This window comes from Callorhinus ursinus, unplaced genomic scaffold, assembly GCF_003265705.2.
Source record: "Callorhinus ursinus isolate GAN/ISIS: 27379988/994484 unplaced genomic scaffold, GSC_fseal_2.0 scaffold10, whole genome shotgun sequence".
Classification (NCBI taxonomy): Eukaryota; Metazoa; Chordata; class Mammalia; order Carnivora; family Otariidae; genus Callorhinus; species Callorhinus ursinus.
The window spans coordinates 49109429-49592941 of NW_027397072.1; the positions used below are offsets into that span (position 1 = coordinate 49109429).

The following is a 483513-nucleotide window of genomic DNA, read 5'->3' on the forward strand; positions in this document are numbered from 1 at the left end:
GGGGGGGGGGGGGGGGGGGGGATCAGACAGCCCTGGAAGCTCTGCAAAGAAGAAGCCATGTTTATGACCTAGCGCCAGGGCTCCAAGGCATGTTACCCGTGCAGTCTCACAGAGTCCTGTGCTTGGAAGGGCTTGCACTTCATTTAATGCCTTGCTGTCACCGTCTTGAACTTGTTAAAATTTTTAACAAGGACCCCACATGTTCATTTTGCAATGGGTCCCACAAATCATGCGGCCAGGCCTACCTGGCACCAACCTGCCAACTGTGTGGATTCCTACATCATCCCCAGTGAGGTAGAGAAAGCAGATCCCAGCTGATGCAGCCTGGTGGACTTCAAGAGCAGGTGTTTACATGGAGACAGAAAAGTTGAGGGACCATCACATGGTTCCAGAGACCACCCATGGCGTCTAGGACAGGCGGGCAGAGGACTGATGCATTCGAAGAAAAGGAAAGAGTCTAGAGTCTGCAGGTCTTACAGACACCACTAGTTTGGGTGGAAGTAGAAGTGTGATTGAGCCACAACAATGATTTTATTATTTACTGATAATAAAAACTATGCAGCCCTCAAGCTGGGGCTTGAAGATTTCACAGGTAGAGCACATGCTGTGGCTGGGCTGGGGCCTTGGAAAGCAGAGCTTAGTGGAGGATCAGGCAAGCTGCAGCTGTAGGTGATGGGGTCAGGATGGCGATGGGAAAATGTGGGGAGAATGGGGGCAGTGGAGGTCCCAGACCTCTGCAAGGGTTGCAGGATGAGACTGGAGAGGGGGACGCCTGAGCCCCAACAGGTTTCCAGCACCAAGATTGATGGACAAATAAAGAAGACTAATAACAGGAATGGGACACCAGAAAAAAGCCAGGTGGGCTGTCTGGGAAGACAGTGAAAAGGCTGACTAAATGTAGTCTGGGCACTAGCTCGTTGGACAGGTAGATGGCCACGCAGCTCACCAGTCAGAGGGAAGCCAGGTTGCAGAGTGGAAAGCCTGCGGATTCTGGCACCAGATGGCCTGGGTTCTAGCCCTACCTCTGCTACTTGTTAAAGGAGCCGTCTTGGCCCAGTTATTCAACCTCTGCACCTGAGCTTCCTCGCGATAAAATGTCAATTTGAATTTTTTTTATCTTACAATGTGCCTTTGAATTAATATATGTAAAGCACTTAGAACAGTGCTTGACACCTAGTAAGTGTGCTGGACAAGTCACGCACTTGCTTTTATCATTATTATGACTGGTAAGTAACATCTTGTGTGTGTGCACGTTGCAGCCGTCAGCCGCTAGCAGAGACGTGGCTATGGCACCGCCTTCTGGCACTGGAGGCTTAAACATCACTCAAGAGGCACCGGAAGGCGGCAGCCCCCTCCTCCCTCCCTGGTTAACATTTCTAAAATATCTGTGAGGTCCAACTGCGCAGGAAGGCAACGCCCCCCTGACTCAGAAGAAGAGGCTGTGGTCCAACCCGCGACAGGCACCTGGCCTGGCGCGGCCGCGACTACCCCACCCCCACCCCCACCAAGCGCCAGCACCTCTGGGCGGCGGGCGCCACCTGGAGGCCACCTCAAGATCTGCGGGGATGCCGCAGGCCCTTGGGAAGGTGGCAGAATCCTTTCATTGTCTTTTATCCTTTATTAAGCCACTGCTGTGTCTTGGGCTCTGGTGACACGGGTGGAAATAAAGCTTACGTCCGGTCTCCCATGACATTTATGGCTTGATGGAGAAGGCAGACCCTTGACAAATAATTCAATGTGTAACGCTAGGGCTGGGAAAGAGATGGATACAAAGGAGGGAATACCCAGAGCGCCTGGGCGGCTCAGCCAGTGTAGCCGTACTCTTGATCTCTTCTCAGGTTCATGATCTCAGGATCCTGGGATCAAGCCCCAGGTAGGGCTCCACATTGGGGGTGGAGCCTGCTTAAGATTCTCTCTCTGCCACTTCCCCTGCTCACAGTCGCTCGCTGTCACTCTTTCAAAATAAAAAAAAAGGGAGGGTGCCTGGGTGGCTCAGTTGGTTAAGCGACTGCCTTCGGCTCAGGTCATGATCCTGGAGTCCTGGGATCAAGTCCCACATCGGGCTCCCTGCTCAGCAGGGAGTCTGCTTCTCCCTCTGACCCTCTTCCCTCTCGTGCTATCTCTCATTCTCTCTCTCTCTCAAATAAATAAATAAAATCTTTTAAAAAATCATTTAAAAAAAAAAGGAGGGAGTTAACCCACCACCCAAGACATTTATTGGTGCCGGGTGCCATTAAAAGCACTAGAAATAAAGAAAGGAACAAAACAAGCTCCTGCCCCTGAGGAGCTCATCACGGGTAGGACAGACAGGCAAACTTAGAGGTAAGGGAAAGAGTTAAGAATGAGCCAGCCCAGGATCAGAGGTGTCCGGAGGGAGGTCAGGGACATCCTCCAGGAAAACATATTCCTTGAGTTGAATTTTGAAGAATGGGCAGGTTGGGAGTTGGGGGTGGGGTATCTTTTGTGAAATTGTGAAAGAAAAAAAAAGACATGGGTTGGAGAGTGGCAAGCTCTGTGTCTGAAATATAAGGAACATGGAAGTGAGGGGCTGGGACACCGGGCTGGAAAAGGAGTTTGGAGCCAGATCGTGAAGGGCTCCATTTGATGAGTGAAGAAGTCTGGACCAGATCTGGAGGACAGCAGGGAGCATCCCAGCATCCGCAGCAGAGACTGCATTCACCCTGAGATGCAGAAGTGAGGACAGGTGAGAATACTAGCAGCTCAAACTCTTAGGTGCCAGAGACAAGCTGAGCACTTGGCACCCTCTACATGAGCCTGTGGGCTAAGTACTATTATCATTCCAATTTAACCAATGGAAAAAACAGGCAGCCATCAAGTGCCGGCTACACTGAAGTTAGGTTCAAACTCGTGGGCCAGCTGCACGCCTGGGCAATTCTGTGGACAGCAGAGTCAGCTGTGCCGGGGTGGGGGGGGGGGGCCGGGGGCTAGAGCCAAGACCCACTTCATGGGGGCCATCAGCAGTATGAAATGATCTGCAAGATGAAGAATAGGAAAGAGCTGACAACCAGATTATTAGGAAAAGTTCACTTTTGAGATAATCAATTGTTAGACCTGGAAAAAACCTTATGGCTCATCCAGAACAACCCCATTCTGTCATCAATTCGGGCACTGATTCAAGCCACATGAGTCTGCACCGTATCTCTGCCTCCTGCCCTGGCCCCCGGAAAGCATGAGCCCTGCATGTTCCCAAGTGCAGGCCTCTGCTGGATCTCAGCCTTGTGCCTACTCATGGACACCACTTCATCCATCGGCCCCTCTCACACTACCTGAACATTTTTTTTTTTTTGAGAGAGAGAGAGAGAGTACACGCACGTGAGGGGGGCTCAGTCCCACCACCCTGAGATCATGACCTGAGCCGAAATCAAGAGTTGGTCGCTTAACTGACGGAGCCACCCAGGTGCCCCAAACAATTGTTTTATCTTTCTTTCTACTGAAGGAAACGTGGATATGTTCCCAAAACATGCAGATGTACTATAATTTCTTCCATCTAAATTTTTTTTTAATTTTAAAAATCCCATTGACCCCAGATCTCTCCCACTGCCACCATTCTATTACATCAATCCTCTTCAAAAGAGTTAATTATATGCAGACTGCACTTTCTCTCCTCTTAGCCTTTCTTGAACCCACTTCAATCAGTTTCATTCCTGTGACGCCACCCAAATTGCTCTTGTGGAGGTCACAAATCACTCCACAGCCCAGTCTCAAGTCAGTTGAGAGTTCTCATCTTGGTGACCTGTCAGCAGCATTCAACACTGTTGTGTGTCTTCACCCGGTGCCTGAAAGCTCTCTATGCATTTCTCCACCTGCACCCACTTCCTAAAGATCTAACTTGGCCTCCCACTTACAACTCCCAAGTGTGTATTTCCAGCCTGACTTCTCCCCGGAAATCAGACCCGTGTATCCAGCTGCTTACTTAACATCTGCATTTGGACCCTGAGGCCTGATATGAATCTCAAACTTAGTGTGTCCAAAAACAAGCTCCGAATCCTCCCCCCAAACCCCGCTCCTCCCACACTCCTTCCCATCTCAAGCAATGAAAAGCCCAATATTCCAGTTGCTCAGAACAAACCCTTTCATCCTGAGATCTGAATCTGTCAGGACAAATTGGGTTATGCTGCAGTGACACAGAACCCCCAAATCTCAGAGGCATCACACACAAATGTTTATTTTGTTGTTTGTGTCCAGCCTGAGCTGGTAGGAGCTCTATACATCATGTTCACTTAGGGAACTGACCAAATATTTCCACGTGCTTTGAGGCAGGAGAAGGCATGTTGCAAGGTCTTGCTCTCACACTTAAATGCCACACACATTTCTTCTGCTCGTATTCTGTTGTCCAAAGCAAGTGTGGCCACACCTAACTTAAAGGAGGGTGGAAAATGCGAGCCTGTGTGCCAAAAGCAGAAAACACCTGAAATACCGTGCACAGCCCTCACCATCCTCAACCCCTCTCTCTCCCTGCACCAACGTCTTTCACTTGGGTCGTTGCAATAGCTTCTTTACTGGACTTTCTGCTTCTGCCCTTGGCCCCCTCAGCCGATTCTCCACACAGCACCCTAGTGATTCTTTTAAATGTGTCCCCCCTCTTCTCAGACCTTTCCGATGTTTCCCATCTGAAGGAGGGTAATAGAGTCCTTACAATAACTCATGAGGCTATGTAAGCTGCCCACCCTGTTCCCACTTCTCAAACCTAATCTCCTACAACCGCCTCTTTTGATCTTCCTGTTCAGGCCTGTTGGGCCCCGGGGGTTTCTGGGATATGGAGCATGTTCAGCCTCAACACCTTCACACGTGCTTGCTCCTTGCACCTAAAATGCTCTCACGAGGTAACCATGTGTCTTTGTCTCCTATTCATAGAGGCCTTCCCTGATCACCTTTAAAATCACAATCTCTCTCTCTCTCTCTCTCACACACACACACACACACACACCAGCAGCACTCTTCATGCCCCACCCCCAACACTGTTTTAATTCCCCTCAGAGAACTTGTCACTGCCTGGCATATTATATATTTGGTTTAATCTGCTTAATATCTGTCTCCCCAACTAGAATATATATTTTATGCAAGCAAGAATTTTGTTTTATCACTGCTGCCTCTCCAGGGCCTGCAACATAAAACAAGTTGAACTTGAGGAAGTGAGGCCCAAAGCTTGTCAATGCAGAGCTTGAAATAAACTGTCGCTCTCCAGACCTTCTATCCACAGCTCTTCCCAATGTACCGTGAGGCATCTTGAAAAGCCATATGTGGGCCCAGATTGCCCTGGGGAATGAAGAACTGCTCATTTACCTAAGTCAGAACTCAGACCAGGGCATGGGAAATCTCACTGTGCATCCCTGTGGGAAGTGCATGTGTGCAGGGGACGGGAGAAGCCACTCTGCACTCCACCACGGGTGAGTGAGGCCTTTGTGTAGGGAGCCACGTGCGGACACCCAGGAAGGCAGACTCCATCAGCGGTGATGGAACGTTCATGATTGGCACCTAAGGGTCTACCAGACCTATTATTATTCATGTAATGGAAATAAACGGAGACTTAAAACAAGAAGTGTTTATGGTGGGGAAAGGTGTGTTGACCAAAAAAACCCATAAGGGCCAGAGCTCCTCCAGCGCCTTCATCCCCAGCACCTGCTCTGGTCCCAGCCCCAACCCCAGCCTTCCCTCTGGCCTCCTCAGCCCAAGAAGCAGCATGTAGACTTCCTGCCCCAGCACAGCCTGGCCTCAGCATGGGCCCTGTGCTGACCAGTAGGCTCTCCTGGCTCCTTCCACAGCACAGGGTCTGGCCAGGTCTCGTCACGGCGTCCTCCGTCACGGACAGCGACAAGGAGCCCCAGAGCAAGCGCATAGCCTGAGTGGTCCGGCTGCTGCTGGGGACCGTGCACACACGCTCGTGTCGGACTCGGAAGTCAGCAAGTGCTTCGCAGCGCCACCCAGTTTGTGGGAGGAGAGGACTTGGCTCAGAATGCGTACACATTGCCCAAGAACGTATCCCCAGATGTGCCCACCCTGGGCTGATGCAGCACCTCACAAGGCACTCTGCGCTGATCCGTGAGCCCTGCGCTCGGGAGGGGGGGCGGGGCATCCTCATGCCCTCACTGTGGACTCAGCTCCGGAACGGCCAGATGAGCATCAGAGCTACATCAGCACTTTCACGGAGCCCCTGGGAAGGCCATGGGGTGATATTCAGGCTTCAGACAGTGGAATGTGTGTGTCGTAACACCAAATGCATCATAGTTAACCTGCTCATGAACCTGTTCCGGGTTCCAGGCCCCCCGGGGTGGTCCAGAACATCCTGCTGGTAATCGCCGCTCTCCCCCCATCATTATTGATTCTGTCTCTCTACTGCTTGATTCCCATCGAAATAGAAACATGCCATAATTCCTTCCGCCTTGAAAACTCACCTGTCCGCTGCTCTCTTGCAAAACTCTTCTAAAGATTCAACCATGTTCACTGCCTCTGGTGTCCTTTGCCTTCTGGAATCCACCCCACCCTCGCCCCAGCTGCTCTGGTCCAGGTCAGGGATTGCCTCCCTATGCCAAATGCCATGATCAGCGGCGCACCTGCTTTTCTGCCTCATCTTCCAGACCTCTCAATTTTGGAAATCCTCAAGATTTAGTCTGTAACATCTCTTTTCCCTTATTTATATTCACTTTTAAGGTGATCTCATCCAATTCCATGATTTTAATACATATATAAATTTAGGACTCCTCGATTTTTGTGTCCAACCTTAACACTCTGCTGAACTTCAGGCCCCCACACCCAACTACCGACTCAGCATCTCTGTCAGGACATCCAATTAGCAGCTCCAACTTCACATGCCCCAAACAAAACTGTCTCCTTCCTCTCCTTTCTCCCTCCCTCCTTCCCTTCACCCCTCCCTTCCTCTATTCCTTTCTTTCTTCTTAAATCTTTTCTCCCTCTCCTTCTCTTGCTTTTACTTGCAATGGGGAATTTCAAACATCTACAAAATAGACAGACTGGTCTAATGAATGCCCATGTACCCATCACACAGATTCAACTCATGGCCAATCTTTCTTCTCTTCCCCCTGAAGCCTGCATCATTTTGAAGCCAGTCCCAGAGATACACACCGTGTCACTTTATCTGTGTGTATTTCAGTGCGTGTCTCTCAAAGATAGACCTCATGTTTGTGGCGCCTGAGTGGCTCAATCGGTTAAGCGTCTGCCTTCGGCTCAGGTCATGATCCTGGAGTCCCAGGATCCAGTCCCAGATCTGGCTCCCTGCTCAGCGGGGAGTCTGCTTCTCCCTCTGCCCCTCACCCTGCTGTGACGTTCTATCTCACTCTCTCTCCCTCTCTCTCTCAAATAAATTTTTAAAAAAGACGTCACATTTAAACATGATCATCATACCATTATTGCACTCACAGAAAGTAACAGTTCCTTCATATGACCTCATACCCAGTGTTCCAATTTCCAAATGGTCTCATTAAGTTTTGGTAAGCCTGTTTGTTTGAACCAGGATCCAAAAGAGATGGACACAGTGTGATTGTCTGATATACCTTTAAAGTCTCTTTTAATCCCTAGGTTCTCCCCTCCCTCTCTTTTTCCTTTTCAATGTATTTGTTGAAACAAGACCATTTGTCCTACAGAGTTTTCTTAATTTGGGATTTTGCTGAATGTCCCACCTGTGTATTACCTACAAATCAGTATTTAGATTCTAGAGGTGTTAGAAGAGATCAGGAGGCAGCTAATGTCTGTTTCTCTCTCTTTTCATCATACTCAAAGCAGTTTATGCTCACTGCCTGGGTCCATTACATCATTAGCATTGTCAAATGATGACTTTTTAAATTCTGTAATTCTTCTTTATTCCTTAGCTGAAATACTTCTGTAAAGACAAATGTCCCCTCATCTACTATTTGGTTACCCCGAGGTATAGTTTGCATAGGAAAGGCAGTATAAATGCTTGACTTTTTCTCCTATATTAACCAGTTTTCAAAATACTGAGTTGGTTCCTTACCATTCTCTAACAGAGACCAATTAAGTGACCAAATTTACTAGCACCATAAACTCATGGATTCGAACACCTTTGAGAGTGTTTCAATCCATCAGTCTTACCTTTCTTGGTGCTCACATTATCCCATCTTTAGCGTGGGGCTTCGTCCTTCTGACAGGGACAGGGCCCCAAATTGTCTTTGCTAGGCCTCTCTATCTGGTATTTTAAGATGCTCGAGGATCACGCGGTGCATTTCCTGCCCCAGACCTAGGACCAGCAAACCTGGGAGACGGTATTTCAAGACCACAGTCTGGGTGCTGGGGTGATTGTTGTTCCTGAGGTGGTTCAGGATAGATCTCTTGATTTTGCTCCTCCAAACCTGCCCCATCCCAGTTCTCACCCACGTCACTGGAGGACAGCTCCATTCTTTGAGTTACTCAAGCCACAAACCTTGGATCTTCTCTTTCCTTCACACCCCCTAACCATTCTGTTCACAAGTCTGTTGACTTTATCTTCGAAACATACCCGGTGTGAGAGCTCTCGCCACGGGAACTGCCACCTGCCTGGTCTGTCATCTCTCACCTGGTGTTACTGCAATCGACTCCTAACTGGCTTTTCCGTGTCTGCCTACTCTCTGCAGGGCAGTTAATGTGCTCTTTCTGAAAACGTAACTCAGGTCTTGGCATCCCTTTGCTCAAAACCATTTCCAGTGACTTCTCATTTCACTTGGAGCAAATTCCAACAGGCTTACAACGGTGTGCAAGGCCTCACAGGACCTGGCTTCCAACTGCCTTCCTAGCTCATCCCCCCGCTCGCCCAGTCACACCAGCCCCTCTGCGGCTCCTCAGCAGCCCTTGCCTTTGGCTCAGTGTGGGCAGCCCTTCCCCCACAGAGGCATGTGGCTCCCCCTCTATCTGAAACGCTTTCTTCTTTCCTCTGTAGTAAATAGCCACACTGCCCCCACACCATCAATCTCTATCCCCTAACCCTGCTGTATTTTTCTTCATAGCACTTAACCACGTGGGACATCATAGATGTTAGGTACTCACTCTCTCGCTATAAGGATGTAAGGTAGGAGTTGATTTATTTTGTCCACTGCTGTATCCTCAGCATCAAAACAATGGTCCTAGTCATTGTTCAAGCAGTATTTGTTGAATGAGTGAATTAAGGCAAGGGAGAGGAGGGAACATCTAGGGGTGAGGTTGGGCCTCTGGGGTAATTTGCTGGTTATGGAGTTCCAGGGGCCTAGGAGAAGGGTTGAAACGTTGAACGAATGAAGAGTTAGACGAGAGAAAGAAACCGCAAACCTGCTGGAGCTGCAGGAGAGGGAAGGCCTCCAAGGAGGGAATACTAGCAGCACCAGCGACCGACGAAATCTGGGATGTCGTGTGAGGGGCACCTTCCCACTGACCCTAAGCGGAGAAGATGCTGGAGCTACTGGAGGGAAAATTTGGCCTGTTTGGGGGGTCTCTGCCCAGCGACAGTGAGCTAGTACAGGGAGAGGCCTGGGGACCTCTCCTTTAGCCTTTGGTGGCGGTGGTGTCATCCCGGATCTCCCTCTACCTGATGAGGTGTCACCAGTGAGAAAAAACACACAGCTCTCAACTGTCCCAGACTCTCTGATTAAAATGTCCCTTCATGGTCTTCCACAAAAGTATCCCTCATTCAACCTCCAGACAAGTCAGGATTCAGCTTTGAGCCGTAAGCAAGAAAATTTATTCCAGGGAACTGGAAGAGACAGTGGTAGAAAGACAAAAGAAACAGTGTAAGCCAGAGAAAAATAAGCACTCCTGCGTTTCCATAAACACAAGAGAGCAAGAGAACCCAGAAGTCTCTGTGTTGGCAGCAGGTCAAACAAAGCTGGCTAAGCCCTTGGAAGCAACCCAGCGAGAGGCCCAGGGCCACGTGGATGAGAATTTCCCAGAGTGCATTTCTCCACAGCCAGCCTGCTCTCCGCTCCCACCACAGCATTCAGGTGGGAAAATTTAAAGTACTGATTTACAAGAAACCTAACTGACTTTTGGTTTATTACGTTGTTGATTCACAGTAAAGAACTGACTTTTCTTTTGAGCTGTCCAGGGTTGACCACTTGCCTTGGGAAGTCTGTCTCTTTAAGACAGCCAGTTCTCTCTAGTCCCAGCCTCGTGCCTCTGAGGCCACCTCTGCAGGGTGAGGACCTGCAAGATGGGGACCCGGGGGTACTGCGGTAATGGTGGAGCAAGGTGGGGATGGACAGTGCCCTGAATGCACACACCAGACAAAACCAGCCGGTTCTCCCTACACTTCACCACCCTCACCCCTGCCTCCCCGACCACCCTCACCCCTGCCTCCCCGACCACCCTCACCCCTGCCTCCCCGACCACGCTCTGGAGTGTCCAAGCCCTCTTAGCAATTTCTCTCTCCTCTTTCCTTTTCCTTCCCCTCCTCCTTTGAAATATCGTCGCTAAGGAAACAAAGGAAACACGCACTATTTTAAAATAATCTGCTCGTTTGGGGGGAATCTAAATGAAAAATACCCGTCCAGCATCTGAGGCTGGAGCAGCCTCCAGTCTTTAAGGTGAATCGCAGACCCAAAGAGGAGAACGAGGACTCTGACCCTGGAGCGGGCCCTGCAGGGGTGAAGGGGGGCGTCGTTCCCACGCGTGACCACACGAGGGCGCCTCGGAGGCGGAGCTGCCGACTGCGCAAGGATGGGCATTTGCCAAATGGGAGGTCGGGGCCGCCTCCAGAGGCGCCGTCTCCTCAGCAGGGTCTGGGCCAGCGTCTGGTGCCAAGTGAGGTGGGTACTTGCTCAGGGGCCCCGGCAGACTGGCAGGTCACCCGGGCTCGCAAAGCAGGGGTCCCCTATGTGCTCCAAACTGAAGGCCCTTTCTCAGGTGCTTCTGGGACGTTGTGGTCCCCAGGGAGGGGGAGGGGAAGGGCACCCCAATAATACCCGATATTAGCCATATCATCCTCTTGGTGAGGGAGGGCTCAGAGCTCATTTCTGCACTGTGACATTTCTTGCATCCAAGCGTTGTGAAGCAAATTCATAACTCGCTTCAGGTATAACGTATGTAAACTGAATCGTACACATGCGCCTTCTCCCCCGCACGTTCAGTCTCTGGAGCATGGGGAAATGGACTTGGGGCAGCACCTGGGGCTCTGAGATGTGTAGAAATTTGCCCAGGAATGGGTCGCTTGGCTTTGCCAAAAGAACACGCTGGTCCCGTGGGGCGATTCTGGAACCCCAAGGTAAGGACATTCCTGGCATGACTGAGGAAAACAGAAAAATGGAAGCTCAGAGGCCCTACTGGTACACCCTCCCCAGTCCCCAGCATCAGCAGACGGCTGCGGACCGTTCTGGCATTTCCCACTGCTTATTAAGAAGGAAAACATTTAACAAAACAGAGAGCACACGTTTGTCCCTCAACAGGCCTGAAGCCCTGGGCCTGCCAAGGGTACGGATACCTGTTTATTTCAGCGTCCCGAGCAGCGCCCTTCTTGTCTGCTTTCCCTGGAATGGACTTGCAGCCTGGAAAACCGTGAACATGATGCAGAAAGAAATACATTTATCGCTAAGTGAAAGAAGGGAAACGGCCACATCATCTCCTGATATTGCAGTAAGGAAGGCCTCCTCCCCCGCGCGTGGGTGGGAGTGTGTGCTCCCTCGAGGGCCGGGTTTCTGAGGCTTCCAGCCAGGCTGGGATCCGAGCCTGGACCGCGGTGCCAGGATGATCAGGTAACCACGCCAGCAGCAGATGGAGCTTACAAAGAACAGCACATAAACGTTCAAGCAGGGCGGGAGCTTAAATCCCCTCGTTTTACAGAGCAAGATGGTGGGCCAGGAAGGAGGAGTGAGTCACCCATGGGACCTGCGGTGACAAATGTCACCCTCTGTCCAGACCAGTGCCCTTACCCGCCGGGGAAGGGAGGGGCACATGTGAAACCTTGGCCAATTTCAAGAACATCTGGAAACACAAACGAAAACAACTGTCGTCCAAGAAAAAGAAAATAGAGGTCACCTGGGCTTCCCCTGTCAGGAAGCTCCAAAAAGCTGTAGAATATGTCCAGTCACTCTGCCTCTGTGTTTGCCTTTCCCTCTCTCGCTGTCTAATTCTGTGTCCAACGCCAGAGAAGACACTTTGCAGACACATCTAGGAGGGTTACAGCATTGCCCATGTCGTATGCCACAAAGGATGACTTAATAATTCTCAAGATTCAGTATCAAACAGACCATATTCTCAGACTATCATGCCAAAAAATCAGAAACGAATAACAGAGTGATAGTGTCAAAAACATATTACTGGGAACTAAGAGAATATTGAATTTTTGAAAAGGGAAAAAGGAAAACTTTTGCCAAATTACTAATTACTGAGAATTCCAATACAGTGTATCAAAATGTGTGGGACTTACCACAGCGGACAGAGGGAAACGCAACTTCAAAGACAAGCTACCCAACTCCCTGAAAAAGCTGGAACAGGTGCAATAAAGCAAACTCAAGAAACAAGAAGGAAGAAGCACATCGAGGCAAACATTAATGAAGGGGGGAAGAAAAAAGAAAATAAATTAACAGAACTCATAAGCTAATTCTTTAAAGAGATTAGTGAAATAAAATTCTGGCAAGACTGATCAAGAACAGGAGTGAGAGAGAGAGATTGTACGTTGAAATATACAAATATACAATGAAGGGGAGGGACAAGCACCAACAGAACAAAAATAAACAATGCAATGACCCCTTTGAAGCCGTCTTGCCAAAGTATCAAATGTACAGGGCACCTGGGCGGCTCCGTCCGCTAAGCACCCGACTCTGGATTTTGGCTCAAGTCACGATCTCAGGGTCTTGAGATCGAGCCCCGCTCTCCTCACCATGGAGTCTGCTCGAGATTCCCTTTCTCTCTCTCCCTCTGCCCTTTCCCCGACTCGCACTCTCTCTCTAAATAAATAAATAAATAAATAAATAAAGATAATCTTTTTAAAAAAATACCAGATATACATCTGATCAAGAGTTGAGATTACACAGGGGCGCCTGGGTGGCTGTCAGTTAAGCGTCTGCCTTCGGCTCAGGTCATGATCCCGGGGTCCTGGGATCGAGTCCCGCATCGGGCTCCTTGCTTAGCAGGGAGCCTGCTTCTCCCTCTGCCTGCCCCTCTCCCTGCTTGATATCTCTCTCTCTCTCTCTCTCAAATAAATAAATAAAATCTTAAAAACAAAAGTTGCGATTACACCACCAATTTATAAGAAGTACAGAGGACAGGAGAACATGACAGACTAGAGAGGTTCGATCATGGGAAACTAGACAAATGACATGACTCCTTCAGATGAGAGGAAAACAGAGTGGAGGGAGCAGAAGGTCGTGGAGAGATTAGAAGACAGGTCAACCGAGCACAAGGCATAGACTTTGCTTTGATTCTGATTTAAATTTTTTAAATGATATTTATTTATGAGACAACTGGACGTTTAAAACACTGGCGGTTTCTCAGTGTTGAGGAATTACTAGTTTCGGGGAGGAGGTCATGGCATTGTGGATAGGTAGGAAAAAAGAGTCTTTGTCTTTTGAACCTTTATACGGGAGCATCTGCAGTTGTGATGATACAGTGTCAGAGGTTTGCTTCCCGTTGACATGAGGCGCTGAGCAGGGGCAACAGGTGAAACAAGGTTGGCCAGGATCTGAGAGCCACTGAAGCACAGGGGAGCCAGTAATCCTGTCTACTTTAGGACATGCTTGAAATTTTCTAAAATAAAAGTTTTAAAGTGTTACGGACAGCAGCACCTGGGTGACTCAGTCGGTAAAGCGTCCACCTTACAGCTCAGGTCATGATCCCAGGGTCCCGGGATTGAAGCCCGCATCGGGCTCCCTGCCCAGCCAGGAGTCTGCTTCTCCCTCTCCCACTCCATCCACTTGTGCTTGCTCTCTCTCCCTCTCTCTCTCTCAAATAAAAAAATAAAATCCTAAAAAAAAAAAAAAAAAAACAAAGTACTATGGACAAGTGTACCCTAAGCGATGTAACAATCTTGATGTTATTGATGAATTTCTTGGGAAATATGAAGATATAGACTACTTGACTAGACCAATAAGCATCAAAGGAATTGAAGTGGTTATCCCCAAAGCCCCAGCCAGCCCCAGTAGGCTTCCCAGATGTGTTCTACCCAACTTTCCAGAGACAGATAATCTTTATCTCATCACAGATTGTTTTAATAAATGAAATAAAGAGAGAAAACTGCTCAGCCTTCTTTGTGAAATTCATGTAATCTTGATTCAAAACCAGATCAGGACAATACAAAGGGGAAAAAATGACGGGCCTATTTCACTTATGAAAGAGAATGCAGAAAATAAGATAATTAGAAAGGAGAAGCCCATGCGGGAACTTGGCATCTGCAAGCTCTGCCTCAACATCTGTGTGGGGGAGAGCCGAGACAGACTGACCCGGGCAGCCAAGGTGCTGGAGCAGCTCACAGGCCAGACGCTCGTGTTCTCCAAAGCTAGATACATCAGGAGAAATGAAAAGATCGCTGTCCACTGCACAGTCCGTGGGGCCAAGGCAGAAGAAATCCTGGAAAAACGTCTAAGGGTGCGAGAGTATGAGTTAAGAAAAAATAACTTCTCTGATACTGGAAACTTTGGCTTTGGGATCCAGGAGCACATCGATCTGGGGATCAAATATGACCCTAGCATTGGTATCTACGGCCTGGACTTCTACGTGGTGCTGGGTAGGCCGGGTTTCAGCATCGCAGACAAGAAGCACAGGACAGGCTGCACTGGGGCCAAACACAGAATCAGCAAAAAGGAGGCCATGCACTGGTTCCAGCAGAAGTATGATGGGATCATCCTTCCTGGCAAATAAATTCCCGTTTCTTTCCAAAAGGCCAATAAAAACTTTTCAGTGAAATGTAAAAAAAAAACTAAAAAAAAAAAAAAGAACTAATCCAACAATGATATAAAAATATAGACTTTATCCCAGCAATAAAAGATTTGCCAGTGAATGCACTGAGGTGATTCATCACAGTAAAGACCAAAGGAGAAAAACCATGTATCTTTCTCAACAGATGCAGAGAAAGCATTTAACATAATACAACATCTATTTAAGATTTTATAATTAAAAATCTTAGCAAAGTAGGAATAGAAAAAAAGTTCCTTAAATTGGTACCCAAAACCTACAGCCAACACTTTTCTTAATGGAGAAAATTTAGGCACATTCCTTTTAAGATTGGGAATGAGACAAACACGTACTATGTAAGAGTGTACTGTAAAAAGTACTGTGTAATAGTGCTGGAGATCCTACACTTGATCTTAGCCAAAAGGCCGAGAAGCAATTATAGTGCTGGAGATCCTAACCCATGTGGTAAGAAAAGGGAAAAAAAGGAGGTAGAGCAAATGGAAGGGAAAGATAAAACTTCAATTATTTATAAAATATATGATCATCTACATAGAAAAAAACAGAATAAAGCCTATCATAATTAATAATAAAACTGAGAAAGGTTATCAGAAACAAGATCAACTTACCCAACTTCCAATGTTTCTCTATACCAGTGGTTCTCAACTAGGAGCAATTATACCTCCCAGGTAGCGATGATAAATTTAACAAATAAAATTTAAAAAGACCATCCATTAAATCTGAATTTCAGATAAGCAGTAAATAATTATGTGGTCAAACATGTCCCATGCAATATTGGGGAAAAAATATTAGGTCAGTATTTTATGTGACAATCCCACCCCCAGAGGACATTTGGCAATGTCTGAAGACATTTTGTCACAACCGGGGAAGGGGATGCTACTGGTGTCTGATGGTGTCCTACAGTGAACAGGACAGCCCTCACAACGAAGGATCATCCAGCCCCAAATGTCACTCATGCCGAGGCTGAAACACTTTGGAATAACCAACCAGCAAATACAGTAAAAACCAAGGACCATGCACAGCAAGTATAAACTGGGGATTAATTTAACAAAAGAATTCACAAAATTTCTATAGAGAAAACTTTGAAACTCTGAGAAAACGCAGAAAAGATTACATGAATACACAGAGACATTCTATGCTCTTGTGAACATGTAAAGTGCCGATTCTACTCTGAAAATCACTATATTCATTGTAACTCTAATCCAACTTTAAGCTGATTTTTCTTCAGAGATTTGGTAAACTTTTTCTAAAAATTTACACAGAGTAATAATGGACCATGACTAGCACGCACAGTCGAGTCTGAAAAAGAAAAGAGGAGATACTTGCTTTGCTAGATATTAAGGCCCTAGAAAGTCGTGGCGTTAGAAAGGCAGTTACTGGGTCAAGAACAAACAAGAGATCAACCAGGCAGAAAGGAGCAGAGCCAGACCCTTGCAAACTTTATGTTTCAGAAACGCTGCCACAAATCAGTGGGGAAGGGCGGACGAACTCACTTAAAGACATGAAAAACCAAACCCAAACAAAACTGCACCCTACCTATTATATGGAAGATGCACACCCACAGGGTTTTACATGAACCCTTTTAAGTGAAAAGTAAAACTATACATAACATTAATAGAAGACAGTGTCAGTGGGCTAAGGATGAGAAAGGTCAGAAGTACAAGCCGTAGGGGTGGATTTGCTTACACCAAAAGAAAGGACTCCTAGTCAACAAAGGATGCCGTGGGCACAAATAACAGGCTGGGAGAAGACAGCCCTACCTAAGGCAACAACAGACTGATACCTACATCAAACAAGGGACTCTGGTAAATCAGCACGGAAAAAGAACCCTGGTTAAAAAGTCAGCAAAGAATATCAACAGGCAGTGACCTGAAGACCTTAAAGGCTAAGAAATATACAAAGAGATGCTCACACTTCTTGTAGAGAGATGTAAATTGGAACAACCATACAATCTCACTTTACTCTCAGCACATTAATAAAAATTAGGAAGCTGGATAATGCCAAGAGGTGCCAGAGATTTGCCTTTGGGGCTTTGGGGGCAGCCTCTCTTCAGAAGAAGAGCCTGGCTATACGGGATCAGATTAGGCAAATGCACAGTCAGTGATCCCGCTATCCTGCTCCTGCGTACGTGCCCCGGGAGATCATCCGAAGATGACTAAGGGGACATGTGCAAAGACGCTCGCCCCAGGGATGTTTGCGCAGCCAGAGCGGGCCGAGCCGCAGCTGCTCCTCACTGGGGGCACAGGTGGGAACACGGCGCATGCGCACACGGGAGGTTGTGCCGTAAGGGGAGGGAATGGATTAGAGGGACACACAGCGGCATCAATGGGTCGTTAAAAGCGTGATGCTTAATAGAAACTTTTAAATTAAAAACCATGCCCACCAAGCAATATGTGCTTCAGACACACAAATAAGTTGCATGTCACAACACAACATGACTGCTGATCGTGAGTGGAGAATAGGAAAGAGAAATGAAGACAAAGGGGAGTAAGAAGATAAAAAAGAAATAAAGATCCATGCAAAGATAGAAAATAAATGCAATGAACTGAGCAGTATGAGTTAATTTAGCCTCTAGCACCCGGGGCCTAAAGAAAAGTTAACGAGGTGGGGCGGCGAGGCGCAATGGGCTTGACAGAAGCTGGAAAAGCTATTTCCTAGCTGCAGGTAACTTGGGTGCAGACTGTCCAATTGTTTGAAGGAAATGGTTTTCCTAGTGGTCAGGGGTCCCTCCCACCCCCCACTCTGGAGGCGGCGTCGGGAGCTGGGCTGAGGCCCTGGGAGGGGAACCGCTGAGCGCGGGGGTGGGAGGCTGCTGAGAGTCTCCCAGTGGCGGTGTCCGAATCCCGGGGGGGGGGGGGGGTCAGCTGAGGGGGTGCTGAGGTTGTTACCACAGGTGGAGGCCTCATTCGTGCCCACGGTCCAGCAAGGAGGAGGGGACATTCAGGGAAACATGGTAATCCTCGTATGTCGTATATAATTTCTTAACCAAAACCAGATGATAGATATGTTGTGTAACATACTTTCAGCATGAAGCAGCATGCTGTCAACACTTCCTATGATATTAAATGTTCTTCTAGAACACTCTCATGGTTTTATGGGGTCCGTGCAAGTTACTTACTGCTCAGGTCCAGGCCCCACCCTACTCTGCTCTGTTCAGTCTCCCTCTCCAGCTGGTTCCCTGCCAGGTTCCACCAACGGAGACACTGCAGAAAACTAGATGGGAGGGTTACTTCTAACCACCCTTCCTCCCTGCATATGTGGTTCCAGCTCCTGCACCCCCTCCCTAGCTTTGGGACTCTGGTCCAGCCAGTAGGATAGAAAGGCTGTTTTTTGGCATTGCTAATCTCTGGATTGCATCTCCACACACTGGCTTCTCAGCTCTTTTATCACCTGTAATAACCAAGCCCCTGTCCTAAAATCTGAAATAACTGGCATGGATTGTCTTCCTGACCGGACTGATACAGGACTGGCAGACTCATTGGATGGGCTGCTCCTTTTTTGTTATTATAAATCATGTAATAGTCAATACCCTCAAAGCTGAATCTTGGTCTCCAACCATCTGTGTTTGCTCTGCACAAATTTCTAGAAAATTACACAAAACATGCTTTTGATGCATGTTGCCTGTTCCCCCCACCCCAAATGGTTGTACCAGCTTGCACTTCCAGTAGTGTAGGAGATGCTTCTATAATTTCATTGTCAAACAGGGCTCTGTCCATGGGGGTACAGTAGGGTCTAGTGAGGAAGGGATTGCCCAGGTTTGTATTTTGTTTATTGGAGAGAGGGCAAAGGTAAGGAGAAGACAGAGGTACATGCTTTTTAGATGTGCACATAAGTAGGGGCTTTCCATCCTGAATGTGAATCACATGCCTACAGAGACCAGCCAGAGCCCCTGAGGCCTCTGCTAACGGCTCAGCCAAACTCCTTAAACTCCTTAGCCAGCCAGGCTTCTTCACTGATGCTTGAAAGCTAGGGGCTCAAAAATGGCCTAGGAAAGGTCATCTATCCTCCAGTTCCATTGGAACTGAGTTTCTGGGAAGAGAAATAATATCTGGGGTCAAGACCAAGTCTTGGCCACATTCCTGTCAGGCAAGTAAGTACATACAGTCAAAAGAGAGATACTCATTAATTATTCAGACCAGCCAGGAAGTACTAACATGCCCCAAAGATGACTGCACTCTAAAGAAATCCTCATGAAGCACACGTTGGATATTTTGAAAAATGTTAAAATTTATTAATAGTTAACATCACATAGTTAATTCAACTAGCTCTTTATTATACATGACAACATCTTTACTAGACTGAGTGCTCAAAGATTTGAGAATCAACACATCCCAGTCCAAGATTGAGATTCACCGTATTTACATCAGGCAAAGCAGCATCAACAAGGAACTGTCACCTAACTGTGGGAACAGAGACATTCAAAATGCATTTTCCTTTTTGGAAACCAACAACATATCTCGAATAGCCACACACACAGCTCTACCTTTAAAAAAAAAAAAAAGGTGCAATTTCACAGACAGTGCCTAATTTTCAAGTTTAAAAGTGAAAATTCATCTCTACTTCTTGGGCATTCTTTAGTGATCCGCAGATCTAGACATTGTTCTCAGTACAAGTGTGATCAATGTGCCAAGTTGGGTGCTGTTGAGTCCTGTCTTTCCTTCCTTGTTGTGATCCTTGATTTCCCACTCAATAGTGTTCTAGGGTCATTAGTTGCAGGGTGTGGGTGTGCATATTTTAGGGAGGAAGTGGAGTTCAGATTCAGAATTAACTATACCCCTGAAAGGTAGAGCATGGAAGATTTTATGCCACCCTACTCCCCCCACCCCCACCAACAGTTTGAAATAAATACTGTGTATAAAAACAGCTCAGCCTCGAGAAGCCCTCGGACAACGCTTCTTGGAAAAACATTTACAAAACAGACCAATTTGGCTAGGAGGGCACAAATCCGCCTTTAAAAGTGTTGTCCCTGAGGTTTTCTTCGTTTTGATTGTTTCATTGTTTGGTTTTGGTTTGCTGTTAACAGTGAGACAGAATTTTTAAAGAAGTGCTCTTGGTGGCTTCCTTTATCTTCTTAGCTTAAAAATACTACTGACTACCCTAAGAATGACCATTCTTAAGCAATGAGTCTGTCTGGAAGGATTCCTGTTTGCTTTGGTTAAGAGCTGGTGTACTGTTGCCCCAGGAAGGTCTAGACAGAGCAGCCTGTTTCTGTGGTTTCTTCGATCCACAGACCCAGCTTCCCTCACTGTGCCCTGCTTTCCACGTTTCCCAGTCTGCAGGTTTAAAAAGGAGCCGGGAAGGAGCTACTTAGCCATTCACTCACCCTGAAGAGGCTTCCCTTCTCTTCCCGCAGGCGAATGAGGTATTTCTAGTAACCTGTCAGTATCTTCACCTTCCATCCTATAACTACACAGATCTATTACAGAGGCCAAGTCTGAAAAGACCCTGTGTATTTATATACATAACACATTGACATATAAATACATTACATACAACCAATCATTACATACAGTATCAAGGTAAAGGAGCAGATGTTCTTCATGAACTAAATAAATTTCAAACATAAATTAAAATGAAAATAGAGTTGTTTCCACTTCTGCAGGAAAATTCTTAAAAACAGACCAAGAAGTCTCCTCTGCCCCAAAGGTCCATTGCTCATGGATGACTCAGGAACCCACTCATGGCCTTGGTTTTGCTTTCTCAGATTCGGGATGCTTTAATTCCAGGACGAGCCTCCACTGGAACCCACCAGGCTAGTAAAGGAGGTTAAAGAGGGGCTGCCACATGGCTATCCACGGACTACCCCCCACCCCAATGCTGCCTCTCCTCCCGCCCCTGCCCCTCTGCCTGTGGGAGAATCAGGCTCAAGTTAGTGGAGATCCCTCCAGATTCAGAGGAGACACAGTATCGGCCTCCGTGCTAGGGAATGCTCTTCACCTTAGAAATACCATGCTCAGGGTCCATGGGGAAGCCACCGTATCTTTTCATTAGTGTCCCCATCCTGTAGGATTATGCAGGGACGTGGAATTTGGCCAGAGGGGTGACTAAAGGTTAAAATTTGTCTTGAGTTTTAAAAGAACCAGTAGGAATAGTTGGACAAGTATGAACAAGTCCTTATTTCAAAACATATGTATCGCGGGAGGGCCAAGGCTTGGGCACTGAACTCAACAGTGAGCATCCACAGAGACCACACCCAGTCCCACAGGCTCCTCTTTGCCAGGGAAAAGCCCAGGGGCCCGTCTCTGACACAGAGGATGACATCTTATAATTTAAAGCAGGGAAGAAGGGGAACCAGAGGAAGTCCTTTCTGGATTTCAGGGAGTCTATCGCTGGCCAGCCTCGCGGATGCGGCAGGCCACAGCAGTGATGAGAGCTGCCCCCTTCCCGCTGCCGTCCTCTGACTCCAGGAAGGACACGTCACATTTCGGAGCCAGGTCCTTCACCGTCTCATGCATGACTTTGGCAAAGCTGCGAGTGTTGGGAGGAAGACACAGGGGGAGAAAACACCTTAGTCATGATTGGTTTGTGTCCCCCGAGGTGAGATCCTAGGAAGTGATGCTGGAAGCCCAGGAATTATTAAGATGAGCAAAAGGATGACAGCTACCGTGTATTAAACACTCACTATGTACTATGTATCAGAAAACCAAGGCTTCAAGAGGCTAGTAACATGCCCAAAGTCTATGTCACGGCAGGCAAGTGGGGAGCCACTGGGAGGCAACTGTCTGAGATTCTGAAGGTTGTGTTCTTAAAACTCATCAGTGGAAGAGAGGGTCAAGGGTCACGGGCACCACAGGTGTGCCCGGCGGAAGTGCACAGCCTGTCCACGAACTCTGGAAGGAAGACCAAGCCCCATGCACGTGACACTTTATTTTCCAGGGGTATGGACTCACATAGACCCACATCTAATCCAAGATGTCATTAAAGATACAAGAAGCAGGCTCGGGGGGTTACTGTTGGCACATTATGGTGATTGTAGAGCCTTTCAGTATGGGATCAGAGAAAGAGAAAGTCACCATGTCCCCCAACATAATAGGGTCAGGATGCCCTCATCTATGAAACAAGCCTCAGTGCCAGGGGCCTGACTTCTGCTCCCCTCCCCACTCTTATCTGGGACCAAGATTCCCACTTATGAGGCACTGATCATCAAGACAAGAAACTGCAAGTTTCTCTCTTTCCAGTAACTGTGTAAACTCTGGGCAAGTCTCTCAACTCCTCAAGACGGTCATGGTGAGAGCAGGCAACATTTCAACTGATGAGTCTCTCTACCCTCACTGTCCCACCTACGGCCCAGACCAGAGTAACAGCTCTATTCTTTTCACTTTGAGCTGAGAAGCTTCCAGGGGAAAGGGATTGGGGCACTTCCTGAATTCAAAATGAGTTACTCAAAACATATGCAAATGAGTGACGAAGGGAGAGGAACAATGGTTGATGAGAGAAGAGAGATGGAGAGACAGGGAAAAGTATAGAAAGAATAGGGAATTCAGTGCTTCCACGGGGGGGGGGGGGGCACGGCGGGTTCGAGGGACACGCTTCCTATAAAGAGCCAGACAGTAGATAGGCTTTCAGCTTTGTGGGCGACTACACCACCATTGTAGAGTGAAAGCAGCCGGAGACAACACATACATGAGTGGGCATGGCTGCATTCCAATAAAACTTTATTTACAAAAACAGTCATGGCTCTAAGTCCGCCAGCCCCCGTGCCAGACTGCAGAAAATACCCCACTCCAGAGTTCCAGCATACATTCCGAGAATGTTCACAGGAGCACTGTTTGTAACAGACAAAAATCTAGAAATAAGCCAATATCCATTAGCAGTACAATAAACTACCATATACTCATTCAGAGGTATGCTCCACAGCCCTGAAAATTCACAAACTACAATCCCATACTTCAATGTGGATGCATCTCAAAACTGTACATGCTGTGTGGGAAAAGCCAATCCCAAAAGGAGAGATGCCAGAGGATTCCCCTGACGGCAGTTTCAAATCTAAGGAAAACCAAACAGTAGTGATACAAACCCAGATACACAGGGAGAGGCAACTAGGGACTGAGTCACCAGAGTACCTTCCCCTGGCAGGGGACAGGGGTGTAACCCTGAGTCCTCCAAGCTGGGTGGTAAACACAGCCCTACTTCTGGTTTTTTAACCTTTAAACTAAAGCATCTACGTTATATACACTCATTTGGAATGCCGGGTGGTTTGCTATAAAATAAAAAAAGAGAGAAAGAGAAGGCAAGGAAAGAACAGATGGAGAGAGAAAGATGGGCAGGGAGAGTGGAGGTTAGGCACTCACTGAGGATGTAGCTTGTAGAGGGTCCCATCCACGCCCACGGTCACTTTGAGAGTGTCCAGCCCCCGGTTTTCTCGGATCTTGTCCACCACGGCGGCCATGCCCGCGCCACAGAGCTGGGCTGCCCGCCGCGCCACCACGGTGCACACCTCTTTGACAATGATGCTGTCGTCACAGGTGCTCTCGAGCCCCAGGTGGCGCAGGATGGCGCGGACCTGCAGCAGGGCCAGGCAGTCACTGCGGGGGGGACACACAATAGCAAGTGGTCGGTCACATACAGGAGGCGCTGGCGGCAGCCCTGGCCAGGTGGCTCCTGTTCTTGAACTCTGCCCAGGAAGCAATACTCATCCCACTGGACCCCGCAGAGCCCTCCTGAGTGTGAAGGGCAAAGAAACAGCTCCTGTTTCTACCTGGCTGGGTGAGGGGAGGCACTGCTACCCTACAACCCGTACTCAAGGGAACAGGACAGGCCCTGTCTAGCTTTCCACTCATTTGGAAAGAATAAAGGCAGTGAGGATGGCTGTAGTTGGCATTTTCGGCTGCAAAGCTCTTTCCTACCCGTTTCCTCCGTGTTGTTCCCGGGGCAATGGGAGGAGGCTTCCGCTGCCTCCCAGCATAGATCCCTGCTCTTATTTCTACCCCCTCCCAGGGTGCTCTGATGGCGACTCGTGCAGTCTTTATGAAACAAATGTGAATCGAATTGTAAGAAGAATATAAATCTTATTATATCAAGGGCACTGTCTTGGGACTCCGGAATCGGCTTCCTGCACGCCAACTCGAACAACCCTCTTTCTCTTCGCTGGTTCAGATGCCTAGCGCCCCCGCTCGGGCGCTCAGCACTCCTGTTCTCCCACACACCTGACAGTGACGCACAGAAGCCACTCGTCAAGGGCTCTGGAAGTCCCTGTTCTAATCTGGAGCCGGCTTCGCTGCCATTATCAGACGGGAGGAGGGAGGTTTTGCTTTCACAGGTTTCTGACTGCCTGGCACACCCGCCTTCACTCGGTCCTGCTTCTCCTCTCACCGCGGCCCCAGTTAGAAGCGCCCTCCTGCCCGGCGCAAGGGCTTTCATAGGCTACACCCTCCGTGCATTCCAATTTACATCCTGTGAACAGGTTACCTTCCCACCTTTGATAACTGGCCTAAAACCCAACAATATTACTTTGCATGGGCTCCTGGCAGCTCAGCAGGACTTTTCATGCTTAAAATGCCAACTATCCATGAGTTACTTTAAATAAACAGTAGAGCTATGAATGTCTCTGCAACCAAACTGACCTGTATATAAGCCATACCCCGATCTTACTTGAGCTCTGGAAATCCTTCAGCTTGTCTGTCCATGAGAGGGAGGACGCGGTCCCACCCGACCCCAGACCCAAATTCTCACCTCTCAATCTGAGACAGGAACTTGGTTTCAAAGATTCCCCTTGTCTTGAGCCGCTCTGAGATGCGGCCACGGAAGAGCAGCCCACGCTTGGTGAAATCGATGAGGATGTTACGGACAATCTCCCCCAAGTACATGCCGCTGATCATTTTCTCGAACCTGCAATGCAGATGACGTTCACGGAGGACGCATGTAGGAAGGGGTGATGCCCAGAGCATTTGCAAAGAGAGGGCATGCAGATTCCCCTGGGTGGGAAAGGAAGTGCTACTTGATTCACTTGGGCAGGATGCCTGGTATCTGCACACACAGACCCACGGCCTTCAGTGAAACTGACCACAGCGCCCACCTGAGGACCAGGGGGTTCCCGGGGTCATCCCCATCTTCCAGGCTCATTACCTTCCAATGCTTACTCCCAACTCCTCAAGGAGGAAAACACACCCAAAGCCCACTTCTAAGAAGAGAGCAGAATGCTGAGTCTTAACCGTGAACTTCACCAGGCATTCAGCAGGCTTTCTCTCTAAACCATGACATCATTATCACACAAGTAACTAGTGCAACTGGAGAACCCGTCTTGTCCACTAGGATTGAATGTGATTACTCAGTGGCTTGAGGGTCTTGTGGCCCTGCATAGTGCCTTTAAAGAAGTTGAGACCCCAAGTTTCAACCAAGACACCCCAGCGCCACTCCATCTTGTTTCACCCTTTGTTTCATTAATGACACCTGTCTGGCCCCTAGAAGCATTTTAGTCTGTGACCTCTACTCTCGACAAAAGTGTATTATTCTGCAGAACTATGGTCCCTGACCATATCCAGTTAGGAAACACTACACACATCTTCCCAGTAGCAAGTGTGCTGGATCTTACACTATCGTCCCGCAGCTCAGAGCCCCTCCCCACCATCCTGGGGGCTTTCTGAGGCTGGGGCTGACCCTTGTCCAGGCCGGACAACAGAGGATGCTACATACTGGATAGATGGAGGAAGAGATGCATTCCTGTCTGCTTCCTGTTCCTCTCTCTGCCACACCAGCTTCTTTACTGTACCATCAGCAGATGTCTGCTTTTCCTCACCATCGCAGACCTAGGTTTAAACACCCTCTCTCCTGTTCTCACAGGCAGGGGTGGGCAGGCCTGCTTCTTGAATTTTCTAGCTCTGTGTTCCTCAGTGCCCCCTGTTCATCTAAAACCTATGTGACCGATTCCCTATAGGAAATGCTCCTCAAAACAGATATTGTGACCTGTTTTCCCAAATGAACTTTGAAGGCGTCACAATCCAGCAGGGAGAACTTTCCAGATGTATTTGACAAGAAGCCCTTTCCAAGGACATTTCCTCTCCTCACATCTCAAAAATGAGTGTCCTGGGATTTATTGTTGTAGAGGATCTGACTGCTCGTCCCCATGCAGTTTTGGGGTACCCGTACCAGGACCCACCCGCACTGGGGTACCTACCTCTGTCTGCCAGGGTTGAGGGAAAGCTCATCCACAGCCACATCAAATTCTGTGCGGAAGTCGTCGAGGCATCCATTGTCCCCAAAGGCCCCCCACTCCATGTTGACACACATCCGGCCCTCCTCCCCCTCAACCAGCTCCACGTTCCGCATCTCCTCCATGTAGCAGGCATTGCTGCCCGTGCCTGCCAATCACAAACACGTCAGCACCTTGCCGGGAACCGTCCTCCCTCCACCCGAGTCTCTGGGTCACGATGTAGGAACGACAGCCGGGGTCTTACCAACGATGAGGCCGACTTCGCAGTGAGGGTCTTCATAGCCACAGGTCATCATAGTCCCGACTGTGTCATTCACCACAGCGACCACGTCCAGGTCAAACTCCTGAGAGGGCAAAAGCAGATCCCCAGTCCACCAATGAATCCCAACATTTTTCTTTCAGACACTTGCAAGGGAGATTTGTATGTATATAATTTATAGAAGTGTTTTTCATACAGCATGGCTCATTCTCTCTTTTCATTCAGGTCCCTGCTCAAATGTCACCTCCCCAGAGAAGTTCCCTGGTTGGGCTATTTAAAAGTGCCCTTCTCTAGCCCACTCACCCTGTCCTCACCCGACTTCCTTTTTCTTCCCAGTGCAACAGCACCTGACACTAGCTCATGGGTTTGTTTATAGCACAAGAGTTTGCTGTGGTCATTCCTGAATCCACAGTGCCAAGAGCAGGGCTTGACACCCAGGAGACACTCAATCATTGCCGAAGGATCACATTAATTCTCCCCCTGACCCATGCACCTGCACCCAGCATTTCCCCACTTTGTGACCGCGGGTCATTCCAGGCCTCGTGGTGCCCCTGTCCTACCTCCCGCCGGTGGATGGCCTCCTTCAGCAGCGTGACCACGTCCTCTCCCTCACAGCCCGATGCCTTGAAGCCTTTAGTCCACTTGAGGAGGATGCTCTAAAAAAAAAAAAAATCAGGAGGGTATCAGAGGAGGGCTCCTGTGTCATCCCCGTGGCCCTGCTGTGCCTCCAGTCCCCAACCTCACCACCAAGTCGTCCAGACGCCTTCAATAACCAACCGTCTCTCCCACACGTGATGGCGCACCTACTAGGTGTGCGTTCCATCATTTAATCCTCACAGCAAACTGGGGACATATCATTATAATGCCCCTTTTCTAGGTAACTGCAGCTCTGGGATAATCTGCTCAAGGCCTGAACGGCCTTGGAGGAGAGGAGCAGGACCTCCCCCCGCCGCCATCCCCCAGGCCCGCCAACTCCATGGGCCCCTAAGCACCACACTAGTGCCCCCGCCACAGAGCGAAGTGTTTCTTTCGCTGGGAAAAGCAGTTTGCTCTGTCCTATCCTCTATTTACATCAGAAGTCAGAGTATGTCTCTTAATTGTCAAACTCCAGTTGGGCATGAACAAGTGCGCTGACCATTGGTGGGTGACACCCGGCTTCGCACCACCCCAGTGAGGGAAACGCTCTCTCGTCTCCTCACAGACCACCCTAAGCCACTTGTCTTTAATGCGGCCATCTGCCGAGTCACGGGGCCCTCTGGGGAACAGATAGATATGTGGTGTTTTACACGTGGGAGAACTGATTCGTGTACTGTCCCCTGGCCCTCTCTGCTGCTGCAGCCCAGCAGGAAACCAGCACCAAGGGCTCATGGGCCCCTTCCTGCAAGGCCAGAATCCATAAATGGGCCGTATGCTCACTATCCACCCAATCCATGGTCTCTCCAGGCCTTGCCTGGCCTCGCCATGAGCTTGGCATTTCATGGCCCAGGTGAGTTTGGAACCACAAGTCAACCTGGATGTGTCACACTGTGCTCAGATCCCAGGAGATTTGGGAAAACAAGATACAATCCCAGCCGCACCCAGCTTTACATACCTACATCCTAACAACGGCATGCTCATCTCCACCTAACTGTCTTGCCTACAGATTAGCTTCACACCTCTAGTGAAATTTTGTATTGGCACTTCCAAGTTTACAGAATGATCAAATGATATTATTTCAGGTGGTCCTTAATAATGACACAGGCAGAGGCCCCTGCTGCTGGGGAGACGTGCCCCAGGCCGCCAGGTGGTCAAGGCAGCTTGGGGTCTCTGGGCCTTGGCACCTGCTGATTTTCCACACAACAGGATGATCTTAGCAAAGCAGAACCCAGCTTACAGACAGATGGAATGACAGAACCCAGCTTCTGCTTCATCTGCTCTTAATTCTTTTTTTTTAAGATTTTTATTTATTTATTTGACAGAGAGACACACAGCGAGAGAGGGAACACAAGCAGGGAGAGTGGGAGAGGGAGAAGCAGGCTTCCTGCTGAGCAGGGAGCCCAATGTGGGGCTCGATCCCAGGACCCTGGGATCATGACCGGTGCCGAAGGCAGATGCCTAACGACTGAGCCACCCAGGCGCCCAGCATCTGCTCTTAATTTTTACAATGCTAGACTATACGTGTGCTCCCTGCAGAAACTTAGAGCATACAGAATGAAATCTAATACAATGAACCTGGAATCTCATCATTCAGGTAGAAATAGTGAAGGTGTTCTTGGGCCACTGGATAAATAATTCACGATATATACGTGTTGGCATGAAAAGCAAGGTGTGTCTATTGAAAAATATTTCAGTAGGAAAAGCCTGGAAGCATGTATACTGGAGTGCTATGTTCCATCTTCGTATGAATTGTGTTTTTTTTTTTCGGGTTTCTATACTGCAGAGACTATCTTTTTCTTAAAAAATGTGTGAGTCTTACCATCGGTTTTTTTTCCCCTATTATTGAAATTTCTTCCAAAAATACTAGTTGCTGATACGAGGCAGCGGGTTGCTCAGAATTTATTAACTATTTCCCAAGTATTGAACAATGGGTTTGTCCCTGATGTTTTCATTATAGTAAACAATGTTTCATTAAGTATCACATAAATATGGATCTCCATGTTCCCTTTGGTAAACTGATGCAAATGGAGAAGGCTTTGAAAACCCAGTGCATTGAAAATCATGAGAAAAATCATGTGTCGAGACAAAGGAATGAGAAAGGCTGGGGAGAGGGAATCAGAGGAAGGTGGTCAAACGTACAAGCTTCCAGTGATAAGGTAAGTTAAGTGCTCAGGACGAAATGAACACAGAGAACACTACTGTACAGTGTATTTGAAAATCGTGAAAGGGTAAATCCTGAGTTCTCATTACAAGGAAAAAAAACACTTTTTTATTCTTTTTCTTGTTTTGTCTCTATAGGAGATGACAAATGTTAACTAAACTTGTGGCGATCAGTTCACAATATATGTAAGTCAAATCATGGTGCTGGGCTCCTTCAACTTCTACGGCGTGCATGTTACCATCTCAATAAAGCCGGAAAACAACAGAAAAGCGAGACGCAACACTGCCCTAGTAACAGTGGACACACGGTGACAGGTGTTTGGAAATACTGCATCAGGCAAGGGTTTTCATTGCAGGACACCCCAAAATCTCTGCTGAACTGGTGCGCATGATGAATCCAGCTCCGAGGGGAAGAGGAGGAAACATTTACAAAACTCAGCTGAGCAACATGCAGGCTACTGTTCCGGGTCCCTGCGGCAAATGCAGGCCTTTCTTCCCCGCTGGACCGAGCTCCCTATACCTGGGACGTTTCCCGCCTCCGTGCTCCCCTGCACACAGCCAGGCCTGCCTGCCCTTCTTCCCCGTCCACTCCTTCTTTGGACTTGGAAGCCAATCCAAGTCTTGTTCATGCTGTCTGGGTGTGTGCTCAGGTTAACATCACTCTGGTACCCCACTGGTGCCTCCCCACCCCGTTCCCACCAGCAACTCATGCCTTCCTGCGCTTGCTTACTTGCCATCAGCACAGTTTGTGTGTGAGACCCTAAAGCAGGAACCATGCCTTGTGTACCCTGGCCTCTCTGTCCACCGCACACTGTCCATTTGTAAACGTGCGTGTACCCTTCTAGAGGACCGATGGAGACAGAGAACAACTCCTTAGACAATAGTATCCTAACATCTGGTGTGCCGACTGTCAACCCAGAACAAGCCCAACCATGACACTCCGCTCTCCTCCATTCTCAACACACCATGTCCGGAATATCTGAGCACACCAGCTCTCGGCCCACCTGCTTCACTCATGCAAGGCAAGTTGAAAAGGAATGAAAAGCAAAGCTAAGACTAGAGAAATACCGGGGCACCTAAACAACAGGAGGTGAATGAAAATGTCCTGCAGGAGCTGGTGAGCATCCCTGAGAACATGGGCTCAGGTATCAGGAAACCAGAATTCAGATCTTGGTTTGCCACACCCAAGCCTTCTGATCTGGCACAAGATACTTGGCATCTCTACAGACTTTGTTTTCCTTTCTGCAAAATGGGCATACAAACACCTACCTACCTTCTATGGTCGCTGTGATGGTTAAATGAGATAACACACATAGGAAGCCTAGCACTGTGCCTGGCATAAAGTGCTATAAAAATGTTCACTGTTAATATTTGATAAGCTCCATCGTCATCATACCAAAGATTGTGACCTTTTTAACCTCCATCAGCTCCAACTGAATCATGCCCATCAACAGGCCCCTTGTCATGACTGCTTACTCATCCCCTTTTCCTTCTCTCAACTCAACTTTCTCCCTTGCTCCAAACCCTGGCTGGGGTAGGGTCAATAAGGTCCAGAGGTAAGCGCGCCCCCCCCCCCCCCCCGCCCCGGGGAGTCTGTTACCTCATCCAGGCTGTTCTGCTGGCAGGGAAAGGAGAAGGTGAAACCCAGAGGCAGGGACACGCCCTTCATGCCCATGTACTCAAGGAAGTCGGCGATGCACTGGACGATGTGGTCAAAGAGCTGCGGGGAGAAGTTAGGCTCTGAGGAAGGGGTCCTGGCCCAGGGCAGGGCGCCCCCCAGCAGGGTCTGGCCACAAGCTCGGGGGCTGCGCTCGGGAGAAATGCATGCTCAGGCACAAACCTGGGGGAAGACCAGGCCAGGGCCCCAATCCACCTGGCCTTCCCTGGGACCGTGGCTGAGCAGAGAAAGCACTGTCCTCCCGGGCGAGACTTGAGTATCTACTGGGGTCCCCTCCCAGAGGCGCCACCCTGCCTCACCTCGTCCCCCGTGCCGTGCATGACCTCCTGCGGGATAGAGTAGATCTTGTTGTGCATCTCTACTCCACGCCGCTTTCCATTCCTCACTCGCACCAGCAGGACCCGGAAATTGGTACCCCCAAGGTCCAAGGCCAGGAAGTCACCTTTCTCTGAAAAATAAACCCGGGAAGGTGATGGACTGGAGTGTCACCACGTCAGCACCACAGAGAGTGACGGTCTATAAAGTCCTTTCCCCTAAGGGAGACCTCTTCTGGCAGCCCTCAGCACCCTCAGGGGAGATGGACTGTGTGCTCCACAGAATAGGAAAGAAAATAAGATCCCTGGGACCAGAGCCCTGCTGCCTCCCTAGTGGTCCTCAGATGAGTTCAGGTGGGCCAGACGTCACAATGAGCTCTGCGTGACACCAGAAACTGTGATACGTGATACAGTACACTCAAAAATATCTAGGGGCACTGGGGGGGGGGGCTCAGTCAGTTAAGCACTGGGATCAGCTCCCTGCTCAGCAGGGAGTCTGCTTCTCCCTCTCCCTCTGCCCCTCCTCCCTGCTTTTGCTCTCTCTCACACGTGCGCGCGCACTCTCTCTCTGTCAAATAAATAAAATCTAAAAAAAAATCTAAATGTGTCGTTCATGCTAAATCAAAGGCCACCTTATCTTAGCTTCTAGAATAGAGAAGAAACAGCAGAGTTCAACTCTTTAAAGGAAATCGAAGGGAAACCTTTTTACGTGAGAACACCCTCCTCTGTTGGGCAATCGTAATACCGTGTTACGTGCCTCAAACACACTTCTCATGCAGCCATAAGGCGGAGGCACTGCCCTTCCCTCTCATGGAGGAAGGGGACCTGGCTGAGCCAGGCTGAGTCGCTCCCTCGGGCCCACAGGTCAGGAGCGGGTAGAGCAAGCACCACGGCCCAGGCTCCTGCTCCTGCGCCAACCATGCGACGCTGGCCTGCTCGATGTTAGTTCTCTTTGCATTGAGAAAAGACCACCATTTCTTAATGTGCAAGACCCAGGCCATGGGTCAGCAATCTTTTCCCGTAAAGGGTCGGGCAGTCAACTTTTGAGGTCTTGTGAGCCACAGTCCCTACTGTAACCTCACCATTTTGTCATCGTAGCACAAAGTGGCCACAAGCAATGCGTAGACAAATGGGCATGGCTGCGTATCGGTCAAACTTTATTTAAAAAAATAGGCAGCAGGCCAGGTTGAACTCATGGGCCTTCGTGTGCCAACTCCCTGACCCAGGGCTTATAAGAGCTGGCCCTGGAACCAAAATTCCTGGGTTCAAATCCCAGCTCTGCCGTTTTCCAGCCATGGGAACTTGGGCAGGTTTCTTCATTTCTCTGTGCCTCAGTTTTATGACAAACATTATTAGTTTGTTAACAAAATTAAGTACTAATCTCTGTTAATAGTTCAACATTAAATGAATTAAATTATGTGTAAAATGCTTACAGAAGCGTTTGACCCATTGTAGGCATTCAGTAAGTGTTTATCATTATTATCATTCAATTTACAGCAGAAGGGGGCGCCTGGGTGGCTCAGTTGGTTGGGCGACTGCCTTCAGCTCAGGTCATGATCCTGGAGTCCTGGGATCGAGTCCCACATCAGGCTCCCTGCTCAGCGGGGAGTCTGCTTCTCCCTCTGGCCCTCCTCCCTCTCATGCTCTCTGTCTCTCATTCTCTTCTCTCAAATAAATAAATAAAATCTTAGAAAAAATTATAGCAAATACCTGGGTTGAACTTCTTGAACGCTAGCATTTTCTAGTACTGGTCCCAATACCCAATGCTAAGGCAGAGGGAGTCCTGCTGGGGCATCGACACCAGGACAAAGGCCCAACGCGGTGAGCTGAGTGGTAGCCCTGTCGCCTACCTGTGCCATCAGGCGTGGCACACACGTAGGTGGGCAGCATCTTGACGGGGGCAATGGCGTGAGTCTCCTTGCTCAGACCTCGCTCCATCTCTACGTTCATCCTCCTCTTGACCTCCAGAAGCTGCTCGCGGCTCAGCTTCAGAGACTCCAAGGTATTCTGGCGGGCTCGGTGTTGGTCAGCCAGCCGGTAGGCCACCGCCGTCACCATGGCTGCCCCCTTGCCACTGCCATCCTCGGAACGCAGGAAGCGGACGTCGCAGTCGGGCACCAGGCGCCGCACTGTCTTGTGAAGACGCTTGGCAAAGCTGCAGTTGCCGTGAGAGGGGAAGAGACGAGGGTCCACGGTGAGGGTCAAGGGAGCAAAGGGCTCGCTGCCTCAACCCCAAGGCCAGGAGGCACCCCCAGGAGCAGATGCTGCCCTGAACATCCTCTCCGCACCCTCCCAGGTTCTCGGTCAACACTGTTCAAGCTCAGAGAGTCATCTGTGATCACCCCAGCAGAGGGAAGGGAAAAGGGCCGCTGTAGGAAGCCCCTACCCTCGCACACAGTCACATTAAGACCTCCCCATCCCACAGCCAAGGCTCCTCCACCCAATACATCCGCCTCAGAATCGAGGGATTTGGACACCAGCAGTGCCCCTTTCATTAGACGCTGCCTGCAAAAAACCCAAAACAGAAAAACGAGAAACGCTCTGCTGGACTTTGGTCTCTTTGGCCAATTTCTGCCAAAAATCCCAAAGGTGTCTGAACAGCTCAAGACCACAGGTGTGTTCAACAAGAACTCCTTGGGTGGTGGCTGAGCTGAGCCATGGTCTCCGGGGCCTTGCTGTCCCTGGTGTGGTCTGTGGGCAACAGCACCCCTGGGGGCCCAGCTCAGAGACAGGGTCTCGGCCTGGACCCCCTGAATCAGACTCTGCCGCTTAACAAGATCCCCCAGTGATTCACGTGCACTTTCGTGTTTCTGAAGCCCTGGACTAGACGACCAGGGCGGAGACCTTGATTCAGTTAAAGAAGGCACACGGAACTGGCGCTCGAATCCAGTGCAAATGAAATAGTAAGTGGGCACGAGAGAGCGATTGGCCAGGTGCCAACTGAAATTTGAGTATTTTGGCACTTAGGACCCAAGGGACCAATCATGGAGGGAAGTGCAGGATCAGTTCAATGCCCAGGTCAGCCAGAGAGGCTGTGCCAGGGTGTCCTCTGTCGGAGGACACACCACCTGAACAGACCATCCACAAACATGAGAGTCAAGGAAACAAGCAGAGAGAAACCCAAACTCCTTAACAAGAGGGTGGCAGACAGAGCCCTGTGGCCAGGAGAGCCCTGGCTAGAGCTCCAGTCATCAGGAGCCCTCAGAAATCGCCTCCACCCCTGCCAAGGGCGCCACCCTCCCGACCCCCACATGCCCAGCTGGGAGCTTATCCTACAAAGTCCCTCAAGCTACGGTCCATTTCCACCGCCCCAGAAGGCAAAACGGAGCTGGCTGTGGAGTCACTAGGGTCTCTCGCAGGCCTGTCAGGGGTCCTCGAGTGCTCTGGGGGCCACGGCACTGGGGGTCTGGCCACGCTGACTCACTGTGGGTGCTTCTTGTAGACAGAGCCGTCCACCCCAATGGTGGAGCGCAGCCGCTCCTCGCCCTTGTTCTCCTTGATGCGCCGCAGCACGGCCGCCAGGGTGGCTGCGCACAGGCTGGCTGAGCGTGTAGACACGATCTGGCAGATCCGGTGAGTGGCCACGCAGTCCTCCTGTGTCGGGTCTATGCCCAGCCGCACAAGCACCTCACGGGCCTTCCGGGTGCCGTCCCTCTCCCTGGGAAAGAAAAGGACAGTGTGTGGGCACATGTCCAACCCAATGGGGCCAGCGCCATCTCCCAGTGAGGACAGGCACCCCTTCCATGGCTCTGCCCATTGACAGGAAGGTAGAACAAGGGGAAAACACAACAGAGCCAACAGGAGGCTCCTCACCCAGACACACACACACACACACACACAGAACTCAGGTGCTTCTTTTTCCCAATGGGAAAAGCAGTATTTTTTATGCACATACTAAGTAAGGACAAGACACTGTTCTTATGGCTTTACACACCAAGTTGTGTGTGTCTGTGTGTGTGAGAGAGAGAGAATGAGCTATGCTTGCTTATCTGGGGGTAGAGGGAACAGTGTCCCTGCCAGCAACCACCCAGCTGCGGAGCTCACCCCATTCTCTCTCTAGGAAGCAGCCAGCTCACTGCCTTTCACGACGGAGCGGGCACTGCTTTAACCAATGCTAGAGGCTGTGCCAGCGTGCTGCCATGAACTTCACAGTCTTCTCAGGGAGGCTAAGCACCTCACAAGTACACACTCTTCCATCCCCTTGGGGTTTAACAAGCAGGCACAATTCCCTCAAGAGTTTCCACTTGAGGTCACTGGAATGGTTTCACTGCTTCCTTTAGCACCCAATTCCCCTCCTCTCCACCATCTGGTCCCTGAAACAACAGGGCCTCCTCAAGTGACAAGTGGAACTCTCAAGAACAGGAAACTGGGCCCAACTCTTTGGATATTGTTATCTGGAAAACAAGATTCAGGCCATCTTCACCCCCATCCATGCCACTCTGTGAAATGCAGGCCTCAGCTATACCTACTGGAACTAAATGGGTAAACCTTAGGGCCATCCGAAGACCTATTCTTCTGTTAGGGAAGCAGGGGTCAGGACAGAGCCCTTTTGGAGAATCACCAACTGAGAAAGAAATAGAAGGCAGAGGGGAGAAGGGAAAGAAAGTAGATGCATGAGTCCGCAAGGGGTCTCATGGAGCCTCCGGCATTAAGCCAAGCCCCACCCCCACCCATGCAACACCAGGAGCCACTTGGGTAGCAGACAAGGGTGGAAACTATCTGAAAAGTTCAAGTCAAGACAAAGGCCTGCCATGGCCCATGTTGCACAAGACCCTCTTGCTGTCCAAATCTGAAGGGTCAAGGGCCGGTTCCCATTCCTCATTCCCCAACGGCCTGTTGGAGACCAGGTGAACAGAGAGGGACCCGGAAGCTTACCCTTCAATATCTGAAACATCTTTGGTCTCAAACTGGCCAGTGGCAAGGAGCCCTGGGCTGAGCTTCCCCCCGAAAAGCAGCTCTTCCTTGGCCATCTTCACCAGGATAAGCCTCACCAGTTCTCCCATGTACATCCCACTGATCATCTTCTCGAATCTGCAGGGATACAGACCAGACAATAAAGAACAGTCCTGGCTGTCAGTGAACTCACAACTTCCCCGCGGAGGTGGAGGCAACATGCGTGCAAAGCAAGATGGTGCACAACACAGTGCTAATTTGTGTGGCATTGCTGGGAATAAGTTGTGCAGAGAGGTGACAGCTCAGGGGAGGCTGCAGGGTCTGGGGTGTCTGCTCCATCTCTGCAGGCAGGGTGGGCCTTCAACTATGGAGGGAAAGGGCATGCGGAACATTGTGGAACAGCCTGAATTTTAGGGAAAGTTACATGTAGGATAGTTACTTTTAAATTTTTTTTTCTCTAGCAAGGAAATAGTTTTAAAATGAAACCTTATGAGGAGCCTCAATATTTATATACAAGAGAAGAAGGCCAATCTGATCCAATCAGCGGCACGGGCCCAGCAACATCTCACACTGCCCTCCCCTTGCAAGATCATTTGTGGATTTCTAGGAAACAGGGTGAAAAGAACCCCGGGGCTGGGGGTGGGGCGATGGGCAGGATTAGAAGGGCAGGTTAGGGCAGATGGGAAGAAGCTCTAAATGTCAGATGGTCGTGGGAATCTGGGAGTGCGACACATTGGAAGTTCCTGAGCAGACAGGTGACCAGATAAAGGCATGTTCTAGAAAGGCAGAGGGCTGCCCCCAAGCTGAGAGCAATCAGCTGATTTATTCTTTCAACACTAGGTGATGCTGTTTTCTTTGGAAGCCAGTCTTTGTGGCTCAAACGGTGTGATAGGAGAAACTGAACCTTTACCATTGTTTGCAGTTCTTTGCAGCAAGAAGGCCCTTTCTTGGTATCTAAGCATCTGGGGCCTAGAGAGAAGTCCCCCCAGGGCCAGCGGACACTACCTAGGCTGGGCTTCAGCGAAGCAACCCAGAGCGGCGGGGGTTGTTTACGGGATTATGACATCAGCTGGTACAATCTACAAGACAGGAAAGCCAGGCCCTCAGCAAGTGACTCGCTCGAGACCCAGGTATGGCAGAACTGGAGCTCAGTGCAGAGCTGGCAAAACTGCTTGAACAGAGGGTGCATGTAAATTGTTCAAGCACCAGCACAGGCACACTGTGTGGGAGGCTGCCTGGCTTTATCTGTAAGCAACTCATGTCGGCCTCTCCACCTTCTCCAAAACAGCTAGTTCGAAGGCAGACAGCGGACAGGTCCAGTGGGGCTCTGAAGTGTGGGTGACTTATAAAAGCTTTTATTCCAGTTTTTTTTTTTTTAATTTAAACTTTGTTTCAGTCAACATTTAGAAAAATATTTAGAAATACACCAAGAGTGGGAAGAAGTTCCTCCTGGGGCCCAATAATGACTTCTGGGCTACCATGGCTGACACTTTGTAGTCGATGTCCTCCCAGCCTTTGATTTGTCTCAGGCTGAGCCAGTGGTGTGTTGTCAAGGCTGGGCTGGCAATTCTGTCTTCAGACACTTTGAAGGGCATACAGCTCCTCTGAATGGCTTGGGTGTGCCTCATTCTTGGAAGCAGACATTGAGTGAGTGACTTTTCAGTCCATAAATTCTCACCAGCCATGGCAGACACAGCCAGTGCATTCCTATGAAAGTTACAAGTAAGTGGACTCATGCTTCAGTATGTGGGAGAAGCCTGTGACTTAAATAACCATGCCTTGAGGAAGCAAGGACTCTCCCTATACAGAAAAAGACAGCCCATTGCTAAGCTGGCTTACAGAGTCGGGTTTTCCTCTGAGCAGAGAGCTATGCCAGAAGCTTTCCTGCAACAGTCATAGCAACAAGAAGACCAGAGGGGGCCTGAATTGCTCAAAACATTTTGTAATTGCCTTCAGAGCTTAGAGCAATCCCTGTTTCAATATCTTTAATAGGGACATTGGGTCAATGTTGGTGTAATAATGACAGCAAAATAATGTTTTGTAACCGTCAAAAGTACCTAAAAACCAAGTTTAGCCAGGCTGGAGAATATAACATTCAGGGTGCAAAACGTTGGAGGCCCTCATGGTCCTGGGCCACAGGTCCAGGGTAGTGGCCAAGGAGGCTCCTAAGCCAGCTTTTCCAGAGGCCCTGGGTCTGCCTACAGCCAGCTCCAGCTCAGCTCACAGGCAGCTCTACTAGAGGTCGGAGTCGGGGCCTCAGCCAGTGTGCAGGAGGCAAGTGTCATAAGCCTCATCCCCTGAGCAGTGGCAGGGGTGGGAGCTACGAAGACAGCTTTCAGGCACCCTAAGCTTGGCCATGTCAAGATGACTCTTCTTTTGTGTCTCACAAACTGTTTCTATAGACAGCTTACACATTGAAGGTGGAAGAAAGAGCAGGGCCAACACTCAGGAAATGACATTCTAAAATGATGGCTCTGAAGGACAAAGCCAAATGACCTATAATCTGGTTTGTCCTCTCGTTTATTCGTTTTCAGAGCCCTCTCAGCAATTTAAAGTCACGGTGCATGTGATGAGCACCCCACTCCCATAACCAGGGGGTGCCCTGGCAATCTTTCGGGGATGTAACACTATAACGCAAAAGTGAGAACCACCCCCCAGCTCTGGTCAACCCCCAGCTCAGCTCCTGAGTCCACCCCCACGAGCCCACCGCAACACAGGGGTTGCTGCTCACAGTTGTTTCCCGGGGTTCAGGGAGCCCATGTCGATTTCCTGATCAAACTCAGTGCGGAAGTCATCGAGTGTGCCATCGTCCCCGAAGGCCCCCCACTCCATGTTGATACACATCCGCCCCTCGTCGCCCTCCACCATGTCAATGTGGCGCATCTCTTCCATGTAGCAGGCATTGCTGCCCGTGCCTGGCCAAAACAAGGGACTGCTCAACACCCACCTGCACCAACCAGCCTCTCGCCAGCCCCCATCTCCCTCTTACTCCAGCATCCTGAGACCAGCTAGAGAGGCTGGGATTGCTCAGTGCAAGCTCCTGGAGTATCCCAACATGATCCAATCCACAACCACCCCCAACCCGTAAGTTCTGGCTCAGTCCTCCAAAGTGACTGTACCATCATCTTCTAATATGAAGTACAAAGAATTATTCAGGCCATGGAGCCCTCCTCCCTTTCCAGCCCACACCCCCCATCCATTAGCCAGCACCAGCCCCCCACACCCAGTGTTCACTCACCTACAATGAGACCAATCTCACAATTCTGGTCATCATAACCACAGGTCATCATGGTCCCAACTGTGTCGTTCACCACAGCCACGATATCAATATCAAAGTCCTGCAGGGATAAAAATGGGGCTCTGGTCTTCACCATCACACAAAGGTTATGATTGTGAAGATGGAGAGAAAGAGCAGCAAGACACACAGCTCAGGTACATTAGGGCTGCCCCCTTACTAACCCTAATTGGAGCCAAAGGTTAGAGCTAGGAATTGGGTCCAGATCCAGTCTGACAGCAGTGACGCACTCCCCACCCTGCCTGTCCTCTCCATGGAGGCCACCAACCCTGTGATCTGGTTTATAGACATCACTGCATTCATAAGAGCCCATCTTGTCATCGCTGTCCCCTTCTGCTTCTCTTTCTTCTTTTCTTTTTCTCTCCCTCCTTCCCTGTAACTCCTATGACCAAACCTTTATCTTGTAATCTCTCTACCCCATTCCAACCTGATGACAACATCACCCCAACCTTCTTACTTGAAAATGATAATCAAGTCTTCTTCAGGTTAGAGACTGAAGGGTTTTTCTTGTACCAAGGCTAAGATTATTTATCCATGACGCTCATCTGAAGACCCCAAAGGCATCTGGTTATTACCCATCATCCTCATCTGAAGACCCAAGAGGCACCTGCTTATTATGTAAGATTATCAGTGTGGCAAACACTTCACAGTAAATGGATGCCAAGTCAGTATGAGGCATGCCTTAAACTTAGCTGTATGTCAACTATATCTCAATAAAACTAGAAAAAAATTTATTATTATTGGGTACACCTAGCAGGGAAGGAAAAGAAAATCTCTCCTTAAGAACTACAAAAAGGTTCTCATGCTGATTTGAAGACAGACTGGGAAAGATTTCAGAGTAGACCCAAAAGAATGTGAAGAGCCTCCAGACCCCACCTCCCTTCTCCCCATCCCTCCCTCCCCTACTCACCCCTCTCCTCTGGATGGCCTTCCGGATCAGAGTAACCACGTCTTTTCCTTCCACACCACTGGACTTGAACCCCTTGGTCCAGGAGACCAGGAAACTCTGAAAAAAGGACCAAGGAATGAACGCTGATTGCTCACAAAACCCAGACCACACTACTCAAACAACCATTAGTGGAGACCTCCTACCACAGAGCTAAGCTAAACTACAACCGTGCTTAAATATTCATACTGCTTCCTGATTAGCCTAGGAAAGAGAAATTGTGACCCATTCGAAGCCCCAGAAAGAAGATTAAATGAATGATTCCTTCATGATCTACTGCCCCCAAGAAGTGGAAAGAACAGGCTTTAGAAATGCCAAAATAAGAGACTCTCATCATTAACTCCCCAGACCTCTTTCTTCCAAGGAGCTTTATCATGATAAAGCAACATCAAAGGAGTTCCTAATTTCCCATTCCTGGTTCCCTACAAGGAATGAGGATAATGTACAACATATGCGGGGTTGCATATTGTCCTTTGAGGGATGAGTGGTAAAGACCCCTCCCCCCACTTCTGATACTTCTTCACCATCCCCCCACACCTACACACACCCACCCACCCACAAAGACAGAACTCTCAATACTCAAGCCTCATTCATATAACCATCAGAGCTGCCTCTAAAACCACAGAAGCAGCTGGCTCATCCCAGACCTCCCAGCCCTAAGAATGAACAACAAAAGTGTCTAAAGAACTCATCTTACCTCATCTAGTTTTGTTTGGACGCAGGGGAATGAGAAAGTAAAACCCAAGGGGAGCTTCTTGTCTTTGATTTGTAGCTTATCCATGAAGTTAGCCAGGCATTCTGCAATGTGGTCAAACAGCTAAGAGCACACAACACAAGAAGATGAGTGAGGAGGGAGAATAGCATGGAAATTAAGAACATACCTAGACTTTAAGCTCAGAAAGGAACTAGCTGAACATGTACAAGATGTGTATCCCCTCTCTGAAGTCTTAATTTGCTCATCTATAAAATGTGGGTGAAAACTATACCTGCCCTCAGAGTTACCAAAAGGATTAAGTGAGTCAATACACAGAAGGGCTTAACACTAACTAGTTAGTGCTTATTAAATACTGTCTTCCACTCAAACCACTTATCCAAACCACTGTCAAAACCCTGTGAGAGGCAGGGGAAATCATTGGTAAAGCTGATCAGAAGAAAGTCATCACATACACTGAGAACAGAACATCCCTTGGTGGCTCTGTCAGAACCCCCCCTTGACATGGGTGCACAGCTGACTGTCTTGCCAGGGAGGGCAGCCCATCTCACTGCCAAGAAGTATTCTAGCATCCCTGTCTCTTGTGATTAGGGAGGGAATGGGACATTCTCTGTTAGCATTCTATGAATGAACTTAACAAAAATAAGTCTTGTATTTTTCTTCCATTCTGGAAAAGTCATTTCCCAGGAACATTTAAAGAAGTTATCTTTGTTTTCTAACTTCAAAATGAAAACACCAAGTGAATCCATGAAGAGCACTGAAGAATAAATAGGGTTTTGTGGATGGGCAGCCTTATAACTGTGACCATGCCAAGCAGGACCCACAGCTCCTAAGAAAAAGCTGTATTTACAATTATCCAGGCTTTCAATCAGTCCCAAGGCCCACAGGCCCATGGCTTCCTTCTTTCCCATTCAGCATTCCCAAAGAGAGGCAGTGACCCCCTCCAGATGCTTACAGGCTGAGGCCAGGGGCATTCTGGTACAAAAAGTAAGCAGAGTCCAAAGAGACCAAGTAGATGCCAAGAGCCAGGTTGACCAGATGGCAAAATCTAAAAGCCAAGGGGGGTGGATGAGAATATACCTTTTCCTCTCTGGACAGAAGCAAGGAGGATTCCACTAAACCAGGGGTTCCCAGGGGTTGCTGGTCCTGGACCAGAACATCACCACCATCATGTTATAAATGTAAATTCTAGGGTCCAAATCCAAACCTACTGAATCAGAAACTGTAGGGGTGGGGCCCTCCAGGTGATCCTGAAGCAGTGCTTTGAGAACCACTGCACTAACAAAAAGTATTTGCATTTACAAAGGAACTGAGAGGTTAGGGGTGGCAGAGTAGACTAGGAGCCCCACTGGCTCCCCAGATGTCTGAGGTATGCTTCCTGGGAGCAATCCAGGAAGACAAGGCCACCCCATCTAGAAGGGGGCCAGCTGTAACAACTTCCTGCATTGATCCTGTCCCTGTCTGGTCACATGCGAAATTAACCTCAGCTGATGCTGAAACCCTCAATCTCCAAACCAAAACATTCTCAAGAGCCAAGGCTAGGCAACAACAAGGCTCTGTTGCAAAGAGGATCACCAATACATAAGTGTCAACTACCCTGAGAAGAAGCCAAGTATTTTAATATGTACATAAGGTTTCTAGACAGATACTCAACAAGTTCTGTTCTTCGGTTGGGAAGCTGACCACAGACAAAATTTACAGTATGACCAAATTCCCAGCACCTTCTTCCTGGTAGTCTAGTCAAAATGATGTTCACTAAAAATAGTCTTTATCCAAACAAAGGAAGTGGCAGAAGCTGTGTAAAGAGAGAAGGCCAATCATCAGAGATGAAGGGAGGGGGAGCTTAGGAAAGGGGAAAAGCAAAATGGTTTCCCTCATCCAGCCCCGATCCACTGCTCCCTTTCCAATTGTGCTACCAACAAGAAGAGGCAGTGAAGGGGTACTAACTTATACAGTAGCTACTGGCGATCTGTGGTTATCTTAACCACTTAGAATCTTAAAAAATGTAATAGTCACTTCCTCAATCACACTAGCCATATTTCAAGTGTTCAATGCCACCAGTAGCTAGCTAGTAGCTAACATATTTGCAAGGGGCAGATACATTGCGAAAAGTTCTACTGGACAGTGCTCAGAAGAACCTATGCCTCTTTAACACCAGGGAAGAGGTGACCATCTGCTCCCTTAATTGGAAGACTATCTCCTCTTCTATTAGCTGATGATCTAAGGATAAGATACTGGGAGAAAGAGCTAACACCTTCCTGCCATAAAAAGGCTCAAAGGGCGCCATTTCATGAGGTTAGAAAAGGATTCCTTTTCCTTATTGGTCTGAGACTGCTCACTCCCCTTCCCACAAGATACACTTTAAACATCTAAAGTGGCTGCTATTACAATTTGTAATTCACTGCTCTCAAGTGGAAGTTCGTGTGCTGGAAGACAGATTTTATCCAGGGATCCGTACTGCCAGAGTTCACAGATCTTCAGAAATCTTTGCAAGTTCAGGGCTTGGTGATTTGGTCTTGATCTTAACTAAATTTTATGTTTAAAATCCATTTGTTTTCCTCCAATTAAAAGATTGACACCTATTATCCAAAAGAAAAGGAAAATATAGGGAAAAAGTAATTCCACCACTAAAATAGCCACTATAGGGGCACCTGGGAGGCTCAGTCAGTTGAGCATCTGCCTTCAGCTCAGGTCAGGATCTCCGGGTCCTGGGATCGAGCGCCGCGTCAGGCTCCCTGCTCAGCACAGAGTCTGCTTCTCCCTCTCCCTCTGTCCCTCCACCCCACTCATGCTTGCTCTCTCTCTCAATAAATAAATAAAATATTAAAAAAAAAAAATCTTTAAAAGGGCCACTATGAATTTTCTTCCAGTCTTTTGACCAATTGTTTTCTGCTTTTAAGCACAGTATTCTTTCCCTTCCTTAGGGTGAAATAAACACCTATACTTTCTTCTAGTTTTATGTTTCATTTTTATATAGCAATTTTTCCATTTATTCAAAACTTGTAAAATATCACAATAGCTTTATAGTTTCTTCCAGATGGGTCTCACTTTTTTTTTTTTTAATTTGGACTAACACATTGTTTATGTATACTGGAGCTATGTGACCACCCCCATAGAGCTAAAATCCCAGTCTCAGGGACTTCACCTCCCTTGTTCAACCCCAGCATGAAAACAAGGAAAGCAGGTTTACCCTCAGAGCTGTCCCCAGGGACAAATAAAGACTCTAACGGCAGTCTCTCCCCCACATGTCCTCCTCTTAGTCGGAAATTCCCTTTTGAAGAGGGGACCCAGTATGGTGGGAAGAACAGTACACCAGGAATAAGAAGGCTCCACCCTTCTAAACCCTAAGGCCTAAAAGGTGACCACTTTGGCACGGCATCTTACTGGATTTCATGTCCTCTATTCGCTCTTTTATTGAGTACATGCTGGAGAGAAAATCAGCAAGACTAACCAGCACACAAGCTGGGAGTCATCCTTACAGAAGTGCCATCATCCAGGAATGTCTTCAGTGATTCCAACCCATGGACGGATAAGCAGCTGAAGAAGGAACCAGAAGAACATCCCAAGGAAGGTTTTTGCAGAGCAGCTGAAAGGGGAGACCAGTCTCCCTGGACACCCGAGAGCAGAGAATCATGCTGGACCAGTGGCTGTCACCCACCAACCGGCAAGATACTTCTGGAGCGGTGGCAGGAAGAGTCCCCTCTGTAGGAGGGCTCTCCTGGGGGAACTCTTGAGAGAGGGAGAGGCCCCAAAGGGCCTGCGCCACAGGACTTCATGTGTGCAGGAGCACCAGTGCCTTCAGGGAGGGCCTACTACTCTGGAAGCAGGGGCAGGGTGTTGGGATCCAGGACCACCATGTCGCCTGATTCCAGGACGTAACACTCACATGGACCGCATCACACAGCCTACCTAGTGGACGGAGACCCCGAGAACTGTGCAAACACATCAATCTGGCTTTGTGTTGTGACTCTGGCCCTTCCCGCCCCTATGATCTAAGGCCAAGTCACTCAGTCTTTGAAAACCCAATTCGACATCTATAAAGTGAGATAACAGAGGCACTCAGCCTCACAGGGCCAGTGTGACGATAAAAAGAAATGCAGGCAAAAAGCCTTTGCTCTGCCTGTCACACAACAGGTCATCGTGTGTCAGCACCTCCTGAGGGTTACTCATCCACTTCAACACGTTACTGCTTTCTCTGTGTCCTTTCTCTGGGAATCTCTGATTCCCAGCAAGGGTCACTGCCCCACGCACAGGAGAAGCTCAATACATGTTTGGAGATTACCACAGTGCGATTCCCTCCTTTCTCCTTTTTTTCCTGGCTATTACTGAGAGGATTCTTACTTGGATTTCATATTTCTTCTCTATCCACTCCTTTTACTGTCTAGATGCTCTAGAAGCCACAGAGATATGGGGATGACTAAGCATGATTTGGGGCAATGTGGAAGCACACGGTGCCCACTGCAGTACCAGCTGGGACAGACACCCCAAAGCTGGATTTTGATGTTTTCTCAGTAGGCTTCCACCCCTGTGTGCAATGCCTCTTCTGTTTTAGATAGGCAAGAAGAGAAAGAGCAAATAACCACAAAGCTGAAGGGCCAAGTTCCATCTTCCTATGATGCTGTGGTAACAAGTGTGAGACAGAGGGCTGCAGAACGACCACAGTAGCAGGCGGGAATATCAGACCACAATCGTGTGTTCTGACCTGCCATTTGATGGCACCACTAACCACAGGTGTCCAGCAGGGTGGGTCCGACCTCCCGACAGCAGGCTTTCATCACTAGTCAGCCCGTGCAAGCAGACCTCCAAAGACACGGCAAACCAAAACACCACCCGCTGCGGCCCATCCAGACCCTGGGGTCTCACACACATGCTCCCGGCTCTCTGGTCCGTGTGTACTTCTCCTAATGGAGATGCTTCACTCAACCTCCAGCCATAGAAAGGGCTCACCAGGCAGGGAGAAGACGGAAAATCTGAGCCTCTGTCAGGGTCTCCTCCCTCCAGACCAGAGAAAGGGCAGCATCTGCGCCTGTGGGGCCCAGAGCCCCAGTGGCCACTCTGAGGAGGGTCCTACCTGGGTGCCGCTGCCTCTCATGAGGTCCTCGGGGATGGCATAGATCTGGTTCTCCATCTCGACCTTCTGGAGCCCATTGTCTGTTACTCTTACCCAAAGCACACGGAAGTTTGTCCCTCCGAGGTCCAGAGCCAGGAACTCTCCGTGTTCTGCAGAGACAAGGGACTGCTATGAGTTCCGGAAAGATAAGATCCTCCCAGAGGCCAAGACTTAAAACCCATGAGTCCCTCCATAAACACTAGTCACCTCCCAGGGACGGGGTGGTCAGTGGTTCTTACTTTTTACCACAGACATTTATGTATGGTCTGATTCTGTTTCGTCATGCTAAGCACTTTTATATTACTTTTAAGAATTCACGCAAACAACGATACAGTCCTACACCCAATTATGAGGTGCCCGCCCCCTCACAAGAGCTCAGTTATTTCGGGGGCTTTCAGCCAAGTCCCCATAGGCTCAAGGGGCCCTTCAGCCCCTCTCCCAGGAGTCCACACCTCAGTTTTGTTCCTCATGCCCCCAGGACACCCAGGGCACCGCTATAGGCCTATGGGGCCCTGGGCTTTCAGTCAAATAGTGGTCCCCATACAGAATTTACTTTTCAATGTCTGCGTACAATGATGGCAATGTCTTGTGGCAGGATAAGAGGGTCATGTGATGAAGTGAATGGGGTCCAAATAGCTATAAATTAAGAGGCCTAGCAAATCAGCCAATCAGGTGCCCCCCAAAAAGATCCCAGGCTTATTAGAATGTGAGAGAATGCTGACCCAAAGGTATCCACTCAGCTGTTCCACTCAGACAGGCCCCAGAGCTGGGGTAGAGGGGGGACAGGGAGAGTCCACAAACACAAGTGGGTGAAGATCTTCAGGTGTCACCAGGAAGGCACTATCCCTTCTCCCCAGGAAACAAGCAGTGTAGACAAGAAACATCCAGCTTCTAGACAATAATACAGCTGGCTGCAGGGACATGCTCCATTGTATGGCACGGAAGAGAAGTGCTGAAGAGGCGCAGAGGCCCGGCCAGGGCTGGGGGCTGGCGGGGCTGGCAAGGGCTCGGGGAGGTGGGCTCACCCTCTCAGCAGCCTTCCCCTACGAGCAAAGCTCCACCAGTTTTCCACGGCCCTGCCACACAACGTCTCGGAAGGATACAGTGTTATTTCCTAGGGAATTCTCTTATTGGCATGTTTGTCAATGCTCAGCCCGTTTCCCACTGGGTGACTGGCCACTGAAGCTAAGGCAGCATGGACCAGCGGGGCAGGGAAACGCTCTGACCGAAATGAGCCAACAAGGGTCCATTCTGCGCCCAGGCCCTCTGAGCAGCAGTTAACTGTTTGGCCCTGAGAAAAGCTATTTCCGCTCAGCTCCCTGAGGGCGCTACCCATAGCCTCTACAGTCCGAAGGGGCAACTTGGGGGAAAGGGGTGTCATCCAGCCAAGATTCTGTGGGACTTGCCTCCACACACCCGTGGTCTGGTAGTGGCGACATGCACAGCCTGGCTCTGGAGCCCACATTACCTTTGTCTGGTATCTGGCCACGTTTTGGCCATGCCAAGTTCCTGAGGCTCGGCCGCCTCACCTCTGAAATGGGAACGTCCTTGACTTCAGGGGGTTGTTGTGAGGCAAAAAACTAGATAATGTGCCTCAACTACCCAACACGGTGCCAAGAACTTAGGACACACTCTGTAAGTACTAGAAACAATCCATCCAGGCATCCACTCACGGCCCAGTCCTCACACTGGAGACCTCTGGGCTTCACAGTTAGGGCCACCTCTCAGACTGAAAAGCAAAATCACCCTCACCAGTGGGGACTGAAGGAACCTGTCCAAGAAAAGTCATTGGCATCTGTCCCAGTGACTTCAGCGTTCCTCCTCAGGGGCGCTAATTCCCTGTCCCCTCCCTGACATCTGGAGAGCCTCCCAACCCCACTAGCTACAGGTGCTCGATAGTTGGAGTAACCTCAACCCCACCAGGGGTGACTTGGCCCTTCTCGTGGCCATGGGCAACTTTTCCAGGCACTCCAGTTCTGAGCCTCTCCTGGTAGTGGGAACCCAGCCAGACTGCAGGAAAAGCTATGCGGTGGTTGTCATGGGGGATGAAAAGGAAAATCAAAGACGAACTGCCTGCCTCAGCACTCTGCAGCCTAGGACACACGCAATGCGCTGAATCGGCGACCACAGGGGTCATGATTCAAGGCCAGCCCGACCTCCGTTCCCAGGAAGGAATGTCATCCCTTGCTTTCTTTTCAGACTCCACCGGAACAGACATTTCTCTCAGCATCCCTCCTCCCCGGCACCCCCGTCTGCAAACACACAGGATCACAATTACCACAGCCTAGGACTGGATGCTTTCCAGGGTCTAGTATCTCTGGGGCAGGCCCAGCACCATGACTCCTAGAGCTAAATCCTAAGGTGACCCCCCCTTGGGACAGTGGACAGACCATTCTCCTGGTGCCCAACTCCACACCGTGCATGAGAGGCCCCTGTAGAGCAGAGGTGAGGAGCTGGGCCTTCAGCAATGGGCAAATAGGCTTTGATTTGATTTCCAGCTCAGCTGCTTCACTCCCTATGTGGCCTCTAAGCATGTCACCTCCCCTGTAGAACAGGGCCCGTAATACTGACTTCTCCCAGGGGTCATGAGGCTGACACGAAATACAGAACATATTATGTGTGAATATGTAGGCTCACAGTAAGCCGTCAATAAACAGCTACTGTCCACTCTTTCCCCTTTGGTTGATCATGTAGTTCTTCTCAGCCTCTCCAATCCCCACCTACACTTACTCATTGTGCAAGTCCCACCTCTACTGTGAACCTTCCAGGACATTCCAGAAGCCCAGAGCAGACAGCGTGGGAGTGTGTGATGGGGCGTGAAGGAGCATCACATCTATGTGCCTGGGACTATCAAACTGGACGGGTGGGAGCAAGGCTCTGGGGCAGGAAAACGTGCTTACAGTAGGTTTCTTAAGAAAGTGCACAGCCATGTGACAGAGGACCCAGTAAGGTCCAGAGAGATCATTCTGCTGAATTATGGCTGCTATCTGAGGCAACATTTTAAGAAAACACCTCCTATTGCATTTGCTCATTGATGGTTCATTTGTTAAACAAAATGTTTGAGTACCAACCAATTTATAATATGAAACCGTCAGATCTGAGGTAATAAGGTCTCTTTCATTGTTGAGCATGCTGTTATGTCTGGAACACTAACTTTCTAAAAGTAGTAAAATATAAACATCTGATTTCTTAAAAAGCTCAAACAATACAAAAGGGGGAAAAATTAAAATCAAATCTCTCTTTTCTTCTCCACACACCAAAAGTAATCATTACTAATGTTTCTTGGGTGTCCTTAGGCACATTTATTTTATAAAGACAGCAGAGGCTATTAACAGACACATTCAGAGAAAGGAGTTGGAACTGCTGGTTCTTAGGATGTATGCTTTTAATTTGGAAGACATTGCCTACAAGTTCATGCCGGAAAGTTCTCAACGATTTCCCCACAAACCAACAGCTGAGTTTTGTTCTCACCAAGGTCTTATGTTATGTGGCAATTAATCTTTGCCAACCCCCTTGCTCAAAGTGGTATCTCATCTTTAAACTGGGTTTCCTTCTATTGTGTAAGGTTACACATTTTGAATTGCTGACTGGCCTTTTGAATTCCTTGTTCTGTGAACTTCCTATTCACATCTTTTGCCTTTTTAAACAATGCATTCAGGGACACCTGGGTGGCTCAGTCGGTTAAGCGACTGCCTTTAGCTCAGGAGGGAGCCTGCTTCTCCCTCTGCCTCTGCCTCTGCCGCTCCCCCTGCTTGTGCTCTCTCTGACAGATAAATAAAATCTTTAAAAAAAAACACATTCATTACTTTAATTACCTAAAAGAGCTCTTTGCATATTAAAGAAAATAGTCTTATTGGTTATATATTTATTATCATTTTTTCCAGTTGAATGTCTGTCTTTTTACTTTGTGGTATTTTTGCCATGCAGAAACATTTAATTTTTATGTTGCCAAAATATTTATGGTTTCTGGGTTTTATGTTGTATCTGTACAAATTCTAAAGATTACATGAGTTTGCCACCTTTCCTAACTCTCCCCAATTCCTCCTGAATGCGGCCACCACCACTGCTAAAATGAAGGAAGCAAAGTTTCAAAGTGTATTGGAAAGACCAAATTCATCTATTTTCTTTTTTGTTGTTGTTGTTTAAGGCCCCATCCCCACCCCACCTCTCCCTTGGGGTAGGCACCCCACTAGGGGCACCCAGCTACTCACTGCACAGCCGCCATTTTGGGGTAAACTGACCCAGATGGGCAGGGCCCTCCCTGCATAAAATTCAGCTGTGGAGAATGCAGGCATCGATCCTGCTAGCTCTCACATGCTAAGTAAGTGCTCTACCATTTGAGCTAATTCCCCAGCTCCCATTTTCTAGATTTTTTAATGGGACTTTTTTTGGAAAACAAAGCCCAAAACCCTGTCTTCATCTCTCTCGTCCCTTGGGACAGAGTTCCAACTTCATCACTGGCATCTGGATTACTGTGGTAATAAAACAATGGAAAGAGGCAGGTGTGGGGAGGGTTTAGTTTTTGAGAGCCCAACACATAGGTGTTTTTAATGGAAGAAAAACATTTGTTAAGTGATGGTCACTTTGTTTATAAGCATTATCGCATCGATCTTCAGCAACCCTATGGGACATCATAATACCAATTTTCCAGATCAAAAAATCCAAGACTCAGGTCAAGTAATTGAAACCAAGATTCAAATTCAGGTCTGGTTCTCCAGCAAAGTTTTCTACTGGGATGAGCAAGGAGGCTCCTCATGGGAAAGTTGTAAATCCCCAAATAAGGAATTCTTCATTAACAACACCAAGAGCATAAAGCCCAGAGGTCACCAGCAGCCTCCAAGCTGGCCTGGGTGGAAGAGGAAGTGACACTGTGGTTTAGAAGTTCAGTCATTTGGTTTAAGGTCACACAGGGGTAAATGACTGCTGGGTTTGAACCAAGTCCATCTGACCCCAAAGCCCATGCCTATTCCACCGCACCACACCCAGGTCTCTTGTTCCTGGAAGATGAGGAGGGTCTGGCACAGAATCTAGAACGAGGCAAATAAGCCATAAAGTGGTGAAAAAGAAAGCAAAGACGCCCTAATCTTTATCAGTAACTGCAGTCCGTCCCTCCCTCCCCCAGGCCTACTGGATGGCCAAGCGCTCTGAGACATGAGTGGGTGGTGGCAGACACACATCCACTGGATGGAGGTGACATGCCCTTCTCCCCCAGGAGCCCAGGATCTTTAAAGCTTGTTGATACAGTCTTTTTTGGTAGCCACAAATTGCTGCCATCTCCCACAATCACATGGAACCTCTGTTCCTACCAAGCCCTCTCTGCCAAAGGTCCTCCTCATTAAAAGCATCCCCCCCAAAACCAGACAAGAGAAGGGGTACCAACCCTCTTCTATAAGAAAGCAATGACTCAACCCAGCACTGCTGGCCCACGGTTAAGAGGAACGGGCAGGGAAATAGGAGCATTAGGTCGTGCCACCCTCCATCAAATTGCCCAACAGTTAAGATCCAAGTTGCTCTGTATGGCGGAGTGTGTTTGCTGACTCATTTCCCATCCTGGACTACCATTCTGCCCACTTTCGGTGAGGCTCTTATCAAATACTAAGGTCAGCAAGATAAAAGTGTTTCAATGTCTTCTGGGAATTTACCTGTCTCAGCGAAAGGCTGAGGAGGACTAGAATGGATCAGACTGGCCGCCTGAACATGACAGTCACCATGAGGTTCGCCGATGAGACATCAGTAATGGGTCTAAGCAGGCGGTAACTTCAGCATTGTTAATAACACAGAAGTAAGTGGCCTGCATCTGGCAATGTCCACGCAATTTTTGAGGAAGGAGAGGCAAGGGCCAGTTGGATTTTCTAGCAGGATCTATTCTTAATCAGTAGGTACTTGCCACTAATTAAAATAGCTCACCACCTGTTCCTTCCATCAGGTACTTGGAGCTCGAAGAGTGACTTGCAAACAGGTTGGGTCTGGTTTTGTGTTTTGAAGCAGCAGTGCCCTTCGTCATAGGCAACTACGTCCAGAAGGGGCAGTGCCCTGCCTGTTCAAGGTTGGAGCCAGAGCCCGGCCCCCCTGCCCCAGAACTTTTTCAGAACTGGCTCTAGAAGCCTCTTTTTGAACAAGAGGCTTTTACTCAGTGTTCCCAGAGTTCTGGGGATCTTTGCAGGTGGCAAGCTCTTCTCGAGTTAAGGAAGGCCAATTAAGGCACAACCTCACCTCCCACCTACTCACTTCCAATTTTATATCTTTCCCTTACCGTTACTGTCTTAGATAATGGGGTTCTACATAAGATTTCATTCTGTTTAAAGTTGGAAATGGGGTCCACTACTAAACAAAATGTTTTTTAAAAAATCACTATTTTAAAGAGTCAAACACAGAATCTATTCTAGGACCTGCCAACAAAATATTTGACATTCTGCAATCAGCTACTTCAACACTGAGCACTGAACATAGTACTAAGAGCTTCTCAGCTAACTGGTGCTGTATGCAAACCCAGTCCCTGACCAGATGGTGAGAAAGGGAGCACTTAGATGCACAGCGGCAAGTCCATGATAGAAGGAATGAATGGTTTTGCTCGGACAAGGAAGAGTTCTAGCCAGGTCTGAATGCTGGTATGAAGTTGCCAGACAGGGAAAAGGGGACATATATAAGGGTATGGAAGTTCATGGCATGTTCAGGAGTGGCTGCAACGTAGGGCTCCTACAACACGGCCACCTGCATGTAGCAAATGCCAATGCCAAGGACTCTGGATTTTAAGCACAGGGTCAGCTTTGTTTTCAAGAGGGTTTTAGTAGCACTGTGGATGATGAGTCTAGTGCCAGGGACACTGGTGAGGAGGACGCTGCAAAATAGTCAGGCCAAGCAGTGATGAAGCCCTGGGTTCTAGGGCCATGTGTGGTGGTCAACCACCCCATTGCCCAAGACCAACACGGGACTTTCGGTGCTTTAAAGTTAAGTCTCAGGCACACCAGGATGGCCGGTCACCCCCGGGCCATGTTAGATCCAACCATAAGGACAACACCGCTTATCACCTAATGCCAGAGGCATGGAGCCTTGAACTTTGAGGTAGGTCAAAGAAACACACCCATACTATCACATCCAGTTCCTAAGTGACCCTTTAATAATTCAATGCCCCCAAAGGGACTAGCTCCTGCCTGCCCTGCCACAGCAGGAACATTTCCAGGGGCTCCAGATGACTGCACCGAACATTCCACTCTGCCTCCCCGGAGTAGCTCTGGGTTGGAGACCTTGTTTATCCTTTAGTTTTCCAATGCGTGCTAGTTAGCACACTGCAAGAGACTGCTCTAAGATTATATGGCATGGACTCCAATTAAGAAGACTCAAAAGAGAAATATCCAGATCCCGGATAGGTAATCCAGCAAAACTACCTCTGGCAGACACAGGCTTTGAGGCACGTATTTCCCGCGTACTTGGAATCGCTCGCCACTGCCACGTCTGGTGGCCTCTTTTTAAGCTCCAAGATCCCAGCTACTCCATTAGAATACAATGCTGGTCTCCACTCAGTAGCTCAGAAATAAAGTAACTCCATGTCATTAAAGGTATCAAATCACAGTTAATGCTAATGTCTAGTACAGTCAAGGAACGGGGTAAACGGATCTTCTACGATGTTGGCCTTCTAATCATTTTAAGCAATAGGATGCCAAATGCCAACATATAAAACTAGAGAAAAACAAGGCTGCTCCTACTGAAAGAAGGGGGCTGGAGCACAATTAACACATTGATAAGTGCCCCCAAAGCTCCCAGAACACCATCGGAAAGCACCACCCTGGTGTTTTGATACTCAAGAAGTGTTTAAGCTCAAAATACGTGCCAGTCACAGAAGTGTTACATTTGCTCCACAGATGTGAAACCACTCTTCAAAAGATTAAAACATGTTTCAATCCATTGGGTGTGTTCAGATTTTCAGGCAGGCCTACTGGGAGTTCAAATCCTGTTTCAGTATGAATCAGCTGTACAAATTCAGGTAAGTTACTAGAAATGTCCAGTTTCATCATCTTTTAAAAGGGGATAGTAATGACCTCTCTAGCCAGCACCTCCCCTCCACTCCCCACGGCACGGGGACACAAACACGAGTGTGCACGCGCGCGCGCGCACACACACACACACACACACACACACAGTGTCCGGCCAAGATTCAATGCAATGAATGTGTAAGGTGTTTGGCACAATGCCGGGTACATGTAAATGTTTAATAAACTCTAGCTACTACTATAAGGAAGCCACTTATCAATACAATCTTTGGTTTATATTGTCAGTGCCATATAAATCCACTAACTTGCTTGTGTGCTAGTTATTGATCTGTCTCCACGGCATGCCTGTTAACAGATAAAATGCTGAGCAACCAAGATAAGGGCTCCTTTGGGGTCTTACTAGCCTCTGTGCAACCCTGGCAGCCTAGTCTCTCTTTACATTGTGTGCTTCCATGATATGACTGGGTACCATTCTATAATCATTTGATCTGTGTAAAGCCTTATCTCCCCCAGGACAATTTCCACTCTTCCAAGGTGGGGCACAAGGCATTTTTAAGCATACTGCTTCCCCACGGAGGACCAGCCTTGGTGGAGATTCTGTGGAACCAAACTGAAGAGACAGGCCTGAGTTACTAGCCGAAGAATGAATGCACTGCGCTAGCAGGGGGCAGAGGGGCTGAGCAGGTGGCAGAGAAACATAAAATGCACCTCTCGTGGTATGGCTAAGCACCCAGGCATTGACACCCAGCGGGCGGGCCCAAAAATCAAGCACTTCCATTGGCTCACCATGTGACTTTGGGCAAGGTGCCTAATCAAACAAATCTAGTTTTTCTATAAAATGGGGTTCATAGTGCCTACCACTGGGTCACTGTCAGAATTAATGAGATTGCTCAAAGACAGAGCTCAGCACAGCAGTTGGCATTTAATAAACCTACAGTTTGTCATTATCACCATCATCATCATCATCCCCTGCTCTCTCGGGAGTTCAGCCTGGCTAGATGGTAGAGATATACTCACCTGTGAAAATAATTCACAATTCAGAGAAGTGGGGAAGTATCAAATGATCAATACAGCAAAGCCTTCAACTCACTGGGCCTTACAATAGGCATCTTTATATCTAAACAATCTTATTGAGATAAAGACACGACAAAGATACTTTATTTCTAAAGTGGAAATTGCATCTGAATATTAGTAGATTCTCAGCTGGGCTGTACTTGAGCTTATTTTCATGGTACCAGGCGAACCCCTATCTGTGATGTATTTAAAAGGTGATAATCCAATTTGCTCTAGAAACTTTCGTTCAGCAACAGGAGTGGATGTAAATTACGAATGTTATAGCCATAGAGTTAGGATTCCCTCTGCTTAAATCCTTCAACTCTTTACCTCTTCACCTCTGCCATTCATTGGCAATCACCCACTTCCTCTGGCCTCAGCTGCCTTACTTTTACACTGGAATGTCTCTCTTAAAGAGTTTGCGTGAGGAATAAAACAGATTATTTATGTAAATCGCCTAGCATAGACATCGTGGGTGCTCATTAAATAGTGTCAATTATTCCTGCGTTTACTCTTTGGATAGAACTGTTCTGTCCTCTGAGAGCCGGATGGGTTCCTGTGACATATGTGGTAGGCCCGCTGATGGGACTGTGGCTGGAGTGGGCACCACAATCAGACACACAGCCATGCCTTAGGGCAGGGCTGCCTACGGAGAGGTCAGAGAAGGAGGAGTTCTTGGCAGATAGAAACAAATGCTTTCTTTATTCAACTCTGCACTGCAAAAACCCAGAAGAAGGTAGGGGAAGGGTACAGACAAAAATATTGGTGAGGATAAGGGGCAAGCAGCACTCTCACACTGTTGGTGGGAGTGTAAAATATAAAACGGAATGGTTCGATCACTTTGGAAAAAATCTGGCAGTTTCTTATAATAAAATACACACCAAACTTTATGACACAGAAATTCCACTCCTAGTTGTTTACCCAAGAAAATGAATGCATGAGTTCACGAAGAGGCTTGTGCAAAAATGTCTAAAGCAGCTTTAGTCCTAATGGGTGAAAACTGGAAACAGCCCAGGTGTCCATCAATATGCACCTCATATAGGCTTCCAAACATACCATGAAATCAGCAACCAAAAGGAATGAACTACCGATATACACAACCTGGATAAAGCTCACAGTATAATAGATAGATGAAGCCTTGCATAAAGAGTAAATACCCCCCAAAAAATAAATAAATTGATATTGAGTCAGTGTTGGGGGGGGGAGGTGGGGGGTACCAGCAGAAAGAGGGATGGGTGTGTGGTCAGGGTACTAAACCCATTAGCTCCCTCTCCGCAGTCACCATGGCTGGCTATGTCCTTGGAAGAAGTCCTAGTTCCTATAAGACGGTCCTCTTTCCACACAGTGTGCTGATAAGCACCACCTCCTCTGCACTTTGAGCCGGAGATAGTAATGGCCACGCTAGAACTCTCCCTGAGTACTTCCTTGGTTTCCTACACCTTCGTTGTTCAGTTATTAAGCGCTCCAGATGCCAATTTGCATATGGGCCATCTATTTCTTACTGCAACCATGACTTGTATACCTGGATACAAATTCTGCTTGTTTAAGCAATTTCTTTAATCTGCCTGGCTTCTGTTACCACTTACAGTTGCTGTGAGAATGAGATTGGAATAGAATGATGGAGAGATGGGGACAGTGGAAAGACTGTAATAAATAGTGATTGAAAACTTTAAAAAAAAGAGTAAATACCCTATGACTAGATCTGTGGAACGTTGGTCAACAGGCAAAACTCATACACATGGTAAATTTAAAAGTGATTGTTTCTGGCGGTCAGGGTCAGGGATTGCCTGGGAAGGGGCACAAGGGAACTTTCTGGGCTGGTGGTAATATGTCTTCTCTCTTGATGGGGGTTGCATTAAATATATGTCTTAAAACTGTACATTATTTGTCAACTCATCAGATGATACTTAAAATTTGTCATCTCACTGTATGTCAATTTTATATTAAAAAGAAAACATATTGAAATCTAGTTAGTAATGTGCATACTGAATTTTGGGGGTTGAAATAAACTGATTTCTGTAATTTACTTTGCAAATGCATCAAATATAACAAGATGCACTGATGGGTAGAAGGATGCAGGAGTGTGGTAAAGCAAATTTAGTAACATATCAATGTAGAAGAATCTGGATAGTCTGTATGTGGACGTCCGTTATACAATTCTTTCAACTTTTTGAAACTGGGGGCGGTGGGGGTGGCAGAGGAAGGGGGAGGATTTTTTTTATATACCCCGACTGACAGCCATCTGATATTCTTAATGGTATATTTTTTAAGATATTATTTATTTGAGGGGGGGAGAGTGAGAGAGCACCAGCAGGTGGGGGAGAGGGAGAAGCAGACTCCCCGCCGAGCAAGGAACCCAACCAGAGCTTGATCCCAGGACCCTGAGATCACCACCTGAGCCAAAGGCAGACGCTCAACCGACGGAGCCAGCCAGGCACCCCAGCCGTCTGATATTCTTGGCCCATCTACATATATTTCATTTTTATCTGCGCCGACCACATTTCTATGATGCACAGATGGTCCACACAATCTATGAAGTGTGGCTATTTTAGAATCAGCGGCCATGGGCTCTGCGTCCACTGACATTCCCTTCCTGCTCACAGACAGCAAACCAAGACTTGAAGGTTCATTTTCCTTCAGTGTAACGGAGGCCTCCATCATAAAGGGACGGCCTGAAGCTTCCTGAAGTCTCTCCCACACTTTCTACCAGGATTTTCATTACCATTAGACAGCCGGAAACCATCGAGAAACAAGAGTTGGAACCCGGTCCTCGCTCCAAAATGCAGGGCCTCTAGGGATGGGGATGAACCCTCACAGCCACTACCTCCAAAAGGAAGGACCTGGAAGGCTTACTCGCCCTCTCTCAGTGAACTTGGTGCTGGCCGTGGCTCTTGCAGAGCTGACTTGTCATTACCACAGGACTGTGTTTACAGAACACATGAGAAGGGCACATATTTGCTTTTCCCTTAATTCTTGGGCCTCCAGCCCCCTAATCGTTCCTCTTTTTACAAATGAGGAAACTGAGGATCAGGGCGTACCTGAACTGCTCCTAAGCACGCAGTTTGAATTCAACCCCATTTAACCTAGAATTCTGATCCTCACCGCCCCCCCTCCTGACACTGCCCTGAAACCACCTCCCATTCCCACCAGGAAGAAGCCAATTTTACAAATGCCCATCTAGGACAAAACTGGGTGAGGAGCTTTTAAGGCAGCAGTGTTCACACTGCAAGCTGGAAAAAAAACTCAGTGGCTCCTGACCAGCAGCTTCTGAAAATGAACAGAGAGCAATATATCTGACTGTACCACATGCAAGAATAGACATTGGTCCCTGAAACTTGTTTCAGCTGAATATTAATATTTATACATGGGTGTTTCTTGGTATAAGCATGCAGTCCAGAAAAGTTAGAAAGCCAATGATTTAAAGATTAAGTCCCTCTAGATCAGAGATTTAGATCTGAGATTTAATTTCCCAGAGTCAAAAAGAAATGCTGGAAAGGAATGGGTTGAGGAAGGTACTCATGGAAAAGGCATCACTTGAGCAAAGACCCCTAGCCTTCTGTGGGAGACACACATAACCACCAGTAGCAGCAAAGAACCCAGGCTAACAACAAAATATAAAATTGAAAGCCTTGACATTGACTATTTTAAATTACATCCCCTCATATTCCCCTCCCCAAGTTCAGTTTCCTTTCTTGATTTTCCAAGAGCAATTCCTATCATTCATCTTGGATATATATTCCAGTTTAGATCCTAATAAATTTTACGATGTGTATGTGTCCATAAGCAATGCACAGCATTGTTTGAGTGATTTTAAGTTACATCCAGCTACTAGGAGGTCCCCGTCCTTCCCCAGTGTTTCACACATTGTTTTTTATTTTTTTTTAAAGATTTTATTTATTTATTTGAGAGAGAGAGAATGAGAGATAGAGAGCACGAGAAGGAAGAGGGTCAGAGGGAGAAGCAGACTCCCCGCTGAGCAGGGAGCCTGATGCGGGACTCGATCCTGGGACTCCAGGATCATGACCTGAGCTGAAGGCAGTCGCTTAACCAACTGAGCCACCCAGGCGCCCACACATTGTTTTTTAGATGTATCCATATTAGTATACACACATTTATGTAGCATGCTGCACAGTATCCCTCCACAGGGATAGTCCATAAGCGGTTTCCAATATTCTGTCATTATAAGCAACAATGTTATGAACATTCTTGAACATGCCTCCTCCGTTCATAAGGGAATCTGCTCTAGTTACAATATAGCTGGAGGGAGTGTTACTGAGTTGCCATATACATATACCTTCCACTTTACTAGTTATTGCCAACCTCATGTGCCAGGAAAACTACTACTAATAGTTCAGTGTGTGTCCTTGAGACTTTATATACCTGTACCTACATATATATACATGAGTTTACAGAGTATGAATATAGGTAAATCTATCTCGTGCTTTATAATGGGTTGCAGAGGACCGTTTTCTGCATGAATTGACCAGTGCCCAACTGACGGACATTAAGGGCTATGCCCCCATCACAGTATTTCAAAGAATTTTTTTTGTGCATAAATAAGCAGCACACTGGTTCTAGTACACATGCAAAACAGATTGGGACTCCCAGACCCACCTCTTCATTTGTACAAAGGAGAACACACTACGTCCCAGAGAGCTAGGGTGAGGAGCTGGCCCAAGGACCCCAGCAAGGGAGAAATGAAGGGGCTGAGGGCTGGGGTTCCTACACTTGGGGCACTTGCTCTGCTTAAGGGAATAAAGCATTTCAGTACACATTATTCCTTTTACACACCATCCTCAGTTACCCTCTAGGATTTGACATTATAAAGAGGTACTCTGTGTATCACCAAAGTCATGTAAAATCTCCCTGTGTCTGTGTGCAAAGGAGGTCAAGCAAAAATTCTTACCCCGGACCCTTCTGCCCCAGAAGGCTGCAGGAATCAGCCTCTGGCTTCCACCTCAGTCCAGGCAACTCACATTCACAGAGGCTAAATGCTCCTTGTGGCTCCACCCTGGGACGCAGACAGGATCCCAGGACCCCAGCCTGAGGTCACAGAAGAAGACTCAATGACCACATAGCACAGTAATCAGTGCAAACTATAAGAGGCAAAGGGAGGTGTCTGGGGCTCCAATCTCAGGAAAGCAGTGAGAATGTTAAAAGCTGGCCCCATACCTAGTTCTCAACAAATGTATTCACCTACTGAAGCCAGACATCCAGCCCCACATTTCAAACACTTGCAGCTGCGCTCAGACCATGTGCTCTGGTGCTGAGTGCACAGGCTCACGCGTGCACGCACACACATAATGGATTGGGTGCAGTCTTGATGCCTGACCTTTGGCATATATGCGTTTGAATCCTGACTCAGCCTCTCATTAGCTGTGTGACCTTAGGCAAGAATTCGACCATCCAAGCTTCAAATTCCTCCTCTTAAAAAAAAATTTTTTTTTTAATGTAGATAAAATTGGTCCTTCCCTTATAGGGTTTTATGAAAAGTAAATGAGTTACTGCACATAGGTGCTCAGAAAAGCTCTCAGACCATAAAAATGTAGTAGATACTTGGGGTACTTGCCTGGTGGTGGTGCCTGAAATAAAACAATGTCCCTGGCCTTAAGGAGCTAGTAAATTTATGAGAATGTCAAATAAAAACAATAGAAGCGGGTGTGGCCGCCAGTCAGAGGGAGTGGTAGGTACAGTAAACAGTGCCAATGTGGAGGGGATATGAGGGGTACCCGGGGATCAGAGGCGGCCGCTCACCTCAGGGAACTCATTGCAGGGCTGAGACACACACTCAGAGCAATCCTGAACCAGGCCACGCGCTCGGTGCTGGGTCCAGGCTGAGTCCCAAGGCAAACATAATTATTTTCCAAATTGTAGGAAGGTCCAAAGTCTCGTTAGACAAACCAGGTCCCCAGAGGCTCTCAGGCAGGTTAGCCTCAAGGAGCCAGATGTGATGGAACCTCTGAAGGCATAGGGCGCATGAACAAGCCCTCGCCCTGTGCCCTCCCCAGCAGTACCTTGGTGCTCTCTCCTCCCTCGGGTCGGGGATCTGTGCTTGCTGCCTCCTTCCCCTGCCTGGGCGGCTGCCCCTCGGACTCTTGCCCCACCATCCACATGCGGGTGGCTGTCACACACTGCTTGCCCCTCCCGGCCCCCACAGGTACCTCGCGTCTACCAGGGAACAGTTACTGCGAGGGTTAAATGACACAAGGATGTGAATGTGCTGACACAACTGCATTCCGTCCCTTCTCGGAGGATGCCACCACCCCTCAGCAGCAGGGCTCAACATCCTAGCAACCCCTCTGACTCCTGTCCCTGCCCAGCACATCCCACCGGGCCTCGCCCTGTCTCTACCAGCCGCCCCATCACGCCGTCCCACAGGGCAGACGCTGCTGATGTGCGTTACCCAGACAGTTCTGCCCACACCCCTTGAAAACTCTGTTACTCCCCTGCGCTTACTGAAGACAGACCCACTGTTTTAGGTGTGCGTGCAAGGCCCTCTAGCCCAACCTACCTTCCCACTTCCATCTCCACCACAACCCTTTCCTCTGGTTTGATTAAATCACCTGCTGGGTGGTGCATAGTGAAATACAGGGTCTGTATCCAAACAAGGGGATGAAACAAAGCGTGATAGGTTCTTGAGCACACCCTCGGAGCCTTTAATCCCTAGACATGCATTGTGGCTCTTCAAGTTCTCCCAAGCGTATGTGGACTTCAAGTACTCTTTTTTTTTTTCCACAGAGTTCCAGAAACACAGAGGACAATCTGTACCATGCTGTTTCTCGAGCAAGGCTGTGGAATGTGCCACGTAGAATGACTGCCCGGCCTCTGGCTGTGGCCATCTCAAACACGGTTGTTCTTCATCACCATGACTGTGTGCAATCTCTGTGGAACTGTGAGCTCCCAAACTCAGCCGATAAGCCTGCCTCAGCACAGGGACGGATAACAAATGGCCGGCAGCAATGCCTTGGTAGGGTTGACAAACACTTGCTTCGACCTTGATTGCCATGGCTGCCTGCCTCCCAGTTTTCCTGTCTACCCCTCCCCGTCGACTTCATTAAATTTCCTGTATGCTTCACCTAGCCAGGGCTGGTTTCTGGGGCGTGAAACCAAAGAACCTTTGCTGATACATCGTTCTTACAGTCCCTGAACAAAAAGCCACCTAAATCTCCCCCAGGCAATGGGGCACCCTGAGCCGCCACCTCCGCCCCAGGGTCAGCACCTGTCCCATCAGGAGTAGACCTCACAAACGTGGGCAGCATTTTCACTGAAGCAGTGGGGTGGGTGGTAGCTCCAAGCCCTTTCTCCATCTCCTTGCGGAACCGCTTAGAGATCTCCAGAAGGTTCTCATCAGAAAGACGCATGTGGTAGAGATACTGGTCAACCTGCAAAGGGGTGGGGGGAAAACAAGAGTTAGAGAGCAGCAGGGTTAAGTCAGTGTGGTACGCATCTACATCATGGAACATCCCTCGGCCCTTCAAAAGAATAAAACCTGTTATGTACAGAAGGTTATTATTAAGGACCATGTAACTGGAATCTATTTGACAAGATATCTTTAAAAAAAAAAAAAAGAACTAAACTGCAAGATAAAATGAGAAAAATAGGTTTAACTTTATTTCTGAAGAGTGGTAAAGACGAGGGGAAAGGCACATTAGGGAAGAGGAAGAGTTCTTTCCAGAAAGGTTGAGTTTAAGGGTCTCTGACAACATTCTGGGAACTGGGGTTCATTACTGGCCCTCCTTGTCCCCCACACGCCGTGAGGCCAGTTGTGGCAATCCTGTTACCCCCCCCCCGGGCCAAGCAGCCAGCACCTCTTGCCTCACTTACACAATCCCCAATTCTGCCTTTACCTCTTCCATCCATTTTCCATCCCCAGCCAGACTCCAACCATTCCCTGCTTAAAGAAACCTTTCAGCGGCTTCCCATTAGAACCAAACCTGAAATCCTTCCAAGGCCCCACAGGATCTGGCCTCTCCCCACTGGACACCTCTGGACTCCCTCGCGCAAACCCTACCCTTGGTTCAGTCCTTCCCTGCCTTGGAACCCATACATGGGCCCTACAGCCTTTATCCCGTCTGCCCATCTCTTCAGCCCTCTCCAGACCTCTCAGCCTCCTCTTGAAACAGTCAGGCCTCCCGTTATTCCAAGAACTCAGACTTTTCCCTTCCCAACACCACCCACGATATGTATCTCTTAGTGTCTAAATTATAACAAGCACCGAGGGCAAGAAGAACCGTGTGTACCTGTTCACCCCTGCATCCCTGGCACGTGCTGCCACAGAAGAGAGCTTCTACATAAACCGCATGCAAGCTCGCCTCTCGAGGCAGAGCCAGCTCTCCTTAGTTAGTTCACTGACCTTGTTTCCAACATCAACTTACACGAACTTTCCCCAGATTCACCACCAAAGAAGCACCAGGAGTACCTCTCACACAGTTTCCTTCTTGGCTGTGGATATTCCCAGTTTTCTCCTCTCAGGAAGAGGCCTGACAGAAATCCCTCCCAGGAGGCACACGAGTTTCCACAACGCCCCCATTCTCGGCAGCGCTGTCCAGGACAGGTGACACTGCCGGCCACGGAAGGGTAGGGGTAGACACAGAGTCAGGAACGTCGGGCCAGGCCCCAGCTACCCCTTCAAGGGGTGAGGGTCATGGTCCTCGAAGCTGCGGGACTTCAAGCAGCCCTGCTCTTCCCAGCTCTGCAACGGCCGGGTCCCCAGGGGCAAAGCCTGGCTGATGACCACTGCCCCTGCTATTCCTGTGGGAAACAAGGAAATTCCTGCCTGCCCCCTGCCCTTGCTCAACTTTGACAAAGAAGCACATGTTATTTAATAATTAGAGTTTCCAGACAAATGTGCTCGTTAGTAGTATAGCCTGTTATATTTTCTGTCCCTTTTTTGACAGGGCTTCTTAAACTTTTTTTTTTTTTTAACCAGAGGAAGGGCACAAGGTGCTTAATCCTTTAAGAAAAGAACAAACCCAGTTTGGTCAACAGAGACGGTCCCCTCACTCACGTCTTCCTCTATTCCACGCTGTATCCTAACGCCCTTTGGGATCTAGGGCACATCCTCCTCTTTAGGCCTCTTTCTGCCCCTGTAGAATAAGGAGATTGGCCCTCCTTAGCTCATTTCAAATATCCTGCTCAGGACTCACCTTTGATCATTCTTCTAGATTCCCCAAAGGTCATAGATCGGAGTCTGGAGTAAAATGCTGAAAACAGCTGCAAAGGAGGCGAAGGACAGTCCCTGGTGAGTCAGCCCACCCAACTCCACAACTGCCATGTGGTTCAGTCACAACGCTGAGACGCGACCCTCGCACGCCTAGCGTGGGAAAGAACAGGGTGGACATGGAGAAGGGTAAAGGCCTTGGGCCACTCCTGTCCCGCCCCGCCAACAGAGGGACCCGGTTTGTCATGCGGGGTTTCAAATTTGCAGAAATGACGATTTCCCAGAACTAGTCTGTGGCCAGCATTTACTAAAAATAAATCAGGAAGAACCCAATCCATTCTGTTTCCTGACCTCAGGCCGCGGGCAGCTCACCCGCCTTGAGCGCATCATCTGCCCCAGCCTCTCAGGGCTGTGTGGACACCAGCCCCCACCACGAGCTGGGTCTCCTAGAATACTGGAGAGCCAGAGGGCTCCTGAGGACGCCTGCCCTCCCTCACAATGAGGTTTGTGGCTCCCCAGGGGGCAAAAGGGTCCAGCTTCAGCCCAACAGCAGACAAGGCCCCTCCCTATTGGTGGGAGGCCAATCTCTGGCGACCCTGAGCCCAGGGCAACTTTAATCACCCCAGAAGCCTCTAGGCTCCTGATCCAGTGACACCCGGGTTGGCCCAAGAACACTGCCTCATGGCTTATGATGCTAACATACAAAATCCAGGGCCCCCAGACCATAGACTAAGGCCGGGCCATGTCCAAGAACAGCCTGAGATGCCCTGGTGGGCAACAGTAAAACAGTAAACCCTTACGTGGCACGGACACTGTTCTCAAGGTCTTACATCCATTAATTCATTGAATCCTCACAACAATCCTATGAGGCAGGGAGTGTTCTCTCCATTCTACTGAGAGGGGGAAGGCGACATGCCCAGACAGAGATGCAAAGGACCAAGCTGGGACTGGACTGGATTGGGCAGCAGTCCTGGCTCATCCACTCTGCTAGATAAATGCCCCTCTTCTGCTCGACACCAGGCCAAATGGCACCGCAGTGAATTCAGGCTGGCTATGCCCACTAAAAAGCCATCTTCTATTCCAGTCATCCCCCAATGTCGACACCAAGGGCCAAGAGCAGAGTGTGTGGCCCTTGGGGCTTGTCTGGCAGATCAGAGGGCGGCAGGGGCAGCAGACACGTCTCTGAACGTTGTCATGAGTTCGACACATGATCAAGTTGGAGCTCCCATATTACTACTTTCCCAAAGAGAGATGTCGAATGCCAGAAGCCTCCTGGCCACCCACTCCCTGGCCCCCGCCCCCCGCCCCCCGCCACCACCACCACCACCACCACCACCACGGATGGCTCTGGGTGTTGTTACAAAGGGGGCCAGGAGAACAGCACCTGTACTGCATTATTAACAGGACGCCTGGCCACTTCTTGGACTGTGAGGTCATGTACACCAAGGAGCAAAGGTGCATTGGCCACAATTCCACGGCAGCCATTCCTAGTTCAACTCTGAAGCTTAAGCTTCAACAGGCTGGTTAGAATTCCAGTCGATACGTCTCATCCTTAACCCGGAGAGACTCTAACAAGTACACAGCCTTATTTGAAGTCAAGTCACCTTTTACCCAATAGAGTACAATCATCTTTCAGTGTTCAGTGATAGATGAAAACAATCATGGTGATTGTTACAGTAGCTAAATATTTCTTACCTGCCAGACGCCATCCTATGACTTTACTGACTTCACCTCCATTGTCCTTTTGTAAAACTTCTAGATCCCTGCTTTATAAGCCACTCGATGGGGAGGGGCAGAGCTGGGATTCCAACTGGGAGCTTGGGACCACCAGCTTCCCTTCACCTGTCCCATGGGCCCTCCTGGTGTGGGTGGGCACTCTCTGCCCTATGGTTTCTTGGATGAATACTCAGGGCCTTGATTTCCTCTCTAACACATGAGACTAAGAGAAAGGATATGGGACAGCTTTGAAAAATGCAACCAGAGCACCTTGGCCCAAACTTCCCTTCTTTCACAGTATGATGTGGCCACCCTTGAGTTTATTAGGGAAGGACTGTTTAATCACCTAATGTCATGGCTTCCTAAACACACCGTGGGGCCCACACCGCCTTGGCTGGTGCTGCTGTGTTGGGTGAAGGGTGGCCAAGGGATGCAGAAGCCAGAAACAAGAAGCAGCCTCTGTACAAAGACGATTTTCCTAGACTGGGAAGGAAGTGAATGCACTTCACAGAATCCTGCCAACTTTCACCCACGGTGCAGCCAGAAGGAGGGAGCACCAGACCCAAAGTCATGGGACAAAGTCATTTAAGAGATATCAAATGTAGGCAAGGCAGTACGACTGCAACTAATAAATGCCCTTAAAAATGCCTTTGGAACATCACGTTCAAAATCCCACTGCAGATAGCATTCAAGTATGTCCAGTTTGCCTCTCTCACCCCAACAGTCCACCAGCCCTAGGTTTGAATGCTTCTAACCATGACACGCTCAGTACTCTTTTTTTTTAAGATTTTATTTATTTATTTGAGAGTGAGAGAGAGCATGAGAGGGGAGAGGGTCAGAGGGAGAAGCAGACTCCCCACTGAGCGCGGAGCCCGCTGTGGGACTCGATCCCGGGACTCCAGGATCATGACCTGAGCTGAAGGCAGTTGCTTAACCAACTGAGCCACCCAGGCGCCCACACTCAGTACTCTTAACATTGGTCAGCTCTAGTTGTTAGAAAATTTGTCCTCAATCTGAGATAAATCTACTTTCTGGTAACTTCCATCTAGTCTCCATTCTGCCATTTGGGATAAGTGTTCCCAAACTTGGCTGCACATCAGCATGACTGACATGAGGAGTTTTTTAAAAAAAAAACATGAAGAATCCCAAAGAGCCATTCCAGACTGACCAACTTGATACCTTCAGCCCTGGGTGCTCAAACACCTTCCCCTCTCCCGGACCTGGTATCCCCCATGCCAATAAATGTGATAATGGTGGGCTAGGCTCTGGTCAACATTGCCTAAGGTCATTTTTACCACTTTTCTACCTGGAGTCTCTGAAAGTCAGCAGTTAAGACATTAGGCTAAGTGTGAAATAATCCTGTGTTGATCCTGGGGGCTGGGAATTGAAAAGATTAAACCCTGTCCTTGTTGGAAACATTTAGGTCACTGGAAACTATCAAAGCAGGATCATTCAGGCCAACCCTCATTTCACAGCTAGTGATAGTCCAGTGCAGCCCGTTGCACCGGGAAATCGGTACCCGAATCCTGGCTCTAACACATGTACAGGTGTGTAACACTGCACTGAGTGACTGACCGAGATCCAGTCTCCTCCCTGTAAAGCGGGGTAAATAGGCCCACACAGCAGTCACCGGCATAAATGAGGAACATAAAGCTCTCTCGACCCCTTCTCTTTGTCTCCTAGCCTCCCCATTGGCCAGCAGCACCCTCAGAGGGTCAAGGACATTTCTTAATCCTATTCTAGTCACATCCAGGGTTAACAAAACAGAGGCTGTTTCCCCAAATTGTTCCTTCTCTTTCTGTGGTGGGTGTGTGGCCTATCATACTGGGATGTTTCTCTTTAAAACCCCATCAGGGAGAAAGAGGGAAGTGGGGGGGGGCGCTTTCCAAGCTGGGAAACAGGCTGGAAGCAAAGCCGGGCTGAGGTATTCGAAGTCCACTTGCCAGCCTGGAGGCAAGCATGTGTATGAAAGAGGAAGAGATAGCAGTTTTAAATGACATCTCTTTAGCAATCTTGAGATTAGAACTTCCTCATTGCGCAATTTTGGTCAGTTTCTTTCTTCCCATGACACACCAGCCCAACAAGCCTGTTTCCTCTACAGAACTGTGAGTACGGGTGGGAGAAGTTCGAAAGAGAAATCAACCGCATCCTCTTTATGAAATAAAATGAGAAGTCCATGCCACATTTAAGTGTCCACATTTTCCCCCAGACTAGCATTAGAAGGAGGGGAAGTTATACAAAGAATGGAGAGAGCAGGTCACCCTCACAGAGGATCCACCTCAAAGTGTGCAATGGCCTGAGTTGGGGCTGACACAGCCCCGGCCAGGTATGGATGGGGAAGCCCTGAAAAGAAAGGCCTGGAAGTAACCGGAAAGGGACCTCAGAAAAACCGAGGACAGGGGGCAGCCTAAACCAAGGTCACACAGTTGAGGCTACAATCTGGATCCCCCAGACACCTTCCCATACTCTCAAAAACAAGAAAGGACAGTCCTCCTGCTGGTCCACAAGGACCCATGTCATCTTACAGGCCAATCCCAACTGAATGGCTGGTGGCCACTGCCTAGATCCTCAGGCCACCCCTGTCCGTTCCGAGAGGGAAAATGGTCCTGATCAAACTATTCAGATCCAGAAGAAAACAATGTTCCAATTTTGACAGTTGGTTATATCAAGTATACCTTGAATACTTTAAGGGGTTTCAAAGAAGAGTGTGGAGGAAACTTCAAATTTCAACACCTGTAAGATTTGTAGCATTCAACCCCAGAATCTCTGCCATTGATGCAACCCCAGCTCCTCCCATTGTAGAGCCTTCACTGAAAACCAATTATATGCAAAGCACTACAGTGAACAGGAACATGATTTTAAAAGAAATCAATTCTGGGGGCTCCTGGGTGGCTCAGTCAGTTAAGCACCTGACTCTTCATTTCAGCTCAGGTCATGATCTCCGGGTCGTGAGATTGAGCCCCTCGTCAGGCTCTGTGCTGAGCATGGAGCCTGCTTGAGTCTCTCTCTCTCTCTCTCTCTCTCTCTTTCTCTCTGCTCCTCCCCCCCCATTCATGCTTTGCGTTTCGTTTGCTCTTGCTCTCTTGCTCTCAAATAAATAATAAATAAATCACTTCTAGAAATGGATAGTAATGATGGTTGTACAACAATGTAAATGTACTTAATACCACTTAATTGTACATTAGTACTTAATACCACTTAATTGTACATTATATATATATATATACACACACACAGAAATAATTTTTTTAAGAACTCAAGATTCTTGTTCTCTAGGACTTTAACAAGATAGCACAAAACTCAACTCACATTATAGACCCAATGAATGTCTCCAAATTGAATGGAGGGATGGATCTCAGTAGATAAAGGCAAACACAATGCGAGGCGATCCATGGAAGAGTTACAGGGGTACATGGCCCATGAGACTGGCAGGCAGGGGAGACTGTGTTCTGGGCTAAGAACATATACATCCAACATACATGTCAGTGGATACACGGTGACCTAAAGAATAGGGGTTATCATGTGAAAGGGCTCAGAAGATGTGGGCCGAGATCTTGGAAGGACATTATGAATTCCAGGACCAAAATTCAGAAGACTGCAATGTCTTCGGATTAGTCTGATTTCAACTGACCACTTTTCATCACGGGATCATGGGAAGAAAGGATCATCAAGATCACCTCACTATGTAAAGTTGCTGTGTTGTTTACTGACCCGTTAATTCCCTGTAGGGTTTGGCACCAGGAGAGTGTCTGGCTGCCCAGAGTCACTGTTTCCTGCTACGGCCAATGAAAGTCAAACCCCTGACTCTAGGACAGCTGTCCTTTTTGCCTGGACTGTCAAGGGGCTCAGAGCTTGGCTCTCAGCTCCAGTGAACTATCCCTAGTCTAAGTGCATTGGTGCCTGTCCCTTTCACTGAAAGCTGAGCTCTATCACCTAATCCTTTTAGTAAGGTGACAAAAGAACTAATATAGGCTCAAGCAAATGCTCATCAGTCATCCCTACAGGACACATCATCCTGAACAGAAGATGAAATTCAAGCGAACAAATGGGGTAAGAAAGCCACTCCACAAGCATGTAAGCATCAGGGCCAAGGACACAGGGACACCCTGAAGCGCTGCTGGACTCTTTCCCCAGGCTTTGTGTATTTCTTATCGAAGACCTAGAACCTTCTTTCCAGAAGGTGCTGGAGGCACAGTAGCTAATTCCTACCTTTTATTTAGCTTCTTCCCGACCCCAAGCAGACCAACTGATTTTCAGCTTTCCTAGCGCTTGGGTCCTTGTCCCAAAGATAGAATCAGGTCATGTATATAGACATTAGGCAAAGGCTCCAGGGCTCCAACCTAACTTCCTCAAAAGAAATTTTAGGGAAGACCACACCCTCTTGAAGGGCTTTGACTGATCTCGTGTGCTTTAATCCGACCAGTCAAAACAGGGTTGGGGGTACAGGGGCAGGGATACTCTCTACAGCAATTAAGAAGGCACCACCTAGGGACACCTGGGTGGCTCAGTCGGTTAAGTGTCTGCTTTCAGCTCAGGTCATGATCCCAGGGTCCTGGGATGGAGCCCCACATCGGGGTCCTTTCTCAGTGGGGAGCCTGCTTCTCCCTCTACCACTCCCCCTGCTTGTGCTCTCTCTCTCTCTCACAAATAATTAAAATCTTTATAAAAAAAAAAAAAAAGGAAGGGCGCCTGGGTGGCTCAGATGGTTAAGTATCTGTCTTCGACTCAGGTCATGGTCCCAGAGTCCTGGGATCGAGTCCTGCATCGGCTCCCTGCTCAGCGGGGAGCCTGCTTCTCCCCCTGCTTCTTTCTCTCTCTCTCTGTCTCTCATGAATAAATAAATAAAATCTTAAAAAAAAAAAAAAAAAGGAAGGAGGAAGGCCCCACCTACCACCACATACAGCCGTTCATACATAGATGAATCTCACAATATAAAGTCGGGCAAATGAAGCCAGACACAAAAGGGGACATACCTTATGAGTCCATTCATATGAAGCACAGAAACAGATCTCTGCTGACAGAAGGTGGAATAGGGGTTACACTTTGTGTTGCTAATGATCTGTTACTGGATCTGGGTGGTGGTTACCAGGTGTTTTCAGTTTCCTGTGTATATTATACTTCCATTTTAAAACATAGGAAGAAAAAAGGGCAAGGCCCTAACTAGGCCCTGGTCTACCCACTACACACGGTCAGAGGGCCCAAGAAGCTCAAAGAAGTCTGTTAAGAGGTCAAACCAGAGGGAAAAGCCATCATCTAAACGTAGCCACATGCACAGCCTTCCAGTGGCCCTATATGCTGACACGGGCTTACAACTTTGTTTCAAAAGAATTTATTTTTGCATTATTCCTTTGCCAGCGTCACCTCAAGTCTTCGATGAGGAAATCAAGCCTTGGAGAAGCCTCCCCAAACCACGGGCTGAGTCCCTAGCAGGACCCACTACATACGGTGGTCAGCTGAGTGCCCTAACCTGGGGCACAGGTGTGCCCGTCCTGGGAAAGCCAGGTAACTACCATCAGTGACCTCATTAATAATAATGCCTTCACAGACTTCTCCTGGGAGGACCACGGCTGTGCAAAGAGCAGCAAGTTTATACTGTAATGGTGCCAAGCCAAGGCCAGATGTTTCTGATAGAAAGAAAGGAAAGAAAAGAAAGAATTAAGAAAGAAAAGAAAGAAAAGAAAGAAAGAAAGAAAGAAAGAAAGAAAGAAAGAAAGAAAGAAAAGGATAAACTGAGGAGGGAAAGACATAGCAGAACCTCGATGCTTTAAGGCTCCTTCCTCTGAAAGGCAGCTACCCAAAAGTAACAGATCTGCCACAACACTTTCTTCAGATGGCACCAGGCAGAACTTCGCTGGGGCCACCAGGGGACCTCAGGGAGATTCCGGCTGACGCACCCTGCACTCACAAGCCTGGGGCACCGGGGTTAAGTGTGGAGCTGACCTAGGAGGCTTACAGGCCACTCCCCCAGGATCCTGTTGCACCTTGGTGAGTCACAGGCTTTCCAGTTCTTCCAGTTCTTGCCTCAGCTGCCTGGAGTTATAGCCAGACTGAGCTCAGGCAGTGGCACCCATCTGGGGTCCAGGAGATGGGCATTTGGGACACGGGTGTTGGGAGCCTCCTGTCCTCAGACATTCTGGGCCAGCTGGGGGGGGGGGGGGGGCGGGGAAGCTGTGCAATAACATGTCCCAGATATACATGACCCCAGCACAGTTCATTTACATAAAAGTGAGTGCTAAATGGAGTGGGCCCTGGCCAGGGGCTGAGGGCACCAGGGGAAAGGAGAGCCCGGTCTCTGCCTGCAAGGGGCTCAGTCTATTGGTGGGAGGCAAATATGTCAACAAGTAATTACAAACTGAGGGGAAGGACAGAGAATAGGCAGTTTCTCTCCCTGTTATAAAATACAGATCTTGAATCACTGAAATCATGCACACATCAATACAATTCTAAGGAGTGTCTCAGGAGGGTGAGAAATGTGTATATGTTGACCCCACACCTAGAATGTTCTCCTCCTCTGGCGTAACAAAAAACTCCCATTTTGCCCTTCAGGGCCCAGCACAAATGGCCTCGCCCCAAATTCCCAGCCACCAACACACTTTTGACACCTTGTGTCTCCCACCCTCGCTGGTCCCAGAGAACTAAAGGCACCAACTACATGCTCCCAACTTCACGTTTGTGATGTCAGCAGCTACCTCAGGACTGAGACAGAGCGGGTGCTCACGTCATAGGCCATGGTCACGCACAAGGGGCTATTGGGGTGCCGAGGGGGTGGGTGGGAGAGTAACCTGGGTGAAGGGGAGAGCTGGTCATTCCAGAATGCCCAGGAGCTCAGAGCCTGACCCTGTTCTTCAGGCCTGAACCCTCACTGCACGTGACCCTGGCAGCAGCACGGTTCCTTCTCCAGCTACCTGGCCGTCCTGTTCAGTTGCCCAGGTCCCCTAAGAGTCAGACTCTGCCTCCCCTGGACAGCCCCATACCAGGGAACCGGAGTCTACCCCTGAGCCTCTTGCCTCACAGGGACATCTGAACTCCCCACTCCAAGTGTTCACCTGCTGCGCCAAACCCCTGCGGATCTGGCCCTCTGCATAACATCCAGCCCCAGACCTTCCCAGTTGGCCCCACCCACCCCACAATCACCCCCACCAAAGGCAGGGCAACCCATACATCCCAGTTTGCCCAGGACAATCTCAGTTTACGCTGAGGTAGCAGCCTAAGTATTAACAGTGTCCCCTTTTATTCTCAAAAGTGGCCCAGTTTGGACAAATTATAGGGTTACTCTAGGTACAGGCCACAAAGCAAATCCTGCCTTTGTTCTTGGGGAGCCCACACCTGACTGATGAGAAGAGCTCATGCTGCACAATTGGTGCTAAAAGGGAAATAGGGACCGAGAAACTGAGTTCCTGCTTGGGGCTTGTCCTATATAAACTTGGGCTGGTCTCTTAGTACACAGCACCTGGTTTCCTCATCGATAAAAAGGACTGAAACTAGATGATCCAAAGGTCCCTTCCCAACTGACACCTGACTCACAGCCCCGTGAAAATGAAACACAAGTGGCCTATCTCCAGTTGTCCCAGGCAGCCCCATGCTGGGGTTAGAGGCCTAGGTTCTAGGGTCAGACTGAATTCAGGCTTTCCCTTGAGCAAGGTACTGTCCCTTTCTGTGCCTTGGTGTCTTCATCTGAATAATAGCTAATAATGTCTACCAGGGAGGGCTGCTTAAGGATGACCTGAGTTAGAGTGCAGAGACAGAGCCTAGCACTTACAGTAGTGTTTGTTATTTTAAGAGCTTTAGAAATTGGGGGTGAGGGGGGATGGAACTGATGAGACATGGCTAGAAGGCTTCATTGCAAGGGGTTGAGACAGAAGAATGTGGAAGGAAGCAGGAAGCAGGAGAAGGAAGTCTCTCAAATGGGAAAAAGGAAAAGTGGCAGCTTCACATGCCCTCACTTAACCCTGATGGCTTATCTGGCTTCATTCCTTTGTCAGACAATACGGAGATGCCAGAAGAAGAGGGTAGGAAGAAGGCCTTTCAAGAACATGGACCACACCTCCAGGGTAGAACCACTGAGCCAAGGGTGAGGAGAGTCAGGAAGGCTGGTTGGGTGGGCACCAAGGGCCAGGTTCTCAGCCCTGGCTCACTCTCTTAGTTAACTCCAAGATAAGTTTTAACCAAGGTCCCTCCAAGTGAGGAACATCAGGAAAATGCTCAGAGACCCATAGACAAAAGTGCAAAAAGCACGGCCACCCCTAAAAGAGGGCAGCATTTCAGGGGAACAAGGCCTCCCAACTGGGTTTGGACAAGACAAAGCCTGTACAGGAATGGAGGGAGGAGAATCTGGGTTCCACAAAGAGGGTTGCCTTGGGCTTTGTCAAGAGCCCTGGGCACCTGAGTGTCAGGAGGGGCCACACTGGACAGCCCAGAGTCTGTATGAGGGGTAAAGAGCTCTCTACTGACACCCAAGACAGCCAGGGATTCTCCTCCTGATCTGCCAAAAGACTGTGGGAATGATGGTTCCCTTCAGTGAAACTCCAGGAGTCACTGGGACCAAAACCTACACCTGGTCCTATAACTGAACAGCCCAGGGCACCCCCCGCCCCAAGCAGTTTCCTGAGCAGAAAGCCAGAATCTGGGGCAGATGTGAGGAAGGCTAAGAAAGCATCTCACTGGCCAACTGCAGCATAAGGGGGCTCAGCAAATGCCCTGGGAGCCTCTGCCCTTTGGGGGAGGGACCGGGGGGGGGGGACTAGGTTTCTACAGTCACAAGGGTGGGATGAACGCTGTGATCAGTCATGCGTTCCACTGAGGATGCTTTAACCTGCGGAACAATGATCACGGCGTCCCAGAGACACCAACCCCCCTCCCCCCATCCCCAGTGGGGAGGCTACTTCCCAAGGGACCCAAAGGAAAGCAAGTCAGAGAAAGGACTCAAGGATGGTTCTCCTATGCCTAGGAAAGAGTGTTTTAGAAGGCAGAGGGGGCAGTGAGAATGCTTCCTTATTCCTCAGCTTCAGGAACTTTCCACCCTGCCCTCCCTGTCTTCTACTCTAATCCGACATCAGACAGACAGCAACAATGTTCCAGAACCCATATGTCCTACAAGCCCTTGGGAAAAGAGAAGCAGGGCCTCTTTTGCTCCTGCCCAGATGGATAGCACAGTAGGTATCTAAGAGTGTAGTACTATACATATGTAGTTCTCTATGTACTAATATTTAACACAAAGAATTGACTATGTGTCAGGCACAGCTCTAAGAGCTTCACATATATTAACTCTAATCCCTACAGTAACCCTATTAAGGTGTTATCCAAAAACTCTCCAAGGCCTAGAAAGGTTAAATCAACTGACCTACGTTCACAGAGCTGGTTACATAAACCAGGATTCAATCCTGGGAGACTGGCTCTATCACTTACCGTACAGCCTCTCCCAATAGGACTGTGGGACTGGCCCTCAGTGAGTTATCACTAGCCCCTCTCCTCTGGTCCCAGCTACAGTAGCTCCTGGGCTCATGATCTGCCAGCTCACCCACCTGCTTTGTTCAGAAGTCTGACAGATGCCTGGCCTCCCTGGAAATCCCAGCAACAACCAGGGGAAGATTCTCCTGTGGACTACTGAGCAAACTTCTCTCCCACTTGCTTCCTGCCATGCTGACACCGCAGGCATTTTCCTGACTGAAGACAGAAGAACAGTAACCCAGGTAACCCACCCTTCAGCCAGGGGGGCACGGACATCTGCTGACTGCTGTGGTCTGCAGACTTCACCTCAAATTCATCTTTTGTAAAAGATCACTTGCCACCCACCCATGACTGTCCCAAGACCTGGCACACTGCGAGCTGGGAGCCAAGGTCCTAGTTACAGCTACTATTAACAAGCTGTGTGATCGTGAACAATGCGCTATAAAATTGAAGGAGGGGATGAACTATGTTCTTTCTTCTAACACAGTTTCTCAACAAAGGTCTTTGTTGCAAGGGGGCTGTCCTGGGCACTGTAAGATTGCGTATCTCCTTTGCCTCTGCCTACTAGATGCAGCAACACATCCTCACCCACCTAACTGGTGACAGACAAAAATGTCTCCAGACATTACCAAAGCCTACTGGAGGGCAAAATTGTTAGCAGTTGAAAACTATGGCTCAAAAGAAGTAGTAACAAAAACAAAACAAAGAGAATACAGGCTTTGCCCCTACAAACTTCAGGTAGGGTGGGAATTCCTGCTCTTTATTATAGGTTGGGATACAGATAGTGCCTCACAAAAGATTGTGTGGCCCAAAATGCCAATAGCACTGAGGCTGAAAGACCTACTTTAGGAGTAGGCAGAAACAACCCCTCCAGCACAAGGAAGCATGGCCTGTGATCCATGGCGTGCAATATTAAGACTCAGGCAATGAACTCTGGGATCTGATCTTCTCAACCCGTCCCCACTCACCCCCAGCCCCCCACTGCTTTGGAAAGGGAAAGACAATACAGTGTTGGAAAACAAACCAAACTTGCCGACTTCAAAATTCAGCAATGATAATGAGAAACCCATTATCAAGAGGTGTCTTTTAAAGAAATATTTGAACAAAGGAAGTCAGTTTTCTGGAGTTCTTGAGGTCTTTTAGTACATCAGATCTCCTTACTCTGGCTGCCAGGCTTTGAGAAAACTGTTGTGGTTTGCGTTGTTTTGATTTCCCCTGGAAAAGGGCCCCTAACTGCCCTCAAATTCCTCAGGGTGCTGGAAACATTCATCTTTGAAAAGTGATGTTTAAAAAAAAAAGTTGGCTTTGTCTGAGGAGCCTCAGAGGGAATTTTAATTAATTCAGTGGTAAAGAAAAATGCTTCCTAGCACTCTCTGAAATAGAAATTTGGTGATACAAAAAATGAATGATTAGCAAAAGCTTCCATCAACTCCTTCCGAGCAGGGAAGGGACAGTATTAGGATGCTAAGTATTATGTACACATTGAACAAATGAGAAACTGTACCTGCCAATGTCAGTTAAGTCAATCAAAAATAATCTTAGTAAGGCTGTGATCAGTAGTTGAATCTGACTCCCGGTACTTTAACCCCTTATCAGAAGATATAATGGCACATAGTAGGTACTCAAGGCAGACCAATCAAGGCTCCCTTGAGGTCTCCAACTCCTCACCCCGTGGTAAGGAACCCTCTCTTGACTGCTGCCTCATCTCACCAGACTGAAAGGTGTCTTAGTTTCAGTTTCCCACATCATAGCCAGAGGAACTGGTACCCACAATAAGTTCTCAAAAAACATTAAAACTCTTGTCTTTCTTGACTCTTGGGGGCTCTGCTGAATTTTCTGCTTCCAAGATAACTCCCTCCTCTCCTAAGTCCAGAGTTGAAAGCCACTCCTCACACAGAAAAGAGCCCAAGCGAGCTATCTATATTCCATAAGAGGAGTGAAAATATGTCACCAGTCGATGCATGTTAAAAAAAAAATTCATCCAATGGCTAAAGGAAGGCATGCATACCTCATTTCACTTCTATGGTTAAAACTGATTCTCCTCAAGCAGGAAAATCCTCTATCTTGAATGTTTACTATACCTCAATCAATAAAAAGAATCTCTCTCTCCACCCAGAGGACAGAGAGCCTTGATTGCTGGAAGACAGGAAACTCCCTCACCCTCCCTATCTCCCTCCCTGTGTCCCTGACCCCCTCCCTTTCTCCTCAGAATCAGCCTCAGGATCAGGATCAGCCTCAGGCCTTGATTAAAGAAGAGTCCATCGCCTTTCTTTCTTTTTTTTTTTAAAGATTTTATTTATTTATTTGAGAGAGTGAGCCCAAGAGGGGGTAGGGTCAGAGGCAGAAGCAGACTCCCTGCTGAGCAGGGAGCCCGATGTGGGACTCGATCCTGGGACTCCGGGATCATGACCTGAGCCGAAGGCAGTCGCTTAACCAACTGAGCCGCCCAGGCGCCCGAGTCCACCGCCTTTCTTAATGTCCCCCTTTCCACCCATCCCGTTCAGCCCCATCCTAACCATCCCCCAATTTGCCTTTCACCCTCCTCCCCTTCCTGCAGCCCTTGCTCAGCTTCTGTCTCCAGGAAGGGCTGCTCTCTCAGCCTCACACTCACTGAGTACCTCATCAGTGGCCAGAAACTATGGCTACAAAGGTGAGCAGCCAGGATTCTCCCTGCCCCAAGGAAGGAACCGGAACTGAAAACTACAAAGTCTAAGGTATGGTGGAACAATAAAAATGCCATGATAGGGTGCCTGGGTGGCTCAGTCAGTTAAGCACCTGCCTTCGGCTTAGGTCATGATCCCAGGGTCCTGGGATCCAGCCCAGCATGGGGCTCCCTGCTCAGCGGGGAATCTGCTTCTCCCTCTCCCTGCCCTTCCCCCACTCGTGCTCTCTGCCTCTCTCTCATGTTTTTAAATAAAATCTTAAAAAAAAAAACCATTGGTCATGAGAACTCCCATTAAGAAAAAAAAATGCCATGATAGGGCAAAGGCGCCTAGTGTGAAGAGCGTGGCATTCAAAGGAATGGTGATGCAAGTCCTCGGGGAGTGAAGGTAGAGAACATGGAGGGGTCAAGGGGCATTCAAAATGCAGTGTTAAAAGGCTTCTGAAATGTTCCAGTCTCACTCCGGAAACAGACTGGAAACAGAGAAACCCTAGGAGCCCTCTGAAATAAGCCAGAGACAGGTTGACAAATGCGTAGCGATCAGAAAGGAAAGTCATGAAAGGAGTCCAGAGCTCCCAGCCAGAAGAGCTAGAGGGTACTGGTGCCATCAATGTAGCCAAGGAAAAGAGCTAGTTGCATTTCTGGGCATGCTGGGTGATGGTGCTGCCAGCATCCCAGAGTGGATGCAGACAGGAGCCAGGATGGAGTCCACTATTGTTTCCAGAATCAGGTGAGTGTGGTCAAAAGCATGCGGCTCTGGAGCCCAACTGCGTGGCTTTAATTCCCAGCTCTTACAAAAATGCTAGTGACCTTGGACAAGTTAGTGTGCCTTTGTTCCTTACCAGTAAAAGGGGGATGCTGATAATAACTGCAACTGCTCTGTGAGATTGTTGCGAACATTAATGAGCTAACATACGTAAAGAGCTTAAACCAGTTCCTGCTACACTGTAAATGCCACATGTGTTTGCTCTCGAGTTTCAAAGTGTCAGTCTCCTCCTAATGGTACAAAACCCTGGACTTGTCCATCAGGAGATGGCGGGGGGTGGGGGGCTAGTTCTGGTGAATCCAAGTTTTCCATGCCTCAGACTACAACCCAGAATATGTAGGATAATGGGGATTTCAGAAGAGTCCAAATCAAGACCTTTTCAAAAGACTCTCTAAAATTAAACTCAAACTTCATCCTTCTCCCCGAATTCATCCTTGTAGCAGCAACTGGAAAAGAGGCTTCTAGGGACACCTGGGTGGCTCACTCAGTTACGTGTCTTCATCTCAGGGTCATGAGTTCAAGCCCCACATTGGGCTCCACACTGGGTGTGCAGTGGAGTCTGCTGAAAAAGAAAAGCTGCTTCCAAAATATTCTGAGGCTCCTCCTACTTCCTATCGAACGGCAGCTGGAATCAAACAGTTTTGCTCACCTAAGCCTAGAGGCCAAGTCCCAGGTTCTGACACCTGGTAAATTAAAGGCCTGACTCTATTCTGCCCCCATTGGTAATTTAGAGGAAATACACCCAGTGTCCACCCAGACACTTCACAGGCTAAAAGGAAGCTGCGAGTGTAGGTAAGAGTCGCCTACAAAAAAGACATGTCTACATTACTGTGTTGAATCATCACAACTCCCTAATGTGGGCAAGGCTGCTGCTGTGACTCCTGTTTTACAAGAAGAAACCAACAGTCCAAAGAGGCAAAGTGACTTGCTCAGGGTCCTGTGGTTAATAAATCACAAAACAAAGATTAGAACTCATTTCCAGATACCCTGGTTTAGTCTCTCTCCGCTCTGGGACCAAAGAGAGGACTCCGAATCCATACCAAGACAGTTTGAGTCTTAGCCTCCTTCCTCTGGATTAGGGGAGAGTAAACTGGTAAAGGAATTACAATGTCCTGGAGTGACAGCTTCCTACTTTAGGATTTGCCAAGGGATGAGTCTTCCCCAAGGGTTAACTCACTTCTTGGGCAGAGAAGCCCATAGAAGTTGCCAAGATTCTGCCGGCTCACAGACACATTCTTAAACTGAATTCAGGGCAGAGCAGAGCCACATCCCAGGAAGCAGAGGGCAACAGTCGTCCACTCAGCCAGCCGCCCTCTCCTCCCTACTGCAGTCTGAGGCTAAGTATTGCCACGTTTTATTTGGGGGTTCATCTGCATCGGCTCTGAAAACACCATGAGGGTAACTCACCATCCTCTACTTTGCTCTGAGAATCCCCAGAATGGGAGTACGATACGAGCAGGTCGTGCGGCACCGAACAACTATTTCAAGACACTATCCCAAATGTGTTCCCTCTAAGACACAGAAATTTCAAGTATGTAATTAAGCAACGCTGTCACTGCCTCACAGTTCTGGCCACCCCCCACCGCCCATCCCTTCTTCTCAAGTCCTAGTGAGGTCCAGGGCCAGGTGCCAATCTTGAAATCCCGAGTATTTCAGAAACTCAATGTTCCCCAGAGTGAGAGCGCCTCAGGCCCAGCCCCACCCCCAACCCCATACCCGGAGGCACCTAGAGCTTGGCTCCCGGCGGAGCCAGAAGCTCTTTCTTATGTAAATGACCTAGCTCAAGAGCTCGGAGGGCTGCCGACAGCGAAGTGGGCAGACCTGTCGGAGTCTCGGGCAGGAAAAAGCTCGTTTACCTAACGAAAACTTTTCAAAGACAAGAAAGCCGGGGGGGGGGTGGGGAACAGTTCGTGTAACTTTTAGTAGTACTAGAAATATCAACCAAAGTTCGCCCCCTACTTGGAGGCGGGGGCCGGGGACTCAAGGCCCGGCAGTCCCAAGGCACATTTGTGGGGGAATGTACGCCCCTCGCTGGGCCTCAGTTCCGGGCGCCTCAGTTCCGGGGAGGGGGCGCGGCGGGCGGAGTTTCTCGGCCGCTGTCCCAGCTCCTTCCCGGATCGGCCTCTCCCCAAGCGCACCTCCGCGAGGCCCTGAGGAACGCCGAGGGGAACCGCAAGTCCCCAGAACGCGATCCTTTGGCACCGGAGTCCCCCGGCAGTCCCACGTGGCAGCGGAGCCTCCCCCCCACCAGCCACGATTCTTCCCCCCACGTGCTCTCGCCGGAACTCCGGCTGCGAGAGGGGGGCTCCTCCCACGTGGGCCCCACAGTCTCAGACTACGTGCCGGGTGACCCGCCCCTCCAGCGGGAAGAAAAAAAAAAAAAGCGCGAGCGCGCGCAGGGTGGCAGGAAGGCAGAGAGCCGCGCGGTGCGCGAGCCCAGGAGCCTCGCACGCGCGCACACGCCTGCCCGTGCCTAGCGGACGTGGCTCCTCGCGCCCAGGAGTTTCCCGGCAGCCCTGACTTTTTCCGCGTCCTCGACCCCGAATGAGGAGGAAGTGGTTCCCCGCAGGGTCGAGGAGAGTCCCGGCCGGCCGGGACCCCAAAGTGAGAGCCGGGACCACACAACTTTGTCAAAGGCGAGCCAGCCGCCCCTGCACGCGCTTACTTACCTTCTGCACTTGGTCATGGTTGAGCTCCGTGAAGAAGTAGGCGAGCAGATGCGAGGCGATCATCCTGCCGCGGTCCGACGGCGCCGAGTTGGGAAACCGAGGTTGGAGCGCGTGCGGGGGAGGAGGACAGCGCGATCCGACCGCTTTGTATGGGGGCTTGGCGGCCCAGCCGGGAGCAGTGAATCCGGACGGCACAAAAAGAAGGCGATGGCACGCTCAGCTTGAGAGTCTAGGGTCTCTGGAAACAGGTTTTGGGAGTCCCGATTGCTAGAAGGAGCCCAAAAATCACTGCTGGCGACGTGTCGGGTTGCCCCACCGCCAAGGTGCTAACTTCACCACAGGATCACTAAAGGCTCCACTTGGGAAGAATCTCGGTCCGGTCTCACTTGGGCGAGCGGACTTCTACGGCTCACACACGCGCTGCCTTGCCCACGGATCTCCTCCGCTTGATGACACGGCGGCCCTAGCGGTGGCTCGGGACTCCTGCTCTGGAGTTTCGTGCAACAATGTGGCTTATTGAGGGGCTGCCGGCTCGCGGGCCTCCGGGTCAGTGACGCGCGCACGCCCATTGGCTGCACGGGGAGGGTGTGTGCGCCCACGGGCCGCCCGCCGCCGCGGCGCAGCCAATCCGTGCGCACGGCCCGCGGGCGCGGCCCCTCCGACACCCGAGCCGGGAAACTGGAGGGGCGCGCCCGGGGCAGGGGGCGGGGCCCGGCGGCAGGGATGGGACGTGTGGTCCGTGGCTAGAGGCTGGGGCGGAAAGGCGCATGAGCCACTGCCGCGTCAGGCTCAGCTATGGGTGGGGGGCGCGTGATCACAGACCCAGCGTGTGGGACGACTGGAAAGACGGGTCACCCGACCAGCACGTGCCTTGTGCGGGGAGAGGGACACCGTCTGGTATCTCGGGGTCATGTGAGGGGCCCCCACTGCTGGGTCACATTTCTGAAACCTCTTAGTCCTCACCTGTTGTGGCTCAACAGGGCGCTACGCTGAAGCAAAACTGAGGCGCCGCCTTAGCTGCGGCTTACTTTATGCCAGGCATCACAAAACGGATAGGGGGTGGGTTTTGCTAACCTCGTTTTACAGATGAGGAACCCGAGGCACGGGCCGTTAAGGGACTTGTCCAGAGTCACACAGCTATGTGCCAGATGGAGGAAGGAACCCACGCCCGTCTGACTCGGAGGCCCAATTCTTTTCCCTATTTTCCTATCCTATTGGTCTAAGAGCCCAGGGGAGTAAACGGCAGGAAAGGAGCTATATCTGCAGCTGCGGGACGGACGCACGCGTGGGTGAAACTGGTGGGTGCTTAGTGTGTACCCCAGTGATCCTGGACGTGTGTGGGGTGAGGTGGCTTAGGGATGCTGAGAGGAGTGGGAGGCCCAGCCACAGCTAATGCCTGGCGCCAGACTCTGAGTTTACATATGCGGTGGCAGCCGGCAAGAATGAAATGCAGACTGATGAAGACAGGGGACGGATGCTTGTGGAGAAGAGCAAGCCTGGGGTTGGAGAGGTCGCTGAAGAGCTGCTGTATTCTACTGAGGAGTTTCTCCTCTCATAACCAGTTGGGTGCTATCTACAATGTATACATTATTATAGCATTATGTAAGTAACAAATGTTCATGGTTGGAATATACAGAAATAAATAGAAATAAAAACATCCATGATCCAGCCTCTCCGCAAAACTTCTTGCCAATTACACATTCACACCTCTCCTTCCCCGTACTCCAGTCAGGCCTGGGTCCCAAACTGCTTTTGTCACAGTCACCATAATGACTAACCTGTTGCCAAATCCTGTGTTCTTATCCCTTTTCCACCCTTGTCTTACTCCACTTCTTGGGATACCTGCACACAGTTGACCGAATCCTGCATCCGGACACACCTTCCTCTGTGGGAGCTGGGGAAGCTCCACCCTTCTGATGTCCTTCAGGGTCCTCAGACCCTGTTTTCTCTACCAGTGAATGCTGGAGTATTCCAGAGGCTGTCCTCCACCCTCTGATCTGGTTATGCTCTCTCCCTGGGTGATCCCTCCCAGCCTCAAGACTGTTGTATCATCTATGTGCTGGCAACTCGCAGATGTAAATCTACACCAAGGACCTCTCTAGGAGCTCCAGATTTACTTCTCCAGCAACCATTTGTCATCTCCAGTGAATGACTAGCATCTCACACTCAACATGTCCAAAGCCAAACGTAACTTTTCTTCCCTAATCTATTCCTTTCCCAGTTGTCTCAGCAAATGACATCACCATCCACCCTAAGTCATCCTTAATTCCTTCCTGCCACTCACCTTCATATCCAGTCAGTCCATCAGCAAGCAGTCTATTTTACCCATAAAATAAATCCTATAACTGACCACTTCTGTTCATGTCCTTGGACATCTTGGACACAGCCGCCAACAACTTGGCCAGAGCCAATACCCCCTCAGCCTACCTTGTCCCTGCTTCCATTCATGCTTGCCTCCCTCCTGACCCCGGCACAATCTTCTCCCTCGGGGACCACAGTGACCTGTTGAAAAGATAAACCATTCTATGTCTCTCCCTCCCTCATTCCAAGCCATCTGTCTAATGGTTTCTAATCCTAGAATAAAATTCAAAATCCTTCTGTCTGGAATATCCTTCTCCAGCTCTGTGTTCAGCTGACTCTTGTTCCTCACTGAGGATCAGCTTAAATATCAACTCTTCTTCAGAGGACTTTCTTCTGATCAGTTTATCTCAAGTGGTTCCCCCAGTCACTCTCATGTGGCCCGGATTGATTCCCTACTGATTTTCCTATTGTTCTTTCTCTGCTTGCTAGACTGTGAGCTCTAAGAAGGCAGGATCTGTATCTGTTTTGTTCCCTCATATCTGCAGTGCTTAGAATGGTGCCCAGCACACGGTAGGCACACAATAAATGTCTGTTGAATATCTAAATGAGTAGAAGAAATTTTAGAAATAACTATTGTTCGGGATGCCTGGGTGACTCAGTTGGTTAAGTGTCTGCCTTTGGCTCAGGTCATGATCCCAGGGTCCTGGGATTGAGCCCTGCATCGGGCTCCCTGCTCAGCGGGGAGTCTGCTTCTCCCTCTACCTGCCGCTCCCCCCTGCTTGTGTTCTCTCTCTCTGACAGATAAATACATAAAATCTAAAAAAAAAAAAAAGAAAGAAAGAAAGAACAATACACACACATACAGAGTTTATAGTTTTATATATTATTTCTCTAATCTTCTCCACCTCTAGATCTTTCCTAGTTCACACACCCAACATCTCTCACATGACTGAAACGGCCTCGGTAACTGGACTTCCCTCTTTAGATAAGATATATAGGTTTAGCTATCCAACAGAGCTTCTTAGAGAAGGGATGTGATCAGATTTGTTTTTTTAGGTCAATAGCTGCCCTGGGGGTGGGGGGTGGGGGGAGGGGGATTAGAGACCAGAGGCAGAAAGAGGCCTAAGCTGTAAGGTAGGACCAAAGCCTGAACCAAGGTCGGGGAGAGACAAGGTGTCAGGCTACAGGTTTAGAGGTTTTAAAGTCTGAGGTAGAACTGACACCTTGGGCTGGGAGTGGGGGATAAAAAGGAGGATGCCTGCTACCTGGAAATACTTGGAAGTCCAGCGCTATAAAACCTGTTGGCCCCACAGCTCAGTCGGTTAAGCATCTGCCATCGGATCAGGTCACGATCCCGGTGTCCTGGGATCGAGTCCCACATCGGGCTCCTTGCTCAGCGGGGAGCCTGCTTCTCCCTCTGCCTGCCACTCCCCCTGCTTGTGTGCTTGCTCTCTCTCTCTCTCCCCACCGACAAATAAATAAATGAAATCTTAAAAAGAAAAAAACAAAAAAACCTGTTGGCCCCAAGCAGGTGGGACCAAACCCCATAGGTCCTGTCAGCTATGATCCCTTCTCTATACACTGACTTTAGAGCCTCTTCTCCACTCCCCTCTCTGGCCCCATTTCATATGGACTGGATAATAATCACAAGGGGCCTTAAGTACACATACTCTCTTCTGAAGGCCCTAGTCCCAGGAAGTAGTTAGAGTAAGTATTGTTATAAGCCCCAATTTATACATAAAAAACTAAGGGTAGTCTCACAGGCTGAGGCTTGTGTCTTGTGTCCTCGATTTTTCTAGCTCTAAATTCCATGCCTGGAGTATATGATTTATTGGCTCTTAGATCTCTCTCTCACACACACACACATTTAAGAATAATGAGACACCCGTGTAATTTATACTTAACAGCCCCAAGAGAGAAATTAATCAGCAAATATTTATTAAACAGACCCTTACAATGTTCATGACAGTCTGTTCAGTGCTGTAAAAATTATAAAAGAAACAAGATGTGGTTCTCGCCCCCTGAGGGATTAATTGTTTAATCAGAGCTACAAAGCCAACACATAAAACAATTATAGCAGAATGGAAAAGTCTATCACTGAGAGCCAAACGTGTGTGTGTTTCTATGTGATGGAGTTTCAGAGGAGGAAGAGACAGAGCCGCAGGCCAGAGTCAGCCAAGGGTGGTCTGATGAATACAAATGTCAGCTTTTACACCAGGCTGGCTCTGGCCTTATATAAGACTGACCTGCACCTGGCCATCAGCTTTTAGGGAGTTGTCCTGGGAAGAGACCACTTGACCAGAAGACATATTCCTTTTTCTAAATAGGATTTATCAAGTTTGAAGCAAGTTATAAGTGATGGGATTATGTAGATTTTAAGAGGGAGGGTGGGCCTTCCCTGAATGTAAATACTTAAAAGACTCCTTGCACTGTGTTACCTTTAACACTGGGCCCTAATGAGCTCCATGATCTCTTGTGTTTCACAGTTCAATTATAATGAATGAGTTCGGGAAATTGGTGGGGGGAGGTACTGAAAGTAGTTAAAATAGAAAATGGAAGCCACAAGATACACAACAACCTCATTTTATCTGTCAGATTTGCAAAAAGAACCTATTCAAGCTAGTTTAAGCAGAAAAAGAGTTAATGGACGAATATTTAGTCTCTTTTAAGATCTTCAGGAGGGCCAGAGAATCAGGCTGACAGGCTTGCCATTCAAGAGTGATGCCCAAGTTATATCATCAGACTCTGCCAGTGGAGATGCTATTGCTCTGGCCACTGGGCTCAGGTATCTCTGCCCACACTCCTGATGCTGGACACAAGATTAGCCAGGACAGGCCACAGCCACCTTTAACAACTGGCTGTCTGTCTCTCAGGATCCTTCCTAGAAGGAATTCTGCACAGCACCTCCTTTATGGTGCTTGCATCCAAACTGACATCTTGTACCTCATTGCTGGAGCTTAAGCCACATGCCCATGCCCTAGCTGCAAGGGAAGCTGGGAAAGCAGCCCCAGGAATCAGGAGTTGTAACTTGGAGAAAGGGGCTAGATGAGCCCAAAGCTTGATAAACACCCAGCACACCCAGCAGTCACTGAATATGCTACCTTGTAAAGTTTAAAGGGCCCTTAAACAAATTGGCTTCCTAAAAATCCAAAATATATCAAAAGCATTAAAAAGAGCATTGTGGCATGCTGAGGCTCACATGGGAATGCCATGTGGTCTTGGGCCTCCGTGAGCTCCAGTTTCCTCATCTGCAAAGTGGAAATCATGAGATGGAATATTCAAAGACTCCAGTTCAGAACCTGGTACATAGTAGATCCCGAATACCAGTTTCCTAAACACATCACTCATACTATCAAGTCTTCTATGCAATAGGAACTCAGTGATTTTTAAAAATTCCAGATGTCAGGAATAGTGAATGCAGAGTCTTGGGGACGTGGGAAGGATTAGTTTGTTCCACAGGACATGCAGTTCTCTGCTCTAGAAAGCCAGTATCAGTGGGGAATGGCAGGAGGAAGGTTGGACAGGTAGGCAAGAGGGTTCAACAAAAAGGGAAGTATTAGCATCCCGTCAACACCTGGGCTAGAAGCAGTGTGGAGGGCAGATTGGCGGGGGGGCGGGGGGGGGAGGGTTGCAGGGGGTTGAGACCAGAGTCCTGGGGAAAGATTCTACGAGGCAAAAGGTCAGAGAAGTGAAAGAAGTGAGAAAAGTAAGAGGTGGCTCAAACAGAACATGACAGATGATTAAACGTGGGGACGCCAGGGTGGCTCAGCTGGTTAAGCAGCTCCCTTCGGCTCAGGTCATGATCTCAGGGTCCTGGATGGAGTCTCGGCATCGGGCTCCCTGCTCAGCGGGGAGTCTGCTTCTCCCTCTGCCTTTGCCACTCCCCCTGCTTGTGCGCACTCACTCTCTCTCTTTCTCTGACAGATAAGTAAATAAAGTCTTTAAAAAAAAAAGATGATTAAATGTGAGGGGTGGGGACAGGAAAGACTCTAAGACGATGATTCTCACCCTTGGCAGCTCTTTGGAAGACTGGTGTGCTGAGGTGTGGAGGCTATTGGCCCTGGGTACAGACAACAAGGGGCACCTTGCCATAGAGAATGTATAAATAATGGTAAAACCTTTAGTCAGTCTGGGTTTTTATTATCACCATGGGCTGGCAATTCTAAATAATGTTGGTGACAAAATATTCTTTCCTGGATTACAGCTAAGGGCCCTCCCTGCATCCCCACTTCCTGTCCTGCTATAGCCACCCCATTCGAATCATCTGGAGAAGGCGCCTGGGTGGCTCCGCTGGTTAAGCATCTGCCTTCGGCTCAGGTCATGACCCCAGGGTCCTGGGATTGGCTCAGGTCATGACCCCAGGGTCCTGGGATTGAGTCCCGCATCAGGCTCCCTGCTCCACAGGGAGTCTGCCTCTCCCTTCCCCTCTGCTGTTCCCCCTGCTTGTGCTCTCCCTCTGGGTCAAATAAATAAATAAAATCTTTAAAAAAAATCATCTGGAGAGCTTTTACAAATCCTGATGTCATATAAACAATCAACAGATGTTAATGGCATCTTTTCTTCCATTGTAATAGTGAACAAAAAGACAAAATGTCTAGGAATTTAAATAAACGTACAAGGAACTCAGGATGCCAACTAGAACAAGTAGGGAGGCTTACCACTGCTTCACTGAATTTCATTTCCTCTTATTTAAACTTGTTAACTCTAAATGTGATCCAACTGAAAATAAGGGATTTAAAAAAAAAAAAAAAACAGGCTGATTGTAACATTCATATGGAAACGTAAACAAGACTTTCCTCCCAAATTCTGGAAACCACAAGAAGAAGCTTATTCATTTGCTTTTTTTAATGTCAGAGTGGGGAAGTCTTTTCTGAGAGAGACTAAAAATCTAAATGTCTTAAAAGACCCATACATCCCTGCTCAGCGGGGAGTCTGCTTCTCCCTCTGCCCCTCCTCCCCTCGTGCGCGCATGCATGCTCTCTCACGCTCTCTCTCTCTCTCTAATAAATAAAATCTTTAAAAAAGAGAGAGAGAAAGACCCTTAAAACAGTATCTTATGTAAAATCAAAAGACAACCTAGACAAAAATACAGATCAGATACAAAAGGCTCATTTTTCTACTATATAAAGAGCTTCTTCAAATTAATAAGAAAAGGAAATAAAAAACCCTTGGGTAAAGAACACAGCGAGTTCACAGGAAGGGAACAAATGGCTATTTGATATATGAAAAAAATTATTACTGTCACTCAGAATGGTGAAAATGCACCTATAAAATACACTAATAGACCATTTCTCATACATCAGGTTGGCACAAATTAAATAGTGATAATACACCTTATCATGACGAAAGAGGTGCTCTTTCTCTCAGCACATTTTTTTTAAAACATTTTGTTTATTTACTTGAGAGAGAGCGAGAGAGCAAGCACAGAGGGAGAGGGAGAAGCAGACTCCCCGCTGAGCAGGGAGACCCAACACGAACCTCGATCCCAGGACCCCAGGATCATGACATGAGCCGAAGGCAGACGCTTAACCAACTGAGCCACCCAGGAGCCCCTCCTAGCACGTTATTGATGGGAAAACACAGCCTACATAAAGTCTGCATGACGCTGTCCATCAATTACAAGTACACCTGCCCATTGGCCCTGAGAGTCCATTTTTCTTACAGGTATACCTACACATGCTGTGTGAGGTTATTCACTGGGGCATCGTTTGTCAAAGCAAGGCTGGGACCAACTTAAATCCCATCATTTGGGGACGGGTTAGGTAGAGTAAAGCACATCCATACAATAACTTGGCTGCATGTAAAAAAAAAAAAAAGAAGAAGCTCTCAAAGTATTAACATGGAATAATCTGTAAGGTACAGTTAAATCAAAAATGTAAGATGTAGAAAAGTACACATACAAAGTCCTGTCAAATAAAAACGAACCGAAAATAAAATAAACATATACCCACATAGAGTTATAAACTATCCTCTGGTAGAGAAACTGAGCGACTGGAAGACAGGCATGAGAGAAGGCTTTATTGTGTGTCTTCTCTACTAGGTATGAGTATTATCTATTCACAAAAAAACGGGATGAAATTAAGAAAAGAATCTACTGATGTAAAGTTAGGGGAGGCAGGGAAACTAAAGGGACCTCATGAAAAACTGCTTTTCTGCTCCTTTTCCTGATTCTGTTCTTGCTAGGACCTACACCCCTCACCACCCCCAGCCTTACACACGCCTTATGAAACAGGTAATGTAGGTCCTCCTTGTAAAGGTTAAGGAGTTAATGGTCTCTTTGGAGTCTTCCAGCACAAGCCATAACATCTAAGGGGTGACCAGGCAGGGTCGTCAGGAACATTTTCCAAGACCACTGATTCACCGAGACCCCTGGTTCCAGGGCATAAGTGACTTATGGAGTATACCTCAACACTCGTCTATGTTCCTGGATGCCTGAGAAGGCACGTGCACCAGACTACAATCCTCAATAAAAACCCCAGACCCCAAGCAAAGACTAGACAGACTCTTCTTCCCTTTCTGAGTGTCCCAGATGCTCTGTCTGTATCTGCTCCGTGTCTTCAGTAAACTCCGCTCTCACTTCCTCTTGGCTCAGTTTGATTTTTATCCTGCATGAAGCCAAGGACCAATCCTCCTGGCTGGTTCTGCGGGGCGGGGGGTGCGATCTGGGTCCTTGGACCCAGCCAGCCTGCATCAAAGGCAACACAATAGAGTAAAAAGGACATGGGGTGAGACACCTGAATCCACCAAAAAATTTAAAATTTTAAGTTAAAAGAAAAAAAAAGGATGCCCAGGCCACACTCCAGTCCAATTATACCAGGATGTGCAGGGGTGGGACCCAGGCACCCGTACTTTTAAAGCTCCGCTGGTGATTCCAATGTGCAACCAAAGGTAAAAAAAAAAAAAAAAAAAAAACATGGTTGTAGCATGACCCTGGGTACTTTAGTCTCCGTGCGTGGAGTAGCTCCTGAACCTGTGTCAGTTTTGCATCTCAATGTGACTCCTCCACCCACTGAGCCCTATGTGTTTGCATTGACTTCTCTGATCTTTGTACCCATCCCTGGCCCGGGCTATCTACTCCTTATCTTTGTAGCTGCCTCATTCTTCCCCTCTAGACAGCAGGTGTTCAGCTTTCTTCTGATCACCTTGCCAAAAACCCAAGTAAATTCCTAACCTCCTGTCACCCTGGTGATGGGAAATGTATTACCTTTAATTAAGAGGGTCCTTGTCCTGGTCAGAATGGACGAGGGCACTGCCTCTCTCTGCCAGGTTAATGGTTTCAGGTGCAAGGAACGGAACACTCTGGCTCCAACAAAAAGATATCTGTTGTTTCAAATAAAAAGCCACCCGATGGCAGGCTGAGCTTCTGGCTGGGTGTGTCAGGGCCCTGGCCTTCCTTCTCTGAGGATCTTTTGGCTCTGCCATGCTTCCTGAGTTGGCTGCATCTTCATGCTGGTAGTGAGACAGATGCAACGTGTCCAGGTTTCAGCCACGAACTACAAGATCCAGAGAAAGGGAAAGGAACTGCCTCCTCCTGGGTCTCTCTCTTTTTTTAAAAGATTTATTTTATTTATTTGAGAGAGTACGAGTGGGGGGAGGGGCAGAGGAGAGGGAGAAGCAGTTTTCCGCCGAGCAGGGAGCCCCAAGCGGGGGTAGGGCTCGATCCCAGGATCCTGGGATCATGACCCAGGCCGAAGGCAGATACTTAACTGACTGAGCCACCCAGGCTCTCCCTGGGTCTCTTTTTTATAAGGAAGAAAACATTTCCTCAACCCCCTCAGCAGCTTTCCTTCCCCCTAATCTCATTAGCCAAATTGTCACTTACCCATTCTTATGCTAGCTATGTAGGAAGAAGAATAGGATTATCATGGTTGGCTCACACCAGCGGTTCTCAGCCGGGGGTGGTTTTTCCTCCCAGGAGACATTTGACAATATCTGGAGACACTTTTGTTTGTTTCAACTGTAGTTGGCGTGCTACTGGCAGAAATGCTGCTCAAGGGCGCCTGGGTGGCTCAGATGGTTAAGTGTCTGCCTTCGGCTCAGGTCATGATCGAGCCCCGCATCGGGCTCCCTGCTCCATGGGAGGCCTGCTTCTCCCTCTCCCACTCCCCCTGCTTGTGTTTCCTCTCTCGCTGTGTCTCTGTCAAATAAATAAATAAAATCTTAAAGGAGAACTTAGAAATCAGCTGTCAAATAAATAAATAAAATCTTAAAGGAGAACTTAGAAATCAGTGTTCTAATCACAGTGGATTATATGGATCTACAGTTCTAGAAACCAATGAGGCTAATATTCTTTTTTTAATTTTTTATTGAGATATAATTTACATAAAACATTTTATTAGTTTCAGGTATACAACATAATGATTCAATAGTTGTGTACATCGCAAAAAAAAAATCACCCCAATAAGTCTAGTTAACATCCATCACCATACACAACTTTTTCCCTTGTGATGAGAACTTTTAATATCTATTCTCTTAGCAACCTTCAAATATCCAATATTATTAACTATACTTACCATGCTATATATTACATCCCATGATATTTATTTTATTACTGGAAGTTTGTACCTTTTGAATTCCTCCACCCATTTCATCCACTTCCATACTCCCTAACATTCTTGATTTAATATGCATATTTCTGCAGAACCAGAAGGCTAGACACTCAAGATGACCACAGGACATTTGCTCATTGGTCAACTGAAGAACATTACAAATGTGCTTCTCTAAATCTTTTCAGAGAGGGAGGTATGACTTTACTATTGGTAGAATTTTAGCAGTGAGGAAAATGTGAGGTTGGCTGCTCCCGCTTACAACATTGGTTGGTATCTCAAGGAGACATGGGAGTTCAGGGAGTCAAGATTAAAGTATCAGCTAAAATACCCAGGAGAACAATATATCCCTGTTCTTGGTTTTTTGCTGAGACAGTTATTTATCCAATATCTCTTTGGCCTGAAAACAAAACCATTAATTACAAAGACCAACTTTTTAGAGCAAAGAGCAGGGTTAACATGCCATCCCAACAACTGTGTACGTCTGTGTAGATTTCTGATTCCTATGCCTCTGGAAATTTCTTGAGAACTAACTCATGCCCATAGTATCATATGATCTCACTGATATGAGGAATTCTTAATCTCAGGAAACAAACTGAGGGTTGCTGGAGTGGTGGGGGGTGGGAGGATTGGGGTGCCTGGGTGATAGACATTGGGGAGGGCATATGCTATGGTGAGCGCTGTGAATTGTGTAAGATTGATGAATCACAGACCTGTACCTCTGAAACAAATAATATATTATATGTTTAAAAAAAAGAGAGAGAGAGAGAGAGAAGATAGTAGGAAGGGAAAAATGAAAGGGGGGAAGTCAGAGGGGGAGACGAACCATGAGAGACCATGGACTCTGAGAAACAACTGAGGGTTCTAGAGGGGAGGGGGGTGGGGGAATGGGTTAGCCTTGGGGATGGGTATTAAAGAGGGCACGTTCTGCATGGAGCACTGGGTGTTATACGAAAACAATGAATCATGGAACACTACATCAAAAACTAATGATGTAATGTATGGTGATTAATATAACATAATAATAAAAAAAAAAAAGAATAGGCACGGATTTCTGGTGTATCAGGATTCAGCCACCCTCCAGTGGATGGCAGCAGGCTTGCATACCAACAGAACTGTCCCAAAGTTCTCGTCTGAAACTTAAAGTCAGGTTCATTCACTCACACCCCTATAAGTTAGTCTCTACCTGTGGTAATCATTAGATCTAGTCACCAAATATTTCTAGTTCTTCCTCAAATTCATGGTAGGATTGCACATCCTGTCACTTTAAATTTAGATGTGGTCATGTGAATGGCTTTGGTTAATGAAAACTCCAGCAAGTGCACACAAAAAAATTGAGCTTTAGGGGTGCCTGGGTGGCTCAGTCGGTTAAGTGTCTGCCTTTGGCTCAGGTCATAATCCCAGGGTCCTGGGTTGGAGTCCTGCATCTGGCTCCCTGCTCAGCAGGGAGTCTGCTTCTCCCTCTCCCTCTGCCCTCCCCCTACTCGTGCTCGCTTGCTCTCTTTCTCTCAAATAAATAAATAAAATCTTTAAAAATTTTTGAGCGTTGGGTCATGGAAGCATAGAGACACAGTCTCCATCATCCTACACCCTAAGTGAGGATGACATGGAGCAAGGTCCCCATCAACCTGTAATGGACAAGTAGTATAAGCAAGAAATCACCTTTTAAGCCACTTAGATTTGGGGTCACCTGTTGCAGTAGTAGAGCCTGTTGTCTCCTGATGGATACAGTTCCCGAAATGCTGACTCCCCTCCAGTCATTTGTGCCCTCCTTCCCCTCCCTGTATTTCTCCAGTCTCATTTTCTACTTCTCTCTTCACATCCCAACACAGTGTGTCTTCTGGAGCCTCAATTTTGCACCAAACAAGTTCCCTTGCATTCTTGGCTTCTCCATAGAATGTGTCCTTCACCTCTGGGCCTTTCCCCGAACACTGGGTCTCCTCTAGAGGCGTCTCCTCTCACACATCTCAGACCCGAGTGTTGGGAGGTGACATTGGCAGTTCCGATGCCAACGCTGCTTTTCTCCTGGAGTAAAAGTTCCACTTCTTTTGGACTCATGGTCTCCAGCTGGGTCACCCCAGGCCTTTTCACATTTGATAGACATCCTGGTCACTCCTTCTCTTCCACTGCCCTCTTGGGCACCTGGATCATAGTTCTCCTCTCTTCTCCAAGTCCTGCAGGATCCTGGGAGGCTTCAGTGACCCTATGGACAACTACCAAACACCCTAGCCTCATAGCTTCCTGACTTTCCCAAGTGCAATAGTCTCCACCCTCTTTGTGCTCTGGCCACACTCTCTGAGGTTACACCCTAAACCTTGTCACCACTCAGAACGGCTTCCCTTCTGCAGTGGAAGCTGTGATGACCCACCGTGCAGGGACAATGAGATGGCTCAGTAGGTTAAGCTGCACTGGATCCTAAGCAAACTTCCACTTTCCAAACGGTGTCCTAGAGCAGTGGTTCTCAAACTTTAATGGTTTATTCTAATCACCTGGGAATCTTGTTAAAAGTCAGACTCTGATGAAGCAGATCTGGTGTGAGCCCTGAGTGTCTGCATTTCTAACCAGCTTCCAGGTCATGGCCATGCCTCCGGACCTCACTTAAGAGTCACAGGGAGTCAAGCATCCATGAGATGGAGCTGCCCCATGCTTCCTAGTCTTCCTTGAGAAGAGCCCACCACTGCCTCTTTGAGCTGTCATCAGTTGCCATGGAACCCACCCAACAACTGGAGACCTGTCTCAAGGAGTCCATGGGACAGTGAGTTCTTGCCCGCGGTCTTATACTTTGACTTCTACTTTTTTAAAGGATCTCAGATGCAAATGGTTCACCCATCTTCACTGCATAGCCACACTTTCATTAGCCCATGAATTGCCCCTCTACTCATGGTTTCTTTGCATCTTCATTTTTTGCAACCCCTCAACCCTGATACCTGTACCTCTTTCCTCCCCAGCCCTATGTCATACGTCAGCACTCTAGTATGTTTGATATAGGTCCTTAAATATGCCTGCCTCCAACCTTGTAAAATGGGTTTTATACGTTTCCTTTTTTAAATTACATAAATGATGAGCAATTTAAAAAGAAAAAAACATAAGAGACCTTCCTATGCCGTCTTGTTGTATGGCTCCTCCCGATGAGGTGGCTGACATTTATGTCCCCCTTACTTACAAAGGAAAACAATGCACCCCTTATTATTTGAATCAGCGCTGGTGAGTCTCTGTTTCTTGCAACCAAAATAACCTAAGGAACACCCTACTTCATAGGGGTGGTTGTGAGGCTTAACTGAGAGCAAGATGTGGTGTCTGGACTTCCCATGGCCCATTGCTCCTTAATGTCAGAACCTCTTTTCTTGTAGTTGGCAACGGGCTGAATGAAGAGTGATTTAGGCCTGGATTAAGGATTTAGTCTCCATATGGCCCAGTTAGCTTTGCCAGATACCAAGAGCACCCCTAACACTAGCCTAAAATGTTGTTGCAGCCCCTTTGACATAAAGATAGAAGTAAAAAGGTTTAAAGCATGCAGCCAGACTTGATTAGACAGACAGACTCGTGGGCAAAGTAAAAAGTCTAGAAATAGACCCAGAGACATATAAGGATTTAGTATACGCAAAAGGTGGTTTTTCAAATTAGCAAGGAAAAGATGGATTAACTAGTAAATGTTGGAACATCAGGGTGACCATCTGGGAAGACAAATTAAATTGGATCAGATGAAGCAGAGATTTAGATGTTAAAAAATTAAATTATTAGAAAAAAATCTTTAGGAGAGTTTTTGAAATAATCTCCAATTAAAGCTTTTCTAAGCATCACACAAAAACCCAGATACATCAAAAGAAAGATGAATTTAGGTACATTAAAAAATTTTTTAATTCCTCAAGACAAATCCACCATAAACTTCCTTAAAACATAAGTAACCTATTCAAATCAATAAGAAAAAGACCATTGTCCCATTTGAAAAAAAAAAAAAACGGGCAAGAATATAAAGAGTTCATAGAAAAAAAATTTAATGCTCTAAATATACGAAAAAAATACCTGAGATCACTTATAAAATGAAAAAAGCTAATTAAAATTACAATTAAAATGCATTTTTCAGCTCACAGATTGACAACATTGAAAGATTTAGAAACCAAGCTGACAAAGATGTATGAAAATAGCCGCTCTCATAAATTTCTCCAGAGGATAATTTGACAATCTCTATCAAAGTAAAACTGAGGGGCGCCTGGGTGTCCGAGTCTGTTAAGTGCCCCACTCTTGGTTTCAACTCAGGTCGTGATCTCAGGGTTGTGACATCGAGCCCCACCTCCAGCTGCACGCTCAGCAGGGAATCTGCTTGGGATTCTCTCTCTCCCCCTCCTTCTGCCCCGCCCTTCCCCCCCACCCCCACCCCTGACCCCGCGTGCGTGCTCTCTCTCTCTCTGTCAAATAAATAAATAAATCTTTTAAAAAAAATTAAAAATGAACATAGCCTTTGACTTTTAGGAATGTATTCACAAACATACTTGAATATGTCTGAAATTACGTGTGTCATTTTATTACTGTAAATTATGATTTGTCCAAGTAATAGAATACCATACAGCTATAAAAAGTTGCAAAGCTTTTGGATTACTGATGCAGAACATGTCATATAGAGAAAAGAGCAAGTGCAGAACAATGTCAAGTAGGGGGAGGAGGAGAGTGAGAACACATCCCTGCTTGTAAGTGCATAGGAGATCTTCGGAAGGTTATGAAAGCAACTTTGAGGGGAAATCGGAGCAGCCAGCATGGGAGCGAAACTTCACGTTTCGTGTTTACCTTTCCTACAAACTGAACTTTATAGCCAGGGCATCATTATGAAATGTAATAAAAATGTAAAGAATAATAAATATATCAAATGCTACCGGTTTTTCCAGCAGAAACCTTGGTGCCCACTGAGTTTTGGTTCTCAGTTCTATTGACTGTATATACAAACAAAAAAGGAAGCTTAAAAAGGAAGTAGAAAGACAGGGTAGAGAGAGGGTCTGTTTTTACTCTGAAGTTTGGTTTTTTCTAGGTATTTGGTGACGAAGTAATGCCTGCTTTCTCAAACCACGGGAGCATGAGATGTGGCTCTCCCTCTCACCCGAGAGGCGGCTGTGTGTAGCCCCAGGGAGTGGGCGCCCGGTTGCAAACATGATGTACTGCTCAGCTAGAGCCAGGGCTGATCGGTGGGGGCAGGCAGGCACTAGGGGCTCTCTGGACCAACGGGAAAGACGGGAGCCTACAGGCTGTTGATTCAACAACACGTGAAGGGCCAGAATGCCTGGGTCCCCTCTGGAACGCAGTTGACTGAAAAGAAAGGGCAGCCTTCTGGGCATGGAGAAGGGAGCACAAAAAAAAAAATAAAGAGATAGATAAATAGCAGAGGCAGAACCCAGGGACTTGAAAGGGCGAAGAATATCAGGGTTTGAAGTAGGGACATAAAAACTGGGGGAGAGGCAGGGACTCAATGTGGCTGAGGCAGGAACTCCCGATCTCTCTTCATTTTCTGTGTCTGGTGATCACGTCGGGAGATGAGGCCTTCCCCTAGCACTGCACGGCTTGAGCTCACACTCAGGGTAATGATCGTGGGTTAATATTTAGCCCCACTTCAAACCCGATCAGCACACAGTTCCAAGAGCTTCCACAGATGGGACTCTAAGAGCAGCACCCAGCGTACCATGCCCTCAAGCTTCAAGCTTCTCTCAGTACTGGTACCGTGTTGCCGCCTGGGTCATCTTTACCCAGCCCCCTATCACCCTGCTTCCCTTGCCCTATAGGCTTGCATTCATTCATTCGTTCATGCATTCATTCAACAGGACCTACTACACCAAGCATTGTATCAAGCCCAGAAACACAGCGGTTAACATGACAAACACGACCCCTACCTTCATGCGGCTTACAGTTTACGGAGGAAACAGATGAAAAGCAAAACCCAAATCGGCTTGTAGTATAAATTATGACACATGCTATGAGGGAAAAAAAAAAAAAAAGAGTGGGAAGCTGGCAGCCCAGTTTCGACTGCATGGTCAGGAAAGAGGGCTGCCTCAACGTACAGCTCTAGGGGACGTTGCCCACGGAAAACACAGTGTGCATGGCATGCCCAGATGTCAGCCCGGCAGAGTGGGGCCAACAAGCCTTCCAGGAGAGGGAAAGGCATGCTCACAGACACCAGAAGAGCAATCTTTGTGGCAAGGACAAGCCACTGCAAGAAGTACAAAGGAAGGGCAGCGTAGAGAAAGGGAGGCATGAGATGAGGCTCCAATTCATGTCTCCATATGGGAGACCATGAGAGGAAAGTGGGATTTTTATTCTAAATTGAGTGGGAAGACTCGAAATCATCTAAGATAAGTGACATGGTCCAATGTATAAATACTTATAAGCCACTCTGGCTCCCATCTGGAGCATGGGTTGGAAAAGAGCAGAAGAAGTGGGTAACCAGTTTGGAGGCCATTGAGTCAACCAGGCCAGAAATGAGGGTGGCTCAGCAAAAGATGACAGCTGCAGAAAGAGAGAACAGTAGATGGAGTCGAGACAAGTTTTGGAACTAGAAGTCGGAACACCTGGTAGGTTGAATGACTCCAGGTTTCTGGCTTAAGCAAATGGGTAGTCCCATTTATTGAGACTGGGGAACCTGGGGAAGAATGGATTAGTGGGTAGATCCAGAGTTCCATAAGCTGAAATGCTTACAATAATTAAGTAGAGATGGCAAGGAGACTGCTGGTTTTATGAGTTTGTGTTCGTAGCAGAGATCTGGTTGGAGATACAATATGCACAGCATAAGGTTGTATTGAAAGACTTGTGAAAGAGTGAATCCTCTAGTGAGGGAATGTGCACAAAGAAGCTTCATTTTCTAATGTGCTGGGAAGTTTTTCAGGGTCTCTCATACATTACGGACCACACCCCGTAAAGTTTTTCGGGAGCAGCTGGGAACAAATCTTTACCTTTGCCTTTAGCAGTGCAGACAGCTCGAGCATAATGCCTCACTTCCAGCATCTCTGCTCACTCACAGGTGAGAATCCTTCATTTATTCTCTACCTTGGAGTCTCGGTCTAGTCACACATTGATTAAAAGGCCTCTTAATTGGGCGCCTGGGTGGCTCAGTTGCTTAAGCGACTGCCTTCAGCTCAGGTCATGATCCTGGAGTTGCGGGAGAGTCCCACATCAGGCTCCCTGCTCAGCGGGGAGTCTGCTTCTCTCTCTGACACTCCTCCCTCTCATGCTTTCTCTCTCTCTCTCTCATTCTCTCTCTCAAATAAATAAATAAATAAAATCTTAAAAAAATAAAAAAATAAAAAGGCCTCTTAATTGTCAGGGGCGCCTAGGTGGCCCAGTCGTTAAGCATCTACCTTCAGCTCAGGTCATGATCCCAGGGTCCTGGGATCAAGCCTTGCATTGGGCTCTCTACTCAGCGGGAAGCCTGCTTCTCCCTCTCCCACTCCCCCTGCTTGTGTTTCCTCTCTCGCTGTGTCTCTCTCTGTCAAATAAATAAATAAAAGGCCTCTTAATTGTCTTAGGACACAATCATGTTACAGTGCAGAGTTTCAAGGGTGGATCAGAAACAGCGATGAGGGTACAAGGGAATGTGAGGGCATGAAGGATCTGTTCATCCTTAACTCTTTATTTTTCCCAGGTTCCAATGTATCCTGGACTGGAATGATCAGCAGGCCTCAGGAAGAACTGAAACACCCCTAGCTTTGCTTACTAAGCGTATGCCAGCATCTCTCTGGGGATCTGATGTTCATACTCTTCAATAGAGAGGATTTGTTTGGGCTTGTTTGTCCCAACCAACATGGGTCCCTGTACTGAGTTAAGTGTTTCTCTGGGCCACCTCCCATGGGTTGAGCTCCATGATGTCCAATCTATACCTGGTTGCCTTTAGTATGGATGATGATCCCCATTTCAGTCAGTCACTGTGATGGAAATGAGGTTCGTTTCACTCACGGTACAGGCCTGGACGACTACAACAAATGCAGCCTCCATCTGAGCCCTCTGGTCTCTGAAGGGGCTGAGGATTCAGACCCTTTTCGAGCATTGGCTTAAAGTAACTGCAGTTCCTGGTCCCATCTTCATGGCTGTTGCTACAATTCATCCTCATCTGAACGTGCCGAAGTGTGAATCTTCAGTCTGTCAAGGTTATAAAGTGACAATGATGAAGGATCACTGGAAGGCAGGCAGGCAGGGACAAGCCCCCCACCCCCAAGAGGAAAACTGCCCTTAAAAGGATTTTACATTGCCTTGGAAGGAGCCCTCCACCCTTTCCCATTTGATAGATAGATGACAAAAATCTGATTGGATGATGGGCGCAGGGAGGGTTCATCCTTATAAGCCCATAAAAACCCCTAGCCATAGACACTCCGGTGGCAACCCCTTCGGGTCCCCTCCCTCCTTGGGAGCTTTGTACTATCACTTTGCTATTGCTCAATAAACCTTGCGTTGCTGCCCACCACTCTGTCCAGTCTACCTCTACATTCTTTGAAGTGGCATGACCAAGAACTACGGCAACTGACAGAGAAAAAAATCCTGCAACAAGACTGGTGGTTTAGAAGGACCTTCAACGGCTTCATAAAATCTTTCCCTGGGGTATGTAGTTGCTCTATTTTACAACTCCTATCTGCCAAGTTCTATATGCATTTTGTTTCTCTCAAATTTGAGAAAACTCTTTAGTAAAGTTTCTGAACATTCCTCATACACCTCTTAATTATGGGCTCAGCCTCTGGGTCCAAGTAAATAAGATTGATCCAGTTTCACAAAATTTCAAGCTAGTCAGGAATCAGAGAGCTTTGAGGTAAAACAAAGTAGCTTGAAGACCTGATTGGTGAAGGATCATTAGACTAACCACATACAGACAAGCGGAACTTCCCTTTAGGGTTGAACTTCAGATACAAAACTCAGATCTTTGAGACATTTTAAAGAATGCCAGTGTAATAGAAGGTTCCACCTTTGAGGTCAAACAGAAAAGTGACACCTATATGTTTTGTGGGCCCAGTGGAGGAAAGAGATAGGGAGTGAAGAGTTTTTGTCAACCCTTCAGGGCATCATTATCAGAGCCTTGTCATTTGAGGAGACAGCTCTCCACAGTTTCCTGGCATTTCTGAATATCTTGGGGATCACAAGACTACTTACTTGATTTTTTTTTAAAGATTTTATTTATTTATTTATTTGAGAGAGAGAATGAGAGAGAGAGAGCATGAGAGGGGGGAGGGTCAGAGGGAGAAGCAGACTCCCTGCTCAGCAGGGAGCCCGATGCGGGACTCCATCCCGGGACTCCAGGATCATGACCTGAGCCAAAGGCCGTCGCTTAACCAACTGAGCCACCCAGGCGCCCTACTTACTTGATTTTGAGACTATCTTCTCAAGGATGTTGGCAAACAGCCTTGGAAGACAGAGATTACATCTCCCTCCAGAGCACTGGCAAGTTTACTGTTTGGTATAATAATAAAGATAGTGTCTCCCTCCAGGGCAAATTTCAGGTAGGCTTACTGCCCATTATAAAAGATTCAAGTTCCCCAAACTTGGGGTTCCTCTCTTCTAATGTAGGCCCCTCCTTGTGCAAGCATTACCTGGCCCTTTCATGTATTATCCTGTGGAAATTGAGGTTTGAGGAAGAAATGCCAACATGATGTTACCTGAGTTACTGCTATTGCTGTAAGTAATAAGCTGTGCTTTGTCTCTGACCCAGGAGTCTTGTGTCTTCTGCCAGCATCCATGAAGCAGGCTTATTAGCTTGCAGGTAAGGTAAATTCTCAAAGGCTTCATAATTCTTGGCAGTCAAGCATCTGTCTGTGTAATCTTGGCCCAGGACTCAAGGCCAGTGTTGGATCTTCCAAACAAAACTCCCTTGACAGCCCAGGTGGAGGGATTCTCTTACTCCTGCAGATGGTCAGACTGCATGAACAAGTGCATACTATTGTAATTTCCATAAGACTCTAAATTCGAAAGCTTATTCCAGAAGTTCTTCCAAAAAGTCCCAGCGCTGAACAAAGTGGGGCAGGCAGGGATGACCATCTGTGACAGTGGCCACACAGCTGGACCAGATGTTTTCTAAGTTTTCCTCCCCGGTGGCGGTGGCCGTCAAGAGCCTCACCCACGACCACACCTAAAGCTCTCCTTCCTCCCCTCTGCCTGACGTTCTTCCCTCTCCTGCCTGCTGCTTCTCCCCTCTAAGTTCTTCAAGGTCACCTTGTTCCCTTCATCTCTGCTGCTTCCTCCATAAGCTACACTCTCATCATCTCTTTCTAACCCTGACCCCAGCTTCCACCTTCTTCCACTCCAGGCTGGGTCCCACGCTGCCATCAGAGTTTCAACTTCCTTAGATCCCCATCACCTTCAGACAGGGGCTTCCAAGCCAGCCAAACCTGGTGGCTGCTTGTGTCTGCTTGATACATTGGACTTCTGCTAAGATTATTTTGAAAAAAGGTTTCCACTGCTTTACGACTTTTTGAAAAAAAAAAAATGCTAGCCTGAAAGATAACACTTCACACCTTTAGCTTATCACTCAAAGCCCTTCATGATAGTGCCCCAGCCCAATCCTCCCCCTACCCTCAGAAGACCTCACTTGAGCCACTGTTCCCATACCCATATCACCTATAGTTTTGTGTTTTGTTTTGTTTTCACAATACCACTGTTTTGATCAAGCCTCCCTGCCCACAAGATCAGGTCCAAACTACTTAAGTTTGTATTCATCGATCTCCCTGTTCTGCCGTGTGTCCTTCCTGACAGAATCTCCCCACCAGCAAGTTTGGTCTCTTCCTAGTACAGTGGAAACCGGGTTCCTAGGAGCCTTCCTTGAACGTCTGTCTGTTTACATTATGACTGCACCTTTTCTTTCTGCTGTCCTTGCCCTCCACCCTGGGCTCCCCATCCTCCAGCACTGCAAACACAAGACACATGTAACTACAATGGACAAAGCCATCTCTGATCACTCCATGGAGAACCCTAGTGTATGTGTGAATGAGTATATGTGTGTGTCCCCAACCTATTAACTCTGACATCAGGAACATCTCACTCCACCCCTGTATCCTCTCTCCCCCAACACTCATATACATGCTTAGTACCTGGCAAAAGCAGACTCCCAGTAAATACATGTTGCTTCACTGAACTCAAGAAACTTTCCTTCTGCTTTCCCCATCTTTCCACTCGAATAACACAAATTCCTGATGCACAACATTACCTCTGATTCCTAACTTGTGCTGTATGCCCTGCTATCACCCCACAATCCAACCTGAAATGCCCTGTTCTTTTCTTCCTTCCTCACCTACTCAGTTCCTACTTACTCTTTACGATACAGTTCCATTGTCACCTCCTTGTCCAACCCAAGTCCTGTGTCAACTTGTACAACTTCAACCAGGAGGTTGATTTATTCTATAGATTCAAAGTTCCTTGATCTTATGATTTATTTAATAGAACCAGGTCAAATTTTCTATCCCACAAGCAGATAACACACTGCGTACCACACCATCTTGTATCAAAAATATCTGCTTCTGTGTCCACCTCACTCCAAGAGATGATGAGCTCCTTGAGGGGAAAAAGATTGGGTCTTATCCATCTTTATGTTCTCAACACATAGCACATTCTATGTGCTCAATAAATATACGCTAAATGAAAACGTGAGTTTTTCCAGCGACTCAGCTGTGATAGTTAATTTTATGTGTCAACTTGATTAGGTTCTGATCTCCAGATGTTTGGTCCGATTCTTTTTTAGATATAATTACAGGGAAATCAGTAGATTTTTTAGTAAAGCAAATTACTCTCCATAATGCAGAGTAAACTTCATGTAAAGCAGATTATGTTCCATAATCATCCAATTAATTGAAGTCCTTAAGAGAAAAATAGTGCCATCCCGCAGAGGAAGAAGGAATCCTGCCTTCCTGAAGAACCCTGACTAATATGTCGGTCATGTGGGTACAGAATTGAAGGCAGCAGCTGGTGAGGCTGATCTCGAGTTGGAAACTGGCAGGCCAGCTGGAGCAGGACAGAGAAGGGAGTAGAAAGTTTGGGCAGGAGAGTGACTGAGCTAATGGGATGGAGAAGCTTAAGATGGGTAAGGACAGAGGAGTCATCCAGAAGAGGGCTGGTGGATGGTGAGGAAATGGAAGGATGACAGGACCAAATGAGACGGCAGAAACAGATCTACACACAGGTGTAAGAGTCAGTAGCATCTGAGGTTCTGAGTCGGGGTAAGACTTCAGAGGTGGTTCAGGTTCTGATCATGACACAGTCCAGATATGGTTATAGAAATTGACAAGGGAAGAAAAAAATAGGAAGGACCTTGTGTTAAATTCCAGAGAAGGAGAACCAATAGGACATGTACGTATAGAGAGAGGGATTTATTTGAAGAAATTGGCTCACACAGTTGTGGAGGCTGGCAAGTCCACAATCTGCAGGGGGACCCAGCAGGTTGGAGGCCCGGGCAATGATATTGCATTCCGTTATATTCCACATGTATTGTTTCAAATTTTACTGTTGTAAGAAGTATTGGAATAAACATCCTTGTCTTAAGTAGCATCAATTTTTGTAAGTATTTCATGTGTATACAACTTTGTATCTTAAGACAGTACACCGCCTTTTCTAAAACATGTATTTCTGGACTGCACATCAACCAAGTGAATGTGGAAATTGCAGAGCATGATGCCAGGTTTTGGGGTGGAGAGGAAGAAGCCTGTGGCCATGAACATGAGTCGGTAAAACATTTTTTTCTTTCTTCCACATTCTTTCTCTTGTCGTTGTGTTTTTCACTTACTGTTTAATGTTTTTCTCAGTAGAGAAAAATTAAAATTTTAAATTATTAGCCTGAATTTTACTGTTCATCTTTACATCATGCAATGCTGGTTTTAAATGCAAACGCAAGAACACTTGACTCATATGCAGAATCACTGCAATGTCAGAATTTGTATTTTATAGCTGGCATGTGCATGTGTGTTTCATTCTTACCAGAATTGAATTAACTCACCTGTTTTTATTTTACTTCTTGATGTACATACCAATCTACCAACACTCTCTACCGTAGGCTTACCAATGAATAAGGAACTGTGGGTCCCCCAGTCTTTCCCTTTCCTTCTGTGTCATCATTTACAGAGTAAGTGGCTGGCTTATGATACAATAAGAAAGGATATGATAGGGTTCCTTGATTGTTTTTTTTTTTCTTGAAGTGCCTTCTTCCTGCATTTGAAGCAAGTTCTAGTTGAAACAGGAAGTGTGGCCTCTAGGGCTATAAAAATCCCACTTATTCAGTCATAGAAATAACACACTTACCTAGTATTCATTTTATGTCTCACTGACTCCCACACATCATGTGTCCACCAGGATTCCTTTCTTGTGGGGCATCATGAATACAATACACAGGGGGCAGCAAGGAATGGCAGACCCACATGTTGCACATATCTCCTCTGTTCTCAAGCCTGCTCCATTGTCCTATTGGATTTCACTTGCAAAACACAAGTTCAAAGACAAAATTATTAAGAACTTCAAGATGGGGCACCTTGCTAGCTCAGTCAGTGAATTCAAGCCCCACATTGGGTGTAGAGCCTACTTAAAACAACAACAAAAGGAACCCTTCAAGATGGTAACAAGGGAGCATTAAACCAAGTGTGGGACCCTTCTGAGTGTGGAACCCTGGGACCACCCTGTCCATGATGAGATGAAGTGGCAGTCAGATGGCATGGTCTTCAAAAGAGTTGGTTTCTGGAGCACCCGGCTGGCTCAGTTGGTAGAGCATGTGACTCTTGATCTTGGGGTCATGAGTTCAAGCCCCACATTAGGAGCAGAGATCCGTTAAAAACATTCTTTTAAATAAAAATAAATAAATAAATAGGTAAGTAGTTGGTTACTGAAAAACAAAGGAGACAGTGGAGGAGTGATATGTTAGGAGAGTTTGGAGAACAGCGACAACTTCTGCTTCCTGGTAAATATCCCAGGAATGCCAGAAAATACAGTATATTCTCTGTAAGATAGAAAATTTAACATATATTAGTTAAGTAAAACATAAGATCAGGGTACTTAGAGTCCAGATATAGGGGGATCAGCCGCATGGTTAAACTTTTCCAGGATGACACAGAACTTGAGCGGGGTAAAAACGCTGTGACCTGGGTCCTTACGACATCAAGGACTAGGAAGAAGATCTACAAAGCACACTAACAAAATAGGCTGGTACTGCTTCCAAGGGCAGAGAGTTTTAGAAAGGTGGAGGAAAATGTTTGGGGAGGAGCAATAAAATGCTAGGAGAATTCTGATAACCTGCCTCCACCCCCTAAATGGGAGTTAGTCAATGAAGAGCCCAAGGCTCTCCAGAAAGAATCAAATATGAGGGAAGCAAGGGGAGGTCTTGTTTGTTTGTTTGTTTGTTTGTTTGTTTGTCTTTAAAGAGATTCAAGCTATAAGGAGGTTTGTTTACCATAACCAAGGGTTCCAGAGACATGTTGGAATGGGACTTGAATTCTGAGTGTAAGAGACATTTGAGGCTTGGTTGGACTAGCTGGGCTCGAGTCCAGAAGGAAATCTTGCTGTTGGACCTGTTTTGACCAGTGCAAGCAGAGACTAAGTGATGCTCTGTTGACTCTCATGGCTGTCCCTTCTCTTATAGGTGCCTCCTAACCACTAGTCCCACTGCACACTCATCCACCAACTACTTTGCTACCAATTATTGTCTTCCTAAAATACAGTCCCTAGTACTTTGCATGGTTCACAAGGCCCATCCCAATGCAGCCGCCCATCCTCTGCCTACCACCGCCCAGTCAGCCCCTTCTGGGACAGTTACCCCCTTCTGGTTGGCGTTCCCAAACACTTCAGTGCCTCCATACCTACCTGCCTTGTCTCTTACAATTCCTGCCTAGAATGTTCTTCTCTCTCCTCTGCCAGGTAAGAATCCACTGATGTGCTAGTAAATAGGCTCTCCTAAAAATAAGCCCAGACTTGTAGCTTTCGCTGATTTACTGTGGTATAAGTACTCCCACCATGGCTTAGTGCAAGCTACTGATATGAGGTTACTGAACAGGAAATTGAGGTGAGATGGGCATATTCTTTTCTTGGGAGTCAGGAGGAACCGCTCTAACATACCACTGTCCCTGAGCAGATCACCTCCCTTGCTTAAAAATTCCTTTCAGCAAACTCTACATACTGGATCAGCATTAAGTAAAACATTATACAAGCTAAATCTGTACATAGAATGCCCTGGAAGGATATACCCTAAAGTATTCACAATTGGCAGCTCTAGGTAGCAGAAGCACTGGTGAGTTTATTCCTTTTTGATTTGAATAATGCCCCGCCCCTCCTCATTCATGTCCATCCAGAACCTCAGAATGTGCCCTTATTTGGAAAAAGAGTCTTTGCAGTTGTATAGTTAAGGATCTTGAGATTAAATCATCCTGGATTTAGCGTAGGTCCAAAATCCACTGACTGGTATTCTTACAAGAAGAGGTGGAGACAGAGACAAACTCGAAGGTCGTGTGAAGATGGAAGCAGAGACTGTGGAGTGATGGGTCTACAAGCCAAGGAACGCCAAGGCTTGTGGGCAACTAGGAGGCTGGGAGAAACTAGGAGAGAGACATTAGTCAATTTCTTCCTCAGAGACTCCAGAAAAAGCCAAACCTGCCAACACCTTGATTTTGGATTTCTGGCTTCCTGAACTATGAGAATAAATTTCTATTGCTTTAGGCGACCCAGTTTGTGGTAATTTGTAACAGCAGTCCTGGGAAACTAATACAGGCCTTCCTTTCAAATGTTTCTGTGTCGATTCTCTATTACTATATCTTTTAATCTGAAAATATAAGTTTTATGGCTCTCCCTTTGTCTACCTATTAAATATTATGTTCTAATCTGCCTTTCTAGGCTCACCTCCTACCCCTTCTCACCTCAGAATTAACTCCTACTCTTTTCTTAGAGAGAGGGAAGCAAACCATAAGAGACTCTTACAATAGAGAACAAACTGAGGGTTGATGGAGGGAGGTGGGGCCGTGGGCTAAATGGGTGCTGGGCCTTAAGGAGGACACTGGTCGTGATGAGCACTGGGTGTTGTATGTAAGTGATGAATCACTAAATTCTGCTCCTGAAACCAACATTACACTCTATTTAACTAACTAGAATTTAAATAAAATTTTGGGAAAAAAAAAAAACTTTTCTTACTATGTGTCACTTTGCAGTTCCCCTAACATGCCATGTCTTCACATATTCTAGCCCACAGGACTGTCTTCACGAGCACACGGCCCGTGCAGTCACTCAAGTCTCCACACTCAGAGGGTCCTCTGCTTGGAGTATAATGCTCTGTAAGGGCTGTCTGGCAATTCTTAATTGTCTCTCTGAATTTTTTTTAATTTAATTTTATTATGTTATGTTAGTCACCATACAATACATCATTAGTTTTTGATGTGGTGATCCACGGTTCATTGTTTTCGTGTAACACCCAGTGCTCCATGCAGTACGTGCTCTCCTTTGAATTTCTAGGTGAAGTCCAATGGGGCAATGAAAGGTATGCCAGGCACTTAGAGCCTCTGCTCATATGTGGTCCCACGTCTTGGCCCCCTGCTCCCTGCCCCTGGAGTCCGATATCCCCCTTCCCACTCCATGAGAGCTGCTGCCTCTGCCTGGATGATGACTGAGTCAGTCCTCCATTGCCCTCCAGCGCCAGCCAGGACCCAGGTGCATGAGTGAGGAGGGTCAGGTTTGGGCATAATCTCGGCAGGACATGGTCACAGCCATCCCTGCCCTGGGCTGGCAGTGCTCTGGTGGTAGGTTTTGGCAGGTAACTCAGTGGGGACCTCTCCCCCAACCTTGATCTGGGATCTGAACACATCCCTGTGTAGATTACAATCTCTTGGGGGTCACCATCACACATGGGTTGGGGCAGTGGGCTGACAGGAAGGGGAGACTGATTTCCCAGCTCCTTTGCCACACCTCACATTCTCACTTTGCTCCAGGACCCAAAAATTATGTTGCCGACCCCATCGTTCTCTCTACCTGGGGTGCCCTTCCCCTCTTCTCCCGTTTAATACAAAATAATAACAACAATAATAATAGTTACCATTATTTACTGAGTTCTTTGCTATTTGCTAAGCACTTCAGACTATAAGGAAGACAAGACATACAGAGATGATTCTTTAATACCAGGTAGTTTGGGAGTAGAGTAGGTAGAGATGAAGCAGAGATGGCTTCCAGGTGAGGCATCTGAGAGTCCGAAGTTTGGGTCTGTCTCTGAGGGATTCGTGGCAATTCAGTTCACCCCTGACCCCCTTGTTCTGTGGGAGGCCAGGTGGGAGGCTCTGTCCTTGGATAATGGGAACAAGCAAGGAACAGCTTGTTCTGGAGGTCTGGAGAACCATCAGGGAACACATTGTAACACCTCAGAACTAGATGACCCAGTGCCTTCTGAGGACCTCTTTTGGGTTACTTCTAAATCTTTATAACTCAAAGTGAGAAGCAACTCATTTGAGAAAGCACTGTGAAGTCTGTCCATCCCAGATGCTTCTCTGCCAATAAATAAAATCGCAACTAATCATTCAGAGGCAAGTTCTCACCTCACTGCTGTTATGGCAAAAGGAAAAGGAATTCTCTGCAGCTTGGAGAACCAGCCCAGGGGACCCCCACAAGAGGCTAATAGATAATCGAGGCAACTGGCTCTTTTACGCTAGCTCACTGGGGACAGAGAGCCTTGTCCCAACTTGGGAATACTTTACACCAGTGGTTTTCAGGCTTCAACATGCACCAAAATCACCTGGTGCCTTATTAAAACAGAGTTGGGCTTTATCCCCAGACTTTGATGCAATATGTCTGGGATGGGGCCTGAGAATTTGCATTTCTTTTTTTTTTTTAAGATTTTATTTAATTGTCAGAGAGAGAGAGCACAAGTAGGGGGAGAGGCAGGCAGAAGGAGAAGTAGACTCCCCACTAAGCAAGGAGCCTGATGTGGGGCTCGATCCCGGGACGCTGAGATCATGACCTGAGCTGAAGGCAGACACTTAACTGACTGAGCCACCCAGGCACCCCTTGCTCAAGGTTTAATAAACAGAAGTTAAGTCTGAAATTCTGATCTTCTGACTCCAGCACCTACTTTTTCCACATGGTGACATGGCCTCACAGTTGTGACCACAGCATGGTTGGCCATTTCCTGAGGTGGTCACTTGTCAATAACAGTCACACTGTCATTTCTAGCAGCTCTTTCTCTAGTAGAGGTGTACCCTCCCCCACTTTGTCTCCACTGTCCCCTGCCAAATACCCTAGGACAGAAACTGCAGGGAGCTCAAAATCCTCACCTTCAAGACATTCTCTCCTTGCCACCTCTGTGCCCTGTTGCCAGTCCCCCTCTCCTTCCCACCATTTTCCTCCTCACCCTGAGAGGTGGTTACAATTAGACTACCAGATGGCAAGGGGTAGTGGGCAAATATGGGCGACATCCGGCCCCGGGGGACCCTGGAGCTAGAGGCCCGGAAGCTGTCCCTGCACTCACTGGGTGATCTGGGACAAGAAACCTGTTTCTTTACCTGTCAAATGTGGATGATAGTAAGGGTGTGGCATTGAGGAAGTGTGCAATAGATTTAAGCAACCTTCATTAATATTTTAACAGCCCAAGGAGAAGGGATGAGCTTGTGACAGGAGAGAGGCTTTGGAGTTACAGGGGAAAAAAAGGTGGTGAAGGTAGTCAGAGCCAAAGATAACTGATTATCAGCAAGCTCTGGGCGCTCCCAAGGACGTTTGGGCCCAGGTGACCTGAGGGTGTCACAATCTCATAGGTTCTTCTCCCTGTTCTACTTATACGATGTCCCTGCCCCCTTCCCACAGCCTCTCCCCACACACAGTCACACACCTAGCAGCTCCCGCGTGCGTGCAAAGTACCTGCTGTTTGCCCAAAATAATCTTCCCCCAGGTGTGCACAGGGCTCCTCGCTCACTTCCTGCAGGACATTATTCCACTGCTCCCTTGGGCTTCGGCCTTCCCTGACCACTTTGTCTAAAATGGTAAATGCGGGGTGCCTGGGTGGCTCAGTCGTTAAGCGTCTGCCTTCAGCTCATGTCATGCTCCCAGGGTCCTGGGATCGAGCCCCGTGTCAGGCTCCCTGCTCCGTGGGAAGCCTGCTTCTCCCTCTCCCACTCCCCCTACTTGTGTTCCCTCTCTCGCTGTGTCTCTGTCAAATAAATAAATAAATAAATAAAACGGCAAATGCTCTCGCTGCCCTCCTCCCCCATACACTGCCCGCTTCCCTCCCCTGCTCTCTATTTCTCCTTAGCACGGTTCACCTTTTAAATACTACATAATTTATATCTCATCTTAATTACTAAGTTCCCCTCCAAGAATGGAAGCTCTACCAGGACAAGAATTCTTGTCTCTTTGGTTCACAATTTTTCCACCGGGCTAAAACAATGCCCGAACCAATAACCATTTGGTAAATAGAGGAATAAATAACGCAGGAATTTTTGTTCGGCAGCTAATTCATTCCCCTGCTGGTCTTTCTGTATTTGGCTATCAGCAAGCATCAGCTAAGAATCAGGAGGTCGAGGGATGGCCCCAAATCTCCCTACAGCTCACTTGCTTTTTAAGAAGCACTCAGATGGGGCGCCTGGGTGGCTCAGTCGTTAAGTGCCTGCCTTCGGCTCAGGTCATGATCCCGGGGTCCTGGGATCGAGCCCCACATCGGGCTCCCTGCTCAGCGGGAAGCCTGCTTCTCCCTCTGCCACTCCCCCTGCTTGTGTTCCCTCTCTCGCTGTGTCTCTCTCTGTCAAATAAATAAATAAAATCTTAAAAAAAGAGAGAGAAAGAAACACTCACACATGGGCAGCATCAGAATCACTGGAGGGTGTGTTAGAACAGGTTCCTGAGCCCCACCCCAGAGTTTCTGATTCCACAGGTCTGAGCAGGGCCTGAGCTTCAGCTCTGCTGATAGCCTCCCAGGTGCCAATCCCAAGACCACGCTATGGTACAAGGGTCCAGATCAGGAGCAAGCCAGGATCAAGTCCCACTGGGCAGCAGTGACTAGGTGTCTGGTCTATTTCCAGCTCAGGGCACCTTTCATCATTCTCGCTGCAGAACAGGTTTCCCCCTCACCCCACCTTAGACTCCCACTTGAGCTTTCCTTGGCATGCCCAAGAAGGCCGCAGAGGCCATGGGGTGGCAACGACCTGCTTTAGCTCTGGCCGAGCTGGCTCTCAGACCCTCTGCCACTGTCACCAGCCTCTTCCACAGCCTCAGTGACACTCCTAATTCATCCCTTCCTCCCTTCTGCTTTCCTTCCTTCCCTTTCCTCCCCTCCCCATGGCTTTTCAGTCACTCAAGTCATGCTTTCATCACAAACATGGGTTTGCCCATCACTCTCCAGGTGCATGGCTAGCTCAAGTCCAGAAGCAAGTGCAAGGTTCCCTGGTCTCAGCAGCGGGTTCCACCCCAGCTCCACTAAAGCGGCAGGAGGCTGGAGGGAGGCTGATGGGACAGCGCCTTCCCAGCGCTCAGCGCGAGCGAAGGCTCAAGATTCTGGGGTAGGAGAAGCAGGGGAGGGATGGAAGCAACCCACAAAGAGAACTGGAAGAGAGTTTGTGATGGGGACCAGTGACACCAGGAGGTTACAGAAGGAACAAGGGGGTCAAACGGGGCAAAGGATTTTAATCCAAAAGACACACATGAAGAGTTGACTATGTGTCAGGCACAGTTCTAAGAGCCTGGCATTTATTAACTCTCTCTTTAATCCCTACAACAACCCTATTGGGGTGTTTTGACAACAGGAAGGTTTTACCTTAAGTGCTGACAGCACCACTCCGCGCCATGAGACTCCGCTCCTCCCTTGGAGTGTCTGGTTCTGAGCTGGTGCCTTGAGCTCACAATTAGGAGAAGGATGACCTGAGTGGACACTGCATTTTTCACTTTGCCCACTAGGCTCTGCCTTTCTGGGGCTTGTCCCCTCTGCCCCTCACTCAGCAAGTCCAGTCTTAGCCCAGGTTGCTACTAAATGCCAGCCTCCCCATCTGTGGACAGGAAGTCCTGGCCTCAAAGAGCACCTGCTTTTTACCTCTTCTGGCAACTGCTGGGCTTTGGAGCCAGGTGAGGTGTGAGCCAAGCACAACTCATGGTACCGACTTGCAAATCTGTTGGCCCCATCAGAACCAAGGCGGGGCGGGGGGGACCTAAAAAAGTACCTGTTCCTGGACCCACCCCAGACCTGAAGCCAAATCAGCAGAGATGAGAGAACTTTAGAAAGCCCAGGGGGTGGAGTTCTGTGAGCTAGGGGAAGAGCGGGACAAGATGCAGAAGATGCTCTACACGTTCAGCTTGCATAGCTTTCGGCAAAGCCACTCTGCCATTGCCCATTGTTATCATAATAATGATGGTAATAATAACAACAAAGATAACTAACCATTTTTGTTTGTTTCAGCTGTGAGGCTAAGAGCATTCTCTATCCTTCTGTAGAGCATGCACTCAGAAACGGATTCATCTTTCAGACTTTAGTAATCATATTTTGGCCTTTGAGATGGCAGCCAGAAAACAGTAAAGGTTGAGGGCTCTGGGCAGTATTTGTCTATTTAAAACCTGTGCCCATCTTCCAGGGTCAGAGTTGGTAGGAACAAATTGACAGATTGGAACATAGTTTCAAGCAAGTTAATTCTGGCATATTTTAGCCCCAATCCCATACTCTATATCTTATTTACTTTAAATTATTGACCTGAAACCACTTTGGAATGTGTAGCTGAGTGCCCTCCTGCTACTGGGAATTGAAGGGAACATATTGGAGGCAGCTATTCTTGTTTATGCTGCTAATCAAGTGTCATCTTTTACCGAGAGGTTTTCACAGATCAGCCCCGTTCCTAATTGTCAGAAAGCATGACCCAAGACCGACCTTTCTAGGATCAACATTGTCATTTATGTTCGCTCCTACAACATTTAGTTGGCTCATTTTCAGTAGTTGTATTCAGTAAGTTCTTTCATTCAGTTCCTCGGTGATTCTCATCCCAGGGCAGTTTTGCCCCCAGGAGACTCTTGGCAATGTCTAGAGACATTTTTCACTGTCACAGAGGAGCAAAGGATGGTACTGGCATCTAGTATGGAGAGACCAGGAAAGCTACTAACATGTACAATGCCCAGGATAGCCCCCACAACAGAGAATTATTTGGCCCCAAATGTAAAGAGTGACAAAGGTGAAAATCCTTGAGTTACCTGGAAATACATATTAAGATGATTGTATTTTGGAAGGTTCAACAGGAGATTACATTGCTTAATATTATAAGTTCCCTGAGTTCTTCGTTAATGGTTTTTTAATGCTATATTGGGTGGGCAATTGGTCGAAATTCTTTGAAGCTTTTCCAGATAAAATATGTTACAGTCATGCATTTGTGTGAAGAACTTTGAGGCCTTCACCATCTACATGCGGAGCTTCTATTTGGCATCCACAGGGTACTTTTTGGAGGGAAATCTTGGCCCTCCCCATATGCCAGGCATATGGCCTGATTAGTAGCTTTAATTTTCACAGAAGAATGTCCTCTCTGTTCTCAGCTTGGTTCACAGAGTCACCCTTAATCAACATCCCTATCTACACCCAAGTTCTTGCCCAAGAACATGCATGTGGTAGGGGCTGTTGAGAACCCAACACAGACTGGCACTCTCTTCCACAACAGAGCCAGCTACTGTCTCTATCAGCGCTCCCCACACACCCCTTGATGTCTAAATGTGGTCCAGCTGTGCGGGCCACTTCTGGGCTGATGTGGTTGAGAAGCAAGCACACCATCATCTTGTCTTCCCCCATCTGCTGACTGGGAGTGGAGCCACCAGGTGGAATAGAGCTCAGGTCCCTGAGTCACCCTGTGAAGGAGAGCCACCCACTCATTAGGAACACCTGCTTGGACTGCTAGCAGCAGAAATACCCTTATGGTAAGCCACTGAGTCTTTGAGGTTTCCCTGCAAGTTTCAGCTCATCTACCAGCACTAGGGCTGGTTAGTGACTGTTCTGTGAGCTTTCAAATCTCCTTTTCAGGCTGGTGATCTCCCAGTCTCTCCCGCAGTTGTGAACCCGTCTACTTCCTCCAAGCTCCTTGCTCCACAATCTTCCTTGAGTTCAACTTCCCTGATTGAGCTCGGACCAGTACAAATGATGGAACACGTTTCACTGCAAGTAGGGTTAATAGTAAAGAACACTTCTCGACCGGACCTCCTAACTTCTGATATTGGCTGCCTGCGATACTCTTATTAAGTGAAATTGTCCTCATTTCTAGATTCCGACCTGCGGAAGAAGCATTTCTAATTATGCAAGTTTCTGGGGCTGTGAAAAGTTCTCAAGCCTTGGGCCAACAGGAAGATGCAGGCTGTGTTAGGGGTGGGTGGGCTCTGCGCCACTTTGAGCCACCTCCTTCTTCCTTCCCAGAGAGGTGGTGTGGCCAGCCCCCAAGGTTCTCCTCTCAGGAGACAGAAGTTAGTGATTTCGATTGCTGCTTGGGACCAAAAACTACCCTGCTGATGCAATATTCCTAAATCTCCTCTCTGTCCACCAAAATAGAACCTGAATGGGGTCTTGGATAACACTGTCTTTCTTGTGTATTTTGAGAGATGTTGGAATTCAGTCATTAATGATTCATTCTTTGGGGCTATAGGCAATCATTAGTACATCTGCTTTTAGAGTCCCTTAAAAATACAAATGCTTCTCAAGCACCTGGGTGGCTCAGTCGGTTAAGCATCTGCCTTCAGCTCAGGTCATGATCTCAGGGTCCTGGGATCAAGCCCTGTTTTGGGTTCCCTGCTCAGCGGGGAGCCTGCATCTCCCTCTCCCTCTGCCGCTCCCCCTGCTGGTACGCACTCTCTCCCTCAAGTAAATAAATAAAATTTTAAAAATAAAATACAAATGTTTCTCCAAGAGATAATAACAAACCATCATCTAGTTCTCCCTATGTGCCAGAGAATGTTCTTGACACATTCCAGAGACTACCTCACCTAAGCCTCACCACAACTATCTGAAGGAGTTGGTTTTATAATCATCCCCTTTTTTTTCAGATAAGGAAACCAAGGCATGGAATAGTTAAGTAGCTTGCCCAAGCTATCCCAGCCAGTCAGGACCAGGACGGGAACCCCAGCAGTCTGGCCCTGGAGTCTGTGCATTTAACCAGCATGTTGATTTTATATTTGAGGAGATAAGTGGATTTGGCTTGATTTTATTTGTTCATTGATTTAGCCAATAAATATTTATTGAGCACTTACAATGTGCTAGGTAGTTTGTCAGGCCCTGTGGATACGGTGGTGAAGGTACCCTCCCCTCCCCTTCCTCACCCTGACACCATGGATGTGGTCCCTACTATCCTAGACCCATTTGCATTCTCATATTCATTAACATTTGCATTGTCTGGGATTTCCAGCCTGCAGAATACTTTGAAAATAATAATGTACAAATAGTAATAATAACTACCATTTATTAAGTGCATACTATGTGCTGGATCTTGCATTTATTTCTGCAAGGACCTGCCTAGTTCCCCACGCAGGAATACCAACTACCCCACCCTGTCATGCTTGAGCCAGCGCTCCACAGTCCACCACTGGGGCATTTAACCACCTTCCTGCCCAGGACCAGCTCAGACCCACCCTAATTTCTGTGCTGTCTTGTGCTTGGCTCGGAGGGAGGAGAGGGATTGGGGCAGGACCCCTATTGGTCCTAGAAGTTGGAAGCTGTCATTACACTGGAATTAAGTCGAGTGATCCTTTCTTTTAACTGAAAAAAGTTGGAAATTTTTTAAGAAGGATTTTTTTTAAGATTTTATTTATTTATTTGACAGAGAGAGACACAGCGAGAGAGGGAACACAAGCAGGGGGAGTGGGAGAGGGAGAAGCAGGCTTCCTGCGGAGCAGGGAGCCCAATGCGGGGCTTGATCCCAGGACCCTGGGACCGTGACCTGAGCTGAAGGCAGACGCTTAATGACTGAGCCACCCAGGCGCCCCAAGAAGGATTTTTAAGTATTTACTGAGCACATCTTTGAGAAGACTTTTTAAAAATCTCATTTCTGTTATCACTAGTTACCTGCACAACATCTAAACATGCTTACAAAACTCAGAGTAAAAGAGAAGTTTTTATCTCAAATTCCCCCTTTGCCCCACTACCCCTCTTAGCCTTGCACTCACTCACACCTGTTGTTAGCAGGCATCGGTACAGAATTAGGGAGCCCTGGATTTGAGTTCTGATTCCTTCACTCTGTAAGGCATAAGAACTCAGGGAAGTGTCTCACCTCTCAAGGCTTCAGCTTCTCATCTGAAAATGGGAATGGGAGTGCTGTGAGGATCAAGCAACCTGAGTGAAGCAGAGTGCTTTCCTCTGTGCCTGGTGAATTGGTAAAAATGATTATTCCCTTCCATGGCCCTCAAGGAGGCCATCCAAGTTTCTTTCTAGAACTCTGAGGCCTGACTGTATCTTGTCAAGATGTCCCCATTCCTCCTAACCTACCTCATCTGGAGGACCACTTAAGACACTGCTATGGAAACATATAGGTGCCAGTGGAGGAAGACAGCAAGAGCCAATCCCCTCAGTCCACACTGAGAAAACTGAGTCCCAGAAACAGCAAGCTCTTTGACTTAGGTTGCCCAGAGAATTACCGTGGAACTGGAATTGTAAGCGAGGTATCCTGATTCTCTGCTGGAAAGTTTTGCTCTGAGTAGTTCTCCACCTAGGTCTTTTAGGGCAGCATACCTTAATCTGTGGGAAGAACTTTGGAAAGACTAGAGCAAATCCACCAAGCATCCAGGGGCGCCATGCCCAAAGGCCTATACCCCAGTTGCTCTTCACTCTTTACTCCCAGCCTTGAACTCTCTTCTGAATCCTAGACTTATAGAGCTCGATGACTATCAGACAGTCCCTGATATCTCACAGGACTCTCTAAACAAACAGTTCAGAACTGAGGTCAAAATCTTCTTCCCCAAACACGTTATTTCTCCTATATTCTGCATCTTGCTTAATGGACTCTCCATTCATCAAACCAGACCCCAAAGAGCATCCTCACCTCCTCCTCACCCTTGTCTTCCCATCTTCTTTCCACAGTTAACCCATGTTTTAGCCTATCCATTTGAGAAGGGTACACTAATCAGTGCCAGAGTCTGCTGTGTCCACATCTAGCTCTAGGCTAACTCCACCTGAGACCAGGTCCAAAAGCTGGTGCCGAGATTGTAAAAGGGAAAATGGTGCTTAAGGAACAAAGGCTCCCTTCTGCCTTATCTCCAGCCAGTCTGAATCCCAGGAGAACCTTGTTCAAACACTTTGAGGAAGACAGGTGTACAATTAGGTGTTATCCAGCATCTTAGCTAAATGTTTGGAAAGCCCAAATTAAAATTCTGGGATGGGATACATTTACCTACCAAACAGGAGAAAGCTAGGCTGCTCACCTAGTGTGCTCATCCCTCTCTCCTCGGAGTCAATTCCTCTTCTGGATGCTCAATCCCCAGAGGGCCGAAACTACCCACTAAAAGCCACTTGGGAACAGCGCAACCACCTCTGAGAAGACCAGAGGCAACTAATGGCCTGACCTGGGATTGGAAGGGTGGAAGATGAGGAATAAGATTGTATTAAAGGCAGAGAACTTTTTCATTGTTAAGTAGTTAAGTTCACTTCTCTTTAACCTCCCATGATGTTTTCTGTTCTCACTACTCTCCAGAAACTATCCTTGCCAAGTCACCATTGACCACCAGCTCGTTCCTTGCCTCACCTCCAACTTGGGTTCCTGAGCTTTTACCACTTTCTAAGCCCCCTTATTCTTTTTTTTTAAGCCCCCTTATTCTTTTTTTTTTAAAGATTTTATTTATTTATTTGAGAGAGGGAGAATGAGAGATAGAGAGCTCGAGAGGGAAGAGGGTTAGAGGGAGAAGCAGACTCCCTGCTGAGCAGGGAGCCCGATGCGGGACTCGATCCCAGGACTCCAGGATCATGACCTGAGCCGAAGGCAGTCGCTTAACCAACTGAGCCACCCAGGCGCCCGCCCCCTTATTCTTAAACTTCCCTTCTTAACTGTTCTTTTGGAGATCCCTTTCCACTTTTCTGATCCCTCACCTGGATCCGTTGAAGACTCCGCTCTCTCTTCCCATCCTTTAAATGCCAATGTTTGGCAAGGACCAGTCCCTGGGTCTCCATTTTGTCTCTCTCCACAACTTCTCCCTCAAAAAACCACCACTCTACCCTAATTAACCCCAACAATGTCTCTTGCCTGTGAACTATTCACAGGTATTGTCCCATCTGTAACCACCCATCCCAATTTCCTTGCCTTTCTTAAGAGCAGTGCCATTCTTTTATCTTCCAAGTTCAACTCTGAGGGGTTGTCTCTGCCTCCTCCCTCTCCTTTGCCTCTGCCTCCTTCCCGCTTGCCCAGCTAAGTCTTCCAACTCCACTCTTGTTTCCATTGCCACCCCTGTAAAATGAGCCTTCAGTGCATGCCTACATAAAAATCTCAGCCTCCTAACTGGTCTCCATCAGCATAATTCTGAGTGCTGACCCTAGGCTCTATGAAAAGTTCATATTTGGCTCTTAAACTCCCCTTAGATCCAAATAAGTCATCTGAGTCATTCTTATCATTTCTCCTTTGGATTCACAACTTTTTAAGTCAGATGCAGAGAATAAACTCACCTTCCATCAATCCCTATCCCAGTGATATGTTGGGATATTGGATTAATCCTCCTGTTGATAATTAAAGATCCTAGAAAAAAATTTAAAACAAAAAAAACAACTGTTTGAAGGCACTGGAGATCAGTTTTGGACAGGCAGAAACTGGAGTGGATTTGACCTTTAAAAGAAGGAAAACACACTGGACTAGATTGGTATTTACCCAATCTTCTCCTTAAGGATGGTGTGGTGTGGTGAATGGAAATAGAGCTCAAACAGAAAGCATCAGTCCTATTTAGCTAAGTCAGAGGTCAGAGTTTGGGGCTACCAAAGCAGCTGGACATTTAAGGGGGGAAATCTTGGAAAGGAGGGAGTCACAGAGGAGGAATCCCAAAATCTGTGTAAAAATTCCCTTCAAACTCTTGGACAACTCTGAACTGGACATGTTCAGGGAAAGAATCCAAGAAATCCAGCTGAAAGCAACAACTTAAAGACTGAAAGTCCATGCAGAGTTTTCAACAGCTGTCTGATACTGAGGAGACAGAGTCTGAAGTTTAATACCACCAATATAGAGAATGCTAGTTTTCCAATGAAACCCCAGAAGGGCCATATCTTAGTAGTAAGACTTCTATCCTTAGACTAAGAGCCATCACTTCTCAGCCTTCTGGCTATGATCAAGTGTAGTATCTCTTCTTATCAGTTTGATATCTCTATATCCTCTGTCCAAGACTTATTTTTTTTAAAGATTTTATTTTATTTGACAGAGAGAGACACAGCGAGAGAGGGGACACAAGCAGGGGGAGTGGGAGAGGGAGAAGCAGGCTTCCCGCCGAGCAGGGAGCCCGATGCGGGGCTCGATCCCAGGACCCTGGGATCATGACCTGAGCCGAAGGCAGATGCTTAACGACTGAGCCACCCAGGCGCCCCCCTCTGTCCAAGACTTAAAGCTAAATCCTAGGATTAAGAGAAAAATAACCTTGCTATAACAGAGCCTGAATGAAGTCTCCATAGGAACAAAGTCATCCACCGGCAATTTAACTGCCATCCAGAACAAAACTCAACCCTCTTTGGAGTAAAATAACTAAACTCAAAGTCTCCACAATGTAACATCCATAATACTGAATGTACAATAAAAAAATTATTAGACTTATGAAAAAGCAGGAAATTATAGCCCACAATCAAGAGAAAATGAGAAAACAGTCAGTAGAAAGAGTCATATTAGCAATCCATATGTTGTAATTAGCAGACAAGATTTTTAAATCACTATGATAAATATGTTAAAGCATCTCTGGATGGATATTATGGATGAAAGGAGAGGAAGTTTCAGGAGAGGTATAAAAATCTTAAAAATAACCAAGTGGGGATTATAAAACTAAAAATTCTAATATTTACAATCTTTTAAAAATGTATTGAATAAGATTGAGTAGATTAGACAATGTAGAAGAAAAATGGGTGAATCTAATAATAGATCAATAACAATTATCCAAACTGAATCACAAAGAGAAAAAACATTAAAAGAAATGAAAAGGGGCACCTGGGTGGCTCAGTCGTTAAGCGTCTGCCTTCGGCTCAGGTCATGATCCCGGGGCCCTGGGATCGAGCCCCACATCGGGCTCCCTGCTTTGTGGGAAGCCTGCTTCTCCCTCTCCCACTCCCCCTGCTTGTGTTCCCTCTCTCACTGTGTCTCTCTCTGTCAGATAAATAAATAAAATCTTAAAAAAAAAAGAAAAAGAAATGAAAATAGCCTAATGATTTGTGAAATAGTAAGAAGTCTAACACACAGGCTGGAATCTCAGAAAGAGACAAGAGAGAGAATCGAGCAGAAAGAATGTACTTTAAAGAAATATGGACCAAAATTGTTTCCAAATATTATTGAAAATATCAATTTGTAGAGCAATGCTTGAGAAGGACAAATAAAAGAAAACCACATTATCATTTAAATTTGGAAAATCAAAGAAAGAGAAAATCTTAAAAGCCACAAGAGGGAGAGAATGATTACCTATAGACGACCAATGATAAGAATGACAACTAATTTCTCACCAGAGACAATAGAAACCAGAAGATAATAGGGTGATATCTATAAAATGTTGAAAGAATAACCCCATTAGAGGTTCCTGGGTGGCTCAGTCGTTAGGCATCTGCCTTCAGCTCTCTGTCAAATAAATAAATAAAATCTTAAAAAAAAATAACCCCATTAAACTAGAAATCTGTACCCAGTGAAAATAAAATTGAAAGTGAAATAAGGATATGTCAGGTAAACAAAAACTTCATTTATCATCAGTAAATCCACATATGAGGAATGTTCAAGGAAGCCCTTCAGGCTGAAGGGATATGATACCATATGAAAATTCAAATCTACAGAAAGTTATAAAGAACATAAAAAATGGTAAATAAGTGGGGAAATATTTTTAATTTACTTTTTCTATCATCCCTTAAACTTTTAAAAGACGATTGTTCAAAGCAAAAATAATAATCTGTTATTAGATGTGTACCTTTGTGGAAGTAAAATATCTAATTATATCCAAGCACCTCCTGTCTCCTTTCTCACCAGCTAGCAGTCCCTAAGGGGTGAAGAAGATCCCTTCAAATTGGCCACCTCAAGACCCTCAGATCAACTACACGGTCATCATTAATATTCTCTGTAGTTAGGAAGGAGCTTCCTTCTCAGATTCTGTCCCCTTTGCAGGTATCCTCCAGTCTTCCAGGGTCTGGTCAATCTCTGCAGGTATGGAAGGTTCTTGAGCTCTTGTTCATTCTCCACAGAAGGGGAAGCTGTTGATTCTACTCCGGTAGCAGGCATTGATAGCCTCTTTTCTGCAGGGCCCTTGCATTCTGCTTCCTCTTCTTAAAATAATTTCCTCTTCTCTTTGTGTGCTTAATTCTTACTCATTCTTCAGATCTCAACACAAATATGATTTCTTCAGACAATTTCTCATTGCTGTTCCCCCTTCTCCTCCCACCTGCCATCATGCCCCATGTCTTTGTCCATGCCTGGGTGCCCTGCCCAGTTTCCCACTTCCTCAGGACAAGGCACCTCCCTAGTTATGCCACAGAATCCTAAGGTTGAGTCCACACAACCATTGCCAAATTCATGGAATACGTACCTACGTGTTTAATTTTCACCTACCTACCAGGATATTCATCTTGTCTGAGCTATTCACATCTTGATGTTGACTGATTGCTCGTCTAAACATCTCATCACTAACTGTGAGATTATTCCTGCCAAGGAAACCTTCTTTTCCTCAATCCATCCAGTCTGCTGGTCATGACCAACCTTGTTTTGCTCCAGTCTTTTGCCAATAAATGCCATTCTGTCTGTGTATAACTGAGATTTGGAAATGCCCATACGTAGAAGCAGGAGAAGGGCAAGAAGATATATGGAGCCGGCCCTGGTTGAGTACCCCCCAGGTACTCTTATAGCACCCTCATAGCACTCATGACTCCATACTGTAACTGGCCTATAACCCTGTCCTCTGTTGTAGCCCCGATGTGTAACAGAGTCTGGCTGCATATATGCATTCAATCGATATTTGTTGAATAAATAAATGAAAAATCAAAGAGTCAGAAAAGACCAAGGGAATGGATTTACTAAAGTGGAGGAAGGAAAGTTTCAGGAAAGCATTAGGAATCCTATTCTTTGCTTCCCTCCACACCTCTTGCAGCATTGGTGTGGCAATTGGTAGGTGACAGTCACCCAAGAGAGGCTGTATGAATGCCTGTCCATTCCTGAATCTAAAGTATACCCATCAAGTTATGCTTACGTAAGAGGGTTTCAGTGAAGGTTGTTTTCTTTTTTGTACTAAAAGGCACTACATATGAGGTAAGTGGCATCATGGCCACTAAGGCCTGGGGCTAATCAAAGAACATACTCTTAGGATATTCTCTGCAATATCTGAGTGTACTTGACATCTACATCTAATTCAGTGATGCGCCGTCCTGGTGTGACTGCTCTCAAGGTGCCTGTAACTATCCCGAGTACATCAACAGACTCTCTAAATGAAATGAATTTACATTCACCTTAATACAGATTCCTGGGGCCCACCCCAGACATATTGAACAGGGATCTATGGATTAGGCTTGGAAATCTGCATTTTTTAAAAGATTTTACCCATTTATTTGAGAGAGTGAGCGAGCAAGAGAGAGAGCATGAGCGAGGGAAGGGAGAGGGAGAAACAAGACTCCCCTGCTGAGCAGGGAGCCCGATGCAGTGCTCGATCCCAGGACCCTGGGATCATGACCTGAGCCGAAGGCAGACACTTAACCGACTGAACCACCCAGGCACCCCCAAATCTGCATTTTTAAATAAAGATCTGAGATAATTCTGGTGCAGCCCTTGGGAATCATTGCTCTATTCCAGTCCTCTCGTTTTCCAGATGAGCAAACATGAGCCCGAAGGGTAAACATGACTCGCCTACAGTCATACCATGCCAGAATTAGGGCCAGAATCCAGGCCTGCTGACTCCAATCTCAGTGCTCTCTCCACTGTAGTGCACGGTCTCAGAGACCCAGACCAATGCTCCTGACTTCAGGGACACGGAGCAAGCCTGAATTACAGCAATCCGGCTATCCCTGGCCCTGTTCTGAAACGTCTGGCAGCCCGCGGGGGCAGGGAGAGGGGCGGGGGTGGGTGTGGTGTAATGCCATCAGCGTCAAGGGGACTCACCAGCCACCAGTCTCCGTGTAGAGCTGCGAACACGCCCTGCCCCACAGGTCTGCTGGGAGCCCCAGCACCCAGCAGCTCTTTTCCTACCCAGGCTCTGCTCAACCTCTCCCCACCCTGTTTGCCAACAACCCCCCCTCAACTCTGTAGCTTCCTAGAGATAAGAAAAAAGAGGAGAGACAGCTCTGCGTGTGTCCCTTGGAAGGAATGGCTCTAAAAAGGGAACCTAGAGGTTGTGAGTGGAAAGGCTGCCTGGACAGTTTCCATAGCAACGCCTCCATCCCTGCCCTGACAGCTACGTGCTGTCTGGCATGTGCACTCTGCCGGGTCCCTGGAGGGCACGGCTGTCCCTTGCTCGCTTAGGGTTCAAAAGTGAGTTTTTAATTCTGGTATTCAGATAATAATATACAAGGCATTTATGGGATCTGGAACCAGTGGGAGCTGAAGGCACTTGTTTGCAGACCATCCAGGGAGAGGTCCAGAACGTGGACACCTTTACATTCCTCCTCCTGCTACAAGTCTTGGCCCGCAGCAGGTGCTTAAACACTGTTGGCTAAATGGCCGAACCAGTGAGTTTCTTCAAGGCTTCGGGAAGCTCTTCTGCTCATTGTGGTTAGAAAAAACCAGAGCAGGGCGCCTGGGTGGCTCAGTCGGTTAAGCGTCTGCCTTGGGCTCAGGTCATGATCCCAGGGTCCTGGGATCGAGTCCCGCATCGGGCTCCCTGTTCTGAGGGGAGGCTGCTTCTCCCTCTGCCTCTCTCTCTGTCTTTCATGAATAAATAAATAAAATCTTTAAAAAAAGAAAGAAAGAAAGAAGGAAAGAAAGAAAGAAAGAAAGAAAAAGAAAGAAAAGAAAGGAAGAAAAGAAAGAAAGAAAAAGAAAGAAAGAAAAGAAAGAAAGAAAGAAACCAGAGCAGGGCATGCAGCAGAGCAGAGAGGGGAGGAAGGGTCGGCCCTCCCCAGGTATGGAGGGCACACGCTGGTCTCCAAATGGCTTCTAAGTGTCTCCCTTCTTCACTCTTCACACACTGAGCGTCAGCTGCCCCCTACACCCCGAGCTGCCAGCCACCAGTTCTAAGGAGATAGTAACCAAGGGTTACCCCTCCCAGGGGCCTGTGGCCCACCCCTTCTGTAGAATCTTATTCCCATACCACCTCCCCCACCCCCCAAAACACACACACACACACACACACACACACACACACACACACACACACTTTGGGAGAGAGGTGTGTGGCAGTGGATCACGGAGAGTGGAGTTTTGAGCACTAGTGATGAAAATGTTTTTAGGAAAGGGGAGAAAAAACTTGAAGTCATGCAAATAAGTGATTTGCTATCATAATCACAGCCTGAAGCGTATTTAAAAACACATATCTTAAATATCTTCCTTTGAGAGTAGTTTTCGTATTTGACAACAGCAAACAAGTCTGGTAAACCACGTAGGTAAATAAGCTGGTTAAGACCTTTTGGGGATAAAAGACGCCTTTCGGCAGTAAGAAAGTGATAAAGACTTGGGTATGGGTGTGTGTTTTGGTTGCAGCAGAGTCAATGAATAATTGAGGAAATATTCCGGCGGTGTGTCCCCTGATTAGCCACCCCCCCCCCCAGGCCCAGGAGCCGCAGGCCTGAGCTGGGCTGGGACTCCTGCCTGTGGGCGGAAGGGGGTCCCAGTGACTGCGGAGACGCAAGGCAGCCAGGGGCTACAACTGCTCACCCTCTCCCCATGTGGCCTCAGGCCTCATCCACCTGCCAGTCCCTTCCCTCCTTCACTTGCTGCAGGCTCTGTGCTCAGGGGCCCGGGTTGCTGAAAACTGCTGAAGACTCAGCCGTGCAGACCGCCATCACCAAGGGCCTATGGGACCCTCACAGGGGCCTACCCCGCTACCCTCAGGGCCTCCCCGATGTTCGCCTGCTTTCCCACAAGAGCTACTTTAAGTTTTAAGCGCTGTCCTCCTGCCCCTGGGCCACCATCTGCTCCCTTAGGAGCAGCAGATAACTTATCTCCTGTTTTCCAGAGAATATAGAGGCCCTGAGGCTGGAGCTCTCTCACCCAACCCCATGCTCCTGGTTTCGTCTCTCCAGGGACCGATCCTCCCCTTACCGTGTCTGCGTCCGTCGGGGGAAGCAGGTGTGCTTGCTCCTGCCCAAACTGGGGTCTCCCTCTTGATCCTGAGTTCCCTCCTTTGATAACTGACCCCAGCGGCCTTTCCTTTCTGCCACTTATCCTGGTCACAGGAACTCGCCAAGCCCTTGCTCAGCTATGTGAAAACACAGGGCAGACAACAACAAATCCTTGACCCTCTGACCCTTCCTGATGCCATTTTATATCTCTTTCGCTCCCCACGAAAAAGAAACTTTAAAAGAAGAAGGAATTCTTCTGGAGAGGTTAAATATTCACAGGTTTGGTTGTTGTTTTTTTTTTTTTTTCCTAAATCAGTATTTAAAAAGCACATGGTGAAAAATGTCTTCTTTCTATGCCTGGCCTCTTCCCAGAGGCCACCTTTCCTACCAGCCTCTCCCCTGCCCAGAACGAGGTCTGTTTTATACCCCTTCTCTTGTTTTACACTTGCTGTTTCCACATGGGGACAGTCATTCCCTATTAGCATATATAGATTGGCCTTATTTTTTTTGAACACGCCACAGAGTACTCCAAAGTACACATAATGGACACGTCAAAATGTGACAAGTTTTCTATTGACAGATGTTTGGATCTATCTTTTGCTATTTCAAATAATATTATAGTTAATAATCTTGTACATACATCATTTTGCATATGAATATTTCTTTTTTTAAGATTTTATTTATTTTTATTTATTTGAGAGAGAGACAGAGCATGAGCAGGGTGAAGAGCAGAGGGAGAGGGAGAAGCAGACTCCCCACTGAGCAGGGAGTGGAGTCCAATATCAGGATCCTGGGATCATGACCTGAGCCGAAGGCAGACGCTTAACCGACTGAGCCATCCAGGTGCCCCTACATATGAATATTTCTATAGAATAAATTCCTAGGTGTGGAATTACTGGATCAAATTGTGTGAAATTGGGAATTTCAACTGATCATGCAAAAAAACAGGCCCACCACACTAAAATACCACGTTATATTTTATCTTATTCCCACCAGCAAGGATTAAGAGGGACTTTTTCCTAAGGCCTTGACCAACAAATGAGTTATCCAATCTTTTTTTATCTTTTACAGTCTAAGTGATAATTATATTTTAGTGTAGCTTTAATTTTATTTTCTCTTACAGTTAGTGAGAATGGTCTTTTTCATGTGTTTAAGAACCATTTATATTTTCTTTCTTGTAAACTGTTCATATCTTTTACCCATTTTTACAGTGGGCTTCTCTTTTTGTTATTGATTTGCAGAAGCTCTTTATATATAAATCCCTTTTTATGGTAGGTTACCTTATTTTTTTCAACCTATGGTTTATATTTTGACTGTGCCTATGTTTTTTGTAATGCAATTTTTTTATTGTAAAATATATATATATCATAACATTTATTATCTTAACCCAAGTATACAGCTCAATGGCATTAAGCTCATTCATATTGTTGTGCAACCATCTATCTCCAGAACTTTGCATCTTCCCAAACTGAAATGCCAAACCAATTAAACAATAACTAACTCCCCTCTATTGAATTATCATCATTTTGTTTTAGAACTTTGGAGTTTCTCTTTTCCCAGATTCTTTTTTTTTTTTTAATCTCTACATTTTTATTTTGGTCAGTGCTTCTCAGCCGTGGCTACTTTCTAACCACCCGGGGAGCTTTTAAAAATACAGGTCTAGGGGCACCTGGGTGGCTCAGTCGGCTAAGGGTCTGCCCTCAGCTCAGGTCATGATCCCGGGGGTCCTGGGATCCAGCCCTGCCACGGGCTCCCTGCTCAGCAGGGAGTCTGCTTCTCCCTCTCCCTCTGCCACTCCCCTGCTTGTGTGCTCGCTCGCTCTCTCTCTGTCAAATAAATAAAATCTTTATTTTTATTTTTTTAAAAGATTTTATTTATTTATTTGACATAGCGCGAGGGAGCACAAGCAGGAAGAGCAGTAGAGGGTGAAGCAGGCTCCCTGCTGAGCAAGGATCCTGATGCAGGACTTGATCCCAGGACTCTGGGATCATGACCTGAGCTGAAGGCAGACGCTTAACCGACTGAGCCACCCAGACATCCCTAAATAAAATCTTAAAAAAAAATAAATTTAAATAAAATAAATTTAAAAAATACAGGTGTCTAGGTCTTACCTGCAGAGATTCTGACTTAAATTTGGAGTGAAGCCCAAACATTGGTAATTCTAAATAAATACCCCTGGTGATTCTAAAGCTCAAGGGGCATGGAGAATCATTGTTTTTGCATATTTACAATTTTATCAAAAGATAAATTATAAAATATTTTATCTAAGATAAAATATAAAAATATTTAAGTCTTTGAGTCATCTGGAATTTATACTAAGGTAAAGTGTGAAGTGAAAGCCAACCTCATTTTTTTTTCTAGATTGGCTATTCAATTATTCCAATACCATTTAGAGAATGTAATCTACCAAAACACACTTCAGAAGAGAGAGAAATTCCTGCCCTTACCACTCAGTATTTGGGTGATTTCAGGCAATTATTCAAACTCTCTATACCTCAGTTTCTTCATCTGTACAATAGGAGTAATAATAGAATAGTTTTGAGGATTAAAAAGGCTTATGAAGGGAGCCTGGGTGGCTCAGTTGGTTAAGCGACTGCCTTCAGCTCAGGCCATGCTCCTGGAGTCTCAGGTCATGATCCCAGGGTCCTGGGATGGAACTCCCTCATCGGGCTCCCTGCTCAGCAGGGAGTCTGCTTCTCCCTCTGACCCTCTTCCCTCTCGTGCTCTGTACCTCTCATTCTCTCTCTCAAATAAATAAATAAATAAATAATCTTAAAAAAAATAAAAAAAATAAAAAGGCTTATGAATTTAAAGTCCTTAGAACAGTACCTGGACCTTAGTAAAATAGTGTATTAATATTTGCTGCTATTATTTGTTTCCATTCAGCAAATAAACACGTGCAGAGCCAACAGATATGATGGAAAATATATATATATATGTTTAGGCTAAATAAAAAGAGGATATAAAATTAACTCACCTAGATTAAATCTCTTTATGCATTAAACAAGCACTGCAAAGAAATGTACTAACATGTTAGCAGCGGTTATATTTAGGGAGATCGGGAGATCACGAATCCTTTTTCATTCTTCCTTAGCCTTTCTTATATTTTTCAAATTGCCTACAGTGAGCAAGTATTGCTTATATTCAGGGATGGGGCAGTGGCAAAGGAGGTTTTAAAAATTACTAAGTACGGTCGGCTGTTCCGGATTCCATCCCCCAGCACATATGTTGCCCTGCCCAGCGTGGGTCAAAGAGCCTGTTCTCTGTGTTGTATCCATGTCATGGAGAGCTTTCTGGGGGGTGATGGCCCAGATTAGAACTCTGCCTCCAGGCTGGTATGAAGAGCATTTTCTGGGTTATTCTAATTCAGCAGATAGCCCTTGCCTCCAGTCTGCATTGTGCTAACACTTTATCAACCAGGTCAGAAAGACCTTATCAAAAGCCTTGCAAAAGCCTCCATTTGTTCAGCCAATAGATATGGATTAAGTCCCTATTATGATTAGGCCTCTATTTCCTTAATAGATATTTTATTATAGATATAATACTAAGGAACAAAAAAAGTCAAGCTGACATATTTTGGTTTTAAAAATCTCAGGCTGTATGCCAGTGATTGTTGCTTTTCCAAAGTCTTCCAAACTTTACTACTACTACTACTTATTTTAAATAATCTATTCCAGAACCCTGTGTAGGACTGAAGCCAAATTCGAGCAGCAGTATTTGAGCAAGCAGCATTCTTCCCCCTTGAACATCCAAATGACTTTTATTTAACCCTCTTCCTCCACGACTTCTCTCATTGCCCTAAAATAACTCAAAGAGCATCACTGGGGCCATCCCTCTATCCTGCGAACCTCCCAGAAACTGGGGTTTAATGCCTTTGCACCCAGAGTCTAAAACACAACAAGAGCAGGAAAATCCTAAAAACTTGTCCCTTGTCTTTGGCACTAGTATGGGATGGGAGAAAGGGTTAAGGGGACTCCGGACACTTTTAAAGTGCTAGAGAAAATTTCTCCCACCTCACTCAAATTCTTTTTAAGTATCAACTTCCGAATGTCATCGAAAATACTTACTCTCTAAAAAAAAAAAATCTGGGACACCTGGGTGGCTCAGTTGGTTAAGCGACTGCCTTCAGCTCAGGTCATGATCCCAGGGTCCTGGGATCGAGTCCCACATCAGGCTCCCGGCTCAGCGGGGAGCCTGCTTCTCCCTCTGACCTTCTCCCCTCTCATGCTGTTTCTCTCTCTCTCTCTCAAATAAATAAATAAAATCTTTTTAAAAAATTTAAAAAATAAAAAAAATCTGGGTGGGGCGCCTGGGTGGCTCAGTTGGTTAAGCGTCTGCCTTCGGCTCAGGTCATGATCTCATGGTCCTGGGATCGAGCCGTGCATCGGGCTCCCTGCTCAGCGGGGAGCCTGCTTCTCCCTCTCCCACTCCCCCTGATTGTGTTTCCTCTCTCACTGTGTCTCTCTGTCAAATAAATAAAATCTTAAAAAAAAAAATCTGGGGGCGCCTGGGTGGCTCGGTCAGTTAAGCGTCTGCCTTCGGCTCAGGTCATGATCCCAGGGTCCTGGGATGGAACTCCCTCATCGGGCTCTCTGTTCAGCGGGGAGTCTGCTTCTCCCTCTCCCTCTGTGTGCTCACTCTCTCTCTCAAATAAATAAATCTTTTTTTTAAATCTGAAAACAAAATCAGATCCATTCTTTCCTAATGTACAAAGGACTGCTATAAGCTGATAGACGACAAATCAATACTTAAGAGAGCTGAATGGTGAGCAGCAGCCTGCACAAACTGGATATGGTAAGTGGCAACTATAGGAAAGTACTTTCTGTTTTAGAATTTAGAAGGGAAGTAGGTAATATGACCCAAAGTTCTTTTTACAAGCAGTCCAGAGACATTTTAAATAATGCTATCTTTAATGTGGTGTCTCATTGCCAGCCCCCTTCCCGGGCTCTCTGTTTCAGTAGGTCTGGGGTGCAAAACATCTGACGGCTCAGAAACAGAAAGAAAAGGGTGAGGGGCACTCTTGTGGGAGGGCCTGATGCTTCCATCACTCACTGCAGAAAAAGCAAAAGGGAAAAGCATGACAACACCATCTAACATTTGTGGATGGTTCCACTGCACTCTCTTTTTATGCTCATCGCTTCATTTAATCTCCCATCAAGCCGTGGGGGTGGTGTCAACACAGTTGTCACCATAAACACCAGCTCCACCACCATCAGCATCATCTGCTAGCAGACGAGGACACTGATGCACACATAGTCAGTGAAAAAGCCAAGATTTGGACCCAAGAGTTTTGACTCCTACGTTAGCATGCTTCACCCCACACTACAGACCTCGGTTGGCCATCCCTCACTAGAGCAGATGTTGGATCGTCTTTCCCCCACAACCGCTCAGAAATGCCTTCTGGACAGTCATTCACACTGGACCACTGATCAGTGGGACCCCTCTGGCACCCACCACCTGCCCTGCGGCTAGAGACCCCAACCCCATGAGCACACGACAATCTAGAGGAAAAACCCTCCCAGGCTTGAGTGCGCTGCTTTGGCAGACTGGGGACAAAGCCACACAATCAACCCCACAAGCATTTTACATGTGTTATCTCTAATCCCCAACATCCTCCGAGGTAGATTTTTATCATTTCCCTTACTTTATAGATGAAGAGAGTATCGCTCAGAAAGTGTTAAGTGCATGGAAAGCATTATCATGCCTTGGGTGTCCCCCTCCTAGGCATTCAGCACCACCTGCCACCCAGGGAGCTACACACCATGCACCACGCACCGCACACCACGCTGGCGCTCGGGGGAGCCCCCTCCCCCTCTCCCATCTGTCCCACCAGGTGATGGGACAGCTCTAAGGGAGCCATCCACCTCCGCCCAGCCACAATGAATTACCTCAGCCTCACGGTGTGGTGCAAATGAGTGTTTTTGAGGTTTGAGTCCTGGTTTTGCCAGGCTGCAGGACCCTGGTACGTCCCATAACCTCTCTGAGGTCAGTTTCCTCATCTCTAGAATGGGGATTAGAAGTAGCACTAATTTCTAGAGCTGTTGTGAGAACTAAAAGGAATGCACCTGAAGTGAGCACTGAAGAAATGGGAAATCCATTTCATTGCCCCCACTCCCACAGACTCCTTTTGCTGCCTCTGGCCACGTTCCCACCGCCCCGGGCAGGGTAGGACTTCAGAGGCACTTCTCCCTCCAACAAGCTTGGGGCAGTTTACAGTGGCTGCAGCCCTTAATTTTGGGTGCTCACTGTGCTTCCTAGGGTGACCTAGGGCCCAACACTCATCCATGCTTCAAATCTGAGCTTCTAGGAGTCCCCTAGGGATCTGCTGGGGGCAGGGTAGGGGAAATGGGTGTGGTGAGCAAGGGAAGCAATGAGGAACAATTTCTTTTGAAGAGAGCTTCATGACTTTTTTGCTTGTTTTATTTTTAACTTGAAAACCACTGACTTGCAACATCATTTCTGTGAAAGAGAATGTGCTTCAAGTTCCAGACCACACACTTAGGACACAACCTGTTCCTTCCGCAAGTAACAATACCATAATCAATGAGCCGGTGTCCAAATGCTGCAAGGGGCACTGACACAGAACCTGGCCTCTCAATCCAGACATCAAAAGCATTCCAAGTTCAAGAGTAGCTAATATTATGGCTTCTTTTCCCCTCTCTTAACTAAATGCATCTATTCATTGGACAAGGATTCAACCAGCCCCTGCTACGAGCCAGCAGCAGAGGTCAGTGCTGGGGATACTGAGATAAACGAGCCCTGGGCCCAGCCTTCCAGGAGCAATTAGCCACATAGGAGAAATGGATAGGGAAGCTAGGAGTTCTCTCAAACGGGGCGGGAACTCAAAGACACAGATGGGGCCTCCAAGGAGAATGGCCAAACTCCATGGGGAAAGGAACGCTGGGCTGAGACTCAAAAGATGAGTAAAGTGTCCTGGGAGTGGGGTGATTCTAAAGCGTGGAGCACAGTATAGCAAGATAGGAAGGCCCAGATGCCACACAGGTCCACGGGCACCTGCCACTCTAACTTCCTCTCCAGACTGAAAGTGCCATGCCCACAAGCCCCTCAACTGGCCAACTGTGATAGCTGGTCTTCAACAAGATCAGATAGGTATGCACCTGACCCAAAAGCTCAGGCTGGCTGGAGTGTCCTGTGAGGTATTCACTCTAGGTGACATTAATTAAATCAGCCAGTCGCCCTGGCTCCCTCTGCAATTTCAAAAGGAATAATAGCAAGTATTTGGCCAGTAAGCGAACTGAGTCGAGTTCAGAAAAGCAAGACACCACATTAGATTAGGCATGGCGAGCTAGGGCTGTCCCTGCTCCTGCCCAAACTTTGAGTTCCATTTCAAGTCTGTTCTGCATAATAAATCACCCCCCCAACCTAGTGGCTTATTGTAATCATCATCATTTTATCTCACAGTTTTCATGAGTCAGGAATCTGGGAAGGGTTCAACTGAGTGGTTCTGGCTCAAAGTGTCTCCAGCAGTTATAGTCAGGTCAAGAAGAAGTAGAACAGCAAGGAGCTGGATGACCCAGGGACTGGCTGGGCACCTGGCTCTCTTTATATCACCTCAGAACATCTCTATGGTGTCTCTCCCCATGAGCTAGTTTGGGCTTCCCCACATCATGGCAGCTCCAGGGCAGTCAGCTGTTTACACAGCCACTGAAGGAGTCAAGAGGGAGATTTCCGGAAGCTGAATCCCCTTTTATGACCTAGCCTCAGAAGTCCCCTAGTGTTGCTCCCACATTCTCCCACAAAAGCCCAACCCATTTTCAAGCCCCCTACCTAATGGAAGGAATGTAGAAAAAGGTTGTCAACATATGTTGGAATTTCCACACAGGCTCAGCTCAGCCTTACAGTGAAACTCCATTTTCTTTTTTTTTTTTTAAGATTTTATTTATTTATTTGACTGAGAGAGAGAGAGAGCACAAGTAGGCAGAGAGGCAGGCGGAGGGAGAGGGAGAAGCACACTTTCCACTGAGCAGGGAGCCTGGTGCAGGATTCGATCCCAGGACTCTCGGATTATGACCTGAGCCGAAGGCAGTCGTTTAACCGACTGAGCCACCCAGGCACCCCTGAAACTCCATTTTCCTCAAGGATTTAGGTTAAGGTTAACATTGGCTCTCTGTTCCTTGCACATTAGACAGTTACAGTTAGCTCAGCAGGACTGAAGCATAAAGTATGAGGGGAGCCCAGGGAAGGATAAGTCTAGAGAAATAGGCAAGGGTCTTTCATGTCAGACTAGGGACTGGACTTTTTCCTACAGGTGTCTACTCTTCCTTGCAGGATGAGCGAGGACAGGTAGGAATGACTTTTGTAAGTAAGTGGCCTCTAGAGCAGAGATTGAAAACTGGCAGTCCACGGCAGAAGACACCCCATGCAATATTCCTTAGATCAGGATATTTGTTACAAAAAGTCAGCATTCCAGCTTCTCTTGAGGAATTAGAAAATCTAACCACAGTGGGCGTTCCGTACACAGCCAAAGAGCAGGAAAGAAAATAGCATCTGTCCTCCAAACGGGGTGTGTGCTCTCCAGTTAGCCATACTCCCCCCATTTCCGATTGCATCACACTTGTCTTGTTTCATTATTTATGTTATCTTCCTTGAGTCTGTGACCTCTGATTTCAGGTTTCCCATAGACAATAGCTTTTATGGCTCCAGACTAATAAATCCCCCTCTTATTTAACACTTGGCCATGGAATGCAGACATAATCCCTCTTCATTTAAAGTATAATGTACTTAGACTTTGTAAACACTATATGTACCCATGTGCTTTCAACCATTTTTAAAGAGAAACTTCGTGCTTGGGATCATCTCCCTTGCTGAATTGGATTTGGTCGATTTGTTTAGAACAAATAGGAACCATTACAGCCCCCGCAAAGTGTAAATCAGGTACAAGGTGACATCCCTGCAGGAGAAGTTGCCTCAGCTGCCCTGGTGAGTCAGCATCCTGCCCTGGTGGCGGGCCCATTAGCCCATAGGTGAGTACAGCCAATCAGAGCATGGAAATGCCCTGCTTAGGTGTAAATCACCCAGTGATGTGTGACCTCACCTCACACATCACAGGAAATGGCTCATCATACTCTTTCTCCACTCTAGAAATCCTACCCTTTCCTCAAGCCCCAAATCCAGTCCCAACTCCTTCTGAAAGCCTTCCCAGATTACTCTAGTTAGGATAGCCTCTGTGGCTAGCTTTGTGTCTGTGTTTCCAAGTTCCTTCCTCTCAGCCCCTCCATCACAATGTCTCACCTTCCATCAGACTCCCTTTTGGCACCGAGCCTGCCTGGGTCATGGCTGCAAGCTTAGTTTGTCTGGCAGCCTGCTGCTCTGCTCTGCCCTAGCTTCTCTGGCTGAATCCATCCTCCCAAAGCCTGTCCCTCCCCACAAGCTAGTTCTAGAGCTAGTACTGCACACTTTTCCCACCTGTTCCTCCAGAAATGCCTATTCCTGTGTCTGCCAGAGACATCAAAACCAGTGAGAGGGTGAGAACATGAAAAGACCAGGAGAACAGAATCTTGGGAGACAAAGAAATGGCCAGAAGAAACTCCAGCCACAGGCTGGTTGATGTCATCATTCAAAATTGAAAATGAACCACTGGAAACACGTGGGCACATGAGTGGCCACTATTAATCCATACCTGTGTTTCTGTTCAGGTTGTGTCCTTAGATTTGAGAAGAAGAGCTTTCCTGAAGGAAGAGTTCAACATGAGGAGGGGGACTATCTGAGGAAGAAAGTAGGGGAAACACCACTATTAGGAATAAAGAGAAGAGCAAGAGGACAGTGGGGTTCTCAGAACTATTCATGAAAGGAGGTCATGAGGGTGAGAGAGACTGGATGCTTTTTGCTGATTGGCAACTGTCAACAAGCAGGACTGAATAAAGTAGCCAGACCCAAACGTTTAAAAGTCAGACACTATTGTAATTTAGAGTGTAAGGACGGGGCAGCAACAAGAGCTCACGCAATAGAAAACTTCATGCTTGGAGTAAAATAGTCAGATAGGCGCACCTGGGTGGCTCAGTAAGTTGGGCGTCTGGCTTCAGCTCAGGTCATGATCCCGGGGTCCTGGGACCGAGTTCCGCATTGGGCTCCCCGCTTAGCAGGGAATCGGCTTCTCCCTCTCTCTCGGCCCCTCCCCCTGCTCATGCTCTCTCCCTCTATCTCTCAAATAAATGAATAAAATCTTTAAAATAAAATAAAATAGTGAGATACCTTAAATGCTGCAAGAAATGACAAAGAGTTTACTCGTGTCTAATACATAATAAACATTGAATACTATCACAGGCATGCTTAAGATTATACAGACAATATGCCCAGTGAGATCAGATTAGATAACATCCTACATGGCGGTTAAATGCTGCCCATCTTTTGTCACACATTTGTACATTAGATGACCCTGACACCTACTAAGGGCCTGCTATGAGTCAGATGCTGGGGATGCAGGGATGAACAAGAAAGACACAGTCCCTGACTTCATGATAATTATGCTTTAGGATTAGTTATCTTCAGCTGGAGGCAGTAACATCTCTATCCTCAAGGGACATGTGGACATCAGGGGACACTCTTGGTTGCACATTAACCAAGGACCTCACTGGAATTTACCTGGAGGGGACCAGAGATGCTAACCTGCTACACTGTGCATACTCCGACTGAAGGCCAACAGCACCCCCATCGGGAAATACTGGTTGTACAAGATATGACACATCATTTTTAGAGGCAGGTTTTTTTCAAAATAACAAGACCAAGCACATAATGTTTATTTTCAAAGTATACATTTTTTCAAATTCCTTCACAGTGTTCCTATTTAAATCTCATGGAATGCTTGTCTTCTAAGTGACACACTTGGGAAAACCCTAGATTACAGGTTAAGAGTAGACACTACTAGGCTTGAATCCCAACTCTAACCAGTTACTAGTTTAGACTGTGATAAAGCTACTTAATGTCTCTGAGCTTCCTAACAAGAAGTAAATAAGAGCTAACTCATTGAGGTATTGTTGGGTTTTGAGAGGATGAAAGGCAGTGATGTCTATAAATTGCCTGGAAATCTGGATGTTAAAAAGAGGTGGCCAGTATAGACAACGTAGCCCAAGCAGTTTGGGTGTGGAAAAGGATGATGTGATGCATGGAGAAGGAACTGGGGACAGGGGCTGGCTCCTTGAAGAATAAGGACACCTGAAGTATGAAAGGGCACAGAGGAATGAGAAGGGGAGAGGAAGACCCAGCAGGTGAGGCTGGAGGACAAGGTGGGGAAATGATCCAGGCCAGAAGACACACCTGGAAGATGCTCTCCCCAGTCCCTTGCACATCCAAGGAGTGATTCATCTCCCACACAGAATCTCCTGAGCAAATAGGTCCCTCTTGATACTCACTCTACTTCTACCCTTCATTTCCTTTGTGTATCCAGTGCCACTCCCAGAGGAGACATACAAACCATTCTCTTGGTCTCATGTGGTCCTGCCTCAGATGATTCACCCATAGAACGGCCCACTGGCAGATAAGGCAGTGTCTAGACAAGATCTAACTAAGCCCTTTGGCCTAGCCTGTCTTGGCAAGTCATCTCGGGACCCCATCAGTGTTTTGTGAGGTCAGGAGTAGGGACAACAGCAGCAAGTCTAAGCAAAGAGTAGAAGGAGTTTGCTTCTTCATTTGTTTGCTTGACATGTTAACTATCTTGACAAGATTTCTGCAAAGTTCCTTTTGGCACTTCTATTGGGCAGAAGTCTGTCTCTTAGCCAAAGATTTCCCCCCAATGACCATGAACAGTGTTCTCATGTTCTGGAGGTAACTCGTGTGACAGTTGCAAAATACAGAGTAGTGCTTTAGGTGTATGGTAGAGAGAGGAGGTAGAACCATGGGAAAGACTCTCTGTTTCTTGGCATTTATCCCCAGTAGGCCACTGTAGACTTCATAAATACTTGCTGGCTCTTCTTGCTTGTTGTAGGAAGTCCCAGTTCTACAGTTCAAGGGTTGGTTTCATGCACACTTTAATAAAAGGAAACATCCCAGCTGCTGTCCCCTCCCCCCCTTTGTCTCCTTCCCTAAATAAAAATATTCAGAAACTGGGTAAGAGTTGTCCCATTCTTAGTCTCACCCATGATTTCTTTCATTCTCTCCATTCTATCCACGTATTTTTCTGGAGCCAGCTGCTCGCCAAGAAGATGAGTTACAGCTGCCAGTCATGGCCAGTGGGGAATACCTCTGTCTTGTGCTTTTGGATGTCACCAGGCAGGTTTTCCTGGTTTGGTTTTGGCATCTGTCCTTAGCCAAATCCTGAGCTGTCCAATTGGTCCCCTTGATCAAGGTATGTGAGGTAATTAGATTGTGGTGCTGTTTGGTTTGTTTAGGAAGGAAAAAAGCTAAGACATGCAACTATTCTTTCTTTTCTTTATTCACACTCTAGAGTTGATGGTGAGGCAACATTACTTATAGAAGGACCTTGGTCTTTTTTTTTTTTTAAGATTTTATTTTTATTTATTCGAGAGAGAGAGAGAATGAAAGATAGAGAGCACGAGAGGGAAGAGGGTCAGAGGGAGAAGCAGACTCCCCGCTGAACAGGGAGCCCGATGTGGGACTCGATCCCGGGACTCCAGGATCATGACCTGAGCCGAAGGCAGTCGCTTAACCAACTGAGCCACCCAGGCGCCCAGGACCTTGGCCTTTCATATTGATGAGGTCTTGCCCCAAACCTGCCTTTCTATGCAAAATCTCACCTTCCATTTGTACTATGAATTCAATCATCCAAGAGACAGTAAACACTCTATGGTAAAAGAGTTGTGACAGATTAGTAATGTCTGTCTTAAAAGCAGAATGAGAAGTAGCAACATGTATGCCATGTGTTCGTCATCCTTGGTCTGTAACCAACTATATTATGGAACTGCTTTTCCTATTATTTTTAGGGTCACAGTTCAGTCTATTGTTTCTCTTCCTAGAGCCTAATAATTACCTTTGAAAGAAATCTGTTTTTACCTGGTAATTATATCCCATATCTTCATGCCACTCAACTTCTTATATTCAGTCAAGAGCTATTTATTGAGCCCCAGCTATGTGCCAGATACTATTCTAGGACCCTGACAATGTAGCAGTGAATAAGAAAGACAAGATCCCTGTCCTCATAGACACTATTTCCTAAAACAGGGAAGCAAATAATATATAAACAATTACATACATAAGAACATTTCAAGTAGCAAGTGCTTGGAGAAATGGAATATACTAATGTTATAAAGAGTGGAAGAGGATTTTGCTATTGTTTGTTTTTAACATGAGAGATTCACAATGGCATGCTCATATGACATTGGGTGAATTGTTGCATGGAAAGAGAAACTGATTATTCAGGAGAGAGAAGGAAAAATTACAGGAACTCCTTGGATGTCCCTTTCTTTTTTACACAACCCTCATTCACCAGAGCAGATTAGTTTTTCTCTCTCCAACTGATCCTTTTGTAGTCTGTGGTCATCAGCTTCTCTCTGCTTTCAGGGCTGTTTTCCATCATATACACTATGTCCACCAGCTTCCCAAAGAAAGTCACGCATAAGAGCATTATTTGCCCATGTATCAGTTATTTTCATATAGGTTTTGGTATTTTTCTACTATCTAGACTCACTTGCGTGTTCTCAAAGGCAATTTAACTGTAAAGTGTGTCGTCAATAAGGATTGACTTCCTTCTCTTATATTTCTTCAAGAGGATCCATTTTCTTGATTCTTTCTCTCAAATAATTCTCTCCATCTGTTTTTGGCAACAACAAAGACAACAGTCAGCAAACTATTATGGTCATTAGTGTAATTCTTCCCCAGCAGAAAGTGAGAGAGAGATTCCTATAATAACAAATCTCCAAATTTATGGTCAGCTGCTTATCTCTCTTCCATAAATTCCTGACAAAATAAGCAAACATATAGTTCACAAGAGAACTTTGGCCCTAAATCCCCACTTGGATTTCCTAAATTTTGTGAGCTCAGCCAGGCCATACATGAATCTTTAGACACCTTACCTCAAAGCTCAGACTAACTCCAGACCCAAACTTAATTCCTGGCCTAAACTTAATCTTGACCCAAGTAAGAATGTTTTTCTCTAAAATTCTAGAGCGGAGCCAACCAGGGCTCACCCCAAGGCAGACAGTTTTTCATTAATCCAGCTGCTGTAGGGGAAAAGGGCCAAGAGCCAGGAGGTCTCAAAAGAAAGAACCTAAAGAAATATCAACAGGAAAAAGGAATTAATGTGGAAAAGCTTTTAATCCCTTATTGATTTTACCACTGTGGCCCAAATGTTTCCTTGGCTTTGACCCAAATCAAAGTTTCTCTTTTCTTCTTCTTCTTTCTCTTCCTCCTGGTCTTCCTTATCCTCCTCCAGTGTGTATGTGAAAAAGTTTGGCAGAAAGGTTCACTGGGGCTCTTCCTAGAGATTGGAGCACGCTATTAACATAAAGCTGACAGATTGTAATTAAGGACAATCAGATTTCCAACTGTTACTTCTTCAGCAGCTCCTCTCAAAAGCAATTTTCATAGATTCTTACTCTTACATTCTAGATCAGAGATTGCGACCTGGATCCCTGAGACCAGCACCTCACCACAAGGCACTTGTTTGTTTTTTGTTTGTTTGTTTGTTTGTTTAAGATTTTATTTATTTATTTGACAGAGAGAGACACAGCGAGAGAGGGAACACAAGCAGAGGGAGGAGTGGGAGAGGGAGAAGCAGGCTTCCCGCCTAGCAGGGAGCCCGATGTGGGGCTCGATCCCAAAAGGCAGATGCTTAACGACTAAGCCACCCAGGTGCCCCCAAGGCACTTGTTTGTGATCATTCAGTGGAGGAACAGCTCTTCAGGCAGCCAGGTACAAAGATGAGCTCTTTCAGAAAATTTCCATTTGCTATGGGTTAGAATCCTAATTGAAAATGTCTCTTTAGGGCGCCTGGTTGGCTCAGTCAATCATTTGCCTTCAGCTCAGGTCATGATCCCAGGGTCCTGGGATTGAGTCCCAGGTCGGGCTCCCTGCTTGGCGGGAAGCCTGCTTCTCCCTCTCCCTCAGCCTGCCACTCTGCCTACTTGTGCTCTCTCTCTATCTTCTGTCAAATAAATAAATAAATAATCTTTAAAAAAAATAAAGAAAATATCTCTTTATACAGTGTTTAAATTCTCAGCCCAAAGCACAATTTCTGTTTCTTTGCTTCACATCTTAACCCTGACCCCAACCCTAACCCATGTTAAATAATCGGGTAAAATCTGTTTTTGGTGATCTCTCTTGGTCAATTTAATTCCACAATCAGGTGCCAGTTGAATAAAAGCAAGTGGCCATATTTGTTAGTGTATTAATTTCAAATGTTTCATACAATTCTCTGTGTTCTATTGTTTCCAAGGTGTTAGAATGAATTTGAAGTCAATTATATTTTTTCTTTTATAAAATGCTTATGTTCAGTTTTCTACTCAATTAGTGGACCTTTTTCTTATTGATTTGTAAAAGCTCTTTCTATATACAAATGTTTCTCCAGTTTTTCATTTGCTATTTATGTTTGTCAACGATTTTTTAATGTGGGAAAGTTTGTATTTCTTAAATGATTAGATTATCAATATTTTTCTTTGTTTTTTGGTTTTTGTTTTTGCCTTATGATAGTCATCCCAAGATAATGAAGTTATCCATTTAATTTTCTCCTAGTGTGTTTGTGGTTTTATTTACATTTGTATATGACATAGGTCAACAAATTACAGCCCTCAGGCTAAATCCAGCCAGCCGCCTATTTTTGTAAATAAAGTTTTATTAGGACACAGCCACGCTCATTTGTTTATGTATTGTCCTTTTGCCTGCTCTCACACTACAATGACAATTAAATAGTTGTGACAGAGATGATGTAGTCACAAAGGCTAAAATATTTATTATCTGGCCCTTTACAGGGAAAGTTTTGTCAGCTTCGGGTATATGGCATTAATACTTATTCTAATCTATATATTAAATAGTCAGTGTTTTTTCCCACTGATTTAACTGTCACACTTATTAGATACAAAACATATACACCATATACAGGGTGTCTACTTTGTTCTACTCATCTGCTGCCTATTTCTACAACAGTATCATACATTTTTAAAAAATGTAGTTTTAAAATACGTTTAAAGTGCTGAGAGTGAAAGTTCTTCCACTATCACTGTGAAAATCTTACTGACCATCTTTTTTTTTTTAAAGATTTTATTTATTTATTTGACAGGGAGAGAGACAGCGAGAGAGGGAACACAAGCAGGCGGAGTGGGAGAGGGAGAAGCAGGCTTCCCGCCGAGCAGGGAGCCCAGTGGAGGGCTCCATCCCAGGACCCTGGGGTCATGACCTGAGCTGAAGGCAGACGCTTAACGACTGAGCCACCCAGGCGCCCCGAGGGAGATTATTCTTGATATATTATTGAAATAATCTCAGAATGACTTTTCTGTGTTATATTATTATGTAACTGTCTATTATATGTATCTATAACATCTTTACGTCCCTAATTTAGCAGTTGTACTACTATATATGTAAAACTAAAATGGGAACCCTACTCTACAACATCCTTTAATAAAGTAAATCTTTGGGGCACCTGGTTGGATCAGTCGGTTGAGCTTCCAACTCTTGCTTTTCACTGAAGTCATGATCTCAGAGTCGTGAGATGGGACCCAGCATCGGGCTCTGTAGGGACCTAGAGCCTGCTTAAGATTCTCTCCCTCTCCGCCCTGCATTCTCTTTCTCGATTCTGGTACATCAACATGCAGTAAATGCTGTCAGTGTTGGAGTGCCACACATCCTGCAGTATATTTATGGGAATATCCTATCCTGATGTCACATAGGGCTGTCAGACATCTGAGGTCCTGATGGAGGCAGATTTCTCACTCGGGTAAAGGCATCTGAGAATGCCATACAGACTGTTCACCAGCCACTAGTTTTCTCTCTTTAGGAGGACCCAGGATGCCCCACTTTCGAGTCATCCTGGGGCTGCCTCTGTCCAAAGCCCACAGCTGTCCCCTCCACACATGTCTGGAGCTCCGCTGGGGCACTCCCGCCGGAGCAGAGGCTACAGGGAAAAAGGTTATTGACCATCTTTAAATCTATTCTTTTGAATGAAGCATAGAATCATTTTGTAAAATTCCTATATCTGCATTCATATCCTATATGAGCATTCATATACAAGTCCTTATGTGGACATATGTTTTTATTTATCTTTTTTAATTTAAATTCAATTATTTAACATATAATGTATCATTGGTTTCAGAGGTAGAGGTCAGTGATTCATCAGTCTTATGTAATACCTAGTGCTCATTATATCACGTACTCTCCTTAATGCCCATCACCCAGTTACCCCATCCCCCCACCCCCCTCCCCTCCAGCAAACCTCAGTTTGTTTCCTATGATTAAGAGTCTCTTATGGTTTGTCTCCCTCTCTGGTTTCATTTTGTTTTATTTTTTCCTCTCTTCCCCTATGATCCTCCCTTTTGTTTCTTAAATTCCTCATGTCAGTGAAATCATATGATGTCTTTCTCTAATCGACTTATTTCGCTAAGCATAATACCCTCTAGTTCCATCCATGTCGTTGCAAATGGCAAGATTTCGTTTTTTGATGGCTGAGTAATATTCCATTATATATCTATATCTATATCTGTATAGATAGATAGATATATTCCATTATATAGATATACCACATCTTCTTTATCCATTCATCTGTCCATGGACATCTGGGCTCTTTCCACAGTTTGGATATTGTGGACATTGCTGCTATAAACATTGGGGTGCAGGTGTTTTTATTTATCTTGATTATCATCTAAGAGTGGATGGGATTGCTGGGTCATATAGTAAGTGTATATTTAACTTTATAAGAAACCACCTATTTTTCTTCTATTATATTTAAAGTGTTTTTTTTTTTCTTTCACACTGTTTTGATTTTCTTTTTCAGGGAAATCAATTATACCTCTGCTGGATCTCTTTTGACTGTTTCTTACATTTACTATTTTCTCTTTAATCCTTTTTAACTTTTGTTTCCATTTCACTGCATTTAGTTTCCTCCTTCCTGTCTTATGCTCTGCCATGCTCATCTCTTTGGTGTTTTCTGGGTCTTTTCTAGTTGCTCTCCTCTGATCTCAGAATTTCTAACTAAGTTCAGCCTTTCAATGTATTTCTATTAATAGCAACTTTTGCTCCAGCTATTGCACTTTAGGGTTCCATTTGGTATTCATTTTGGAAAACCCATTTGGAAATGTTTATCATTATCTACTAAACTGAAGATATACATGACCTAAGATCCTGTGAGCCCTGGATTTTCATATATGAATCTTTATAGATGATCTTTATAATATATATAAAGATATACATATCTATATATATATACATATCTATAATGATCTTTATATATATATAAAGATCATATATATATAAAGATCATCTTAAAAGATTCATATATAAAGATCCAGGGTTCATATATAAAAGCCCTTTGTTAGTCATATGTATTGTATATATTCCCCTTCTTTGGCTTTCTTTTTTATTTTCTTAATGTTATTTTTGATTAACCAAAACTTTTTATTTTAATGTTTTAGTAGATAGATAGATAGATTCCTTATAGTTAGTGCTTTTTTTTAAAGATTTTATTTATTTATTTGACAGAGAGAGACAGCGAGAGCAGGAACACAAGCAGGGGGCGTGGGAGAGGGAGAAGCAGGCCTCCCGCCGAGCAGAGAGCCTGATGTGGGGCTCGATCCCAACACCCTGGGATCATGCATGACCTGAGCCAAAGGCAGACGCTTAACAACTGAGCCACCCAGGTGCCCTAATTAATGCTTTTTTATGTTCTGTTTAAGATGTCTTTCCTTATCCTAAGGTCATGAAGACATTCTTTTATACTATTTTCTAGGAACTTTATTGTTTTGCTTTTCTTTTAGAAGAATAGTTTACCTGAATTTTATTTTTGTTTATGTGTGAGGTAGAATTTAATATTTATCTTTTTCCAAGTGAGTATTCAAATATCCCAGCACATTCATTAAAAAGAATCCTTTTCGGGGCACCTGGGTGGCTCAGTCATTAAGCATCTGCCTTCGGCTCAGGTCATGATCCCAGGGTCCTGGGATCGAGCCCCGCATCGGGCTCCCTGCTCCGCGGGAAGCCTGCTTCTCCCTCTCCCACTCCCCTTGCTTGTGTTCCCTCTCTCACTTTCTCTCTCTGTCAAATAAATAAAATCTTTAAAAAATAAAAAATAAATAAAATAAATAAAAAGAATCCTTTTCCCCACTGCTCTATTGTGTCACCTTTGACATAATCAAGAGTCCATATATCTGTTTTATTATTCTAATCCATTGATAAATTTGTCCATCCTGGAGTCAACACCACAAAGTCTTAATTGCTATAGTTTTGTAACAAATGATACTGCTAGCTAATTTCTTCCATTTTATTCTTATTTATATAGACATATATGTTAACATATTATTTTATATATTAAGTTAATTAATTTCCTATTAATATGTATATATTATTTAACAGATAATATATTTATATATTATTTAGTATCTGTTATTTTTATGTATTTATATATACATTTCCCTCTCGGCACAGCTTTACCTACCTCCCACAACTGTGAATACATAGTATTTTTATTATTGCTCATCTCAAAATATTTTAACTCTTTTTATTTTATTTTATTATGTTATGTTAATCACCATATTTTATAATACTATTAGGTTCATAGATATTTAGTATTGTTATATCTTCCTAGTGAACTAAACCTTTAATTTTATCTTTTTCCAGAGTGAATTTATGTTACTTCTGCCATGTGCCTAGAAGCACTAGTAACCTGGGATCACATCAATCCAATTTTGGAGGCTGAATAATTAAAGCTGAGTTGCTATCCCTCTAAAGGCCTATTTACTTCTGGTTCAACTGACTCCTAGGGTGCAAGCAACCCTTGAGGTCTCTGTCTAAGGGGAGGAGGGTTCATCAAGCTTCTCTCTTGTTTTATTCCTATATTATCAGTCCTGTTCTTCATTGGCTCACTGTGGATTTTTAAATTTTGTTATCTCATTCATTTATCTCTTTGTGGATTTCTGTCCTGTTTCATAAAGACCATCTCTACTCTACTGAGGATACCAAGGGGCTTCCTGAAGTTTTCTTTTGGAGCCTGTAGTACATTATTTCTGAAGATATATTTGGTCTCTGACTCTTCAGCGTATTTTATTTCCCTTGTTTCTGTAATTTATTTACAGGTTCTATTTTAAATTCTTTTTCTCTTTAATCATAATTCTCGTCACCATAATATAGCTTACATTTATGGAGTGCTTACTGTGTACTGTCCTAAAGCATTTCTCATGTATTGACTCATGTAACCCTCACAACAACAATGAAGAAGGAATTATTAACTTCATTTTATAGATGTGAATGCTGAGACACCAAAGTTAGGTAACTTGCCCAAGGTCATGGAGCTATAAATGGTGGAGCCAGGATTTGAACCCAGACAGTCTGGCTCCGTAGTATTGATGCTATACTGTCTCTCAGTCATATTTAAGTCATTTTTAAAAGGTAAAATCTACTTAAACTCAGTATTCTGACACCAGATAATGTGTGTAGATTTCCTCTGGCTCCGTTTCTATTTGTGTGAAGGTCAAACTCCATTCTCAGTTCCACAGTTGAAGGGCAGGTTGGAGTACATAACAGTCAACCCAGTTCTGATTCCAGTGGGTGTTCATCCATTTAAACCTTGCACCTAATACTCTGAACCAATGTAATTCCTTTTTTTTTTTTTAAGATTTTATTTATTTGACAGAGACACAGCGAGAGAGGGAACACAAGCAGAGGTGGTGGGAGAGAGAGAAGCAGGCTTCCCGCTGAGCAGGGATCCTGATGCGGGGCTCGATCCCAGGACCCTGGGATCATGACCTGAGCCGAAAGCAGACCCTTAATGACTGAGCCACCCAGGCTCCCTGAACCAATGTGATTCTTGAAAAGCTACAGTTCTCACTCGTTCCGACAGAGCTCTTTCTCTCAATGCCAATTTAAACAGCTCTTTACTTCTAGGGATTCTATCTCCCAGGATGTAGGTACTACTGCCAGCCCCCACCCCAGGGTTTCCCAACATGTACGCACATGCGTGTGCTTGTGTACGCGCACACACACACACCATCCCACTACTTACTGCCTAATTGACTCCTGGGGACTTGTGGTCTTGAAGTAGATGCACAGACATAACAAGGAAAGAGGAGAAGAATCGACCTTGATTATCTTACAGGACCCCACAGTAGAATGGCAGTTGGGTCTCTGAGTCAAGAGATAAATAGCGGGGAGATCTGAAGAGTCTTATGTTTTACATGTATGTTCTCTTTCATGATCTGAATAAGGGAAAGGTATGTCTTAACCTTCATTTGCCTATGTTGAAGATTCCTCTAAAATTCTGGGTTGATGCTGCCCATTAAACTTAGTTTTAGGGGGTGGTTTTAAGTTTCCACACCACTCCCTGCTCTGACTTCATAGATACTTTATTGAAAAAGTGAGAGATGCTGTACTAATGGCTATTAATCAAGAATTCTCCTCAGCTATTATTTTTAAAGCTTACCAAACACATTTGATCAGATCAGTGATCAAAGAAATCCATAAAGGTATTCATATTCATAAAGTGCCATATTAAATTCTAAACCTGATTACAGCTTCATCAGTGGCCCTCGTGTATCTACAGATACTTTTCACCTCACTTGCTCATCACATAAATGTAACCAATCAAGCCTGTCTATAAGCACAACCCCCTTTCTTGGATATAATTAGGAAGCAACCACTGTTTTCCTGCCCAACCAGTACCACTCTCCTCTTTTTCCTGAGTAAGACAACTCTAATTTTATTTGGAGTAACTACATTTTTGAGCATTCCTTAAAACCATATGGCCACGTGACATTTTAGCTAAGAAAATGTGAGTAGAATTTGTTGGGGGTGGGGACAGTGCACAGAAAAACGCTTTCTAGGGGGACAGACACCTCTCTTCTTGTGTCTCCCCACTTCCTCCTGCTCCCTGCCTAAACATACACATGATGGCTGGATCTTCAGCAGCTGTGTTAGACCATGAGCCACCTAGAGATGGAAGCCATGCCGATGCAGAGCAGATGGACAGAGTAACCAGTACGGGTCCCTCATGCCAGTTTTGGGCTTCATACTTCTGGACTTCTCTTATAGAACAGAAAAATAATAATATAATAAAACTCATATTTTGTTTAAACCACAGTTACTTACAGTCTCTTGCTAGCAGTCCACTGCAATTTCTAGCTGAGATTTTTCTCTAAATAATAAAATTAATAAAAAGTGAATGCTTGTTAAGTGCCTACTATGTGCTGAGTGATGAGTGATATTTTATGTGATTTTAAGTGATGTGAATGCCTGGAAGTCTCACAGCATCATTATTACCTCACCATACGGGTAAGGAAATCTCCATAAGAACACTTGAACGACTTACCCAAGTAGCAAGCAGCAGATCTAGAATCTGGTTCCAAGCAAGGCTCCAAATATGCACTCTTAGCCACATGCTAACTGCGTCTAACATCCCAGCCCAAACATCAAAAATGGCCCCAGAAAATACATGGGGCACAGCGATTGGGCAACAGCAGTCCCAGCAGCTTAAGCTGGGTAGTCTCCAGGTTCCTGGGCATCTTTCATGGTATTCTCTGACTTTTCTAAGCCTCAGATCATAAATGTCACCCAAACCCCAAACTGACAGTCCACTGCACAGGCCAAGCTGCAGTCCTGGGTGAGGATTGGCCAGTTCCTATCGCATCCAGGTGCTAGGCCTCCCACCACCGCAGGGCCTGCCCCCTGGAGCTCCACATTCACATACCATTTGGGAACCTCGCCCTGTAAGTCATCTTTGGGCAAAATCCCAGTTTTCTCCTGAGTAAAACAGAAGCAGAGCAGTTGTCAAAATTACTGATTAGCGATCCCTCAGCATTTCTATCACTATGTGGTTAGGTGCATTAACGTATGTATCAACCGTCACGGTTTTTCTGTTTTGCAGCTGTGTTAGCATTCACAAGTCACCCCAGAGTAATAATCAAATTCATTTCTAAGAATTTGTCCCGATTCTCTGGGACCTTTATATATGCATTCATATAAGGTGTTTTCTAGTCCCTTCTCACTCAACTTCAAACCTTTGCCTATGTTGAAGATTCCTCTAAAGTTCTCACTCAACTTCAAGTTAAAATGTTACTATTATGCTTACAGAAAAGTGCTCCTTTCCCTTCTTTTCTCTTTCTCACCCAAAATCTGTTCAGGCTGGGAGCATCTGACTGAAAAGGTAGAGTCAGTGATACACGGATTTCAACAAACGGGAAAAAACACCGAAAATTTTACCAGACCTCAAACACAGTGAGCTATTGCACTAGGACCCCATTTGAATGCATGCATTGCTGGGCTCTGAGTTTGAGAAGCCTGAAGAGATGCGCCAAGTGAAGGGAAAAAAGGACCATTTCTAAGGCAATCTGGGTAATTCCCTCCCTGCAAAGCATGATTTGATAGTGAATAGAAAGACTCCTCTAACAGCAAATCCCCCTGTGCTCCCCACCCCCATTGACCTATCGCTAATGTTTGAAATCCTACCATAGAGTTTTTTCAGTTCTTACACTTAAGGGATGCAGATGCTACTGGGAAAGACAGCAACATGCAAGGATTTTCTTCACTAGGTAGGATGACCCAGTTTATCGGTGCCTAACAGCTACCAGAGAGTAAATAAATCAGGACACTGAAAAAGGAGTGTGGTTGGGGGGGCGGGGGGCCTGGGGAGTGAGGGCATGAGGGGCACCAAGAGACACGCTGAGTGGTGGGGGAGCGCAGAAGCTTAGGGGCGGCGGCGGAGGGGCACCAGGAGAGGTAAAATCCTCCGAGGTGTGGGGGCTCACAGAGAGGTGGGGCACAGAGCAGAGGGGTCTAGTGAGGGAGCCTCAGAGAGGACAACTGGACATAGAGTCTTCAGCACCCAACACTGCCCCGGGGTGGGGGGACACCCGGTAGATCTGATCATCGAGGAGTGAGGGGCAACAGCATGTGGGCCCTGGGTTCCAGAGGGTGGGAGAGGGGGCTGAATGAGGGAAGAGGAAGAAGACAGCCTGGTCCATTGTCTCCCACTTCACACAATCACCCTCCTCAGTGAGACTAGCACGGACACGTGGTGGATGCTTTCCCAGTCAGCCCTGATCCCCGCCTCACTGCTCCTCTTGCCAAGGTCAGTCTCCAAAAACTGGTTGTCCAATCACATGGGAATGAGTCAGGGCCCTGCCAGGCTGGGTAGGGCGTGGGTGTAGGCGGGAGCCGGCGAGACTTGCACAACCCTAGACCGCTGAGGTCACCGGAGGGAGCCCAGCTGCCTCAAGAAACCACAGAGGGGCCCCTCCAAAGACTTCAAGAGGAGAGGTGTCGGGCAGTAGGATTTCTGGCTTCCCATCCGGCTTGGCCCTCTGATGTGCTCTGTCACTTCCCGGACCAGAGTATTAGAGGGGATAATGAGTTCCTTCCTGTCTGCCCCTGTGGATAAGGGGAGGGCCTAGGAAATATTAGAGCCAACACCTCTGACATCCCCAAGCTTGACTTTCTGTTCCAGTGAGGCACTGGGCATTCCTGGGTTGTCAAGTGGGATCATGGCATCCCAGGCAGGCTTCCAGAACCTCCGGCAGGGTGGAATCCTGCACCTTTCCCAGGACAACTGGCCTGGGGATTCCTGGCCAGTTTGAGTCTGATGGGAGGCGGATAAGGGATGCCAAGTCTCCAAGCCAGGTCAGCTCAATCTTGGAGACTTCAGAGCCAGCCCAAACTTGTGCCAAGCATCAGATCCATCCACCTCAGTCCTCCAAAACCATCTGCTGAGGCAGGAAGCCAAGCTGATAGGAATAAAGGCATATAACACTGGAGATGGTACAGAAAACACCAAGTTAGAAACAGAGAAACCTATCCCTTCTCCCCATATCTAGAACTTGTCACATCTGAGCTAAAGGCAACAAAGAAACTTCAGTGCAGCGATCCCAAAAGTATATGCCTCTAATGGGAGGAGGGGGCAGAAGAAGGAGGGGAGATTTTTTAATTCCCCCCAACTACCACCACACCCACCTGCAGAAATTCTGAATCATCTTCCAGGTAAGAATGGCTGCAGTATTGACAACCAAAAAGATTCAGTAACTACTTACTAAGCACCTCCTGTGTTCTGGTGCCATGTGTAAATTCCTCAAGGTACTGGGACACACACACAGTTAAAGAACCTTTGCTCCCCAGTGGGTCATCACTCTGGACTCGTCTGAGCATGACGATTTATTTACTCATGAGACAGTCCTTCAGGGAGCGTCTGAACCATCCCACCCTTATGGTGGGATGCTACTGAGGAAGTAACCCTCTGGCCCAGCCTGATCCCAGATGCTCAGCCAGGCAAGTGAGGCAGGGTGAGACTCACAGTCATGGGCAGTCTCCAGCTCTGGTGGAGACAGGTGGTGAACAAAGCAGGGGTTAGCCCCACGGGTGGACAGAGTGCAGGCAGTCTCAACAGCGCAGTGGTTGGAAGTCTGGCCAAGCAGGTTTCCACCGCCAGGAATCTGCAACTGAGCTCTGGGATTTAGGAGAACCCCCCAGGCTGGGGGCTGGGCAGCAAGAAGGCATAGGCAGAGAGGCAGGGGTCTTAGGAGGTGACCCAGAAAGGAAGCCAGGAACAGAGGCCAAAGGGAAAACAAATGGGGTTTGGCCTTGGATCTTGGGAGTGGGCTCTGGATCACCTTGCTTTGGATCAGATGGAGGGAGGGAAGGGGAAGGAATGAATGGCATGGGGGAATACAGATCAGATGGAGCGCTGTGAGCTTGCCGCAGAGGGGATCCACGGGCTCGGCTGAGGAGAATTGGGAGCTGGAAGTAAGGGTTAAGTCCCTGAGCAGTGAAGGAGTCTGTCCTCTGTCTCGTTAGGGTGCACAGCCAGGGCCCCCACAAGCCCGTGTGGGGCCCTTGAATGAACGGAAAATGGCACCCCTGCCAGGCAGACCAGTTGAGTAGATACACCAGAGACTCTCAGACAGCACCTTTGTACAAAGAGAAAGACTCTGCATCCTTCTGCAGGAGCAGCCCACACCACGACACACGACTTGCGAACAGAGCATGAGCTGAATTGCAGTGCCCGCCTCTTCCCTTGGTCGGCATCTGTATGCAGTCCACAGACTGCACATCTGTAGCGCGATGCTCTGGGAACTGCTCAGGGAGGGGGCGTGTGAACCCTCCCGTTCTCCGTGGCCGTGGACAAGCCTGGACCTCCGAACAAGAGACAGCGATTGCAGGTGGGCTTAACTCCGTGGTGGGAGGAGGGGGTGTTGAAATAAACAAGACTTTCTGCCTTTGAAAACCAGCCCCACGCCACAGCTACCACCTCATTGTGTAGCCTTTAATCGATTTCTTGTTCACACATGTCGGAACTTCAAGAATCTACCCTAGTGACACCCTATCCCCATCCAGCAGCCATCGAGCCACAGCTGGAGAGGGACGGACAAGCTGGCTAGCCTCAACCACAAGCTTCTGGTTTGAATCCTGACCTGCAGGTTATAGTAATTACCAGTAACAACTAACAGTTATAGAGCACATTGCAATTTATCAAGCGCTTTCACACACAGCATCTCATTTGCTCCCTATGAGCCAGGGATGACTGGCAGGCCTCTCACAGAGGAAAAGACAGACTCCAAGAAGTCTGACCTGGCCAGGGGGGTGTAGCAGGGTGGTTGGGAGTAGGCCCCTCTGGAGTCTGACTGCCTGGGTTCCCATCCCAGCCCTGCCATTTCCTGGCTGTATGACACAGAACAACTTGCTCCACCTTTCTGTGCCTTTGTTTCTCCATGCGTGAGATGGGGATGTTAGTAGCTGCTTCATGTACTAGGGGGTTGTGGCAATTAAAATGCCTAGAACAGTGCCTGACAAGGGACAAATGATCCCAGCAGAGAGGGTCTGCTTTCCTAGCCAACTCTGTAAAATAAGATCCACAATTATGTCCAAAATCTCCCATCTTTCAGCAGCCCGTTTGAGGCACAATGAAGATTGGGTCCGATCGCCGTGTCACATGGGGGAAATTTAACCACCTGTAAGTTTGTGGAGCACGACTTAGCCCCCATGTAGCCGGACACAGTGGGCTGAGCACTCAGGGACGGTGGCCACAGTGCCGGAGACAGGATGAGTGAAGCAGGTGGAGCAGGTCTGGGCTGGGCTGGGGCAGTGTGTCCCCCAAGAAGGACCCTCTGGCCAAAGGGGCTCAAGGGGGAATACCAGCTCAATGCAGCCCCTTCCCACTTTTCAGCAGCATCTTCCCAGTTTTCCACAGAGCCCTAAATACTGACTTCTAATGTGCGATATCTTGGTTTTCAATTTTAGCAACTATTCTGAATTTCCTTAAAACACTGTGTAGGCCAGACCAGAGCCAGTTGCAGACCACCAGCTTGTGCTACTTCCCCAGGCTGCCCTCTCTGACTGCCACGCTCTGGAGCCTTCAGCGCCCGCTGACCATGCACCTCTCCCCAGGCCAGTCCTTGTCCGTGCCCCGGACGGACAGCACCCTGCTTGTTGCTCTCCTTGACGTCTGGAGGGGGTGAAATGCTGACTATGGAAGCAGGGTCCGTTCTGTCGGGAGCGCAGCAGAGGGAAGGTGCCATGAGTAATTAATTACTCAATGACCACGCAGCATGAAAAAGACTATGCTATGTAAACAAGATAAACCGAGACACACTTCTGAATGGGAAGGTGCAGTGGAAGGTGTTAGGGAAGCACCGCACACATAGAAGATACTATGTGCTCGCTGTCATTTTTTAGTAATATCGACTCGGGAGAGGTGGACACCACAAGAAAACCCCTTCCGAAAGGAAGAAACCTCAAGGTCATCTCCCCCAACCTCTCATATGAAGATGGGGAAACTGAGGGAAACATGCTTAGGATTCCAGAGCTGGCACCCAGGCTCCCAGCACCAACACGGCACTCCCCATGTGCTTACTAAACCCTCTCTCCCAACTGTGATTCGCAGTCCTTGCTTTCCAGGGCCTGCGATTTCCCTACCTGGGGTGCATCCCCATATGTGCCCCCCAAGCACGCTCATCAGGAGCACTTCTGCCCTGGAGCCTTGGGAAGGTTATGACACATGACTTACATTTGTAGCATGCCTTGTACGTTATCCAGGAACCTCAGTGTGTCCCTTTTTCTGAAAGAGGCACAAGGCATGGAAGAAAGGACCCAGCCCAGGGTCAGGCAGACCTCATACAAACACCACATACGAGCCAGGTGACTTCGTATGGGGCATCTAGCATATTTCCTCTCTCTGGGGATGCATCAGGACTCGCTATCACTTGGTATGGGTATAATCTTAGGAGATTTCTCCACCCCCCAGCTGAAGATGTGTTGCTGAATGACTGCAACACTGAGCGCCTAATTCTGGCCCAGGAATGCTTTTTGGCTAATAAGTAACATCTTGAGAAATGGCACAAGGTCCTTGAACCCACCAACGGGAGAGTTACACGCACACACACACAGAGACACACATGGGCACACACACACACATACACTGCTGAATGGCTGTGGGCAGAGGGCTGCTGAGGAGGTGGCCCTTGGGAACACACCCGGGGCAGCTACAAAGCCAGACTTCAGGTCACCCAGTTCCTCCTGGCACCAAGGACCGGCAAATGCCTTGGCTGAGGCTGGTGGCCCCTGTCCTCATCTGGTTGCTGGCACTGAGACACCTTCTCCCTGACTTCTGAGTCCATTTGGCAATCCCGGTGCACGTTGAGACCAGACTGTTTTAGCAGCGAATTACAGAGACAATGGTCTCAGCAAGATTGAGGCAATAGGATTAGAGCTGAACAGCGCCTGTACTCATATGTGTGTCAATAAACAGGGGATCTACATTTAGGGTAGCAAGGATTTTCCAGAGAGGAACGGCAGGGACTGAAGAAGAACAACATTTGAGAGTCTATATAGGCAGTGATAGAACAGGCAAAAGAAATCTGGGAGTTACTATAAACTCCATCGCTTGGATCCTAATTAACTTAAGAAAATCACCCAGGTTTCTTGGCTATTGTCCTCTCCATGTATAAAGGGGTAAGCTGGGCGCCTGGGTGGCTCAGTTGGTTAAGCGACTGCCTTCGCCTCAGGTCATGATCCCAGAGTCCTGGAATCGAGTCCCACGTCAGGCTCCCAGCTCAGTGGGGAGCCTGCTTCTCCCTCTGACCCTCCCCCCCTCATGCTGTTTCTCTCTCTCTCTCTCTCAAATAAATAAATAAATAATCTTTGAAAAAAATAAAATAAAGGAGTAAGCTATCTGGGAGTCAACAGCTAATAAATGTTTTCAATATGCCAGGTGCTGTATCGAGCAGGGAATCAATACCACCCACCTGCGAATGCATGTGTGCGGACACACAGGAGGCGCCCAGGCCCAGGAAGAGAAAACCGTGAGAAAGAAACCGGGAAAGAGGTGATTCTTCCTAAGAGGTAGCCGGAGTAGTAAAAGAGATGGGTCACAGAAGCCAAGGGGAGAGACAAGAGGGAGCAGGTGGTCGGCCGGTCACACATTGCCAAGAGGTTAAGTTGGATGAGGACTAAAAAAAGGCCCTGGGATTGAGCAGTGAGAAGGGCACGAGGGATGGCGAGGACAGTTGATTGCTCTGTAGACTGGAACACAGATGGGAGAGGAATGGGTGGGGGCAGTAGGGACAGACTTGTGCGTTCAGGAAATTTGCAAAAGGAAAGGCAGAAAGAGTAATGGGTCCGGGGCATTTTGTAGTTTGTAAGGAGTGATGAGGAGCACAGCGGGGTAGGTGAGCTTCAGGCAGTTGGAGGGACACAGGAGGAACCCAGCCTGGCCAGTAGAAGGAATGTCTGACAGTGGAGATGGTCAGGCAATGGAGATGGGGAGGCAGCTTGGACCTAAGCTACAGCTTTCCCTTGGAGCGACAGCTGAGGTGGAGGTGTGCCATCTGCTTGAAGGAATCTATGTGGGTTTCCGTCATTTCCCCGAGGAAGCAGTGTGGCTGCAGAATCCTGACGTGTATTCCTGTCTACCCCCTCCCCGGCCGCCCCCCCCCACACACACGCAAGCACACACATTTACTCGCTCCGTATCCCCAGGGACAGGCCCTTCTCTGGGCCTCATTTTCCTGCCTGAGGCTCCTGACAGCTGTGGGGCTACCTTGGGGGACGGCGGTGGGGGTAGGTGGACCACGCAGATGGCAGGGAGTGGGGAGCCACGGAGGGTGGTAACTCAGGGCTTGGCCATGCAAGATCAAGGCTCAGGGATTCCACATTCAAAGCCTAGCTTCCCTTCAAGGGCTGGGTTCTCCCCAGTTGATGGGCAATTCCCATTCTGCCTGTTCTCCAATAGTACTTCCGTTTCCATTCCAAAGAAGAACTCAAAGAAGCTTGTATCCAAAAGAAAGATTAAAAAACAAAATAGTGAATCGGATGGGAGAGGTCTCTGGCTGCCAGCATGTATGTAATGCCGCCTGTTCCTGGGTGCTTACATAATCCACAGTGAGTCACAGGGCCAGCAGAGCTGAAACATGATTAAGTCCTTACAACCCTTCTGCCTGGAGCAAGGCAAGGCGTGCTACTTAACCCATCTGCTGCCACAGCCCGGCCTGGGAGAGGGCTGCCCCTGGGTAGGCAGGAACTCGAGTTGAGGTCAGGGCAGTGGGAGAGATCCTCTGATTTGCAAAACTCCTCTCTGAGACAACAGCAAAGTCCTTTTGTTCCACTACACAAACACCTCTGGGAGAGAAAGCACATGGGATCCCAGCATTTTAAAGCTGAGAGGAACTTTAGACTTGTCCAGTCAAATCTTCTGCCTTCACAGATGAGAACATGGAGACCCAGTGTCCAGTGTCCAGTGAGGGATTAGCAACCACTCAAGGTCACACCATGAGCTAGTAGCAGAGTGGGGACTTGAACTTGGGTTTCTTGACAGCAAGCCCATGATGTGGTAGACATGATGATCTATTAAGAATATTGTCCCAGTTGGGGTACCTGGATGGCTCAGTCGGTTGGGCATCCGGCTCTTGGTTTCAGCTCAGGTCATGATCTCAGGATCATGGGATCGAGCTCCATATTGGGCTCCCTGCTCGGTGTGGGGTCTGTTTGGGATTCTCTCTCTCCCTCTCCCTCTGCCCCTCCCCCCACTCACGCTTGCACTCTCTCTTTCTCTCTCTCTCTCTCAAATAAATAAATAAATCTTGATTTTAAAAAAACAATATTGTCCCCCTATGTCCATTGATAGATGAGTGGGTAAAGAAGATGTGGTATATATATACAATGGAATATTTATTCAGCCACCAAAAAATGAAATCTTGACATTTGCAACAGTCAATGGATCTAAAGAGTATAATGCTAAGCAAAATAAGCCAGTCAGAGAAAGATAAATACCAGATGATTTCACTCATATATGGAATTTAACAAAATGAACAAAGAGGGGAAGAAAGAGACAAACCCCAAAATAGACTGTTTACTAGAAAGAATAAAAAGACGGTTACCAGAGGGGAAGTGGGTGGGGGGATGGATGACATAGGTGAAGGGGATTAAGAGTATACTTATCTTTTTTTTTTAAAGATTTTATTTATTTATTTGAGAGAGCGAGAGAATGAGAGATAGAGAGCACGAGAGGGAAGAGGGTCAGAGGGAGAAGCAGACTCCCTGCTGAGCAGGGAGCCTGATGTGGGACTCGATCCCCGGACTCCAGGATCATGACCTGAGCCGAAGGCAGTCGCTGAACCAACTGAGCCACCCAGGCGCCCCAAGAGTATACTTATCTTGACCAGCACTGAGTAATGTATAGAATTGCTGAATCACTCTATTGTACACCTAAAACAAATATAACTCTGTTAACTACACTGGAATTTAAACAGTTTTTAATTAAAAAGAAGACTATTGCCCCCCTATATTTCAGCAGGGGACCAAGTGGTTCCCCACTTCACTGGGGCCTGCATCCACCTGCTCTCCTTACACGGTCCTAGCAAGAATGATCCCAAAGAGTTTTCCCTTAAGTTTCCAAGTTCTACTTAAAATTCTCATAGCTGGAGTTCCTGAGGAAATAGGGTCTGGATGCTGGTGGAATCTCCAGGTCTGGAGCCTGTCTGGATGTGGTTCTATCTCAGGCACTTCCCAGCTCAGTGACTTTAGGCATGTTATCTAACTTATTCGAATCTCAGTTGCCTCATCTGTGAAATGGGATAAAAACAAAAGGATTATTGTGAAATCACTGAAATAATCTATGAAAAGTGCTTCACACAGTGCCTGGCACAGAGTAAGCGCTCACCAAAAGGAAACCACTGTTTAAATGGCAGAAGCTCCCCTGCCTCCACAAAGAATGGGGAGTTCCTGCTGGGAGCACCCAGGGAATGCTGCCTGCAGGTTGACCCTCAGATACTTGCAATCCTCATGATAATCTCTGTCCAGAGCCTTTCTGGGAACACCTCAAAGCTCCACCAGTAATGTAGGCACTGTGTGACCTGAATCCTTTCTAGGTCCTGGCCCTGTAGTTGCTGGTGTCCAGGTATGAGAACACCTGAATTGCCACATCCTACCTGGTATTGTCTCTGGCAGTGGCAGCAAGGGATTGCCTGAAGGAGAGCGGCTGTCTTACTGGCTTTCTCCACAAAAGGTTAAAATGCCATCCCCCTGCCCCAAACATCTGTCCTGGTCTCAATAAGAAACCTGTCTAACAAATTCTGTCAACCAAGAGTTATCTAACAAGCAATTGCCAGAAAATCTTTTCTTTTTTATAATTGTTTTATTTATATTTAAAGTGTGTATTCTTCCATCACTTCTCTGCTTTTGGGCTAAGATCAAGTGTAAAGTATGTATTCTAGAGGAATATTAACAGAAGTGAGAGAGGCATCTGACTAGGGACAGCAGGCAGAGCGGAAGGTGAGGTGATGAGGTGGCTTGAAGACAGGTATGAAATAAAAGTGTGCATGCTGAATGGGGAGGCCTCCTTGCCCCTTCCCCTGTTTGGTTCCAAGAATGCTGGCAGCCTGATTCATATCCCCCAGGAAGGAGAATAAAGCACCTTGAACAGGAGAATTGAATCATACGTGGAGAAAGACCTGCAGATCCTACAGATAATGACATTTGGAAGTGCCTCGTTGCAAAAGTGGCATCTTTGCCCAATTGCCCTATGGCAGTTGGCCTCAATTCTATCAGACTCAACACCATTTTTTCAAAATAGCTTTATTGAGGTATAATTGACATACAATAAACTGCTCACATTTAGGGTGTACATTTAGAGAGTTGTGACATAGGCATCCACTCATGAAACCATCACCATAATCAAGATAATGAACATATCCATCCCCCCAAAAGTTTCCTCATGCCCTTTGGTAATCCCCCCTCCTGCCACTCCCTTTTTCACCCCCCCCCCGCCAACCTCAGGCAGTCATTGATCTCCTTTCTGTTGCTATAGTTTGCATCTTTAAGAATTTTTTTAGAATGGAATCATATGTATATACTCTTTTTGCCCAGCTTCTTTCATGGAGCATAATTATTTTGAGATTTGACCATTCTGTGGGTGCCAACACCTTCTTTTTAAAATAAGTATTTTGAAATATCCCCTTTACAATCAGAAATGAAATTCACAGTTAAAATAATCAACCTACACATAATTTTTTTCTAAATTTTATTTTTATTTATTTTTTAAAGATTTTATTTATTTATTTGAGAGAGAGAGAATGAGAGGTAGAGAGTATGAGAGGGAAGAGGTTCAGAGGGAGAAGCAGACTCCCTGCTGAGCAGGGAGCCCAATGTGGGACTCGATCCTGGGACTCCAGGATCATGACCTGAGCCGAAGACAGTCGCTTAACCAACTGAGCCACCCAGGCGCCCCAACCTACACATAATTTTTTTAAAAAAAATTATAGGCCCTTACAAAGAAGAAATAGAAGGAAAGTAATTTATGATACAGTTAACTGTGTTTCACTGTGAAAGCACGTGTGCAACATAACTGTGGATGTTTTCATCTTTTTACAGTGAATAAGCTTGGATTTAAGATAAGTTACACAGTATTCAGCTGAATTTTGCTGACATTTCTTTCATTATGTTTTGTTATGTTTTTTATATTTGCCATCTTAAAATAAGGTCCAAATTACTATATTTGAATCCCCATGAGTAAGACAACTACTTGCAGACTAATGTCAGCATATTTGATCACAAGCTGGGCTGTTGTCAATGATATGTCCTTCTCAATGGTGAACAGCCCTTGGTTAAGTTTTAAACAAAACAAAGTCCAGTGTCCCCTTAATTTAGATGGTCGTTGCATTCTTAGAAATGCAAATTTATAGAAATCTCAAGGTATGTTAAATCCATGCAAAAAAAATTTATTTGTGTTTATATATCCTAGATCAAATCATTAAAAACAGTTTTTTACCTACATAACTGTCCAGGAGAACATTGAAAGTAAAGCAGAACACAGATAAAGTTGCCAGATAAAAAAAAAAAAAGCAATATTTGAGACATACTGATACCAAAAAAATACATTTTTGTTTACCTGAAATTTCATTTTAACTGGGTGTCCTATATTTTATCTGTCAACCCTTCACACATGGCAATCTTTATTGTATGGGACTGTCTGGCAAGCCAACAAGCATTCCTGGCACCCACATCCTAGACACTGGTAGACCTTTAAAAGAAAACTTGATTCCTCTACACTTGCAATACTCCTGATACCAAATGTGTCAAATTCTCTAACTTTCCAGGTATATATCAACTGGGTATCCTACAATTCAATTTTGATACTAACTACCCAGAGTTAACACAGTCCCCACAGGTTAAGGGCTCTATCCCACAAGACTGCCCCCACTTCAGACACCAATCACAAGTCCCAGGTTGTCACTTCTACTTCTGACCAATCAGCTATAAATTGGGCTTCCCACAACCCCCTCCTCAGGTTTGATAATTTGCTATAATAGCTCACAAAACTCAAAGAAACATTTGCTTACATTTACCAGTGTATTATAAAAGATATGATAAAGAATACAGATGAACAACAAGATGAAGAGGTACCTAAGGTGAGGTCGAGAAGGTCCTGAGCACAGGAGCTTCTGTCCCAGTGGAGTTTGGGGTGCATGACCCTCCCAACACTTCAATATATACACCAACTCAGAAGCATTCAACACACTATAGGTTAGGGATTTTCATGGAGGCTTCATTAAGTAGGCAAGACAGATTATTAACTCAATCTCTAGCCCCTCATCCCTTCCCAGAGGATAAGAAGTAGGGCTGAAAGTTCCAAGCTTCTAATCATGATTTGGCCTTTCTGATGACCAACTCCCATTCTGTCCAGGAACCCAATAAGAGGTACCTCATTAGAATAAAAGATGCTCCTATCACCAGGAAATAAATCAAGGGACTTAGGAACTCTGTGTAAGACACTCCTAGCACTCCTATTACTCAGGAAATTACAAGGGCTCTTGGAACTCTAGAGGGCAAAGACCAAATACATATATTTCTTATTATGCCACAGTCCCCCAATAACTGTGACAACAGTATCTTCACAACTTTTCAAAATGTCACTAGGAGTTATCCCTATTGAGAACCACTGTCCTACAGTGAAGATCACCAATAGAAAACCCTACCAATGCACTCAGAGACCCCCATCAGCATTTTAGTAATTGACTCAAACGTTAATGAGCAGCGAAGAATCCACAGACATTGAAAAAGACCCCAAAAGTAAAAAACAAGGAACAGAACAAATACACAGGAAATAGAGACTTAGAGAAAAGATCAAAAAGAAAAGAACTTCAAGGACAAAAATTGTATTGTCTTTGGAGCGATAATAACAAGAAGAGGATGATTATAGAATGGACAGAGGAAGTAGGAAACCTATAAGAGCACTTGAAAATTAAATATGCAATAGCTGAAGTTGGGGGGGAAAATCAATAGGAGGGGTGGGAGATAAATTCAAGGGAGTATCCCAGAAAAGAGAACAAAATAACAGAGAGAGAATGAGCTAGAAACTAGGACAAAATGAGGAGGAATGCTGGACAATTAGAGGATTAATTCAAGGAGTCCAATAAGAATTAATAAGAATTCTAGAAAGAAAAAAAAGAATTCTAGAAAGAGAAAACATAAAAATGAGAAAAGAACAAATTTATCAAACAAATAATTCAAGGAAAAATATTAGTACAAAAAGACTTCAGTTTCTAGATTAAAAAGGCCTATGAAATGCCAACACAAAAAATACAATCCATATCATGATAACATTTCAAAACACCAGGGAAAAAATAGAGGTTACTAAGGAGAAAAAAAAAAAGGTTACATCAAAATAACCAGCAATAAGAATGGTCCCTTCTCGGGGCACCTGGGTGGCTCAGATGGTTGAGCGTCTGCCTTCAGCTCAGGTCATGATCCCAGAATCCTGGGATCAGGCCCGGCATCGGGCTCTTGGCTCAGCAGGGAGCCTGCTTCTCCCTCTGCCTGCCGCTCCCCCTGCTCATGTTCTCTCTCTCTGTGTCTTTCTCTCAAATGAATAAATAAAATCTTTTTTAAAAAAGTGTTTTAAAGAATGGTCACTTCTCAACTGTAATACAGGAAGCTAGAAAACATGGAGCAATGCTTTCAAAATTCTAAGGAAAAAAATCATTTTGAGTCTACAGTTCTATACCCAGATGAATTAACTACCGAAGGTGAGGATAAAGACAAATTCAGCCTTGATAAGTCTCAAAAGACTTTTCTCCCATGCCTTTTTTTCTCAGGAAGCTATCTGAGGATGTGATCCATGAAAATGAGGGGGTGAATACACACAAAAAAGAGAAAGACGTGGGATTCAGGAAATGGGATCAAGCACAGGTGAGAGTCAAAGGGAATTTCCAGGATGGAAAGTTCCAGAGCCACAGCTGTGCTGCTGGACCAGAGAGCCACAAGTCAGCTTGGAGCAGGACGAGGGAGGCAGGGAAGTTATCTGAGGCTACCTGGGAAGTTATCTGATACATTCAGTTATGTGAACAATCATGTTAAGAAGCCATCCATTTGGTACCAAGACATTTAAGCAAGGGGGTGGGGGGCCATTATTAACCCTAATAATATCAAAACGTTTACAAGAAAGGAAGCCTAATTACAATATAGTCCTTGGCTTTGCAATAAACAGTATTCACATAGTCATGGTAACCTAAATACTGAAAACAGATTTAACCAAAAATTACAATATTGGCAGAGAGAGGAGTGGAGACTGGAGGTTGAAAGACAGCAAGAAAGCTCATTTAAACTATGAGAAAGCCAACAGGTAAGTCGAAAACTCACGCCTCAAACCCACAATATATGCATATCACATAGAAAAAAACAGACAAATGGTAAAGAAAAGAAAAGAACTAAAAAATAGTTGGAGTAAATGGGGCAGGAGACAGCTGTTTTTCCTCATGAGCCTTTTGGCATTGCTTAACATTTGAAGCTGTGTTTATGTGTGCTTCTCAGAGAAAAGTGAAAAGTGATTTCTGAAAATTAATATGGCTCTGGTGGAAGTGGTCTGGAAACTTCCGAGGGCAGGAAGATCCACTGCATTCCGACTAATGTAACCATCGAGCTCCTCTCTGTCCTGTGATGAGGCAAAGCAGACAAGCCCCTGTGAAAAGGGAAACCACTGACTCCCGATTGTAAAAGGACTGCAGAGCAGGAGGTCTGGGAAGGACCCTGCTGTGCGCACCTGCCATAATCTGGTGTGTGTGTTCAGTTTTGTCAAGTCACCAGGAGCAGGAAGCTGCTTTCTCTATTACACAGAGCAACAAAGGGGGAATGAGTGGTTTTGATAATGAGAATTGATAACTGTCTCTCACAGGGAGAGCCTGGGCCTCCCAAAAGCTTTAAATTACAACTTTAACGGCACTGCTCAGGGTTCCTGAAGTTGCAGATGGGACATGGAGAAGCCGCAGAAGATGCAGCGTGTTTTTCTCAGACGCAAAGAAAGACCTGGAGTCAGATTAAACAAAGATTCCCAGCTAGTGAAGCAGATTGGTGGGAAAAGAACTAAGAGATGTGCCTGTCTCTTAAATCTTGCTCTAAATTGCAGGTTGCCTTGTATGCATGGTGAAGATTAGAAATTGTTTAATTGCTGTTTGGTTTTAATGGAGATTTTTATTTTGGTAGAAAAAAAACACAAATGGGTTGGGTGGGGTGCTATAGTTTGTGACTCAGTTAGCCATACTTAGGAAAAACCTGTCTGCTTGGATCGCAAGCCCACGATTCACACAGGTGTCAGCTTTACCCGGGCTACAGGGCCTAGGAAGAGAAATCACCTTACGGCCTCCTCAACCTGAACCTGGGACGTGACGGGAAACAGCACGTCCCTTTCTGAAGCTGTATTTTCAACTGAGGCCCTCACAAGCCAGATAGGATTATTTGTATGTTAGTTCATCACAAATTTTGGTTGAGACACGGACATGACTTGGCCCCGCAGCCCAGAGTGTACTAGTCCCAGGCTGTGTGTCCCATTTAGAAACTTCGGCTGTTGAGGAAGAACAGTGGAAGATCTGTAGAGATTAAGATAATTATTTCTGAAGAGGTTTTTACCAGACCGGTTGGTTTTTCATGACATATTTTATTAACTAGATCCTAAATACCACCCCCCAAATGAATTTGATTTGACTAAAAAGGACAAGAAGTTGGACGTAGGACACAAACACAATGTGTAAGTTTACCCTCCATGGAAAGAGCAGCCCTGAACTCACTGGTGTCTTACAGGATTCTCCGCATCCCCACATCCACTGTCCCAAACCATAGAGCTCTCGGCTCCCCAGACAATCTGCGGCAAAACCTCCCTCCGTGACTGAGGAAGTCTGGAGTTCTCCTGAACTCCGGCTACAGGGTGCTGCCCAGTAGTCAAGAAATAGTCACTTGCACTCAGGGAGCTATGGATGTTCCCTGGAGAGCTCGCGGTGGAGGAGGATGTCAGCCGCAAGGCTGTCCACACCAGCAATGCGTGCAACAGGGCACGGTGGAATTCGAGACGGAGGGGACATGTGGGAAGGGAAGCTCCTGCCTCACTCCTTGTTTTCTGCCTTCCAGCTTCCGTTAGTAACAACATGCTAGCAACACAACTTCCGGACACCAGATACTACTCAATTACTGCTGATACCAGATGCCATTTATGGAGTGGGTACCATGCATCAGGCACATGCCTTATTTCATTCAAACTCTGTAACAACTTCTTGAGAAGATGGGTACCATTTTCCAGAAGAGGAAACACGGGCTTTAAAAGGTTAGGTAATATGCTAAAGACCATGAGAGAGCCAGTATTCAAACTTATGCCACCTGAACATTGTTTCTTTCTTTTTTTTTTTTTTTTTTGAGATTTTATTTATTTATGAAAGAGAGAGAGAAGCAGACTCCCCGCTGAGCAGGGAGCCCGACTCAGGTCTCTATCCCAGGACCCTGAGATCATGACCTGAGCCGAAGGCAGACACTTAACTGACTGAGCCCCCCAGGTGCCCCAACATTCTGTTTCTATTCATTTTTGTATAAATAAATGCCCATTGGGATTCTGTTGCTTACAACCCAAAGGGTGTTATACAATAGAGAAGATCAGTGTGACAGTGATGAGCATCCATGGGCAAAACATGAAACCACCAAGCCACAAGCTCTGTGTCTCAGAAGATTCTGGAGCTGGAGGTTCACACGTTTCCAGTGCTTTATCTCTTGTTTCTGTTTCTCTACGTGTATTGATTTCTTGCATTGAGTGGTGGTTATATTGCAGGGAGTGGTGACTCCTGTGATTACAAGTGATTTTTTAAATTTATTTCAATATTCTGTCTTTTTAAAAAAGTTTTTCTGCAATGAATACTTATTTCTTAAGTCATTTTTAAGAAGTGTGAAGAAAACAAATAAAATCAAGGGTGCCTGGGTGGCTCAGTTGGTTAAGCGACTGCCTTCGGCTCAGGTCATGATCCTGGAGTCCAGGGATCGAGTCCCACATCAGGCTTCCTGCTCAGTGGGGAGTCTGCTTCTCCCTCTGACCCTCCTCCCTCTCATGCTCTCTCTCATTCTCTCTCTCTCTCTAATAAATAAATAAAATCTTTTAAAAAAAGAAAACAAAAAAATCAAAACAAACTTCTGAGTGCTAATTGCTCACTATCACTTAGCTGCTCACGATTCCAGAAAATATAGCAGGCAGATTCCCAAGTGCCAGAAGGATGGACTAAATGTGGCTGGAGAATATGTTGAATTGTCCATCTTTTTTCCTCCCTCTCATTTTCTCTTTCCCTTTTCCTTTCATCCCAATTTAAGGATTGCCCTGCTCCATCTCAGGGGAGGTATGCGGCAGGACAAAAAACAAAAATAGGGTACAACACACTTTCCTTCCTCCACACTTTCCACACTTTAGTTCCCAAAGCATAAGCATCAGAGAGAGGAGAGGGCTTGTGGATGAAAGCAGATTATGTGGCATAAGCATGAACAGCAATGGATTTCCTCAATACTAGAAAAAGACTCCCCAGGGAGCTGAGGAGGAGGCTGATAGTCTCTGAGCATTGGCACCAAAAATTAGGCTTTTTTTTTTTTTGCTAACATTAAATAATTGTCTAGAAAATTTTTAAACAACTTTCTAATAATCATACACTGAAGAACATAAAAGTGTACATGGAAAGCACAGATATAGGCAATATCTTCTCATTAACACCTAAGTAGGCACTCTCACCAAAAAATTTTAGGGAGTTTTGAAGCAAGAAAAAAGCCACTGAATCAAAGGTCTGGAATTATTTCTACATTGAAGCCACTCCTTTAACTTTACAGCTCACTAGAGACGGAGATTAAGCAAGACATAAAGTCCTGTGAAGACATTTTTGGTACTCTGCTTTCTTCAAAACTTACGGGAATTGTACATTCATGTTTTTTCTGCTTAAACGCTTCTATCTTGGTTTGTGCTTCTCAGCTTCTGAATGTCATCCACCAAGGATCCGTGAACGGGATGCTCCATAGGTGTGGTCCACAAAATCCTCCCTGCTGGCTTTTTTCCTTCCATCTGGGGATCAGCCCAGGACCACAGGTAAATCACCTCCTACTACTAGGTAAATAACCAACTGTTCAAACTCAAGAAAGAGAACAGGGCTGGGAGTTGGGGGGAGGAAAATGGCAGCATCTTGCCACGTGACTCGGTTTTCTGTTTAAAGTTTTTTTTTAAATAAACGTTTTATTTTGGAATAATTTTAGATTTACAGAAAAGTTACAAAGATAATCCAGAGATTACCTCTCACCCAGTTTCTTCTAATGTTAGCATTTTACCTTACATGGTACATTTGTACAAACTAAGAAAACCATATTAGTACATTATGATTAACTTTATTCAGATTTCACCAGCTTTTCCATGAATGTCCTTTTTCTATTCCAGGATCCAATTCAGGATAACACATTTTGTGATTCATCATTTTAAAATTTAATTTTTATTTTTATCAAGGTTATACATGTTCATGGTTTAAAATGTGAAATGATCATATACGACTCCTAACAAAGAAAAGCAGTCTTCTGCCCAAACCCACCTCATCTCCATTCCCTTCTTCCAAGGACAAATAACTTCAGCTTTCCCACCGCTTTCTCCCTCTTGCTGCAGCCCACCACATGGCCTCTGCACCATTCCTTGGAGGTGACAGACCTGCTTTCATTGTAAGGCCAAGTCTTTACTCAAATGTCTTCTTCCCAAAGAAGTCTACCCTGACCACCCTATTTAAAATTGTAATACTCAGGGCCCCTGGGTGGCTCAGTCAGTTAAGGGTCTGCCTTCAGCTCAGGTCATGATCCTGGGGTCCTGGGATCAAGCCCCACATCAGGCTCCCTGCTCAGTGGGGAGTCTGCTTCTCTCTCTCCCTCTGCCCCTCCCCCTGCTTGTGCTCTTTCTCTTTCTCGAGCTGTCTCTCAAATAAATAAATAAAACCTTTAAAAAAAATTTGTTTTAAATAAATAAAATTTTAATCCTCACCCATGCACTCCCAACCACTCTTACTCTGCTTTGTTCTTTTTTTATTCCCTGCAACACTATGCAATTTATTTATTATATACATTGTTTATTATCTCTCTGCCCTAGAAGGTAAGCTCTATGGAGGCAGCAACATTGTCAGACAAGTCCTAAACACCTAGAACAGTGCTTGGCACACAGTAGTCACTCAAATCTTTGTTGAATAATTGAATGAATGAATGAACACTGAGAGAGAAGAAAGTAGACTGGAAGGTTAAAGCCTTTCCTCCTCCAACTCTGCACTATCATTGTAGTTCCCCTGTTGACAGAGCCTTGCACAGAGCCAGCAAAGGAGAAAAGCAGTTTGCAGAGCAGAGTGCGGAAGGGTGGGTTTGAAGCTGAGACACGACAGTGTAATAACTGGCGCACACACACACACACACACACACACACACACACACATTTATCATGCCCTAATCTTTACAATATAGTTAGAGTTCAATTTTTGTTTAAATCTATACTTATTATTTATGTTATCACTGATCTATAATATTGTTCACAGCTGAGTCATATAATGTGCCATGATAATACTTCCTTTCTGGTACAGCTTTCTGTCATTCCTGGATTAGATAATTGCCTTATCTTTCTATGTCCCAATTTCATTCCCCAAATTCTCACATAGAGCTATAAACCTCCTCTCAACACAGCTAAGTACATTGAGGGTCTATCAGCTCAGTTCTTTTCTTGGCTACATCCTTCCTTGCTGCGTTCTGTCTTCCTACCTGTGTTTTCATCATCAGTCTCTTCATTCCTGTGGTTAAGTCTTCCCATATTTTATCACGGCCTTTCAACACAATTTTCACATAGTCAAATGTATGCAATGATCCATCAATTCTTTTATTTTCTCTCCTCCTGAAGCCCTATACCCTCTGCTTCTGTCTGGTTGTTTCTTCTTGAAGTCTGCTGCCTAGTTGTTCCCCATCACCCTGGGTGTCTTCTCTCTTGTGTAAATCCCTTACGTCCTCAATCCCAGGCTTCCTCTTTCTTGGTTTAATCGTTTTAGAGGCTCATATCCTGCACCATCTTCCTGAGAAAGTATACACGGGAGATACAAGCATTTTGCCTGTCTGAATTGGCCCACTCTCAGACTCAATGGATGGTTTGTCTGGGGAAGGAAATCTAAGTCAAAAACTACTTTCCATAGAATATTGAAGGTATTCTTCCATTGTCTTCTAATTTCCAACTTGCTATTGAAAAGTCTTATGCTATTCGGTCTCCCAGTCCCTTACATAAAACCCGTTTTCCTTTTTTGTACTCCTCTCTGGACTATAGGACCTTCCTTATTTCCTGTGCTTTTCATTTGTTTGTTTGGGTCTCTGGTGATCGTGACTGTTTATTCACATGTGAAAGTGAGAGACCAAACGCTGACTGACAGCTCAGTGTGCATGGGTGGGGCTTGTTGGAAACCAACCACTTTGTTGATCAATCCTCTCTGTCAGTATTTCCTTCTAGACCGGTCGGTTTCTCCAGATAGAAGTGACCCAGTTTTTTGTTTCAGGTATTTCTGATGACAGTGTACTAGGGGAGGGAAGTCAGCTCGGTATGTGGTCTCTCACCTAACTCCACTCTTTTCAGTAGGTGCCCTGCTCTGAGTGCTCAACTCCAAAGCCTCTTCAGCTCAGCCTCTGCAAGAACACATTTCCTTTCCCACTGCCAGAGAACGATTGACTGGCTGTGTGGGGTAGGAGAAGAGATAAGAAGTCTAAGGGTTTTATTCAGTCCTTCTGTTTGGAGTCACACCCTGAACTGTGTGACCCTGAGCAAATCATGTAGAGGCCTCAGTTTCCTCCTCTGAACCCTGAGGGCCTTTGAGCCACATCTGGTCTCTAGGGTGCTCCCAGCCTTGGCGTTTTGTGATCTATGAAACTTTACAAGGTGGAGCTCTCTGCCTAGTGACTAAGACAGACAGGAAGATACCAGAGGTCAAAGAGGGGGAGGTAACAGAAGGACGGAGTGGTAGGGAGACTCCAAAGAAAAGGTGGAACTTGAGACCTACAGCAGGCTGGAGAAGGAGGGGCAGGCAGGGCCTCCTCAAGTGGTCCAACTTTAAGATATATATTGGGGTCCAATAAGTAGAACAGAGGGTCCTAGAGGATGATGACATTGGGTCAGATTGTGGGGAGTTTGAGTCTATACTCTACGTCGGTGCATCTCATGATGAAAATCATCTGGGGAGCTTAAAAAAACGTCAGACCTTATAAATCAGAATGTCAGAGACTAGAGCCTGTATTCCTTTAAACTTGCCACATGATTCCAACAAACTTCCAAGCTTTGGGACCACTTCCTTAGGCAATGAACCGTGGACAGTTTATAATCAGGAATCATGATAAAAGTGGAAATTTTAGAAAGATGAATTTGACAGCAACATGCAAGGAAGACCAGGGTTGAGGGACAGGAGACAAGGATGCATGTGAAGTAATTCACTACCCCAGGCAGAGGGTCATGAGGGCCTACAGGACAGAAGTGGCAAAGAAGAGACAAAGAAGGGACCAGCAGACCACTGTGCCAATCCAATATGGTTTGAATTGTGCCCCGTCCCCAAATTTGTATGTTGAAATCCTAAACCCTAGCGCCTCAAAATGTGACCTTATTTGGAAATAGGGTCATGCAGATATAATTAAGTTAGGATGAGATTGTTAAGGTAGGTCCTAATCTAATATGACTAGTGTCCTTATAAAAAGAGGAAATTTGGGCTCTGGCATGGATACACGTAAGAAAGAAAATGACAGCCGCCTACAATCCAAGGAGAGAGGCCTGGAGCAGACCCTTCCCTCTCAGTGCTCAAAAGAAACCAACCCTACTGACACCTTGATCTTGGACTTCTAGCATCCAGAACTGTGAGACAATAAATTTCTGTTATTAAAGCCACCCAATTTGTGGTACTTTATTATGGCAGTCCTAACAAATTAATACACCATCTTTTTAGAAAAGCATTCCTGGTTTTGAGTTACTATTTCTTCACTTTCTCATGAGGAATGATTCCCCAAAGCCATCCTCCTGAGAGGGCTGGCAGCAGTGGTTGCCGGGTAAGGCATGTGCATCTAACACCATAGGATGCTCATCGACCTGAGGAGGGAGTGCGGGTGGCTTTTTGGGGACATTGCTGTTTGTTCCCAGAACCCACCTGAGAAATCAAAGAACCAAATCTATTAACTGGAAATTGCTGGACAGAAATGCCCATTCTCCTCACCTGAGGAAGTAATCAATGCCAAGAATCTCAGACTGTGAGTGAAACCACAAAGGAGAAGGGAGACTCATCTCTGTGGAACCATGAACATCCCTCTAGTGGCTCATCCAGAGAGAACAGAGCTGCGAGAGGTGGAGCAACCTACAAACAAGGTAAACCCTGGTTCTGTCATTTTATGACTTGGCTTTTGCCAAAACAACTATCCCCCTTGGCTAAACAAAGAATATCCAAGAACTCTACATATCAAGGTCGAAGGCCTGATGATTGATGTAACCCCGTGGGACCAGGGACAAGCAAGTCTACCACAGAGCTCTTGGCCTCCAGGCATTCAGTGCTGCCTTTGCTAACATGCTTGGCCCCCTTGGCCCTTTTACCTGCCAATGCTCCCAACACCAACCCTCAGTCTAGGTCACCTGCCATCTGCTCACTCCAGGGTTGCCAAGTTTTGCTAGAGAAAGTATCACAACTGTACCACAGGGCCTGCTAAGTATTTACACTCCCCAACTTCATCTGGGCCCTCCTTGCTCCCATGGTTATCCACCTGGAATTGGCTTACTGTTGTTTCCCTCCAGCCCTTGCAAAAATTTTCTAGGATCGACAAGTCTTCAGTTCCAACCCCATGTCTCTCGCTTTCACCTGAGAATGTCATTTTCATTTTCCTGTTAAGTAAAAAGTCTGCCTCAACTGTTTCTCTCCACCCGAAAATTTCTCTCTGGCTACATCCATCCTCTCCTGGATTTTCCCTATTTCAGAGAAAGAGGTGAGGTTTTATTTCCTTGTCCATGCAAACCCATTTCTGCTTTGGCTCCTATCCTTCATTTTAACATCAATTAATTTATTTATTAAAAAAAACTTATGACAGGGGCTCCTGGGTGGCTTAGATGGTTAAGCATCTGCCTTTTGCTCAGGTCATGGTCCCAGGGTCCTGGGATCAAGCCCCGCATTGGGCTCCCTGCTTGGTGGGGAGCCTGCTTCTCCCTCTCCCTCTACTGTTCCCCCTGCTTGTGCTCTCTCACTCTCTCTGTCAAATAAATAAATAAAATCTTAAAAAAAACTCATTACAGAAAATTTTAAATACATACAAAAGATTTTACTTTTACATCTTCAAACTCCTCTGGCTTTCCTGCCCCAAATCTCAGGTCTCCTCCAGTCTTTTCTTTTTTTCTTTAAGTAGGCTCCATGCCCAGTGTGGAGCCCAATTCAGGGCTTGAACTCACAACCCCAAGGTCAAGAGCTGAGCTGAAATCAAGAGTTGGACACTCAACTGACTGAGCCACCCAGGCATCCCTCTCCTCCAGTCTCAAAATATTTAAAAACTATTGTAATCTTACTATTCCCTTGAGCTACTTCCTAACTTCACATTTTTAAATAGCCAGATGTTGCAACATGTTCTTTCCTGTCTCCCTTTATTTCTTAATTCGCTACAAACTAGCTTCAATCTCTGTCACTCTACTGAAATCCTCTCTCAAATTTTTTTTAAGATTTTATTTATTTATTTGACAGAGAGACACAGCGAGAGCAGGAACACAAGCAGGGGGAGTGGAAGAGGGAGAAGCAGGCTTCCCGCTGAGCAGGGAGCCCAATGTGGGACTCAATCCCAGGACCCTGGGATCATGACCTAAGCCGAAGGCAGACGCTTAACGACTGAGCCACCCAGGCGCCCTATCCTCTTTCAAATTTTTAACTCTGTTATTTTGAAGTAAATTCAGACTTATAAAAAAGTTGCAAATATTGTGAAAAGAGTCCGATATGCCCTTTACCCAGCCACCCCAAATATTAACATCCTATAGAACCATAGTACAATTATCAAAATCAAGAAATTAATGTTTCTACAGACTTTATTAGAATTTCACCATTGTTTCATCAATGCCTAATTTCCTTTTTTTTTTTTTAAGATTTTATTTATTTGTTTGAGAGAGAGAGCATGAGCAGAGGGAAGAGCAGAGGGAGAGGGACAAGCAGACTCCACACTGAGCACAGAGCCTGACTCGGGGCTCGATGCCACAACCTGAGCTAAAACCAAGAGTCAGATGCTTAAGCAACTGAGCCCCATCAATGCCTAATTTCTGAATCCATTCTTTTAGGAAAGATTTTTACTAAAGCCATCTTAAAGAACTTTTTTTTTTAACTTCCTAAGTTCTGAATACAAAAGTAAAGAGTGATGGGTAGAAAACCTGTGGAAAGATGTAAAGAAGAAAATAAAAACCACAAAGCTATTCATCTACAGGACATATAGGGACAGAAGAACACGTTAAATGACACCACCATGGGACACCATCAGCAAAATCCACACAGTGGATTTCATCAGAAAAAAAAAATTCAAGAAACATTAGAAGAGATGAAGGGGGAAACTGCAGTTTAAACAAGATTCATGAGCTAGAGTAAATAATTGCAATGTGTGGGCTTTGGATCCCAATTTAAATAAACTTTAAAAATATTATAAGACAATTGAGAAACTGTGAACTCTATTTGGTAACCTAAGAAATTATTGGTAGTTTCTAAGTGTGAAATTGGTACTATGTTTATGTTCAAAGAACATTTATTTTAGACTTAGCTACTGGAATATTTATAGATGATATGGAGAGGGAGGAGCACATGGGGTACATGTGAAACAGACTGGCCATGTACCAGTAATTGGTGAAGCTGAGTGATGGTTGAATTTGGTGCATCAGACTATTTTCTCTATTTGTATGGATGTTTGGAAACTTTCCACCATGAAATGCTTTTTTTAACTTTTTTTTAAGATGTATTTATTTATTTTAGAGAGAGAGAGAATGCAAGTGGGGGAGGGGTACAGGGAGACAGAAAAGGAGAGAGGATCTCCAGCAGACTCCCCACTGAGCACAGAGCCCAACACAGGGCTCTATCCCACAACCCTGAGATCACGACCTGAGCCAAAACCAAGAGTCAGACACTTAACCAACTGAGTCATGCAGGTGCCCCAAAATGCCTTTAAAAAAAAAAAAAGAGGAATACAATATCCAAGAAGTCATTAAAAATAAATTTATATTTTTGCCTCAATTTTTCCAATAAACCATGTAAGGAATCACATTCTTTGAAACATGGCCAACATCAGTGCAAACATCAGCAGACCTCTATGTCTTCTCCAGATCTCACAAACTCAAGCCATGTCCTCGCTCCCAGTCGCAAGCTCTCTGCCTTATCTGGGCTCTTCTGCCTTCTTCACCACCTGTCCCTCTCACCCATTCTTACCCTCTTCCTCATCTTCCCTGATCTTTCATGCACATCACTCCAAGCCCTTTCCAATATCAAGCAACCGAGGCTTTCAAATCCCATTCTAGTCCTCAGTGCCTCTTGTAACTCTGTTCAGCTCAACAAAAGCAGGAGTGCCTGGCAGAAAACACAGGAAAACACCCCAGTATATGTTAACATTCTGTTCATTGCCAAATCCTTATTCTTAGAAAGCCTGGTTTTTAATGCCTGCAGAATATTCCACCATATACACACGCCATAATATGTGTATGTCATCCTCTAGCATTAGATCTAGTGATCCCCTAGTTGCCAAAGCAATTCAGTCCTCTTCTTCTGTGACTTTCCACAGTACTTGATGCTGCTGACCATTTATCTGCCTTGAAAAGTCCCTGCATTGGCTTTTGTGATGTCCTCTCAGTCTCCCTCCTCACTGACCAGTCCCTCTTTTGCCCTCTGTGACTTGTCTTTCTCCGGTTCCTCCCCAGGTTTCTGTCTAGGCCCCTCCCTTGGCTCTCTCTCTCCTCTTTCTTCTCTCTGCCTGGGTGGGCTTTCTCTCTCCTGGCTTCACTGTGAAGGATCCCCAAATCTATACCCTCAGCCCTAACCTCATTCCAGTGTTCCAGACCAGCATCTCCCCCCGTCCGTTACACGTGACCACCAAAATATAGCCCACTGTACTTCTGCCAACACTACTGTCCAAGCAAAGGGAGCCATGTTGAACCAGCTCTGCCTGCCTCCTAGCACCTGCCCATGTTGCCGCCACTTCCTCGGGGCTCAGCTTGATGCCTTGGAGTCACTGTCCACTCCTTCCTTTGCCCTCGACTTCACCAAGTCACCAAGCCCTACAGAATCGACTTCTAAAATGTCTCCACAACAACAAATGTCCCATTCTCACTGCTCCACTCAGAGTTTGAGTTTTTATCCTCTGCTTGCTTTCACCCCTTCCTTGGTCTTTCCTTCTCTGTTTCTGTTCCCTCCAATCCATCTTACCTCCAACCCCCTACTAATCTTCCTAAAGGCTGACTTTCACTGGGTGGCTTATCTGTTCAATGATCATCAGCAGCCCTCCATTACTTACCAAACTGAGTTCTAACATTCAAGGCACAATTTAAAATCATCTGCCAAACAACCCTCTCAATCTTGTTTCTCACTTCCTTCCACACATATCAGGTGGACTAGCATGACTTCAGAGTCAGATCCCAACCTAGTAGTGCTAAGGCCTCGGGTAAATTACCTGAGCTTCTGTTTCCCCATCCATAAAATGGGAGTATCAGCAGTACATATCTCATGTGTTATTGGGAGGATGGGATGAGAAAAAGTACATAAAGCATAATACCATGCATACAGTAGACTCTTAATAGATGTCAGATATTGTTACTGATATCAAACTGAGTTGCTTGGTTTCCCAAGTTTTAGTACTTATTTCCCATCCCCGTACTTCTGCTTATACCATTTCCTATGCCTGCATCTTCACCTTCTGAAATCTTCCCTATACCCAAAGGCCCTGCTCAGATGCTATTTCTCTGAAGTTTCCTCGACCACCAGCCACACAAGCTCTCTTGTTGCCCCTCTGAACTTTAGGGCTCTTTGCTTCCAACACTCTGAGGCATTTACACTGCCTTCTGGTGAGCTGTGTGAATGTATTACCTCCCTACAAATTAGAGTGGGACTTTGTCTTCCTCATATTTAATATCCTCAACACAGCCCAGCACAGCGTCTTAGCACAGAGCTGAAACTCAGGAAACATTCATCAAACGATGAAGTGGAAGAACTTTCCTGTTCCTCAACAATGAACTTTCATCTTGATACCTTTCTATTAAACAAATATTTATTAAGCATCCTATTAATCTTATTAATACACCTTATTAAACCTAGGATTAATGAATATGGTCCTTGCCCTCTTGATACGCACAGCCTAGTTCAGAAGATTATACTTTCAGAAAGAAAACTGAGAACAAGTCAGGGCAATATTTAACAATGTATTTAATCAACTATAATCAAATTTCATAATGTATAACCTAGACAGTTTCCTGGGTGGTCAAGCTTGAGTGGAGTCTGGAGAATTTAGGTGAGGAGGGGAGAGGAACAGGCAGAAATCTTCACTGGAAGGTTGAGCTCACTGAAAGGCAGGCGAATTTAGGTAGGGAAAGTAGAGGGAGGGGTAATTTTACAGGAGAATAATTATACCCGCTGTCATTGGGGGGGGCACCGATAAACTAATAGGAGTGTGCCACCTACTAAGTTAATGATTCTTTGTGCTAGAGTACCAGGAGATAACAATGGATGTCAGCTACTATGGTCACATGTAGTAATTATCATAATTACAAACACCAGGGATTAACACTTACCTGTTAGAAGTCCATGGGAGGAATGGGTATCTTCCAAACCTGTAGCTGAATAAAAGCAATTGCAATTCCTAGAGAATCAGCTTTGATTAAAGAAGTTCCTGAGTTTTATGCTTTTTCTATCTTGAGGTTCTAAATTGCTGTTCAGATGAATAAGATCACATCTCCATGCTTCACCCAAGAGGAGGAGGTTTGCCAAAAAGTCAGACTTCCCTTTCAGCCACATATGTTTGGCCTTGGGTAAGTTATGAGATGTAATTTAAGGAATTGGAGAAAGAACCTACTGCCCCCAAAGACCTCCCCCAACAGCCTGTCCACATACCAGAAAGGACACCATGATTTGTGACATAGTTGTATCCAGCTCTCTCCTTACAAATATAAGTACTCCTGTGGAAGGCCACAGTCAGTCGCTAATCCTTTGGTTTGCCTGTGATGAGTATTTATTTGAGGGGAGGAGAAAAGGTATAGAAAGAGATGGTGAACAGGTCCTTGCACAGCGAAAGTGGGACAAAATCACCACCACCCTGTCTGGTCTAAAGGGAAAAGTCTCCTGTCCCCAGGCTCCAGCAGAGCCAGGAGCAATTCCTCTGCTCTGGCCGGGGCCTGCACAAATCGGGAAGCTAGCCGGGTGGAGCCCACAGCAGCCCACCCCTCGGACATGCGCAGTCCCCTGGAGGGACAGCACGTGGGAGGGCCGCTGACCAGGCGCGGATCCTCTGTGGCAGTGGATGCAGTGATATAAGGTCTTGTAAAGGGCAAAGGACCAACCCAGTGTTGCAGTATGGCCGCCAACGGATTGACAACCTCGCGGGATATTGCTCGGGCCCCTGCCCCACTGGACCTCGAGAAGCCTCAGGCGCAGCGGGTCAGAGGGTGCTGCACCTGCCCTCCCGCCTGCCCTGCACAGCAGCTCTCCGAGGCCTGAGCATGGGGAGTTTCAAGTTCATCTAGACTGCAGGGGTTGAAATGAATGACGTGTTTTATCCAAAGTCGGAGTTCATGGGATCTTGTTTCTGTACCTAAGCCCATTTTCTTCTGTCTCTAAATTACTCTCTCTCGGACTCGCAGCGATGGCACTCGTGCTGCCACCTGCAGGTGAAAGGGGAAATTGAGCGAACTGTAATTGGGTGGCCGGAGCCTGAAGGAGTCCAGGACAGAGCAGAGATTTGATCCAGCCTCCACACATCCTCCGGAGTTTTCCCTTTGGTTTGTTTTTTCCATTTTGCAGATTTGGGAGGGGACTGATGATACATATTTACACAAAGGTAATTCAGTGTAGATGTTCATTCACAACCAAAGCATGTACTGGAGCCACATGGGTCATCGCCCCCCTCCCCCGCCCCGCCCCGCAACATCACTGTGATTTCCATCACAGCTGGTTCCACTCTGCCTCTATTGCTCAGAGTGACCCCTGTGACATCTCCAGGGGTCATCGTCTGGGTCACTCACAGCCCAGTGGGTTACCCCATCGCCCTATACTCTGCACCATAGCGACTCTTCCTTCTAGCATCCCAATACCATGATTTTTGAAAGTGATTGATTATGTAAATAATAATTTTAGAACAATTCTATTAGAGTGATGGCTAGGATTACAGCCCCTGAGGTCAGGCTGCCTGGGTTTGAATCCTTACTCCAACTTTTTTTAACTTTGTGACCTTGAGAAAGTCATTATTCTCTCAATGCCTTAGCTTCCTTACCTGCTCAGTAGAAATGATAACACAGCCCTCATAGGATTGCTGTGCGTTTTAAAGGAGATCACGCACGTGAGCACCCCACAGTATAGTACGCTGAGAAAGAGGACCCAGGGGTGTGTTCAGGTTTTGCCACTTGCCAGTTCAGGGGGTACGGGATGAGTTACTTCACTTCTCTGTACCTTGGGTTTCTCATCCATGAAATGATAGTTAAGAGGATCTATTGCACTGTTTATTTATGAGAATTAAATGAAATATGTGTACTGCACTTAGACACAGTAAGTACTCAAATGTTAGTTTTTTACACTGGAACTAGTTTTTGTTATTTTCAGCGTTCTGTTGTCTGGAAAATTCTGGTTCTTAGATTCACAGATAAACAATGCCATCTGTTTGTTCATCATTTTGCAGTTGTCTTGAGTACAAGCGTATGTAATCATTCCATCACCCTGGGAGTTAGATGTCCTCATCCCATTTTGCAGATGAAGAAACTAAGGTTCAGAGTAGTTTATGTATGCCCGATGTCATACAGCACATGGAACCAGGATATACCCAGCTTTCCTCTCCCCAAGACCAGGGTTCTTTTTACTGTATCACCGGTGCCTCTACAATTCGAGTACACATGGGATGAGTACACATTTTACAACTCTTTGCCAGATACCTATGCTGTGCATGAAATTTTTCAAGTTATAGCAACTTCCTAAAACCAGGCCTCAAATTTGAGGGAAACTAAAAGAAATACATTTAAAGCCTTTTCTTGGTAATGAACCTTTTCTCCGTGACTGATTAGTGTACTGGTCTGTTACGTGTTGCTTTGGGAAGGGAGGGTCAAGGGGGCAGCAGCTTGGGCCACTGGGGGAGCATCATCTTCACCGCAATGTGTTAAGCCCTCCCCCTTTTGAACTCCTCCTGGGCAGTCATGAAATTACTTATTACCTCCTCTTTCTTCCCGGACAGACTGTGAGCTCTGTGAAGTTTAAGATGGTGCTAATCTGTCAGTTCTCTATCTGTAGAAAAGAAATGCAGAGGGTGCCTGGGTGGCTCAGTCGTTGAGCGTCTGCCTTCAGCTCAGGTCATGATCCCGGGGTCCTGGGATGGAGCCCCACATCAGGCTCCCTGCTCCGTGGGAGGCCTGCTTCTCCCTCTCCCACTCCCCCTGCTTGTGTTCCCTCTCTTGCTGTGTCTCTCTCTGTCAAATAAATAAATAAATAATCTTAAAAAAAGAAAAGAAAAGAAATGCAGAGAAGAAACACTTTTTACTGAAAGGAGTCAGGAAATGATGACATCTCTTTAGATACTTGATAACAGACTCATCCCAATCTACAGAGAAAGAGATCAGGGATAGGTTTGATCATTTTGGGCCAGACATCTCTGATGATCTTCCTCTCCTGACTAGTAGCAATAACAACATCAACAATAACTAATATTTATCAAATGACAACCATGAGCAGACCTTACGCATGTGAGTTCATTCAAGTAACCCCGTGTGCTAGGTACTCTCGTTATCCTCATTTTACCGATGAAGAAGCAGGCTGAAAGAGAGCTTGGGCTTCCCAGTGTAATACAACTAGTAAGCAAAGTAGCAGAACTGGGACTTGAACCCAGGTCTGTCGAACACTGAGAAGGCTCTAACGTCTGCCCAGCCTGCCTCCCAGGACCGGCAGGGCAGCTACTGCGGGCCTTGCTCAGAAAGATGCCTGATGGGAGCGATGGATGGGGTAAGCATGTGCATGCTTTCTATCCTAACCACCTTGATTCCTTCTCTTTGATTTATTTTCCACCTCAAGCAGCGGGACTTTATGTCAGAGTCATCTTCTTTGGCTCCTTCCCCGCCTGTGCCTGGTATCCCTGGCCCTGACTCAGGCCCAGAGTGCTCTCTCCCCTAATTCCTGGCACCAGGGCAAGGGGGAATATCGAGTGTCAGAGATCAGCAAAGCCCTCCATGTGACAGACGGGCGCTTGCCTTCCCAGCTCCGCACCCATGCCTCCGACAAGTGGTTTCAATGTCGGTCAGCCAGGCCGAGACCTCGTCTCTCCCTCCACAAGTCCCAGGTGCCCAGTTCACGAGGAGCAGCTGCTCCTTGCATGCTCCTGGCCCCAAATGCCAAACATTTCCACTCAGTTCATGCAGTCCCGAAGCCTCCCCGTTCTCTTCCCTTGTCCCTGTTTGTCCTGACCCATCAAGCCTTTCAGGACTGCATCATTTTATGACTGATGGCACAGCCAATTTGTTTCTGGATTCAGATTTCCAAATACTAAACACTCCAGCAATTTCAGCAATAACTGTACAGACGATCCCAGACCATTCATGGCTTTTGTTCCCAAGATTTTTTTTTTTTTAAGTTTCAAAGGTGGTATAGAATTCCAAACTCATTTCCTGTCATGTCTGGTTCTAAATAATCAGTAGGTACTGTGGCGGACCCTAGAAACCACCCATCACACACGGACCATTTATAGTGCGAGACCAAGTACCTCCATGCCAACGAGACCCTTGAGGAAAGGCAACTACAATTAGAGAAGGAGGGGGAGGAGGTGGAGATTCAGGAAAGAGGTTCTGAGTGACCTCCGAGGTCACTGAACAAGAGCCTCTCATCTCCCAGCTGCAGAGGAAGCACCGAGGGAGTTTGTTAAAATGCAGATTCCGGGTGCCGATTCCTCGGGTCTGAAGTGGAGCCCAGAACTTTCGAGGCCCGCAGAATCTCTTCCAGTGCAGGAGGACTCAGAAGAAAGCACTTGAGGGAACACCTCGGAGGGGGAGGCGGAGCCCACCAGGGAGGAGCGAGCGCAAGGTTGAGAGAGAAGAGGGTTTCCTGAGGCAGTGCTCAGAAGGGAGGACAAATGGGAAGGAGGGGAGGGATGGAATGTGCTGCAGATGAGAAAGAGGTTCGGAGACCCCCGGGGTCCCACATCCTGGAGGGACCTAAAAGTTAGGCTCTTCATGCAACTCATAAATCTCACATTTCCAGAGACCAGTCAGGCAACGTCTCTTAAACGTGAACAGTATGGGAAACGCAAAAGCGGTTCGTCCCCCTTTTAATTCTTCTTCTTAGAGTTATTTTTATTCTCTTAACCCAAAATCTATCTCCCTTTATTTTTCTCTCTTATCCCCACAGAATAAGAAAGCTTAGAAAACTAATTAATGTATGACTGACTTATATCCCTTAATCTTCCTAGAGTTTTTTTTTAAACTTTATTTTCCAATTCCGAATCCAATCCAGGATCATGAATTGCATTTATTTTTCAGGCATATTTTTAAATATAACCCCAGTGAATCCCTGGTTGGTCAAATGCCAGAGGAGAGAAAGAGGGAGATGCCAGGCTTGCCCTGTTAGGCCTGGCCTGGGACTCTGCCCCCACCGTCCAGCCCCATCCCCAGGTTTTTCCCCAGCCTCTCCCTCTGCCCTCTGCTTCTCTCCTTTTCTTCCCCTCTGAGGCTTCCAGTGTCCTGGAGGCCTCCAGGTGGCAGAGAAGATGGAGTGGCACACCAGGGACCCTGCCTGGGCCCTGCCTCTGGGAGCCTCTCCCTGGTCCCACAAACAGGGTGCCCTCCTCACATGGCTCTTCGATGAGCGTGAAGCAGAAACACTCAGCAGTGCTCAATGGGGCACAAAGACTTATCAAAAAGAAATGAGGAGATTTCAAACAAATAGACAAACCCAGGAGTAAAAATCAATGGGACAAAAGCTGTCCTGCCAGAAAATAAATGAGGTACAAAGGGATCAACCAGGAAACATCAGTCAGCAACCTGCATCCAGACAACCCTAGTCCAGTACTGCTGGTGGCAGGAGCCTCTCCACGGGGACGCCAGGACTCCTCCTCTGTGCCCACCTGCCCCTCCTTGCCATTGCACCACGTGCTTTCGCCTTCTGGAAGCCCAAGACCCATTTGCTGATTCCTGAAATCTGACCCCGAGTCCATGTCAGATTTCGCTCCCCGGCTGCAGTGGCCAGAGGCCACATCTCTGTGTCTCCACGGCCCCTCTGTCGTGCAGTTCCGATGCCACTAGTCGGGGACTGCCTGGGCCAGGAGTCTTTGGGTATGTGGGTGCTAAGTTCCTCCCAGACTGCAAGCTCCTGTGCTGTCATGGAGAAACTTTAAATCTATTTGAATAATGGTAAATGCTTTGGAGTCACACCTGGTTTGAAATCCCAATGGATGTATGACCTTGAGCCCATTTCTAATCTTCTGTGAGTCTCAGTGCCCTTATCTGCAAACTGGGACCATTCACCATAATATCTCATGCAATTATGGTGAAAGTTAAGTGAATTAAGTTATGCAAAGACCTCAATCCAGTGTCTGGCACATTAGAAACTTTCAACAAATGTTTGTTCTCTTCCCCTTATTCATTTTTGAATCCCCAAAGCCTAAAATATGTTGCTGGCAATTTTATGCAAATTATAATGGCTTATAATTACATGACTAATTCACAGTCATCATAGGACAATCAGAAAATATGGAGAAGTAAAAAGAAGATAGAATATCTTATGTAAATTTCAAATCCAAAGATACTAGTGTATAAATTGATATACATCTTTCAACGCTTTAAAAATACATAAATATTCATTATAACACACCGTGCACAGTGCTTTAATTTTTAAAAGATTTTATTTATTTATTTCGAGAGAGAGTCCATGCGTGCATGCAAGGTGGGGGGGAGCAGAGGGGAAGGGAGAGGGAGGGGTCATTCTTATAACTTTCATCGTCTACACAACAATGATAATTATTTAGCTGCCAGTAAAGATAATTTTTTGACTCATTATTTCATTTTAAAATGACTAATAACTTTTTTATAAAGGGGGACCATTTAGGAAAGAATCTCATGCAGACTCTGCGCTGAGCGTGGAGCCGGACTTAGGGCTCCATCTCCCAACCCTGAGGTCATGACACAAACCCAAACCAAGAGCCAGACGCTCAAATGACCAAGCCACCCAGTACGACAAACATCTTTCACTGTCCATAAAGAGATTTACATAACATTAGCATAATGGTTACAGAGTGATCTCCTAGAGGGATATGTCTCCACTTACTCAGCCAATCCCCTACTCTTGAGCATGTAGGTCATTTGCAATTTTTTCACTGATCCTAAGCAATTGCTGTGATGAACAAGTTGTAAATCTTCACTGTCACTCTTAATTAAATTCCTATGAGTAGAATTGCTAAATTGAAGAGTATGTGAAAATGTTAGGGTATGAACACTTTTTTTTTCTTATTTTTTTTAAAGATTTTATTTATTTATTTGAGAGAGAGAGAATGAGAGAAAGCGAGCACGAGAGGGAAGAGGGTCAGAGGGAGAAGCAGACTCCCTGCTGAGCAGGGAGCCCGATGTGGGACTTGATCGAGGGACTGCAGGATCATGACCTGAGCCGAAGGCAGTCACTTAACCAACTGAGCCACCCAGGCGCCCCAGGGTATGAACACTTTTGATACACATTGTTGAACTGCTCTCCACAAAGATTATATAAATTTATGTTCCTCATCTACTCAAGGTATATAGTCATTCTTTTCTTGTTTTTGCCATGGAGAAAATGGTATCAATTGTTATTTTAATTTCCTCTGCAAAAATACCAATTGTGTTTTGTAACTGTTGAACTGAATGAATGCACTTCTTTCATCCTGACCCTCAAATCACATCCATGGGAGCGCCTGGATGGCTCAGTCAGTTAAGTCTGCCTTTGGCTCAGGTCATGATCCCAGGGTCCTGGGATCAAATCCCACATCGGGCTCCCTGATCAGTGGAGAACCTGCTTCTCCCTCTTCCTCTACTCATCCCCCTGCTTGTACACTCATTCTCTCTCTCTGTGAAATAAATAAATAATCTTAAAAAAAATGCAATAAAAAAAATCACATCCATGTACACATTTGCAAACATTGCTCATCTAGAATGAGTGGCTCCAAAGAGAAAATGATCATAATTTGGATGAAGTTCTTTGAAGGACAAAGAGGGTAGGGAACAAGGACATCTGCAATGTTACGAGGAACTGAAGAGGAGCAGGGTGAAACAGATAGAGACGGCTGTGGAGAGGCCAAGACACCGCCTCTGGCCACCGTAATCAGGGAGCAAGACCTCCATGTTGGATTTCAAGGAAGACAGGAATGAAGCTCAGGATTGTGGGGCTGGGTTTGGAGAAAGAGAGAGGATGGGAAGAGACAAACCCAGGGACCATTCTGGAGGCAATCAAGGCCTGCAAATTGGGAGCATTGTTGGAGATGTCTGGTTACATTTCAAGGCAGGACAGTTTTTACTCTTCTGTCAGCTTGTTGTACATTTGTCCCTTAATCATTCTTCCTCATTCCCAGTTGGCTAAATACTAGTAATAACTAACACTTTTTAAGTACTTTCCACATGCCAGGTGCTGTGCTCTATTAGCATTTTCTCATTTGAGCCCTATAATGACCTTATGAAGTTTGCACTATCATTATACCCATTTTTCAGATGAGGACACAGGCTCAGAGAGATGTAGTGACTTGTTCAAGGCCACAGAGCTAGTAATGGAGGGAGCCAGGAAGAGAACCCAAGCCCATGTTTCTTCAAAGCCTAAGTTTGTGGTTTTTGTTTGTTTGTTTGTTTGTTTGTTTTTAAAGATATTTTTATTTGAGAGAGAGAGAACACAAACAGAGGGAGCGGCAAAGGGAGAGGGAAAAGCAGGCTCCCCGCCAAGCAGGGATCCTGACACAGGGCTCCATCCCAGGACCCTGGGATCATGACCTGAGCTGAAGGCAGACACTTAACTGACTGAGCCACCCGGGCGCTCCTTATTTGGAGTTTTAAACCACCACATTTACAAGGGTCACCGTCTTTACCAAGCACACGAGTTGTAATAGGTACTAGTTCAAGGTGAAGGCCAAAGAGCCATGAGAAAATAAAGGTAAGCCTTCAGTCGCAATTCCACATAGGGAAGGAGAAGAAAGAGATCAAGAAGTCTCCCTTCCTCCAACCTCAGTGTACTCTAAAGCTCCAATTACCTAAGCGTTTGTTTTTTCCCCTGTCTACTTTGTTAGAGCAACTCAGCGCCTGCCTCAGCCTCACCAAGCAGGGGTGAATTTAATATACTTGATTCCTTGGAAATCTGACTCATTTAGGTCCAAAGAACTAATCTATTCTCTGATTCACACACCCTGACCTCTTTCTCCCCTTGCAATCCAATATAAAATGGGTACCAGGAACTCACACTTCTCAAGCCCCATTTTATACTTGGCTACCACCCCCAGGCTTGTGTCTGTACTCCTCGGGGCTTTTCTAACACAGACCCATAGTGGGACTTGGCCACAGCCACGGGGAACAGGTACAAGCTCAAAGACTTAGGAAGGACACAGAAGGACCCTCCTGCTGACGGCTCCTGGTAGGTAAGCAAGGGCCCCCTGTGGCCTGCTCACATTTTCATGCTACAAAGAGTTGGAATCACCTCAATGTGGAGGTTATTAGTGAGTGTCCAGGAGTTTGGCTCCTACTGAGTTCAAAGCCTGGCCTTGCCCTGAAAGCTGTGTTCTCCCTCCAGCCCTTTCTGACTGGCCACGTGGGCTTCCACTGAAGCCACTGTGACAGTTTTCTGTTCCTGTTATCATTACAGCATCTTCCTGGAAAATGCCAAGTTTCGTGTTTCTTTTCTACAGATTGCAACACAAGCTGCTTCCCAGCAACAAACGGGAGAGGAACAAGGGCAGGAAAAAAACTTGTTTCACTGTTTTCCAGCTAAATTCCACTCCCTTCATGAAACTTTTTCAGACTAGTCCTGCCAATGGGTCCTTGGGCTGCATCCCTCCCCTGCTTTCCAGCTTCTCTGACCTTCTAGAACATTACTTGTCTCCACCAGCCATTCACATAACGCCTTGTTTGTTTCATCACTGATTGACATGTGAATGCTACCTTGTCTCCTTGAGCAGATCGTGCATTTCTAGAGGGCTGGGACTGTACTTTAAGATATTTTTATATCTTCCTCCAAGTCAGAACATAGGGTCATGTGCCTTCCCTGATCACCCTATTTAAAACTCCAAATGAATCACCCTTACCCTTCCAACCTGAAATATAACTTATTTTGTTTAATATCTGACCCCCATCGAAGCTTAGTCAAGAAAACAGGGATTTTGCCTGCTTTGTTCACTGATTTTTTTCCCCTAGCATTTAGAACAGTGCCTGGCATATAGTGAGTATTCAATAAATGGGTGTTGATTAAGAGATGAATAATGTGAAAAACTATGAAATGATACACCAATATTTATGGGAAGATGATCTTTTTCCATCTCAACTCTTCAATGAGTATTTTATGTATTGTTCTTTATGAATTGCAGAAGAATTTCTTTAGGGTCTCAAACCTATTTCATTTCTTTACTCCTAGCTCAGGAAATCCTAAGATGAAGAATAACTACCAGTACTTAATTGCGCTTTCACTATGCACCATTATCTATTTATATTCTCATTTAATTAACACTCTCCCTCACTGACACTGTTAAAACCATCATTTTACTGATGAGGATCGGAATCTTCTAGAAGGTAAATAACTTGCTTGGCTCTCATAGCTAGTAAGTGGTGAAACCAGGACTTGAACCCAGGCCATTCTGGTTGATGACCGCTCTGCTTTCCTGCCTTAACAGAATCCAGGCTTCTGGGATGATCCTTGAGCTTCCTCCCCTAAGATCTTCAGGTCCTGGCCAGCCCAGCCTAGCCCTCCCCAGGATGAGACACCAGGTCTTGGGGCTGCCCAGGAAGGGTTGAAAGACATAGCTACTACCCAGAGAGCTAACATAGGGTAAGTCTATGGTGGGAAAAGCAACCGATAAACAACAACAACAATAACAGTTCCTGATCACCGAGGTTTCTTCATTAGATGCTGATGGACAATTTTAGCTGCACCATGAACATAACCAAGATGGAAATGACTACAGATAAAGCAGGTTTCGGGCAGAGGGAGGAATTAAGTTTTGGTCCTCTTGAATTTGAGATAGCTGTTCAGTACTCGAGGGTAGATGTATACACAGTAGGATACACAAGTCTGAAGTTCAGCAAGAAGGCTAGAGACATAAATCTGTGAGTCAACAACATCATGGAACCTTGTCTAAAGCAAATGCCGCAGGAGGACCAAATGTGCTTCTTAGCCAGCAGAGCCCCAGTCCTAAAGATTGTGTCAAATATTTTAGAAAGGTTGATGAGAGCCGTGTAGAGGTTTCATTGTTCCCTGTGTTGCCACAGTGGCTGCATTATGAAGCTCAAATGTGCCATATTTTCCTTTTTACTGGGGTCCCAGGGGATTCAATGAGTGTGTGTGTGTGTGTGTGTGTGCACACGCACGCGTGTGTGTGTGTGTGTGATCAGTTGCAACTGCTCCAGTGACTGAAATGGTTCATCCTAGAGATTGCTTCTGGGACTCCCTTTCCTTGGACTTTTGTGGCTGACCAAGGCACTTATAAACGGACACATTCTTTTTGGATATGTTAAAACCATAATCCAGGCCTGGGATCCAACTCGTCTCTTTTCAGTGACTTTGTATATTTCTGATATGAAGCACAGACACCAATTTCATACTGTGGTTTGAGGGCCCTCTGATTTCCTTTCTTTCAATATTCTGGGCATAGCACATGCCACCTTCATTAACTACTCAGTCAGTATGCCTCCCATCCCTGCCCCAGCAGTGCAGACAGAAATTACAGAGAGGAGGGGGAGGGGGCTCCAGGAAGCACAGCCAGAGCTCAGAGCTGTCAGCATGGGGTATCTGAAAAGTACTGACTGATAGAGGCATAAAAAGATTTTGTAGCAACATTGAGAACCCAGCTGAGGTTGGAAATCATAAATTTGTTCTAGAACAAGTCAGCCTGGCTGTGGAATTTTCTCTAGCTGAATTCCCACAGAGAAGACAAATAGTAGGTCCACTTCAGGGTTGGGACAGGGCCTGACAGGTGCATAGGGAGAGCAAGTGGTGGGTCACTGATGAGAATGTAGCTAGTGGGTCCCAGGCTGGAGAAGGGAGGGAGGAAGGCAACAGAAAAGCTGACAGCCAGAGTATCCCAGCTCGGACGGGCTGTGGGTAAACCCTCGAGGATCTCCAGGGGACGGAGCATGGCGGAAACCTAGGAAAGACAAGTCTAGGACAAGGGGGACTAACGGGCCAGACAATCCCATGACGGGTCTGGCTCAGTTACCTCAACTGCCGCATCGCCTTCCTCAAGCAAGACAGTGGGAATCCCACACAATCCTCCTTGGCGCCAATACCATACCCTGCCCCTCAGAGATCCCCAGATATCAGGGCTACATGAAACTTCAGTTTCCCAGAAACAGCTCAGCCTCTCCAGGAGAATCTCTCCAGTTTCACCTTTTACTAAAATGACACTGGGGCACTTCAGAGCCCCGAAGACGTAGCTGAAGAAGCAAGTCTCGAGAGAGCAGGAACCAGGGAAACTTGGACCTTGAGGACTAGAACCAGGACTCAGACACCATCAGGACCCTCACCCTCTCTTGAGCTTCCTTCTCTCCTTTGCTCTGTATATTACTTTCCCCCTCTCTTAATGAAGAAACGTAAGAGCTTAGACTCTGGGACCAGATACCTGGCATTCTAATCCTAGCTCTGCTCTCCCATTTACCAGCTGAATGACCTGGAGCAAGTTATTTGTCCCCTCTGTGCCTCAGTCTCCTTGTGGAGATAAAAAGAGTACCTACCTCATGCAGCTGCTACAGTAGTAAATACTTTTATATTTTTATAGCACTCGGAAGGGTCCCTGGTCCCTCAGGTTCTGACTCATCCATAGAACACTTTGAACACTAAGATGTTAATCAGCAATTTGCCCTCAAGGTTAAAGGTAATAAACTGGGGTCCATTCAGGCCACCAGTGGGATCCACAGGGATGACCCTCATCGACGGGGTGGAGAGGCAGCAGGAGCTGTGGCCCTACTCAGAGTCAAGCAGGAAACATGTCATTTTGTTGGGAGCAGGGGAATCTATTCCAAACCTTGGTACTTACTCTCAGACTCTACCGTTGCTCCCCTTAGTCATCAGTAAGTGACCACACCTACTATGTCAAGGGAAAACTGGGCATCCTGCCCTCTGCTCTTTACGCCACTCTCTCTCTCTCTCCTGGCCCCTTCCCATTAGCACTGGAACAAGCTCAGGTCTCTCCTAATCTAGAGACATATACATCTTCCTAGACTCCCCCCTTTCTTAGGTCCCCACTTCCCTTCCCAGCTCACTGACTTTATTTCCCCCCTCCCATTTTCAACCCTCTGTTCTCTAGTTCCCACTCTCACTTCTCTCCACCTGCCAAATGCCTGGGGCTCTGCTGCCTTAGACATCACTGCTACCCCCATTTTAAACTCTCTCCTCCCTGCGTTTCCATATAACACTCTCCCCAGTAATTCCCCAGCCTCTCCCAACAACTCCTTCTCCATGTCCTTCCAATGTTCCTTCCTCTCCGTCCACCCATCCTTGAACAATCCATCTCCCCCCAGGTTCCATCCTCTCTTCACCTTGAAGCCTCCCTGGGCAACCTCATCTACTGTTAAGGTTTTGCTCACCCCCTACACAAGCTAATGATTCTCAAATCTATATCCATCAGCTTAGTCCTCTCTTCTGAATGTCAGGTTATCCATCCACCAACAGCCCCTTGAAACACTGACAACTCAGCATGTGGGTTTAGGAGACAGCTCTTAAGGAGAATAATGGAGAGCAGCTGAAGACACTAGAAGTGTCTGATCCACAGGGACAACTCAGATGGATTGTGGTGGTAAACTGGGCCACGGTGGTCAACTGGGAAAGGAACTGGAGATATTCTGTATGGACGGTCAAATGCAGACCAACGATTAGAAAATTGGAGAAGACAGGTCTCAGCTGAACCTAAAAAAGACCCTTTGGAAGTCAGAGTGGCTCAAAGGTGGACTCAGCTGCCTGAGAAGGTTGTGAGACCTTGAGTACTTAGAGCATTCAAGCACCAGGCTTTAAATTCCTTGACTGCAGAATTTTGTGAGAAAGCAAAACAGAGCTTATGAAAATTTGACCAAATGCAGTAAAACCTGGTAATACTGTTCTGGCGCCAACTGGGGGTTGGTTTACTGGCTGGAGTCCCTAATCACGTGAAATGGAAATAATGGCAGAGACAATTTAGGAGAGCTGAAGGGACAGAAGAAATGGAATAAACTCTCAAGTGGGGAAGGACTGACAGTCAAAGAGACTCACTGCAACCTGACTCTCTTGGAAGTATTTGCACTTAGTTCTATTTTTATGCAACCACTCAGTTGATGTGTATTTTGCATTACCATACTGCATAGGGATCTTTGAGCCCTGAATCTGGGTGGAACATAATGGCCTGAAGAGCAGTCTGGGAAGCACTTTTGTGCCTGAGTCTACAGATCTCTCTGCCTTCAGCATAAAGGACAGAAGACTTGAATTACTGTAGGAAAAAGAATGGTTCCCACTTACAGCCAACTCCATGTATCTTCCCATGACAAGACAAGACCCCAGCTCTCGGACGCCTCCCTCCCTGCCCATCCTTGGGCCGTCCCATCCCATAACATAGATTGTACTTGTGCTTTCTTGCTTACTGGCTTCCCACAACCTCTGTCTCTCTAGAGATGCAGGTTAGAGTGAGGCCAAGGAAGAGAAAGGGGTGGCTGGAAGCTGGCATCTTCCATTTGTACTCTTGCTCTGGACACTGTAAATCCAAGGTTTGGATAGATATGAAGGAGAAGGAGGTTTAGTCCCTGACCCCCAAGAACACTGGGGACATAGAAGACCAGGTCTCAAAGTAGGACTTGAACTAAGATAACTTTTTTTCTTTTTTCTCTTGTAAGCCTGGATTCTAGAGCCAACCTTCAGTATACTCCTCTCCATTCCCTCTGCATGACCTACATCTCCTCAGCAGGAGGCAACAAAGCTCTGCCCCCTCAAAATGCTCTCCAGCTCAGCAAGACCTCAATCTTCCATCTGAGTCCCACCCCAGGAGAGGAAGGGGCAGTAAAAGAGTGCTATCTCACTGCTCTGTGCTTCAGTTTCTATGTCTGCTAAGTGGAAATCATAGTAACTACCTTTCATGTCCCACAGAATCCCTTTGAGGATAAAATTAGAATTGACCACCTGATTACTCAACATCAAAGGTTATTCTGAGGAATAGCCTTTCAGCGAGAAGTTCAGGGAAGAGCTAATTTGGGGTGAGAGACACTGATACACTGGAATATGTATCACACACTGGGTATGCCAAGTTTTTAAGTTGAGTCTGGTTCCCCAGGTTACCCAGCGTGCCTCAGAACTAACGCCCCTCAATTGATGCCAACTGGTATTTACTCAAAAGAAGAAACATAATTTAATATTATTCCACACAGAATATAATCTACGAAGACAGATTTCCAGCAAGGAGTAATTCTAACTATGGGGAAATCAGCATACTTCTACTGATAGGACTGAAAAATGACACAGCCCAATGAAAGGCAATTTGCCGACATCTATCAAAACCCCACGTGCAGTTATCCTTTGACCTCACAAATGCACTGCTGGGAATTTATCCCACAGATACACCTACATTCCTACAAATGATGTCAGTTCAAGGTTAGTTATGGCAGGTACAGGTTGTAAAAGCAAAAGACTAGAAATCATCCAGGGGTCCATAAATAGGAACTAGTTAAATATACCATGGTACATCCTTACATGCAATATCTTAGAACAGAACATGGAAACTTTCTATGCATTGCTGTGGAAAGATTTCCTCTATAGATTGTGTTAGAAAGAGTGGGAAATAAGAATGCATTTTAATATTTTTAGATTTGCTTGTATTTTCGCAGAGACCCTAGAAGGATTATGTAAGAAATTAATAAGAGAAGTGGGAGGGAGGCTTTTCAATGTACAACCTTTTGTATTGTTTTTATTTTTAAATCATGTGACTATTTTAACTTTGCAAAAAAGAAATTAATACAGGAAAAAAGAAACCCTCTAGAATGCATTCCAGAAGGGGAAAGGGGACCGGACTGGGCAGCAGCAGATCATATTTGATCCTGGCTGGGCCTCTGGTGGCCCTGAATTTCCTGAGCTGAAAGACAAGAGGGGGTGGCCCTGTCTGCAGTCAGGCCTCCCAGACCCACTCTTCTATAAATAAGAGCCTTTCCTGGATCATGCCCTGGTTTACATCATAGCTACCTTCTGTGGCCTTGCACTTGTACAAACAACTGCAAGTTGACTGAGCCTGTTCAGCACCACTTTCCAGAGAACGCCCAGACTCTTACAATCCATATTCAGTTACTTCTCATTCTTGCATTATACCTGTCAATCGTCCATGCCCCTTTACCTCTATCTTAGGCTTTATTCAAAGGCTTTTAAATTTACACTTTAACTTGGATGAATCCTTTTACAAAGCAATTTGGTCATATAAAAGGTAAATCACAAAAGTTTAATACAGCCTCCTGTTTCTTGGGTAATTACCTTCAATGTAACAAAATCCAGTTCTTGTTCATTCATTTGGAATTACTTCAGTTAAGCGTGTGAGAATGTGGGTGCAGGGATAATAGAAGCCCGTGGGCATGGGATATGGAAGCTGAGATGAGCTGGGTTGCTCTGTTGCATCACAAGACAGAGGGCAAGAGGGGCCTGAGAAGGCAGTGGCCGTGCCTGGGGCTTTTCCATGCTACGCAGGACTGAAGCCCTCCTGAGCACTGAGGGTTGTCCAAGGAGATGCGCTCCATGAGAGGATGCAGAGAGGGGTGGGCAGAAGGCTAAAGGGGGCTAGAGGAGCTCTATGAGTGTAAGGCACCAACTCAAGGTTGGGTCTGGGCACAGCTACAGAGACAGGGGCTCAACCATCATATCTGGCCTAGTGGCTGAGGCTGGTGTAGACAGTGTTGGTATAACCCACCGAGACACCCAGAGAATCCAGCACCTCTGTTTTCTGCTTTTTTTCTTTAAACATCACTTTTGTCCAGGGGTACCTGGATGGCTCAGTCAGTTAAGTGCCAACTCTTTTTTCAGCTCCAGTCGTGATCTCAGGGTCAGGATCTCAGGGTCTCGAGATGAAGACCCATGTGGGGCTCCATGCTCAGCGCAGAGTCTGCTCAAGATTCTCTCCTCCTCCCCCTCTGCCCTTCCCTCCCACCCACCCCCATGCGCTCTCCTCTCTCTCTGTCTCTCAAATAAATAAAATCTTTAGAAAAAAACAATTTTGTCCAAAAGCTTAAAATTTCTGAATTAAAAAAAAATCCATTTTGTCATCCAAACATGAATCTTTTCATTTCTCTGTGTTTACTTCCAGGCCCTAATCGTAAGAACTTACTTTTCCAGAAGTGGAATAGTTGTGTAGGCAAACTTCTACAGTTTTCATTTGACATTACCTTATAAGCCCGTGGTCTCAAAGTCTTCATAATGGTTATATTAATGATTGGATAACATTCCATTGCAAAAAAACACTATGGTTTAGTTTACCATTTCCCTATTATCATGGAGCTCCTTGTACATTTAGCTTCCCTATCCTTAAAATCTGTCCTTACATTATATTCCGAGCAGGGGGGTAACTAGGTTAAAGGATATGAATGCACTGGACATCTTCATTAATTTCTTGCTTTTTTTCCTCTCCTGACTTTATCCTGTCTCCTGACATGGAGTTTACTAATACAATCAGGCAGATTATCTCATTGTGTCTGTCCATGTCTCTTGGTCAGTATTTGGAGTGGAGGCATTGTTTTCTTACTTATTTGAATAAGCCTTTTTAAACTTAAGTTTAAGTTACCATGACTGCAGTTTTTATTTAAGAAGTTATGCTGATTCATTATAAAACTCAGAATGTCTTTTATAAATTTTTGTATAATCTATCACATTGACACATAATCTTATTGTTTTCTCATTTATCTAAATTCTTTTTAAAACTTTCCATTATCTATCAATCTTTTTCTTTATCACTTTTCCCTGTAGCTTCAATCCTTATAACGTTATTCTCCATAATAGAAATGAGGACTCTACTCTTTGTTAGGTTTTCCATGATTTGATTTAGATGTTTAATAAGCTGTTAGGCCTGGAGTTTACTTTAGCGTGTGGTGTGAGGGCCCTGGGAAGGAGTAGAACCCAGTCTTGATGGACTGTATTTATCTTATAACTATTTTCTAATGTACACAGTCCCACTTCTGGGAAGTCAGTTCAGCAAATTATCTGGCAGGAGTAGTTATTTTTATGTTAACCTGTCAGCTTACACATTGCTTTATAAGACCAGGCCTCAATTTGTCCAGGTTTGAGTCCTGATTCACCCTTCTGTATTCCTTACAGCAACTAGCCTCATGCCTTCCATGTGGCAGATGTTAATCCAACCTGATTTGATATCAGAATGAAAAGAGCAGCACAGATTTGTTATCTAAAAGAATCATCCAGAAGCTGAAGGGTACTGTTTTTAACCATCAGGACCTATCCCGACCAGTCAGTCTTTCCCAGGTTCTTGTTAGGGGTAGGATGCGAATGCCAACGAAGAGGGGCAGGGGCATGGCTAGTAGGGCAGGGCTGTGGAGCAGACCACCTTGACTTCGAATTCTGCATCTACTGCTTCCTAGCAGGGTTCTCGAGCAAACTGAGGTCTGGGTTCCTCATCTATAAAAAGAATACAAAGAGCTCCTGATATGGCCAAAATAAGGGTCAGCAATAAGACACAGCACTCAGCCTGGTGCCTGGCCCCAGGAAGGGGCTCAGTGTGTGGCCACGATTATCATCTTCCCTGCTGCCTTTATGTCCTGGAGAATCTAAGTGCATAACCCTTGAGGCTGAAGGATGTGCATGGTGATGAGAAAGGGTGGGTATCAAGAAGGAAGTGTGAAATGATCCAACCACCACTTGCCCTGCCATGGACATACACGTACGTGCAAGAGCCCAAGGCCCAACTGGTTTTGCTACGGACGCTTTATCAAAAGTGGGAATAGATCATTGCCAAGTTATCTGAACTCCCGTTATCTGAGTCAGAGTTTATTTGCTTACTTATCTATCTCGAAAATGCTGAACCCTTCCCAATTCATTCTTACACACACAGCAGTCCTATTTCTGAGAACTCTTTTAAAGTATACCCATACATCTATGAAATCACGTATTTGTGAGGTTCCATGCTGCCACAAAAGACTGGAAATACCCCACGTGGCGATGACTAGGCAGCTGGTTGAATAAACTGTGGCACAAGCACACCACAGAACACTCTGTACCTATGAAAAACAACTAGGAAATGCCCCGTGAACTAGAGGTAGCAATTTCCAGGATGCGTTGTTCAGTAAAAAGAGCGGGCTGAGCACAGGGCATGAGGCATGCCGCCTCTTCCACAGATTTCCAAAAGCATCAACGTCCCCTTCCTACGTTGCAAAATCAGAGACCCAGGCAGACTCAGCATCACAACATTAACAGGCTGAAGGAGAAAAACTATACCATCGCCTGGATGGATGCTAGAGAGGTGTTTGGCTGAATTCAACAACCATCCTGATTCTCTTAAAAGAAAAACATAAAACCCTGTTAGTGTTTAAGATAGAAAATGAGACTCCATTAATACTACTAACATATTAGAAACCAACAGGAAGCATGAAAAACAACGGTGAAATCCTAAAGGCCCTGCTACTAAAATTAGGTTCAAGTCAAGGATGAGCTCGATCTGGGCTTGTTCTGGAAGTTCTAGCCAACATGCTGAAAGAAGAAAAAGAAGGAAGAAACAAATTTATTACTATTTTCAGCTGATATGATGTTCAGCAACAGAAGACTAGTTAAAATAAGAAAATCAGTCAAAAGAATCCTATGTAGCTACCAAAGATGATAGAACCACCTCTATTATTATGGAAGTTCCAAGATAGAGTACCAAATAGACGAAGCAGGTTACAAAACAGAATTAGACAATGATTTAATTTAAAGGATAAATATGCATAAGCCAATGTTGAATATATACATAGAGAAAAGTCTGAAAGGAAATTCACCAAAATATACTTAGAAATTATATCTCTGGTTTACGGGGTTCCAGGTGATTCTTATATTTCTTACATAAAACACTTTTCAGTATTTTCTGAATGCTTTATAATAAGCATTTTTATATGACCCAAAAAAGCCAATAAATCTTTTTGCCCACAAACACATGTACATAGGAGTACATGCAAACTCCTTTCAAGGTCACTGGGACGAGGTGTATTTCTCCTAAAGTAGTTAGTGTTCGTGACTTCGGGCAATTCCCAACTCACCCTCATCTCCCAGAAAACCCATATTGATCTGCTCTGCCTGGTCCCTTCCTCTCTGAAAGGGAGCCCCAGGCCTGCAGGTTCCAGAAAAGCCTCATATGGCCTGATTCCCCAGGTGACCATGGCCCCTGTCATTAACACCTACAGCCAGTTCTAGCCCCATCCTAGCTGTTTGCAAAGACCCCAGCCCTCTGCAGGCTGTCCATCTTGCCCAAAGAGGGCTCTCCCTTGTAGTCATCCAGCAGAAGCTTTTGCCTCCCCTGTGGGTGATTTGAAATCATTCTGGCAGCCTCAAGCCTCCATATGCCAGGCTTCTCTGCCCCACTACTGGGCTGAAAGTCATGCACAGAGCATGCCAGGTCCAGTAACCTCATCCCAGATCTCTTGAAGACCTTAAATGTCTCTCACCTGTTCCCCTTCCCAGGGGCCCTGGCCCTGCACTTCAGACAGCTTGGTTGAGTCCATTCTGCTACCTCATTCCTACTGGCCACAATTTTGTGTCTGTACCCTGCACCTGCCATCACCCACCTCATAGAGGACAATTGCCTGGCGTAGGTTGCTGTTATATGTGGTACATCCAGTTCTCATGCTGATTCTCCACTCTGTACCCTGGAGACTCTAGAAGGCCCTGACTGATTCTCAATACCTGCTGGGAAAAGAACGAAATTTGCCACCTCCCTGTTTCAACTTAAGTCATAATCTAGCAGGCCCTCTCTGGAGACTCTTCTGCCTCATACTCATCTCACACCCCACCAACTTCCCTCCTGGCCCAGAACCCACCACACCATCAGAGGACAGTCAGGCCAGCTCCATAAGGCGGGACATCTTTGCCCTAGCCTGGAGCATTCTCTTCCAAATGGCACAGTATTGGAGTGAGGGACCAAGTCCCAAGGTGACTCAGTAGACGGAGATCAAGGCTGGCCTTGATTATATTGGGACTTGAAAAGAGACTGGTATAGTCATTCCTCATCTCTCCAGAACCAGCTCCCTATCAGTATCACCTTTCCATAATTCAGGTACAAACCAGGAAGTAAACGCACAAATACAAATGCTCATATAGATTGACTTTGAACCTGATAAACTTTACTTTATACTCATTTCTGCCTGGCTTTGTTATCTGATTTCTAACTCCATAACCTTTGAGAAAAGCAAATGAGAAAGGGGGGACGCAGCAGGAATCAGGAAGTGACCGCCCGAGAAGGATCCCATGCTAGGGTCGGGAAAGCATGAGACCTCAGAAGCAGCGGCACACAGCCCTAGGCCCCTGACACTACCACAGAGCACAATGCGGATGTTTGTAATGCTAACCCCAAGTCATGCACAAGCCTGACTCACATTCAGCACGCTCCCCAAGGCTGCCTCGGTGTGTGCAAAGAGCTCCCAGACTGCTGAAGCCTGCCCACCTTGCCCAAAGGAGAGAGGGCTCCCCTTTGCACAACCACACTGCACAAGCAGCATGGGTTGATTCTCATCATTTGAACGGTAGTTCTCAGAAAGTGAATCCAAATGTATTTTTACTGTTGATACATTTATATACTGATATATTTAAAGCACAAATAGTGTTGTCCTGCTGCATATGTGCTAATTTCTAGAACTAGCCGAAGAAGGGGAAAGAAGCCTGGACCAACGAACTGTTAATGACTTAATTTCCTGGTTAACTTCACTTTCCTCATCTGTAAAATGCAATATATAATAGCTGCCTGCGTATTTCAAATTACTGTGGAGACAGGCTGGCTACATGGAAAGAACAAGGAGTGTGTTTTACTTTAGTAATTCCTCTTACCTAGATTGAGTCATGGATCAAAGTTACAAGAGGAAGGAAAGTTACAAGTACATAGTATTCAAAGGTTAGAGATTAGGTGTATCTCACAGACAGATAATTGATTTAGAATTGGGCACCAGTAGGAGGACTTCCCGCCATTAGCAATGCGCCACTCTCTGGGAAAGAGCGACACCTACTGTATCCTAACTGTACTGCAGCTGACCTGGAAAACCGGGAGGCTTCAAACTTAATGACTTGCGTACAAACCAGGTGCGAGATACCACCGCAAAAATAAAAATTAAGAAGGGTCATAGAGCATTGCCCCTTGGAAAAAATCCAAACTTTCTTTCATTTAAAAGTAACTTCTGCTATCTTTCATATTCGAATGTAATGCATATTCACTGTAGAAAATTGAAAGAAAATGAAGATCATCCAATAGCACCATTCTCAACCCTTATTCAACACTTAGTTCAGAACCACTGCCACTGCTATTGTCAACATTGTTCTCTCTTCAGTCTTCCTTCCCTTTTTGTTCTTCCCGTTCTCTCTCTCTCTCTCTTTCTCTCCATCCATGCGTATTGCAAAAACAAAAACAAACAAAAAATCATCCCTCATCAAGGATAACCATTGCTAACAGCTTGGTCTGTATTATTTCACATACTTTTATGACAATGGAAATGCATATCTATTACAAACCAAATGGGCTATGCTGGTTGTCCTTCAAACCAAAGACCAGTAGGAACATGCCTGCACTTGAGCTTCTCAGTCTGCGGTAAGGGAGCACACACAACCATGGGAACTGTGGGCGTTTCAGTAAGAGGCTGTTAGAAAGAATTTACAGGACTCCATAGGTTATTTGCAGGAGGGTTTAAGGAAGCTGGGCTCTGCTCTGGATTGGATGTTGCCAGGAAGCGGGGTAATTCTATGATTGGCTACCTTAATAAATGTCACCCAGAAGGAGGGACAACCACCAGGAGGCTGAAGCTGGCAAAGAATTGGTAAAGGAGCAGCAGACCCTACTGTGAACCAGGACAGGCGGATGCGTGGTCATTTTTGTGGTTTGGACAAGGTTCCTGTTTCATCTGTATGCAGACATGATTACGGAGTGGTCTTGTTTTTATCTGCTCCATCACATCACAGAGTGGCCTTACCTGCTGTTGCTGTGCTGTGACACAGAACTCTCTAGCCTCACGGTAATACCAGGCCAGCTCCCAGCTGTTGGGACTTCTCTTCTGTCTCTTAGGGTTGTCCCTTTTCTTCACCAAACAACATTGTGAACATTTCTTCCAAGTCAATATTGAGTCTTATGTAACCAAATTTCTCTTGTTAAATAGGTTTTTTTCTAATATTTTAGGCATATAATACTAAAATGAAATCCTTTAGAAATACATCTTTGCACACGTATACTGTTATTTCCTTAAAATAGATTTCTAGACGTGTAATTACTGGGTCAAACGATGTATACATTTTAAAGTTTTAATAAGATATCACCAGACTGCCTTCCACAGGGCATGAACTAATTTCACTTTCAACAATAGGATAAGATAGAATACTCAATTCCCCACCCCCAAACCCTTGTCAGCACAAAGTCACAAAGTTTCATCAATCTTTTTTTTTTTTAATCTTGGCCAGTTTTGTAGACCGAGACACATCTTGTTTCTAAAAGTTCTGCGGTGTACGGTTAGACACACGACAAGGACCAGATGAGGCATATGGATCTCACTAGACTCTGCTACATTGGACTGTGTCCATAGCTTCGGGGTAGTCCAGTTAGGGGGCAGAGAGCCTTCTGTTGGTGTCTCAAGTCTGTTTCTCAAGCTGCCAGTTAAGAAGAGATGTATACAGAAAGGGGTGTCTTTGGGTTCCTCCAGATTTGGGACACACTTTGAAAACAGTATTTTTCAAAGTGTGTTGTTATCAGCTCACTTGTCTGCCTCCCCACTGAATTAGGAGCTTCAAGGGGGCAGGGACTGTGTCTTCCTCACTTTTTTTCCAATTTTTTTTTATTGTGGTAAAATACACATACAACTTATCATCTTCACCACCTTTAAGTGTGTATTAAGGACATCCATATCGTGCAACCATGAGCACCGCCCATCTCCAGAACTCTTTTCATCTTGTAAAAGTGAAATTCGGTCCCCATTAAACAATCCCCCCATCCTCCTCACCCCCAGCCCCTGGTTACCACCATTCTAGTTTCTGTCACTCTAACTGTAACTACTCTGAGTACCTCATTTTAGAAGTGGAGTCATACAGAATTTGTCTGTCTGTGACTAGCTTCCTTCACTTCTCATCACGTCCTCAAGGTCTATCCATGTTGTAGCAGGTGTCAGAACTTCCTTAAAGTACTGTAAGAGAGAAACATGCTGTTTGAAGCCACCAAGAGTATCCAGTTTTTTGTTACCCCACCATAACAAAGCCTGTCCTGACTAGTACAGCAATAAATGCCCGAAAGAATATGAACTTCTCTAGCACAATGCCTAATGGCAGTTTGTCATAAACCTTTGTAGAAGTAGCATGTGGACATCTTGGTTTCTCAACTAGGACCCCATAGGTTCGTGTGCCCTTTTTTCGAGGATGTTTACCCGGGAAGTACAAGGTGATCACAACGTATGATGAGCTATAGTTTTATGACAAAACCACAAGCTACTTAAATCCAGTACAACTGAGATGTGATGGGTTTTGAGTCTGATAAAAGATTGATTTGGTGGATATCTGTGAGGAGAAGCTACATTAGGGCAAATGGCTCCTGCAAAGGGTTGGAGGAAGGTCCTCCTTCTTCACTTCAGGCCCCTAGTGCTCACTTAGCTCCACCCTGCCCACAGTCCCTTCTCCTCTCTCACTCTATAGGCCAGTTCATAATGCCTGCACTCTGCACTCAGCCAGTTTTAGAAACTCTATTAGTTACAGTAGGCATGAATTTTTCTCCACAAACCCACAGGTACAGAAAAGATTACTTATTTCTATAAATCAAATTAACTGGTTCTCAGCACCCAGTCACTTCTGGGGGAAAATATTCTATTTCAGCCATCGTGGGGGTAGCCATCTTTTTCTCTAGAATTGAACGTGAATTTAGGGAACTTAGTGCGGCTTCCAGTGAAGAGCAGAAGAGTCTCTGGTTCCTATGATCAGTGATGGGAAGTTCATCGTCTGAGCTGACAGAGACAAACGGTAGGCAGCTCCATCCTTCTACACTAATCATGGGGACACTTCTCCATAACCTCAAGGTCATGACTGTCTCCAACCTCCATGCATTTGATCCCCCCAGAGCTTGTGGAGAAGCTGCATGGAAGCAGGGGGCAGGTCTATGTCACTAAAAGAATAAAACAGGCATCCCCATTCTCACCTCAGGGAAGGGCCATTCCTGCCTCCTGGCTTCTTCTAGGGGAAGGAACGGTAGCTTACCTATCACACACAATGACGTGTCTTAAAAGGAGAGCGCTGGCAATGGGTGCCAAGTCTTGGCATTCTCAGGCTTGCAGGGGAAAGTTCCAGTGAATCCACCTGAGGCTGATTAGAACCCCTTAGCTGACAGTTAGGAAGTATGCCTCCCAAGGCCCCAGGCCTGGACTTTCCCCATGAGTGCTCTGCCTAAGCCTCTACTGGAAAGGTCTATCAGCCTCCCCAATTCTCAACTGTCAGAGAGTCCCTGGAGTGAAACCAGTCCCAGGAGGATTTTATTCCCAGCCTCCTCAACTCAAAGTCCTTACTTGAACTTGAGAGTGGGACGTGGGTCTTTGGGGCCAGTACCAGTTGCTGATTTCTCCTGCTCCAACCGTGGCTCCCGCTGCAGGGAATGAAAGCCCTTAGCTTATGCCGGCCAAGCCCAAGAGTCCACCAGAGGAGGGCCAACCCTGACATAAATGAGGATTACCACACCCACCAGTAGGCAGGTCCGGGATTCACCTGGAGCCCCAAGCCCCAGGCCCCGTCTGTCTGGGGAAAACCTTAGTCCCATGGCCGGGAGTCCTTGAAGGAGAGGCAGAGAGTTCGTGACTTGCACTAATTTCTCCACAGAGCCTGGAGCAGCCCCCTGAAACTGATCTCTTGTCTGCGCCCTTCCAACCATACCTGGCCTCATCTAACCTCCTCGGGGAGCTAGATCATTCTGTGGCTTGCCTTTCCCTACCTCAACCAGGACCTGGTGGTTTGCATCAATCCAGATGGGCCACTCTGGAACCACACCCGCTATCTACTGGCCGCACAAATTGTCATGTCACAGAGAGGCCTGTCCCTAGACCCCACCAAGGGCCTGCATTTAAAAAACAACTGCAGGGGGCACCTGGGTGGCTCAGTCGTTAAGCGTCTGCCTTTGGCTCAGGTCATGATCCCAGGGTCCTGGGATCGAGTCCCACATCAGGCTCCCTGCTCAGCGCAGAGCCTGCTTCTTTCCCTCTGCCATTCCCTCTGCTTGTGCTCTTCTGTCAAATAAATAAATAAAATCTTAAAAAATAAAAAACAACTGCAGAACTAGGTTTTGTTTTTATTGCTAGTTTCTCCTCCGGTTGGTGAAGATTTTTTTTTTAAATGCCAGGCTTGCCTCTGCTACAATCCAGATGGGACACTCTGGAACCACACCTGCTATCTACTGGCCACACAAACTGTCACGTCTGCTACACCCAACAAAGCCAGTCTTATCCCGACCCTTGAGACACAACCTGTGTGCAGATGACCAAGAACGGTCAGTGGTAGCCATGACTGCCCCCCTCCCTGAAAGGGACATAGTAGCCAGGAAGGTCAGGACCCAGCAGATATGGAAAGATCCCCTTGCTGCCATCACTGAGCCACCAGTGAACTTGCAGGACTGCCGGGGAAAGGGGGAGTGCCTGAGAAAGGAAGTGAGTCAGCCTCCTGCTGGGTTAGGGCCAATGGAGTGCGGGAGCTCACTTGGCTTGTAAGGGTCAACCGCCAGCACCCCTCTCTGGCTCTTTCAGTAAGGCCATGTGGGTAGCAGCAGACCACCGGTTAGGGGCAAGCCAAGAGTCACATTGTATGGACCAGGGGCCAGAGCCAAAAACAGAGGACAATTGAAGAGTGAGGGCCAGAAAGTGTGCCATCTTTGGAGTCAGGGGATAAACACAAACACAAGGCCCAACCCTCCCCCTCCCCGTGGCTGCTTTAACATGTGAAGCCAGGCAGGTCTCTGGCTGCCAGAATCCTTACAATTCTCCCCGCAGGAACCCTGCACCCTTCTTCAGCTCCCCTATGCACAGACAGATCTTCTCCGTTCTCACACACCTTCACAGGTAAAAGATCATGCAATCAGTTATTCACACTATTTCTCAGGGAGTTGGCTTCATATTCCTGTGCTATCCACTCACTTTGGAGGCTTGAACTTCACACCAACCAAAAGGTGGCTCTTTTTCCTTCATGCCTATCTCCCTCTTCCTCAATTTTTCCTACATTTCTCGTTTTCCTCCAACCAGAGCCACTGTCCAAGGACCAAATGCCCCAAATCCACTGTGATGTGGTCCCTTTCCCCTTCACAGAGACCCCGGGCCCCTCTGACATCGCCTCACCCCTCTCCCTCCCCCAAAATGGAACAAACCCATAACCTCAAGAGAACAAAGTGGGGATGAACACAAGACTTCCTCCATTCTCACATAGGACTAAGAAGGTCACTAAGCTTAGGCACATCTGAGGATCACAAAAATCACAGGCCCGGGCTCCCAAAACCTGGACACCAGCAGCTAAGATCTGGCCAGAGATGACCCAGGACAGGATGTCCGTGTGAGCCAATGGTCCTCCTCCCACAGAATGGGGCTTATAGTGATTGCACGTGTCATGGTTATCATATGGTTCAGCTATAGGATTACGGCATCACAGGTCAGTTTTTACAGTAACAACATCTACTGGTATAGATAGTGCTTTATTGTTTACATGTTTTCCCATTCAATCCTTGCAGCAACCCTGAGGTAGGTATTACTATCCCCACTTTACAGATGAGTAAACCAGTGTTCCTACTTAGATTACTTGCTGAAAATCATATACATGTTAGTGGCAAAGCCACTGGTAATTCCAAGCCCAAGGGGACTCTTTTGAATAGTTCACAGGCTGCTGCCAAGGAAAGTAGAGCTGAAAACTTCAACTTGGAAGGGCTGGATCATTCACTGGAGCCCAAGGGGGTCCCTTACCAGGGATGAACGAGGCACATACACAGGGCAAGACCAGAACTGAGCAGGAGACTCCTAGAGCATCTGGGAGCTGTGAAGCAGGAAGAGGTCTTTATGTTTGGTAGGAGTTGATAGTATCTTCAAATACACGCAGAGCCCAGCTTCCAGAGACCGGAGAAACAAGAGGGCATCCAGCGGCTGTGAGTCCAGAGGCTGACCACAGGGAACGGATGGTGGGGCAGGAAGAACTGCCGTGAATGGCACTCCCTCAGCGTGACCACTGGGTGGCGACCTCGAGGCATGGTCCTTTAGCTTTGTTAAGGCCTTGAGAAGCTGATGAAAGCCATACCCACCCACCCCATCCCCCATAAAAATACAGACACACACGTACAGACAACATTTTGCATCGATTTCAGGGAGTCCATGGACCCCAGGTGGAGAACTTCTGACTTAGGGCAAGGGTGTCAACCTGAGTAAAGTCACTGATACAAACCTATTTTTATGCAACTTGTATTTCCTATGACTGTTCCCCTTTTGTTGTCCCTTAATACTTAGAATGTTGTAAAGTTTTTTTAACGGGAGCCGAAGAAGGGGGTTCCAGCCTATACTCCAGCCAGAGAAAGAACAGCTGTGTGTGGCAGTGGTGGCAGCCGGGAGGCAAAAACAAAGAAAATGATGGGGTCATGTGTACCGCTGTCCCTCCCACCCAAAAGGTCACTTTGGGAGTTTTTCCTCTACTCAAGAGAAGGGTTGTGGGAGGTGATGGGGACAGGGTGGTGGTTTGTTTCCTTTTAGAAAGGAAAACCATTCCTTCACTGGCTACAGAGTCTGAAGTTCTGCAGGCAATGCCTCATTCCCATCTTCCCCCATCTGACCCCCCAGGGGTACACCTGAGCACCGGGCCTGACCCCCCAGGGGTACACCAGAGCACTGGCCCAGTCATGCATGCACATGTGGCCAGGCCTCCCACAAACACTTGCATATTGACACACACTCTTTCATGGAAGAAGGGCAACTAACTGGGTTGGGAGACATCTCAGGGCAGAGATTTCATGTTGCAACACGGGGATCATGCACTCCCCACAGAGAATCCGATAAACTAAGAGAATGAACAAAAGGACTTAATGCACACTAGCCCCCCACCAACTCTAGTGCTCTTCCTTCCGGCCAGGGCCTACCAGAAGGCAAAGTCAGAGCTATGTCCTATACCCCATCCCCGAAGAGAGGAGGCCAAGGCTGAAGGGGTCGCAGCGGTTCAGAGGGCAGAGGTGGGAAAAGTCCTGATTCACTGGAGACAGTAGCTCTGGTCTCTCATGGGAATCAGGAAATCAATCATAGGCTTGGCCCCGAGCCCAGCCAGGTCCCAAAAGGGCAGACACAGAAGTCTAAGGGATGACGCAAAGACCAAAGAGAACTCAGAGCCCATGACCGTCTTCCAGGCCCAGTACCCCCAGCATCTCGATGGTCGTCCCCCTCCAGCAGTCACCTGTGCACTAGTGGTCACTTGCCCTAGATGGACGTTTCATCACATGTGGCTAGAGGAGCCCCAGTAAGCCGAATGTGGGCTGGGCTCGGGCAAGGATCGAGCAGGAAGGGTGGAGGGAAGCCACCAAAGCCACTGCCCCTCTTGGCCAGGGCCAGGGGCAGCCGTTCATCTTCAGGAGAAGGTGAGGGAGGGTCCTGGCTGTAGCTCGTCGTCCCAGACGGTGGGGCCCCTAAGTCCAAGCCCACCTTGTCTCTAGCCAGAAGTTCCCTCTGTCGCCGTCGCTGCTGACGCCGACCGATCAGAAGGAGAGTCAGGGATGCTGCAAGAACCCCCAGGAGAAAGCCGGCCAGTCCAGCCCCCACTGTGTGGGCCTGACTTGGGGGGGCCCGCTGGCTGCCCCACACCAAACTGTAAGCAGCTACCACACGGGCCGCCCCACCCTCCTGACATTCGCAGGCATAAGCACCCATAGCGCCTGGGGTTACCACCACCTCTAGCCCATCCCGCCGAGGGGTAAGTGCAGTCACTCCACTGGGCTGGTGCCACACACAGGATGCCCATGCTGAACTTGGGGAACATGGCAAGACCACATGTGCTGCTGTAGCCACGGGAACTTCAAACACTACTGGGCGTTCTGCAGAGAGAGCAAAGACATGAAAGGTGGTAATGCTACCAGCTGGGATGTAATGTAGCGGACTGTAGCAGGATATCAGACACAAGAAGGAGCCATGGGGACAAAGATAAAACGGAGATTCCCAAAGACAGTAAGACCACGGGTCACTGGCTGCCATACCTTCCAATTTTTAAAGTGGGTCCCAAATGGACAGCGTTCTAGCCCCTTTCACCCACTCCACCCACATTCCCCTAAACCATACAGACCTCCGGGCTCTTTGGGACACAAAGAAGAGACATCTGCTGACTCTATGTCTTGGACCAGCCTGTATAGAAGAGAATACTTGGTAAATCCAGTGTCAACATCCCCTTCTACTTTGCTCGGCACCAAAGAACATTTAGTAATGTAACGGGCTCATAGCTCCCATCATTTCATAAATATTTCTGAAACTATCAGTCAACATTCTCTCTGATAGTCAAACTATCAGCCTCATCAATAAAATTTCCCCCAATACCCCTTTTGCTCCTCATGACACTTGCCATGTCAAATTCTACACATATTTCCAGCAGACCACAGAGAACTGAATTAGCAGTAAGTCTGTTGGAAAGGTGTTTGGAGGATGCTTTTAAAAAACTCATATGAACGTTCCACGAAATGTATCTGGGTATCCACAACCACAAGATTTCTCGGGGCGGGGGGGGACATAAAAACTACAGTTAACTTGTTTTCTATTAAGAGAGAAAACTTCTGGGCACCTGGGTGGCTCAGTCAGTTAAGCGACTGCCTTCGGCTCAGGTCATAATCCTGGAGTCCCAGGATCGAGTCCCGCATCGGGCTCCCTGCCCAGTGGGGAGTCTGCTTCTCCCTCTGACCTTCTTCCCTCTCATGCTCTCTACCATTCTCTCTCTCTCTCTCAATAAATAAAAAAATCTTAAAAAAAAAAGAGAGAAAACTTCTTTTCTATAAAAGTGAATCAAAATTCTGTGAGGGAGATGACTTTTTGTTTCATAAAAGCGGCTCACCTCTATGTAGGAACTTTCTCTCTCCAACACCTATGGATGTCTATTAGCCTCTAATGGATCTGTTTCAAACCACACAATCCTGCTACTTCCAGGATATGGGTGGACTGTGTGTGACACAGGGACAGCAGTACAGACTGTTCACTCTAAACTCCGAAACCACTCCCCAGAGGGGGACCTCCACCAAGCTACCTCCACTGATCTGAACACACAAAATCTCAACCAAAGACAGACTCTATTTGAGTGTGAATTCCTTGCACATGAATTAAGGCCCCTGAAATGAGCTCCAAGACTGGTATGAATACATTACAGTCTCCTGGGTAAAACCAAGGTCACTTAGTCTGGCTGAGAGTAGGGAACATGGGAAGGCCCTATGAGCAGCTATAGCCACAGGAACTCCAGTCTGTTTTTCTCGCTTGTATGAGTTGAGGTGTGGAGGACAGAGTGCATAGAAGTACCAACATGGTGGGGCACCTGGGTGGCTCAGTCGGTTGGGCATCTGACTCTTGATATTGGCTCAGGTCACGATCTCAGACTGCTGGGATGGAGCCCCACACAGCTTGCCTCAGGCTCTGCACTTAGTGGGGAGTTTGCTTCTCTCCTTCTCACTCTCCCTTTGCCCCTCACCCCACTCGTGCGCATGCTCTCTCACTCTCACTCTCAAATAAATCAATCAAAAAAAAAAAAGAAGTACCAACTTGGTAATTTCTTGAATTACCAAGAAATATACTAGCATATACACATACCCCACACCCCACACATACATACATCTTAAGAGGCTCAAGTACACAGTATACACAAGAACAATGAAATTCTTATTTTAATGGGTATTAAAACAATAAAGCACTTGCCTTGTCTTAGACATTTAAAAGTTCTCCCAAGAGAAACTACCAGATCAACATTCTTAATGAAAAACTGATTCCCAAAACAAATACTTTTACTTCTAAAATATTGGTAACCTTATGGTTCAGTAGTATGTACAAATATATTATAAATTAACTGGGCTTCAAAATAGGACATCTCAAAGTCAGTTTGAAAAAAGTATTTTCCAAGCAATTGATCAAAAATGTTTCATTAAACGGAATCTCACCTAAAACTTAAAAGACTTAAGAAACACATCAATCAATTTCAATCGATGGACATTATTTGGATCCTAACTTAAGCAACTATCTTGAAGTATACCCAATTGAGATAACTGGAACATTGATTGGATGTCTCATGACATTAAGTTTATGGTATAATAATGATAATATGGTTTTGTCTTATTTTTAATTCCACCTGCGTTAAAGGTAATATACTACAAGATTTATGGATAAAGTGATAAGATGTTTGAGATCTGCTATAAAATAACTGGGAGTGAGCAAGGGTGTTGGTGAAGCAAGATTGGTCAGGAGTTGATAGTTGTGAAGCTGAGCAAGAGATGATAGGAATTCACTGTATTATTCTACTTCTGAATGTTTGAAATTCCTTATAATAAAATGTTTTTTAACAGAGTCCTTATTGCAGGGGGCGCCTGGGTGGCTCAGTCGGTTAAGCGTCTAACTTCAGCTCAGGTCATGATCCCAGGGTCCTGGGAGCGAGCCCCGTGGTGGGCTCTATACTCAGTGGGGAGTCTGATTCCTTCTGTCCCTCCCTCCTCTCATGCTCTCTCTCTCAAATAATAAATAAAATCTTTTTAAAAATTTAAAAAGAAAAAAGAGAGAGGGAGAGTCCTTACCTGGTAGAGATACATATTGAAATATTTCAGATGAATATGATGTCAGGGATTTGCTTCAATGTGATATATAATTTTAAGCTAGCCCCTGAGGGGAAAAGAGATGGTCGGATCCCCCAAAAGTCAAAAGGAAACCAATTAAGAGGTTGCCAGAGTAATCTGGTCAAGAAGCGATGATGGCTTGGACCAGGGTGAAAGCAGCAGGGAAGGGGGAAAGTGGCTGTGGACTGAGGATATGACAGATGGAGCTAGAGTCAGTACTAACTGCACGACAGCACAGGCAATTCTGGCTTGGGTGGAGGTCCCTTTTTTGCAATGATGAAAAACAGGAAGAGCATGTGAAGGAAAGAGGAAAACAATGGTGCATGCTAAGACTTGCTCAGCTTGAGTTGCTTGTGAAGGGAATATCAGGTAGGCGGTGAGATAGGGAATCCCACAGTTCAACTAAAGACACATCAGTGGTGGTCGGCGGCACTCAGTTGGTGTTGAAGATAACGGGAATGAGATCACTTAGAGAGTGTGTGGAGGTGTAAAGAGAAGGACTGAATGAACCCTGAGGAGTACCAACATTCAGAAGTGGGATGGAAAAGGAGTCAGTAAGGGAGACAGACTGGTGGGGAAGGAGGAAATCCAGGAGAATGCAGAGTCAGAGAAGGCAAGAGGCTCAAGTATCTCAAGGAAGTTAGGAGGGAGCAGTCAACGCTGCAAACACTTCTGAGAGCTCTTGTAAAATGAAAACTGAGAAGTGTGGGCAACCTGGAGGTCAGTCACATGGTCAGGGCAGGTCCAGCAGAGAGGCAAGGACATTGATGAGGCAGCACCAGATGGACAGACACACGAGTCAGTATGCACTGACAAATGGACACACAGTGACACAGACAGAATACACACACACACAGATAGGGCAGCACTAACAGATGAGAGACATTTTTTTTTTTTTAAGTAGCTCCACATGGGGGCGCCTGGGTGGTTCAATCGGTTAAGTGTCCAACTTGATTTCGGCTCAGGTCATCATCTCAGGGTTGTGAGATCCAGCCCCACATCAGCCCTGCACTGAGCGTGGAGCCTGCCTGGGATTCTCTCTCTCCGTCTCCCTCTGCCCCTCCCCGACCCCTCGCTCCCTACTCACGCTCTCTAAAATTAAATTAAATTAAATTAAAATAAAGTAGGCTCCACGCCCAACATGGGGCCTGAACTCATGACCCTGAGATCAAGAGTCACACGCTCTACCGACTGAGGAGCGGATGAAAAACGGACACAAACATGTGGATGGACCGGTGCCCTGGGACAGCAGCAGGCAAGAGACGGGCACAGCAACACTCACCCTCCATGCTCCCCAGCGTGGGCCACACATGCATCCAGCCGGAAGCTCCAGGCACAGACAGGGTCTTGGGCCAGAATGCACTCTGAGCAGCTCTGGAGACGGCCACAGTTGGTTGTGCTCACTTGTGTCACTTCGGTACGGGAGCCCACCAGGAGCCAGCTCTACAGAGTGAGGAAAGCAGAGTATGCTGGATCTCCCAGACCCCAGCTCTGGACTCAGATGTACCCCCACCAGACTCCCCCAGATCTATAACTCACTTGATACAATTTCATACTCTCAACTGGCTGTGGCCCCGGGAATAAGGCCAGATCCTCCAGGACGCTGAGCTGGGCTCCAATCCGCACTGCTCGGTGGAGGTGTCCGTCCTCTAGGAAGCAGACAAGTGGTAAGACAGAACTGTACCTGTGCCTGGGGACTCTGACACCTGTACGTAGGGGACCCGCTCTGTGACAGGAGCATGTGTGCACTGGATGGGCAACTCGGTGAACTATTGAACATACCTGTCCCCAGGTAGAGCACATCGTACTCTTTCCCTGAGAGGCTGGTCACCCTGTGGGCCACAACTCTGAGATAGGCTGTATCCGTAGTGACGAGCAGGGGATGGTCATCCGTTGGAAACACTGGCCTGTCCATAAGAGGGTGGTCCCGGATGAAGGTGAGCACACGATCAGGCAGGGAGAGTGATGAGCCAAACTGCTGGAGCTTCATGTTGTTGTTGATGCACTAGAGGAAACACAGGGTGGGTGACAGTTTCCCAGGGGCCAGGAAGTGTCCGTGATGCTTAGTTGGGCCCTTTCTCTCCTGCGGCCATGCAGGCATGAAGTGAGAAAATTCATCCCCCTCACCTCTCCAGGCCTGGGCTGGGGTACATCGTTGTCCATGACAGGCAGTCCCCTGTTGCAGTCATGTTTCAGCTCTCTGAAGGGACCACTCAGCACTGTCCGAATGTCCTGTGGTCGGAAGGCACAGACAGCAGAGATGGCCGCCCCCTCCCTGTAAGAGTCACAGGTTGGAGCCAGATATTTGGAGGGAACTAGGGAGCAGCAACTCATCCCTGTCAAATGAGAGGACCCATGAGAAATGCAGAGGGAGCCATGCAGCCTGCTCCAGGGAGAGCCCAACCCCTCTGGAGCAGATAGCACTGATGCTGTACCCATCCCCCATGTATCTCCCACCCTGTAACTCTCCCCCACACCAGGCCCCCCTCACCACTGGGAGGAAAAGATGCTGTAAAAGATGGGGGTCTCCGATCCGTGCTCAGGTCGGAGAATGGCCACGTCCTGCAGGATGCTGGAGGCCCGGCCATGCTCAGGCCCTGGACATAGCAAGTCAGCCTTCAGAAATGTCGTCCATCTGTGCTGGAGGGTCTTCCGGCCCCCAAGGTCCCCCTGGGGTGACAAGCACATGGGAAGTTCTCTTTAGAACAACAACATTGTGGGAGGCATGAGGACACCAATATAGATTTCCCCCTGTCTTCAGAGCAGACACGGACAGATGGGAAGACAGATGCACAGAAATGCAAGGATGGAGATACAGAATACTGCAGGGGATAAGGAGATCTGGGGCTGGATGGGGTCACAGTAACAATGACAGTGACTGAGTTCATTGCGTGCTTATGAAATACCGCCCTACATGCTTTCCATAAGTCACCTTATTAAGTCCTCAAAACAACCCTTACAGCTAGAGATCATTAATATCCTCATCTCACAGAAGAGGTTCAAAGATGCTAAAGAACCTGCCCAGAGTCACAGAGGCAGGAACTGGTGGAGCCAGGACTTGAACCCAGGACTAGCTCTCAATAGTTCCTGCCTTTGACCTCTCCACTAGTCCGCCTCCTGGGGACAATGTGTCATAAGGGTAATTATGGGGGTGAAAGGCCAGAGCCCTTTCCCCACACTCCCCAAGCTCCCAGAAAAGAAGTCAAGGCAGAGGGAAAAGGGAGACAGAGGAGAGATGCAAAGACAGAGGCCCAGAGAGGCAAAGACAGGACAGGCAGAGCAGAAGGGGACAGGCAAACAGAAGGGACAGTGGTCTCACCGCACACACACGGGCCACCCGTGGCACCTTAATGCGCTCATATGAGTCAAATGCTCGGGAAGTCTCCGTAAAGAAGAAGTAGATCTCATCATCTCCGTCTTCATCCCCCCACTCGGCTGGGCTCAAGGCCACGGCTGCAGCAAAGGCTGGGGCTGGGGAGACCAGTGGCCTCAGATACCACAGACGCAGCCTGGGGCCACCCGGCCTCAGCCAGCTCTGTTCCCCAGAGCACCCTTCCCCCTCTCCCCACCGTGAAGCCAGGACGGCAAGGTCTCTGTCCGAATCCAGTCCTCGGCACGACCCACAGCCCGGGAGATAATCGGCTCCGTCCCCAAGTAGTTTCTCACAGTGGCGACATAGAGGACACCCCCTGCAGGGCGACAGGGAGGAGACGGGCTGTAAGAGACGACTGAGGGGAACAGAGGGGGTTGCAGGCAGAGCAGGGGATGACACGGGGGCAAGAACCCACAGGAGCTGAGCGCCCACTGCATGGTAGGCACCGCCAAGCACCTGACAGGCAGCATCTCACTTACAGTCAACGTAGACACAAAGGGCTCCAGGGTAGAAAAGGCCACCCATGTTAAGGGAGAACCGCCGACATGCTAACGTGCAGGAAGGAAGAATAAGGGCTGCCTTGTGAAAATCAGGCTTTGTCTGTTGGCTTGTTTGTTGTCGTTGTTGTTTTAGGGCCACCTCTATCCCCTACCGTACTGATTACTCCGTGACTCTCCAGGAAGGGGGTTCACTTCTCAGCATACCCCGGTCTTACTTCTGCTCTCCCACTCTGGTCCATGTCTGAGGGAACTGGTGCTCTTTCTGACTGGGGGGTGGACACTGCTTCAGGACAAGTCACAGCTTTGGGGTATACCATCATCAATTGGGGAATTGATCAAAACACAGATTCCTGGGCCCATGGCCCAGCAACTCTCACCCAGTAGTTAGGGGATGGCCCAAGAACTAAGTTTCAAACAAGCTGTCAGAGCTACCCTCATGTGGGTGATTCAGGACCTCACTTGGAGGAACACCAGCCTGGGGGATTAATGAAAGCTGCACAGGCAGCTGGAGGAAGCAATGAGGAGGCAGAGCCTCCCTCCTGGTACAGTGCAGGGGCAGAGGTGCTCTAGGGATGGTGGGGACTGGAGAAGAGAGAAGTCCCAGGCGCCAGAGGCAGGAATGGGAGGTATAGCTCTGTGGGAGGAATCTAAGACAACCACAGCCACCCTGTAACACAGACAAGGGCTCAGACACGCCTTGGAGAAAATTACTTGGGGGTAATAGAAGGTCATGAGCCCCCCAGAGGAATTCTGAGTATCCCAGGAACTCTGGAGAGAACAGAGTGGCATTCCTTCACCACCTACTACGTCCAAGCTACTGTGCCATGTGCTAAGCACATCACTGCCTCCAAGAGCCCCCATTTGAGTCTGGAAGACAAACGTGTGCTCAGATACCAGGAGACATGGACTAGCAGATATGTGGGGGAGCATAGAGGAGAACCCAGCCACATATAACCGGGGGGAACAGCATCCAAGAGGTGACAGCTGAGCCAGGACAGAGGAAGGAGCAATTTGCCAGGGGACCGGGCTTCAGAGAGGAAGACAAGCAGGTGGGGAAGAGAGGAGCCATGTTCGGGGACATGGGGCACTCCCTGTGGCCGCAGCTCTGGCACAGGGGACTGCTGGGTTAGTGAGCAGAGACGGAGCTGGAGGTGAAAAGGTGGGCACCCACTGTGAAGAGTCTGCTCTGCCGTGCCACGGAGTGTGGACTTTATCCTACAGGTAAGAGTGAAACTGCAGATCTTCTTGAGGAAGACAGGGACATGATCAGTTTGGGGTTTTAAGAAGATAATGCTAGTTATAAGGCCATTCACACAATCCAGACAAGAGTGGAGGCCAGACCTTAGGTAGCAGCACAGAGAATAAAAGGGCTGGGGGAGAAAGAATAGAATAGAATAGAATAGAATAGAATAGAATAGAACAGAACAGAATAGAATAGAAGAAAAGAAAAAGAAAGGAAAAAGAAAAGAAAAGAAAAGAAAAGAAAAGAAAAGAAAAGAAGAGAAAAGAAAAGAAAAGAAAAGAAAAAAGAAAAGAAAAGAGGGAGGGAGGAAAAATAAAAGGACTGGACTGGGGGATATTTCTGAGGCAGAAACAAAAACAAGATTTGAAAATTAACTGAATATGAGATGTGAAAGAATGGAATAAAATAATGTCTTTAAGGTCTCTAGCTTATAAAATGGGTGACAGCAGAGGGTGATACTGTGAGCAAAGCCAGGAAATGACAGGAGAAGGCCCATAAAGGAGGTAGCTGGGACGTCAGATGTGGAATGTGCTAAGGTTGAAGTCCCTTCAGGACATCTGGCTGGAGACACTGGAAGGCAATCAGACAGAAGGGCCCAGGCAACAGGGCCAGTCAGGCAACTTGGGAGTCAGGCTTAAGCCACACCATGAATGTGATAGCCAGGGAGAAAGAGGAAGTGAGGAAAAGGTCCCTGGGAATACCACCGTTTAAGGGGGAAGGCTACTGAAGACAACCAGGAAAATCAAGTCAGAGAGGCTAGAGAAGCAAGAGAGACTGGTGTGCTAGGAGGTGGTGCAGGGGAGGCTCAGCAGGAGCCATGGGGACTCATGCACCTTGAAGGAAGCAGTAGAGTAGAGCCACTCTGGGGGAAGCATGATCATCCTGGGGTCACAGATGCTTGAGCAAAGTTGCTTGTCTCAGGTACTGGAAAAATAACCACTATTTTAAAAAATACTTCATACAAAGCAAAAAAGGGTCAGAAAGCCTCTGAGGGCAGCAGCAGAGGGTTAGAGATGCTCTTGTGGGGTGGGGAGGGGAGACTATTCTATCCCTGGAGATTATAAAAAGAATCCAAGTGTTCTGTAGCTTGGAAGGCCTGGCTTTGGACCCTAAATACTTATAAGTAGTATGATCTTGGGCAAATTAGCTTCAGGTACCTCAAACGTAGAATGGTGATAATACCACCCTCCACTAGGAGCAGTGCTGAGGGTTAAATGCGATACAAACACACAACCCACGTAAGGCCTGGCGCATGGCCGCCATTTGATGCATGTGAGTTGAGGCTCCTTATGAAACCTCAGGGACCACAGGCTTGAGTTGTTGCCAGCAGGTAGGGAGAGGGGTGGGCTATAAAATGTCACCCCATTCCCTCCCAGAGTACTTCAGGAAGGAGAAAACCAGGTTGAGGGCAGGGCATAGTCTGATAGCACATGGAGCAGCAAATAAGCCAACCGTCTGTACTTCCAAGGCAGTGGGAAAAGTTGATACAGAAGCCAGAGTTACAGTGAAAAATCTCCCTACGAGCATTGTACACAAAACACTCTAAAACCAAAACTCAGCAGAAGCTGTGTCAATGGACACCCTGAGAATGGAGAGAGATCTGTGGAGGAGACAGTTATGAATATTTGGGAGCATGACTTGGTGGCGGGAGCAGGAGGAGCAACAAATATTTTGTAAGGACCCAGCAGTGGATGGAGGTAAAAGGTCCCAAAAGTTTCTAAGGGATCAATGGGGACAGACAGCAACTCCGGGGCCTAGAATTGCTGAAGAGCACACTCACTCGGAGTGAAAGAGCAGCGGGAGGGGTCAGACACTTTGGGGGGAAGTAGCAGGGTTCCAGGTATTCCAGGAGTACCAAGGGGCTTGCAATACACACACATACACACACGCACACGCACACGCACACACACGCGCCCCAAGAAGGAACAGCAGCATCACAGTCATGAGGACAGGAGGACACAGGATCACCACATGTCCTAGATTCTCCAGGACAGCATCAATTTCAAATATTATGTTGCATTGCTCATATAATAAAATACCCCTGTATGTGCAATTGTTGGCAAGTCAGTACTGAATGGATCAATTCAGTAAACATTAAAACACACGTTTGCTATTGGCAAAAGATGACGTGCAAAAGAGAATGATGCCCAGTGCTGAATTCAGTGAGCAAACTGGTTAGAAAAAACACACCAGGTATACCCTAACCCTATTTTTTTAAAAAAATACATATATGTCTGCAGACATAGGAAAGATTGGAAGGAACTACAACTCTACAGAGTTACTGACACATTTCTGATTAGTGGAATTACAATGATTTTCATTTTCTCCTTTCTACTTTTTTGTACTCACTGAATGTTTGTTGTAGTTACCATCTTTTAAAAGCTTTTATAACCCCCCCCAAATTAAGGTATTTTTCACTTTGGAAATATCGAGGGAAAAAAAAGACTGAAAGCCACAAAAGACGAAGAATCACAACCAAAGAAAAATCACAATTCTGTGTGGAAAGAGATCTCTCATCGCCCAGGTGTAAAGCCTGTGACATAGTCTTCCCAGACGTGTCAGCAACCCAACGCTGACAGCCTTGCGTACTCCACAGTAGTATCTCACTCCACCCTGGGGTTCCAATTTTTCACTCTGGTATCAAAACGGTCACTTCTAAAGAAGATTTACAATAGGAATAATCATTCATTAGCTTTAAAAAAAAAAAAAAGGATTTTAAACGTGACCTGGCCTTCCTTCCTGCACTCCCTTTTCTTCACACAGTCAGAGCTTTGCAGGATAGATAGCTCCTAGCCTAATATTCTCCATTTCCTTATCTAAGGATTAGGCCAGCTACTTTTTTTTTTTTTTTTATATAACAGCCTATGATGGGGACATAATTAGATAGCTGGAGATGCAGTGTTTATTCTACCATTTCCTCTGTTGATCACATAGGATTTCTGTCTTGTTTCAGTGTGTGAATGCTAGTCTTGGGGCAAACATTCCTGAATTTAAGAGGTAGGTTTGACCCCAAAATGCTGGCAGCACCCGGTACATCTGGGACATTTGCAGTGCCTCTTGTCAGAGGCAGTAATCGCAAGATGCAATGAGATCAAACAGAGAAGATAAAACATAGGATAGATTCCCTAAGAGAAAGAACAAATACTCCCTCCTTCTGCTCTTCCCGATAAAAGCCCTATTTGTTATAGGATGTTGATAGGGAGAACCAAAGATGACTGACTGCTGTCTCCAGCTGGGTTACTTGGGAGGGTAACAGCACTGTGCACTCAGAGGAGGGGACACTGGTGGTGGAGCAGGGTTGGGGGACGTGAGTGAGGATGATGAGCTTGGTTTGGGACATGCTGATATTGAGATTTCTGTGGGACACCTATGTGGAAATGTCTGGAAGGCAGCTGGATATGTGGTCTGTAGCCCCAGATAATGTCTGGGAGGCATCAGAACGCAGTAGAAACAAATCTGTGAGGCTGGTTGAGACCACAACCACATAGAATGAGAAGACAACAGGACCTTGAGAGGGGGTCCAAGGAACCCCAACCTTGAAAGGATGAGTGGGAGACAAAGACCCTCCAAAGGAGACAGAAGGAATTGCCAGTGTTCTTAGGCTAATGTGAACATTATCGTTAAAATATCTGCATTTTTCCAAATTGGAACAGTGCAAAAAGAGACACTGAGAAAATTCTGTTAATTTTATCTAAGTGCAGGGCGCCCGGGTGGCTCAGTCGTTAAGCGTCTGCCTTCAGCTCAGGTCATGGTCCCAGGGTCCTGGGATCGAGTCCCACATCGGGCTCCCTGCTCCACGGGAAGCCTGCTTCTCCCTCTCCCACTCCCCCTGCTTGTGTTCCCTCTCTCACTGTCTCTCTCTCTGTCAAATAAATAAATAAAATCTTTAAAAAAAATTTATCTAAGTGCAGTAAAAATAAATGCCATATTTGAAGATAAGATTTCTGAGGCTTTTTCCTAAATAAATGCAAGTACCAATAAACACATGGAAAGTTGTTCAAACTCACTAATGGAGATGCAAGCAAAAATATATAAAATTGGGCTCTGGAGGAATCACTGTATGTTTATTAACTATTTTACTTGGGACTGACAAGGGTGCAATGAGAGAGGTCCTCTTGCCAATGCTGGCGGGACTAAGTGGAGTGCAATTTGGCCAAATCCACTAAGTACCATAAAAACTTTACACTGGTGGCGCCTGGGTGGCTCAGTCGTTAAGCGTCTGCCTTCGGCTCAGGTCATGATCCCAGAGTCCTGGGATGGAGCCCCACATCGGGCTCCCTGCTCCACGGGAAGCCTGCTTCTCCCTCTCCCACTCCCCCTGCTTATGTTCCCTCTCTGACTGTGTCTCTCTCTGTCAAATAAATAAACAATATCTTAAAAAAAAAAAAAAAAACCTTTAGACCCTTTGGCCCAGCAATTCTACTTTCTGGATTGATTCATATGCAATTAATTAGATTCATGTAAGGGATTTACATAAACATTTATGCGAAAGGATTTCTTCTGCATTATTTATAAAAGCAAAAATTTATTTTACACTTTGAATGTACAATTATATGGGAATAGACTGTGCTAATTCAAGTGATGGAAGAGTATGCAATCACTAAAAATCATGTTTTGAATACTTAATTCTATGAGAAAATGTTCAGTATACAATATTAAATGAAATATGTATGATAATTCCAATGTATTACAAATATGCACACAAACACAGTAGAAGAAAATAGTCGAAAATAGTAATAGGGCTACCTGGTAATGACTGAATTACAATTAGCTTTTCACTTCCTTCATTATATATTTCCATATTTTCTCAATTACCCACAATGCACACTGTAATTTTTATAATTTAAAATAAGAAATGCTCCTGCTATTACATTCTAATCAATATTTTCATTACTAAAAGCTCCTCTTTTTATTTCAAAATAGCTCTATAATCCTCAAGGACATTTTTACAGATCCTAACTGGGAATTTAAGTTCTAGTTCTTACATAATGTTGTCACTATTTTCTATACTGCTATTTTCTTTCTTTTTTTTTTTAAGAGTTTATTTATTTATTTGACAGAGAGAGAAACAGCAAGAGAGGGAGGGAACACAAGCAGGGGGAGTGGGAGAGGGAGAAGCAGACTTCCCACGGAGCAGGGAGCCTGATGCGGGGCTCGATCCCGAGACTCCGGGATCACAACCTGAGCCGAAGGCAGACGCTTAACGACTGAGCCACCCAGGCGCCCCAATTTTCTATGCTGCTATTTTCAAAACAAAGGGGCAGCAGGGCATAATAGATCAACATTGAAAGCTCCAACTGAACACTGGCACATATGGCAAGTTTAAAGAAATTTAAATTATAGCCCTATAAAGTACGAACTTCAGAGGAAAATGTATAATATTGGTATTGACTGTGATTTGGATTGAAGACAGAAAGAGACATGGAGAAGTCAGCCATTCTAAATAGTTAGAAAGTGACTTCTGATCATTTCCATCAATTATCAGATGAAAGGCAACCTGAATTTCATTAAATGGAAAAAAAAGAAACTTGAAATCCTTTTGAAAAATGTCTTTCCTTTTTGAAAATGTTCTTTGTCATACAATGATCTTATTTATGAAATTTGTGTTCTTAAGCCACATGAATTCACTTGCTGACTGGAACACAGATTACATGCAGAAGGTTGAGTATAAATATTATTACTTGAAACAAAGAAAGTCAGGGTGCCTGGGTGGCTCAGATGGTTAAACGTCTGCCTTCGGCTCAGGTCATGATCCCAGGGTCCTGGGATCGAGTCCCGCATCGGGCTCCCTGCTCCTTGGGAGCCTGCTTCTCCCTCTGCCTCTCTCTCTCTCTCTCTCTCCTTGGGAGGCTGCTTCTCCCTCTGCCTCTCTCTCTCTCTCTCTCTCTCTCATGAATAAATAAATAAAAAAAACTTTAAATAAAAAAGAAGAAACAAAGAAAGTCAAAGTAATCAATTAACCTTAGATTATTGTAATTAAGAAGTCATTTTGTTGATAAAAAAATTATGTAGAATCAAGAGACAGCTGCTAAAACTGGTAAATCTTTCTTAATGACCCAATGACTGGCTCAGAGTTTTGCCAAAGATGTTTGATAAAAAGCCAAGAAAACTATTGACTAAATTGTTCTATGCAAACATGTATGACTATAAACAAGGTTTCATCAATTTCAATTGCAGATGAATGATAAAAATGACAAATCTTGTATTTACTAGATTTATAGTTTATGTTTTCTTTTTCTTTTTTTAAGATTTTATTTATTTATTTGACAGAGAGAGAGAGACAGCGAGAAAGGGAACACAAGCAAGGGGGGGAGAAGCAGGCTCCCGGCTGAGCAGGGAGCCGGATGTGGGACTCGATCCCAGGACCCTGGGATCATGACCTGAGCCGAAGGCAGACGCTCAATGACTGAGCCACCCAGGCGCCCCTATGTTCATTTTCAAAAACTCTGTTATTTTATTACTTTTCAGAAAAGGGAAGTCATTAACTGTATGACTAAGAGTGATTTAATTTGTATAGCTAGCTTTTAAGACTTTTCCTATAACGCCATGGAGTAAGAAAAAAAAATTCACTGTTAGATCTTGTGTCCCAATTTTTGTTTTTCATAAAATGTAGTCCAAAAGAATGGGTAAAAATTAATTTTACAATAATGAACAGCAAAAGTCAGTGAAGAAAGAAAAAGCAGTATGATGAATGCTGCTGAGTCAACTGATCAGCTAACTGGGAAAAATAAATTTAGATCTCCATCTCATGCCATTCATCAAAGTAAGTTCCAAACAGATCAAAGAGTTAAACGTTTGGGGGGAAAACTTGTAAGAAGAAAAATTTTTATCTGCTCTCTAACTGGAGAAGGATTTAACTTAAAGACATATATAACCACAAAGGAAAGGATATAGATTGGAACACATATCCCACCTGGTAATTAGCCCAAGAATATGAGCAGAGGATTTACCAAAGAAGAAACAAAAATAAGTACTAAAATATTAAAAATGTTTAACTACCCTAATATTCAAAGAAATACAAATTAAAACAAGGTGCTATTTTTTAGCCTCAAACTAGCAAAGATTTTTCAAAATGAAAACAATACTATTCTAGCAAAATGTATGTGAGAAAAAAGCAAAACACTTTCATTCCTGCTGATTTAGGGTGTAAACTGGTACCACTCTTTCTAAAAACTCAATTAGCAACAAATAATGAGCCATAAAATGTTCACACCCTTTGATATAGTAATCCATTTCCAGGAATCTCGAGACAATCTAAAATGAGCATAAAAATTTACGCACAAAAGTGTTCATTATGGTGTTATGGGTACTAGCAAAAACTCTGAGGTAAATTAAATAAACCTGGAAATCAAATAAACTTGTATAAATAACTTGGGACTGCTTAATTAAATTATGGTATGCTCACAGGATGGGTAGCATCATATTATTAAAAATTTTCTTCATAAAAAAATTTTAAATTGGGGGCGCCTGGGTGGCTCAGTCAGTTAAGCGTCTGCCTTCGGCTCAGGTCATGATCCCGCGGTCCTGGGATCAGGCCCCACATCAGGCTCCCTGTTCAGCGAGGGGAGTCTGCTTCTCTCTCTCTCTCTCTCTCTCCCTCCACCCCTCCCTCTGCTCCTGCTCTCTCTCTCTCAAATAAATAAAATCTTTTAAAATTTTTTTAAATTGTATAGAAATGCCTATGATAAAAAGTTACATGACAAAATTCAAAATTAAATCCATGTGGCATGACATTTAAAAGTTTTACAATATACACACACTCTCATAAAATTTCTATTAACCTGCTCGTTTTATACTATTGTGAGAAAATGGATGGACTATCTGAATTTGAAGGGTGGACCTAAAAAGACAGGCTCCATGCCACACAAATAATTCACTTTGTGGCTGCTGAAGGATTACGCAGTCATTCTCCAGAAAAGATTTGGGCATCAACTATGATTGAACCATTGCACACTTGAACTGTATACAGCTTGGTCAAAGGAAGTAAGAGCAGGAATTTAACAGTCATTACTGATTACTGATTCCTCTGAGCAACAAAGGACCCGCCAGCAAAATTTATATGTATGAGTGCAGATGCAAGTGCCCACACACATTTACTTAAAAAGCTAGAAAGAAATATCCCACAATAGTGGCAGTGGTTTTCTGATATTCTAGAACTGTGCAAAGATGGTAGACATTAGACACTCAAATTCCTTCCTCCAGTCAAACTAGTCACGTTGTCCAAGGGCTCAAGAGCCACGTGTAAGTAGTGGCTATCATTTTAGACAGCAGAGACATAGAACATTTCTATTGTCCCACAAAGTGCCTTTGGACAGCACTATTCTACAAGATTTCTATCTTCCTCTCCATACTTTTTCCAAATGTGTTACAATATGCTCTGTAGTAGATTCCTCTTATAAACGGGGGCGGGGTGGGAGGGAACACCATGAGAAAAGAAAATGAGGTTAAGAGAGCAAACACTTACACTAGAGGTGTAGGGGATGCATACTCTAGAGAAAACCCCGGGGAAGAATCTGGGGAAAAGCAGAAGGACACAGGCACTGTGGGAAGAACAGGAAGGGCTAGAAAGAGACATGGGAATAATAGGCATTGCAAGGAAAGGAAAGAAAGGACACAGTAATTCCAACAGCAGGGGTGGGGAAGGAGGCAATTACAGCAAGGAGCCACAGGTTCTGGGCTCTCCCCACTCACCAGCCATTACAGCTGCTGACCGCTGAGCTGGCTCAAAAGGACATTTCCCCCGGCCATTCTCAAGTCTTTCAACCTGCTGGAAACTGGACACATCCTACAGACCAGAAGGGGGCAATTGGTTTAGGGTCATGGAGAGGCTCCTGGTGAGAATTACAAAGATGGTCAGATGAAGGAAATGCCCAATTTCCATTCATCTCCCATTCATCCACTACCATCCCCGTAACTCCCAGTCTGCTGTTCCTGATTCCCCCACCTATTCCGGCATTTCCCATCTCTGCCATCCCCCTTTTCATCAAATTACTCCTCTTCCCTCCATTCCCCTAGTACCAACACCCACATGCCCTGCTGAAGGAACCCCGTGGATGGCCCTAGAAGACACTAAGAGGCCAAGAGGCAGATCTTTCCTCCGAAATGCTAGGGTTTGCAACTGGCTGGGGACTATATGACAGGACAAGGAGGACGAAGGGAAGAGAGGAGGCATCCGGAGGAAGGGTAAAAAAGAGTGCAGGCTGATATAAGATCATCTGAAGCCCAGGGGCTTAGAGAGAGGGGCCTCCTCCCCCTACTCTTACCCCAAAGATAAAGGACAGGACCAGAGTCAGGGATACATAGAAAGGGGGAAGGGAATCTGCAAAGTTAGCAAAGATCTGAAGTTCAGGTCAAAATTTGAGGATTTGTCAAATAACTGCCTTCTTCATTCAGGGACCACAGCAGGACTGACCTGGACAGGAGGCGAGAGATGTAGGAGTCCACCAGGGCCAGCCAGAAGTTACCTTACCTGAGCATCCAGCACTAAGACAGCTTTCAAGATAACATCTAAAAATGGAAACCGGGGATGACTTCAACCGGAGACTGGCAGGGAAATTAACTGTGGCTGGTTAGGAATCAAAGTTATGGCATGAAGAGCCAGACACAATACCTCTAGTTCACTAGGGAGGGCATATGGTGTTGCTGGAGCCTAATTACACTGATGGTGGTTGCAGCAGCCACACAGATATGTATCCCCTGAGTATAAGTATACTATGGGCCCGTTCTGACCACTCATCTATTAACTATAGTCAGGAAATAAGGTTTTGTTTTACCAAGAGAGCCTTGAACAAGGCCTGTTAAAATAAGATGTGATCTGAGGCCCCCTTAAAGGGAACACGGGGCCAAGGGAGTCTGATGGAATGAGGGACCCTACAGGGGCACAAGCATCTCACCTGTGTGGCAGTGGGAGCAGCCTAGCCTGAGAAAAGAGATGGGTGACAACTCAGTGAGAGATTACTAAGATGTCTGGGAACTTTGAACAAAGGTTAATACGTGTTGTGGTGGCTCTTCCTACCTCTCACCTGAACTACAGCAGTAATCTCCTCCTCTCCACACTGCCTAGCCTTGCCCCCAATTTGCTCTGCAGATTAATATTCCTACAATATCAGTCACCGCCTCGATAAATTTTTGAGCAAGAGAGTGACAAAATGGCTCACCATTGCCTAGAATACAAACCTGTTAGCCCAAATTACTTCCTTTCTAATACTGCTCAAAATGAACACTTTCTTCCAACCAGACCTGGATGCTTGTTATTCCCAGAAAACAAATCATGCTTTCCCATCCCTGTGCCTAAGACTACTCCCTTAACATTTCACCAAGGACTACTTTTCTCAGTGTTCAACCTCCTAATCTTTATGGGGCATCTGATATTTTTGATTCACTCCCTCCTTCAAATATTCTGTCTTGATTCTCTTGGAAGCCTACCATCCTCCCCCTATCTAACTGTTGCTTCTCTATCTCCTTTGGTTGCTTCTATTTTCCTTTCTAGTCCCTAACTGTGTAAGGATCTATCCTTAGTCCTTGTCATATATACTTCAATGACCTCACTCATTCTTACATTTCCAGTTAGACTTCCTATGCAAATTATTCCCCAAATTCTCTGAAAGTTTGATGCCTTCCAATCTCTGGTCCGTGTTTGGACTTGGCTGCTGGACTTCCTCACAGAGATGGCCTATCAGCCCCTTAAAACTCAGTATGCAAAACGAGTCCTCATCCAGTTTCCCCAAATGGCATCACTGTATTATGTAGGTTTATAATTTTTGAGCAAGTGAGGCTCCTATTAACTAGATAGGTTATGATTACTGTTTTGTCAAAATGACATTTAATTAGGGTCTGAAGGGGGTAAGACTACTCCATTACAGTCTCTGTCTGAATGCTGAGATTCCTCATTGTATCAGCAGTTATGGTGAAGGCAAGTCCCTCCAGCTGAAAGACAGAGAGCTAGGCAGGAAGGCTCTCACTGAGCTGTAGGGCTGGAATCCATCCTTTGGCTTTGGCCAAGAAGAATACAAGACAGACAAAGGACCTTCCCCAGGCGGTTAGGGGGAAAAAAAAGAAAGGATGGTCCCTGTCACATGAAACAGGACAAATGCCACAAGACACTGAAACCAGATAAGGTCTTCTCTGCTGCAGGCTGGACTAGAAGATCAGGGTTCTGGGGCAGAACCAGACACAGCTGGATTTAAATCTTGGCTCTGCCTCTGCCAGCTACATAATATTGGACATGGTACCTAACTTTCTGGAACTTCCATTCCCTTGCTTGTAAAATGGATATAAATAATACCTAAATATCACAGTGGGGTGCTAAGAACTAAATCTCGAATGTAAAGTCCCTAGTACCACGCCTGGGACAGAGTACATCTTCAACTGAGTGGGAAGTCTTGTCATTGCTATTGTAAAGTCTAGCATTTTTCTCTGTTAACTGCTAGGACTCCCTCAACAAAGCAAACTAAAATATTTTACTCCAACGTCCAATGAGCTATCATTGAATGGCAGCACTCCACATTGTCAGAGCTGGTGGGTCCAGTGCTTGAATTGCCTTTTGTAAGAACCTTTGTTTCTCTGAGCAATCAACTCTGAGTGAGTTGCTGTGTCTGGATCAGCTAGTCAAAGCTCTCACATAATAGTTATACATGGTCTCAAAGTCATCAGTCTGGGACATGAGAGGTTCAGCACTAAGGATAAGGCAAGAATTTGCTTAAACAGACAGGAGTCGCTAGGTAGCAGGATAAAACAGTAAAGGCTTGAGAGCACTGAAGAAGTCTAGAGGGCAGTCTAGTATATGGCCTGAAGAGTTAACACAGCTGATTTTGGGGGCAGGGGGCTGTACCCTATATTCTCCTACAAACAAGCCTTGACCAAAGGATGGTTCTTCATTTTATACACCTGCTAGATAGGAGAGTTCAGAGAAGGAGCTAAAAGTCATGGGAGGAAAAAGGCAGACCCCTCGCTCCACTCTGGTTGCTGATTTTTCTCAGGAATAAATAGGAGTCCAATCCTGACAAGATGTACAGAACCTTTTATGTCTGTAGAATATAACAACCATTAGGGTCCCCTCACAGAGCCAAGGAAGAATAGAAGGCTCTAGGAGACTAACTTGAAGTGATCATGTTGTCTATAAGCCATGGCACCGGTATTCACACCCATGGGTTCCCCAAGTGTGTGCAGACTGGAAAAAGACCTAAATGGCAATGGTAGTTCTACCATTACTTTCCGAGCTTTGTGAGAACTATAAGGAAACCAAACCCGCAACATCACCTGATGGGTGATAGAGATTTTCAATACCACCCTGAACTGGAAACCTTCCCAAGAAAAGGAAGCTATCCACACCATGATGGAAAGTCTTTCATCCACATTATGAAAAAGACTCAACAAAAACCCAACTAATCTCAGGGACAGCCCAGAGGGACTGACTAGGACAACAAAGCATATACAATTATAGCATTCAAAGCCAGAGATATGAGGATCGTCTTCAACAAGGAGGGGTTTGGACATACACAGTGATGAGATCTGGGTGGCAAGCAGTACTCCAGTTTGCAGAAGGGTCAAGTCAAAATCTACGGTTACGAATCAGGGCCAGAAAAGGGAGTCATTGCACTCCTCCTATTGCTCCTTGGAGCAGAAAAGGAAGCCAGTGAATACAAAGAACACGGGAGGCTTCTGACTCATCCTAGATTCTTGTCACAAGTGTGTGCTGGCAGAGGACCAGTGACTGACTATTGGATAACTGATGGGAAAAGCTGAGAGTTCAAAAACAGTAAGACCTTCCTGAGATGCCACCAGTTCCATTAACTCCAGAAGCCATGACTGGCCTAGAGATGATCAGGAGTATACATGTCCCAAGCCTGCCTGAGTGTGAGGGTGGAGATGCCCAGGGCTCCAGCAGCAATGAACAGGGCCTAGAGGAAAAGGTGACTGACACAGTGCCCACTTTGAAGGCAAGATCCAAGTACTATATTAGTGGGCAGTGACCTCAGAAGCCGTGAGAGCAGAGGGTCACAGCTCACACAGAATGAAGTTGGCAGTGGAGGTGGGAGAAGGGGGTGAGAGACAGTCACATGCTGTGGGAGAAAGAAGCAGGCATGAATTGTGCTGAATAAGAAATGGACCTAGGCTGCCTAGACAAAGCATACACAGAGCAAAGGAAACAGGAGTTACTGGCCTCTAAAGTCTCTCCTGGATTTATCCTCTCCCAGGCCTAGCTAGCATCTCTAACTCCCTTCACCATCCCTCTTCTCTCTCTACACTCTGTATACCTCACCTTCCACAGACAACCTCCCTCCCCCTCCCTTTCCTACCCCCCCTTCCGTGGCAGACAAAGGCTCCACCCTGTGAGGACATCCCTCACCCCCAATGTGTATCATGCACAAGTGTGGCCTTAAGCATGCCCCGCACCATGGTCACTCACAGAAGACCCTTCCCATCCTCCCACCCATCACTCACAATAACCCCGCACTTCGGATCAAAAGCGAAGGTGCCACAAGTGAGGAGGTGAGAGGCATTGGCAATGGCGAGAATCTGGACAAAATTGTGACATTCGTCCTGGGGGTCAGAGATGGTTAGAGAGAATCAGAAGCAGCAGGTACAAGGAAAGGCAAGGTAGTGTCAGGACAGTTAGATGCAGCTCTGGGATCAGAGATGACAGGTAATGACATGGTGTTAGAGTCCCTGCCCGGGCCCACTGGGATGGGAGCACGGCAGGGGACAGACACAGAGTCAGGGTTGGAACTAGGTCTCAACGGACACTCAGGATGGGGACAAGAGTCACACCTACCTCCTTCTTGCCTTTCTTCCTACAGTTCTGTCTGTGGGCCTCAGGCACCAACCAGTCAATCTGAGAAAGGAGGAATAATTGTTTCTCCCAGATTTTCCCCAAATTCCTCCCAAGTCAGGGTAGTTAAAACAGTTCCACGACCTTCATCAATTTGAGAACTGCAGAGCCCCCCACCCCCACCCCAACCACCACCACCCACCAATCAGAGCATTGTTTTTCAAACTGGATGTCTCCATCCATTAATGAGTAATGAAATCAATTGCTTTTATTTTTAATGAAATAGGATATATCAGAATATATCACACATAGGAGAGTAGATACTCTTTCAAGAAAGGGTTCTTCCAATACACACTTCCTGTCCTAGGTCAAAATGTATCAAATATTTCTTACTAAGGGGTGGTCAAAAAAGTTTAAAAGCTATTGCCCTAAAGAAATGTGATTCTAATGATTCCTCTGCCCACTATGACCTGAAACCTGCTCTCTGTGGCCTCCTCCCTATCATGAACCTCCCTCATAGCCTCCCCGTCACCATGACCACCACCCCATCACCCTTAGCAAAGATAACGAATATTCTATGTTCATTTTCACCAACACTCCCCCTCCCGCCCCCACCCTGTTACATATTTGGTTATTATGAACAACCCCCCCCCACCAATCCCATAAAACTATGTATCTAATCACATGCTCTGGAGTCCTCCCCACTTCCATCTCTCACCCTGCGGGGTCTCTCCCCTGAGAAGGGCAGGGGTAAAGCGAAGATGGTGTCCCGGGCGCCAACATAAAGTATATGGGAAGCAGGATCCACAAGGAGGACAGAGTAATTGTATGTCTGCGGGACAGTGAACCGCGTGAGATAGGAGTCAGCCTCTGGCAGGAAGAGAGGGTGAGAGGAGAGAGTGATATCAGTCATTGCTTCATAAGGGCTGGGTCCACAAGGGAAAAACCCAAGGGCTCAATTTCTGTTTTCTTCCAAGTACTATTTATTTAGCAGCCATGAGGGTGAAAAACAGAGCTTTGACAGGCCAACCATCTAACCTCCCCACAGAGAGAGAACTGAGAGGCCAGAATATTTAGCACACAATGCAGTCAAGTATGCTTTTTCTATAAAAATAGAACAGTTTATTAAAATAACAGCATAAATATTAAGTCTGTAATTTCTATTCATAGCAATATGATACATAATTTGAAAATACCTATAGAAGGTACAAGTAGTTTCCTCTCCAAATTTATTTTTTTTTAATCACTACTTATTAGTAACTTCTTACTTAGAAGGGGAACAATTCACTCTCTTCACCAACACTTTAGGAGACTATCCCCTGTCTCTCCCACTGCTCTTGTCCTCCCCAACCCCACCCCATTTCCACCCAAAGAGTTGGGAAGAGTACGTGCTTTGGAAACAGATCAGCCCGAGTTTAAATGTGGCTCTTTCACTTACCAGCTCTATGATCTTGAGTAAGTTACTTGCCCTGAGCATCACTTTCCTCATCTGTAAACACCAACAACCAGGCTTGTTGACAGAATTAAATGAGATGACATATGTGGAAGCAACTGACATGTACAACATGTTTCAAAATGGCTCCTTTCTTTCTTACTTAGACATGTGCTCCATATGGGCCAAACCTAAACTTCGTAACATCATTCAAAACTCTATTTAAAGATTATGACAGGGCGCCTGGGTGGCTCAGTTGGTTAAACGTCTGCCTTCGGCTCAGTTCATGATCCCAGAGTCCTGGGATGAAGTCCCACATCGGGCTCTCAGCTCATTGGGGAGCCTGCTTCTCCCTCTGACCCTCTCCCCTTTCATGCTGTTTCTCTCTCTCTCTAATAAATAAAATAAAATCTTTTAAAAAAATAAATATTATGACAAATAAGTTAGCATGACTTTACCTTCTTAGCTCACTCTGGGGCCCCTATCCCTGCACCAACACAGCTCTGGTCTACCTGCTTCATCTGCTCAGCCACCCTCAAGACAGGCAGAATGGCTCCAAGCCATTCATTCCCAGTTGTGCTGATGTATGGGGCCCCACCCACCCCATCCTCCCACAAACTCATGTCTATGCTGTACCTGCCTATTCTCTCATGTTCATTATAAGCCCTGCAACACCCAATCTCCCTTCATCCCCCGCTCTGTTTCACCTTGCTATCTAGACTTCTCTGAATTTCTGGTTATCAACCCAGGCAGGCAACCTCAATTCTATTTTGTGGCTATTGCCCCAACACAAACAAACCCCAGTCTCTGACCACAACTTTGTCTTCTGGATTTGTAGCAACCCTACATGTCACTAGTCTGAAGTTTAGACTCTATTATTACTATTACCCACTTGTGACGTTTTGCCAACAGGTTGTCCTCTCAGCTTCACTGGTTCTCTGCACAAAGTGCTAACACTCATTGTCCACTGAGAAGAAAACAAGGTCAGTGGCCATGCTCATGCCCACCTCAGGAGACAGCACTGAAGTGTGAATCACTCCAATGACCGTTTTTAACCTTGTGGCATCTCCTGGCTTCTTCCACATCTTTTGAAAGGACCAAATCTCCTTCCTCCTTTTTTTTTTTCCTTCTGAAGATTTTAGAAATCATTTAAACAGAATTTTAAATCAATTCACTCAACGGTTTCTCAACACTCAATGTAGGGAACGTGTAGAGAGAGCAGGCAATGCTGAGGAGTTAAAAGGGTTAGGATGGATCATGGATCAGAGAATGGGAGTTGTGTCTGAGCTGGGAGAGGCCTGGGAAGTGAGTTAGGGAGAGGAGGGCTACCAGAAGGGCAAAAAGCTTGCAGGGACATATAAATGATGATAAGGGAATGGATTTGAGAAGTGGGCAGATGGAAATGCCGAGCTGGAGAAGGATGGGTGGTTGGAGGAGAATGAAAGGCCAATGAGTTTGGAAGAAGAACGGGTGTCAAGCTGGCGTGAGGGACACAGATGTATGTTTGGGAAGACAGAATAAGGGAGAGAGAACTCCGAAATGGACGACCTCAGGAAACCCCCATTCCCTCCCTGGGCCTCAGTGTCCGCGTCTACACGGTGAGGGGCTTAACCCTCCCGCGGTTCTGCGAGTAAGGGGCCGCGGGGGCCTCCTGGCCGTGTCTTGGGAGCCGAGGCGCGAGACGGGAGAACGATGCGGTGGAGCAGCACCGCGTGGGAGTCCCGCCCTGGTCCTGATGGGGCGTGGGCGGCGCGGGACGCGATGCGCTGCGCCGAGAGGCCCCAGGGCGCCTGCCCGGGTCCGTAGAGAGGGTAGGTGGGTGCGGGCACCTGCAGGCGGGGCCTGGGCGCCATGCAAAGGGCTGAGGGCGAGGGCGCCCACGCCTTACCGGAGATAGGAAGAGAGGTCCTGGGCACCGAGCGGGGGACGCGGCCGGATACTGGGCCGCTCAGCATCGCCAGCAGCAGCAGCGGGAAGGGCAAGGCCGGAGGCGGCTGGGAGCCCAGGAGGGGCAGCGTGGCAGAAGCCAGCATCTTTGGCTCCGCCTGGCCGCTGGGTGGGGCGCGCCCTGCCACCTCCGCTCAGAGCCGCCCGGCCGCAGGCCTCGGCCCCACTCGGGTCTCCTCGGTCCGGTTCGTCCTGCGTCGGCCAGACGAGAACGCAACCTGGCTCCGCCCCTTCAAGAAAGGACTAATGGTCGAGCCGATTTCCTCTTCCAGCCAATCGAAGTTGGGTGGAGGCGGAGCTAAGGAGCGCAGAAGCCCAACCCAGGTACGGACGGAGTTAGACCTAGGTATAGGTGGGAGTTCTACTTTGGAACCAGGCTGGTCTACGGCCATACCACCCTGAACGCGCCCGATCTCGTCTGGAACCAGGCTGGAGGTGTGGCTCCAGGTCTTCCAGCGGCGGGTTTGCTCAGTCGGCTCCAAAAGCTCAAATACCCGTTGTCTGTAATAATAGGAAAAATATGTGTGTAATGGGTACACACACCAAATTTCTCAAAAGTATTATTTTAGCAAGCATTTAACAAATAACTGCAAACAGATAATTGCAATGCAAAATGATTTATGTTTGCTATATAATAATGTGAAATAAATGCTCAGAAGATTTAGGTTTTGCCTGAGCAAATCAGGAAGGTTTCACAGAAGTGACATCTGAACTGAGTGTTCAAGGATGAGTAGGCCTTTGAGAGCAGGGAAAGACTACCTATGGATATATCCACTTGGAAACCCTACAGACATAACAAACACAGAGCCTGAAAATAACTCGCTATCTCCCCCATCCCAACCACTCCCTGCTCCTCTTTCAAGCACTTAGTGCTCCAATTTATAGCCTTACAGGTAGTCTTTGCTTTCTCCTCTTTCATCCCCCACTCTTTGGTTATCTAGGCTACATAACAAATGCAACAAATTAACATCAAAATTTTGTGGTTTAAAACAATAAACATTTATTATCTCTCACAGTTTCCCTGTGTCAGGAATTCAGCAATAGCTTAGCTGAGTTGTCTAGCTCCCAGTCTCTCAAGAGCTTATAGTCCTGGGACGCCTGGGTGGCTCAGTTGGTTAAGCACCTGCCTTCAGCTCAGGTCATGATCCCAGGGTCTTGGGATCCAGTCCCGCTTCGGGGTCCTTGCTCAGCAGGGAACCTGCTTCTCCCTCTGCCTGCCACTCTCCCTGCCTGGGTGTGCGCGCTCTCTCTCTCTCTCTCTCTCACTGACAAATAAATAAATAAAACCTTAAAAAAAAAAAAAAAGAGCTTATAGTCCTGATACTGGATGGGGCTACAGTCATCTGAATGTTTGACTAGGGCTGGACGATCCACTTCCAGGATGGCTTAGTTCCATGCCTGGCAAGGTGATAGTGGCTGTTGGCAGTAAGTGTCAATTCCTTTCCATATGGACCTCTCCATGGGGTTGTTGGAATGTCCTCAGAATATAGTGTTACTTCTTCAGAGCAAATGATCCAAAAAGGCAAGGTGAAAGTCACAATGTCTTTTATAATCTAGCCTCAGAAGTAAAATATAGTAACTTCTGCCATATTCTTTCAGTCCTACAGGCCAACCCTCATGCACTGTGGGTAGGGACTACACAAGAGTGGAATACAAGGATTGCAGGGGTCCATCCTGGAGGCTGGCTACCACATCCACATGTAAGCAGTCATCATGTCCTGTTAATACTGCCTCATAAATAACTTAAACTTGTCCTTTTCTTCCCATTATTGTCATAGTTCAGGACTTTATTATTGCTCACCTAGACGATGCAATAGTTTCATTTAAAACAACAGCAACAAAACCTGCCTCCAATCTCTTCCTTTTCATATTGCCATCAGGGTAATCTCTCTAAAGTGCACATTCTGGTTTATTCATTCAATATTATTGAGGACCTACTATATGCTAGGCATTTTTAAAGTACCAGAGGTAAGAAGATGATTAAAATATGGTTTCTAGTGCTCCCTTGGGCAGCGCCTATACTAAAATAGTAACGATACGGAGAAAATTAGTATGGCCCCTGCACAAAGACACACAAAGCATGGCTCCTGAATTCAAATTGCTTAGTCTAGAAGGGAAAACAGACATTTGACATTGATACAGCAAGCTACCAGGACACTCCTATCTCCACTGGATTTTGTCAGAGACTGTAGGAATCAACAGCAAGCAGATGAGAATGAGCATGAGTAGGGAGGGGCAGACCCTCTTGGAACGTAAAGGTTTGAAGTCTTGAAAGAGCTTCTTGAAAGTAGACTAAACTCCATGAGGGCAGGGACCATTGTGTGTCCACCAAACCCCAATGTTAGCACAGTGCCTGGCACATAGTGTGCCCTCAACAAGTATTTATTGAATAAAAGAGTGACCGACTGAATAAGTGAATGAACGATGTGAAAGAGAAAGGTTAAAGCTAAGGACACAATGGGGGTGCCACTGGAATGTCGGGGGGCGTTACTGGAATATTTCATTGGGGTTGGGAGTTAGCTAACGAGGAAGTGTCAAGTTTAGCATAACATCCTCAACAAAGATCCAAAACACTATCTCAGGGCCAAAGTAGGGCCATTTCCCTGGCGCCCAAGGACTTGGAGGTTGCGGTGCTGAGGTAGAGCCTGAGGCGGCCCCTGAGGCTGCGCGCGCAGTGAGCAGCCCCGCGCAGCCGCCGTCCGCCTGACGGGGGCGCCTTCCGCGGCGCACGCACACTCGGATAGCCGGGGGAACCAGGTAATGGGGGTTTTGCCTTCCCAGGGAAGGGGGAACACCCTTACTTTTCCCTGCCTCTAGGCCGGAGGAGGGCTGAGGGCCTCAGCGGGAGGACCAACCCGAGAGCGCGGCGGAGAGCGCCTCGCAGGTGGGCTTGGGCCGAGTTCGGGCCGCCCTCAGACATGTTTTGGCGGTCCAGGCCGGGGCAGTACCGACGCCCACTGGTTCTGACCCACCGCGGGCCCGAGCCACCCCTCCGCGCACGTGTTTGAGGACCGCGACGCCACCTCAACTGGGCGAGCGCTCCCAGGCCTGAGGGCTGGCCTACCAATCCGCCAGGCGCGGTAGGTGCCGCGCCTAGATCCCGCGACGCTTGGGGGGGGGGGGCCGCGACAATGTTTGAACCTCTTGTAAAGTCAAGAAAACAGTGGCCCTTTAGGGTCAAAGAACATGTTTTGATTTTTTTTCTTGTATCAGAGAAAATGAAAGTTTTAGGGCCCACGAAAATCTATTAGTTAATTTTTATTTATTTATTTATTTATTTATTTATTTATTTGAATGAGGAAGTGCTTCACGAAGGCAAAAGTGCTTGGGATCCAAGAAATTTTTAATGCGGCCCTGCGGGAGGGAGAACCATTGAATCATTTATCAGACACAGTGTCATAAGGGCTATAAAAGCATAGTGTAGGCACTTTTGTGAGGGCACGTAAAGGGGCCCTAACCTATAAAGACCTAAAGTCAGAGACCTAAAGGATGAGTAGGGGTTAAGGAGGGTAATGATGGAAAAGAACTTCCAGCAGCTTCAGGAGCCACAATGAGAGGCCCACGAGTTTGTGGACCTGAAAGGTGCCTCAGAGGTGGGGTAGGGTGGGAGGGGGCTGGGTAGGGGATGGCATGGCATGAGGATGGAGACTTGGGAAGGATACATGCAGAACTTCGGAGCCAGATAAGGATTTTGTTCCAAATGTAATTGGAAGCCATTGAAGGGTTTTTAGTAAGGGAATAACTTGATGGGTTTTGGTGGTTCAAGGTCCAGTTCCAGGTTTGACCAGTTTGCAGAGAGACACCAGTAAGTGAGTGTTTGGGCAAAAATGGAGAGTACAGGATCAAAAATAGTCAGACCCTGCTTAGTCCTATGCCCAGATGCATCAGATGCATGAATTGATCATGTTAGAGAGTAGAGGGAAAGAGCTGCCTCTTACCTCATTTGAAGTACAGTCTTGGAATTGCATATAAGTATGGGATCTAAAAATGACTTGTGCAAGCTAAAACCGTTCAAAGTGATCTTCATCAATGGGGAAAAGTTATATTTGTTCCAGGACCTTTCCCAAAATTGTCAAAATGTTAAAATCTGTCTTACTATCAGCTATAAGTGGGAAATAAAAAATAGTGAAACTAGTATCTATTCAGCATACTGTCATTTAAAACATTGAAAACATTGGATATCAGAATGTCCTATTTCTTTGTAACAAAAAACAGTCAGATAAGCCTCTGTTCGGGTCATGATCCCAGGGTCCTGGGATCGAGCCCCACATTGGGCTCCCTATTCAGCAGGGAATCTGCTTCTCCCTCTCCCTCTGCTCCTCCCTGCCCCTCCCCCCCGACTCATGCTCTCTCTCTCTCAAATAAATAAATAAAATATTTTTTTAAAAAACTGCCCTGAGATCAGAATTTAAAAAAAAAAAAAGAATAGTTTGAACAGCCTTTGTGCTTGTCTTCTTCTCATGGTATAACTTATGATCAAGCAAGCATCTTTTCTGTGCCTTAGTTAATTGTCATACTCCTTTCTAAGTTTGGATCAGCTTCCAACATTATATCCTTTGTACTTTCAATTTTGTAAAACAGCTCCAAGAGTTCCTTTAATATGAAGTTGTTTTGCTGGTGGCACTTTCTCTGGGTCATCTTCATACTTTTTGTCACAACCACTTTCCCCATTTATGTTAAGTTTACCTTCACAAAGTCCTATAGCTGCTTATCTAGAGTCTATCAAATGCTGGCATTGTCAGCATTCTTACAGTTAGCTTTTTCTTCTGTAACTCCATTTATGTTCAGTTCGACTTTCACCACCTGTCATTTCTTTGCTACACTTTCATCTTGAAATGGCCAATTTTGGCAAATTCCCTCTTTTTTTTGTAAAATGTCACATGGGTTTATCACTAGCAGGCAAGGAGGTAAAACAACTACACACTTTATTGTCTGTGCTTTAAACTGAATAAGCGTCTGAAGGGACCAGTCACTGACAAACTTTGGAAAAAGTGACATAATTGATCATTAATCATGATGAGCATCTGTTCCTTCTGTAGTGATTTGTGGACTGAAGAGCTAGCTGTGATTTATATTTTATGTAATTACAGTTAATATTCCATGGTAACTGAAATTTGAACTATGTCGATGGGGACTGGTGTTAATTAACTAAACTATAGTAAGAGATTTGTAAATATTGGAACCATGCAAACTTAGAACTGCCCATGCGCTAAAATAACAAGAGTTTCCGATGTGAGGGAAGATGGAGAGGGGGAGTAGAAGCTCATTCTACATTAAATAAGACCTCTGTCTGGGTACCTATCTATGTGAATCTGTGTGTTAGTCTCAAATTCAGCATTACATTGATCCCATGCACTTAATTTAAAAGTACAGTTAAAAGATATTATGATATGTGCTTCCTTGCTGAATACATTAGTCATTGTTTTGGATTTCTAGTTCAAGATTACTTTTAATAGGTTAGCATATTTATTCACTTATTTGTTCAGCTGTACCCAACACATAATTGGAGCTCAATAAAAAATTGCTGAATGAACAAGTGCTGAGTTCCACTGACCAAAAAGGAAAGTTTGAAGGGGAATAACTTCACAGATTGATTTTGAGGAACACATTTTTCTATGCACTCAATAGATCACTTTTCAAGATCCTAAATTCCAAAGTGTTTCTGAAAATTATCATAAATAATATATTTCTCTTGGACCTGGGGAAATCAAGTAAGTTTTTATTTTCCCTGCATTCTTTAGCTAACAGGCAATTATATAGAATTATTTCAGTTCTCAGAGATAATTTTTTAATCTAAAAAAATACTTTCTTTGGGGTACCTGGGTGGCTTAGTCAGTTAAGCATCTGCCTTCAGCTCAGGTCATGATCCCAGGGTCCTGGGATCAAGCCCCCACAGCAGGCTCAGGGTTGTGAGATCAAGCTCTGTGTCAGGCTCTGTACTAGGTGCGGAGCCTGCTTAAGATTCTCTTTCTCCCTCTGTCCCTCCCCCCCCAAAAAAAGAAATTTGCGCTAGATTTTTGTAAACATTTATGAGATTATTTCTATCATCTATTCCTAGTTTAAGGGTCTTTCTCATGCATGAATGTTAAGTTTTAACAAAAGCTGCTTTTGCATCTAATGAGACGATCATATTTTTCTCATTTAATCTTTTAATGTGATGAGTTACAGTGACTGTCTAACTTTATATCAACGTTTTATTCTTGCAATAAACCCAGCTTGGTCATGATGTGTTACTTGTTTTATATATATTGCTGTTTTCCAATTTGTTTGTATCTTGTTCAGGATTTTTACATCTAGGTTTGTGGATGAGATTGCCCCATAATTTTCTCTTATAATATTCTTATCTGATTTTGGTATCAAAGGTTGTGTTAACCTAGTAAAACTAATAGAGCAGTAATTCCCCTCCTATTCTCGGAAAGACTTTGTTTAACATTGAAATTCTTGGTCTTTGAGAATTTGATGGAACTCATCAGTGGAATCATCCAGCCCTATAGTTTACTTTGTGGGAAGATATTTGACTACCAATTAAATTTCTTCAGCAGTTATAGTCTATTTAGGTTTTTTAATTTTCTTTTTGATCTAGTATTGGTTAGATATATTCTTATAGTGATTTTTCCACTTTATCAAATTTATTGGCATAAAGTTGTTGGTTATATCTTTCCGTAATCCTTTCCATGTTTGAGCATTTATAAGGATGTTTAGATGTCCCCTTCTCATTCCTAATATTGGTTCTATGTTCTCATTTGTTCTCCTTTCTGAATCTGAGCCCTGGGGATAGGTGTGAGTAACCCAAAAGAAAGAAAACAAGGGTGTTGGAGACAGAGAAAACAGTACGAACAAACACACTGAAGTGAATGGTATATTTGGTTTTATTTCAGTGAAAAGCTTGAGGTGAAGAATAGCCTTCAATAAGGCTGAAGGTCAGGTCATAAAGGGTCTTGAATGGGTCTTGTGGGAGAAAACTTGGTCATATTTTAATTTTTAAGAATTACTATGTACCAAATAAACACTGTGCTAAACACTGACAGATAAAGTTGACAAGTTCTCCAGCCTTGGGAAACTCACAGTGTATTGGGGAGGCAGTCATAGAAACAAATTATAAAATACAATACAATAAATGCTGATAAAGAAATAAAGTTTATGGGAGCAGATAGCTTACTTTAAGACTGAAATTTGGTCTTTGTGTCTTTTTGTTTAGTTCCACTCAGCATCTGTAAGCACTCTCAGCCTTGCATTACAGGTAAACATCTAGGTCCCTTGGGAACTGTTAAGATGGGATAGCCTAGAGCAACTTGAGTTAGTACCCAGTCTGACTCCTTTCTGGACTTAGTCCTCTAGGCCTGTGTTCATCATTTCAACCAAGCATAATTCAGTTTTATGAAAGCCAGTGATTTCTCTTTCCTTCCCTGTAGGTATATAGAATATCCAGGTAGTGTCTACAGTTCCACCTCTGGTCTGGTTACCATGTATCATGGGCGAAACACTGGTAAAGGACCCTCCACTCCCACGCAGATTTACCAGCAACCTCCAAGGCTTCTCATTGTGCAAACTGCTCTACCATCCTGGGCTGACATCTGCTCCAACCTCTGTGAGGCTCTGCAAAACTTTTTCTCTCTAGCCTGCAGCTTGATGGGCCCTAGCCGCATGTCCCTCTTCAGCTTATATGTGGTACAAAATCAGCACGAGTGCATCCTTCCCTTTGTGGTGAGTATATCTCTATTTGATCATTTTACCCTGAAAACAAATAGGATTCTGGAGCAGAGATCACAGTTAGTCTTACTTACAGCAATAACTATGCCCATTCCTCACACCCAATACCCCACAGGCAACACAAGGAGAGCCAGATGTCACCCTGCACATGAGGGGTTTATGTAGAGGCTGCTTTTTAGGCAACAGACTTGAGCAATGGAAAGTTGATAAAGGCAGAAGGGCACACTGAAAACAGACCAGCCCATCAGACAACCCACCTCAAAATATCCATAAATCCTAACTGACCAATGGACTACTTATGACCAAGCACAGTTACCAAAATGGGGAAAATTCCATTCATCCCCATACATGCTCACCTTCCCGCTTTAAGTACAGCCCCACTCACTGCCTCCTTGCAGGCAGTCTCTCCTTTGCTGTCCTGCCCACTGCTTCCTTCGGATGTATTTAATAAACTTCTCTCTCCTTTGTTCTGCCTCACACTGGCTTCCACCTGATCATCGCCCCACATTTGGAGGTCCCATCTGATCGAGAGAGACACCACAGCTTATACTGTGGTGTACTTATAAGTACTTATACACCACAGCAGAAGAGGAACTCCAAAATTATTAATCTGAGAGTGTAAATAGGTCACATCTTGCCCCGCTCCACTCCTGAGATGGAGAGAAACCTTAGCATTTACAGTCCTTTGGAATGTAAGCAACTGACTCCTTTCATCCCTCTCTGAAATGCAAATACAGGGAAAGAAGTCTAAGTGTCTTCAGAGGTCTCTGGCTAGTAAATCACCCTTTAATTTCCAACACTTGTCCTTTAACCAAGGTTCTAGCTTTTTTTGATCAGAAAGCCTAACTGTGAAGACACATGAAAATATTTTCTCTACAGTTCCCTGTAGGACTCAGGTGAAAAACCCCCTAAGATTTCAGAAAGCAAATGCTGGGCCAGGGCAGTGCTTTTATGAAGCTTTTCACACATAGACAACTGTCTCTCCTCCTCCTCAAAGAAATGCAAATCTTCACTTATATAAAGTTTAGAATCACAGGGATGGGAAAGACTTCAGAGGTTCTAGTGCATCCTTTCCTGAGGTAGCCTTGCTGCTGGGATAGTCAGAGAAGGCCTAGTGGAAAATCACAACTTTTATCCCTACCTAGTGGGAATAAGACCAACTCCCCCTAGGGTCTATGGGAACGACAACAGAGCCTGAACTCCCACCCACCTACCCAACATTAACAGGGTATCTCTGCCCCTCCCTGTGGAGATGGTGTCTGAGGAGACAGAGTGGAGGCCCTGTGGGAGCTGCAGTAAGGTGTGATGTCTCTCTCAATCGGATGGGGGCCCCCAAATGTGGAGCAAACTGATGCGGTGGAAGTGGACATGGGGCAGTGCAAGGATTCACCCAAGGCAGAAAAAAGGAGATAGAAGTTTATTGAATATATCCACAAGGGAGCAGGGAGCAGGACAGCAAAGGAGAGACTGTCTGCAAGGAGGCAGTGACTGGGACTATACTTAAAGCAGGAAGGTGAGGAGGAGGTATGGGGACAGAAGAAATTTTCCCTTTTTTGGTAACTGTGCCTAGTTGTAAGTAGCCCATTGGTCAGTTAGGGCCTATGGATATTTTGAGGTGGGTCTCCTGATAGGCCTGCCTGTATTCAGCCAGGGGTTGGGGTCACTGTGGGCCCTTTTGCCTTGCTCTACATTCCATTGCTCAAGTCTGTTGCCCAAAAGTGGCCTACATGAGGTACCTCTTTACCTCCAAGGCAGGATGATGTCAGTGCAGGCCTAGTGGAAAGCCAGGACTTCTATGCCCATCTGACAGTAATGAAGTTTCCCCCATCCCAGGGTGTCAGTGGGAACCATGTAGAAAGCCTGAACTTCCACTCTCACCCAGAAGTAACAAGGCACCCTCTCTTCTGGGCTCAGAATCAGAAGCCAGATTCACACCCAACCTGGCTCACTTACCCCATTAGCACAGTATCAGGGGAGGCCTGCTAAAGCAGAAGATTTAGGGCGCCTGGGTGGCTCAGTTGGTTAAGCGACTGCCTTCAGCTCAGGTCATGATCCTGGAATCCTGGGATCGAGTCCCACATCAGGCTCCCTGCTCAGCAGGGAGTCTGCTTCTCCCTCTGACCCTCCCCCCTCTCATGTGCTCTCTCTCTCTCACTCTCTCTAATAAATAAAATCTTTAAAAAAAAAAAAAAGGAAAAAAAAGCAGAAGATTTAAATAAGATCCAGAGTCCTATAATACCCAAAATGTCCAGAATACAATAAAAAGTCACTTGTTATATCAAGAACTGGAGGGGCGCCTGCTTCTCCCTCTCCCTCTGCCTGCCCCTCCCCCTCCTTGTACTATCTCAATCTCTCTCTCTGTCAAATAAATAAATAAAATCTTAAAAAAAAAGAAAACCAGGAAAATCTCAACTTGAATGAGAAGACAACAGACACCAACCCTGAGATGACACAGATATTGGAATTATCTGAAAAAGACTTTGAAGCAACCACCATAAAAATCTTTCAACAAGCAGTTATGAACATGCTTGGAAGATGGAAAAATAGAAAGTCCCACCAAAGAAAAAGAAGTGTAAAGAAGAGCCAAATAGACATTTTATTTTTATTTTTTTTAAGATTTTATTTATTTATTAGAGAAAGAGAAGAAGGAGGAAGGGGAGGGGCAGAGGAGCAGGGAGCCCAACAAGGGGCTCCATCACAGGTCTCCAGGATCATGACCTGAGCCGAGGGCAGATGCTTAATTGACTGAGCCACCCAGGTGCCCCCAAATAGATATTTTAGAACTGAAAAATACAGTAACCAAAATTTTAAAAACAAAAATCTTCAATGGATGGCCTCAACAGCAGAATGGAGAGAAGAGAGAAAGGAATCAGTGAACATGAAGATAGAATAGAAATTCCCTGATCTGAGTAACAGAGAGAAAATAGACTTTGAAAAATGAACAAACCCACAAGGACTTGTAAGACTATAACAGAAGATCTAACCTTCGTGTCATCAGAGTTCAAGAGGAAAGGGGAAGAAGGATGGGGCTGAAAAAAATATTCAAAGAAATAATCACTGAAAATTTCCCAAATTTGTAAAAAGTTATAAACTTAAAGATTCAAGAGGCTGGTGAGCCCCAAACAGGTTAAATGCAAATAAATCTGTTCTAAGACACATCATAATCAAACTTCTAAAAATTAAAGGCAAACTCTTGAAAGCAGAGCACTGCCATCTTACCTAGAAAGGAAAAACAATCAAGTGACAATAGCTTTTTTCATCAGAAACCATGGAGGCCAGAGGTAGTATCACATATTCACGTTTTTCAAATGCTAAAAGAAAAGAACCCATAACACAGAACTCTGTATCCAGTGAAAATATCCTTAAGGAATGAATCAGAAATAAAGATATTCTTAGATAAAAGAAAACTAAGAGAATTTGTCATTAGCAGACCTACCTTAACAGAATGGTAAGAGAAGTTCTTGAAACAGAAAGGAAATTATAAAAGAAAGAATCTTGGAATATCCAGAAGGAAGAAAGAACAATGGAAAGAATAAAATATAGATAAATATAATAGACTTTCTATTGAGTTTCCTAAATTATATATTTGACAGTTAAAGCAAAACTTGTAACAATGTCTGATGTGGCTGTTAATGTATATAGGGGAAATGTTTAAAATAATTGCATTATAAACAGGGAAAAGAAAAGAGACCTTCTACATAAATTATGTATATAATGTAACACTTAGAGCAACCACTTAAAGATCAATACAAAGACACTCAAACACTGCAGATAAATCAAAACAGAATTCTAAAAAAATCTTTAAAAATTTTAAGTAACCCACAGTCAGATAGGTAAAAGAAAACAGAAACAAAAAAACTGAGGGAACAACAGAAAACAATAAATAAATTGGCAGGCTGACATACCAATAATTACATTAAATGAAAATGGTCTAAGTTTATCAATTAAAAGAAATAGGTTGGTAGAGTGGGGGAAAATTACCCAACTATATATACTATCTATAAGAAACTAACTTCAAACACAACAGAAGTAGGTTGGAAAGTATGAGGATGGAAAAAGATATACCCTGATACATTAACCAAAACAAAGCAGAAGTGGCTATATTAATATATCAAATAAAGTAGACTTCAGAGCAAAGAATATCAGGTACAGAAAGGAATATTAAAAGATGATAAAAGAGTCAAACCAAGAAGACATAGCAATCTTACATGTGTACAAACTGAACAAAAGAGCTGCGAAATTTGTGAAGCAAAAACTGATAGAACTGGAAGAAGAAATAGACAAATCCACAATTATAGCTGGAGACTTCAGATGTCCTCTTGACAATTGATAGAACAACTAGAAAGAAAATCTACAAGTATGTGGAAAAATATTAGCCAATAGCATCTAATCCACATTTATAGTATATTCCACTCAACAAGAACAGAATACACAATCTTTTCAAGCACCCATGGAACACTTATCAAAATAGACCATATTCTGGGCCATAAAACAAACTTCAACAAATTTGAAAGAATTGAAGTTATACACAATTTGTTCTCTGACCACAATAGAGTCAAACTAGAAATCAATAACAGAAACATAACTGTAAAATCTCCAAACACTTGGAAACTAAACAATACATTTCCAGATAACTCATGGATCAAAGAAGAAATGGCAAGGGAATTTTTTAAAATATATTGAATTGCATGAACATTTAAATACTACATGTCAAAATTTGTGGAATCCAGCTAAAGCAGTGCTGAGAGGGACATTTATAGCACTAAATGCTTACATTAGAAATGGAAATATATAATTCAAAATCAGTAATATAAGATCCCACCTCAGGAAACTAGAAAAGGAGGAACAAAATAAACCCAGAGCAAGCTCAAGGTAGGAAATAATAAAAAGTATAAATGAATAAAATTAAAAACAGTTAAAAGGAAGTTTGGTGAAACAAAAAGCTGATTCTTCAAAATGATCAATAATACAAACCTCTAGCAAGATGTGAATCCACAGGTGTGGTAATATGGTATAGAGCTCAATGCAAACATTGTAGCAAGGTCATTTTCTTGGTTTTAAAATTGAGCTATAGTTATATAAGATGTAACCACTGGAAGAAACCACCCTTCACTGAGTGAAGGGTACACAGGACCTCTCTACAATTTTGCAAGTTTCTGTGGATCTATAATTATTTCAAAATAAAATCTAAAGAAAAACAAAGTGATTTTACACACTCACTAGAATGGCTACAATGAAAAAGACAGGCAATATTGACAGGCAATACCAAGTGTTGGTGACAATGGGAAGAAACTGTAACACTCATTCATTGCTAACAGGAAGGTAAAATGATACAACCACTTTGGAAAATAGTTTGTCAAATTCTTAAAAAGTTAAATATACACCTTCCATGTAACCCAACAATTCCATCCCCAGAAATCTAACCAACTGAAATGAAAACATGTCCACACTAATACATTTACATGAATGTTCACAGCAGCATTATTCATAATATCCACCAACTGGAAATAGTTAAAATGTCTATTAACTGGTGAATGGATAAACAAAATGTATCGTTCTCACTGTATATAATCTGTGATTATATATACCCTACTAGTACACTGAGGACACAATGAAAATGATAGTGATGTTTGCAGCCATGTGGCAGGTATGTTCCTCTGTTGTGCTATTTTCCTTGTGCATGTCTGTCCCATGATCACATTTGGCTTTTTCTATCTTCTGTCAGGCAATAGGGGTAGGGAAAATTAGAGAGTGATCTAGAAGGGCAAATGGAAGATATCCAGCATAGGAGGCTTTTTGAGATGAGCTCATGTACCAAAAGTTAAAGGATTTTTTTTTTCCTTTTCTCAAGTGGCTATGTAAAATGCCTCAGGCACTCCTCAGTACATTTAGCCCTAGATAACTCCCTTGATCCCTTAATCATTCTATTGGGAAAGGCAAACATTTCTAGACTAAAAACCACTGACTTGTAACTCAGGAAAAATTGCAAACCAAAAATCCTTCCAAAAGAACAGTAAGTTCATCCTATTTAAAAGCTCAAGAAAATTACTGGAACAATGCCATTACCTTATGTATAGAACAACCCAATCTTTGTTTAAGGAAAAATGTTATCTTAAATCACTGTTTCTAACCTATATAAGTATCTAACATTTTCTGTCTGCAAAGTTAGCTCAATATAATGGTGAATGATATCGGGTAGGAAATCTTGCCCAAGATGAATACCTCAATATATCTCTTCATATTTAATTTCTGAGTATTTAATTTCTGAGTATAACCTTGAGCTTTTCATAAGGAATAATGACAGAGGAATCATAATTAAAATATTAGAATTCCTTTTATATCCATTGTGCCCTTAATATAAATAAATCTGACCAAAATGATTAATCTCTTCTCAAAGCAGAATTTCGGAAGAATTCCCTTACAGTTAATATCTTACCAATTCTTCTACCTTTTCATGAGAACAAAGGTATTATTTAAATCATATATGACATACAGTGGAATTTTAGGACTAATAGTGATCTAATTTGGCTATAACATTTACTTCCTCATCCTTAATAGCTGACATTCAAATGAAATTATTTGAAAGTGACAAATAATAGGGATATATTACATTAAAAAGTATAAAAGTAAACTCCAGTAAAGATAATATAATAAACTATAGTTGAGTATTACAGTAGAAAGAGGGGAAGAGTAAGAAAAGGAAAAATTCAAATTCTGTCATTGTTTATAGTGAAGGTTTTTGTTATTGTTCATTAATGGATAGTACTAAAGAAATAACTTAAGCGAATTATATAAACGTAGTTATAAACACTAAAACAAATACAAACCTTTCTAATTATGACAGCAAAAGCTTATATAGAACAAGAAGTTATACAGCATAGTGATTTTTCAAAAGCTATGAAAATAGATCTACCTTCAGCTCAGGTCATGATATGATCCTACGGTCCTGGGATGGAGGACCTGGGGTGTTGGGCTGCCTGCTCAGTGCTTAGTCTCTTCTCCCTCTCTCTTTCTGCCCCCCACCCCACTCCTGCCTGTGCACATGCTTGCTCTCGCTCGCTCTCTTCCTCTCTCAAGTAAAGAAATAAAATTAAAAAAAAAAAAAAGGAAAAGCTATGAGGGGCGCCTGGATGGCTCAGTCAGTTAAGCCTCTGCCTTTGGCTCAGGTCATGATAGTGGGACCCTGGGATTGAGCCCTGTATCAGGCTCCCTGCTTGTCGGGGAGTCGGCTTCTCCTCTCCCTCTGCCTGCCATTCCCCGTTTGTGAGCTCTCTCTCTCTCTGTCAAGTAAATAAAATCTAAAAAAAAAAGGCTATGAAAATAGAGTATATGTTACTATAAAAACAAATATATCTGTCATATCAATAAATATGTGTGCTAAACTCGCCTATTAAAAACTCTGCTGTGTTAAAAAGATACAGCTGCAACAAAGTTATTCAGAAAGGTTGACAATAAAAAGGCAAAGGACTAGGCAAATGAACCTCCCCCCGCAAAAAAAAGAACATGATCTTAATATCAGACAAGGTTGAATTTGGAGCAAAAAGCATTAAATGACACTAAGAATGTCACTTTAATGCTGGACACTAAGAATGTCACTTTAATGCTAGACACAAAGCAGAAAAGAGTAGAGAATATGGATACATATGGACAATATTCAGTACAGAAGATTTGTTGGAGGGGGGAAGCTATAGAAAATATATCAGTTTTGAGTACTTATGTACCAAATAACATAGCATCAACATTTTTTATATGTTTTATTTATTTATTCATGAAAGAGAGAGAGAGAGGCAGAGGCAGAGGGAGAAGCAGGCTCCCTGCCTAGCAGGAAGCGCGATGCGGGACTCGATCCCCGGACCCTGGGATCATGACCTGAGCCAAAGGCAGACACTTAACCATCTGAGCCACCCAGGTGCCCTAGCATCAACATTTTTAAGAGAAATATGATCATATGTATGTATGAAATATCCGCCCTCCTTAAGTGCTCATGGAATATTCACAAAAGTCAGTTATATATTAAGCCACAAACTCAAAACTTTAGTGAATTCCGAAAGTACAAATAGTTCAGTCAACATTTTCTGAACACCCTGCAATAAAACTAGAAATAAATGACAAAACCAGAGAAAAAAAAGTATCTACCTAATGGAAATTTTTAACTGTTAAATAAATTTGGAGTCAAGAGGAAAATCCAAACTAAAATTGCAATATGTGTAGGAAGTAATAATAAAATACTACATATCAGAACCTATGGGTTATAAAAAATACAATGTTAAAAGGAAAATTCATATCTTTAAACTATATTAATTTATTTTAAATTGTATTAGTAAACAAGAAAAACTGAAAATAAATGAAGCATGCAACTTAAGAACAAAAGACAAACAAAACAAACCTAAGGAGAGCTGAAGGAAGGAAATAATAAAGATAAAAACAAAAAATAATGAATATGAAAATAGAAAATTGTGGAACAAATTAATAAAACCAAGTTTGTTCCTTGGGGGGAGTGTGAGAGACAGATAAAATCATTTGTAAACTTAGTTTGAGGAGAAGGGCAGAAGGAGAAGATGCCTATACACAAAATAAGGTAAAGGGGAAATAACCACACAATTCTCCATGCAAATATAATTACCAAAATTAAATTCAGAAGAGATAGAAAAATCTAAACTCACCATTTTCCATAAAACAAATAAAGTTGCCAAAGAGCTACCTTCCCCCAAAATAAAGTACTGAAACCAAATGATTTTACAGGGGAATAATACTAAACTTTCGAAGAACAGATCATTACTATGTTTTTTAAATGTTTCATACCACAGAAAGAAAAAAAACCTTCCAAATCCTTTTTATGAAGATGACATAATATTGATACTAAAACCCAACAAATATTGCACAAAAAGAAAAACTATAGCAAGTCTCACGAATTTCTATTCAAAATCCCAAATAAAGTACAGGCAATAGAATCCAGCTTATATATATATATATATATATATATTTTTTTAAGATTTATTTATTTATTTGAGAGAGAGAGAGAGCAGGGGCAGGGAGGCAGATCTAAAGGGAGAGAGAGAATCTCAAACAGACTCCCAGCTGAGCACAGAGCCTGACAGAGGGACCCATCCCACAACCCTGAGATCATGACCTGAGCCGAAATCAAGAGTTGGAGTTTAACTGACTGAGCCACCTAGACACCCCCAGCTTATATTTAGAAAGATCGTATACCAGGAATAAAAAAAAAGGTACAATATTAGGGAACACATTAGTACAGTTTATTGTATTAATATATTTAAAAAAAATATGTTCATTACCATAAATACTGGAAAAAAAGCATTTAATGAAATGCAACATCCAGTCTTGTTTTTAAAAAAATTTTAATAAAATAGGTATAGGTAACTATCCCTGAGCACAATATATGTTTATGACAGCTCAAGAATCAAATCATACTTAATGAAAAGACACTAAATATATTCCTGTGTTATCATCACTATTATTTACAAGTATTCTGGAGATTTTCACTGATGCAATTGCACAAGGGAAATAAATTAGAATATAAAAGTAGGAAAAAAGGAGATAAAATGATTGTTATCTGCAAATTAATGATGTCCAAAAGAATAAACTAGAAAATTATTTCAAACAATGAAAGAACTCATGACAATAATCTGGTACAAGAACTAATACAGATATTAATACCTTTCATATATCCCAAACAACAAGTTTGAAGTTAAAGTGGCAGAAAAGATCTCATATAATAACCAAAATTATCAGATACTTAAGATTGAAATTAATAATATATGTGCAAGACTTATATGAATTAAAATACTATTGAGAAACACAAAAGAAGACTTGCACAAATTAAAAGTCATTAGTTTTGGGGAAGATTCAGACCAGAAAGATGTCCATTATCTCTAAATTAATCTGTAAATATAATGGAATTCCTGATAAAATTTCCAACAGGAAAACTGGACATCCTAATGACAAAGTTCAAGTTAGAAGCAAAAAAAAAAAAAATATATATATATATATATATAGCTAGGAACTATTAAATATTAAACATATTCAAGTGTGATACTGGAGATTGAAAAGATAGGGCAATGGAATATAATTTAAGGTCCAGAAATAGACCCAAATATATGGGAGAATTTAGTATATAATAAAGATGGTATTTAACATTAATTGGAGTGGGGGAGGCGCCTGGGTGTCTCAATCAGTTAAGCATCTGACTCCTGATTTCCGCTCAGGTCATAATCTCAGAGTTTTGAGATTGAGCCCCCTATCAGGCTCCGTGCTGGGGATGGAACATGCTTAAGATTCTTTCTCTGCTCTCCTGCTGCCCCTCCCCACCTCTCTCTCTCCCTCTCTTAAATAAATTAATAAATTAATTTATAATATATAATTTTAATTAATTAAAGTTAATTGAAGGGGCATCTGGCTGGCTCAGTCAGAAGACCACGGGACTCTAGATGTCAGGGTTGTGAGTGTGAGCCCCATGTTGGGTGTAGAGATTACTAAAAATAAATAAATGTAAGGGCACCTGGGTGGCTCAGTTGTTGAGCGTCTGCCTTCGGCTCAGGTCATGATCCCAGGGTCCTGGGTTCAAGCCCCGCATTGGGCTCCCTGCTCGGCGGAAGACCTGCTTCTCCCTCTCTCACTCTCCGAGCTTGTGTTCCCTCTCTCACTGTGTCTCTCCCTGTCAAATAAATAAAATCTTTAAAAAATAAAAATAAATAAAAGTAGAAAAAATTAAAAATATAATAAAATTTATTGGAAAAAACTTATCCAGTAAATGCTTGGGTCAACTGGATAGCCATGTAGGGAAAAAGTAAGTTAGATCCATACTCACTGATTACATCAGTATAAAGTCCAAATAGATCAAAGTTTTAAATGTAAAAATTGAAACTATATATGTAGGAGAAGAGACTGTATCAGTTTTAGTCCAATCAGAAGAAGAGAAACCACACAGTGATTTAAACGAGGGAAGTTTATATGGAGAATTTTAACATCGTTTAACATATTCAACTATGATAATAAAGCAACTGTAAGATATGAGAACTTTTTATGGTACCTTAGGGCTGAGGTAGTGATCTCCAGGAAGGACAAACTTGAAAAGTGGATTCCTTTCCCAAGGCTGGAGTTCAGGACCAGTTGGAGAAAGTACAGTTGCAGCTGACTGGATACAAAGAAGTTCACTGGTTATCCCAAGCCAGAGCTGGTCCATGGTTACTGGAAAAGCAGGATGCAGTCTTCCAGGTGTAGGTGAGCTCTAATCAGTGACTGGGGCATAAGTGTGTAGAGTGGAGATACCAATGTGGACAGGAGGCCTGGAGCAGACAGAATCCAGGTGGAAATTGCAGCATCACTGGGAGGGCCACGGGAGATAAACCTCTGAGGTGAACAGAGGGAGTGAGGCATTACTGCAGGCAGGAGACCTGAAGCAGGCAGTGTCTGTGTCAAGAGACCTGCTGAAAGGTGATCACCAAGCCAAGGCTAAGAGGTTGCAGTGTCTTAGTTAGCTCAGGCTCTCATAACAACAAAATTCTATAAACTAGATGGCTTAAACAATACACATTTAGGGCGCCTGGGTGGCTCAGTTGGTTAAGCGACTGCCTTCGGCTCAGGTCATGATCCTGGAGTCCCGGGATCGAGTCCCGCATCGGGCTCCCTGCTCAGCGGGGAGTCTGCTTCTCCCTCTGACCCTCTTCCCTCTTGTGCTCTCTATCTCTCATTCTCTCTCTCTCAAATAAATAAATAAAATCTTAAAAAAAAAAACAATACACATTTATTTTCTCAAAGTTTGGGAGACTAGAAGTTCGAAATCAGGGTGCAAGCATTGGCCAGGTCCTGTGAGAGCCCTCTTCTGGCTTGCAGACAGTAGATTTCTTGCTCTGTGCTCAGATGGCCTTTCCTCAGTGCATGTATGTGAAGAGAGAGAGAGAGCTCTGGTGTCCTTCCTCTTTTTAGAAGGTCACCATAGACTGCATCCTCATGACCTCATCTAAACCTAATTACCTCTCAAAGGCCTCACTTAAATGCTACCACATTAGGAGTTAGGGCCTAACTTATGTGAATTTTAAGGGAATATAAACATTCAGTCTGTAAAATCAAGGGCCCGCTAGTTTGGGGCACTATCTGCTAGTGTGGAGCACTATCAGATGTTCTCATACCCCATTGCTTTCAGCAAGAAAGCATCTTCCTCCTGCAGTGTTCCTCCAGTGCTCTCTACTCAAATGCTTAACATTGTGGTCCATATAAAGGAGAAAGGTTGAAAGGGATTCTGTCCATTATTGTAGACATATATTGAAAGGTGAATTGGATCCTAGAGGCAATAAGTTGATAATTAGCTCACAGAGCATGGGGGAAAATATCAGAGTAAGAAAGGCTTTTCTAACCATAACACAAAAGCCAAAATTCCAAAAATAAAAGATTAATAAATACAGCTGTATAAAAATAGAAAATCTGTGCTTGGCAAAAAAGAAAAAAAGTGACATAATCAATAAGGTAAAGACAATACTCCAATAGGAAATGAGAAATTACATACATAGTTTTCAGAAAAAGAAATATAAATGACCCTTCAGTGTATCAAAATATGTTCAATCTCACTTATAAAAGAAATGAAAAAGAAAACTTAAAGTACATTAAGGTGCTATTTTTCACCTGTAGGATTACCAAAGTTTTTTTTTTTTAATAACATACTGTTCATGAGGTTTTAAAGAAATCAGCACACTTACATGCCATTTATGGGTGTATAAATTAACACAATTTCTATGGTGGGCAATTTGGTGACAGTATCACAATTTACATACCCTTTGACCTAGCAAGTCTCCTTTTAGGAACTTATCCTACAGATGTATTTTCATATGTGGAAAAATGACATAAGTATTACCATTTCAGCACTATTTGCAGTATCAAAAGATTGAAAGCAATCTAATGTCAGTCAATAGGGAATTGGTTAAATAAAATTATGTGTCATCCATTAATGGAATACTCTGTAGCTGTAAAAATTAAAACACTTTTGGGGCACCTAGGTGGCTCAATCGGTTAAGCATCTGCCTTCGGCTCAGATCATGATCCCAGGGTCCTGGGATTGAGCCCCACATCAGGCTCCCTGCTCGATGGGGAGCCTGCTTCTCTCTCTCCCTCTGCCCCTCTCCCTGGCTTGTGTGCTTTCTCTTTCTCTCAAATAAATAAAAAATCTTTTAAAAAAATTAAGACACTTTTTATCTATTGAATGAAATGATTGCCCAAGTACATTATGCAATAAAATCAAGATATAAAAGACTATCATAGTCTCTCTTATTTTGGCAAGAAGAACAAATTTATCTTTTATATTTTCTTTCATGTAAAGAAAAAATCTCTGGGAAGATATCCAACAAGCTACCAATATAGATTGCCTCCGGGAAACCACTGGTTAGCTGAAGAATGAGTGGAAAGGTGATTTTTTTTCCGCATATAATTTTACAACCTTTAAATTTTGAATCATGTGCATGTATTATATATTGAAAATAAATAAAAACAAAATATTGAAAATACATTTGTGCTAATAAAATGCAATTTATATACGGAGATTCTACATAAATTTTTAATTTTTTATAAAAGTTTCTACTGATAAAAAGATTTTTGAAAATCAGTGACCTAAACTATGTTCTAATTTTTTCATTTGATTCCCAATGAGACATCAATCTGAGTTGTCCTAAACTGCCGAAAGCAAGAACACACTGGTACTAGACCTTGGAAGAGAGCATCCTCTAGGCATATTTGTACCACTAGTCTACAAAAAAAAGCTGAAAGAAATGCAGTGAGGGTTCATCAGTCCTTACCCACTCATCCCAACTTCCACCTCTCTGTGCAAAGCCAATATAACTGAATCAGGGTCTCCACTCTGCACCTTGAAACCCACCCAGATATCTAAGACAACTTGAGTTTGTGATATAATAGATAATAACTCCAAACAACGTTGTCGGCAACTTCAGTACCTGATTCACTGGGCTACATTTCAACTCAGCCACTTCCTAAAGCACATTTGAATCTTCCACAATGGAAATCCCAAACTTTCCATCCAGGGAAAGGGGAGGAGAAGTTATGACATTTGACTGCTCAGATTGCAGATTGCCGGTAATGGCACAACTCCAGCTGAGAGACACCAGGCCTCATCTTCCTACCACCTATTTTTTCCCTCTTTATCTAACAGCTCCCTATAGGTCCCTGACCCCACCTTTTAGATTTGGAACTCAAGTCTGAACTATTTACACTGTTGCTGTATGGAATGTTGCCTCGGCAATTCATGAGGAAAAAAAGCTAAGAATATAATACTTTCTGTAGCAATCATCAGTCATCAACCTTTGATATACAGAAATTGTTTCCCGGCCAAGATATACGAGCTCTTCACATTCTAGGCAATTAATGTTTCTGCAAAGCCTGCATTTTAAAATCACTTCCAGAATCAAATGAGTACCTGAGAGATCAGATACCATTTTCAAGGGATATAATACATAGTTATGTATTATGTAAACTACTTTCTGTTTAGCTTGTTTCTGAATGATGTAATTTTTTAGATGAATTGGGCGCATGGCCTCTTGCTACAGGAGGTTATCAACCAGGAGTGTTCTCAAGCAGGAAGTGGCCCTATTATTTGATTAATGTAAGAAAGAACAGATTAATTTCCAATATTTCCAAAACCATTGCATTTGGCAGAATTTTCCAATACTCACATAGGCAATATTTTCAAACCTTGTTAGAAGATCATTTCCTTTTCCTAAAGGTTATTGTAACCTCCTGGCAGAGACATCAGAGGTCATCCTATTTTTTTTATTTTAATTACAGGAGATAAGCTTTTTCAGTTTTCAAAATAGAAATGCGTTTTCTGATTTTAAAAAATATGTTTTCATTTTAGAAAACTTAAATGCAGAAAAGTATAGTCTTTTGATTATTGGAAAGTTGACTGTTGGAAACACACTTTTACTGTTGGTTCCTCCTAAAACACTACCAAAAAGAAAGTTGAGGAATTTTTTTAATAGCATTGAATCAGTTAAGATTAGGTTCAGCTGTGAGTCATAGAAACCCCAAAATAAAGGTGGCTTAAATAAGATATAAGTTTGTTTCTCTCTCAAATAATTGTAGGAAATCTAGGGCTAGTGTGGCAATTCCATAATCAATAAGGAATCATGCTCCTCCTGGCTCGTTGCTCCATCATCTTACTACCATCTGCAACACAGCTATTTTGTAGGCCAAGTTGGCTATTCTTATGGTTGTGTTTCAGCAAGCAGGAAAGAGGAAAAGGAGAGCAAAGAGAAGGAGAATAATAAAGATTAGAGCAGAAATAAATGATATAGAAGCTAGGAAAACAGTAGGACAGATCAATGAATCCAGGAGCTAGTTCTTTGCAAAAATTAATAAAATTGAGAAACCCTTAGCCAGACTTATCAAAAAGAAAAGAGAAAGGACCCAAATAAAATCACAAATGAGAAAGGAGAAATAACCAACACCACAGAAATACAAACAATTGTAAGAGAATATTATGAAAAATTGTATGCCAACAAATTGGACAACTTGGAAGAAATGGACAAATTCCTAGAAACATATAAACTACCAAAACTGAAACAGGAAGAAATAGAAAACTTGAACAGACCATAACCAGCAAAGAAATTGAAATAGTAATCAAAAATCTCCCAACAAACAGAAGTCCAGGACCAGATGGCTTCCCAGGGGAGTTCTACCAAACATTTGAAAGAAATTTAATACCTATTCTTTTCAAACTATTCCGAAAAATAGAAATGGAAAGAAAACTTCCAAAATCAGAATATTCTATGAGGCCAGCATTACCCTGATACCAAGACCAGACAAAGACTCCACTAAGAAAGAGAACTACAGGTCAATAGACCTGATGAACATGGATGCAGAAATTCTCAATAAAATACTAGCAAATAGAATCCAACCGTACATTGAAAAAATCATTCACCACAATCAAGTGGAATTTATTCTTGGACTGCAGGGGCAGTTCAATATTTGCAAATCAACCAATGTGATACACCATATTAATAAAAGAAAGGATAAGAACCATATGATCCTTTCAAAAGATGCAGAAAAAGCATTTGACAAAATACAACATCCATTCATGATAAAAAAAAAAAAAGTAGGGTTAGAGGGAACAAACCTCAACATTATAAAGGCCATATATGAAAAATCTACAGCTAATATCCTCAGTGGGGAAAAACTGAGATATTTTCCTTTATGGTCAGAACAAGACAGGGATGTCCACTCTCACCCCTGTTATTTAACATAGTACTGGAAGCCCTAGCCTCAGCAATCAGACAACAAAAGAAATAAAAGGCATCCCAATTGGCAAGGAAGAAGTCAAGCTTTCACTATTTGCAGATGACATGATACTCTACAGAAAATCCGAAAGACTCCACCAAAAAACTGCTAGAACTGATACACGAATTCAGTAAAGTCTCAGGATACAAAATCAATATACAGAAATCTGTTGCATTTCTATATACCAATAATGAAACAGCAGAAAGAGAAGTCAAGGAATCAATCCCATTTACAGTTGCAGCAAAACCCATAAGATACCTAAGAATAAACCTAACCAAAGAGGTAAAATGTATGTACTCTGAAAACTTTAAAACACTGAAGAAAGAAATTGAAAATGACACAAAGAAATGGAAGGATATTCCATGCTCATGGACTGTAAGAACAAAAACTTTTTTTTAAAGATTTTATTTATTTATTTGAGAGAGAGAGTGAGAGGGAGAGAGCACAAATGGGGTGAGGGGCAGAGGCAGAAGCAGATTCCCCACTGAGCAAGGAGCCTGATGCAGGGCTCGATCCTGGGACTCCAGCATCATGACCTGAGCTGAAGGCAGACACTTAACCAACTGAGCCACCCAGGCACCCTGGAAGAACAAATATTGTTAAAATGTCTATATTACCCAAAGCAATCTACACATTGAATGCAACCCTTATCAAAATACCACCAGCATTTTTCACAGAGCTAGAACAAACCATCTTAAAATTTGTATACAACCCCGAATAGCCAAAACAATCTTGAAAAAGAAAAACAAAGTTGGAGGTAAAGTGGGAGAGCTAGGTTCTTGTCTCACGGAATCGAAGAATGAATCTCACAGACAAAAGAAGTGAGTAAAGCAATAGAATTTCATTAAGGATACAGAAAAAGCTCTCAGGAGTGAAAGGGATCCCGACAGGGTTGCCACTGAGGGCTTTTAGGGTTGGTCTTTTATAGAAAGCTAACCAGGGAACTTAAATCTTTTTGACTTCTCTACTGGCAGCACTATTGATTAAGGACTAGTGATAACATCTTTCATGGCTTACTTCTTTTTAGGGTCTGGTTATTTTCTGTTGACCACAAGAGACTGTCATAAATAAGACTTCCCCTTTGAACACCTAGGGCAGGGTATCCTGGAGTGTTCCCTTATCTCTGGTTTCCTTATACCTCCACATTTTTGGAATCTCTGTGAGCCTGATTGCATAGCCCCCTTACCTATTTCTCCCTACCTAGCCCCACCTGTCCCTTTCTCAGAGGCATCACCTTTCTGAACTTCAAGTTGTATTACAAAGCTGTAGTGATTAAGACAGTATGGTACTTGCACAGATCAATGGAACAGCATAGAAAGCCCAGAAATGAACCCATAAATATATGGGCAATTAATCCTCAACAAAGCAGGAAAGAATATCCAATGGAAAAAGACAGTCTCTTCAATAAATGGTGTTGGGGAAACTGGACAGCAACATGCAAAAGAATGGACTGGACCACTTTCTTATACCATACACAAAAATAAATTCAAAATGGATTAAAGACTGGGGTGCCCGGATTGGGCATCCAACTCTTGATCTCAGCTTGGGTCTTGCTCTCAAGGTTGTGAGTTTGGGCCCTGAGTTGGGCCCCAAGCTGGGCATGGAGCCTACTTAAAAAAAATGGATTAAAGACCTAAATGTCAGACAAGAAACCATCAAAATCCTGGAGGAGAACACAGGGAGTAACCTCTTTGACATTGACCATAGCAGCTTCTTACTAGATATGTTTCCCGAGGCAATGGAAACAAAAGCAAAAATGAACTATTGGGACTTCATCAAGATAAAAAAAAAAAAACCCTCTGCACAGTGAAGGAAACAATCAACAAAACTAAAAGGCAACCTTTGGAATGGGAGAAGATATTTGCAAATGACATATCTGAGAAAGGATTAGGATCCAAAATATATAAAGAACTCATAACTGAATACCCAAAAACACAAAGAATCCAGTTAGGAAATAGGCTGAAGACATGAATAGTCATTTTTCCAAAGACAACCAGATAGCTAACAGACACAGGAACATCACTCATCATCAGATAAATACAAATCAAAACTACAATGAGATATCTCCTCACAGCAGTCAGAATGGGTAAAATTAACAAAGGAAACAACAGGTTTTGGTAAAGATGTGGAGAAAGATGAACCCTCTTGCATTGTTGGAGGGAATGCAAAATAGTGTAGCCACTCTAGAGAACAGTATGGAGGTTCCTCAAAAAGTTAAAAATAGAAATACCCTATGATCCAGCAATTGCACTACTAAGTATTTACCCAAAGGATACAAAAATACAGATTCAAAGGGACACATGCACCCTGGTGTTTATAGCAGCATTATCAACAATAGCCAAATTATGGAAAGAGCCCAAAGGTCCATCAACTGATGAATGGATAAAGAAGATGTGATATAGATATATATATATATGGATATACAGTAATAAAATATATATATATATATACCCAATGGAATATTAGCCATAAAAAAGAATGAAATCTTGCCATTTGCAAGGATGTGGGTGGAGTTAGAGAGTATTATGCTAAGCAAAATAAGTCAGTCAGAGAAAGAGGAATACCATATGATTTCACTCATGTGGAATTTAAGAAACAAAACAGATAAACAATGAGGGGGAGAGGAGCAAACCATAAAACAAACAGGATTGCTGGAGAGGAGATGGGGGGAGGGTTAAATGGGTGATGGGGATTAAGGAGGGCACTTGGGATGAGCACCAGGTGTTTTATGTAAATGATGAATCACTAAATTCTGCTCCTGAAATTAATATTACACTGTATGTTAACTAACTGGAATTTAAATAAAAACTTGAAATAAATAAGTGTGTCAGTCTTCAGATTCCTTTAGGGGGTATATGAAAAGAAATTTTTGAAGGCCACTAGCCTATATGTATTGTCTCATTTGTTCTCATTTCTTTTTTGAGTAGGTTTCTTATCTTCCCATCTAAATTACAAATTATCTTTGTGTAAGAATTACATCCTATTTTTTGTGGTTTTCCCAGAAATTCAGGGAGAGGAGCATGTTAGCAAAGTAAGGAGCTATGGAATTGAGTGGGGCAGGTGTTGACTTAAGTACCCTGGCAGTATTGCAGCTCATGCTCATGAATTTTATGTGTATTTTGCATATATTGCTCAGTTCTGCTCTTTGTCAGGGTGGTTTCCTCATCCCAAATATAATTCCTCCCCACCCAACCCCCATCTGCTATTGATGCTTAGAATTCAAATAGTGTCACATATTTTCATTCCACATTTATTCAAAATGTATACATCCTTAGGAGAGGTAACATTGATATAGAATCAGATTAGATTAATTACTTCCTGATAGCAACTTTTTATAAAGGGAGATGAGATAGAACCAAGAGGTTTACGTATTGGATCCTTGAGCTGACTGCAGACAAAGCCAAGCATCTCTTCTTTACTGAAGTGATCCTGAGGAGTAGAGTGGGTAGGACCTTATCAGTTCTGAAATGATCAACCACATCAAAATCCTCATTTCTGGGAAGTAGAGAGGCTTCCAGTACCTAGACTGACTAAGAAATGAAGATAATATTTAAGAGTGACCCTGCTAGGCCTCCAGTTTGCAGACCACCTCAAAGGAAAACTCAGCAGTCACAACTGGACTTCCCTTTGGGTGAGTGAAGGAGTTCAAACACTTCCCTTCCTGTTTCTGGTAAGTCCACATAACCAAAGCCCTTTGGCTGCAAATTTTCTTTCTTCTGGTATAGGGAAGATTTTAGTGTAGTGCCTAGAGCATAGTAGGCATCGAGTAGATGTTGGTCAAATAAACAAATCTTCAGGAAGGGAAGGGACCCCCGAGGAGTAATTGATAATGAAGTTAGATTGTCCATTAATCTGGAACCCGGGTCACTAAAGATCTTTAGTTCATTTTTCTCTGCAGCAAGTGAAAGGGAACTTTGCTAGGCTGCAGGCCTGCATCTCAGAACTCCGCATGTTCCAGAGAGAAGGCTGTTTCAGACCACCCGGCCTTTGTCTGCACCTGGCAGTACAGGATGGGCTCCAGCAGTTCAAACAGTACAGCAGACATGTGACCACAGGCGCTTCTCTGAGCTACACTTCCCTGGAGGTAAGAGATACTGGTCTTAGGACTCTAAGCCCATTCAGGCCATCTAGATGCTTCATTATTTATCACCCTTATATTGTTCTTTGTTTCATACACTTTGATGGTAATTTTCAAGGCTAGATTTTCATCTCCCTGCCAGCAAGAGATATGTTCCCTTTTTCCTATAGCCTGTGCAATTCTTTTTTTTTAAGATTTTATTTATTTATTCATGAGAGACAGAGGGAGAGAGAGGGAGAGAGAGAGAGAGAGAGAGAAGCAGAGGGAGAAGCAGGCTCCCAAGGAGCAGAGAGCCCGATATGGGACTCGATCCCAGGACCCTGGGATCATGACCTGAGCCGAAGGCAGATGCTTAACCATCCGAGCCATCCAGGCGCCCAGCCTGTGCAATTCTTAATACAGAGCTGGCATAGAGAGAAATGCTAAAAATATGGGCTGAAGTGAATTATAATGAAAAACTGAAATCAAAATAAAGTCTGAATATGCCATCTGCCTCTGGATTTTTAGAACTTGTAAAGTAATTGTTAAACTGCCTAGATTACTGCTGTATTTATATTTCTTGGGCAGGAATTTATATTTGTTCTTAATCAAATCTTGGTATCAAATTGAGTAAATTTTCTTGGACTCAGCAAATGTGCCGATTTAAAGATGGCTAAAATTCTAGTGATCAAGACAATCTTAAAAAATATAAGTAAGTCATGTCTGGGTACTCCACTGGGTGCATGAGTGACTGAGTTAAAACACATTCAACTGCATGCATCAAACAGATGCATTTTTAAAAATAACTGTGCTTTTATCTGCATCCTTCTTCATTAATCAAAAATGTCCAAGCAGGGCGCCTGGGTGGCTCAGTTGGTTAAACGACTGCCTTCGGCTCAGGTCATGATCCTGGAGTCCCGGGATCGAGTCCCACATCGGGCTCCCTGCTCAGCAGGGAGTCTGCTTCTCCCTCTGACCCTCTTCCCTCTCGTGCTCTCTCTCATTCTCTCTCTCTAAAATAAATAAATAAAATCTTAAAAAAAAAAATGTCCAAGCATTGGAGCACTTGGGTGGCTCAGTCAGTTAAGTGTCTGACTCTTGATTTCAGCTCAGGTCATGATCTCAAGATTATGAGATCAAACCCTGTGTCGGGCTCCATGCTGGTGGTGGAGCCTGTTTAAGATTCTTTCTCCGTCTCCCTTTGCACCCCCCCTCTATGTGCACACACATGCTCCCTCACTCTTTCTCTCTAAAAAAAAAAAAAAATTCCAAGCACCAAAAAAAATGTCCAAGTACAAAAAAGAATTGCATATATTTAATATTTGCCTTCCAGATTTTCAAATGCAAGACAAAACTACTAATGAAAACATACAGCATATTCATTCAGGTGAAATAAAATATTCAGATTATACACAAACACCTCAATATTCTTTCAGGTTAGATATATTGATCAAGAGTGAGTACATTTTAGAGTTAAGAAAGCAAAAGAAACAGCTCACCCTGTATCCAGGTTGAACAAGGAGAGAAATCTATGTGGAAGTACCACCATGAGAAAAAAGCACAGAGGCCCTCTGATAGTACACACTTAGTGGAATTTAAGGATTCTGTTTCCTTTGTTGCCTTGTAAAATCAAAGTATTTTGAGCATGAGAGATGCTATCAGTGCTTCAAGCAATCTTAAAAAACTAAAACACAGGGTTGTTTTCTCACTGGTCACTTTCTGGGGTAGGCCTCACCTGTTTGGAAGGGTCCTGTGATGATTTATCCCACCAGATCTCTCCCACCAGAATCTGTCAAATGAAATTTGATTTGTAAGTTACCATGAAATCTTCTTCTTTGCTTCAAAGACAATAGCCACTGCCACAGACTTCTGCTGTGTCTATCCTCCCGATCTAACCTGCTATGTTCTTCACTCTGTACATTAGAGAAAGTAGACACATTGATTCTTGGATTTATTTCCAGATTACTGTTCTGACTTCCCTGCCTGGAAAAGAGGTGGTCAAACAATTGGAGGAAGGATTGAAAGATACGGACCTAGTAAGGGTCAGGAGACTTCAGGTGGTTGAGATCACAAAGGGAGTCCTAGAGTATATGGACTCAGTGTCCCCGGCTGAAGAGCCTAGCAGTGATGGTAAGAATTAAAGGAAAAGGTAAAAAGAATTTTAATGAGTAGTCAAGAAGATTATTTTCCATGGTCTTTTTGTTCTTCAATGAAATGAAGCCAACAGATTTTACTACGGTTCAGACAGGTGTTTCTAAGTGTACATATAGGCCTAATATATATTAAATATATATTTACTATTTTAATGGGATCATGACATACATAATATTCTATAACCATCTTTGTGCATTGGACAGCTATCTGTGTTAGTATCTATAGATCTGTCTTATTTTTTACTGGCTACATGATTTTCTTACTGTGTGGTTGGACCATAGTTTGTTTAATCACTTATTAATGAATAATTTGGTTTATTACCCTTTGCTATTATAGCCAATGCTGAATAAACAGACTTATATACAGGGCTGGTTTCATGGACTTATGACCAGTATAGTCACACAGGGCCCGGCATTCAGAAACACCCTGTGCTTGGGATTTAATGCTCTTTGGAGCTTTGCGCAGTGGCAGTATCGTAGCCAATGAGGTTTATCCAAGGCGCGATTATTGCTAATGCTCTTTGGTTGCTCTCTTAAAATTCTTAATAATTTTATCTTTGAATTTATATTTTATAAGTGAAGTTTTATGGAACAATGGAGTGTGTACCAGGGGATTAGAGTCTTAGCTCACACATGCCCTGTCTCCTGTGTCCTTCCCACCTCCCCATAATGGGGTTCTTAGTTGCTAGCTTCCCAGCTCTGGTATCCCCAACCTGCCTACCCCAACCCGGCAACCACTCGTGCCCAGGTCCCTACCAATAAATCCTACATAAATCACTAATAATTCTAAATTTCCTAGAACAGGAAATATTCAAACTGAGTCTTAAAGAACATATAGGAATTAGTCATGTAGAGGAAGAAGAAAAGAGCACTCAAAAAGGAGATGTAGGAGCATGAGAAAGCAAGATTAATCAACTTTCAGGAAGTGCCCATGGTTCCCTATGACTAGAGCCGGTCAGGCAGAAGCAGGAGTAAGTCTATAAAGGTAGGCAAGGATTTGATCAAGAAAGGCCATATATGCCATTCTAAGACATTTAGATTTCATTCTAAGGCAGTGAAAATTTATGAAAAGATTTTGGTCAGAAAGTTAAGGAGAGATTCCCAAATTATGGAGTTTAAGAGATTTTTAACCAGTTTTAATTTATCCAACACTCAAGTTATTGTTCACCCTTCAGCGGTCCTTTCTGGATGTATTGGCCCTCTCCAAGGTTGTGCACATGGAAGGAGCCCCTGTTCTGATACTATTGATCTCTTCCTGGTCACACTTGGATAACCCACTAATTAGGTGAGAGAGTTAGAAACTAAGGATGTGTTTCTCCTCAAATCCTGAGACGTGGATCCTTCCAGCATCATGAGGCCACTGACATTGTTCTGGTCCAGGAGGAAGGATAACCAGCCTTAGCTGTGTCATTTATGAGCTCTCATCCACTTGGCACACCCTGCTTTTCTCAAGCCAGTCTCCTCACTGAATGTCTTTCTTTCTCTCTCCATCTCTTCACTTAAAGCTGTCTTTTCCTTTGAATTCCCTCTTCTTTCCTCTGAGTTCTTTCCCTTATCCTCTTCCAGCCAAATACTCCCCATCCCTTAAGGCCTAATTCATGTTCCTGATTACTATGTTGATTTTCCTCTCCTTAGAACAACAATATCACTTGTGGTCTGTACCAAACAATTTGGCACTTGATTATATGCCATGGAAAATTGTTCACCATTGTTTGATTGTGTGATAATTTTGTCTTCTCATCAAATCTGTAAACTACTTGATACCTTTTCTTTCTGAATTAAATTCTAAGTGCCTTGGGATTAGGAATTTGTCTTTATTATTTCTGTGTCCCAGTGTGTAGAATATCCTAGATTACAGGAGATATTTGTTGAATGAATTGATGAAAATGATACCTGTGGAGACAGTTCTTGGTCTGCCCAGCATCCCCTGAATCCCCATTCTCTAGTAACACCTCACCTTCCTGGTGAAAGAGTGCGCCATGACCCAGGTGAGGCCATCATAATTCCTCAGGCCACCAGAGTCCTCCCTAGTAGGTTCTCAAACTGAATCTGTGAGAGAGAAGCTCTTTTTCTTTCTCTTTGGCCATGGATATATCAGGCATGGACTATGTCCTTTTCTCCCTTCGGTGACTGTATCCAGTAAGAATTTCCTGTATCTGTCGTGGCACGGAGCTCAGAGTACTTGGAGACCACTGGATGCCTTTATTTAGAATATTTGGATAGAAGAGCTTTTACATTCAGGAAGACAGCTTTCTACCTTGTGTCACTGCTGTTGGTCTTCCAGTAACCTCCTGTTTGCTTATAAATAATACATCATCCCATAAATTGCTTGTAATTCCTCTTTGTGGTTAAGTATATGTATGGTTCATAGCTTGAATCTTCCCAGTTTGCCTATACTTTCTTCATAATTACTTTATTCCATTGATGTTTGCCTCATCTTGATGTCCTTAGGAAGAGATTAGCAAAAGCAACTTCTCTCATTCTCAAAAAGATGAGTACTCCAGAATCAGGTTGTCTGAGTCTAAACCCCAGTTCTATCACTTACTAGCTGTGCAACTTTGAGCAAGATACTTAGTCTGTCTAAGCCTTAGTTGCTAATTCCTGCCCTATGCAGTAGTTGTGTGTATTAAATGAAATGATGTGTGTTAATTAGTACATAATAAATGTTCAGTAAAATCAGCTGATCTTGTTAATATTTCTGAAAATTTTTGCATATGGGTAGTTTAATATTTCTGAGATTTGTTTTTATGGCCAGATCCCAAGTGGACTATAAGTTACCTGAGGATAAGACTGTATCTAATGCATCTTTGTATCACCAGCATTTATACCGTTCAGCCTGGCACATAGTAGATTCTCAATAAATGTTTCTTTTTTTTTAAGATTTTATTTATTTACTTAACAGAGAGAGAGCACAAGCAGGGGAAGCAGCAGGCAGAGGGAGAGAGAGAAGCAGGCTCACCGAGCAGGGAGCCCGATGCAGGGCTCAATCCCAGGACTCTGGGATCATGACCTGAGCCGAAGGCAGACGCTTAACAACTGAGTCACCCAGGCGCCCCTCAATAAATGTTTCTTGAAAAATAAGTGAATGATTGGAGAAAACCAAATGATTTGGGAGAGGTGATGGTCACCTTCTCTGACATCAACTCAAATAGTTAGGTCCCTATGTCAAACACTCATAGCTTCCCTTTGTAACCCATGAATATCATGAATTAATTCAAGCACTTCTTGAGTCTATTTATAATTTTCTTTTTAACTCTGGTAACCATGATCATCGATTAAAGGAAAAGTATCTCTACTCCACTTTTAGAGAGACCAGTTACAGGGAAATGTTGATGCAGATTCGTTTAAAAAGTAACTATGAGAGTATGTCCTTCAATCAGTCAAAATTCTGTCCCCTTTAGTGCAGTCCTGTGCAGTGAGAACTAATTATAAGGATGACTTGGAGAATGCAAGATCCAGAATCATCAAAATAAAAATGAACTTAGAAATGAAAAAAGTAGACTCACATTTTAGAAGGTTTTTTGACAAAATCTAAAATGAAAAGATTAACTTTATTTTTATTTAAAGATCTTATTTATTTATTTGACAGAGACACAGCGAGAGAGGGAACACAAGCAGGGGGAGTGGAAGGGGGAGAAGCTGGCTTCCCGCGGAGCAGGGAGCCCGATGCGGGGCTCGATCCCAGGACCCTGGGATCATGACCTGAGCTGAAGGCAGACGCTTAATGACTGAGCCACCCAGGTGCCCCCAAGGCACTTGTTTGCGATCTTCAGTGGAGGAACAGCTCTTCAGGCAGCCAGGGACAAAGATGAGCTCTCTCGGGAAATTTGACAGAGAGAGAGAGAATGACCGCACAAGCAGAGGGAGAGGGAGAAGCAGGCTCTGCACTGAGCAGGGAGCCTGATGCGGGACTAGATCCCAGGACCCTGGGATCATGACCTGAGCCAAAGGCAGACGCTTAACGAATGAGCCACCCAGGTGCCCTGAAAAGATTAACTTTAAATCACATTTGTATCAGTTAAATTTTTCTATAAATATTCAGACCATATAGCTTATTATATATTTTCCTCCAACCACATAAAAGGTGCTTTTTTTTAAAAGATTTTATTTATTTGAGAGAGAGAGTGAAAGAGAGAGCAGGAGCAGAGAGAGGGACAGAGAGGGACAGAGGGAGAAGCAGACTCCCCACTGAGCCGGGAGCCCAATGTGGGACTCAATCTCATGATTCTGGGATCATGACCTGAGCTGAAGGCAGACACTTAACTAACTGAGCCACCCAGGTGCCCCATAAATGGTGCTTCTTTCATCTGTTCCTGCTTGGTCTAACTGGTATGTTTTTTCTTTATTTTAAAACTTAGCTGAAAGATCCAGTCTAGCTCTCTTTGTAGTAGCTTTTATCTGGTCATTTTACCATTTTTTATTACAAGTTGTACAAACGTAAACATTGCATAAGTATAATATAGACTGTTCAAATGACCCAAAATTCTGCTCTCCAGAGATAACCACCATTAGTGTAGGGCACATTCTGCTGAATAATTTTCCTTACATGTACATGGATATGGACACACATGTAACATTATTACAGTACTCACTGTTCTGTCTGCATTTTTATTTTTTCCATTTGGCTAATTATCCAATATTTTTTTTCACATTGACTCACAGAGAACTAATATATTCCTTTTAACATCTGTGAGGCATTTTACTGTATAAATTCATCACTATTTATTCAACCATCCAGTTGGATTTTTACATTTTACTGAAGAACTACATGACCTTGAACAGTTATTTAAACTTTTTATTCCACAATTTTTTGTTTACAAAATAGGGCTAATAAGAGTAGCTGCCTCATAGGGTTTTTATGAGGATTAAATACATCTTACATGCAAAGCACTTAGAACAGTGCCTGGCACATGTGAGCAGTAAATAAACCTTATCTGTGATATTTATAGTAGTAACAGTATGGGATGCTGGGGTGGCTCAGTCGGTTAAGCATCTGCCTTTTGCTCAGGTCATAATCCCAGGGTCCTGAGATCAAGCCCTGCATCAGGCTCCTTGCCCAGTGGGGAACTTGCTTCTGCCTGCTGCTCCCCCTTCTTGTGTGCTCTCTCTCTCTTTCTGGTAAATAAATAAAATCTTTTTAAAAATAGTAGTAATAGTAGAACCTTTTTATATATGCCTTTTTACTGAGAAAATTTCAAGCTCTAATAACTTTTTTACTGAAAAAGAAGATATGACCATAAAAAATTTTTAAATTTAAAACCATTCATAATTCCACTATCCCAATATACTGATTTTATTTTTGCACAATTGTTTCTTGATTTTCACAATCATGTTCATGTTACATAGTTATAATTCACATATATGACATTTTGTTTTCATGTAACATAATATTATAAAACTTCTCCCACTGTTTTTATAGCCTTTCTTTTCCGTTATTGATCCATTTTGTTCCTCTTTTGCTCTTAAAAGAGGACTAGAAGTGTTGGTCTATGAAATAGAGTTATGAGGAGGTATACCTCTCACAGGGGAAGCTGGTGGCCTTCCTTATCTTTATATGCCCTCTTTATATATATGCCAACCCTGCTCGTTAGAGCAGATCATTAATGCTGGATTTTGATCATAAATTAGGGTCTAGGAGAGAGCCTGCCAATTCCAGCAGCCAAAGTTGACCCCATAAAAGAGCCATTGATGGAATCATGCTGCTAGCTTTACTCATTTTTAAGTAAGTTCTGAGCCTCAAGGAAAAGATACACAAAATAAAAGCCACAGTCTCTTAACCTACTCTAACTTTTGTTTATGGATCATAATAATAGCAACATTTATTAAACACTTACTGTCCAAATATTTTCTGTTCTAAATAGTTTCCACAGGGGTGCCTGGGTGGCTCAGTCGGTTAAGCATCTGACTCTTGATTTCAGCTCAGGTCATGATCTCAGAGTTATGAAATAGAGCCCCACATTGGGCTCATGTGCTGGGCATGGAGCCTACTTGAGAATATCTCTCTCTCTCTCTCCCTCTGCCCCTCCTCCTTCTCTAAAATAAATAGATATATAGCGATAGATAGATAATTTCCACATATTATCTTATTAATCCTCATGTATCTAAATGAAGAAACTAAGGCATAGTTCCTTGTCCACATTAACTTTCCCAAGGTTTCTCAGTTAAGAGATGGAGCAAGGATTCAGGTCTAAGCAGTCTGACTCCAAATCTCCCACACTTAACCATTCTCTTTACTGCCTTTGTTGAAAAGGGCAATAAAAATAATCAACAATTCAAACGCTGGTTCTTTGAAAAAACATAATTAGAGAATCCTCTGGTGAAACTAATGAAGGAAAAAGAGAAGGAAAAAATCACAAGAAACTATGTTAAGGTTGGGAAAAGGGAACATAATTGCAGATTGAACTATGAATTTAAACATTTAGACAAAAATGGATGCATTCCTAAAAAGATATCAAATTTGACTCACAAATAAAAGATCTGAATGGTTCCCATAATGTACCAATCTTAGATGGCTTTACAGTTGAGTTCTATCAAGCTTTCAAGGAACAGATCAGTCCAATCTTATACAAACTCTTCCAGAAGTAAAAGGAAGGGAGAGAGGGAGGAAGGAAGGAAGGGAGGAAGGAAGGGAGGGAGGGAGGGAGGGAGGGAGGGAGGGAGGGAGGAAGGAGGAGGAAACAACCCCCCAGTCTCAAAAGACACCATAAGAAAGTGATAAGACAAATCATAACTCTGTATCTAATTCAAATGACCAATAAAGACCTGGTATCCAGAATAAACAACTTCTTTAAAAAAATCCAATTTTGAAATGAGCAAAAGATCTGAATGGACATTTCACAGAAGAGGAAGTGTTAGTGGCAAATTAATATAAGAAAATTTGTCACCCTCATTAGTAAGCAGGGAAATACAAATCGAAATAATGATATACCATTTTATGCCCGCTAGTTTGCAAAAAATTAAGAAGTCTCACTGTAGTGTTAACAGCAGAGCAGTGGAAACTCTTATACACTGATAGAGTGTAAATTTGGTACACAACTTGTCATTTTGTTGTAAAATAACATTCACAATATCCCATAATCCAGCAATTCCATTCCTAGAAGTATATCTTCAGAAAAACTTCTACAAATGTGTACCTAGAAACACATACAGGAATGTGAATATTGATATTATTCAAAAAGCCAAAAAATTAGAAACCACTCAAATGTCCATTGAATGAGGCATGAATAAATATTATAAGGTATATTCACAAAGTGGAATATCATATAGTTATGAAAATGAATGAACCACAGCTACATACAACGTGGATGAATCTTCTCAATATTGAGAAAAACAGATAACCAAAGATTTAAAATATGATACCTCTTTATAAAGTTCAATCAAAATTAAAATAATAAAACATTTGTTTAAAATAATGAAACTACTTTTAAAAGGAAAGGAATGATAAAAAAAAAACAAAATTCAATGTGTCAAGGTTTCCCTTGGAGAAGATCAGGACAAAGCGTACAGATATCTTAGTAGTATTGTTGATATTCTACATCTTAAGTTGAATAAAGGATTCATGAATGTTCCTTTTGCTATTATGCTTGTAGCTTACATATATGTTGCATGTGTTCGTTTGTATATAATAAAAATTTTATAATAGCTTTCTAAAGAATGACTAAATAATAAATACGCCAAAATTAAAATGGCTGGTATGATCAATGCACTTTGGCATCCAGAGGGCATCTGTCCAGATTGACAGCAGTTTACTGGTTGAGTATGTAAGTCTTTCAGCCAGTTACATATCAGCCTAACGATGCTGTCAGCCAGCCTGCACTTCTCAGCCTTGTACACAAGGGTATCAGGTTCCCTTTCTAAGTGCTCACAAACCATCTGTTTAGTATTTCCTCCAAACTTTGCTAAGGATCAGTGTCAGCTCTTTTGGAAAGCTATTGTATCCATATGTGTTCTCAGGAAACACCAAATGTTAACAACCCAAACATAGAGGGTAAAGATTCATTGCTTCCTAATGGAGTCCAGAAAAAAAAAAGGAAAAACAAAAACAAAAACAAAAAACCCTATCTTATGCTTCATGCTTCAGTGCAGTTGTCAGACTCCATATATTGATTGTTTCCCCCTTCCAGTGTCTTGGAAAATAGACCAGAAAACGCAGCTGTTCATTGAGTTTGTCTTTGATAACTACAGTAAAGTCATTTCCCTGTGGTGTTAAGACTAAATTAGAACCTGTTGTATTTATTACCTAAAGATTTTCAACACAGAGAGACATCTGTTTATTTCATTAACAGAAGCCATGGTCTCAGAAAATGTTAGTTCTTCTCTTTTTTTAAATTGAATTAAAGAATTTTTTAGAGCTCAACAAAAAATCTAAAGTTATTTGAAAATAGAGGTTTAAAAAACATTTCCTCTCCAAGATTATGAAGGAATAATTTACATACTATACATTGCACCCATTCAAAGTATAAATTCAGTGAGTTTTGACAGTTGTATATGCCCACAAATCATCACCACAATCAAAATACAGAACATTTCTATCATCCCTAAAAGATTCCTTTTGCCCCTTTACACTCCTTCCCTCCCTCATTCCCTAGTGTATGCCACTGATGTGCCTTTTGTCTGTAGATGAGTTTGCATTTTGTATAAATGCAATCATACAGTACATATTCTTCTGTGCCTGACTTGTTTCTTTTAGACTTTGAGATTAATCCATGTTGTTGTTTATACCATAGTTTCTTGTTATTGCTGACTAGTAGTATATTGTATGAATATGCCACATTTTGTTTAACCATTCACCTGTTAATGGGTGTTTCACTTGTTTCCAATTTTTGTCTGTTGTGACTAAAGCTACTACAAATATCCATAAACAAATCTTTGTATGATATGTTTTTATTTTTCTTGGGTCTTACTGTGTTTATGGTTCACCTTTTTTCATCCATTTGTTTCAACCCATTTGTGTCTTTATACTAAAGTGTATCTCTTATAGACAGCATGTAATTGGGTCTTGCTTTTTACCCATTCTACTAATCTCTGCCTTTTATTTGGAGTATATAGTCCATTAACATTTACCATAAGTATTGATATGGTTGGATTTAGGTATACCATTTTATTTTTTGTCTTCTCTGGTTTTTGTTCACCCTTTCCCTGCTTTCCCACTTTTTTTAGATTATTGAATATTTTTAGAATTCTGTTTTAATTTATATTTTGTCATTTAGCTATATTTCCTTAAATTACTTTTTAGTGGCTTCTCTAGGGATTATGTTATAGATCCTTAACTTTTCACAGTCTACTCAGAGTCAGTATAGTACCACTTCATATAAAACATAGAAGCGCAAGATTACAATACTTTAGGGTGACTAGCTGGCTCGGTCGGTGGAGCATGAGACTCTTGATCCTGGGATTGTGAGTGTGAGCCCCACATTGGGTATAAAGGTCACTTAAAAAAATAAAATAAGAGGGGCACCTGGGTGGCTCAGTCAGCTGTTTGCCTTCAGCTCAGGTCATGATCCCAGGGAGTCCCACATCTGGCTCCCTGCAGAGTGGGGAGCCTGCTTCTCCTCCCTCTGCTACTACCCCCCCACCCGTGCTCTCTCTCTCTCCCAAATAAATAAATAAAATAAGATTATAATATTTTACATAAAATGTAGAAACCTTACAGGGATTAAAAGATATTTTTTAACTTTTATGTAGCCTACTTAGAATTAATATAGTACCATTTCATGTGAAATATAGAAACTTTGCAACCATGTAGGCCCATTTATCCCCTTCACACACAGACACACACTGTCTTTTATTTTGTAGTTGCCATGTGGATTACATCTATATTATAAATTACACAAGACATTATTATAAATTTTGCTTTAAACAATAATATGTATTTTTTAAAGATTTATTTATTTATTTATTTGAAAGAGAGAGAATGAGAGAGAGAGAGAGAGCACATGAGAGGGGGGAGGGTCAGAGGGAGAAGCAGACTCCCTGCCGAGCAGGGAACCCGATGCAGGATTCGATCCAGGAACTCCAGGATCATGACCTGAGCCGAAGGCAGTCGCTTAACCAACTGAGCCACCCAGGCGCCCAATAATATGTATTTTTAAAAAACTAAGAGAAAAGTATTCTTTTCTTTTCCAATGCTCTTCATTCATTCCTGAAGATCCAAGTTTCCTTTGTATATTATGTCCTTCAGCTCAAAGAATTTTTGTATTTCTTTTTTTTAATTTTTTTAATTTTTAATTTTTTTCTTTTTAATTTGAGAAAGAGATAGAGAGAGCACAAACCGGAAGGAGGGGGAAAAGCAGGCTCCTTACCGAACAGGGAGCCCAATGTGGGACTCAATCCCAGGACTCTGGGATCATGACCTGAGCCGAAGGCAGATGCTTAACCAACTGAGCCACCCAGGCACCCGAATTTTTGTATTTCTTATAGCTAGTTCTGATGGTGACAAATTTTCTTAGTTGTTATTTATCTGAAAATGCATATTTCACCTTCATTCTTGAAGAATATTTTTCTTATATATAGAATTATGTGTTGACAGAATATTTTTTTTTCTTTCAGCATGTTAAATATGTTGTTCCACTATCTTCTGGCCTTCCATGGTTTCTAATTAAATATCACAGTCCTTGAATCACTTTCCCCTGTATGTAAAGGATCATTTATTTATCTGGCAGCTTTCAAGAATTTTCTCTTTATGTTTGTTCTTCAGCAGCTTTATAATGATGTGACTAGGCACAGATTTCTTATTTAGGGTTCACTGAGCTTCTTGAATCTATAACCATACTGTACCCAATTTCGATGTGTGGGGGCACTTTCCCACAAGCAATTCTATACCAGCTGGGTGTCCTACAACTTAACTCAGTTCCAGCACTATCCAGAGATAGCATCAGATCCACAAATTAAGGGCTCAGTCCCACAGAAAAATCTTACACACGCGCACACACACGCACACACGTACCAGATACCAATCACAAGTCCAGGTTGTCACCTATGCTTCTGACTGATCAGCTATAGGTCAGAAATTCCAGTGACCCCCCTCCTTGGATTTATTTAATTTGTCAGAGCAGCTCACAGAACTCAGAGAAACATTTTACTTACTAGGTTACCATTTTATTATAGGAGGAGGTAATTCTGGAACAGCCCAGTAAAAGAAATGCACAGGGCAAAGTGTGAGGACAGAGGATCGGAGCTTTCAGGCCCTCTCCCAGAACACCACTCTCCCCAAATCTCTACATGTCCATCAACCCACAAGCTCTTTGAACCATGTCCTTTCAGGGGTTTTCATGGGGAATTCATTACATAGGCACAGTTGATTAAATCATTGGCCATTGACAAGTGATTCAACTTCAGGGTCCCTTTCTCCTCCCCAGAGGTCACGGTGTGGAACTGAAAGTTCCAACCCTCTAATCACAGGACTAACTCCTCTGGCAACTGACCCCATCCTTAGGTGCTTTCCAAAAGTCGCGTCATTAACATGACTAAAGATATCTTTATTGCTCTCTTACTTCGGAAATCCCAAAGGTTTTAGGAGCTCTGCCAGAAACAGGACAAAGACCAAATATATATTTCTTATTATAAGCCATAATATCACAACCTATAAATTTATATCCTTGATTCAATTTGGGAAATTTCCTGCCATCATCTCCTCAGATATTTTTTCCATCTCATTCCCCTTTGTCTCTTTTTTTGGGAATCTAATTACCCACATGTTAAACCTTTAAAATTGTTTTTACAGTTTTCCAAGCCTCTGTGGTTGGTTTTATTTGCTCAAAATGTTTTTTCTCTTTTTTAAATTAAATTATCTTCATTGACCTATCTTCAAGATTACTGCCTCTCAGCTCTCATTCCCAAGCCCATGCAGTGAATTTTCTTGTTCAGATACTGTATTTTTCAGTTCTAAAATGTCCATATTATTCTTTTTTATATTTTTTATTTCCCTCTTATTTCCTATATGGTCATTCATTATGAACATATTTTCTACTCCTCATTGAGCATAATTATATGTATAGTTATATAATTATGCTGCTTTAAAATCTTTGTCTGATAAGTCTGATACCTTTATTATCTTGGTGTTTGCATTTGTTGATTGTATTTTCCTTTGAGACTGGGTCACATTTTCTGACTCTGTATGCCAAAACATTTGGGTTGTATTTTGTGAATGTTGTTATAGGGACTCCGGAACCTAGTATATTACCCTGAAACACTGAAAAGTGTTTGTTTTGGTAGACAGCTAACTTTGTTAGACGCAAACTGCAATCTGTCATGGCCTGTAGTAGTCAGGGACTCAGATCTCAGTTGCATTCGTTAAGCCTCAACTATGAGCTGCTTTTAGTTTGTCCCATACATGTGTGGTGCAAGGGTCAGCAAGGGGCATGGGCTGAGTTTTAAACACATAATTTAGGGTTCTCAGGCTCCCTCCTTTCTTGGATTTCTTCCCCACTTTCTGGAGGTTCTCTTTGCCTCTGGCTCCTTCCCTCTGGTAAGGCGGGTGAAAGAGGGAAGCCTTTCTATTGAAGTTTAAGCTGCTATGCTAAGTTCACACTGTTACAACTGAGGCCACCCTCGGGGGAACTCATTCCTTGCTGGTCACTTGTTCCCAAGTTTCAGTTCCTCTCTGAAATCTACCTTTGTTCAGTCTCCACAGTCCTCAGATAGTTGTCCTCAGATAGTTGGTTTATTTTTTTAACTATATTATCTAGAGTTTATAGCTATTATTTATAAGGAAATTAGAACTCAACCAGACTGGAAGGCCCTCTTCATTGTTGATCAGTTTGATTTTCTTTTTACTTCCTTTTCTATACTCTATTCACTTTAGTAAACTCAAGTGCTCCATCATTTCTCTCTGTCTTTACAAGACTATGACTTAAAAGTTCTTCTGACTAAATCCCAACTCTACTCTCCTCCTCCTTTCTTTTTTTTTTTTTTAAAGATTTATTTATTTATTTATTTGAAAGAGAGAGAGAATGAGAGAGCGCAGTGAGACGGGGGAGGGTCAGAGGGAGAAGCAGACTCCCCGCTGAGCAGGGAGCCCAATGTGGGACTCGATTCCGGGACTCGATCCCGGGACTCGATCCCGGGACTCCAGGATCATGACCTGAGCTGAAGGCAGTTGCTTAAGCGACTGAGCCACCCAGGCGCCCCCCTCCTCCTTTCTCCTTCTCATCCCCTAACAATTACAGATGCATATACCCCTCCTTCACTTGGCGGATGCCCTGTGTTATTCCCACCCAACCTTGGACAGTCTGGCCACTTGCCCATCTGAGATCAGCCCCATCATATCCCTAGCACTGGAGCCCTAGTTAGCCCAACACAAGGACTAACTGGGGACAGAAATAGACATGAGTACAGGTATAAATTTAGTACAAGATAAATGTGGCCTCTCCAATTACAAGAGCAAAGATGGACTTGTTCCAGAAGTGGTGCCAGGCAACTGGTTACCATCTAGAAAGTATTCCAAGTGTACCAGGGATCTAAATGTAAAGAATAATATTTAAAGAGTAGTAAAAGAAAACATTGGTGAACACCTTTATAATCTTAGAATAGGGAAAGTTTCTCTACTTATGACTCAAAAATCCATGTGCAATAATTTATTTAACTGCATAAAAATAAAAATATAGCAAAACAAAAATATTGCATGGCAAAAGGTACCCTAAATAAAGTCAAAAGACAACTGAGAAAATTGGAGAAAGTATTTGTAATTTATATCTTGGGTGGGGGGTGGGGACATGGAGAGGAAGGGCTGATATCTCTAATATAAGAAGAACACTCAAAAACTTAGGGGAAAAAGACCAAAAACCCTACAGAAAAATGGACAAAAGACATGAGTGGATAATTCAAAAGATATTTTTAAATGGCCCTTAAACATATAGAAAATATGCTTAACCTCACTCATAATTATAGAAATGAAAATTAAGACTGCACCGACATACTACTTACCACCTATTATATTTGCAAAAGTTAAAAAGTATGAGAACACATTTGCCTTGCTGATAGAATGCACAGTGGCACAACCCTTTTTGAGGGATATTTGGCAATACCTAACAAAATGACATGTGCGTTTACTTTTTGTTTTGTTTTGTTTTTGTTGATTCATTTATTGAACATTTATTTTTTTATTTAATCTTACTCTCTAGGTCCATCCAATGGTAAATGGCAAGATTTCATTGCAAATGGCAAGATTTCTTTTTTATGGCTGAGTAATATTCAATTATATATATATATCACATCTTCTTAATCTATTCATCAGTCTCTGGACACTTGGGCAGTTTCCATAGTTTGGCAATTGTAGATAATGCTGCTATAAATATTGGAGTGCATGTATCCCTTTGAATTAGTATTTTTGTATTCCTTGGGTAAATAATTAGTAGTGCAATTGCTGAATCATAGAGTAGTTCTATTTTTAACTTTTTGAGGAACCTCCATACTGTTTTCCAGAGTGGCTGCCCTAGTTTGCATTCCCACCAACAGTGCAAGAGGGTTCGCCTTTCCCCACATCCTCACCAGCACCTATTGTTTCCTGTATTGTTGATTTAAGCCATTCTGATAGGTGTGAGGTGATCTCTCATTGTAGTTTTGATTTGCATTTCCCTGATGATCGGTGATGTTGAGCATTTTCCATGTGTCTGTTGACCATCTATAAGTCTTCTTTGGAAAACTGTCTATTCATGTCTTCTACCCACTTTTTAATTAGATTATTTGGTTTGGGGACATGTCCATTTACTTACCACTCCCACTTCTAGAAATCCAATACCTTGAAGATACACCCCCAACAATACAAAAATGCATACACATATGTAGAATCACAAAGCTGTCACATAGTCTGCCTAGACATATGTTAGGACTTCCTTGGGTTTCTGTGTCTTTTTAAAACTATTCCTTCTTCCTCCTAGCTCCCCAGTAAGTATTATATTCTTTCTTGGTTCCTCCTACTTTTGTTTTCACCTCAGAGTAAATCTTGACCTTGGCTCCCTTGGACATTACAGAGGCAAACAAAGCTCCTTGGGCTAGTTCTTGGGGCCACACCAATAGATGTAATGCCTTCCTAGCCCCACTTCCTCTTCATTCAGACCTCCTAAATAGCCCATTTCCCTGTTCTCCCTCACTGCACTGCCTATGAAGACACTTTCTCCCAGTCAGCTTTTCAGATTTGCATTGCAATTTAGAATAAATGCTTCTTTGTTTATAGAATATATAAACATGTTTGTGCAGAAAAAGAGGACTCTTTAAATACCTTATAAGTCTAGTGTTTTCCAAGTCAAACTATGTTTAGACGATGGTATATCTCAGTCAGTAGGGACCAACCTCTTTTGCATGTGGGTTGCATTTTTTTTTTGTAAAATGAAAATAGAGCTCTTAAGGCCCATAAATAAAATGTATTTTCTTACAACTTGGATCGTAAACTTTCCTGAAGAGAAAAATGTCACACACACACACACACACACGCACGCACGCACACACACACACACACACCCATGCGCACGCCATAACCTTATCTTGCTTTATTTTTCTTCATAGTACCTATCATTTTCTGTAATTGTTTTTGTTCCCATTGTTTGTTTATTGTTTGTTTATTGTTTGTTCTCCCAATAGAATGTAAGCCACAAAAGCAGAGAATTTATCTCTTTCATTGTTGACACAATCAGTGCCTGGATCATAGAAGGCACTAAATAAGTAATTATTTGAATGACAAATGAACTGAATGAAAAGATGAATGAATGAATGACATCTCTACTCTCCCTGAGAAGAGTTCTGGGAAATAAAGTCTCTTTATTCTCATTACAGTTCTAGTGATGTTTTGCTCTCTTGTAGATTGGAACCCTAGGAAGATGGTCACCACTTGGTCAGTCCTGCACTCACCTCTCTAGAGAGTCTGCATCACTATAATCATCACTACCCTGCTACCTCCTTTCAAGGAGCTTCTCCTTTTTTCCAGGGTCCAAGCATCACCTCCATAAATGAGGGACATGAGCTCAGAAAGACAAGCCAGGCTGCCCCCAACATTGTGAGCTATTGGAGATTATCCTCATGCCACTGTTGATTTAAAGACAGTGGTTAAATGACTCTGCACAGTTGTTCCTGAGCAAACTTTGTCCACTCTGATTACTTATCCTAGTTATTAACATTCTGTACTACTCCTATATTCAGGAGCTAGACAGCACTGATTGCAAACTGGCCTAGGGAGGCTAAGATATCACAATTCCATAGTTTTTGCAGTGGCTCTTGACCTTTTTTTGGAGTCACAGCACTCTCAAGAATCTGATAAAAGCTCAGGACCTGTCCCCCTCCTCCACCCTATTAGAATATACCTATACACGTACAGATGGAATTATATACAATTTCAGGAGGTTCCCAGAACCCCTAAAGCCCATCCTGCTCAAGGACAGGCCATATGAGGGCCATTTGGAAAGGAACAGGTCTCGCCTATAGGTCAGGGCCTTTGTAGGACGAGGGAGGATCTACAGGACTGAGCTGGAGCACCATTTTCCTAGGTCTCTACTTTAGATATTCTGTGTCTGTGTATTAAAGTGGTACATTCTAGGGCGCCTGGGTGGCTCAGTTGGTTGAGCGACTGCCTTCGGCTCAGGTCATGATCCTGGAGTCCCGGGATCGAGTCCCACATCGGGCTCCCTGCTCAGCGGGGAGTCTGCTTCTCCCTCTGACCCTCTTCCCTCTCATGCTCTCTGTCTCTCATTCTCTCTCTCTCAAATAAATAAAATGTAAAAAAAAAATTTTAAATAAAGTGGTACATTCTATCTTAAACACATTTCCATTTTGCAACCTTATTTTAGGGTTGAATTCTGAGAAGGACTGCTTTAGGCATTACCTTATTTTCAATCATTTGGCTCTGTTAGTTTTTCCTATTATTGTGGCCCTTCCGCAAGAGCTCAGTAAAAGGTGTCACAACTTGTGGCCACAGGAGGGCAGGGCAAGTCCAAACACTGAATGTGAATGCTGATTGCAGCCTGGCTTCAGTGAACCAGTCCTTTCTTGTCCTCACCACCCAAACACTTAAGAGCCCCACTCACTCTGGTAACCTTCCTGTTTCATACTGTCAGTGGGACCGGCTCATTCAGTGCCTGGTGCCCTGCTCGCCAGTCAAAGTGGGAGCTGCTCTTCAACATCTGAGAAGTGACAAGTCTCTTCCCCATTCCTCAGATTTAGCACATTGCCTATTTTTTTAAGATTTTATTTATTTATTTTTGAGAGAAAGGGAGGGAAAGAGAGCACAAGGGGGGGAGGGGCAGAGGGCAAAGCCGACTCCCTGCGGAGCAGGGAGCCCGATGCAGAACTGGATCCCAGGACCCTGGGATCATGACCTGAGCAGGGGGCAGACACTTAATCAACTGAGCCACCCAGGTGCCCAGTTTAGCACATCTCATTGTATTTGTGAGGAACACAATTCTCTGCCTTTAGTGTTCTTACATATGTCAGTGGTGGGGAGAAAACAGTCACCAAGGGAAATGATGGGGAGGAAAGTTTTAAAAAAAAGGAAAGCACATTCTTATCCTGTAAGAGCAAATCATTTTGTTGATGAGAGAAAAAGGGGAAAAATGCCATTTGTTGGACCTAGGCATGCCATTCATAGATAATCATCTCACTTCTTATGCCTCATATAACTATGAAATAGGTTGTACCATCCCCACTTTGTCCAAAGTCATATAACCCTGCTCTTCCCATCACATCCCGCCACTTTTCATAAACTCACAGAAAGAGAAGAAAACCCTTCTGAAGAAACAGATTAGCAAGAGTAATTAGTATTGCCCAAATGAAGCCCACAGATACCCAGGAGTTGATGATTAAACCCAAATAAGGGAGGATATAATTAAGCATAACTTCCAGGACAGAGTCAGTTTGGAGTTGAGTTTTGGGGGAGGAGCGAGCCATGGATTGACAGTAATAAAAGTGCTAAGGAAGGAAGGAAGTCGTGTGGCAAAGAGACTAATTTAGTTGAAGCAGAAGAGTTACAGGAAAAATAATGAGAGCTGAGGAGGGGGAGCAAATGTTGAACTCAACAGGCATTTGCTAAGCTTCAGCTCTAAGCTAGCTACCGAGCTAGGGAATGGGGAATGAATGGGCATATAGGATCTCAATAGCAGAGGGTGGGGAGGAACCTTATGAGCCATCACAGAAGGGAAGAGTGGGATATTTGAGGAATAATGAGTAGAACCAAGTGGTACAGGGTGAGTGAGGGAAATAAAGAAAATGACCAAGGAAGGCAGTATGTGCTCTTTAGCAAAGGAGGGAACTGATGAAACCATGTTTTAGAAAAATTAACTGGTAGTAGTACATAAGAAATAGTGGAGGGGAAGGAATGGAAGTGATAGGACAATTAAGATGCTTACTGCTCTGATCCAGACCTAAGGAAAAGAATGCCTGAACCAGTGACAGAGAAAATGGATTAAAAAAAAAAAAAAGTTCTCCCTCTAGTCTGTTCTGGTTTCCACATTAGTCTTTAGCTTGGCCAATGTGACTATCCCTCAGAAGCTGCTGACTCCCTTCTGAGCCTGCAAAACTGTGGACTTAAATCTGAAGCATGGAGCCTCTATGGAGATTACATGAGAACTTCTGCAAAGGAAGAAGCTCTGTGGCTCTCCCAAGAACCTGTAGGTTAAGAAGTTGGAAAAAATTTCGGGAACATTGATGGGGTATCTGCAGGGAACACTGGTATTTTCCTTCATAAAGGCACCATGTTTCAGGCTTGGTTCTTCAGCTTTGCAGGATCAGAAAGTTGATTTTGTCAGTAGTGTCTCAGAGATAGACTCACCTTACCAAGCTCAAGACCAAAGTATAAGTCAGAATATCTTAGACAGAGAACCATAGCCACCATAACATCAAGAACAGCAGAGACTTGACAAACACATCCTGCCATCAGGACATGTCACTGAGCCAGCATGCCCTCTCCTCTGAGCCACACTTTGGTGGGCACTGCCTGGGCATTCTTCTGTTGCTCCCCTTCTCTGTGCTCCATTTCTGGCCAACCCTCTCCCCTTCTAATGGACACATTCATTCTTTGGATAAGCCAGTCTCATCCATAGGCTGTAGCCAAATCTTGCTCTGGTCTGTAAACCATTCTCTTTTCTTAAGGTAACTGTTTTTCACTGGCCTCACTACTCTGTGTTGATACTGTAGTTTAACTATCTAAGGAAGTCCTATTTTTCTATTTCCAGGTTTTTGGTGGGAGAGAACTTGCTGTGGTCTTATACTGCCATGGTAGGAGTTTCTAATCTTCCACCCTTTCCCTGGGGAAAAGAAAAGAAACATTTCTCTTCTGCAAAATCTGTTGTTTGAAATCTAAACCATATTATGCTCTCCACTTTTGGAGATCCTTCGCTCAATTCCATTTCTTTCGTTTTGTATCTGCCTTCTCATGCTTTAATACTGATTTTGTCTCACTGAAGTTTTGGGTTCAGTTCTTTCCGTACTTGTTACTCAAATTGAAGTCCAGGCCTCAGGCTCAGTAAAATTAAGTTACTTCATGTTTTGCCTGTGACAAAATAAAATTCACGTTATTAAAAAGATACTTTCTCTTTACTCACGAGGAACATTTCTTGGGCAGTGACTTCATATTTATCACTGTAGTACCTAAAACATAATGTGTCAGATGACAGTTTGAGGAGGAATGGTCAAGAATAATGTAGCTTTACAAACTCCGTAAGAGAAAAGAGTATCATATAATCTTTGTACCCTGTACAATATTTCATATTCTATATAGTACACAGTAAAAAATTACTGCTTGATAGAATGAATGAAATACTTGGTTAATGAATCCTCAGAACTGTTCATGGAAGATGGCAGAGTTTTAATCATACTGGTCAAAGAGAAATGCATTTGGAGCCCCTTTTCAGCTACAGAATAAGTCATTAAGTATAACATGAAGTCATCTGAGTCTCACCACAACTCCCTGTGTGGGTACCAACACGCTGGACTGAAGCCCTTTGTTCCGTTTGGAGAGTCTGGTACCTCTGCCACTTCGTCCTCAGGAATGTCGTTCTAGAAATAAACCAGTCTTCTCCCTGGGGTCTGTGAGTCATACACAGAAGTTAATTCATCAATTTTCTTAGGCTCTTTGTAAAAGTATTTCAGAGAGTCCTTCATGGTAAGGCAAAAAAAATCAGGTTCCTCTTCTGTTTCTTTCCAGCTCTTGCCTCATTTCCTCTCTCTCTGCTTCTTCTACTACCTTACATTTGGCTTTTGCTGATAACCTTTACCTGCAGACCCAGACCCCAGTGCCTGAGTGAGTGTTGCCTAAAACAGGAAGTAGACCAGCAAAGCCTCATCTCCCCACATACCCAGTTCCATTCACTCAGATATGGAATCAAAGCACACTCCACTAGACCATTTCTATCTTCCTGGCTGCTAATTACACTTGTGAGTTACAGCATGCCAGTGACAAATTTGTATCATCTGTATCTGAGGTGAAGCCTGGGAGTGCACCAATTTTTTCCTTTACGCTTTTTATAGCAAAAGTAATAATTAAATACATTTTTACCGTGAAATAAGAGCTGAAGAAGCGGTACCTGGGTGGCTCAGTTGGTTAAGCATCTGCCTTCAGCTCAGGTCATGATCCCAGGGTCCTGGGATCAAGCCCCAGGTCGTCGTTGGACTCCCTGCTTAGCGGGGAGCCTGCTTCTCCCTCTCCCTTTGCCACTCCCCCTGCTTGTGCTCTCTTGATCTCTCTCAAATAAATAAATAAATAAAATCTTTTAAAATAAATAAATAGCTGAAGAAGCTGAAGCTCCCCCTTGTTAACTAAGTATTTAACTTGCATTGCTGTATTATTTTTTTGGCTGTTTTTGTATTCCAGAGTGTTTTTTAAATACAACAAAATTTTTTTAAAGATTTTATTTATTTATTTGAGAGAGAGAATGAGATAGAGCATGAGAGAGGGGAGGGTCAGAGGGAGAAGCAGACTCACTGCTGAGCAGGGAGCCCAATGCGGGACTCGAACCCAGGACTCCAGGATCATGACTTGAGCCGAAGGCAGTCGCTTAACCAACTGAGCCACCCAGGCACCCTAAATACAACAAAATTTAAACAGAAGTATGAATAATAAAAAGGAAATGTATTTTAGAACTCTGCCCTGTTTCCACTCCTTCCCACCATTAACAGTTTGATGGTAGCCTTCCAAACCTTTGTAAAATGCATTTACATACATATATATGTACTTAGGCCAAGGGTTTCATTTTTATTTTTTTTTACTTTATTTTTATGTAAATGGTTCATACTATACATCTGTTCTACAACTTTATTTACGTACTATCTCTCAGCTTTCCTTGCCAGTGCATTTAACTTTACTTTGTTAACAGCTGTGTAATTCTCCAAAGGTTGAGTGTGCCATAATTTATTTAAACATTCCCCTATTGATGGGTATTTGAATTGCTTCCTGCTTCAGGTTTTGATTATTTGTTATTACAACAATGCTGTACTGAATATCTTTGCATATGTGTCCATGTGTACTATCTAAGAATGTCTCTAAGTTAGATATCCAGGGGATAGAATTGGCGGGTCAAAAGATGGGTACATTTAAAGTTTTACATTTTTCAAAGTTTACAATTAAAGAATTAAACACTTTACCCACTAATTCCCTTTCTTCTGCAGAGAGTTCTATCCTGGGAACTGACATTGACCTTCAGACTATAGACAATGATGTTGTCAGCATGGAGATCTTCTTCAAAGCCTGGCTACATAACAATGGAACAGACCAAGAGCATATCCATCTTCTTCTTCCTTCACGATGTTTCAGCAACATTTCCAGAGCCAGAGATGATTCAAGTACACACCCCCAGAAGACCTATTATATAGGCTATGATTATCCTAGTCTTGGATTAAGATTCTAGATTTGTGAGTTGTCAGAATACACAGTAGTTGAGGTTTAGAGACTGAAGGAGGCTGTGCAGTGTAAGCACAAAGAGTAAGAAAAGAACTTCTAAAAAGTAACCACAGTTAAGAAAAACTGAACCTAATTAGGCCTAGACAGCAAGGGCCAGTTAGTTTAGGAGCAAAGACTTAGGTACCTCAATAATAGGGCAGCACCCAAACTAAATAAGAGCACAATGAATCATATATTTTTCTCAAGTTTTTCATTTTGAATTGTAGTAGATATTATTGACATAATAACTTGAGGCATGCTGGTACCTTAAAAATTATCAACAGGGCCTGTGAGAAGGTAAAGAACAAAGATTAAACCAAGATTAAATAGAGGTCTTCTGGACAGGAAGACATCAAACTGAGGTAAACTAAAGCAACTACAGAAGCAGGCCCCACAGAGGACAACTAGTAGCCCAACTAGTAGAGGCAGGGGGAGTTCAATGAGAAATATGGGTATAGACTCCCACTCCGAAAGGGGAAGACACATGGTCGTCCTTTCTTTCTGGGGATAGCCATCAGATCTTTACCCGCCACCCCTCCCCACACCCCCATTTCAACCTAGGGCCTGGGATGCCCTTGATGACTTACCTTGATTTCAATCTGTCTTTCCTTGGTGTGTAAATCTTCCCTGGACCTCCTTTCCACTCCTTTTGTCCAAGGCTGATGGTGCCAATTCCTCTCTGTCCCCTCTTCTGGACCACTTCATATCTATTTTTCCCCAAGCACTATGCTACCTCCTTTTCTGCCTTATCCCATTTCATCTTCACCCACCACCATGAAGCAGGTACTGTTACTGTATGTCATTGAATCTAAGATGCTATCAGTTATGAGATACACCATTACTTTATGTACCACCAAGAAAGAAAAGCACTGCCAATTAAACGTGACATAGTGCTTTCTATCACTTAGAAATATTATTTTATCCTTACTGAGAAGTTAAAGTAGTAAGTAAGTGTTTGGAGTGTGTGTCTGGCCAATGGCAATTTTAAGACACATATAGAGATGTTAGTATGTGGGGGGGGAATGTGTCTTAGAATCAATTAAATACCGATATTATCTCCCTGTTTTACAGATGAGAAAACTGAGACTTAGAGAAATTAGACATTTTCACAGGACAGCACAGAAAAATTAATAGCAGAATTTGAAGTTATGCAACTCCAGAGCCCACTCTTAACTCTTAAGATTAGAAATCTATATTTTATACATTTGACCACACTCAGCCCAGAAAATATTCATCAAACCCAGGTCTATCTGCCTCCAGAACCCGGACCCTTACCTACTACACAACCTGCTTCATGCTGGGCAGTTGTGAACAAAGATGCTGCCTCATGCTGGGCACTTCTCTCATAAGGAGGGCTGGGGCCCTCCAAAGCCAGGAACTCCAGCAACCAGACTTTCTTCAACTGTTGTACAACACTTTCCCATGGTACAGTTGAGAATTTCTCTGCCTTTTCCCTCCCTCTTTCCATGGCTTTCAGTACCAGGGTCAGAGCCAGAATGTTTATCTCCATCTGCAATCATTTTTCAGAAATTTGCAGGTCTTCTGGGTGCATGGTGGAACTCAGACCCAGATTCATCAGCTCTTCTACTAGGGAGGCCTATACTGGAATCCAGATGTTCAGGCACAATTGGAGTGAGATCTGGGGAAAGTAGCCCTCCTCCATGGTGGGTATGACCAACCTGAGAGTTTATACAACTACAATAAAGACCATACAATAGTTATCCATTGTTTAAAAAAAAAAAACAAAACTGCTGCATTACCACACTGGATTTCTGGAAATGTGGCTCACTATAAAAAATGAAACAAAACAAAACAGAACACTGAGCTCTTCTACTCTAGAATCTTTTGAGGACTGCTCCTCAGATGTTCACTCTGACTCCTTAAAAGGTTCTCCACCCACTCCACCTTCTTCTGTAGCTGCCCAGGGCCCCCCCCCCCCCCCCAGGTGCTTCCCTCAGAGGCCTCCTTCTGACAGAGTGCACAGTCAGCTTCAGATGAGTGTCTTTTCTCGTTTCTTGGGTTTGGAGTTAGCTACCTCTGCATCTGGGTTCAGGGTGGTGAGAAGCACACCTGATTCTAGACTCTAGTCCTGGTAAGACAGTTTTCTCAGCTTTGGAATACGGTCGAGATTATAGTGCCAGTAGTTCTCAGCCCTGGCTGCAGTAAGAATCACATTTTTAAAAATACCAGTATCTTGATTCCATCTCCAGAGATCCCACTTTCACTAGTGTGAGGTAGGGCCCAGACATCAGTATCTTTTAAAAGTTTCTTAATAAAAAGGTGATTCTTATCAACCAGAGTTGAGAATCTCAGCCAGATGAACACAGCTCTCCAGTCCTAAAGCCCAGATACCTAACAATGGAGAAGTCAGGCACAGAGGAAACGAGGGGAGTCCTAGGCCAAGCCCCTCCTACTGACTTCCTGGGCTCTGAGACACAGCAGGCCACGACTGTCTTACCCAGAATTAATGTCTACATCTGATTGCTGGGCCCAGGAGGGCCAGATGGATCTGACCTTTAATTCTGCCATCCTATCTCTTTTTCTACATTATTTTTCCTTTTGTTTTTACGTCATGTTTGTTAACAGTATTCAAACCTGGTATACATTTTATTGAAAAACTTTGTAGTTTTTCTGCACTAGGCTGCAAGCCTAGTGCAACAGTACATTGTACACTGTGGCGTGTGAATGTACCTGCCAGAGCAGAACCTTAATATAGAAGGGCATAATACCTTGATGAATAATTCATACCTAGGTGAGGCCCCCTCAGAACAGTTGTCTATTGCCACAGTGATGCTCCAGAAGGTTCTACCTTCAGGTTTCTTTGGGGAATTAAAAAATAAACCATTTCAGGAACTTATTCCTCTCCTTCCCCTCAATGTCCCTAGAAGAGCCCACAGAGAAACAGTAGCTGTCAGCTGACTCCCTGACTTCTGCTTTCCTGCTCTTCATCTGACCTATAGTCTTGCCAAAGCTTAGCCAGAGGGAAGCAGCAGAGGCAAGATTTCCATCTGTGATTGCAAAGGGCCTCTGCATATTATAGTGTTGGCTGCCCCCTCCAAAGAGGGCCCATGTTCCTCTCAGACTGGATCACAAGCTAGATCTCTCACTATGAGGCAACTGCTCAGCCAGCCCAGAAGTAAAATAAGTAAAAACCATATCAGATGCAGAAAATAAGTTAACTATTGTATTGAGCAACACTGTTAGGTCCAGACCTGCTCTGCCTTTCCAAACCCGTCATACTTTCCCCTTTCCCCTCTCCTGCCTCCTCCCAAGCCTTACTTGCCTGGCGGATGTGGAATGGGTAGCAGATGTTGTCTCTTAATCACATAGCCTGAGGTAACTTGTGACAGACTATCCCTCCCCCAATGCCATTTTTATTGTAGTGTGCCTGAAATGTGATCTCCAAGAGCGACTCCTCAGCCCATCCCTTCTCCCTGGCACAGCTGATGGCTCCTTGAGAATGGATGACCCCAAAGGAGACTTCAGCACACTCTACCAGATGGCCTCCCAGTCGTCAGCCTCTCGTTACAAGCTCCGGGTGATAAAGTATGGGACAAGGGAATTTCCCCAGTCCATGCAAATGCTTATTCTTCCTGGTTCCAACTAGGAAGTCCTGAGGTAGAGGGCATCTCCAAGTATCAGGCAGGTGGGAGTCAGTTCCAAAGCAGAAACTAGTTATGGGAATGAAAAAGCAAGCTCAGGCTGCTCAGCATGTGGAGACAAATGGGCAGATGGTGGAAGATATGCCTCAGTAGGACATTCTGAAACCTGGATGAGGATTGGAAATCCAGAAAGTCTCTGAACACAAAGAAAAACAAGATCAGCAGTGTTTATCTATTCAGCAGCTGTGTATTGAATACCTTACTGTGTTTAGGCCTCAGGACAGAGGTCTGACCTTCAAGGAACAAGGGGGTAGATAGGATCTACTCCTGCCTTGCCATTTCTCTAAGTACTAGAATTCCTGCCTCCAGGGGAACCAGTTCTTGGGTAAAATTAGCAATGATGGCAAAGACCACTTTTACTGCTTCCTAGTTCCTATCACAGTGCCTGTGCACAAGTATCTGAGTAAGCTTGTCCATGGGTTTGTGACAGCAGATGCTGCTGGGGAACTTTCTTAAATTTATTCTCTTCTTCTTCTTTTTTTTTAAGAGACCAAGAGTGAGGATGGGGGTGGGGTGAGAGAGACAGAGGGAGAGAATGAATCTTAAGCAGGCTCCATGCCCAGTACGGAGCCCAACACAGGGCTCAATCTCACTACCCTGAGCTCATGACCTGAGCCAAAATCAAGAGTTGAACACTTAACTGACTGAGCCACCCAGGTACCCCAATTCATCCTCTTCTTAAATGCATCCTCTTTCAGCACTTGCCACAAGAGAGCCAGGACTGGGATGCAGACGGTTAGCATACTATTATGGTACGTGGTTACTATAGCAGGGGTGTTCTGGAAATATCCCCAGAAAAGTCACTTGGAATGGAATAAGCTCAGGAGAAGAAACATCCATCAGAGTCTAGATGGCTTTTCATGATGATGCTTCATTCATTGATTAACAGGCTTTGAGAATCTGCTATGTGCCAGATACTTTGCTAGGTGCTGGCCATGCTAAGGTAAATAATTCACAGGCCCTAACCCAAAGGATTTCACAGTAGAGTCTTAGATATAAGCTGAATTAATCTGATCTGATGTCAAGGTTCTGTATATCACTGAGGAGACTTTCACTGCCATTGTCTCTTGCCAGGGCTCTAAATTCCAATGGGATCTGCGAGTCATTGACATATGGACTGCCCTTCATCCTCAGACCCACAAGCTGTTGGCAGCTGGACTGGGATGAGCTGGAGACAAATCAGCAGAACTTCCATGCCTTGTGTCACAGCCTGCTGGTAAGTAGCCATGTCCCCAGGTGAGGAAGTAGAAGAGTGTTAAGGCACCAACCACAGAAAAGTAGCTAGCTTAATCTTACCTTGATCCCAAACCTGTCCCAATTCTCAAGAGGACAGGAAAAAACTGGAAATACTCTGAAATGTGGATTGAATATGACTTGCCTTTGTTGGTTTCATGCTATAGAGAATACTTCCTGAACTCAGTTATATGACAGTAAACTTGAAAATCCCTAATTTTGTACATTTAAATGGAAACAGGGTATTTTCCATAAGTAACTATATTTTAACACTTCTCTAACACTGGGCTGGACATTATGGTTTATTTAAATGAAGAACACCTAGACTGTGCCAGACATCTTGCTAAACTGTAGATATTCAATGGTAACATGATAAACATTATCCATGGCCTCAAGAAACTTACTCTGTAATAAAAAAGACAGAATTTTATATATATATATATATAAATTTTATATATATAAATATATATATACACACAGAATTTTATATATATATACACACTATGTATATTATATATAATTATAACTTAGAATTATATATAAATTACATAATTATAAAATGTAATTATGTATATAAATACTTAATTGTGAGAAGTTTATAAAGGAAAAGAAGAGGCTGCTGCCAGAAAGCCTCTCTGTGAAATGACATTTAAATTGAGACCTGCCAGTTTATGGGAATGGGAATTAGCCAGGTGAAGGGTGGCGGGAAGAGAGTGCCTGGGAAAGGCATGTGTGAAGACCCCAAGCCTGGAAAGAGCTGAGAGAAAAATCAAGAATGGAAAAGCCATTGTGACTGAAACAGAGAAAGCAAGGAGAGAGAGCCAAAAGGTGGGCTGGAGAAGTGAGCAGGGGTCAAATCATGCAAAGCTTTATGGGTCAAGTTAAGGACCTTGGACTTTAAGTACAAAAAGAAATCATGAGAGATGATTTGAGTTTTTATTTTTTTTATTTTTTTTAAGATTTTTTATTTATTCATTTGCGAGAGAGACAGAGAGAGAACAAGTAGGGGGAGAGGCAGAGGGAGAGGGAGAAACAGACTCCCCGCCGAGCAAGGAGCCCGATGCGGGACTCAATCCCAGGACCCTGGGATCATGACCTGAGCCGAAGGCAGATGCTTAACCATCTGAGCCACCCAGGCGCCCGATGATTAGAGTTTTTAAAAGATTACTTACACCAAACATTTGAAATTAACTTGCAGAAGCAAGAATGGGAACAAGAAAATGAGGTGGGAGAGCATTGTTGTAGTCTGAGCAAGAGATGATGGTGGCTTGGACTGGAATGTTGAAGTCAAGAAAAGTAAACAGTTAAAGAAATATTTTAGGGGCACGTGGGTGGCTCAGTTGGTTAAGCATCAGACTCTTGGTTTCAGCTCAGGTTGTGATCTCAGGGTCATGAGATGAACCTGGCATCGGGCTCCCTGCTCCGTGGGCAGTCTGCTTGAGTTTCTTTCTGCCTTCTTCTCCTGCCCCCTCTGCTCCTCCTCCTCTGCTCCTTCCCCTGCTCCTATGCTCTCTCACTCTCAAATAAATGAATAAAATCTTTAATCTAAAAAAAGACATATTTTAGAGAGACAGAACTTGGTGAAGGACTGGATGTAGGGAGTGAGGAAGAGGAAGGTATCAAATAACTGCTTGGTTTCTGATTCAAATATCTAAGTGTGTGCCCATTTCCTGAAATGGAAAAAAATAAAAGAGCTTAGGAACACTTAGAAAAGAGCATGAAACACTTGGAAAACAAAATAAAACTGCAAATATAATCGAGGACAGGTATAACTGCGAGTGGGAATAGAGGAACAGTTTGACCTAGTAGCATATGGGTGATCAGACCAGCACAGCAATGTGTCTCTTTCACTATCAGAAGTAGGCTTCTTTTTTCCTGTTTCAAAGCCCACACTCCCTTTTAGGCCCACGCACAGAGTTCCTGTTTCCTATCTGAAGAACACGCATGCCCTGTCTTTGCAGAGCAGAGACAACAGATATATCCTGACCGTCAGAGCCCAAGAGCTCAGTTGACTATTTACTCTACCCTATCCTCAGGATCTGAGAGATGTTACATCACTCAGGAAGAATTTCCCTCAAGTGGCTTCCCTACATTCTTATAGTACATGATATTTTAAACAGACATTTGCATTTTAATACACTGCTAGAAGGAGTGTAAATTTTCTGGAAAATGATAACTACTTCAAAACTTTACTTTGATTGCTGGGAGTGTATGTAGCACAGGAAAACAATCAGCAGAGGGAGCACAGGTATATACACCAACATGCTTATCTCATTGCTCTTTACAGTGGTAAAGAATTCAAACAACCGAAATGTCCTAAACAGAGAAATGGTTAAATCAAAATAAGGGAAGGGTTATGGGAACAACAATTCAGCCAAACAATGAAGTATTTTGTAGCCATTAAAAATAAGGATGGGGGGGCGCCTGGGTGGCTCAGTCGTTAAGCGTCTGCCTTCGGCTCAGGTCATGATCCCAGGGTCCTGGGATGGAGCCCCGCATCGGGCTCCCTGCTCCGCGGGAGGCCTACTTCTCCCTCTCCCACTCTCCCTGCTTGTGTTCCCTCTCTGGCTGTGTCTCTCTCTGTCAAATAAATAAATAAAATCTTAAAAAAAAATAAGGATGGGAAAGAGTATTCTATTCCCTCCTGGCTTACATATATAAATCAGACTCTTCATGCCTCTGAATTTGACATTTGAGCATCTAATATTTATTTATTTATTTATTCATTCATTCATTCACTCATTCATTCATTAACAAATATATATTGAGCACTATATGCCAGCGACTATTCTAAAGGTCAAAGAGACTCTTATTTATCACTTCTCTATCATGGAAATTCACAATTATGTGGTTGACCCATCACTAATAGATTACTCATGATTTGGAGCACTTACTAGGGGCTAGTCACTTAACCAAGTGCTTTGCATGCTTTATCTCACTTAATCCTCACAGTAATTCTGTGAGATAGGGATTGTTGTCCCCATTTTTACACATGTAGAAGACTGAAGTCCATAGAGATCAAGTGACTTACCAAAAGTCACATAGCTACCAAAGTGGCCAAGTCAGAATTTGAACCTAATTCATTGACTACAAAGCCTATGCTTTTAACTTCCTTGCTAAATTCCCTACTCGAGATGTAGCCAGATAAACACAGCCTACAACCCTGATGCTGATTCTCCCTTCATTTAACACCCCAGGCTTTGTACTTCGCTGGACTTGAATTCACTTAAGGTGATGGGGTACTGTAATAGCTCCTCACCCATCTTGCGTTACTGTTGTCTCTACTCTGTGTTTGTTCTACATCAGCAGATTAAAGAACACTCTCCTTTTCTGGAAAAGACAGAAGCAAAACAGTGTCTGAATGGCTCTTCCTTCTTTGCTTTTCACATGACATATCCAAGCAGCAAAAATCCTAAAAGGCAGTGTGTTATAGAGGGGAGAATTCCCCACAAGCCTCTTCTGTTGCATTCAACAACAAATCTTTCTCCAGTACCTACTATGTGACAAGACCTTATTTAGAGTTTGAACCTCTCTGATCCTATATTTACAAGTTTTCAGCACTTCTCTAACTCCCTGGTTTTCTAGTCTTTCTTACACCTTTTTCATATGTTCTTTTAGAATCTGATGTCCTCAGCTCCCTGTGTAACTCTAGTCTTGTTTCTTACTGTGATGTTTTCCCTCCAGCTAACTTCCCATTCTGACTTCTGTCTTTCTGTTAATAGCAGTGCCACCATTGTCTGCTCGCCCAGGCTTGAAACCTCAGTGACCTCCAGCCTTCTTGTCCTTTACACCTACTTCATCACTAAGTCATATCAGTTTTCTTCTCATGAGTTGTAACTGTCCTTTCCTTTCTGTCCCCACTGTTTATTCTCACCAAGACTTCTTCAGTAAACTCCTAACTAGTTTCCCTACCTCCAATCTCTCCCTCTTCTAATTTGCCCTGTTTGTTAGACGCCGTTAATCTTCCTGAAGCACTCCCCTGACTGCCACATGTTTTTCGGAGGTGCCAATACCCAGCGACGTAAGCCTTGCCTGTTCTCTCCCCGTAGCATCTGCTGCATGTTTTTCTCCTCTCCATTCTTATCATCACCATCCTAGTTCAGAGTCTGTTTACCTCTTCCCTGTAATGTTGCAATAATCTCTTGTCTCAGTGCCTTTAGTGTTTCCCTTCCCAGTCCATTTTATATACTGCCACCAGTTTAATCTTCTTGAGACACAGCACTGATCCTGCCACTCTTCAGCTTAAAGATATTTTGTGGCTTATAATTGATTATACTTTAAAGTCCATATTCCTTAGCCGGTATTCAGACTCTAGTCCATCTCCCATCATTCCCTTTCACGCACCATAGAGTCCAGCCAAATTAATATACAAACTTTAAATTGCCACACCTTTGAACCTTTGTTCATATTGTCCCTTCTCCTCTCTCACCATATGTTCAAACCCTCCCCCATCCTGAAAAACTCAGCTCAAATGGTACTTCTGCAATGAGGTCTTTCTGGATCCCTTTATTTATCATTAGACCTTTGTGTGGTCTATTTTCTTTTTAGGGAAAAGAATATTTCTTATTAGTTTTTCAAATATATGATCTTATGATTTGGGTTAAAGTCTATGATATAAGTCTGACTACCCAGACTCCAGGATAACAGGATTGCCTCTTCCTGGCATTTCTACCATTTTCCCATTTTACCAACTAATTTCTCAGCCTTAGTCAAAGTTAAGTTCAGAGTAGAAATTCTCCCTTTGTTACCTCTCTTGTTGGGGAGTCAAGGCAAGGAAGCTTTCTAATCTATTGTGGTAAAACGTAGATTGTATTGTCCATGAAAAGCATGGGCTTCGGAATCAGATGGCGCTAGGTTCCTGACAGCTTCATTATTTCCCAACTGTGTGAATTCAGGTAACATATTTAACCTCTCTATGCAACAGTATATTCATTTATTTGAAACCTTAACAAACCTAGTGGCCCCATTTGGCTAATCTCTGCATAAATGGTACACAAAGAAGCACTATCCAGAGGCCAAAAAGTAATTTTAAAATTTATTTGTACTTTCAAAGAACACCAAAGAGGAAATAGTTCATAACCCACAATGACATTTCTGAAATATTCTTCCTTCACTCCTCAATTATATCTAACCAGGAGCTATTCCAAGAGCCTTTCACACATACACACACACACACACACACACACACACACACACACACACGCAAATAAAACTCTGTCTACATCACCAGTCCCTGTTCCTCTACCTTCTTCCATCTATCAGCTATATACATATTCTATAGATTGGCTTAATCCCTCTAACATAGTCTGCCTCCCCCTCAGGTCCTGTCTCTCTCTTCCTATTTAAAACATCCAGGAATAGAATTCACAAGGCTTCTCCTTTTGTGAGTAGAAGTAGAGTGGGGGAGAACGAAGAAAGGGGAGAAGGTGCATGACAGACACACATTAGTAACTCTTGTCCCTGTCACATGTTAAATAGAGACAACAGGATATATCTCATAGTTTTTAAGATGATTAAATAATATTGCAAGTTTAAAGCACCTAGCTTATGTCTGGCATATGATTTGCATGTGGTGGTTGGTTAGCAGTTCTATGATTTACATTTGTTTCTTTTTTTTAATAGATTCTAATTCTCTGGAGATATTCTCCATTTTTTCACCTATTTTTTTAAAGATTTTATTTATTTATTTGTCAGAGAGAGAGAGCATAAGCAGGGAAGCGGCAGACAGAGGGAGAAGCAGGCTCCCTGTTGAGCAAGGAGCCCAATGTGGGACTCAATCCCAGGACCCTGGGATCATGACCTGAGTCCAAGGCAGACACTTAACTGACTAAGCCACTCACATGTCCCTTTTTCACCTATTTTCTTGAACATACTAATCATAGCTATTTTAAAGTTCTTGTATGCCGATCCCAATACCTAGATCACCTGTGGCTTTTTTTTTTTTTTTTGCTCTCTTTTTTTTCTTCTGATTTTCAGACATGTGGTCCTGTCTTTTGGTGCACCTGGTAATATTCTAATGAAAGATGTTCAGTGTGTCTAAATAAATCGCAGAGGCTCCAGTTGGTATTCCTCTAGAGAGGGTCCATCCTTACCTGCACTATGCAGATAGAGTGATGGCACATCATCTTATTCTACTCAGAAGCTGTACTGAGTCCAGGCTGGACTGCAGTCCTACTAAGGCTCCATCTACCCCGGGTTTGCTCCTGGCCTTCCAGGATTTTCCCCTGAAACCTGGTATATTATGTGCATCCCCTTCCCTTCGACAACCCCAACTCTAATCACTCTATCCCAAGTCTGTTAAAATACACTGCTTCTAAAGACTTTCTCTTAGGCGTTTTTGCCTCCTGCTCCATGTAGCCCCCATATTTGGTAAATGTGCTGAGTGAAAAATTGGTTTGAGCACCCACCCCACCCCTGGCTGGTCTCCACCAAAAGATCTGCTGGTTTCTCTGTTCCCTTGCAAGTGCCTCAGCGTATGCAAATCCTAGATTCTCAGCTCCCACCTGCTCTCCCTCCAACTCAGAATCAACGTGCACCCTCAGGGTAAAAGCAGTTGCAGTAATTTCCTCATCTCTCTGGATTCTTCCCTCTCTAGAAACTTAGCTACCTCTCATTTTCATTGTCTCAGCACCTCCTCACTGCCTTCAGACAAATGGTTTCTGTATATTCCAGCTTTTCTAGTTCTAGGCAAGAGAACCAGTGTGCCTCTGGCCATTCCATCCCACTCAGATGTAGAAGGAGATGCTTATTTAATGTTCATTCATCCCCCACTTCACATCCCTTATTCAGCTAGACAGCCTGTAATACATTTTCTGGTACAGCCAGTTGGCTGGCTCCACCAAGTTCTCATTTTCAGGTTCCTGGGTTTCCTTACAACTATAAGCATAGCTCAGTTCATTCAATGCTGTCTCTTTCTCTGCCCCCTTCTTTTATAGTAGTTCTTCTGAACAAAATCCACACTGCCATAATTAAATTCTAATCCTTAGCCCACCAGTCCTCATCAACTATAAATGTTGTGTAAATTTTCTAATTACACTTTATACATGCTCTAAATCTTAGTCGACTACAGCCTTAAATGTAGTTCCATCCCCTGATTTTCTTATGTGAGAATTGACTGTTCTATCTTTCCATCCTCTTCATAGATTATTTTGTTTTATTTGAGTATTTTAGTTCCTTTTCCTCAGAAGAATATCACTTCATCAGATAAGCAAGGCTCTTGATAAACCCATTCCCTGGCCCTTCCTGAAAGATGTGTGCCATCCATCCATTCCCATAAATTTCACTCTTAGATCAATCCAGACCACAAGAGAACAATGTGTTTTTACTTCATGCTCTGGAACTTTTATAGATCTATATCTAAGAATTATACATTACTTTTAATTTCACAAAATTTAGTAAATATTATCTAATAATTATTCAATATATTTTTGTTAAAAAAGTTAACACCTCATGGTGCCTATTATTTGCCTGAAGCAGTTCTAAAGACTTCACAAATATAAATTTATATAATCTCCATAACCATCTGTTGAAGTAGGAATAATTATCTTTTTTCTTTACAAATGAAGAAATTGAGGCCCAGAGAGGTTAAATAGTTTTCCAAGATTACACAGCTAGTAAATGGTAGAGCAAGGATGGAATCCAGAAAGGTTGACTCCAGGACCCAAACTCTTAACCACTCTATAACCATATGAAGTTCATTATCATATTGATTGCAGGAGTTCTCTGAAATACATCCACTCCTCAGTAAGGATCCATAAGATAACTTCTCAAACACTTTTATCAGGAAAAGCTGTGGAGCTCCCTTTTAGCAAAAGTGGGTGGTTTGCATTTCTCTGAGCTTACCTAATCTTGGCTCTTTTATTGCCCTTATTTTTCCTTTGTCCAATCCCTTGTGTATTTTATCTTTTTTGTATTGTTGCATTTTTCTAAACTGGCATAACTGCTTTGTGGAATGTGGTAGAGAATGAATGAATGAATGAATAAATAAATAAATAAATAAATAAAATTAATTTTTCTAAGTATTTATGAGATGAATTTATCCATCACCAGGAACACATAATTTCAATTACCAAATCCTACTGTGTAGTCCCAGTTATGTAGCTTATGACTCACTTTCCACATCCTCATTTCTCTTACAAAGTCATGTCTGTATGAACTAGAAAAAGAAATGAAAATACCACCTAGGTCTTTCAATTTCCTACTTAAAATGTCAGAGTCTCTTGAGACACATTCCAGAGCTTTACAGGCCATGTCTGCCCTAATTGGTCACAGGAGTGACAGAATTCAAGCCAGGATGTGTCCAGCAGGAGAGTAACTACATAGGCAATGACCTGGTTGGGTGGGGAAATGGAAAGTCCTTGGTTACATTAGGCAAAGAGTCAAGAACAAGAATCCAAGCTGAGAGTGGGGTGATAGCAGGTCAGGAGCTATTAAAAAAAAAAAAATCAGAATGAAGTTAGAGTGTTGGGCTGCAGGGGAAACAGACAGATGCTAGAACAGACAGCAGGCTAACATGGAATCTATGGGCTTCTTGTGACCCAGCCTTGTCTGTTTCTCTTGCTTCACCTTTTACCATGCCCCTTCCATTCTTTATTCCAGTCACACTAATAAATTGCTAAATGTACCCCAAATATGCCAAACTGTTCCACACCTCCGTACCTTTTTTTTCATGCTTCTTCCTTTCTTTTGCCTCTACCTGACAAGTATCTACCCATTTTTTCCAGATTCTGCTTAAATACCTTCACTAGGAAGCTATTCCTGCCCCCACCACAGCCTGCCCCCACTCATTTTTTTGCCCTTTACCCACCCATGTACCTGGTTCTCACATATATCTTGACCTTCACAGCAGTGGTAAAGGGTATGAGGGTGTACCTTAGCATTCTGATGTGAGAAATGTCATATTGTATTTTTTTCTAACCCAAGTTTAGAAAATATTAATCCCCAAGAACTAGGATGTTGACACACCCAGTCTTTATGAGCGCCTCTCCCTGACTCATACTTAAAATCCTAGAGCCCTAATAGTCCAGAAAATGTGGAAAATGGCCCTCTGGTCTTCAGTACACCTCCAGTACAATGTTGAATAGAATTGGCAAGAGCAGACATCTTTGTCTTGTTCCTGACTTCAGGGGCAAAGCATCTGGTCTTTCATCACCACTTATAATGTTAGCTGTGGGATTTTTGTAGAGCTCTTTGTCAGATTAAGTTCCACTCTGTTTCTCATTTGTTCATGAAAGGGTTTTGGATTTTATCAAATGCTTTTTCTGCATGCATTGAGATGAGTATGTAGTTTTTGTCCTTTATTCTAGAAACATGGTGTATTACATTGTTTGAATTTTGGGTATTAAACCAACCTTGCATTCCTGGGATAAATCCCACATGGTTGTGATATATATAGTTGATCCTTGAACAACGTAGGGGGCTAGGGGTACCAACCTCCCATGCAGTCAAATCCATGTATAACTTTTGACTTCCCAAAAACTAATTGCTGAATTTGGTCCCAGGACATCATATTGATGGCAGACCAAGGAAGTGCCAGTTTGGTGAGATTAAAAGATTTTACCTGCTATAATAAATTCCCATCCATCCTGGCAAGGCCTATATCAGTGTCATTAAACTTGTCCTTTCTACTTCTGTCTCCCCATTAGCTATACCCTCTTCCTTTCCTTTGCTATCTGTAAAGGACCCCTTTGGCTGCAACTAACAGACCAACCCAACTCTAACTTAAGTACGAGTTTATTTTTCTGATATAACAAGAAATGTGGGGACAGACAGTTCTGAGACTGATCAGGATCTTTGCCTTTTTCCACTGCAGCCCCCATAGCAAATGTACTCCATCCTTATGCCTGTTCCTCCTGGGCCCATCGTGCCTTAAGACCAAGCCCTATCCTAGGGGAAAGGAGTACAGTCAAGAGGCAAAAAGCCTGCCATCATATTACAAAGTTTTTCCAGAAGTCTCACACAGCAACTTCTGCTTATGTCTCATCATTTAAATCTAGGTCACATGTCACCCCAGACCAATCACTGAAAAACTGAAAAATGTGTAGAGAGAAGGGAGAGGGGAAGGGAGGGTAGTAGCTGGTCAACCAACAGTGGTTACCGTGCCTTCTTTCCCAGCCTTAGGAATTAGAAGTTAGGGCAGAGGTAGGGGAGAATGAGCTTGGAGTATGGCATGCCCTTCAACTCTGCCCCTGTCCATACCTGTTCTAAACATAATCAGTCCCCACCTTCTAAAATCTAAGCTCCCTAGCACCTTCTGTAGCAAACACAACAAATACAGATACATTTTTACCTGCTTTCTGGTAAATTCAGCATCTAACTCATTCTCCTTATTTTAGAATTAGCAAAGGGGCACCTGGCTGGCTCAGTCAGTACAGCATGTGACTCTTGATCTTGGGGTTGTGAGTTCAGGCCCCATGTTGGGTGTAGAGATTACTTAAAAATAAAATATTTTTTAAAAGATTTCATCTTATTTCTTTTTATTTATTTGATAGAGAGACAGCACGAGAGGGAACACAAGCAGGGGAAGTGGGAGAGGGAGAAGCAGGCTTCCCGCGGAGCAGAGAGCCGGATGCGGGGCTTGATCCCAGGACCCTGGGATCATGACCCGGGCCGAAGGCAGACACTTAACAACTGAGCCACCCAGGCACCTCTTAAAAATAAAATCTTAAAAAATAGAATTAGCAAAAACAGATTTTGTCATCTGCCATCATTAAGCATTGTTCGATTTGAAGACCCCAAAAGCTAGTGTTCTGTGACATCTCCATGTCTTTTCGCAGCCTCGTATACCTGCCCTGGCAGCTAAACATTTCCATCACAGGTACAACTGCCTGTACCTACAAGTCAACCCATGACCTGGGTAACATGTTCAAGCTTGGATCCTGGACTTCAGATCTCTAGTGCCATTTAATCACTATCCAGATAGGAAAGGGTTAGAAATTCAGAGTCCAAAATAAGGACCTTAAAATTCAACTTCCCTATCTCTCACTTTCCCCAAATGTTCCTGGGAATTACAGATTAATATATTTATCAAACTCTAACAAGTGCATTTGCCTCTCTTCCTTCCAGAGCCTTCTGCTGACCTCTCTGTAAACCAGCCTAGAGGTTCTAAAGCATTCTGTAAAATCCTTTCAACTCGATCTCTTGCCAGTCCTCTGATATTCCACACATCAGGAGTTACTTTTGAGAGGCTTCATTCAATCCTGCATACTATTTCTCTAATAGAAACTTAGCTATTGTCTCAAAATCCATAGGCACAAATTCTAGGGATCATACTTTTTCTGTGTGCAACATTCAGATTTCTTAGTAACCCCACAATATAGCAGTCATGAACTTATTCCATAACACCGAGGTGTAAGAAATGTCACATTGCTTAAAAAAAAAAAGTCCAGGGAGCCTGGGTGGCTCAGTTGGTTGAGCGACTGCCTTCGGCTCGGGTCATGATCCTGGAGTCCTGGGATCAAGTCCCGCACCGGCTCCCTGCTCAGCAGGGAGTCTGCTTCTCCCTCTGACTCCCCCCTCTCGTGCTTTCTCTCTATCTCATTCTCTCTCTCAAATAACTAAATAAAATCTTTAAAAAAAAAAAAAGTCCAGAAAATGTCCATTGCCATAGTTTAGCCCCCCAGGGACTTGCCACAGTGGCAAGATTTTCTATTCTCTGTGGAGTCTTAGAAGGGTGACCAACCACCCCCATTTGCCCATGACCAAGGGGTTTCCTGGGATGTAAGACTTTCAGTACTAAAAATGGGCAAACCAGAAGAATTGGTCATCCTAAATACTGGACTAACATTAATTTACAAACCTTCCCTTTACTATAGTATAAGCTCTCAAGGGGCAAGGAATATGTCTAATGAATTTCTATATACTCATGTCTAGTGCTTGGGACATAACAGGCACTCAATACATTCTTAATAAACTTACAAACAGTGCATAAACCAGCATAAAAGTAGAAGATTAAATAATTGTAATAATCCAAACTGATCTACATCAGAAGTTATTTGAGCCAGTTGAAATGGAATGCCCCACCACTTGCTACTTATCCCTTCCAGAGAACATCCCTTCCAGGCTTAAAGAGGCCATGTCCTCAGAGCAGGGGCAAATCTCCCCACACACAAAAACACACCATGATTTCTACATCATCTAGTTACAATTTAATGAATTTGAGAAGGATCAGGTAGACTTCCAATCGCATTTTGGATCCGTTTTTCAAGAAGACAGCACATTACCAAATATAAGCAAAGTGTTAAGAAAGCATAAACTTCTGAAGGTACCTACTACCTGCCCAGCCTACCAGACCTCCTCAGAGTTCTGTGCTGCACAAAGTGATGACACTGCTGCTTTTAAGTATCCAGAACCTTCCACACCACCTCCACCCCAGCACATTCCCCCTGGGGTATAACAGTAATGTTACAGCAAGGCTTTTCTTGTTCTTCACTGTGTCACTTTCCATTTGTCTTCCACAAGACACTGATGTTCCTTTATCCCCTAACATCTTTTTTCTTCTGTCTGCCTTTCCTCTCATATCATTTCTTCCAACTTTTTGTATAAGTTAAGAATGGGGTAGAACTAATATGCTTTCTTTCATCTTCTGTAACAGGGAGGCTGTTATATTTGTGCCAGGTATAAGAATTCTGACCCTTCTTTTTGTCCCGTGATGGACTGAGTTGATCTCAAGGGCCCTGTCCCCCATGCACCTACTCATACCTAAGCTTTTCTCTCCCTGCTCCCTCCTCCTCCTCTCGCTTGGCCGGTGACTTTGACCACCTTCTTAAATCCTTTCTGGGTGTTCCGGGGATATTCCCTAGCCAGCCCACTCTGATCTCAGTTATGCAATACAACCAGATTTTTTTTCACCCTCAAAATAAGACTTGAATTTTCACAACACAAGTCTCTGTTTCAAGACTCTTGTTTTTTTAAGAATTATAATTCTCAAAATTCTACATTTACCACCATCTCTGGGGTGAACACCTACTTCAGGTTAAAGGGCATCTCTTGTCTGTGCATTGTTAACACTTTTGTGTACAACTCCAAGCTGAGAGGAAGAGGGGTACCTTGGGGCACTAGCAACTCAAGCAGGAAGTCCCTCTCTCCCAGGCCAGAGTAAAATGGTTTGGGCCTCCCTGACACGTCCAGAGAAACTTGGGGAAGTCTTGATGGGGATTGATCTTTAAAACATGCCAAAGACTGAAGGTGAACCAGCATTTATATATGTCCTTGTTTCAGAAAAGAGAATGGCTGCTGTTGGCCAAAGGGGAGCCCCTGAGCGGAGGACACAGCCTGAGACAGCCTGCCAACACCTTCTATGTGATTGTGCCATCACGCTCCCCCACTCTGCTGGTGAAGGCAGTGGCCACTCGGGAACTGATGCTGCCCAGCCCCTTCCCCCTGCTGCCTGAGAACCCACCTGATGACAGCCTTAAGATTGTGGAGGCACGTGGAGCTCAGATATCATGGGACAGAGGGAGAGAAGAGTTGGGAGTTGGAGAAAGGGATGAGGGAGAGCAGCAAGCCTGTGGGGGAAAGGACTGGGAAGCAGAGGGAGAAGTGGTTGTGCCAAAAAGGTGGTGGAAGGTCAGTAATGTGTGTCTGTGTGATGGTGTGTTACCACGGGTCTTTCTCTGCATTGTGTGTGTGCAGATGTGGGTACCTGTTTGTATGCATCTATTTTTGTTTGTTGAGGAAAAGGTAGCCAATGTAGGCATCCAGGATAGGAAGGGCTTCAAAATGAGACTCCCAGCCAACAGAGGGAACTGCGCTGCTGGCCATTTTCTCTCCCTTCTCCCGCTCCTCCCCCTCCTCCTCCTCTCTTCCTTGGATCTGGATTCTGGATTTCCTCTGCCAGCCTCCCCTGGCTGAGGGCAGGAGGAGGGGCTCTGGGCAGGGAGAACTGGAACCACATCACTGCTGGATCACTGGCTTACGTGCAGAGAGGACAGAGCCTGGGATTGTGTTCTTGCCTTGGCGGCCATGGGCATACGGAGAGAGGTGGGCACAAGTGGCCATGGCTCGCTCAATGTCTCACTTCGGGGCCAGTGGTTCCTGGCACAGGATATTGTGGCCGGAAAACCTGACTGCTCAGGAATGCTGTGCTTGTGTGTCCTCAGGCTATGCTCACCTCACAGGCCAGGCAGAGAACTCAGTGTACTCGACCAGCATACTGTGAGCAGCCCCAGGTCTTGGACACCCCCTCCCTCACAGCCATGCACAGTGGATCCCTTGTAACCCTCACAGCATTCCAGCCCCTCTCAGAATTCTATGACACACTTTTTGGGGCCAGCCTATTCCACGTCCCTAACCACTCAAGGTTGCACCTACTTGTTATACTCTTGCCAGAACCGTACATCATCACAAGCACTCAGATCTGGGGGCCAGGACACCCAATGGGACCCACATCTATTTCAGTCTTCAGTGAAGCGCTGGGTCTTCACACCTCCTCCAGCCTCTCACACTCCAAGTTTTCTGCCTGACATCTTGTGTTCTGTGACCTCAAGTTCCTTGGGTAAGCCTCCTCTTCTCTCTTCATCAGAGCGTGCTGGACAGCCTGGAACTAGAGCCCATCTACAACCCCTTGCAGGCTTGGAGCCACCTGTACTCACATCTGAGCAACACCTTTATCAAGCCTCAGGACCGGCTCCACCCAAGCTGGGAGAGCCGGGCCCTGAGAAAGGTACTCTCCCTACTCCCTACTCTTCTTCTTCCCCATTACACCCAGAGAGAGGCCTCCTACCCCATCCTCAACTCCCCACTCCCCAAAGTCAAGGGAGTAGCCCACTGCCCTCGGTTCTGTGCCGCCCCCCCGCCCCCGCCCCGTGGAGGGGAGAACCAAGCCAACAGTGGAAGAAGAAAAAGACCAGCACTTTGCCCTAGACAAAGGAAGTTACAACCCCTGCCCAGTAGGGACGCTTCTCTGCCTGGGCACTGGGTATTTACATATGATAATGTTTCGGTATCTTAACTGTAGCACTTATGATAACTCATTAGTCATTTAACAAACTATTGTCCCACTAAGCAAACTGACAGCACCGAGACCACAACTTCTGTTTAAAGAGGCTAAATGGAAGGTGGAAAAAGAAATGTCCAAAGGGAAGGAAATTAGCATTTACTGAACACCAGCCATTTGCCAGGTTTTGTGACAAGTGCTTTCACATATGTCTTTCTCATTTAATCCTCACAGCGTCCCTGCAAGGTAAGTGTTAATGCTCATTGTACAGATGAGGAAAAGGAGGCTGACCAGGGTTAGTCAACTGGAGTCAGGGCTTTAGCAATAAGAGTTAAAGAGAGAAAAGGAATTGAGAGTGGAGTTATTTTTATGAAATTCATATTCTATAATATTTCCCTTTGTCCCTATTAATCTTTTCCTAGTTTCTCAGTAACAGAACTTTAGAAACTCCTGCTTTGCCTTAGCCGAAGTTATAAAAGAAAGATCTTTCCAAACTGCAGTCCTTCTAGAGATGGGAGAAGAGCCCTCCACAAGTTAGCTGGTGCACAACCTAACCGAGGAGGGACACTCGGCCGGGAGCGGGCACTGTGGGGGCGAGCCCAGGGGACTCCACTGCCCTGGGCCTTGAGGCTAGGGCTCAAGGGATGGAACACAGGAGGGAGTGAGGGTAGGAGAACCCAGGAACAGGACAGGAGGTCAGCAACCGTGGCCTGGGCTCCAGAGGGGTCGGCTTGCGTTCTTTGCAGGCTGGGCAGTTACAGACAAACCGAGTTCGAGCCACAGTGGCCCCCCTGCCTGTGATTCCAACCCCTGGCAGAGCCCCCCAGATGCCAGCAGCCAGCAAGTCTTCCTCAGAAGCCCTCTTCTGGCTTTCCAAGGAGGAAGTGGGGGAGGAGAAAGAGGAAGAGTATCCCTGGGGGCCCTGAGTCCCCAGCGCCAGAGCCCGGCTGCCCTGCTCAACCACATCCATACGAAGGCTCATGCGGTGAATGGCTTTCCATGGTCAGACTTGCCTTCTGTCCACCTGAGCCTCTGTGAGCTCCAGGTGACTGGGAAACAGAGCCTTCCCCTCCTCTGTCTTCAGTTCTGCTACCGCCCTGGCCCCCGCCACTCAGGCCTAGAAGAGACACACCTGAACTTTTTCCTTCTCCAAGCAGGAGTTCATTTCTTTTGGATCATTTGATATCATTAACACAGATGAAGATTAAATACCCAGTAAATCTCCACTATTATTAAGAGCATTCCCTGAATTTCTCCTTGTAGTTCCCTGTAAGCAGATAGATGAGGTCAGGTCACCTTTGGGAAACTGGACCTCAGGAGACAAGGACAAGGTTTGCAGAGCTCATGAAAAATAAGTACATTGAAATTTAAGCCTCATTCCGAAGCCTATGCTCTTCCCACTACACCCACCATACAGCAGTTCCCTTCGACCTTCAAACAGAAAAATGGTTGGTGCTTGAGTACCTATAGGTAAAGTGTGTGTGCATGCATGCGCTTGTGTGCGTGTGTATATGCGCACGCACGTGTGTATTTGTGTGTGTTGGGGCAGGTGGTGTCTCATAGCTGAGAGCAGGAGGAAAAGATAGTGTGAAAAAGACCTATTGCCTTCCTATTCTCTCCCCATGCCTGTCCACCTTTCTGTTGGCCCTCTCCATCCATGGAATAACTACCACTTATAAAATGCTTAATCTGTGCTTCAGACTGCACTAAGTACTTGAGAAACTTAACTCCTTTCACACAAACAACCCTGTGAAGTAGACCCTGTTGTTGGGTTTTCCCATTTTACAAAGGGGCATTGAGGGAAACTGAGGGTTACAGATGTTATACAACTCACCCAGTGTCCCAGAGACAGGCTCAAGCCCAAGTGGGCCTGACTGGACCACCGAGGCTCTCACCCACCACAATGCTCAACTCACCTCCCTGGGACCCCTTCCTCCTTCTGTGGCCCCCCATACATTCTCCTGACCCCCTCCACACCCACCCAGCACACCGTGTCCCTTCTGTGACTATTCACACACATAGACCTCTTAAACCCAAGCTGACTTTAATGAGAATAAACTTCTTGAAATCTAGATCTCTGGCAAAGAACAATGCAGGGGTGAGGATCCAGGCACAGTCCGGCATCACCCTAGAGCCTCCATGCAGGCCCCTCAAACTGCACCAACTCAAACCAAGCACCCCTTTTCATAGACCTGGTCCGGCAGCTGTCCATTCCTTTGGGGAGGTTGACTTGGAGGTGCTGGTCTCTCCCAGGTCCCATCCCTCACCCCTGCCATCTGTCCCACTTGCAGGACGTCTTGAGATTGATCATCCTTCCCTTGATTCCCCTGATCCCTCCCAGGTCCCCTGGACTGGCTTACACAGGATTCTCCAACCCTCTGGTTCCTGCAGGTTCTAATAGATTTCTTTGATCCCGGTGCCACCTCCCCATGGTAGCCCTACCAGCAACCTCAGCCTTGCCCTACCTCTCATGTGGAGCCCTCGGACTTGACCCCGGTCCTGTCAGCCCCTCCTCTAGACAGCTCACAGTCCCAGCTCCCTGAGGCACTGCTTTTCTGGACCTGGCTGTACAGGGCAGTGTCTGAGCTGTGGCCTTTGCTGCCACCACCAGTTAGAGCTCTGGGTTCAGGGAAGGCCAAGCCCCGGGGCTTGGGAGCTGGGAGGGGCTTTGTGCTCCGAGGAGGTGGCACAGCATAGTCATCAGTGGCAGGGTTGTAGGGGAGCTCATAGCCCTCCTCCTTCACCCGAGCCTGGCACCACCAGGCATCCTTGGGCTCCTGAGGCAGGTCGTAAAGGCCCCGGAGAGCAGCTGGGGCCAGGCCCTCAGGTTCATCATAGATGGGGTCCTCTTTGGGGTCCGTCAGCTTGGCCTTCAGCAACTGCTGCTGCACATGCTCGTACAAGCCGCAATAAAGAGGTTTCTTGAACTGCACTCCCTCCCCTGCCCGAGCAGGGGTGCTGTCCTGGGGGTCTGAGTATAGGGAATCCTGGGAAGGGCCTGGAGGAATGCGCAAGGAGTCTAAGGGTTCAGCATACAGGGTGGGAGGGCTGCCCGGGAGCTCCTGAGGGCCAGGCAGGGATGTCAACTTTCCCTCTGCCACTTCTCCTTCCTGGGAATCGGCTTTGAGACTATCCTGCCCTTGACCATCCTTTCCCTGGACCTTCTGCCGGTGAATAGCAGTCTCAACCGCCTGAAAGATGTCATTCCCCTGTGCCGTCTGGAAGGTGAAGGTTCCAGGGCCTGAAGGGCAGCGGCGACCAGCCTCAAAAGAGAACATGACCTGAAGAAGGTGTGGAGGAAAACACATTACCAGGAGCCATGAAAGGAGATGAGTCCCAGGGCCTGGCCTAGTATAGAGGATCTACAAAGAAAAGACTACCTGGGGAGGGAGGTGCGGCCACAGGCTGAGCAAGGAAGGGTTATCCAGAGGACAGAGCTTCCCGCCTTCCTGTCCTGCCCCACCCCACCCACCCCACAGCTACCCCAACCCAGGAAGTCGGGGTTCCCTGACAGCCCCCCGCACCTTGTCCCGGCCATAGCGGCGCAACAGAGTGTAAGGCCAGAAAAGGAGTGGCTCCAGTATCTGACTCTGGGCCCCTACGGTCAGGAGAGTCAGCCTCTCAGCCTCCACCCTCAGCACATAGGAGCCATGCAGGCCACAGCGCTCAGCGGCTTCCGTCCTCTGCACTGTTACCCAGAACTGGGATCCTGGAAGGAATACACAATTAGATTGGCACCCGGCCAGACTGCTAGGTGAAGGCGCTGGGTAGGTGGGGACAGGTTATCCAAGCACTCACTTGGAAACTTCAGGAGCTTCCTACTTCCCCATGGTCCCTGACCCTTTAATCACTCCCTTCCTAGGGACACCCTTCCTTTCCACCCCATCCCTGCCCAGGCTCAGGCGTCTACCTTCCCAGGTGGGGCTATACAGCGAGTTCTCCAGCATCTCCAGGGCAGAAAGCTTGGGTGGGTTCTCCGCAGGCGCCAGAGCCCAGCTGCCTTTCTGGGGTAAGGAGAGAGAGTATCGAGGACCCTGCAATTCCCTCACCAGTGCTGCCAGGGTCCGAGCCAGCCCAGGCCCTCTGCTGCTGTAACCGCCCCCACCTCGAGTCGCCTCTTGGGCCCAGTGCGTTTCGCCCCAGCCCCTCGCGGGCAGCCCCGGCCCGCTCACCGGAAAGGCATTTCGGCACAGTGTTTGCACCCAGGCGGCGCTGGACGGCGCGTCCGCCGCCAACAGGTGGGAGCGCTGCGCGGTGTCCAGGCGGAAAGCTGCGGCGCCAGGCTCTGGGGGGCTCTCCACCGCCACGGGGACCACGCTCACACACTCCGCCAGACGGATCACCTTGCAGTCTAGGCGGCGCGAGCCCCCTCGGCCCCCTCCGGAGCTCGACCCCTTGTGGTCAAAGAACTCGAGCCGCGCTACGCCGTGGGGACTGGCAGGATAGAGTACCGCCCAGGTCTTCCTCCACCTCTGGGAAGAGAGAGCGAGACGCTGGGAAGGGAGTGGGCGAGCACCGGCGCAGGCCGATTTCGGGTCTGCAGCTTCCCGGCCGGGGGCGAAATTCCCCGAGAAGAATGCAGCTCCGTCTCCGCAGGACCAGAGAGGGCGTACCGCGAGACCAGCGGACCTTCTCCGGAGCGTGCAATCAACTTCGCGGGAACGTCATAGGGTTCTTCAGCTCCCGGCCCGCGCTCCAACCCGCTGCCACCCCCTCCCTCCCTCCCTCTGGGCTCTACAGCCCACTCCTAAGTCTGATGGGGTTCTGCAACCCCTGCCCCCGACTACCTTGGTACCGAAACGCTGACTTTGCAAAAAGAGCGGCCCTTCCATCACAGCTCCGTCCATGGCCCCCGGCGCTTCCTTCCGCGCTTCCTGACCCTGCGGGCTAGAGGCGGGGCGGGGGCGGGGCCGCGCCACCGGAGGCGTTCCCGCCCCTCCCCCGGCCTCCGCGGCCCGCGAAGGTGGAGCAAGGAGAACCGCAAAAGGAAAAGGGAAGGGGTCCCCAGCTAGTTGGGCGGTTCACCACCTTCAGACTCCTGCCACAGCCCTGGGACGCGCACAAGTGGCTCCACCAGGAGAAACCTCGAGGTTTCGGCCAGAGGGCTCTGGCGCCTGGGCTTATGGGCTGTGTAGGACGTCATATGCTCAACGTGACATCAGAGTGAAGGCCGTGACGTCACCCCGAAAAATGCCAGTGGGCACCGTGGGGCACCGGAGGGACTCTGCGGGCCTTCATCGCCTCAGTTCCCCTGACCGGACCCGCCCCTAGCCCGGCAGGGGCCTGGCTGTTTACACTCCGCGGAGTCCGGGACGTGGGGGAAGGGCTGGGGGCTGGGGACTGGAAGGCTTCCCGGAGCCCGGAGCTGAGCCGCGGCCTCCCGCCGATTCAGGGGCCGCCGCCCAGGCCGGTCCGCGGCCCCGTGGCCTCTTGCGTGTCCAGCTCCCTGACCGCAGCTGCCCGGCCTCCAACCCGCGGGAAAAGAAAGCTTCATTAAGCAGGCCGGGGGAGGGTCGGCGGTGGGGGGTTGAGGGAGGTGGAGCGGCCGCGGCCAGCTCCACGGGGGAGGGGAGGACCAAAAGGAGAAGAGGAGGGAACTGGCCAGGGAGGAATGGAAGGAGAAGGCGGAATGTGGGAGGGCTCAAGGGGACGTGGGAGGGACGAACGGAGAGGGGGGAGAGAGGGGGGGTCCAGTCTCCCCTGGCCGAGCATTTTTTTGGGAAGTCCTAGGACTGATCTCCAGGACCTGGACTCTTCTCCCAGCCCCTAGAGCTCCGCTCAGCCAAAGGTAGGGGGAGTCACGCTGTCGCGGGAGGAAGGGGAGTTTCGGATGGAGAGGATGGTGGAGGGACCACGGAAAAGGGGTGATGCAGGATGGAGTCGAGGGGAACCAACCAACAGAGGGTTTTATCATTGTTTAAAAAAAGAGAGACACAAGAAGAGTGGAGTGAGGGGGCAGATATTTGGCGGGTGGGGGTTCTGAAGGGTGTTCCAAATAGGGCAGCGGCCAGGGCCCTAAGCCTGGAGGCTCCTCTGTGAGGCCCTACCCCTGGGCCCCCAAGCCAAAATGTCCCCAGAACAAAGCTGTCCTGTTGTGTTGTTTGTCTGAGTTGGGGAAAGCATGTTCGGGGGGCCGTTGCTGGAGAGGGGCTGTTCTCAGTCCCAGACAGAGGGAAGGCCTTGGCTGAGGAGCTGATTGGCGCCCTGGCCTCCGGTTGCCCAGTGACAGCGATGGCAGTGTTGGCAGGAGGTTTGGACAACCCCACCCCATTCCCCCTCCCAGCTTGAGGCCTGGCCCTCCTGGGCCCCTTGACCCTGCAGGGCATGTGAGAGCCTGTGTGCTGGGTAGGGTGTGCAGGGGGTTCTCCATGCGTCCTGGTCTCTGCCGGCTCCGCCGTGGAATCTGCCCAGACAGGACTCTGGGCTTGGCTCCCAATCACAGAACCTAAGATCTGAGGGGCTCCTAAGCCCCCTGGCCTGCTTCTCTCCACAATCAGTAGCTGTCTGTCCTCTGTCTGACTGGCTGAATGGAATCATCTGGGTTCCTGCCACCACCCCTCCTTGGCTCCTGCCAGGCCCTCTCCCCACCTGTTGCCTGCATCTCTCCATTGCTCTGTGCACTGGCTCTCTCACGGTCCCCTTCTGTCCGTCTTCCACGTTGTCTCTCTCTGCTGTCTCTTTCTGTTTGCTCCCCTTTTGTTCCCACAGTTTCCCTTCCTCTCACATCCTGTCTGGGTCTCCCTCTGGCTCAGTCTCTATCTCTTTCTCTCGACCATTCTCTGCCTCTTGGTCTCTAATCACGGTCTTTTGAACTTTGGGTCTCTTAGAGCGGTGGGTGGGGATAATGGAGGTGATGATGACAGAGCTAGGAAAGGTCCTTGTGAGGCAGAACAGCTGATGGTGAGGGAGAGCCTCTCTATCTCTGTGTCTGTCTCCCTCTCTCTCCCCCCTCCCTAGTCTGCGCCTCTTGGGCTCTGTTTCTGCTCTTACTGAGTTTGTGTTTCTTTCTCACTTAGTCCCTGGGTCCCTGGCTTTCTCTCACACGGTCTCTGTCTCTGTCCTTTTCGGGGTTCTCTTCCTCTCCTGAACTCTCTGGGACCCAGGCCCGGCTTGGTCTCGCTTTCTCTCACACACTCTCTCTCTCTGGGGCCCCCAGGCCTTCCCTGCCATGCGACATGTCAGAACCCGCCCATGGAGCCCATGGGGGCTGCTGCTGTCCCTGCTGTGCAGCTCCTGCCTGGGGTCTCCATCCCCGGCCACGACCCCCGAGGACAGGGCTGGCAGCCAGGGGCTGCGGTTCCGGCTGGCCGGCTTCCCCAGGAAGCCCTTCGAGGGCCGCGTGGAGATCCAGCGAGCTGGCGAGTGGGGCACCATCTGCGATGACGACTTCACCCTTCAGGCTGCCCATGTCCTCTGCCGGGAGCTGGGCTTCACGGAGGCCACAGGCTGGACCCACAGTGCCAAATACGGCCCTGGAACAGGTGAGCAAAGCTCCATGCGTGGCCTAGGTATTGCCTTAAGGCAGGGAGAGGGAACACCAGGCCAGGTGCAGGGAGCCAGGACACCAGAAACAGCCAGTGTCAAGTAGAGCCATGGTTGAGAGTCAGTTCTCAGACCTACGTGACCTTAGGCTGGTCCATGCCTTCTCTGATCTTCAGATGCCCTATGTGCAAAATGACTAGGCGATCTCTAGGTGCCTTTCTTCGGCAAACTCATGATTCCACAAAGACACATGCAAGGACAGCCCTGATACAGGTGAGCCCTGTACAAGTAAAGCACAGTTGGTTTGATGGAAAGCTGAGAGCAGATAAATGATGTCTGGATGTCCCAAACCAGAAGGCATCACAGATACTGCAGCTGACAAAATCAGATTGTAGGCAAGAGCTGAAACCAGCAAGCTGGAACTAAGTTTTCTTAGAACTTTCTTGGAACTAACAAGTATAAACTCTTAAGACAAGAATGAATGTGGGTAGTAGGGGCTTAGGAGGAATTCTGAGACCTGAAAGTGCTTACATTGTATGAGCCCACAGAAGGATTGACGGACAGAAGCCGGTGCAGTCTGCAGCGCATCCCCCACTCCCACTGGCTGGACCACTTCTGGAATAAAGTGTCCCTTGTAGGTGCCACATTTAAGAGAGACAGTAGAAAATGGAAATGCTTTCAGAGGAGAGCTGCCCAGATGTGAAAGATTGGAAGCCAAGTTTCAAGACGGAATAGCTGAAGAAACCAGGGGTGTTTGGTATGAAAAGAAAAAGCTTTGGATAGCGTTTACCCGAAGGTTGTCTTCAAATATGAGGACAGTCATTTGGCTGAGGGAGTTTTCTGGATGGCAGCAAAGGACTGAATCAGACCTGGTGGGGAAAGTCACAAAGAGTCACTAGGACTTCTATGATGGTTCCAGTGGCCTGGTGGGGCAGGAAGTAGGCATCCCAGCAAAAGCTGGGTAAGTCCCGTCAGGATGTGCATGATGGGTCCCTGCCATTGGCTGGGACAGACGAGTCACATGGGGTGGAATCCCATGTGGATTGCGTCCATCCAACTCTGAGAAGTCAGATACTCATTTCAGTGTGGTCCAGGGAGAGAGAAAAACAAGGAGCAATGTGGCAGCACAGACAGGGCAGGCCCATGGGAGAAAGTGAGGCTGAGGTGAAAAGATCTTAGATTTCCAAGTCTCACAAATGGCTTAAACCCCTAAGTCCCCGTGTATTGGCTGTGTGGTCTTAGGCAAGTTACTTAACTTCTCTGAACCCCAATTTCTTTATGTAAAATGGTGGCAGGTCTAAGAATAATCATATATATGTATACATGGCAGAGTGCCTAACACACAACAGGTACTCGATAAGTTGTAGTTATTACTGAATAGGTCAGGACTGATCAGAAATTCAGTGTTGACTCTTGATTTTTTATTCACTGTACCAACTTCTTGAGTATCCCCCAGATCACCCCTGACCCCCCATCAATCCTGTGCTCCCTTTAACTCCCAGGGTGTTCTGTCTCTTGCACACCCATTATCTTACCAGAAAAATGGGATCATCATGGCCAGATGCAAGGCCTGTATGCTCACTCTCCCCAAATCCCCATCACCTCCCTCCCTCCTCCATCCTGCCTCCACAAGCCTCTCTATCCCCCCATCTCTTGCTCCACAGGCCGCATCTGGCTGGACAACCTGAGCTGCAGTGGGACTGAGCAGAGTGTGACTGAATGTGCCTCCCGGGGCTGGGGGAACAGTGACTGTACCCACGATGAGGATGCTGGAGTCATCTGCAAGGACCAGCGCCTCCCCGGCTTCTCAGATTCGAATGTCATTGAGGTCTGCCGTTCATACACACACACACACACACACACACACACACCACCCAGGATGACCAGGGTGGTTATATGTGGTTAGAGGGGGTACTAGAAGGTAGGGAATCCCCTATGCCCCGCAGGCTAATTTGGGTTGGTGGAAGGCTTAGGGGGTGGGGACAAAGGATAGAGCTAGACGTATTAAAGCCCAGGTTTGTTTTAGCATTGGCATTCAAGTTACTAAGCCTGGCGTGAACCTCTCCAGCTTCATCCCTGGTCCCCAGGGCATCCCTTGCTCTCCCTCCTTTCAGGTGTCCCTGCTCTCCTGGAACATCTCCCTTCCTAATCTCTCCTACTGCTTCCATGCCACTTGCTCTGTGAACTGCTCTCTCATGCTGGGGCCGCCTTGGGCGCTCCTTCCCCAACCTCCTCAGCACCCTCAGTCGCCTCTCAGAGCACGTGCCCTTCCTTCCACTCTCGTGGCCCAGGAGAGTCAGTTCATCACAGACAGCAGGCATGCCTCCCAGCCCTGTGGCAGCCCCTACTCCCCACGGGCTTTACAGCAAGCACATGATCAGGGTCCATGAGGGTGGGAGGACATGTAAAAGGCGCTACTGATTCTCCTTCCTCTGCTTGTGGTCCCATCCCAGGTAGAACAGCACCTGCAAGTGGAGGAGGTGCGACTTCGACCGGCCGTGGGGCGGGGCAGGCGGCCCCTGCCAGTGACCGAGGGACTGGTCGAAGTCAGGCTTCCCGACGGCTGGTCGCAACTGTGTGACAAAGGCTGGAGCGCCCAGAACAGCCACGTGGTCTGCGGGATGCTGGGCTTCCCTAGCGAAAAGAGGGTCAACACGGCCTTCTACAGGTGAAGGAACGTGGGCGCTGAGTGGACTGGGATTGAGGGGTGCTCACTAAGGGGTGGTGTGTCGACCCCCGGGAGGGTCCGGGGCTCTGCAACAGTGGAGAAATATGGAGGCCCTTTCGAAACTGGAGAGTTGAGACATCTTGTGGGACCATGAAGGGCTCCCCGGGGCGGGTCTGAAATGGGGCAAGCAAAGCTCCTGCTCTTTCGGGTCCGCAGCGGGGGCGGGGCGAGTGGCGCCGGTCTCGGGTCGGTGCCCATGACGCCATCGGTTGGCAGGCAGACTCTCCGCGCCCCGGGGCGCGCGCCAAGCCTGGCCAGGCCACGCCCAGCGGCCGGCGGTCCCGGGGGCTGTTACTGTTGCGGCGCGGGCGCGGCCTCGGGGCCCGCCATCCGAGCTCAGGGAGCGCGCGGCCGCACTCCGCGGAGGCGGTGCCTGGGTGTGTCCAGCGCGGGCCTGGGCCCGCGTGTCCCGGTCAGAGAGCCAATCCCCGAGGGTCAGAGGGCGCGGGGAGAGGTCAGGCCCTGCCCTCGGGAGCCCCCGGGATCCTAGCAAGTTTTCCAGAATATCCTTCGGCCGAGACTCCCGGCCCTCTCCACTGCCTGGAGCCCTGGTGTACGCGCTGGCTTCCAGAGTAACGGATCACGCTGGTGAATGGCTCTGTCCTTAACAGCGCCTCGCTACCCTGGAGTATCTTATGCAGTCCTTTTGAGGAGTTTAGAAATCTTTACAGTCTCTCTGTAATCTATTACGCAGGATAAAGTGCTAATTTGTTTTCAGCTCTTCCTTAGTTGAGTTTTGCAGAAACACCTCTTGACATCTAGCTGAGCTTCCATTGGGCACACAACTTCAGATACGGTCGGATCAGGGCAGGGTACAGTAGAAATGCTCAACTTTGGGTAGAGCATGTCCAGACTTGGTATTGACTTTCTGTTGAGGAAACATCCCACTGTTCCTATTGAACTGGTAATCATCTAAAACCAATTGAGATCTTCCCTTATCCTTGATACTAATAGAAAAGCCTATTTGAACCTAAATCTATGTTGAGTTTGCCCTATTAAATTAGTTGGATACATCTTTCAAAAACCATTAAAAAGCCACCGTGAACCTATGAGATTATCCTGAATCTTGACATTTTTTTTCCATTTGTCATCCCTCCCAGCTTCCTCTGGAGGATATACATGATAGCTATGCCTTCTGCCTCATCAGAGTGAAATGTTCAAAACCCAAAGTCTAACTCTTCCTTACTCATCAAGTCTTTACTCATTAGTTGTGAAATATCTTTTCCATTAATTGGGAACAAACTGAACACTATAATGACGTAGCCAACATTTCACCATTTTATCTATAATGGAATCACGGGAGATTTTGTTAATCTCCCTTAAAATCTGGGTATATTATGTTCATGGCCATTCTCCAGCCTTCCAATTTAGTAATCTTATCAAAAAATGAAATCATGGTGGTTTGAGCTAATTTTTACTGAAATCCTTCTAGGTCTCTAAGGATCTCCATATATTTTCCTCACTGTTCACAAACTTTCCATTTAATATTGTATTCTAGAATATTATTCTTTAGGTCAAGGAATCATTTTTCTTCTTTTTGAAAGTCAGTACATTATCCAATCTCTAGTCTTCTCCACACTTGCTCTAATTTTCCTTGCCTTGGCTCTCGGCATATCTGAAAGTTCTTTCAGCCCCAAGGAATATACTTCATCTGGTCTAGAGACTCAAACTGTTTTAAAACAGCTGTGTGCTGTGCTCCCTTACTGTTATCTGTCTTGGGGTTATATTTCTTTCTCTGTGCTGTTCTTTACCTTCCCTAACCCAAGCATCAGGTTCTGAAAGATCAGTACAATTTAAAAAGCAGAGATTTCAGTGATGAGGCTAGTGTGAACAAAGGTGAAGCGATCCGCTCATCCAGTATTTGTTTATTGAGTGTCTACGGTGTGCCGGGGACTGTTGAAGACACTAGGGATTCAACAGTAGGCAAAAGAGACAAAAATCCCTGATCTCATGGACTAGGGAAGAATTGGAAAATAGTAAAATTTTAAAATGCAAGGATGGCAAAGAGTGTAATCAATAAAAATAAGGCAGGGAAGGAGTTAGGAAGTCGAAGTAGGATTGCAGTTTTAGATAAGGCGGTCAGAGAAGGCCTCTTTGAAAAGGCATCATTTGAGAAAAGATTTAAGGGAGGTGAGGGCACAAACTGTGTAGAAATCTAGCCGAGCATTTACAGGAAGAGGGATCATAAAAGATCCTTGGGGGCAGGGGAGGGGTAGAGGGAAGGAGAAGGCACTCTTGTCATGCTCCTGGAGGCCACTGGGGCTGCAGCTGAGGCAACAAGAAAGAAAATGACAGAAAGGTGCTAGAGGAGGAGATCGGGAAAGAACGGGGAGCCTGATCACGTAGGGACGTTTGAGAGACGGGTTTGTTCTCTATGTGAGATAAGGTTTTGAACAGAGGTGTGACATCTGACTTCCATTTTTAAAGTATTATTTTGGCTGTTTTACAAATAGACTGTAAGGGATGCAGTAGAGTCAAGGAGGCAGAGAAATTAGTTAGGAGGTTATGGTCTCCTGAAAGCCAAGTAAAGAAAGTGAGACGTGATGGTGACCAGGAGAGTGGTGAAAAATCACATTCTGTGTATGGTTGAAGGTAGAGCCAACAGGATTTGCAGATGGATTTAATGTGGTATGAGAGAAGGAGAGGAATTAAGGTTCATTTCAAGGTTTTGAGCCTGAGCTAAGTACGGAGTTGGCCTTTTCTGATAAGGAAGACGGTGGAGCATGTTCTGTGTGAGGAGGGGGTGGGGGACATTGACTATTAAAACTTGGTTTTGGACCTGTGAAATTTGAGGTTCTCGAAGACATTGAATTGGTGAGGCTGAGTAGGCAATTGGGTATATGACTCTAGAGTTCAGTTGAATAAAAGTATTATAAGCCCTGAAACTGGACAATGTCACCAAGGGAGTGAGTGTAAACAGGAAAAGAGGGGTCCAAGGACTGAACTGAGAGCTTAAATGTTATGAGGTCAGGAAGATAAAGTGAACATGCTAACAGTGAAGTGAGGTAGAAAGAAAACCAAGGGACTGTGGCGGGCTGTTAGCCAAGTGACGGGCTTCAAGGAGGAGAGGGAGAGAGTGATCACCTGACTCAGTGCTGCTGGTGAGTTCTTTTAGAACAAGGACTGAGAAACAAAAACAAAGATTACACTCTGCCATCCTTGCATTTTAAAATTTTACTATTTTCCAATTCTTCCCTAGTCCATGACTTAGCAAAATGGAGTCATTGCTGACCCAGACAGAGATGACAGTGACTAGGATATTTTTCAAAAGATGGTTGACTAGCGTAGAAGGTTGTGCTGGAAAAGTAATGGAAGGAAGATCTGAATACTTAAGAGCCAGAAAATGGAACGCTTTTCATGCCAGATTAGAGAGTTTCATCTTTATCTTAGGGCAAAATTAAAAATAAAAGTATCTGTATGGGACACTGATAAATTAAGGCCAGTGTTGTTAAAGTGTACCCAATAGTAGTGAATTGGAGAGAGGAGGTTCTAGATGCAGTAAGGCTAGTTAGGAGTTTGTTATAAAGGTGAAGCTGACTCGGAGGGTGACAACCAAGAGGGAGGGGGATGAACAGCTGTAGGATGACTGGTAACAGAAAATAAGAGAAGACATACAGGAAATGACCCTGAAGCTGCTGGAAAGCAGGATGGTGTGGGCCATCAGGCACCTCTGGGCTTCAAGGTAATATGCACTAGCTTTCCAAGGGAGCCATCCTCGGCAAGTTTGAAACCCAGCAGTTATCCCTAGGTATGTGTGGTCTGAAGTAACTTGCAGAGATCAGCAATATCTGTGTAGATATTGCAATCTGTTACTGAATCTGGGATATGAAGGCTGGAGAAGGACACATATTAAGTAGAGAGCTCATCCGTAGTGAGGAAAGGGGTTACAGGAGTCCTGGGAGATTCTGTGATGGGGATATGATCTAGATTTCCTTTCACAGGTCACATCAGACAGAGGGAGCATTCTCACAGGTAATACCATCATAAAGGATAGGCAAGGTCATTACAAAAAACTCCACCTTCCTTAGAGAAAGAAGATACATCGGCTAGCTTTTAGAGGAAACCAGTAAGATTTTGGGAATGAGAAAATCAGAACATGATGTATTTATCATTTTTCCACTTGGTTTTATAGTTCTGCCCTAGAACACGTGAAAGTTGTAGAATTTTAGAAGAGGAAAAGAATGCAAAGATAATTGAATCATTTACCGGCCTTTTGCAGGCAAAGAAATTGAGGTTCTAAGAGCTCAAGGGCTGAAAGCTATTTATTGAACTCCTGCTATTTGAAACGCACTGTGCAAGGTGCTGAGAACACAGAGGTGATGAGAGATCATGGAAGACCTGACAGGCCACTTAAGGATTTGGGTCTTTATAATAGAAGCCCTGGGAAACAAGTGAAGTGTTTTCACAAGGAGGGCTGTAAGAGGCCATGATGATGAGGTTTGGGGCTCCAAAAAATCACTCTGACAGCATTTCTGAGAATGGTTTGGAGAAGAACAAGAGTGGATGAACTGGAGAGATGTTTAGGAACAGGACTTGATTATGGACTGAGTTTGGGAGTCAAGAAGAGAAGGTTAACTCTTAGGTTTCCGGAGTGGATTTTACTGAAAGAATTATGGGTTTATTTTTTGGACCTACATTACATTTTAGAAAACTTTGAGACCTCTAAGTAGAAACATCAAGAAGGCAATGGAATATACAAGGTTAGGTGTAAATGAGAACATATAAAGAGAGGATATGGAATGATAGAATGCCTCAGACAGGACTCCAAAAATTTAAGTGACTAGCTAGAGGAGGAGCCTGTGAAAAAGACCAAGAGAGAGCAACCAGAATTAGGAATCAAACCAGACTAGTAGTGTTAGGACAGCCAAGGAAGGAGAGAAGATGAGAACAGCAGTGTCAGATGCTACTGAGAGGTAAATAAGATGAAGATTGAAACTGTCTACTAGCTTTATTATCGCAGAGTGATGGGGAAAACCAGAAAAGAGCAGGTTAAGGAATGAGTGGTAAGAGAGAGGATACAGAAGTGGAGCGACTCTTGACAGTGTTTTCTATGAAAAAGCGGGGAGATATGGGGTGGAGGCTGTGGGGGGGTGTGTGTTGGAGAGATCTGAACATGTTAAAACGATTCAGTTGAAGAGAGATTGTATGTGACTTCTCAACTGAGGAGAAGAAAAGATCCTAAGGGATGGAATTCAGAAACACTGAGGGGAGTGGCCTTAGAGAAGAGAGACGGAATGAGAGGGGTGCGCAGATGTAGGTACATTTTGATGGTTGAAGAAACAAATGATAGGAGGAAACAAGCACATTTGTGAATGAAGGAGTGTAAATAAAGACAGATATCAGTACTGGTCCTAAACAAGCACCAGGTTCTTAATATAATCTATATTGTACTTTATATATAACTAGGTATGCCATATGATATTTAATATAAAAACCTTATAAATAACTAAGAGAAGAAGTACTTCTAAGTTCCTAGACAGTACTACATCTTTCTGAGTACTCGGAGGATCAAGATAATCTTGAAAGAAAACACAAAATATATTTCATTTTAGACAGATCTGAGAAAAAGACATTTGGAGAAAAAGTTTCACACTATACTTGTATGATGAGAGGTTCTAACTCTTAGTAATGTCTCAGGAAAGGGACCTGAGAGTTATTGTACACTCTTTTCTAGGAATGTTGGACATATTGGATATTTTGATAAAAAGACCAACTAAATACCTCCTCAGGAAGAAGCCAGGGCAGGAAATACCAAGCAACTCCAGTGCTCTTTCAGATCTACATACTAACATCCTCGTACATCTGCACACAGTATATTAGGTCCAGATAGGACTCCTCAAGAGAAGACAGCAGAGTAAGAACATGTTTAAAGAAAGGATAAGTAAGATGCTAACAGGGAGTCCCATAAGTTCATAAGGACAGACAGGTAAAACCTGCACTCATCTGCACGTAGTTGGACAGGACAGAGAGGGGGCACAATTAAAGTCTTTGAAATCAAAGGGAGAAGAAGAGGAGAAACAGACCCAGTTTCCAGACATTAGACTTAAGACAACCTCTTGAAGAAGAAAATAGGTCACATATTTAGGCCAATTAAAAAGAAATAAAGTTTTAGAACTTATTTCTCTGGAAGTAAATCTGGGGGCTGAACTTGGTTTGTGAATGACTAAAGCGTATGGGATTTAATTTAGGCAGGAAGGATACTGGCATCCTAACCCACCTGGCCTCATGTTCCCCAGTCAAACCAAGTTAACGTCCTTGGACGTTATCATGTATAATGTAGGCCCGGCTGAGGAGAAGCCTCTTCCCCCTTATACTTCCCCCAAATGGCTCAGACTCCAGCCTCAGCCGCCAGCCTTGGTCCTGGTCCACAGGCCTCAAACCTAGAAATGCCAGAAGTCAGAGAGAATCCAAGAATAAAAGACAGTCAGCCTCCCTATAACCAGGCCAGTTCTCTCTCCTTGCCTGGTCATTCTGACCATATTAACAGTCCAAACACCTTCCTACTTATACCCTTCCCCATAGCCCTCCCCTCGAGTTTAGATCAACCCTGATATTGACCCTAGCCCTCATTACCCCTCGGCCCCAGCCTAATTTCTGTGGATGCTGGTATAGGGGCGCTATCAGCCTGAGTCCAGGTGCCTCACTGCTGCTCATCAGCCTGGCCATGGGCATATGAAGCCAAACAGCTGCGAAGGGTTGAGCCTTGGGAATATCTCTCATTTCGTAACATCCTGCTGACTTTCCAACTTCCGTGTTGGAAAAGAAATTTGCCCTCGGCCCCAGCTGCACCAGCCCTTCCCACCTGGTTCTAGACTGATCTTGATTCTGCTATTGTCTTATCCTCGCAGAAAGTTAAGGAAGCGAGCGGCCAAAGCCTCGGCTCGGCGCCCCAAGCCCCTTGGAAGGTAATGGGGCAAGAGCCCCGGGACCTCCTGCTCGCCCCTGTGGCCCAAGGAGGTGGATGGATGGAAGGCAGCCTATCCATGTCCATCCCAGAACCCAAGCTAACTAACCAATTAGGGATGTAACTGCAAAATGGCCATTCCGGGGGGGATGGGGAGGCAGGCGTGGGGATGGGCAAGCTTTGATCTTAGAGTGCCCAGGAGGAAATACTTGAGAAGCTTCCTCCCCCTTATACTTCCCCCAAATGGCTTAGACTCCAGCCTCAGCCGCCTGCATGATTCCTACCCCCTACTCTTCATCCCCCCCCCGCCCAGTTCACCCACATTCCCCTTCTCTCTCCTCCCTTTACCTCTTATCCCCTCTCCCCTCACCCCCTGGACTGACTAGATTTCTCGTCACTGTTGTGGAATCCAGAGAGCAACCTGAGTCCCTAAAATGGAGTTCAGTGGTGTGCAGCAGTCAGTAGGAGTGGAAAATCTGGCCCCCTTCACTTTACTCCTTCCCACACTGCATAAAGCGTCCTTCCTGGGCCACATACCTAACCACTACCTCCACTAACTTCTTTCTCCTTTTTTCAGACCAATCACCAAGTTTAAAGTCAAACCCAAACCCCCAGTGGGCAGGGGATCAATCAAGAGGTAAATGAAGTTCAGGCTGGGTGTGAGGAGCGGGAGAGCGCAGTGATGAGTCAGAGCAATGGGGCTATGGCCAGGAAGGGGTCCAGGACGCCCCCACCAAGACGTGGCAGAGCAGCAGTAACTGTTACAAACCACCTTCCAGATGAGTCACTGAAACGTAAAGTGATGCTGGTCCTTATGTTGGTTTCTGGGGAACTATGCTTGTCACAGGATTTTTGCAAGTCCCTTCTTCCACATGCTTATTTATCTTCCCCCAGTGAATTCTAGCAGATCCTCTGGCACTTTTGTCCTTCAGATGCCACACTTGCCTCTCCCTCAAGAAGTTCAGTTTGCCTAAGGGATCCATGTTCCCAGCTTACCTTTATTTGATCAGTTTTTTAAAAATACATGCTACCAGCTTGGAGGTGAGACTCAGGGTCCCCTCTGGAACCTTTACCAGGGATGGGATCAGATTATAGTCCGTGTGTCTCTGGCCCAGTTGACACAATGAGGTTCCCCATTCCCCAGTTTTCTCATGGGTTCCCTCAGAAATCAAGGGAGTGGAAAGCTTCCACCCCAGCGATTACCTCTCACTAGGCTTCCAAAGGCCATTTGCTGTGAGAAGTCTCCCCAATAGCTTCTTCAGCCGCAGCTGAAGAGGAAGAAAATCCCTCCCTTTCTTCCGTCCCCTCCTCTGTTCTGCACATTCTAGGATCACCCAGTGGTCCCCTGGTGGCCCTCCTTCCCCAGCTCCTCCTTCGGGTGGCTTCAAAGGAGCTCGGAATTTGGGGGTGTTCTTGTAGTGCCTTCTAGCTAAGGGTCATCTGTGCCCAGCATGGCCATGCTCTGGTCTTCCCTGAACCCCAAACTCAACTGCACACTGCTGTTTTTACTGTGTTCCTTGTGGAGAAAGCGGAGGAGGAAGTTTAAAAGAGCGATCCCTTTTTCCTGTGATGGCCTCTTTGACTTTTATGTTCAGCCACACAGGACTTTGGGAGAGTACCTGATCTGAGCTTCAGAATCCACTGATCCTGAGCCTCCAAAGGTATTCTGTAGTCTCCAGGTTTCCTTTGTCTGTTGTAGTTATAAACTTTTCCTCTTCTCTGCATCCTCTAGCCAGTGACTTCAAGTCGTCAGAACTCTTCCTTCCTCTGATATCAAGTGATGGACACGTTACTACAATAACTCATTGCCAAGCCAGCCTCTCAGGCTCACTTCACCAATACGAGCCCTTCTCCCTGGGCACTGCTCTCATCGCATGCCCCACTGCCATCTCTCACTCTGTTAGTGTCAGTGAACAAGCCCCCTCGATCTCACAAGGCATCTCTTCCAAGTGCTTCCAAGTTTTAACGTCTCTAGTTTAGTCCCATTTTCGTGCTCGGGTGGCTACGGAACATTCTGTTACGTTTAAAGTGCAGAACCATGGACTACCTTATTAAAGCTCAGCTCAGGTCTGGAGAGATCTCTACCATTCCATTCTGTTGTGCGTATTCACTCCCCTCTGGCCATGTGGTCTCTAACTTGTTGTCTGTCTTACATTTCTACATCTTCATTCCCACATGTGCCAGCCCCAGTCCTTCCCTCTGTCCACCTTCTGGTATATTCTTCTCATACCCACCCATCACATTCTGCCCTGGAAGACTCTGGCCTCGGAGAAGCCATGTAGACCCAAGACTGACTCACTGCTTTACATCCCGACCCTGATTCAGACCTCAGCCTCAGCGTAATAGCGAGCTGTGCGCCCCCCGCTGGCTCTTCAGGCTTCCTGTTTGTGTCAGCCACTCCTTCCCGCCCCTCTCTTTCCGGCGGGCAGGCCCCCCCCCCCCCCCCCCCGCGCCTGGCACAGCAGTCTCAACCCCAGCCTCCTTTAGGGCCAGCAGCCTGAAACCATTTGGAGCAAGGTTTCTGTCAGGCAAGTCAAGACTAGCTGTCCTGCCCAGAGAGGTCTCGGCTGCAGGTCCCCCCAAACCCTCCTGTCTGGGTAATCTGGGCTTTTTCAGCCTGGAAACTTGCTCGTTCCCTTTGTCTCTATGGAGGGAAACGCAGCAGAGAAGAGGGGAAGAAGGGATAAAATGGTCACGAAAGGTTGGGGGATGGTGGAGGCATGGAGGGGAGGAGGGTTGTGGGCAAAGAGGTAGGGGCATTGTTTTACCCGACTGCACCCCACTCCTGTCCCCCCAGGCTGCTGGCCCAGCGGCAGCAACACTCCTTTGGTCTGCATGGGGTGGCGTGCGTGGGCACCGAGGCCCACCTCTCCCTCTGCTCCTTGGAGTTCTATCGTGCCAATGACACCACCAGGTGCCCTGGGGGGGCCCCTGCGGTGGTGAGCTGTGTGCCAGGCCCTCTCTACGCAGCATCCAGTGGCCAGAAGAAGCATCAACAGTCGAAGCCTCAGGGGGAGGTGTGTGAGACAGTGACTATAACCTTCCCCACCCCAGGTGGAGAACCCCATAGCCTAGCCACCCCCTGACTAAGCACAGCCCTGACCTTTGAGGACAGAGAGGAACCTCTCTCCAGGGGGTGGGCCACAGACCTGAGACCACCCCCTCCCTCCCACCAGAATCTCATTCATCTCCCAGGTCTACTTAGCCCTCTGTGCTGATGTTTCCATTCACTGCTTTTGGGCACATCTCTCTCCTCTATAGACCCGAGTGCGTCTAAAGGGTGGGGCCCACCCTGGAGAGGGCCGGGTGGAAGTCCTGAAGGCCAGCACGTGGGGCACAGTCTGTGACCGCAAGTGGGACCTGCAGGCAGCCAGCGTGGTGTGTCGGGAGCTGGGCTTCGGGAGTGCTCGAGAGGCTCTGAGTGGTGCCCGCATGGGGCAGGGTGAGGGGGATGAAGATGGGAGGAAGAGGGAAGGAGAAGGTACACACTCTCCTGGGGGGTACATTCCTTGGGAAGGAGACCCCGAGGCAGAGAGTGAAGGTCCAGTTATAACCTCCTGATCTTTGACCTCTCACTCTAGGCATGGGTGCCATCCACTTAAGTGAAGTTCGATGCTCTGGACAGGAACCCTCCCTCTGGAAGTGCCCCCACAAGAATATCACAGCCGAGGACTGTTCCCATAGCCACGATGCTGGAGTCCGATGCAACCTGCCCTACACTGGGGTAGAGACCAAGGTCAGTTTTCTTTCCAGTTCAGTTCAAGGATCTTGCATCCTCTCCAACCCTGGTCATGATGTGCAGCCTGACAGCTTCCCAGCCCACTGTCCCAGGCCCCCACCATCCGGCAGCTCCCATCCAATGCCCCCACTTGCCAGCCCTTATGTGCCTCTGAGTCACCCGTCAGCCACATGCCTGCTGCAAAAGCTTACCCAGAACTTCCATTCTGTGTCACTACAGATCCGACTCAGTGGGGGCCGCAGCCGACATGAGGGGCGAGTGGAGGTGCAAATAGGGGGACCTGGGTCCCTTCGCTGGGGCCTCATCTGTGGGGATGACTGGGGGACACTGGAGGCCATGGTGGCCTGTAGGCAACTTGGACTGGGCTATGCCAACCATGGCCTGCAGGTGAGTGAGGGAGGGAAACCAAGGCCTTTGCCTCCAAAGCCTGTGTTTGGGGCAGAGGACTGTGGAAATGAGTCCCTTGGCCCAAGAGGCTGGATGGTGGGGCTCACAGAAACACCAACATATGTTCCCAGGAGACCTGGTACTGGGACTCAGGGAATACCACAGAGGTGGTGATGAGTGGAGTGCGCTGCACAGGGTCTGAGCTGTCCCTGGACCAATGTGCTCATCACAGCACCCACATTGCCTGCAAGAGAACAGGAACCCGCTTCACTGCTGGAGTCATCTGTTCTGAGAGTGAGTGAACCCAGGGAAGGGAGGCTCTGGGCCACCCCCTTGGAGAGAAAAAGAGAGCTGTAAGCTGGAGGGGTACTCCTCGCCTGTGAAGAACCAGCTTCTCCCCCTCCACAGGGAGAGGAGAGGCACCCCCATCTGCCCCCCCACCCCCAGCACTGACCTCCCACACTCTGTTTCCTTCCTGGGGGCAGCTGCATCAGATCTGCTGCTGCACTCGGCCCTGGTGCAGGAGACGGCCTACATCGAGGACCGGCCCCTGCACATGCTCTACTGCGCCGCCGAAGAGAACTGCCTGGCTCGCTCGGCCCGCTCAGCCAACTGGCCCTACGGCCACAGGCGTCTCCTCCGGTTCTCCTCCCAGATCCACAACCTGGGACGAGCAGACTTCAGGCCCAAGGCTGGGCGTCATTCCTGGGTGTGGCATGAGTGTCACGGGTGAGAGGGGCAAGCAGAAGGGCAAGGTCACTGGAGATAGGGCAAGCCCACTGCGGGTAGGGAAGGCAACAGGGGTCCCCTTGTCCCCACAGGCACTACCACAGCATGGACATCTTCACCCACTATGATATCCTGACCCCCAACGGCACCAAGGTGGCTGAGGGCCACAAAGCTAGTTTCTGTCTAGAAGACACTGAATGTCAGGAAGGTGAGTTGGGCCTCGAACAGACACCGGTATCTCCATCCCACAGCCTTGCCTCACACTGACATATGCCAATCCCTCTCAGATGTCTCCAAGAGGTATGAGTGTGCCAACTTTGGAGAGCAGGGCATTACTGTGGGTTGCTGGGATCTCTACCGGCATGACATCGACTGCCAATGGATTGACATCACAGATGTGAAGCCAGGAAACTACATTCTGCAGGTGCCGGGGGCCTGAGATCCAGCTGGCAAGTGGGAGGAATGTTTGTTAAAGACACCCTTGGATTTGAGGGCTGCAACTGGTTATGTTGCCTTTCTCCCACTCACAGGTGGTCATCAACCCCAATTTTGAAGTAGCAGAGAGCGACTTCACCAACAATGCAATGAAATGTAACTGCAAATACGACGGGCACCGCATCTGGGTGCACAACTGCCACATTGGTATTTGGTGGGAAGAGGAGCCCAGAGAGACTGGGGGATGGGAGGGAAAGACCTTCATTCTCGTCTGCCTAAGTTGGTTCTGTGTCTTTCCACCCACCTCTGGATCTCCCAGCCTCTCCACTTCCACCCACCCTTCCCCACAATGGGTCTGTTACCTCACCTAAACTGCCCATTCACCTTGTAGGCGATGCCTTCAGTGAAGAGGCCAACCGGAGGTTTGAGCGCTACCCTGGCCAGACCAGCAACCAGATCGTCTAAGGTGCCGCCACCCTCCTCCACAAACCACCACTGGCCCCTAAGGGCGGGGGTCTGAGGCTGCCATTACCTCAGGAGCTTACCAAGGAACCCCTGACGTCAGCAGGCCAGCCGCACTCATCCAGTGTGTGCTACGGATGTGGACTGTCAAGCCGAGGTTATCGCCCTCCTTCCTAGGCCAGCTGCCGGATCTGTGGCCAAGCGTGGGGAATTTTTGCTCCCAGGCCCAGCACTGAGCCAAGCACAAGACAAAGAGCAGCACCTGATTAACTGCCCAGAACAACAGACAGCAGCAGCTGGTTTTCTTGAATAGGGAGGTCAGAATGGTCAGCTCCAGTATCTCCCCTCAGCTGAGAGGGGATACAGCTTTACCTCTAGCCTTTTTGTGGGGGAAAAGATCAGTACCCCCCTTATTTTTGACTATAACATGATGCTAGGTATAATTTTATTTTATATAAAAAGCATTTTTATGATTCCTCAGAGCCCAGGGATTGGTGCTGGTGGTTGGAGGGACCTGCCCCCCACTGGTTCATTTAATCCTCTGTTCAGGTGCCCTCAGAGCCTAGGCCAGGAAAGCAAGGTGGAAATCAGAGCAGGAGCCTCATACTTCTGCTGACCTACTCATTCTGTGACTTCAGGGGTCACATATAAGGTTAATGTTTCCGGTCCCCGCCGGATGCGCACTGCCAGCTGGGATTGGGTTCGAACAGCTTCATAGATATCTTCAGCGTTTTGTACCAGCTGCTCCCCAATGGCCAAGATCACATCACCCGGCCGTAGACCAGCCCTATGGTGAAAGACGGACAGAGAGAGAAAGGAGGGAATAGACAGCCCAGTTCAAGGGCACATGCACACCTCACCCATCCCCACCTCACAAAGCAGTCTCTCCCTCACCGGTGTGCAGGGGAGTCCAGGATGACTTTATGGATGAGCACACCATGCTGAACATCAGGAAAGCTTGGTTCTCGAAGCTGTAGTTCAGCAAGGATGCTGAAAGGACAGAGATCACTCTGTTAACCACACCAAGGCACTCTCCCCATCTTGCGTTCACCTCAAATCTCGCATCAGCACACTGACAACTGCATGGACAAGGGCATGCACTAGATACTCTGGATACAAAGGCAACTGGCTTTCTGCCTTCTGGAAGTTAGGAAGTGGGACATGTATATAAAAGGTAACTAATTCCAAGTGATATATAGTATTAAGACAATAACACTACTGTCATTTTAGAATTCTAAGAGCAACTTTAAAGAAAGAGTAGAACTTAAACTGAGCCTAGAAGAATGGTTCTGGTATTTAACTATATAAAGCAAGAACAACATAAATAAAACCATGGGAGTAGGAAATCAGGTTGGCTGGAACAGCATATATTCATGTAAGAAGCCAGATCTGGAAGGTTAAATTGGATACAAACAGAAAATGGCCCCTAAATACCAGGTTAATGGATTGAAGTTTTTAAATCAAAGCAGTAACAGGATACAATCAATCTGGTAGCAGGCGTACAAGATGAATTGGAGTGAGAAAGTCAAGATCATGAGAGAGAACAGCTCTTCTGATAGCTCCAAGTATGAGGCAACTTATCTTAGATAAAGATAAAATTGAGAACAAAGCTCAACAGAAGTGCCAGTTGCCCACAACTGAATACACTGGTGGTCCTACAGGTCACTAGCCCTAAAGCTCATACCTGGGAGTCAGGGTCAGCATCATCACCCCAATGTAGCGGCGCTGGGACCCACTGATTCCAAACCAGGAATCTGTGATAGAGAGACAAATGAGCCTCACCCAGCTACCTCCTTCCTTCCCCAACCCTTTCCTCCCAATAGACAGCCCCCCAGCAAAGCCCAGTGAATGGCCCTCCCACCACTTAAAAGGAATCTCCCCCATCCCCACCACCAAGCCAGGCTCACTCTTCTTTTCCCCACGATGCAGAAACTCTCGAAGGCGATCAGAAGGGATGGCAAAAGAGATTCCAGCTGTGACCTTCATGGTATTTACTCCAATCACCTCCCCATCCTGCAGGGATAGAGCCCACTGTTCCCTAGCCCAGACACATAGTAGGAGATGGGACTACCTGAACAAGAGTAGCTTGGAGTACTGGGGAGGTGGGGAGACCTGCTTGGATTCTGGGAGATAGCCAACAGGAGAATGCTCAGAAGCTTGACCAAACATCATTGAATTAGGGGAAGCACAGCCCTTCTCACACCGACCTGGGGCAGGGATTCTTGGAAAGAAGGATGTCCCACTCACCAGGTTAACCAGAGGACCTCCAGAGTTTCCAAACTGCAGGACAAGGAGAAAATATGGAAGAGATCCAGGGACTCTATGTCTGGGGGCATGACCAGGATGTAGGCACTTTCTCCAAAATCTCTCCTTTCCCAGCCCAACCTGAGTGGCCACATATGTGCAGCCCAACCTCTGTATATAGGCTCATCCACCATCTATCACAGTTGGTGCCTGCACCCCACAGCCTCTCCCCCAACCCCCAACCTAGTTTGTCATTTCTCTTATGTCAGAACGCACATCAATAGCTGCATCAGTCTGGATGTATTCCACATTGGTTTGGGGGAGGCCCAGGTCTCTGGCTGGACGCTGAGCAGAGCTGACAATGCCAGAAGTGATCGTATTCTGCAGTGCAAAGGGACTTCCCATGGCAACAACAAACTCCCCTTGCCGGACATCGGCTGAGCGTCCCAGGGGTAGTGTGGGGAGAGGCTCCTGAGGGGAGAACGGGTACAAGAGAACTGTCACCTGGAGATGTGAGCAAATTCACAGACCCAACCAGACCCAGCCTGCCCAGACCCCCCACCTTCGTCTGAATCCTCAGCGTGGCAATGTCTGCCACGGGATCCACAGCTGTGACCATGGCCTCATACGTGTCACCGCTAAGCAGCCTCACACGGACCCGGCGCCGATCAGCCACCACATGAGCGTTGGTTACGATGAGCCCGTCGGCAGCCACCACGAATCCTGAGCCATTCGAGATAGGGACTTCGCGGCCCGAGAAAGGGTGCCTGGGATGGGGGAAAGCAAGGATTTAAGGAGGCTCAGACCCCTGCTCGCCCGCCCTCCAGCCCGCGGTTTGGGTGCCTTCTGCTCTTCCCCACCGTTACCGGCCCAAGATCTCGATATAAACCACAGCAGGTGCTGTCTTCTCCACCACGTCTGCGATGAAGTTGTACTGGCTCCGGGGAGAGGTGGGCGGCGAGCCAAGGACCGAGGCGAGGACCGCTGGGGGACCCCGACCCCCGCCCCACAATAACAACAGTAGTGCCCCCCCAGCGCCCAGCGCCACCGCCAGCCATACGCGCGGACGGGTTCCAGGGGTCCCTGAGACCTCCCGGGTCCTGGGATCTGGGGCCCCTGCAGTCAGCCGTGCTCGGGAATCCCAAGTCCCCGACGTCAGACACGTCCGTGGTTCAGGGACCCCCACAGACAACCGGGCCAGGAGACTGGGGGTCCCATAAGTCACTCGGGCCCGAGGGTCAGGAGTTCCTGACGTCAGCAAGGCCCGAAGGTCAGGGGTCAACAGGGGTCCCTTCCCCCAGCGAACCCCCCCCAAAGCCCGCCATCCCCGGAGGTTCCAGCCTGCACCCCGCCCCGCCCTCAGTGCAGCCATCAGCTCCGCCTCGGCTGCCTCCTCGCCCGCCCTACACAGAGGCGGCGCCCTGGACGCGAGCTAGCGGACCCAGAGACGCGGGGCACGCCGGTACCTGAAGTCCTCCAGAAGTGCACGCCGGGACCCAGGATTCCGGGAGGCCGACTCCGCCCCCGCCCCGCGAATGCCGGGAGTTGTGGTCCCCGGGGGACGCGAGTTATGAGGTGGCCCAAGGCCCCGCGAGGCATGCTGGGACGCTAGCCCTTCCGGGGCGCCTCAAGACCTCGGGTGCCGGCACCCTGGGCGGATGCCCGAAGACTCCGCCTTCCCAGGAGCCCCTGCGGCGGGGCGCGAAGATGGCGGCAGTGGCCGGACAGCTATAAAGCGGCAGCAATGGATCCTTCCCCGGCGCTGGGGCCGGAGCGGCTCTTTGACTCGCACCGGTAAGAGCCCTGGTGGAAAGAGGCCGGCTCCCGCGTCCACGCGGGCTGCGGCGCCCGATCACCCCGCCTTTCGCCCCCAGGCTCCCGGGTGACGGCTTCCTGCTCCTCGCGCTGCTGCTCTACGCTCCAGTCGGGTTCTGCCTCCTCGTCTTGCGCCTCTTTCTTGGGATCCACGTCTTCCTGGTCAGCTGCGCTCTACCAGACAGTGTCCTTCGCAGGTAACAAACCGGGGGTTCGGGGAGGGTCTGGGCTGGGCCCGGCCCGAGGCCGTGAAGTCACCATTGCCTGCGCCCCCAGGTTCGTGGTGCGGACCATGTGTGCGGTGCTGGGGCTCGTGGCCCGGCAGGAGGACTCCGGACTCCGGGATCACCGCGTCAGGGTCCTCATTTCCAACCACGTGACACCTTTCGACCATAACATAGTCAACTTGCTCACCAGCTGTAGCACCGTGAGTGGGGGGCGAAGCCGAGAGCTCCACGGGGCGGTTCCCTGGGGCCCAGCTCGAGGCTCCCCTTTGCCCGCCCGCGTTTCCCTTGGGGACCACGAAATACTGAGCCTCACCCCTAATCCCGCTTCTTTACCCCATATGTCAGTGTTTCTCACTTCCCAATGTTCTTTTCTTGCTTTCTCTCTTCTCGATTCCCAGCCTCTACTCAATAGTCCCCCAAGTTTTGTGTGCTGGTCTCGGGGCTTCATGGAGATGGATGGGCGGGGGGAGTTGGTGGAGTCACTCAAGAGATTCTGTGCTTCCACGAGGCTTCCTCCCACCCCTCTGCTGCTATTCCCTGAGGAAGAGGCCACCAATGGCCGGGAGGGGCTCCTGCGCTTCAGGTGGGTGAGCACAGGTATGGGTCTCCAGCTGGGTAGGTGGTCAGGCTTGGGGGCCCTTGAGTTTTCAGTTTTCAGCCCTACCTCTTTCGTCCTAGTTGATTTCTGTTCACTTTTAGTTCTTTTCTCCTGTATCTCTTTATTCCTCATTTATCTACTTGTACAGTTTGACAGTTTTCTGTTCTGAGTCAGGTGCTGACCGGCTGGCTAGAATCCCCATCGTACTCTCTCTTCCATCTTCCAGTTCCTGGCCATTTTCTATTCAGGATGTGGTACAACCTCTTACCTTGCGAGTCCAGAGACCCCTAGTCTCTGTGGTGAGTGTGTGTTGGACAGGGACTCTCTGGGGCTTGGAGGGTAAGTTTCCCACTCCTGGCCCAGGCTTAGAACTCACTTCATGCCCTCTCTCCAGACGGTGTCCGATGCCTCCTGGGTCTCAGAACTGCTGTGGTCACTTTTCGTCCCTTTCACAGTATATCAAGTAAGGTATTAATTGTCTTCACTTTTTGGTGGCTGGGAGAAGCTCACCTCAAGGTCAGGGAGGTTGCCTCTTCCCTGTCTATTTGCAGATCGTTTAGTATCAAGGTTCTATCACAGAGGCAATACAAAGCGTTTACTATCTGCCCACCCTGATCACAACTGTTACATGAAAAGACATATCAAAGGGGGAAAGGGTGATAGCCTCTACCAAGAAGCACACAACATGGTCCTGGATTTTTTTTTGCAGGTGGCTGCCCCCTGTTCATCGCCAGCTGGGGGAGGGGAATGAGGAGTTTGCCCTCCGTGTACAACAGGTGGTAGGGTACACAGGCAGGGTGGAGGTGGGGTTTTTCCTTAAGGGTAGGAGGAGGAAGTCTTGAGACCTTGACAGTGTCAACCTTCCAATTCTCCCTAGCTGGTGGCCAAAGGATTGGGCCAGACAGGGACACGACTCACTCCAGCAGACAAAGCAGAGCACATGAAACGACAGAGACACCCCAGGTTGCGCCCTCAGTCAGGTACGTGGTTTCTGTACACAAAGTTGTTTGGGTTTTCTCAGCTTCTTGTGATTCCCTTCCTATTCCTGTGCTCGTCAGCCTCTCCTTCCTCCCAGTTCTCCACTCACCATGTTTCGGATTTCTTTTTTGCAGCCCAGTCTTCTTTCCCTCCCTCCCCTGGCCCTTCTCCTGGTGTGCGGCTGGCAGCTCTGGCTCAGAGAGTCAAGGAGGTTTTACCCCATGTGCCACTGGGCGTCATCCAGAGAGACCTGGGTATGGGAAAGGGTAGCCTCGCACAGGAGACAGGTGCAGAGAGGAAAAGTGGGTGGTGAGGGGAGAAAGTGAGCAGGGAAACAGACTCCCTTCTTCTCTCTTCCCTTCTCCCCAGCCAGAACTGGCTGTGTAGACTTGACCATCACTAATCTGCTTGAGGGAGCTGTAGCGTTCATGCCGGAAGATATCACTGAAGGGACCCAGTCCCTTCCCACAGCCTCCGCTCCCAAGGTGAGACCCAGGAAATGGTTAGGTCCAGGACTAGGGCTGGGATGGGCAGTCTACATACTCCCTATCGAAGTCTCTTTTTTGATCCTGAGACCCTAGCACAGTGCCTCTCTTGCAAAGTAGGCATTCGATGCGTGTTTAATGATGATGACTTCGCAAGCCCTCTGACATTGTGATCACCTCAGTTCCCCAGCTCTGGCCCGGTGACCCCTCAGCCCACAGCCCTCACATTTGCCAAGTCCTCCTGGGCCCGGCAGGAGAGCCTACAGGAGCGCAAGCAGGCACTCTATGAATATGCGAGAAGGTGAGGGGCTTAGAGGACAGTGGGTAGGAAGGGGCAGGTTGGAGAAGAGAGCTAATTATAGGGCTAATGTGGGAAAGCCCACACAATGTCTTCTTCCTATGTCTCGCAGGAGATTCACAGAGAGACAGGCCCAGGAGGCTGACTGAGCACAGGATGGCACCCAGAGCCGCAGGACGGAGACTGGGGGCAGCCCTCACCCAACTTACAACTGGCTGGAAGGGTGGGTGGTAAAAAGGGAGGGATGGGGCTCCCCCCAAAATCACATTAAATTCAGGGTTTTCACTCAAGGTCTCTGTTGCCTCTCTGGGGCTCAAAAGCCCACTGAGCAGGTTCTTTTTCCCTTGGTTGGGGGGAACGGGTGAGAGCCTCCTTGTGGGTTTGTGAGAAGAGGTTGAAATCACCCCTTCGTGTCAAGAAATGAGTGATACTATGGAAGTGTAACTGAATTGAAGACCAGCAGCAACTGGACCCTAGCGTGGGTGTTCGGCCCCACTTTGTGAAGAGACAGCTGCAAAACTACAAGTCCCAAGATGCCTTTCACTAACAAGCACAATGTACACTGTCTGTAGAGTACACATGCTCAGTGTGGTGTCTGGAACCTGTTTTCCATAGGCTTCTGACTAATTAAATAAGGTGGAGCAAACGGCCCCACCCCAAAACCAGGCTTAAGAATTCCTGTTTAAGCCGAGCGTCAGGGTGGAGCCGGAATTTACCTTTGTACTTCACTCTGGTCTGGGTTGGTGGTGACTGGCTGGGTGGGTCTGGAACTGGCTGCCACCGTGACACGTCTCAGAGCTGCAAGCAGGTTTGAATCCAGGATCCTTGTGGCCCTGTTCCCCAGTTCCTACCCCTTTCCTCCTCCTGTTCTTTATCTCTTTATCCTTTTCCCCTCAGGACCTTCCCACAGGTTACCATAATTCCTGGTGCCCTGGAGGCCCCCTGTGTTAGTCACAGGGTTTTTACTACCTGACTGACAGGTTAATAGTCCGCTTTGATAGTCCCTCACTGTCAGACTCAAGTCTCCACTGTTTCCTGGCAGGCAAGAAATGCTGGGAAGGATGGACCCCAGCGCATTACTGCTTGAGGATACAGGTTAGGGATCAAGGGTGGGAAGTTGGTGTAAGTCATTTTAATACGAGGCCTTAATCACTGCCCTGCCTTCTGTAGGTACTGCCAGTCAGCTACCATGGCCTCTCAGCGTCTTGGGCTGGCAGAAGAGTCTGACCCAAACCCTGGGGAGTCTGAGTTGGCTGTGAACCCCTTTGACGGGCTTCCCTTCTCTTCCCGCTACTACGAGCTGCTTGAGCAGCGCCGAGCCTTACCCATCTGGGCTGCTCGGTTTATCTTCTTGGAGCAGTTGGAGAGTAGCCCCAGTGGAGTGGTGCTGGTGTCTGGAGAGCCTGGCTCTGGCAAGAGCACCCAGGTGGGGGGAGACTCTGGGAGTAGACAAAGGGAGGGACTAGAGAACTGGTCCTTCCACCGGCAAGGTGGGGATGGGGCTCCGTGGAGTTTGAGGGGAGTGGTCAAAGGGAGACCGGGTTAGACTGGCCCCTGGGGGGCTGGTGAAGGACCAGGGGACTCCCCAAATTAGAATGGCCACAGTCCCCCTGCACTTCTGACTGAATCCTACATCTCACTGACTGGTTGTCCTTTCCTATTCCTACCCCAGATCCCTCAGTGGTGTGCAGAGTTTGCACTGGCCAGGGGGTTCCAGGAAGGCCAAGTAACTGTCACTCAGCCCCACCCTCTGGCAGCCCTGAGCCTGGCCATGCGGGTTGCCGATGAGATGGACATAACCCTGGGTCATGAGGTTGGATACAGCATTCCCCAGGAGGACTGCACTGGGCCAGACACCCTGCTCAGGTGAGGCCTCTTGCAGGCCTGACCCAAATCTGATTTCCCTCCCCTAGTAGAAACAAGCCCAGTCCTCTGACATCTCACCAACCCTCCCTCAGCCCATGTCACCCTTTAGATCATGCACGACACAGTGCTGAATTAAGCCCCTAACCCCAGTCAGGGACCTTAGATATTCAAACTCACCATCATCATGAGCCTCATTTGCCCAGCTGGAGTACAGCTTGTGAAAAAAAGCGTCATCAGTGAGGTTCTGGGTCTCCATACACGTTCACGGCATCTTTTTCTGACCTTACTATCAAAATCTAGGCCTCCCAGGAAGACGTTCCCCTGGACTTCTGGAGTTGTTCAGTGTCCACACTGACTCCTCTGCCCACTGCCAATGTCAACAGGTTTTGCTGGGACAGGCTGCTTCTACAGGAGGTGGCCTCAACCCGGGGCACGGGAGCCTGGGGCGTGCTGGTGCTGGATGAGGCCCAGGAGCGGTCAGTGGCCTCGGATTTGCTCCAGGGCCTACTGCGAAATGCCAGGCTGGGAAACCTTCCAGGGGACTCAAGAGTGGTTGTGGTTACTGACCCTGCCCTTGAACCTAAGCTCCAAGCCTTCTGGGGCCATCCTCCTACTGTGCATGTACCCAGAGGGCCTGGCGTGTGTCCCACACCTGTATACAGGGACACTGTCCCTACCGATCGAGTGGAAGCTGCCTGCCAAGCTGTGCTTGAATTGTGTACGAAGGAGGCTCCAGGAGATGTGCTAGTGTACCTGCCCAGTGAGGAGGTAAAAATGGGCTGCAGAAGGTTCTTGTGTATGCTGCCTTCCTTCCCTGGGGGAGTTGGAGCAATGCTTGTTAGGGACATTGAAGTTGTAACATTTACTATGTTGGAGTCCTTAGGACAAACTCAAGGATTTGGGGGTAAAGAGGTCTACCGCCCCTTTTTTGACTCCATCTAACACAGAGACTGTGGCTCAGTGAATTCCTGAAATTATAACAACTTTATGAGTATGTGCATTTTTTCAGAGTGAAAAACCATAGCTTTCATCAGTTTTTCAAAGGGGTTTGTCACCAAAAAGGTGAGAACTGCCTTAATGCCCCACCCCTCTCTTCAGGAAATTTTGCTGTGCTGTGAATCCTTGTCCAGGGAGGTGGAGCCCTTGGCTCTCAGAGGTCCTCCACCACGGGTGCTGCCCCTTCACCCAGGACATGGCCCAGCTGTTCAGGCTGCATATGAGGACATGGACTTGGGTGCCCGAAGGATCGTGGTCACTCACTGGCTGGCTGACTTCTCCTTCTCCCTCCCTTCCATCCGACATGTCATTGATTCAGGACTGGAGCTTCGAAGTGTGAGTGAGAGAGATGAGGGGATGTGGGGGCTAAAGATAGAAGTGGCCCACTCTGATCTGTCTTGGCCTTGGTTGTGGGGGGCGCGGCGACAGGTGTACAATCCTCAGATCCGAGCAGAATCCCAAGTGTTGAGACCAATCAGCAAGTGTCAGGCAGAAGCAAGAAGACTGCGGGCAAGAGGGGTCCCACCAGGTAAGAGCCTTTGCCCTTAACTGTGATCAAACATGAAAAGAGTCCCCACACACAAACCCTGAGAAATCTACAGAGGCCTTCTTTCCCAGGTCTTTCTCCCCTCAGGGTCCTGCCTCTGCCTGTATCCTAAGTCCTTCCTAGAACTAGAGGCGCCCCCGCTGCCTGCACCCAGGATATGTGAGGAGAATCTGAGCCCCCTGGTGTTACTTCTAAAGAGGAGACAGATTGCAGAGCCTGGGGAGTGTCACTTCCTGGACCGGCCTGGTGAGCAACCCCCCTGCCCAAGGCCTGCTGTCTGACCTCCAGGCTCTGAGACTCCCGGCCCTATCAGCTTTCTTCCTTCACCAGCTCCAGAAGCACTGATGCAGGCCCTGGAAGACTTGGACTACCTGGCAGCCCTGGATGATGATGGGAACCTGTCAGACCTGGGAGTCATCCTATCAGAGTTCCCCCTGCCCCCTGAGCTGGCCAAAGCCCTGCTGGCCTCCTGCGAGTTTGACTGTGTGGATGAGATGCTCACCCTCGCCGCCATGCTCACTGGTATAAATCACTTCTCGCTCTGGCTCTTGCAGCCACTTCAGTCCTTCCCAGCCCTTTCTGGTGTTCTGGTACTCCCAAGACCAGCTCTTTCCCCTCTGCTCCCCTTACAGTGCCCCAAAAACCAGCCCTAACCACTTAGCCCTCTCCTGTCTCTTTAGCCTTTTCCCAGTGCTGGTCCTTGCCCCCAACATGTGTAAATCTCTCCTGTTATTACTAAAGCTCCACGCCCCTCTCCATCCACCCTCTACTCCCCTGCAGCTATGCAGAATCACCTTTGCCCCAGTCAGCCTGGTGTGTTCCCGCCCACTGCATCCCAGTCTCAGGCCCACAACAACACTGACAAATCTCTCAGCTCAGCGGTGACCACCACCTCACCCCCCCCCACCACCCCCTCCCCCCCCCACCCCCCCCCCCTCCCGCCAAGGCTGAACCCACTGAATACTTCTGAGTCCTTATTCCTTACGACCTTCTGATTCTGACACTTGAAAATGCAACCTCTCCTGCCTTGAAACTGCCCGCTCCCTGAGCCTCTGTGACTTGCTCCTCCAGGTTTTCATCCTACCTCTCTGGCTGTTCGGCCGTTCCCTTCATCTCTTCCCTGGCTCTTTGTCCTCCGCTCATCCACTGTAAATTGGACCTCAGAGTTCCATCCTTGCCCCCTTTTGCCTTCTCATTCCTTGAACTCTCTGAGCAAGTTCATGCACACCCATAGTCTGAAGTGCCATCTTTACACTTAAAATTTCCAAAACTTCTATCTCCCTGCCAATACCATTCTTCTGAATCTTAGATTTATATATCAGATGCCTGATGGACATTTCTATCAGAATTGGCCACAGTACCCAGCCCAGATCCGAACTCAAGCACTTGCTTAAACTCTTCCCTCACCACCACCACAAAACCATGCCATCATCTCTGCAGCTCCACTACCATCATTCTAGACTAATCTTTCTCCAGGTTCTTTCAGTTTTATCTCCTAAATGTTTTTTTTTTAATTCATCTATTTGTCTCCATACGCACTATCAGTGCCAATGTTAGATCCTCACCACCACTCAGCGTGGGTTCCTTTAGCCTCCTAACTTGTCAAATAAACTTCTTTAAACACTTGGACTCTCTTCCCTCAAAACTCTTCTTCAACAGCTATTCTCTATCTTCTGGACAGAACGTAAACTCATTGGCACAGCACATCCAGCCTCTCATGACCTGGCCCACACCTACCTCTCCAGCTTTATCTCCTGCCACTCTGCCACACATGCCATTCCCCTGACCCTTACTAGGTGCATGCAGGTCTCCAAACAGGCCATGCTACTAATTTCTGTGCTTTGTCATGCCCACAGTTCAGATTCTCTCTGCCCCCTCTCTACTGAGCTAATTCCGAACAAAACTTCAAATATTGGGGCGCCTGGGTCGCTCAGTTGGTTAAGCAACTGCCTTCAGCTCAGGTCATGATCCTGGAGTCCTGGGATCGAGCCCCGCATCGGGCTCCCTGCTCAGTGGGGAGCCTGCTTCTCCCTCTGCCTGCCACTCCCCCTGCGTTCTCTCTCTCTCTCTCTCTCTCTCTCTCTGACAAATAAATAAATAAAATCTTAAAAAAAAAAGCTTCAATATTGGTCCACACACCTGTTGTGCTGATCAAGTTTGCTTATCTGTCTCACCAGACTCTAAGCTACTTGAGGGCAGAGACTGTCTTTTGTTTATCTTCAATGTCTAATAAAGCGCAAAGCACCTAGAAAGCTATCAAGGTCTTTTGAATAAACTTCCCAGAGTGACACTTCCTGCCTTTTCACCCTTCCTTCTGTACTGCTATCCTTTCTCATTCCCCAGAACGACCTTCCTCTCTTCTCCTCCAGCTGCTCCCGGGTTCACCCATCCTCCACTCTCTGCAGAGGAATCTGCCTTGCGTCGGGCCCTGGAACATATGGATGGTGATCACAGTTCTCTGATCCAGGTGTATGAAGCCTTTATACAGAGTGAGTAGCCCACTCTGCATCTGGTATTTTCCAAAGGGGGGAAGTGGTGTGCAACCAGCCGGTAGATGTTTATGCCCAGGAGAAGGAGACCCTTTGGCCAAGGGCTGGCTTCTCTTGGGGGTCTCTTTGCAGCCAGAGCTGTGCCCTTTCCTCTTGTAGGTGGGGCAGACGAGGCTTGGTGCCAGGCCCGGGGGCTCAACTGGGCAGCACTGTGCCACGCCCAGAAACTTCGAGGTGAACTCCTAGAACTCATGCAACGAATTGAACTTCCCTTGTCCCAGCCAGCCTTTGGCTCTGAGCAGAATCGCAGAGACCTTCAGAAAGCGCTGGTGTCAGGATACTTCCTTAAGGTTAGGGGAAAGAGTTGGGGTGAAGGTCATAAAAGGAGTAGAAAGCAGAGGGACCAAAAATTGATATGCCATCTCTGAAACTGGAGTCCAGGTGACCATTCCAAGGATTTTTTAGAACCAGGAGAAACTTTTCCTTTGAGGTATTGGGGTGCAGGGGGCTATGGGAAATGCCATATGGTAGGGACTCTAACACCTAGAGATGATGCTCTACTTTTAATACTCTCACCACCCTTCCTAATTCTTTCTCAGCCCCCCCTCCTTTTCTTTTTCCTACTGCCTTCCTCTTCTCCCTCACTTACTCCTTCACTATCTTTGCTTTTAAATGAGGTGGCCAGAGACACAGACGGGACTGGAAATTACCTGCTCCTGACACATAAGCATGTGGCCCAGCTTTCCCCATACTGCTGCTACCGAAGCCGCAGGTCTCCAGCCAGACCCCCGCCGTGGGTGCTTTACCACAATTTCTCCATTTCCAAAGACAACTGCCTTTCCATTGTTTCTGAGATTCAGCCACAGATGTGAGTTCACGGACACCCCTCTTACACTGCCCATTCCTCTTCTTGGGGCCAAAATTATGGCTGGGGAGTTAGAGGATATCCTCTTAAGGAGAAGAGGATTTCTTAGTGGGCTGTAGTGACATATGATTTGAGGGGATAGGGTTTGTGGAAGGAGTGGGAAGAAGTTTAAGAATCTGCATTATAAGGGAGGATACAGAAATCATCTAACTGTGACTCTCTCTGTCAGGCTGGTAGAGTTGGCCCCTCCATACTTCTTGAGTAACTTGCCTCCCAGTGAGAGCAGAGACCTCTTGAATCAGCTGAGAGAAGAAATGGCAGATTCTTCAATAGAGAGTGAATCTCCCCCTACCCAAGAGTTTGGAGATGCCTGTGTCCTGCAGTGACATGCCTAAGGAATGGAACTGAGCTCATCTGAAGGCATTAGGTCCTCTCTCAGGCTAGCACCAAGGTAGCCAGTCAAAGGTTAGGATCAAATGTAAATCCTGGAACCTGAGTCTCAAGAAATGGTGGACTGAGAATAGAGGAAATTGGGTAAGCCACAGTATACATAAGGTTGGACCCTTTCTTTAGCCTTCTTCTATTTATTGGAGAATGACTGATATGCCCCCCAAGCCTCCAATTTATGCCAAACCTGTCTTTGTGTGCTTCACTTTGATCTATAAAAGTTCTTTCTCTATGGTGCCAAATTTGAGTTTGATTCTGCAGCAGCATATACAACACCCATGAATTAGAGGTGACACAATATCATCCAACTCCTCCAGCAATATCCTCTTGCCTGGTTCCCACCTGTAGTCAAGCCTTTCCGGTATGAATGACCTACAACCCAGAAAATGTGTAGTTTGACTATTTTGGTCTCTGACCCTTCCTGAAGCTCACTTCCCTTTATCTTGCTCTCACCTGCAGGGGAGGAAGAGTGAGAGTGCTACAAGAAATCAGACAAAATCTTCCCTTTTTTCCACATACAACTTAGATCCAGCTCCTTCTTAACCCTCAAGGCTGTTGAAACCATCTCCAAACCCTCAACTTTCCACCAACAAGCTTCCCAGCAGCCCCTGGCCTACCAGCATGCTAAAGCTTTTCTAACAACTTCGGGGACATCATACTTTCCTTTTTTCCCAGCTGGGTACTCCTTTCCCTTTTCTTCCTTTAAGTTATTAATTTTGATATCTTCCATCATCTTTCACATTGTAAATATGTTTGTAGAAATTGGTGGAAAGAAAGATTTAATCCTTAGAACTCTGCTTCTCTCCTCAGAGTGTCTTCCCTTGGAGAGTCTATCTGTTCTCATCATTCCATCTGTCTCCACCTCTATGTGCATGTCACCCAACCTCCCCAAAAGCACTTTTCCAGAATGTATTCTCTTTAGGTCTAGCATTCAGTTTTGCCTGTAGTTATCTTGCTCTAATCTTTCAGTTTCCCCTTCATTATCCCCAACACCGTTGATCTCCCAATCCTCTACATCTCCAACCCTGGAATTACCTTTGATTCTTCTTGGATATTCCTAGTTATTTGCCAAAATCTGCTCACCCTAACTCCACGGGGCCATTAATTTTATCCACTGCTTCTCCCTTTCCTCTCTCTGTCCCCACGGGAGACCAGAGCCAGATTAGTGTTCCTGGGTTTTCTGTTTCATCGGATGTGTAAGTATCGTCTTGCCTGCCGCCCCGGTGCGTTGTGAGGCTCAAGGAGGACGGAGTCAGCAGGTTGAACACACATGACAACATGAGGTTCAAAGTCAGAAAGGTATCCTTAGCAATTATTTTACGGTTGAAGAATGAGATGCCTAGTGTGGAAAACCCTCTGGTTCCTGTCACAGTCAGACTCTTGCCCTGCAGCACCTCTTCCATTATTCTGCTGTCATTGGTGTCTTCCTTCCTTTGCACCTTTGATACAGACCCAGGTAGTGCGAGCTGCCGCCGCCCCATCCCAACACCACCTTTAGCCTGTTCTGTGGGTCCAGAACCCCAGCTTCCACCCACCCTCCGACGAATCCAAAGTCCTCAGGAGAGCAGCTCCCATTGGCCAGCCCGCCCCCTCCCCTCACCTCATTGGCTACCATACTGCAAGTCCCGCCTTCTTGGCTCCTCGGGTGCCAGCTGCCGTGCAACCGCAGTTAAGTGGGAAATGGCGGGAAAGGCCACGTCTAAACGCGCGGCGCAACCTCGAAACGCTAGCCTAGGAGCCCGCGGTGGCCGAGGAGCCCTCGACGATAGCCTCAAAGCCAGCTCCTCCTCACAGGCTCCGCTACCACGGAACCACGGCACCACGGGGTGGGCAGCCGCGCGCTCTGTGGCCCTGGGTCCGGCGCTCCGCACGGCGCCTCAGTCCGTGAAAGAGCACTCGGCCGGTCGGGCAGGCGTCGCTCACACCACCGAGGCGAGCCCGGACACGGAAGCCACCTTGTTGTCCTCGGCCCAAGGCTGCAGGTTCTGCAGCGCGAAGAGAGACGAGTTGTGCAGGCAGAGCGGGTCCGGGGGCAGCGGCGGCCGCAGAGGCCGTGGTAGGGCATCCTGCTGCAGGTGCAGGAGCAGCCGGCCCGCGCGGTGCCGCTCCGCCTCGCGCTCCTCCGCCGTCTGGCGCCTAGGCGAGCGGAGACGCGGGGTCAGCGAGGCCGGCGCTCGCCCACCCCGCGCCTCGTGGTCACCCGCGGAGCCCGCGGTTCTTCACCCGCCCCGCGCCGCACCGCCACTTGACGCCTCCCGCGAGCCCTCGCTCGCCCCAAGCCTCACCGCCACTTGGTGCGCCGGTTCTGGAACCAAGTCTTGACCTGGGCGTCGGTCATGCGCAGGGCCTTGGCCAGCGCTGCCCTCTCGGCCGAGGCCAAGTACTTCTGGCGCAGGAAGCGCCGCTCCAGCTCCAGCACCTGCGAGCGGGAGAAGGACGTGCGCGGCTTCTTCCGCTTCGGGGGGGTCCGGTTTTGGTAGGGGTGGCCTATGCGGCGCGTCCCGGAGAAGGGCGAGAGTGCAGCTACGGGGAGGAAGAAGGAACAGGGCAGGGTTTTCAGGGCGGCCCTTCCAGGTGCCCCCAAGCTCGGCCGCACACCAGCAAAGGCCTCCAGACAAGAAAGGGCCTCGGAAGAAATGGCTCTCCCCCTGGGGTGAGGAGACGGCCCCCGGAACTTCACCCTGCCCTACCCGCAGTGTGGACAGTAGACTGCAAAGGAGGGCGCGGGCATCGACGGCAGCTCCCTCCCCATTGCCTCTCTCAGCATCAGGACCAAGAGATACATGTTGGGGGAGGATCCCCTGGGATGATCCGGGCGGGGAGCGTACGGGGAACTTGAGTTGGAGCAGAAGGACCAAAGATGAGGAAAAGGGGTCAATGTGGGGCTGGACGCTGGAGGGTCGGGCAATCTCACCCGTGAGCCGGTCCTTGGCAAAGCGGCGGCCGCTGTCCATCCAAGGGAAGGTGAGTCCCGGTAGGCCCCCGGCTCCGCCCAAGCCAGAGGGTCCAGGCACTGCCGGCGCGCCTCCCGCGGGCGGCGGCACTGGCATTGGACGATGCGCCGGGACGCGGATCACGCCGCCTGGGCCCATGCCGGAGCTGCCAGGTAGCGGGGCCAGCGAACCCGCGGGACCGTAGCTTGAGGTTCCGTGAAATCCACCCGAGAACGCCGCACTCTCCCCATGGCCCTGGCCTGAGCGACCGGGGCCTAGGCCGCTCCCGGGGGGTTCCGGGCAGCTCAGGATCTGATCGATGCCAAAGCTGATTGGCTCGTGGTGCGGGAGGTTGTGCGAGGCCAGCACCGCCGGCTCCATGGGTCCGGGTCAAGGAGGACCACAGGAGGTTTGGCGGTTGGGGAGGGCGCCCCAGGCAACTCTGGGAGCCCTGTAGCGGAGGGTTCGGGGCGGCGGCCTCAGGGGCCCGCGGGGCTGGCCGCTGCGGGTCGCCGGGGCCCCCGGGACAGCTTCATCCCTGTGCACGGGGAGTAGCCGCGCCCGTGCCGGCCTCTGCCGGGCGTCCGCGCAGAGACTCGCATCCCGGGGGAGCGCGACCGGCGGGGGCCCCAGGAGCGCCCTTGCTGTCCCTGAGGCGCAGATGGACGCTGGGCTGCCGGGGCCTCTGCCCGAGTCCGGGGTGGAGAGGGTTGGCTGGCTGGGGATGGGGCAGTGACTGACAGATCAGCATTGGGTGGGTAGTGGGGGCTGGGGGTAGGGCAGGGGCGGGGCCGTACCCGTTAAAGGGAAAGAGACGCCTGTTTGCGCCAAACGCCCGGACGACTGGCGGGCGGGGTTGGTGGGGATAAGGGGGCGGGGGGGGGAGGTGGCAAGGGTGTTAGGAACCAGGCTCAGCACGGGAGGGGCCAGAGCATGGGCCGCTGCGCGCTGAGTCAGGCGAGAAGCGCACAGCAACTCCATCCTCGCCGGCCTCCGCCTTTGGGCTTCCTCGGCCTCACCGGCTTCCTCGCAGGTGCCTCCTCCCACAGCCCCCACTTTTCGCCTCGCGAAGGGTCCTGCCTGCCGACTCCCAGATTCGTTGTGGCCCCCGCCTAAGTGCCCTCGAAGACCAAATCTCGTTGTGGCTTCCTGGCTGCGATGGGAAGCGGTTGGGAACGGCGCCGGCGAGTTGGAGGCCCGGGAAGAGGACAGGTGTGGGAAGGGGGTGGCTGGGCGCGTCTGGTGGGCTAGGGGGGGGAGCAACCCCTCTGGGCCAGCGATCCTGGTGCACCTCCCGGCCTCTGCCATAGGGCCCCTACCTCCTTCCCGGAACGCCAGTAATTGATGCCCTGTGTTTCTTAGCATTTCGATTTTCTGAAATCGGTGTAAAGCGGACCCTTGGCTCAACCCGGGCTAAGTCAGGCGGATGAGAGCTTGGGGCTGGCGTTCCGCCCCCCACAGGGGACCACCAACGCGGGACTCTGCCCCTCCACTCTGCGCCTAGGAAGTCAATTCTCACACACTTCCCCCCCTCAAAGGCGAGAGGACAAAATCGCCACAGGCGACACGTGGGTCCTCACTGAAGCCTTCGGCGGTCTCAGCCGCCTCATTTCCCACAGACGCTTCACCCCACCCAACCCCAGAAACTGTGCCTGGAGTGTGTCACGGATGGGAGGTGGGGAAAGACTGAAGGCGCTCGGTGACCTTGTGACCTCTGGCCGGGGACCCAGGAGCTGGGAGTGTGTGAACTCTGCGTCCTTCCCGGGATGGGACCCGGGCCCGGCGGGCCCCTGCGCCTTAGACCCGCCCCCGCCGCCGCCCGGCCCGGTGCAGGCCGCCATAATCGGGTTAGCTGGGTCGGAATTACATTACCTTCCCCGGCCCGCCCCGGCCCCGGGGGGGCCCTGGCGCCTCCGAGCCGGTGAGACTGGGCGCAGGGAGGGGGGGTGTTGCTACCATTCCGAGGCGGGTGGGCACGGATGAGCCGCTCGGCCTGCCTTGGACACGTGGTAGCCAAAGGACCCCACCCTGCTGTGTCAGCCCTAGCTCCTAGACCCCAGGCCACTCTGGTGCTCAGCTCCAGTCCGCCTGTTACCCGCGTAAGCCGAAATGCCTTCCAAGGCTCGTAGGTGGGTCTCCCTGGGAGCACGGATCTTCCACTTGGTTCTCCAGGATCTCCTGGGAAAGACTGCCCCTCCTTTCTCCCCAGCAGATGGGCTGCAGCCCTGCATCAGAGGCAGGGAGAGGGGTCTTTTCTCTCCAGGGAACTGGGAACGATATTTGGGCATCTGGGCAGGAAAGATAAAGAACGGAGGGAATGGACTCTCCCCGCTAAAGCCACCAGGCCCTCCCTCAGTGTTCTCAGAAACCTCAGTCTGAAGGGGGGTGAACCATGGAGGAGGGAGGCAGTTGGCATCAATAATATGTGACATCCTCCCCCAAATTCTTGTCCACTTCCACTATCCAATTTCTCCAGCCCTTTCCCACCCTGCCAATAGCCCCTTCTGAAAGGGGAGCAGGGGGGCTCCTGCCTGTTTGGCAGCTGTGTTGTTATCTTGGTGGGTTGGTGGGACAGACAGACATTATCACCTCCCCTAGCCCCTCACAGAAGCCCAAGCACCCTTTCTCAGCAGTAGGGAGGTGGGGCTACTAGGGGGCATGAAACTTCTGCTGTTCAGGGAAAACCTCCAGAGACCGCTTGAGCTGGATCCCCTGAATGAGAACAGAGAGCCTAGGGAGACAGCAAAGTAAATAAAGACCCTGAAGGGGACTGGCCTACAGGTTAGGAATCTGTCAGTCCTTTCCCCACTCTAGTGGGTGGGCCTCTGAGGAAAGTGTGGGCACTAGTGTTTCTCCAATCAGGCTGAATAAATCCTTCTTGAATGAATCAGTGAGGGAGGAAGACCTGTATACCTGCTGACTGTTCATCTGGCCTTTTGAGGTCAGCACAGATGGCACTGCCACCCAGAGATTGCCCAACTGATCCTTGGAGGAGAATGGTCACAAACCCAGTAATGTATACACATCTGGGGAATTACCAAAAAAGAAATGAGTGCCCTACTTCAAGAACAAAGGGTATCCGATTCTGTCAGCCAGAGTCCTAGGGATTCTTCCGCTTGTCTCCACCTCTCTGATCCCCTGATTCCCTGGGAAAGGTGGTTTCTGCTAGTTTATATCTAAGATGGAGGCTCTGGGGTCAGAACCCCAACCTCCCATACACACTCCTTTGCATCTGTCTCACCATAGCCTACGTGCATGTGGTCCCCAACCCTTCAAGTTTTCAGGCCTTCAGGCTGGCAGCTTCACAGGAAGAAGCACGTTCCCAGCCTGTGCTCTGGTGCCGTCCCTTCCTTCCCGCTTTTTGTGCAGTGTCTTTCCCACAAGATGGTCCCCACTCCTGTATCATCATTTCTCTCATTAGCTTAGTCCTTCCTACCCCCAACTGTCTTAGGTCTCTTTTACCTGGACAAAAATCTTTGCCTGACTCTTCAAGAGAGATTATATTTTTCCTTTCCCTTGTACTCTGCACAACCACCACCTCTACTTCATCATTTATTCTTTTAATTTTAAAGTAGTATCTACACCCATCACGGGGCTCAAACTCACAACCCTGAGATTAAGAGTAGCAGGCTCTACTGACTGAGCCAGCCAGGCACCCCTCATCATTTATTCTTTTAACCCACTACAACTTGGCTTCATCACACTTTTTCAAAGAGCTCCAGGGTCTCTTATTGAGGATTTCTCTGACATATTTTGCTCTGTCGATTACCAACTATTTCTTGAAATATCCCGTTTGGTTTCTGTAATATCGTCTTACTCTGCATCTCAGGCTTTCATAGTCAATGCTTATGTTTTTTTGCCACCGACTTTGCTTTTTCCACTGAAGACTGAGCATTCTCAGAGCTCGGACTTCAGCTTTCCCTCTTTCTATATCTACTCAAGGTTTCACGCATTCTAGTAGTCCCATCTATTGTATCCACTCAGGAAACTCTGGACCTCTATCCTAGGCTCTGACACTTGCTGTGTTCCAGCCCCTCTGTCCTAAACTTCTGGCCAGCTCGACCCTCCTTTGCTGTAGCCACCTTGAAGTCCAGCAGGCTGGAGGATGTGCTCCCCTCCCAAGCTCCTCATTCACTCCCTCCTATGCTTCCCTTTGAAATGTCTCAGATACAGCCCTTTTTTTCTATTCCCACTGATAAAATCTAATCTAGGCCAGCATCACCACCACCTACATTTATTCATTTGTTCATCCAGAAAATTTTCATTGAATACCTACCATGCACCAGGCACTGGAGATAGAGCTGCAGACACAACAGAAGGGGAAAAAAAATCCCTGCCATACAAAGTTTATATTCTAGTGGGGAAGGCAGGTAAAACACAAGACAATATATACATTAAATAATGAGAAATGTTAAGAAGGGGAAAAAAAAGAAAGGGAAGGGGAGAAGTGAACGGATGGGGTTGTGATTTATCTAATGTGATCACAGAAGCCCTCACAGAGTAAAGACCTGGAGGAAGAAAGGAGTCATTTGGATATCTGAGCATTTGATAATGCAAGTACATCTTGGTGTTATCTGTGGAACAAACAGTAAGGGTGGAGAGACCATGCAAGGCCTTGAAGCATTAGAAGGGCTTAGGCTTTTATTCTGAAAAGGGAGGCTATTGGAAGGAAAAGAAGCCTGATTTAAAATTTTTGTTTTTAATAGGTTTCTTAGGATAAAACTAACATACAATAAATGTACATATTTAAAGTGTATAAAAGTGTATGTGTACACACGCGAAGCCATCACAATCAAGATAATAAACACATCCATCAACTCAAAAAACTTTCCTTATATCCTTTTTTATTCATATGTAAACGTGGAAACAAGGAAAACAGGCCAGAAGCCACTGCGGTCAATCATCCAGAGGACCGATGATGGTATCTTGGGCCAGGGAGGTAAGCAGTGGCTGTAGTGAGAAGGGGTTGATTTAAACATCACTAATCTCATAACTTCTTGCTGCTTATCCACTCCAATTATTCAAAGATAAATTAGCAAAAATGTTTCTTTCATAGGGTAAGCCCCTCCCTTAAAAAAAAAAAAAAGGTCTGCTAGCTCCCTACTGCCCTCGGGCTAAAGTCCCAGCTCCTGAGGCCCTGCCTCTATCACTACTCTCAAATCCACACCTTGGTCTTCTCCCTGTCCATCTCTCTGGTCATTCGCCTCCACTCTGGCTTTCTTTTCTATTTCCACCATACTTCTTATCCACGCACCCCACCCTCATTCTCTAAATTGTGCCCACACAAAGTCCCACTTCTTCCAGAAAGCCTTTGGTGGCCTCCACTGGGGTCTCTCCCTTGAGTCCCCAACTACACTTGATGTTAATACTTCACAGTAAACTTATCCTTGGTTTTTAATTCCCCTGGAAGTACCTAGGGATGGCGGTGTACAAGGTCTAGAGCTCCTGAGACCTTCCCAAGTACGGGGCTGGGCCTATGCTACTGCGGGCGCTGGCTGCTTCGGCGCGTCTATGTGCGGTAGTGTCCCAATCCTCCTCCCCTCCTCCTTCGGCATCTGCTCTGCATTAGTCTGTCCCAGGCCTCCGCAGGCGCCGATGATTGAATCATCATCATTAACCAGGGTCTGCCCCCCGCCCTCCACAAGCCCCGGCGGCAGAGGAGGATGGCGGGGGGCGAATAAGATCACTACACCAAGTCCCTGGGGGTCCCTCCCCCCCACCCGCCACCCTCTCCGAGACTCCTCAAAGCCCAGAGAAACTCCCGCCGTGGAGCCGGGAGGAGGCCTGCCATCCGGATGAAGCTCCGTAACGCGGACGCGTCAGCTGACGAGAGCGACATTACGAGGAAAGGACCCGGGAGGGGCTTCTTTAGCGGGGTCGTGGTCACAGGAGATCGACGACCCTGAGCAGCGGCGGGCGGAGACCGCTGGGCCCTTTGGGGTAGAAGGGGGCAGTCTTTTGCAGGCTCCAAAAGTTAGTCTCGCGGTAGGGTAGGGTCTATTGTGATGATTACTACAAGAGGTCAATGAGATAGGACCCCCGCCTCACAACCCCCCTCCCTAATTACGGATTGAGGAGGGGGAGGGGCCAGTGGGGCTCAGGTGAGCACACGGGGAGAAAGGGACATGGGCGGGGCCTTACAGAGGGTCAGCGAATCCGAAAAGACCTAAACCCTCGTTGCTGGGCGACAAGTCCCGCCCCGCAGGCGGCACCGGAAGTGGCCGGCCGGGATCAGCCTTTAAGATGGCGTCTCCTCAGGGGGGCCAGATTGCGATCGCGATGAGGCTTCGGAACCAGCTCCAGTCAGTGTACAAGATGGACCCACTACGGAACGAGGTGCAGGGGCGGCAGGGTTACTGCTGTGGTCGGCTAGCGGTGCGAACTGGGGCCGGCTAGAGGACGGGCGGTGGCTGGCCCGGCGCCCAGTGCGCCTGCGCAGAGACAGGGTGCCCAATGCGCCTGCGCGATTGCGGTCGGGTTGCCAAACTCCGAGCTAGGACGCTTGCGCATTGTGCCGCCCACGTCGTATAGTCTCCCCTGGGAAAGGAAGGTCGGGCGAGTCCACGTGAAGGGAGCCCCCGCTGTGCGCGGAGCCCCCTGCTGGGCGGAGGGGGAGTGTCAGCTCCTGCGAGCTAATCCCTTGAGGACGCGCAAGGTGCGAGACTTGGCCGTGGGGTTTGTTGAAAGGTATCACCGCAGCTGGGAAGGCGTGTGATTTGGGGTTGGAGGGGGTGATCGGTGACGGAGAGTGGGTCCGCAGGAGGAGGTCCGAGTAAAGATCAAAGACTTGAATGAGCACATCGTCTGCTGTCTGTGCGCTGGCTACTTCGTGGATGCTACCACCATCACAGAGTGTCTTCATACTTGTGAGTGCCCTGGACCCTGGCTGGTTCTTCCAGGCCCTAGTCCCCACCAAGCTGGTTGCCAGACTGCTGGCTGCCTGCCCCAGCCACCCAGGCACCCCACCCAGCCCATGAACCCGATTCCCAGAGGGCCTGAGAGTCTGCTTTTTTCTTCCTGTAGTCTGCAAGAGTTGTATTGTGAAGTACCTCCAAACCAGTAAGTACTGCCCCATGTGCAACATCAAGATCCACGAGACACAGCCACTGCTCAACCTCAAACTGGACCGGGTCATGCAGGACATCGTGTACAAGCTAGTGCCTGGCTTACAAGACAGTGAGTGACCAACCCACTAGAGGGGCCTCTAGAGGACTGATGCTGGGTGGTGACTTGAGATGACAAGGGCTTTCGTGGGAATCACATAGGTAAAGAAGTTGACAGTCACGGGGAGAAAGTATGAGGGAGGGGTAATTCTTTATTTCCCACACTCCCCTCCCTTCTAGGTGAAGAGAAACGGATTCGAGAATTCTACCAGTCCCGAGGCTTGGACCGGGTTACCCAACCCAGTGGGGAAGGTATGTCCCTTGGCAGCAGGAGGGTAAGATAAAGCCCCCAGAACATCCCTCTTGCCCAGTTTTGCTTTCTGGGGAAAAAGGACTATGGAATCTGTGCCACTCTCCTCACTACTCTTTCTTAGAGCCAGCCCTGAGCAACCTCGGCCTCCCTTTCAGCAGCTTCGACCACTCGAAAGCCCACTACTATCGCTATGATGAGCAGCTGAGCCTGTGCCTGGAACGGCTGAGGTAAGGAACGGGTCGTGAACTGTCTGAAGTAACAGTGCGAGTGACTCAGAACCTGGGAGGGGCTTGGTGAGAGGGCAAGCAGTGAGGGAGTGTCTACTGCCTTGAAGAGAGTATACCGTAGCTCTGGGTGGGGGACAGGGAAAGATCAGACTCCCTAACTTGTGTCTGTTTCCCCCAGTTCTGGCAAAGACAAGAATAAAAGCATCCTGCAGGTGAGAGGGGCTGAGGGGAGGGCCTCTCTAAGGAGACTCACCTCCCTGTGGCCCTTCCCTCACACACGTTGTCCTTTTACCTTCCATCCCTATCCCCAGAACAAATATGTCCGATGTTCCGTTAGAGCTGAAGTTCGTCATCTCCGGAGGGTCCTGTGTCACCGCTTAATGCTAAATCCCCAGCATGTGAGTATTCCCACAGTAGGGTTTTGGGGAAGGAAGGGCTTGAAAGGGAGGGACAGAGTCTGTAGTAGACCGAGGTAGTTCTTGACGTACGTGAGAGAGCGGTTCCTAAAGCTGTGCCCCCGTCTCCCTCCTAGGTACAGCTCCTTTTTGACAATGAGGTTCTCCCAGATCACATGACCATGAAGCAGATATGGCTCTCCCGCTGGTTCGGCAAGGTAAGCCAGAGCCAAGGCAGTCCCCAGGGCAGCCATGGGCTGGGGGGGGCATTTGGGGTAAGAATGCGCCCACTGACTGCTTCTTCTCCTTGTTCTCTCCTTAGCCGTCCCCTTTGCTTTTACAATACAGTGTGAAAGAGAAGAGGAGGTAGGGGCCAAGCCCCCGCCACATCCCTGTCCCCTTCCCTCCCCAGATATTTATGTGAAATTAACTGCGGCTTTATTTTTTGAAATAAAAACTTTTAAAAAGCATCTGTTTTCTTCCTTTTTTCTTTCCACATACTCATGCTTTGTTCTGTGTTCTGCTTCCCTCAGAAATCCTCTGAGTTTCATCATGAAGGAGGGCCTCTCTATGTCCGTGGTCCCTCAGTGAATTGCCAGAGGAGAGGGGTAGAGGACCCTACACATATAAAACTCAGAAGGTGAGCTAAGTGGAACCAGGTTACCCATACCAGCTTTTTCTTTTTTCTTTCTTTCTTTCTTTTCTTTTTTTTTTCTTTTTTTTTTTTTTGGTGAAGGGAAGGCTTTCTGGAGGGGAGTTCTCACTATACTTGAATGTTGTAGCATATGCTGCAGGCTTCAGTGGAGGTGTCCTAATTCAGGAGCAGTGGGGGTAGGGCTAGGGTTAGACAGTGGCCACTGCAGGACTGAAGAAGAGTGATATTTTAAAGAAAGTTCCAGAGAATTGCTCTATAGGAGGAATCTTAAAAAAACAAAAAAACACGGGCGGTTAAGACACAGGGAACACAAGGGTGTTGAGTTGGAGACATGGTTGTCCATACAAGATTCAGTAGGCCTTCACGTCCCTGGATTAGGTGAAGCCAGGGTGAGGAGAGGGACCTGGTGTCCAGGAGAGCAAAGGCAGCTTCAGGTAAGAGGGAAGCAGCAAGGCTGTTCATTCCCTTGATTAATTCAGTGAACATTCCTTGTCTGTATGAGCCCAGCCATGACCCTTGGGCTCTGAAAGTACACTCAGCCAGGCTCCCTGTTCTGTGGCCTCTCAGTAGGATAGTCAGAAACTTGCCTGACTGGGACAATGACAGATGGAGGAGGAAGCAGCGAGGTCCTGAAGGGAGCTAATGGGCTGTGGCTGAACCTGGGACGAGTGGGTCGGAGCAGGCGGCAGAAACGTTGCCAGAACTCAAGCTTAAAGCCCAAGTCTTCAACGGGCCTAAGTCTGACTCCAGTGAATTCAGAGGGGTCATTGTGCATTGCTGGTGAGGGCTGAAGGCCTGAAGCTTCCAGGGATAGAGACTGGGTGGCAGAAGACCTAGGGGAGGAGTACAGTGAAAATGGTGTGAACTGGCTAAGAGAGCCTGAGACTGGGGCGGCCGGGGGTGGAGGTGGGCACAGTGTGAGGGGCCTGAGCATAGTGGCCAGTGCACAGTAGACCTGGCCGTCCGTCCACACAGATGAAGCTTGTAGGCCATGAGAAAAGCACAGTGTGGAGAGACTGCAGAAAGCCAGGAAGAGCCCTCGGGTGTGATGGGCGGACAATGAGGACCAGGGTGGGGACATAGCGGAACAATCAGCCTGACAGAATCTCCATGATTCCCAAAGCGCCCCATGTTTCCGGCCTCATGCCTGGAATGCCTCTCCCTCACCCCATACTCAGCTGTTCTTTCAAGGCCCAAGTATCACTTCCTCCAGGAGACCCTCTCTCTGCCAGAACCCAGGCTTTTTCCACCCCTTTGTGCCTGCCTCCACACCAGCATATATCTTGAGGTTTGGGATGAATTACATCTATATTAATTGGGCTCCCCCCATGTCTTCTGGGACTCCACAGCCCACTCAAGCATGCCACACTGAGGCTGTTCTCAAGGGGTTTGTGGGTGAAAGGGCATTTTTAAGGAATGACCCCCCGAGGGAGAGGTGTGGGCTGAGGGGGAAAGAGTAGAAATGCTCCTGAGGATTTTTTGGGTCCCCAGCAGCTGCAGGAATTGGTCAGCAGTCTGGGGCTTGGCAGCAGCTTGGCATCAAGAAGGCCCAGTCAGAAGATAAGGCTGACTGGGGACCAGGCCTCAGGATGAGGCTTTTAATGGTGCATGGCTTGAGGCCAAGGAGCAGCGGAAGGAGCTCAGGCGGGGACCTGGGGTGCAGCGGGCCACCTCCCCTCGCCCCCAGTTCCGCAGAACCTTCTTTTTGTCCGTCAGCGGCCCTGGCAGAGGCAGCTGCGGTGTGTCTCCCAAGGTGGCTGATGCAGGCCAGCTGCGGGCTGAGGGCTGAGCTCTGCTCTTCCTCTCTCAATGGGTCCATTGCCCCCTTGCCTGACTTTTGCCGGGAAGACCCAGTCCCCCAGGGTCACTCTGGTTACGATCTGCGCCACGGGGAGAATCAAGCCCAGGGTTCTCTTGAGCTGTGTGACCCAGAATGCGCTGGTCGCGTTCAAAGAGGTGGCCGCGGACGGGCGCACAGCGGGCCCTCTCTGGGCGGCGCCCTTGACCTCGCGGCGCTTCTGGGTGGAGGCGTCAGTCCTCACCCGCAGGGTCAAGCTGGCCCTTGCCCCTGTCGCCCTTTCTCATCTAGCCGTTTCAGTGGGCCACACTCACCTGGGGGGAGGGGGCACCGAGATTGCCCCCACCTTTGGCACAGGGGAGAACCGGTCCCTCTCAGCCTGGCCAGTTTCTCAGTGCCAGGGGTGGGCAGAAAAGGAGGGAAAAGGGACTTCACTGGTAGTGGAGCAGTGGGTCTGGGGGGGGGCGGCGGTGTGTGTGTGTGTGTGTGTGTGAGTCGAGGATGGGGGTCTGAGTATCCCACCACTCCCCCGGTGCACACAACCACCGAGCTTTTTGTGAGCCAGCATAAAGGGCTGCCACGGGATCACGGACTGAGCGAGGCCCTAGAAGAAACGAAACTAAAATGTTAAGTGTCTGAGTCGATTCCGCAGCAACGTTTTCTGAAAGAGAAAACAACCTCGGAAGTGTGCGAGATGGACAGCCGCCCCGCCCCCGCCCCACGCCCAGCTGCCTGGGGTTTCCTCCCTTAACTCCTACTTCCTTCTCTCTGGCTAACGGACTTCCCTAAGGGTCGGGAGGGGCGGCCAAGCTCCTCTCTATGGCTAGCCGTGTCTGTCCGCCTTCCTGAGGTGGTTATTCAGAGGATCCCCAGTTGCCCCTTTACATTCACAGAATTCAAAGGGATGCACGGGGAGGGAAATTTGGAGGCTAAAGGTTGTTTATTGAGCAGATCTCAGTGCCAAGAAGAGGGGCATCAATCTGGTGTGGGCCTGGATCAGGGAGCCCGCCAGATGGGAGGCTGAGGTGGGCAAGGTGGTTGAGAGGTGCAGTGTCAGGGAATGAGGGAGAAGGTGGGGGGCCGCAAGGAAAGGGAAATCTGAAAGTGGGTGATGAACAGAGGTGTGAGAAAGCATCCTTCAATAGGAATAGAGGCACCTTCCTGAGGGAATGAAAGTTGGAATGTGGGGATTTCTACAACGGGGAGGAACAGAGGACCCCCAAATGTCTGAAAGGACAATGATGGGAATCCGAGGAGGTGGGAGACCACGAGGGGTTGCTTGAGAATGCTGAGAGAGGAAAACCGTCCACCAGCGGGGGAAGGGGGGGGGCGGAGGGCAGGGGAAGGTGCGTAACTATGAATCACTCTGTGAAAGAGGCCCAGGACAGGAAGGGTTGGACCTTGGGGTGGGAGGTATGGGTGGGGGAAGCCTACAAGACAGCTGAGCGCCACAACCCCCTCCCCACCCCCAGCCCAGAACCCAGGTTTCATCTCTTAATCTCCCTCATTAATCATTCACCTTCCTCCTACCCCCATCAGCGGATCTGGTTTCTTCCCAGCTCAGGTTCCAGAGGTTTTGCTGGGAGAAGTCCCCTCCTGTGGCCCCACCATCGTCTGGACACGTCCCTGGCCTCGGGGCTGACTTTAACAGGCTCTGATGTCAGTGGTCTCCTACCTTTACTAGTCTCTCCTTCCCTTTTGTCCCCCAAATGGGGATCGCCCAACTCTTTTGTGCAACCACATTACTTGAGCCTGGTTGCTGGGGGAAGATAGGCAGGAGAGATGGATGGGGAAGAAGGCAAAGGCCCTTCAGGAGAGAAGGTGCTCCCCACAAACACACTAGTAATTGAGAGCAGAGGAAGAGATGACCTAAAAGCTACGTAGAGGACGCCTGAGTGTCTGTTTGGTGACAGGCCCAGCACGAGAGCTAGGCTGTTGCAGCAGCCTCCTGGAACCCTCTTTAAATGCAGATTAAGTGAAACCGTGGGATGGTTCAGAGGGCTGAGGCCTCCAGCCAGAAGGGTCTCTCTTGCCCTCCCTCCACCTCCCACCATTAATAACCAACTAGCAGGGTCCTGAGGCATCTCAGCTTTCTGCTGTGGCCTGGCTCTGCTCTCTGCCCCAGCAGTAGCCCACTGGACTGAGTGTATTGCTCAGGCTGCTATGAGGGTACTGTGCAAGTGTCTGAGTGTGTCTGGGGGAGGGGAGGGGTCTTACCAAGAAAACCCTGTGTTTCTCCATCTTTGGTGGGCCAGGCCAGTGCCTCAGGCTATGTGAGTTTCCTTCACCCCCACTATCAAAGTGCCTTCTAGTCCTTGTTAAAGAGTCTTTGGCCCAGGTGCCTTAGATCTCCCAGGCTCTGTTTAGGGCACCTCAACTGCAGGCTCCACTTGCCCCAGGGAATAGGCACAGAGGATCACTGCACAAGTGATGGGAGGTGCAGAGGTCTACAGAGGTGACATAATGGACAGTCCAGGAGGGACTTCTTCTTGGCACTGCTGGAAAAAACTAGAAGAATCCTGTGGAGGCAAGTTCCTTAGGAATGGTGAGCTCCTCAGGAGTGGCGGGGCTTCTCTGCCTCTGGGCTGTGAATCCCCTAGCTATTTGGGGGTGTTTATGTGAACAAAACCCTTGCCTTGTTGGGCCTCCACTGGTGAAGCAGCGTTCTCCCAGAGCTGCCTGCTTCCTACAAAGGAGAGCTGTAGAGTGCTCACCCAGGTTTGAACTCGGGACTAGAATAGGTGTGGGAGAAAAGAAAGACACAAATCAAATAGGAATGAGTATCCCTGGGGCGCCTGGGTGGCTAGTTGGTTAAGCGGTTAAGTGCCTGCCTTGGGCTCAGGTCCTGATCCCGGAGTCCTGGGATTGAGCCCCAGGTCTGGCTCCCTGCTCAGCAGGGAGTCTGCTGCTTCTGGGAATGAATATCCCAGAGCTCAGAGTTTGTCCCTGAGTTGGCAGGGGTTTCTGTCCCAGGATTTGGTTGGATCCATGAAGTCTGGCCTTCAAATCACTTCTCTACGGAGAGTGACCAGTAGCCCTTCCCATTGCTGCTCCTACACGGTGGTTTCTGGCTCTCCAGGTTGGGGAACCCCTATTTGAACTACAGGAGCTTAGTAAGGAGGTGAAGACAGATGGACTGCCGGGTCTTGTGGAGGCCAGTCTTGCCTGGGAAAGACCCAGCCCAGGCAGTAGCGCTTGCTCCGCATTTGCTGTGTCTTCTCTTCCGAGGCCCAGGTCTCCTCCACTTCTCCGTGCGTTTTGACTTTCGCAAGGCCTCTGAGCCGTGGTGGAACGGCTTGGGTCCAGAGAGCCGAAGGAGTCCACTCACCTGCCTTTGCTTCCACATCGCATCCTGGCTGCAAACGCTCTGCCAGGCCAGGTCCTGCCAGTCTCGAGTTCCCCCAGCCCCCTCGCGCCGCACTAATAACTTCCAGCCGCCAGGACCTCTTTAAGAGCATTCGGCAGGGGTGGGGCGGGGGCGAGGGGGCTAGGTCAGGAGACTGAGGTTCTTCTAGAAGAGATCGGAGATCCTAGAACAGTCAGCTCTGATCTCCCTTCTCGGAATTTTGCAAATCCCCATCCGCCGGGGTCGGGGAAGGCAATCTTATTGCCGACTAGTTTATGAGCCAGAGCCACGGCTTGGCGGGGAGTCGGTGGCACACAGAATCTGGGGGCCGTCCAGGAAGGGTCCAGCCTGAATGTGCACCGGGCCGCGCCCCGCAGCGCGGAGCAGCTCGGCGGCACGGTACGGCAGGTTGTTCCGGGGCTTCTCTCCGAGCCTCCCCACCCTGTAGAAATACCGCTGCCGGGACATCTACCAGCTCCAGACCCACTGCGGCCCCGAGTTGGGGGTTGGGGGCGCAGGAGGAGGGGCACACGGGGCTCGGGCCCGGCGCGGGGGGCGGGTCCGAGGCGGGGGGCCCAGATCGGGAGCCGCGCGCCGGGGCCCAGGCAGCTGCGGAGCGGATCGCAGCCGGCGGCGGGACCGCCACAGCCCGACCGGCCATGAACTCGGGACCCGAGCCCCGGACACCCCGGACACTCTTCAGCATCACAGACATCCTAGGCCCGCGCATGGTTCCCCGCGGACCTTCTACGTCTCCGCTTCCAGAGTCGAGCCCTGGTCCCACGTCGCCTCTGTGCGCGCTGGAGGAGCTGACCAGTAAAACTTTCCGCGGACTTGACGGGCACGCTCCGGAGTCCTCTGAAGGTATAGCGCCCGCGAGGTCGCGCACTTTGACTCGGTCTTCTCCCCACCTCTCTCCTCCAGGTCCGGGTCTCGAACCTTCGTTCACCCTGGCCCCCACCCTAATCTGCCCCCTGCCCTCAGCCCACGTGCTGGGACTTGCATCTCCCGCTCCTCACCTCCCCTCCGTTAGTTCCCAGGCTCCGCGGCCGCTCCTGGAGGCCGCCAGCGCCGAGGGGAAGGGCCGGTCTGTCGAGAACTGAGTGACCCGCGGGTCCGTGCGCTGTAGGCGGGGCAATCGCGACAGAGAGAGACGGGTGAGAAGGAGACAAAAGGCCTGAGCCGGAGGCTGTAAACGAGTGAGCTCGGGCAAGGGCGGTGCCGAAAGTGCTGGGAAGCGAGGCTCGGGCCTCTCCGGGTGACCTCGCTCGGCTCCACGCCGTTCTCTTCTGGGGAGGGCACAGGAACAGAAGGTCCTCGGGGCGGCAAGGGTCGGGGGACTACGGACTTCGCCTCTCCTTACGCTTTGATCCCCCATACCTACCTTTTGGGCTCGAGGAGGAGGCGCCGTGTCATTAAAAGAAGTGTAAACCGAGAGTGCCCATCATGACCCGTGAGTCTTCAGAAGGCCACGATCCGGGTCCTCCTAACACTCCTCATGCCGGGCTAGCTGCCCCTGTTTTGACCATGGTCGGGCCCCACCTCGGGTGCCGGCCCCAATCTACAAGCCCGATTATCGTGGGGCTCCCGAAAGGCCTCAAAGGTCCCGCCCCAGATGGCCTGCGTCTGCGCCGGGTTTTCTCTGGCCCGTCCCGCCCTCCTCCCACTCCCTCACCTCCGCAGGATGCCCTCAAGCCTGTTGCCTCCCATACCCAAGTGGCCCGTTCCACTTTATGCCCCCGACTCCCATCTCGGCCTGAACCCCGGTTGGGTAACTGACCACGGTTCTGGCTCCCGTCTGCCTTTTCCCACCTCCGCCTCCCCGACCCCGGCTTGAGCTCCCCGCCCCCGCCCCGCGCCCGGCCCCAGCGTCTCCTTCCCTCAGGCTAGAGACTGACCCCCGCCCTATCCCCGCAGGCCGCGCCGCCCAGGGTGCGCTGGGCCCTGGCCCCGCCGGCCGCAGACGCCGAAAGTCACGCACGGCGTTCACAGCGCAGCAGGTGGTGGAGCTGGAGCGACGCTTCGTCTTCCAGAAGTACCTGGCGCCTTCGGAGCGTGACGGGCTGGCGGCGAGGCTCGGTTTGGCCAACGCACAGGTTGTCACGTGGTTCCAGAACCGGCGCGCCAAGCTCAAGCGCGACGTGGAGGAGATGCGCGCCGACGTGGCCTCGCTGAGTGCGCTGGCCCCCGAAGTCCAGTGCCGCCTCGAGCTGCCGGATAGCGCCCCAGGCCCCGGCCCCGGCCCGCCTGACTCCGGGCCCCACCTGTCAGAAGAGGAGATTCAGGTGGACGACTGAAGGCAAAGCCGCCGCCAGCTCCGGGCTCTGGGGCCCCGGACTCCTCACCTCCGTGCGCCGCGCCCCGTCCGGGTTCCGGGGTGGAGGGAGGGTGTGGATCCGGCCTCCTCCGGTTCACAGTCCAGACGCTCGCTTTTCCCAATTGTTGAGAATAAAATTGAGACTCAGTCGCCATGAGTCGCATGAGGCCTCCATCCCGGAGCGGTAAGAGCAAAATCTCCGATTGTTGTGCAGATTGCGCGTTTGGCTGAGCGCTTTAAACGGGGTGTCTCCTTTAACCCTCATAGCAACTCTATAAGGTAGGTGATATAATTATGCCCATTTCACAAAGGCAGAACCACTAGGTCGGGATTTGCACCTACGCATCCTGCCAGACTTCAAAGCCAGTGTTTGTCAGCCCAGACCGTGCTCTGGAAACTTCAAGCTGAGGGGTAGGAGATGGGACTCTGGTAGCTGTGGGCCACCCACCCCTACTGACTGTCTTTGGTTGCAGGACTCCACCCAGGCCTTTGATCCCCACCCCACCCCACCCCCAGACCTTGCTCCTAACCTCTAGGTGGCCCGAGAGTGACAATGACCTGCCTGATTCTACCCTTTCCCCACTCTGAGGTTACTTGTTAATGGGGTCCTGACCCTTCTCCTACCTCCGCAGAAAGAACCCTGTATGAGACACCCGCTAAGTGAAGCCCCGAGGGAGAAGTGGCACAGCCCTACTTCCGGGACCTCTGCCCCCGCACTTGGGCAGGAAATGTCCCCACCAGGATGGTGGCCTTGGCAGGAAGATGGGGAGGCTGGCTGAGGCGGAGCTTGGATAGCAGCTTGGGGCCTTGTGGGTGGAGTCAACAGCCTACCTCCACCCGTGGACATTTCTGAGACTAATTTATTCTGCGGGTAATTAATCGCCCTCTGGCAGTGTGATGGGGAGGGAAGAGGCCTACCACTATACAGGGCCATCCCTGCTGATCTTCAGAAGACCATGCTTAGGCTCTTTCCTGTTGCCCTCTCTCCGTGTCAGTACTTCCTCCCCTCCGTCAGACCTTTCCATGCTTCTGCCCGGATGCCACAATCTCATTCTCAAGAATGCTTTTAGAGTGACCCAGGATTCAAGGGGAGTCAGCTAGGGCCTCAGTTGCAGGTGGAGGTCCCAGGAGAGACTCTTCAGGGAGAGTGAACAAGGCTGGAAGGCAGAAGGGAACCTTGTGCTGTTAGACAATAGCTACCCCTTATTGAGCACAATTCAAGTGATTTGCATGGATTAATCTTCACAGTAATCCCAGGAGATAATGAGATTTTAATTTCATTTTAAGTGTAAAGGGACTGAATCACAGCCCAGGAAGTGTTGGTCATGTCCTGAAGCTTGTAAGTGGTGGGGCTGGCACTAACCTGCTTCTTGTCTGACTCAGGGGCTCATGCTTTCGGCCACTACAGGTTCTGTCCCTGTAACTGTGACTGGACCTAACCGAAAGAAGAAAACGGTTTACGAAGAAAGCAGAGGAGAAAGGGCCAAAGGTAGGAATTTAGGCATTGTACTGTAGATAGAGCATGGTCCACGGAGGTTTGAGAGAGGAAAGGCATGACAGCAGTGTTTGAGCAGGCTAGGCTCATCTGGCTGCAAGTGTAGGTAGACTGGGAACTGGCAGGGGCCTGAGGAAGGAGTGTTATCTCTGGCCACTGCAAAAGGTCAGAGCCGAGGGAATTCAGGGCCAGACTTGGGGAGTGGGGGAGGCTCTAACGAAAGAGGAATCTGTGTGATTATCCCAGTGACCAAAGATTACTTCCATCAGTGAAAACCTCACAAACCTGGGCAACTGGAATAAAAATAGCATCATGGGCAGAAATAATGACTACTGGTGTAGAGCTAAGAATTTGTCCGCCATTATGTACAAAAAGTATTCTTGCACCTGTGTTGCCCTTTCAATACACATAGACAACACACACCCACACACACCCTGGTTCTGGTTCAGGGCCCCTCCTTATTCCTTTCATCTCCTTCCTAAGGCTGCCTCTCTGGAACCTTTAGAGTGACTCATTCCTGTTTGCCCAGGACTTTCCCACCTTCAGCACGCAAAGTCCCACACTCCAGGAAATCCCTCGGTCCCAGGTTGGTCACCGGGCTTTCCAACCCTAGGGACTCAGAACTCCGGCTGCTGGGTTGGAACCCAACCAGTTAGCAGTGTGAGTGTGGGGCAAAATGGGGACAAGGTGTCAGGAGTCCTGTGGCTCTCAGAGATAGGCCAGGACTCAGAGATAGTCCAGGACTCAGAGATAGTCCAGGACTCAGAGATAGTCCAGCACTCAGAGATAGTCCAGGACAAGTCAAGGGATACGGGGGAGGGGAGAGTTCTTCGAGAGGCTTGAAAAGCAAGGAGCCAGCTCAGCTTCAAAGCAAAGATACCACACGGGTGGGTGCCCATTCTTTGAGGAACCCTAGAGAAGTACCTCCCTGCTGCTTAGAACAAGAAGACCACATGAACAGGACTCTTATGGAATCATCATAATATAATCACCCCTCAAACAAGCACAACCACCTCTCCCCAACTAAGCATGAGCAAAGAACTTCCAGAGCAAATAATTCTTGTTAAGAAGGTACAATTTAGTCCAGTTAATTGGCTCTGAGCCATAATCTCCCTCCACTTGAGGCCTCCTAAATTCCTGTCCGGTGCTTCTACCTCCCATAATCAAAACTTGGATGAACAAAACTCAAGCCTCTCCCACCAAAATGGCCTCTAGATAGTGTATCCTCTGCCAGGTCCTAGAACAAGTGGGCGGGCATTAGGATCACCCGGAGGGCTTAAATGAAACGCAAATTGCAGGGCCCCACTGTTGTACTTTCTGATTTAGAAGGTCGAGGGTGGGGCCTGAGAATGTGTATTTGCAGCAAATTCCCAGGCTGCTGCTGGTCGAGGGACTACACTTGGAGAACCACAGCCCCAGAACTCTGTATCTTGTGACATAAGCAACAATTCACTCATACTCACTTCTTTCCACTGTGGGGGAATCATGAATATGTAGGACTGTTGCAGATAAAAATCAGTTTATTTAGCACACTTTATGTACGAGGCACTTGGTATTTTCTCACACTTTGACTTTCAGTCCTCACAACAGCCCTGTGAGGTAGGGATTACTCCCATTTTACGGATGAGGGACCTGAGGCACAGATGTTGAGAGACCTGCCCAAGGTGACCCAACTTGTGATGGCAGACTTCATTCTGCTATATGGTATTTAAGGAGCCTACTCCGTAAACAAAAAGGATTTGGGAAAGCCCTATATAAAGGAGGTTTTTCAACATCTCCTATACAGGTGTGAATGGTGTTGAGCAAGACCATAGGGTGGCAAGAATCATTTGTCCTGATGAATGGTTCCTCTGGGCAAGGCATTCTGGGAGACCAAGAGTCCCCTGCAGATCCACATTTCAGTGAGCTGAGAGTCCCAGGCAGGGCTAGGGAGGAAGCAGCCAGGCACAGCTGCCAGGATCTTAGAGGAGAAACCACAAGATCATGATTCTCGCACGGCAAGTAGGGAACGACAGCCTTCTTTGAGGGCAGTGACCCTTGGTGGAAATACTGAGTGAACTGACGTGGGGAAATGCTCATTACAACACCCAGTGCTGGAGCAGGGAAAGAGGACAGCCACGGGAGCAGCACCCTGGGCGCCTGCTGAGGTCCCATCAGCCGGAGAGCCAGCAGGGGGGCAACGTGGAGATGCGCGAACCCTGCCACCTCCAGGCAGATGCTGGTAAGGGACTTCCCAAATGTCAACCCCGATGACTCTTCTAGCAGTTGGAGGAGGTGAGACCACTGGGCAAAGGAGAAGTCAGAATGTGCACCAAATGACAGGAAACAAGGCAGGAGGGGCTGGGACTAGAAGAAACAAGGTGAGAGCTGGGCTCAGGAAGATGTGAGCATCTATCAAGATGAAGGGGGAGACTCAGGCCTCATTCATCACCTGAACCCGTTCCTGAGCATAGAGTTCTGCTGGTGAATGAGTCCCCCAGAGCCAAAAAAGAGAGCAAGCCCTATATGCTCCTTTCTGGGTCTGTTATAGTCTGAAAACCCGAACTTCTGTACAGTTCCCTCCATAGCCTTGGTGGATTTTATTTTTCTTTCCTGCCCCCAGAAGAAGCCATCTGCTTCAGAATCAAAGTGGACATGGAGCTCCTTTCTGTCATCAGGTCTCTGTGGCAAGAGGAATGGCCACCAGGGGTTTCTTTAATTATGGCTTTAGACTACAAAGTCTCAAGATATGCAAGGAAGTGGGGGATGCACACATGGCCTGTCCTGTGAGGGACAGGTCTTCCATCATCTGGCCTGAGGTAGATGCTGGGGCCGAAGTCCCAGGATACCAGGGCCGTTTGAGGTGCCCAGGAGATGGAGAGGGTGGGGTCTTCTGCTCTGAGTCGGGGGGAGGGGTGAGTTGGAGTGGCGCAGGAGACAAGGGGGATGATGCAGGGGTGGAGACAGAAGGCCAGCGGCTCTTGGAGCAGTGCTTGGAGGGCGAGTGACAGACAGGAGGCTTGAGGGGCCCGGCCCAGATTGGGAAAATGGCTGAGGGAACCCAGTTGACAGATGTGGCTCCCGGATTCCTCCTCTCTGATCTTGCTGAGAAAGGAGAGAGAGAAGCACCTATTACTCCTTTTTAGCAGCACAGCCCAAGCCCCCATCCCACCCATTCCTGCTCCCACTGCCTGCCGGAGGCAGAAGGGAGCGGCGCTCGCTGTGCAAATCCCAGCCAGTTCTCCTGCTGGCCCCTCTCAGCACGCCAGTGGGCCTGGTTCTCTTACCAGAGCGAGGTGCACAAGGCAAAAGTGGAGCTCCCGGGCTGCATCAGGCTGGGAGCCACCTCTCAGAGTCTCCTGGAACACAGCAGCTGCCTCCTCAAAACGCTTTAGTCCCAGAGGGATTAGAAAGAGGAAAGTTTAAGTATCAAGGGGGTAAAGGAAATTAAAACTGCCCCCTTCCTCAAACTGGCCTAAGCTCCTAGTACCACTGACACCGTGACACTGTGGTACTAGGAGCTTTACTAGAAAATGTCAGTATAGACCCAATCCCTGCCTCATGCAACTCAAATTCCACCTGTGCTTCCAATCTCGGACCCCTTACCTGCAGTCCCATCAGGGCCTTGCCCAGGCGGAAAAGGCCCCGGGGCCAGCCAGGTCGCAGGGTAAGGGCCACCTGGGCATCGGCCAGGGCCCACATGGGCTGACCCAGCCGCTCATGGCAGAAAGAGCGGTTTCCAAATAACCTGATAAAGACAAAGTGGCCAAAAGTCTGGATCCTCAGTGCTTTGCCTTGCCCTGACCTCCCAGCACAGTGGCCAAGCCCCCACTCACCGATGATCCCGGGGGTTGAGCTTCAAGGCCTGGGTGAAGAGAACCACAGCCTTGTGGTAGAAACCATTTTGGGCAAAGCTGGTACCCAACGCTGCAGAGGAAAGAAGGTGGGAGGGTTCGGATGGGACTATCCCAGGGAGGGTAGGGTGAGGAAGGAGAGAGAGAGAGAGAATCTCACTTGCCAGCTCCTGGCTCTGGTGTAAGGCAGCTTCCAGCAGTCCCGGAGATGCCTAGGGATAGGGAGCAAAGTCAAGCTGGACTCAGGCCTCAGCTTCCCCAAATCCTTCTCCTTTATTCAAACAATGAATATTACAGTCAGCATCACCCAACTTATGTAATTCTTATGACAGTTCTGCAAGAGGGTCTCTGAAAGTCCTTCCTATATCCTCCCCAAGGGTCAGAGCCCTACCTTCCTGCAGAAGAAACTACCCAGGGTCAGGGTGTCAATGATGGAGCCTGACCCCAGGTCTCTCAATCCTGGAGCCAGAGAACTCCTTCTATTGGTCACCTCACCTCTGCCTTAGGACTCTGCCTGGGGCTCTCTTCTATTGGGAAGCTCGCTTCCTCCTGGCCCGTCTTCTCTTGGGGGCTCTGGCTTTTGCCTCGAGGCTCCTGGCTCAGTCCCTTCTCTCTGCGGGCACTGGGAGGCCAATCCCCAACCTTGCGCAAAGCCAGAGACACAAAAGTGCTAGATAGATCCAGTGAGTCCTGTGAGCAGAAAGAAAAGTTAGGAGAGGGTGGGGATGAGGTTATGTCCTGGAGCAGGGGGAAGGGAAGGCGGGGGGGCGGGCAGAGACCAAGAAGAGAAGGAAGGGGACTCTCACCTCTTCCTCACCACACTGTCCCTGAGGAGAGTTCCCGGGGCTGGATGGGGGGCTCCCATCCCCATTTGGGGTGGCCTTGACCTGGAGGGAAGGCAGATGGGGATCACCTTGAGCTGCCTGCCTTCTCAGCTCCCACCCTCCTGGCACCTAGTGTTCTTCAGACCTGCCTGCAGACACTCACTTTGGGCTCCCCACCCTCCTGCTCCAAGCGCTCCTGTCGCTTGCGATCCTTTTGACGCTGCAAATGATAGAGATGATGATGCTGATGATGTGTTTTGAACATTATACGTAAACACACACACACACACACACACACACACACACACACAAACTTGTATCTTGAAGCCAATTCTTTACATGAATGATAGAGACTATAGGTCCTGTACTGGGTTAAGAGCTTTGCATACACTATCTCATTTAATCCCTGCAGGTCCATGAGGTAGGTTTTTTTGTTATCCTTGTGTTACAGATAAAAAAGCAGATAGGAGAGTCACCAGGCAGAGGTCTCCCAGTAAGAAAGAGGCAGACTCCAACCCAGGTGGTATAGTGTGACTCCAGAACCACCACGCCGTACGGCTTCCACGAGACCCTCACCTCCAGGCTTCTGAGGATCCACTCCCTCTCGCAAGAGGATCCACTATGGGCCACCTTGAGTTCTCTCCTGTCCTCATAACGTGTCCCTCTTCCCCTCTCCCAAATCCCTCTGGGTTCCCACTCCTCCTGCCCTCTAGCTACCTTCTTCTTGAGTCGTTTCTTCTCTGCTTTCTGTTTCATGCGCTCCTCTTCAGCCACCAGCTCCTCAGCCAGCTGGTTGGCTTCCTGGAGAAGGAAAGGCAGGTGACAGGAGAAGAGAGAGAGTGACCAAGACAGCCAAAGGGAGGCCAGCAGGATGAAAGGACCCTGAAAGGTCCAGATTAGGGGACAGATGAGGGAATCTGGCAGCCGGAAGAGCACTGGGAGAGGTGAAGCCCCTTGCTGACAGTCTCACCTCTTCGGTCAGCAGGAGCTTCTGGGGCATGGCCACCTGAAGTAGGCTGTCTGAACCACCAGAGGCAGAGGCAGAGGCAGGGGGGCTAGGAGGGCAGGGCTCTGACCCTTGGGGAGGATATAGGAAGGACTTTCGGAGACCACAGTAGGTGCCCAGTCCCTTGACCCCCTTGGCCATGTCACTCTGTCCAGGTGTTTTCCCCTCATCACAGAAATGTTCCAGGAGGTAATCTGTCAGGAGGGATAGGGAGAAGGGAAAGAAAAAGGTACATGAGAGAGAGGACCATCTGAGGGCCAGCCCCCCCAGGGTACCAGCCTCGATCCCTGGGCCCGGCCCCTGCACGCCCCACCATGGTGCCACAGCTGTAGCCGCCCGCTGCTCCCGTCCATGTGGATCCGGTGCAGGCCCCGGGGATCACTCTCCACAAGCCGTCGGAGAAAATCCACTATGTCCTGGGAGGGGGAGGGGAGGGGAGGCTGGTGTTGGGGGCAGCTCTAGGAGAGAACAAGGGCCCTGGCTGGGTTGACCCCTCCACCATGACGACCACAAACCAGCCACCGAGCCTGGAGAACCTTACTGGCTGACCTCTCCCCACTCAGCACCTGAAGACACGCTTCTCTGGTTTTCTTGGTATATCACCTCCTTCACTACTCTCTTGCTCCCAAGGGTTCTGTGTGGCCCTCAGCCCAGCCTTCTTCATCACATAAGATCTCCTCCCCTTGACCTGCCACTAGGTTGGCTACACTGAGGCTCAGAAAGAGCCTTCTTACCTGCTCTTCCAGCTATGTCCCCTGTCATATCCTTGAACATGGGCAACCCTACAGAGGCTACTCGGGAGCTACCTCACGCCTAAATGAGAGCAGTAGTTCCTGGCTGGCCTCTCCCCTGCACGTCATCTGTTTTCCCCAAAACCAAGCTCTCAGCAGTTACTTCCCTACTCGGAAACTTCCAGTAATCCCCCACTGCTAGGGCCATAGGCAGGAATGAGTTTCGCTCCTCAGCCTGGGATTTGGAGCCTTCCAAAAAGGTCCCTGGCTGACCCTCCTAATCTTCCCCTGTAATTTGCTCCTGCTTGGCTGCTGTTGTCCCTCAGCTATCAGGTTCCTTCTGGTGTTGGGATCTTCCTTCCAGCTGCCCCCAAAGCCCTCCTGGCTCGGAGCTTCTCACCACACCTTGTCTCATCTTCAAGGTCCAGTTCAAATTCCATCTTCCCTCAAACCTCTTCATCTCCGATGATCTCTGCCCTCACTCAACCAAGCTGTACTCACATAGTCTGTGTTATACAGTTTAGAACCTTATTGTCCACTGCTTTGTACAGTTCTCTCAATTGGCGAGAGGCATGGAACCGGAAAGAACACTTTGCTGCTGGCATCTTAATTCTGGCTTTGCCACTGCCTGGCTGTTTGATTTTGGACAAGTCATTTAACCTTCCCGAACCTTGGCTTCCTCATTCACAAAATGAGACAAGACTCTTCAAGGCTTCGCCCATTACATTCTGTGGTTCTCAGGAGAATCATTTCCTCAGTTAGTGTCAGCTTTGGAGGAGGACAGGAGTCATCTTGTCCCTGTGTGGCCTATTCAGGCCTAAACAGAGCACACATCTGACTAGGTGGTAGCCCACTGACTGAGAAACTTAGAAGCCACATGAAACTCCAGAGGGCTAAACTAACACATAGGAAGGACTTCAGATCACGGAGGTATAGTCAACTTTCTAAACAGTTTTAGAGGCAGGGTATCCTTCAGGAGATAGTCCTGACTCAACAGCATCTTCATGGACACTGCTGTGTGCATTCATCAAGTCTTACTCTCAAATTCAACTTCCTCGTGGGTTTAATTCAACTTCCTAACTGGCCCAGTCTAGCCATTTCTTTCTTTTCTTTTCTTTCTTCCTTTCTTTTCTTTCTTCCTTCCTTCCTTCCTTCTTTCTTTCTTTTTAAGATTTTACTTTATTTGAGGGAGAGAGAGAGAGAGAGAGAGAGCACAAGCTGGGGGACAGGCAGAGGGAGAGAGAGAAGCAGGCTCCCTCAGCAGGGAGCCTGATATGGGGCTCAATCCCAGGACCCTGGGATCATGATCTGAGCTGAAGGCAGACACTTAACTGACTGAGCCACCCAGGCGCCCCTCAGTCTAGCCATTTCTAAAAACAAACAAAAAAGGGATTACCTTGACCTTCTACTTCTCCCCAAAGCACAGTCTATGGTACTCTCTTAATTCACCACATGGCCAAACACGATCTGGCTCCCCAGTCCTCCATGAATCATCTCCTACCCTCTGGTCTCACCTCTAGCTACAGTGATCAGTGGTCTCCTCTAAAGTTCCTACAACACACCAAGTGTGCTCCCATCTCAGGGCTTTTGTCCTTGTTACTTCTGCTCCCTGGGATGCTCTTTCCCCAGTGAATGGCTCACCCCTTCAGATCCCTGCTTAAACCTTTCCCAGGAGGCCCTGACTACTCCCTTTAAAAAGAGAAACTCAACTTCATTCAGCACTTCCCATCCTTCTTGTTTTACTTTTCCTTGCATTTTTCATATTTGGCATACTATATTTGTTGACTGGCCGCCTCTACTAGATGCTTCTAATTCATTGACTAAAAGGATTTTTGTGTTTGGTTTACTCCTGTCTTCCCAGTACCTAACACAGTGCCTGGTACATTGGTGGTGCTCAGTAAGTGTGTTGAATGAGCAAAGGCACAGAGATTGGTGAGGAGACTATTCTATTAGAGATGCAGCCAGGACTGGGTCTGAAGAACCCTGTGTGACCCAGTGAGTTTGGACTTTGTCTTGTCACTGATGGGAGTGGGCCTGATCTGGGGAGTGAAGCACTCAAGGGAAACAGCACTGGGGAAGGAGGTGATTCTAGGGGTGGAATGTTTAGTTAGGAGGCCCCTATGACAGAAAGAATGAATTCTTAAACTAAGGCAGTGGCAGCAGGAGCAGGAATGGAAATGATGGGCTTGAGTCAAGAGACATTTCCGAAGTGGATTTTAGTGACTGACTAAATGTGTGAGGTAAAGGAAAGGGAGGATTATATACAATGATTCTCAGATTTCTGCATTAAGTAACTGGATGTCAGTTTGCGTTATCAGCCAAAACTAAGGTTAGAGGAAAAGCAGTCAACTTGCAAAGTAGATGAATTAACTGATGGACTTGCTGAGTTTGAGGTTTTGGAGATACCCAGGAAGCAGCTGGAAACACAGCTTCTCAAGTGCTCCCAAATCTGATGCTGTCCCTCCCTCAATAACCCTATCACCTACTTGAGGACATCCAAGCCCTTGTGCCAGACAAAGCATTTCATGCTACTTGCTGCCTTTTCCCCAGTTCATTTCTTACAGTTCCAACCAAACCACTCAGGTCTCACTTCAGTGAGGTTCTCTAAACTCTTCCTTGCCTTGGTGTCTTTGCTCACACTCTTCCCTCTGTTCATAAGGTCTTGCCCTAAGGAATTCCCACCCACTCCCCAATTCTCAACTCAGAGACCCTCGTCCGCCCAATCCTGTTCACTTCCACCACCCTCCAACTGCCACGCGCTCCTCCAAGCCCGAGCCCGAGGCCACGCCTTCACGGAGCGCTCGGAGCCTAGTGTGGCGCCCGGCTGTGGCAGGGCTCAACACAGCTGGCTGGAAAGAGGCGTGACCGAAATAAACAGGGCAAGGCGGAGCTCGGAGTCCTTTTACCTCGGTGCCGTAGTCCTCAGGACCGAATTCCTGGCAGAGTTTGGGGACAGCAGCGACCCCCAGCGGGCAGCCAGGCCTCAGAGGACAGTCTACAGTAAAGGAAGGCGGTGGCGCGTCAAGGGGCTCGGGATAGATGGGCCGGAGCCTTCCGCCCACCGCGTGAAGCACAAGACCCTACTGAAAACAGGTAGACCCAAGTGGGGCTGTCCCTCCCCTCCTGGACCCCCTTCCCGTCTTGTCACACCTGCTTACCTAGCTTTATCCGCCCCACTGTCTTCGGAATCGGCGCCATCTCCCATCAACAGTGACCCGAAACTGAAAGATGGTCTGGTATTTGATACCGCCGGGGGGCGGAGTAGGACAGAGTAGGCCGCCATCTTTGTTAGGGGCAGAAGCCTCCGATTACGGAGCGCGAGAGAGTCCACGACGGTCCCAGCGGCTCCCGGGCTACACAGGACGGGCCCTGGGACGGGGCGGAGTCCCGGCGGCAGCGGGCGTTGGGCAGTGCGGGGAGGTGGGAATCGTTAGGTTCGTTCCGGACACGGCGCCCCATGGCCCAGGCGTCTCGCTCCAGTGGCCTTCTGCCTCCGCTCGCTGCCGTGCCGCCGTTGATGGCGCAACCCGGAGGCGCTGCGGAGGAGCAGTGGGAGAGAAGGCAGGCGGGGACTCCTCGCGGGGACTTTCGTGGCTGGCCGTGGTTGCCGGTTGCCGGGAGCATCCCCTGCCTGTACCCGCGGCCCCGCGGAGCTCGGGGAGGGCTGCCGTGGTGGGCGGCGCCGGCGGACGCAGGAGAGCACCAAGAGGAAGGCGCCGCGGACTCGTGGCGGGAGCCCGCAGCCGGCCGCCCGATACCTCCCGCGCTGCAGCGTCTCCGGGCGGTGTTGCTGCGGCTGCATCGCGAGCGGCAGCAGCTCCTCCATGCCCGGGACTGCGCCCGCCACCTACAGGCGGCCGTGCGCCTCCTGAGGATCCTGAGTCCCAGCGCGCAGGTCCCGGGCCCCGGCCCCTTGCCTCAGCTCTGCCGCGACCTGCTACCGCACCCTTCCCGAGGGGCTGTCCTGCGAATCGGCCTGCGGGAGACTCCCATACGGCTCCTCCTGGCGCGTCCCGTCGGACTGGCAACCCAGCGCCTGGATGCTGCCATCGAGATGCAGCTTCGGGCTCTGGGTCGCGAGCCGGCCAGCCCCGGCTTGTCGTCCCAACTTGCCGACGTGCTGCTGGCACTTCCCGCCTACCACCAGCTGCAGGGAAAAGCCTTGAGCCATGTCCCCGGGGCAGCGCGCCCTTTCCCGCCGGCCCGTGTGCTCCGCCTCCTGACGGGGGAGCGGGGTTGCCAGGTGGCTCGTCAGCTAGATGAGGCGCTCAAGGGATCGGGCTTGCGGGATCAGCTCCGCAGTCGGTGCCAAGAGGAGCGGGAGCTGCTGCCCGGGCTGCTGGGGCTGCTGGGGGACGTGGCGGATTCAGCCAGCAGTGGACTGGGGCTTGAAGGGGCTGGAGCCCTTTGGAGCCGGTACTGGACCCTGCTGTGGGCAGCTTGTGCTCAGAGTCTGGACCTAAGTCTAGGACCCTGGAGGGACCGCAGGGCAGCGGCACAACAGCTGAGTCAGGCCCTGGGTCAGGGTGAGTGATGGGCCTGGGTGGGCATTGGGGAAGACTGGGATCTCTTTCTTCTCCCTAGCCACGTCACTCCCCTGCCAGCCAGACTGCAAAAGCAGGCCCTTTAGAATGAACACTACCACCCCCACCGCTTACTCCCACCCCTCTAGCCCCCCTCCCCACCCGACAGGCTATAGCATCTGGGCTTTCAAGGCCAGTCTTGTTTTCCACTCAAGTCTTCAGTCTTGGTGGAAGCCTCCCCTCTTCCCCCATCATTGAGTGGGCAGTGGTTCTGGAAAAGAGAGGCCTTCTTTTCAGGCTCCAGAGCCATTTCTCCCACTAGCATCCCTGCCTCAGGAGTGTGAGAAGGAGTTGGCTTCTTTGTGTCGCAACCTATTTCATCAGTCTCTTACCTGGAGCTGGGACCAAGGTGAGAAGGAAGGGGCATTGGGAGTGAAACAGCCCCAGATTGCCCCTTCCTCATCAAACCGTATCCCTCATCCTCAGGTTTCTGCCAGGCCTTGGGATCTGCTGGTGAAGATCAGAGCAGCCTTCCCTCATCCTCTCATACCACTGAACTTTTGCAACAGCTCTTCCCTCCTCTCTTGGATGCCCTTCGAGAACCCAGGTCAGGGCTACTCCTCTGTCAGCCTCCAGGTGAGACAAGGTGCTGGGGATGGAGGAACAGAACAGTTGAATATGTCCCCTTTATTCTTTTACTCTGTTCTGAAGCCTGCCCCCTCCCAGAGGGGTTCTGTGACCCCTCAGATACTGCATCCTCCTCTCCCCAGGTCCTGCACCACTTGCTCTGGGGCTCTGTACCCTGCAGACCACCTTGGTCTGGTTTTTGAGCAAAACTCAGCAGCATCTGGCAGCGTGGGCCCCAGGTTCCTTCCTGGTCCTGATCCAGAAGAACTTACCTGTGAGTAGCTAGCGAATGGGAAGGGGAGCAGTCTGGGCTGGGCTCAAATCTCACTTCCTGTTTCTGCCAAAGCCTCTATTGCACAAGGCAGCAGCTCTGTCTAGACTGGCCTCAGAGGAAATTTTGGCCCTGGAAGTGGAGCAGCAGCTGGGCCTGGAGATCCAGAAGCTAACTGCACAGATCCAGGTGAGAAGAGCAGGGGCCCTGACAGTGGCAGTTTAAGAGTCAGTTCTGTGCCCAGTTTGGGGGTTGGGGTGGTGGTGGTGGTGGTGGTGGTGGTGGTGGTGGTGGTGGTGGTGGTAGTAGTTGTGGAACATTCCAGTGACTTGGAATCTCCTTGGAGTCTCTGCTGAATTTATTTTTTCTTGCTCTGTTCATTTTTTGTTCTCTCTTTCCTTAGCTTATTACAGAAAACTTCAAACATATACAAAATTAGAGAGAAGAGTATAATGGACCCCCATATTCCTGCCACTGAGGCTTTAACAATTATCAACTCATGGTCAATTTTGTTTCACCTATATGTCAGGCTCTCATTTTGTGATGTTAATAGCCACTGATAATCACTGCCTAGATCCATTATTTTATTAGGGGGTGCAAAGTGGTGATATTCCAATTCTATCATATCTTCTTCATTTATTAGTTGACTTACTCCTATAAAAGTAAAATTTGCCCTCATTAATTACTTGGTTACTTTGAAGTATATTTTATAGAGAAAAAGCAAGATAAATGATTGATTCTTTCCTTTTGCCTACTTTTTTTATTTTTATTTTTTTTTAAGATTTTATTTATTTATTCATGACAGACAGAGAGAGAGAGAGAGAAGCAGAGGGAGAAGCAGGCTCCCAAGGAGCAGGGAGCCCGATGCGGGACTCGATCCCAGGATCCTGGGATCATGACCTGAGCCGAAGGCAGACGCTTAACCATCTGAACCACCCAGGCGCCCCTTGCCTACTTTTTTTAAAAAAAGCTTTTATTTGAGAGAGAGAGAGAGCATGAGCAGAAGGAGGGGCAGAGGGAGAGGGACAGGCAGACTCCCTGCTGAGTGCACAGAGGTGGGGGTGGGGGGTCTGGATCCCAGGACCCAAGATCATGACCTGAGCCAGTCAGCCACTTAACCACTGAACCACCCAGGGGCCCCTCCTTTTACTTACTAGCTTTGAGACAATGTTTCTCCTCTTTTCTACATATATCATTTACATTTTCATTAAAGTAATACATGTCCATAGTTTAAATGTGAAATAGGATATTATTTCAGAAGGTTCTAATGAAAAACATAGCACCTTAATTGCCCCCACCCCACCTCTGCTTCCTGTTCCACAGTGATAACCTTCATCCACTCTTGTCTGTCTTCTAATATTTTATTTTATTCTAAACTTATGAATAAAATTATTATACTTCTATTTTAATTTTTCCCCATTTTGTACAGTATCTGTTCCTACTATGGAAGATGTTTCTGTTTTTTTGTTTTCTCTTCCTGCCCAAGTTTCTCCTCTGCCCTGAACAGGGGCAAGGCTACAGAGTTCGGGCTTTGTCCCGATGCTCCTTTTCTCTCTCCACTCCTGCTTACCCACAGTGCTTTGGTGCTATGCGCTGCGCCTCCCCTCCCCCCACCCCACAGCACACACAGTTTAGCCCTAATCTACCATCTGCATCTGCCTGTTCCACCTCAATTTATTACTGCCTCCTTCAACTCAACATACCCCAGAGCAGGCTCCTCATGAGGATGTTGGACAGCGATGGCCATGGGAACTCTTGAGGAAGGCAGGCCACGGCAGGCATGTCATTAGGGAGGCTCCATATAGGGTCTGTGGCTTGAGCTGGTGGCTAGGCAGCCTCAGACAAGTGGCAGAGGTTACTGGAGGTGGGAAGTTCCTAGTTCCTTTAGGGAGTAGTGGGGAGATGACCTGACCAAAGCAGAAACTCCGTGTGTGTATGCACACACACGCATGCACACACACACTTTCGTCCAAGGTTGGGTGGGGGACTCTGGAGAAGAAAGCATAAAATTGTGGAGGGCACTGAACACCAGCCCACAGAATTTGGGCTTTGTCTCATGAATGATGGAAAGCCATGGGAAGAGCAGGAGGGGTGTGGAGGCTGTGATAGAGTCTGACCCAGCTATAGTGGTCAGGTTGGGAGGTGAGGAGATATAAGAGAAGCGTTTGGCTCTTGGTAGTTGTGAGAACAGGGAGAGGGACAGTGTGCTTACCACGTGAACTAACCATTGTGGGAAGGACTCTGCATGCCTCGTTCCTCTGCCTGGTGATTGCACTGTTGGGTATCTGCTCTGGGCATCCTCTGCATATGGCACTGGGATGGGAAAGAGGAATCAGACGTTGTAAGTTCTCTCCTCAGGTGGGGTTTGACATCCCAGACAGAAAGACTATTTCATAGTGTGACCTTGTGTGTCCTCAGAGTATTGAGTGCAGGGAGATTCCTAACAAATGTCAGTTGACAACAGGGTCATTTCCTTGCCATAAATAAGAGGGAGTTTTGGTTTTCAGGAGAGGAGAGGAAGAATTTGGATTTAGGATAGGCTGTTTTCAGGACAGATATGTGCCAGGAACTGCTTGGGCTCCACTTCCCCCCGTCCGGCCCCCAGACCCCTTCTTCCCTTCAGGCTAACAGGCATTCAGTCACCTTGCCTTTACAGAGCTGCCACCACATTACCCATTTCTTGGGGTTCCTCTCCAGGATGGGCTGTAGAGACCCCCCTCTTTTTTGCTCTCCCATTCCAAAAAGATAACCTATCAAAGCACAGAAACCAAACCAGCACATGGGCCTTTTCTTGCTTTATAGTTTACTCTGGGGAAATGGAAGTAGGGTGTAAAAAATACTCAGTGTAAGGACATTCCAAAGTTCCTGAATCTCAGAAAGTTACAGTTGTTGCTCCTGGTCTGCATATAGTTCCTGCCTTCCTTTCATGGATGTAGATCATACAATTCCCCTTTTCTTCAGCCTCTGCCTATCTATAGATCATGCAGACCCCCCTCTCTAGCATTTGCTTTGGAACATTCGTAGTGGTGAGGGTGTCTCCCCTTTTTTCCTATTCATGTTCCTAGAGAGTAAAATTATCCCGGAGGATTTCTAGACACTGAACCAAGCTGAGGAGAGCAGGGTAATCCTATGTCAATTGTCTGTAATCTTTTCGGGGTCCAGGCCTTTAGGAAAACCCAATAAAAGCTAGGGCATCTCTCCTCAAAACCGCCCAAGCCCATAGAATTATGCACACAATTCTGTTCTAGGGCTTTATGGAAGCCAGGTTCAACACCTCCGATTTAGAAGAGCATCATAACTTGGCAAGTCCCTAACAGATAAGCCCCTTTTACTTTCTCCATATGTCCACAGCTCCTGCCTGAAGAGTCACTAAGTCTCTTTTTTCAAGAATGTCATAAACAAGCCACACAGGGCTTCGAACTCTACATGCCACGGGGTCGGTACTGGCGGCATCGTCTCTCTCCTGGTAACTCCTCTTCCCAGCATGCCCTTCCACAGTTCCAGGGGATAATAGTCTCCCGTCCTCTCCACATCCTAGCTCCACTCCTCTGTCTCCAGCCTTGTCCTCGCCTTCTATGCCTCTGCAAATCCTATCATCTTCCCCCAAACACTGCCAGGGGCTCAGCGGAGCTCCACAGCCTCATATCCTGTCCTTTCTCTTCTCGCTCTAGAACTGCCCAGCGTTCCTAGCGAGTATGCTGGGTTGGTTGTTCGCACTGTACTGGAGCCTGTGTTGCAAGGATTGCAGGGATTGCCACCCCAAGCCCAGGCCCCTGCCCTTGGCCAGGCACTGACAGCCCTCCTGGGTGCCTGGCTTGACCACATCCTCGCGCATGGGATCCGGTTCAGGTGGGGAGAAAAGGAGGCAACGGCAGAGGGCGGGATGGAACTGGAAAAGGGGAGGGGATAGGTGGGGCAGAGCCGTTGGAGAGGCAGTAGAGGCAGGTGGCCGCATTGTACCTTGGCCTTCATTCAGCCTGCAGGGGGCGCTGCAGCTCAGACAAGACTTTGGAGTGGTCCGGCAGTTGCTGGAGGAGGAGCAGTGGGGCCTGTCCCCTGAACTTCGCCAGACTCTGCTCACCCTCAACATCTTCCAGAGGCTGGATGGGGCCCTGCTGTGTCTATTCCAGCAGCCCCTGCCCAAGCCTGAGGTCCAGAGGAGGGCTCCCTGTTGCTGTGAGTCACTCTTCCCCAACTCTAGGCTCTCTTTGCTCTGCCCCTTGCTACTTTATGTGCCCTACCTCCCATCCTCATCAGTGACCTCGTGTCGTTGTCATTAGTGGTCAACCCCCTCCTCCTGCCCACTGCCTGTCTTCCGCTCCTGCCTTCTCAGGTACATGCAATGAGGTCCAGTCCATGGAACTGCCCAGCAGCAGCCTCAACAGCCTGGAAAGCTTGGAGCCCCCTCTTCAGCCTGGAGCACCCCCAGCCCAGACAGCTCAGCTGCTAAGCACACTATGGGGAGGGGGGCCTAGCCCGGAGGCTTACCTGGTGGGAAATCAGCAGGCCTGGCTTGCCTTGAGGCAGCACCAGCGCCCCCGATGGCACTTGCCTTTTCTTTCCTGCCTGGGGATCAGTCCTGAATCCTAAGGAGCCTGGGACCAGGAGCCAGAAAGTCAGAGCTCCCCATCTCTGGCTGGAAAAGCCCAGACATTTAGAACTGCATATTAAAGAAGCCTACATTTGGGAACTTAGAAGAAAGGTGACCTGAGAACCACAAGCTACATAGAGCCTGGAGTTATAAGCGAGGAATCCAAGATCAATCCAGTACCTGCAATCCAGAGTAAAGAGCCAAACCACAGCCTGGAACCTGGAGGTCAGGCCTAGTTCCCCAACAGTGAAGACCTCTCAGGGCTAGGTGGTGCGAGAAGGGCCATAGGGTTGGATCCCAGAGGAAAGGGAAAGAGAAAAACCAATAGAAAGCAGAGAGACTAGGATGCCACTTTTAAGTCCCAGGAGCCAGGCTAAACACAAAGTTAGTTTAGGAACCACAGAGGTGGAATAGGCATTTCTACACTTGGATCAGTCCCGAGGGTTCTGTTACTCTGTACTCGCTGTCTCGTAGCTATCTTCAGTCATTTAAGAATATTGGGCTAAAGGACCTTCACGTTTAAACTGTGGTTACTCAGAGTTCAACATGTTTAATCTTCAGTTACCAGAGTAGGGTTTACCCCCTGGTAGCTGTATAATCCCTGCCATGGTCGTGTCCTCACCGAAGGGACCAGCGCTTAAGATGGTGTTGACCTAGATCTGGCACAGCCGCGTACAGCGTACGGAAGAGGTAAAGGCTGCAGAAGACGGACGTGTTATCGGAGCCAGGCGCAACGGCTTTTGCAATATTTATCGTCTTCACCGTGGTCCAAGAGGACTGTTAATGATAGGTGTTTACTGACCGCTTACTTTGGGGCCCTCCACACCCTGTGTGGAAACTACCTCCCTCCCTGCTGGACTTCCTCCTCCTCTCGGGCTGGGGAGCCCGGGGCGGCGGTCGGGGTGGGGGGCAAGCACCACCGAACGCTGGCGCCGGAGTCGGAGGGTCGGAGAGCCGCACCCCGCAGCAGCCGAGGGCAGGAAGGGGAGCGTTGCGGTAGAGGACACTTCCGTCCGTACGAGGCCTTCCGGGGCGGAGGTCACCATGGCGGCGTCCTTGGCTCGGCTCGGTCTCCGATCTGTGAAGCAGGTTCGGGTTCAATTCTGCCCCTTCGAGAAGAATGTGGAGTCAACGAGGTACGAGGCGGAAGGAGTGGGGACGGGAAGGGGCCGCGTCTTCCTCCTGCCGGGGGTCTAGCCCCCTCGGCCGAGCGCTCAAGCAGTTTTCCCTCCGCAGGACCTTCCTCCAGGCGGTGAGCAGCGAGAAGGTCCGTTCCACTAACCTCAACTGCTCGGTGATTGCGGACGTGAGGCACGACGGCTCCGAGCCCTGCGTGGACGTGCTGTTCGGTGGGCTCCGGTGGGGAGGCGGGCGGGAGGGGTGTCGGGCAGCCCGCGCGCGCCCTCAGTCCCGGCCCCGCCGCCGTCCCGGTGCCTGACTCGTTTGTTTCTTCCCCAGGAGACGGGCATCGCCTGATTATGCGCGGCGCTCACCTCACCGCCCAGGAAATGCTCACAGCCTTTGCCTCCCACATCCAGGCCAGGGCTACAGCGGGAAGCGGGGACAAGCCCGGCGCTGGTACCGGGCGCTGACAGCACAGAAGAGCCCAACAATCAGATTGTAGCTTGGGATTGCTAGGATTGTTACCTAAGAAGAGCTTGAAAGACTTCATCACTCGAATCACCGTCTGAAAGGAAACGGGGGCCCAAAAAAAAAAAAAAAAAAAGAGAGAGAGAGAGAGTCCTGTGATTACTGATAAGCCAACGTTTCTGGAACGAGACACGATCAGATAGGGGCCTGGACAAACTTGAATTTATTTCACTTTCTTACCATCGCCGCGTGCTTAACCCTGTTGAATTTGGCTTCTCCCATCACTCACTCAAGGTACCTTTTATTCATCAGCCAAATCCAGTGCTGTTTTTCTCGGTCCTCATCTTTCCATCTCAGTAGCATCTGTCACTTTTAATTCACTCCCTTGTGGAACTTCTCTTCCTCTTGGGTCTTTTTCCTTTTAATCATGAAAGTGTACTGCTCTCATCCTTCACTTTTTTCTCTATTTCTGGGGCATCTCATCCTCTGTCATAACAGAGGGTTAAATCCTGCATTTCTGTTTGGCTCTAATCTCAACTACTGTGCTAAAGTCAGGTTACATACTACTGATTTCCTCCAAATTCCACAACACTCTTTGTCCAAAATAGAATTGATAATCTTACATACACCTATACTTGCCTCTTCCCCTGTCTTCCCCATTACTTTTAAGGGCACTCATCTGCTCAGCCACCGGGGCTGGAAACCATAGCATTATCTCTGGTTCTGCCCTCTCCCTTTCCCTGCATATCTAGTCAGTAAGTTCAGAATATTCTGTCTTAAACAAAAGCTTCTGAAATGTTTTCTCCATTCCCATTCATTTAACTGTATCATTGTATTCTCCACCCAGTCTCCTTTTTTTCTGATCGTTTTTTCCGCTGCTTAACTTTATTTTTCAAAGCACATCACTGTTTTTATGTCTTGCTACTACTTGTTTCACATTGTGCCTAACATGATTTTCATACTGGGTGTGGATCATAAATTCAATTTAGGGGGATAAATCAGTCTTTAAAAAACAAAGTAAAATAGAACAAAAAGTATGAGAGTGCATGGCACAGGAACGGGAAGTATTCTTTTAAGAAATTTTTCAGCCTATAATCATTAATATACATATATAAAATAGAAAGTATGTATATATGTGTGTATCTGCATGTACTTGGTTGCAGTATAGAATTACTCTTAACCTCGGATTGTAGGAAAAATGGTTGATGGCCACAGGTTTAGAGAACTTCAGAATGCGTAGCTAGGCAATCAAGGATCTCTTGACCCTGGCTGCTTGTGTCCTTTGCCAAATACATTTTCCATGACTTTGCTACAGCGTTAGTACAGTGCTGCTCTGCTTAAAAGGGTGCGATCTTCAAAAGCGAGTTTTTCTCCCCTCCCCTTTTAAAAAAGAAACTACCAAAAAACAACCTACCAGGAGGAAGTATGGTGTAGTAAAGAGCCAGAATTCCTGGCGTTGAAATCCTAACTTCGTCCCTACGTAGCTCTGTGACTGTGGGAAAATTACTTAGTCTCAGTGCCTGTTTCCTCACTAGTAAAATGGGGATAATAGTACCTATCTCCTAGGACTGTTGAGAGGATTAAATTGAGTTGATATCTGTAAAGCGCCTAGAACATTACCATGAGCACAAGTGTTGTCTAAGGCCTTATGCTATAGCCGAAAGGATACTGACCGCCTAGATTGTAGTTCCTCAGCTTGATGGTTAACTGGCTGTTCTCTCTGGCCAGATTTTACCACTCTCCTCATCTGTAAAAATGGGGATGGTTCAGACATTGCTGTAAACATAGATTGAATGCTGGCACTGTGCACTTGAGGTTGGGGCTGTTTTCTCTGTGTCCCCTGCACTTTAGTGCACATAGTGCCTGATGCATAGTGTGCAATAAACATGTGTTGAATTTACAAATATTTACTATCTACCTTGTACCTGTAACTTTGATTAGTACTGCATACAAAGATGAATGATGAAACTCGGGTATGTAATGAGTGCTGCAATAGAGATATGAACTAGATGCAATGGTAGCAAGAAAGATAAAGACAGGAGTGACCATTGGGATTGGCCAGAAGGTGACTGTTGAAAAAGCGAAAAGTCTACCGGGGGCGGGGGGGGGGTCAGATATCAGATTATAGCAAAATAGAAAGTGAACATGCAACATACAGTATTAGCTTTAAATAATGAGTTTGGTTGGGAGGTGTGATAATAGCTAGAGTAGCATCATGGTGTTGAGTAGGGTTTTTTAAAGGATGATAGGGACTTGTACTTTATGAAAATAACTTTTATGCCAAGCTGTTGGTGAGAAACAAATAACTGAATCCAAGTTGCTTTTCTGAACCACCATTAATTGTAATGTCAACTCTCCTAGGTCCACCTGAGGTGCAGATGCCACTTCCTATAGCCTTCCCTGACCTGGATATAATTGATCCTTCCCCTAAACTTCTGTGCTTCCTGAGTTGTAGACTAGAGGGGGTAAAATGCATTCTTTAAAGTGCATGCACCACCGTTACTGTCCTTTTAGGGTTCATCTAGATAAGGAATCCTAAACTGTCAGAGGGTTGCTTAAAGACACTGTTGGAACAGATCTCAGGCTTCCTCTTGGGTCCACTCCGGCACACTCCACTTAACTAGGAAAGAAGGCATGGGCGTGGGCAAAGTGATCCAGTCTGTTTCAGATACACTTGGGCTCCAAGCTAGCCACTTCCTGGCTCTGTGGCCAGGGCCAAGTTACTTTAACTTTCTAGGCCAGTTTTCAGCCACCTGATTGGGGCGGTTACATGTAAAACACTCGGGATGGAGTTTCAGGTTCTTAATATATAGTCCTTTGAAAAACAAAAAAGCCAATGTGAGATTACTTTTTTCTACTAGCTTGTGAAATCCGCGAGGTGGCCAAAGAAACGTTAACCCTGGAGACAACCAGCCCTTTGCCAGGCCGGTGGCGGCGGTTCCGGACTCGGAGACTTAATCGGACGTGGCGGGGCGGGGCTTCCGGCAGGAGGCGGAAGCGGAGCGGGAGGCGCGGGCAGGCGGGTTCGGCTGACAGGTCTGTGGCTGCCGGTGCGCCGCGCGCAAAGCCGGGAGGCAAAGCAGGACGCGGGCTCCATTGCCGCCTCTCCGAGCTCCCGCAACGCCGACCTCTCTTCTAGGATGGCTCGGGGCGAGCGGCGGCGCCGCGGAGCGCCAGCAGACGGACCGCGGACAACTGAAAGGGCGGTTCGGGGTGGCCCTGCACGACGGGGCGGCGAGGCCCGTGGTTCTGCCTGGAGAGCGGCTCTGGGCATCGTGGTCCTGTCTCTGGCCCTGGGCCTGTCAGGATGCTGGCTGCTGGCGTGGCACCGTGCGCGGAGGGCGGTCACACTGCACTCGGCGCCCCCGGCACTGCCTCCCGACTCTTCCAGCCCCGCCGTGGCCCCGGACCTCTTCTGGGGCACCTACCGCCCTCACGTCTACTTCGGCATGAAGACCCGCAGCCCGAAGCCCCTCCTCACCGGTAACTGGGCCTCCGGACGGGCGGGTAGGCAGGCGGACTCTTAATCTGGGAGCCCCAGCTTCACGCCAGAGCAAGAGTGGGGAGGGGTGTGGTTCAGGAGAGTTTTGAGGAGGGATGACCCTGAAACTCTTGGAGACCCAGAGGGACAGGTCCCCTGCTCTCTCTTTGACTTACGTGGCCATTCTACCCCCAGGACTGATGTGGGCACAGCAAGGCGCCACCCCGGGGACCCCTAAGCTCAGGCACACGTGTGAGCAGGGGGACGGCGTGGGTCCCTATGGCTGGGAGTTCCATGACGGTCTCTCCTTCGGGCGGCAACACATCCAGGATGGGGCCTTAAGGCTCACCACTGAGTTCGTCAAGAGGCCTGGGGGTCAGCACGGAGGGGACTGGAGCTGGAGAGTGACTGTAGAACCTCAGGTCAGGGCCTCAGGACACCCTTCCCCCAGCCCAGACTCCCTTCACCCTTTCTTTGCTGCCAGCAAATGCAGTATGATGTGGCAGTTAACAGCAGGGGCTCTGAGTCTGGCTGCCTGCCTTGAACATTTGTTTATATGACCATCTCTATTTACTATCCATAAGCCATGGTTTCCTTTTTGCAAAATGGAGATACAAATAGCACTTAACTCATAGAACTGTATGACTGAAAGAAAATGATGTGTAGCGTTCTTAGCATAGTACATGACACAAAAGCATTCTATTATTTCCCAGAGAACCCTGTGCAAAGCTCTATACCTCATCTCACTGGGTGCTTATCCTCACTGACCCTCAACACTGTAGATGTATGTTTACCATGTTGCTCCTGCATGGTGCCCCTTTCAGTAAAGCTGAATTTTCAGGAGATACTGCTAATCTAATGCTGTGTTTTTCTGTCCTCCTTGGTCATCCAGACCTCAGGTACCTCTACCCTCCCTTTGGTGTCCCTGTTCTTCTATGTGGTGACAGATGGCAAGGAAGTCCTAGTGCCAGAGGTTGGGGCCAAGGGGCAGTTGAAATTCATCAGTGGGCACTCCAGTGAACTTGGTGACTTCCGTTTTACACTTATGGCACCAACCAATCCAGGGGACACTGCCCCTAAGTATAGCAGGTAACTAGGGGAAGAGAAAAGGTGGGGGTGCTGGTAGAGGTGGTATGGATGCGGACTTAGCCTGATTTCAATCTCCCCCACTCTACCCTCTTTCCACCATTTTTTCCCCTTCTCACCAGGCTGCATGTCCTCTGCATTGCCAAGACCCTTCCATTCTGACTGCTGATCTCCTCTTATTTCTCTTTATAATCCTCACCATATTCTCCTGAGTAATTTTCTATTTATCTTTTTCTCTTCAAGCTACAATGTCTTCTGGTCCTCCAACCCAGGACTTCCTTTGCTGACAGAGATGGTGAAGAGTCGCCTAAATAGCTGGTTTCAGCACCGGCCACCAGGGGCTTCCCCTGAACGCTACCTCGGCTTGCCAGGATCTCTGAAGTGGGAGGACAAAGGCCCAAGTGGGCAAGGACAGGGACAAGGGCAATTCTTGATACAACAGGTGACACTGAAAGTCCCCTTTTCTGTGGAGTTGGTGTTTGAATCGGGCAGTGCCCGTGCAGGAGGAAGCCAACCCCTGGAGCAGCTGGCCGGCAGCCTGCTGACCCAAGCCCTGGAGAGCCATGCTGATGCCTTTAGAGAGCACTTTGAGAAGACTTTTCAACTGAAGGGGAAGGGCCTGAGCCCTGAGGAGCAGGCTTTGGGTCAGGCTGCCCTCAGTGGCCTCCTTGGTGGGATTGGCTACTTCTATGGACAGGGTCTGGTGTTGGCAGACATGGGGGTTGAGGGGTCTGAGCAGAAGGTGGACCCAGCCCTCTTTCCACCTGTCCCTCTTTTCACGGCAGTGCCCTCCCGGTCATTCTTCCCACGAGGCTTCCTTTGGGATGAAGGCTTTCACCAGCTGGTGGTCCAGCGGTGGGATCCCCGCATTACGCGGGAGGTCCTAGGTCACTGGCTGGGGCTGCTCAATGCTGATGGCTGGATTGGACGAGAGCAGGTGCTGGGGGATGAGGCCCGAGCCCGGGTGCCCCCAGAATTCCTGGTGCAAAGGGCAGCGCACGCCAATCCCCCAACCCTGCTTTTGCCTATAGCCTACATGCTAGAGAGTGGTGACCCTGCTGACTTTGCCTTCCTCCGCAGGGCCTTCCCCCGCCTGCGTGCCTGGTTCTCCTGGCTCTATAAGAGTCAGGAAGGGCCAGTGCCACTATCTTATCGCTGGCGGGGCCGGGACCCTGCCTTGCCAACCCTTTTGAACCCTAAGACACTGCCTTCGGGGCTGGATGACTATCCCCGGGCTTCGCATCCTTCAACTAGCGAGCGGCACCTGGACCTGCGGTGCTGGGTGGCACTAGGTGCCCGTGTGCTGGTACGGCTGGCAGAGCAGCTGGGAGAGGCGGAGGCAGCTGCGGAGCTGGGCCCACTGGCTGCATCACTGGAGGCAGAAGAGAGCCTGGATGAGCTGCACTGGGCCCCAGAGCTAGGAGTCTTTGCAGACTTTGGAAACCACACAAGAGCAGTGCAGCTGAAGCCTCGGCCCCCTCAGGGGCTGGTGCGGGTGGTGGGCCGGCCCCACCCTCGTTTACAGTACGTGGATGCCTTGGGCTATGTCAGTCTTTTTCCCATGCTGCTGCGGCTGCTGGACCCCAACTCCTCCCGCCTTGGGCCCTTGCTGGACGTCCTAGCTGACAGCCGCCATCTCTGGAGCCCCTTTGGTTTGCGCTCCCTTGCAGCCTCCAGCCCCTTTTATGGCCAGCGCAATTCAGAGCATGATCCTCCATACTGGCGGGGTGCCGTGTGGCTCAATGTCAATTACCTAGCCTTAGGGGCTCTCTACCACTATGGTCATCTAGAGGGTCCCCACCAGGCCCGGGCTGCTAAGCTCCACAGTGAGCTCCGTGCCAATGTTGTGGGCAACGTGTGGCGGCAGTATCAGGCCACGGGTTTCCTTTGGGAGCAGTATAGTGACCGGGATGGGCGGGGCATGGGCTGCCGCCCTTTCCAAGGCTGGACCAGCCTTGTCCTACTGGCCATGGCTGAAGACTACTGAAGAGGGAGGCTGAGAGGGATGCCAGGCCCCCACTCTGGAACAGAAGGACAAGGTCTCTAGCTTCTGCCCCCAGCCCTCAGATACTAGTGCTTCAAACCCTCCTCAGCTCATCTCAGGTGTCTCCTTACTGTCATCCCACGTAGCCCTGGGGTGAACGTGAATTCAGAGTCTATTTTTCTAAATAAATTGGAAAACCATGCCAAGCTCTATTGCTTTTGCCAGCTCTGCCTCACCAAGAGGTCTTAGCTCAGTCCAGACCTGAGGGCTGCCTACTATTCTTCAGAGGAAGGTGGGAAAAGTGGCCATTACATATCCCTTCCAAATCCAGTTAGGTCAAGTGCAATGCAGCAAGTTGAGCACTGGTCCACCCAAATTCACAAGCAGCTGGTTCACATCTCTTTAATGAGATCAAAGGCTCCTGTGTATGTTTTTTGGGGGTACAGCTAGCACAGTCCCCCAAACACCGCCGCTCTCCTCAGGACTCCACCCCTTTCAGGCAGATTCAAGGCGGCAGGGAGAGGCCAAGGAGAACTCGAGGATATGGGCCCCGGGCTGTTTCTGGTGGGCAAGGAATCCAGCCACCCTCCCAAAACTGTTTATGGGAGGTCCCCTTCACTGGAAACTAGCCCCACAGGAGAGACCTGGGGTACAGGATCGAGGGGCAGCACACAAGGGTCCTCCAGATCTGGTGGGGTGGCACTAGCCCTAGCCTCCTTGACTGGCTCGCCATCGCCGGAGTCAGGACAAGGGCAGAGCTCAATACCTGAGTCACCAGTCAGGCGGCGATAGCGGCAAGAAGGGGGTGTGAGGGCAGGGCTCAGCCCTGCCCCAGGCTCACTCTCCTGATGAGGGGGCGCACTCCGGTGGGAGGCAACACCTTCCACATTTGTTCCCTCGCAGTGGGCAGGGCAGCTAGAAGCAGAGGAGCGGCCGGTGCGGTCACTGGAAGCAGTCAAGGGGCAGCCTGAGGCTGCGGTGTAAGGAGGCGGCGGTGTGCCGGGCCGGTGAACCACATCCTCATAGGCTGGGGGTTTGAAGGCGCTGAGGAGGCCTGCAGGAAAGATGGCATGGTTGGTGGGGCAACCAGCGGTGGGGTAGTGGTACCTTTGCTATCAGGGAAAGGGTGCCTTTGAAATGTCCGAAAAGGGAATGTGGGGATGATTCAGGGTTCTGGGCTGGGAGGGGCCACTGCCAGTGGGCCCAGAGCCTCAAGCCACTCACGAAGGTCAAGCAGTGAACCGGTAGGGCCAGGGCCAGCCCCATGGCATGCCCCGTGGTAGGCCAACAGGTTGATCTCCCGCTGGCGCTGCTGTTGCTGCAGCCGGAGTTTAGCTCGCCGGTGACGGAAGGCGCAACAGCAGCTAAAGAGGATGAGGACAGTCCAGAGCAGCCAGAACCCTGCAAGGGGTGAGGAGGGAGGGTCTTAGATACCTCCTGGGCAGAGAAAGGTCCATGAAGGTTGGAATTTTGAGGCCCAAGGGAGGGTGGGCAGAAGGACCCAAGAATAGCCCCCTTGGAGACTCACACCAGAGCTCATAGTAGTAGGTGCAGCAGCCCGTCTCCCCGCAGCAGTGGCCACTCTCACAGAGGTAGGGCTGGTTGTTCACTCCTGGGCAGAGCTCTCGAAGCTGGGAGCAAGGAGGCACTTAGAACCAAGGGAGATCCCAGCCCCAGGCACTGTCCACCCCCCCCCCCCCCCCCCCCCGCATGCAGGGACACAGTCCCACCCTGTGAGCCGAGTTGAGCTCAGAGAGATCTGTGGGGAGGGGAAGAGTGATGGTGAGAGAAGTGATCAAATATCTGAAGGGCTGTTGACATGGAAGAGGATTCGGAATAACAATCTGTCTAGAGAACAAGATGCAAGGTGTGGACATACAAAGAGGCCGATTTCGGTTCTGCATAGAGAGAGACTTCTCTCACACTCAGGCTGGCTCCCCAGGGTGTTTTCTGTTAAGGGAGCGTTTGGGCAGAAGCCAGGGGGCAGTCTGAGCTATCTCAGAGTCTCAAACAATGGGTAAGGGGTTTAAGGTAATTTCCAATGCTAGGATGCTTTCATTATCCCCCGCACGGTCTGCCTCCCCACCCCACACTGGATCTTTCCACCCCTGGGTCTCAGGAAGGGCCATATGAGACCCAGAGCAGTGCTCCCAACCAGATGGGACTGTTGTGGATGATAAAGGATGGCATCCAGGGCGCGAGTCTGGGTTCCAGCTCTTCTCCAAATTGCTCCCTCAAGAGAAGACGCTGCCGGACTCTGTTGTGACAACAGGCACACAGAAAAACATCACAAATAACTGTTGCAAGACAGAGGGAGCTTCCCTGGGCCTCATTATGCCTTTGGTCTCTGGAGAGCCACTGCAAGCTTCCACTGCAGCCATGGGATGGGGGGTCTAAGAAGCTGCAGGCAAAGTCAACTGCATCTACGTTACAAAGTTTAGACAAAGAGTAGAAGGGACATATTTAGGAACTTCACAGTATCTTTGGCTACGTGAGTTCCTCCCCAACCCCCCAAAAGGAAGGGAGAAGGAGAGGGGAAAGAGAAATAAATGGCTGTCGTGATAGGCTTTTGAAGCAGTTGGGATACCTGCTGTTGCGGCACGCGAAGTGCCCCCCAGGCCTCCTCGCTGCCGTTCCCGCTGCTGGCCTGAGCCATGCCTCCACCTACAGCCCCCTGCAGACCACAGCCTCCTCTATCGCCAGGCGCCCCGCCCCTGCCACTTCTGCCGCCACCGCCATGGTCCCTGCCCGGCCCATCTTCGCTGCCGCCTCCATCATTCCGCGGCTGGAGCTTCCATCCGGGGAGAACTCTGCCAACTAGGACCCAGATTGCTCGGCCCTACCAATCAGCGATGCCCGCCGGCGGACGGGCCAATAGGAACGGACCAGAGGTTTCTCCCAGGGACCAATCTACAGCAGCGCCTCCGCCACTCTCCCAGACGACAAGAGCTTACACAGACAAAGAGTGGGGCAAGATTCGACCCATGGCCCTGACTGACAGCGACAATAGCCAATATGGACAACAGAACGGGCTCTGCATAATCAGCCAATAAACGGCCGTCCGGGCAAGCAAAGTCTCCGCTGATTGGCCTGAGCGCTACTTTCAGCGATGACGCCGAAGGCCCGACCAAGCCAGGTAATCCCACCGGAAGAGGCGGAGAGGCGGGGCGGCGGCGGCGGCGGCGGCGGCGGCGGGGGAGGGGGGTGTCCCCAAAAGTCCGCCCAAGTCTTCTTGCGGCCTAGGGGCCTGTTTCCCAGGTGTCGACGCAATCTCTCGTGAGGGCAAAATGTGTGTACGGGACATTGGCCTGCCCATACCCCATTTCCCCAACTCTGTACAAGTCGAGGCATCGGATGAAATTTAATAAGGGGGGTAAAATAATGAAAACGGGGCAGGGGAGAGGGCGCAGAGTCCAGGTTAGGTCAGGGCCTTAAGTAGCCAAAAGAGGGGATCCGGGGCCCTCGGGTCCCCCAAGCCGCATCTGCAGGTTGATGCGGTAGCACTGAAGGCTGCAGAGCGCCTGGCCCGTGCGGGAGCAGGCGTAGCGGCGCGGGTGTGGGCAGCCGGGGACGGAGCATCGAGGAGGAGGGCCAGATGGGGACGGCCGCTGAGACACTGGCGCGGGGGCGGGGACGCCAGGTGGGAAGGAAAGGGTGGAACCCTGTGCCCCGCTGCTGTAGCGCACCATGGGGGCCGGGGCCACGGCCCGCCCTCCCCGTCGCTCGCCCCGCGCCGCCCCTCGGCCTCCCCGCCCGCTGGGCGCCGCAGTCTTGGTGAGACGCTCGATAGTCTGGTTCTTGTGCTCCTCCGCCCGCCGGGCCGCCTGCAGCCGTCTCTTTCGCGCCCTCTCCTCGCGCTTCAGCAGCATCTCCTCGGTGAGGGCCGGGGCCGGGCAGCCCGCAGCCACAGGTAGCGGCAGCATCGGGGAAGGCTGACTCCGCGCCTTCTGCAGCAGAGCTCGCTGGGGAGAGACAGATCGAGTGATGTCAGAGAGGGGAGGTCTGCCCAAACGGGGGCAAGGGGATCTGGGGATCTGGAAAGCAGGGTCTTGAGGAGCACTGGCCTTGAGAGAAGGGGTGGAATGAGCACCCTCTCCAGGTGCCTTTGTACGGCCTCCTCCCAGATCTCCAGACTTTCATCTTTAGAACCTTGACTCTAAAGAAGAAAAGCATTCATGTTTCCTGCCTGGCCTGAGTACCAAAACTCTACCACCTCTCCAGAGGTTTTTGTTTTGTTTTGTTTTCTGTTTTAAATCTTTTCATCTCATTCCAAACAGTGGGAAAGGATCTTTACTTCATGTCATCGGATGATACTATGATTGAAGAAAGAGGGTCTGGAGGTGATACAGATTTAACAGTGGATCCATAGATGTGGCCAGTCAGAAGCTGCTCTTAAACAAGTGGCATCTCACCCAGATAGAGCATTTGAGCAAATTGAGAGCATGTAGTCACAAGAAGCTGTCATTTTTGAAAACTCTGATATGCATTGAAAACAAAATAGATCTCAGGGTGACTATGCGGTGTATTTACAGTGGTGTTGCTGTATATATGGATCTGAGATCTTTCTTCTCCCTTTAAATGTGTTATGTTCCTAATCAGGAGGATTTATTTTGCTAAACAATTTGCTAACACATTACACAAATTAAAAAAAAACAACCACCCACAACCTATTTTTGTTTCTTTTAAATATAGTGTTTAAATTAAAATGGAAAATTACAGGTTTATGACAAGTATGTGATGCTACTTAAGGGGATGGCTTTTTAGAAGTAACTGCTTCAGATTTTTTGTTTTGTTTCTGAAGCTTTACCTTGTCTGTCTAGTTAAACATTTGACTGATAATTCTGTTTGATTTTGGAAGTATTCTAACATGACACAAGATCTGAATATAGTTTCTCCTGAAAAAAAAAAAAAATCTTTTCATCTCAGTGGTATAGCATCAACTGGATAACTGCTCAAGCCCAAAACTCAGGGTTTGCCTTAATTCCTCTTTTCTGGCCGCTCCCTGACTCCCAACAAGTATCTATTTCCAAAACATATCCAGAATTCATCTGATTTCCTCCATATCCACAAATTCCACCTTGGTTCAAGCCACCACCATCTCTCACCTGACTACTTCAACAGCTTCCTGGCAGGTCTTGCTTCTACTCCTTACCTCCACTAAGAAGCCAAAGTAATCTACTGAAATATAAATCAAATATATCACTTTCCTGCATACAACCTTTTCATGCTTTAGTCACATTTATTTTTCTCCTTGGCCACTACTAGGCGTGTTGCACTCTCAGGGTCTTTGCACCTACTGGTCTCTACTTGAAAGGCTCGTCTGGTATTGGAAATGTAATCTCATCAGAGAGGTCTTCCCTGCCTTCCCTATCTAGTGTTGTCTCTTCCCACCACTTTCTACTTCATCATCCTATTTTTGTTTAAACTGTACTTTTCAAAATTATTTATTTACTTACTTACTCCTCTCCCCCCAACACACACACACACAAATACCAGCTCCATGAAAACAGAAACCTTCTCCTTTTTTTTTTGCCATTGATATCCCCACTGCCTAGCAACATTCTTGGGACACAGGAAGTTCTCAATATATTTTTAGCCAGCGAACAAAGAATGAACCAACTCACCTGTCGAGCAGTGAGCAGCCGCTCGTTGATCTCCTTCTTGAGATCTCCATTGTCATCAAGCTCCCCCTTCTCCAGGGCATCCAGCCACCTCTGTTCCTCCTCTTCTTCTTGACCTCCTAAGCCCCCTGACAGGTCCCGAAGTGGGGAGGGGGACAGATTACTGTCTTCATCTGGAAAGAAAAGTTGGAGAGCTAAAAGTAGAATTGTTCAGATGGGGAACCCTGATTTGGCCAAGTTAATACTGAGACACTCAAAATTCTCACCCTCCTCAGAACCAACCCTCTTCCTTTCACCAGGTATAATGAGAAACCCAGTGTCCCCACCTCCAGATTCTTCTCACCCAGCCAGGCACGATACTGCTCAAGGGGGACTCCTTCCATAGGTTCCTCTTCATTGTCCACAACCATAAGGGGGGAGGGTGAGCGAGGACCCTCAGGGATCACAGTGAAAGTAGGAACACTGCAGAGAAGCAACCATTGTGTAAGATGAGCAGTTCTTTCCTCCTGCTTGGTAGTACAACCAGCATTCCCCTACACCGTCTTGGGTTCTGCCTTCACCTGGGCCCTTAAGTCAGTGTCCATTCTCTGTCTGCTGGAAAGCCCTGCCAGCTTCTCCTTCTATCTCTGCCTGCTCCTAAAGTCCCCCAAGTAAAACCTTGGCTTTCTTGGCCTCACCTCTTGGTGCCCAGGACCTGCCCACCCAGTTTGATTTTGAGTTTAAGTTGGGGCTTAGCAGGTGACGGCTGCGTTGGCCCAGCCTCCTCTTCCTGATGATGTTTCTTCTTGTGTTTTTTCTTGTGCTTCTTGTGCTTTTTCTTGTGCACTCCATGGCCGTGGGCGCCCGCCAGGCTCAATTCCAGCGCTTCCCCTGCGTGAGGAGAGTCTGTCAACGGTGTAGATGAGGGAGGGGCAGGGAAAGCCTGGAAGAACCCAATACCCCCAAGGGACCCCACTCTTCCCGCGGTACACGCTGTTACCATAACAACAGCCCCGCCTTTCTCCTTCCCACCTGTAGCGAAGTACCCCGGAGGCTCGGAAGAGCAAAAAGGGCACTCCTTTTCTGCGAACGCCTAACTTGCTTTATCGACCCGCGCTTACCGGGTTCAGGGGCTTCCATAGCCCCAGAGGTGCTACCACGCCGCCACAGCTTACTCATGGGGTCCTGCAAGGAAAGGGGGCTGGAAATGATAGGGACACATGCTGACAGGCCTTTTCCGCCCCGCGGAAAAACCGACTCCTGCAAAGTAACGGGCTACTTCCGGCGCGTAACAACCATGCTTCTGCGGGGCTCGCGCTGAGCCTAAAACCCTCCCTGAGAAACAATGAGGCTTCTAACAAAGGTTCCGGGCCCTCTGAGGCCGGGACATCTCAAAGCGGGCTCGGCTTTCCCCTCGCTCCACCTCCCCGCCCTCGATTTCAGAACTCAGCGCGGGCGATTCAATTATTATTGCACTCAAACGTGGTGAGTGTATACTCTGGACCAAATTCGGGGTTTTAGGCTATGAGGATACAAAGATGAATAGGAACACTTTCCCCTGCTTTTGAGGAGCTCACAGTGCAGTGGAGGAGTACGGAGGAAACTACATTGTGGGCAAAATGGCAGAAGTGCTTAATAGTGTAAGTGCCCTAGGAGCAGTGCAACGGTATTTAAGCCTAACCTCGTCAGAAGAGAAATGGATAAATGAATATGGTGCATCTATACAATCTGGAACACTATACTGCTAACAAAAGTTAAGAGTGACAAGTGATTGATAAGATTGACATGGAATTTAGATCCTGTGGGTAATAGCGGTGGAAACAATCTAAGTGTCCCTCTAACGAAACACCAAAATAATTTGGTGCATGGATTTGGTACATCCATACAATGGGCAGCTATGCTGCTCTTCAAAGGAATGAGGCCTCTGAATGCTACCCAAGAAACTAAGTGGCATCATTTCTGATGGGTGCCTGGGGAACAAGGGTGAAAAGAGACTTACTTTTCATAATATACACCTTTGTGCCTTTTGAACTTTGTATAAAGCATGTGTCGATTTTACCTAATTTAAAAAAGAAGGGGGTGGGGTGCCTGGGTGGTACAGTCAGTTAAGCGTGGGCCTCCTGCTTTGGCTCAGGTTGTGATCTTGGATCCTGGTGTGCGTTCGCCCCCTCCCCCCGCCACCCCCATGGTGCTCAGGGCAGAGTCGGCTGGAGAGTCTCTCCCTTCCCCTCTGCCCCTTGCACTCGTGCTCTCTCTCTCTCTAAAATAAATAAATCTTTAAAAAAGAGGGGGGGCTCCTGCGTGGCTCAGTTGGTTAAGGGTCTGTTCTTGATAATGGCTCAGGTCATGATCTCTGAGTCATGTGATCAGGCTCTCCTAGGCTCTGCGCTTGGAGTGGAGCCGGCTTGGGATTCTCTCTCTCCCTCTGCCCAGGCCCCCTGCTCTCTTGAGTGTGGACTCTTTCTCTCTGGGGAAAAAAAAAACAACAATGAGGTAGATCTGTGTGTGCTGATATATGAAATAAGAAAGGTGAGTTTCAATATGATGTGATGCCATTTAAAAAGTGTAATATTGGGGCGCCTGGGTGGCTCAGTTGGTTGAGCGGCTGCCTTGGGCTCAGGTCATGATCCTGGAGTCCCAGGATCGAGTCCCATATCGGGCTCCCTGCTCGGCGGGGAGTCTGCTTCTCCCTCTGACCCTCTTCCCTCTCGTGCTCTCTATCTCTCATTCTCTCTCTCTCAAATAAATAAATAAAATCTTTTTTAAAAAAAGTGTAATATGCTCCTATATACACCAAAAAAATTGAGGAATATATACTACACCTTAATGTGGTTATCTTTAGAAGCTGGTGTTGGAGAGGGGCCCCTGGCTGGCTCAGTCAGTGGAGCATGTGACTCTTGATCTTGGGGTCCTGAGTTCAAACCCCACGATGGGTGTGGAACCTACTTAAAAAAAAGTTGTTGGGGTTGGGGAACTTCCACTATCTAGATCTGTAATGAATTTTCTTAACAGCCCGTATATATCACATTTATAATTAGAAAAATGTACCACCTATATACATACATTTAAATATGTACAAGATCAGTGTCTGAAAAAGGTAGCATTAATGAACAAAGAAAGAACTGATTTAAGAGACATTTCAGTGACAAAATTAAAAGGAATCAGTGAAAGTATACATGGGAATTCAGGAAGAAGTCAATGTTATATAATGATTAAGATTAACAATGAACTTTGGAGTCAGACAAGCCTAATATAAAAACCCATTTTCCATATTTATTAGCTGCATAACCTTGAACTCAAAAGTTATTTAAGCTCTCAGAACCCTAGATTTCAGCCTTGTAAGATGGAAGGAAATAGGATCTACTTTAGAGGGCTCTTTCAGGGGAAAAAGCAAATCAAGAATGCAAAGCACAGGGGTGCCTGGGTGGCTCAGTCGTTAAGCATCTGCCTTCAGCTCAGGTCATGATCCCAGAGTCCTGGGATCGAGCCCTGCATTAGGCTCCCTGCTCCACGGGAAGCCTTCTTCTCCCTCTCCCATTCCCCCGTTTGTGTTCCCTCTCTGGCTGTGTCTCTCTTTGTCAAGTAAATAAATAAAATCTTAAAAAAAAAAGAATGCAAAGCACCTAGTATCTGGAAAATAGATGTTCAATAAGCAAATGACAACAACAAAAATAATAAATGACTTTTTTTAAAAAAGATTTTTTAAATTTATTTGACAGACAGTACAAGCAGGGGGAGTGGCAGGCAGAGGGAGAGGGAGAAGCAGGCTCTCAGGGAGCCCGATGCGGGGCTCGATCCCAGGACCCTGGGATCATGACCTGAGCCAAAGGCAGCCGCTTAACAAACTGAGCCACCCAGGCGCCCCTAATAAATGACTTGTGCATTTCTAGCCCAAGTATTTAGAGGGAGCGTGGTTTGTTAAATAAGAAAGAAGCAAGTCAGTTAGTGTTGCCCAGGGTGAATTCGAAGTGCCTGCGAGGATGCCCAGACAGAGATGGAATACTGACCGCAGGAGCCTGTTCGGTAGACAAAGGCTAATGATCACTTGTGTACTGTCCTGCAGAGGGCGGGCTGAGCTCCTAGAAGAGGATGCCCTCTGGCAGGCAACAGTGCTGCATCATCAGGAGTTGAAGTGAGGGATCACCTGCAGCTAGTGTTTGTCAAACACATTATAGCTTATAACCTGCTTTCATATCCCTTGTCTCCCTTGAGCTCCACAGCAGCTCCGTAAGAGAGATACTATTGTTCCCTCATGAAGAAACTGAGGCTCAGAGAGGTTAAATGATTTGGCCAAAGTCACATAGTTAGGGAGTGGCAGAGCCAGCCTCCAACAGAGGCTTCCTGACACCAGGCCCAGTGGTGTTTCCTCAACATCCTGATGCCCAGCAGGGAGGAAGTGGCGACAGCAAGTAGCCTCCGGCTTCATTATTTTGTTTTGTTTTGTTTTTGCTTTGTTTAGAGTGGAAGAGGTTTCAGCATGTTTGTAGGCCAAAAGGAAGAACTTTATTCTCCTGAAAGAGTTCGTAGACTTATTTTTAAAATATAATTTATTTAGAAATAATTGCGAACATATAGAAAAGTTGCAAGAAGAATACAGAGAACTCTTTTGCTTCCTAAAATCAGATTCTGCAATTGTTAACATTTACTATTACCCCTCCCCCTCATTATCATTATTCCTTTTCTGATCAATCTGAGACAAAGTTGCAGACATGATGCCATTTCACCCCTAAATATATCACTGTGTATTTCCTCAAAATAAGTACTCTGTTCTATAACCTTTGTGCAACCCTCCTAGTCAGGAAATTAACATTGATAGAGCATGACCATCCAACCCACAGACCCCCATTCAAGTTTCATCAGCTGCCCAGTGTCTCCTTTTCCTTTCTAGCCCAGGATCCGAATCCAGAATCATGCAGTACATTCCCTTGTCATGTCTCTTTGATCTGCTTTAATGTGGAACATTTACTTACCCTTCCCCTATCTTTCATGACCTTGACAGTTTTAAGAAGTACAGGCCTTTGGGGACACCTGGCTGGCTCAATCCATAGAGCATGCAACTCCTGATCTCGGGGTTGGAAGTTCGAGCCCCACATTGGGTGTAGAGATTACTTAAAATAAAATATTAAGAAAAAAGTACAGGCCTTTGATTCCTTAGGATGTTCCTCAGCCTGGATCCATCTGGTGTTTGCTCCTGTCTTGACTCATAATTATTGGCAGGAGTACTACACAAAAATGACTCTGCTGTGTTCTTCTCAGTGTATCTACATCAGGAGGCACCACTGATGAAGTTAACCTTGATCATCTGGTCAAGGTTGTGTCTGCCATTTTCTCCACTGTAAAGTCACCATTTTCACTTTTGTAATTAATGAGCTATTTTCTGGGGAAATACTCTGAAACTACTCTGATATCCTGTTCCCCATCAAACCTCCACCCACTGGGCTTAGTATCCATTGATGAATACTGTATGAATCAACAGTACTGTAATAATTGCCAATGGAATCTTTCTACTTCCGTTATTCCATCTACATATATTAGTGGGCATGCTACTGTGAAGAGGAGCTTTCTTCTTTTATGTTCCTTTACATATATATTTATTTATATCATTATGGTTTCCTATTTCAGTCAATGGGTTGTAGTCCATTGCTATCATTATTTATCTTGGTGCTTAAAGAAATGTGGGCATTTCTTGAAGATGATTTCTGTGTCCTTTTGACATATCTCCATCATGCTTTGAGGACTTTTTTACTTCCTAGCACTACAAAATGTTTTGGGCTCATCTTGTACTTTGCTTTGATAAGGGGTGGGAACCAAGAGAGGCCGGGAAGTAGGAACATGTGGCTGAGGTTACACGGAGCCTACACTAGTCACACCACAGTAACCTGCTGATGAGGATTTCCCTGCTGGCACAACCACCCGCCCTTCATGGACTGCAGGTGCGATAATTATATCATGAACTCTCCCTGGGTCTTGTTGTCACTTGTTCAAGATTCAAAGTCCAGTTGGGAGCATTCCAATTGGTTGGCTTAGGTCAAGTGCTTACCCCTGGGCTGTGAAGAAGTGGAAGAGAGGAGGAATGACCTCCAGCTGCCATAAAGAGAGCAGAGCCTCAGCCTGCCAATATTGTCCACAGTAGGGGACCATGCAGAAACAGGAAGATGATTTGAACACCGGGTGACCAACGGCTCCTCTTCCAAACATCTACTTCATAGCTGGAGAGACAGAGATACATACATAAGCAAAGGAAAAAGTCGGAAAGATCATGTAGCAAACCAGTGGTATGCTGGTAAATTTTTAACAAAAGCTCCCCAGGGGAAAAGAAAAAAAAACCAGCCCTGATTTTTAGTGTTCACCTGTTTCTGTTGTTTAACTGCTCCCACCATGCCCAATTTCAAACGTGACATGATGGAACACAGGAACTTAGGACGAGATGCAATAGCTCACGGTTACATAGCATTTCCACTGTACAGATACTATCGATGCAAATCACCTCAAGAGATAATAGGAAAACGCAGTGAAATAATTAGAAAGTGATGAGTTTTGAGTATTTATCGCCTTTGCTTTCATATAATTTAATTGTGAGTTTTTAGATTCAATTTTTAATTAAAGCTGTGTAACACCTGGAATGCATAGTTCTGGAAAATTCAGCAGTTGTCTCTTATGAGCCTGTGTGGGGCTTCAGTACACCATGGCACCAAATGTCTCAGGGCTTTCCTTTGATGGTGGGCAAGGCATGCCTTTATTCTTATTTTTTTACTTTATATTTGAATGGTACAATTAGGAGTGTTTTTTTTTTTTAACTGTATGTGTATCTTCAAAAAGGAATTTAATTTTAAAAATAAATAAATCCACAGAACTGTTGACCCTTGTTTCTCCACTCTCAGTCATGAACAACAGTGTCCATCGGCTTCCCTGACCCCAGTCGCAACCTCCTCCAACTGATTTATGCAAAAGGCTGCCAGATTGTAATCCCTAAAATACAACTCTAGCTGTGCCGCTTCTTTTGCAAAATCTTCAGTTAGGTGGAGTCCAAATTTTCAGGCAGGACTTGAGCTCTATTTCCTTTCTGAACGCCTTCCATTCTTCCACTTCTTGTGAGGGGCTTCCAAACCCTTCCCGAGAGCCCGTGGGCCACAGCTGAGGGCCTGTGGAGAGGACAATGCTTGAGCTCCAGCCCTGCTTCCATCACAGCAGCTGATTCTATTTCACATATTCCAGGTAAGATTTCATTTGGAAAAAACAAAAAAACACATTCTGTTGCTAAAAAAAACAGTGTTTGAAATGAACCCTTTTAGTCCAACAGCACGGCTCATCCCAGTCAGGTGCTCTGAAGTCTGCATGTTTCCTTGAGGCATTTCCTGTGTTCATTTACTTCACTGATGGTTGACTGAGTACTTCCTATGTGCCAGACACTGGGCATAAAGCAGTGGACAAGACAGACTGTTCCTCCCTGGGGAGCTTACAGTTAGGAAAAGTGACAAGAGATATTTTAAGAATTAACAATTCCAAGGGGCCTGGCTGGCTCAGTCACTGGAGCATGTGACTCTTCATCTTGGGGTCATGAGTTTGAGCCCCATGTTGGGGGTAGAGTTTACTAAGAAGGAAAGGAAGGAAGGGAGGGAGGGAGGGAGGAAGGAAGGAAGGAAGGAAGGAAAAGAAAAGAAACAAAGCCTTTCCCCTTCCTCCTCCTCACCCATCCTTTGAAGTTTATCTCAGAGGCCAGAGATTTTGTAAAATTTTTTGATCTGCCTTTCCTACGGACCAGAAGAACTCCCTTCTCCACGTGATTTTTATGTCAAGGCTGTTTGCTGTTCTTCCTGTGCAGCCTCCATTCCCTCACCTTCTGGTGGTAGTACTGGAACAGTTTTTGGGAAACTACCTCTCCCTTCTCTCCTCTCCCAGCTCAGTAGGTTCCAACTGGTCTTCAGGACTGGGCAGGTGACCCAGGCCTGGTTAACTGGCACACAGAATCCCCCTGTAGCCATAGGCCACCCCTCTGGCTACAAAGTTTGGATAAAAGATCCCAGATGGCCTATAGTGACTCCAAGACATGTGTAGGAAGTTCAGGAAACAGGTGCTGTCTTTTCCCCTGAAAAGATACAGACCCAGAATTTTTGGCAATGCTGTGCTGTGGAGGGTAAAGCCAACATGGAGCCAAGTAGAGCTAGATGAACGGAAGAGACAGGATCCTTGTGACCTGGAATGCCTGGGTCAAGCCACCTCTAAAGCCTGACCTCGGGACATTTTAGTTCCTTAAGACAATAAATTTCTCCTTTTGCTGAAGTAATTTCAAGTCAGGTTCCTTAGAACACTGAGTAATTTGCCATAGCAGAACAATTCTAATGTCTCTAAAACTAAAGGCAAATATTTCTCTGGCTCCAGCCCATCTGCTATGAAGGAGCTTCACTGTCTCTCAAGTTCTCTCCAGTAAGTTCTGGAGTCCCCAGAAGACTCCCCAGTGTGGTCAGCAAGCTAATATTCTGCCATTTCTTTCTCTTTCACTAGGCTCTGTGGGGGCGAGGAGAGTGACCTTTTCTGCACAAACTGAGTGGTAATCTTGTCTTGGCCATCCAGCAGCAGCTGAAAAATAGTCAATATTGAGGTCAATGATCAACGCACCCTTTTAAGACACTTAAGGTCTGGGTCCAGGGAGTTGAGATCGCCTGTGCCCCATCCAAGGGCACAAGGTGCTGCACCTGCTTCTTTATCTTCAGAGCTCCACTTATGGGGCACTTGTTTTATGTCAGCACTGTGCTGGGCATTTTACACCCATTCTCGTATGTAATCCTCATAGCAACCTGAGGGATGGAGATAATCACTCTATGCCCCATTGAACCGATGAGAAAAACTGAAGCTCAGAAAGTTCAATGACTGGGTCAAGGCTCCACGCTTAGTAAGTGACAGAACAGGATTCCAAGACGTGCTTAAGCACTGCCCCACGAAGTGGGTGGATGGGCAGGTGGCCGTGAGTGGGGAACTTAAAGCGGGAGGGGGAAACGAAGAAGGGACATTTGGGACTGCAGGAAGTTGAAATGAGCACTTCGGAAGCTGCTTTGGGGTGCAACTGGGCGCGGTCCCAGGGCCCAGCCAGAACCGCAGTGTGCCACGCGGCTATCCCTGTGGCCAAGGGATTTTCCGCGCGGAGGGAGTGCGGCTTGCCAGGTGGGGGCGGCTGGTGGGGCAGGGCTTCCTTGGACCCGCCCCTTGCCCAGGTGAGGCGCCTGAGACTGGGGCGCGACCGGATAATGCTCCCCCGCAGTGCTCGAGAAGTGTAGGGTGCCTGGCTGTCGGGTTGTCGGGCCAGGCCTGCTTGGCGCCCCGGGACTGGCCGGGCCAGCCGAGCCTTTGGCGGGGGTGGAGAAGGAGGGTGCCGCGCCCTGCCCGGCCCAGGTGTCGTCTCCGGAGGCGGAGTTTGGGAACCGGGCTGCGAGAGATTCCCGGCCCGACCCGCGGGCGGGCGTCGAAGGACAGAAGCGGACGAGACCAGACACAGCCAGGCGGCTCAGGGAACGCACCGAGCAGGTAAAGGCGCGGGGCCATCAGCATGTTCTCGCGAAACCACCGGAGCCGGGTCACCGTGGCCAGGGGCTCCGCTCTGGAGATGGAGTTCAAACGCGGCCGCTTCCGACTCAGCCTCTTCAGCGACCCGCCCGAGGTGAGCCCCACGTCCCTGCCTTCCTTCCCCTTCCCTGGCTCCCGCAGCCCAGGCTGCCTCGGCCCCCCGTCCCCGCCCGCGCGCACGCCGAGGGGTGGAGACGCCGCGGTTCGGGTACAAACCGGTTGTTGTTGACTTCAAAAGTGAGGCGCGGACCGTCTGAAAGTTCATCGGACCCCTCTCAGAAAGCTCAGACACTCCCTGACCAGTTGGGATGACTTTCCTCTGCCTGGAAAAACTCCGGGTTGGCTTCAGTGTAAGGGTCCGCAGGCTCGATTCCCAAAATATGCCTGGACCCGGCCCCTCCCGGGCATCCCCCTCAGGGCGATGGGCAGGTAGGCGGACCCCAGTCCGCTCGGACTCGGCCGGGGGCGCCCGCTTCTTCCCCGGCCGCCGGCCCCATGTCACAACCTGTCTCAGCCGTCTGGGACAGCCTTCATCATCAACTGGACTTCTAGGCCCCGTCTGACCACTTCGCTGAAGCCCTCCCCAACTGCTCCTGTGTGCCCCTGAAGGGCTGAGAGTGTGTGTGTGTGTGGGGGGTCCCTTTTAACGATTTGGGTTGTTTATCACACCAGAACTTTGAAGTCCCGCCTCTAGTCTGACAGTTTCCTCCCCCGGCCCACCGCTCTACCCCTTCCCCGGTCCGAGCCCTACCTGTTACTCCCGGTAGAGACCCAGGAGTTGCTGAAAGGTGTGGGCCTGAGCTAGGACTGAGAAGGCGAGTAGCGACAGCAAAGAGGCTCTCCCCAAGGTCAGCTCTCTTACCCTGCTGGGCCTGGAAAGGGTTAAGTGAGGGGGCCTTCCTCCCGCCCCCCTCTCCCTCCAGGCCGGGATTCCAGGCCTGGCTTCTGCCCTTTCCCCCCAGCCTGCCCAGAACAAAGGCCTTTTCACATCCACGTCCTGGTGTCTCGGGCCTTTTCTGACTCAGAAGCTAGAGGACCTGGGGGAGAGGGGCTTAGTCGGGTCCCTTACCAGCAACCCAGTGTGGGGCCAGCGTGGGGGAGGGAGAGGCGAGGCCCGGGGACCAGGAGGAGGGGCCTGTGGGCTGGGGCCGCCCCCGGGATAAGTCGGGCCTGTGGGGCCGAAGCAGAGGAGCCGGGGCGGAGTCGCAGGGCCCGTTGGCCGCCGAGGGCAGTGTGACTCCGTGGGCCCGGGTTGGAGGTTGGGGTGGGGGGTGGCAAAGCTGCAGCTGGCTGGGAATCGGGGCTGGTTTCCTGTCTGGAAGGGAAGGGGCCCGCAGAGGGGAGCGGGGGCAGCAGCAGACAGGCACACCCCTGCCTTTCTCCCTCCCACACCTCCCTTCTGCTGGAAAAGCGAGGTAATTGTGAGCCCAGGGTGGGGTGGGCTGGAGAAGGGCCCCAAGTTGGAAGAGGTGGCCCTGGGGGTTGGGCCGAATTTACCCCTTTGTCCCACTCCCTGGGCTCACTCTCCCCGCAGGTCCTCAGCTCCATCCCTCTGCGAGTGAGAATCCCTCTCCGAAAGCTCGGACCTCCTGCCAAACCCCACAACTCTGTAAAACCTGCCTGAGGCGTCCCTGCCCTGCCCCCTTCCAGCTGTGCCTGCCCCTCACGCCCTACCCGCACACTGTTTCTCTGTCCGCCGGGCCCGAGATGTGGGCGGGGGCTGGGGAGGGGCCAGAGTCGGAATGAAAGGGCCTTTTTCTTCCACAGCTGGGAGAACAGCTGCCACCAAAGCAAGACTGGACACTCTGTGCCCAGAGCCCCCTCTGCAGCTGGCCTCCCTTCCTGGGACCCTGCTCTTTCTCACCTCGCTTTCCTTTCCTCCCATGCCTGGCTCCCACCAGGGCCCTGGAACAGTGAGTGGTAGGCAAGGAAGGTTTGTCACCACAGTCAGAGGGGTGTAACAGGAGTGCAGAGGGACAGGGGCAGCCTCTGCCCTCTGCCCACCTCTTTCAAGACCAGGGGAGCAGCGGGAGGAGGAATTGTGGAGCAGCGCGGTGCCTGCCCAGCACCCCCCCTCTGGAGGGGTCCACAGGGGAAGGGGCACTGGGGGCACAGAGATGCAGGACAGATTGCACATCCTGGAGGACCTGAATATGCTCTACATTCGGCAGATGGCGCTCAGCCTGGAGGTAACGCCCCCACCCCCAGAGTACACCTCCTCTGCATGCAACCCAGCCTCAGTTTGTGCCCTGCCCATCCCTGCCGGGGCTGAGGAGGGAGGGGGGGCCTGCTCCAAGTGGGGAGAGGGGACAGGTGGTCCTGTATGTCTTGCGTTAAGTGCTGTGTGTGGACCTATGCTCAATTCTGCCAACCAGAGCATTATGTTGGCAAAAGGGTCTTTACACCTATTTCTGATAGCTCTGTGGGTGGGTGTGGATATGTGTTTTGGGCCTGAGGGGTCCTTTTAGGTGTGGGAAGAAGAGAGGACTTCAGTGTAAGAGAGGTTTGCAGGAAGGACATGGCCTTGCTAGAGAAGGGGAAGGGAACTCTGTGACGGCATGTAAGGATCTGATGGCAGGGAGCTGTTTATTCATTTATTTATTCTTAAACACTTTTATTGAACAGCTCCCATATGCCAAGCTCCTTCCTAGACCATGGGATGATACCTCAGTGAACCAGACAGGAAAGGCCCATTCAACTGGGGGAACACAATAAACACGCAAACATAGAAATTATCTCCCGTAGTGAAATGGTGATAAAAATGGGGATGTAACACACATGAGGTAGGGAAGGCAGCAGTCAGTGTGGAGGTCAGAGAAGGCCTCTGTGATGAGATCATGAGCTGAGACCAGAAAGATATGAAGATTTGTGAAGACTGGAGGAAGGGATTTCCAACTAGAGGGCATAGCAAGGGCAGAGGCTCTTAAACGAGACTGTGTTCCAGTTCCAGTGTGGCTAGAACATAGGAGTTGGGGCTGAGATCATGGGCAGAGCACAGATTAAGGTCTTACACAAGGCCTTTTACTCTAGGTGTGATGTTCGCCCACCCAAAGGTTTTAAGCAGGGGAACAACTCACCTAATGTTTTAAAATAATGTTTAAAATAATGGCTTCTGTGGTGAATAGGCTAGGTAGGTGTGGCGGGTGGGAGAGAGGAGAGTTGACAAGAGAGGTCCCAGAAGACCACCAGACAGGAAGTTGTTACGGCCTTAGGGGAGTGAACCTGGTGGTGTGGTTCGAAGTGCTCATGGTGGAGACAGAGAGGGGATGGATTTCAAATGGTAGTGGTAGATCTGACGGGGCTTGTTGATGGGTTGGCCATGAGGATTGGACATGGATGGATTGGCCTCACGGCAAAGAGAGAGCTCTGGGATGCTTCCCAGGTATGGCCAAGCTGGATGATACAGTCATTTACTGAGAGGGGGCAGGTGAAGGAAGCTATGGAAGTGACTGCCTGGACAAGGCAAGAGTTTGCTGCTGAGGAAGGTCATAGGTGGACTCTAAAGAGTCCAGATCAGGAATGGCAATTTATTGCAAGTGTTGCCCCTCTCAGCCCCGGCCCCCACTCCCTGGACCATAGTAGACACTGCTAGTCAACCTCGGTGCTCTTGACAGCAAGCCCAGACGTGGACTCGAAATCTTTCTCAGTGCTTCCCTGGCACGAATTGTGCAGGTTGTTTCCTTCACAAGGGCGCCAGCCAGAGGCAGGAGTCCCAGCCTGGTTTCGGGCTCTATTGGGAGGGGACACCTTTATCTAACTTGTTTACCTAGAGAGGGTTACCTTTTTCTAATATGCAGAAAGGTGCTCAATGAGCCCTTTGGGACTCTGATCCTATCTATTGTCCTGTATTAGCACATGGGATAAAACCTATTCCTCTGCACTGTCCGCGTTACTAGTTACATGTGGCTACTTAAATGTATAATTTAGTTAATTAAAATGAAATAAACAATTCCTTGGTTGCTCTAGCCACATTTCAAGATGGCTGTGGAATGTTTCCATCATTGCAGGAGATAGTATTGAACAGAGCTGGTCTAGGTATTTAAATGTTTAAATTCAGCATCCTCTCTGCTCTCCTGTGGGCCGCCCCCGCCATGTAATTTTTCTTCATTGGCGGTCTATCCAAGTTCTGGAACAGAGGAGGGGGCTTAGATTTCACTTTGGTCACCTTTCCTTCAGCTAGGGTACAGGCTGAGCATGCTGTGTTCTTTCTCCACCAAACTCAGCAGTCCCCTCCCCCCACTCCCCACTCAAGAGAGAGATCCACTGACAGTTCAGAGATTGGCAAGAGAGGTAGTCATGGCAGAGTAAATCCAAGAAGACTTTCTGGAGGAAGCAACTTAAACTGCAAATAAAGGGAAGGTGGGAGTGAGAGAAAGGTTTTTAAATATGTGCTAGGCCAGGGTAGCGATTAGACTTTCTCACTTAATTCTCAAACAATACTATGAAGGAGATGGGACACTCTCCAGTTTACAAACAGTCTCCAGAGGCTAAGTTCTCACAGCTAGTCAAATTCCCAAGCCAGGATTTGGATTTAGCCCCAGTGGAGATTCTGAAGGGAACAGAGGTGATGAGAAGCAGAGCAGTAAGTCAGGGACAGAAAAGAATGGGAGGGAGGGACAGGAAAAGACATCCACGGAGGGCCTAATGTGTGCTGGGCTTCTGCCCATGACTCATCCTCCTTCAGCCCCTTGGGCCTTGACCCAAGTCCTGCTGACATCCAACTCTGGGCTCTTTCCCAGGAGAGTCTGGTGAAAACACTGCCTCCTTTGGGAGAAAGGGGTGTGTGGGTGGGGAGGGGGGACAAGAAGCTATCCCTGGGGTGGCGAGATGGGGACAAAACACAGGGATCTAGAAGCAGTGCCAGGATTCCTGAAATGCTCTGCCCAAAGGGTGGGAGCCAGGATTTCTAGGGCCCTCTCCTCCCTGGAGCTGTGGGAGAGTGGATTTGGGGCCAGAGTGGGGTAGGGGGTGGTAGCAGGGGTGTTCGACTCATCCAGGCTGAGCCCAGAGACTTTTCCACGGCCCCAGTTTTTCCAGTTTACACACTCTGCTCCCTCCCCCACGCTCCTGGGCAAGGGGTCACCTTGGAGGGCAACCGCAATGCAGGAGGGGCCTCCGGCCTCCTGCGGCTCTAGCGGCACCAAGGCCAAAGCCCTTTCCAGGGCGACGTGGGAGCTCCGGGAGGCAATGTTGCACACGACTGGATCTTGTGGTTCTGCTGCCCTGAGCCCGGAGCCTAGCCTCCCTGCCAGGCGCAGGGAGGGACTGCCTGCGCCCTGGAGCCCCTTGACTGCTCTCGCGGCAGTTGGGAGCTGATGTCACCAGCGCCCTGAGCGCTGCGGGCAGGGCGGGGGCACTTGTGACTCCTGGGACCCAGCGCGCTGCCAGCGTTGGTGCCTCAAGTGCAATGGACCGGGCTAGGGAAGGATCCGTGAGTGCTGGGGCCCGGACAAAGAGACTAGCCAGGAGAGGGCTTGAGCACGCTTCTCTGTCCCCACCCTCCCCCCCCTTCTCTCATCCGACCCTGGTGTTTGTGGCTGAAGCTGGATGCAGAATGGGATGGGGTTTGGCAAGCAGGAAAGCTTAGCTGAGGTGGGACCCTGCTGCACACAGACATAAAGGGGCTGGGGTGGGGAGGGGTGGCGGGAGCTATGTAGTCTGGGAGGGCTTCCTGGTGGAGGGGGCATAGGGACCTGGTTGGACTACTTCTGAAGGGTCAGGAAGAGAAACTGGGAGAGGGGTGATGAAAGTCAGGCCTAGCCTGGTGGTGGCCCAGGAAATAAATTGTGAAGGAAGGGTGTGCAGGGAGGCTGCACAAGGCTTTTGAAGCAGGAATTTAGGGTGTTCAGGTCTTGGAGACTTGAAGGCTGGAACTACCAGGGACAGAAGCAAGTGCACAGGGTGAGAGCTGGTGTGAGGGAGAAGACAGGTTTTGGGTGATCACATTCACCCCCCTCTTCCAGCCTGGTGCCTCCACCTGGGCTTCCTCTCAAACTAATCTCACACTGTAATGCAGTTAGTCTTCCTCCTCCTTTCTGAAGCCTTCCCCATCGCCTCAGCCAGAAGCCGACAGGGTCTGTCTCCTGTGAGTGTCTGTATAGCATGGTATGGCGCTTCTGGTGCAGCCATTAGCATCTGCATCTCTCACCGCCCAGCTGGGTTTTAAATGTGGGCCCTCAGACAGCACAGGAATGCTCCAGGGTTTGTTGGGTGAATGCTACTTCTGCCAAAGTAGCATCATTTTAAAAAAGCATCCTCACCAGTCACGTGTACTGCGTGCTGGGCGCTGTGCTAAGTGCTTTACATTCCTGGCTTACTGAATCCTCACAACCCTAGCATGTGCGGACTATTTCCAATCTCATTTTATAGATAGAGAAACCAAGTCTTAGGGAGGTTGAGTAAATTTTAAATAAGTCTCTTCCCAGCTTCTCAAGACTGGCAGGACTGACTCAGACCCAGGTTTGTTTTATGTCAAACCAGAACTCTCGCCCTCCGCTCTCTGCCAAGACCTCCAGGGCTCTTTCTGAGTGAATGTTCCCGAGAATCCTGGTGCCTCTCTCAGTGCCTAAACCACCGCCCCCCGCCCGTTCGCACAGCCTATTTAGCCCCTCCTGATCTCCTGCCCCACCTGCCTTCCCCATCCCTAATCTTTGCCTCTGTCCTCAACTTCCCAAGCTGAGAGGGTCAGCAGGTGGCAGAGCCCCTAATTTGGAGTGTGTACAGGGTTCTGTGAAGTATGGGTGAACTCTATAGGGGGTATGCTCCTTCACGGATCCCTTGCCAACGAGATACCCCCCCACCCATCACTTGAGTCTTTGGGTAGACCAGGATGGTCCATTTTTTTTAGTTGGTTCTTGGCCCTGACTACAACACCTCAGAATCACTTGGGGAATTATCAAAAAAACGCACCCACTTAATTCTTAGAGATTCTTATGCAAGTCTGAAGTAGAGCCTGGTAATTGTGTGTGTGTGTGTGTGTGTGTGTGTGTGTGTGTGTGTGTGTATGCACGTGCGTGCGCACATGCATTTAACTGAGAAGATTTAATTTTTTAAAAAGGTAACACAAGGGGTGCCTGAGAGGCTCAGTCGTTTAAGTGTCTGACTCTTGATTCTGGCTCAGGTCATGATCTCAGGGTTATGAGAGCCAGCCCCACGTGGGGCTCCCCACTGGGTGTGAGCCTGCTTGAGATTCTCTCTCTCCCTTTCCGCCCACTCTCTCTCCTCTCTAAAAAAAAAAAAAAGGTAGCACAATTTCCAATAGTACAGTAGTAAAGAAGGGTATATGTTAAAAATCAAAATAGTATAGATCTGTTTTCCATTCCTTGGCACCCAGGCCTACAATCTCTATTTTATTCATATATATATGAAGCGAGAAAAGAGAGTAAAACAGTATTACAGCATGCATACCATTATTTTTATTTATTTATTTATTTTTGGAGAGAGGGAGGGAGAGAGCGAGTGAGCAAGCCTGTGCAAGCACAAGCAGGGGAAAGGACAGAGGGAGAATCCCAAGCAGACTCCTCCCTGGGCACAGAGCCTGACATAGGGCTCAGTCTCAGAACCCTGAGATCATGACCTGAGCCAGAATCAAGAGTCAGATGCTTAAACGACTGAGCCCCCAGGCGCCCCTTCACTTCATACGTTTTGAAGATTATTTTATATCTGCATATATATGTCTACCTCAGTCTTTAATGTCTGCAATATTCCATATTCCACAGAAATGCTGTAACTTATTTAACCAATGCCTGAATGAAGGACTTTCAATCTTGGTGTTTTAAAACAATGTTGCAATGAATATGGCTTTGCTCACACGTGTAACCAAATTTGTAGGGTAAGCTCCTAGATATTGAATAGCTGGATTAGAGGATATGTGAATATTTCTAGTTTAATAGATTTTTCCAAATTGTGCTCAAAAGACGCTGAAGGAATTTATACTCCTACCATCAAATGCATGAGGACATCTGTATTTTTATAAAGCTTCTCTGGTTATTATTGGGCAGCTGGGGTTGAGGTGCTTGAAACATAAGTTTCTTAGTTTCTCCTGGGCCACAGCCCGCTTGGGCACTGGAGGGTGCTTCCGCCTGTCCCCAGCTGACATTTCCTTCTCATCCTTTTCCCCACTCTGTCTAGGACACAGAGTTGCAGAGAAAGCTAGACCATGAGATCCGGATGAGGGAAGGGGCCTGCAAGCTACTGGCGGCCTGCTCCCAGAGAGAACAGGCTCTGGAGGCCACCAAGAGCCTGCTGGTGTGCAACAGCCGCATCCTCAGTTACATGGGCGAGCTGCAGCGGCGTAAGGAGGCGCAGGTGCTGGGGAAGACAGGCCGGCGGTGAGCACGGGGGAGGCAGGCCTTACAGCGGGTAGTGGTGCAGGGTGTGTATGTTCGGAGTGTGGATCACCCTGAAGATGACTTCCCCATGAAGCCCCATCAGAAGCCTGGGAGACCCCTTGGTGTTTTATCACCACAGTGTGTTGCCCAAAGGTGTACTAGTGAGTAGCTAGGGCTGGATTCAGGAAAGCCAGTGTATCTGGTGCAAGGCTGGCAGGCTGAGGGGTTATAACGTGAAAGTGCTAATTTGCTAAACCCTGCCTGTAGTCTGATGAGGTGGGCTGGCTGGCTTCTGGAAAGCTGATTTTCTCGAAGTCAGTTCACCAGATGGCCAATTTACCACAGACTGACAATAGTGTACCTGAGGTGCACCATCACGAGCAGTGCTTGAGAAAGGAAATAATAAAAAAATATTTAAAGGAATGCCTACCCATTCACATAAATTAGATCATGTATTTTAAAAGGGGTCAGCTTCTGGATGTGAAACACCAGCTACACTGACATTAGATGCTGCCGATCTGACAAAGTTGCAGTGAAATGGTTGAGGTGATGCTCTGGTAAAACTAAAATGTTGGAGACAATACCTGGCAAGTTTATCGTCCTGAGAATTGGCCACTTTCGGTAAACTGATCATTTGGAAAACTGGCTTCTGGCAAAATAAGCCTGTTTGACCCCACAAGGCTGAGTGGGGAGAAAGTCACAGCCACTCACTGGCATGATGCCCTTCCCAGCTCTGCCATGAAGTCTGCCACAAGGAGAGGTTGCCGGGAGCCCTCCAGAGCTCACCCATGAAGCCCCCAGGGGAAGGCAGATAACCTTTGTGGCTTCCCCACAAAGCTAACGGGCAAGCAGGTGGGGGGGCAGTACCTAATGTGAATTTGCTGTCTCCTGAGAGGCAGCCATCAACAGGCTCTGCCCTGCCCAAGTCCCCACACAGCCTACACAGTGTGGAGTGAAGTACACCCCAAATCACTGACTACTAACGCATTGTTATCAGTGCCACATCTAGCTTAAGGTCCTACTAAGTTGCTAATTACATTAGTGGCATTATGAATTTGTATGGCTAAGCTGGATGAATTTGTACGGCTGTCACCTTAGCAGAGACACATGCTTGATGAGTCCTGTTGAAGGGAGGGGAGGGGAGAAAGGCCAGGTGTCTGAGGCCCTGCAGTGGGGGCTGAGGAACTTGGGGTACTGGGAAGGCTCAGCCTACCTAGGGACGGTAGAGGAGAAATCAAAGCTGAGGAGGAGGGAAGAGAGAGGTTTGTGGCACATGGAACACAGATGTTCTTTACTTGGGTTCTTGATTTTCCGACTGACCCAGTACCCTCCTATAGCAAAGAAGTGATAAGAGGTTGAAGAACAGCCTCCCCTATTGTTAAAAAGAAAGTCTGCAAACTCCAACCTTGGGAGATTGGGGTCTAGTGGAGAAGAGCCCTTGAGAAGGAGTCTCTCTGCAGGCACCTGTTCCCTCAAGCCTCACTTGTGCCTGACAGGGGTCTGGGGGAGATGGGCAGAGAGGGTGCTTGGAGGGGGAGGAGCCTGGAGCTTGTACTGCCTGTGAGCTAATGTGCCTCTAGAGTCCCCAAGCCCAGCAAACCCCTGGGTTCAAGCGACAGCTCTAACAGTCCCTCAGCCCTGCCCTCTCAGCCTGGCTGGGGACCTGGGGGCCAAGCCCTGGGCTGCAGGCGTCCTAGAGTCCTTGGGAACCGGGATGGGGTGGCGGGGGGAGGGGAGTAATGTCTAGAGGCCAGGCCAGGATGCTGTGATTTGCCCACAGGCCTTCTGACAGTGGGCCGCCTGCTGAGCGCTCCCCTTGCCGAGGCCGCGTCTGCATCTCTGGTAAGAAGCAAAGCACCACCCTTCCCCCTCCTTTCCCCCAGCGGCTGGCATTCCTTGCCCAACCACAAGATCTCCTGCCCTGTCTCAACATCTCTTCCTGCCCCTCTGCCCCTCAGACCTCCGGATTCCACTCATGTGGAAGGACACAGAATATTTCAAGAACAAAGGCGGTGAGTTCCACACATGCTGGGACAAATTGAGGGGAGTGACCTGAGGTTGGAGGCTCTTGTGGGGCACTGTCTTTACCAGTTTGGGCCTCTGTCCCCAGACCTGCACCGCTGGGCTGTGTTCCTGCTGCTGCAGCTAGGGGAACACATTCAGGACACAGAGATGATCCTGGTGGACAGGACCCTCACAGACATCTCCTTTCAGAACAACGTGCTCTTGTGAGTGCCTCGTCCCTGTGGCTCCCGCCTTTCTCCACTCTGCTCCAGTCCTTGGATGGAGCTGCAGGGGAGGAAGGAAGACGGGCCTCACCTGGGGAGCTGTCCTGTACACCACCTCCATCTTCCACCCCCACCCACCCCCTCACGCCTACCTGGACTTCCCCAGGACCAGCCTCCTCTCTTCCTCCCACACTCCTATAGCACCGAGGCAGGGCCAGACTTTGAACTGCGACTGGAGCTGTATGGGGCCTGCATGGAAGAGGAGGGGGCCCTGGCGGGAGCCCCCAAGAGACTTGCCACCAAACTCAGCAGCTCCCTAGGCCGCTCCTCAGGGAGGCGTGTCCGGGCATCACTGGAGAGTGCTGGGGGTTCGGGGAGCAGTCCCATTTTGCTCCCCACCCCGGCTGTGGGGTAAGGCCCTATATCCCCCCACTGCCCTCAGCTGCGTATGTCCTGGCTACGGGTGGCCTCTGAGCTGTGTTGAGAACGCAGACCTCCTTTGCACTGCTGCCGCAGCATGCAGACCTACATGAATGAGCGGGGGCCACACAGCTGGGGGGCACCTTGGCCTGTGCCCTGGAGCTGGGCCCCAGTCAACCGAGAGGACCAGGAGGAATGCAGGGAGAGCTAAGTTCAGGGGTCTTCGGTTTTTTGCAGCAGCAAATGCATCTTATGTTGACAGAAGAAATGCCCTGGTTGGAGCAAAGTAGCCTGGGTCCTGCGGGGTTGTCTACTGGCGCCTGGAAGCACCGAGTGGAAACACTGGGTCTCTGAGAAGCAGTTTGAGATGCTTTAGGGCAGTCTTTGCTGCCTTTGGGGACAGACAGGAGGTCAAATTCCGGCTCCACCACCTACCAACTATAAATTATGGGCAAATTTCTTAACTTCTCTAAGCCTCAAGCTGTCTCATCTATTGACAAAACAATGCCACCAATCTCCCAAGGCTGTCGTGGGAATACAGTGGGATAACATATAAAGCATAGGATGCGGCACTTAGCAGAAGCTCGGTCAATGTTCCCACCCCTGTGGGGGAGGCAAGCTAGTTTTCTGTGGGACAGCCTGAACAACGGGTCAGGTCTGCTCCGCCCTCAGAGCTCCTGCCGCTGAGGACGCCCATCGCTGGGCTGAGGCCCACTTGTCTGTCTGTCCTGCAGTGGCCCTCGTTACCACCTCTTGGCTCACACGACGCTCACCCTGGCGGCAGTGCAAGATGGGTTCCGCACACACGACCTCACCCTCACCAGCCATGGTGAGTATGTGTTGTGGAGGGGCGGAGATGCTGGACAGTAAGAGGGGCTGTTGGATGGTCCCTTCTCATTCCCCACCCTTACCCTGCACTTCCTGTCCCCCAGAGGAGAACCCTGCCTGGCTTCCCCTTTATGGTAGCGTGTGTTGCCGCCTGGTGGCTCAGCCTCTCTGCATGACTCAGCCTACCGCAAATGGTACCCTCAGGGTGCAGGTGAGGGGCCCTGAGGTGTAGAAGGGAACATGGAGAAGGCAAAGGAGCGTTGGATCATCTAGGCACCAAAGGACTATTGAAAAATCAAGATCTGGGTGGAGGAAGGAGGGTTATGGCAAGAAGACAGGAGGATCAGACACAAGGGTGGGCAGAAAGGAGCAGACTGTCATTTGGGGGATGGGAAGAAGGGTGTTGGGGGTGTGATTCCCCCAGGAAACCTTGAGTCATTTATGCAGCAAGCTGGGGAGCTGCAGGACTGGGCGCGAGTACATGGAGTCCTGAAAGGCACAAGCCTCTTCTGTTACCGGCAACCCGAAGACGCAGACACTGGGGAAGAGCCGTTGTTTACTATTGCCATCAACAAGGTGAGGGGTCCCTTGGCAGTGAAGCTACCAGGTGCCAGGGCCCAGGAGCGTCTCCTTCGGGTCCCAGGAGGGTGGGTGCAGAGAGATGGAAGTCTAGCCTGCTGCTTCTAACAGCACTACACCCAGCTTCAGGGCCGGGAATGTTCTCACTGGCATTGCTGGGAAAAGCTCTTCTCACCAGCTTCAGCCCCTGCCAAGTCCCACAGAGAGGGTCCCACTGTCAGTTTAGGATTTTCACGCTCTTTCCGCCTTTTCCCTCAGATTCCAGTCTGCATCCTCTTCACCCTTTCCCGGCTTTCTCTCCCAACCCAAGTCCAATGACCCCTCTTGATTTCTGAGCCCTTTTGCTGGCTTTCCTGCCGACTTTTATGGAAGTGCTGAGGGACATTAGGCCTCAGCACTCCTGCTCGCCTCCGTGCCTCCCTTGTCTCATCAGTCCCTCTTTCCCTGTCTCTGTCTGCTCTTCTTTCCTGACTGAGGATGCTCTATCTCATCCCCAGTCCTTTCCTGCCGTTCCTTCTGGCTCTGCTCGATAGGAGGCAAATGAGAGCCCCAACCAGCTCCTCCTCCCAAGGCAGGGATGAGCAAGCCTGCCTGATATCCCTGCTGACTTCTGTGACCAAGGTGAAGGTGGAAGCAGGCCCCTCCTTTCTCCTGCAGGAGACTCGAGTGCGGGCAGGGGAGCTGGACCAGGCTGCAGGCCGGCCCTTCACCCTGAGCATCAGCAACCGCTGTGGGGAGGACGAGGTGACACACACCCTTCAGACCGAGAGTCGAGGAGCCCTGCACAGCTGGATGGAGGCTCTGTGGCAGCTTTTCTTTGACATGAGTAAGAGGAGGGGGCTGGTTTGAACCTTTGGGAGGGATGGGGTTTATTTTTATCAAAGGCCTCTATTTCCAGAAAGTGTGGAAGGGACCATGGTAGGGGAGAGGATGGCCTGGCCCTTCGGTCTTCCTCCTCCCACCCCGGGCCTTGCTGTCCCTTCAGGCCAGTGGAAGCAGTGCTGTGATGAAATCATGAAGATTGAAACCCCCGCTCCCCGGAAACCACCCCAAGTACTGGCCAAGCAGGGGTCCTTGTACCATGAGATGGGTGAGCGAAAGTACACTACGGGAACCTGATGGGAAGTGCGGTTGGGGGCTTCAAGGGAGCACAGATAATGGACACAGAGAAAGCAATAGGCTGAGGCAGAGCTCTGGGAACCCAAGGCCCTCTCAGCCCTTCCGTCCTTGTTTCTCTTCTCCAGCCCTGACAGCCATCTCCACCAAAGTTCCAAACAAACCCCCAAAGAGCCAGATTCATTTCATGGATTTCTTTCCTAATTTCTTCTTCTCTTGTTTCCCTTTCTGCATGTGGATTCCTGTCTCTTCCTCCGACCCTTCACTTGCCTGGCACTGCTTTCATTTTCCGCCTCTTTCTTGATTTTTTTCACCCACTTCTGCCCACCCCCTCGTCTCCGTCCCCCCTGCACACTGTATCCTATAGTCTTATCAGAGCCCGTGGCTCCAGGGGGCCCAGGTGAGGGGCTTCTCCTGCAGGATAACACAATCTCGGCTGAGATCCGGGCTTTGCTTTCCTCCTATTACAGTGACAGGTGATGATCAGGGCTGGGTAGGCCTGAGGCCTAAGCTCTGACTGGCCCCCTCCCCTCAACCCCTTCCTGGTGTCACAGCTATTGAGCCGCTGGATGACATCGCAGCAGTGACAGACATCCTGGCCCAGCGGGAGGGCGCAAGGCTGGAGACACCCCCACCCTGGCTAGCAATGTTTACAGAACAGCCTGCCCTGCCTAACCCCTGCTCACCTGCCTCAGTGGCCCCAGCCCCAGCTCGGACCCACCCCATGCCCTGGGGGCGACCCCGAACATTCTCCCTGGACGCTGTCCCCCCAGACCACTCCCCTGGGGCTTCCCGCTCGGTTGCCCCTCTCCCGCAGCAGCGATCCCCAAGGTCCAGAGGCCTCTTCAGCAAAGGCCTGCCCCGCACTTGGCTCCAGTCGCCAGTATGAGAGAGAAAGATGCTGGCAACAGGATCTGGCCAGAGGAAGAGAGGACGGCTGTGCAGTTGGGCTCCGGATGCGGCGCTGTCAGCAGCAGGTTGGCCAGTGTGGCCCCCTTTCCTCTGCTGGACTGCGGGTAGGCTGGGGGCGGGGGGAGCAGAAGCCCCTCTTTGGCTGTGGTTGCCAAGGTGCTGAGGGGCTCATTCCTGGGACTGGCTTGGACCCCCTAAACCCTTCCTGGGAGAAAACTGGAACCAATCCTGCCCTACCTCCCTGCACTAACCAGCTTTGAGGATGGCACTGAAGAGCCTTGGGAGGGAGTGCAACTCCCTTGTGACTCTCACATCAACCATTAAAGTTATTTAACGGCAGCCCTCACCTGGTTCTTGAAGACAGGTTGCCTCTCTGCTTGGTCTGGGCCTGCCCCATCCCCTCATCTCTGGAGCTTAGTTGACCGGTAGTCGTGAAGTATGCCTGTGATACTGAGTAATCAGACAAGGGCTGGGTGCAGGGGTACTTTATAAATCCCACAGGGAGAAAGGCGGGCTGCTCTTCTTTCACACGCTGCTGAATCTCAGGATCTCAGCAAGGTCATAGCCAGTCACAGCAAAGGAGCTGCCGGAGGGGTCACAGAATCGGACACCACACACCTGGGTGTCAGGTACACACTCAGCATGACAGTGTTCCACCTGGGGGAGAGGAGGACTGCTCAGGGCCTGCTGTCTCAGGCTTGGGCCCCCCCCCCTTTCCACTCCTCCCACAACACACACCTCAGTGTGGCCACTCTTTGGGCTTCTGCTCAGCTTCCAGATGTGTACAAAGGTGTCCTCAGCTGCAGAGAGAAGCTATTAAAAAAAGAAAAAAGGTGGTAGGATGAGTGGGCATTGGCACGTGCTGACAGGGGACATGTATAGGCTGGAGTGCCTGGCCCAGGTGCCCAGGGAGAGGGCTCCACTGAGTAGCAGACAAGCCTATGGAGTTCCTCTCAACACCCCAGTACCAGGAACACGGGTATATAGGGATGGAGGAGGAGACTGACCTTGCCCACCTCGGGAGCCAGGTCCAGGGCACAGATGGCCCGGGCGTGGGCGCTGATCTGGACGTGCAGAGTTCCCGTACTGGCCTCATAGAGACGCACTTGCCCATCCCCGTAGCCTGCGGCTACTGTCCCATGCCACAGCTGCACGGAAGGGCACGGGACCCTGCAAGGGTGATAACCCACTTTATTTTCCTCTGACCCCTCAGGAAGGCATCAGCCCCCTTCTGCCTCACCTACCCAAATCCTGGAATTTGGGTCATTAATTTGAATTCAGGCCCTGACCGCCAGACACACAGCAAGCCTGAGTCATCTGCCGTCACCATGTCAGCCATGCAGTCCTGAGGAGAAAAGTGGGATCAGTCCTTCCCTTCCTCCACTGCTGAGTCCTGTATACAGGGCAGGGGGGAAGGGAGGCAGCATTTGCATCTTTGCCTCTCCAGGGAAAGGGCAAAATGTGGAGCCCTCACCAGCTGGATGCGGGGTTTCCCTCAGGATGCATAAAGTGCCTCCCTTGCATTCTTTAGAGTGTCACTCCCTCTGACCTGACAAACCATGTGTGAGGGGCAGGGTATATACTTGTCCTTACTGGATGGATGATGAAGCTGAGACCACAGTGTTATGATCTGGAGGTCTTGCAATGAGCCAGTCACAGTCAAGACCAGAGTCCAGGCCTCTTGAAACCTCCAACCCCAGGCAACCAACATAGCCCCTGGGCCCAGCCCTGGGTCAGGTGCAGTAGAGGATATGAATTAGGACGTACATACCCCATTCTCAAGAGGTTTGTAATCCAATTAGGGAGACAAGAGTTGTCTTTGAGGATAGTACCAATTCAGGGCTCAGCCAAGGGAGATGAGTGGGAGCAGGAATAGGGGATGGCTTCCCGAAGACAGTAGTAGCACTGGAGGTGGGCCTGAATAGGTGGGACTTGCCCAAGTCCAGAAAAGGAGGCTGTACATGTTAGAGTTGGAAAGCATCTTAGACACCATCTGTCCCAACTCCTCAATTCACACCAGTATTGAAAAGTGTTTGTGAACTATTAAATGCCATGTAAATGGAAAATCAGTCTTCATCACTGGACTTGAGGTTGCTAAAACCTGGGAAAGAGCAGCAATGTCCCCAAAGTGATCCAACCGCTTAGCAGTGGAGTCAAGACTTAAACCCAGGTCTGCTGCCTACCAAAGTGGGAAGGCTCCCAGGCTCACTGGAATTGGTAGGGGGAATCCACTCACCTGTCCCTGGGCAGCCTCGGTCGCAATGTCTGTGACTGATGTCTGGTGCCCAGCCAGCTCTTCACTCAGTACAATGTTGGGACCCTTGGCTGGGATGTCAAACACCAGTACCCGGCCCGACCATGTTCCTGCGGAACCAGTGCCCCACTGATGGTTTCCTGATCCTCCCGAGTCTCCAACCACCACACATAGCACTCCCTCCATCCCAGAAACCTTTGTAACAAAACCACCAGTCACTGCTCCAACAGCTCTACTCTTCCACTGACTACCGTTATTCTGTCTTATCCTGCCCTTCTGAAGCCCTCCGTGGCTTTCTGGAGTCTCTCTAAGAGCCCCCTTCACTCCCACCCTTCCCTCTAACCCTCAAAGATTCCCTCAAACCTTCAGCATCCTCCTGGCCAAAGCCCACACCCCTATACCCCAGCACCCCCAATGCCCTGCCTTTGGCCCCCTCACCCACACAGATGAAGTGGCCACTGGAAGCAATTCCTCGGGCAAACACAGCCTGTACTGAATATGAAAGGGGAAAACTATTAGAAATAGCACCTCCTCCGGCCCCACCAAACACTGCCTACCCCCATCCCACTCAGTCCTGCAGGTACCTGGAGACACATCTCCAGAGTCCAGTGCGTGCCAATAGACCATGACAGAGCCATCTGACTCATACATCTGGAAGACAAGAGCGAGGATGGGGGCACAATCCAGCTGACCTTTGCTGAGCTATGCTGAGTATTTCACATACTCATGTTAGCCTTAGCCCATTTAATCCTCAAAAACAACTGTGGGAGGCAGGCACTACTTTTATTCCCCTCTCAGGACACTGAAGCTCTGAGAAGTTAACTAAATTGCCTGAGGTCATACAGCTAGTAAAGGGGCAGGTATTGGAGATGGCACTTGGGAATTGGAAAAGATGGAAGGAATGAAGATGAGAAATAAGGAAGAATGGGCTAAACATGTGACAAGTTTGTAAGGGTTTAGAGGCAAGTGGGGGAAGAGTTGAGAAGACTATAGTGGGGGAGGGTAGGAAGCTCTCCTTACCTGTATTCCTCGATGTGAGGTGAGTACCAGCAACACTCGGAAGGGGAGGACACACCAATGGACCTAAAGGGAAGTGGCCCAGGGTAGGAAGAAGTGGTCAGAGTGGAGGATAGGAGGACTCAAAAGAGTGAAAAATCATCTATTCCCTGAGGCTTGGAGAGGAAGGACAGAGATGAGAACTGGGTTCAGCAACACCACTCTCACTCAACTCTATGCCTCACCTGGGTGATAAGTGGAGGGCTCACTCCAGCTCCCTCCTTAGCGTGGAGCTGGCGCTGGGCCAAGGGCGCACCCTCAGGAGCAGCACTGAGAAGCTGGGCGCTGGGTCCATGGACTACCCCAAAATGTGTGAGGTTGCGGGAGGGCACCTGCAGCACACTGAGGTTGTTGCACAGGGCTGCAGCCGAACATCGAAGGGGAATAGAGCGCTCCCGGCGGAACATCCTAGCGGAGAAAGGCCCGAATCACAGGCGCTCCGGAAACAGACGACAGTGGTGATTCCTGCGGGAGGAATGGGGGATGCTGTCATGAGGCACTGAAGGAAACCATTGGAGTAGGTCAGGATGTGATGGGGAACCCGAGGACGGCAATAGGGGAGTCTGGCGTGGGGATGTCTTGGGGAACGGGAAAGGGGAGCCCCAGGGCTCCATCCAATGGGGCGATGGGGGGATCCCAGAGGAGGAACGGTGATGGCACAGGACCCGGTGGCCCCAAGCGCCCGAGCGAAGGCAGATGAAGCAGGGTAGCCCCCAGACCCTTCTTCTCTCAGCTGGCTCCCCGAAGCCCCCGGCCAGAAGTCACACCCGCAGCCCCAGGGTCGCTTGCCTGACTCCGGGAATTCTTCGGTCCCTGCAAATCCACCGCCACCATAGAGACGACGCACGTACGCACGGCCATTGGGCGGGGCCGAGCAACCCAAACGTGCAGAGCGCGGCGCGGTTGCCTGGGCAACCGTGGGCGGGGCGAGCCACTCTACGCTAGGTCAGCCGCGGGTGCAAGGCGCCGTTGCTAGGGTGACGGTTAGGCGGAGGCGGCTGCAGCAAGGCAGGGAAGCTGCGGAAGACCCGGGTTTGGAGCGACAGCTGCGGCGATGGCTCACGAAGGCTCGGTGAGCTTCAGCTCCGCTAAGGGTGGGTCAGAGCCGGGACCGGCCTTTAAGGTCGGTGTGGGGAACCGTGGGTCTGCCCCACGCCGGCCGCCGCCCGCCCAGCATGTGGGCGTTCATGGTCGGTCTTGGGCAGAAAATCTACACCTGCACCACGCACACTAACACGCTTTGTCACACTCGGAACTTGAGGGAAAAAGTCAAATGTATGGTGCAGAGCCCAAGAACAGGAACTGACTTTGGAAGCAGCTATGCATGTAATAAGTCTCTTACACTGAGGCACCCATTCAAATGGATAAACCAGAATTGGTCAGGCACTGGGGAGAGGTGTTGCTAAATAAACTCCCTTTCAAGGATTTTAGGAGGAAGGAATGGATTAAACAACTCTGAGGCTGCACTTGAAACTCAAATTGTTTAAAAGCCAAGAATTTTTTTTTTTTTTAAGATTTCTTTTTATTTTAGAGAGCCCGCGTGAGAGGGGGAGTTGGGGAGGGGCAGAGGGAGAGGAAAGGAGAAACTTTCAAGCGGACTCCCCGCTGACTGGGAGCTCCACACCCGGGCCTGAGCTGAAATCAAGTGCGGAGGCTTAACCTACTGAGCCACCCAGGTGCCCCAAAAGCCAAGAAGTTTTTAAATAAAACAGATTTGAGGAGACTTCGTGCAATAATGTCTCTGGCCTCTCTGGTCAGGCCACGTCTAGGTACAGTCACTATCAGAGGTGGCACATGAGAGGCTGGGAGGGTAAGTCTAAGGAACTGGCTCTCCTCTCCCAGCCCTATCTGCCCTGCTCTGGCCAAGCCTGGACTGGGCTGTGGGCTACTCCCTGGGCTTGCCACCAGGGCTGTTTTCATTAGCAGAGAAGGGAAATGAGGCTTAAGGGATTTTGAGTTCAGTGTAAAATTTAGGAAACACCAGATATGGGGGAGAATGAATTTGAGGGGACATCTGGTAGGAAGCAATAAGGTTGGGTGGGGGTGAGGAGGTGAAGATTTGAGAAGATTACCTTTAGAGGTAAATTTTGGAAGGAACCAAGTTCAGGGAGACTTGTAGGAAAGGGAGGAGGCTCCCAAGAATCTCCCTGTAAGTTTCCTATGTCCCTAAAATGAATTTATGGAACTAGCCTTTTTCTTTTTATGTGGATTTTTCTTGATTATAGAAGGACACAGACTCACTGTAGAGAACTTATAAAATAGAGAAGAGCACAAGAAAGAAACGTATCCACTGTTACAATTTTGGTGTTTCCCTTTTCTTTAACATATACTGATTTATATACATCTGAGATGATACTTGGTATGTAATTTTGTATCCTGTTTCTTTCATTTATCATTACCTATCCTATTGCAAATTCTTCCTAAAATTATCTTTAATCATTGCATAATATTCCTTAGTATAGAGGGCACACAATTAGCCGTATATTCTTTTTGTTAGACATAGGTTTTTAATATTCTGCTATTATAAATGACAGCACAGGGAATATGTTGGAGGATATATTTTTATTTTCATTTCAGGATATGCTTTTGGATGTGTTCATAAAACTGGAATTGATATTTTTAAAGGTTGGACATCTTTTCAAATGTTTATTAGTCATTTATGGTTCCATTTTTATGAAATGTTAATGTTCTTTGCTTATTATCCTTGGGGTCTTATGATTTTATTTTTTACGTGAGTTTTTAATATACTTGGGGATATTTATCCTTTTTTATATTTGTTGCAATTTTTTTTTTAATTTTGGAAAGCAGGATAAAGTCAGGCTCTAGAGTCAGGCATACCTGCATATGAATTATGACTCCGCTACTTCCTTGCTGTGTGATCTGGACAAATTCTGTAAAATGAAGATAAAAATAGTATGTAGTCTAAAAATGTGGAACTTGAGTCAGTGTTTGTAACTGATACACTTAAGTGCCAGTAAATGGTAACTACTGTCAGCTTGTAATTGGGAATGTCTTAAAAAATAAGTATAGGAAAATTTTGCCTTTATGTATACACCTCTCTAGCTGTTTATTATTTCTTACATAATTTTTATGCTTAGGCAGTTTTTTCTCACCCAGAGATGATATGACTATTTAACCTATTTTTTTCCTACATTTTGTTTTTTGCTTATGTTTTTGTTTCATTTGTGTGTGTATATCCTTTAATACATCTGGAATTTATTTAGATGTATATTGTAAAATAAGGATCTAAGTTGATTTGGGGGAGAGGAGGAGACTCTAAAGAGCACTAGCCATTTATTGACTCATCCTTAATTTTTCTGAACTTTCAAGAACTTTGAACCTGTTGAACTAGTGCCAATAGCAGGGACTGTGGAGTAGAGCTATACACAGCCAGGGTGTACTCTGTAATCTCAAGCAAGCGATGGTTAACTTGTGTCCTTTCAGTTTCTTTGTAAAATGCGCTCAGTGAGATGTTATGAAAATTAAATTAACAGGGTGCCTAGGTGGCTCAGATGGTTAAGTGTCTGCCTTTGGCTCAGGTCATGAGCCCCGCATTGAGCTCCCTGCTTGGCGGGGAGCCTGCTTCTCCCTCTCCCTCTACCGCTCCCCCTGCTTGTGCTCTCTTGCTCTCTCTATCAAATAAATAAATAAAATCTTTAAAAAAATTTTTAAAAGTGAAAATTAAATTAGCTAGGTCAGGGGCGCCTGGGTGGCTCAGTCAGTTAGGCCTCCTACTCTTGGTTTGAGCTCAGGTCATAATCTCAGGGTCCAGAGATCGAGCCCCATGTCCAGCTCCCCACTCAGCAGGGAGTTGGCTTGAAAGAGTCTCTCCCTCTGCCCCTCCCCCCTCAGATAAATAAATCTTAAAAAAATAAATTAGCTAGGTCAAACATCTAAAATAAATTTGACATGTAGTAGGCTCTTAGTAAATTGTTCCTTTCAGAAGGCTTTTCCTTCCTACTGGACAGCTTGAGAAAGCTTCTTCCTAGTCTGTAGCTGCTTCTCCAGTCCACTTCTCTGTTTCCTGGCCTGATTGCCCTGTTTTTTCCTCCCAGAGGCAGGAGAGACAGATTCGGGACCGCGGGGTGACCAGATCCAAGGCGGAAAAGGTGCGGCCTCCTACGGTGCAGGTGCCACAGGTGGACATCGTGCCTGGGCGGCTCACGGAGGCTGAATGGATGGCGCTCATGGCTCTAGAGGAGGGAGAGGATGTTGTGGGGGACATCCTGGCTGATCTGCTGGCTCGAGTCATGGACTCTGCCTTCAAAGTCTACTTGACTCAGCAGGTGGGCCTGGATCCGGGTTCTCCAGACTCATCTCCACCCACCCACCCATCCCTCCGGCACCCCCTGGGCTGAGACCCTTTCTCACCTCCGTAGTGCATTCCGTTCACCATTAGCCAGGCCCGGGAGGCCATGCTGCAGATCACCGAGTGGCGCTTCCTGGCCAGGGACGAGGGAGAATCTGCGGTGGCCGAGGACCCCACGTGGGGCGAGGATGAGGAACCCTTGGCATGCATGACGGATGCCTGGGCTCAGGGATCAGTGCCCGTGCTGCATGCGCCTGCCTCGATGGGGCCGGAGGAGACCTTCCAAGGCGAGGTAAGCCCAGCCCCCAACTCCCTTCGACCCCCACCCCCCTACCCTGAGCCCCACCGAGTCTTCCTTCTCCTCAGGACCTCCCTGGACTCCTCTACCCTTAGTTCCTCTCTCCTCTTTCCTGAGTCTCACTACCCACCCTCCACCCCTACCCCCAATGCATTTCCCTAGGACCAAGGGAGCATGGACCAGATCTCTTTAGGAAGACGGTGGATGGTGAGACCCTCTCAGGAGCAGATGGAATCTTGGGAGCATTCTCCAGAACTGCAAGTCTCTTCAGGCCCCCCACCTACCCCAGAACTGTTTCAGGAGACAGGGTCCGGGGGTCCTTTAGAGGACGTGGACGTCCAGGCCAGAGACCACCAGGCCACAGTGGGGTCCTTGAACGTGAGTCGCCAATCATCGGTGGAGATGGCTCCTGATGGCAGTCCCCATCCTTCTCTGGAGGTAGCCAGCACCCAGGCCTTGACCCAGAGGGCACAGCCCCACGGCTCCCAGTTCTTGCTGGAGGACCTCTATTACTGCACATCCCAGCCGCACGTCGCTGGGGACTGGCTGGAGCTCAAGAAGGAGGATGTGCCCCTCATCGACTCAGGCGTGTCGGAAGCGGGCCTCTCCGCTGGCGTCCCCACCGTGCTCGGCCCCTCCACCTCGTTAGAGCCACAGCAGCCCAGGTTCGCGGACGCGCTGTGGAGCCGGCTTCCCTACAGGGTGGGCCGCAAGGCCGGGGCGCGTCTGGACCCCACGCGCCTGCCGTGCCACTGGGTGCGCCCGCTGGCCGAGGTTCTGGTTCCTGACTCGGAGGCACGCCCCCTGAAAGCCTACCAGGGGCACCCGAGGGTTGCGAAGACCGAGGTTCCCGAGGCTCCCACCAGACTGCTAGCACCCACACCCAGTGTCCGCGTCTCCCCAACAGTTTTCTTCTCTCTGCCGCCTAGCGCTCCTTTCCCTGACTTGGGCCCGGGCCCTGGCCTCCAATCCCCCACTTTAAGCTTAGGCCTGCCATCGCCAGGCTTTGGGTCAAAGCTTCCCTTTCCCAAACCTGGGCTTGGCTTTCTTGCCACGAATCTGGCCTTCCCTGATCTGGCCCGGAGCCCCAGCCCCAAACTGTGGCCTGGTGCCAAGTGGCCCAGTGGCTGGGAGGGCAAGGCAGAGTTGCTGGGCAAGATGTGGGCTGGCCGCAGCTGCGTAAATCCACAGGGCCTGGATCCCAGCTACTGGAAGCGTCAGGATCCTCACAGGTGGCCACATATGGCACCCCGAGTCCTTGAGGCCACATCCCAGGTGATGTGGAAGCCCATGTTGCTGCCTGACACAATGAAGCTGGCTCCTGGTGTGAGCATGTGGAACCCAACCACCCAAGTGCTGCTCAGGGCTGCAGTATCCCAGCAGGGGGACAAAGAAAGTGGCACCTCTCTTCCCATTGAGCAGCATCCCATCCAAACGGGTGCCCCAAAGCCTCAGGTGTCTGTGAGACAACTAATGAAGAACCCAACCCCCGAAGTGTGGTCACTCCTCCCCAAGCACCTGCCCTCTTCTGGGCCCTGAAGCTCAGGCAGTCGGTTCCTTCTTTCTGCTTGCCAGAATAAACACCTGAGTTGCTTTAAGCGTTGACCAGATGTCTCTGTCAGTTTCTTCCAAGGGTACTCACTCAGGAGCAGTTGTCCTATAGTCCTAGAATATAGAACACTGGTTCCAGGGAATAACCCCATTTCCACCCTTGGGTGACCTTGCACTAGGGTCACTGTTGCTCCCCAGCAGAGACATTCTGGAGAACCATCCCCCTCTCCACAGAGGAGTAGACATAAGGGCTGCAAGAGGGGTCTGCCTCAGTTGGAATCACTCAGAGTCTCCTTGCAGTAGGGGAGTAAGCTGACGGCTCTGCTTAAGTACACATTGATTAAAGACAGGAGGAATTTGATATTTTGCTTTTCCAATCCCTGGAATTCATCAGTTCAGCTTAGTTTCACTTGGAGAAAACCGTAAGTCTATACATGGCTCAAAGAAGCACTGACTCTGGGCCAAAGATAGCAGTGAGGCAATCAGGTGCCCAAGGCTTGCAATTTAAGGTGGAACACACTCCCAAGTCCAAGCCGGGTGCTTGAACAAATCTGAGAGTGAGTAGCCTCTTTAAATTTTGTGTCCTAGGCACCAAACCTGCCTGATTGCTAATCCCCACTCAGCTTTGACTAGCTCCTCCCCAGCTTACCTGTACTGCAGCCCAGCTCTTCCCGTGGCCAACCAGCAAGTCTTTGCTATGTTGCAGTGGTCTCTACTCAGCACCCTGGTCTGGAGCCCTGGCTCTGTCCTGCTCATGCTTGTCCTCCTTAGACTAAGTGTGCGACTCTGGCATGAGTCTCATCTTTGGGATCTCCAGCAGTGCTCCACAGACCTAACGGGGAAGACAGCAGTGGTGACTGGAGCCAACAGTGGTGAGTTTTCTTCTCATCCTGCTACCTCACTAGGTGCCTCAATCCCCCACAGTCCCAGTGGGGAGGGTGGGGGTGTGGACCAGCACCTCTCCTCATTCCCCAGGCTAGCCTACTCTGAAGCTGTCCTCCTATAGGCATCGGGAAGGTTGTATCCCAGGAGCTGGCCCACCGCGGGGCCCGTGTAATCCTTGCCTGCCGTAACCAGAAGCGTGGACAGCAAGCCCTGGCTGAGATCCAAGTAGCCTCAAAGGGCAACTGCCTCCTGCTTGGCCAGGTGGACTTGAGCTCTATGGCCTCCACCCGGAGATTTGCTCAGTGGCTTCTGCAGGAGGCTCCTGAGATACATCTGCTGGTTAACAATGCTGGAATCTGCGGTATGTTTTCCCCCGGACACATCTCAGGAGGCTCCTTTCCAGTTCAGGGACCCTAAAACAGGCATCCACCAAACCTAACCTGTGCATCCTGCTGAAAAACTTGAATTCATACACGACCCTAAACAACCTCCCTTAAGTTTTTGGCCCCATCCGTGCACATACATGTTCCTGTGCCGTATCTACTGAACGCCAATCTTTCTCCCAGATCGTGTATCCTTCCATTACCCACTACCTGTGTTCTCATCTCCCAGGGTTCCCCAAGACACTTACCCCAGAGGGCCTTGATCTCACCTTTGCCACCAACTATGTTGGGCCCTTCTTGCTTACAAATCTACTCCAAGGTAAGGAAGAATGGGTGCCTCCCTTCTGTGCCACCCTTGCTTCTCCATTACCCTGGCATTTTCCTGGCTTACTGTCTCCATGGCCACTTCCTTTCCCTTGGCCCCAGCTGCTCACTGAGTGATGACCCTGTATGCCTTTTCCCCACACACAGCAGGGGACCCACCTGACACAAGTCAGGAGTCGGAGGCTGGTAATGAAATCAGTCAGCCCCAAATACAACCAGCAAGGGGATTTAAGATCCCACCTCTCCTTCCCCCAGCTCTGAGTTTTAGCTAGGCCAGTAGAATCAGTCATCTCAACAAAAGCTTCTTAGGGGAGCACTAGACCACTAGGAACATAGACACCAAGAAGACCTACTTCCTGCTCTCAAATAGCTCAAGATCCACCAGGAGTCTAGACAGAACTCATCTCTGTCTTGGGCCCAAGTCCTTTGGCTTTCTGATTTTTTAATACTTTCTGATTAAGGAAGTTTGGGTTCTTCCTTGGGAGGCTGGGGCAGAGTGAGGGGCAGGTGCCTTCTCCCTAACATTTTCTCCTGGACTGTGTAATAGCCTCTTTAAAATAAAATCAATTGTTTGGGTTAGGTAATATGTGTCCAAAACACAAAATTGAAAGTGTACAAAAGGGATTACATTTAAAAAAGTCTCCTCCTCTCCTTGAAAATCAGCTACCCATGCCTTTCTTGGGAGGCAATTCATATTGCCAGGATCTCATGGGCTCTTTAGTGGCTGATTAAATTAGCCCCAACTGGAAAGGGAACAAAGAGCAAGGCAAAACTCTATGTATGAGTTCTCAAGTAGTAACTTTTTTCCCCCTTTTGACAAATTTTCACACCCTGTCTGCACCTTGTTTAGTTGTATTTTCTTAAACTGTCTTCTCTCCTTCCCTTCTCTTTCTCTCTTTTTTAAAAAAGATTTTATTTATTTATCAGAGAGAGAGCAGGAGCAGGGGGAGTGGCAAACAGAATGAGAGGCAGGTTCCCCCCTGAGCAAGGAGCCTCATGCCGGGCTCCATTCCAGGACCCTGGGATCATGACCTGAGCGGAAGGCAGACGCTTAACCAACTGAGCCACCCAGGCGCCCCATCTCCTCCCCTTCTCTAATCTATTCTTCTTCCTGCCACTTGTAGAAATCACTTTTCACCATATCACTTGCTTAAGATCCTTGGAAGGTACTCTCTCCTTTAGAGGAGAAACTCTGAGCCCCTTTTATCCATGCACAGACCCCTGCAGACTGAGAGCCTCACCTCCTGCCCTTCCTGAATCCACACTCTCCTCTCCAGCAGACAGTCTGTAGCTTTGCTCTGTAGCTCTTGGACCTTGCTTTTTCCCCCTCTGGCTCTGTGTTTTGCACATGTGCTTGCCTCTATGTGGAATATCCTTTCCCACTCTTTTAGCTGACCAACTTTAGTTCCTCCGCCAAGACTCAGCACAGATACTGCCTGTGCTGTGGGTCCTGCCCTTTGCCTCCCCCAGCAGTGCCCCATTTACAGGGCTCCCTCAGCCCTTGTACACATCCCTGTTCCCACATCGACACTGTTCCATGAGCATCAGTCTCCAACTAGGCTGTGAGCCCCTTTGGCCTTTATATCACTATGCCTGCAAGTCTGGGGTCTGTTCTCTTTAAGAATAATTTTCTCTCCAGCAAATTTTGGCTGAATACCACCTGCTCAAATTTTTATTTGTGATTCGTAATTTAAATGTATGGTTCAAAAGACTTTTGGCATTTTTAACACTGTAAATTCATATGTGACAACTACTATTTTTCATATTTTATATAATCCAGACTTCAGATAGACAGTAGCATATTTTTTTTTAAAGATTTAACTTGTACTATTGATTGTAATTTCATTTTTGTTACTTTGGAAGATAGTTGGGTTTTAAAAGATTTTATTTATTTGTCAGAGAGAGAAAGAGAGAGAATGCACAAGCAGGGGGAGCTGCAGGCAGAGGGAGAAGCAGGCTCCCCGCCAGGACCCTGGGATCATGACCTGAGCTGAAGGCAGACGCTTAACCGACTGAGCCACCCAGGCATCCCGATAGCTGGGGTCTAAAAACAAAACAAAACAAAACAAAACAAAACAAAACAAAACAAACCACTTTCCCAAGTATCTCTACATACCTTTCTTTCCCCCCTCAACCTAGCACCCTTATGTCCTTAGCATCTGTCTCGGTGTCTGCCATAATCCAGACACCTAATGAACATCTGTGTGATGAATACATGAAAGACAGCTTTCACATTGTCTCCAACCTCTGCTTTTCTCTCTTAGCTACCAGTGAGGTAAAATACAAACAGGGTAAAGTAGCTCCAGCTGACAAGTGGGAGAAAAGCAAGACAAAAATCCAAACACTACAATAAAAGAGGAGGAAAAATGTTAGGAAATTAGCTAATGAAGATGAAGGCTCCATTCACATTAAGCTGGGGGGTGCCCACTGACCCTATCCTGAAAGCCCTTGGATGGTCTCTGCTCTTTTGGAGTTTCCTGGAGAGGCAGGTTGGGGAGTGGGCATGGGAATTCACTCCAGAACTTGGATAGAAGGAGTGTGGTCCTCTTTCCACCCAGGGGCCCTACAACGGGCAGGGTCAGCCCGGGTAGTGAATGTGTCTTCCTTTCGACATGCACATGGGTATATTGATGAGAAACATCTGACAGGGGCTGGTAAGCCTTTGACCTTTAACCAGAACTACGACTGCAGCAAACTGCTCTTGACCTCCTTCACTGGGGAGCTTGCCCGGAGACTTCAAAGGACAGGTAATTGTCTCTGACACCCCCTACTGCTCCATCTCCAGCACCACCTCCCAATACTTCACATCTCATCCCAACATGTCCTGGCCATAAACTGCTCCCCGTGCCCCCCAAGGGCAGCTGTTAATCTCCTCCATGTATCATCTGTGCAGCTATGGTTCCCTCAACCCTGTCTTCACATCTCCTTTTCAGTCTTTCCAACTTTCCTGTCACTCACAACACCCCTCTCCTCTCAGGATTCTCCAAAACCAGCACCATCCACTGCGTTCCTCCTAAAGTTCACCCAGCACTTTCAAATACTTCCATTTCCTCACTGGCTTAAATACCACCATTTGTCTGAGTTCCGGACGACTGACTTGCCTGGCACCACCCCCAAGTCTCTGGTTCCTTCTGCCCAACAGACCTCATAGGATCCTCCCATCATTGGAGAACCACACTTACGCCTTTCTTCCCAATATTCCCCTCTCATTCCACTTTGCACTTTACCCGTGTCCCGTCCTCTCAGGTGTGACTGTGAACTCTGTGGACCCAGGTGTAGTATACACGGAGATCATGAAGCATTTCTCTTGGCCATACCGCCTCTTGTTCTGGCTCTTCAGCTTCTTCTGTAAGGTGAGTAGAGGGGGAGCTGGCTCAGCCTGAAGAGGGTGTGGCAGGGCTGTGCTTCTGTGTGTCCCCAGCAAAGCAAAGTCAGCTTGGCATGACTTCCTCTCCTCCCCTCTACAGGATGCCAAACAAGGTGCAATCCCAGTCCTCTACCTGAGCTTGGCAAAGGAGCTGGATGGTGTTTCTGGAAAATATTTTAGCAGTTCCTGTATGATAACTCTTCCCACTAAAGTTGCTCAGGATCCTCAAGTGGCCCAAAGGCTCTGGAATGCTTCTGTCCAGCTAACAAACCTAGATAAGGTGGACTGATCCTCTGTGACCCCTGCCCTAACTTGCCATCCTCACTGACTCCCAGCCCTTACTCTGATCATGCTTTTTGTTTATTGGTTCCAAGCATCAATCGTCTTGTCTGATATAATGATCACTTCCTCTTCCTGTTGGCTTGGGGCATGAAAGCTCAGATTAGCCAGAGGATAGTTTCACCTTCTACTTTCCTGCCAGTTCTCTGATGGAAGTATTCATCCCTTGGCAACTAGGATCTCCAAACCTACAGAGTCCCGCTTTGTGGTGACAGGGAGTAAAACTCCTTCCAGTGGGAATTAGGGGTACTGGTAAGAAGGGAAACTTCCACCTGTACCTCTTGGTTTCTACACGTATGCTTCCTGGTTTGGGGGGAAGACAGTACCACACAGTGCCCTCTTGATTAAAGCATATAACACACCCTGTAGGACAATACTCGTACTTTACAGAGTGTTGTCTCCCAACTGGTACTGTACCTGAGCCTGCAGATGATCATTCCACCTTTCCATCAAACCAAACCAAGATCACAAGCAACAAGCCAAGCAACAAGATCAGTGAATTCTGGTGCTGGGAGCCCATTGCTTTTCTCCAGGGTCTTTGTTCATCTATATACATTTTGGGATCAGCTCTTCAAATTTCACACACACACACACACACACACACACACACACACGAATCCTTCCGTGATTCCATTACAGCTACTTGGGAGGATTGGTATTTTTACGATATTGAATTTTCCTAACCTTGAACAAGGTATACTCCTACCTACTTAACTCTTTTTAATATCTTTACAAAATTTTAAATAATTTTATCTGCAGAGATCTTACACCGGATTTATTATATTTAATTCAGGTAACTTCATTTTGATGCTATTGTAAATGGTGCCTTAACCTTTGTGTTGATTGTCTATTGAACAACTATAATAAATTGTCTAATTTTAATGAATTATCTGTAGGTGCTTTGGTTTTTCTACGTAGAACATCACACTGCCTAAGAAAAATAAGTTTTACTTCTTCCCTTTCCACTATTCTTTTATTTCTTTTTCTAGAAGACATTTATAGATGTTCTAGTATTAAACCGAGCTTGCATTTCTGAAGTAAACCCAATAAACAACCTTGCATTTCCAGTCACTGTGTTGTGTAGACATTGCTAAATTGAGCATACTCAGGCTTTTGTTTAGCACTTCGTACCATGTTCATAAATGAGACTGGCCTGTACTTTTTTTTAAGTTTTATTTAAGCCATCTCTACACTCCATGCAGGGCTCTAACTCATGACCCCAAGATGAAGAGTCACACGCTCTTCCAACTGAACCAGCCAGGCACCCCTGGCCTGTACTTTTCTTTACCCATATTACCATTGACTTGTTTCACTGCTATGGATCTATTCATTTCATAAAATGAATTGGGGATTTGTGTTAGTCCAGGAGCATCATCTGAGAAGCAGATGCCAAGTTGGGATTGAATGTACAAGAAACTCTTTAGGGGAAATGGCTGTGAGAGAAAATGGGAAGGAAGCTGGGAGAAGCTGAGAGGACCACCAGACTGGGATCCAAGTCTGACCCTGAGAGAGGGAGGGAAAGAAGGCTGGTTGGGAGCCTCAGAGAGTACTGGAAAATTTTTCCATTTTTAAACTCTCTCTCTTGTTTTGAAAGTATATAATCTGTTCTTTAGTGATTAATCAAAAAATTCAACCTGCATATTTGACTTAACAGTCTTTTTTAAAAAAGATTTTATTTATTTTAGAGAGCTTGCAGCAAGGGGGGGGGCAGAGGCAGAATCTCAAGCCGACTCCTCAACTCCACGCTGAGTGCAGAGCCCAGGAGAAGCTTGAGGCTCAAGGCTCCATCTCACAACCCTGAGACCATGACCTGAGCTGAAACCAAGAGCCACTTAACTGACTGAGCCAACAAGGTGCTCCAGACTTAACACGTTGTCTCTTTAGTCAGTATTTTTCTACTTCTTTCAAACAATACATAGACGTTAGAATTCTTATTTTTTTTAAGATTTTATTTATTTATTCGACAGAGAGAGAGACATAGCGAGAGAGGGAACACAAGCAGGGGGAGTGGGAGAGGGAGTAGCAGGCTCCCCGCTGAGCAGGGGGCCCGATGCGGGGCTCGATCCCAGGACCCTGGGATCATGACCTGAGCCGAAGGCAGATGCTCAACGGACTGAGCCACCCAGGTGCCCCAGACGTTAGAATTCTTTAACATTAATTATTCCCTTTGAATTTACATGCTTTTGTAACCTGATATTTTGATGATATTGTTATTTTGTTAATTGCACAAATCAAATATATTATTATTTTAAATAGTTCATATTTCTGTAGATTTACCATATGTTTAATATTTTCTTTGCCTGCTCTTCTTTCTTGTGTCTCAGATCTTCCACCTGGGATTATTTTCCTTTTACCTGAAGTATGTCCTTTTGAGTTCCTGTCATGAGGATTTAAGGTACACAGAATTTTACTAAGACAGTCCCCAAGATTCCTACTCTCTGTGTGCACATTCTGTACAATCTCCTCCCCTCGAGTGTGAGCAAGAACTCATGAATATGATGGAGTTTCACTCCTGTGATTACCTTATATACTGACAAACAGGGTTTGCTGATGTAATTAAACTGTCATCAGCTGACTTTGAATTCATCAAAGGGGAGATTATTTTGGGTGGACCTGACCTAATCAGGTGAGCCCTTTAAACGTGTTCAGGTCCTCCCAGATTTCAGAAAGATCCTCCTGTTTACCATGAAGAAATAAACTGTCACATTGTGGAGAGGACCACCTGGCCTCTAGGAGTCAAGGCTTCAGTTTTCCAGCCATAATGAACTGGATTCTGCCAATACCCAGTGAGTCTGGGAGAGGACCTGGAGCCCAGATGAGACTGCAGCCCTGGGCGACACCATGATTTCAGCCTGGTGACACCCTGAGCAAAGGACCCAGCTAATCTGTACCCAGACTCCTGATGCATAGAAACCGTGAGACAATACCTGGGTTCTTTCAAGCCACTGAGTGTAGTGATTGGTTATGCAGCAACAGAAAACTTATACAGGATCTAATGATAATAAACCTTCTCAGTGGGGCGCCTGGGTGGCTCAGTCATTAAGCGTCTGCCTTCAGCTCAGGTCATGATCCTGGGGTCCTGGGATCAAGCCCCGCATCGGGCTCCCTGCTCAGCGGGAAGCCTGTTTCTCCCTCTCCCACTCCCCCTGCTTGTGTTCCTTCTCTCACTGTGTCTCTCTCTCTCTCTGTCAAATAAATAAATAAAATCTTTAAAAAAAAAAACCTTCTCAGTTTTATTGGCTTGAAAATGTCTTTATTTCACCATTTTTGAGGGATCATCTTGCTGGCTAAGGAATTATAGGCGGGCAGGTATTGTCTTTTATCCCGTTGAGGATAATATTCCTTCATCTTCTGGCTTTCATTGTTGCTATGAGAAATCAGATGTTAATCTAACTGCTTTTTTTCTCTCTTGCTCCTTTTATGATGTTATCCTTGTCATCACTTTCCTGCAGCTTCAGTACTGTTAATCCGGATGTGTATTTCTTTTTGTTTATTCTGGTGGGAATCCTTTGGGTTTCCTGAATCTGAGGATATATATGTCTCTGTATTTCTATTTATTTGTTTGATAGATTTGACACATTACATTTTGTAAATTTAAGGCATACAGCGTGTTTCTTTGATACATTTATATGTTGTAATATGACTGCTATGGAAGCAATATTTATCACATCACATCAGTACAGTACAATATTACTGTCTATATCCATCACACTGTGCATCAGACCTCTATGGCCTATTTGCTACTCTTTACAAGTTTATACCCTTAAACACCATTAATCTTATCCTTCCCAACCCTCCTCTCCCAGTAACCACCATTTTACTATTTTTTTCATAGGTTTGACTTTTTTTAGGTTGCATGTATAAATGCTATCATACAGTATTTGTCTTTCTCTGTCTGACTTATCTCACTAAGCATAATATGCTCAAGGTCCTTTGTCATGTTGTCATAAATAGCAAGAGATCCTTTTTTCTCAAGGCTGAATAATATTTCATATATATATATATATATACACATACATATATATGCTCTCTCTATATCATCTTGGAATTTTTTTGGCCACTCATGTGATATACATTCTGGTCCCAAACTTATGTCAGTACAAGCTTATTATTTTGAATTACCAGAGAGGATTTTCCCATTACACCCACAAGTAAGGATGAGAAGCTTTTATCCTTACTGTTTTCCTCTGTGGGACACTTCTCTTTTTGAAGTTCACTGGGGTGTTACTCCTTGACTCTCCTGGCTTTATGTGTGTATATGTAGGGGGGTGGTAGTTTTCTATTCCAATCTTCTCTGCTCAACCCCAGATTTGGTTTTCTGTCCCTACTTAAGGCCCTTTAACCCCAGTTCCAGGCCACTAAGGGTTGCTTTAGCAAACACTGACTCCAATGATCACCTGTGCCTTGGGATTTATAATTTCACATCATCTCTAGCTTCTGAGGAATTCCCTTACTTTCCCACCAATTCATTTAGGAAATACTGGCAGGTGCATGCATGCACACGCATGTGTGTGTGTGTGTGTGAGAATGTTGCGTTCCAGCATTTTTAGTTGCACTGTATCGGGTAGAATTTCCATGATATTTAGTCCTCTATTGCCAGAAATGAAAGCACCTATTTATTCCTTCCTTTCTCCTTCCCTCCCTTCTTTCGAGTTTGTATAGCCAATTATTCCAGCACCATTTTTTGAATAGTGTGTCTCTCTCCCACTGACCAATAATATAAATTGTGTCAAATATCAAATGTTCATATGTATCTATGTTTTAGGTCTAGACTCTTTTCTGTTCTAATGGTCTATTTTTTTCTATACCTACATCAGTACCATAGTGCCTTAATTACAATAACTTTAAAATAAGCACTGCCACCCCTGAACTGTGTTCTTTTACTTCAGGAATTTCTTGGCTATTTTTGGCCCTGGGCTCTTCTCTACAGATTTACTAATTTGTTAGCATAAACTCCTGGAATATCCTGGTAGGTTATTGACTGGGATTATTTCAAATACATAAATATGGGATAAAAACTTCTTTATGACATTAAATTCTCCTGTTCATGAATATGCTATATCTCTCATTTATTTAGGCTAACTTTAATTCTTCAGTAAGATTTTATAATTTGGTTGTGCACATATTTTGTTAAGTTTATTCAATTTGTATCAATTTCATTTAAAAATTATATTATTTAATTTTTCATTGTTGGTTATGGAAATGTAGCTGATCTTTTATGTGGCTTTTCTATCTAGCCACTTTGCTATTTTTAAATCAGTTCCAATAATTTCCAGATTATTTTTTTAAAGACTTTATTTTGGGGCACCTGGGCAGCTCAGTCATTAAGCATCTGCCTTTGGCTCAGGTCATGATCACAGGTCCCTGGGATCTAGCCCCACATCAGGCTCCCTGCTGAGCAGGGAGCCTGGTTCTCCCTCTCCCACTCCCCCTGCTTGTGTTCCCTCTCTCGCTGTCACTCTCTCTGTCAAAAAATAAATAAAATCTTTTTTTTTAAGATTTTATTTATTTATTCATGAAAGACAGAGAGGCAGAGGGAGAAGCAGGCTCCCAAGGAGCAGGGTGCGCGACGCGGGACTCGATCCCAGGACGCTGGGATCATGACCTGAGCTGAAGGCAGACGCTTAACCATCTGAGCCACCCAGGCGCCCCTAAATAAAATCTTTAAAAAAAATTAAAAAAAGAGAAACTTTTTATGATCGTTCTGGCTTATCCCACAGAGTGGGTTCTTATTACATAGTCCTCAAGGTCCCCTGAGGGGCCATCCTCACGCTGTCCCCACCCCTACCCCAGAAAGAAGTGGGGAACAGCAGGCCTGGCTCTCCCTGGGCCACCTTGGCTCCTCACACTCTACCAGTGAGTGGTAACAAAGCCAAGCAATGATGAATTGAATATTAGGTTCTTTTTTGAAAGGCTAGAGCTCTCATAAAAGTATAAAAAATCAGGGGGAAGAAGGGTTGAAGTTCAATCTCTAGACTGTCCATTATGAAAGCACTTCCCACATGTAGCTATTGAGTGTGTGAAATGTGGCTGAGGAACTGAATTTTAAATTTAAATTTTAATTAAATTTAAGTTTAAAAATATATATTCAATCCAGTATTCAAACACTTCTAAATATTTTTGAAACAAGTTGCATACATGAATATACTTCAACTATAAATTATTTATTTAAATTAATTTAATTAACATATAGTGTATTATTAGTTTCAGGGGTAGAATTTAGTGATTCATCAGTTGCATATAACACCTAGTGCTCATTCCATCCAGTGCCCTCCTTAATGTCCATCACCCAGTTACGCCATCCTTCCACCCCCATCCCCTCCAGGAACCCTCAGTTTGTTTCCTATTGTTAAGAGTCTCTTATGGTTTGTTTCCCTCTGTTTTCATCTTATTTTTTCCTCCCTTCCCCTATGATCCTCTATTTTGTTTTTTAAATTCCACATATAAATGACATCATATATTTGTCTTTCTCTGACTGACTTATTTCGCTTAGCATAATACCCTCGAGTTCCATCCACATTGTTGCAAGGGACAAGATTTCATTTTTTTTTGATGGCTGAGTAGTATTCCATTGTATATATGTGTGTGTATGTGTGTGTGTGTGTATATATATGTATATATATGTATGTATATATACACACCACATTCTTCTTTATCCATTCATCTGTCAATGGATATCTGGGCTCTATCCATATTTTGGCTATTGTGGACATTGCTGCTATAAACATTGGGGTGCAGATGCCCCTTCAAATCACTGTTTGTACCTTTGGGGTAAATACCTAGTAGTGTAATTACTGGGTCATAGGGTGGCTCTATTTTCAACTTTTTGAGGAACTTCCATACTGTCTTCCAGAGTGGCTGCACCAGTTTGCATTCCCAGCAACAGTGTAGGAGGGTTCCCCTTTCTTCGCATCTTCTCCAACATCTGTCGTTTCCTGACTTGTTAATTTTAGACATTTTGACTGGTGTGAGGTGGTATCTCACTATGGTTTTGATTTGTATTTCCCTGATGCAGAGTGATGTTGAGCATTTTTTCATGTGTCTGTTGGCCATTTGTATGTCTTCCTTGGAGAAATGTCTGCTCAAGTCTTCTGCCCATTTCTTGACTGGATTATTTGTTCTTTGGGTGTTGAGTTTGATAAGTTCTTTATAGATCTTGGATGCTAGCCCTTTATCTGATAAGACATTTACAAATATCTTCTCCCATTCTGTCGGTTGTCTTTTGGTTTTGTCAACTGTTTCCTTTGCTGTGCAAAAGCTTTTTATCTTGATGAAGTCCCAATAGTTCATTTTTGCCTTTGTTTCCCTTGCTTTTGGTGATGTGTCTAGGAAGAAGTTGCTGCAGCCAAGGTCAAAGACGTTGCTGCCTGTGTTCTCCTCTAGGATTTTGATGGATTCCTATCTCACATTTAGGTCTTTAATCCATTTTGAGTCTATTTTTGTGTATGGTGTAAGAAAATGGTCCATTTTCATTCTTCTGCATGTGGCTTGCTCTGTGCCTTTATCCAATCACCTCTCCAAGTCTCTCAGCCTGAAAACCACCTCCTCCTTCTAGGAAACAGTATTCTTTTCCTCAGGGGGAGGTTTTCCCCTCTTGGTCCCCTCCCATGTTCTGGAATGCACAGGATTCCACCCGATGAGCACAGATATTCTCTGTTCAGCATCACAGTTTGGGAGGATGGACTCCAGTCATGCAAATTGGAATTCCCCATCAGAGGGACTCTCAGGCTGGCACCTATGAAAAAAAGACATAGAACAAAGACAGTATTAATCTTCCTTGAAGACTATGCAGCCTAATCCAATGGAAAAGAAACAGTATTTCTCCTATTATCATATCCTACCCTTTAGACTCAGGGGGATCCCCTTTCACGGTGCTGAGAAGCATTTGGGTCTTTCCTGTATCCCTACTCCCATTCCACCCTGAGGCCTGGCTGCTTCACATGAAAACTCAGCGCATCTGTTAAAGATTGTTTAAGTCACTCAGAGGGATGACTCCAGCTCAAAAATGTTTACTTAAAAAAAAATTTCAAGAGACCAATATGTACTAATATAGACAACCTCCAAGATTCAGTGTCCAGTGGAGATAAAAACAAGGTTTGGAACAGTGTATATAGGAAGCTGCTGTTTGCATCTAAAATGCTTAAGTTTTCAGAGCCTGACTCTGGAATAACAAAACAAACAAACAAAACACTGGCAATGAGCTGCTTTGGGTAGGGATCTTGCGGGATGCGATGAATGGGATATATATGTTTTAAAAATATGTGCATACTCACAATAGCCAAAAAGTAGAAACAACCCAAATGGCCACTGATGGGAGAATGGATGAACAGAATGTGGTATATACACAGAAGGGAACATTAGTCAGCCTTAAAAAAGGAAAGAAATGCTGACACATGCTACAACATGAATGAACCTTGAAAATGTAATCCAGGCACAAATATTGTATGATTCCATTTATATAAATTCTGTATGATTCCATTATATACTTAGAGTAGTCAAATTCATAGAGACAGATAGTAGAATGCTTGTTACCAGGGCCTGGGGGAGGGGAGAAAAGGGAATTCATGTTTAATGGGTACAGAGTTTCAGAAAGGAAAGATGGTAGTGGTGATGGTTGTGCTGGGGAGGAAAACTTTTCCTGTACCCTTCAAAACTCTTCTAGCTGGTCTAAGGATTGAATTGACATGAGACAGATTAACAGGAGAAAATAAAACTTAATTACATACAAACAGGAAGTCCGCACAGACATGAGATTCCAAAGCAGTCAGGCAAACTGAAGTATATATGTCATCTTGAACTAAGGAGAGGCCAGTAGAAGTCTGGGACTAGAAAGGGAAGGAAAGCAAATCACAGGCAGATGAAAAGAGTAAATATTTGGTGAACAAATAGTTGCTGGGCCAACCAGAAACAAGGGACATAGAAGGAATTCTTATCAAACAGGTCTTGCTAGGTTCCTCCCTTTCTACCACCCCTAGTTCATATTATGATGTAGTTATCTACGGTGAGAACTCTTCCTGAAGCATAAATTAATTTAGGCAGTTAGATGGGAGGTCAAAATGTCTTCCTCTCTTAGTGCTTGGTTGTTTTTAGCTTGAAATAATCTGCATGTCAAAATGGCACATTTTGGGGCAGACTGCCCTTGGTCCCTACAGTTGCAGAATAATGTAAGTGTACTCAGTTCCATTGAACTGTATGCTTAAAAATAGTTAAAATGAGAAGTTTTATGCATGTGTTACCACAATAAGAAGTATGTGCATGTAGTACCTTTTACATTTATTTTTATATGCTGTTTCTCTTCGATTGAAGGGGATAGAGGCCATTTCTACTAAAATTACAGATGCATTTATTATTTGACCCGGATGTATCCTACCTGTATATACCTGCTCACATATGAAGTGCCATATGTACAAGGTGATTCGTTGTAGCTTTGCTTGCAGCAGCAAAAATTGGAAACAAAGTATCCCACTAGAAGAGGCTGGTTCATAAATTATGTATATCCAGGCAATAGAGTACTATGCAGTGAAAAAAATAAGAGGGGCGCCTGGATGACTCAGTTGGTTAAGCATCCAACTCCTGATTTCGGCTCAGATCATGATCTCAGGGTCATGGGATTGAGCCCCACATCAGGCTCCACACTGGCTCTCCCAACATCCTTGTACAAGTATCTTTGAACACTTGCCCTATTATTTCGTTTCTTTGACTACACTATTAGAAGTGGGTACATTGGGTTAAGGAGTTTGTCCTTTTAATGTTTTTTTTTCTTTTTAAATTAAAAAGGCCAAATGCCATTACGTGCATTTGCGTTATTTTACATTCCCATCGTAAGGGCATGAGAATGCCTGTATCCCCATACGGATAACGCCGAGTAGCCGCAAAATTTAATTTTTTCCTCAAGCTGCCTGACGAGATATGGTTATCACTAATGTTTTAATTAGCAGTTTAGCGCTCAAAAGCTTAGACACCCCTGGAGATACATTTGCCCAGAGCAAGGAGTCCTCCAATCCCTGAGCGCTGTCTCCCCTCGGCCGGCAGAGGGCGCAGGCCTCTCAGAGGCGCCTCTCTCCTGTGGTCCTAATTGGCTTCCCAGACACATTGCGCACGCGCACATTTCGCTCCAGGTGTCCAGTTTTGTGCCTGACCGCTGTCGCCTTGGCTGTGCTCAGCGCGCAGTTTTTAACCCGGGCTGGTCTTCGGGGAAGAGTAGCGTGTTCCCTGGAGCCGGAGCGCCGCTGGGCCTCTGGGATGAGAGGGCGTGGGGCGGGCCTCAAGGGGTCGGGCGGCGCGTCGGGCAGCCCACGCGGGCGGGGCGGGTGGGGCGCGACCGGCAAGGACTTGGGCGTCGGTCGCCTGTGGTGGGGCCGGATCCGGGCGCGGAGCCCCTGACAGGACAGGTACGGAGGCGGCCACCCTGCCAACCGTCTCCTCCGCCGCCCCCTTGTGTTCGCTAGGTTCCCGGCGGTGGACCGCGGGGTGGGGGGGCTGGTGCTGGGCTGGGGCGCGGCATGGAGCCCGGTGTGCGGAGCGGGGACGGTAGGGGTGGGCCGCGGCGGGGTGGGCGCCTGCCTGCGTCTGGGCCTGTCCGACCCACCTGCGCTCTTCAGCCTGGCGGTGTTCTCCCGGGGTCGGAGTGGTTGCGCCTCCGAATTCCTCCACAGCGGCGAGGGTCTCCCTCCTTTCCTGGGAGCGTCTGAACCCATTCGGAGCCACAGGTTTCTGTGGGCACATGGTTGAGAAGTTTGTGTCAAACGAAAAACAAAAAACCCAAAACCCATAGAGGAGTCAAGCGTGGGGGCCTGGATATGGGTCTGGTGTGTCTGTGTCTCCCACTCCTGGGGTCCGCTTTTACTGGCAGGATGACCCTCGAGTAGTCATCTTGCACGTTCCGCTTGGCTTTAAGGCAGAACCACAGGTAAATCCCACAGATAAGGAACCCCGCTGTTTTTAAAGAGGCAGTGGTTTAGAAGCTTCCCCTCATGTAGTGCCGTGATGAGAACAGCAAGCCCATGCCGACCGCTTGCTAATCCAGTACGCTTAAGGTACTGAGTCCAAGAGCTACGAGGTCGAGACTGACACTCTTTACCTGGTGTACAGCCAGAGCCTGAGCTATGGGGATGTTAAAGGAGAGTGCCATAACTTTTTTTTTTTTCCTTAAGGCATTTCGTGCTGAAATATGTTTAGAAACTTCACGGTTAAACTTTTCTACAGAATATTTCAGAGCCTTCACTATGCTAAAGATAGTTACCATGAATCTCACACTGCAAGTATTGTATGGAGACTTTCGCAGATTTGAATGGGAAATGCTGTTTTTCTTCAGTGCTGACTCCGTTTAACATCTGAAATAGTTTGGGAAATGCAATTCCAGAATGAGAAAATCAAGGTTTGAAAGGGACAGTTTAGGTCAGTGCTTTTCAGACTTTAATGGCGCATACACCTGCCGGTCTTGTTAAAAAACATGGCGCTTGGGTCGACATTTCTAACAAGTTTCCAGGTGCTGCTGCTCTTCGGATCACGCTTTGAAGAGCAAGGGTGTAAATCACTGGGTTGAGATTCAGAGACCATATTCTTCTCGGATACAAACTTTGCTGCCATGAGTGAGCCACTTCACTTGTCCAGACCTGTAAAATAGGAGACTGGACTAGAAGAGCACTGAGGTTCCTTTCAGATCTAAAATGCTGTGATTCAAGTTCAGTTACCCTTGTGAGAGTTGAAGTCCATCTAAAATATCCTTCCCAAATAGCCAGTTTGGGCTTGAACATTTCTAATAACGAGGAATTTACTACATTTCATCTTGAGATAGCTTAGTAAGGAAGCTTTTCAGTTTGCTGAAATACATCTCTGCAACTTCCATCCTGTTGGTCCTAGGTTCTCTTTTACAGTTGAACAGAAAAAAAAGTGCAGTCCCTCTTCAAAAAGGTGATTCTTAAAGTGTTAGATGATAGCTGTTCCCACCAAGTTTCCTCTGCTGAGTTATCCTTAATTCTTCCATGACATTGTTTCAAATGCCTCTCTTAAATTTAGTCTTTCTGCGTGGAGTGTAGTGGGGCTTTGGCTGGCCTTTGAAGGATGGGTGGGGCTTGCAAGACTAGGGAAAGCATTCTAAGCTGCTGACAGTGGTGCAGAGATGACAGTGCATATGTGAGAGCCAGGACTGTTTGATTAAAGTAAGAAATGGTATGTCAGTGAAAGATTTGAGGCGGGTGGGCATATGGGCGAAATAGTATTTTAGAGCGTGTCATTATCTTACTGTGGGATATAATGTGGTTGGAAATGGAGAGAGAGGCAGGGAGCCAGATATGCTTCACGTATCAGTAATAGAGGACTTAGGTTGATGATAATAAGAATGCCTTATATTTATGTATAAGATTTTACAGATTACAGAACCTTCCACAGGTATGATCTCATTTAATAATCCTGTGAGGCAGGCAGAGCAGCTGTTATCCTGTTTTGTAGATGAGGCACCAAAGAGGGAAAATAGTTGCCTCAATTCTCAAAGCTTTAAATGGCCAACCAAAGAGATGACAGTGGTAATGGAGGAGAAAAGAGGGATGCGGGAGGCAATACTAAGAGTTGGTGAGTTGGGCCTGACTGACGTGAGGGTACAAAGGAGAACTTGTTAGGGAGGATTCAGAAGACCGCGAGGGAATCGTGATACTGTTGACAACTTCCGCTCTAGTTTTTACTCTTCCATCTCTGTCATTGCTAGTGGCTGCCTGGAGTTATGGGTTGGGAGGGATTGTAGTAGAGGATTCCCAGGGTGCTTGGACTGTGTATAGCTACTGGTGGTACTGTGGGGACTTGGGTGGGCCGCCCCATACCAAGCGAAATGAGAACTGAATCCTCAGTGTCCCCAGAGGAGGTAAGTGCTGAGCAATTGACTGATTCAAATCTGTCTTAGGGCCCTTGCCATCCTGGAGACTCTGGAATTGGCTTTCTATCATTTTTCTTTTTTTCTTTCTTTTTAAAGATTGATTGATTGATTGGTTTAACAGAGAGAGAGAGAGAGAGCACAAGTAGGTGGAGCCGCAGGCAGAGGGAGAGGGAGAAACAGGCTCCCCGCCGAGCAGGGAGCCCAGTGCGGGGCCTGATCCCAGGACCCTGGGGTCATGACCTGAGCCGAAGGCAGACGCTTAATGACTGAGCCACCCAGGCGCCCCTCATTTTCTTTTCAAGTTCGGGCTAGTACCAGTAGCTCTTGGCTGATGGACAAATTGAGTGTCCCCATGCTCCTACATACCCCTGAGGGCTTCACTTAAGCAAAGACTGGACCTTTGTCACCCCCAAAGCCTCACTCAAGCTGTTTTCCCAGATCTGCATTTGCCCTAGAGCCTAGAGGTCTCTCTGTGGTCCTCTCACCATGGAAACATAAGAGATTGAGAACTAGTGTCATTACCAAATTCTGTAGGATGTGGGGCTATCCCTCCATTTTTAGTTTCTTAGGCTCCTGTCTAGAGAGGAAAGAGCTACATCTGCTGGGGTTCGTGGGTACATGGCTGTTAATTTCCTCTACGGTGAGGGGTCTTTAAGGGTGGAGCTACTCTGGGAAACTTGTCAGAGTGAGCTTATATCCCAAGAGCCTGGTGTTGGTACAGGCTTGTATTTAACATTCAATGTCTTCTGTGTTCAGTGCTTAGGATACTGAAATGAATAAAAACTCTCTTCCCTGGAGGAGTTCATGATGGGATAAGGGAGAGACGATATTTTAATAAAAATGTGATGTTGTAATAGAGATATGTCCAAAGTGCTGCGTGAGGGCACAGGAAGGAATGACTAGCTCTGCATGGAGACGTTGGGAATCTTCAGGAAAGAGGTGATAATTGAGCTGAGCCTTGATGATGAGGAAAGAGAATGGCTTTGGCGATTTTTGCAACATTTATAGAGGCAGAAGGGCTAAGGTAAGTAGGTCCATGTAGCTGGAATATAAGAACTTTGGGATCAGAGGAGAGGTGATTGATGAGACTAGATATTCATAATGAGGCCAGGTTTCGACCTGAAGTGCTGTGCTAAGAAGATTCAGTTTTGCGGGCAGAGAGGTGATGTGATTGTATTTTGGGAAGCTAACTGTGGAAGTAGACTAAAGGGAGAATTTAGATCAGGGACATCAGGAGACTCTTGTAATATAACATAAGCATGGTATGACACTGAACTAAGGATTAGGTCAGTGGGGGTGGAAAGGAGATGAATCTGAGTGAGACCGTAGAGACAGTCAACCTGATATAATGATTAACTGGTTGTTGAGAACAAGAGAGGGGGTTGTTAAGGATGACTCCGTTTTCTGTTTTGGGTGGGTGGTGGTGCCAGTAGTAGAGGAAATAGAGAAGAGGAACATTTTTTGAGGGGGAAGATACCAAGTGTGTTTTGAGTTATGTTGAACTTGGGGGGCGTCTGTGGCACTTAGCAGACAGGTGGAAGCGTGGGTCTAAGGTTCAGAAGAGAGTCTATGCCCGGGGCATAGGTGTAAGTGGGGGTTGATGCCGTGGGAATGGATGAGCCCAGCTATGCATATAGGAGGCTGAAGATGACAGAGGAGGCAAGAAGGGTTGGTGTGCAAGGTAGGAGAGAATGTTTCCCAGGGAGCGAGGAGAGGAAAAAGTTCCAGGAAGAGGATCAGCGGCTTCAGTTGCTACAGAGAAGTCAAGTAGGATGAGCTTGGAAAATGCACCTTGAGACTGGACAGTTAGGAGATTGTGGTCACCGGGGCTCTTTCACTTTTTTAGTGTGAGCAGCTTCTGAGAAGTGGTAGGGACAGGAGCAAGGTTGAGCCAGATTGAGGAGTGCATGGGAAAGGAAGAGAGGGAGGGTGTACTCACTTTGAGTATCCCAGCAGGGAAAGAAGGGAGATGGTGGCGTCTTGCTGAGGAGGTAGCAGAGACTAGAGACGGATTTTCCTAGAAGTCTTGAGCATAGGTTTACCTAATAATGTGTAAGAGCAAGTAGAGAGGGTGCAGTTGAAGGCAGGAGAGAAAAGATGCTTGCTAAATCAGGTCCTCAGAGGAGGGTGGAGGGGTTGGCCCTGAAAAGAAAGGGACATCATTTTCTTTGAAAGAGGAATGACAGAAGAAAGGAAAGAATGTAGGAAGGAAGAGGCAGTGATGGTGGCAGATCTGTCTAAATTGGCAAAGGAATTCTTCTCTAATAGGTTCAGTTTTCTTTCTGAGCAACTTTATCTGCTGAGGGAGGTGTGGTGTGGGCTCAGACAGGAATAGGGACTTAAAGTAGTAAGGGAAGCCTGAAATAACTGTCCAGAGAAAAGGGACAGAGATCAGACCTGAGATTCTCTCCAAGAGTGTTAAGTACCCTCCGAACTTAAACCTCACACTGTAGGCCCCTCCTTCCTCTTTCTCATAATAATAATGGCTGATGTTTATTGAGTGCTTCATACCAGGCACTCTTCTGAGTGCTTTTCAAGCCTTCTCACAACAACTCTGTTAGAAAGGTATTGTTATGGTCTCTATTTTACGCAAGAGGAAATGGAGGCATGGAAGATTACTTAGGCTTAGTAGTGCTTGTGTTTGATGAGTCTCTTACCTCTGTAGAAATGGCACTGCTCTCCCTGAGGCATCAGAGGAGGCAAAAATTGAATCCCAGTTCCCAGTTTCTGGACCTTGAGGGGCTGGAGTCTAGGGCTGCTAAGGAGCAGGTCTTATCTGGCCAGTGTGTGGGCATGCTAGTGGCATGGGTGGGCAGGGTGGTGGGGTCAGTGTGGCTGCTGGCCTTTTACAACTACGTAGGGAACTCTGAAGTCCTTGAATGAGACTAGCATCCTGACTAGAGAGACAAGTGACTGATAGTGCTTTGTCTGTATTGCAGGCTGAGACTGTGTCACCTGAGACAGTGAATACTTAAAAGGGAATTGTCCCCATCCATCCAGAAAAAGAGAATTTTTTTTTCTGCCAGATATGGGAGTAGGCAGACTTATAACCTTACATAATAGCATAGATTATTAACACTCACCTTTCATGTTTTTCCCTTTAATGTGATTGAATGAAGGGGGAGAATGGTGGGATAGCATGGATGGAAGAGAAACAGGCTTACCTTTTGCTGCTGCAGCTACTGGAGCATCACATCCGTGTCCTTCCTCTTGTGGTTGCTATGGATACGCCTTTGCGTGGTGACTTGAGGAGATTGATTTCCATTATGATCAAACGATGACGTGGATTTAAAAAGAGAAGGGACAGAATGCTCTGCTTTTGGGGAGTGGCCGGTGAGCTGCCCAAAAGGCAGAGCCCAAGCACAGCCAAGGTGGCTGTGGCTTTGTTGGCTGCCTTGGCTTTTGCTGAAGTTGTGAAATGGTGCATCTCTCTCTTTAGAGCGCAGGCTCCGGGTTCCCTGTCTGCAGGGTCCTAGTGCCAGAGAATTGCAGGTTGATTCACGGGGAGGAACCAGCAGGAACTTCAAACAGGCTGTCTGTCAAGTAGGACTCCTGCTAGCATGGGGAAGGTTGCAGTTCTTGAGTATGGAGACCCCAGTAGCTGGGGGCTACTCACGTACCTGCTGCCTTCCTGCAAAAGTTCCTTTATTGAGGATAAATGAGGCATATTGTGTAGACTTCCTTCCTGGCTCCTCGAGGTCTGGGCCTTTGGAGGTGGGCCTGGCAGTCACTGGGTATTCTTGGGGGAAGGGGATACTTCAGGAGGAGGTGGAGTTGTGTTCAGATTGAGAGTGGGCTGTAGACATTTTTGGGGATAGCAAGGGGCTGGAAAGGTAAAGAAAGTCCATTTAGGGTTTAGGCCCAGTCTGTTTGAGATCTGTAAGGCAGATACCGGAGTAGGACATTGGAGCAATGGGGTGTGTACGTGTCTTCTTTCTGGGTTCCTCTGTATATCTGAAATCCAGCCTTCCACGCTTCTAGTCCCACAGCCTCTGTTCCCCACTCAGTGAGCAAACAGCTCTTTTTTCCTGATTCCTGAGGGACTTACATTCACACTTATCCCTTCCTTACCAGTACTTTCAGAGATGTACAGTTTTGTCCTAGTCTGAAGAAAATCTGAATCTTGCTAGTTACTATTGTGTTTCTTTTATCGTTGTAACCAAACTACTCTCTACCCAGTACCTGATACAGTTCAGTTCAAGTGTGTGGACCCTGCTATGAGACTGCCTGGGACTCAAACCAGCTCCTCTATGAGAGGGATGAGTGAAATCAGTTGGGTTAGCTCAGGATCAAGGTTAGGTGAGATGAGACAAGAGGAGGTCAAGGGCTCAAAGGATGCTGGAGTGCTAGTAAAAGCAAGGTAGGAAAAGTGCAGCCTCGGTGCCAAAGAGGCTGCTGCTTCTTACTTGTTCCTTCTTAATTCTTAACAATCTACTCGCTTTCCTGTCATTTTCTGAAATAATCTCCAAGACCATTGTTACCTATTTATCAGACAGAGATTGAGATTTTTTCCTTCCTCTCTTCCCGTTTTCCTAGATATCTCAACAGTATTTAATATACCTGGGGAGGAAGATGAATTAAGTCCACGGCGTATCGGTCTCATCTCTGGCTGAGGGAACATGTAACTCAGAATTGTCCTATGTGACATGGGATGGGGCCCATGGAAGGTGCTATGGAAGGATCACCTGTTTGTACAGCTAGTCAAATGTGCCCCCCCTGCCATTTCTGGCCATGAGACTTAGGAGAGTTATTTGACTTCTGAGACTCAGTTCCATCACCTATAGGATAGAGACAATGCAGCCTGTTTTGTCTGCATCACAGGTGCATTTTGGAAGGAGACAGTGAAATATGTGTGTTAGTGTGCACAGTCAAATTTGCTCCAGAGAAGGGCCTAAGAACAGACTTATCTTCTCTCTCCTAACATGTTCAGTTTGCCTTCCCATTTCCTCCCAATTTTAATGTTTTCAATCATTCTTCCATTACTCATGCTTGAAAGCTCCTGAGTTCATTCATTCATTTTTTTGTTCATGCATTCCTTCATCCATCCACCTATTTATGCAACATTTAAGTTCCTACTGTGTGTAAATCACCATTGATGTGTCTTCTCAATAATGATGAAGATGGTATCTATATTTTGTTGAGCATATAATCTGTGCCAGGCACTGTGTTAAATGCTTTCTTCAATCTTATTTAATCCTCACAACATCCCTCTGAGGTAGGTATTATTTCCCCCTTTTTTCAGATGAGGTAGCTGGGCTCAGAAAGTTAAATATCTTGACCAGAATCATACAGGTGAGGAAATAAGGAGAACCAAAGCTGTATCTAGGTCTGTCTGTCTCTGGAGCCCGTGCAGGCACTCTGCCTCTTTCCCCACATGTGATCTGTCCTAGGGCCTTCTTAGGGCATTTTTGTACATTCTCTGAATTAGCTCCTATCCTCCCCTCCTTCTTTCCTTCTCCTTCCCTCCCTTCCCTGGTTCAGACCCTCCTCACCCCTTGCTCAGTTTGCAGCAGTCTCCCTGCTGTTTTCCTGTCTTTACTGAGTTGCTCCTGCCTCCACTCCAGCCTGCTCTGCCACCCATTTGATCCTCCCAAAATAGTTTTCGTTATGGCAGTCTCCTGCTCAGGAAGAGACCTCCTTGTTGCAATCATCTAGATGGACTTATCTATCTCTACCTGAATGTTAAACTCCCTGAATCTCAATACAGATGTGTTTATTTTCTCAATAAATATTTGACTCCATGAACTAAGGGTGATGGGATCACAAAGAGGGAAGTTGTGGGCTGTGCTTTAAAAGGCTTATAGTTCGATAGAAGAACTTGTCTAGAATTCTTTACTAAAGCCAACCTAGTCGTCTTTAATATTCCCTAGTCAAGCAAAATTATACTGTCTCTACTCAGTGTGTTCATAACTTACAGTATTGGTTGGCCTTTTTACATATCCAGAAAACAGCCCATAATTCAAGACATACGTACCCCTTTTTCTTTTTTCAACCCCTTTTTAGTTCACCTTTCTTTTGTCTCTAATTCCTTATAACATTTGTTGTCTAGATATTTTTAGACTTATATATCATCTGTTATCATGTCAGCTAATTTTTTGCACTTCTATAGCTTCTGTATTTTTTGCAAAGCACTTTCAAATGCATTACCTTATTCGGGCCTAGTAACATTAACATAGAGATGGCAGATGATATTCCCATTTTATAGGAGAAGAAACAGCCTCCCAAGAATTTAGGTGACCATATAAACCTGTGTGGCTGGTGAGTTGTGAGGTTGTTCTTAGATATGAGTTCTCCTGAATCTCTGGAGGCATTGTGGTCTAGGGGAGGAGCATGACCTAGGAAGAAGCCTTAGAGAGGTGTGTGGTCAACACTGAGGCTAGTGGAAAATGCAGAGGGTCCCGGGTCAGGCTCTGCTTCCAGTTTTGGCTCCACTCCTCACCTTCTGTGTAACTTCTGGGAAGTTACTCAGTTCTCTAAGCCTCTGTTTCCTTGTCAGCACTGTCCCCGGCCTGCCTCTTGCTGGGGTTATGGTGATGTCCAAATATGAGGATAACAGCATCGATACTAGCTGGCTTTTGTTGAGTACTTACTAAATACCAGGCAATGTCCTAAATGTTTTACATGGATTATCTTGGCTAATCCTCACAACAGCTCTCTGAGGTATGTTCTTTGTTCCCAAATGACAGAGAAGGAAATCGAAGCACAGAGATGTTAAGTAACTGGACAAAGTTTATGTAATTCACCGCTGAGGCCAGGAATTGAACATAAGCAGTCTGAGTCTAGAAACAGTACTCTTAACCGTGGTACTATAAAATTGTGTTTTTCAAGGTGCTCTGTAGACTGTAAAGTGCTCTGAACATGCGAAGTCCAGGCTACAAGGAGCTGCATGGTCCTGCCTACTTGGGTAAATGTGAATAGGGAAGGGAGGGGGCAAACATGGAGATTTTTGCAGGGGACGAGAGAAATGGTTCCCTAGGGGGTCTGGCCAGGATTGAAGATGTGGAGAGGTGTTTTGGGGCCATATATCTGGCTGTTGGCTGTCATTCTCCTGTTGGGCTTCCTGGCCTGCCTTAGAGGGTGGAGTGGAGGAAGATTCTGTTTGGCTGGTGAAGTGCAGCACAGACAAGACAGGTATCCCTAGATTCAGCCCGCATGTAGTGGAGCTATATAGCTCCTTCTGGACCCAAATTACCTGAAACCTAATTTCAGACCCCAGGCCAGCCTTGTTGAGTGCTCAGGAGCAGGGAGCCTGGTGTGTTGGCCCCTAGCCCACGTTAGATGGTTAAATGAATGCAGTGGCATCATGACATAGCCCTCTGGAGACCCCTCATTAGAATACTTAATCTTATTAAATTAAGTATTTATAATTTCAAAAGTAATAGGTGGTTATTAAAGAAATTTGGTGAATTATAGAAAAGAAATCATCTCATTTTTTCTATTAAGGAGATGGCTAGGAAGCAAGGCCAAGAGTGTAAGGGGCAGGTGGTTGAGGTCGACTGGGCTATGCGCTACAAGGGGCATGTGGAGCTCTATGCTCTTATTCATCCAGTTGAACCTGATAGTCTTGGGGTTTGAGCCTGGCCCTTTATAACAGCCAGAAGGGAGAAAGGGTCTGGCAACCTTTGCCAGTGTGGGGGGAACGTAGGTACTTGACTTGCTTTGCTGTATGAAGTTATCTCCATTACTGCCCTTCCTTTGCTGTGTAGTGCGCCGGGTCTGGCTGCTTTGGCCCAGTGTGAAATTGAAATTCAGACTAATTCTATGGGTTTGGGTCCAGAGTCTAGAGTTTAGAAAAAGGAGGGAGAAAGAAGAGCCCCAGAAAGGGGGGTAAGAGACCCTTATTTTGGCTGCGTGGAGGCCCGTAGGTAGCTGATCTTTTTTGAAGTGTCACTTGATGCTTGTGGTCCTGCTGAGGCACATTGTGGGAGGGGGGAGTGTTGGGGTTGGCAGCAGTGATGCTGAGGGGTGCAGACTAGGAGGACCAGTCAGGGCCGTGCTCCCAGCCCTAAACAGTAACATTTCACTCTAGAGGTGACTACTGAGGGTCTGTGGTGTGGGCAGAGCCCCTGAGTCCCTGCCTTGCTTGTCTGGCCCAGGTGAAGCAGGGGGGCACTAGGACCCAGAGGCTAACACGGTTCCTGACAAGTCTAGAGCAGCACTAGCGCAGAGTGAGACTCATCAGCTGGCAAGCAGGATTCGGTGTCTCTGGGTTCAGCAATCATCAGGCAGCAGAGAGGACTTGCTCCTCAGCCCCCATCTCTGCCCCCATCCCTACCCCGGTAGGCCACCGAGTGAGGTCCATGGACTGGGGAGGGCCGCGCCTGACGGCTTCTGTGTCTGTCCATGAGGGCCTGGAGCCCTGACCCTCCTGCCTAGGTTTCTGCCTTTTCTCTCTGTCTTTGGCCCGCTGGGGGAGGGGGTAGAGGCCGGGTGAGCAACATGGCCCAGAGCAAGAGGCATATGTACAGCCGGGTAAGTGGTCCTTATCTGGGATGGCCCTGGGAGGGCTGCTGGAGAAGGCCTGGGTGCCTGTGGACACTGCTGTGGGGGCTGGGGAGACAGGCTGGAGCTAGGCTGGGGCCACTCACAGCAGGGACTGATGGTGTTAGGCTGGACAGGCCTTCCCTTCCCAGAGTTGAACCCTTGGTGGGGACTGGCAAGGCCTGACCTTTGACTCTAATTGGACCTCTGACTAGAGGTTCCTGAGGGGATTGGACTATACTGGGGACTCTTAATGGGGTTGGTGGGTTGGAATGGCCTTACAGTGACGCCTTTCTTTAGAGCTGCTCTGTTGTTTGTCACTTGCTTTCTTTCTCTTCTGGTTGAGATTGAATCTGTACCCACTATTGTGTCCACCTGGTTCTGAGAGGCTTATTAGGGTTGGGAGATTGAGGGAGTCTCTTGAGTTTGGGGATAGCCCTGATGTCACTGTCAGTTCTTTTTATTGTCAGATCCATGAGAGCAACCATTCTGTCCCAGGTGCGATTTGGGGTCTGGAGCCCCTGGGAGCTATATCATTATCTTCCTGGATGAGCTCTTTAGGGAAGGGATTCGGGGAGTGACAGGCTCTGGCAGGGCTCCCTTCTGAAGCCAAGTGGGAGCATCAGAGGGAGCCCTGTGGAATCTTTAGAACCAGGGAGTCACTTTCTCATGCCTCATTCATCTGTTTGCTGCAAGGCCCTTGGTTCATGGAGCTGCTATTGCTAAAAATGGCTTAGGTGTGATTTTCTTCTAAACCATGGCCCTCTTTGGAAACCTAATTTCATGTTGTGTCCTGTCATCACGGGTGTGTCAGAAGCTGAGAACTTCCGAAGGACAATGTTTAGTCTATTCCTTTGCCGTGTCCATCCATGGGGTGATAAGCCATTCATTTGGACCACTGGGCAGAGTCTAGGGGATAGTATAGGTCAGATCTGAGGGTACCTGATTTACCTGGCCTTTGTTTTTCTTTTTACAGCAACATAGTGTGGGGGAAGGATCTCCAGAGCTTGGGGTAGGGTTAATAGGACGGGGCTCAGGCCAGGAGGAAGGGAACTAAATGGTTGAATGGGCTGCAGCAAGGCATCTAGAAATGTCATGGTGGGTGTGTGGATGGGGTGGGCCGAGTTGGGTCCAGAAGGAGCTATGGTGACTTGAGGGCTGGAAGGAGGCACAATTGTGTACCTTTGAAAGGGAGAGGCCTAAGAGAGTTGTTTGACCACAGGGAAGACAGACAACACTGGGGAGTGGAATAGGATTCTCTGGGGTCACCCACGAGTCACCTGTCTTCTCAGCTTAGGCACCTGAGTCAGGGCACTGGGTTTTGGAGAGCCTGGTCTCAATTGAGTTACTCGCTTGAGCTTCATTCCCCTCCGTGGGGGCAGTGCTCCCGAGAAAGAAGCCATGTAGTGACATTCACAGGTCTGTCAGTGAATTCTGATTTGTTATAAATTTAAATGTAAACTCTTAAAAATTGTGGCAGATTCCAGAGGAGTTTGGAGAAGTCTTAGAACATCACTGGTATTTTTTAAAAGGGAATTTGGGGTCCATTTCACCCTGAAAATGGGGTTCAGGGAAGTGACTTCTTGTCTTTCTTTAGACTAGGATCCTGATTGGGGCCTTTCTGGTGCATTAGGATGACCCACTTGACCTGAAGCCCTTACCTGCGTATGTTTGCACATGTCTTTCTTTCAGACGCCCAGCGGCAGCAGAATGAGCGCAGAGGCAAGCGCCCGGCCTCTGCGAGTGGGCTCCCGTGTGGAGGTGATTGGAAAAGGCCACCGAGGCACCGTGGCCTATGTTGGAGCCACACTCTTTGCCACTGGCAAATGGGTCGGCGTGATACTGGATGAAGCAAAGGGCAAGAATGATGGAACTGTCCAAGGCAGGAAGTACTTCACTTGTGATGAAGGGCATGGCATCTTTGTGCGTCAGTCCCAGGTACCTCTACCCTGTGCTGAGTGTATGCATGTGCACATGCTCTATTGATTGTGCAGCTTTTGTGTGGGGCTCCCTTTTCCTGGGCATGACTGTACATCTCTGGTTGAGAGAGTGGGAGGTAGTGGGGGAGGGAAGATTGGTGATCCATCCTTATGTCCGTCCTTACGGAAGCTGCCCTGTACCCCGGGCTTGCTTGGGGCATGGGGAGGGGCCCAGATCACAGCCATCCTTGATCTGGCTATATTGAGTCTGTTCTCTGGCCTCAGATCCAGGTATTTGAAGATGGAGCAGATACTACTTCCCCAGAGACACCTGATTCTTCTGCCTCAAAGGTCCTCAAAAGAGGTAACAGCCACCCAGTTAAGTTGCCTTCCCACATCCGGAAGTCCCCAGTGGGACTTGAGATTTGCTTGAGAGAAGCTGGGGGGGGTCACAGAATACAGGGCCACAGTGGTTCATGAGATTTTTCCATCACCGCCATATTCCCTTGTTACATCTCTTCTACCCCACCACAATGGTCTCTGCCCCCACCCTTCTATACAAACACACACTTTGTTTCTGCTTGCTTTCTACAGAGGGAACGGACTCAACTGCAAAGACCAGCAAACTGGTGAGTGGTTGGGGGTGGGAGTGGAGAGTAAGAGAGAGAAAGAGGGGAAGGAGAAAGAGGAGGGAGACCACTCCTAGGCAGGTAGAAATAGTAGGTGAGTAAACGGAGTTAAGCCTTCCAGTCTCCAGCCTCCCTGAGAAGGAAGCTTTCTGGGTATGATTGGTGCTTTAGGGGTAGAGTAAAGGTAAAGAGTAAAAGGCCCAGAAGTTTAGGGTCAAATGGAGCCAAGGCTAGGGGTGATAGGAGAGACAGGTCTGACCCTAGTAGTGTTGTTGCCAGCTTCCTACCTTTTGGTACCCACCCAAGGCTGCCAGGATCTTAAAGGTCAGAGATTAGGGGTAAGGTGAGAGCTAGAAGAAGAAGGAGCTCTCCTGTTCACAAGTGAATGGTAAGGAGCCAGGCCTGCTGCTGCCTGTTTTAGGCTGTTTGCAGAGGGCCCGTCGTTCTAATTCTCCCCCACTGTGCTGCGCAGGGTATGTGAGGTGGGGATTCAGACCCCCCAGCTTCTCTGTGTCAGGGTGTGGACATCCTGGAAGCTGATCCTTGAGGGACCCCTCTTCTCACTTACCCAGGAGTTGGCAGTGACCTGACTCTCCCCTTTACCTGTGTGTACCTGAGTTGGTCTTAACACCTCTACCCAGGATGTCTGGTCAGCTAGCGCATTGTGATGTCTGTTCTCTAACTCTGCCCTTTCCTACTCCTCATGCAGCGGGGACTGAAGCCTAAGAAGGTGGTGTGTTTACTATTTGTACCTGGGTGGGGGAGGGCCAAGAGCCCCCTCCCCAGCTGTCCTGCATGTCCTTGGGCTGCTGCATGCATGTTTGTGTGACCTTGGGACCGGGATGGCCAGAGGAAATGGCGGCCTTGGCTTCCAGGATTCCTTTGAGGGATGCAAGGATGTCAGGCTCAGTGTCCAGGCTCAGGTGGCACTCATTAGAGATGACTCCTGCACCTACCTGTCCCCCCTCCCCACTGCCTTAGGACTTCTAGTCAGAGACTCCAAACATTCAACTGTAAATGTAAAGCAGCAGCATGGAGTAGGGCATTTTCTGGGTTACACTGGGTTTTCAGTCTGAGTCTGGGGGCAGTGGGAGGAAGCCCTGGGAGGTTGGGAGGGGAGAAAGTACCAGATGAGATGATTGGGCAAGGAGGCAGGAGGACAGGGAGCAGGGCACAGGAAGAACAGTCCTGAGTTGGAAAGCCGGAGAGTCTGTGTGTGTGTTTCTGGGCGGCCGCTAGCCATGGATGCCCACCCTTGCTCTGCTCCATCAGTCTTTCCCTGCCTCTTCCTGCCTCTGGTGCTGTGCTGAGGCCCACCTCCCACCCCTTGTAGCCTTCCGTCAGCCATCATTGTGTGGGGCTCAACTGTGCCACCCCCAGACACTTTTTAAACTCTTAAGTCACAGCCGTGACCACTTCCTCACACCACCCCCTGCCTTGGGCCTGTGCCCAAGCCATCTCTGACCTGCATGTGCCCGTCTGACCTGTATGTCCTGTGCCGTATGTATGGTTCTGTGATTTCCTTGTGACTAGCTGTCTCAGGCCCTTCGGACCTGCATGGAGAGCTACTGGATTGGGGCAGTGGGTGGGGAGAGGAAAACATCTTTTTGACTCCTGGTTGTCCAAGGTCCCCACTCTTGCCGTGGAAGAGACCACATTCTGGTACTTGCTTTGAGGTCCTGGCTCCGGTGGGAGTGGGGATGTAAGAAGGAAAATAGTGCTCTAAAGGATGCTGAACCCATTACAAGGTTATAGAAACTTGGCTTCTTCCCGGGATTATTGTCTTCTGGTTGGGGCTCCCAGTCTTGCCTCAGGCCCCTGAATAGAGAAGAGCATGGACCTACAGTTCCATACCCATGGAGGAGTTCTTGCTACAGGGGGACCTGACCCTGGGCGGGGCCTGAGCTATGTCGGAAAGCAGGGGTTTGGGCAGCTACCTGGGGAGATGTGGCAAAGCCCAGCCTAAGCCACCTGTGCTGGGTTACAGGGCCTTCTTTGCTCCTGTGCAGAGCGCCAAATAGTCCCGTCCCCAGCCAGCTCTTCCTCTCCAGTGGCTCTCTCACAGTAGACCACCTAGCCCAGGGCCCTGCTCTCACCCTCTGTGGGGAACAGGGAGCCAGCACCAGAACCAAAAAAAAAAAAAAAAAATAGAGGAACTTTGAGGGGGAGGGCAGAAGGGAACCCAGATGTCTCTGCAAGGTGCCCAGTCCCTTCTGGAAGGTCCTTACAGACAGGCTTTAACCTGCCTGGAACCAGGGGAGGTTTGGGAGAGGAGCCAAACACTGTCACTAGAGCTGCTGCTGAATGTTCCCTGGGGTTTCTTAGTGTCATTGTGTGCCCCCCAGAGCGGGTATTCTGGGTGCGTGTGCCTCATGAGAGACCAACCTTAAGGGCGTTGTCCGTGTGTATAAGAGACGAGTGGAGTTGATGGGGCTGTGGGCAGAGGGGAGTGTATGAGAGGCTGGTGGAGCAGTGAGGCTCCTGGCCCTGCCCAGTCATGCTCCGGCCCCAGAGAGTACCGTTTCTGGGATGGCCCCTAGCCCAGTTTCTTGGAGCAGACTCTTGGGGGTGGGGGGCGGGGGGGTTGGGCAGGGAAGGGTAGGGAGGAGTCAGAACCTGTTCTATGGAGGAAGAAGCAGGGCGGGTTCTGCGCAGGACTTTGTCCAGTCATGTGGAGGAGGAGGAGCCAGCAGAGCCCGGCCGTTGCTAGGAGACCAAGGAGCCGTGGCTCCACCCCCACAGATCAGAGGAGGGTGGGTGCATGACGTCAGGTGGAGCTGGTTCTGCGGCCACTGAGGGTGCCATCAGCCTTAGCTGGTGAACTGGGCCGGGCGCCTCTCCGGTCCCTGCCGGAGCCTGGCCGTCCCACTGCGCACCTGCGGGGGGCTTCTGCGTCTGAGCCACAGCCGTTTGCGGGCTGGGAGGCCGGCCTGCCGGGAAGCTGAGGCTGCATTGTTGGGATTTGATGCACTAATCTCCTGTCTCCGCCGCCTTTCCCTCTGTTCGGTCTCTTTCCCTCCCTCCCTTCGTCTGTCCTTCCTCTGTGTGTTTGTCCATCCTCCTCTCTCCCTCCTTCTCTTTCCTCTCCTGGCTTTCTTTGGTTTTCTGCAATGATGAGACAGGCACCGACAGCCCGAAAGGTACTCTTGCTTGCTCTGGTCCTGCTGCCGGGTTGCCAGGGCGATGGTGGCAGCAGGCTGCTGGGGTGGGGGTGGGGGCTGATTGACTTCCTCTGTCTACCTGGTTGGGGGAGGAGGGTGGGGATGAAGTGGGGGGGCAGGGAGAGGTGTGTGTCACTGCCATGCCCCACACCCTGGGCATTTGCTCCCTGCTTTGGGTTCTGATTGTGTGTTCTGGGCCTTGTACCCAGTGGCCTCACAGCCTTGGGCTTCAGGCAGCTTTTGCTGCAAACTGGCTCTGGGAGTTTCCTCTGAGAGGATGTGGGGAAGCAGGTCCCGGTGTCTTCATGCCTCTAGCAGGCCTGCCTCACCCTTAGCCTTTGCTAGGATGCCTCTTGGTTGTACTCCCAGCGTCCCTTCTCCACCAGGGTTTGTATTAAAGGGCTTTTCCAGGGTGGGATGGGGACCCTAGAATAGTTTTTGACCCACAGCTATGGGGGCTCAGCTCAGGGTAGGAGGGGTGGGGTTTGGTCTCCTTGGACTCAGTGTCTCCTAGAGGTAGGGTCCAAGCCAAATCTGTTTTTGCTGTTTCGCTGTAAGATACTGGGTAGCAGGAACACAATTTGAAACTTGGGATTAATCATCTATTTTGGTTTAGGTCACTAGTTTCTCCATATGCTGCTGCCCACCCCCATGTCCTTTCTTGCAGCTGGGTGGGGTTACTTTGCTGAGCTCTGGACTTCTGGTTAATGCAGTATTCATGTTCCTGACACCTGAGCCCTCTGCCCTAGGGATGGGCACTGCTGCAGGATCTGGTCCTGGGGGAGGGGGTGGGGTAGGGAGGGTGGCAGCACTGTTTTTCCTAGGGGGCCTGAGCCCCCCTGCTGGGGTCATATCACTCACTTCTGGGCTTCTAGCATCACTCTGGTCACGTGGTATTTCTAGGGGGTCTTCTGTGGAGTCTGGCACTTGAAGGAAGGGGCTGACCTGGGAAAGTCCTTGGGAGTGGTGGGTGGGCGGGGCCTCTGGCTCTGGGCTGGAGTGCCAGAAGGACCGTCTCTAAGGACCTCCACCAGCTGCTGCCTTTGGTCTCCTGTGCTCAGCCTAGGAGATGGGGATTTCTGGGATTTTCAGGGTGTTCGAAGGGGTGAGGTCTGCAAGGGTTGGGCATAAGTGGGGCAAGGAGCCAGTGGGGAATAGGATTCTGAGGTCCCGGAGTAGAAACAAGGTGATTCACTGGAGGGGGAAAAGGGGATGGGGTGGGAATGGGAGTGGGGAGGCAGCTAACTGTAACGCCATTCCTGGTACTTCTTCTGCTCTCATTGCTGTCCCTTCTGCTGTCTGTCTTTCTGCCATTATCCTTTCTTTCCTGACTACTCCTCCTCCTCTGGCTCCTGTTGCCTGTCCAGACCACAACTCGGCGGCCCAAGGTGAGAAAAAAAAGGCCTCTGTACAAACCACTGCTGAGTGTACACTCACATTTCAGGCATGTGTGTGTGTGTGTGGGCCTGTGTTTGAGCAAGTTAAAGGTGGTCGCAGTGCATCCTGGGTCCGCTTTTTCAGAGGAGTGAGGGGACTGAGGGTGGTGACAGGCCTCTCCTGGGAAAATGACTCTGGCTCTTAGGAGGTTGTCTGAGCCAGTAGCCTGAGTGCAGAAGAGAAATGAGGGTGGTTGTGGTCAGTTAGGGCTGGCTTTCTTGGAGAAGGGCATTTTGACTAGTTTTTTGATGCATGAGGGGGTGTGGAGGTTGGAAGAAAGGTGAAGAAGAACTTCGCACTGTCAGTGTCAGGGGATAAGGACCTGGGGTTATCTGTGGGTAGCATGTGATCTCTGAGTGTCAGCACATCAGGAGAGCTTCAGGGCTCAGTACTGCAAGGGAGAGCACTGGGCAGGCCTGTCTGCTCCTGGAGCTCTGCCCCAGTCCCACCGGGGCCTGGGTAAATGTTGCCTGGTTAGAGCCCCTTTGTCTTGGGGGGAGGGAGATGACAGAAGGTCGGCTGTACTGACCATGTTTCAAGGGGGAGCCTAGGAGTACAACTTTCACTTTGGCCCTTTTGCCTGAAGGGTCCCTTAAAGTAGACCAAGGGAGGGAGAATCAGCTCAACTCCCAAAGAGTGGGATACACAGCTTGGTACCCCTACTTTTAGCCCAGGCTTCTCTGGGAACATGAAAGTTAGAGAACAAACTCCACAATTTGTTCTTTTGCTTTGGGAATGACATTGAGGCACTTTTTCTTCCTGGGGGAGGAGGGTACAGGCCCAGAACAATGATAGGACTGGGAGTATCAAGAAATTGCTAGAATGATCACAACTGGGTCACAGAGGGGAGGTCTGGGGAGTAAGGGATTCTGCTCTAAGGGGGTAGTGCCAGAACTGGGAGGAATGTGGGGTCAGTGCCAAAGGAGAAGCATTATAATCTCATGTCCTCTATCACTTCCTCCCTTTCTCCTCTGCCCGCCTCCTGCCTCCCCCGTCCTTTGTCACTGTCTCTGACTCTGTGTCATTTTTCCTCTCCCCTTCACTCTGCTTCTCTGTTCTCACTGTGCTTTGATACTCTCTCACTGCCCTTTTCCTTCTCTGTCTCCTTCCCTTGGCGGATTCTCATATTCTGTCTTTCTCACCACCCTTGTTCTTTTTCTGGCTTGTCCCTGTCCTCTCTGAATAGCCCACCCGCCCAGCTAGTACTGGGGTGGCTGGGGCCAGTAGCTCCCTGGGCCCCTCTGGCTCAGCATCAGCAGGTGAGCTGAGCAGCAGTGAACCCAGCACCCCGGCTCAGACTCCACTGGCAGCACCTATCATCCCCACACCGGCTCTCACCTCTCCTGGAGCAGCACCTCCACTACCTTCCCCCTCTAAGGTAAGGACTGGGGTTGGAGTGAAGAAGAACCAAGACATGGGGGGGGGCTTGTGACCCCAGGCAGGATCTTAGAAATTTTCCAGGGCTGGGGGAGACCCAGAATTTGGATCCGAAGGGTGGGGACATAGCATATGTCCATTGACTCAGCTACCCTTTCTTTTGTGCCCTCCTTCCACACTTTCCCCTTATGCACCCATCCTTTCTCAGATGTTTGTAGGCCACTTTTGCTTTTGATCCTGGGGCTAGAATGATGTTTGCTTACATTCCTGTCCTTTCGCTCCAGCTCAGCTTTGGTGGGGTGGAGGGGGAGGCTATGCACCTACCGAGGGGTCTCTCCTTTGCAGGAGGAGGAGGGGCTGAGGGCCCAGGTGCGGGACCTGGAGGAGAAACTGGAGACCTTGCGGTTGAAACGGGCAGAAGACAAGGCAAAACTAAAAGAGCTGGAGAAACATAAGATCCAGCTGGAGCAGGTGCAAGAATGGAAGAGCAAGATGCAGGAACAGCAGGCAGACCTGCAGCGACGCCTCAAGGAGGCGCGGAAGGTGGGACTTCAGGGGAAGGAGGTGGCTGGGGAGCTTGGGACCCAAGCCAGTGCACCGGACACCAGGCCGGAGGAGCCTGGAATATCCTGTGAGAAAGGGGGCATGAGGCGTCTCTGCTTGCACTCCCACCAACATCCCCCCTCCTCAGGAAGCCAAGGAGGCCCTGGAGGCGAAGGAACGCTACATGGAGGAGATGGCTGATACTGCCGATGCCATCGAGATGGCCACTTTGGACAAGGAGATGGCTGAAGAGCGGGCTGAGTCCTTGCAGCAGGAGGTGGAGGCATTGAAGGAACGTGTGGATGAGCTTACCACTGACTTAGAGATCCTCAAAGCTGAGATTGAAGAGAAGGGTAAGGGGCCAGTTGCTGCTGGGGGCCAGATGATGGGCTTGGAGCTGTGTCTGAAAGTGTTAATGGTCTTCCCCAGGCTCAGACGGGGCAGCGTCCAGTTATCAGCTCAAGCAGCTCGAGGAGCAGAACGCCCGCCTGAAGGACGCCCTTGTGAGGTAGGGTCCCCTCCCTGCTTGGCTCCCGAGGCTCACTCTCCTGTCTCTAGATATATTAGAGTGCCCATGGCCAGTGACTGAGACACAACACTTTCTCTCTTCTCCCTCCCTGCTTCCCCACAGGATGCGGGATCTTTCTTCCTCAGAGAAGCAGGAGCATGTGAAACTCCAGAAGCTCATGGAGAAGAAGAACCAAGAGCTGGAGGTTGTGAGGCAGCAGCGGGAGCGTCTGCAGGAGGAGCTGAGCCAGGCAGAGAGCACCATAGATGAGCTCAAGGAGCAGGTCTGGGGAGCCCAGGCCCTGGCCCAGGGGACCCCTCTCCTCTGAGGCTTGTGCCTCCTCTTTCTAGGTACCTTTCAGCAGCCCTTCTCCCTGTTCCCTCCCTGTAACACAGGTGGATGCTGCTCTGGGGGCTGAGGAGATGGTGGAGATGCTAACAGACCGGAACCTGAATCTAGAAGAGAAAGTGCGAGAGTTGAGAGAGACTGTGGGGGACTTGGTAAGAGAGTAGACCCCTGACTTCCCACCCTGATGGAGGGCATTTGGAAGGCACTTGCTGAAGGAGGGATTGACGTGACCCCTGACCTTTGAGCAGGCTATGTGGCGAGCGGCCCCTCTCTGACCTGCTACCCTGACTCTGCCTTTCCTTTGCCCCAACCGCCTTGTGGCCTCCCAGGAAGCGATGAATGAGATGAACGATGAGCTGCAGGAGAATGCACGTGAGACAGAACTGGAGCTGCGGGAGCAGCTGGACATGGCAGGCGCACGGGTCCGGGAGGCCCAGAAGCGTGTGGAGGCGGCCCAGGAGACGGTCGCAGACTACCAGCAAACCATAAAGAAGTACCGCCAGCTGACCGCTCACCTGCAGGTGCCTCTGTACCCCCTGCTGTCCACCCACAGTCACCCCGGGCTCCCTCGTGACCCAGCCATGCCTCATCGCCGTCTCTCCTCCCAGGACGTGAACCGGGAACTGACAAACCAGCAAGAAGCATCTGCGGAGAGACAGCAGCAACCACCCCCGGAGACCTTTGACTTCAAAATCAAGTTTGCTGAGACTAAGGCTCATGCCAAGGTCAGGACTGGGGAGTGTTGGGGCATCCAGCCTGGCTGTGGCTGTGGGCTGCTCTGATGTGGGGTCTGGACTCCACGTGGCTGGAGGAGGGGATGCTTTGCGTGGTGGTCTGGAAGACTCCTGGTGGAAGCTTGTCCCAGAAGCAGGGGACCTGGTGGAACAAGGCATGATAGTTCCGAGGCTCTCTCAGCCTGGCTGAGAGCGCATCTACCTGTCCACCTCACAGGCAATTGAGATGGAACTGAGGCAGATGGAGGTGGCCCAGGCCAACCGGCACATGTCCTTGCTGACAGCCTTCATGCCCGACAGCTTCCTTCGGCCGGGTGGGGACCATGACTGCGTCCTGGTGCTGCTTCTCATGCCTCGTCTCATTTGCAAGGTATGGCCAGTCAGTCTAATCACGTGTTCAGCAGGACTCTGTTGAACTTGCTGTGTAGCAGGTCTGGAGGATGCCGAGTGAAGAGAGCAGTCAGCGTCCCTGCTCACAGAGAGTTTATCTTGTAGTGGAGGAATGCAGTCAGCTAAGTCCCAGATGGATGTGTATTACAGGCGCTGGGTTGTGAAGGGCGGGTGGCTTCTCTGAGACAGCACTATTGGGGCTCTGATTTAGATGGCAGGGTGGCACTGAAGGAAGAACATTTGAACTGAGACCCAGAAGATGACTACGAGTTAGTGGGGGGATAACCATCAGGATAGAATTCAGGTAAAAGGGTAGCAGAAACAGTCGCTTTAAGGCCGGAAAGAGCTTGGTCCCACTGGTTCACTACCCTTTCATCTTCACATCCCAAATCTTCACAACTGCCAGTAATCACATCATTATCCTTTCCCTAGGTGAGACTCCCTACCCATCTAAGAGCTGTTTCTGCTTTCCTCCTCCACATGGATCCATGTGTGCCACCCCCCAACCTAGTTGCTCAGTTTTGTGTCCTGTGTTCCCGAGTCTATGTTCTCCATCCTCTGCTCTGAGCCTCAGGTCCCTGGTGCTTCTTCCCACAGGCAGAGCTGATCCGGAAGCAGGCCCAGGAGAAGTTTGAACTAAGCGAAAACTGTTCAGAACGGCCTGGGCTCCGAGGAGCTGCAGGGGAGCAGCTCAGCTTTGCTGCTGGGCTGGTGTACTCGCTGAGTCTGTTGCAGGCCACACTCCACCGCTATGAGCAGTAAGTGACCCGCTGGCCCCTGCTCTGGGACCACAGGGCCAAGATTGGATGGAACTGAGATTGCCTGGCAGGCCTTGGCCTCAGAAGACCCTTCTCTGGTCTCTAGCGCCCTCTCTCAGTGCAATGTGGACGTGTATAAGAAGGTCGGCAGCCTCTACCCTGAGATGAGTGCCCACGAGCGCTCCTTGGATTTCCTCATTGAGCTATTACACAAGGATCAGCTGGATGAGACTGTCAACGTAGAGCCTCTCACCAAAGCCATCAAGTATTACCAGGTCTGGGGCAAGAACTCAGGCTTGGCACAGCAGGGAGGGAAGGTTTCTCTTGCTGGGGTTGTTGCCAGTGTGGCCGAGGTTGTGTGTCCTAGGCTGGCTGCTTAAGGCTTGGCTTGCTCCTAAAGGAACTTGCCTGAGGATGCAGCTCCTTGGGGACTCAGATTCTCTTACACCTCTGGAGTCCTATGATGACCGGGGCTCAAATTGTAGTTTGGAAAGAATTCTCCATCCTTCCAAGATATAAAGGCTGTCTCTCTGTCATTTCTCCTCAGCATCTGTATAGTATTCATCTTGCTGAACAGCCCGAGGACAGTACCATGCAGCTGGCTGACCACATTAAGGTGAGGTGTCTGGGCCAGTGTTTGAGCCCCCTGTAGAGATCAGCAGTGGAGGACATCAGGTCAAGAGATCTGGCCCTCAAGGGCCATCCCATGAGACTGGAACAGATCAGGGAAGCCAGAGAACCGACATCTTTGTTGGCGGAGGGTGGGGACTACTTAGAAATGGCGATGGCACAGAAGGGCTCCTGTTGGGGGCTGACAACCACACGTGTCTGTCCTTACAGTTCACCCAGAGTGCCCTGGACTGCATGAGCGTGGAGGTGGGACGGCTACGTGCCTTCTTGCAGGTGAGAGCACAGCCAGATCTCTTGGACCTCCTCTTCCTCGTTAGTCCCCACCTCCTCCCCTCCAGCCCTAATGCTGTCTTGGTTCCCCATCTATTTCCTGTTCCCTGAATAGGGTGGCCAGGAGGCTTCAGATATTGCCCTCCTGCTCCGGGACCTGGAAACATCGTGCAGTGACATCCGCCAGTTCTGCAAGAAGATCCGGAGGCGAATGCCAGGGACAGATGCTCCTGGGATCCCAGCCGCACTGGCCTTTGGACCACAGGTTTAGGGCAGCGAAGGGGGAAGGAAAGGAAGCTGAGTAGAAGCAGGAGGGGCCTAGAGCGTTGAGATCTGCATCTGGTCAGGGAACAAGAACGGTCTTGAGGTAGCTGGGAACTGTGGTGCGGGACCCAGGGTGGGCTCCTGACTCTGGGCTGTCGCACAGGTGTCGGACACACTCCTAGACTGCAGGAAACACTTGACGTGGGTGGTGGCCGTGCTGCAGGAGGTGGCAGCTGCTGCAGCCCAGCTCATTGCCCCACTGGCAGAGAATGAGGGGCTGCCCGTGGCCGCCCTGGAGGAGCTGGCTTTCAAAGCAAGCGAGCAGGTGAGCCTGGATGGCTGGGCAGAGGTGGTGGTGGAGTCGTGTGGCCAGTATGGGATTTTCACTGCTGCCCTTGCCTCTGTAGATCTATGGGACCCCCTCCAGCAGCCCCTATGAGTGTCTGCGCCAGTCGAGCAACATCCTCATTAGTACCATGAACAAATTGGCCACAGCCATGCAGGAGGGCGAGTATGATGCAGAGCGACCCCCCAGCAAGGTGGGTAGGGAGCGCTTTGGAGGATCCCAGAGGAGCCGGACTTTCAGAGCTGCTGCTGGTTGTGGGAGGGCTGGGAGGCGGGAGAAGGGAATCTGGAGAGCACCACCCTGCTTGGAAGGCAAGTCTTTCCCTATACCCAGCTCTTTCTGGAAGGAGCACGTTGGTGACCTCCTCTACCCATCCCTGCCTTCTGCTCCCACCTGACCCCTAGCCTCCCCCAGTTGAGCTGAGGGCTGCAGCCCTCCGTGCGGAGATCACCGATGCTGAAGGCCTGGGCTTGAAGCTTGAAGATCGAGAGACAGTTATCAAGGAGTTGAAGAAGTCACTGAAAATCAAGGTGAGGGTGTAGGGTAGGCTCAGGATCTGGGGGGCCAGGAAATGTTGCTGAGGTACAGGACAGCATTGAGTGTTGGGGATCTCCTGGGACTGGGACTGGTTGGGAATTGAGGGGAGAAGTGGCACCTATGATCAGCGGGGGGAGCACCTGTGGGCCCTTCGCAGCTTTCTAGCTTGAGGTCCCTCGGGCCCATGAGAGGATGTAAGGGAACTAGACACTCTGCCCTTGCCCAGGGGGAGGAGCTGAGTGAGGCCAACGTGCGGCTAAGTCTGCTGGAGAAGAAGCTGGACAGTGCTGCCAAGGATGCAGACGAGCGCATCGAGAAAGTCCAGACTCGGCTGGAGGAGACCCAGGCATTGCTGCGGAAGAAGGAGAAGTCAGGCACCTTCCCTGGGTCCCTGCTTATTCCACTCCTCCTTCCGGCCAACCGTTCTACCTCCTAACCCATCCCCCTACCCGGGCCCTCTCAGAGTGAGATTCTCCCCAGTGGAGCAGCTACCATTTTCCTTCCCCACTGCCAACCCCATTGTGTCACCCCAGTCAGAGCATGTGCTGCTCCTGGTTCCTCACTAGCAGGGCTACTCCGAGGACCTGTCAGGACTGAGAAGTGGGGGTGGGGCTCCGGGGAAGGGACACTGCCCAAGCCCAAATTCTCTTTCACAGAGAGTTTGAGGAAACAATGGATGCACTCCAAGCTGACATTGACCAGCTAGAGGCAGAGAAGGCAGAGCTAAAGCAGCGGCTGAACAGCCAGTCGAAGCGCACGATCGAGGGGCTCCGGGGGCCCCCTCCCTCGGGTATTGCTACCCTGGTCTCTGGCATTGCTGGTGGTGAGTGTAGTGGGACAGGCAATGTTGGCCCAGAGGAGATTGAATGGCCTCCCTCCTGTCCTTGGCCTCAGTTTGACTTCTGCGCCCTCTTACTGGATGTTCAGCCAGGAATGTGTTCGCCCAGTTTTGCTCTGTGACAGCTTTTTACCAGGCTTTTTACTTCCCCTGAAGATATGTGCAGAGACCCCCTGATCAAGATGGGGCATTACCAGCTTGTCCGTGGAGCTCAGAATTACAACGACAGTTAAGATTCTAGCAGTTGTCCCTTCTGGGTCTGGCCTTTCTGTGCCAGCCCTATATCCCAGAGGGTGATCAGCCTACAGCCGATTAGGCTAACTCTGTTGCTATATCCAGCCATGCCTCCTCTTGATTGCTCCTCTGCTTGCACTTTTTATTTCTCCCTACTGAGTTCATGTGGCTTTACCCTGTGGTGTGCTTGTCTCTTCCATTGCTGAGTTCTCCCATTTCCACTTGGGGCTTGTGTTCTGACCTCTGCCTGGTCTCTAGTATGGTCAGGGCTCCTTACCTGGAGTTTTTCTGGTTCTGAGGCCCAGTCTCCCCGGTTTTCCTGGCCATGTTAGTTCTTGTCTGCTCTGTAGTTTTTCAGTTTCTTTCTTACCTCCAGAAGACAGACTCCTTGCCCTGAAGCCCTCAGGATCTCCAGAGCTCCCTCCAGAACTCCAGAGCTATGCCTGTCTTGTCAATTGGCCTTCCCTAGGGTCTTGTTCCTATCAAAGCCCCCCCTCACTGGTGCCTCTTGTTCTTGGGAGGTGACCGACTATTTGTTGTCTTTGGACTCCTGTGGTACAGTTGGCTCCTGTTCCTTAGGCAAGGGGTCTCCAGAGTTACCACATTGTGTTGTTGTAGCACAGGCTTTCTAAACAGATACTGGTTCTGATTCACAAAACTTCCCACCAAAAAAGAGCATCTTTTGCCCCAGAACAATGGGGAACCCGAGGAACAGGGAATGCGGCTGCACCTTCAACTTCAGCTTTGCTGCTGCGGAACACTAAGGGGACAGACATCTTGGGGTCTTGGGGTCTCAGGAACATTCCCTCTGCCCTTCTTGGAGACGGAGTGTGAGGCAGGGCGCGGGAACGGCTCCTGCCCCAAGTGCTTCCTTCAGTGCACACTCCTGCTGCCGCTCTTCCTCACACTTTGCTCCCCATTCACGCAGGGGGCAGGGGCAGGGTCTTGTTGGAGGGGGAATGATGGTTAGGAAAGGTTTTTCCTATAGGTCATGTCCAGGATTCCTCTGGTGTGGCCCCTTAACCCCCAAGTTGTCTAACTCCTCTTTCCTCTCTTCCTGCTCCCCCATGGGCTATCCCGAGCACAGAAGAACAGCAGCGAGGTAGAGAGCTGACCTAGCGAGGGGTTACCAGGGCTGTGGGAAGTGGGTCTGGGGGAGCAGGGTAAGACTGCCCCCCTTGGGAGCAACCACGACTGGAGGTGGGAGTGGATAACGAAAGGGGATGAGCAGGGATGGGGCCCTTGTTCCATTCTCTCCACTTGGCGCTGATGACTCTTATCTTGGTACACACAGGAGGTGCCCCTGGGCAGGCTCCAGGGTCTGTGCCAGGCCCCGGGCTGGTGAAGGACTCACCACTGCTGCTTCAGCAGATCTCTGCCATGAGGCTGCACATATCCCAGCTCCAGCATGAGAATAGCATCCTCAAGGTGAGGGGGGTCACAGGAAGGACTGGGGTGCAGGTGGAGTCCACCTGCCCCATTGATGATAGGTGGCAGGGCCTTCTGTCACCTTTTACCACCATTCCTCTTCTTCCCCCAACAGGGAGCCCAGATGAAGGCATCTTTAGCAGCCTTGCCCCCTCTGCATGTGGCAAAGCTCTTCCCCTCACCTCACGAAGGCCCTGACAGTGAGCTAGCAGCTGGTGCACTGTATCGTAAGACCAGCCAGCTTTTGGAGACGTTGAATCAACTGAGCACACATACCCACGTAGTAGATATCACTCGTTCCAGCCCTGGTATGGACCCACCAACCCGTGAGATGAATAACGTACCCCCCTCTCTTTGCCCCAGGGCTGTAACTCCTACCCAGGCAGCTGCCGTATTGTAGAGGCTCTTCCTTGCATTGCTTTCTGGCCTCGGTGTTCAGTTTGCTTGATTCACCCGTTCTCTTATGGACCTGCTCCACGAGAGGGTCTAGGATCTGCACTTCTGACCCTTAATCCAATACAACTGCCTGCCTTGGCCTTAGTGGGCCTCACTAGCCTTCCTTCCCCACAGCTGCCAAGAGCCCGTCGGCCCAACTCCTGGAGCAGGTGGCTCAGCTCAAGTCCTTAAGCGACACCATCGAGAAGCTCAAGGTTAGCTCAGACCCTGCTCTTCCTCAGTCTACAGAGTTTGCTTCATAACGTTCCCTGCTGGAGCTCTTAGCACATTCATTTCCATAATCACTCCCAGAGTTCCTCTGGGCCCAGCCCTGCTCTAGACAGCCCACTGGGGAGGAAGAGGAGGGCAAGGCAGGGTTCCTGCCTCAGAAGCTCACTGTCTTGGTGCAAACAGAAGACAGATTTTCATCAACAAAATGGGTTGAGCTAGGATCATCTTTCGAGTGTGGGGTTTGGGTACAGCTTCTTCACTGCTGAGATCACTGTGGGGTAGAATGGTTGGGGATGGCTTCCCAGAGGCTGTAGAGTTTGAGTTGGGCTTTAAAGGATAAGTATCTGTAAAGTAAGGATGTTGGGTGGGGATGGGGTTGTAGGTGAGAGCAAAAGTATGGTGACAGAGAGGACCAGGCCCCTGCTCCTCCTGATATTAGTGTCCCTGTGAAACCAGGAAGATTCTGGGCTAGCCTGAGGGGGTCCCCTAAGTGAACGCTTGTTCTACTCCTTGCCAGGATGAGGTCCTTAAGGAGACTGTATCTCAGCGCCCTGGAGCCACAGTCCCTACTGACTTTGCCACCTTCCCTTCGTCAGCCTTCCTTCGGGTAAGAGGGAGCATGGGAAGGAGGATGGGCAGTATCAAGGCCTCAGGTGGGTCCTTCCCCTCTCCCCCAGAATATGAAGAGGCCTTTGGGGTCTCAGGTCCAACAACTGCACATCCTGAGTTAACTGGCCAAGTCTTACTTGTAAGCAACTCAGGAGTGCTTGCAGTGCTTCCAGAAATTCCAGTATTTTAGCAGTTAAACATCTTTTATGACTTTTGATGCCAGGAGAGGCTCAAAACTCCCTTGTCAGACTGATTTGGAACATGTGGTCACCATAGTCTAGGAGCCCCAAAGTCCGTCTCACGGGGGCTGCCTTTGTCTCAGTGCTCAGGGTCCCTATCAGTGGTACACAGCTCAGGTGAGCCTCTGACCTGGGGACCTCTTCCCCTTGCCAACTCCCAGGCCAAGGAGGAGCAGCAAGACGACACTGTCTACATGGGCAAAGTGACCTTCTCGTGCACAGCTGGCCTTGGACAGCGACACCGGCTGGTGCTGACCCAGGAGCAGCTGCACCAGCTTCATGGTCGCCTCATCTCCTGAGTGCTCCTTCCGCCCCATCCACCTCTACCCTCCGCCCTCTGGGTGTCACTCTGCCTGATGCACAGCCACCTCAGCTAGTCCCCATTGTAGAACTGTGTGTGCACAGCTGTTCCTGCCCTGTTCAGCTTCACTTCCACCTGTCAGTGCCCTGCCCCTGCCCCTTGACTTGGGTTCCCCTATTTCCATTCCTTGGCCTCTGCCAGGATTTGCTGTTCAGCTGCTCCCTCCTTCCTGAGGGGCCTCAGGGCACGTGGGGGGTAGGCTGAGACCCCACCACCAAAGGTTCAGTGAGGTCCCCCTGATAGAGGACTTCACCCCTTGATTAAAGCAACTCTGCTTCAGTGCTTTCTGTGTGGTCTTGGGAGTGGGACTTGGGCCTTTTGGTTCAGAGCAGGAGTGGAGGAGAAGGGATGCTGAGGAGGCTTTGGCTGTGCCAGATTTGAGGGCCCCTCTCTGTAGAGACCAGTGGAGCAGTGTGCCCTTCACATTTACGTGTGGTAAGTTACTGTGAACAAGGGGAAAGGGGCTAGACCAGGGGCTTGGCACCTAAGTTCTTTATGGAGTTAGGGCCAGGACTTAGGTTCAGCCACCCTACCTCCATGCATCTGTCAACCAGTTCCCACTCACAGCAGAGGGACGTTTCCAGAATGCAAACTGGGCCACGTTATTCCCTGCTTTAAATCCTGAAATGGTTCTTCCAACTAAAATTTATAATTTAAATAAAATCCTGAAGTAGTTTCTCTAAGTATCTAGAACTTAAAATTTAAATTCACTAGAATTGCACACAAGGCTATCTGTTTTGGGTCCTGCCCATCTCTCCAGCCTCTCATGGGGATACTTGTCCACGTGTGCCTTGTGGTCTTCCCTTAGTGAATCCCTGCTGTTGCTTTGCCACCTTGTGCTCTCTCAGGCCCCTTTCCGCTGCCCAGAATGCCAGCCACCTGCCCTCCGCTCCGCCTGCCTGCCCCACCCCACCTTAGCTGACATCCTGTTCATTTATTAAGACAGCTCTGGCATTGCCACCTTAGGAAATCTCCAATTCCTGTGGCCTGTTGGGTGCTCCCGTACTGGAGGGAGCAGAGAATATGAACATTTTTTCCAGGGGTGCTTGGATTTAGTTGCTTTGTTCCTTGACAAAAGGTTTTTAACCTTTGGTTTGCTTTCTCAATGGCAGAATGGGAAGAATGCCTCCTCCCAGGGTTGCCATGAAGGCTAAAAGAGATAACGCATGCCAGCTTCCAGCACCGTCCTGGTGCGCGGCAGCCTTGCTTCCTCTTCCCTAAGTCACGCATCTGCAATACTGCTCCCTACCGGGAAGCATCTCTTATCATTATAGTCATCAGTTAACCCTTCTTCGGTTACCTACTGTAGACAGACTGAGAGTTTCTAGAGGATGTCTTTTATCTTGGCATCCCCCAAAACACATGTTTGGGAAGGAGAACTGTGAGTTTCATTTTGGAATGGATATGAGGTGCTTGGAAGAATGTCTGAGTGCAGGTGGCCATTGGCAGTTGGAGCTAGCTGGGTCTGGAGCTCAGCAGAGAAGTCTGGATTGGAGATACAGTTTGGGGGATGAGTTGTGTCAGTGGTGGTTGGTTTGGATGAGGTGTAGGGTCTTAATTCAGGTTACTTAGAAAACCAAACCAGAGGCAAAGCTGAAGTGCTAGTGTTTCATAGTAATTGCAGTCCCAAAGCACTGCGAGTGAGGGAAAGGGAGGGAAACTAGGCAGGAAAGGAGAAGAAACAAGGTTTGTTTTAATGAGTTGCCCACTGCTTCACCAAGACACAGCTAGTCACCTGCCCATGTATGCTGTCTCTGGATAGACTTCACAAACACCATGCCTGGCTGCAACATTACATTGGGGTTGATGGAGGAATGGAGAGCAGATTCGCCTGCTCTCCTCCTGTCTTCTGTCTTTCGTTGCTCCAAGTTTGCCTTGTGAGGTGTTTGCTCTCCCTCACTTGCTGGGATTGTATAACTTGGCCACCAGGAAAGCCAGATCCATGCCCTGCAGTCCCCCAAGTCCTGAAGTAGCATGGTGAACAGAAGGGCACTGGCATACAGGACTTGGTCAAGGCAGAGCAAGCAACTGAAGGCTTGGAAATCAGGTGAGGCCACAAGTCACCTGAGGAGGGTGTCCAGGTTGGGGGAGGGCAGAGCCCTGGGCAGTCCTGAGTGTTAAAGAGCCTGCCGTGGAGCCCAAGGGAGCATCCACAGAGGCCCCCAGAGGAAATGTCAGGGCCAAGGAGGAGAGATTCAGGAGAGGTAGTCAACAGCCTCTGATATAGCTCAGAGGTAGTATGGCTGTGTTCTAGAAAGTAGCACCTGATTCTCAGTTGCCTGGTGAGCTGACCAGAGCGGTCTCAGTGCGATAGAGGGAGCGGAAACTGGGTCATTGTGGCAAGAAGCAGGAGAGAGCAGCATGTGTGCACTGTGAGCCAATGTTCAACTGTGGAAGCTGGGTGGCCAGTGGGTGGCAGACAGCTGATGGAAGCATCATTGTCTGTGGATGGCAATGGGAGCTGCTCATGGGGCCCAAGAGGTTTCTGGAAACGGGTGTGGTGATGGGGGGAGAGAGGCCTAATGAGGTACTCTGTACCAAGGATGGGGCATAGCATGGGAATGGCCTCCTTTAGTCCATCCACTCAACTGCCAGTTGTGACGTGAGAACCAAGCAGACTGGCTGGCAATTGGCAGGGGCAGGGTATGAGCAGTCTCAATCTTGTCAACTAGGAACCCCTCTCTTTTTGGGATTCTTGGACAGATTCCCAGGGTCAACAGCACTTTCCCCAACATGGCAGCAGCTTTGTGAAGTAAGAATAAGGCTCATATCCCAGCTCTTCCACTTATAAACCTTGTGAATTTGGGCAAGTTGCTTAATCTCTCGTCTTCAGTTTCTGTATCTGTACTGAGGCTAATTGCACCTTCCTCAGATGGTATTCCTTCCACAGGTAATCTTCAGGGGAAGATTAAGTGAGATAGCATGCTGGACCCAGGTACTCAATAAAAAAGGATACTTGGGAGAGGCTGATATTAAACAAATGAAATGACATACAAGCAGCCATGTTCCCAAGACATACATTTATGATGCAAATAATCATATTTTGGGTCCCAAAGGAGAGGCAGTCCTTGGTGCCCCAGGTTTTGGCTTGTTTTTGTGGTCAGTTACCATCTTTTCTACCACCCAGGCACTATTTCCTCCTCCTCTTAGCAGGCCAAGCCTGAGGGAGAGTCAAAGGTTTGTGGCATTCTCCCTCCCTCACCCCAATTTGAATTTGTTTGCTTAGTTCCTGTTTTCTGTGCTGTCCCACGGTGGGGAGCAGAAGTGGAGGCCGTACAGAGACTTGAGCCTCTGCAGGCTCATCCTAGGAAACTTAGGAGGCCCCAGAGCCGATTGTGCCCTACCCAGCCTTGGGGCTGAAAGCGAACCAAGCTTTGTAGGGTGGAATACCTTGACTTCTGTCTAGGAGGCCCAGGGGCACCTGGAGAACATGGGCTCTGAGGGTGAGGGCTCCTCCTGCCCCCCTGTGGGTGTTATGCTCCATGTAGCCCTCTCCTCTAGGTATACTGAGAAACCTGTCATTCACCCAGGCTGCTTTCATCTCTACCACGTGTGCCAGCTGAAATGGGCACTGCTGCTCCCAGGGACACATGGCCACTACTGCTGAGGCGCGCAAAGGGCCGGCCTGGCATGTTTGACCTCTGTTCTTCTCCGGAAGCCTGGGGAGTTTGCGAGTGAGACCTGGACTCATCTTGCTCAAATAACTGGTGTCAGAGTAAATATATGTCTGTCACCCTGTGTTTTGTTTTGTTACTTTTTATCATGGGAAATTTCAACATTCAAATGAGAGTAAGGATGTAATGAATCTCCATTTGCCTATATTTACCATTTCATGACGGATCATGTTTCCTCTATACCCCTTTGCTCTCCTGTCCCTCCAGATTATTTTGAAGCAGATCCCAGGCATCTTATTTCATTTCAAAGTATTTTAGTATCCCTAAAAGATAGTGCTCTTAAAACTGTAATACCATTATCACACCTGAAAAATTTAATTCATCAAATATCCAGTGTTCAAATTTCCCTGATTGTCTCATAAATGTTTTGTTTTATAGCATGTGTATTTGGGTAAGGTTCAAGGAAAAGACAATACACTATAAAAAGTTGTCTCTTGAGTCCCTTTTTCTAAATTACCGTTATTGCACCAATACAACATATGCTTTATATGCGTATGCCTTAAACTTTATTTTCAATATGTCAGCAATATATACATATATATTACATATATGTACACACACACACACACATACAGAATCATCTTGAGAATACAAAAAAACAACGTGGAGGAAGATTGAGAACATAGGTTCCCAGTACTTAGTCACAAGTGGTTGCAGAGATTTTCCTTTTAGTGTTCTCTATTTAAAACTTTAAAGATGCCCTGCCGTGGTTCTGCAAGCATAGAGCTGCTGGAGGGGGAGTACAATGGAAAAAAAAACAACACCCAAAGTTAGGAAGAGATAAAGGAGGGAAATCAAGAGAGAGAATATATTTTGAAACTAAATTTAAGGATTTCCTTTATTCAGATTGCAAGCATCAGTCTTTGCTTGGGCTGTGATAGCAAAATACTATAAACTGAGTGGCTTAATCAACAACAAAAAGTTACTTCTCACAGTTGTGGAAGCTGAAAGCCCGAGATCAGGGTGCCAGCATGGTTGTGTTCAGGAGAGGGTGCTCTTCTGCTTGCAGGCAGCTGACATCTCGGATCCTCACATGGCAGAAAGAGAGTAAGTGAGCTCTCTGGCCTCTCAGGAGTGGACTAGTCCCATTTGTGAGGCTCCACACTCATGACCTAATCACCTCCCACAGGCCCTACCTCCAAATACCATCAAATTAAGGATTAAATTTCAACATGAATTTTGAGGTACATATACATTCAGTCCATAACAGCATCCAAATAAGTGCTAAGAAATTCTATCCTCTTATTTCTACCTCAAGTTGCCCATTAATTCGACAAACTGATAGGGCCCCTTCACCTGTGAAGGAACATTCTCCTCGCAGCATTGTACATGGAAAGGGGGCCTAGAGGGAAGGGAAAGTGGTGGGAGAGCAACCTGCTTTTGAGGTTCTCTAGGTGTTGGGTACTAGAGCCTTCACTTTGGGAAGCCTGTCAGTTAGCTGGAGCTATGACCCTTCAACTTTATAAATGATGATGTAACACATTTCTACTGAAGAACTTTAAGACTGACAAATGTTCACAGAAAGGGGCCAGATAGCAACATGGGTATTCATCATGAGCTAAGTGGTTTCAACCTCTCTGCTCCACAGGTCAGGTTAGAAATTCTAAACCTGTCAATAATTAAACAATGGGGCGAATACCAAGGAAAGCTTTGCTTCACATGCAGCAACAGGACAGAGCTACAAGAAAACAAACTTTCTCTAGAATATAACTGAGAGCAGCCCCTTGAACTTCCTTCATCCAAGCCATACCTACAGGCCAAAGATGTGCTTCTCAACCAACAGAAAAGAATAGCAGAGATGCCATGGACGCAACCTTTTCCCATAGGAATGGACGTGTGAACGCACGAGAGGGTGATGGAGCTGCAGTCAGCACTGGATGCAGCGAAGAAGGGTATAGAACAGCACCCAGGGAAGACAACTTTCTCCATCCCTATCCCTACCCAAATTCTGGATTTATAGACACTCAGGTTAGTCTATCCATTTTCAGAGAATTAGCTCAGGGGAGAAGGAAGTGCAAGGATTTCTTGTCCCCTGAAATTGCTAAATAAGACTTCACAAAGAGGTGCACAAGAATCATAAGATGACTGAAATAAATGTAAAAGGTGGAGAAGAATTTTACAGACGTTAGAGGTCATTTCTCCCTGGCCTGCTGTGCCCTTCACAGTAAGCCACAGGTATGGTAAGCCCCACTATTCCTGCCTTGTTAATGAGTAGGAGACGGCAGATACACAGCAAGTAACATCAAAGGGAATGACATAAACCAGCTTGCATGCCATGGGAAAGTTAAGAAAAAAACTGTCCAGTAGTTTTAGTTCTGGGACAGAGTAGGGGTTTCCAACTTAAAGATTTGTGTCCCTAGGGTCATGGGTCATTTCTTAATTTTTCATATCTTATTCCTGGTATTAATAGCTTAAGAAAGTAGAGTTTCCCCAATTACTGATTTATAATGTTTATAAACAGCGCACAAAATGCTCCATTTCACAAACAGTAACATTCACTGATCTCTTTAAATGCAATTTAAATCCTTATTTTAAACTAAGTGCAATAATAATTTAATAAAGTATAGCTAATTACATACAAAATATGTATATCCTGAACTATAGGAAGGTGAGGAAGTGGTTTCCATAGCCATATTTGATTTTAATCAAGTACATATTTCCATAATGAACAAGAACTAATAAATATGTTAATAAAACACTACCCCAAATGCTTATTCTGCCATCAGCTCTTTAACAATTCCATTCCAACTACTACTAAAAGCGTGTATTTTAGAAGCTTTAATCTGATCCAGGAGAATGAGTTCTACAACTTGACATATAGTATGTATCAGCCCCAAAGGTTTTAAGTCAAAAAAGCTTTCCAACACAAGCATTCACATGAAATTTAGTTTCTCCAAAAAATCACTCGCTATCTAAAGAAAAGAATAAAGCAAGTTATCTTTTAATACATAAACATTCTTACAAAAGACTATATTCCAATATCACTTTCTACTTAACAGAAACACAGACCAGTTCACTATCCTTATTTTTCAGTTTTTATTTAAATTCCAGTTAACATACAGTGTGAAATTAATTTCAGGTGTACAATATAGTGACTCAACAGGTCATTATCTTTAATCTGTTAGATTACTGTTGTCCAGAAACTTGAAAATAATGAAACATATTTCAGGTATCACAGGGTCAAAGTGACATTTAGATTTCACATATTAAACAGCTGTAGTATAGCTTACAATGGCACAAAGACACCTAATACAAGTACTACTTCATCATTTGGAGTCAAAAGTCAGAAGGAACTGTGTGGTTTGCAAGATAATTTAACTTTTGTGTGGTCATTGAAAACCAGTAAGTAATTCAAATATGATAATATCAAAGGCAATTAAAACTCAGATATCACTCTAAAATTGAAGACATGAGAATTTTGTGTTTCTCCATCTTTCAATTACATGGACCTTACTGTAGAAAATATTCAGTTACTATCTATGGCTGCCCCACAAGATAATGAAGGTTCAGAAATTAGAAAGAGTGTCAAATCCATAGTAGGCTTCATCAAATTCTTTTCCAGCCTGTTTCAATTCTTCATTCACAGTAATCACGAGTAACCTTAGCAAACTTCCCTGGACCCTTTCAAATCAAGAAGATGAAATCTTCAACTTGTAATTGATCTTGTCTTTCAATTGACATTGCCTTGTGCATCATTTCAGTGATGAACTCTATGACAAGGTCTTCAAGAATATCTGCTGGCTCTGTGTAAGTATTCTGATCATCCCCCGAACAAATATATATTGCAATTGTTTAGAAAAAGTCTTTTCTGCACCTTGTCCATTTTCTTCATCAAAGATGGGGTTTTCTTCCCCATCTTCTCAAGGTCATTTTTATTCTTCAAGTCCGTTCTTGATGTTCTGCCAAGGCTGTTCAGCCCTGGACTTAGTTGGATGGCTGTGGTGCCAGGTTTGGAACAGAGCTGGATGCAGGGCCAAAGTCTCCCCAAGTCATTGCTCAGAGCCTGGAGCTTGTGTCATGACAGGAGTAGGAGAAGCCCATCCTAAAAGGTTATCTGTGTCACTACCTCCATGGTTAGATTTGGAATGGATGGTGGGGGCAACATTGTTGCTCATGGCATCATCTGAGGATGAAGGAGGAATAGTGACTTTGCCTCCAAGTGGGTCTGGGAGTAAACTTAGACCCCCAGTCCCCTGTAGTCCTGGGCTAAGAAACCCATCATCTCTTGGTTGCAAGTTTCCCATTAATCAACTTGATGATCTGTCCTTCCTTGAAGCCCAGATCCAACTTGGGATGAGTGTCCAGTTCTTGAGATGCACTGGACATCTTAGATACTTGCTTTACCCACTTGAAGTAATTTTGCAGAAGGATGTCAAAGGCATCACCTGATCTATGAAGTAAATGTCAGTGAAAGCACTATGCCCAGTGTCATCCTGGAACCAGATTACACAGTAGAAGCTGGAATCTGTCACTATCTCCTCAACAATGATAGGATATTGTTTCTACTGGTGCTCATAGAAAGAGCTCCCGTGATATTTTATACTCGAGTTGATAGGCAACCTTCCCTTCTAAAGTGATTTGGAGGTGACCAGTCTAAGTAGGCTGTCCTGAAGTCCAGCCTGTAGCTGCTGTTGGAAGTACTGGGCAGAATCTGGTAGATGTTGACATCCAGCTTCATATAGAGTTCAAAGCTTGTATTTTGACTGTGCTCTCTTGGCCCTACTCTCCATGCCTACTAAGTCTCTTGTAATCTCTAGGTTCTTTCTTGCTTTCTTTTTCTTTATAATTTATTTGTTGAAGGAACTATTTCTTAGAGTCTGGATTTAAAATATATCCTCATGGTGTTAATAGATTCCTCTGCCTTCCACATTTCCTATACATTTTTAGATTTATAGCTGTGATTCTCAAAGTGTGGTCCCCTGACCACCAGCATCAGCACCACCTGGAAATTTGTAAGATATGTTAATTCCTACCTCACGAGAGGAGCTGGCCACCTCAGAGGGGCAGGCCATCAAGGTCACCATCTTGGTGAGGCTTAGCATCCCATTTTTGAAGTCATCCATTGAAGAATAAAGGTCAAAACAACTGGGGTAGGGAGGGATAAAATATTGGGTAAGGTAGTGGTTGGTCTCTTGATGGGATGGCATGAAAGTATTTCTAGGTTTTAATCAACGAAAAATTAAAAAATTTTTTGCATCATGTCAGAACAAATGGAATGCTGGATTTATGGTTAAAAAGTTAACTTAGTTGATTTAATGTATTTTGAAAACTATATGCCTACTAAGGGTCCAAGTTTCCCTGCCTTTCTTGGAGAAGTGTGGGGACAAGTGTTCTCTCTCCCTCAGTGCCTAGGCTATCAAATCTTGGCACTTTCTAGATGACAAGGTAGCTTAGAAATGGCTGACCCTCTCCTGGAGTTTTAGGTCACGTATATACTTGGCAGCCGAGGGCACCTGGTTTAGATGATCCTTGGCTGGACCTTTCACCTGCAGCAACAGCTTGTCAAGTGTCCGTAGAGAGTTGAAAGCCAGGCCTGTTTTCCCTTCTGATCTTGGTGGAAAGAGTCAGCCCATGACTGGCCATTCTAGAAGACAATCAGAACCTATGCAAACAATTGAGCAAGGACCAATAGGTGAGACTGAACTTTTGTGAACTCATGGAGTAAACACAACTTGCTTACCAAATTATGAAATCAAACTTTGTTTTCCAAAGTCTCAGATCTCAGTGGGCAAAATGTAAGATAAATTATGTGAGACTATGTTGATACTACTTTGTAAAAAGAAAAAAAAAGCAAAGGATAGGCTCTATGCATTTGTTAACACTCTTAGAAATGAACTTTGGGGCGCCTGGGTGGCTCAGTCGTTAAGCGTCTGCCTTCGGCTCGGGTCATGATCCCAGGATCCTGGGATGGAGCCCTGCGTCCGGCTCCCTGCTCAGCGGGGGGCCTGCTTCTCCTTCTCCCACTCCCCCTGCTTTTGTTCCTGCTCTCACTATCTCTCTCTGTCAAATAAATAAATAAAATCTTTAAAAAATGTTAAAAATGAACGCTAAAAGAGAATGGATTTTACTGTATATAAACTTTTAAAAGGGGATTAAAAAAGAGTACTTAGATGAACACAATGATAAAACAAGTAGTTGACCTCAACTTGTTAGAGTTTTCCTACATATTTACACAATGATATAGGAAATTCATTTTTCAGTAGGGGAAAAGAATCCTGTTTTGTACAGTAAGTAGTTGGGCTCCTGTTTTAAATGAAGATATGTTGTCTGAAAAAGAAATCTCCCCACTGATGCTAGGTTAGTGGGGGTCAGAGTGAGGAAGGGTACAGAGACTGGAACTTATCCATTCTGCTCTTGAAGGACATTTAGGTTGCTTCCAAGTTTGAGCACCTATAAACCAGGCTGTATAAATATCCTTGTTCACATACCCTGGTACACATGTACAAAAGTGGAATTGCTTGGTCGTTTGGTATGTGTATTTTCATCCTTATTAAATATTGCCACATGTTTTTGCAGAGTGGCCATACTGGTTTACCCCCCAGCACCAGAATGGGTCCCCTTGCCTGGAGTCAAGTGCTTTCCCATAGAGAATAGGGGGAAATAAGCCTTGGAAAGAATGAGGAAGCTGGGCAGGGGAAGGCCTTGGGTGCCAATCCAAGGAGCTCAGACTTTATTTGACTGCCCTGGAAAGCCTCTGGTGATTTGGGGGCAGGGAACAAAATGCAAAAATGAGGTTTAGGAGAGTGAGCCTTTAACGCTCTCAATTAGTTTGTGTTGTGGGGAGAATAGGGATGATCATGGGTTTGGCTTAGGCCAGCAGCAGGATTCAAGTTCACAAGAGAGAGATTTGTGGGGAGAAGGTGCACATGGGGATGCTGAGCAAATGCTGTGGGGCAGAGATCCGGAGCGCTCAGCTCTACCAACGCTAGTCCTTAAATAATCCTGTTAGCCTATCGCACACTGCTTGTGGGCGTGTGAAGCACTACAGTCCTTCTGGAGAACCCTGTGGTGGGATTCAGCAAAGATGAAGATGCATGTGCCTAAAGATCCAAATGTCCCCAAATACACCAAAACAAAACAAACAGGCAAACAAAACCACCCCCAAAGGAAGGGACTTCAGGAAGGAAAGAACTGTCAACAATGTCAAATATACCAGAGGGGTCTATTCAAGAAAAGCCCTAAAAAGCATCCACAGACTTTGGCTAGTAGGCGTCTGATGATGAGCTTTGCCAGAGAAATGTTTGTAACACAGTGGGAGCAAAAATCCAAACACAGGGGCATCTGGGTGGCTCAGTCATTAAGTGTCTGCCTTCGGCTCAGGTCACAATCCCAGTGTCCTGGGATCGAGCCCCGCATCGGGCTCCCTGCTCATCGGGAAGCCTGCTTCTCCCTCTCCCACTCCCCCTGCTTGTGTTCCCTCTCTTGCTGTGTCTCTCTCTGTCAAATAAATAAATAAAATCTTTTAAAAAAATAATCCAAGCACAGTGGTTTGAGGGGAGAGCAAGTGGTAGCAAAAGGTAACCGTGTGCGTAACATGCTGTCAGGATGGTTGGCTGAGCACAGACTCAGCACACAGAAACATTTAGGATGTGATGAAAGTAACATTTCAAACTATTGGATAAAGGATACATAATTTGACAAATGGTGATGTAGCACGGGGTGGGGAGGGGTAATAAAGTTAAATCTTTATCTTACACCATACACTAAATTCAAGTCAGATGACTTTTAGAACTAGATGAAAATATAGGTGTACATAAACTTGGGGATGGTTAAAGTGCTTCTGAGATTGCCAACAAAACTAGAAACCTTAATGGAAAAATATGGATAAATTTGACTTCTTTAAAACACACACACATGCACTAAGCCCTTTGGGAAGGAAAAAAAAAGTCCATTAAAATTGAATAACAAATGACAACATAGAAAAATATTTACAATATATGAAAATTCTTATACATAAATAAGAAAAGAGAAACACACCAGTATAAACATAAATACGAATAGCAATTCACAAATAATCCAGTGGTTCAATACCAGCCGAAAAAATTCAACCTTAATAAGAATCAAATCTCTAGTTTCAAGAGGAACTGAACTCTTACATTTACTTCTCTTTCCTCCCTAAGTTCAACTGAAACTATATTTTTTAATGAAAGAAAGGAAAGAAAAGGGGAAAATTCCAAAGCAATGCTGGAAAACAAGTATGGTAGTTCTCCCTTACGTAGATACATTCCTAGACCGTCATGGATGCCTGAAACCACAGATGTACCGAACTCCATATAGACTATGTTTTTTCCTATACATGCATACATATGTTAATTTATAAATTAGGCACAATAAGAGATTAACAACAAGTAATAATAAAATAGAACAATTATAATGATATACTGTAATAAAAGTTATGTGAATGTGCTCTCTCTCTCAAAACAGTTTATTGTATGTTACTACTGTTCTGGTAACGCTGTGAGATGAGAAAATGCCCATGTGATGAGATGAAGTGAGTGGAATGACGTAGGCGCTGTGACATACGTAGCCTTAGGCTCCTGCTGACCTGCTAATGAAGGAGGAGCACCTGCTTTTGGACCACAGTTGACTGCAGGTAACTGAAACCATAGAAGGTGAACCTGTGGGGAAGCGGGGACTGCTGTATGGTAGATTCTTTGGGATCTGACACCAAGTTCTTGTCCCTTTGGCAGGAAAGTCCTCCAGCCTCACTCCACTCACGTGGTTCAGGTGGGACAGCCATGTTCCTGCAGAGCCGGCTTCCTAGCCGAGGCTGAATGGCTCAGCCTGGGGCACAGTGAGGGGAAGGGATGCCTCTCACCCCACCACCCGCCCTCAGCTTGGGTTCTGTTTTATGGAAGAGATACATCACCGGCGATTGGAAGACCAAATGTAACTTTACCATTGGTCAAGACTTAGAAACCTTGTGATACATTCTTGGATAGGCTCTCTTAAGCTCTGTTGCACCCTCCTCATGGGAGAGATTAGAAAGCCCCAAATCTTATTTCTCAGTGTCCCTTGCTGCTAGAGTTCTGGACGTAAACTGAACTTGCATCACCCTTGCAGAGGAACCTGCCTCCTCACATGGAGAGAAGAGGGATCACCTGAGAATTGGGCAGAGTGGGAAAGCCCCGAGGCCCCGAGACATCAGGCATTGTGTCAGTCAGTGGCAGTGGGGGCACGTCAGGCCGTGTGCCCCAGCCTCCATCCTGTTTTACTCACACACAACAAATGAACGACTGTTCTTCTACAGCAAGGCAGAAAGGCTCTCAAAGTAAATAAGAATTCTTGGAATTATGTTTTTTGTTTTAAGCGAAAAAAAAAGTAAATAAGAATGTGCATTGGTTGACAGCAAAGGTGTTATTAGAGCTGAACAGAGAACAGGCAAGAACTCCAGTGAACCCCCAGTGGACACTGGACACAAGCAGGAAAGCACATTGCTGCCTCCCTATTTCCTTTATCAGGAAGGATCCTCAGCCTGCAGACCTGTTCCCTTCGGGCATCCTGTCCCCTCATCAACCCAGGGTGAACCTCACCCTCTAATTCCCCCATGAAGTGAAAAACCAAAACCAAAACCAAAAGCTAAAATATCTGAACTAAATATCCAAATGATTCAAACAAAATCTGGGTGGGTCGAAACCAAAGCGTCTTCCTGGAATGCTTGGCAGTGACGGCCCAACGGGTCTTCCCACCTGTGCTGCAATCCACTCTGAAGCCAATCTTTCCATTCTTGTATCGGGTCCCATTCCACATTCCTTGGAGCTCAGACACATTTGCTGATAATTATGTCTCTCCCTAGAATGGCCCAGTCCTTTTCCTCCCAAACCCGCCCTGTACCTGGGAAACTGCCCCCCCCCCAGTTCCTGGGGTACACTGCATTCTTCCACCACTTAGGTCTTTGTTTTTATGGCTCCTTCTGTCCTGCCTGCTGTTCCAAATCCCACCCCTATACCCTTTCCCTTCACGTCCTACTGAAGGCCATTTTCTCCATGAAGTATTTCTATTTCTTCCTTTCCTTTCCTTTTTTCCTTTCCTTTCCTTTCCTTTCCTTTCCTTTCCTTTCCTTTCCTTTCCTTTCCTTTCCTTTCCTT

The 483513-nt window shown here is 47.4% G+C and overlaps 22 protein-coding genes, 3 long non-coding RNA genes, 1 other non-coding gene and 4 pseudogenes across 68 annotated transcripts; 17 read left to right on the forward strand and 13 right to left on the reverse strand.

Annotated features, from left to right (window-relative positions):
• Window positions 1-10433: 10433 nt before the first annotated feature.
• On the reverse strand, window positions 10434-11510 carry LOC141373510 (uncharacterized). Its single transcript, XR_012379575.1, has 2 exons — window positions 11414-11510; window positions 10434-11218 (listed from the first exon to the last, which is right to left on the reverse strand). It is a non-coding gene; the product is annotated as an uncharacterized lncRNA (long non-coding RNA).
• A 2746-nt stretch (window positions 11511-14256) lies between these two features.
• Window positions 14257-14839, forward strand: LOC112820674 (large ribosomal subunit protein uL5-like). The gene has a single exon (XM_025867640.2). It carries the CDS (start codon window positions 14257-14259, stop codon window positions 14785-14787), a length of 531 nt encoding a protein of 176 aa, XP_025723425.2. The 3' UTR covers window positions 14788-14839.
• A 338-nt stretch (window positions 14840-15177) lies between these two features.
• LOC112821342 (U2 spliceosomal RNA) lies at window positions 15178-15257 on the reverse strand (annotated as a pseudogene).
• Window positions 15258-19045: 3788 nt separating this feature from the next.
• Window positions 19046-81977, reverse strand: HK2 (hexokinase 2). 2 transcript variants are annotated; one of them, XM_025868320.2, is made up of 18 exons: window positions 81452-81977; window positions 62251-62413; window positions 45952-46100; window positions 40866-40985; window positions 40133-40228; window positions 39166-39265; window positions 38659-38842; window positions 35910-36065; window positions 34459-34692; window positions 32885-33189; window positions 31020-31168; window positions 30643-30762; window positions 26807-26902; window positions 26232-26331; window positions 25952-26135; window positions 24511-24666; window positions 23130-23363; window positions 19046-21306 (listed from the first exon to the last, which is right to left on the reverse strand). In XM_025868320.2, exons 1-18 carry the CDS (start codon window positions 81512-81514, stop codon window positions 21162-21164), a joined length of 2754 nt encoding a protein of 917 aa, XP_025724105.1. In that variant the 5' UTR covers window positions 81515-81977; the 3' UTR covers window positions 19046-21161. The 2 variants fall into 2 exon arrangements, with proteins under 2 accessions (XP_025724105.1, XP_073753587.1); XM_073897486.1 differs by lacking the exons at window positions 62251-62413; window positions 81452-81977 and adding an exon at window positions 59938-60026.
• Window positions 81978-120454: 38477 nt separating this feature from the next.
• Window positions 120455-120583, forward strand: LOC112821340 (U2 spliceosomal RNA; annotated as a pseudogene).
• An 84101-nt stretch (window positions 120584-204684) lies between these two features.
• On the reverse strand, window positions 204685-232287 carry SEMA4F (ssemaphorin 4F). Of its 5 annotated transcripts, none has more exons than XM_025868321.2 (14): window positions 232029-232287; window positions 229427-229578; window positions 228712-228771; window positions 228381-228479; window positions 223629-223722; window positions 213391-213510; window positions 213141-213292; window positions 212313-212491; window positions 211949-212096; window positions 211604-211826; window positions 211361-211470; window positions 211104-211264; window positions 207313-207371; window positions 204685-207067 (listed from the first exon to the last, which is right to left on the reverse strand). In XM_025868321.2, exons 1-14 carry the CDS (start codon window positions 232171-232173, stop codon window positions 206457-206459), a joined length of 2313 nt encoding a protein of 770 aa, XP_025724106.1. In that variant the 5' UTR covers window positions 232174-232287; the 3' UTR covers window positions 204685-206456. The 5 variants fall into 5 exon arrangements, with proteins under 5 accessions (XP_025724106.1, XP_073753593.1, XP_025724107.1 ...); XM_073897492.1 differs by having other exon boundaries at window positions 229427-230197; window positions 232029-232167; XM_025868322.2 differs by lacking the exon at window positions 228381-228479.
• Window positions 232288-234084: 1797 nt separating this feature from the next.
• Window positions 234085-234191, forward strand: LOC112821382 (U6 spliceosomal RNA). The gene has a single exon (XR_003207434.1). It is a non-coding gene; the product is annotated as a U6 spliceosomal RNA (small nuclear RNA).
• Window positions 234192-234802: 611 nt separating this feature from the next.
• LOXL3 (lysyl oxidase like 3) lies at window positions 234803-328201 on the forward strand. Of its 8 annotated transcripts, XM_073897487.1 has the most exons (23): window positions 234803-234844; window positions 239500-239791; window positions 259992-260177; window positions 262112-262280; window positions 283889-284062; window positions 287543-287705; window positions 288896-289037; window positions 302273-302479; window positions 303576-303716; window positions 311146-311470; window positions 313136-313299; window positions 313925-314139; window positions 323901-324120; window positions 324365-324545; window positions 324685-324839; window positions 325062-325229; window positions 325361-325523; window positions 325715-325958; window positions 326051-326166; window positions 326246-326382; window positions 326489-326600; window positions 326785-326859; window positions 326962-328201. In XM_073897487.1, the coding sequence occupies exons 2-22, from the start codon at window positions 239552-239554 to the stop codon at window positions 326856-326858; spliced, it is 3696 nt and encodes a 1231-aa protein (XP_073753588.1). In that variant the 5' UTR covers window positions 234803-234844; window positions 239500-239551; the 3' UTR covers window position 326859; window positions 326962-328201. The 8 variants fall into 8 exon arrangements, with proteins under 8 accessions (XP_073753588.1, XP_073753589.1, XP_025724112.1 ...); XM_073897488.1 differs by having other exon boundaries at window positions 287603-287705; window positions 326785-328201; XM_073897489.1 differs by lacking the exons at window positions 234803-234844; window positions 239500-239791; window positions 259992-260177; ... (3 more) ...; window positions 288896-289037; window positions 302273-302479 and having other exon boundaries at window positions 303593-303716; window positions 311093-311470; window positions 326785-328201.
• Window positions 262758-262884, forward strand: LOC112821354 (U4 spliceosomal RNA; annotated as a pseudogene).
• DOK1 (docking protein 1) lies at window positions 306017-309024 on the reverse strand. Of its 5 annotated transcripts, XM_025868333.2 has the most exons (5): window positions 308777-309018; window positions 308162-308461; window positions 307900-307993; window positions 307514-307698; window positions 306017-307270 (listed from the first exon to the last, which is right to left on the reverse strand). In XM_025868333.2, the coding sequence occupies exons 1-5, from the start codon at window positions 308834-308836 to the stop codon at window positions 306458-306460; spliced, it is 1452 nt and encodes a 483-aa protein (XP_025724118.1). In that variant the 5' UTR covers window positions 308837-309018; the 3' UTR covers window positions 306017-306457. The 5 variants fall into 5 exon arrangements, with proteins under 5 accessions (XP_025724118.1, XP_073753598.1, XP_073753599.1 ...); XM_073897497.1 differs by lacking the exon at window positions 307514-307698 and having other exon boundaries at window positions 307900-307989; window positions 308777-309024; XM_073897498.1 differs by lacking the exon at window positions 308777-309018 and having other exon boundaries at window positions 307900-307989; window positions 308162-308271.
• Window positions 327284-330530, reverse strand: HTRA2 (HtrA serine peptidase 2). Of its 2 annotated transcripts, XM_025868341.2 has the most exons (8): window positions 329966-330527; window positions 329662-329866; window positions 329376-329570; window positions 329103-329135; window positions 328763-328868; window positions 328540-328609; window positions 327750-327845; window positions 327284-327642 (listed from the first exon to the last, which is right to left on the reverse strand). In XM_025868341.2, exons 1-8 carry the CDS (start codon window positions 330469-330471, stop codon window positions 327477-327479), a joined length of 1377 nt encoding a protein of 458 aa, XP_025724126.1. In that variant the 5' UTR covers window positions 330472-330527; the 3' UTR covers window positions 327284-327476. The 2 variants fall into 2 exon arrangements, with proteins under 2 accessions (XP_025724126.1, XP_025724127.1); XM_025868342.2 differs by lacking the exon at window positions 329103-329135 and having other exon boundaries at window positions 329966-330530.
• A 212-nt stretch (window positions 330531-330742) lies between these two features.
• Window positions 330743-333790, forward strand: AUP1 (AUP1 lipid droplet regulating VLDL assembly factor). The gene is given in 13 exon segments (XM_025868339.2): window positions 330743-330796; window positions 330799-330893; window positions 330974-331111; window positions 331191-331341; window positions 331540-331724; window positions 331966-332038; window positions 332134-332207; window positions 332449-332515; window positions 332617-332719; window positions 332852-332971; window positions 333087-333202; window positions 333385-333503; window positions 333613-333790. Coding segments are annotated over 13 exon segments (1317 nt in total). The 5' UTR covers window positions 330743-330757; the 3' UTR covers window positions 333650-333790.
• Window positions 333791-333931: 141 nt separating this feature from the next.
• DQX1 (DEAQ-box RNA dependent ATPase 1) lies at window positions 333932-340952 on the forward strand. 4 transcript variants are annotated; one of them, XM_025868332.2, is made up of 11 exons: window positions 333932-334926; window positions 335173-335366; window positions 335750-336134; window positions 336465-336698; window positions 336792-336891; window positions 336997-337155; window positions 337240-337431; window positions 339279-339398; window positions 339558-339748; window positions 340076-340266; window positions 340493-340952. In XM_025868332.2, the coding sequence occupies exons 1-11, from the start codon at window positions 334690-334692 to the stop codon at window positions 340647-340649; spliced, it is 2160 nt and encodes a 719-aa protein (XP_025724117.1). In that variant the 5' UTR covers window positions 333932-334689; the 3' UTR covers window positions 340650-340952. The 4 variants fall into 4 exon arrangements, with proteins under 4 accessions (XP_025724117.1, XP_073753595.1, XP_073753597.1 ...); XM_073897494.1 differs by having other exon boundaries at window positions 333932-334308; window positions 334671-334926; window positions 336465-336891; XM_073897496.1 differs by having other exon boundaries at window positions 333932-334308; window positions 336465-336891.
• A 1664-nt stretch (window positions 340953-342616) lies between these two features.
• Window positions 342617-344024, reverse strand: TLX2 (T cell leukemia homeobox 2). Its single transcript, XM_025867668.2, has 3 exons — window positions 343625-344024; window positions 342996-343233; window positions 342617-342846 (listed from the first exon to the last, which is right to left on the reverse strand). The coding sequence occupies exons 1-3, from the start codon at window positions 344022-344024 to the stop codon at window positions 342630-342632; spliced, it is 855 nt and encodes a 284-aa protein (XP_025723453.1). The 3' UTR covers window positions 342617-342629.
• A 5822-nt stretch (window positions 344025-349846) lies between these two features.
• Window positions 349847-359358, forward strand: PCGF1 (polycomb group ring finger 1). Of its 4 annotated transcripts, none has more exons than XM_073897499.1 (10): window positions 349847-349979; window positions 350404-350509; window positions 350667-350819; window positions 350987-351058; window positions 351181-351286; window positions 351465-351498; window positions 351598-351684; window positions 351819-351899; window positions 352215-352321; window positions 358405-359358. In XM_073897499.1, the coding sequence occupies exons 1-10, from the start codon at window positions 349887-349889 to the stop codon at window positions 358511-358513; spliced, it is 948 nt and encodes a 315-aa protein (XP_073753600.1). In that variant the 5' UTR covers window positions 349847-349886; the 3' UTR covers window positions 358514-359358. The 4 variants fall into 4 exon arrangements, with proteins under 4 accessions (XP_073753600.1, XP_073753601.1, XP_073753602.1 ...); XM_073897500.1 differs by lacking the exon at window positions 358405-359358 and adding exons at window positions 352004-352047; window positions 358246-358329 and having other exon boundaries at window positions 351465-351684; XM_073897501.1 differs by lacking the exon at window positions 358405-359358 and adding an exon at window positions 352004-352047 and having other exon boundaries at window positions 351465-351684; window positions 352215-357820.
• Window positions 357749-359947, forward strand: LBX2 (ladybird homeobox 2). The gene is made up of 2 exons (XM_025868343.2): window positions 357749-358344; window positions 359398-359947. The coding sequence occupies exons 1-2, from the start codon at window positions 357756-357758 to the stop codon at window positions 359775-359777; spliced, it is 969 nt and encodes a 322-aa protein (XP_025724128.1). The 5' UTR covers window positions 357749-357755; the 3' UTR covers window positions 359778-359947.
• Window positions 359948-362794: 2847 nt separating this feature from the next.
• TTC31 (tetratricopeptide repeat domain 31) lies at window positions 362795-370973 on the reverse strand. Of its 3 annotated transcripts, XM_025868350.2 has the most exons (13): window positions 370845-370973; window positions 370593-370681; window positions 367269-367371; window positions 366920-367149; window positions 366667-366750; window positions 366113-366169; window positions 365932-366012; window positions 365621-365815; window positions 365286-365337; window positions 365108-365198; window positions 364878-365019; window positions 364559-364660; window positions 362795-364376 (listed from the first exon to the last, which is right to left on the reverse strand). In XM_025868350.2, exons 1-13 carry the CDS (start codon window positions 370882-370884, stop codon window positions 364077-364079), a joined length of 1566 nt encoding a protein of 521 aa, XP_025724135.1. In that variant the 5' UTR covers window positions 370885-370973; the 3' UTR covers window positions 362795-364076. The 3 variants fall into 3 exon arrangements, with proteins under 3 accessions (XP_025724135.1, XP_073753605.1, XP_025724137.1); XM_073897504.1 differs by lacking the exon at window positions 367269-367371 and having other exon boundaries at window positions 370845-370895; XM_025868352.2 differs by lacking the exons at window positions 367269-367371; window positions 370593-370681 and having other exon boundaries at window positions 370845-370932.
• Window positions 370974-371026: 53 nt separating this feature from the next.
• On the forward strand, window positions 371027-378408 carry CCDC142 (coiled-coil domain containing 142). 3 transcript variants are annotated; one of them, XM_025868346.2, is made up of 9 exons: window positions 371027-372212; window positions 372532-372618; window positions 372696-372845; window positions 372980-373110; window positions 373183-373296; window positions 376459-376573; window positions 376779-376956; window positions 377084-377283; window positions 377441-378408. In XM_025868346.2, the coding sequence occupies exons 1-9, from the start codon at window positions 371144-371146 to the stop codon at window positions 377695-377697; spliced, it is 2301 nt and encodes a 766-aa protein (XP_025724131.1). In that variant the 5' UTR covers window positions 371027-371143; the 3' UTR covers window positions 377698-378408. The 3 variants fall into 3 exon arrangements, with proteins under 3 accessions (XP_025724131.1, XP_025724133.1, XP_025724132.1); XM_025868348.2 differs by lacking the exon at window positions 373183-373296; XM_025868347.2 differs by lacking the exon at window positions 372532-372618.
• Window positions 378409-378604: 196 nt separating this feature from the next.
• On the forward strand, window positions 378605-381194 carry MRPL53 (mitochondrial ribosomal protein L53). The gene is made up of 3 exons (XM_025868355.2): window positions 378605-378834; window positions 378935-379047; window positions 379157-381194. The coding sequence occupies exons 1-3, from the start codon at window positions 378743-378745 to the stop codon at window positions 379288-379290; spliced, it is 339 nt and encodes a 112-aa protein (XP_025724140.1). The 5' UTR covers window positions 378605-378742; the 3' UTR covers window positions 379291-381194.
• Window positions 379458-386040, forward strand: MOGS (mannosyl-oligosaccharide glucosidase). Its single transcript, XM_025868356.2, has 5 exons — window positions 379458-379582; window positions 382428-382771; window positions 382965-383191; window positions 383662-383858; window positions 384099-386040. Exons 2-5 carry the CDS (start codon window positions 382429-382431, stop codon window positions 385840-385842), a joined length of 2511 nt encoding a protein of 836 aa, XP_025724141.1. The 5' UTR covers window positions 379458-379582; window position 382428; the 3' UTR covers window positions 385843-386040.
• Window positions 386041-386227: 187 nt separating this feature from the next.
• Window positions 386228-388674, reverse strand: WBP1 (WW domain binding protein 1). Of its 3 annotated transcripts, XM_025868358.2 has the most exons (5): window positions 388427-388655; window positions 387995-388096; window positions 387368-387470; window positions 387064-387240; window positions 386228-386893 (listed from the first exon to the last, which is right to left on the reverse strand). In XM_025868358.2, exons 1-5 carry the CDS (start codon window positions 388493-388495, stop codon window positions 386439-386441), a joined length of 906 nt encoding a protein of 301 aa, XP_025724143.1. In that variant the 5' UTR covers window positions 388496-388655; the 3' UTR covers window positions 386228-386438. The 3 variants fall into 3 exon arrangements, with proteins under 3 accessions (XP_025724143.1, XP_025724145.1, XP_025724144.1); XM_025868360.2 differs by lacking the exon at window positions 387064-387240 and having other exon boundaries at window positions 388427-388674; XM_025868359.2 differs by lacking the exon at window positions 387995-388096 and having other exon boundaries at window positions 388427-388647.
• A 163-nt stretch (window positions 388675-388837) lies between these two features.
• Window positions 388838-390495, forward strand: LOC141373596 (uncharacterized). The gene is made up of 2 exons (XR_012379768.1): window positions 388838-388975; window positions 390117-390495. It is a non-coding gene; the product is annotated as an uncharacterized lncRNA (long non-coding RNA).
• Window positions 389182-392726, reverse strand: INO80B (INO80 complex subunit B). The gene is made up of 5 exons (XM_025868357.2): window positions 392561-392726; window positions 392138-392330; window positions 391804-391922; window positions 391464-391633; window positions 389182-389801 (listed from the first exon to the last, which is right to left on the reverse strand). Exons 1-5 carry the CDS (start codon window positions 392616-392618, stop codon window positions 389271-389273), a joined length of 1071 nt encoding a protein of 356 aa, XP_025724142.1. The 5' UTR covers window positions 392619-392726; the 3' UTR covers window positions 389182-389270.
• Window positions 392727-392812: 86 nt separating this feature from the next.
• Window positions 392813-415749, forward strand: RTKN (rhotekin). 5 transcript variants are annotated; one of them, XM_073897502.1, is made up of 15 exons: window positions 392813-392924; window positions 398536-398654; window positions 399942-401091; window positions 403012-403186; window positions 409128-409327; window positions 411108-411169; window positions 411286-411339; window positions 411438-411555; window positions 411757-411966; window positions 412710-412804; window positions 412908-413014; window positions 413251-413379; window positions 414040-414208; window positions 414368-414472; window positions 415053-415749. In XM_073897502.1, exons 4-15 carry the CDS (start codon window positions 403115-403117, stop codon window positions 415385-415387), a joined length of 1656 nt encoding a protein of 551 aa, XP_073753603.1. In that variant the 5' UTR covers window positions 392813-392924; window positions 398536-398654; window positions 399942-401091; window positions 403012-403114; the 3' UTR covers window positions 415388-415749. The 5 variants fall into 5 exon arrangements, with proteins under 5 accessions (XP_073753603.1, XP_025724148.1, XP_025724146.1 ...); XM_025868363.2 differs by lacking the exon at window positions 403012-403186 and having other exon boundaries at window positions 399942-400073; window positions 400231-401091; XM_025868361.2 differs by lacking the exon at window positions 403012-403186.
• A 116-nt stretch (window positions 415750-415865) lies between these two features.
• Window positions 415866-419608, reverse strand: WDR54 (WD repeat domain 54). Its single transcript, XM_025868366.2, has 10 exons — window positions 419510-419608; window positions 418906-419185; window positions 418685-418747; window positions 418249-418315; window positions 418103-418156; window positions 417647-417774; window positions 416655-416755; window positions 416418-416580; window positions 416149-416223; window positions 415866-416067 (listed from the first exon to the last, which is right to left on the reverse strand). Exons 2-10 carry the CDS (start codon window positions 419125-419127, stop codon window positions 415936-415938), a joined length of 1005 nt encoding a protein of 334 aa, XP_025724151.1. The 5' UTR covers window positions 419128-419185; window positions 419510-419608; the 3' UTR covers window positions 415866-415935.
• A 73-nt stretch (window positions 419609-419681) lies between these two features.
• Window positions 419682-424930, forward strand: CUNH2orf81 (chromosome unknown C2orf81 homolog). The gene is made up of 4 exons (XM_025867641.2): window positions 419682-419792; window positions 422776-423006; window positions 423100-423321; window positions 423490-424930. The coding sequence occupies exons 1-4, from the start codon at window positions 419775-419777 to the stop codon at window positions 424864-424866; spliced, it is 1848 nt and encodes a 615-aa protein (XP_025723426.1). The 5' UTR covers window positions 419682-419774; the 3' UTR covers window positions 424867-424930.
• Window positions 424931-425575: 645 nt separating this feature from the next.
• Window positions 425576-431056, forward strand: LOC112820676 (retinol dehydrogenase 12-like). The gene is made up of 6 exons (XM_025867644.2): window positions 425576-425750; window positions 425885-426124; window positions 426376-426465; window positions 429029-429217; window positions 429717-429823; window positions 429938-431056. Exons 1-6 carry the CDS (start codon window positions 425576-425578, stop codon window positions 430124-430126), a joined length of 990 nt encoding a protein of 329 aa, XP_025723429.1. The 3' UTR covers window positions 430127-431056.
• Window positions 431057-433422: 2366 nt separating this feature from the next.
• LOC141373597 (uncharacterized) lies at window positions 433423-446335 on the reverse strand. Of its 2 annotated transcripts, XR_012379770.1 has the most exons (4): window positions 446209-446335; window positions 440765-440889; window positions 438903-439001; window positions 433423-437911 (listed from the first exon to the last, which is right to left on the reverse strand). It is a non-coding gene; the product is annotated as an uncharacterized lncRNA (long non-coding RNA). The 2 variants fall into 2 exon arrangements; XR_012379769.1 differs by lacking the exon at window positions 438903-439001.
• On the forward strand, window positions 440434-470030 carry DCTN1 (dynactin subunit 1). 9 transcript variants are annotated; one of them, XM_073897511.1, is made up of 32 exons: window positions 440434-440567; window positions 453218-453463; window positions 453730-453808; window positions 454039-454073; window positions 454783-454806; window positions 457196-457213; window positions 458602-458622; window positions 459858-460049; window positions 460394-460591; window positions 460740-460944; window positions 461021-461099; window positions 461223-461382; window positions 461495-461599; window positions 461777-461968; window positions 462056-462172; window positions 462399-462551; window positions 463169-463329; window positions 463436-463604; window positions 463877-463945; window positions 464170-464232; window positions 464345-464494; window positions 464657-464818; window positions 464901-465032; window positions 465244-465369; window positions 465603-465745; window positions 466033-466199; window positions 467536-467550; window positions 467743-467876; window positions 467992-468184; window positions 468447-468526; window positions 469060-469149; window positions 469552-470030. In XM_073897511.1, the coding sequence occupies exons 2-32, from the start codon at window positions 453236-453238 to the stop codon at window positions 469687-469689; spliced, it is 3798 nt and encodes a 1265-aa protein (XP_073753612.1). In that variant the 5' UTR covers window positions 440434-440567; window positions 453218-453235; the 3' UTR covers window positions 469690-470030. The 9 variants fall into 9 exon arrangements, with proteins under 9 accessions (XP_073753612.1, XP_073753607.1, XP_073753608.1 ...); XM_073897506.1 differs by lacking the exon at window positions 440434-440567 and adding an exon at window positions 451222-451516; XM_073897507.1 differs by lacking the exon at window positions 440434-440567 and adding an exon at window positions 451222-451516 and having other exon boundaries at window positions 454783-454803.
• Window positions 470031-477337: 7307 nt separating this feature from the next.
• On the reverse strand, window positions 477338-478488 carry LOC112821313 (adaptin ear-binding coat-associated protein 1 pseudogene; annotated as a pseudogene).
• Window positions 478489-483513: the final 5025 nt, after the last annotated feature.

What these genes read in the sequence shown, in the direction of transcription:
- LOC112820674 (XM_025867640.2), top strand. Translation starts at nt 14,257, where the DNA reads ATGAAAGAGAATGCAGAAAATAAGATAATTAGAAAGGAGAAGCCCATG.
- HK2 (XM_025868320.2), bottom strand. Translation starts at nt 81,514, where the DNA reads ATGATCGCCTCGCATCTGCTCGCCTACTTCTTCACGGAGCTCAACCAT. An exon ending in TGAGATTGGTCTCATTGTAG is followed by an intron (nt 38,843 to 39,165) that starts GTGAGTGAACAC and finishes TGTTTTGGCCAG; the next exon opens with GCACGGGCAGCAATGCCTGC. An exon ending in TGCACGGCACGGGGGACGAG is followed by an intron (nt 30,763 to 31,019) that starts GTGAGGCAGGGT and finishes TTCTCCCCGCAG; the next exon opens with CTCTTTGACCACATCGTCCA.
- SEMA4F (XM_025868321.2), bottom strand. Translation starts at nt 232,173, where the DNA reads ATGCTGGCTTCTGCCACGCTGCCCCTCCTGGGCTCCCAGCCGCCTCCG. An exon ending in GTCAGCAGCTGTAATGGCTG is followed by an intron (nt 213,511 to 223,628) that starts GTGAGTGGGGAG and finishes GTCGCCCTGCAG; the next exon opens with GGGGTGTCCTCTATGTCGCC. An exon ending in AGCATCTTTTCCTCCCAGTG is followed by an intron (nt 212,097 to 212,312) that starts GTGAGGGGGGCC and finishes TGACTCTTACAG; the next exon opens with GGAGGGGGCGGCCATCTCTG.
- LOXL3 (XM_073897487.1), top strand. Translation starts at nt 239,552, where the DNA reads ATGTATCATGGGCGAAACACTGGTAAAGGACCCTCCACTCCCACGCAG. An exon ending in CAGAGCCAGAGATGATTCAA is followed by an intron (nt 284,063 to 287,542) that starts GTACACACCCCC and finishes TTTTTATTGTAG; the next exon opens with TGTGCCTGAAATGTGATCTC. An exon ending in AGTCGAAGCCTCAGGGGGAG is followed by an intron (nt 324,121 to 324,364) that starts GTGTGTGAGACA and finishes TCTCCTCTATAG; the next exon opens with ACCCGAGTGCGTCTAAAGGG.
- DOK1 (XM_025868333.2), bottom strand. Translation starts at nt 308,836, where the DNA reads ATGGACGGAGCTGTGATGGAAGGGCCGCTCTTTTTGCAAAGTCAGCGT. An exon ending in TGTGCCGAAATGCCTTTCCG is followed by an intron (nt 307,994 to 308,161) that starts GTGAGCGGGCCG and finishes TCCTTACCCCAG; the next exon opens with AAAGGCAGCTGGGCTCTGGC. An exon ending in GCCGCTATGGCCGGGACAAG is followed by an intron (nt 307,271 to 307,513) that starts GTGCGGGGGGCT and finishes CACCTTCTTCAG; the next exon opens with GTCATGTTCTCTTTTGAGGC.
- HTRA2 (XM_025868341.2), bottom strand. Translation starts at nt 330,471, where the DNA reads ATGGCTGCACTGAGGGCGGGGCGGGGTGCAGGCTGGAACCTCCGGGGA. An exon ending in AGACTGATGCAGCTATTGAT is followed by an intron (nt 329,136 to 329,375) that starts GTGCGTTCTGAC and finishes CTTGTCCTGCAG; the next exon opens with TTTGGAAACTCTGGAGGTCC. An exon ending in CTGGACTCCCCTGCACACCG is followed by an intron (nt 327,643 to 327,749) that starts GTGAGGGAGAGA and finishes CTTTCACCATAG; the next exon opens with GGCTGGTCTACGGCCGGGTG.
- DQX1 (XM_073897494.1), top strand. Translation starts at nt 334,690, where the DNA reads ATGGCCTCTCAGCGTCTTGGGCTGGCAGAAGAGTCTGACCCAAACCCT. An exon ending in GGGCCAGACACCCTGCTCAG is followed by an intron (nt 335,367 to 335,749) that starts GTGAGGCCTCTT and finishes CAATGTCAACAG; the next exon opens with GTTTTGCTGGGACAGGCTGC. An exon ending in CCTCGCCGCCATGCTCACTG is followed by an intron (nt 337,432 to 339,278) that starts GTATAAATCACT and finishes CTTCTCCTCCAG; the next exon opens with CTGCTCCCGGGTTCACCCAT.
- TLX2 (XM_025867668.2), bottom strand. Translation starts at nt 344,024, where the DNA reads ATGGAGCCGGCGGTGCTGGCCTCGCACAACCTCCCGCACCACGAGCCA. An exon ending in TGCCAAGGACCGGCTCACGG is followed by an intron (nt 343,234 to 343,624) that starts GTGAGATTGCCC and finishes TCCTCCCCGTAG; the next exon opens with CTGCACTCTCGCCCTTCTCC. An exon ending in AACCGGCGCACCAAGTGGCG is followed by an intron (nt 342,847 to 342,995) that starts GTGAGGCTTGGG and finishes CCGCTCGCCTAG; the next exon opens with GCGCCAGACGGCGGAGGAGC.
- PCGF1 (XM_073897499.1), top strand. Translation starts at nt 349,887, where the DNA reads ATGGCGTCTCCTCAGGGGGGCCAGATTGCGATCGCGATGAGGCTTCGG. An exon ending in TAATGCTAAATCCCCAGCAT is followed by an intron (nt 351,685 to 351,818) that starts GTGAGTATTCCC and finishes TCTCCCTCCTAG; the next exon opens with GTACAGCTCCTTTTTGACAA. An exon ending in ACACATATAAAACTCAGAAG is followed by an intron (nt 352,322 to 358,404) that starts GTGAGCTAAGTG and finishes TCTCTCCTCCAG; the next exon opens with GTCCGGGTCTCGAACCTTCG.
- LBX2 (XM_025868343.2), top strand. Translation starts at nt 357,756, where the DNA reads ATGAGCCAGAGCCACGGCTTGGCGGGGAGTCGGTGGCACACAGAATCT. An exon ending in CGCTCCGGAGTCCTCTGAAG is followed by an intron (nt 358,345 to 359,397) that starts GTATAGCGCCCG and finishes CTATCCCCGCAG; the next exon opens with GCCGCGCCGCCCAGGGTGCG.
- TTC31 (XM_025868350.2), bottom strand. Translation starts at nt 370,884, where the DNA reads ATGGCGCCGATTCCGAAGACAGTGGGGCGGATAAAGCTAG. An exon ending in AGTGGGGCGGATAAAGCTAG is followed by an intron (nt 370,682 to 370,844) that starts GTAAGCAGGTGT and finishes CCTTTACTGTAG; the next exon opens with ACTGTCCTCTGAGGCCTGGC. An exon ending in AGCTCCTGCTGACCGAAGAG is followed by an intron (nt 366,751 to 366,919) that starts GTGAGACTGTCA and finishes TTCCTTCTCCAG; the next exon opens with GAAGCCAACCAGCTGGCTGA.
- CCDC142 (XM_025868346.2), top strand. Translation starts at nt 371,144, where the DNA reads ATGGCCCAGGCGTCTCGCTCCAGTGGCCTTCTGCCTCCGCTCGCTGCC. An exon ending in GAGTCAGGCCCTGGGTCAGG is followed by an intron (nt 372,213 to 372,531) that starts GTGAGTGATGGG and finishes TTCTCCCACTAG; the next exon opens with CATCCCTGCCTCAGGAGTGT. An exon ending in GCGCATGGGATCCGGTTCAG is followed by an intron (nt 376,957 to 377,083) that starts GTGGGGAGAAAA and finishes GCCTTCATTCAG; the next exon opens with CCTGCAGGGGGCGCTGCAGC.
- MRPL53 (XM_025868355.2), top strand. Translation starts at nt 378,743, where the DNA reads ATGGCGGCGTCCTTGGCTCGGCTCGGTCTCCGATCTGTGAAGCAGGTT. An exon ending in AAGAATGTGGAGTCAACGAG is followed by an intron (nt 378,835 to 378,934) that starts GTACGAGGCGGA and finishes TTCCCTCCGCAG; the next exon opens with GACCTTCCTCCAGGCGGTGA. An exon ending in CTGCGTGGACGTGCTGTTCG is followed by an intron (nt 379,048 to 379,156) that starts GTGGGCTCCGGT and finishes TTTCTTCCCCAG; the next exon opens with GAGACGGGCATCGCCTGATT.
- MOGS (XM_025868356.2), top strand. Translation starts at nt 382,429, where the DNA reads ATGGCTCGGGGCGAGCGGCGGCGCCGCGGAGCGCCAGCAGACGGACCG. An exon ending in CCCGAAGCCCCTCCTCACCG is followed by an intron (nt 382,772 to 382,964) that starts GTAACTGGGCCT and finishes TTCTACCCCCAG; the next exon opens with GACTGATGTGGGCACAGCAA. An exon ending in ACTGCCCCTAAGTATAGCAG is followed by an intron (nt 383,859 to 384,098) that starts GTAACTAGGGGA and finishes TTTCTCTTCAAG; the next exon opens with CTACAATGTCTTCTGGTCCT.
- WBP1 (XM_025868358.2), bottom strand. Translation starts at nt 388,495, where the DNA reads ATGGCTCAGGCCAGCAGCGGGAACGGCAGCGAGGAGGCCTGGGGGGCA. An exon ending in CTACTACTATGAGCTCTGGT is followed by an intron (nt 387,241 to 387,367) that starts GTGAGTCTCCAA and finishes CACCCCTTGCAG; the next exon opens with GGTTCTGGCTGCTCTGGACT. An exon ending in CGGTTCACTGCTTGACCTTC is followed by an intron (nt 386,894 to 387,063) that starts GTGAGTGGCTTG and finishes TCTTTCCTGCAG; the next exon opens with GCCTCCTCAGCGCCTTCAAA.
- INO80B (XM_025868357.2), bottom strand. Translation starts at nt 392,618, where the DNA reads ATGAGTAAGCTGTGGCGGCGTGGTAGCACCTCTGGGGCTATGGAAGCC. An exon ending in TATGGAAGCCCCTGAACCCG is followed by an intron (nt 392,331 to 392,560) that starts GTAAGCGCGGGT and finishes CTCCTCACGCAG; the next exon opens with GGGAAGCGCTGGAATTGAGC. An exon ending in CAGGTCCTGGGCACCAAGAG is followed by an intron (nt 391,923 to 392,137) that starts GTGAGGCCAAGA and finishes GCTTCTCTGCAG; the next exon opens with TGTTCCTACTTTCACTGTGA.
- RTKN (XM_025868361.2), top strand. Translation starts at nt 400,981, where the DNA reads ATGTTCTCGCGAAACCACCGGAGCCGGGTCACCGTGGCCAGGGGCTCC. An exon ending in CTCCCCACCCCGGCTGTGGG is followed by an intron (nt 411,967 to 412,709) that starts GTAAGGCCCTAT and finishes TCTGTCCTGCAG; the next exon opens with TGGCCCTCGTTACCACCTCT. An exon ending in ATGGTACCCTCAGGGTGCAG is followed by an intron (nt 413,015 to 413,250) that starts GTGAGGGGCCCT and finishes TCATTTATGCAG; the next exon opens with CAAGCTGGGGAGCTGCAGGA.
- WDR54 (XM_025868366.2), bottom strand. Translation starts at nt 419,127, where the DNA reads ATGTTCCGCCGGGAGCGCTCTATTCCCCTTCGATGTTCGGCTGCAGCC. An exon ending in CCGAGGCTGCCCAGGGACAG is followed by an intron (nt 416,756 to 417,646) that starts GTGAGTGGATTC and finishes TTTTCTCCTCAG; the next exon opens with GACTGCATGGCTGACATGGT. An exon ending in ACCCAAATTCCAGGATTTGG is followed by an intron (nt 416,581 to 416,654) that starts GTAGGTGAGGCA and finishes TCACCCTTGCAG; the next exon opens with GGTCCCGTGCCCTTCCGTGC.
- CUNH2orf81 (XM_025867641.2), top strand. An exon ending in AAGTCTACTTGACTCAGCAG is followed by an intron (nt 423,007 to 423,099) that starts GTGGGCCTGGAT and finishes TCACCTCCGTAG; the next exon opens with TGCATTCCGTTCACCATTAG. An exon ending in AGGAGACCTTCCAAGGCGAG is followed by an intron (nt 423,322 to 423,489) that starts GTAAGCCCAGCC and finishes GCATTTCCCTAG; the next exon opens with GACCAAGGGAGCATGGACCA.
- LOC112820676 (XM_025867644.2), top strand. Translation starts at nt 425,576, where the DNA reads ATGTTGCAGTGGTCTCTACTCAGCACCCTGGTCTGGAGCCCTGGCTCT. An exon ending in GGTGACTGGAGCCAACAGTG is followed by an intron (nt 425,751 to 425,884) that starts GTGAGTTTTCTT and finishes GTCCTCCTATAG; the next exon opens with GCATCGGGAAGGTTGTATCC. An exon ending in TAACAATGCTGGAATCTGCG is followed by an intron (nt 426,125 to 426,375) that starts GTATGTTTTCCC and finishes CTCATCTCCCAG; the next exon opens with GGTTCCCCAAGACACTTACC.
- DCTN1 (XM_073897506.1), top strand. Translation starts at nt 451,484, where the DNA reads ATGGCCCAGAGCAAGAGGCATATGTACAGCCGG. An exon ending in AGAGGCATATGTACAGCCGG is followed by an intron (nt 451,517 to 453,217) that starts GTAAGTGGTCCT and finishes TCTTTCTTTCAG; the next exon opens with ACGCCCAGCGGCAGCAGAAT. An exon ending in CACTACCTTCCCCCTCTAAG is followed by an intron (nt 460,050 to 460,393) that starts GTAAGGACTGGG and finishes TCTCCTTTGCAG; the next exon opens with GAGGAGGAGGGGCTGAGGGC.